This window comes from Ursus arctos, unplaced genomic scaffold (assembly GCF_023065955.2).
Source record: "Ursus arctos isolate Adak ecotype North America unplaced genomic scaffold, UrsArc2.0 scaffold_14, whole genome shotgun sequence".
Taxonomy (NCBI): Eukaryota; Metazoa; Chordata; class Mammalia; order Carnivora; family Ursidae; genus Ursus; species Ursus arctos.
Window position 1 is genome coordinate 32,313,478 of NW_026622808.1, and position 538,762 is coordinate 32,852,239.

General features: G+C 47.2%; 24 protein-coding genes, 2 long non-coding RNA genes and 2 other non-coding genes across 87 annotated transcripts; 8 read left to right on the top strand and 20 right to left on the bottom strand.

Annotated features, from left to right (window-relative positions):
* Window positions 1-1,407: 1,407 nt before the first annotated feature.
* Window positions 1,408-32,994, bottom strand: SLC25A20 (solute carrier family 25 member 20). Its single transcript, XM_026500790.4, has 9 exons — window positions 29,220-32,994; window positions 24,474-24,566; window positions 18,844-18,971; window positions 15,512-15,602; window positions 4,793-4,910; window positions 4,007-4,079; window positions 3,528-3,637; window positions 2,915-3,039; window positions 1,408-2,257 (listed from the first exon to the last, which is right to left on the bottom strand). The coding sequence occupies exons 1-9, from the start codon at window positions 29,322-29,324 to the stop codon at window positions 2,195-2,197; spliced, it is 906 nt and encodes a 301-aa protein (XP_026356575.1). The 5' UTR covers window positions 29,325-32,994; the 3' UTR covers window positions 1,408-2,194.
* Window positions 32,995-37,517: 4,523 nt separating this feature from the next.
* LOC130543658 (uncharacterized) lies at window positions 37,518-42,805 on the bottom strand. The gene is made up of 2 exons (XR_008959157.1): window positions 42,723-42,805; window positions 37,518-37,791 (listed from the first exon to the last, which is right to left on the bottom strand). It is a non-coding gene; the product is annotated as an uncharacterized LOC130543658 (long non-coding RNA).
* A 1,457-nt stretch (window positions 42,806-44,262) lies between these two features.
* ARIH2 (ariadne RBR E3 ubiquitin protein ligase 2) lies at window positions 44,263-92,383 on the top strand. 5 transcript variants are annotated; one of them, XM_044384834.3, is made up of 18 exons: window positions 44,316-44,422; window positions 47,127-47,186; window positions 48,838-49,182; window positions 55,231-55,295; window positions 63,004-63,049; window positions 73,103-73,170; window positions 77,326-77,389; window positions 78,924-79,074; window positions 79,959-80,080; window positions 81,602-81,711; window positions 83,470-83,587; window positions 84,571-84,621; window positions 84,712-84,733; window positions 86,577-86,728; window positions 87,553-87,696; window positions 88,314-88,382; window positions 89,694-89,777; window positions 90,003-92,383. In XM_044384834.3, the coding sequence occupies exons 3-18, from the start codon at window positions 48,934-48,936 to the stop codon at window positions 90,072-90,074; spliced, it is 1,587 nt and encodes a 528-aa protein (XP_044240769.1). In that variant the 5' UTR covers window positions 44,316-44,422; window positions 47,127-47,186; window positions 48,838-48,933; the 3' UTR covers window positions 90,075-92,383. The 5 variants fall into 5 exon arrangements, with proteins under 5 accessions (XP_026356576.1, XP_044240769.1, XP_057168057.1 ...); XM_057312073.1 differs by lacking the exon at window positions 44,316-44,422 and adding an exon at window positions 45,347-45,459; XM_026500791.4 differs by lacking the exons at window positions 55,231-55,295; window positions 63,004-63,049 and having other exon boundaries at window positions 44,263-44,422.
* Window positions 92,384-96,859: 4,476 nt separating this feature from the next.
* On the top strand, window positions 96,860-111,308 carry P4HTM (prolyl 4-hydroxylase, transmembrane). The gene is made up of 9 exons (XM_026500802.4): window positions 96,860-97,198; window positions 97,409-97,490; window positions 105,558-105,748; window positions 106,594-106,690; window positions 108,307-108,469; window positions 109,034-109,219; window positions 109,931-110,021; window positions 110,237-110,360; window positions 110,860-111,308. Exons 1-9 carry the CDS (start codon window positions 96,860-96,862, stop codon window positions 111,078-111,080), a joined length of 1,494 nt encoding a protein of 497 aa, XP_026356587.2. The 3' UTR covers window positions 111,081-111,308.
* A 93-nt stretch (window positions 111,309-111,401) lies between these two features.
* On the top strand, window positions 111,402-119,432 carry WDR6 (WD repeat domain 6). Of its 2 annotated transcripts, XR_008959158.1 has the most exons (7): window positions 111,402-111,692; window positions 115,101-117,582; window positions 117,691-117,774; window positions 117,862-117,978; window positions 118,076-118,194; window positions 118,295-118,900; window positions 119,032-119,432. XR_008959158.1 is itself a non-coding variant. In XM_057312089.1 (6 exons), the coding sequence occupies exons 1-6, from the start codon at window positions 111,593-111,595 to the stop codon at window positions 118,753-118,755; spliced, it is 3,363 nt and encodes a 1,120-aa protein (XP_057168072.1). In that variant the 5' UTR covers window positions 111,402-111,592; the 3' UTR covers window positions 118,756-119,432. The 2 variants fall into 2 exon arrangements, 1 of the variants encoding a protein (XP_057168072.1); XM_057312089.1 differs by having other exon boundaries at window positions 118,295-119,432.
* DALRD3 (DALR anticodon binding domain containing 3) lies at window positions 118,966-124,514 on the bottom strand. 6 transcript variants are annotated; one of them, XM_044384837.3, is made up of 12 exons: window positions 121,996-124,510; window positions 121,627-121,922; window positions 121,249-121,505; window positions 121,085-121,164; window positions 120,875-121,003; window positions 120,428-120,498; window positions 120,239-120,349; window positions 119,925-120,033; window positions 119,663-119,845; window positions 119,460-119,573; window positions 119,288-119,356; window positions 118,966-119,196 (listed from the first exon to the last, which is right to left on the bottom strand). In XM_044384837.3, the coding sequence occupies exons 1-12, from the start codon at window positions 122,158-122,160 to the stop codon at window positions 119,077-119,079; spliced, it is 1,704 nt and encodes a 567-aa protein (XP_044240772.3). In that variant the 5' UTR covers window positions 122,161-124,510; the 3' UTR covers window positions 118,966-119,076. The 6 variants fall into 6 exon arrangements, with proteins under 6 accessions (XP_044240772.3, XP_026356583.3, XP_044240771.3 ...); XM_026500798.4 differs by having other exon boundaries at window positions 119,925-120,007; window positions 120,239-120,300; window positions 121,996-122,288; XM_044384836.3 differs by having other exon boundaries at window positions 118,966-119,356; window positions 121,996-124,514.
* Window positions 124,515-124,657: 143 nt separating this feature from the next.
* On the top strand, window positions 124,658-127,279 carry NDUFAF3 (NADH:ubiquinone oxidoreductase complex assembly factor 3). The gene is made up of 5 exons (XM_026500804.4): window positions 124,658-125,202; window positions 125,289-125,481; window positions 125,638-125,704; window positions 125,793-125,893; window positions 125,970-127,279. Exons 1-5 carry the CDS (start codon window positions 125,126-125,128, stop codon window positions 126,084-126,086), a joined length of 555 nt encoding a protein of 184 aa, XP_026356589.1. The 5' UTR covers window positions 124,658-125,125; the 3' UTR covers window positions 126,087-127,279.
* On the bottom strand, window positions 126,767-131,751 carry IMPDH2 (inosine monophosphate dehydrogenase 2). Of its 2 annotated transcripts, XM_026500799.4 has the most exons (15): window positions 131,539-131,748; window positions 131,045-131,093; window positions 130,721-130,822; window positions 130,529-130,603; window positions 129,996-130,202; window positions 129,393-129,480; window positions 129,121-129,320; window positions 128,951-129,041; window positions 128,755-128,850; window positions 128,418-128,489; window positions 127,610-127,753; window positions 127,379-127,523; window positions 127,133-127,276; window positions 126,970-127,053; window positions 126,767-126,868 (listed from the first exon to the last, which is right to left on the bottom strand). In XM_026500799.4, exons 1-15 carry the CDS (start codon window positions 131,634-131,636, stop codon window positions 126,847-126,849), a joined length of 1,617 nt encoding a protein of 538 aa, XP_026356584.1. In that variant the 5' UTR covers window positions 131,637-131,748; the 3' UTR covers window positions 126,767-126,846. The 2 variants fall into 2 exon arrangements, with proteins under 2 accessions (XP_026356584.1, XP_026356585.1); XM_026500800.4 differs by lacking the exon at window positions 128,418-128,489 and having other exon boundaries at window positions 131,539-131,751.
* A 223-nt stretch (window positions 131,752-131,974) lies between these two features.
* Window positions 131,975-180,017, bottom strand: QRICH1 (glutamine rich 1). 6 transcript variants are annotated; one of them, XM_044384840.3, is made up of 12 exons: window positions 179,863-180,017; window positions 178,348-178,408; window positions 178,149-178,243; window positions 169,346-169,675; window positions 148,690-149,727; window positions 143,165-143,342; window positions 142,367-142,521; window positions 140,606-140,720; window positions 135,305-135,413; window positions 134,794-134,945; window positions 134,380-134,470; window positions 131,975-132,937 (listed from the first exon to the last, which is right to left on the bottom strand). In XM_044384840.3, exons 4-12 carry the CDS (start codon window positions 169,652-169,654, stop codon window positions 132,745-132,747), a joined length of 2,340 nt encoding a protein of 779 aa, XP_044240775.1. In that variant the 5' UTR covers window positions 169,655-169,675; window positions 178,149-178,243; window positions 178,348-178,408; window positions 179,863-180,017; the 3' UTR covers window positions 131,975-132,744. The 6 variants fall into 6 exon arrangements, with proteins under 6 accessions (XP_044240775.1, XP_044240777.1, XP_044240778.1 ...); XM_044384842.3 differs by lacking the exon at window positions 178,149-178,243; XM_044384843.3 differs by lacking the exons at window positions 178,149-178,243; window positions 179,863-180,017 and adding an exon at window positions 179,135-179,571.
* A 1,204-nt stretch (window positions 180,018-181,221) lies between these two features.
* On the bottom strand, window positions 181,222-187,982 carry QARS1 (glutaminyl-tRNA synthetase 1). Its single transcript, XM_026500819.4, has 24 exons — window positions 187,828-187,982; window positions 187,538-187,685; window positions 187,061-187,170; window positions 186,829-186,904; window positions 186,542-186,606; window positions 185,912-185,965; window positions 185,730-185,790; window positions 185,315-185,386; window positions 185,114-185,199; window positions 184,853-184,939; window positions 184,329-184,428; window positions 184,130-184,208; window positions 183,940-184,048; window positions 183,717-183,847; window positions 183,517-183,609; window positions 183,269-183,406; window positions 183,093-183,180; window positions 182,860-183,003; window positions 182,652-182,756; window positions 182,367-182,459; window positions 182,129-182,256; window positions 181,968-182,034; window positions 181,768-181,893; window positions 181,222-181,364 (listed from the first exon to the last, which is right to left on the bottom strand). Exons 1-24 carry the CDS (start codon window positions 187,942-187,944, stop codon window positions 181,314-181,316), a joined length of 2,328 nt encoding a protein of 775 aa, XP_026356604.1. The 5' UTR covers window positions 187,945-187,982; the 3' UTR covers window positions 181,222-181,313.
* A 3,048-nt stretch (window positions 187,983-191,030) lies between these two features.
* USP19 (ubiquitin specific peptidase 19) lies at window positions 191,031-202,595 on the bottom strand. 24 transcript variants are annotated; one of them, XM_048226755.2, is made up of 27 exons: window positions 202,405-202,595; window positions 200,641-200,900; window positions 200,344-200,379; window positions 200,049-200,177; window positions 199,826-199,959; window positions 199,450-199,752; window positions 199,174-199,333; window positions 198,825-198,981; window positions 198,642-198,713; window positions 198,411-198,526; window positions 198,088-198,308; window positions 197,802-197,997; window positions 197,584-197,717; window positions 197,317-197,475; window positions 197,120-197,230; window positions 196,531-196,641; window positions 196,350-196,451; window positions 195,465-195,605; window positions 195,254-195,372; window positions 194,877-195,014; window positions 194,464-194,777; window positions 194,248-194,358; window positions 193,943-194,159; window positions 193,707-193,859; window positions 193,442-193,602; window positions 193,182-193,360; window positions 191,031-191,519 (listed from the first exon to the last, which is right to left on the bottom strand). In XM_048226755.2, exons 2-27 carry the CDS (start codon window positions 200,762-200,764, stop codon window positions 191,403-191,405), a joined length of 3,915 nt encoding a protein of 1,304 aa, XP_048082712.1. In that variant the 5' UTR covers window positions 200,765-200,900; window positions 202,405-202,595; the 3' UTR covers window positions 191,031-191,402. The 24 variants fall into 24 exon arrangements, with proteins under 24 accessions (XP_048082712.1, XP_057168070.1, XP_057168067.1 ...); XM_057312087.1 differs by having other exon boundaries at window positions 198,088-198,302; window positions 199,117-199,333; window positions 199,450-199,749; window positions 202,405-202,577; XM_057312084.1 differs by having other exon boundaries at window positions 199,117-199,333; window positions 199,450-199,749; window positions 202,405-202,577.
* Window positions 202,596-202,759: 164 nt separating this feature from the next.
* LAMB2 (laminin subunit beta 2) lies at window positions 202,760-214,613 on the bottom strand. The gene is made up of 33 exons (XM_026500820.4): window positions 214,508-214,613; window positions 214,335-214,420; window positions 214,046-214,218; window positions 213,819-213,954; window positions 213,664-213,737; window positions 213,068-213,256; window positions 212,912-212,975; window positions 212,475-212,677; window positions 212,267-212,387; window positions 211,755-211,943; window positions 211,364-211,543; window positions 211,131-211,243; window positions 210,778-210,857; window positions 210,556-210,688; window positions 210,223-210,381; window positions 210,018-210,145; window positions 208,154-208,286; window positions 207,780-207,972; window positions 207,556-207,699; window positions 207,103-207,334; window positions 206,853-207,016; window positions 206,545-206,769; window positions 206,244-206,461; window positions 206,036-206,132; window positions 205,574-205,946; window positions 205,295-205,479; window positions 204,783-205,024; window positions 204,356-204,704; window positions 203,825-204,032; window positions 203,606-203,747; window positions 203,345-203,521; window positions 203,094-203,253; window positions 202,760-203,013 (listed from the first exon to the last, which is right to left on the bottom strand). The coding sequence occupies exons 2-33, from the start codon at window positions 214,417-214,419 to the stop codon at window positions 202,877-202,879; spliced, it is 5,406 nt and encodes a 1,801-aa protein (XP_026356605.2). The 5' UTR covers window position 214,420; window positions 214,508-214,613; the 3' UTR covers window positions 202,760-202,876.
* A 5,946-nt stretch (window positions 214,614-220,559) lies between these two features.
* Window positions 220,560-226,297, bottom strand: LOC113256864 (laminin subunit beta-1-like). 2 transcript variants are annotated; one of them, XM_057312092.1, is made up of 6 exons: window positions 224,747-226,297; window positions 222,399-224,252; window positions 222,255-222,308; window positions 221,939-222,170; window positions 221,739-221,859; window positions 220,560-221,370 (listed from the first exon to the last, which is right to left on the bottom strand). In XM_057312092.1, the coding sequence occupies exons 2-6, from the start codon at window positions 222,493-222,495 to the stop codon at window positions 220,825-220,827; spliced, it is 1,050 nt and encodes a 349-aa protein (XP_057168075.1). In that variant the 5' UTR covers window positions 222,496-224,252; window positions 224,747-226,297; the 3' UTR covers window positions 220,560-220,824. The 2 variants fall into 2 exon arrangements, with proteins under 2 accessions (XP_057168075.1, XP_026356609.1); XM_026500824.4 differs by lacking the exon at window positions 224,747-226,297 and having other exon boundaries at window positions 222,399-224,400.
* CCDC71 (coiled-coil domain containing 71) lies at window positions 226,297-234,550 on the bottom strand. Its single transcript, XM_026500822.4, has 2 exons — window positions 234,472-234,550; window positions 226,297-232,292 (listed from the first exon to the last, which is right to left on the bottom strand). The coding sequence occupies exon 2, from the start codon at window positions 232,238-232,240 to the stop codon at window positions 230,780-230,782; it is 1,461 nt and encodes a 486-aa protein (XP_026356607.2). The 5' UTR covers window positions 232,241-232,292; window positions 234,472-234,550; the 3' UTR covers window positions 226,297-230,779.
* A 3,694-nt stretch (window positions 234,551-238,244) lies between these two features.
* Window positions 238,245-243,358, top strand: KLHDC8B (kelch domain containing 8B). 3 transcript variants are annotated; one of them, XM_026500825.4, is made up of 6 exons: window positions 238,248-238,621; window positions 239,562-240,070; window positions 241,155-241,319; window positions 241,657-241,881; window positions 241,977-242,078; window positions 242,503-243,358. In XM_026500825.4, exons 2-6 carry the CDS (start codon window positions 239,695-239,697, stop codon window positions 242,697-242,699), a joined length of 1,065 nt encoding a protein of 354 aa, XP_026356610.1. In that variant the 5' UTR covers window positions 238,248-238,621; window positions 239,562-239,694; the 3' UTR covers window positions 242,700-243,358. The 3 variants fall into 3 exon arrangements, with proteins under 3 accessions (XP_026356612.1, XP_026356610.1, XP_026356611.1); XM_026500826.4 differs by lacking the exon at window positions 238,248-238,621 and adding an exon at window positions 238,669-239,107; XM_026500827.4 differs by lacking the exon at window positions 241,155-241,319 and having other exon boundaries at window positions 238,245-238,621.
* A 756-nt stretch (window positions 243,359-244,114) lies between these two features.
* CUNH3orf84 (chromosome unknown C3orf84 homolog) lies at window positions 244,115-246,803 on the bottom strand. Its single transcript, XM_057312094.1, has one exon. The coding sequence runs from the start codon at window positions 244,682-244,684 to the stop codon at window positions 244,115-244,117; it is 570 nt and encodes a 189-aa protein (XP_057168077.1). The 5' UTR covers window positions 244,685-246,803.
* A 9,859-nt stretch (window positions 246,804-256,662) lies between these two features.
* IHO1 (interactor of HORMAD1 1) lies at window positions 256,663-297,196 on the top strand. Of its 2 annotated transcripts, XM_026500830.4 has the most exons (9): window positions 256,663-256,719; window positions 260,267-260,342; window positions 268,368-268,438; window positions 271,417-271,588; window positions 273,317-273,480; window positions 287,121-287,169; window positions 287,358-287,445; window positions 294,813-294,916; window positions 295,258-297,196. In XM_026500830.4, the coding sequence occupies exons 3-9, from the start codon at window positions 268,383-268,385 to the stop codon at window positions 296,374-296,376; spliced, it is 1,752 nt and encodes a 583-aa protein (XP_026356615.2). In that variant the 5' UTR covers window positions 256,663-256,719; window positions 260,267-260,342; window positions 268,368-268,382; the 3' UTR covers window positions 296,377-297,196. The 2 variants fall into 2 exon arrangements, with proteins under 2 accessions (XP_026356615.2, XP_057168078.1); XM_057312095.1 differs by lacking the exons at window positions 256,663-256,719; window positions 260,267-260,342 and adding an exon at window positions 267,485-267,564.
* On the bottom strand, window positions 273,852-273,958 carry LOC113257305 (U6 spliceosomal RNA). Its single transcript, XR_003316919.1, has one exon. It is a non-coding gene; the product is annotated as a U6 spliceosomal RNA (small nuclear RNA).
* Window positions 296,831-302,316, bottom strand: LOC130543660 (uncharacterized). Its single transcript, XR_008959159.1, has 3 exons — window positions 302,127-302,316; window positions 297,725-301,594; window positions 296,831-296,913 (listed from the first exon to the last, which is right to left on the bottom strand). It is a non-coding gene; the product is annotated as an uncharacterized LOC130543660 (long non-coding RNA).
* Window positions 302,317-304,827: 2,511 nt separating this feature from the next.
* Window positions 304,828-308,447, bottom strand: CUNH3orf62 (chromosome unknown C3orf62 homolog). 2 transcript variants are annotated; one of them, XM_026500835.4, is made up of 4 exons: window positions 308,367-308,447; window positions 307,286-307,701; window positions 306,292-306,383; window positions 304,828-305,371 (listed from the first exon to the last, which is right to left on the bottom strand). In XM_026500835.4, exons 1-4 carry the CDS (start codon window positions 308,394-308,396, stop codon window positions 305,106-305,108), a joined length of 804 nt encoding a protein of 267 aa, XP_026356620.2. In that variant the 5' UTR covers window positions 308,397-308,447; the 3' UTR covers window positions 304,828-305,105. The 2 variants fall into 2 exon arrangements, with proteins under 2 accessions (XP_026356620.2, XP_057168081.1); XM_057312098.1 differs by lacking the exon at window positions 308,367-308,447 and adding an exon at window positions 308,045-308,284.
* Window positions 308,448-308,559: 112 nt separating this feature from the next.
* Window positions 308,560-358,095, bottom strand: USP4 (ubiquitin specific peptidase 4). Of its 6 annotated transcripts, XM_026500831.4 has the most exons (22): window positions 357,920-358,095; window positions 354,933-355,060; window positions 351,649-351,779; window positions 350,364-350,490; window positions 349,604-349,749; window positions 349,414-349,475; window positions 331,263-331,403; window positions 330,310-330,427; window positions 326,398-326,571; window positions 324,357-324,515; window positions 323,258-323,482; window positions 322,427-322,510; window positions 321,405-321,499; window positions 318,927-319,118; window positions 318,182-318,270; window positions 314,787-315,014; window positions 313,493-313,563; window positions 313,119-313,237; window positions 312,622-312,771; window positions 311,534-311,637; window positions 309,686-309,774; window positions 308,560-309,319 (listed from the first exon to the last, which is right to left on the bottom strand). In XM_026500831.4, the coding sequence occupies exons 1-22, from the start codon at window positions 358,018-358,020 to the stop codon at window positions 309,158-309,160; spliced, it is 2,895 nt and encodes a 964-aa protein (XP_026356616.1). In that variant the 5' UTR covers window positions 358,021-358,095; the 3' UTR covers window positions 308,560-309,157. The 6 variants fall into 6 exon arrangements, 5 of the variants coding, with proteins under 5 accessions (XP_026356616.1, XP_026356617.1, XP_048082704.1 ...); XM_026500832.4 differs by lacking the exon at window positions 331,263-331,403 and having other exon boundaries at window positions 357,920-358,073; XM_048226747.2 differs by lacking the exons at window positions 351,649-351,779; window positions 354,933-355,060; window positions 357,920-358,095 and adding an exon at window positions 351,334-351,475.
* Window positions 358,096-366,411: 8,316 nt separating this feature from the next.
* On the bottom strand, window positions 366,412-367,488 carry GPX1 (glutathione peroxidase 1). The gene is made up of 2 exons (XM_026500836.4): window positions 367,163-367,488; window positions 366,412-366,976 (listed from the first exon to the last, which is right to left on the bottom strand). The coding sequence occupies exons 1-2, from the start codon at window positions 367,430-367,432 to the stop codon at window positions 366,617-366,619; spliced, it is 630 nt and encodes a 209-aa protein (XP_026356621.2). The 5' UTR covers window positions 367,433-367,488; the 3' UTR covers window positions 366,412-366,616.
* Window positions 367,489-368,524: 1,036 nt separating this feature from the next.
* RHOA (ras homolog family member A) lies at window positions 368,525-425,316 on the bottom strand. 2 transcript variants are annotated; one of them, XM_026500839.4, is made up of 6 exons: window positions 425,070-425,316; window positions 420,618-420,695; window positions 377,026-377,182; window positions 374,486-374,606; window positions 370,648-370,778; window positions 368,525-369,767 (listed from the first exon to the last, which is right to left on the bottom strand). In XM_026500839.4, exons 3-6 carry the CDS (start codon window positions 377,179-377,181, stop codon window positions 369,594-369,596), a joined length of 582 nt encoding a protein of 193 aa, XP_026356624.1. In that variant the 5' UTR covers window position 377,182; window positions 420,618-420,695; window positions 425,070-425,316; the 3' UTR covers window positions 368,525-369,593. The 2 variants fall into 2 exon arrangements, with proteins under 2 accessions (XP_026356624.1, XP_026356625.1); XM_026500840.4 differs by lacking the exon at window positions 420,618-420,695 and having other exon boundaries at window positions 425,070-425,298.
* Window positions 425,317-425,448: 132 nt separating this feature from the next.
* On the top strand, window positions 425,449-428,753 carry TCTA (T cell leukemia translocation altered). 4 transcript variants are annotated; one of them, XR_003316772.4, is made up of 4 exons: window positions 425,449-425,893; window positions 426,168-426,270; window positions 427,379-427,519; window positions 427,895-428,753. XR_003316772.4 is itself a non-coding variant. In XM_026500842.4 (3 exons), exons 1-3 carry the CDS (start codon window positions 425,671-425,673, stop codon window positions 427,419-427,421), a joined length of 369 nt encoding a protein of 122 aa, XP_026356627.1. In that variant the 5' UTR covers window positions 425,449-425,670; the 3' UTR covers window positions 427,422-428,753. The 4 variants fall into 4 exon arrangements, 2 of the variants coding, with proteins under 2 accessions (XP_026356627.1, XP_026356628.1); XR_007191739.2 differs by having other exon boundaries at window positions 425,451-425,893; window positions 426,216-426,270; window positions 427,379-428,038; window positions 428,195-428,753; XM_026500842.4 differs by having other exon boundaries at window positions 427,379-428,753.
* Window positions 428,754-429,066: 313 nt separating this feature from the next.
* AMT (aminomethyltransferase) lies at window positions 429,067-434,191 on the bottom strand. The gene is made up of 9 exons (XM_026500837.4): window positions 433,691-434,191; window positions 433,422-433,589; window positions 432,829-432,909; window positions 431,810-431,941; window positions 431,333-431,411; window positions 430,883-431,028; window positions 430,619-430,799; window positions 430,120-430,275; window positions 429,067-430,019 (listed from the first exon to the last, which is right to left on the bottom strand). Exons 1-9 carry the CDS (start codon window positions 433,778-433,780, stop codon window positions 429,841-429,843), a joined length of 1,212 nt encoding a protein of 403 aa, XP_026356622.2. The 5' UTR covers window positions 433,781-434,191; the 3' UTR covers window positions 429,067-429,840.
* Window positions 434,192-434,315: 124 nt separating this feature from the next.
* On the bottom strand, window positions 434,316-438,811 carry NICN1 (nicolin 1, tubulin polyglutamylase complex subunit). 2 transcript variants are annotated; one of them, XM_026500838.4, is made up of 6 exons: window positions 438,562-438,811; window positions 437,108-437,284; window positions 436,740-436,853; window positions 436,215-436,286; window positions 435,774-435,878; window positions 434,316-435,699 (listed from the first exon to the last, which is right to left on the bottom strand). In XM_026500838.4, exons 1-6 carry the CDS (start codon window positions 438,691-438,693, stop codon window positions 435,658-435,660), a joined length of 642 nt encoding a protein of 213 aa, XP_026356623.1. In that variant the 5' UTR covers window positions 438,694-438,811; the 3' UTR covers window positions 434,316-435,657. The 2 variants fall into 2 exon arrangements, with proteins under 2 accessions (XP_026356623.1, XP_057168082.1); XM_057312099.1 differs by having other exon boundaries at window positions 434,316-436,286; window positions 438,562-438,786.
* Window positions 438,812-463,650: 24,839 nt separating this feature from the next.
* Window positions 463,651-530,925, top strand: DAG1 (dystroglycan 1). Of its 6 annotated transcripts, none has more exons than XM_057311698.1 (4): window positions 463,651-463,836; window positions 470,428-470,484; window positions 511,804-512,185; window positions 526,100-530,925. In XM_057311698.1, the coding sequence occupies exons 3-4, from the start codon at window positions 511,910-511,912 to the stop codon at window positions 528,500-528,502; spliced, it is 2,679 nt and encodes an 892-aa protein (XP_057167681.1). In that variant the 5' UTR covers window positions 463,651-463,836; window positions 470,428-470,484; window positions 511,804-511,909; the 3' UTR covers window positions 528,503-530,925. The 6 variants fall into 6 exon arrangements, with proteins under 6 accessions (XP_057167681.1, XP_026356633.2, XP_026356629.2 ...); XM_026500844.4 differs by lacking the exon at window positions 463,651-463,836 and adding an exon at window positions 463,890-464,009; XM_026500848.4 differs by lacking the exon at window positions 470,428-470,484.
* Window positions 470,136-470,209, bottom strand: TRNAK-UUU (transfer RNA lysine (anticodon UUU)). Its single transcript has one exon. It is a non-coding gene; the product is annotated as a tRNA-Lys (tRNA).
* Window positions 530,926-538,762: the final 7,837 nt, after the last annotated feature.

The window sequence follows — 538,762 nt, forward strand, 5'->3', positions numbered from 1 at the left end:
ACAAATATGTCTCCTGGGGCTTCCCTATTTGACTTAGCACCTATTGAACAACCAAAGGAGTAGAAGAATCTACCACCACTGACATCAAGGAACCAAAACATTCCATTTTTAAATGGAAGCTGTTTCAAAAGGCAAATTCTCCAGAAGCACAGACTGTAAAAGTAATCCTGAGCCATGGGAATGGCTGTCACTTGGCTGGAATGCAAACGCACTCACAGGGGCTTCCAGGCAAAGGCTGAGGTTGCAGGATTATCTCAAGGACAGAGTGCTGTCAAGAAGAGCTTCAGGAAACACATATGTGGCCTTCTCCAAACCAGTGAGAGATTAAATAAAGACATCCTGCAGCATGAGGGGGCAGGCATAACAATGAATTATCTTCCTAGGCAGAAGGCACACAATTTGCATCTCTAAATGATGTTTTTTTGTTATTGTTTTTGTTTTTACTTGACCATAATTCCTTTCTGGTCATCCAAAAACATCTTCCCAGGAATAAAGTATCCTTCCTTAAACCCCTAAATCTTCAGCTTCCTGCTGGGCTGACCACGCCCACTCCCAGATGGGGGTAGGTCCCTGCCCCCTCACCCTCTTATGCAGAGTGATGGCGCTAAAGCCAAAGTCCAAGGGTCTCTGTGCAGCTGCAGCAAGGTGGGACGTGCTAGCAGAACTACAACTGTGACCGCCAGATGGGACAATGCCAGAGAAGCCCAGCTCCAGCAGCCTCGCCAGCCACCAGACAAGGACAAATTAACTTGTCTCCCTTACCTCCTCTGGATGTACCTGGGCATCATCAATAGCCTAATTAGCAAAGCCCGGCTGGTGACATCAGATCACAGTGACTCCCAAACGCACATGATAAGTCAGGATTGCTTTTGGCTTTTAGAACAATCAACTCTGTTAGCTCAGGGCAGAGAGGTGAAAGAATGAAGGGAAGGGCTGCAAACTCGTACGGAGGGCTATGGGAACAGTTAGCCATCAGGGGCGCCTGGGTGGCTCAATCATTGAGCGTCTGCCTTCGGCTCAGGGCCTGATCCTGGAGTTCTGGGATCGAGCCCCGCATCAGGCTCCTCTGCTTGGAGCCTGCTTCTTCCTCTCCCACTCCCCCTGCTTGTGTTCCCTCTCTCGCTGGCTGTCTCTCTGTCAGATAAATAAATACAATCTTAAAAAAAAAAAAAACAGTTAGCAATCAAACCCTACCCCCACCCCATCCACTTCCCTTCCCCATCAGGCAGCTGCTGCTAGGACGGTCAGGGACGGCTGGGCTAGCCAAAACTTCCTCCTCTTTCTCCAGCTGAAGTCCCTGCCTGAAGCCACCAAAGAAGGATACCAGATCCCGGACAGCCTCCACCAAGGCCACAGGCTGCCTGCTGAAATGACCCAGAATCAAAATAATTTCACACAATGCAAAAATGAGAAACAATGTTTATTGTTTCCTGTTAAAATAGGGTGCTCTCATGAGAAAAGAGTGTGTGAAAAGAGCCTTTCCTACACCCCAGGCTTTGTCACTTATCTCAGCAGGCTAGGACTGCTGATTCAAAACCCTCCTCGCTGTGTAGGAGGGAAAGCTCTCCATCTACTCCTGGGAAATTAGGCTACTGTAGTTTTAGTTTTGATTGCTTGCATGCATTTAAAAAGAAAAATCAACCGACTGTTAACAGGCTATCTCCCCCTAGGCACATTTGCTCAGTCCACTTGGACAGAGAGATGTGGACCTCGAGTCCACACCCCCATGTGCAGGCCAGGATTAAGTGATACCCTGGAAATCTGGTGGATGTTCTTGGGTAGGGATCAAAGAAAACACCAGCTCTTGGTCAGCTGGTTGAAACGTGCATAGTGTCTCCAGTGAGAAGCTGAGTTTCCCTCTTTCTCGAGTAGTATTTTGGGTGTAGTAGGGCCTGTAGTTAACCAGTAGATAGTTCTCTGACCATAGGTGGTATCTGGTCTAGAAGCTACTTACTCCACCTCCAAATCCTCTTGAGATCCCTTAAATTGACATGAGTGAATTCAAGTTTCAAAATGGCACACCAAGTTATACCAGGTAGATGATGTCATTAAGGCAATGGTCTCAACAAGTGCATGTACAGAGCTGTGATCCCACCATTCCCCTCCCTTTGCCTTTCAGGACTGCCTAGTCCTGCCCACTGCTCCTCCTCCGTGATAGCTTCCATCATCCAGAAGCCTCGAGGAGCCTTCAGCCTCACAAGTTGGGGGTGGCCCAATTAAGGAACTTCATGGCAACTTCAAAGCCAAGGAAACAGGCCTGAGAAAGGATTAGAAGGAAGAAAAAAGCTAGTAGGAGTTGTGACTATCACAGAGACCCCAGCACCATGCTTGGCTGACCGTGTCAGGACCAGAACCCTTCCCTAACTTCATCAGAACCCCTTCCCAACTTCATTCCCACCCCAGGTCAGGGAATCAGGCTGTGCTTTCATATTCCTCAGGGGGGAAGAAAATCCATGTCTCACAACTACCCATTTCTGATAAACAAGTCAGGAGATCTAAGGGGCCCCTCGTGGGGCACCTGAATGGCTCAGATGGTTGAGCATCTGCCTTGGGCTTGGGTTGTGATCTCCAAATCCTGGGATTGAGCCCCAAGTGGGGCTCCCAGCTCATCAGGGAGTCTGCTTCTCCCTCCCCCTCTCTCCCTGCTTGTGCTTTCTCTGTCTTTCTCTCTCTCTCAAATGAATAAATAAAATCTTAAAAAAAAAAAAAAGCCCCTCCCCTCAAAGAATCCCAAAAAGAACCCCTCCTGAAGCTTCAGGAAAAGAAGAAAATAAGGAGGCTCTGGCTGAGGCTTGGATTTGGAGAAAACTGAGCTCCCAGTCCAATCCTAGGAACAAGCAAAAGTCAGCCCACCTATACCTTGGACCCTGCTCTAAGCCCTGAAGGGAAAGCATAGCCCCTGCCTTCCACTCACCGCATTGGCTGGAAAGGCTCGGATCATCACTGCATTGAACCCCTTATACAAGGATGTGACTCCTTCATTCCGGATCAGCTCTCTCAGTACATCTCTGAAACCATTAGGATATTTTCCAGGAGGTGCTGTGGGTGGAATCCAACTGTTAAGGCTTAAGGAAGCTTCCTGATCTGCCTATGGTGACCCACATGGGGACAATTCTGTAGTCAAGTCTTTCTTCAGGGTCACCGTATCAGGAAGAGGACACCCTCCAGGTCATCTGGGACCAGTCCACAGACAACACAGTTCACTTTGGGACAAACAGACACAATGTCTGGATTACTGATGCTGAGGGAGTGGAGAAGAAGAATGAAGAATATAATAGTCCTTCTGCTCCTGTGAAGGCAGCAGAGTTGATCTGACTGCTTATCACACTTATTTTGTGTTTTGGCCAACAGGAAATGAGTCTAGGGTTCCTAGGACACAAAAGACTGCAAGGGAAAACGTTGATCAGACAGATGCTGGGTGCTGCTGTGAACAGTGGGTATCTCTAGGGCCCTAAGAGCTCTGCACCCAGGAGCAGCCAGTTCTGGTCCCCACTCTACCCCCATCTACCCCACTACCCTCCACTAACCAGTCTGGAAGCGGGACTTGAGGACGTCCGGGGGGATTGCCACAGCCCAGTTGAAGATCCCTGCGATGCCCCCAGCCACCAGGATCCGAGGTACACTGAGCTCACTGACACTGCAGAATACCAACCGCAGTGCCAATCAGACAAAGGCTGTGAGCGAGGCATTCAGACCATCCCTCCCTTGGCAGATGGGGCAGTTACAGAGAGGGAGAAACTGGCCAGAGGGAGGAGGTCCAAGGCCAGGGCTCCTGTGACATGGTAGCTGCCACTCCTTGGAGAAGGGGTCATGAACTTGTTTCATATACTTGCTCTAGCAGGTGAGGTACAGAGTAAGCAGTGTTAGCTGGGTCTCAGCAGCAAGGAGAGGAAAGTGGACATGGAACCAGAAGCAAGCCCCACTCTGCCTTTAGATCCACTCACAGTAAAGGGCAACCAACCCATGACCAAGCAAAATGGCCTCTGAGTTCTTCTGTTCTCCTTACCTCTTTCCCTCTGGTGTGAAGATATTTTTCAGCCACTCATATGTCATGAAATACATTCCGCTGGCTGGAACATCTGTGAGGGGCAAGAAAGAAGCGAAGTAAAGGACATAAAATCCTCAGGGATTTCTAGAACTTAGAAGAGCCAAGGTTGGTGCTGGCCCTTTCAAGGTTTCCTGGAAAGTTCCTCAGCAGCACCTTGTGTTTGCAGTAATCACTTTACAGTAACTGGATGCTGCTTTGGGGCAAGCGGTGGTGTGGGGGAGCAAGCATGACATCATTTCACCTTCAAAGTCCCCTCTGAGTGGTCCCCACGGGCACGCCCACTCCAGGTTACAACTACAGCTAGCCTCTGGCCTTCCTCCAAGCTGCCATGTCAGGACAGGGGTGAGGTTGTGTCTGCCTCTCCTATTGCCACCCCAGCAGGACATGCCTCTCGAAACCAGGGAGAGCCCCACGATCCTTAGTCACTCTTCCCTCCCACTCACCCCTCCAGCCACGATTTCTATCTACTTGCCACTCCCCTGTAACTGCCACTGCCTTGACTTGCATCCCTGAGGGCCAGGCTGCCAGAAGGATAGAGGTCCTCCCATCCTCATTTGTGACCATGTTGGCCAGGGGGAGACTGCCTAAAAAAACACACCATGCCAGCCTTGTCAGAAGTATAGCTCGTATAGTGCCAAGGCTAATCTGGGGATCCAGGTAAGATCTTCTGTGGCAAATCCACCTCAGATGAGTGCCCCCCCACCCCTGGCAAGGTGACCTCAGGTGGAGAACCTAAAAGGTTACCTCGCATGAGGGTGAGTACTGTCCCTTTGTAGATGCCTCGAATCCCAGATTCCTGGTATACCTTCTTTGCACAGTCCAACGCCCCGGTGTACTTGGTTTCTCCTGAGGAAGCCTGAATCTGAGAGGGAGGGAAAAAGCCATCAAGTCAGTAGCAGCAACGTGAAAGTCAACAGACTCAGCAAGTTACAGAAGATTACAAGGTGAGTGTGGAAGTGGTCATTAGGATTAGACCAATGAAAAACTTCACTGTCAAACTGATAGTTATTTGGAACATAGAATATTGGTGGAAATCACTAGGAAATAAGGTTAAATGAAAATATCACAAAGTATGCACACACTGACAAGAAAAAAATCAGCAGAGGATTTGGAAAATAAGTGGAGGAACTCTCTCCAATACAAGAGCATTCCCAATAAAGCTAGTTGGAAGGTCATTCACTTATTCCTTCAACAAATACCCACTGAGTACCAAATCCATTCCAAGCTTTCACTGATCCTAAAGTTCGGTTAAGGAAAGATGAACAGGAAATGGCTGTGCAGAGCTCTAAGTGCCAGAACAGAGATCCTGTGCAGAGCCAGGGGAGGGCCAAGGAGGGGCCCCCATTCCAGTCTCAGGGATCCAGGGCCTAAGAGACAAGAGCTTGAGTAAGGCAGGCAGGGGTAATCCCAGAGAAGATCTGAGAGAAAGAACCCCATGCAAGATCCACAGCAAGCACAGAGCCAAGAAGAATCCTAGCACACAGAGGCATCAACCAAAGAATAATTAAAGCTGAAGAGTTAAGCTTTAACAGTCCCAAGGAGAAACATGAAATAAACATATAAGTCCAATAATTTTCTTACATACCAGCAATAACAACCTGAAAATAATGGGAAAGAATCCTCTTCTAAATAGCAATAAAATATATGTGCATCAAACAGTAATAGGATTTGCATAAATAAAACTCTAAAGCACCTCCAGGGGACATTAAAAAAAGAGACAAGTAAAAAGAGTCATCATTCTGGTTAGTACAGTTTTTCATTGCAAAGACATCAATTTTTCTAAAAATAATTAATTTAAGACAACGTCAATCAAGTAGTAACAGCTTTTTAAAATATGACTGCCCCAAAAGATCTGGGCACACGTAAACCTGGTATGTCTGAGGAATAGCAAGGAGACCCACGTGACCAGGGGACACTGGAGCTGACTCACAGTGACGTGGGGGGCCAAAGAAGATTGGTATGGAATTGACATATTATTATGAGAATCTTCTCACTGTTACGTGATGAAGGTGACCTGGAGCAATGTGGCTGCAAATGGCGGGATGAGAAGAGATAGACTTGGGATATGTTGAAAGCAAGCTTAACTATTCAACAGATGGGATATGTACAGTGAGAGAAAGAGAGGAATCTAGGATGACTCCTAGGCTTTAGAGCTGAGCAACTAGAAAGATGGTGTTGCCACCAACTGAGCTGCAGAAGGCTGTAGGTGGAGCCGTGATTGGGGAAGACCAGGAGTTCATTTTCGCACATGGTGACACTGAGGTGCCTATTAGCATCCAAATGCTAGTCTGGAGTGCAGGAAAAGCCCGAATTGGAAATATAAATTCTTCCTGCTAAAGTGCAACAAAAAACTCTAGATTTTTTTTTTTCGGTATAAAAAAGGTAGTTTCATTAAAGCATGGGGACAGGACCCATGGGCAGAAAGAGCTGCCAAAAACCCTAGATGTTATTCTTAAAGCAAACATGAGAAAACTCTGAAAGTTTGGAGAAAAAGAGAGACTGGTGAGGGGCCTTTGAACTTGAGGAATGACATGGTGGTGAGTTCCTTGGATTTTCCTTCTGATATATCTCAGACTTGGAGCTGAGAAAACTGGCAATGCAGGAACGCCAGCAAGCATAGACCAAAAAGAAGCCCCAGCAAAAGCCTGTGTTCTCTAGACAAATGACCAGGAAAGGGACAGCTCAGAAAGATAAAAAATTTTTAGACAATAAACACTCTACTCCAACCATATACCATTAAAAAAAAAAACAAAACCCACCTGGGGCCTCACTCCCATCCACACCCAGCAAACACCAAGTGGGGAGCTTAGACTTCCATCCTTGCAGGGCTCTAGCAAGGCACCTACCATGCTGCTAGGGTGCAGTCAGAGAAGGCCAGGTAGGGAACTAGGACTTTCATCCCTGACAGCCGGTAACCAGCACCCTCCTATCCTACTGGGTCAGTGGAGACGCTGGAACTCCCACACCCACCCAGCAGTAAAAAGAAGTGCCCCACCCTGAGGTGCCAACAGAGGCCAAGTGGGAAACCTAGACTTCTATCTCCACCTGGCAGTAACAAGGCAGCATCCTTCCCTTTCCTGCTGGAAGAGTCAGAGAAAGCCTGCTAAAATAGAAAGTTCAAATAAGATCCACAGTTTCAACATAATACACAAATAACCAGGTTTCGATTGAAAATCACCCATCATACCCCAAACCAGGTAGATCTCAAACTGAAAGGAAAAAGACAAGCAACAGATGACAACATCAAGACAACAGAGATGTCATTATTATCTGACAAAGTTTTGTTTTGTTTTCTTTGCGTTTTTGTTTATCTGACAAAGATTTTAAAGCAGCCATGGTAAAAATCCTTCAATAAGTAATTATAAATATGCTTGAAACAGACAAAAATATAGATAGCCACCGCAAAGAAATAAAGTCTCAGCACAGAAATAGAAGATGTAAGAAGAATCAAATGGAAACCATACAACTGAAAAATACAACTGGGAAAAGGAAATGAAAGGAAAGGGGAAAAGAAAAATATAACCAAAATAAAAAGCTCAATGGATGGCTCGCTCAAGAGCAGAACAGAGGGGTGCCTGGTGGCTCAGTCGGTTAAGCAGCTATCTTCGGCTCAGGTCATGATCTCAGCATCCTGGGATCAAGTCCCGCATCAGGCTCCCTGCTCAGCAGGCCATATGCTTCTCCTCTCCCTCTGCCCCTTCCCCCATTCTCTCCCTCTCTCAAATACATAAAATCTTAAAAAAAAAAAAAAAAAAAAAAGCAGAACAGAGGCAAGAGAGGGAAAAAATCAACTGGAAGACACAGCAATGGAAAATACCCAATCTGAACAACAGGAAGAAAACAGACTGAAACAGATTGAATAGAACCTCAAGACCTGTGTGACTAGAACAAAAAAATCTAATATTTGTGGCCTCAGGGTCCCAGAAGGAGAGGTGAAAAGAGGACAGGACTGAAAAGGTACTTGAAGAAACCATTGCCAAAAGCTTCCCAAAACTTTACCAATGTGGCAAAACATAAACATACAGATTCAAGAAGCTGAGCAAATACTAAACAGAATAGACCCAAATAGGGGCGCCTGGGTGGCTCAGTCGTTAAGCGTCTGCCTTCAGCTCAGGGCGTGATCCTGGCGTTCTGGGATCGAGCCCCACATCGGGCTCCTCTGCTGGGAGCCCGCTTCTTCCTCTCCCACTCCCCCTGCTTGTGTTCCCTGTCTCGCTGGCTGTCTCTTTCTCTGTCAAATAAATAAATAAAATCTTAAAAAAAAAAAAAAAGAATAAACCCAAATAAATCCATGCAATGACACATCACAAATGAACTTCTGAAAACTAAAGACAAAGAAAAAATTCTTGGGGTGCCTGGGTAGCTCGGTCAGTTAAGCTTCTAACTTTTGATTTTTGGCTCAGGTCATCTCAGGGTTGTGAGATCAAGCCCCACATTAAGCCCTGCTTAAGATTCCCTCTCTCCCTCTGCCTCTGCCCCTCCTGCCCTCTAAAAAAAAAAAACAGAAAAAATCTTAAAAGCAGCCAGAGGAAAATGACAGCTTACCTGAACAATCAGAATGACAGCAGAAAATAGGGATGATAGAAAGAAATGGCACACTATCTTCCATGTACTGAAAGAAAAGAATTGTCAACCCAGAATCCTATGTCTAGCAAAAATATACTTCAGAAATAAAGGGGAAATCAGGCATTCTTAGATGAAGGAAAACTAAGAATCTTTTGCCAAAGGAAGACCTCCCCCAAAAGAAAAGCTGCCCCCCAAAAACAGTGAAAGGAAGTTCTCTACACAGAAAAGAAACAATGAAAGAAGGAACCCTGAAACATGAGGGGAGGAAGCAAGAACACAGTAAGCAAAATTATGGGATATTGCATAATGATAATATGAGGGACATTATATAGTGATAAAAGGGTCAATCTACCAAGAAGACACAGCAATCCAAAATGTGTACGTAACAAACAAAAAAGCTACAAACTATGTGCAACAAAACTGACAGAACTGAAAGGAGAAACAGACAAACCAAGAATTATACTTGGAGATTTCAACTCCCTCTATCAACAAACTGGTAGAGCCAAAAGACTGAAAATCAGCAAAGATAGAGAAGAACTCAATACCATCAACCAACAGGATCTAATTTACATTTATAGAACACTCCACCAAATGACAGGAATACACATTCCTTTCAAGTGCCCATGGAACACAGACCAAGACAGACCACAGGCATAAAACAAACCTCAAGAACTTTAAAAGATTTTAAATAATACAGAGTATGTCCTCTGGTCACAATGGGCTTAAACTAGAAATCAATGATCTCCAATACTTGGAAATTAAACGACATTCTTCTAAATAATTCAAAAAAGTAAGTCTCAAAGGAAATCAGAAAACACATTGAACTGACTGGCAATTAATATAGAAGTAGAGGTGCCTGGTTGCCTCAGTGGGAAAAGCATGCAACTGCCGATCTCGGCGTTGTGAGTTTGAGCCTCACATTGGGTATAGAGATTACTTAAATAACTAAATAAATTTTTAAAAATACATATCTATATATCTAAGTTTGTGAGACACAGCTAAAGCACTGCTGAGAGGAAAGCCATTAGCACTGACTACATACATTAGAAAAGAGAAAAAGACTCAAATCAACCATCTAAGCTCTCACCTCAAAAACCCTTCTAAAAGAAAAGCAAACTAAACCTAAAACAAGCAAAAGGAAGGAAATAATAAAGATATGAGCAGAAACCAATGAAATCGAAAACAGAAAAAGAGTTGAGGAAATCAATAAAACAAAGAGCTGTTTTCTTGAAAGGATCAAAAACAGCAACAAACCTCTAGTAAGGCTGACAAAAAAGGAAGAGAAGTCACAAATTACTATACCAGGAATAAAGCAGAAGATACCACCACTGACCCTGTAGCCATCAAGAGGGTAATAAAGGAATACTACAAATAACTCTACACACACACATTTGACAACACACATGAAAAAATAAAAACATAAACTACTACAATTTGCCCAACATGAAGTAATTTGAATAGCCCTGTAAGTATTAAGAAAATTTAAAACTCGGGGCGCCTGGGTGGCGCAGTCATTAAGCGTCTGCCTTCGGCTCAGGGCGTGATCCCGGCGTTAGGGGATCGAGCCCCACATCAGGCTCCTCCACTAGGAGCCTGCTTCTTCCTCTCCCACTCCCCCTGCTTGTGTTCCCTTTCTCACTGGCTGTCTCTATCTCTGTCGAATAACTAAATAAAATCTTTAAAAAAAAAAAGAAAAGAAAATTTAAAACTCCTCCCCAAATTCCTAAGTCTAGATGGTTTCATTATAAAATTCTATCAAGTTAAAGAATGAACACCAATTCTACACAATCTCTCTCAGAAAAAAGAAGAGGGAACATTTCCCAATTTGTTTTATGAAACTAGTATTATCCTGATACCAAAACCAGATAAAACAATGCAGAAAAAAAATGACAGACCAATATCTTTCATGACTATAGATGTACAAATCTATAAAACACAGAAATCTACAAAACATAAGCAAATAGAATTCAGCAATATATAAAAAGAATTATACACCATGTCCAGGTTGGTGGGTTTATTCGAGCAATGCAAAGTTGATTTAATATTTGAAAATCAACTGATGTAATCTACCACATTAACAGATTAAAGAAAAATCACATAATCACATCAATCAATGCAAAAAAGTATCTGACAAAAGTCAATATCCATTCATGATAAAATTCTCAGGAAAAGAGTAAAAGAAGGTAACTTCCTCAACTTGATAAAGAGCATCTACAAAAAAAAGTGCATCTAACATATTTAATAATAAAATAGTGAATACTTCTCAGTAAGACTGAGAACAAGGCAAAAATGTCCACTCTTGTCATTCTTATTCAACGTAGTACTGGAAGTTCTAGCCAGTGAAATAAGGAAATAAAGGTTAAACAGATAAGAAATGAGGAAATAAAACTGTTCCTATTTGCAAAGGACATGACTCTCTACATAGGAAATCTCACTGATTCTATCAAAAAAAAAAAAAAATCCTAGAACTAATAAGGGATTCAGGAAGGTTACAGGACATAAGATTAACATACAAAAATCAACTCTATTTCTATAAACTAGCTATGAACATGTAGATAACAAAATTAAAATGACAGTACCATTCACAATGCAATTTTTCAAAGTCAAAAAAGAGAAAAGACTTAGGGACTAATACAAGAAAACACGTACAGGACTTACATGCTGAAAACTACACAGAGCTGATGAAAGAAATTTAAAGTTCCAAATAAATAGAGAGACATACTGTGTCCATGGATTGGAAGACTCAAAATAGTGTCAATTCCATCCAAAATGACCTATAGAGTCAACGTAAATCTTGGCAAGATTTTTCTCAGTTTTCTTTTTTTTTTTTAAAGATCTTATTTATTTATTGGAGAGAGAGAGAGAGTGAGCGAGAGAGATAGCACAAGTCAGGGGGGAGAGGCAGAGGGAGAAGCAGACTCCCCGCTGAGCAGGGAACCTGACACAGGGCTCAATCCCAGAACCCTGGGACCATGACCTGAGCTGAAGGCAGATGCTTAATCAACTAAGCCACCAAGGTGCCCCTCAATTTTCTAAATTATCCTAAAGTTTGTGTGGAAATACAAAGGAATTAGAATAGCTAGAACAAGTTTTTTTTTTTAAAGAATAAAGTTGGAGGGATCAGTCTAATCAATTTTAAGACTTAGTATATGCCTATATTAATCAAGACTGTAGTATTAGTGGAGGAATAAACACATAGATAAATAAAAGAAAATACAAAACGAAAACGTAGAGCCACACAAATACGCCCAATTGATTTTTTTTTAAAGATTTATTTATTTGAGAAAGAGTATGAGTGGGGGATGGGCAAGGGGAGAGGGAAGAGAATCTCAAGCAGACTCCCCACTGAGCACAGAGCCCAAAGGGCAGGGTTGCATAGGGCTTGATGTCACCACCCCAAGATAACGACCTGAGCCGAAACCAAGAGTTGGACGCTTAACCAGCTGAGCCACCGAGGTGCCCCTTAACAGTATTTTGAGCAAACGATTTTAATTTGGGGGCACCTGGGTGGCTCAGCCAGTTAAGCATCTGACTTCAGCTCAGGTCATGATCTCGGGATCTTAGGACCCAGCCCCAGCATGGGGCTCCACAGTCAGTGCAGAGTCTGCTTGGGATTCTCTTTCCCTCTCCCTCTGCCCCTCCCTTTGCTCATGCATGCGTGGGATCTCTCTTTCTCTCTCAAATCAAACAAATGAATAAAATCGTTAAAAAGAGACTCTGTTAAAAGGATGAAAAGACAAACTATAAACTGGGAGAAAATATTTGCAAACCATGTATATGTCAAACCACTAGTATCTAGAATAAAGGACTCTCTCAAAATGCAACAATTAAAAAAAGATCCAATTAGAAAATGGGCAAAAACATGAACAGACATTTCACCAAAGAGGATACACAAAGAGCAAGTAAGCACTGAAAAGATGTTCAACATCTTCAGCTATTATGGAAATACAAATTAAAATAAGATCACTACACACATATCAGGATGGATAAAATTTAAAAATAGTGACAGCACCAAATGCTGGGGAGGATGCAGAGAAACTGGACCACTCTCATACATCGCTGGCAGGAATAGAAAACGGCATAGCTACTCTAAGAAACAGTTTGGCAGTTTCTTTAAAAACTAAACATGCAACTACCACATGACTCAACAATTTGTACTCTTGGGCATTTATCCCAGAGAAACGAAAACTTATTTTCTTAGAAAAACTTCTGAACATGAATGTTTATACCATCTTTATTCCTAATAGTCAAAAACTGGAAACAACCCAGATGTCCTTCAATGGATGAAAAGTTAAACATATCACGGACTACTAAAGAGGAATGAATAATTCATACACGCAACAATCTAACAGATCTCCAGAAAATTATGTTGAGTCAGAAAAGCCAATCCAGGGGCGCCTGGGTGGCACAGCAGTTAAGCGTCTGCCTTCGGCTCAGGGCGTGATCCCGGTGTTATGGGATCGAGGCCCACATCAGGCTCCTCCGCTAGGAGCCTGCTTCTTCCTCTCCCACTCCCCCTGCTTGTGTTCCCTGTCTCGCTGGCTGTCTCTATCTCTGTCGAATAAATAAAAATAAAATCTTAAAAAAAAAAAAAAAAGAAAAGAAAAAGAAAAAGAAAAGCCAATCCAAAAAGTTTACTTGGTAAGTTTACTGTAGTGTGATTCTATTTGTAGAACATTCTTGAAATTATAAAATTACAGAAATGGAGTACACACTGGTGGTTGCTAGGGTAGTTAAGAACTGCAGTGAGAGAAGGGAAGTGGATGTGGCCATGGCATGATAGAAATGTTCTGTATCTTTACTGTATCAATATTAATATTTTGGTTGTAATATTGTACCAAAGTTTTACCAGATGTGGGGAAAACTGGGTAAAGGGTACATGATATCTCTCTGTATTATTATGATTTTTTCCTTTGTGTTATTTTTTACAACTGCCCATAAATCCATAATTATCTAAAAATAAAAAGTTTGATTTAAAAAATTCACAAAACTGGAATAAAGCTTGCACTGTCAAAATCTCAAAAAAATAACATAAAATTAAATGACAGATGCCCACCATGAAACAGACTTGCCACATACTATAAATAATTAACAACCTTAATACGTCCAAAGCTTTTGTAAGTCAAAAAACAAATGAGCAAAGAACACAAACAGGCACTTCACAAAGGAAAAATACAAACAATGAATATCCATCAAAATAATTAACCTCACCACCATTTAAAAGCATGAAAATTTAAAACAATGCCAATTTTTCACCCACCAGACTGGAAGAGATTGTAAATTAGATGCTGCCGAGTTTGCTGATAAGTGGTCGCTCTTCTATTATTGACTGGAATAGAAAGTGATAGGCCTTTATAGGGGGACCATTTGGTAATAGGTATTAAAAACTTTTTTTTAGGGACGCCTGGGTGACTCAGTCGGTTAAGTGTCTGCCTTCAACTCAGGTCATGATCTCCGGTTCTGGGATCGAGTCCTGCATGGGGCTCCTTGCTCAGCAGGGAGCCTGCTTTTCCCTCTGCCTGCCGCTCCCCCTACATGTGCTCTCTCTCTCTGACAAATAAATAAGTAAAATCTTAAAACACACACACACACTTTCTTTTTAAAGTATACACCTTTAGGGGTGCTTGGGTGGCACAGTTGGTTAAACGTCCAACTCTTGGTTTTGACTCAGGTCGTGATCTCAGGGTCGTGAGATTGAGCCCTACGTCAGGCTCCATGCTCAACATGGAGTCTGCCTGGAATTCTCTCTCACTCTCCCTTTGTCCCTCCCACTTGTTTTCTCTCTATACATAAATAAATAAATCTTTTTCTAAAAAGTATACACCTTTAAACATAATAATTTCAATCCTGGACATTCACTCTAAGAAAATAATCAGGTACACACACAAAAACTTATTTACAAAAATCTTCACTATCGTATATAATTTGTCATGCCCCTAGATAAGGAATTATTGGGTAAATGACAGCCATGTAATGAAATAATATGCAGAACATGATGCTTGAGAAATAACCGCACAAAAAATTAGGATACATCAAATGAAAAAAGTGGGTTATAAAACTAATGCAATATGTGACCCTAATTTTATTTCAAAAGTTAATATTTCTTAACATTTGTGTTTACCAAAAAGATCAGAATTCAAAAAGAAAGCATAACAGTGGTTACCTCAGTGGGATGGTATCATGGGTGAGAAATACATTTTTTTTCTTTGTGCTTCTCTGCATTATCGCGCTGACAGCCAGCGAGAGATGGAACACAAGCAGGCAGAATGGGAGAGGAAGAAGCCGGCTCCCAGCAGAGAAGCCCGATGCAGGGCTCGATCCCAGGACCCCGGGATCACACCCTGAGCCGAAGGCAGACGCTTAACGACTGAGCCACCCAGGCGCCCCTGCATTATCAAAATTTTCTACCAAGAGTGGTGTGTTAAATTACTTCAGCCATTAGAAGAAAAAAGCAGTAACTTTTTTGTTTTAAAGGAGCCCTGTGTGGTAATAGCAGCCTTGGGCTATGAACGAGCCAGGCATTCCAAGGGCACTGAGCTTTTGGGGAACTGATAGAGACATAAGATACAGTGGGCAGTAGCAGCCTCCCTTCCACCTCTGAAGAGACATGACTCACCTTTCAGAGTTCCTGAAGAAGCTGTTAATAAGAGTGGATAAGTCTGGAATGACACGTCACAGGTGTGACATTTTGGTTGGTTTGTTATACTGTCTTGGTTCTCGATTCTACTACGACTGCTTCCATGTTCCTGAAAACCTTGAAACTGTTTTGCACACCTGACCTGAAGCCTTTATAAAAGGTGAAAGGACATAAACATCCACACAACATTGCATACTGAATGGAAAAAGCTAGCCACCTCCCCCCAGATCATATCCCGCCACCCCAGATCCCACCCATACCTGTAACAAGCACTTGATCCGTTCTCCAGGGGTCATAATTCCCGTGGTGAATACGCCTGATAACATCCCAGCTGCAAATATTTGGGGGTAGCTGTATTGAAAACAAAAAACAGAGGCAAGCCCCTGTGACTAACCACCCAGGAAAGAGGCGATTCCAGCAAAGGGGGTGACTTTGTAAGAAAAAATAAGCAGTGAGGGTTGGGGGGATGCACTAATTGGGTGATGGGCATTAAGGAGGGCACTTGAAATGAGCACTGGGTATTACGGGTAAGCGACGAATCACTAAATTCTACCGCTTAAACCAATACTATATGTTAACTAACGTGAATTTAAATTAAAAAGAAAAGAAAAAAAAAAAACAAAGAAAAAGAAAAAATAAGCACTTGGACTAGGCAAGAAGCCCAGCACAAATAAGTCATATTTGCACAAAAGCCAAGTTCTAGGTGTATTCTGATGTCAAATTTCCCAGGGCAAATTTCTCAGTGCCAAGAGAAATAGGAGCTTGGTCGGGGAAGGCTACCTGCACACTTAGATGGCCTCACCCATGGGACGAGCTTTATAGTGACACATGGCTCCCTCCCCTGGGCCTGCCATGCACAACGACTACGGACAAGTTTTTAGGCTTCACTGAGCCTTGATTCCCCACTTGTAAATTTCAGTGTTGTTGTGGAAAAAAGCCTGTAACTCAAGATCTGGGTGTCAGTCAACCCTAGTTCCCCTCCAAACTCACTTCCTCTGGACCACCAACGTCCTGAGAACATTTTAAGCCAAGATACAAGCAGGACAGTATCGTGGCTGGGCGGACAGCTATGGCCACCTCCACAGGCTGAGGGGCAGCCAGGACAGTTGCAAGGGCTAAGATGCTGAGACAGGCCCAGACAGGCATGATGGGTTCTGTGGCCCTCTCTGCCGGGACTGGGCCCCCAGTGGCCAGAAATACAGATCCTCACCCTGGCCCTCAAAGAATGAACCACACCAAGTATTTAGAGGAGTCTGAGGCTCCAGGCATTTATAGGACACAGCTGTCTGTGCCATCTCTGGAATCTCCTTTTCTTTCTGGGGTCAGTAATATAAGGGTGGCCAGGAGGTGGTGGAGCACAAAGCCATAATTAGTATTTCAACAGAGCTCTCACAATTTAAAAAATGTTGCTAAACATCTTCAATTACTTGCCAGAGCCTCAGGCCCCTTCTGACCCCAAGCCTCTGCCAGCTGAGCCTTTGGGCAGGTCTCACCCACAAGGAGCCCAAGATCTGGAGAGCAGATGTCAACTGGGGGTAGGGAGACATCTACTGCAGGTTCTTTCCTCCAGGCAGGGCCCACACATATACCTCAGGCAGACAAGTCTAGACACAGGTTGACTGTCTAACAGTCAAGAGACTTGTTTTCATGCACGGTCTCCTCCACAGGCTCAGTTCACACTACTGTCCCCCAAGAGGAGCCCTCTCCGCAACTGAACTTCCCCTCATGAGACCAACTGTTTTTTGCAAGATGCCCATACCCCAGGTCAGGCACACCCCCGTCTCCTGGGAGTAAGGACTCTCCTCTGAATGGGGTCTCTGTGTGTGCACAGGGTACTCTGTAGACACTCTATGACTGCCTGGCCCATTCTGCCACCTCCCACTCCCACCCCAGGTTGGCATCTGTGAGTCTGGACCTCTTGGGCATCCCCTCTACATGGTCCTGGTAGCGCTCATTTTCACACTCTCCCTAAATACCACAGCAGGGAGGGGAACATGGCAGGGTTGATGTTCAGAATTTAGAACATGGCAGGATTATCGGGGTGGGGTCCCGAATGTCTCGACCTTTGCTCAAGCAAGAAGGGTGTTTCTCTGCACACTAACGTGACTATACAGGGAACACAAAACACAGGTCAAAGTACTAACAATGACCCCACTGGAGGTTTTAGTGCATGGTCCTGAGACAGCTATGGGCTGGTACATGAGCTAGAGGACCAGGTGCTCAGAGAGGACATGTGTTCGTGGGATATTTGGACTACCAACAGCCAAACACGGCTTCAAAAGGACCCCATACACATCCATATTTGCGGCCACCTGTGGCTGTTTATAGACGCTGGGCACATTCAAAGGGTCACAAGGACTCCAGAAATAGTTTCACATTACAAGCATCTCTATCTACGTCCTAGACCCTTACTCGGCATGCTGTGGCCTGAAGTAGTGACAGAAAACAACCACATAGCACCCTGGGCTTCCTTCCTCGAGCTCCTGGATCCCAAGCCTGGCTAGCCTCCGTGGGTTCTGTGCTACCTGCAGCCCAGGAGCTGTCACCTTACAAGTCTTAGACCGAGCCACCTTGCCATCTCATGTTTCCATTCAGAATTCCCCTGCATCCCAAGAAGCTGGTCTGATGAAACGTACAGCACAGGGAATATAGTCAGTAATATTGTAACAACTTGGTATGGTGACAGATGGTAACTACACTTACCATGGTGAGCACTTCATAAATGTATATAATTGTTGAATTACTACGTTATGCATCTGAAACTAATATTATATGTCAACTCTACTTCAATCAAAAGTAAAAAAATGGGTGCACCTGGGTAGCTCAGTCGGTTAAGCGTCTGCCTTTGGCTCAGGCCATGATCCCAAAGTGCCCACCTGCTCATCGGGGAGTCTGCTTCTCCCTCTGACCCTCCCCCCTCTCATGCTTTCTCTCTCTCCTTCACTCTCTCCCTCAAATAAATAAACAAAATCTTTTTAAAAATTAAATAACGTTTAATTTTTAAAAAGTTGACCTGTTTTGATTAACTACTTTGTAAATTCTGAGCTGTAATCCTGACTCACCTGCCTCTTCATACCCAAATCCAACTTTTTTAAAGTTTATGAAAAGAAAATACATTAATTTATTTCACTTAGCAGAGAAACGAATATCTGAAATAATTATAATCATATTATTAAAATGATGTAAACCAAAAGTTGAGACCTTCCCCTTTCCCAACCAGGTGATGGAAAACAAGGCTGCCGCTGGCTTTACTGCAGCACCAGGAACTGTTCATGGCATTTCACACACACTAGAGCATTCGGACGTCCCAATGCTGAGGGGTTGACATTACTAATATCTCTAGTAAGTGATACTACTTCACGGAAGAAATTATGACAACCTGATGGGGGGGGGGGCTTTGGATTGTTTTCTTTTTCCCTTTGGTTCACAAGGCAAAAGAAACTCAAGTACTTCCCTCATGGGGAGCAACCAGGAGCCAGTGTTAAGGGCCCAGGAAGAGACCCACTCCCTATCTGCCAAGATTTTTTCCTTTAGCCCATGTCACATCACCAGACAGAACAGCTTCAAGTGCTCCAGATCTGTAAGTACTCACCTAAGCACATCCTCTGGGGATTTCTGTTGCAGTTTCTTCCCCAAACCAAACCCAAAGAAGCACACGGCGAACATGGGGGTGACCCCAATGATGGGGGCAGCCATGCCCCGATATAGCCCCGTGATGCCCTGCAAGGAATCACAGAAGCAGAAGCTGTTTATAGACACAACCACCCTTCATACTGCTGAAACGGGGAAGTAGTGCGTCCTCTAGCCTGTGGCTTCCTTCCTTTACCTCTTCTCCAAGCAAAGAGAGCTTTAAATAGGAAGAAAACCCCAGAAATAGTTGTCCTCTTATACACTGCTGAGGAAACTGGAAACAGCTTTCATTCTGGAAAGCAATCTGGCAATATGCAGCATACCCTTTCATCAGGAAATTCTCTGTCGAGAAATTTATTCTAAGAAAATACTCAGAGATGTAAAAAGGGAATGACATCAGGCTATTATAAGCTCCCAAAATTTTGGAATAAAGCAAAAAAACTCCCAAACAAGACACTAACAAGACAAATGATGGGAATTCCATAAATGGACTATCACAGCCATTAAATCACATTATAACATGAGAAGAGACTACTAGGTCTACTTAGAGACCACCGTAAAAGCAGGCTAAAAAATAAGATGCACAATGTGATCTGACTTCCTTGGGGTGAGATGACAGGTAATTAAGAAGTTTTTGTGTTTTCCAAGTATTAAGACATGGGGGTTTTATTGTTAGAAACCATATTAAGACCACACATCAATTTTCACTCACACAGTTTGGTGATAAAATCAACTATGTAGTAGCCAATAAATAGACAGATAGATATCCCAACCAAACAAGGCTAGTAACCCAGGGAAGAGGAAGATTTGGGACCCAGGAGACTAAGGGTTCAGCCCAAGAGAGGTGAATGGGGTTTCTAGGATGGTGCTGAGTACTGTCAGTCTGGAAAGAAGCCAGCCCACCCGAGAATATGAGGATGGAGGACTCCAGAAGGGATGTTTCCAAGAAAAACAAAGCAAAACAACTCAGAGTGGAACAACAGATTTAACTGTTTAGGCAGTGTGGAAAACCAAACAGAAAACTACTCCACAGAGCTTTTCAGATACAAGATAACAGAGACAGCAATTCAAAGAAACACAAGCAAAAGAAACTGACACAATTAATAACCCAACCTCAAGAAAAACAGTCACACAAGAAATAAAATGTACCTCATAGTACATTACTTAGTTAACAGAAAAAATATATATAAAGTTGTAATCATGAAAACAATGAATTGGATTAAACCACAAAATATGATAAAATTATATGAGCAGGGCAGAAAGAAGGGATAAAGGAATGTAAGACTTAAAATCATCTACCACAGGGGCGCCTGGGTGGCGCAGTCGTTAAGCGTCTGCCTTTGGCTCAGGGTGTGATCCCAACGTTCTCGGATCGAACCCCACATCAGGCTCCTCCGTTGGGAGCCTGCTTCTCCCTCTCCCACTCCCCCTGCTTGTGTTCCCTCTCTTGCTGGCTGTCTCTATCTCTGTCAAATGAATAAATAAAAAATCTTTAAAAAAAATCATCTACCACAAACAGGTAGCTAAGACATATAAAAATGTATAAAATAGAGTAGTAAAGGTAGAAACAGGAAGAGCTGAAAAGAGTTGCCTCTGAGGAAGGGGGGATAAATCACTTTGCTACTTTGTTACAAGCCTTTTAATAACAAACCCAAGTGCTTGTATCACTTCAATACAAAATAAGGAATAGGGGCGCCTGGGTGGCGCAGTCGTTAGGTGTCTGCCTTTGGCTCAGGGCGTGATCCTGGCATTCTGGCATCGAGCCCCAGATCAGGCTTCTCTGCTAGGAGCCTGCTTCTTCTTCTCCCACTCCCCCTGCTTGTGTTCCCTCTCTCGCTGGCTGTCTCTCTCTGTCAAATAAATAAATAAAATCTTAAAAAAAAAATAAGGAATAATTTTTTAAAGATTTCATTTATTTATTTGAGAGGGAGTGAGAGACAGAGAGAGCACAAGCAGGGGTAGGGGCCGAGGGAGAAGCAAACCAATGTGGGGCTCGATCCCAGGACCCTGGGATCATGACCTGAGCCAAAGCCAGACGCTTAACGAACTGAGCCACCCAGGTGACCCAATAACGAATAATTTGAAAAACAAAAATTAAAAGTGCGCAAGGGTGGCTCGCGGGTTGGGCATCTGGCTCTTGGTTTTGGCTTGGGTCATGGTCTCAGGGTTGTGAGATCTACACTCAGCTCAGAGTTTGCTGGGGATTCTCTCTCCTTTTCCCTCGGCCCCTCCCCCAGCTTGCGCACTTGCACACCCTTACACACACACACACACACATGTTCGCGGGCTCTCAGATCTCTCTCTCTCAATAAATAGATAAAATCTTAAAATATATATATATTAATATATATATTATAATTAATATATATTATATTAATATATATAATATATAAAATATATTAAATATAAATATATATACTAAAACTGTTCCTTGGGGCACCTGGGTGGCTTAGTTGGTTAAGTGTCTGCCTTGGGCTCAGGTAATGCATGATTCTAGGGTCCTGGGATCCAGCCCCTGGTTGGGCTCCCTGCTCAGGGGGGGAGTCTGCTTCTCCCTCTTCCTCTCCCCTTGCCCTGGCTTGTGCTCTCGTTCTCTCTCAAATAAATAAAATCTTAAAACAAAAAAAAAAAAGAAAAAAAAAAAGCTGTTCCTTTTTTTTTTTTTTAAAGATTTTATTTATTTATTTGACAGAGAGACAGCCAGCCAGAGAGGGAACACAAGCGGGGGAGTGGGAGAGGAAGAAGGCAGGCTCCCAGAGGAGGAGCCCAACATGGGGCTCGATGCCATAACGCCGGGATCATGCCCTGAGCCGAAGGCAGACGCTTAACGACTGCGCTACCCACGCGCCCCAAAAAAAGCTGTTCCTTAAGAGAGAGCTGCAGGTGGGGCGCCTGGGTGGCTCAGTCCATTAGGCATTGGACTCTTGACTTCAGCTCAGGTCCTAATCCCAGGGTCTTGAGATTGAGCTCTGCGTTGGGCTCACACGCAGTGCCAAGTCTGCTTGTCCCTTTCCCTCTGCTCACCCTCCACCCCGGCTCATGCTCGCCCACGCTCTCAAATAAATAAATAAAATCTTTAAAAAAAAAGACAGAGAGATAGCTGCAGGAGAAACAGGGTGGTGCTACACGCTGGGAGGGTCCGCAGACACAGGCTGAAGCACCGGTCCCTCCACAGACTCTGGGCATTCGCCACCAGCCTTCTAAAGGGGCCAGCTGTACAAGTCAGCACTCTTGGATCCTGCAAAGGTCTAACACTGCCACAGGCCATAAGCAGACTCTCTGAGGACAAAGTCCGAAGGCAGCACACAGGAAAGAATGAAGGGGAAAGAGAAGGTTCTGAGGAGGTCTACAAAAGCAGCATGTGACCAAGTCCTTCCAAAGCCCACAGCTCCCCGCCTGGGCTGAGAAGGATGCCCAGGTACTAAGGGGCTAAGCCCATGCCTCCTGAGAACTCCACGAGCCTTTCTTCCATTATGCTGGCCCAGCCACTTCCATGCCCCACCACCTCTGGCAGCTTCAGAAAGCAGAGAGCTCAGTCTGCACAGCAAAAACCAGGGACACGCACACATACGGACTGGGACTGCGGAAGCCTATTCGACTCTGCAGAAGGTTGGGTTTATACGAGCCATTCTCACCAGGCCTCCAGGACCCAGCACACTGCCAAGCTGTTAAACAGGTGCTCAGTGTTTGTTGACCAAGAGGCAGGTAATCCTGCCTTTCTTCCTCCGGGGCAGAGGACTCTGAGCAGACCCAAAGCTTAAAGCCTCAATCAGACGTCAAATTCTGCCCGGAGCAGCACAGATGAAAGAAAAAATGCCTTACAGAACAAAGGGCAGCACCATCTCAGGCATGGGTCCTGCAGGGAACAACTTCTCCCCCGAGGCTGAGCCCATCACTTACCAACATCCCCTCTTTATCTGGGTAACATCTACTTCTCAGTTTCTGTACCTTTAATAAGGATTATATGTTTAATAGAGTTTTCATATGAGAGTTATATTTTAGGAAGTGAAGGAAAAGTTCTCAACAAGGTCTTTTAACATATTGTGCTAATGAAGTGAGTAATAAATATCACTAGTAAAAAAAACTTTTTTAAAATCCTGTGTTTTCAGGGGCACCTGGGTGGTTCAGTCAGTTAAACATCTGCCTTTGGCTCATCGTGATCCCAGGGTCCTGGGATGGAGCCAGGCTCCCTGCTCAGCAGGGAGTCTGCTTATCCCTCTCCCTCTGCTGCTTCCCTCTCCCCCCCCTCCTTGCTTGGGTGCTTTCCCTTCTCTCTCTCAAATAAATAAATAAAATCTTTAAAAATAAATAAATAAATAAATAAATAAATAAATAAATAGGGGCGCGTAGGTGGCTTAGTTAAGTGCCTGCCTTCAGCTCAGGTCATTATCCCACGGTCCTGGGATTGAGCCTCACATAGGGCTCCCTGCTCAGCGGAAGCCTGCTTCTCCCTCTCCCTCTGCTCCTCCCCCTGCTTGGGCTCTCTCGCATGAGCTCTTTCACTCTCAAATAAATAAATAAAATCTTTAAAAATAAATAAATAAAATCTCATGTTTTCACTCCAAGAAATACCTGAAAAGTTATTAAGTAATTCAAAAACCCCAAACCAATTTGTGTCTTTGTCTAGGGGTTTGCAGACTCACCAGCCTCTCTCACTATTCTTCAGGCTGGGTGACTTTTTCTCTAGACTTTATATAAACTTTTTTTTTTTTTTTAAGATTCTCTTTATTTATCTGACAGAGAGAGAGGCAGCGAAAGAGGGAACACAAGCAGGGGGAGTGGGAGAGGGAGAAGCAAGCTTCCTGCTGAGCAGGGAGCCTGATGTGGGGCTCAATCCCAGAACACTGGGATCATGACCTGAGCCGAAGGCAGACGCTGAATGACTGAGCCAACCAGGTGCCTCCCCCTTTTATTTTTAACATTTTATTTATTTATTTGACAGAGAGAGACAGAGACAGAGAGAGCAGGGGGAGCAGGAGAGGGAGAAGCAGGCTCCCTGCTGAGTAGGGAGCCTGATGTGGGGCTTGACCCCAGGACCCTGGGACCATGACCTGATCTGAAGGCAGACACTTAACCAACTGAGCCACCCAGGCACCCCTTTACATGAACTTTTTGATTACATTCTTTTTTCTTTTCTCTCTCTCTCTCTTTTCTTTTTAAGTATGCCCAACGTAGGGCTTGAACTCATGACCCTGAGATGAAGAATCACATGCTCTGCCAACTGAGCCAACCAGGCACCCTGAGACTTTACATGAACTTCTAACACTGACCTCTATTGAACCAACTGATCCAGATTTGTATTTTCTTTCATTTCACATCTCTAATTATTCCCCACTAATTCCCTGTGGTCTAATTCTGCCTTCCAAATGAGAGAACCATTTTATTAGCTTCAGTCTTGCATATAAAAGTGGCTGGAATTATCAAAGACTCCAGCGCAACAACAGGAGGGCATAGGACAGCATGATGAGACAGCCACAGCTGTGGGCTAGACCTCCAGCAGAAAGTCACTCTATCCCCCCAGGGGGATAACAAACCAACTCTGGGAATGTGGTCCTCTGAGTAAGAAGAATGCCCAGCACTTGGGTACCATACCTCTCTAACAAGAGTCTTCCGGAAACAGTCGAAGGTCCCAGAGTACATGGGAGGCTGTCCAGGCAAACTTGAGGGCTGTGTCTGCAGTCGGACCTGAAACCAGAAGTTAAAATGCAGTCATCTCCCAGAAACAGAACTGCCTGCCAAACTCTGAACAGAGAAAGCTGTGCCTGTGTACATGTCTTTGGCATTCACTTAACCTGCTAGATTCAGACTTCTTTTTCTTCCAGTTTATTCCAAGGCTGCACTTACAGGTCACGAGTAGCGTGCTTCTTTTTTCCCCTCATCCAGTTACTTCCACCATTTATTTCTTACCTAATGGATCCCACAGTGACCCAATGGGATAGGTATTCCCAGCTTACAGATGAGAAGACTGGGTTTAGGGAATTCAAGTGATGTGCCAGTAATAAGGCCTGGCTGATGCAAAGCTCCCGCTCTAGCCACCATCCCCCTTCCATTTGTGGTGGTATGCTGGTGGTTAGGTAAGGCACTCCACAGAGGCATTCTGGAATAAGGTGGATTTAATGCTACTCTTCTTAGTTCTCATCCTTCTCGACCTTTTGGTGCATCCAAAGCTTCAAACTATCTCTTCTTGAAACCTCCCTTCTTACAACTCCGTCCTTTACGTCCTTCTCTACTCCAGGCATTCTTCAAGGCTCAGCGCCCTACCCATCTGGCCCACAATCCCTTTCAGAAAACTCAAGATTGCAGGGCTTCAGCTTCTGCTCAGTGATGACGATCACTTGGTCATCTCCAGACCTTCTTTCCCATCTTTAGGGCTACACTTCTAACTGCCTGGAGAAGATCTCCCTCCTCAAATTACCTCTGGAATCTCACCCTCTTGATGAATGTGCCATTTGTGCCAGAGCCACCTAGCCACCCACTTTCTCAGAATTTGAAACCACAGCATCACCTCTGACTACTTATCCTGTTGCTCTTATGACATGGGAACCAAGTCTGTTAAAGTGGTCCTTCGAGATGCTTCCAGAATCCTAATTTCTTCCTCTCTCTGTCTGAGTCCTCTCCCAGGGCAAGTTCTAACCCATCCATACACAGTGTAGTGGTTTTCAATTATGTCCACTAATTCTTTAATGCTCTTTCCCCTTCAAAGGTAAGTCCTGATTCACTCCCCTTAAATGTGGACCAGACTCAGTGAACTCACTTCTATCGAATAGAGTGTGGTGGTATTGATGCTATACGACTTCCAAGGCTAGGTGATAAAAAGGCCAGCTTCTGCCTCTCTCTATCTCAGGTTATCTGCTTTGGGAGAAGTCAGCCACCATGTCATGAGGACACTCAAGCAGCCTAGAGAGGCCATGTGCAGAGGAAAAAAGGCCTCCTGACACAGGCAGCATGAATGTGCCCGCACATGAATGAACCACATGGATGCCAATCTGGTAGTCCCAGATAACACCTATTGTGGGGGAGGTGCACTGTCTTTGGTTCAGTACTTTTTTTTTTTTTTAAAGCAATCTCTACACCCAACGTGGCAGTCAAACTCGTGACCCCAAAATCAAGAGTGACATGCTCTCTGATTCTTGATTTCGGCTTAGGTCATGATCTTGGAGTCCTGGGATCAAGCCCCGCATCAGGCTCCCCGCTCAGTGGGGAGTCTGCTTCTTTCCCTCTACACCTCTGCCCCTCCCCCTGCTTGTGCTTGAGCACATTCTCTCTCTCTCTAAAATAAATAAATAAATATTAAAAAAAAAAAAAAAGAGCCACATGCTCTACCAACTAAGCCAGCTAGGCAGCCTGGTTCAGTACTTCTTTTAAATGCCTTTATTAAGATATAATTTACATACCACAAAATTCACCCTTTTACAGTGCACAATTCTGTATTTTAGTATTTTGAATTGTGCAACCTTCCTTACAATCAATTTATAACATTTTCATGACCCCAAAAAGAAACACCACACCATTAGTAGTTACTCCCCATTCTTCTCTCCTCTCAACTCTTGGCAATCACTTATCTACTTTCTGTCTCTATAAATTTGCTTAATATTTACCGAATATTAAGCCTTTCGCCCATTTTTTAATTGGGCTATTTGTCTTTTTATTAACTTGTAAGAGTTTTTTTTTTTTTAAGATTTTATTTACTTATTTGACAGAGAAAGACAGGCAGCGAGACAGGGAACACAAGCAGGGGGAGTGGGAGAGGAAGAAGCAGGCTCCTAGTGGAGAAGCCTGATGTGGGGCTCGATCCCAGAACGCTGGGATCACGCCCTGAGCCGGAGGCAGATGCTTAATGACTGCGCCACCCAGGCACCCCTAACTTGTAAGAGTTCTTTACACATTCTGGATCCCAGCCAACATCTGCAATCTCAGAAGCAACCCTGGGCCAGACTATTTGCCTAAGGCTGCCCCCCAAATCCTGCCTCACAGAGACTGTGAGAGTTAATGGCTGCTGTTCTTTCGTATCACTAAGCTTTGGGGTAAGTTGTTATACTGCAATAGATAACTGATACATCCAGTTTCTTCTGTAGTCTATTTCCTGGCTGTTTTTCCTGCTCAGAGTTCTTCGGCTTCCAAGTCCTTCTCAGGTTGCTATCATACCAACTTTTTCAAAACACGATTTTCAGCATGCTGTTCCTCTGTTTCTTTAGAATCTCTCATTCTTATATTTATTAGGGCCTTACACGTCACAATAAGGAATCACTCTCTAGGCACCGGAGAGGACATACAAATCTGAGTTTATAGGACAGAACAGTAGAAATGTCCAGAGGCTCCCACTGCTTTATATCTAAAATCCGTTATATTGGCTTTCAGCTCCTCCATGATCAGGCACAACCTTCTTCGCTTGGTAGGGAGGGAGCAATGGATCAAAACTGCTGATCCCTTTCTGTGATTTTGTGTAAATCTCATCGTTGTCCCATCATGACACCCGCCATCCAGGCCAGCAAGAACATTTAAGTACCCCATGGTTGATCTTATTTTACAGCCTGACTCCCACTGCCAAGCCTGTATCTGCTTTCACTCTTGCCTTCCCCACACCCAGAATGTCTGGGTTTTTCTACTTCTCCAGTCAGAACTCAGCCAGCCCTTAGCCACCTGCCATACAGCCTTTCCAAGCTCCAACTCTGAAGTACTGAAGTTCTTGCCTTCTCAGGCCACAACTAGTGACCTTGGACCTCCAGGCTTTGACTGGAGCCCAGGTGGCTCTCTGAGGTCAAAAGGACGGCAATCAGCAATTTGTGGTTTTGTTTAAGCATAAAAGAGGCTTTCTGGCTGATAAAAATGCCAGGGAACATTTTCAGTCATTTACACTTCAGTACAGAGATCACTGGGCCCTTCCTGAGAGTGACATCTGTGGGGAGGATGGGCAAGAGGATTCAGAAGTTAAGAGCAACATTTGTGTAAGGTAGCCAAGAAGGCTTTTGCTTTCTTAGAAGAGAGGTCCCAAATGCCTGGAACTAACAAGACATCTGGCTACATGGATCAAGAGTAGGATGAGACACCAGACAATTCTTCTCTCTTACTAGACTGTGCTGCCTAAAATGACCATTTTCTGGGAAGCACTAACACACACCGCATTTACCATCAGCTAAATAAACACCTGATTTCATGTTTCACAGTGCCCTAACCAGCCTGATTGTTTTAATCCTGATCTTCCCGTAGATTGACTCCGAAAGAGTAATGAAAGGCAGCAAAGAGGTTGTTGCCCAAACCTGCCAAGAGTGAAATGGCCCCAGACCTATCTCTTGTGGAAGAAACTCCAGAGCTATCTCCAGAAATAAGGTTAGAAAACTCAGATAAAGTTTTGAATGCTAAGTCACAGGGCATGGACTTTGCTCCAGGCAGGCCTTGCTAAAAGTGCTGCAGGGGGAAGAACTGAGGTAGGATGTGAAGACAGGGAGCTAGCCCTGATGAGTTTCCTCCTTCCCAGAGCCTCAGTTTGATTACGGCTTCCTCACATGGGACTTGTGAGGATCATCCTGGCCCTGGGAGAAATCAGTCACTTGCTTTCTTTGGAAGGGACTCAATCTCTGAGGTTATCATCACCTCCCACAGGAGGCCTATCAGGCTGATGGGAGGTGATAGGCTGAAGATGGCCAACCCCCTCTCTGCAGTGGGGAAAATGAGAAGGAGATGACGGTGGGGGCCCAGAGAATGTTTCAAAAGACATTTCTAGGGGCGCCTGGGTGTCTCAGTCCTTAAGCATCTGCCTTCGGCTCAGGGCATGATCCTGGCATTCTGGGATTGAGCCCCGCATCAGGCTCAGGCTCCCAGCTTCTTCCTCTCCCACTCCCCCTGCTTGTGTTCCCTCTCTCGCTGGCTGCCTTTCTCTCTGTCAAATAAATAAATAAAATCTTAAAAAAAAAAAAAAAAGACATCTCTAGAATTATTGCGCCTCTGCCTAGCTCTTTTCCTGAGGAGGGCTTTAACAGGTGACCTGTTTCAATCCTGCTGTTAATGTCATAAGGTTTGCTGATATAGGAACTTTGGGGAGGCGCTTTTTCTTTCCTATCCCCAAAGAAGTGGCTCAGGGTCAGGAGAGGACGCGGGACAGAGAACTTCAAATGCGAGCCCTTGATGGACGGTTAGAGGCTGCTCTCTCTGCGCTGTCTGGCTCTTTGGGGCGCGAAGAACAGCTTCCCCCTGCCCCAACCCCGATCCTCGAAAAGAGCGAAAGGGAGATTCTACTTCTCATGCCCCGCTTCTATCCCGGGCTGCGCCTGGTGGGAGACGCTACTTTCCGCGCCCCTCCCGGGCCTCCTCCCTCCAGCCGGCGCCCCAGCCTCCTCGCACCTTGACAGTGTCCAGAGGGTGCCCCACAAATACCAGGCACATGCCGCCAAAACCGCCGGCCAGCAGGTTCTTTAGCGGGCTGATGGGCTTCGCTTCGTCTGCCATGGTCCGTCCGTCCGCCTCGCCGGCAGTGTGCGTCTATCTGTTCCGGACGGGTCCTGCTCCACAGCCCCAGCCACACGCCGGCAGCGCTGACCTTTCACCCACTTTCGGGTGGGCGGGGCAAGAGCCGGGGACAGGTTGGGAGGAGGGCCCAGGCTGCAGGGTCGGCTTCCGCTGGGGAGGGAGGCTTCCGGTGGAGGCCCCGCCCCCGACAGGCGGGGTTCGAGGAAGCGGAGCCGGCTCCCACATCCTCTGGGCGGTGTTTGGGAGAGCGGCGGTTAGATGGGCTCCTCCTGGAAGTCTTCCCGGGCTTGAATGTTTTCTACTCTGGGCTCCCATTCTTCCAGTCACTCGGCTGAGGCCGACAGCGCTCCGCTATGTTCCAGCCGCCCTTCCAGGGGCTGGAGGCACACATGGTAGCCCAGCACACGAGTCCCTGTCCTTGTGGAGCTTACAGAGCATAACAAAGATAAGTAAGTGAAAACTGCATAGTGTATCAAGTGGTGATAACTGCTGTGGAGAAAAACCTGGAAAGAGGGTTAGAGAGTATGGGAGAGGGCAGGAGAGTAATAGGCAGTTTTAAGTAGGTAAAAGAGGGTTTCACTGAGGAGGTGAGGAAGTGCGTCCTGTCCAAAGACATGGGGTGAAGGGTGAGGGACCTAAGAAGCAGAGGAAAAGAAAATGCAAAAGCCCTGAGGTGGGCTGTGCCTGGCCTGATTGAGGAACCACAGAGAGGCCTTTGTGGCTATAGCAGAGTGAGGGAAGGGAAGGAGTAGCGGTAAAGACATGGAGATAATACTGGCACATTAAACAGACTTTGTGTGCGGCTATGAGGACATCAGCCTCTCCTCTGAAGAAAATGGGAGACAGAATCCATTCGGGGTTTGTTTGTTTGTTTGTTTGTTTTTAAAGATTTTTGAGAGAGAGAATGCATGCGCTAGAGCGTGGTGGGGGGGTGAAGAGAGAGGGAGAGAGAAACTCAAGCAGACTCCATGCTGAGAGTGGAACCCAATGCGGGGCTTGACCGTAGGACACTGGGGCTATGACCTGAGCTGAAATCAAGAGGCGGACACTCAACTCACTGCACCACCTAGGTGCCCTGCCGTTCAGGTTTTTGAGCAGGGGAGTGACATAGTGAGTTAACAGCATCCCTCTGACTGCTGGGTGAGAATAGACTGTAAGGAGCAAGGAGAAAGCAGGGAGCATTGAGGAAGCTAAAAGTCATGGTCAGAGGTGCTTGCTTGGATATGGCACAGAAAAGGAGGTGGTGAGAAGTATTTGGATTTTGGATATATTCTGAAAGAAGAATCTAAAGGAATTGTTAATGAATAGAACATAAGGTATGTGAGAGAGGAGTTAAGGATGATGTTAATATTTTTGCCTTAATGACTCTAGGTGGATGGTATCCAAGTATTCACTATCTTACTTTTTCATCATTTCTGTACATTTGAAAATACTCAGTTATAAAGCTGTGGACAGGGGTGCCTGACTGGCTCAGTTGGAAGAGCATGAGCCTCCTGATTTCAGGGTTTTTGAGTTTAAGCCCCATGTCAGGATTACTTAAATAAGTAAAACTTAAACAAATAAAAAAGCTGTGAACAATAGACATGCGACAGGTACCTTACCGCCAAGCTGACTTGATAATAGTCCTCCTTTGTAGTACTCTCAGGCTAGAGGAAAACCTGAAGCGGGGAAGATGGGCAGGCTGTCTATGCTGGGGGCAGAAAGATGAGTAACAGGATCAGGATTGGGATCTGACTGAGCCTGGCTGGGCTAGAAGTCCTATGGAGGGGAGGGCAAGGAGGCTGAGGCAAGGGCCCCAAACATGTCTACTCTGTGCCATACACTTTTTCTAAGAGGTGATGGGAAGCCGTGGAACAGTCTTAAGCACAGTGGTGACATGTTCAGATTTGTTTTAGGAAGTCTATTTTAGATGGATGAATTTGTGTTGGGAGTGACTGGAAGCAGGGAGACCAGATGAGAGAGAATTATTGCAGTCCAGGCAAGAAGGAGTGAAGGCATGAACTGAGGCAAGGGTCACTGATGGTTGGAAAAGGAGTTAGAACCCAGAGGCTAATATTACCAGAAACCTGCAGCAACTCTGGCTTTCAGACACACAGCAATTGCAGTGCTTGTGGCACCCTGAGGACACATTTGGTCAGCATCAGGTGTACAGATTGGGAACCAGGAGAGAGGTGAAGCCAGAGACAGAAGCCAGGAAGGTTTCAGCAAAGAAATGTATATGCAACCCCTGGAAGACTATACCGTGGGGAAATGGGCTGGCGTGCTAGGAGGAGCCCCCAAAGCAGAAGTTGCTACTAGAGTTTGAGGAAACCAAAGAGAGAATGATGCCTTTCAGTAAAAGGATGAAAGGGTCAAATACTGGGTCAAGCTAAGGAATTTTAAACACTCCTTAGGTTTAACTATTAGTCATTGGTGACATGCCGAAGAAGCCTGCCAGGAGTATTGATGTGGTGGGTTGAGTACTGAACAGGCAGCAAGAAGGCAGAGGCACTGGGAGTCAATTAATTACTGGTTTGAGGAGTTTGGCAGGGAAGCAAAAAGAACAAAGGCTTAAAGGAAGGTTTCGATTTCAGTGTTTAAGATGGGACTGAGGCTGAGGGAAATATCAAGAAAAGAGAGAAAGTGGTGCTGATAAGACAAGATCCCGAAGGTGGCGGAGGTGGTATCTAGTGTGTGTGGCATCACCCAGCAAACTTCTTCCAAATCCCTGGGATCTCCAGGACTCTGACTCTGAATCTCTGGAACTGAATCGTGGCACAAGAGTCTTTAAGGCTTTGTGACTGAGCTGGAGAAGCACCCATTGTTAAGAACCTCCGAGATGGCAGAAAACTGTTTAAGCTAGGCAAGGAGACAGCCCGTAGGCCAACTGTAAAGTAAGGTAGCATAACACCTGACATGCAGTAGGTGCTTAAAAGGATGATTGTTGTTGGGGCTCCTGGGTGGCTCAGTCGGTTAAGAGTCTGACTTTTGAGTTTGGCTCAGGCTATGATCTCAAGGTTGTGAGGTCGAGACCCGGGTTTAGCTCTATGCTGAGTGGAGCCCACTTAAAGGATTCTCTTTCTCCTGGGGCTCCTAGGTGGCTCAGCCGGTTGAACAGCTGACTCTTGCTTTCAGCTCAAGTCAGGATCTCATGGGTCATGGGATCAAGATGCATATTGAGCTGCACACTCAGCGGAGAGTTGGCTTGATGATTCTCTTCCTCTGCCTTGCCACCCATGCCCTTTCTTGAAAGAAAGAAAGAAAGAAAGAAAGAAAGAAAGAAAGAAAAGGAAAGAAAGAAAGGGAGGGAAGGAAAGAAAAAGAAAGAAAGAAAGAAAGAAAGAAAGAAAGAAAGAAAGAAAGAAAGAGAAAGAAAAGGATGATTGTTGTTGAGTAAGTTACAAAGTGAGTTTCTATCCTCAGAGGGCTTCAGTATGGCTGAACACAAGAATCTCAGACATTAGGGGCACCCGGGTGGCTCAGATGGTTAGGCGTCTGCCTTCAGCTCAGGTCATGATCTCCAAGTCCTGGGATTGAGCCCCGTATCTGGCTCCCTGCTTAGTGGGGAACCTGCTTCTCCCTCTCCCACTGCCTCTTCCCTTGCTTGTGTGCTCTCTCTGTCTCTCTCTCTCTCAAATGTATAAATAAAATCTTCAAAATAGAAAAAAAAAAAAAGAATCTCAGACATTGGAACAAGAAAGAGCAGTTGGAAGAGTGCTCAAGTGCAAAGCAGATTGTCAGCTCCTTAGACCTGAGATTTCCTCCCAACTTTCTTCCCCAGTGATCATCATGGCATTTGTTTCCCACAGATTATGGGGAATTTCAACCAGGAGAGGGCAAAATGTTCACTGAACCCTTGCTGTTTGCAAAACTCTGAGCTAATCACTGGATTGACCTCAGGAGTTTTACTGAGCAGGATGTCCAAGATTCAGGGTTTCGTAATGGGACCTTATTTCTCTCATTTATTGCTTGTAATACTCTGGCTACAGAAGAGAAGCTAATTTAGAGTCAACCTGCACTCAGAGCAGCTTCTAGAAAAGACGGTGTTTGATATAAAATAGCCCTCCTAGTAACCCCTGCTGGTAAACCTGAGCACATCCATGACAGACCTCAATGTGGACTCTACTCAAGCCCACCAGGTCCTATTAAATCCTCAAAGGGTAACTTATAATCCACTAAACAAATGGTCTTCCTGCATATTCATCTGGTCAGCCTTACCCACAACTAGAAAACTGACATGAAATTTAATCTGACTATGCCATTTCCTGGCCAAAAATCATCCTCAGCTCCTCATTGCACCAGAATAAAACACAAGTAGTGTTCTCTGGGCAGTCAAGGCTTTTCATAATCTCATAGTAGCACACTTCCTCAACCTTGTTTTTCTCTAGACTCTATCTTCATCTCTGAGCAAGCTGAGCTTCTCCTGGTTTACCACACAGACCTGTTACTCAACTGCCTCCCACCCTTGACCCAGGCCTTTACACATACTTTTCCCTTCAGCACATAGTGTCCTTCCTACTCCATAACATGCGGATGCAAGAGATGTATACCAAGTTCCTTCCATATGCTAGACATTGTCCAGCCAGTGGTTCTTAGCCATTTTCAGGGTGGAAAACCCCTGGTACCCCTTCCCCAGAAAAATGTACATATACGTATGCAGGTTTGCTTTCAGTCTCATGAGAACTTGAAGCCATCCTTGGACCTCAGGTGAGAAGCCCTGTTCCTAAACCCTGGACATCAAATATGGGCTAATCTTCCTACTGTCCCTTATTTGGTCCTTTTTTCCTCTTTCTTTCTTCCTGGCCTCAGATTCTAAGTCTGGGCTGAAATCTTTGTAATCTCTGTACTTGTCATGGGCTCCACCCCTGCAGCCCACAGGAATCTCAAACTCAATACATGTGAAGGTAAATGGCATCCAAGAAAAGAGAACCCACAAGAAATCTTGAATTTAAAAGTACTTCATAGGTTAGCTGAATCAAAATATGGACACTCCTAGAAAGAAAATTAGAAAGCTGAATGATCAAGCTGATAAATCTCTTAAAAAGGCAATGTGGAAAAAAAGACAAGCTGAAAAAGAAGAGGGGAAATTTGTGGCACAGAGGACAGATTCAGGAGTCCCCACCTCTCTAATAGTATTTCCAGTAGGAAAGGACAGAGTAATAGTATTACTAATGGTATTTCCAGTGGGAAAGGACGAAGTACAAAGAAAAAAATATCTCAGTAGGAAACTCACATCTTTCAACTGAAAAGGGCCAGTGAGTACCAAGCAAAATGAATAACAAAAGGCGTTTATATGTACCGTGACAACTTTTCAGAACAAAAGGAAAAAGAATCTTAAAAAGCTTTAGGAGTGAAGAAAAAAAAAAAAGGCTATCAAGCAAGGAATAAAAATCACAACATAGGGGCACCTGGGTGGCTCAGTCGGTTAAGTGTCTGCCTTCAGCTCAGGTCACAATCCCAGGGTTCTGGGATCCAGCCCCGCATCCAGTTCCTTGCTCAGCGGGGAGCCTGCTTCTCCCTCTCCCTCTGTCTACCACTCTGCCTACTTGTGCTCTCTTTCTTTCTCTGTCAAATAAATAAAATCTTAAAAAAAAAAAAAAAAAGAAGAAATATACTACAGCCAAACAAATCCAAGAAAGAAAACATGGTAAGCAAAAAAAACTTGTGAAACTAGTAGTTATCTTAATAATCATTGATGTTCAATTAAAAATAAGTATCTGGTACAAAAATTCCAGAAGATTCATATGAGAGGTGGTACCTGGGCCATATCCAACAGTTTTCTGTACGTGGTTGCTTTCACCATTACTTATTCCTAAACTTTAGAGTCTAGCATTACCATGATGCCAAAATCAGACAAGGATAGCATTCACATAGAAAAAGGAAACCAGAAACTACTATCACTTACTGCATGAATAACAAAAATATCAAAAGTAAAATATTAGCAAATCAATTCCACAAAGTTTTAAATTGATAAGGTAGTATGATGAAATGTGATTTAAAATCAGTGAATCCCAGGGAACCTGGCTCACTCAGTGGGTGAAATGTGCAACTCTTGATCTCAGGGTCTTGGGTTCAAGCCCCATGTTGGGTGTGGAGCTTACTTAAAAATCCCATAATGTGATCATAACACTAATACTGTAAGGATGACAATCCTATGATCATCTCAATAAATGGTAAGAACCATGTAATATTTGTGGTAGACATCGAGTTGTACCACCTAGAACCTTCTTCAAGGAAGGCCTGGCTGCCCAGCTGTGAAACATACAGTAGCAGACAGCCTCCAGCTCTCAGCCCTTCAAGAGATGACTTAGTCTCGGATAGCTGTCTCCCCTCTAGGCATACCCTTTCCAAGACAGCCTACACCCAGTGACTGAGCACATGTATAAATCCAAGTATGTAAAAGTATATAAAAGCTTGGTCAGTCTGACCTGGTATAAGATACTCTGATAGGCACTGTTCATCCTGTTACAGGGTTGCAGCGTTCTTGTCTCGCAGCGGCAAAGAATGAATCTTGTGGACACAAAAGGGTGAAGTGATAGTTTATTAAGTGAAGGTGAGAACAGCAGGAAAGCTCTCTAGAGCAAGAGGGGTCCCTTTGTGGTCGCCAAATGGTGTAGTTTTGGAATGTTGGTGAGGTCCAGAGCTGATGGCCAAGAAAGGATTCTTTAGACGTCTTTGGTGCAAAAAGGTGATTCCATTAAAGCATAGGGACAGGACCCATGAGTAGAAAGAGCTGCACTGGGATCATGTGGAGTGGCTCACTATATACTTTCAAGTTGGGAGGAGGTTAGGGATACCTTAAGTCTCTAAGGAATTTTGGAAGCAAGGTTTCCAGGACCTTGAGGGGGCTAGCTATTGTTAGGAAAAAGTCATATATTACTCATAAAACCTTACTCGTGAGTCCCTTCAGATGTATATCGGTGGGTCATATGCTTGGGGGATGATTGCCAACATGTATCTTGGTGGGGAGTAGATATCTTGGGGGTAGAGATAAAGGAAGTTTCCAAAGGAATTTTTATATGTTAAGGTAGACTTCCAGGATCCTGGGGGTTGGGCTACAATTGCCTTTTGTCCTTAGCAAAGTGTCAACATCCAGGCAGTTGAGTCCCTAGAGGAAAGTCACTCTGCCTGTTTCAAAAACTTGTCAGTGGGCTGTAAGTAGTAAAGAAATTTAGTAATTTTTTTTTCTGCCTTTGTTTCCCACATCAATTCCAGTGCTCTCTGCTGGGTTAGTGGCAGCTTCACCGGGACTGTAACAGTTTAACTTTTGCTTCTGCCCAATTCTGCTTCCTGATCCTTCCCTTTACATATGTTGGTCCTTAATAAATACCTTGCTCTCCCAACTCCATCTCAGCATTTGTTTCCAGAGAGTCTGACCAGCAATAGTAGCATACAATCATTCCTTATCAAAAACAAAACAAAAGAGGGTGCCTGGCTGGTTCAGAGTCGGAGTGTGGACCTCTTGCTCTTGGAGTTGTGAGTTTGAGCCCTACACTGGGTGTAGAGATTACTTACATAAAGAAAAACTTTAAAAAAAAAAAAGGAAAAGAACATAGGGGCACCTGGTTGGCTCAGTCAGAAGAGTATGTGACTCTTGATCTCTGTTGTGTTTTGAGTTCAAGCCCCACACTGGGTGTAGAGATTACTAAAAAAATAAATAAATAAACTTAAAAAAAAAGGAAAAGAACATAAAACTGTGAACTTGAGATTTTTACGTAAACTCCCTTGTATTAGATAAAACATAAATATCTCTTTAAAAAACCCACAACTGTGGTGCCTGGGTGGCTCAGTCAGTAGAGCATGTGACTTTTTTTTTTTTTTAAGATTTTATTTATTTGAGAGAGAGAGACAGAACACAAGTGTCTAGTGGAGGGGCAGAGGGAGAGGGAGAAGCAGGCTCCCCACTGAGTAGGGAGACGGACGTGGGGCTTGATCCCAGGACTCTGGGATCATGACCTGAGCCGAAGGCAGATGCTTAACAGACTGAGCCACCCAGATGCCCCCAAGGATGTGACTTTTGATCTCAGGGTTGTGAGTTCGAGCCCCACATTGGATATGGAGTCTACCTAAAAAAAAAAAAATTTTAAAGCAACTTAGTAACTATATCTTTCTTAGCAAAAATGTTTAAAGGTAAAATATTAGAAACCTTCCTATTAATGATAGGAACAAAGGTAAAGATGCTTTTGATCATGATTACTGCTTAACCTTTTATTGAACATGGTAGCCAAGACAATAAGACCAATAGGAAAGGAGGAAGGGAAAGAAGAAAGTAGGAGAGGAAGGAAGAAAGAAAAAAAGAAGGAGATAAGGGTGCCTGGATGGTTCAGTCGGTTAAGCATCTGCCTTGGGCTTAGGTCATGATCCTGGGGTCCTGGGATGGAGCCCCACGTCGGGCTCCCTTTTTGGCGGGGAATCTGCTTCTCCCTCTTCCTCTGCTGCTCCCCCTGCTTGTGCTCTCTCTCTTTCTCTGTCAAATTAATAAATAAAATCTTTTAAAAAGGAGGGAAAAAAGGAGAGAGAGAAATAAGACAAGGAAAGAATAAGTGAAAGATTTAAATACTAAAAATTAAGAATCCAAAATATCACAATTTTCAAGCAATCCAAATGCCTACTTTGAAAATTCAAGAAAATCAGTTGAAGACCCATTGAGACTAAGAAGAAATTAAGTAAGGAGATAGGCAGAAGAACTATATCCAGAAACAATAGCTTTTTAATACATTAACAATAACCAATTAGGGGTGCCTGGGTGGCTCAGTCAGTTAAGTGTCTGCCTTCCGCTCAGGTCATGACCCCAGGGTCCTGGGATCAAGCCACACATCAGGCTCCCTGCTCAGCAGGGAGTCTGCTTCTCCCTCTGCCCTTCCCCCTGCTCGTGCTCCCCCTCACCCAAAAATATAAATAAATAATCTTAAAAGAAATAACCAATTAGAAAACATGCAAAAAAAAAAAAAGAATCCTATTCAGAATAGTAAGAAAACCCGTAAGATACTCAGGACTAAATCAAAGACCCATGGGAATAAAATTATAAAAATTCAAAGGCATAGGGGCGCCTGGGTGGCACAGCGGTTAAGCATCTGCCTTCAGCTCAGGGCGTGATCCCGACGTTATGGGATCGAGCCCCACATCAGGCTCTTCCACTATGAGCCTGCTTCTTCCTCTCCCACTCCCCCTGCTTGTGTTCCCTCTCTCGCTGGCTGTCTCTATCTCTGTCGAATAAATAAATAAAATCTTAAAAAAAAAAATTCAAAGGCATAAAGGAAAAACCAGTGTAAAGACAATTCCTTGGATGCAAAGAGTCAATATTGAGGATATCAGTACTACCCTTAAGTCAATCTTAAAAATTCAGTGCTCCCCAGTGGATTTAAAAATTTTTTATTTTTTAAAAGTATTTTATTTATTTAGAGAGAGAGAGCAGGGAGAAGGGCAGAGGGAGAGGGAAGAGAGAATCTCTGTACTCCACGCTGAGTACAGAGCCTGACTCGGGGCTCAATCTCATAACCTGAGATCATGACCTTAGCTGAAATCAAGAGTCAGACGCTTAACTGACTGAACCACTCAGGCGCCCCAACATGTTTCATTTTTAAAAATCCACTGGACAGATGCCTGGGTGGCTCAGAGTCCTGGGATGGAGCCCAGTGTTGGGCTCGCTGCTCAACAGGGAGTCTGCTTCTCCCTCCTCCCCCCACTTGTGCCCTCTGTCTGTCTCTCAAATAAATAAATAAAATCTTTAAAAAAAAGTGAAACATGTTAACCTGAATCTAAGGTTTATACAAAAGAAAAATTGTATGAGAATGGCTAAGAAATTTCATACATAGATATCATAAGGATATCTTGTTCTAGTATATATAAAAACAAACCACGAAGCTGTCATTAAAACTCTGGTATTGAAGCAGGAATAGGCAAATAGACCCTCAAAACAGAACTGAGAGTCCAGATAACAGATCCATGTATACATGGGAATTTAGATCATGATAAAGGTACTTTTCTAAGTAGTGAATAAAGGATGGTCTTTTCAATAAATGGTATTGGAACAACTGATCTCAAATTAGAAAAAACAAAACTAGACTCTCTACACACCCTACCAAACACAAATTGAGGACTGATTAAAGAGGTCAACCTATTGGGGCGCCTGGGAGGCTCAGTCATTAAGCGTCTGCCTTCGGCTGAGGGCGTGATCCCAGCATTCTGGGATTGAGCCCCACATTGGGCTCCTCTGCTGGGAGCCTGCTTCTTCCTCTCCTACTCCCCCTGCTTGTGTTCCCTTTCTCACTGGCTGTCTCTCTTTCTCTCAAATAAATAAAATCTTTTAAAAAAGTAAATAAAGAGGTCAACCTAAAAAACAGGACTATAAGATATAAGCCTTTCGTACATATCCTTTTAGGAACTTTTTTATACATCTACAAATATATATATATGTATGTATATATATTTAATAGGTTTTATTTGTCAGCGAGAGAGCACAAGCAGGGGGGTAGCAGGCAGAGGGAGAAGCAGTCGCCCCACTGAGCAAGGAGCCCAATGCGGAACTCGATCCCAGGACACCAGGATCACGACCTGAGCAGAAGGCAGACACTTAACCAATTGAGCCACCCAGGCTCAATATCTATATATATATCTACAGCCATACATACATACACACACACACACTTACACAAATCCTTTTTTATTAATGAAAAGCTATTGTAAATATTATTCTGCTTTTTCATTCAATGGAAGGTGCTTCTATTATCTCCATTTCACAAATGAGAAAACTGTCATAGAGAGGTGAAGTTCCTTACCCAAATTCACACAGCTAGGAAGTCACCAAACTGGGATTCTAACCCTGGGCATCTGGATCCAGACCCTACCTCTATAGGCCTACAAGACTAAAGCCTGTGATTGAAAGCTTTGAGGGGTTTTGAACAGGGAATTGACACGTTTTATGCTTTAAAAAGATCTTTCTAGATAATGTATAGAACAAATATAGTAGCATGGGTAGAAGCATGGTAACTAGTTAATTGCTCACATCCAGGGACACATGATGGTGGTTTGCACTAAGAGCAGCAGATGGGGAGAAGTGCCAAATCAGGACATATCATGGAGGTATAGAATTACGGATTGAATGTGGAACTGGAATTGGAAAGGGAAAGAAGAGTCATAGGAGACTTGTGAATTTTTGGCCTGAGTAAACAGAAATAGTGGCATTACTGAGCTGGGACACACTTGGGAGAATGACCAGTTTGGGGATAAAATTGAGTTTTGTTTGGGACTTCAAATTTCAGGGCCAATATGACCTCCAAATAGGGTGTTGAATGGAGAACTGAATATACTGAATGCGGAGTTCAGGGAATCAGGTAGGGCTAGAAAGAAAAACCTGTAAATCCTCATTGTGTTGGAGGTCCTTGGGCAGAGACTGGATGAGATTACTAGGGAATGAATGTAGATAGAGCAGAGGACGAAGATGTAGTGACTCTCCCGTGTAGTTCTCCTCACAGCAATTTCATACTTATTTCATGATTCCTCTAATTTTTTCATCTCTTACTAGACCAAAGCTCCTAAACTGCAGGGACTGTGATCTCCTTCCCCCACCATTATATCTAACAACATGGTGCCTGGCCTTCAGCCGGGCTCAAAGAATCAAAGGCATTTTTAAAAGGTGATTTGGCAGTATGAGCATAGCAGTTGACTCACCAATTCCATTTCTAGAAATATGACCCCAAATGTTCACATCTGTGCAAAAAGAAGTATGTCCAACGGTGTTTATTGCGGCATTATTTGTAATTGTGAAAAACTGGAAACAGATGACCTGCAAAGGGAGCATGGTCAAATGGATGACAACACATTCATATTAGAAAATACTGAGGTGGGGTCCAGCACTGTGGACAGAGGGTAGACTCTGGAGCCAAACCAGCAGGGTTAGATTCTCAGGTTGGCCACTTCCTAGCTTTATAATTTTGAGCAATTATCAGAACTTCCTGTGTCTTAGTTTGCTCATTGGTGGAATGGGGGAGAATAATAGCACTTTCTACTAAGTGAAAAAAGAAGCATTTTATAATATTTTGTTACTAACAGAAAAAAATATTTGTGTAAATGGGTGTGTATAGCTACGAATATAGATATATATGTAAATGCGTAGAAAGGATCGGACAATGGTAACAACCCCAGAGAGGGTAAAGAGAGTCGAAGTGAGTTAACGGGAATATTCACATGTTGCTATCAATACTTTTGTGTTAATTTTTTGCAACTTTAATATATCAATATATTAGTTGTGTAATTAAAATCAATAAAGATGAAGATGAAAGCTATATGTATAAGATATATATATATATGTAATATGTGATATGGCAGATTATATTTTCCAAAGATGGCTACACCAACACATATCCCATTCCACATGCTTTTCTTACAATGTGATACAATGTTGGTTTTCCTCTATCAAGGGTGGGCCTTCATTTCTTTCCTTCCTACCTGAGAGGACATTTGTAACTGCTTGGACCAAGAAAATGTGATAGAAGTAATGCTGTCTGACTTCAAAGGCTAAGTTATAAAAAGAGATACAACTTCCAACTAGCTCTGTTTCTCTTAAGACACTTCTCCTTGGCACCCGGCTTTCATAGAAACCAGACCAACATGGAGAGGTCATCTGCATATGTGTTCTGGCTAACAGCTCCAGCTAGACTCCCAGCTGACAGCCACCAAAACCACTGGATATATGAGTAAATAATTTTTCCCACGATTCCAGCTCCTTTCAAGTCTTCCAGCTGAGGCCCCAGACATTGAGGAGCTGAGATAAACCATTCCCACTATGGCCTGTCTGGATTTCTGCATATTTATTTTGAAAAAGTACTATCATACACATTTAATTTCTTATTCTTATCAAAAATACCTTTCCTTGTTAATAGATGCCTTAGTACAGCATCATTGCTAATGGTTTTCTTTACTGTATATTTTACCATAATTTAACAAATTTACTTTTGGACATTTTGGATGCTGCAAACATTTTCTACTTGAATCGGCATTCCAAAGCACATATATGTGCACATATTTTTATGCATATCCTTAAACATTTTGGCTTAATTCTTTTTTTTTTTAAAGATTTTTTATTTATTTATCTGACAGAGAGAGAGACAGCCAGCAAGAGAGGGAGCACAAGGCAGGGGGAGTGGGAGAGGAAGAAGCAGGCTCCCAGTGAAGGAGCCCGATGTGGGGCTCGATCCCAGGACCCCGGGATCACGCCCTGAGCTGAAGGCAGACGCTTAATGACTGAGCCACCCAGGTGCCCCTTGGCTTAATTCTTAAATCTCTATTTCCTGGAGAGAAATTGCCACTGGTTAAAAATATTATCATCAGCCCAATAAATGTTTATGTAATAGAGTAATATTGAAAATAAGGTTGGATCTGTGCCCTTAAGAAACTCACCTTTTGGGGTGCCCTGTGGCTCAGTCAGTTAAGTGTCCAACTCTTGATTTTGGCTCAGATCATCATCTCAGGGCTGAGACTGAGTTTCCGCCCAGCGCGGAGCCTGCTTAAGATTCTCTTTCCATCTCCCTCTCTCTTTCTTGCTCTCCCTCTCTAAAACAAACAAGCAAAAACTCACCTTTGGCAAGAGAAAAACAGGTGAACAAATAAATACATAGGATTCCAATATATTGTATGTAAACCCATGTGCTTGACATATGAACAAAGTCTCTATTTTGCAAATCCAATAATTGTACAGACTTACTGTTTCCTTTTATTTGCTGGAGATCATTTATTACCAGTAACCTAAAATGAGAGCTTCTAATTCAGATTTCATTTACAGAAAATATATTTTAGGTCCTTTGCTAGTATCATAATTTAAAGGAATATGTTTTGTCAAAACAAATGAAATAAGCACATTGAAGTTTAGTAGCCTTTTATGTTGCTAACATACATAAGATTCATAATCCTACAATTGTTAGTCATTGCTATTAATTTTCATTCCAAATTAATTTGGGCTTTCTAATATTTGTTTCTTTTGCGGGGGGGGGGCTTTCTAGTATTTGCGCCTTATTTAGGAAAATGCTCTTAGTTAACCTGGAAGCTGAAAACCATGTATAAGAAATACACGAATACACGCAAGAAGCAAGAACTAAATAAGAGAGCTCGCTACACATAGATATTCTGAATATCAGTACATACACGACTTGTGTATGGGTGGAAATAGTTTGGGTTATGGGAGGACTTGCACAGCCAGGATGCTCCGTAACATCACCGGCTTCACACCCGCATTGCCACTTGTGCAGCAGCAACTTGAGTGAGCCTCAGTGGCTTTTCAGCCACAATACTTGGCAACAGGTCCTAGAAGTAACTGGCTGTCATAATGGCACATACTTCCTAGACTGATGAAACCGTGTAGCAAGACAAATGTGCAATTTAGGAAACAAAATCACGATTCTATCTTGTACGATGAATGGGAAGCTGGAGAACTGGGTGGGCCAGGCCGCGGAGAGTAAAGGGAAAGCCCGGCGTGGTATCTGCGGCTCGGGGGCCACCCGGCGGCGGCCTGAGAGTCTAGGCAGAAAGTCCCGGCCCGGCGCGGTGACCTGAAGCCCCAGTTCTTCTTCCACCAGATAGCGGCCGGGAAACAACAGTCCTTTACCACTCCACGGACGTATGTCTTCTGTGTGCACTACACTCGAATACACACAGTGAAGCGAGCAGTCCATCAGAAAAACACTGGTTAAAATTATCCCAGCGGGCGGCGCCGGTAGGCGAAAGCCGGAAGAGATGCCTTGACCATTCTCCAATAAACCGACTCCTCTCCTCCGCTGCCTCCGGCAGCCTTGGGCGCTGGCCATACCGGGTCACACGCGGGATCGGAGAGCTGACCCGCAATAAAGCGTTGGCCAAGGGACGCTATTACCCAGCACCAGCCGCGACTTCGGCGACCGCGGGTCGACCCCGGGCCGGAAGTGACGCAACCGCACTGAGCACTTCCGGAGCTGCGGAGTCGGCTCCGCGGGAGGAAGGAGCGCGGGCCTTGACCGGCGTCGGCCCGTCGTCTCCGCCGCCGCCTCTGCGCCTGTGTCTGACACCTCTGGCCCGGCCGGACCTGGTCTGGTCCGCCCGGGCTGAGCGGCCGCGGGCTGCGGCTCCCGGTAAGTGTGCGGCGCGGGTCGCGGCCTTGTTTACCCCGCCGGGTCGGGGAGGGGGGTGGGCTCTCCGCGCGCCTCCCTAGCCCGACCGGGGCTCCGCCTTCGTCGCCGCCCGCGAGGCCCCGGTGCCCCCGGCCGCCGGTTCCCCGTCTCAACACCCAGCGCCGCCCGCGGAGGGGCGACTGAAGGCTACAACCGGGGCGGGCGGGCTCCTGGCGTCTCTCCGTTTTCCTCCTCACGCCGTCTTCCCAGCTCCCGGAGAGGTCGGAGGCCAGCGCCTCTGACCGACTGGCGCCGGCGCATCGGGGCCCTCCCCACCGGGCGCGCCGGGGATACGCGCCGCCTCCGGGGCTCCCCACTCTAGTCATCATTCGGAGCCCTTGCAGTGCCGCCCGCACAGTTAGTTAACGCTCGCCTGCGAAGGGTCCCCCTGCGCGAGGGCTCCGTGTCCTCGCGGCTGTCCCTGCGCCTCGGTAGAAACGTGCGGCCCAGGAGCTTCGCCGCGGTCTAGCCGGACGCCGCTGTGTTAGCCGCGGGAGAGACAGCCGTGTTGTCGGATGACTTCACCTCTGTACTGATTGTTGCTCTGTCCCGTAGAACTTTCTGCCACAATGGACATATTCTATACTTTTGTTCTTAAGTTAGGGTATCCACTAGCACACGTGGCTGTTGAGCATTTGACTTATGGCTAGTGCGACTGAAAAACCAAATTTTAGGCTTTTATTTAACTTTTAAGTTAAATTTTAATAACCACACGGGGCAAGTGTCTACCTTATTAAACAGAATAGTATAGTGTAGGGTTTTGAAACTAAGTTACTGATTCATATTTTAAAAGTGCTAAGTAGTTTTCTTGGGAGATGTAGCCTTAGTAAATAAATGACCATTTAGAGCCAAATATTATGTCTGGAGTAAACATTTCACACTTGCCAAAAAAGTGTTCTCGTCAACTTTAAACTGAGAGAGAAGTCTTCAGTTTGGATCCTTTAGCCCAGGATGGGTGTCACGTCTCCTGAACATGTGACTTTGGCTCTGGGGAAAAAGTAATTTCTATTACTCTTTTTCTGTCTGGGGTAGAGGGATAATATTTAACATCCAAAGGAAATCAAAGCGTTGTCATCAGTTCTGTTAATAAGGCAATAACATTCTGGCCCCTTTGAACAATGTCAGCAATCTTTTGAGTAGAATTAGGGATATTTAACTTTGAAAAGATAAAAAAATAAGTTTCTTTGGTTTTTTGTTGGTTTTTTGTTTTGTTTTGTTTTGTGTTTAATCCGGACCTAGAACTCCCACTAAGTATGAAATGAGAATGATTTCTTTCTCTTTTTTGGAGGGAAGTATGAAGTTTTCCCCTGCTTCTTGAGTATTTAGTTGGTGAGAAGCCTATGGGCATCCTCTAAGTTCAAATCGTGGGGAGAAATCCAAAGAAAGTGGAAAGCATGGTCTTCTGTTTGTTGTGGTTCTGGAGGTAGCTTTGTGGATAGTGTTAGGTTCTCTGGGAGGGTGGTGGGAAGTGATGAATCCCCACAGCCAATAGATCTGTTGAAGTATTGACTCTGGGTAACACCGTTTGCCAGCAGTGTGATCCTGGCAAGTTACTTAACCTTTTTGAACTGTGGCTTCCTCATTTTTAAGAAGGGGATGATAGCCACTTTGTAGGGTTGTGAAGATTTAATGAGAATGAGTCAAACCTGAAATTGGCTCTCATTAAATGAGAGCTAATATTGGTAGTGAAATTTTGTAGATGGGAGCAATATTTATGAATTTTATTTTCCCAGTAAGCAGTATCTTAAATAAAAATACAGGCTAAAGAAAAAAAGATCTTAAAAATTCAATTATTCTCTACTATTTTAGAAATAATCTTCTATAATCATTGTTTGGACTTTGATTTTCATTTGGTTTATATTTACCTATGTTTGAAGTATTTTTTTTTTTTGGAAGTTATAAGTTTTAGTTTTCTGAGAAATCCTAAAGGATAAAGAAATAGACATAAGATTTCTAATTGAGTAAGCAAGTAGTTCTTGGATTTCTGAGAAATCCTAAAGGATAAGGAAATAGACATAAAACTTCTAATTGAATAAGCAAGTAGTACTTGGATAGTATTGGATAGTGAGATCTGTATCTCTGAGCATGTCAGATGGCCCTTGAGCATGTCAGCTGAGAGGCGGCAAATGGGTGTTAATATTGCCTAATGGGCATCCTATTGGGGACATTTTTTATTTCAAAATTATTTTTTAATGAGTGAAGTGAGATCTGAAATATTGACAATATTTTGTGCTAGATTATCACCATGGAAGTGACTTTATAACAAAAGTCTCCTTTAAGTCAGTTGCAATTTACTTTGTCCACTTCTATGCAACATTTAGGATTGAAATTGTGCTAGTTAATTTAGGGAATCTGAACCATAGGAATAAGGTGGTAGGTTTTCAAACTGAGGGTGGGAATTGGGTATCTATTTACATCACCAGTATTCTAGGTTAAATAATTACTGGCTGTTTACTTTGAATACTTTCTTTTTTAGAAGGCCATGTAACTGTTTTCAGTATAGTGACATATATGTTTCTGTGGGACTTAGAAGAAAATAATTTCATAGTTACTCTAGTCTCTTGCTGCTTACCCCTTTAAAAGTCTTCGCTTGTTAAAAAATAAATTTGCAAAACCAGGATACCAACTTCAAAAATATAAATAGAATTTTGTCTTTTCATTTTAGATGGAAATTATATGACAGAATATTTGGGGTGACATCTTGAAAGATCTTCAAGAATTACAGGTATTTTTAATTTAAAGATTAACTTTTTCTCCTAAGGGAAAAGTACCATAGTTCATTTGTAAGTAGGTGGTTCTACCATATAAAACAATTTGTTAAAAGTCAAACTGCAAATATTATATTACTGCTCTCTCATTAACGTGATTTTTAAAAAATTGGGCATTTATGGTTATCATGTCAAACTTAGATTCACTGATATTTTTATAATATTAAAAGGTGGCTCTGTAGTCCTTTATACTGATTACATATTAACTACACGTTCTTTTTTTTTAACACATTGATTTTAATGTGTTTTAATTTTTATTGTTTGTCTTAATTATGGTTGATTTTTTGAGAGATTATCTTTTTTTTTTTTTTTAGATTTTTTTTTTTTTTTTAGAGAGAGAGAAAGCTCGCACCGCGAGAGCAGGGGGAGGGGTAGAGGGAGAGGGAGAGACTCTTAGGCAGACTCCCCGCTGATCTCACAACCCTGAGATCATGACCTGAACCCAAATCAGAAGTTGGACACTTAACCGACTGAGCCCCCCAGGCACCCCCTTGAGAGCTTATCTATTTCAAATAGACTTTATATATACTTCTGTATTTAATCCAGATTTGGTTATGTAAGCTTTTATATACCATCCAATCCAGATGTTCTTGCATTTTAAAGTCCTATTAGTTTTTAGATTTAAGTCACTATTTAAGGGATGCCTGGATGGCTCAGTGGGTTAAGCGGCTGTCTTCAGCTCAGGTCATGATCCCAGAGTCCTGGGATCAAGTCCCGCATTGGGCTCCTTGCTCAGTGGGGAGCCTGTTTCTACCTCTATTGCTGCTCCCCCTGCTCATGCTTGCTCTCTTGCTCTCTCTCTCTGACAAATAAATAAAATCTTAAAAAAAAAAAATCACTATTTAATACTGTTTCTTGCAGATGATTGCTTGAAATAATACTTGTGCCGGAAAGATAATGGGTATTTGCCAGAATCTTCTCTGTATATCTATAGTTTTCCTTCACTGTTGGATCAATTTCTTTGTGTCAAAGTACCCCTTTTAAAGAATCAGTAGAATCCTTTAAAACTGAAAAATCAGTTAACTTTGCAGACTAGAGGAGGATGTTGAAGAGTTTTGTAGCTTTTGTTTTCTTTACTAACCATGCACCTGTTTTCCAGATATCTGAGAGTGATGTCTGTGAAATAGTGGTATTCTTTTCCTAGACGTTGTAGTGGAAAAGAACTGTCATTTGTGTACCGTCTGTGTCACTACTCAGTGGGGCATAATTGGCAAAGAGATTTTAAATTTTGGTAGCTCAACCTTTAGGGTGCTTCCCCTGTGGGCCTCCAACTGTGGGGTTGTGCCTCTTTCTTAAGGACTCCTGCAGGAAGGATAAGTCCTTGGGAATTTGACCCTTTGACATGGAGTAGACAACCTTCCTGACTCTTTCATGCCAGGCCCTTCATGTGAAGTTACCATTATTAGCTGCTTCTGCCCCTGAAGGAAAGAGTTTCCCTTAGATAAGCCTGGGCAGGGAGATGATGGTGATGTTTCCTCTGAGACCAGAGTTGGAATAGGCCATAATGGGCATAGGACCAGGCTATGCCATTTTGATTCTTCATGGTTACTGTTAAAACTTCTCATAGTGAAAGTAAGTAACACTTATTTTTTTCTTTTCCTTCCTTAGAAGACAAAAAACACTAATGCATTTGAGAAAGTGGTAAAGTTTGGGGGGAGGGAAAAAAAACTGCTTTCCTGATCTGCAACTTGGCTGGATGCTAAGATGTCTGTGGACATGAATAGCCAGGGGTCTGACAGCAATGAAGAGGACTATGACCCAAATTGTGAGGAGGAAGAAGAGGATGAGGACCCTGGGGACATAGAGGACTATTACGTGGGAGTAGCCAGCGATGTGGAGCAGCAGGGGGCCGATGCCTTTGATCCTGAGGAGTACCAGTTCACCTGCTTGACCTACAAGGAGTCCGAGGGTGCCCTCAATGAGCACATGACCAGCTTAGCCTCTGTCCTAAAGGTGAGCAGTGTTGTCAATTCCAAGTGTAATTCCCCCAATTAAATCTAAATACAAGCTGTTGCTAACTGATGTCTCCTCCAGACTGATTGAATGAATGGCACTGTAGTGAAACCAAATTTAGGTATGTGTTGGATTAGTTGGACACATTTGATGCTTTGTTTTCTAAAATATGCATATTTAAGGCCCTCAAATTCCCAAGTTACTAAGAATTAGAAAGGAAGTATGGGGTAGATTCAGGATAGACTGGAAGTACATAGAAGCAGAATTATGTAGATTAACACTGGTTTCAGAAAGTGAGTCTTACGAAACTTTATGAGGTAAGATATGATTAGCCTCAGAATCACCATCCTCTATACAACCATTTGTGAGTTTCTGGCAAATGTCTTGAGAGGTACCCAGGATGTGCCCTGAATAATCAGTGCCTCTGGCCTAACTGAACTCCAGTGTTTTATATACTAATGTCTAATGTTGAAAGAGATTTTAGCTTGTATTTTCTTGATTTTGGGGGAGTTATATGAAAATTTTAGAGTTGGTTATTCCAGCAAGAATCTTATTTTTACCACTTAAATTAGCATGCTTTTCAATCTTGCACCTCAGGCCAGTTATTGTCCTTACCATGTACGTTTTGTGCTATGTGATATTAGACTAGAACATAGTACACTCACATAAAACACTATGTACTATGAATATTTTTATGGTCATTTAAACAATTTCCCAGCATGTTTCTTTCTCCTCTAATGTTGGCCATTATGTGAGAGTGGGGACATTTCTCTTATTTCACTGTTTTCACTGCCCTTCCTTCAGGAACTGTTACGTGGATCTTGCTATCTGCTTAAATTGAAGGTCAAGGGCACATTGGCATGAGTTCAACCAAATAAGTTTCTTGATAGTATTTAAATGGGAGTAACTAAGGTGTGCCGTGTGTGATCTCTATAGAAGCTGCTTTATCTACTAGTTTAGATACTAGTTTACTACTAGGGATTTTTTTCCCCAGGTGGTCAGCAAATGCTCGCTAATACCTTGGATTTGGATACTCAGGGCTTTATTAGCAGTTGGTAGCAAGTTGAAATCTACAGCTTTTTTTGTGACTCGCTTCTGGAAGGGTTGCAGACTTCTCTCTTGTGGTCAGTAGAAAACTGTGAAGAATGGGGACCCATTGGAACCTCTGGATTTGGGATTTCTACCCTAGCTTGAGCAAAGGTGCTGGGACCTCTGTTTCCAGAGGACGTTTCCCTGGTGGAAAAGGCATCAGATCTCTTCCTCACAGTGCACACACCTCTCTATCTGGTCAACTAGTTTCTTTAGCTTTAACCATATTATCAGTTTATACATAGTGTTGGCATTTAAAATTAGAAAAGGTATCGTCAGGTGTGTGGCTATTGCTGAATGGCATCAGTTGACTAAGTTCATCAGATGTTCTCATCTATGCGTAAGAATTTTCTTCCTTCTGTGCTGACTTTCCTACCCTGATGGAGGCAGCTAAGGGGCCCAGACACCTGTCCTCATTTTTTTTTTAATTGTGGTAAAATACATGTAACATAAAATTTACCCATTTTACATTTTTCCTTGGTATTAAGCTGATACGGGGTCAGCCCTCTGGAAAGTCTTCTCCCCATAGAAAACCCTCCCTTTCCTTCCTCACCTTTTATACCCTCAGGGCTCCATCAGAGTCTAGCTTGTACTTTTCCTGAGCGAGCGTTCTTGAGACCCCTACAACACAGTGGTTGCACCTTCCTTTGTTCTCAGTGCCCGAACATTACAACTCATGGATATCATGTGTATCAACCGCTTTATGTTGCTTTACCTTTTCATGTATTTTTGCATGATCTCTCCAACTAGATTGTCACTTCATGGAGGGCAGGAACTGCTTTGTACCTTTTCTCCCCCATCATTCCTGTCACAGTGTTTCATTCATAGTAGGTGTTGAATAGTTTCTTGGATACTGTGAATTTTGTCAGCTGTTGATGACAATAGCTGATGGTGTTGGTGTGAGCTAGATTCCCTAGTCCCCCTCCTGTACATCCTTCTCTGCTATCAGGAAAAGGCATTGTTCTGACCCTCAAGATCATGAAAAGAAGGAGCAAAACGAACTGGTATAGAGATCAAGAAATAAAAAGAGATGGAAGAAAGTTGAAACACAAGGGAAGGGTTAAAGAGAAAATGGGGCAAAGGGGAAAATGGTCCATGAAAATTTAGATCACGGTAGAAGATAGATTTTTTCCCCCACTCCCTAGACCTCACTGAGAAGCATGCTAATAACCATTTTCTTTCTGGAGCTGGGCAGCAAGGATGCTGGCTCTTCTGGTGGCTTGGCTGCACATAAAGGGACTCAGTGGTGTTTTAAGTAGTTTGGGAATTTGACCAAAGAGGCTAGGCAAAAAGAGTTTGGTTAAGAATAAAGGAGAGGGAATCATATACAATCTTTTTTTTTTAGGCTGGCTAAAAACTAACGTTTTTATATTTGTAATTAATATTTTATGAGACAGGAGGCAATAATTTAAGTGCAGCATTTACAGAATGGTGTTTATTGGTGCTTTGACTATTCTGGCTCCCCTGTTGCATATGTATCTGAGAGTGGAGATCAGTGGTGATCATCCAGATCACCACTGATGTCCCCCATTGATCATGGTACTATTCGTACAACTCTGTGACATATCAGGATGTTTAATTCTTTCATATGATTTAGGTGCTATTTGGCTGGTATGACATGTATGTGGTTTAAAATTATAGCCATATGAATAGTTGTTTATGAATGAAAGCTAAGTTTGAGGACTGACTTGACTTTTTCACTGATACTCATGTCTGTTTTACTAATTGTGTGTTCGCAGTTACCTATGGATGAGGCATTGCTCAGCATAAAATTAAACTTTTTGTTGCCTTCGGAGATTTGATGTCTCTTGAATATTAAAATTTCAATTGTCTGGGACACTGGGTTTTTGGTTTAGTGAGGGCTCAGGGTAACTTTCTGTATGTGTTGTAAGACAAGTCCATAAGTAAGTAAGATCATTAATTGAGAAAAGAAAGTGTCCAGGAAATCAGATTAAAGGCTAAGGATAGACAACAGAGAAAATGCTTATCTGTTATTGGGGGGAAACTACTGGTGTTCAAATAATGAATGACGAAACGGAAGCATCGTTTTTAGAATGAGCTGTCATCTTACACAGATAGGATACAGCTGACCCTTGAACAATGGCGGGGATTAGGGGTGCCAACCCCCACACTGCCAAAAATCCACGTATAACTTTTGACTCCCCCAGAACTTAATACTAGTAGTTTACTTTTGACTAGAAGCCTTACCAATAACATAAACAGTCAACACATATTCTGTATGTTTCATGTATTAATACCAGATTCTTAACAATAAAGTAAGCTAGTGAAAAGAAAGTCATAAGGAAAAGACATTTACAGTACTGTATTGTAAAAAAATTGTGTATAAGTGGCTCTGTGGAGTTCAGACCCATGTTGTTCAAGTATCAGTTGTAGTCATTAGAGATTAGATGATTGCCAGGTGAGGTATTATGTGGTAGGAGGGGGAAAATCTCTGACAAATATTTGTCGTGATTGTGTATGTCTTTAGGTCTTAAGGAAAGTCTTTAAGGAAAACAAAGTTAACTTTTAAAACCCTGTATTTTCATATGAAACTCACATGAAGATTATTTGATTGTTATCTTATAGATGAGAGAGGCCTTTTCTGGTAATAACAGACCTTTTTATTGCAAAATATGTAGTAGTAAGCCAAGAAGAATTTTGTCATTCAGTGAGTCCTGTTAGCGCTGTTCCGTCAAACTCCTGAGGCATTTGCTATCAAGCCCTTAGGAAGAGGCTCAGCCCAGATAGTCCAGGCCAGCTTTCATTGGTGATGGGCCAGAGGAGTCTCCCGCATACTATTCTGCTCCTCTCTGCAGCCTGCTAGGGGTGTGGGCAGGAGAGGAGAAATGTGGTTCAGGGCCCCACCCGAATGCATAAGAAAAGAGAAGAAATAGTCCACTTTGGGCTAGATGCAGTCAGTGGAGCCAAAGTGAGCTATCTGAGCTTTGTGTTACAGGAGAACTTTGAAGGTAGAGTAGAAGGGCAGTGCAGGTAACGCAAGTCAAGTCCAAGCCCCACAGGTCAATACGCATGGGGATGGGAAAGTTACCTTTTGAGCTACGGCGGGAAACTAAGAAGCATAGGTTAAAGGGAGTAGTATGTGGAGGATTGTGAATGCAGCCTGGGATGTCTTTACTGTTAGAGTTTTTAAACTTCTTCATTGCTTAACTGCTCTGTTCACTTCTTAAGCCTTGTGTTCCTCCAGATAGGATTGGAGAAATACGCTGGTTATAATGAGTGTTTTTACCACAGTTCTTGCTTTAGGAATTGCTGTATTAATTGCAGTAGAGCTAGGAAAATGTTACACAAAATACTTTATTCTGCCACCCTCTTGCTTGAATTTATTTTAAAATCTAGTGTTTGATATTCAGCAAAATGTGGCTGGAAAATCTCTCATAAGTCTTCTTCCGCGGATCATTTTTCCCCTTTGTAGATGAATCATAATTAGTTTTCAGGGCTTCTGACTCCAAGTGCAGAAGTCTTTATAGCCTCGTGTTCAAACAGTCTCATTTCTATGCATTTGTTACTGGTAACATGAGCAATTGATGTTCTTCACAAAATACCTTACATTTAGTCTTTCTCTTAAGTGGCAACCAAGTTTTGTATAATATCTGGAAAAGACTTTAATTTTACTTATGTCAGCTTTTTTGTATCCTGATATAGTGGGATTTTAGACCATTTTATTTTTATTTATGTATTTGTTAATGGTAATTGTTGTTTTTTTATTACTATTAATGGGAAAGTATCCTCAAGCTGGGCCTGGTAACATTGAGTGTTTATGTGCTGAGCAGCCATCTGATTTCTATTTTTATGACCTGATGTCAGGTTTCTTTGCATGCCTGTATCTCAGTAGAATCTAGATTAAAATCCTGTGTTTCAAATAGTTTCTTGTTAGTGGGTGTGTTGACATACTTCATGATGCCTTACTGTGGAAATCTGATGTGTGTTTTACTGATGTACAAATTTATTTTTAAAAGGGAGATGAGAAATGTCCAGAGTGACGTTGAGAATTGCCTAAGTACAACTAGTGCTACAGTTGTCCGTATCTTGCCAGTTTAGAAAGGTTATTGTCATCATTGACTTTGTGTGCTCACTGTGCACCTGGCACTGCACACAGCATGTTTACTGCCTTCCAGAAAAGAAGCTCTTAATCAGATTCAAGGCTAGCTTTCATTCTAGTCTTTTTCTTGTGCTTTCACGCTATCGTAGGAACTGTGCATAAGCAAGGGGTGGTCTTATTTTAAGATTTATTTATTTTAGAGAGCACACAAGCAGGGGGAGAGGGAGAGAATCCCAGCAGACTCCCTGGGGAGCCCTACAACACGGGCTCAATCCCAGGACCCCGAGATCACTACCGGAATCGAAATCCAGAGTCAGCCGGGGGTGCCTGAGTGGCTTAGTCGGTTAAGCGTCTGCCTTCAGCTCGGGTCATGATCCAGGATCCTGGGATTGAGCCCTGCGGTGGGCTCCCTGCTCAGCCGAGAGTCTACTTCTCCTTCTGCCTCCCCGCCCCCCGGGCCCCACACTCACGCTCTCTCTCTCAAACAAATAAATAAAATCTTAAAAAAGTTGGCCGTTCAGCTGACTGAGCCACCCAGGCACCCCCTCAGTGGGTGATTTTAATCCCACATTTGTGTTCTAATCCTTAACTTATTTATATTTAACCTTTTATTGTTGAAATGTTACTATAGTATTTAAAAAAGAAATATCCTTCATAATTTCATTAACCTAAAATAAAAGTTTTCTTCCTTGCTTGTAATCCTTCAGGTCTTACCCGTATTTGTATATAATACTACTGTGCTTCAATTCATTCATTCAACCAATATTTATTAAGCACTTAACTGTGTGCCAGGCACTGGAAAAATAGCATCGAACAACATAGGTCCCTGCCCTGGCTGACGTTACATTCTGGTAATTGCTATGTACATGTATTATATTCTGCTTTTTTCTTATATACAGGCATGCCTCAGAGATGTTGCAAGTTTGGTTCCAGACCACTGCAATAAAGCATATATCACAATAAAGCAAGTCAAATGATTTTTTTTTGTATCCCAGTGCAAATGAAAGTTATGTTTACACTATACTGTAGTCTATTAAGTTTGCAGTAGCATTGTGTCTATAAAACAATGTAAATATCTTAATTAAAAAATACCTTATTGCTAGAAAGTGCTAACCGTCGCTTGAGCTTTCAGCAAGTTGTAATCACTAATCACAGATCACCGTAACGAATATAATAGTAATGAAAAAGTTTGAAGTGTTGCTAGAGTTACCAAAATGTGACACAGAGACATGAAGTAAGCAAAAGCTTTAGAAAAAAATTGTACTGATAGACTTACTTGATGCAGGTTTGCCACAAACCTTCAATTTGTAAAAAACAAAAACAAACAGTGTCTGCCAACTACAATGAAGTGAGGTATGCCTGTATTTTAAGTATTTCCCCCTGTTTTTATTTCATCCTCATAAATTACTTTAAATGGCTGAATATCACATCATCATACTGAGCCGTAATTTGCTCATACTTTCCCCGTTGGGCGTTTAGGTAAGTACTATTGTGTTACCGTTCTTGGGGGCCGGTTATGTTGCTGTGAACACTTTCATGAATATGGCCTTTGTGTTTGTTGGACCTTGGCCAGAGCCTGGGCTAGTGGTCAGATGGTTGGGCTCCATTCCCTTTTTTGCCATTTAATATAATGTGGCCTTGGGCAAGTTCCTCATCATATCTAAGCTTCGGTTTTCTCATCTGTAAAATAATGATAAAAATATCTCCTTCACTGCATTAAATGAGATAATTAATGTGAAGTGCCTGTCACATGAATGTTCAAACAAATGGTCATGGTGGAGGCAGGGCAAGTGCAGGACAATGGGATTGTTACTTATTTGCTCTGGTTCCTTAGAACACATTCTTAGGATTGTGCATTTTCAGTGATAGACTAAAAGCCACATTGAGGAAGGTTCTGGGTGACATATTGCTGATCGTGTCTCCGAATGTGCATGTGGTAGATGGATCATGTACTTTGGATTTTTTTGTCTTCATCCAGAGCCTCTGGTTCCCTTCTTCTGGGGCCCACTGATAAGAAAAGTAAAAGTAACACAATGAATTTTGAATTGGAACCAGGAAAAGGATGAAGGGGACTATAGCTTGTCTGTTATTCCTACATTTTTGGTTGACTGCAGTGTTTGGTCTTGGGCCTGCTTAGTTGGTTTTGAGGTTCTTATTGTTGGGGCATCTCCTTGCTTTAACTTGTGCTCTGTTCCAGTCTCTCCCGTTTTTTTGTTTTCCTAACTTCACCTTTGCCCCTACTGCTCTAGGAAAAATTTGACCGATTAGATTCCTCTGCCCAAAAGAGGGAAGAGTTATAGGAAAGATTTGAGAAAGGTACAGAGTGAGATACAGGAAGCTTCTCATCTTGCTCTTCCTAAAATGTGTCTGTGCTGTGGCTTGATTACTCAAATTGACATGAATTGTCAGAATTTGAAGCTTTTGTTGTGTTCCCTTTTCTTTGAACTGTCACGAACCTTTATACACATGAAATGGTTTTACTGTGAAAACCACAAGTTATCAATCATAAACATAGAAAAAGACAGGGAGAGTGAGCAAAAGGTTGGTTTGGAGATTTTAACAGAGCAGAGCTGTTCTGATAATCATGAACAAAGTGGTCTCCATCTGAGAAATTTGCTGTCTTTGACTAGCTGTTTCTTTCCTGGCCAGTACATGTGCTACTCATTCTCATTTCTTTTATCCCTTACTTTAGGCTCTCATTTTCCAGAGTCTGTAGATAGCGTTGTATCCTTTTATAAGAAATAATTCCAATGCCATCAAACTTAGCTTCCTGGATTCTCTGTCTTAATTGGTGATACCACCATCCATCAAGCTGGAAGCTGAGGATTTACCCTTGAATCCCTTCTCCCACGAAGCCCTCCCTGTTCCCCAGTCAGTTGGGCACTCCTGTCTCTCTACCATTCTGTGCATGTGTCTTGCTGTGTATTTATGCTAATTGGGAACTGTTGTTTGTAAGCCAGGGCCTAAACTCTTTGAGAGTTGCTTGTTGATCTGACTGAGTCAGGTCAAAAAGTGCAAAAGTTGAGAGTTTAACCCCAGACCTCTACTTCTGTATGTTCCCATTTGTAAATAGAAGACACACTTATCAAAGGACTTCCATGAAGCCAGCTGAATTCTGAACAGAGGCAGTATATACCCGGTAGATGTATGGTTCCCAGCTTGGGGTGCATCTCAGAATTAGTTTTGTCAATTCTGATACAGAAGCCTGAACTTCATGCAGACATGATAAAACAAAATCTTCAGAGGTGAGGCAAGGTATTATACGTTATATTCATGTGGAGAATTCATGTGGAAGGACAAAAAAATTGTGAAACAATTCAGGTTATCGAAGTGCAGAGAAAAGAGTATGTCCTTTCTTTGGCTGCTGAAAGGATGTGTCCAACATTTAGAGTGTACTGGTTTCATAACTGGAGGGGGAGTAGGATAAAGACACCCAACTATACTGGCAAGTTGGATAGGTTTCCTGTATTTTTTTTTCCTGTAGTATTTTTGATGTCTAAATGTAACTTCCTGTGTCATCGATTATCAAGATAAAAGTGGGTTCTTAGGACCATGCTGATAATGAGTAGCTGTAAAAATGACTAATAATATCTGCAATCATAAATACAATGTGAATGTTTTAAAAGTTTTGAATTTTATGACATAGAACACATCAATTTTTTTTTTTTTATTAGCGTGTTAACATTGGCTTCTGCTGCAAGATAGTTGGCTGTCCTCACATACCTTTGTTCCCCCTCCATTTGTCTTTGTTTGTTTGGTATTCACATGTCTGTAGCAGTTTTATTTGCAATAGCCAAAAACTGGAAACAACCCAAATATCCACAAATAGATGAATGAACAAATAATGGCGTGTCCATAGAACAACATACTTCTCAGCAGTATAAAAAGAGTGAATAGCTTCTATAAGCATCGTTGGTAAATCCCAAAAAAGTATGCTGAATGAGGGAACCCAGGGGGAGAAAAGAGTAAATATTTTATGATTTCAACCATATAAAATTCTGGAAAATGCAGACCCATTGTGAAGGAAAGTAAATCGGTTGCCTGGAGAGTTGGGGAGGGCGGGGAGAGATGATGATGAAGAGCACGAGGTAAATTTAGGGGTGGTTTTCTATTTTGAGATATGAAAATGAAAGTAAAGGCATATTCATGTTATAAATTCATAATACAAAAAGAGAATAGGTTGAGGGAGGTGGCTTGTGGGGACCTTGCACACTGGAGCCAGTTTGTCCAGCAGGTCTTTGAAGAGACTGCGGGGTTTGATTTGACTGACAAAGGCTGGAAGAGATAAATGAGCGGCAAATGAGGGGATTAATTAAAGGTTTCTATGTAAAATAATCAACCCTGCCCCCACTTGGTTTCTAGACAAAATAATCTGCTTATTTTTAAGAAATCGAATAGCCTGGGGAGAAATAGGGCCCTTAGAGAGTGTAAGATTGGGCTAATCTTATTGGTCACTTTGGGGGCTCTTGAGTCTTATGTGTATGCTGCCTCTGATTAAGCACCCTAAAGAAAAGCCTGTCAGTTGACAGGTTTTGTCCATGCACACAGAGTTAGGATTCATTTTCCTGACACCCCCTCCCCTTTTAAAGTTGTAATATTCATATAAAATTAACCATTTTAAAGTTGAAATTCAGTGGCGTTCAGTATATTTACAGTGTGCAACCATAATCTCCATCTAGTTCCAGAACATTTTCATTACCCAAAAGGAAACCTGGTACCCATTAAACAGTTATTTCCCACTCCCCCCAGCCCTGGGCAACCACTAATCTTCTTTTTGTGTCTCTATGGATTTACTTATTCTATATATGTCATATAAATGGAATCATGCAATATATGACCTTTTGTGTCTGGTTGCTTTCACTTAGCGTGATGTTTTCGAGGTTCATCCAAATTGTAGCATGTATCACTACTTCATTCCCTTTTTTTTGGTGACCCTTTGTTTTTTAACCAAGAATCACCAGACATTTGAGGAAAACATGCAAAATGGAAGAGAAACAGGAAAATTGATCTGAGCTGAAACAGACCAGTAGATGATTTTGCTTGTTTTTAAAAGCGTACATATTTAGTATTCTCCAAGATATTCAAGAAGACATGGCATCCATGAAACAATCAGAGAGGCCATCTGGAAGAAACTGTCAAAATAAAAAAGCTCATAGAGATGAATTATGGGTTTGCCAAGTTAAAAAATATTCCATAGATAGATCAGAAGATAAAATCAAGAGAAAATCTCAACATAAAGCCAAAATACAGGCAAAAATTGATGCAGAAAAAAGAAACATAGAGGATCAATCCAGAGATCCATCACCTACCAGAATTTCTGGGAAGTGAGAACAAAAAATGGAAAAGAGGGAAATATTTAAAAGTATAAGAAGAAAATTTCCAGGATCTAAAGAAAGGACCGTTCTTCATATTGAAAGGTTCTTCCCAACACCCAGAAGAATAAAGAAAGACCCACTGCTAGAATTGTCACTGTGAAATTTCAGAAAAACAAGAATAGATGGAAAACCCTAAGAGTTTTTGTAAAGATGCACTGGATCTTCTAAAAGAAATGGGAATCAGACGTGTCATCCACAACTGTGACAACTAGAAGGCAGTGGAGCAGCAGTCTTCCAAGTCCTGAGGGAGAATGGTTTTGAACCTAGAGTTCTGTCATAGGAAAATGCACTTGTTTTCAGATGTCAAGGACTCCTGAAATTTTCTTTTCTTACACCTTTTCTGGAGCTGTTCCTTGCTGATGAAAATCAAAAAGAGGAAGATATTCAAGAAATGGTTGAACTAAGTAATCCAATGAAAAGTCCCATGTTACCTATACAACAGGAGCTCTGTTTTATGCTGGAAAGTAGCCATCTCAAATTTGAACACCACTTTGGTGGGATCCAAGAAAAATTTATTCGGGAATGGGAATGGGTAGATTCCGAGCAACAGATAAAATGAAGCTGGAAGATAGTTAGAATACAGTGGAGAAACCGTAGAACTTTTTACAAGGGGCAAGGGAATTAGAATTTCTATGCAAAGCAGAAAAACTATATGCAAAAAGTTGTAAGCCAAATATAAATCAGACACATAAGTAGCACAAGTGTAGGTAATTGGTGGCGACTAAATAGAGATAACGTATTTGTGCCTAATGTCTGAATGTCCTTTGAGTGGCTCAAGGATAGTGGCTTTGGAAGCACAAGGAAGAAAATGCAATTCTGGTCCTGTAAACAATACTTTAAAGTTACAAAGGTAACTGATAGAAGGAACTGAAAATAGTAATTGAAATATAAAAAGGTTGGGCCTTGGAAGGGGGTAGCAGGGAGAGGTATAAGTAAGCTAAATCTGCTAGAGAATCATGGCCATGCTTAATGATGTTGGTGACAAGCAGAAGAACTGATAGAGATTTCTCCTGGATAGGAAGACTGGGAGGCTGGGGAGGGATGGGGTGGCAGGTATTGTTCCTTTTCATCAAAGTGTTTTTTATGAACCATTTGATTTTCTTTGTTCATTGGTAATTGGGATAGGTTAAGAACTTGTTGATTCCCAATAAACAAGTGTTTCCTGAGTGTCTTCTGTTTTTTTAACTTTTAGATAGATGCTGAAAGCTGGGGGGAAAGTAGTTTGACCTCTACCGTAAAATAATTTTAAGATCTCTTTGCCTTTGGTTTCTGCCACCTCTTTTTTTGGAATGGTGAGAGAGGAGATATAAATAAATCTTTTTCTACTTCTATTTCATATTTTCTGATATATCCACTAAAAGTGCAACTTTGATTATCTTGGTCTGTTGAAAAATTTAAAGTATCTTCTTCAGACTCCAGCCTGAACTCCTTCCTGTTGGCTGTTCTCTAACCCATTTTGTTTGACATTTGTCTCCACAAACCTCCTGTAAGCGTCTCTGCCCTTCAGAACCCTTTGCAAACTCTCAGGAGACCTCTTGTCCTTCCTTTTTTTTTAAACGTTTTTAATTCTTTTTAACCTTCCTCAGAGGAGCTATATCTGGCCTCCTCCTTCATCCCCTTGAAGCCTGAAAGATCTTGGTGCCTCTCTGGGTTCTGGAGGAGAATGTGGGTGTGCAGTGACAGAGGGTAGTGTTAGCATCTAGGACCTAGTACTGGTGCTGGCATTGTTCCAAGTGCTTGCATATGGCAGAGAAGGAAATCGTTTCAAATCTCTGTCCTCAAGGAGCTTCCATTTCTGACGGAGTTTTATATAAACAGAAAGGTTATAAAAATAGCATTATATGTTTTGAGCATAGCTAAGGCCATCAGTCAGTAGTTCTGTCTTTGAATTATGTTTTTGGAGTGTGTGGCTTTATCAGTAAGATATGGTAGCCTCTGAGGTATCCTCTAGAGTAGAGTGGGAACATGGATGGTACTGCCAAGATAGTATTTGGTGTATTCCCTCTTATATGCCTCCTCACAGTAGCAGTTAGCTACAAGAGGCAGAGCATTATTTGAAATCATTTTGGACAAGATGGGCTTATGGCTGCGTGAACATGGTCTGAGATTTGGCTTTTAATCCTACAATGACGGTTCATTGGATGTCAGCTCCTGTCTACATTTCTTTTGGTTTGGTTCCTGGATATGACGTTGGGTCATAAAAATGGTGGTCATCCTGCTTATTTGGCACCCACTGGAAAACTCTTAGAATTCTAGTAGGGGTTTAACCAGCCTTTTGTAGTAAGTACTTTCCAAAGGTTTTTCATTAAAACGCACACCCTAAAAGATAGGCTGGGATTTACTCCATGATAATGTGGCAGGTAATGGATAGATGAGGTATAGATAGAGTGGACCTGGCCATGAGTTGATGTTGGAGCTGGGTGATGGGTACATGGGTTTCATCATACTCTTCACTTTTGTAGATGTTTGGAATTTTTCATAATAAAAAGTACCCTCGTGATCAAGGATGGATGGCTCATATTTTTGCTTTATTGTATTTTGCGTAAATAACTTTTTATTTTAGTGAGGTCTTTGGGTTTCTTGGTATTTATTTTAATGATCAGAGACAGAGCTGAGTTAAGGTTAGACGAGAGAAATCTTCAAATTTAATCAGATTTTTAAAACATGAATAGCATGGGTGCCTCAGTTATAAGTCAGCCCTACTTCCGTGGAGACCTGTAAAGAAAAAGTGAAAGGAAGCAAGGTTATAATCAGGAGCCAGAGAGGCTGACCTCCTAGAAGCTGAGAATATGTAGATGAGAAATATGGGAGAAATGAAGGTCCACCACTTAAACTGGACTGTAAGGGTGAGCCTTGCCTAAAGTCAGAGGCCTGCTGGCACCCCAGTATCACCACCACTGCTGCTGATTTTGTCCCATTCTGGGGTGATGTTCACCTACTCCTTTGTCTCTGTGCTTTAACCTTGTTTCTTCCTCTTACCCCTTTTAGTCCCTTCTCACCTCACCCCGTGCCCTCCAAGACCTGAATTCATCCATCTTGATCTCCTTAGGCTAGCTTTCCTATATCATATCCCTTTCTACCCCAGACCCAGAAGCTCACCCACAGTTCACTCCTTTCCTTCATCTCTGCTGTTTAGTGAATCACTGCTAGTGTTTGTTAACAAATGTGATTGGACCATGAAGTGGCTTAACACAGGCTGAGGCATGGAGACCCATTCGTGTAGCCTTAAAAATTTTCAGGCAGTTGGCAAGTAAGAATTCTAAATAAAAATTGAAACTACCACCTGTATTTTTTCAGGCCGTTGATGCTCACTGCCATCAGCTGCATCCTCCCTATGGCACTGGTAAGTGTGGGAAGGGCTGGTGACAGTTTTGGTGGGCTGCTGGATTTCTTTTTTCTGGGGGAAAGATCTATTTGCAAGCTATGTTATTAACTTGTCCCCGAGGGCTGGACAGCTTGAACCAGCTGTAGGAGACTAATAAAAAGAGGAAGAAGCAATTTACCATGCTCATGGGTTTCCTTGGGGAACTGTTAAGAGCAGAGGCTCTTCACTATGTGCCTTGATCCTTACATAAAATTAGCACGTTCCGTGCATTATTTTGAATAATAAACATATGCTATCCAGGTGCTCTGGGATGTTAAGTAGTAACTGTTAAATTTCCTGAAACTCTTAAAACCTTTTTTCCAAAGATGGATATTGGCTGTGTATTAGGGTCCAAAATGTTATATGTACTTATCATTTCCTTCAGTAGCAAGGTTTATCTCGCTCTGGTGTTTTAAGTTCTTTGTGGGCAGGAGATCAAGAAATGTTTATTCCAATGATTAATGTGAAATTCTGATAGAGACGAAGAAATTTGTGGCTCTCATTTACTAACAAACTTGAGGTGGACTTGGGGACCTGTGATTTTAAAAATTGTTTTTACCACAGTATGCTTTCTGCTTAGGGACCTAATGGAGAAAATATACACAGTAAAGTTGAAACATAAGGTGGGACAGCAAGTCACAGAATTGCTGAAGTATCAGGCAATAATCAAATTGCTGCTGGAGTTACCTTATCTAAAGTCTTGAAATCCTGCAGATGTCTTCTTGTAGTGAGTGGGTTGGAGGCCACACAGATTCAGAAGTTTTATCTCATCAAGGTGGTCTCCACTTCAAGTGACGGTTGGGTGTTTACACTATTTCATTTCTCCAGTCTCTGAAGCCCTTAGAACATGGAAGGAAGTGCTTCCAGAATATCTCATGAAATGCAGAGCTGGTGGACTTGTATACTGTTAGCCAGTGAGGATCTCCTTGCTGGTAACAGCAGCTAAAGCATTCATGTACACTTTATTACATCTCTGTGAGAAAAATCTTAGCATCATTGGCCCATATTCTAGATTTCCCACTGGTCCCCACTTCTCATCCCCCAAGCCCTACTTATGAAGTAGGGATAGAATTTTATGCACTCTTACTACATTGTTTATAAGAAACAGAAAGAAGAACTTGACTCCCCAGCAGCTGTCTACTCCTTTAGGTATCTGTGCACAAGTGGTAACTACAACATGTTTTGAGGGCCTGTTATCAGGGAAATAAGCTTCTGTTTTAAGCGTCTTCAGCCCAAATATAGATTGTAGAAGATGATAGAAGAGTTTTGCCTGCAACTTTTGGGAAATACTGATGACCAGCAGCAAAGTCCTTTCCGACATGCGTGTAGCTAAGGTGTTCCTGAAAGAAAGAACTGGAAACCATTCGAGGGTGTTGGGATTATAAATGCAGTGGCAAAACAAGGCCAGACTGTATTGGCAATGCAGAGCAGTGTTCAGGGTAAATGACAGCACAGGGTAATCCCACAGTTTTTTCAAGCTGGGAGGAAAGCTCCCTAGAGGCTCCTGACCCATTTTTGCTCAGGTTTGGGGGTATAGAGAAAGAGGAGAAAAAGCAGGGAAGATAGGCTGCTCTTGGCTTCTGCTCTTAGCATATCTTTGACTCTGGACCACTGGAGACTTGAGGGCATCCTTCTGTCTTTGATGAACTTTATACCACTGTTTGCCCTCCCTTCCCCACCTTGATCAGTCACATTCCCTTCCCCAGCTCCCAGGAAAAATAAAAGAGGAGTTCTTACCTTTGGGGCTTCTGTCCACACTGACCAATGCTTAAACTGTGATGACTCAAAGACAGGCCTGAGAGGCTGTGCTTTGTGGAAGGGCAACATTTTAAGGGGCTCAAAGATTAGGAGCAGAGCATCCATTGGAACACTAAGAAGGCTTGGTCTGGGAGGTTGAGATAGCCACAGAGTGTTGTAAAGTTATTAGCATTATAGACAAGTGTGGAAGTTATATCTGCTTATGCTGAAATTCACATTGTATGATCAGTTAACCTTTGGTCAAAACTATTTTAAAACTCTGAAGAGGAATTTTTCATTTTGAGGAGTAAGCAAAAGGTCAAAGTGACTATTTGATACAGTAGCGTAAAGGTCAGCTTTTTGTTTATTGTGACATTTGTTCATACAAGTTACTGCAGTTGTGTTAAAAGTCCCTCCTGACTTCTATTATGAAAAATTAAAACAAAGAAGTTTAAGGAATTGTACAGTGGACATCTGTATACTATCAAGATTATACAGTTGCTAATCTTTTGCTACATTTGCTTTGTTATGTATCTAGCCATCAAGCAATTTTATTTTTATACAGATTTATTGAAGTGTTATTTATATTCCATTAAATGCACCTATTTTAAAGTGTACCATTAGATGAATTTTAGTAAGTTTATGCAGCTATGTAACCATCACCACAACCTGAGGTATAGAATATTTTCATCATCTGGAAAGTTCCCTTGTTGTATTCATTAGTCAGTCCCCACTCACAGCCCCAGGCAACTAAGGATCATCTTTCTTTCCCTATGGTTTTACCTTTTCTAGAAGCTTCATATCAATTGAATTGTACAATATGTAGTCTTTTGTATCTGGCTTCTTTCACTGGGCACGATATTTTTGAGGTTCATCCGTGTCATATTACATGTCAGTAGTGCTTTCCTTTTTATTGCTGAATGATTTTCCTTTGTATGGATATATTACATTTTGTTTATCCATTCATTCATCAGTTGGTGGACATTTGGTTGTTTCCAGTTTGGGGCTATTATGAAATATGCTGCCATGCCCATTCATGTCCAGGACTTTAAATGGACATATGTTTTCATTTCTCTTGGGTAGATATCTAGGAGTGGGATTGCTAGGTTGTATGGTAAGTGTGTGTTTAATGTTTTAAGAAACTGCCAAACTGTTTTCCAAGGGGAATGCTATTTTAGATTCCTGCCATTATATAAGGGTTCCAGTTTCTGCACATCCTTGCGAGCACTCGATACTGATAGTCTTTAAGATTATATCCATTCTAGTGAGTATAAAGTGGTATCTTGCTGTTTTAACTTGTATTTCCCTTATGACTGATGATCTTGAGGATCTTTTCTTTTGCGTATTTACTGTTCATACCTTTTTCAGGTGAAGTGTTCAAATCTTTTGCCCATTTTTCAAAATTGGGTTGTTTGTCCTGTTGAGTTGCATGAGTTCTTTATAGATTCTGAATTGAGTCCTTTATCAGATATATGATTTGTAATTATTTTCTCCTAGTCTGTGGCTTGTCTCTTCCATTTTCTTAATAATGTCTTTGAAGACTAAAAGTTTAATTTTAATGAAGTCCAGTTTATCAGTTTTTTCTTTTAAGGATAGTGCTTTCATTGTCGTATCTTTGAAATCTTTGCCTAAACCAAGGTTGCAGAGATTTTCTTATAGAAGTCTTATGGTTTTTAGTTTTACATTTAAATCTGTGAACTATTTTGAGTTAATTTTTTACGTGCTGTGAAGTGTCTAAGTTCTGTGGTTTGTTTTTGTATAATTATGTTCGGTTATTCCAGAACCGTTTGTTGAATGTTTCCTTGACTGAATTCCTTGGCACCTCTGTATAAAATTAACCGTAAACGGTGTGAGTTTACTTCTGGATTTTATTCTGTTTCATTGATCTCTCTGTTTCTAAGCCCATACGTACTTCACTGTCTTGATTACTGTAGCTTCATAAGTCAGATAGCGTAAGTCCTCTGACTTTGCTCTTTCAAGATTGCTTTGGATATTCTGGGTCTTTTACCTTCCACAGATTTTAGGATCAACTTTCACTTTGTCCCCTCTGCCCCCCAAAAAAACCCTGCTTTGATTTTGATTAATTTTGATTGCTGTGTTCAGTCTGGAGCTGTGTTGTTCAGTCTGGTGGCTGTGACCCTGTGTAGCCATTGGGCATTTGAAATGTAGCCAGTTGGAATTGGTATGTGCTATAATTCTAAAATATACGGTGTACTCTGTAGACTTATATGAAAAAAAGGGTATGAAATAAAATTGTTCATGAATCATTTTGGGGGATTACATGTTAAAATAATATTGTAGATGTATTAGTCTAAATAAAATATATTATTAAAACACATTTCACCTATTTTAAATTTTAGTTTTCATATGTTGTATAGAAATACATTTGGTTTTTGTATATTGACTTTGTATTTTGTTATCTTACTAAATTCATTTATTAGTTCTAGTAGTTGTTTTGTACATTTGTTTAAGATTTCCTGAGTAAATACTCATTTTATCTAGGAATGGAGACAGATTTGTTTCTTCTTTTTCCAATCTTTTATTAATGTATTTTATGCCCCCCCCCCCCTTTTGCCTTAGTGCCCTGGCTTGGGCCGCCAATATATAATGTTAAATGGTGAGGGCAATCATCTGTACCATTTTCCTGATAGTAGCATTCACTGTTTCATCATTGAATATAATGCATAGATGCCCTATATCAGATTCAGGCAGTTCACTTTTTGTCCTGATTTGCTGAGAAATTTTATCTTGAATGAATATTGAATTTTGTCAGATGGGTTTTCTGTGATGAAATGATCATTTTTTCCACCTTTAGGTTGTTAATTCAGTGAATTATGATAGGAGCTTTCAAATGTTAAATTATCTTTCCATTCCTGGGATAACCTCACTTCATTATGCTATATTGTCCTTTTTCTATATTGCTGGACTTAATTTGCTAAAATATTTGGATTGATTTTTTTGTGTCTGTGTTCATAAGGGATACTGGTCTGTAATTTTTTTGTTATATGATTGTCAGATTTTTTATCTGAATTATGTTAGTCTCATAAAATTAATTGGAAGAAGTATTACTTTCTTGAGTTTCTGAAAGTGTTTAAGTGTTGATGAAGTTCACCAGTAAAAAGTTGTGGACATTGGGGTGCCTGGGTGGCACAGCAGTTAAGCGTCTGCCTTCGGCTCAGGGCATGATCGGCGTTATGGGATCGAGCCCCACTTCAGGCTCCTCCTCTATGAGCCTGCTTCTTCCTCTCCCACTCCCCCTGCTTGTGTTCCCTCTCTCGCTGGCTGTCTCTATCTCTGTCAAATAAATAAGTAAAAAAAAAAAATCTTAAAAAAAAAAAGTTACGGACATGGAATTTTGTGAGAAAATTTTTGATTATGAATTCCATGTCTTTAATAGATACAGAGTTATTCAGTTTATTTTTTGTGTGTGTGTCAGTTTTGCCAAGTAGTGTTCAAGGAACTTGTCAGTTTCACCTAAGATACCAAATTTATTAAAATTAGATCATTTATAATATTCCCTTACTTTCCTTTTAGTACCTGTAAGGTTTGTAGGGATAGTCCCTATTTCACCCCCATTATTGGTAATTTGTATACCTTTTTTCTTAAATGTTCTAGCTAAAGTTTTTAGCAACTTTGTTGATCTTCTTAAAGAATCAACTTTTAAAGGCTTTATTTTTCAATATTATTTGGTTTGAATTTTATTTCTGTTTGGTACTTTTTAATTTTTTCCTTTCACTTGCTTTGATTTTAGTTGTCTTTTTCTAGTTTTTTCTTTTTTTTTAAGATTGATTTATTTATATGTGAGAGAGAGCGAGCACGCGAGCTCACACCTGTGGAGGGAAGGGGGGGGTTGCAGGAGAGAATCCTCAAGCAGACTTCTCGCTGAGCGTGGAACCCAATATGGGGCTTGATCCTGAGATCATGACCTGAGCTGAAACCAAGAGTCCAATGGACGCTTAACCGACTGACCCACGCAGGTGCCCCCCTGCCTTTTTTTAAGATTGATTTATTTATATGGTCTTTTTTTTAGTTTCTTAAGGGTACTTTATGTCATTGATTTTTAGATTTTTTTTCCTAGTATAAACATTTACAGTTGTAAATTTCCCTTTGGCATCATGTAAGCAGCATCTCACCAAGTTTTATTCTATGGTATTTTCATTATTGTTCAGCTCAAAACATTTTCTAATTTCTCTTGTGATTTCTTCTGTGACACACAGGTTCTACAGAAGTATGTTCTTAATTTCCAAGTATTTGCTACAAAAAAGGGCATCCTTGGTAGAGAATAGTCAGCAAAGTGTGTGGGGGTGCTAGAATCACTTGGTCTGTTGCTGGACTCCAGGTTACAGTGGTTCTGATGACTCTTCCACTAAGATCTTAAGACTTGTCAGTACTGGAAAACAGTGATGGGTTTTAAACAGGGTGGGAATTGATCCTGGCAAGATATGAGAGCTCTGTAAGAGCTGTTCAGTATTACTACTTTTACTTCAGGGTTTCAGGAAGGTAATCCTGTGGGATATGGAGTGTAGGGGTCCAGAGAATAGCACTGATAGGTTGTTAATTTCTTGATCAAAACAGTCCAGCAAGGGCTCACCTTGATTCTGCTAAAAGATTCTATTCTGCACAATTGAAAACATACAGAAGAATGGAAGACTCCCCAGTTGTGAACTATTGACTCTACTAGAGTGGATTGCTGAGCTCTCTGAGCATTAAGCAGTAATGGTGTGAATACTCAGGAATTCTTTCTTGAGAGAGTTCAGCTGTTTGCACTTTGAGAAAGACAGATTTTTTTATCTTTTTAATGTTTTAATATCATCCCCAAGGTTTGTCCTGGCCCTCTTTATGGAAGATGGCTTAAATATTGGCACCCCTGCACCCCCTCCCACATCCTTTTCTGCCCCCAAATCACCATGTTTGCTTTCTCTGAGATACTGTTGGGACATGTGTGCGGTCAGTTCTCTCGTGTGTGTGTGTGTGTGTGTGTGTGTGTGTGTGTGTGTGTGTTTTAAGATTTTATTTGTTTTTGAGAGAGAGGGAACAAGCAAGCACGAGCGGGGTGGGGGGGAGAAGCAGACTCCCCACTGAGCAGGGACACCCCCCCCCACATGCAGGATTCAATCTCAGGACCCTGGGATCATGACCCAAGCCAAAGGCAGACACTTAACCAGCTAAGCCACCCATGGGTCCCCAGTTCTCTCTTATGACCCCAAATCAAGGATGAGGTGGCCTTCCTGCTGGGACTACCTTTTTCCTTATTAATTTTTTAAGAAGATTTTATTTATTTGTCAGAGGGAGAGAGAGCAGGTGAGCCCGAGCAGGGGCAGAGGCAGAGGGAGAAGCAGACTCCCCACTGAGCAAGGAGCCCAATGCAGGACCTCAGTCCCAGGACCCTGGGATCATGACCAGAGCCAAAGGCAAATGCTTAACCAACTGAGCCACCCAAGCATCCCATGGGACTGCTTTTTTAGCATAAATTCTTCTAGGTACTCTTCCTCTACCCCTGTGCTGTTTTTGCCAGAGATTCTTTTGGAACCTGACTTCCCTATAGATTCCCTAGTGTCCATTATAGGGCAAGGCACAGTCACACTGCATTTTGCTTAAATTAATGGTCTCTGAGTTTTTTCGGGTTTATAATGGATTATTGAGAGAAAGTCCCTGATTTCCAGTGATACACTGTGGACATAATATGGGCCATTTCACACCTCCATCTGTGATGTGGGGAATCACAGTAGCACTTCCTACAGAAGGCTGGTGGGAGGTGTGTACAGCTGACACATGTGTGCCTCTTATCTTGTATATATTGATGTATTCTTGGGTTTCGGCACTGAAAGAAAAGCTTCATATCACTCCACTGTCAGTTGCATAAAGTGCTAGGTGTATCCTCTCTTCTACATAATCTCTTCTCACCAAAACTCAATTCTGCTGGGCTATTCTGAGTTGGTCATTAGTGGACTTGCAGTCATTAATAAAATTTCTGTTTCAGCAGAGGGCCATGTTCTCCATAGTGGTTGAATGTGGTGTGCAAATTCTGAGGTTTTGTTGCTGCTGTTAAGTGCTGTTCAAATCAAAGGATCAGACTAGGTAGAGTGTTAAAATTCTGTTTCCTAAGAAAAGTTCAGGAGTTCCATTTTGAAAATCCACAGATTAAAGACATGCTGTCACTTAATGATTGGCATCTGCTGAATGGTCAGCCTCTGTCCAGTCCAGTTCTAGGCTCTGTGGATCTGTGAGAGGCAGCCTGACCCCTGTTTTTAGCTCACAGGCTCCACCGAAGGCATCTGTGGTGAGAAGGGGGGCGTGGCTGCTGGAAATGGTCAGGACTCCTCCGGGTTTCCCGCATGGTTTAGTGCTTTTGTTAGGACCTAATAGCCACTGCATGCCAAAACATTTAGAAGTCAGGACAGAAAATGGTGTAGGGCTGATTTGGCCCCCTTAGGTAAGGCTCCAGTGAGGAGGTCATCCAAAACAGTATCACTATCAGTTTAAAAAAAAAAAAATTTGTAGCCAGAAGCTACATTCAAAACAGTTATTTAACTTTAAACCATATGTTTTGTCTCTGTTTTCATTTCGTGATAGTGGTTCGCTGTGATTAAATAGTTTTGTTATGGCTACAGTTAGAAGAAGTGTCAGTTACAATTCAGGAATCCTAGACCTAAAGTCTCCACGGTCTTCAACAGAAAAATACTACAGCAACATGTATGAATCAGATGCCTGTTACCTTGCATGGAAGGGACATGGGGACCCCCCCAACCCTTAGTGAAGTGTGCTATTTTGAGACCTTGGTTTTCTCCAGATGTACCTGGGCTGTAAAATAAAAAGACATTTACTCACTGCACAGCCTTTGACATTGATTATGTACTGGACATGCCCTTGTTTAGTAAGTGTGCACCCGTCTCCTTTCAGGAGTAACTTGAGCTCTAGGGGCAGGGATTCCATGTTGGTCACTGGGTCTTTCCCCCCTGCAGTTCTTATCTGTGGACCAGCTGCCTTACAGTTCCTTAGTAGCTCCTGCTTAAAAACTCAGTCTAGTGGGCAGAATACCAAGGTTCTGTGTGTTCTCTTGGCTCCCTGGCCTGAAGTGTGCTCCTTGTTTCTCCTTGATTCAGTAGCATCCTCGTGCTTATGCAGTGCCTGATCTAGACCTCCAAACACAGCCCTATCTTCTACGGCCCTACTCTAGTCTAGTCTGCTTCCCCTCCCCCTTTTAATTTTTTAGAGAGAGCATGCACATGTGGGAGCTGGGGGTGGGGAGGTGGGGGGGCGCAAAGGGAGAGAAAATTCCAAGTAGGCTCTCCGGCCAGCCCGGAGCCCAACGCAGGGTTCTTCTTCACAACCCTGAGATCATGACGTGAACTGAAATCAAGAGTCAGACGCTTAACTGACTTAACTGAGCCACCAGGCGCCATTGTCTGTTTTACCTATTAATAAGATATTGTGGCTATAACACATACATCCTGTCTTACTACTGGCTTCTTTAGCCTAACATTAAAATGTGAACTTTCTATGTCAATAAACTTATTTCTGTAACATCCTTTTCAGTGACTGCATACTAAATCATTGCATGGATCTGTCATATATTATTTACCTAGTTCCTTTTTTTGTTGGGCATTTAGGTTATTTTTAAATTTTTACTCTTGTAAAACACTGCAGTACACATATCCTCTGTGATTTCCTCAGAAAAATTTACAGAAGTAGAATTGCTAGCTCAGAGCGCCTTCTGAGGCTCTTTAATAGCCACAACCAGTGTGCTTTAAAATGTAGGGGCCACAAAGGCTGTCCATAGACTTTTAAATCATACTTGCAATTAGGACTCATTGATTGCCAGGAATTTAGAGGTTTTAAACAGGAGTGTTTTCACTTGCTGGATTTATACAAAAAGTCCAAACCTGGAGATTTTTCTGTGAGTAACAAGCCTGACTGGAGGTTCAGTTCCCATGTGTGGTCTCCTACAGCAGCTTGAGGGAACATAGGCCACATTAGGGAACACACAGCTCTTTCGTTTCAGTTGGATGCTGGGTTGTTGTAGACAGGGTGGTTTTGCTTCAGTTTCATATCAAACTAATTTCTTGGAAGTGTCAGTAATGAAAACAAAGAAAAGTCAAAGAGATCCAGGAAAGATTATACTAAGATTATTACGAGTCTGAACTTAAAAAAAGATGAAGCAGAGAACCAAGAGGAAGAATTTGGAAATCAAGCCTGGGCCTGCTGTAGACATAAATGTATGCACTTCTCAAAATGTGGAGTTCTCTGAAGGAAACTACAGTTGTAATTTGATATTTTTTTGTTTCTTCCTTCTAGGTATCTCATTCAGTTGCTAAACTTATATTAGTTAATTTCCACTGGCAAGTTGCAGAGATATTGGACAGGTAAGGTGTTTGGGGGAAGAGAGGTAGCATCACCCATAGCTTCCTTCTCTGCCCATCCACCCAGTGGTGATTAATTTATGTTTTAGAGTATATCCTTACGATGTACGTATTATATATTTAAAACATTGGATCATACTGTATATCCTTTTTTCCTCTCAGTACCTGGGGAACATTTCCCCATGATTACATCATACTCTTTCAACCTCAGTTTTATTGCTGCTTAGTATTTCATTGTATAGATGTCCCATGCTTTTTCCAAACCCCTGTTGTCAGACAGTGAAGTTAGTTCAGTTTTTTTTAATGCCGTGGTGAATTTGTAATCAGTGCCCTTCTATATGACACTTGCCAACATCTCCATTTGTTTCTTTGGGATATATCAAGTGAGGAATGCAGCATACTTTTGAATATTACCTTCAGAAAAGATAGGCCAGTTTACCACCAGAACCAGGCCTCTTGAAGCACAGACCTTGAAGTCTCAAGATGTCCTGGAAGTTGTCAAGAGGAGGGGTTCCTCCTCCTGCTGCCCCCTCTAGAAAGAGTCCCCGTGCCCGGCCTGCAGAGGCATGTGGTTCTGTCTAGCATAGGGTTTCTCACCCTCAGCATCCATGCCATTTGGGGTTAGAGAATTCTTTGTTGTGGGGGCATTGTTCTGTGAATTGTAAGACGTTTGGCAGAATCTCTGGCAGAATCCATTTGAAAAGACAAAATAACAGTAAAAAATGAGCAAAAGACAGAACAAGCATTTCACAGAAAAGCATGAAAAGCCATTAACATGGACACTGAAATTAGCACCCCAAGCCTTTGAAAGCAAAGATGTCTCCAGACACTTCCAAGTAACCCCTGGAGAACAAAATTGCCACTAGTGAGAATGGTCACATCCCCGCCCTTTCACACACCACTGAGTCTTCCTTTGTATGGTGTGATCCATTTATCTGCGGAGCAAGGTCATGCCTTTCCTTCTCCAGGCTAAACATAACTGAGGTGGCTGTATCTGCTGGAGCAGCTTGGCCTACTCAGGAAGAAGCAAGTGCACTCCTGATTTCACTGATGCACTCTCACTCTCTATACCCAAGAGCTAAATACTTTAGATAGACTTCAAAGTGAACTTCCACTGTTTGCACTATTGTTTCTACTACCCAGAATTCTGGACCCATGTAGGTTCCAGTAGTGGGGTATCTCTCCCTGTCCAAACTCTGTAGCCTAACTTGGGAATGGACAAGATAGCTGAAGACATTAAGAATACTAGTGTGAGAGGTAGGAATAAAAGCAGTAGGAGTCATTTTGACTAGGTGGGATAAGGATGTCACGTATATGAGACATTCTTCCCTGCATAGGTTCCTGGATTCTGGGTAATGCGTTTTCCTGGGCTTTGTGTGACACTTGTATTACCACATGATAATTGTGTTTATTTTTATTATTTTGTAAGCTTTATTTATTTTAGAAAGTGTGTGTGAACAGGGGGAGGGGCACAGGGAGAGGGAAAGAATCTCAAGCAGACTCCCCATGGAGCCTGACGCAGGGCTCTATCCCAGGACCCTGAGCTCATGACCTGGGCCAAAATCAAGAGTCGGACACTTAACCGACTGAGCCACTGGGACGCTCCTGTTTTTCTTTTTAAATGTATGTTTTCCATACCTCATTCCAGAAAGGAATTAAATATTTATTATGTTTCTTTTTCAAAAATGTATGTTTGTGCACACGTATGTGATGTGTGTACGTTTTAAAGAATGACAAAGCAAACATACTTAAGTGTCAACCCAAGTAAGAAACCCTCTAAGCTTTACTTAGAAGCCTCTGATGGCAGCCTGGCCACACCCCCTTCCTTCCTCTCCAGAGCTACCAGTATCTTGAATTTGGTATTGATCATTTCCTTGTTTGTTTGTTTCTTTTTTTTTTTTTAAGATTTTATTTATTTATTTATTTATTTATTTATTTATTTATTTATTTATTTAATTTGACAGAGCAAGTACAAGCCGGGGGAGCAGTAGAGGGAGAGAGAGAAGCAGGCCCTCTGCTGAACAGGGAGGCCAATGCGGGGCTCGATTCCAGCACCCTGGGATCATGACCTGAGCCAAAGGCAGATGCTTAACTGACTGAGCCACCCAGACGCCCCTTTTTAGTTATTCTTAAATTATATATCCTTGGGGCGCCTGGGTGGCACAGCGGTTAAGCATCTGCCTTCGGCTCAGGGCGTGATCCCGGCGTTGTGGGATCGAGCCCCACATCAGGCTCCTCCACTGTGAGCCTGCTTCTTCCTCTCCCACTCCCCCTGCTTGTGTTCCCTCTCTCGCTGGCTGTCTCTATCTCTGTCAAATAAATAAATAAAATCTTTAAAAAAAAAATTATATATCCTTTAGTTTTGTATGGTTTTGTGTTTTTGTTTTTTTAAGTAGGGGCTTGAACTCACGACTGTTGAGATCAAGACCTGAGCTGAGATCAAGAGTTGGATGCTTCATCAGCTGAGCCACCCAGGCACCCCTAGTTTTGTATGTTTTTAGAACTTCACAGACATGGAATCATGCTATGTGTGTTCTTCAACTTTTAAAATTAACAAGGCTGCATTTTATGACATCCTATCCATATTCCTGTCAAAAATCATTTGTGAGTTTTAGTTTTTTGCTTTTAAAAATAATGCAGCGCTCAGGGGCGCCTGGGTGGCGCAGTCGTTAAGCGTCTGCCTTCGGCTCAGGGCGTGATCCCGGCGTTTTGGGATCGAGTCCCACGTCGGGCTCCTCCGCTGGGAGCCTGCTTCTTCCTCTCCCTCTCCCCTGCTGTGTTCCTTCTCTTGCTGGCTGTCTCTCTGTCACATAAATAAATAAAATCTTAAAAAAATATAATAATGCAGCTCTCAAAACTCTTGTGCATGACTCCTAGTGTTATGTGTTTTTCTTCGGTTGAGTATAGAAAGTGAGGGTATCTGCTCCTTAGCTTTACTAAATGGCAAAATGTTTCCAAAGTGATTGCACTGTGTTACATGCCCACCAGTGGTATATGACTGTTCCTGATACTGTGAAACTTGAAGTTCTGCAATCTGGTGGGTATAAATGACACATAATTAATTGTGTCCCAGATTATTATTGAGGTTGAACATCTTTTCGTGTTAAGGGCCATTCGTGCTTTCTTTTCTGTGAAGTGCTTGTTCTGTCTTTGTTCATTTTTTCTGTTATTTTGTCTTTTCAAATGGACTTGGAGGAAGTTTTTATTTATTCTGAAAATCAGTCTTTTGCCAATGATATATGTATTGAATTATCTTCCATTTATATCCTGGCTTTTCACTTTATGTTGTGTTCTGATGAACTGAACTTCTTCATTGTAACAATTTGTCCCAAGTTTTCCTTTATGCTTTGCTTTTTTTTTTTTTTTAAGTTTTTATTTAAGTAATTTCTACACCCAATGTGGGGCTCAAACTCACGACCCTGAGATCCAGTCACATTCTCCTCCAACTGAGCCAGTTAGGTGCCCCATATGCTTAGCATTTTCTATGTCTTTTTTTTTTTAAGTTTTTATTTAAGTAATCTCTACACCCAAGGTGGGGCTTGAACCCATCACCCCAAGATCAAGAGTCATGTGCTCCACCGACTGAGCCATCCAGGTGCCCCTGCATTTTCTTTATCTTAAGATACCTTCCCTGTTCTGAAGACACAGAGATATTTCCAGAAAGGAGTTGAAAACAGATACGGTCCTTCGTAAGTATTTTTCCTAGTTTGATGTCTTTGAATCAGGGTTATTATTCTCATACCAATTGAGGGCTAAACAAATTGAAAGAGATGGGGCGCCTGGGTGGCTCAGTCGGTTAAGTGTCTGTCTTCAGCTCAGGTCATGATCCCAGGGTCCTGGGATCGAGCCCCACATTGGGTTTGCTGCTCAGCGGGGATACTGCTTCTCTCCCCCTGCTGCTCCCCTTGCCTGTGCGTTCCCCCCCGCCGTCAAATGAATAAGTAAAATCTTAATAAATAAATAAGTAAGTAAGTAAGTGACTGAAAGAGAAAAGTATTTATACTAAGGTGAAAGGAAGCCTGAAACTGTCAGAAGGTAGTTAGAGACAAAGGCGCTTTAGTGCAACTGCAGCACTTGTTGGTCTCATCTGGTTTTGTTCAGAGGTTAAAATGTTTGTCTTCGTTTCTGAATCCCTTTATTTCGCTTTTTGTTTTGTAGATACAAGTCTAATTCTGCTCAGCTGCTCGTTGAGGCTCGCGTTCAGCCCAGTCCCTCGAAACATGTGAGTGTCTCCCACTTGAGCAAGGCTTCTGACACACATGGCTCTTGCTGTGGCTTATGGTGTTACTGAGAACCATCTTGCTTTGTTTATAGTACAACATGCCTGAGATTTTTGTTCCAATATGGACCTAAATCTTCCATTTCCATTTTAGTTTAAAGAGTTTCCTCATGGATGAAGAATAAATCATTGCCAGTTCTGGGGCCCTCTTTAGCCTCACCTTCCTCATTACACTTACACACAGCCTGCACTCCATTCCTGATGGGTTCCTTGGTGTTCCCAAGCTCCCCGCACTCCTCTTTGACTCTGCTTGTGCCGTCCCTGGCCTGGAATGTCCCGACCCTATGCCCATCTTTGCTTGTGGGAATGAAACTCATCTTTAAAGACCAAGATCAAGCTGTCTCTCACAAAGCCTGTGATCTCTCCTCTCCAAACGCCTCTAGTTATGTCTCGAAATCTTTACCTGTGTGATGTAGCGATGCACTCATCTTTTTCAGCTCCCTCACCAGACTGTGTGTGCTCTATGTTTAGGAACCATATCTTACAATGCATAGCAATGTCCTGTGTATTAGGAGTTTGACAAACATTTGTCAAGTGAGTAAGGGCCATGTCGAAAGCACTCTTTAGGAAGGAGAATCAGGGTTCAAATTACCACATAACTTCTGTAGCTCTTAGGAGAAAATTTCCAGAAGCATATTGGATAAACATGAGAATACAGCCTTTTCCCTCCAATTGTTGTTTGCATTCCCAGTGAACTAACCAGAACCTAATATAAACCTGTAGCGGACTTCTCCATCAGTTTGTGACTTGGGCCGGGGGTCCCACATCGTCTTTGTCTGCCAGTTCGTATAGTACGTCATGGATTCTGGAGTTCAAGCTTTGCAGTTATTTGTCCACATCCTAGAAGAAGGTTTCTTCCCTAGTAGGATCTTCCTTATCCCTCTAAATTAAGTGTATGTGACATATCTGCAGTGTGTTAAGGATGAGTTGTGAGTTAGTAAAAACTATAATGTTTTGTGTTTGGGGCATATCTGTGTGGGGAAAAGCACTGTCTTTGACAAGTAAACCTGCAGCGTGGGCTTGCTAGAAGCTTCATACGCTCTGAGAACGTCTGTAGTACCTGTTGAGTAGCAGCTCTGTGCCCCGAATGGGGCAGTTTATAAAAGAAACCCAGTAGCCTCTAAAAGCAGAAGTTAGACTGAATAACCTTTAAGGACCTTGGCAATTTGGAAATCCTGAGGTTTTCAGCCTGACGTTATAAACTGCTGTAAGTTCTCCTTTCAGCCTTCCTCTGCCTCTCTGAATCCTAGTGATTGTGCAAACCCAGCTCATGTGCCACCTTCTTCAGGAAGCCCTCCTGATCTGTGCTTTCTATTCAGAACTTTTGGGACCCACAGAGCCCACACATTGCAGTTGAGTTCTGACATTTGTTGCAGGGTCAGGCTCGCCTCCCATGCACCTAGCTTCGTCAGGCACCCCTGTGGCCTCCCAGGATCTGAAGGCTCCTTTTCACTCATTTGGCTCTGTCTCTCCCCAGGTTCCCACGGCCCACCCCCCTCACCACTGCGCAGTGTGTATGCAGTTTGTGCGGAAGGAAAACCTACTTTCTCTGGCCTGTCAGCACCAGTTTTGCCGTAGCTGCTGGGAGCAGCACTGCTCAGTACTTGTCAAGGACGGCGTGGGTGTGGGTGAGTCTGCTGCAGAATTTGTAAGGGGCTGGCATGAAGTCTTTATCTTCAGTTTTGCACTTGTAGGTACTCAGGTCAGCTGCATGTTTCTTCTGAGCCTGATTGGGGTTTTTATTGTCAGAACCATTAGTTTCCAAACACATCAGGCTGAACAGTGGCAAGATTTTCCCTAGTCCTGAGCAAAATGAGAAGGTTAAGGCTATTGTTTGGGCATATATGTAAATGTTGGTGTGAGTGCAAGGTAAACTTTTAGGAGAACTTTCCTTTAAGCTGCCTACCCTATCTTGATGCCCCAGGTGGTAGCCATACCTCAGAAACCCTCAAGAGATTGCTGCTATTTAGGTAGCATAACCCAAATCAGATTTGGTGATTGGTTATAGGAGTGTTTGTCACACTATGACTTGATGGTATCCAAACTCAGTTAGCATCCCATCAGCGGTATCTGCAGAACCTCATTGTGTTGGGTGGTAGTCACTTGCACGTAGTATTAAATATCACAAAACGAAATTGTTAGTCAAGAACCGTATAGGATTTTTTTTTTTAATTAAGCTCTGTGCCCCATGGGGGGCTTGAACTCATGTCCCCGAGATCAAGAGTTGCCTGCTTTACCAACTGAGCCAGCTGGTGCCCCAAGAACCATGTAGGATTTTTTTTAGATGATACAGCTTTTTCAGTGGTGCTATTTGTGATATATATGTAATTTGAGATAAATTTTAGTTGTGTCATTGCAAATACATTAATTTCTCTCTCTTTTTAAAATAAATTCTGTGGCTTCAAGGATTTCCTATGTGGAATCTGAATTTGTTGGGTGAACTCAGTGGGGAGTATATTATTGTTGTGTCTTCTGCAATACAGTTATCCATCATGTTGTCTTTGTTCAACAGGAGTCTCTTGCATGGCTCAGGACTGCCCACTCCGAACACCAGAGGACTTCGTGTTTCCATTGCTGCCCAATGAAGAATTGAGAGACAAATACAGGCGCTACCTCTTTAGGGACTATGTGGAGGTATGACCCGGCCCCTATCGTTGCATGTCTGTCTTCCTGGGCCTGTGTTCCATCTCATGCTCACCACAGTCACTTTGTGGACGAGGCTGCCATTAGGTGCTGTAATTTGAAAAAAGAGCTCTATGGCTTTTACAAAGTAGAGAAGCCACTAGAGTGGTAGTGAGGAACACAGGCCTTGGAGGCAGACTGACAACGACATGAGTCCCAGGACTGTTACTTTCCCGCTGTGTAGCCTTCCACCTTTTATTTGACCTCTCTGAGTCTTGGTTTTCTCTGGTAGAATGGTCAGGCCTCCTCCTCTTCTACACAGTTGCTTAAACAAGCTGTTGTATGTCAGGGGATGAACACGAATCAGGGCTATCTCAGGAGCTGCTGTTGCCTGTGGTTCACTGTGTGATTATAAAGCACAGAGAAGGGGTATTGCTTCTTGTGCAGTTGGAAAACTCGTCCAGGGTTCCAGTGTGGTCAGTTTGGGATTCCCTCCCCTCCTTTGGGCTCCCGGCTGAGGCTAGCAGCCTTCATGCTGCATAGCTCTCATCTTCGTCGCTTGTGCCTGAGCTTACAAGATGGCCTGACGGGCTGGGTCTTCTCATGCATGGGCTGCGGGATAAACAGCGCCTTGTTCCCTGGGCTGTTTGCTGCCTTTGGTACGTGCATGAGGGTCGTTTGAGCCTCTCAGAGCTTTTGTTTTTGTTTTTAGGTAAAATTGGTGTGTAACATTATATTGTTTTCAGGTATACCACATAATAATTCAATATTTGTATATGCTACAATGTGATCACCAAAGTAAGTCTAGTTACCATTCGTCACCATATAATTGACCCCCTTCACCCATTTCACCCACCCTAAAGCCCCCTTCCCCTTCTATTCTCTGTATCTTTGAGTTTTGTTTTTCATTTTGTTTTTTAGATTCTGCACAGAAGTGGAATCATATGGTACTTGTCTTTCTCGGTCTTTTTTCACTTAGAATAATACTTTCAGATGCACAGCTGATTGGGCTGTGTTCCTTTTCAAACCTGGTGCCTGTGCACTTTCATCTCACAGACACAGTTCTATGCTCCATTTTATAATCTAGCCTTAGATCATTCTAGTGAGTTGCTACCTAGTTTTAGCTAAACATTCATAGGTCTTCAGTATCTGCTGAACGCTGTTCCTTGTGACATCCTTTCTGAATTCCTATAGCCGCTTGATAGAAGTCATCGGCTGGAGGGGCGCCTGGGTGGCGCAGTCGTTAAGCGTCTGCCTTCGGCTCAGGGCGTGATCCCGGCGTTCTGGGATCGAGCCCCACATCAGGCTCCTCCGCTGGGAGCCTGCTTCTTCCTCTCCCACTCCCCCTGCTTGTGTTCCCTCTCTCGCTGGCTGTCTCTCTCTGTCAAATAAATAAATAAAATCTTTAAAAAAAAAAAAAAAAAAAGAAGTCATCGGCTGGAAGGACAGCAGGTGTTTGAGCTCTCAGGGAAGTCTAATTTGGAAGCAGTGACTAGGGGATGTCCTCATTGTTTCCCCTTGGTGTGTTCACAGAGTCATTACCAGCTCCAGCTGTGCCCTGGTGCAGACTGCCCCATGGTTATTCGGGTACAGGAGCCTAGAGCTCGCCGAGTACAGTGCAATCGGTGCAACGAGGTGTTCTGGTAAGAGTGAGTGTGGGTGCTGAGCAGCCCTGGGCTCCTGCCTTGTCCTCAGAAGCACCACTGCTGTTGCTATGGGTGAGGGTGGGGCTGGGAAAGACAGGGTCTTTGAGCCTAACCACCAGCTCTGCTCCAAGTGGGCAGGGTATGTACCCAGCATCTCATGTTCCATGGGATGTTTGATAATGCTCAGATTATCAAACAAAAAAGTGGCACAGATTCTGGGAGAATATGCTACGGTTTATGCTACTGAGACTCATGGCACAGAGATTGTGTCAGTGTGGGTGTATATGTGCCTGCATAGATAATCACATATTACCGTGTTTGAAAGCTACAATCTTCAGTGTCTGAATCTTTATCTTGGCCTTTGTAGGCTAATTTTATAACACTGTAATTCATAAAGCTAGTTTATGTCTACTTGGGGTTTGCTCCATTCAGGAGATAGGGGGATAGCTTAAGTGTACTGAAGCCTTATTGTGGGAAAGACACTGTTCTCATCACTTAACCTATATTGTCACAACTGTGTGCAATTGATACTGTTGCCCTTATGTTATAGGGGAGGAATTGGAGATGCAAGGCAAGGACAGAGCCATAATTTAGGTCCACATCTGTGTCTGTCCCTAATCATGCCTCCCTAAGATGATTCATGGTGGGGCTTCAGAGAAACTACATGGAAAATGTGGTGTATGTGCATGTGTTCCTGCCTTTTAAAACATTGTTGAGGGAGTCTATGGCTCACCAAAGATTAAGAATCACTAACATAAGGGTGCCTGGATGGCTCAGTCAGTTAAGTGTCCGACTCTTGGTTTCAGCTGTGGTCTTGATGTCAGGGTCATGAGTTCAAGCCCCATGCTGGGCTCCATGCTGGGTGTGGAGTTTACCTTAAAAAAAAAAGAAAAAGAAAAAGAACCGCTAATGTAGTTGCTCTTCATCCTTTGTGTCCCACTTTTTTTGTTTTTAAGATTTTATTTATTTGACAGAGAATGAGAGAGTGTAGGCAGAGGGAGAGGGAGAAACAGGCTCCCTACTGAGCAGAGATCCCACACGGGGTTTGATCCCAGGACCCTGGGATCATGACCTGAGCTGAAGACAGATGCTTAACTGACTGAGCCACCCAGGCACCCCTGTGTCCCACATTATGAACTCCTTTCCCTGGGGCATGTGTTAGGCTGTTTGCCTGAGTGCCTTTACTATCCAGATATCGCGTTAGCTAGGACAAAAGGGAAATGAAAAACATGGAAGCCTAGCCAGATGAGTGCTGGAATGTTTTCTTTTCTGATTTTAAGTTTCAGGTATTGTCAGAGTTATCATGGCCCTGCAGACTGAACAAGTTCTGTTGTGTGTACATACTGTGCACATATGGCTGGGAGTTAAGTCCAGGCTCCCAAAAAGCGGATGTTGATTCTGCCTTGGGTCTGAGCTGAGTTATCCGTCTCAGAGCACCTCGCCATGTCCTTTGAGAATCTGAACTCTGAATATGACATCCTTTAAGGGAGGGTTGACACCACACAGGATATTTAAGACAGAAGCATTTTACTTGGGTGTATTAAGAGTGTGTCTTAGAAGTGCTTAGATGAAGAGAAATTCATACAGTATTTCAGTATAGCCCTGGGTAACTAAAGATCCCAAAGGCCTTGAGAGGTGACTTTCCTTCTTTGGAAAACTCTAATTCAGGATCTGTTGGCTTGGACAGAAGGAAAATTGAAAACATGGGACCCTGACCTAACAATTATTTGAATGTTTTTCTTTTCTGGTTTTAAGTTTCAAGTGTCGTCAGATGTATCACGCCCCCACAGACTGCGCCACTATCCGGAAATGGCTCACGAAGTGTGCAGACGACTCTGAAACAGCCAACTACATTAGTGCTCACACTAAAGACGTAAGGACTGTGTCTTACCTGTCATGGATCTGCCCTCCTTAATGCTGCCTAAGGCCTTGCCCAGGAGGCTGGCCATTTGAGAGCAGAACACCCAGGGCCCCAGGGCCCTTGCTGGAGGCTACAGACCCTTGCCCAGACTTGGCAGAGTTTGCAGCAGACTATCCTAGTATGTGTTGGGCGCATTTATTTTACTAAAATGCTGAACTACCTGGAAAAGTTTGACCCATGGGTTGACTAATTAGAAGAAAACCTGGTTTTTTTGAGTGCCTCCCAGGCTTTAACAGCCCTGGGAGGGAGGTGGTTGATAACAACATGTAGTAAAGAGCAAGGCTCTGATGGCAAGCCCAGGCAGGCCCAGTTCTCATTCTGAAACTTCCCGTGGGAAAACATGGCCCTCAGCCCCTTGAGCCCTGGGTGACTCAGCACCTACCCTGTGCCTGTCATGTGCCAAGTTGCTGCACTCCCAGCATAGCCATGACCGTGACCTCATTAAACAGTCTGCTTCGTGGCAAAGGGAGAGCAGAGTGTCAGACTGGTCTCTGCCTTGCTGCCTAGGTTGGGGCATCTCTCAAATGAGAGCAAGTGAGCTTTAGATGGGGTTTCCTTGCCCTCTTGTGGAAGCAGAAGTCCAAGCAAGCTGACCAGGACCAGCTCTTGTGTTGCTTTGGCATTCTTCCCAAGCAGGAAGGCTTTGTGCTGACTCAGCTTGTGCTTAATCTGAGCAGCCTCGTGGCAAAGACAGATGGTGGAAGACTTAGTGGGGCTCAGCCGGTGCTTGGAGTGTTTCAGAGCCAAACGTGCTGACCTCATTTCCTTGAATTGCTGTTCCAGCCTCAGCGACCTGCCACATTTAAGTGAGATGCTCCTCCCCAGAAGGGCTCGCACGATGAGCTACTGGGCACGGGTGCCAGGAGCTTTGTGTAATTTGTCTTAGAACCGGCCTGGTGGTGTGTGAGCCTAACGGCGCCCTTCTGTCTCCTCAGTGTCCCAAGTGCAACATCTGCATTGAGAAGAACGGAGGCTGCAATCACATGGTGAGCAGAAGCCCGTGCCCTTTGCATGTGTGCCATGGAGCCTTTGGTCAGCGTGCCCTTAACATGTTCTCTTCTGTTTCCCTCTGACAGCAATGCTCCAAGTGTAAACACGGTGAGTCCCAGGCGCGGTGCACAAGGCCCAGGGGCACAGTGTGCGTTTCTTGCGCGTGGGCCTCCCCGCTTGTTTAGTGAGTGCTTTCGTAGTATAGTGACAAGGGCAGCCTCCGTCACTTACAGTACCCAGCCTACAGCAGCTCTTGATGTTTCATATACTTCTTCCGGTGCCTCTTATAATCCCACTGCCATCTCGCTGACACAGATAGTCAGACGTCAAGGTTGGGATGACTCTTAGACCTTCATGATCCTCAGTCATCCAAGAAGATTCTAGTGTGCTCTTTTTCTTTTTGCCAAGGCAGGTAAGTAATGTGGGGCTTATCTGTGCTACCTTACAGAGAGCTTTTAGAACAGGCTGTTTTATTGGAGGGAGTAACAGAAGAGTCTTCCTTCGAGGTTTTACAGAGTTTCTACAGGGCTTTTGATTTGGCCTTTCAGATCTTCGTCCATCATGAGTAGCTTACATAGAACGTGCTGGTTTTGCTTTCCTTCCTGCCAGATGAAGTAAAGAAATAAAATTTTTTTGAGTAGAAAGTATGTCCAAACAGGTCTACTACACAGCAATTTCAATGCTGACCAGAAGGCCCTGTGGGTTTCTCTTTGTAAGGGTCCATCTAATGGTATTCCTGTGTTTTCCCAGGAGCCCATCGTAATCAGAATGGACATGGCAAGGCGTTGGAAGGGAACAGTGACTGTGAAGTGTAGAATGAAGATAGGCCATGGGTAGTGGCATATTTCCTTAGTGGTATCCCACTCTGTCTTTATGTGTTTGAGTGAGAGGGATGTGTATCATCCACTTAGAACAGTGCATAAGACATGCGTACAAAGAGAACTGGCAAGTGAACACCCCAGTACCCATCATATTTCTAGTACTCAAGAAGTCCCCTGTGTGTCCCTCCCCATAGTCTCCCCATCCCTCACCACCCAGAGTTAGCTGCCTTCCCTTGCATTCTTGTGCAGTTTGACCACCTTCACCTCTCAGCAAGCACCACCTAGCTGATTAAGGAGATAGCAGTATTGCTGCTGTTCAGTGAAGGCTCCCAGGAGAAGAGAATGACCTCTGGGTCTCTGAGTTTGGCTTTAGTTTCCCCAAATTTTATATCAGAGGTCCTTTGGAGAAGGCAGTGAGCCAGCTTAAATCCTGGGAAACAGGGTTTACCCACTTTGAGGGTCTTTGTCAGAGACAGGATATAGATCAGACAGGACAGAGATGTGGCCATCTAACAGAACTATGGTTGGCTCCTCTCCATTAGACCATGGTAACTGTTGGATGTTTAGTGGATCTTTATTTTCCCTCTTTGCTTCCTCAGCACAGGCTCATAATTCTGCATAGGAACTATTGGGTAGCTGTTGGTTTTATAGAAGTGTTCTTTTTTAAAAAAAAAAATGACAAAATAGGGGAAATTCCCAACTTTGTGTACAGAATCTTCTTAGGACAGGTATCATGAGTGTGGGAGGTACCCAGGAGGGCAAGCATGTGTTCTGGACAACCACCTTGGATGACTTTCTGCTTCTCTCAGCACTGACACAGCACACCAGCAGTCTTGTGCAGTCTGTGTCTGCCTGTGTTGGGTTAAAGAGGTACAAAGCTTATGTCCTCATGGAACTAAGAGTATCTGCTGGCCGTTGTTCGTATTGGCAAGGAAAAGCTACAGGGACAGTGTTAGGTGGCAAAGAGGAGAGGTGCACATTCCTCCTGGACAGAGGCACCCTTAGGAAGTTCTGGACAGGTGACAACCCCACCCCACTCCCCTTTCACAGGATCTGTTCCACTGCTTTGCCGTTGGAGGATTGTGGGCTTATCTTGTGGGTGTAAATGCCTCTTTTTCTGTTCTTTGCAGACTTCTGCTGGATGTGTCTAGGAGATTGGAAGACCCATGGCAGCGAGTACTATGAGTGCAGTCGGTACAAGGAGAACCCCGACATTGTCAACCAGAGCCAGCAAGCGCAGGCCAGGGAAGCCCTCAAGAAGTACTTGTTCTACTTTGAGAGGGTAGGCATCTTCTCGGGCAACTGCTCCTTTCTAGTGGGCTTCTTCCCACTGGCCCGCTGAGGCAGAATGCCCAGTGACTGGTGTGCTGGTACGTGTACACAGAAGTCAGGGAGAGGAGCTCCTGCAGTGGGCCTGAGTGGTGCTTCCATAAATGTGGCTTTCAGGCTCTGCAGGGCAGCCACAACCAACAAAGCTGTTTGAATGATGGGTTGAGGGACAGTGAGGGGACCATCAGATAGTCTTTTCCCTCTGGTACCATCTTAATCAGATTTAGAGGGCACTTCCTCCCAGGAAGACCCTTCAGAAGCCCACAGAGCATGGCGGATTTGCTTTCTAAGCACACCAGAGCAGTAGGGACCTAGCTTTGTTTAGTCCTCAGGGCTGAAGCCCTATTGCACTGGTTGGTAGAGTGATCTGGCCGGCAGGCCACTGCTTAGGACAGGGTTAGTAGTATGGACTGAGGAAGGGCCCCTCCTGGGGTGCCTGAGTGGCTCGGTGGGCTGGGCAGCTGACTCATGATTTCAGCTCAGGTCATGATCTCAGGGTCCTGGAATTAGCCCATGCTGGTCTCTGCACTCAGCAGGGAGTCTGCTTCTTGCCCTCTCCCTCTGCCCCTCCGCCCTGCCCTGTGTGCACATGCACGCGTGGGCACTCTCTCTCTCTCAAATAAATCTTTAAAAAAGAAGAAGAAAAAGTCCTCCTACTGCACTCTCAAGGACACACAGTCCCCATAAGTTAGATGAAGCTGTGGCCATGCTATGCCAACCAAGGTGTCTATTCTGAACTTCTGTCTGGACTTGTACACCTTTCTCAATACCCTGTAGTGGGAAAACCACAACAAGAGCTTGCAGCTGGAGGCACAGACCTATCAGCGGATTCATGAGAAGATTCAGGAGAGAGTCATGAATAATCTGGGGACGTGGATCGACTGGCAGTACCTACAGAATGCCGCCAAGCTTTTGGCCAAGGTCTGTGCCACCTCCCTCTTCTGATCCCTGGCCCAGCACCCAGCCCTGTCAGGCCCAGATGTCTGAGGGTGGGAGGCAGTGTAGGCGGCACGGGAACACAGCACTTTGTGTCGCTCTGCATGCTTCTGCTTCCGGGCCCACATTTCCCTGGGCTGTGCCCACTGAGGCCCCAGCCTGCCGCTCGCTGCCAGGGGATTTCCAAGAAGAGTATTCCACTACCTCAGCCACAGGGAAGGAACGCAGGGAAAACTAGAGCCTTTTTCTCCTTTTGTCCCATCCACGCGTCACTCCAAAGAAACTAAGAGATTGTCTTTGGACAGGTATTGAGATAGATGTGTGGACTCTGATGTCCGACTCAAGGGAGGAGCCATTGAGGCAGCTGCTGGTAATAAATCACAGTTTGAAAAAGGAACTGTGGGTGTTCTGTGACCATTTCTGTTTCAGCTTTTCCCGTGTTGTCCCCCAGTTCATCCTTGATTTGGCTTGGCCTCATTTCTTTCGAACCCATGCCCATAGAGCCAGGCTGGCTTGCATGGTAGGATAAGAATTGTAAAAGCCACCTGAGATGCGTGCAGGTTAGGTGCCCACGTGCGGACGCCTTCTCTCTTCTGTTGTAGTGCCGGTACACCTTGCAGTACACCTACCCGTATGCCTACTACATGGAGTCCGGCCCGAGGAAGAAGCTGGTAAGGCCAAGCAGTCCTCCGCTCTGCCCTCCTAGCTTAGAGGTATCCTTGTCTACCCGCACTTTCCAGGAGAGTGGGGACCAGAACCTGGTTGTTGGGAGGGCAAAAAAACTGTCAGTTTTAAAAGTTCAGCTCTACTGGGGCACCTGGGTGGCTCAGTCGGTTAAGTGTCTGACTCTTGGTTTTGGCTCAGGTTATGATCTCAGGGCGGTGAGACTGAGCCCTGCTCCACGCTCAGCACGGAGCCTGCTTAAGACTCTCTCTCTTTCTCCCCCGTGTGCGACGCACTTGATCACTTGCTCTCGCTCGCTCGCTGAAAAAAAAGTTCAGTTCTCTTCTAGGCATCTCTAAAAGAGATTTCAGGCCCTGGCATTTTGTGCTATATTAAGGCAGATATATCAAAGCCCCTGAATGGTCATAGCTACAGGGCAACTGGCTAAAAAGCTCTGTGGCCACTTGGGAGCCCCGCACCCATGCTTTAGGAGGATACCTAGCGTGCACATTCCAAAATTATAGTTGACTTTTTTACATCTTTGTTTAATTCTTTTTCTTAGATATGGATTATTTCCCCTGACTATAAAGTAATTCACATTTATTGTGTAAATGTTGAAAAACAAAAACATTTACATCATCCATAATCCCACCAGAAAGATATGGCCACTGTTAGCATTTTTCAGCCTTTTAAATTTATTTCTACATATAATGTTAATTATATACATGACATTCTGTTGTTACAATCATTTATTGTTGCAGCTGTCCTTATTTACCAGTCTGGTAAATACCATTTTTAATAAGTGCATAAATGTTTCATTATATGGTTGTACCATCAGTTGGGCGCTCATTGTTTCTGTTTTTCATTAGTATAAATAAGATTTCGAGGAACATTTTGTGTATAATTGTACAACGGATGTACAATGACTAAGTCAAATGGCTTGAATATTTTTAAGTCTTGATGTGCAGAAGGACTGAAAAAATGAAGTATTCAGTGAATACCATGTCTGTGAATATCCATTTTGTTTTTGCAGCATCTGTTTCCCTGTATGTTGGGCATATTGTCTTTGGTGGCTTAAATTTTTCCCCTTTCTTTTGGGGCGGAGGGTGAGTGTGGCATTGCCACTTGGCTGTACTCTTCAGGTGGCCTTTTGATTGGGTTCCGGCTCTGGCTACAGGAACTAGCACTGCTCTCTGAGGACAGCCTCAGGCCTGTCTGTAGCTCATGCGAGCCTGAGGTGCTGCGTCTGCCCCTCCATCTGCAGGCCCTGCCCCGGCTGCAGCCCCTCTCCTTTTGACCCTCCTGCTCTGCCCATACAGTTTGAATACCAGCAGGCTCAGCTGGAGGCTGAGATCGAAAACCTGTCGTGGAAAGTGGAGCGTGCAGACAGCTATGACAGAGGGGTAAGTGCCTGCCCCCTTCTTGGTCCCTCTGGTGTGGGCCAGGCAGGACTGGCTTGTTAACAGGTGACAGGGCTGTTAGCATGTGGACGGGAAGCTGCTGCAGAGAAGGGTGGGAAGGGCAGTGCCTTTGACCGCTTGGAGCCCCTGACGTGGTGGGCGTGGCTTTGGCTGCTCCGCGCTCTGGGGACTGGGCCGTGCAAGCACCATCTTGCTTCCCTGGTGCAGGACTTAGAGAACCAGATGCACATAGCAGAGCAACGGAGGAGAACCCTGCTGAAGGATTTCCATGACACCTAGATTGGGACACGGATGCGCCGGAGTGAGGACGATGTGGCTGCGAGGCCTCCCGGCTGCCGAACTGCATGCTGCAGGCTCTGCCTTTCACCACCTCAGGCAACAGCCAGGGCCCCACTCCTGATAGACACTGGCCACACACCTCGTAGTCCATTTCTGTTTTCTTCTCATCTTTTCGCTTTTTGTTTCTACCAGGGTAGAGGCCATGTTGAATTGGCCTCTCTTCAGGACTTCTAATTCCCCCTGGATGGTTGTTGGGAGGGAGGGAAAGTTTTTTCTGAATGACTATTAATAGTATTAGATCAATACAACTTATGTAATTTTCAAAGGTTGTATAATTATACAAAAAAAAAAAGGCAAACCATAGAATTACACAGAACCCTTTTTAAAAATAAATTGGCATTGGAGTGTTTTACCCTCTAGCTATTTTACTTAGAATGTAACATATGCTGCCTGCCCCCCCTGCCTCAGAATGTCTCCTGCAAGAGGGCCCCAGGGTGGTCCCCGTTTTCCCAATTCTCATGTGTTTGGCCACAGCTGGTGTCTCAAGGGAAGAGCGTGGGTGGCAGACGGTGGGGAATTGAGTTGGCCTGTGTGACGGGCATGGAGCACAGGGAATCACATCATGCCTCCTGCCTGGTCCTTGGGGACCCTTTTATGGTTGGGTGCACCTGCCTTACCTTGCAGTGAGGAGATAATACAGAAAGGGGCCTTGTCACAGGGTGTCGTCGTCTCCGATGGCACTGTGTGTCTGTGGGCTTATCTTTCTTCCAGGTTTACCTGGGTCTGGCCACTGAGGCCAGAGCCCACAGCAGAGCATAGGTGGGCTTGTGGCCCTCCAGACCAGGGGACCTGAGTTCAGCACAGTGTTTCCTTTTGTCTCCTAAAGATAGAGATCTACTTTTAAAGGGAATTATTCCCCAAAATAAATTCGTTTTACCGTGGTCCCTTCTTTTGTGCCAGTGCTCCAGTGATGTAACTAAGCAGGTTCACACACGGCTGTCCATACCTGACACTGTCCTGCTACACTGTTCTGTGGTGAGCTTCAGGGTCAAAGTTCAGCATGGCCCTCCTAAGGGCACAGGTCTTCTGGACTCAGGGGCCTTGTTTGCACAAGTGGTTTTCAGGTTATCAGAAGCGTGTTCTCCTCCAGAGTGGCTGCCCTGGGGGCGGGGTGCTCTCCCCCTTGCCTGGGTCTAGCTGCCGGAGGACACCGATCTCTGGGGTCTGGGAGCCTGAGGCCAGGAGGGTCCTGGGTTTGTGGTCCCAGCTACTATCCTGGAAGGGCTGGCCAGGGGAGAGGGTCAGCTTTTGCACAGTTGAGTGCAAAGGAACAGGTGGTTTGTGTGGTGTCCTGCCTGTCCTGAACCCAGTCCTGTGGGGCTGTTAAAAGTTACATCTGTGATTCCTGGAGTTTTTGTGGCTTTGTTCACTGCCTCCGCTCAGGCTGGCAGAGATGTCTGTACTTGACAGGGCCTCCTTCACCTCCTGCAAGAGTTACTTGGGAGATCTGTGAATATTACGGTGGAAGTTCTTTGATATTCAGACATTCTCACCTTAGTCAGCAATTTCCCAGGTACCATGTTAGCTGTAAACTGAATCGCTTTTAAAGACAGAGGACAGCTGTGATTCTTGGGATCATGGGGTACAAGGATGGCTGCAGGCTTCCTGTCTCCCTCCCTCCAGCCCCAACCCAGGCTGTTTCTTCCTGTCATCTGCAAGGGAGGGACTGTGGGGTGGAGTGGGAGAACGAGTTAGGAGTGCAGCACACGGGCCCAGAATTGAACAGCGGGGAGCTCACTAAAGGAGGAGCGCGCCTGCTGCAGGACCTAGAGTGGGTGTCAGTGCTGCGTTGACACGCGGAAGATCCTGGCGTCGGGAGCCTTTACCTCTCCGTCCAGTCCTTTCTGTGTCACCGCCATGGGAGAGGTGTTGCCGCTCTGCGCCTTAAGGCACACCCTGGGCATCCTGGGCCATTTTTGGACTGCACAGCTACCACGTGGTACACTTGTACCCAGCTGGGGCCCCAGCCACTGGAGCTGCAGGAGGTTCTGTGCCCAGACTATAGCCTGCAGCCCTTGACCTGTGGAGAGCTTCCTTTTGTGCCCTCAGTGGCTGTCCTTCACGAACATCATCAGGAAGATAGGAAAGGTCAGGCAGAATTTTTCTGCCCTACAAAGGATAGAAGATGAAGGCACAGTGTTTTCATGAATTTACCATAATATCTTTGTTTTCTTCAAAGAAAAAGTTGAGGCAACGTCATCTGCTCAGTGTTGAGTGGTTTATTCAAAATAAAGTTTCTGATTATAAAACTGTGTAGAGTCTTCCTTCCAGGGATCCAAGTAACCTAAGCCAACACCCCAGGGGATTCTGGCCAGGGAGCACCAAGTGAGGGCCTTCCTGTTGATGAACCCCCTCTCCAGAGCTGTGAAGGTCCCACTGGCCTCTATTCTGCCTTCTCTCTCTGGCTTTCTGAGGAGAGGGCATCTGTGGAGGGAAGTGGAATATCCTGCCTGTTTCTACTTTCCTCTCTCTGGGTTTCAGGCCACACCATTCCGCCCACAAAAAGATCCTGGGATACTGGCAGAGTTCTGGTGGGAATGCCCCACAGCTCCTGCAGAGGCCCTGAGTCCCTCATTCGCAAAGCCCCTGGGTCCCTCTAAAGCAGATGTGGAAGGCTAGGGTTATGCAGTATGGGTGGGGGTGGCTTCGCAGAGACTTGGGGGTTACAAAGATAGGACTCTAGACAGAAACCTGAGTGTGTGGAGTTTAATCCCAAGGTTTGAGAACAGGAAATAGAGTTTGGGTTCTGAATCAAGGGGGTCCACACTTGGGACAAGAGGGGCAGAAACTTCACTGATAGCTCAGAGGTTAAGGCTCCAAAGCTGTGGGCAGCATGCACGGGACAGGCAAGGCCAGAGAGGCGCCAGGCACTGCCAATCTGAGCTCCACAGCTGCTCGTCCCTGGCCCTCTGGTGTGCCGAGCCCCATACATGGCACCTGGACATACAATGGTGTGCAAAAGATCCATGGGCTCTCCCATCTCAGAACCTCCAGAACATGGGGGACACAGATGGAATTGATCACTAGTGAATGTTTTCACTGAGGCAGCAAGGCCCAGGGTTAAAGGGTCACTTCTGTAGATAAGTGGGCAGGGTACCATGGCCTTGGCACCATACCCTTGGGGATCTTAAAAATGAACAAGAGGGCACCTGGGTAGCTCAGTTGGTTAAGCCTCTGCCTTTGGCTCAGGTCATCATCGCTGGGATCGAGTCCTGCATTGGGCTCTCTGCTCAGCTGGGAAGCCTGCTTCTTCCTCTCCCTCTGCCTGCAGCTCCCCATGCTTGTGTGGTCTCTCTCTCTCTCTCTCTCTCTCTCTCTCTCTCTCAAAAGAAATCTTAAAAAAAAAAAAAAATTTCAAAATGAACAAGAGAAGATAGCACATTCTAGCAAAGTCTAGAGGAGGGATTTTCTATGTAGTCTACGGGCAATAATCAGAGCACTGTCCCTGTACTGGACCCTGTTTTGGGTACAGAGGACACAGCTATTGGTCCTGACTTAGGCCAGTTTCTGTCCCCACAAGACAATCACACTAATGGTGACTGAGCACATACCCACTTAGTGGGAAATAAGGGGCGCCTGGGTGGCTCAGTAGATTAAGGGTCTGCCTTCGGCTCAGTTCAGGATCCCAGAGTCCTGGGATTGAGCCCGGCAATGGGCTTCCTGTTCAGTGGAGAGCTTGCTTCTCCCTCTGCCTGCCGCTCTCCATTTTTGTTCTCTCTCACTCTTGCTCTATCTCAAGTAAATAAAATCTTAAAAAAAAAAAAGGAAATTAGTCCAATTTTTTAATGGAAGAACAGAGCACGAGGCCCAGATGTGACAGCAATTGAGGTGGGACTTCCACCCCTGTGAGGTGAGCCAGCCTGAGGGGGGGAAAACTTTATGGCTCTTACTTTAAAAAATAATTAATTTAAAAATGGGGCACCTGCCTGGCTCAGTCGGTAGAGCATGGGACTCTTTTTTTTTTTTTTTTTAAGATTTTATTTATTTATTTATTCAACGGAGATAGAGACAGCCAGCGAGAGAGGGAACACAAGCAGGGGGAGTGGGAGAGGAAGAAGCAGGCTCATAGCGGAAGAGCCTGATGTGGGGCTCGATCCCAGATCGCCGGGATCACGCCCTGAGCCGAAGGCAGACGCTTAACCGCTGTGCCACCCAGGCGCCCCAGAGCATGGGACTCTTAATATCAGGGTCCTGAGTTCAAGCCCCACATTGGGTATGGAGCCTATTTAAAAAAGAGAGAAACCTTATGGTCCTTAGATAGCAAAAGGGCCATAGGTTTTAAAAGGCCAAGTTCTCGTTTATGATGTGGTTGAGATTCCCACAACCAACAGCAGGTGGAGCAGAACTAGACAGCATTCCACACTCCCACCCCAGTGCCTTTTGTTGTCTGGTGATGAGTTAGAGAAGAAGCTGTTGTCAGTGAGCATAAGTCACTTGCATACAGGAGATAGAAATATGGGAGAAAGGGGTTCAGAAAAATAAGGAATATGAGGATTTGTGGTGATCTAATTATAGGTATTAAAAGGCTAAAGAGGAAATGGTCTCAACATTCATTCATGGGTACCAGAAAACCATGACATCCTTGGTGAAACTGATTCGGTTGGTTGGTTTTTTTCACATTAAAGAACTTAGGAGAGAGAACCTGGGTGGCTCAGTCGGTTAAGTGTCTGACTTCGGCTCAGGTCATTATCCCAAGGTCCTGGGGTTGAGTCCCACATCAGTCTCCCTGCTCAGCAGGGAGCCTGCTTCTCCCACTCCCCTTGCTTCTCCCCCCTGCTCATGCTCTCTGTCAAATAAATAAAATCTTTTTAAAAATTTTTTTTAAATGAAGAACTTAGATCACAAAAAGAAAAAAAAATAGATTAATACGATTCAGGGAAAATTTACTTGTTTCGATTGTGCTATGTACTTGGAAGTTGAGAGACTTCTGAGCTAACTAGAGTGGCTTAAAGACAAGCTGCAGGAAATTCAGACACTTCTAAGTTGGTAATAGGATTTTTTCCATTTGAATCTGAAACATTTGTTTTGTGGCAATTCTACGTATGTATGTTTGTATGTATGTGCTTTAGAATTCATTTCAGGGAGCAGGGGCCAGGCCCTTGCTGCCTCTGTCTTCACTTCCATGCACAGGGAGTCCAGTTAGCTGCAGAGCTGTCAGTTCCCACTCCATCTGAAGCAGAATACTGGACCACTGGTGGTGTTTGGTCAGCATCCCAACTTCGGCTGAGCCATAACAATTCCCATTACCCCATGGGGAGGTATCCCAATTCCGGCTGAACTATAACAATTCCCATTACCCCATGGGGAGGAGGGGTTAGAACGTTAGGACGTTTCCCCATTAGAAACGTCCATAATGTCCCCTTTGGTTGGGCAGTGTTTCTCTGTAGTATCCTAAGGAGATTGACAAGATGGTCCCTGAGGGTGGCTGGATGAGTGGAGGCACCCATGTGCTTGTGGTGAAACCTGCCATTGTGTGTAGAATCTCCAAGAGAAGGAGGTGTGCCCGCCTTTGGAGCCCCTGGCCTGCTCTGGGGAGACCAGAAAATGCAGACGCCACTTTTCTGGAAGAAAACGGGTGGGAGAGGGGCCTGTTAACAGTGTAAAGGGAAAACCACTAGTGAGACCTGACTCAGTGGTGCCGCTCTTGTCTGCCTGTCCACCTGGAGGGGTTGGCTTCTGCCCTGGGGCCTGTGCATCTCTGAGGATAATCCAGCCCCAGAAGAGCAGGGAGCATGAAAATGCCCAGGCTTTGGAACGTGGCCACTGGTATGTCCTTCCACCTCCATACCTGGTGATCATCTGAGTTTCTTTCCTCTGAGCCAACTACAGCCACACCACCCTGATGCGCCCAATCTTGTCTACTTTTTCTCTGAGGCAATGGTGTCTCAATTATAGAAAAGTTCTTTTCTTACAGAAAAGTGCCTTTCTCCCCCTTCCCCTGTGCTGGCTTTGAGGCAAGGAATGTTCCTGTGCACCAGAGCACCTGAATACCTGCTTGAATTCCTGCAGGTTGTTGTTAGGGGTTTGAGCTTCCTGGTGCCGGGGGCTCCTCCAGGAAGCCCTCTCTGACCACTCCAGACTGGATCCCACCGTCTATGCTCATATGCGACCTTGAACCTCAGGCAGCTGCTTCTTAAGGCCTGACTCCTATAGGCCTCCAAGGCATTCTTGGCCTTCTAAGCTGGTGAGCGACAGTGCCGAAAGCTGTGGGCCCTACACCATCACATGCGCGGTCGTCGGCTTCCGCGGAGCCCCCAAACCGCCGCATTATTGAGTCATCTTTTGGCACTGCCTCGTCGCTGTCACCCCACTCCCGGGAGCGAGAAAACGCAGGCCATACTTTTCTGGGAAGAGGGAAGTGCATCTTAACCAGGGGACGGAGAAACTACTAAGGGTGTTTCCTTTAACGGTGCTGCTCCTGCCTGCCTCTGCATTGGGGGCGGCGGAGGGCGTTGGCTTCTGCCCTGGGGAGTGTGCATCTCCTCCTGACAGTAGCCCACCCCGGGAAGAGAAACTTCAGCGTGGGCCGGGGTCCAGGGCGCAAGGGAGACGGAGCGCCGCGCAGGGCCGGGCGCGGGCGGCGCCGGCTGGTGCAGCATCCCCAGGCACGGTCGCCTAGAGACCGCGGCGCGCGCAGGCTACGCGGCGGTTGTCCAGGCGACGGCGCGGCGCGGCGCGGGCCTCCCCGCGGCCCCTCCCCTGGGCGTGCGCGCGACCTGGGCGCCATGGCGGCGGCGACGGCGGCGGCGGCCCCGAGGCCGGAGGCCGCGAGTCCGCAGTGGGCGCCGCCTGGACACGAGCGAGCCCGGGACGCGGCCGGGCTGGGCGACTGCGAGGACGCGCCGGTCCGGCCGCTGTGCAAGCCCCGCGGCATCTGCTCGCGCGCCTACTTCCTGGTGCTGATGGTGTTTGTGCACCTGTACCTGGGCAACGTGCTGGCGCTGCTGCTCTTCGTGCATTACAGTAACGGCGACGAGAGCAGCGACCCCGGGCCCCAGCGCCGTGCCCAGGGCCCCGGGCCCGCGCCGACCCTGGGTCCCCTCACCCGGCTCGAGGGCATCAAGGTGAGGACCCCCGTCTCGCCGCGCTCCAGGCCCTGCACGGCAAGCCCGTGACGGCCGCCGCGCAGCCCACGACCTCCACGCTGCTCTCTGCGTCGTCTGCCCCGCGCGCACCCCTCGCTCGGCTCGTCGCGCTTCGGGCCCGGGCGCCTGTACCCTCCTCGGGTGGCGCGGCCTGGGGCCCGAGCTGCCCGCGGTGCCCCTTTCCCTTAGGTGGGGTACGAGCGTAAGGTCCAGCTGGTCGCCGACAGGGATCACTTCATCCGAACCCTCAGCCTCAAGCCGCTGCTCTTCGGTAAGTTAGCTGGGCGCTCCTGGGAAGGGCCAGGGGCTGCTGTCTGGGGGCGCCTACAGGCTCGTTTTGGCCACGTGACTTCTGTTGTGAAAATGGCTGCTTCAGAGTAGCTCTTTTATCACCCAAAGGTTTCCCAAAGTGAAGTACCAACCCCCACCTTTATAATAGGGTCACAGGGTGACCTTTCTACACACCCCTCTCTGACCCCTACTCTGGCAGCTGATCCTTCCATTACAGGGCTGGGCAATGTGACCCTGAAGCAATTGTCTAAACACTTCATTGAAACCATCTTTGGACACTTCCTGCCATCATTAATTCTGTCACATTCTAGAATTGGGGGAGGGTGGGAGAGACTGATAACCAGGTCCTAACTGATCTCTGGGCCTCTGAGGAGGAATCTCACTCCCAAAGTGGATCTCGTGGTCCCCTGAGGGTTCTTAGGATGGAGTTGTGTTCAGCCGTAAGTACGCAAAACCTTCCAGCATGACCTCATTTGGAGCCAGCATTATAAGCTCACATTTTCTGAGCTCTGGTTACGTGGTAGGCTTCACGTGATCATTTCAATTAATTCTTACAACCCCTATGTGAGTGGGTGTGGATCCCACCCTCAGGTCACTGGGTGGGAAAGTGAGACACAGAGAGCTTCGATTCTTGGCCAGACGCATACAGCTAGATTAGGGGAGAAGCTAGGATTAGAACCCAGGTAGCCTGCCTCTAGAGCTGTACTCTATAGCCAACATGCTAGCTGAGAAGGCTCTTGAAGTCCTTCAGAGACCACCAGTGTCAACTAGTCTGGGTTCCCCAGACTCATGACCTTGCCCAGGATAGGTCTGCCCACCTAGCCCTGGGTACCCAGTCTCAGTAACACACTTACCTGCAGACCTGGGGCTGTTCCTGCCTGTTGGAGGATGGTGTGGGTTAGGGGCTTTAAGGAGGGGGCTGGGGACCAAAGCAGAGCATCTGAGCACATGCTATTACCCCTGGGGCAGAGGGCCCTGGTTGAGAATTATGCCGAGACCTATGAGAATGATTTCACATGCATGCAGTGTAAGGGGAAATAGGTTATATCTGTCCTGTTGTGGGAGGAGCCCTAAAAGGTTATTGTTGCTATTATTATTATTACTGCATAAGATTGAAGACTGTGCCAAGCACTATTTTAAGTGCTGGGAACACAGCATTGAACAAAATAGGAAACAAACAAACCAAAACAACAACAACACACATGCATACCTAAAGCTGACATTCAAATAAGGAGACAGACAATAAACAAACAAATATATGTGAGATGTAGATGGTGATAAATGATTGCAGAAAAATAAGGCAGAATTTCAACTGGGCTTGAAACTCTTAATAGGGTGACCAAGGTAGGCCTCCCTGTGAAAGGTATTTGAACTAGGAGCTATGGGATCAAGCCAGGGGGCTGTCAAGAAAGGGTGATCCAGGCAAAGGGAACAACCTCACCCCTTTACTGCTACACTGCCGTGAACAGGCATGTCTGAAGGGGTTGTATTCTCAGCCTTCTTGGGACCTGTATGTTCTTAATTCAGATGTATGTCAAATTAAATGAACCATGACCCATAACTGTATCCCTCACCCCCTAACAATGCAGCTGTTGCATCAAAGTCCTACAAAGCAGAGAATGAGAAACCCAAACCCCATAAAGTATAGAAAGCAGGAGAGATCTGATGCAAGATAAACTGGTTCTGGTTAAGCCATCAGATGGGTCTATGTATCTGCAAATTACAAAGGGCATGGCTGGGAGAATTGAACCGCTGCAGCAAGAACCTTCAGCTGTGGCCCCCATTTTCTCCCAACTCTTACATGGACTTTGAGTCTGCTGGTGGATGGTGTCCCAGGTTTTACCCAGGAAGTCCTGGGGCTTGCTCCTTGGTAAATGAGGTGAGCCACGTGAAGAAGAGATCAGTGATTATAGGAAGTCCACTTGTGAGGCAGGGAAAGCACAGGGAAGAGGATGTCAGAGGGGGGGCAGCTATTGAATGCTATGGTGTTGGATGGATCCAAAGAAGGAAGCCTTACCTCAAGAAGAAGCAGTGTCTGTCTTCTGTACCTGCCCGTTTATTCATCTACTGTCACCCCAAAAAGGCAGGAGGGCCCAAGGAGAATGGGCCTGCTGTGGGCTCTGCCACCTCTGCCTTGCTGCTCTTGGCTCCAAACCTGTGACCTTCAGCCCCAGGGACCCAACATGCCAGGGTTTGAGGGGTGGTTATTCAGGATGTAAGCTGGGGCAAGGGGATTGGGTTCTACCCCAGAGTGCCCCCATCTCCAGGGGAGGGAGCCCCACCACTTCATGGGGAAGACCCCATGCAACCTCCAGTCTTTCCCTTTGGGAAACATTTCCCTGTTTCGCACCTTTGTCCCTAGAGACCTGGGGCAAGTGGGACCTGGAGCACCAAGGCCCCCACTCTAAGCTCTTGACATAATACCTACTTGACTGTGGTAGGCATTTCACAAGGATTTGGACCATCAGAAGTCAGCTGAGGACTTCGTCCTGTTCAGTTCAGAAGGGAGGTGTTCCAGTTTTGAGTCATTGTCATCTCTCTGGGGACACTGCCGCCTTTCACGTGACTCACCTCTTCCTCCATCCCACCCCACCCCCATTCTGTGTCTAAACAGCAGATCAGTCTTACTACCCCCTTCCTTAAAAGTCTCCGAGATTCCCACTTCACCTCTAAGTGTCCCTTGGTGGTGCCCTCATCTCCTGCTGTGCCTTCCTCACTCCGTGCTGTCCCCAAGCTCATGCTGCCTTGGGGCCTTTGTACTTCCTGTGCCCTCCACCAGAAAGCTCAGACCTGGCTCTTCCCACAGAGGTGCCTTCTGCTCCATTGGGCCTCTGCGCACACACCCCCTCCTCAGAGACCTCTCTTGACCTCAAACTGGTTTTAAGAGGTTCCCAGACACCCTTGGATCAGCCTGCTTGGTTTTCTTCTCTGCACTTAGCATCACTGGAGACTGTCTTCTGTATTTACTTGTCATTCGTACTTCTGCCCCTAAAAGTGAGCTGCATGTGGGAGAGGCCTGATTTGTGCTGGCTGTGCAGTCAGCAGCCAGAGTTGTGTCTATTGTTGGGCATTACTGGCTGGCTGGAGGGGTTTACTGGGCACTCAGCCAGACCAGCACCTGTCTGCTTACTCAGAGTGACGTCCCACCATTCTGGCAGGTCCCCCCTGATTTGGCATTCCCTTCAAGAGCAGCAGGGGGCGCTTCCAGAAGGCCAACAAGAGTTTTATCCCATTTTCTTAACTACTTAAGGTAAATGAGTAATTGACACCAGTACACAAAACAATTTATCTTAAAACCATGCCCGCTTCATCATAGGATTTCCAAGTCAGCTCAAGAAAACAATTAGGCAGTTACTTAAGAAACTGTATTCTTGACAAACGCTGGAGGCCCAGAAATAGGGAAAAAACTGTGTGTATGTAAGTCCAGGTTTGTAAGCAGCTTAATGCAGTTTTCTGTATGGACTTCTCCCCACCCCGTGTGCTTTTCCACGGGGCTGCAGCTTGGTGAAACTGTGGGCTCAGTAAAGGTTGGGCAGATAAAATTGAGTCTGTGTGGGGCTTGACAAGCAGCATCCTGCCCAGGATGAGTATAGCCTGAGGCTTTGCACCTGCCCTGAGACAGCTTGGGCTGCCGGGGTTTGTGGGCAATAGCCAGGCTGTCATCCCAGGCCTGGGAAGGACAGAAAGGTGGTCTTGCCTACCCAGCACACACTCCCCTGCCAGGGAGCCAGCCTCCTTCGTGTCCGGGCAGAACACTGCAGTTCAGGAAGGGGCCCCTTAGCTGTGGCCACAGAAGTGGGCTTCTGCCCTGCTTGGGTCCTTCCTGAGATTTCTCTGGACTCTGGTCTGCAAATATCCATGAAGGGCAACAGCTAGAGGGTTTTATGTGTGTCCAGGGCAGCACGGGCTTTGTGTGGCTGGCTGCTGCCGAGGCTGTGGCAGGCTCCCCCTGCCTGTATGAACCCCTATTCTGGGCACTGGTGATGGTTCCACCTGCGCATGGCCAGCTGCAGATTCCGGTGGCCTTGGCTCCAGACATAGGCTGTGGTTACCAGCAGCCGAGGGCCCTGCACCTCCCCGCTTAGCACGTAGGTCCCAGTGTGCCTTCCTCGCAAGAGGTTGTGCACGCACGTGGCATCCAGCTGCAGCCATCGACGCAGAGTAGGGGCCAGTTCCACGGCCGGCAGTGGGCCTGCCTTCAGCACCTCTAGCCGCGAGTCCAGGTGGCAGTCTGAGAGACCAGAGGCTGACCCGTTGCATCGGGAGAGCCTAACCTTCACTGCTGAATGGGATCAGAGGAGTGGGGTGATGCGCAGGGCCTCTAGGAGTACCCCCATCCCCTCCACCTGGTGAGCCACACCCTCTTTGATGCTCTACTCTTCAGCCCTAGAGAAGGGCTGAAGTCCTGGCTGCCACCCTCCTAGGCAGATTTGTTTGGTGTGTTCTTTTAGCAATGCCACTCTTATTAAAGGCATTTATTTCGTAGCTCTAACCAGGTATAGCATTTGAGTGTCCCCTCTTTCATTTTTCTTACACCGAGCTGGGAGCTGGGATGGAGGCACTTGTGAGGTGGGTGTAAGGGGTGCTGGACGCTAGGGGCTCACCAAAGTCGCTGGCACAGAGCACGTCCAGGACCTCGTTGGACGAGCGGGCGTCCTGCAACTCACAGTCCCTGCAGCTGGCGCGCGGTACTGGGGGAAGGGGCCGAGTGAGGCTCCGCCGGGAGCGAGTGGGGGAGGGGCCACCAGCGCCGGAGGCGGGGGGTTGGGCCCTCCCTCTGGCCCCTTGTTCATCCTTTCTGAGACCCGCTGCTGTGGCCGGTCCCTTGTCTCCCCTACCAGGGAGACCTGTGTACTTGGCCCTGCGGGCAGTAGCTTGGGAGGGTGGGGCGCTGCCCGTGGGCCGGGGCTGGGAGCCGTGCGGGAACTCACGTGGGCGGCCCAGGCGGGAGCCGTTGGAGACAGCCGCGACGCAGAGGCCGTGGCCGGCGGGGAAGCGACCGCAGTGCAGGATGGCAGGCCAGGGGTAGCCGTAGCAGGCCATGATGGGCGCACAGCTGGCCTGCACGGCCTCACACAGGCTGCGGCACGGGTAGATGACCCTGCGGGGTGGGTGGGGGGGGGGAGGATGGAAGGAACGGGGCGAGGGGGCGCTCAGGACCCTGCTTCCTGGGCTCCGGGCTGGGCCCCCCTCCATTCCTCCCCTGCCCCTATCCCTCCGCCCCCCGCCCCCCGCAGCTCCCAGTACAGAGCACAGCGAGGGACTGCGCGGTTGCTGGGCAACGACACCTGGTCACCTAGCAACGGCTCTCAGCCGGGCGTGCCGGGCTTGGGTCTTACAGCCCCCACCGTCCTCACGTGGCCCGGGCTGCTTTCCAGCTTTCCAGCGCACCTCCCCCTCCAGCTGGGGCGAACGTCCAGTGCCGCGGAGAGGGGTGTATACAAAGGGCCTTGCACTCTGGGCCTTCACTCCCCATCTTGAAGGGAGAAAGCAGGGCCCTCCCTCTTGTCCTGAAAGGCCTGCGGGAGACTGCAGGTTCTGGCCAGGGCTGGGTTGGCAAAGAGCAGAGGCCGGATCATTGGATTTTGAAAGAACCCATTCTTGGTGCCACTGGCATGGTCACCCTGAGGTTCTGGCAAGGTCCTTCAGTCTGCAAAGGAGGAACTCAAGGAGCTGTTTTTCACGGGGTAGGTTAGGCTGGGGAAGAGGACTCAGCCTTGCGATCTCTGGACTCAGAGAAAAGGCGCTCGATTGAGCTCCATCTCTTGCCAGGATCTCTTGGGCAGACAGCTTCCACACTTCACCGGAGAGGGGCTTCCAGCCCCCCAGCCCAAAGCGGCCTACCCATTTGCCATACCTTGACATTGAAGAGCCCTTGATGCCAAGGGTGCTCACCATTGGTGGTCCCCTGCCTATGTCTCCTCTGTCCCATGGGCACCTGCTCCCCTGGGCCAGGAACACCCTGACAAGACAATCCTTCATTTCCCTCCCCACCCTTGTCGGCACCCAGCACTGAGAGGTACGTGGCAATGGTTAGTGAACAGGCCCTGGCAGAGGAAAGTGCCTCCCCCCACACACACCTAGGAGCCCCTGCCCTACCTGTCGAGGCACACAGGGGCAAAGAGGGAGCAGAGGAAGAGGCGGGCATCAGGGTGGCACTCCCTGGCCAGCAGGGGTAGCCAGCTGACTGACTGCTGAAGAGCCTCGGCTGCTGTATCATGATCCAGCAAGTTGGGCAGCCGCATCTCTGTGTAGCCGATGTCGTGGCACAGTGCCATGGCTTGGGGAATGGGCATGCACCGTGTGGGGCCCCAGGGAGCCCCTGCTCCGCTGTCACCCCACAGCACCACCAGTGCCACTAACAGCCACAGCCCTTGATCCATCACCTGCTTTGTCTGCCTTGTTCTTAATGGGCTGAAGCTGAGGCCTTTATAGGTCTGTGCCCACACCCCAGGAGCCAGTGTTTGTGCAGGTCCCAGGTGCTGGGACCCATCTGGTTAGGCCCCAATGTGTCGGCCTGGGCCATTTGCATTTGATTAGCACGCTGCAGGGAACTGTAGAGGTCGGTGGCATCTTTGGGCCTGCGGATTACCAGCACTTAATAAACTGAAGAAACCTGGGCCTGTGTTTTTTCTTTTTCTGGTTTACTGTTCTTGTTTGTTTATCTAGTTTTTAAGCTACCAGGAGGTGACTGTTGAATAGCAGCTCCGTCTAACCCATTGTCCGGAGCTGCGCCCCCCCGCCCCCCCGCAGTGGAGGGCTCACACCCTTTATGGGTTTGCTGGGTGGGGGGTCAAGCAGGCCTGGGTAGGGGCCTTTATCCTGCCCTCAGTGTCCTCACCTCTGGGTCATCTATCTAGGGAAGCTGAATTTGGTCGTGAGCGTGGACTCGAGTACAGCAGCCCGGGAGGCTCTGGGCTAGTTGCTCATGTCTCTGCCTGTTATGCGTCATGGATGAGAAAGGCAAATTGAAGGGGCCCGGCTTCCTAGGATGAGAATGGGGATTAAGGAGTTGATGACGTGCTTAGGACAGGGCACAGAACTGTACCACCTAAGCGTGATTTGCTGTGATAACCACTAAAACCCTTCCAGTCCTGGCTCTGAGCAGCCATTTTCCTTCCTCTTGGCAATGCCTGGAACTTAATGCCAGGAGTATAGCCCAGAGAGGTGGTAGACCGCTCTGCAGTTCTGAGGGGTCACTGTGACAGCAGGGTCCTGCCTCCAGCCAGTTCCCCTGTGGGCCTCTTGGTCCCCTTCTAAGGAAGTCCTCTCCTCCAGAAACGACGGAAGGAAACAGGGCCCACGCTCCTGTCTACAAGTGCCTGGGGCCACTGGGATGTGGGCTCCGCAGGTGTGAGACTCACTTTCCAGCTTGACCAAGCTGCTTGTGCAGCTGGTGTGGGGGCATCCAGCCACTGAAGCCAGGCCCCAAGCCTGCCTGGCCTTTACTCGGACTTAGAAAGCAAAGGACACCCGGGACATCTTCTCAAAGCATCTGCTAAAAACCTAAGAGACCCCACTGACGGACATGCCGGCACTGGGCAACTCAGCCTGGGCAGATGGTCGGCGCCCACTTGTGCAGGAGAGTGGAGGGCAAGGACTGGCCTACGGCACTGAAGGTTTTACACTTTGTTTTTATTTGAACAATGCTGGAAAGCAAAAATGAAAACAAAACACAGTCACCATCACCCCACTTTCAAGTATGTACCCAATCAAAAGTGGAGGTCAACCCTCTGGCCTTCAGTCCCACCCCAAGGTGGGCGAGCCCCTGCTCAGCATAGCTCTAGCAAGCTTCCCTTGGCTCCCCTGGGAAATGTGTGCTCTCAGCATCAAAGAAAAAAGCCCCACATTCCGAATGCTGGCCAGCCTTTGCAGGACAACTCAATCCTGGGGTCAGAGTCCAGAGTAGAGGTAAAGAGGTGTGTGAAGTCCTGACCTGGCGACCACCAGGGGACAGGAGTACCTAGGAGCTCTGCAGAGAGGAAGGTACTGCTTGCATCAGTGCCCTGGCTCAGTCCTTGGCCTCACCCACCTCCTCTTCTGGCAGAAATCCCTGGCTTCCTGAGTGACGAGGAGTGTCGGCTCATCATCCAGCTGGCCCAGATGAAGGGGTTACAGCGCAGCCAGATTCTGCCCACTGAAGAATACGAGGAAGCGATGGGCACAATGCAGGTCAGCCAGCTAGACCTCTTCCGGCTGCTGGACCAGAACCATGATGGTCGCCTGCAGCTCCGTGAGGTTGGGATCCTGGGGCCTGGAGTAGGCCCAGGGTGGGAGTGCCTAGAATTGTCTTTCTGGTGGCCTGCTCAGCCCTGGCCCCAAGAGTCAGTTGCCATCTCAGATCAGCTTGGGCATGCCCAGTTCCAGGGGCCCCTTCTCCTTCCCTGGAGAGCCCCTTGCTGCCTTAGGATTCCCAGAAGGTGGCAGGAGAATCCCCCTGGGGGTGATGACATTCATTACCACAATTCCTGGGTGGTGTGCCATCCGTGGTATGGATTCGTGGCTGCCATGGCTGGGGACCGTACAGAACTCATGGTGGAGGGGGTGGCAGGTCGGAGGGTAGCCAGAAGTCTGCATCTCTCTTTTACGTGTCTCTCACGTAGGTCTTGGCAGGGTGTAGGGTCCCTTGCCTATACAGAGTGCCCCACTGAGCCTGGTCTTCTTGACAAGCCTGGTAGTCATGCCCTGGCCAGGCCTCCCCTTGGTGCCTGTACCCTGTTTGCACCGAGGCCTTGGCCTCCCCCATCTAACCTGGAGTATCTGGGTGGGTCACAGTCCTGTGCTTCATTCTGCCTCCAGCCAGCTGACAGTGCTGGCCATGAAGGCCACAGTCCCAACAGGGCCAGGAACGCCTATGGCCCACAGGTCTCCTAGCTGTCTTCCTGGCCACCTCCCCAGATGCCTGTGGGCCTCTCTGCCTACCCTCCCTTCAGCTCAGGGACCTCGGGCTCTGTCCCGGGTCCTCACCCATTACCCCATCACCTGAACCCTTAGCCCTTACAGCAAGAACTGGGCGGCTGGCTATGCTCTGGTGGCCCTCCATCACTGGCGCCACTCCACTGAGGGACCATCTTGTGCTTTAGGTCCTGGCCCAGACTCGCTTGGGAAATGGACGGTGGATGACTCCAGAGAACATTCAGGAGATGTACTCTGCGATCAAGGCTGACCCTGATGGTGATGGTGAGCTCATACCTCGCCACAGTTCTGTTCCTGTGAGCCTCCTGTCCCCTGTGTACCCAGCTTCTAGAGTAGCCAGAGATGAGGAGGTGAGGATTCAGCCTGGCCCTCACTCCTGGGCAGTAGGCTGGCTCCTCCCATTCGCCTTGGGGACAGTCTAGAGGGCAGTTCTTGGAGGCCCTTTTGACCTCGACAGGCGGAGTCTGGGGTCCAGGAGGGGAATTACTGGCAGTGTAGGTACCGCAGGAGTAGAAGACCGGTGAGGCCAGCTGGAGCTTGGCTGTTGCCCCTGCTCCGTCTGCCTCTCTCCAGCCAGGCACGGGGTCTTCCCCAGAAGACACCCTCTCTGGTCTAACTAAGATCTTGCTTGCCTTCCTTTTGCTCACCTAGAGTCATGCTAACTGCTGGGGGTGGTTTGGGTAGGGGAGCTGTCATGCAAGTGCCCCACCCCCCTTTGGTAATAACTCCCAGGGCGTTACTGAGGTGAGGTCATCACTCACATGCCCAAATTCTGGGCGAAATGGGGAAGGTACAACAGTGAAATAGGACTCGGAAGAATGGTCCCATGGCTGGTGAACCCAGAGGGAAGGATCTGACCAAGACCTGTGGCTGGAGGGGCATCGTGCTGCTCCTGCTCGTATGAACAGAGCCCGTGACTGGCCTCCAGGCCTTGAGTGTTCCCCACCCTCGGAGAAACCTGGGCCAAACAATAGAAGGCTTCTCCCTTAGGAGTACCTGAGTGGCTGAGTTGGTTAAGCGTCAGACTCTTGATCTCAGTCCAGGTTTTGATATCAGGGTGGTGAGTTCCAGCCCCATGTTGGGCTCCACGCTGGGCATGGAGCCTACTTAAAAGAAAGAAAGAAAAGAAAGAGAAAGAGAGAAAGAAAGAAGAAAGGGAGTGAGGGAGAGAGAAAGAGAGATAGAAGAAGGAAGGTAGGTTTCTCCCTTGGTTCAGCCAGGATAACATGGACACCAGCTACTCTTCCAGAACCCCAGGAAAGTGGAGCTCCTGCTTTGTGGGTTGGGCAGGCACAGGGGAGAGTGTTCTCATTTGGGAGAGTGGCCTAGCTTTCTTTGTTGAGGTTGACTGCTAACTCAGCAGGCAGGACTGGCTAGATAGATAGATATATTCCATTCAGGATGGGACCTGAGATCATAAGGGAACTCCTCCTGGGCACCAGCCCTGGATTAAACCTAACAGCGTGGAAGGCCCTGGATGGAACCCAGCACTGACTGCTCTTTCTTCACCCTCTGTAGGACCAGAAGGTAGCCACCACGTGCTTTAGAGTCAGGCTGAAGGGCCAGGGGCAGTCCTTGGGGGACTTGGCCATATGGTTCAAGCTTCCCTTGGTCACTCAGCTCTGGCCCTAGTAGGGGTTGGGCTCCTTCTTTTGGGGGACCAAATCCAGCTTTAAACTGAGGAAGTGAACTTCCCCAGGTCTTCCTGTAGGGCCTGATGTGGCAGAAGCCAGGTTCATCTGACCCAAGAGTCCAGGTTGGGGGACAGGTGCACGTGGTCCCCCAGTGGCTGAGGCCAGGGAGAGGTAGGATGGTGCAGCCTGCTGCCGTGACCTCCTCACAGGGGCTTGGGGGGCACTGATGATGGGTGCCCTGCGCAGGAGTGCTGAGCCTGCAGGAGTTCTCCGACATGGACCTTCGGGACTTCCACAAGTACATGAGGAGCCACAAGGCGGCGTCCAGCGAGCTGGTGCGGAACAGCCACCACACATGGCTCTACCAGGGTGAAGGTGCCCACCACGTCATGCGTGCCATCCGCCAGAGGTGAGCCCCTCAGCAGGAGCAGGCCATGGGGGGCTCTCACAGAAGTTCTTGGCTGGGGCCAAGAGGACAGGCTTGATTAGCCAACTCGGAATTAAGTTCTACTTGTTAGACCGGGATTAGGACCCATTAAAAGACAGGCAATTAACAAAGGCAAATTACCCCTCATTGTGGGCAAACAATATACATTTGGGATTAGAAATAGATTGGAATGTTTGTGTTTTGCTAGTTAGAGAAATGACTTCTTATCTCTGTCCACAGGACCCCCTGCCCCTGAGCAGCCAGGGGTTTTAGATAAGCAACCTCCTTCCTGGAGGGAGTGACCCCCGCTCCCAATTTAGTGGAAATCTCATCTTCCCCACCCAGCGTGGTGTCTGGCATCCAGGGAGAAGTGCTCATGAGTAACCCCTTCCTGTTCCTGCAGGGCCAGTCTGGTCGGGGGTTGGAGGGCCTCAGGGTTTCCAGGGGAGGTGGGCAGGGGCAGAGCTTGTGGCAGGTCCGGGGTCTGGCTTCTTCAGGGTGCCACCTTGCATGGGACTGCCCAGCTGAATGCCTGCTGCCCACCAGGGTGCTACGCCTCACCCGCCTGTCACCTGAAATCGTGGAGCTCAGCGAGCCACTGCAGGTTGTGCGGTATGGCGAGGGAGGCCACTACCATGCCCATGTGGACAGCGGGCCTGTGTACCCAGAGACCATCTGCTCCCATACCAAGCTGGTAGCCAATGAGTCTGTACCCTTCGAGACCTCCTGCCGGCAAGTACCTCCCACCCGGGGTGGCCTTCAACTCCCAGACCAGGCATTCCCATGACATAAACACAGCCCTGCCCTAACGGTATGCCCCCTGTATGGGGCCAGGAGAGCACTGGGCCGTCCTGATTGAGGATACCCCATCTCTCTCCCCAGTTTGTTTACCAAGTGGCAGGAAAGGGGTGGCCATCTTGTCTTAGTGGCCAAACTAAGGTACCTACAGATGCTGAAACTTGTCCCCAGAGTGCTGAGGCAAGGCTGGGTCTCTAGCTTTTTTGGCGCCCCCCTCCCCTGGATCTCGATTCTCCTCCACTGCTGGAGGCTTCACCTTCTCCTTTTGAAGCTGTGTGCCCCTCCCCTGCTCAGGCACAGAGGCAGGTCTCTTCTCTTCGTGTGACTGCTCTGGGTCAGCCCCTTCTACTCCCAGCCAGCCCTCCTGCAGGATTGTGCTGCTTCTGCTAGCCTACCTTTCCCAGCCAGCCACGTAATTTAGCTAAGTGCACCTGTGATCTTGGTCACACAAAACATCATGACACAAAGAAAGAGACTGGATTTGCGGGAGGAAGGACAGGCTAGGGACATCTTGGCATTGACTTGCAGTGTTGTCACTCATCTCAGCCTGCCCTTCTGGCCCTTGGGAACCTGGGCAGCTTATCCTGCCCACAGGTCAGCCCGTGGGAGTGTCCACAGCTGCTCAGTGGGCCCCCTGCTTTACAGCTACATGACGGTACTGTTTTATTTGAACAACGTCACCGGTGGGGGCGAGACTGTCTTCCCTGTAGCCGACAACAGAACCTACGATGAAATGGTAAGGGCCAACCAGGCTGTTACTCTGGTGGGATGGCAGGGCCTTGGGCAGTCATAGTATATACCCCTCCAAACTTGGGATGACGGGCCCAAGTGATCCCTTGGGCCTTGGGCACTTCTGACTGGTTTTTCTCTGGCCACTTTTGGCTGCCTGGCCTTGGCTCTTGGCCATACAGTGGGGGAGGTTTGAAAACCCCACCATCCTGCTGCCTACAGAGTCTGATTCAGGATGATGTTGATCTCCGTGACACTCGGAGGCACTGTGACAAGGGGAACCTGCGTGTCAAGCCCCGGCAGGGCACAGCAGTCTTCTGGTACAACTACCTGCCTGATGGACAAGGTGAGGGCCTGTAATCAGGCCAAGGGTGCCTTGAGGGAAGCTTCCCTTTATCTAGCCCAGATGGCCACCCCGGTGGGATGTTTCCGGCACCGCTACAAATGTTTTTCTGCCCCTGGTGTACCGCAAAAATCATCCTCAGTGACTTTAGCGGCCTGCACCTGTGTAGCCTCCTGGGTTATCTAGACCCCTGTGATTGATTCCACAATGCTCCAGCCTTCCAGCTCACTGGGGCTGGGGACACATCTGTCACCAACCCAGGCTGCGGACAGGGCTGGCAGCAATAAAGCTGATTTCAGAAGACCAGTAGTGTTGTCAGTGCATTAGTTGGAGAGAGATGCTGAACCCCCAAGGAGGTTGTGGGGCCGGATTTTGCCACCTATGTGTGCACAGCTGGGCCCACCCTGGCCATGCCCTTGGCCTGTATGAGGTCAAGCTCAGGTGAGCGCAGCCCAGAGTCCCTCTGGTCATCTCCCTTGCTCACACCTTCCTCCTCTCCTAGGTTGGGTGGGCGACGTGGACGACTACTCGCTGCACGGGGGCTGCCTGGTCACAAGCGGCACTAAGTGGATTGCCAACAACTGGATCAATGTGGACCCCAGCCGGGCGCGGCAGGCGCTATTCCAGCAGGAGATGGCGCGCCTGGCCCGCGAAGGTGGCACTGACTCCCAGCCGGAGTGGGCCTTGGACCGGGCCTACCGCGACGCGCGCGTGGAGCTCTGAGGGGAGTGCCAGCCTCAGCCCCCAGCCCCAGGCCGCCCGCCGCCCCGGGTCGGGGGACCTGCCTTCCCCCTGTCCAGATGCAGGCCAAAGGCCTGGCCGATGTCTTGCCCCATACCCGCCTCCAGCCGCGATTAGGGCACAGTTCCTATATTCGTGTTATTTATTGTGTACAGATCCATGCTGCCCCCTCAAATAAAACTATACGGCTTTGAGCCGCCGGGCCGAAAAGCCGCAGGTGGTGTTGGGGGGAGGTAGATCGGGCCATTAGGAGCCCGCCGCTGCGCTCGGCAAGCGTTACGTCAGAGGGAGGGGCGAGGACGGTCTCGCCAATGACGAGCAGGATTTCGTGGGGCGAAGGGTCTTGATTGGACATCGGCAGCGGGCGACCCTGGGCTCCGCTACCTGTTGCTAAGGCCGCTGCAGATCGGCTCTGCTGCGCGCGAGGAAGGTTCGTCTCGCGAGAACTCAGCTCCCTTCTTGGCCAAGGCAGCCGCAGCGGCTCGAGGACCGACATGGACGCTCACGAGGACTACGTTTGGCCGCGGGCAACCTCGGAGCTCATACTCCTCCCGGTCACGGGTCTGGAGTGCGTGGGGGATCGGCTGTTGGCGGGTGAGGTTTGGTTCGAGGCGCGCGCTAGCGGAGAAGAAACCGGGCGCTCGCATGGGGCGGGACCATGAGAACAAAGGGATGCCCCCAAGGAGGAGGACGGGCGGCGGGATGAATGAAGCCCGACCGAGGGGGGTGAGAGCCCAGGAGATGGCGGGCTGGAGGCCCGGCCGGAGGAGCCCCAGAGACAAAAAAAAACAAAAAACAAAACCCGACGTGGCTATCGAGTTCCTTAACAATCTGCAGCTGACCTGGAAAGGGAGGTGGGGCCGCGGGAAAATTCCAGGAAACGCAGTGGCTTGGGAGGCGGGGCAGGCAGGGAGAGAGGTGTGTGGCCGCTGCGGGGAGCCGAGGGGGGAGGTTGGGGGTGAGCCCCCTTAAGGTGGGCGGGTCCGGGGGCGGTCTGTGGTGTGGCCTCTCGGGGGAGGGCGGGGCCCGGTAGGCGGAGTTGTGGGCTCCCAGAGGCCCGTGAGGCTCCTCGGTGGAAGGTGGGGACGAGGATGGGGTGGCGGGAAACCAGGGATGAGACCTTTCTGAATGGGCCGGTGCTTGGGGAGGCAGACGCTGAGGCCCTTTCTGAGATGGTTGCATCCAGGAAATCCAGTGTTGATGGCCCTTCGGGGAAGGTCAAGTCGAGAAGCCTAGGCCCTCAAAAGCCTGGGACCTGAAACAGCAGAGCCCTAGAAAGCTTCGAGGCCCAAGAGGAAGCCACTAGTGACTGATGGTGGTGCTGCTGTCTTTTAAGGGCCCAGAGGCAGGGCACTGGCGTTCAAGCCTTGAGTGAGCTGCTTCCTATCCTAAGGGGGTGGTTTTGTGTTTGTGGAGAGGTGGCCCAGTTGTGATCTGGTATGGGGGCTCTGGGAGCCCAAGGTTCCTACCACGGGTTAGACTCCGAAGGCTCCTGCAGGAGGGGAGAGGTAGGCAGAAACCCAAAGGATCACAAGAATGAGCTAAGAGAAGAGGTGAGTTCCTGGCAGAGGATAAGCTTGCCAAAGGCCTTGAGGTTGAGAATTTGTTACTTTGGGGGAATGAGGGAGTTCCTGTGAGGCTGAGCAAGGGTGGGGTCTGGGAGAAGAGGCTGGAGAAATGAGTGGAGGCCAGATCATTTTATGCCTACATCTGACTCAATGATGGTGGAAAGAGGTTTCATGAAGGGTTTTAAGCAGGGAAATGACTTGGGAAATACAGGTTAGAAAGCTCTTCAAGTGAACTCCCCTGCTCCTGTGACTTTTGTATTGCTGCAATTCTCAGATTCCACCCAGGTGCACCTATAATCTCAATTTCCAGCCCTGTTTGTGAGTTCCAGGCCCAAGTGCACAGCTGCCTTCAAATTGAAATCATCCTGTGGGTGCTCCAGCTGAGCAGGGAGAGCAGCAGCCACTCAGGTGCTCAAGCCCAAGCGTCTCCCTCAGTCCCCAAGCCAGTCTGGTTGATTTTGACTTCATACTTGTGGCATCTATTTCTCTACCTTACTGCCATCATTGGAGGCCATGCAACTTTGGCTCCCGGACCCCCACAGCAGCATTCTCTCAGCCCATCCTTGAGCCCTTTGTTTCCTGTTCCAACCACACAGCTTACAGTTCTTGCTCACCTCAGGGCCATTAAACTTGCTTTCCATCTGCCAAGAAAGGGTCCCGCATCTCCCCCATACTGTTTCTCTGGTTACCACTGCTTGTTGATTCTTCCGCCTAAATGTTATGTTCTCAAGGTGGCCTCCCCCGACACTCACCAAGTTGCATAGATGACACCGGGGTTTCTCATTCTCAGCACTATTGACATATTGGCCCAGATCATTTTTTTGTGTGAGGGGTCGTCTGTGATTTGCAGGACATTTAGCAACATCCCTGGCTGCTGCTGCTGCTTTTTTTTTTTTTTAAAGATTTTATTTATTTGACAGAGAGAGACAGCCAGCAAGAGAGGGAACGCAAGCAGGGGGAGTGGGAGAGGAAGAAGCAGGCTCCCAGGAGAGGAGCCTGACGTGGGGCTCGATCCCGGGATTCTGGGATCACGCCCTGAGCCGAAGGCAGACGCCCAACGACTGTGCCACCCAGGCGCCCCACATCCCTGGCTTCTATTCCTCAATTCCATTTAGCATAACTCCGAGTTGTGACAACTAGAAATGTCTCCAGATACTGCCAGATGTCTTCTGGAGGGAAAATCACTGGAGCGATCTCCCTCTTTTAGAATAAAGCAGTCCGCATAGTTCTTTCCTGGAACTTACCAAAGTCATAACAATGCAGGTTACTTGGGTGATACTCTCTAGTGTCTGTCTGATGGCCAGGAGCCTGGGTCTGTGCTTCTTACTCACTGCTCCAGCTGTAGTTCCTTGTCTGGTTTATAATCGATGCTCAACGCATGTCTCTTGAGCATTAAAAGATTGAGATTGCAGGCTAAGGATAGCATGAGGGACTGTTAGTGTTAACAGGTGATAGATATCCTGGACCAAAGTCACTATGTTGGGGAGGATTTGAAAAATCTTTAGAAAATGAGCACATGGAGCTTAGCGACTGAGAACATGAGAAGATGTGGGAAGTTTAGAGGAATAAGCAGGGAGCTTCCTGGTTTCGGGCTGGGTAGAGGGTGGTAACGGTCAGTGGAGCAATCAGTGGAGTGAGGAGAGTGGAGAGAATTTGAAGGTGAGCTAGTAGAGTAAGAGGGCCCCGCCGGGCAGCCAGAAGGCAGCTGAGGGTCACGGGAGCCTTGGCTGCCAAAGTTGGGGCCGCCTGTCCTGGTTTTTCCCGTCAGTGTTGAACATGCTCACATCGGAGCTGCAAGAAGCTCTTGGAAATCCAGAGGGGTTCTGCTGTGGCCCCAAGGTGGGAGGATCACGTCTGGGGACAGCCTCTTCCCTGGGGGAGGGAGAGTGGGAAGAGTGTGTGTAGAGACAGATGCAGCTGAGGATTTGGGATGAAGGCTTTGAGGGTTCCTGCTGGAAGCAGGAGAAGTCAGGTGGGGTGAGGAAGAGGCGGTGTTTGAGGAAGCCAGGTTGAACTGTCTGGAGCGACTGGTAGGCATCCGAAAGTCAGCACTGAAAGTCCAGCTGAAGCTGAGACCAAGGATTTTCCAGGATTCAAGTCCGCGGGATGGTATGTTCTAATGCATTCGCAGGCTATACTACGTGCCTGAATTTCCCGTGCCCCTGCCTCTTCGTGGCTTGGCAGAGTTGAATGAGGTTCTTTTCTTTTTTTTTTTTTTTTTTTTTAAGATTTTTGTTTATTCGTTTGAGAGAGAGAGCACAAGCAGAGGGAGAAGGAACAGAGAGAGAGAGGGACAAGCACACACCGTACCTAGCAGGGAGCCCAAGACAGGGCTCGATCCCAGGCTCCTGGGATCATGACCTGAGTCGAAGAACTGAGCCACCCAGGCGCCCCACTGAGTGAGGTTCTGATGCTGCTCTCTGCTTCTGTCTAGGCGAGGGGCCGGATGTCCTGGTGTACAGCCTCGATTTTGGTGGCCATCTGCGGATGATGAAGCGTGTGCAGAACGTGCTCGGCCACTATCTTATCCATGGGTTCCGGGTGCGACCAGAACCAAATGGAGACCTTGACTCGGAGGCTATGGTGGCTGTGTTTGGGAGCAAGGGACTCCGAATTGTGAAAATTAGCTGGGGACAGGGCCGCTTCCGGGAGCTCTGGCGCTCTGGCCTGTGGAACATGTCTGACTGGATCTGGGATGCACGTTGGCTTGAGGGCAATGTGGCCCTGGCCCTGGGCCATAACTCGGTAGTGCTGTACGACCCTGTGGTAGGGTGCATGCTGCAGGAGGTGCCCTGCACAGACAGGTGCACCCTCTCCTCAGCCTGTCTGATCGGAGATACCTGGAAGGAGCTGACCATAGTGGCAGGTGCAGTTTCCAATCAGCTCCTCGTCTGGTACCCAGCGGCCGCTTTAATAGACAATAAGCCTGTGGCCCCTGACCGTCGAGTCAGTGGGCACGTGGGTGTCATCTTCAGCATGTCGTACCTGGAAAGCAAGGGCTTGTTGGCCACAGCTTCAGAGGACCGAAGTGTCCGCATCTGGAAGGTGGGTGACCTGCGGGTGCCTGGGGGTCGGGTACAGAATATTGGGCACTGCTTTGGGCATAGTGCCCGGGTGTGGCAGGTCAAGCTCCTAGAGAATTACCTTATCAGTGCAGGAGAGGACTGTGTGTGCTTGGTATGGAGCCACGAAGGTGAGATTCTTCAGGCCTTTCGGGGCCACCAGGGTCGTGGGATCCGGGCTGTAGCTGCCCATGAGAGGCAGGCCTGGGTGGTCACTGGGGGCGATGACTCAGGCATCCGGCTGTGGCACCTGGTGGGGCGTGGGTACCCGGGTTCAGGGGTCTCAGCTCTCTGCTTCAAGTCTCGTAGCAGGCCAGGTACCCTCAAGGCTGTGACACTGGCTGGCTCCTGGCGACTGCTGGCAATGACTGATACAGGGGCTCTGTATCTCTACGACCTTGAGGTCAAGTGCTGGGAGCAGCTGCTGGAGGACAAGCGCTTCCAGTCCTACTGCCTCCTGGAGGCAGCCCCTGGTCCTGAGGGTTTCGGACTTTGTGCCATGGCCAATGGGGAGGGTCGTGTCAAGGTTGTCCCCATCAACACACCAACTGCAGCCGTGGACTTGACCCTGTTCCGTGGAAAAGTGCATAGTCTGAGCTGGGCCCTGCGTGGCTATGAGGAACTCCTGTTGCTGGCATCGGGCCCTGGCGGTGTGGTGGCTTGCCTGGAAATCTCAGCTGCGCCCTCCGGCAAAGCCATCTTTGTAAAGGAACGTTGCCGGTATCTGCTGCCTCCCAGCAAGCAGAGATGGCACACGTGCAGTGCCTTCTTACCCCCTGGTGACTTCCTGGTGTGTGGGGACCGCCGGGGCTCTGTGTTGCTGTTTCCCTCCAGACCAGCTCTGCTGAAGGATCTTGGGCTTGGGGGCAAGGCCGGAGCTATTGCTGGAGCACTTGAAGCAGGGAGTGGCAGTGGTGGGAGTGAGACTGCCTCGACTGAGTGGGGCCCTGTGTCCACCCTCCCTTCTCTGCATGGGAAGCAGGGTGTGACGTCAGTCACCTGCCATGGTGGCTACGTGTATACCACAGGGCGCGATGGCGCCTACTACCAGCTCTTTGTGCGAGGTGGCCAACTGCAGCCCGTCCTAAGGCAAAAGTCCTGTCGAGGCATGAACTGGGTGGCTGGGCTCCGCATGGTGGCCGACGGGAGTATGGTCATCCTGGGCTTCCATGCCAATGAGTTTGTGGTGTGGAGTCCCCGGTCACATGAAAAGCTGCACATCGTCAACTGTGGTGGAGGGCACCGCTCCTGGGCCTTCTCTGATACCGAGGCGGCTATGGCCTTTGCCTACCTCAAGGATGGGGATGTCATGCTCTACCGGGCTCTGGGTGGCTGCACCCGGCCACATGTGATTCTCCGCGAGAGCCTGCATGGCCGTGAGATCACTTGCGTGAAGCGTGTGGGCACCATCACTCTGGGGCCTGAATTTGAGGTGCCCAGCTTCATGCAGCCCGACCACCTGGAGCCTGGCAGCGAGGGGCCGGGCCTGATTGACATCGTGATCACGTGCAGCGAGGACACTACCGTCTGCGTCCTGGCGCTCCCCACAGTCACCGGCTCGGCCCATGCGCTTACAGCGGTTTGTAATCATATCTCCTCCGTGCGTGCCCTGGCTGTGTGGGGCATCGGTACCCCAGGTGGCCCTCAGGATCCTCGGCCAGGCCTGACTGCTCATGTCGTGTCTGCGGGGGGCCGGGCTGAGATGCACTGTTTCAGCCTCATGGTCACCCTGGACCCCAGCACCCCAAGCCGCCTCGCCTGCCATGTCATGCACCTTTCGTCCCACCGGCTAGATGAGTACTGGGACCGGCAGCGCAATCGGCACCGGATGGTCAAGGTGGACCCAGAGACCAGGTAACATGCGCACCGTGAGATGGGAGCATGGGGTGGTGTCCTGCAGGGCAAGCCCCTTACAGCTGCTCCCAGGCTTCCCCTGATGGCTGCCCGGGGTTGTCTCTGCAGGTACATGTCCCTAGCTGTGTGTGAGCTCGACCGGCCTGGCCTTGGCCCCCTTGTGGCTGCAGCCTGCAGTGATGGAGCAGTGAGGTGAGAGCTGAGGGCCTTGGGCCAAGAGACAAGGGCTGGAAGGTTGTCCAGAGTGGGTTCTGAGCTGGGCCACCCTCCGCCCCCCAGGCTCTTCCTTTTGCAGGACTCGGGGCGGCGGCTGCAGCTCCTGGCTGAAACCTTCCACCACAAGCGGTGTGTCCTCAAGGTCCATTCCTTTACCCATGAGGCACCCAACCAGCGGCGGTGAGAGGGGCTGCCTGGGGGCCCTGTGTGGGCCGGGTAGGGTCTCTTTTTGTTTTCCATCTCCCTCACTGACCCGCTGCCCTTTCCTGGCTCCCAGGAGGCTGTTCCTGTGCAGTGCAGCCACTGACGGCAGCCTGGCCTTTTGGGATCTCACTACCGTGCTGGACCATGGCTCCACTGCCCTGGAACCTCCAACAGACCCTGGGCTTCCCTACCGTGAGTAGCTAGTGTACAGCCAGGTCTGTCCCTCCCCACCTCCCACTTTGCCTTCACCCATGTGGCAGGCTGGGCCCTGACAACCATCTTCTTCCTCCAGGGCTGGGGACCCCGTGCCTGACCCTCCAGGCTCATAGCTGTGGTGTCAACAGCCTGCACACCTTGCCCACACGTGAGGGCCATCTCGTGGCCAGTGGTAGTGAGGACGGCTCCCTCCATGTCTTTGTGCTGGCTGTGGAGACCCCGGAGCTGGAAGAGGCCATGGGGGGTGCTGAGCTGGTGCCCCAGCTGCATGCGCTAGAGGAATACTCCGTCCCCTGTGCGCATGCTGCCCATGTGACAGGCCTCAGGATCCTAAGCCCGAGCCTCATGGTCTCAGCCTCCATCGACCAGCGGCTGACCTTCTGGCGTCTGGGGCATGGTGAGCCCACTTTCATGAACAGTACCGTGTACCATGTCCCCGACGTGGCTGACATGGACTGCTGGCCTGTAAGCCCTGAGTTTGGCCACCGCTGTGCTCTTGGGGGCCAGGGGCTTGAGGTGTACAACTGGTATGATTAAGGCATCCCGCGGTGGCCGGCGTGCTGGGCATGGGACCTGCTCGCAGACAGGGTGGAACAGGAGCGACCGTCTGTGCCCATGCCCAGTATGCCCGAGGGGAGGAGGCGGCAGCCGCGGGTTCCTGACTTCAGAGCAGGAGCTGGAGGTGAGCTGGGTGCTGTTCGGGCCGACCACACCTACGCCACTGCGTCCAAACGGGACCAGGCTTCGTGTGCAACAGAAGCCATTTATTTTGGCTTCGGGTCTGTAACAAAATCTTTGTTATCTTTCTTCCAGGTGATGACTTTATAAACATTCCTAGATATCGGGGTCTCTGTGGTCTTAGATGTGGTTCAGTGGAGGGAGACCCAGCGTGGCTAGGCCAGCGTGGAGCACTTCACGCACGGCCCGCAGAAGCTGGAGACGGGCAAACATTTGACCAAACAGGTGTGGTCGAGGCTCCTGGAGGAGAGAAGGGGCCTGCTGGTCTCTTCCACTGCTTCCCTTGCACCCCTGCAAGCGCGCCCCCCCGCCCCCGCCTTGCTGTACTTACCCCTAGGATGTGTACGCGGTTATAGTATGAGCTGAAATCCATGCTGAGCTGAATCAGGAACTTGCACATCTAGAGACAGAGACTGAGTCACTGGCCGGTTTCTTTGATCTCATGCCCAGCCCAGAATAAAGCATCAAGCATGCGGTGTCTGTCCCAGTCTTCTCTGCCTCACCATCTCGGTGCGTGCAGTCGTGTGGAGCCCCGGGGCCGCGCACGCCAGGGCTGCGGTCTGGCTCAGCAGGTCTGGGAAGGGGAGCACGCCATTGAAGAGCAGCAGCCACTCGCCCTGGGCGGGAGAGGAGGGGAGGGTGGAGAAGGGCACTGGGAGGGGAGGTCCCAACCTCCTGCAGGTGCCCAGCTACCCAGGACACTCACCTCATCCTGTAGCAGTGAAAAATCAAGACTGCTCACAGGTGGAAAAGTGGGGTACAGACCTTGTTCCATGCTGTGCTCGTACCCGTCAAATAGTGTGGCGAGACGGGCGCAGTTATACATGACGAAGGTGCCACTCTTGGTGCCCTTTGTGGAAACGCTGCCGTCGGCCAGGGCCAGGAGGAGCTGAGGAAGGGGGGCACAGCTGCAGCCACAACGCAGTCTGTTCCCCAAGCCCCGATCCTCTTCAGGCCCCTGGGCTCACCTGACTCTGCGGAGCTGTGCTGAGCATCTCAAACTTGATGGTTGCCACAGAGAGAACGCTGAAGACCTCTGTCCAGGCTGGGTCTGCAGGAGTGGTCCCCCAGTCTGGGCTGGCAGGGAAGGGGATGCCCTGCCCCCACCGTGGAGCACAACTGGGCGCCCGCAGCTCTTGCAGCTCCCCCAGCCCGCTGCCCTCCCAGCCCGCGGCTCCCCCGGCCAGCTCCCCCAGCCCGCTGCCCTCCCAGCCCGCTGCTCCCCCAGCCCGCTGCCCTATCCTAGCCCGCGGCTCTCCCAGCCCGGCTCCCCCAGGCGCACCTCGTGCTAGCTCCCTGCCGTGCTTCAGTGCCGACGCCTTGCACACCTGGGCATGCCGCAGACTGCATGTGGAGAAGAGTGAGCCGAGGGCCTCGGGGAGGGGGGCGCCTCCTGGGGCAGGGAGGTTAGTGCTGAGTCCCCCCACCTCAACTGCCCTGACTCGGTGGCCTCCCTTCCAGCCTCACTCACTCGTAGTACTCAGGAGCAGTCAGGGTGCCTGGTGCACCAGCTGCTTTCACTGGGCCACAGACCAGGTGCTTCTGCCAGGAAGAGAGCAGGCGCTTAGCCCAGGTGGCCGTCCCTCCAGCAATAAATCCCTCAAAGAAGCTAAACCCGGTGCCTGGACTCCCCCAGCCTTTTGCCACCAGGCTTTGTGCCTCCCTCTCAAGCCCACCCTTCAGCACACAGTCCCGCTTCCCCAATCTATTATTCTTAAGTGTTCTCTGGGGTGTGCCTCCAGACCCCACCTCTTCTCCCAGGACGCTCCGCCCACCCCAAGTGCCCATTCACCAAGCCCAACAGCCCCCTCAAGATCAGGTGTCCCCTATGCGCTCATCAGCTAACGTGCCCCTTGATGGGTTTTCAAGGGCCCTCAGGTTGGTGGGGGCAGGGGGCGCGCCACCATCACTAACCCACCTGTGTGAGAGGAGCCTGGACATCCAGCTTCCACCAAAGCAAGTCCAACTTCTGTTGCTGGAACTCCTCCTCACAGCTCACCACGTGTACAACCATGCAGCCGTCTGCATCAGCCTCTGCGGCCGCAGCCTACAAGGTAGGAGGACGGTCACTGGGCGGACACGGGACACGGCTTGCCAGAGGCCTACGGGCTGGGCGTCAGTCACTCACCAGGCCTGCAGGGCCGTCCCCAGGCCAGTGGCGGACGGCTTCCTGCAGCTCCGCCAGCACGGAGAGCAGATCCTCAGTCACTGCAGAGAACACAGGGGTGCTGAGCTAGCCCGGAGCACAGGGTCCCCACCTTTTCTTCCGTCCTGCAAGGCTCCAGCTCCTACCCAGACACTTGTCCAGGTTGGGGTCATAGCCAGCTGCGTGTCCCCGTTCTTGCATCACCTCCTTCAGGCACACTGTGCCCAGGACGCCAGGGGGCAGGGCTCCCCCGTCCCGGGCAGGGCTAAGCTCTGCAAGCGCGAGGCTCCTCAGGGCTTCGGTGTCGGCTCTCTGGGAGGCAGCGGGCCAGTCCACGCACAGTTGCTGCAGGAAGGTCGGCATGTGCGGGTCCCGCACGGCGGGCACTAGTCGCACACTCGCCCTGGGGAGCAAGCGCGGCCGTCTCAGCCCAAGCACCCGGTGCAACTCCCCCTCCTTCCCACCCGCAGCGGCTCTAGGCCCAGCTCGCCACCCCAACCTTTCTGGACCCGCTGCGCGCTCACCCATGAGCGCGCAGAGCTCGCGCCAAATGATCGGCCACGAGCACGGCGCGCAGCTGGCTCAAGCGGAGCACGCCAGGAGCGCTGCGCAGCGCAGGGCAGTGCAGGACGACGCGCGGGCCGGGTGCGGCGGGCGCGGCGGGCGCGGCATAGGCGGCCACGGCGCCGAGCACGCGCTCGAAGACGGCGGGCCGCTGCAGCTGGAGTGCCAGACCCGCGGGCGTCGGCGCGCAGCGCAGCACTGGGGCCACTCCGGGGCCTTGCAGGCCGGCGACCGCACGAACCACACGCTCGGGCACCTGCGGGAGGAAGAGCGGTGAGCAGGCTGCGGCGCTGCCCCTGGCCGCACATCCCCGCCCGTATGGCGCCCACCTGTCCGTCCCCGAAGCGCGCTTGCAGCGCGGGCCGCGGCGCCAGAAAGTCTCGGGCGCGCAGGTGGCGGGCACGCGTCTCCTTGAACCACACGGGGTCGCCAGGCCCCAGAGCCGTGTTAAGGGCCCCTAGCGTCTCTCCGACCCCCAGGCGCCCCGTCGCCATGGCGACCGGAAGGAGCCAGCGGAACCGGAAGCAAAACGTCAGGAGGTCGAACTTCCGGGAGCCCCGACTGGCCGGGGAGCGTATCCGGTGGAGGTCTCTTGAGCGGACAGGTGCTCCAGAGGGAACCGTGGCGGCCGCTTTCGACCTTCAGTCCCAGCACTCCCTCCCCGTGTCCCGCCTGCCCTGCCCGGCCCCGGCCCGGGATCGCGAGGTCCGCCTTAGGCCTAGAGTTCCGTCGTCGTCACCGGCATTAGCAGCCAGGGAGAGGATCCTCGCTACCGGGTGCGGCCCAGACCCGACTGTTTCTCTCATCGAAATCTTACCTATTTGCGATAACGTTTCATTTCCCACATTTGACACTTGATCAAACGTCAAAAGTTCCAAATGAATTATCAGCGGAATAGAGCAGCTAACATTAAAGGCATTTTCAAGAACTCCTAAAAATCCCGTTTTTGAAAGAATTTGTGTTCTGCCGCTTCAGGTTATTTACAACCATTTTCTCCTATGCTATCTGGGTCGTCTTTACCCCCGATAAATGCGTACTTTAGTAGAATTTCTTCTCTTGGTTTTTGAGGAACTAGAATCATCACGATACTTTCCAGAATTACCAGTTTTTAATGCTTTTCTTTTAACCTTGTGTACATTATCAGGGATACTCTGGCCTCCTGGTTTAGGCAATGAGCCATCGTAGGCAAAATAATGTGACCATGAGAAGACCCAGCTGAAGGACTGCTCTCAGTTGGGAGCATCCCAGTCCTCTACAGAGAGAAAGTTCTTCCCTCTGTCCCACGACCGGAATGTTTTCACTACAATCTAACTTAAATCCCCCTTTGCCCTATTTTCTTTAATGGAGATTTAACCTGACACAGCACAGAGTGCAGGAAACCCGTAATTACTGCTCTGGAGCAGTGAGAGTGCCCAGAGTTCAGAAAGGAGGGGATCCTAGGGGCAGGAAGTTTGGCAAGACCCCTTCCTGGGCCAGGGCTGCAAGGCCCTGATGGGATCGCCGAAAGAGCACTGGGCGGACACGACATTCCCGATGGCTTCTTGGGTGCCCACTCAACGGGAGTGATCGTGTCATTCCAAAGCGCTTTCCATTCAGCAGTCGCATGACCCAGGGACAGCTACTAACGGTTGGGGGCTGGAGGCCAAGCTGGGGACTTCAGCTACTCTCGGTACACGAAGACGGTTGGGGTGGGTTTTCCCCAGGAAGTGAAAGGCTATCTATAGCGAGCTGCGGGCTGGGGTGGCCCTGCCCTGTGGGACTCACCGCCATTGCAACCCTGTCCGAAGGCCCTGGAACCAATCTCCTTTGCCAATGCTACTCCAAGTTCCAGAGCTGACCACAACCCTGGCTCTCCGACGTCTAGGCCCACCATTTCCAGGGCGCACCTGAGACAATGGCCGGAGACCAGAGCGACCCAAATAAAGTACGTCTGGGGGTCAGGGGCTGGCCCACCCCATCTAGGCCAGGACGCTGCTCTGGCAGGAGAGCAGGGAACGAAATCCAAGCGCAGCTGGAATGCTCTGGAGACAACAGCTGCTTTTGGGATTCCGTTGCCCGCTGTCCAGCCGTGGGCGCGAGGGAGGGGGATAACCCCGGAAGGGTGGTGGTCCCTTGCCCTGGCGCCAGATCAGAACTCCCCCATTCCCAGTACCAGAAGACGGACCTAGGAGTGGGTGGTAAAGCCGAGTGTGGTGGGAACGAGGCGCTCACCTGGGCCCCAAAACAATAGGAAGATTGGTACGGGCCTCCCCTGGGACCGGTCCCGATCCGGATTAGATCCGCAGGGTAGGATTACTCCTGTTGGTCCCATGAAGCCAGGCCACCGGTACAGTGACGGGCTCGCTCGTGGGGCCGGAGAGGAAGTAAACCCGCGCACTCGCCTCGGGGACACCCCCGCACCCAGGGCCCTTTGTCCCGTGACTCTGCCAGCGCCCGGAGCGCTGGAGCGGGGAGGGGGGGGGTGTCCAATGGCGGCGACGGGACCCCCGGGAATCCATTGCGAACGTCCTCCGCTGTGCCGAACCTCCCTCCCACCCGGCCCCGTGGGTAGCAGACGCGTCAACGTTCTCTTGAGGCCACCACACGGTGGGGACGCGGAGATGCCCGAAACCCGCGCGGGCGCCAGCGACTCTCGCGCCAGTAGGCCCTCTGATTCGGCTCAAGACGGGGGGTCGGGGAATTCTCGGGCCGCGAGCAGAGTGAGCGACGACAGGGCGATGCTCCAGCCGCTGTCTAGTTCAGTATCTGGTCCCGTTCGGCCGGGTCGATCACACCCGGACAGGTACAACTGCCCTACCACGGCGTTCCCCTTCCGCTTGTTCGGGGCGCAGACTCGGAGCCATTTTAAGGAGAAACCAATCAGCCACGCCCCCTCGCGCTCCCGAGAAGCCAATCCACGCGCAGCCACGCCCCGGTAGACGCGCGGCGGCGACGCCAACGGTCGCGCGGGTGACGGTTGGGGAGGGGCGTGATTCGCGGGAGAGCGAGGGAAACCTGAGCCGGCCGCCCCGCCCTGAGAACCCGACGCTCCAAAGCCTGGGATTAGGGGCTTGAAGGCTGGCCCCACGCCCTGGCCAGGTGTGCGGGACTCGACCAGGTGCGCGGCCGCCCCGCCCCAGGCCCCGGGAGCCCTGCGTAATGGCCGAGAGCCGGGGACGAGGCTGCGGCGGGGGCCCAGGCGGCGCTCTGAGGCCGGCCACGCCACCAGGTGTCTGTCTCCCCCAGGACGGTCTACGGGGGCCTGGGGCGGGGCGGGCGGCAGGTGCAGACACCGGAGCCGCGCTGGGGGACGGGCCCTCCTGGGACAATTGGCACCGGCCGGCTCCTTCAAAATCCCGCGCTGGGGCAGCCGACCCGCGCGGTGCCCTCCGGGACACAGGGGGCGCTGTCGGCGCGCTGCGGTGGGCTCCGCCACGACCGCGCTGACCCAGCGCCGGCCTCCCTGCACGCCGCTCCGCCATGGTCGTCGCGTTCGTGCTTCGCGGCCTGTGCCGAGCGCCAGCCGCGCCACGCTGGTCCCCCGCCGAGCTGCTGAGGTGAGCCCAGGACGAGCTTCCCCCCGCCCCACGATCCCGGCCCGGCTCGTCCTGGCCCCTAGACCCTGAGCACACCCCCTCCGCAGGGCCCCACGGCGAGGGCATCGGCTCACGCCGGCGGACGACGAGCTGTACCAGCGGACGCGCATCTCTCTGCTGCAGCGCGAGTCCCCGCAGTCCATGTATATCGACAGCTACAGTAGCCGCGGCTTCATGGTCAACGGAAATCGCGTGCTTGGGCCCTGCGCGCTGCTCCCGCACTCGGTGGTGCAGTGGAACGTGAGCAGCGAGGCCGCGGAGGGCCCGAGTCCCAGGCCTGCCCCCCGATTCTGTCCCTGGCCAGCTTGGGCTTTTCCGTTGCCCCTTTGTGGCGCAGGTAAGGGTTCTGTGGGGGAAACTGCGCGAACTTGTTTAACCTGCCTCCTCCCAACACAGGTAGGAACTCACCTGGACATCACCGAGGAAAGCTTCTCTCTCTTCTGGTTGCTGGAGCCCCGAATAGGTACTGGAGAAGGGGAGGGCTGAGGTGCTTCCCCGCCCCAGCCTCCCCACAGACCTGCCGTAGCCCAGCCCTGGCCATCTTTCCCCAGAGATCGTGGTGGTGGGCACGGGAGACCGGACTCAACGGCTGCAGCCCCAGGTGCTGCAAGCGCTGAGGCGGCGGGGCATCGCGGCGGAAGTGCAGGACACGGTGAGTCCTGCCCCTCGGAGCGCGGAGCAGGGCCGGGCCTACCCCTGCCAAGCTGATGCAGGCTTTCTCTTTGCAGCCCAATGCCTGTGCCACTTTCAACTTCCTGTGTCATGAAGGCCGAGTAACAGGAGCTGCTCTTATCCCTCCGTCCGGAGGGACGGTGCTCACATCTTTAGCACGGGCAGCAGAATGAGCCAACAGGAACTGACCTAACCTGTCCAGGAGGGTCCTGGCACTTTGTGCAAAATGCTTTCATTAGCCCTTCCCCTTTGGCACTGTAACACTTGTCTTTCTTGCCAGCAAATTAATAATTTAATCCACTTTTCCCATTTTGTACTAGGTATGTTGCTGGCCAGGAGGAGCTGCTGGCTCACTGGGCTCTCGGGGGGGCGGGGGAAGTTGTGAAGAAACCAGGGCACTCCCCTTTTTACTTAGACTACTTCTTAGAGGCCGGATGCAGTCTAGGCACCTGTTCCACAGTGCGGATCTGTGCACTGGCTCATGCAGAGTTGAGGGGCCCTCAGTGCTTTCTCCACAAGGGCCTCTGGAGATTCAAGTTAGTTAGAGAATATATATGTGGGTCTCAGCCTGGTCCCGTGTGGCCAAGCAGGAGGCCCTGTGGGTGCCAGTCCAAAGCCCCCAAGGACTATTCCATGACCTGTCCTAAGCAGCCACAATGTGAGACCGAACCCTTGTGAGCAGAGCGGGCCAGACCTACCTTGTGACCTGCCTCAGGAGGGACTTATGAATTTAGAATTAGTACCTCCTTCTAGATCCAAGGACTATCCCGATCTCGTGGTCTGAGGCTTTCCCTACCAGTGAGTGTCGTGTTAGTGTGCATCTGTGGTAGTGGCCGCCACACCTGCCTGTTGACCTCAAAGATAAAGCATCACTTGTTTTGGTTTTTTTTCAAACTTTTATTGAAAAACTGAGGGGGTATGCTGTATCCCTTTTCAGAAAAGCCTCTTCTCATACCTGTAAGCAGAAGAACCAGCTTTGAGGTGGGGGCAGGAGGAAGGAGGCATGGCAGAAACCTGCCCCAAGGGTAGATGGGTACAATAGGGTTGGTCACTTACGAATGGAGGCTGTGAACACCACCTTCCACCTGAGCTGAGGATGTTCTCTTCTCAAACTTGAGTTCTCCAGAATACATCATGGCTCTGAAGAGGGGCAAATGTCAGTGGTGGGTACCTGGCCCGAAGGAGCTCCTCCACCCATGTCCCAGCTCCCCAGGCTTACCGGACTTGGGTCAAACTCTTGGCACCAATGTCCTGGCAGGAGTGCTGGATACCAGCGATCAGGTAGGGGACAAATTTGTGGATGGACCCTTTGTCCTGCACAGCCCCAGATACCCCCTGGGCCACCTTGATTTTATCAGCTTCACTGTAGGGAGAGTCAGGATGACCTCATCAAGGTCAAAGCATGGATGAGGCAGGCTAGCAGTACAAGGCTGTCAATATAGGATAACTGACCTTCCTGTCTCACCTGAAATAACGGTTCTGGCTGCTGAGATGCTTGTCCATGGCATCAAGAGAACCCATACCACGGTATTTCTTTAGCCGGATCCCATCAGAGAAGAAGTACTCGCCGGGGGCCTCAGTGGTAGCAGCCAGGAGGGAGCCCATCATGACTATGGACAAATGGGAGTGATGGGAACAGACTCTGAGTGGCACTGAGGAAGGAATCCCACCAGACTCCCTGGGTGTTGGGCCTCACCTGTGGAGGCCCCAAGGGCCAAGGCTTTGGCGATATGGCCCACATTTTGGATTCCTCCGTCAGCAATAACAGGAACACCAAAGCGCCGTGCATACTCTGACACCTTGTACACTGCTGTTGCTTGGGGCCGCCCGCAGGCCAACACTATTGAGAAACGGAGGAACAGATGGGTGGGTGGAATTAGTGGGGACAGGCAAGGGACCCTGAGGCCGTAACTCAGCACCCAGGAGCTCTCCGCTACACCTGCACCAGGACTGCAGCCTGGCTGAGAAGGAGTCATGTCTGGAATGGCTGCGGCCCCATCTGCCTTCAACAGTTCAAACAGTCGTGATGGCCTCCACTCAACCCTGCATGTGCGCGTGCATGTGTGGATGGCCCAGGGCAGCCTCAGGCACATGCAGTCAGCAGCCGGGAAAAGCCCCACCCAACTGGTATCAAGTGGGGGGAGCGGGTCACCGTGCAGTTAGTACCCAGAGGCCCACCCCATCCTCCAGCGTCCTTGGCAGCTTGGGCAAGATCAGGGGAGTGGTCATGTGGAAGGAAGAGTGGGCTTGTTGGTCCTTGAGCTGTGCCTACTGTAGGAAATGTGGGCCGACTAGGGCCTACCTGGGAAGGAGGTCCTGCCCTACAAGCACCCCAGGAAGAGAAAGGAGCTGTGTTCTCCAGCAGCCCCCAAAACCATGGTCTGTCATTCAGTTTGCCCTGCCCACCCATCAGCACCACAAACCCCGGGAGGCTACAGCTACAGTCAACCAAGCAGCCGGGCAGTGGGCAGCTGGGCCGGGCCAGTGGGCCGGGCTGGACTTACTATAGCAGCCCTTGACAGTAGAAGGGCATTTAGGGCTGTGGGACTTTATGTCTGGAGGGATCTTGGGAGCCACTAAATAAAACAAACAGACCAGAGTTTAGAGAGGGTGCAGAGCAGGAGCAAGGAGGCCAGGCTAGGCAGGGAGGGAGTGGCAGGTGAGGAATGACGAGCTCGTCTTCCAGCATGTCACCCATCCAAAGGGCCTGTTTGGCCCTGGGACTGCCCCTATTGGAGGACTCAGTATGGTTCCCACAAGGGCGCTTGGTTCTGGGCCCTATGGGGCTGAAGGCCCTGCTGAAGCCAGGGTCTCTGAGGGCCCCGCTGAAGCATTTCCTACCTTCCTGGGTGATGCAGATGGAGCCACTGCCCATGCCCACGCGCAGGGCATCTACACCAGCATCAATGAGGTTCTTGGCCTGAGCAGCCGTGACCACTACGGTGAAGAACAGGGAAAGGCTTGTGTGAAAGTCTGAGTGGGAGCCTAGCTCCCCTGACTCTCGCCCCACGTGCTCTCGTGCCCAGTCTTGCCTCACCATTGCCTCCGATAACTTGGAGAGAGGGGTATTTCTCCTTGATGTACTTGATCATGTCGATCTGGAAGATGGAGTTTCCTTGGGAAGAGTCCTGGGACCGGGAGAAAGTCGCAGTGAGCCTGGTATGACAGCTGTCCCTACTGCCCCACCCTGCCTGTGCAAGAGCTCACCAAAACCACTACATCCACACCAGCCTGGGCTAGCAAATCCAGCCGATACTTGTCATCTTCATGAGTGCCAATGGCTGCTCCACATAGCAGCTGCTTCTTGGCATCTTTGGAGGCCAGGGGGTAATCCCGATTCTTCTTCAGGTCTGTCCGGGCAATGATGGCTACCAGCTCATCATCTTCATTTACAATGGGTAACTTTCCTGGGGTAGGGAAGGTATATAGATCAGAACCCTGGTCTTTGGTTCCAGAACCCTTCCGCCTCTAGAACTCACCCTTCTTGCTGCGCTGCAGAATTTCATTTGCTTCCTTCAGTGTGATGCCTGCAGGGGCTACCACCAAGTCTTCCCTCTTCGTCATGATCTAGCAGTGAGGGGAGCTGTCAGATGGGCCCAGAGACCAGACCTCCCAACGCACCCTGCCCTAACTCGGGTGAGGTTCCACAGACCACCACGATCACACACCTGCACCCAAACCACCCTCCTCAAGTGAAGCCAACAGCCAGTGCAGCAATACAGTGGCATGGGTGAAAATGGAGTAAAAGGACAAAGTGGTGCAGAGAACATGCAGTTACATAGTAAAGAAAGAAGGGCCACGCCAGAGCGGTGACTAGAGAAAAGAGGAGGCTGATGTTGGTCCTTGAGCACTGCCCCCGCCTTGGGAGTGGCAACCCAGCATGCATGCTGGCAAACACTTGGGCAGAATGAGAGCTTCTGGTGGGGAAGGGATGCAGGAACCCCATGAAAGGGTCAGAGACTTGGCTGGGCATTCATCTTTTCTGGACAGCAGAGGCCCCCAGAGATGCCATTCAGGCAACAGAAACCTCATCTTAAGCCTTGGCCGCCAGAGCTTGGTTTTCCTTTGTCAGTAGAACCCACCTCTTCCAAAAACCGGTCATGCTCCTCCTCCTTGAGAAAATCTATGTCCCTTGAGGAAATGATGCCCACCAAGCGGCTCCCCATCCGGCCCGTGTCGGTGATTGGGATACCACAGAATCCATGCCGGGCTTTGGCTTCAAACACATCCCGCACTCGATCCTTCGGGCTGAGGACCACAGGGTCTGTAATGAATCCCTGTTCGTATTTCTGGAAGGGATGGTGAGAAAGAACATTTCTGGACCATCTTTACCGGTCTGAAGCCTGGGGTCTATGCCAGCTCCCCCTCTGGCAGTACCACAGGACCAAATCACAATTCGAACCCAGGGATAGTAAACATGGGTGGGCTGTCGGTACTATCCACCTGGTCCTCTTCCCTTGCCTTAGGACACAGGGTCCCAGGCTCTTCTCAGGAACTGAGCCCCAAAGAGGTGAAAAAAGGATCCTAAATTAGGAGAACAAATCCCCCACTTCCACCCCACTCCACCTCAGTGCAATTCCCAGGAGCTCTTGACCACGATCCTTGCCCTTCTGACCTTCACTTTCCGAACTTCGTTGGCTTGGAACTCAGGTGTACAGTTGTGGTGGATGAAGCCAATACCACCTGTAAGCTGCATGATAAACAGAAGATAGCAAAAAAGTGACAAAGAGCAGCATGACTATGTATGTCTTTGGGGAAGAGTGTGAGTGAGGCCCCTCCTTTTGTCCTTACACCCCATGATGCTCACCGCCATTGCTATGGCCATGCCAGCCTCTGTGACTGTGTCCATAGGTGAGGAAACCAGTGGGGTCTTCAGAGTGATCTTTTTGGTTAGAGCAGAAGTCAGGTCCTGAGGAAATACGGCCAGCTCATGTGGGAAAGCACCTCATAAAAGCCTCAGGGTGGTGCCAGTTCCCCCATAAAACAGGTGCCCTGTATAACCTGCATGCCAATCAGACTATTCCACAGAATCCACCCCCAAGCCCAATCTGCTGTGGTAGCCAAGAGACCAGGGAAGACAAGTACCTTACCCAACCTTGATGCTCAGGACCCAATTTCTGGCCATACTCACCACCTGGTCTGCAGTGAAGTCGATGTACCCAGGGAGAATGAGAAAGTCACTACGGGGGAGGGGAGCGAATTGGGAGTAAGGCTCAGGCTTAGGGCGGCCCGAGATTCCATCCCCAGAGATCATGTCATAAGGCATTTGGGCCTAGAGGGCACTGACCTAGCCCTTGTCACAAGCAGGACAGACAAATCACAAAGTGGAGATGGAGATGGGACCTTTTCTGCCACCTAGCTGTCACCAGCGACCCTGGCACCCTGACAACTCCATGTGCTGAGAGAACGGAGATTCTAGACTGAAATCTCAAGCACTGCCAAGATGCCTCCTCCATCCCTCCCCACTTTAGATCTATCAAACCGAGTCCCAGAGATGGGTGGGGGATTCTCCAGAACCTGTCTCCCATGCCCGGGTCGAAGCGGGCTCAGCGGAAAACCCCGCCCGGCCTCCCAGTCCACCGCGCCGCCCCTCTCCTCGCCCAGGTGAGCCAACTAGGCCCGCACTTGTAGGTGAGGCCATCCCCGCAGTTGAACAGCTGCTGTGCCGTGAGCCCGTCGTCTGGCACATAGGACGTGCCCCCGCTAATCAGATAGTCGGCCATGGCCAGCGCCGGGCAAAGCCGCGTGTGTCCGAAGACCGCGCCGCAGAGGCCTCAGCCTTCTGGGCCGCGCCAATATAAACCCGCCGATATCGTCATTGCGCCCTGCGCGTCACTGACGTCAGGACGCAGCGCGAGTAGGCGGAACCCGTGCGCCTCCCGGGCGGGGCTATCGAGGAAGCGCATGCGCGGAGAACGCCCTAGCCGTGGAGCCACAAAGTTTAGGTGTTCCCGAGGCTGCCCCCTCCCACAGAACCGTGACCCGTTCAACTAGCAGGCAAGGCTTTGCTTCCACTCGCCCGCAAGGCTCCTCCCAAATAAAGAGGCGATGTTCACTAGCATGTTGAAAAGACGTGCTTGTCATTCTTAATAAACAACTAGATTAAGAATACATAAGAGAAACAGAGTGGTATCTTTATATGATACACAAGTGTATGTTACAAGAATTCCATCAGGCACAGGAGCCTCAGGTTTAAGGCCTCAATGTTAGGCCAAAAAAAAAAAAAAAAAAAAAAAAGAGGCATGGTAAAGTTTTTACTTTAACATCTAAAATGTCACTTGTCATAAAGGAGGGTGTAATAGAAATTGTCTTTAATAAATCATAATTGAAGTTCCCCTCATTTTCCTTCCATTAAGATGCTAAGTTTATGTCTGAGCATGAAGAAAGTAAAGACCATGGCTCCCCTGTGGTCAGCGACGTCTGCCAGAGTGGAAGCCAGCTGGGGAGATTCCCTGGAGGGTCCGTCACTAATTCCATCTTTCTGGAGTAAGGGAAGGGGCCACATTTCTCCTAACAGTCCGAGCCCTTTCCCCAGGCTCCAGACAAAAAAGAAAAGCCAGCCAGCAACTTTCTAGGACATCTGGCTTTCAGGAAACCCAGAGCCCCCCTGGGCTGAGGAATCTGCTGCAGCAGAATTACGGTGACGCACAGGAGGCAAAGTTTCCTTTTACATTTTAAACAGAAGCAGTCTGAAAGGCTTCATAAACTACACCAATAAAAAAAAAAAAAAAAGAAAAGAAAAGAAAAAATGGAGGCCTCTTCTTTAGTGTGAAAGTCTGTCCTTTTTTTTTTTTTCCTGGATCATCTCCCTTGCACCATGGCTTAGGGATCTCAGTGCATGGTGCTTGCGTTGGCCACTGCAATGGCCTCCTGAATTTCTCGTATCACCAGGATCCGAGTCAGCATCTGTCCCATTTGCTCTCTGCTGATAGGCTGGACCGAGTACCAGATTGGGCTATTGGGGGCCACCACTGGCTCAGGCGTCAGATAAAATGTGTCATTCCGGCCTTTCACACTCTGGGGGCTGAAAAATATATCAGTAAGAGCTGGGTAAAATCACAACATTCTCAACCCTCCCACCCTGGAATCCTCCAGACAGATGCTATATGCAAAAGGTGGGAAGACAGCAGCTCTTGAAGGTATGATGGCATAGCTACTGAATTCCATGCAGTCAACACACATTACCTCTAGGGCCTCCTTTGGGGCTACTGCCAATGCCAGAAATAGGCTGCCTTCCTTCCGCTCCTCCCTCACATGGCTGCCAGCTGTGACTCCTCTAACCACCTGCCTCAGGATGCCAGGGTTCATCTACTTGAGTCCCACCATATCCCACTTGGAACCAATTTCACTGCCTACGAGGTCCTCCCTCTCCAAGTATTTTGCTCATGTTGTTTCCTCTACCCAAACCACTGAATTCCTAAATTTTACATAAGGGACTCTGCCTTCCTAGCTTGGTTGTGATGCTGGGACCCTTACCTGGGCTCACCCTCCACCCCCCTCAACGTTGTGCTGTACACTTAGCACATGCCACCTTCTAACAGTTATATTTGCCCATCCCCTCAAGATTTATCAAAGGGCTACTGTGTGCCAGGCTTGCACTAGGGGCTTGTGTTCAAGAAATGAGCAGGATCCAAGACTCCACACCTTATGCAGCTAACGGATAAGAGACAGTCAACAATTAAACAGTAACATAAATACACACAAAAATAACAAATCAGTGGTAAGTGCTACAGAGGAAACAGCCCAAAAGAACAGGCAGGGAATCTGGAAATGCTTCTGATAAAGCCGTTTTGAGAAGAGGGATGGATAGGAGCCAACTAGCCAAATATGGGGGCGATGAGGGGAGGCTTGTCCAACAGGGAAAATTTCTAAGCTGAGGCCTGGAGGTAGGGAGAGCATGACGCTCTGGAGTGGAGAGGAGCCAGTATGGCTAGAGAGAGAAGAGCTACAAGGACATGAGATTACCAAGGGGGAGTATACGTAACGCCTTGTCGGCAAGATTAAGATTATTCTTTTCTCTATACAATAAATGGAAACCACTGAAGGTTTTAATCTAAGTAACATAAGACCTATAACATAGAAAGATGATTCTGGCATTGCTGTAAAGATGACATGCCCAACTGCAAGGGCAAGAGAGTAAAAGCCAAGGAAAGAAATCCCCCCTAGATTGATGTTGCTAGTGACAAAGGTCAAGGCCAGGAAGATGCAAGACTATGCTACATGATGGAGGCTGCCTTTTTATACTTGCCTCCATCTACTTTCATTCCCCTCTCCAAGACAGGAGACCATATAAAAATCACAATGCTAGTCATTTCACATGTTTTAGGGAAACCGGTCAGGTTGCTTCTATATTTCACTTTTTGGAAATGTGTTTTTACTCTGTTTGGGACTAAAGAACGCCTCGTACACAGGTACAGTGCACACATGCACACATACAGTCACCCAGCCACCATAAAGCTTCCTCACCATTTAAAGAGGTAGAAATCGTAGAGCTTGATGGGACATCTCAGTGGATTCTCTGGATTTTCCGTCTGTTCTGCATACATGTCATCTGTAACTATAAAACACACCCCCCACCACCAGGAACATGGCATGAGACTGCCTTAGCTCAGGATCAGATTAAGAACCTTAGGCTTCTAGCCATCCCAACTAGACTTACTGGGAGGGGAAAGGGTGTGAGGCATGAAGGGAAAGTACGAAGGGAAAAAAGCAGCAATCACTTCTGGGGAATCTCTGCTTCTACAAGAGTTTGAAGTTTCTAGGTGAGGAGAAGGGAATGGAGAATTCCTATCCAGCAAGTCCCAACCTTCACACTCAACACTAACCCCCCAGGCACAAGGGCAGGCCAGGACAAGTTGCACCTGTTTCTGCGGCCCCTACCTTTCTGGCCAGTCTGGTGTATCCCAAGAGCCTTCAGGTACCGAATACTCGTGCTTTTATCCTTAGGATTAGAGGGGTTCTTCTTTGTTTGTCGCAAAACCTTGGAGAAGGCCAGCTTCATGTGCTGGTCCACTGTCTTCAACAGGAAGTATCTGTACCACAAGTGAAAGCAAGGCAAAGGGAGGGGTGCCAGGAGGAGACTATGTATGACTTACCCTCTGCCACTGGTGCCTCGGAGCCGCTGCGCACACTCCCAGGATCTGGGCAGGCCCATACCCAAAAACACTGTCTAGTGGAGGAACCACATCAAGATTGATGGCAGGGGTCTGGCAAGGCTGTCTGCCTCAATGGTCACCACACAAATGTAGCCAAGTGGTGCTGAAGGCTTTCAGTAGCCCAAAGGCTCTCCAATATATGTCAAAGGAATTCCTGTATCTACCTGGATAGTTTCCACCCTCTTCACTGGGCAGATGCCAGCAGTGGCTAAGCATGGAGCTTCTAGAACACTTACTTGGTGTTAAAGAACATGAGGGTGGTCAGCAGGGTGGAAGGGGAGTGAGCCCCGAGCTGCTTGCACTCCCACAGCATCTCCTCAGTCACGTGGCTGGGCAGGACATAGCCTAGGAGGAATAGAGCACTGCTACAACAAGAGGATGGCAGGTGGGCCCTCAGAGGTGCAGGATGGGAGTTGGGAGGCACAAGGACCACAAAAGAGTACAAGTTTAACCAGAAAAATCTCCCTAGGGAATGGCAGAAATCATCTGGAAGCTTGTTAAAACACAAATGGCTGGGTTCCAGCCCAAGTTTCTGGGGTGAGACCTGATAATGTACATTTCTAACAAGTTCCTGATTTTTCTTACCTGATGTTAATTCTTCCTCTAATCCAAGGTTAAAGTGGGGCAAAAGAACACTGAAACACCCACAACTATAAATCAAACTCTGCATGTATGCATACTTCTCTAGAAAGAGGATACAGAGCTTGCATCATATTTTCAGGTGTAAGGGCCCAAAGAATTGGTATGGGTGCCCCTGTCTGCCCTTGCTAAACCTCTCACATTTTCCACCTCTAGAAAGCAAATGCATTCTCATCCCCTCTCTGGGTAAAGGAGAGAATGATATTCAGAACTATTACAGGATTCCCCGACAGGAAAGGTTTTACTTTAAGACCCTGGTTCATAAGTGAACTGAGAGCTGGGCAGGAGCAAAGGCCAGTGTTTGCTCAAAAGCCCTGTGCAGCCAGGTCTACACCAAAGGAAGAGGATACTTGAGCTGATCATCAAGCCCCCTTCATGTGTTCCCTCAACAGTTAATGTACAAGTGTTTGTGTGCCAGGCACTGAGGCCATGGTGAAAGCATTCTCCTGCAGGAGTTTCAGGATCCTCCAGGCAGGCAGTAAGGATGTCACTTCATAGAAGCGGGTAAAGAAATATTCTGCCCAACACATTCCTCTTCTCTGCTCCTGCCAAAGCTGGCTCTCTGACTCCATTAAGTGCACGCCCATCTCTTCAAGGCAGCTCTGCCTCCACTCTTCTATTCTGTGGCCTACAGGCAATGAGATAAGCTCCCCTGCCCTCAAACATATCTGAAGCAGATGAGTGGCACAGACAGCCCTCCTTGGGGAAGGCCAGTGGCATATCTTGGGAGGTGCTATTTTCTTGGGTTTATTTCACTCTGCCATTTATATGAGCTTCCCTAGCTTTAACCACTGTTTAACAAAACTTAAGTGAAGTTTAGGGTCTAAAAACCAGGACTCCTGGCATGGGAGAAGGGAGATGCAGATAAGGACATCATATAAAAACTTTATAGTTCTCAATCTGAACTGCAAGCATCAACATGACTTATTTTATCTTTTTTTAGTTCTTCCCACTGAAAGGCCTATGAACAATGACCAACCCAGGAGCAATGAACACCCCTGTGCAACCAGACTGTGCTACTTAAAATACCATTTACCACTAAAAGGAACCAGTCTCCATGGAGAACTGACCAATTCCACATTGAGACAGAAAATAGAAAATGTCCAAGATCAGCCTGGAACATTTGGCAAATCAGAAATTAAGGAAGTAGGGCCACGTCAAAAGAACTTAAAAGCCAATTTAAGAGGTTCCAAATGGCCAAAGATGGAACAATTTGCACAGCAAAAAAGATAACTGCAATGGACTGAACCAAATTAAATATGTTTAAATTAATTAGTTCACAATGATTCCTTAAAAAGAAAAAAAAAGTGAATTGGTTATCACTGGATGAAACCGGTGAACCAACTCATTACCATAAAAACTGCTAAACAAAGAGAAAAAAATAAGCCCTTATCCCACCTCTCCTATAAAATCCATTAACTATACTGCTACGTATTCAAAGAGCGATCAAGGGAAAGTTTTGCTTTGTACTTCAGCTAATAATGAAGAAGAAATAACATCAGAATACCACCATTTGCAATTCCTAAAGAATGAATGGATCCAGACATTATGGGTATCAGTTGGACGTATATAACCCATCTATGACATAACCTTGCCAAAAAGAAAACACAAAAATCAAAACCTGATCAATGAAGTCTTTATATGGAACTACCAATTAACTGTAAATACGAGGGAACAGAAAACTATAATAAACTACAATATGGGGACGTAATCAGACTGACAATTTAAAAGGCCAGTTTCAGGGTGCCTGGGTGGCTCAGTCAGTTGAGTCATGATCTCAGGGTCGTGGGATCAAGCTCCACATTGGGCTCCACACTGGGCATGGAGCCTGCTTGAGATTCTCTCTCTCTCTCAGTCCCTCCCTCCCCAAGCGCTCCCACACACTCTCTTTCTCAATCAATGGCTAGCTTCTTCCATACAAAATTGCAAGAAAACAGAATCAAGGAGAAAATTAAAGAGTAAAGCTAAATACTAAGACATACCAGCAATTTCAATGTGGGGACCTTATCTGCACCTTGACTCAAATGAACAAGATCATGACATTTATGAGACACTTAGAAATCTGAACAAAGGGTAGAGTAGACTTTGATGACATTATGGAATTATCTTTTTTCCCCCCAAGTATAATGATGGCATCATGGTATGTCAGGCATACTAAAATATTTATGAATAATAAAGTGCGTAGGAGTTACTTCAAAATAATACAGGAGGGGAAAAACAGGTGTACACATGACACAAGATTTGCCATGGACAGTGGGTAGATGGGAATGTCATTTATCTATTCTAATTTTTACATGTGCTTGAAATTTCCATAATACAATTTTTAAAAAGCAAACTCTGCATAGCCACACGTGGCTTGAAAATTTGCAAATCACATAGTGATCCACTTACTTGGTTTCTGTTCTAATGACAGCCCCTCAGAAAGGCCTCCCTCCTAATGCCCTTAACACTCTCCATTCCCCTATGCTTTGTTCTTTAAGACACTTAATCATAAACTGGTTACTTACACATTGTCTCCTCCTGTTAGACTACAAGCTCCATTCTGTTCACTACAATATTTTATTATCTATACCTGGAATACTGCCTGGCACAGAGCAGGCACTCAAAAAGTATTTAACCAATAATTTTTTCTTAAAGGTTAAGCACGTAACTCTGTGGTGATGAATGTTAACTAAACTAGATAATTATACAAGATATACACATATCAAATCATTATGTTGTATACCTAAAACAGTATGTTATATGTCAATTATATCTCAATTAAAAAAAAAAAAAGTTATTTTAATTCCAGTTAGTTTGATGGGGGGAAAAAAGTTTAAGCAGCATACATTCTAATAAATGGCAAAGCCAGGATTAAAACTCGGATATTTGTGTGTGGATTTAAGTTTTCAACTCATCTGGGTAAAAACCAAGGAGCACAACTGCTGGATCATAAGGTAAGAAAATGTTTACTTTTTAAAGAAAATGTCAAACTGTCTTATAAAGGGATTATACTACTTTGGATTCCCACCAGCAAAGAATGAGCGTTCTTGTACTCCCTATCCAGCATTTGGGGCTGCCATTATTTGTGATTTTAGCCATTCTGATAGGTATATAGTGGTATCTTGTTTTAGTTTGCCATTTCTTGATGACATCTAATGATAAACATCTTTTCATATACTTATCTGCCACTTGTATATCTTCTTTGGTGGGGAATCTGTTCGGATCTTTTGCCCATTTTTTGGATCAGGTTTTGCTGTTGTTGTTGTTGAGTGTTAAGAGTTCTTTGTATATTCTGGATACCAACCCTTTATCAGGTATGTGTTTTGCAAAAGATTTTTTTTCCAGTTTGTGGTTTGTCTTTTCATTCTCCTAAAACTGTCTTTCATAGGTCATGAGTTTCTAATTTTAATGAAGTCCAACTTATCAATTATTTTCTTTCATGGATTGTGCTTTTGTTGTTATATCCAAAAAGTTACTACCAAACCCAAGGTCACCTAGATTTTCTCCTATGTTATCTTCTAGGAGTTTTATAGTTTCGCTTTTTACATTTAGGTCTATGACCCATTTTGAGTTGATTCTGTGAATGGCATAAGGTCTGCATTCAGATTCATTTTTTTGTATGTGGGTGTCCCGTTGTTCCAGCACCATTTGTTGACAAGACTATTCTTTCTCCACTGAACTGCCTTTGCTCCTTTGTCAAAGATGAGCTGGTTCTATTTGTGTGACTCTACTTCTGGGCTCTCTATTCTATTCCAGTGATTTGTCTATACTTTCACCAGAAACCTGCACGCAATGTTGACAGCAGCTTTATTCATAATTGCCAAAACTTGGAAGCAACGAAGATGTCCTTCAATAGGTGAATGGATAAACAAATTGTGCAGTACATCCATACAATGGATTATTATTCAGCAATAAAAAGAAATGAGCTATCAAGTCACGAAAAGACACACAGGAACATTAAATGCATATTGCTAAGTGAAAGAAACCAATCTGAGAGCAACATACTGAATTATTCCAACTATATGATATTCTGGAAAAGGCAATACTATGGAACAGTGAAAAGATCAGTGATTGCCAGGGATGTGGGGGGGAGGGGGATAAACAGGTGGAACACAGAGGATTTTAGAGCCCTGAAACTTATGTATCATATTGTAATTATAGATACATGTCATTATACATTTTTCCAAACCCAGAGAATGTAGAACAGGAAGAGTGAACCCTAAAGTGAACTAAAGCTATAGACTTTAGTTACTAATATCAATATTGGCTCATCAATTATAACAAATACACCACATCAATACAAGATACTAAATAATAGAAGAAACAGTGTGTGAGGGAGTATATGGGAATTCTCTGTATGTCCTGCTCATTTTTTTCTGTAAACCTAAACTTGCTCTAAAAAGATAAAAGTTTATTAAAAACAAAACACAAACACCTCAGACATTCTATTGTAAAACTGTTCTTTCCAACACATGCTGTTCAGGTGGTTATGTGGGTAAAACAAAAATTATGTTCGATATATGGAGAATATATATATATATATATCCAAACACATGGAAAAAAACTCCTATATATAACATAAGTAACCTACAGATGAAACAGTTCATAATTCTTAATGCAATGATTCTAATTTTAATCAATACATTTTAATTAAACCAAACCAAACCAAAAAAAAAAAAAAAAGTACCCAAACTCCCTGCATGCCCCCGTGTCCTTGCCACACTGGGACCAGCCAGGTTCTCTGTCTGGTGTGCAGTGTCCCTTCCATATCAGGCCAAGCAGCACAGAAGTTGATGCTGGTACCTAGGATTTATAGCACCCTCACCCACACGCTGTATCATAGCCAGGCACACAAGCAGCTGACCTTTTTTTAACACCAAGTGGGAAAGACATCCAAGGACTAGGAAGACTCTTACCAAGTGGAGTGACTCGGGGCTGAACATCTTTCAGAACTTCATGTAACCACTCCGTGAATCGAACATAATAAAGATCGGAGAAAATGTCATCAACCCTTCCATTTTCAAAAAGATACTAAAAGAAGAACAATAAAATTTGTTGGTAATCTCCTGAATAAAACTTTCAGGGGAAATAAACATTGTGCTACTAGTATCATCACCTCTCCCTACCCATCACTGCCTCCTTAACAAACCAACACAACAGGTCAAAAATGTCCAGCATATGACACTTCTATAGTACACTTCAGATCATGTGAAATGACTCTCACAACACTCTGGAGAGTTGGGTCAATGGGACAGATTTTGTGACTGCTACTTCATCCAGGCAAGGCAATGTCTTGTGGTAGCAAAAAACATAATGCAGACTCTGGGGCCAGACTCTTATTAGTTGTAATGTAAGTTAAGTACCTCATGCGAGTATTTTAACTTTTGGGGCTCAGGTTTTTTTGTCAGTGGAAATGACTGTGCCTGCCTTCCAGGACTAGGGAGAGCATGGAATGAAACAGAACATGTAAAGCATTCACTCAGTGCCCTGGGTGACTGGGAAGAAAGAGAAATAAACTGGGATGCAGACTTTTCTTAGGCCCAGGCAACAGGGTGAGTCCCAACCAGCAAGTGCTCTTCCATCATGCTGTGGGCTTTTCCACAAGAGCATTCACACACACTAAGACATCCACCCCTGTGCTCCTAAACTGCCAGTCCTAAATCAAGTTTCCCTGTTATACTACACCTTAGATGTCCTGAAAGCCTACCTACACTCCTATATTCTATAGATTCTCAAATAATATTTTGTGTTAATGCAGGGAACAATGAGAAAATGAGCTGAATGTTAGCACCAGAATTTGTTTTGGATAAATTATTTTTATGTAAACCATGTTTACTTTAATAAAAAGTAAAGTATAATATAAATGTTTTGTGATTTTTTAAAAAAGGCTCTAGGATACTATAACAAATATTTTAACAAAAGTTTCTCTAAATGATGAGATTATGGCTGATGTCTATTTTATTTTTTTAAAGTGAACATATTAGGTCTTCTGTAATTTTTAAAAATGTACATTAAATGGGGTGCCGGGGTGGCTCAGTCGTTAAGCGTCTGCCTTTGGCTCAGGTCATGATCCCAGTGTTCTGGGATCGAGCCCCGCATTGGGCTCCCTGCTCTCCCACTCCCCCTGCTTGTGTTTCCTCTCTCGCTGCCTCTCTCTCTGTCAAATAAATAAATACAATCTTGAACAAAAAACCAAACCAAAACAAAGACTTTAAAAAAAGTACATTAAAAAAACTCATTATATAGTTGATTTCACTCATATTGTGGAATTTAAGAAACAAAACAGGATCATAGGGGAAGGGAGGGAAAAACAAAGTAAGATGAAATCAGGGAGGGACCACAAGAGACTCTTAACTCTAGGGAACAAACTGAGGGTTGCTGGAGGGAGGTGGGTGGGAGGATGGGGTAATTGGGAGAAGGGCATTAAGGAGGGCACGTGATATAATGATCACTGGGTGTTATATGCAACTGATGAACCACTGAATTCTATCCCTGAAACTAATACACTCTATGTTAATTAACTGAATTTAAATAAAATTTTAAAATAAAAATTCATCATATAGTTGAAAGAGAACTTCTTTATAACCACTTGCTTATCATTTTACTAATTCGAGTAACCAGCAAATATCCAATGGGAACACAGCTCAAACATGTTCCTCTGAAGTTCTGTTTCCTACCTTTTGAATACACAGGAAAATATAGTAGAGCACATCTGGATCATAAGGTTCACCTTCTCCATTTCGAGCTTCCCGTGTCATTAGACAGAGCCCATAATTCAACTCAGCCACAGCAGAAGAGATGAGATCTTCCTGGAATCGCAATAGCTGGCGCCCTGAAACACAAGCCAAAGGTGACCCCGAAAGGTGAACGGGGGTACTGGCAACAGTAATCTCTTAACTGGCTGCTCATATCCCTGGAAGTAGGACTCAAGGAAGATACTCATCATCAGGGAGCTAGGATGGAAATGGTCACCTGTATCTAAGATCAGAACTGGCCTACTAAGACAATAATCCTACATGCCCTATTTACACTAAGGGTTTCCTTCCCACAATCCCCTCCACCTCACATACCTTCAAAATTATTATTAGGGCCAAGAAATGAGCAAAAAACCCACAAAATCCACACTCTGTAAGGTGAGGAAGAATATGAACATAATGTTAAGGAAGAAGGGCCTTGAAGACAGTCACTGGTTCCTATCCCCTTCCAGAACTCACTCTGCCCAGATCTGCTAGGTTGACTTCAGAAATTCGTGTGTATGAAAATGCCTGGTCTTGGGCAAACACCATAAATCCTGCTCATTTGCATCAGGTCAGGTCTGCTTGTTGCTTGTCCTGAATTCGGCATACTTTCAGATGGTGATCCCTTACCCCCAGAGCCAAGGGACACCACTTTCCTACCATTCCACCCTCTTGCTGTTTCAGTACCACTACATTTTAGACAGAGTCCACCCCTCTCTCTCCCTCACAAACACTCACTCCCAATGGGTGCCAGTCTGTTCTGAGCATCCTTCTCTAGCTCAGCATTCTTGGTCTGGGCCCAGTTTTTCCATACTTCAAGCCCTTCTTCTGGCTTCAGAGAGTTTGGAAGCAGAAGTTCTGGGGAAGGCTGTGGCTGTGACTGTGGTTCAACTTCGGCAACCTGGACAGTCTGAGCCTGTAAGAGAGAAACCATCAAAATGTGTCAATATTGTTTTGCACGAGGCCCCTCCACAAAACTGCTAGAAAAATGTTAGCTGTGGTTCTTTTAATTAAAAAAAAAAAATTTCTTCCACTTGATTTCCTACTTTCAAAGACCCCTGGAGGTCTACTCTTTACTCCAGGGACAGTTAGGGCTACTGCAGTGCTTCTCAGCCCTGGCTAGACTTTTGAATCCCTGAATTAGAAATACTAGTATCTGGGCTCTACCCCAGAATCTCTTCTTAAAGAGATTACAGTCTTTCAAAAACCTTCACACATAAAAAGGCAATTCTAAAGTTTAGTCACTGCTCAGAACTACTGGCCCAAAGCACTGCTTGTCAAACTATAAAGTGCAAAAAAAATCACTTAAGGATTTTATTAAAGTGCAGATTCTGATTTGAAAGGTCTCAGGTGGGACCTGAGATTCTGCATTTCCAACAAGTTCCCAAGTAAGGGAGCTGGTCTCTGCAGACCACACTTTGAATACCAAATGTCCAGAGTAGTGACCATGAAACTGGGGTGCATTTTAAAAACATCTGGGCTGCTTTTAGAAAATATCCATGCCTGGGCCTTATCCCTACAGATTATGATTTAATTGGTCTAAGATGGAGACCTGCCATCAGTATTTTTAAAAGCTCCCAGGTGATTCTTATGTCCAGCAATGGTTGAAACTCATCGTTTAAGAAAAAGACAAGTACAACAAACAAAAGTTGTGCTCTCTCTCCTGCCATTGGAAGATGAGACGATAAGACCTGAAGATGTATATGGCTTCTCTAGCTATATATAAGGTTGTTCCCCCCACCCCCAAATTCCTTCTCAGTAATACTGCTCTATTTCCTAAGGGCATCTTCTGAAGACAGGAGGCACTGCTCCAGCTTCCTGCCTCTAAAGGAAGAGTCATCTTGTCCTCAATGGTCTAATAGCCAAGCTGTGCACACAAAGGGGCAGGAAATGTCCATGAGCATCAATCACAATCCCCATATTGGGCGGGATAGACACCAACAAAGATACCAGGCAGAGGTTCTTGGGTCTCACAGACCTGTCTATATTCTGAACAAGTTCCTTTGAGCAATTCTCCATGCCAGGGCTTACCCAAAGAGCTAAGGAATGTCAAATCATTCAAACTGAAGGCAAAATAATTTATGACACATAAATCTGCTTCTCAATTAATAAAAGTAAAAACTCGTCTCTTAGCTTTCATAAGCTAATTAAACAAGGAAATAAAGCAATACCAGTGTGAGGCTCTTAAATTTGTTTGTCAACCCAGGAGCTCCAATCTAGATACACTTCCCAGTTCAAGTACCAATCTCCTTGGTGAGTCTTACCCCCTTTTCCAGTTTCCATGTTTGTGGAAGTGATTGCTAACTATGCACCTCCAAAGCTAGCCCTGCCCTTAATATACCCAGGGAGTAACGTTATGTCTCCAACCAAACATCTTACAACCACCTCAGACTACCATCTATTGAGAGAACTCATCACTTTCCCCATCCAGAACTGTTCTCCTCAGAGTTCCCTCCCTACCTTGTTCAATGGCAATACCATCTACCAAAGCTGGAAATCTAGAAGTCTGACTAGATAAGTAGGTGGGAGCCAGGGCATCTGGGGCAGTACTTTGCTTCTGGTGTTTAGCCAAGCCCCCTTCACTGTGTGCCTTCACCCGCTATTGTAGCATTCCCAAGCATCTTGACAACAAAATTCTTTTACACGTCCAAATGTCTATCAGTGGGTAGGGGTGATAATGATCCCAACCAGGATGGAAACTACTGATGTAAGTAGGGCCTTGTACACTGTGGTATACAGTCTTCCTTCCTCTTTATAATGGAGCCCTTGGAAAGTTTTAGGCTGGGAAGTGACACAATCTTACATTAAAAAAAAAAAAATTCTTTCTGATTTATGGAGAATGGATTGAGGAGCAAATGTGCTGGTGGCCTGGACTAGGATGGCAATGGAGAAGATTTAAGAAATGCTAAGAAGTGTGGTAGCAGAACCAAAGTGGCTTGTTGCCGAGTTGGCTGTGAAGGGAAAGCAGACTTAAGGATGATTCCTGGGTTTCTGGTTTGAACAAATGGGAGGATGATGGTACCACTTTCTGAGAATGGAAGTTTTGTTTTTGTTCTTTAAAAAAAAAAAAACCAAAACAGGTCATCTATCTATCTATCTATCTATCTATCTTTAAATAAACTCTACCCCCAAAATGGGGGTAGAACTCATGACCCCAAGATCAAGAGTCACATGCTCTACCAAATGAGCCAGCCAGATGCCCTGAGAGGAGAGGTTTTCAATGGTGGTAGAGGTGATGCTAATGAAGGGCTGAGGTATCTTCAATAAATCTAAGTAAATGAAAAAATAGGCTGCTGGATGCATGAGAAAGGTTCAAAGGGAAAGGCATGGTCTAGAGACACAGGTCTTTACCTGTGTCTCAATGCAGCACAGGGTAAAAGACATGGGCTCCAGAGCCAGCCTGTCCAGGGCCGAAACCCAACTGTGCTACTTACTAATCGTGGCTTTGGTCTTGTTGTTTAATCTGTACCTCAGTTTCTTCATCTGTAAAATGGAGATAGTAGTGCATACCTCATAAAGTTGGTGTGAGAACTGAATGAGTTAACCTGCGTAACACTGAAATAGTGCCTGGAGGATAATGTCAGTGACTATCATCTTCAGTGGCACCAGCCATCTGGAGGGTGCTGAAAACTATGGCCAAAGACAGAAATTCTTTAGGGAGAAAAGAAGGCTAGTACCAAGTTCTGAGGAACATTAACATGTATGGTTCAGATATAAGCACCAGCAAACTCTTCTAGGAAGGAAAAAGAACCAGTGGGGGTAGGAGGAAAACCATGCCAGAGCAGAATTCCAAGAAGGCAGGTATGGTCTGTTGTGTCATATGTTACCGTGAGATAAAAACAGATATGCCTATTGGATCTGGCCACAGGGAGGTCACTGCTGACCTTGACAAGAACAGACTCCGTCATAAATTGAAGAGAAAATTGGTTAGTAGGCAGAATCAACTTGGACAGATGATGCTTGAGAACTCTGGAAATAAAGCAGAGTAGAGAAATGGGGCAACAGATGGAAGTGGATGTGAGCTCAAAGGAGGGAGGTTTCACCATAAATCTGGTTTTAAAGGCAGATGATAAGAGAACTTTCATAAAGGGTATGCCAGGTGAAGAGCACAACACTTTGTCATCAGCTCCCCTTACGGTTCAACTCACATCACAGAACAATTATCTTCCCCATGGATTGTGAGTACACCAAGGGCAGAGACTATTCATATCTGTTCCTCAGCACCTTGACACTAAACCTAATAAGTAGGGCAGAAGGATGTTTGTGGTATAAATGGACAAACTCATCTTTCCTACATGATAGGTAGTCACAATTTCTCCTTTTCTGGTAATACCTGACATTCATTCCCATTAAGACTTTCCCAAAGGAGACATTGCCTCTGAAGAACATGGGCCTACTAAAATGAACTCCCCAAAAGATCTTCTCTTGCTTAAGGGCCCAGAAGTAGAAATTACAGAGACCAATGAGCATCAAAAGAGGCCTGACCTGCAACTTGGACCATTAGGCCCAGGAAAGCTGAGGAGAGCCCTGATGTCCTCCCCATCCCTGTGAGCAAAAGCTGAGCTACATCACAATTCTCCAGGCTGGTCTCTCCTACATGCAATTAATTCTACACATCTGTACTTGATTCTTATTATCACAACTCTTAGGATTCTGGAAAACTTTCCTACCACAAATCAGCTCAAGCTCAACTCTTTACTTTGGGAAGATACATCCTTTGCTCCCTGTATTAACTCCTCTCCCACAGTCCCCCTCTCATGTTGCACCAGGCCATGTCCCTTCTGTCCATCCCCGGCTCTGTAATGATGCTGCTCCATTCTTGCCAGTTGAAGCTATAGAGATCAAATGCCACTTTTCCCACAAAGACACTTCTGCTGACTTTTTAACCTAGAACAGTCTCTGAATACCCAGTTTGTTTTTGTGTGTGTGGAATATATAACGTCACACTTGATTATGCTGCCTTATAAGGAATTCAGAAAATAGAAATCATACATTCTTACTCCAAAACTGGACTATAAGATACCTGAAGCAAGGATTCTGTCTTGTTCTACTTCTAGGCCTGACAGCTAGATATTTAATAGGTCCTTAACAAAGTCACCTACAATAATATACCGTTCTCTATGAAACCACTTGGTTAGCCTTTGCTTACGGCCTGAGTTTCTGAGTATGGTCCCTGGTCTAACAGTGCTCTGTTTATACCAGCTCCCTTGCATGCATTCCCAGGAGAACCTGCCCTCTGAGGCATACTGTGTTCAGCAGTCCCATGAGACCAGAGGCCCTAAGGTTTGCTAACAGTCTTAAGGAATAAATTTATCCACACTTCTGTGGTATCCTTAAAAAGATTTAACAATTAGGGAAGCCTAGGTGGCTCAGTTAAGCCTCTGACTCTTGATTTCGGCTCAGGTCATGATCTCAGGGTATGAGATCAAGCCCCGAGTTGGGCTCCACACTAAGCACAGAGTCTGCTTAAGATTCTCTCCCTCTCCCTCCACCCCTGCTCACACTAACACTCTCTTGAAAAAAGGAAAAAGAAAGAAAGAAAAAGCATTTAACATTTAGAAAAAAGAGCCAATTTTAAAGTTAGAGTTTCAAAAGAGTTCTATTTTCTGTAAGTCTAAGATAATTTCAAAATAAAAAGTTAAAACATTTTTTTCAATATAGCGTCCATAACAGATTAACCAAGGCTTGATTATTTTTAAGGAACATAAAAACACCTGCAGTGGTGGCTTATTTGACACTCCCAAAGGTAATGACTTTTAACAGGCCCACCAGGAATTATTTTATATCTTCTAATTCACCTACACTGTGTCCACAAATGGTAACTAAAATGGAATAATTTCACAGTCTCTCCGCTGTGATGAGATTATAGCCTGTGTACTAAACAACAAGGATTCCACCAGATCCATTCGTGATGCAGAAAGTAGCTTATTAAACTGAGATAATATTTGGGATGTCCCATTAGTCCTTCCCTAGAACTTTATTCTTCTTAAAAAGAGATTACAAAAGAAGCATCCAAGGCATCTACCCCCAAAGCAGTTACTGATCATTTCATCTACCTCCAGGTACCAGGACAGAACTCCTACCTGCTCCATAGTTTTCACCTGCTGCTATTCCCCCCTCTTCAACCTCAACTAAAATATTAAATATTATACTACTGAAAGACCAACATCCCTGCAGTAAACAAGCCAGAGGTTGCCAGGAAAGTTCTCTGTTGCACACGGCCCTGGGGGAGCAGGCTGCACTGCAAATAAGCCTTCACTTACTGAACAAGTAACCTGGAGCTGCTGCTGCTGCGGCGGCGGCGGCGGCGGCGGCGTCTGTTCCTGGGGGGTTTGTTGTTGTGGCTGCTGCTGGGGGTCCCATATATGGACAGTCTGAGCTGTGTTCTGGTAGGTGCCTGCCACAGCTTGCACAGCCACTGGAATGTGGATGTTGCCATTCATGAACTGTGCTGGAAAGAGAGAGTTTGCAAGGGTCTGCACTACCTCTTCATGGGAGTTTTTCACTACAGACGTGGTGCCCACCATCTTCTCCTTGTCATCCTCCAACTTTACAGCTGCCAGGGCCGTGGGTGAGCCACTGACGTGAACTGCATTGTAGGCTTCCTGGGGAATGGCAATGTGGGTAATGCTCTGCTGCTGAGGATCCCCACGGGGCTGGGCAGAGTAAACAGGGATGGTCCAGGTTTCTCCTGTAGGGCTAGTAATGGTCCCAGTGGCACTGTACAGGTGGGCACTGTCTACCGTCAGTAAGTCTGGCCTCAAAGACACGTAACTCTGCTGCTGGCCCTGTGGAATGGCCAGCACGGTAGCCACCGGCTGCCCTGAGATGGCATAGGACACAGTGATGGGCATGTCCACTTTGCGCTTCTTCACTGGCTGGAGGACACTGGCTGTGCCAACCCGTCGTTCCCCTTCCCGGGGCGAGCCCTGCTGAGACGGTGGTGGGGAAAGGGCACCCACGGTCTGGATTTGGATCTGCTGACCCCCGGCAAGAGACTGGCCAGCCACTAGCTGAGCCTGGATCTGCTGATGCGGGATGTGCTCCTCTGGAATCTCCGCAGCCTGGATCTGCTGGGCTGCCTGCACGTGCTGCACCTGGATCTGGGCCGCCTGCAGCTGCGAAGGGCTGGGGCTCTGCAGAGACGGGGTCTGGATGGAAGGGGCTGCCGACTGCGGTGCTTGGCCTTGGATCTGCACCTGGACCTGGATGGGCTGCTCAGCAGGCTGGTGAACAGTGAGCTGCGGGGAGAGCTGCTGAGCCGAGACCTGCTGCGGAGACTGCTGTACCTGCACCTGTACCTGCAGTGACAAGATTCAGCAGTGAGTGAATCAGGCAACATTAAGAATCCAGCCACAAAAGGAAGAGATCTCAGGCAGGGGCCTTCAGTAATGTGAGGAGGGGCTGCCAACCCAAGGCTTCTGAGGCCACAAACCCCAAAACCAAATGCAAAACTCTCCAGCATCACACAGCACTCAGAGCAACAATTATCTATGAGAGCAAGCAAGACCATCAAATGGGATCTATGAAGAAAATATCAGGGACACTTGGGTGGCTCAGTCGTTAAGCGGCTGCCTTCAGATTGGGTCATGATCCCAGGGTCCTGGGATCAAGTCCCAGCACCAGGCTTCCTGCTCAGCAAGAAGCCTGCTTCTCCCTCTCCCACTCCCCCTGCTTGTGCTCTCTCCTCTCTCTGTCAAATAAATAAAAATCTTAAAAAAGAAAATATCAGAACTTCTACTTATTTTTAATTCTTGTTTTAAGGTGTGACCCCTTTGTTTTTGCATACTGGTACAGTAGTACAAGTATGTAATTTATAAAAATATATTTTGGTGTATGTTTAAAAACTAGTTTATCTGGGGCGCCTGGGTAGCGCAGTCGTTGGGCGTCTGCCTTCGGCTCAGGGCGTGATCCCGGCGTTCTGGGATCGAGTCCCACATCGGGCTCCTCTGCTGGGAGCCTGCTTCTTCCTCTCCCACTCCCCCTGCTTGTGTTCCCTCTCTCGCTGGCTGTCTCTCTGTCACATAAATAAATAAAATCTTAAAAAACAAAACAAAACAAAAACAAAAAACAAAAACAAAAACAAACTAGTTTATCCATGGGTTGAGTGATAAAAAGTGTGGGGACCAATGTTCTAAACAATCAGTAAGATAAGTACATTTCACAGGCATGCAGTTCTCAACCCAGGATCAAAACTACTCCCACCACAGACCAGTGAAAAACACAGGCAAGATGAAACTCTTGAAATCCTTTTTGGAGGGCTCTTCCAACATTGCTACCAAAATGCAGGCACTAAAGAGTGCTTAATTAAGATACCTTTGTTTTAATAAAGAAGCCATTAAAAAACTCCACAAGATTCCTGATAATTTAATCTAAGGAAGGCTACTGTATCCTGAATCACACATTTCTGAATGATAATGCACCTCATTTCTTACTGCTGTTACCTCAGCATACAAAGCAGCATGAAAGGATGTCACGTATAGTTTGTAATTTGAAAAAAAGATTTTTCCTTCAGACACACGTATCTAAACTCTAAACACTGGTCTAGGAAGGTAAAAAGAAGGCAGATAAGAGATTGTATCTTTTTCTTTTTTAAAAGGTTTTATTTATTTATTTGAGAGGGAGAGCGCGAGTGAGTGTGCATGCACAAGGGAGGAGGAGGAAAGGAAGAAGCAGACTCCCCACTGAGCAGGGAGCCTTATGCATGGATGACGTAAGCTGAAGACAGACGCTTAACTGACTGAGCCACCCAGGCGCCCTGAGATTATATCTATCTAGTAACAGTAGATGTATCACATAAATAACCAAGCATGGTGCTGGGACAACTGGTTATCCATATAAAAACAATGAAGTTGGACCTCTTCTTCATATCATACACAAAAAAAGGAGGGAGGATCTGAACAGACATTTCTCCAAAGACATGCACATGTCCAATAAGCACATGAAAAATTGTTCAACATTTAGCTATCACAGAAATGCAAAACAGAACCACATTAAGATGCCACTTGAAAGCCAATAAGATGGCTATAATAAAAAGATAATGTAACAAGTGTTGACAGGGATGTGAAGAAACTGGAATCTTCATATACTGCTGGTGGGAGTGTAGCCGCTTTGGATAAAGTCTAGCAGTTCATCACAAGGTTAAACATACCATATGACAGCGGTGCCTGAGTGCCTCAGTTGGTTAAGTGTTTCCCTTCGGCTCAGGTCATGATCTCAAGGTCCTGGGATGGAGCCCGGCATCAGGCTCCCTGCACGGGGTGGGGGAGTCTGCTTCTCCCTCTCCTTCTGCCCTCCCCCTCCCCTGTGCTCTCTTTCTCTCGGTCTCAAATAAATAAATAAAAATCTTTAAAAAACAAAAAACACACCATATGACAAAGATATGAAAAACAACACACGACCCAGCAATTCCACTCTTAGGTATATGCTCACGAGGAATGAAAACTATGTCCACAAAAAGCTTGGACACGAATGTTTATAGTAGCATCATTCATAATAGCTAAAAAGTAGAAACAACCCAAATGTTCATCAATTGATAAATGGATAAATAAAATGTGGTATTTTCATAGAACAGAGTATTATTTAACAATAAAAATGAACGACATTTTGATACATGAGACAAAGTAGATGAAAACTGAAAACGTTATGCTAAGGGAAGTCAGTCACAAAGACTAAATACTGTATGATTCCATTTATGTGAATGTCCAAAACAGGCAAATCTATAGAAATAGAAAGTAGACTTGTGGTTGTCTAAGAGCATAGGATTAGGGAAAATACAAAGTGCCAACGGTCAGAGGGCTTCTTTCCTGGAGTACTGACAATGTTCTAAAATTGATGCAATGGTTGCACAACTCTGTGAGTAGATTAAAAAACTGTTTAATTGATGGGGTGCCTAGGTGGCTCAGTCGGTTGGGCTTCTGACTCTTGATTTCAGTTCGGGTCATGATCTTGGGGTCTTGGGATCAAGCCCACTGTTGGGCTCCACCCTCAGTGGGGAGTCCGTTTGGGATTCTTTCCCTCTGCCCCATCCCTGCTCATGTGTGCATTCTGTCTCTCTAAAATAAATAAATTAACCTCTCCCCAAAAACGGGGACACCTGGGTGGTACAGTTGGTGAAGCATCTAACTCTTGGTTTCAATTCAGGTTGTGATCTCAAAGTCATGAGACTGAGTCCCATGTTGGCTCTGCACGCAGCATGCAGTCTACTTTTGATTCTCCCTCTTCTCTGCCCCTCCCACTCGTGCTATCTCTAAAATAAATAAATCTTAAAAAAAAAAAAAGCCCACTGAATTGTATACTTTAAATGGGTAAATTATACAAGAATTAGATCTCAAAAAAGCCATCACTAATTAAAAAGATAAGCAAGGCGTTATGTAAAGAGAATAGGCTTTGAAGTTAGACTCGAACTTGAATTACTGCTGTACTTTTCTAGCTGTGAGTCCCCCAAGTTCAGTTTCCTCAGGTATAATAAAAAGGGGGAGGGGCACCTGAGTGGCTCAGTCAGTTAAGCGTCTGCGTTCGGCTCAGGTCATGATCCCAGGGTACTGGGATCAAGCCCCTCGTTGGCCTTTCTGCTCAGTGGGGAGCCTGCTTCTCCCTTTGCCTGCTGCTCTCCCTGCTTGTGCTCGCTCACTCTCTGTCAAATAAACAAATAAAAATCTTTAAAAAAATAAAAAATAAAAAGGGGGAGAACACTTAATTCCCTACAGAGTTGCTATGAGCATAAGATAAGTAGGTGCTCAAAAAGTAGGTTTCCTTCATTATAAGCAATATTTCTTTACACCAGTGAATCTCAAAATATACTTCCCAGGCCAACAGCTTCACCACCCAGGCACTTGTTAGAAATACTAATTCCCAGGTCCCACCTCAGAACTATTGAATCAGAAACTCTGGGTAACAGGCCCGACAATCTACCTTAACAAGTCTTCCAGGTGACTAATGCATGCTCAAGTTTAGAACCAGTGCTTTACATCAAGAACGTAAAGGAAACTATGAAACCAGTTACTACAGAACAGGAGTTTTCAAGCTTTTTGGTCTCGGCCACCTCTCAAAAAATTATTGAGGATCCCCAACAGCCTTATATTTGAAGAAGCTGCCATCTAGGACTTTCATAGCTAGAGAGGAGAAAGCAATGCCTGGCTTCAAAGCCTCAAAGAACAGGCTGAAACTATGTTAGGGACTAATACAGCTGATGACTTTATGGTGAAGCTAATGTTCATCATTTATTATTCCAAAGGTCCCAGGGCCCTTAGGATTTACAAATGTAACAACAAAGGCTGGATGACAGCACATGTTTTTAACATGGCTTACTGAATATTTTAATTTTGAGCCCATTGTTAAGACCTACTGCTCAGAAAAAAAGATTCTACTACTCACTGACAATTCATGTGATCACCCAACAGCTCTAATGGAGATGAATGACGAGATTATTGTTGTTTTCAGGCCTGTGAATACAACATCCATTCTGCAACCCAAAGATCAAAGAGTATTTTTGACTTTCAAGTCTTATAAACTAAAAAATACATTTTGTAAAGCTATATATGCTTAGATATAGAGTGATTCCCGAACATCTGGGCAAAGTAAACTGAAAACTCTGGAAAGGATTCACCATTCTAGATGCCTTTAAGAATATTCGTGATTCATGGGAAGAGGTTAAAATATCGACCTTATCAGAAATTTAAAAGAAATTTATTCTGATTCTCACAGATGACTTCAAAGGGTTCAAAACTTCAGTGGAGAGAGTAACTACAGATATGGTGGAAAGAGCAAGAGAACTAGAATATGGAGCCTGAAGATGTGACTGAATTGGTACATTCTCATGATAAAACTTGAATGGATGAAGAATTGCTTAAGGATGAGCAAAGAAAGTGGTTTCTCGAGATGAAATCTACACTTGGTGACAATGTTGTTAAAACTTGAAATGAGGGTGCCTGGGTGGCTCAATCCGTTAAGCATCTGCCTTCAGCTCAGGTCATGATCCCAGGGTCCTGGGATGGAGTCCTGCATCAGGCTCCTTGGCTCAGTGGGGAGTCTGCTTCTCCCTCTCCCTTTGCCCCTCCCCTCTGCGTGTGCACTCTCATTCTCTCATAATAAACAAATAAAATCTTTTTAAAAAGGCAAAAAAAAATGTTGAAATGACAACAAAGGATTTAGAGTATCACATAAACTTACTTGATAAAGCAGCAGCAGGGTTCCAGAAGACTGACTACAAGTTTGAAAGAAGCTCTACCGGGGGTAAAATGCTATCAAAACAGCATAGCATACCACAGAGAATGAGGCACCTGGGTGGCTCAGTCAGTTAAGGGTCTGACTCTTGATTTAGGCTCAGGTCATGATCTCAGGGTCATGAGATCGAGCCCCCCAGTCAGGATCCTCCCTCAGCACAGAGTCTGCTTAAGTTTCTCTTTCTCTGGGGTGCCTGGGTGGCTCGGTTGGTTAAGTGTTTGCCTTCCGCTCAGGTCATGTTCCTAGGGTCCTGGGACTGAGCCCTGCATTGGGCTCCCTGCTCAGCAGGGGTCTGCTTTTCCCTCTCCTTCTGTGCTAAGTAAATAAAAATCTTCAAAAAAAAGATTCTCTCCCTCTGCCCTGCTCAAGAACTTTCTCTAAAAAAATAAAAATTAAAAAAAAAAAAAAAAGCATACTACAGAGAAGTCATTAGTAAGAAGACGAGTCAATTGATGAAGCAAACTTCTCTGCTATCTTATTTTAAGAAACTGCAAGGGATTCCTGGCTGGCTTGGTCAGTTAAGCATCTGCTTTCGGCTCAGGTCATGATCCCAGGGTCCTAGGACGGAGTCCTACATTGGGCTCCTTGCTCAGTGGGGAGCCTGCTTCTCCCTCTGCCTGCCACTCCCTCCTGCTTGTGCTCTCTCTCTCTGAAAAATAAATAAAATCTTAAAAACTGCCACAGCCACTCCAGCCTTCAGCAACCACCACCCTGATCAGTCAGTCAGCAGTCATCAACATCGAGGAAAGACCTTCCAGCAAAAAGATTACAACTCACTGAAAGCTCAGATGATAGTTAGCATATTTTTTAGCAATAAAGTATTTTTTTTTTAAAGATTTTATTTATTTGACAGAGATAGAGACAGCCAGCGAGAGAGGGAACACAAGCAGGGGGAGTGGGAGAGGAAGAAGCAGGCTCATAGCGGAGGAGCCTGATGTGGGGCTCGATCCCATAACGCCGGGACCACGCCCTGAGCCGAAGGCAGACGCTTAACCGCTGTGCCACCCAGGCGCCCCAGCAATAAAGTATTTAAATTAAGGCATGTACATTCTTTTTTAAGACATAATGCTGTTGCACACTTAATAGACTACAGTATAGTGTGAATAACTTCTATACACACCGGGAAACCAAAAAATTCATTTGACTCGCTTTGAGATATTCACTCTACTGCAGTAGTCTAGAACTGAATCCACAGTATCTTGGAGGTATGCCTGTATTTGCCAAAACAAAAAATTTATAAGAGTTGCATTTTTTACATTTTTGCAGAACTCTTTAATGACTGACTTAATTGAAGACAACTGGATTCTCATATCTGCTTCTGCATTCAATCTGTTGTACACACATCACACGTGACCTCTAAAAATCTCCACTGTACATTAATGAGAAAATGAGAGTGCAAAAGGCAAATAACATCTCAGTATTATAATAAAAACAGCTCTGACCTTAAGGAGCCCTGCAAGGGTACTGGAGATGACTGGTCTTGGACCACCCTTTAAGAACCACTGCTTATAGGAGCACCTGTGTGGCTCAGTTGGTTAAGCATGGTTAAGCGTGATTTGGGCTCAGGTTATGATCTCAGGCTAGAGACTGAGCCCGGGTCAGGCTCTGAGCTCATTGGGAAGTCTGCTTGAGAGTCTCTCTCTTTCCTTTTGTCCCTCCCCCTGCTCTGCACATGCTCTCTCTCTCAACTAAATAAACCTTCAAATAAATCCTAAAAAAAAAAAAAAAGAGAGAACCACTACTATAGAGTTAAATACATAGTATATTTTATAATTATTCTATAATTGTTATTACTTGCTTAAAAACAAAATTTTAGGGGCGCCTGGGTGGCACAGCGGTTGGGCGTCTGCCTTCGGCTCAGGGTGTGATCCCGGCGTTATGGGATCGAGCCCCACATCAGGCTCTTCCACTACGAGTCTGCTTCTTCCTCTCCCACTCCCCTTGCTTGTGTTCCCTCTCTCGCTGGCTATCTCTGTCTAATAAATAAATAAAATCTTTAAAAAAAAAAAAAACAAAATTTAAAAATCGGGGCACCTGGGTGGCTCAGTCGGTTAAGCCTCCAACTCTTGGTTTAGACTTAGGTCATGATCTCCTTGCTGGTGAGACTGAGCACACACCAGGCTCTGCGTTCAGCAAGCTGTTGACTTGAAGTCTCTCCCTCTGCCCCTCCCCCCACCAGCACCCTCTCTCTAATAAATTTTTAAAATAAATAAATAAATAAAAATCTGGTTATTATCACTAAATCATAGCCTATATGCCTCATAAGTTCACTGTATCTTTTTTTACTTAAAAATCTATTTTAGAGAGGAAGAGAGAGTAAGCACGCGGGGGTGGGGGGAGAGGGGCAGAGGGAGAGAGAACCTCAAGCAGATGCCCCACTGATCGAGGACCCCCATGAGGGGCTTGATCCCATGACACTGAGATCATGACCTGAGCCAAAACCAAGAGTTGGACACTTATCTGACTTATCAACATTCAAACTTCCAATAGAAACAGAAACAAGTTATCACAAGTAATATAGAATCAGAACTGCGGTGTGTGGGGGGGAACAGGACTACTCCTCACTCCAGAATAAACAAGTACAAATAATCTGATGCCATTTTAGATCCAAAGTAGTTAGAATTTAAAATTAGAGGAGTAAGAGTTAAGAGTTAAAGCCCTTTGTGACATTTCTTTACCAATGTCAACATACTGCATAAGAAATCAGATATTATACGTTCATAACCTTTATTCTTAACTATCACAGGTCAATAAGAATTAAATGTTATTTTTATTACCTCCCAATTTTTTTATTTATATAAAAACATTAACTTTCTGTCTGGCTAATCACTAATACTCGGTCATAGTAAGAATTTGGAAACTCAAAACATAAAAAATTAATTTTTACTCAAAAAGGAAGCAAAAGTGAAGTGAATTGAAAGAATTGATCAACTTCAAATATTTATTTGCAGTAAGAGAATTCCTAAAAGATTCCTCTTTAAAAAAAAAAAAAAGAGGAAAAGACAAAAATCTAAGGTAGACATTCAAAGTTGATACTGTGATTCATCAGCTCTATGTTTCTTAACAGGTTTAGCTGTAATTTTCAAGGTTATAATACCTAGGTCAATTGTCTCAAAAGAAAAAAACCAACTGACAGACTGATAACTAAATATATATACATATGATAACTAAAAATATTATATATAAATAAAAATATATATATATAATTAAAAAGCGTCTGCCTTCGGCTCAGGGCGTGATCCCGGCGTTCCGGGATCGAGTCCCGCATCGGGCTCCTCTGCTGGGAGCCTGCTTCTTCCTCTCTCACTCGCCTGCTGTGTTCCCTCTCTCGCTGGCTGTCTCTCTGTCACATAAATAAATAAAATCTTTAAAAAAAAAAAAAAAAGGCATTCTGAAACTTAAGCCTAGATTTAAGATGATTCTCAAGAGGTACAAAAAGGAAAAAGATCATCTCTAAGCCTAGCATATCCTAGAAAAGTTATATATCAAATGGGAGAGGGGGACATTTCTGGGGAAATTAATTTGTTTTTTTTGCTTCAAAAACCACTATTTCTCACTTTCTATCAATCCCTCATAAATCAGTGTTTTAGTTCCCTTCACATTTAAATCATTCAACCTTCTCATTCAGCTCCCCTCACCTTTTCCAGAGTTTTTAATTGCCTTTTTTCCCCCTCTTGTTCAGAAGACACACTTAATATAACTATTTCTGGGCTCTTGACCACATAATATGTACAGCACTACTGCTTTCTTCTTAAGCATTCTGACTTACTACCTCAACCTGGGCAGATTGCTTTCTGGCTCTTCTGTAGAGCCACCACACTGCGTAAGAAATCAGATATTTGGATCTGAACTCTGAGCTGGTTTTGTTTTCTTTATTCTCATGACTTCTTTCTTAGATTCTTTACTTCGTTGAGTATATTACCAATTAAGTTTTTCAAAAAATATGTCTGAATGTGATCCACAGAGCAGCACATTCAGCATCAACCTGGAAATTTATTAGAAATGAAAATTCTTGGGGCGCCTGGGGGCTCAGTTAGTTAAGCGTCTGCCTTCGGCTCAGGTCATGATCTCAGGGTCCTGGGATCAAGCACCTCGGACTCCAAGCTTAGCGGGGAGTCTGCTTCTCTCTTTCCCTATGCCCCTCCCCTCCCATGTGCTCTTTCAAATAAATAAAATCTTTTTTTTTTTTTAAGATTTTATTTACTTATTTAACAGAGAGAGACAGAGCAGCAGAGGGAGAGGGAGAAGTAGACTCTCCCCTGAGCAGGGAGCCCTATGCAGGACTCAATCCCAGGACCCCGGGATCATGACCTGAGCCGAAGGCAGACACTTAGAGGACTGAGCCACCCAGACACCCCAATAAATAAAATCTTACCCCCCCAAAAAACCTCTGGAAATGAAAACATTATGTCAAAGAGATATCTATACCATGTTCACAGAATTATTTATAATAAACAAAACAGGAAAATGGTTGAAGTGTCTGTCAATGATGAAGTTATGAAATACATAAAAGATGGGCTACTATTCAGCCATAAAAAAGGAAGAAATTCTGACATTTGTGAAACATATGGACAATGAGGGCTTTATGCTAGTAAGTCAGAGAAAAACAAATACTACATGATCTCATATATATGGAATCTAAAAAACAGAACTCATAGAAAAAGAGATCAGATTTGTATTACTAAAAGCAGTGGATACAGGGAGGAGGAAGAACTGGATGAAAGTGGTCAAAAGGTATAAACTCAGATAAGATACATAAATGCTAGGGATATAATGTACTACAGGATGACTGTAGCTAATACTGCTGCATGGTATAGAGGAAAGTTGTTAGGAGAGTAACTCCTAAGAGTTCTCATCACAAAGGAAAATATTTCTTTATCTTTTTTATCCATATGAGATGATGGAAGTTAACTAAACTTACTGTGGTAATCATTTCATGATATATGTAAGTCAAAGCATTAAGCTGTACACCTTAAACTTACACATGCTATATCTCAATTATATCTCAATAAAATTGGGGGGAAATGCAAACATTCAGAACTGATCCCAGTCCTACCTACACTGAATCAGAATTCAGGGTGTGGGGTGAGGGAAGCAGCTATTCTCTCTCTTTTTAAGATTTATTTATTTGAGAGAAAGAGCACATGTGAGCATGAGTGGGGGGGAGGGGCAGAGAAGCTCAAGCAGACTCCCCACTGAGCATGGAGCCACGACCAGCCACCCAGGTGCCCCAGCCATTTTTCATTTTAAGAAACTCTCCAGGTGAGGGGCGCCTGGGTGGCTAAGATGGTTAAGCAGATGACTCTTGGTTTCCGCTCAGGTCATGATCTCAGGGCGGTGAGATCGACCTGTGCTGGGTTCTGTGCTCAGCGGGGAGTCAGCTTCAGGATTCTTTCTCCTTCTGTGCCCCACCAGACTCTCTCTCTTTCTAAAAGAAATATCTTAAAACAAAACAAAACAAAACCTCTCCAGGTGATTCTAGTCACCTGGATAGCCACTAGTCTAGAAGTTTTATTGGCCCTGACTTGTCAACGTTCTTAATTAGTTTGCCGATGGATAATCTTTTCCTTTTTCCTCAGTGTCATTCAGAACCTAAGTAATCCAGAGCTCAACATGACATTAGGACCACGTATTCCAATTCCATTCCAGAAATGGAGCACAATGAGAAATCATGAAGTAACACATGTATTACCCTTATTAGGCTTCTTTTCTTCCTATCACTGAAACTAAAACAAACAAAACTGAAAAAAAAATCTAATACTATTTCTTGATTTTTTTTTTCTTCTGGTTAAAGCATAAAACCAGAATACCATTTAAAGGAGAATAGGGGCGTCTGGGTGGCACAGTCAAGTCAGTTAAGCGGCCGGCTCTTGGTTTCAGCTCAGGTCATGATCTCAGGGTTGGGAGATCAACCCCCATGTGGCATTTTGCACTCAGTGCAGAGTCTGCTTACATGTTGAAATATTAGATTAAAAAAAATGTGATTAAAAAAATCAATTTCACCTTTCTTTTATCCCGTTTAAAAACCAGAGTACTAAAAGCTTATAATAACGTATATGGCTCATGTTTCATTTCATGTTCTGAGTCTCACTGAGGAGGGATGGTTGAGGACAGTGCTTAGTGTGGTAGAAAAACACCCCACTAGGTAAGGAATCACACACGGAGGAACCTACCTACACCTTTTAACAACTAGTCTAGCAAAAATTTAGGGACCTTGGTAGAATTTCTCTGTTTGAATAACACTCTTCCACAAATGGTAAAGTCTTTATCCAAGTATTAAAACACTTACCAAAATGAGCTTAGAAATATGGTAAGGGAAGAAATTTAAATGTAAGTAAAAGGCTGGACATGAAGGGCTAGAAAAAGGAGCAATAAATGGCTCTCCAATCCAAAGTGATGATCAGGATCCCAATCAGCCCACAGTGTACCAATAAGAGAGTAGCTTACTATAGTCCCGTTTTTGGCTGCAAACCCATGTTTGCAGAATACATCATAATATAAGTGCTGCCTCTCAAAGGCAGAAGCCAGAATCACACTCCGAATCTCTCCTGCAGCTAGAGTGCAGGCATGTGACCAAAGCTTCCCAAATTAGATACACTGCATGAAATTTGGACTCAGAAGGGAGCAACATGAGGCAGCAAGAACCACAACCTCCATTTTCTGGTGAGAGTGGAGGAATGTGGCAGAAATGGAGCAGGATGGCATAGATCCCAACGAGACTGTGGTAGAACAAGGACCTGTGCCCAAGGGTGTGGCAGAGTCTCTGCCAGAGCAGGTCAGCAATGTGACCTGAGTCCTGTTCCTGACTGTACAGTCTCCAAGACCCATTCTCTGTCCCTCCCATAAATTCCTTGAGCTAACTACTATCCTTTAGTCAATTTTTTTCTGAATAAACTAGGGGGAAGGGGGAATGTCTAAGATTTGTAAACTACAAATCAATACCCAAATGGATACAGAAAATACCACACCAAGCTGAAAACTTTAAAATACCATTTACTCTGGAAGAGAGGGATGTTCAGAGGAGTTATTAGAGATCCGAATTGCATCTGTAACAGTTTATGTATTAAAAGAAAAAAAAAGGATGGGGCGCCTGCGTAGCTCTGTTGGTTAAGCATCTGACCTGATCTCAGCTCAGGTCCTGATCTCAGGGTCTTGAGTTCAAGCCCCATGTACTTAAAAAAGAAGAAAAAAAGGATAAAAATGGCACTACCAACAATGTGGGAATACTTGTTTATAAATGTTTGGGTACTTTTCAAATATTTGAAAAGCAACTGAGGCCCAAGGTAGTAACGGCACTAATGAGAAGAGGAAGAAGAAAACAACAGCAGCTATTATTTCTTTATTTAAGGATTACTATGTGCCAGGGAATGTGTTTAGGACTTAATATTTTCTATAATCCTCAAAGTAACTACAACATAAATTCTATTATTTTCATGATGTAGATAAGGAAATGGACTCCGTGGTTAAATCACTTGTCTAAGATGATGTATCTAAAGTTGGAGAGGCAGACCAAACTCCTGTTTGTCTCAGAGCTGAGTCTGGCTTTTGATTAACTCTTTCTCACTCTCAGTAATTCCACACTATGATGAGGGGTTAGGGACCATCCAGCATGGAGGGAATGTGCAACAGCAAGAAGAAAAAGAGGAAGAGGGATAAAAGTTGAAATGACAAATGAGGAAGAGTTGCACTTTGAGCCACTGAGGGTTTGAGGTCTTTACTTCTAACAACAAAAGCACCAAGTGATGAGAGATCCCCTTCCCCAAAGTATCCTTCACTTAGTGAGGCCAGATTGACCCACTAGCCTTGTGTGAAGCCTCAGCTCCTGCCCTGTAGAAGGGCAGAGAAGAAACAAGCAATTTTATGGGTGCTAAGTAAAACCCAACCCCTGGGATTCACCATCAGAAGGTCTTCTCTCTGGCACATGCATTTAACCACATGTGGATGCTTTAGGAAGCATCCAACTCAAGAGGGTTCTTGAAAGGGAAGTTCCAAATGAATCCCCTTTACCTAGCTCAGGCTGACCTACCAGGAACAGAAAACTTGGGCCTTTCCTAGTACTGTACACTGTCAAGGCATTTACATGGCAGCTCATTTTTGCCTTTAGAAGGTGCCTCCTTATCTTAACTAGATGTATGATACTGTGATTTAATAAAAAATATGTATTTTGTTCTCTCTGGATGCTGGCCAGAGCTCCTAAAACCTCTGTAATTTCGTAAGTGATAATAAAAATGCTAGGTGCATCTTGTGTTCTAATGAGACAACTCTGGGTGGGCTCCTCGATGCTGGCTGGTCACCGGAAAAGCCAAGCCCTGATTAGAAGCTTGGTACTTTCACAGACCCACACTCTGTTCTCTGGAGAAGAGGGGCTAGAAATTGAGTTACTGATGGATTATACCTATGTGATGTAGCCTCCATAAAAATCCCAGAAGTATGGGGTTCAGGGAATTGCTGTGTTGGTGAACACATTCGCATGTCAGGAATGTGGTGTACCCCAACTCCGTATGGACAGAGGCTGTTCGTTTGTATCCTCTATCATACCATATATTATACAATATACCAGTAAACATGTTTCCCTGAGATCCGTGAGTTGTTCTAACAAATTATGAAACCTGAGGAAGGGTAGTGAGAACCCCAATTGATAGCTGGTCAATCAGAAGTACAGGTGATATCCTGGGACTTGATTGGTGTATGAGCTGGAGGGCAGTCTTGTGCGACTGATCCCTTAACTTGTGGGACCTGACACTAACTCCAAGTAGACAGTGTCAACTGAATTGTAGGATACCTAGCTGATGTCAGAGAATTGGTCGATGTGAGAAAAAAACCCACACATTTGGTGGCCTGAAGTGTGACTGTGTTAGTAGTAGAGAGTAAAGGAACACAGACTTCAGATAGCTACTTTTGTGATTAACCTTTAACATGTACCTTTGTCTCCCACCAATTCACTAAAACTGTTCTAAGAATATAATTACTGTGTCAAATCCAACAATGTATGTGCTGTTTCTAGGCTGGACAAACGAGGAAGTCTGGTAGAGGAAACTCTCTAAGGTGGCTAACAGACAGTTTTTAAAAAGCAATCTAATTTTGCCACAATTAAAAAAAAAAAGCAATCTAGGGGGCGCCTGGGTGGCACAGCAGTTGAGCGTCTGCCTTCGGCTCAGGGCGTGATCCTGACATTACGGGATCGGGCCCCACATCAGGCTCCTCCGCTATGAGCCTGCTTCTTCCTCTCCCACTCCCCCTGCTTGTGTTCCCTCTCTCGCTGGCTGTCTCTATCTCTGTCGAATAAATAAATTAAATCTTAAAAAAAAAAAAAAGCAATCTAGAAAACAGCCTAGGTTCTCAAGATCGTAAATTGTTTTGAAATTTTAAATAACATTAATATAGACATAATTTTTAATTCTTATCAAAAGGGTTAGGTTGAGACACAATACAGCTGACCCTTGAACAACCTGGGTTTGAACTGCATGCGTCCACTTATATGTAGGTTTTTTTGATAAATGCAGTACAGTATTGAAAATGTATTTTTCCGGGGCACCTAGGTGGCTCAGTCAGTTAAATGTCTAATTCAGGTCATGATCTCATGGGTCACCACACTGAGCCCTACCCCACATCGGGCTCCTCAGAGCCCGCTTGAGATTCTCTGCCTCTGCTCCCCACCCTCATATGCACACACATACTCTCTCTCAAATAAATAAAATCTTTAAAAAAAGAAAATGTATTTTCTCTTCCCTTATAATTTGCTTTATAACATTTTCTTTTCTCTAAATTATAAGAATACAGTATATAATACATATAACATGAAAATGTGTGTTAATTGACTATGAATCTTGTTGATAAGGTTTCCAGTCAACAGTAGGCTACTAAGTTTTTGAGGAGTCAAAAATTACATGAAGAGGAACACCTGGGTGGCTCAGTCAGTTAAGCGTCTGCCTTCGGCTCAGGTGACGATCCCAGGGTCCTGGGATCGAGTTCCACATCCTGCTGAGCAGGGAGCCTGCTTCTCCCTCTGCCTGCCACTCCCCCTGCTTGTGTACTCTCGCTCTCTGACAAACAAATAAATAAAAATAAAAAAAAAAATTACATGAAGATTTGCACCTGTGCAGGAAGTCAACATCCCTAACCCCACGTTGTTCAAGAGTCAACCATACCACGGGGCAGAGTCTCTTAACCATGTGAACTGAGAAGGCAGGTCTGTACAGACCTACATTTCAGTACGTACATGTCATTAGCCTCATGCATTCATTCAGTACACTCTAGTGATACCAGCTTTTTTACCTTTCTTTTTAAGTACGCTCCAGGCTCAGCATGGAGCCCAACATGGCTTGAACTCATGACTGTGAGATCAACACCTGAGCTAAAATCAAGGGTCAGACATTTAACCAACTGAGCTGCCCAGGCGCCCCAGCCTTTTTGCCATTTTTAAAAAATAAGCACGGGGCACCTGGGTGGCTCAGTCGTTAAGCGTCTGCCTTTGGCTCAGGGTGTGATCCTGGGATCGAGCCCCACATCAGGCTCCTCCGCTGGGAGTTTGCTTCTTCCTCTCCCACTCCTCCTGCTTGTGTTCCCTCTCTCGCTGGCTGTCTCTCTCTGACAAATAAATAAATAAATAAATAAATCTTAAAAAAAAAAATTAGCAGGCTCCCACAATAGGGCTTTCTGATTTGGAATGCTCTTTCCTCAGATAACCACCACAGTTCATCTGCCAATACTCTTTGGTCTTAACTCAATGTTAAGAGCATACTGGGGCTTTTCCTGGTTCCCCCATCTGCTTTTGTTTCACTCCTCTGTATTCGTCACCATACAAGATTTTTCTTATGTACTATCTATCTCCTTCCAGCTATAATGTTATGCTCCACAAGATCAGGGAGTTTTCTGTCTTGTTCACTGCTGTACCCAAGCACCTAGAGCAAAGGGCTTTATACATAAAGAAACATAAGATGTCTGGGACAGGGAAGAAAGGTTAAGAATCATTACCCTATACCTACAAGTTCAAAGCAAAATATTCCCAAACAGCACTTTTCTTTCATCACAAAAGTAGTTTATGTCTTTTTTTTTTTTTAAGTTTTATTTATTTTTAGAGAGAGAGAGTGCTCATGCACATGCGAGCAGGGGAAGGGGCAGAGGGAGAGAAGCAGACTCCCTGCTAAGCGGGGAGCCCAATGCAGGGCTTGATCCCACAAACCTGAGACAACAACCTAAGTCAAAACCAAGAGTCAGATGTTCAAATGACTGAGTCATCCAGGCACCCCTCATGCTTACTCAAAAATTCAAGCCCAGCATGGAGCCTACTTAAAAATAAACAAATAAATAAAAATTCAAGTTCTCCTCCTTAGCACCTCATTCCTGAGCCCAATTACTGTTTTGAACCTTACTACTATTACTCAAGCACCACTATACTCTACATGTTAAAAGTCAGTGATACTAAACTGCTTCTGATACCCAGCCACCTGTTAACCACCCTACCCTGTCAAAATACACAGAGCTACCTCATTCTTCGGGCTACACAGGACAATATACTACAAGTGTACCATTATTTGCCATTTCCCCTGAGTGACTTGTTTCTAATGTTACTACTATAAGTAGTACAGCAGTGAATATCCCTATATACACATATATCTGTGAATACACAGGCAAGGCCAAAGGCATGCACGCTTAAACATTTGACAAGTATTGCCAAACTCACTTCCGAGAAGTTACACTGATTTTTTTTTTGCATTTTTAAAAAAAGATTTTATTTATTCATTTCAGTGAGACAGTGAGCAATTGAGAGAGCACAAGCGGCAGAGAGAGACGGAGAAGAAGGCTCTCCGCTGAGCAGGGAGCCAGATGTGGGGCTCGATCGTGGACTCTGGGATCGTGACCTGAGCTGAAGGCAGACGCTTAACTGAATTGAGCCACCCAGGTGCCTCAAAGTTACACTAATTTCTCCTCTCCATATCCTTGCTGTCCTGGGTGAAATCTTTATAGATGTTTTCCTATCTAATAAATGAAATATATTTCATTTTTAAAATTTATACTTCCATAATCACCAGGAGTATGAAACACCTTCTGATATGCTTATGATCACCACCTGTATTTCTTCTTCCATAAATTACTTATATCCTTTGTTCATTTTTTTTACTAGATTATTTTTTTCTAATTTCTAAGAGTTGTTTGTGTATTAGAAACAGTATTTAGGGGCGCCTGGGTGGCACCGCGGTTAAGCATCTGCCTTCGGCTCAGGGCATGATTCTGGCGTTATGGGATCGAGCCCCACATCAGGCTCCTCCGCTATGAGCCTGCTTCTTCCTCTCCCACTCCCCCTGCTTGTGTTCCCTCTCTCGCTGTCTCTCTCTCTGTCAAATAAATAAATAAAATCTTAAAAAAAAAAAAAAACACAAACAAAACCCTACTATTTAGAAGCACAGGCTCCAGTTAAAACAGCTTGGGTGCAAACAGTATCTACTGATACAGGACTTAACCTCCCTATGCATCATGTGCTATTTTTAGTTTCAAAAATTATCCTTTCAAACTGAGTACAGATAGACCTATAAAAGAGATCAAGAAACCGACACGTGTATAGTAATTCTGGGTTTTTTTTTTAAGTGGGCGTGGGGCTGAGCATTCAAGCTGGGCTTGAATTCACAACCCTGAGATCAAGACCTGAGCTGAGATCAAGAACTGGACACTTAACCAACTGAGCCACCCAGGTACCCCTGTATAATATTTTGTAACTGCAAGGCATAAGATTCTGATGTCACTCAGAAAAAAAGTTTTTTTGAAGTCTTACATAGAGTTGTATCTTTAGTCATATTTTTATTAATATTGTCTGGTTTATGATTTTGGTAGCTTTAGATTAACAATGTCAATTTTCATGTAACTAACATTATTTAATATCAATTTAATCTTTATATTAAATTTACAAAGCCAATTTTTAGAAAAATTAAATCCCTCTGGCTTAAGCCAGTTATTAATGTAAATATCTGTCGTAAGAGGTTTTTGTTGTTTTGTTTTTTTAAATGAGAGAGAGAGAGGGCGCAAGTGGTGGGAGCAGCAGAGGGAGAGAAAGAGAATCTTAAGCAGGCTCCTGCTCAGTGTTCATATCTCATGGATCTATTATATTTACATTTCTTTTATTTACAGGGGTCTTGAGGAAAGAAGATGATGTTAATAGGTGTCCTCAATCAACCACCTTAAACGTAAAGTCTCAAACAACTGTAGACTCAAATCCTAAATCATTTTCTTCCCTTTTATTTTTTTAGTGAGCTCTATGCCCAGCATGAGGCTTGAACTCAAGACCCCAAGATCAAGAGTCGTACGCCATGCTCTACGGACTTAGCCAGTCAGATGCCCATTTTAATCTTATGAAAAAGGAAGTCCATGCTGTAAGTAACAGCAGAATAATTTCTCAAACCAAACAGTCAGCCTTCTCTTATCTACCTTTCCAGCATCCCCCCTTCCTTACAAAGAAGGGAAAAAACAGGGGCGCCCGGGTGGCTCAGTCATTAAGCATCTGCCTTCAGCGCAGGTCATGATCCCAGGGTGCTGGGATAGAGCCCCGCATCGGACTCCCTACTCAGTGGGAAGCCTGCTTCTCCCTCTCCCTCTGCCTGCCGCTCCCCCTGCTTGTGCTCTCTCTCTCTCTCAATAAATAAATAAATAAATAAATAAAATCTTAAAAAAAAAAAAAAAAAAAAAGAACAGGAAAAATCAATAACTGCATTCCACCACGTGCCAGATGCTTTCTTGTCTATTATCTCATTCAGTCTCACTAAATAGTATTATTCCTATTTAACAGATGAAAAATCTAGGGCTAAGAAGATTTAAATCATGTCAATAAATAGGAGATCAAGCCAGATTTAAACCCAGGAATGCAACTCCAGAGCCCAGGTCCTTCTGATATACCTGCCCACATTCCTAAGGAGCAAAGAGACCACAGTCTTTCTAGCCCATCAGACACACCTCTCCACAGTCCTTGCCCCTCCGTCAGGTTCTACCCTTTCTAATTCTCTTGGTGGAAAAAGCATTGAGGGCAAAATGAAATAGAATCACAATAGACAGGAGCAAGAAAGGAGCATTTGTAAATGGACCATACTGTTAATTTCATATGAGGAAAGCCTAAAGAGGCACTTTTACCTTCTCAGCACATGTATTAAGTTTCTCCTCTTTCTGTAAGCTGATTATCAATTAGCATTATTTCCTGAGTTTTACAAATAGTAAATGAAGACCTAGAAATCTACGAGTGACCTAAGTCAGGGAACCATAAAACTAAATAAAGATCACTAAAATATATCCTATCCATTTTAAAACAAGTTCCAAATGTCACGCTGTAAATAATGAGCTAAGATGAGCCCCTCCTCTGCTCTTGATCTGTTCAGGGTGACACAGACAAAAGGGAACCTTCAGTTACACACAGCTGTGTCACATCCAAATCTAGTCCCAGAAGACCACTAATTCCTATACTGTTCAATTCTCCAAAGCAAACGGCAAGTATCTGTAGTCTTTTTAGTTTATGGTAGTTTCAAATATTTTTAGTTCGTACTAACTATGAAAGCCTTTATGTTAAATAAGATGTTTTTTAAAAAAACCAGAGTACTCCCCTTAGTGAAAATAACCTTGGACATTTGTATATAAGATGTGATGTTCCTACTAACCAAAACCCTGATGGCAAATAAAATCTATTAAACAGGATGCACCTCAACATCTCCCTTTTACCTGAACCTGCTGTGGCTGTTGAACCTGAATCTGCTGTTCTTGTTGGGTTTGTGGCTGAACACTGGTGGTGACTGGACAGGCAAGTTCAAGCAAAGACCCAGCCACTTCGGTGCTGTCTGTGTAAATGCAGTTCCCACCCTGTTGGTACACCATGGTAGTGGTAGCTGTCTGCTGGAACTCCTGAAGGGCTTCCGGCCCCTTAGAGGCTAGCGAGTCCAGAAATTCCTTCATCCTGTGTTGCGGGACAGACCGCGCCTTCACTCGGATGTACTCTTCAAAGGAAATGGTGTTTTCCAGAGAATTATTCATATTGCAGAGTCCTTAGGGTTCCTAGAAATAAAGTAAATGGTCAGAAGTCAAAATTATGCTATTGTTTTCATATTTTGAAATGCAGAGCAATCATGCTTGCATCAGAGTGGAACATTCAGGGCAGCTGTGTACATCTAGAATCCAAAAAACGTTATTATACCACCTTATTCTTTTTTTAGTTAACAATGTCTAAAAATTGTTTCTATAAACATTTCTTAAATCAAACTATCACACTGAAAACAAAAAACAAAGGCATGCGTCACAGTACTGGATGAAACAGGCTGAAAACACACTCTCCACCCAGCTCTAGGCCAATGCCATCTTCTCTGCAGAGCCAAGCACTGGACAATAAAAGTCACATGCAAAACTACTCTGTGACCATCACAGAGAGGACTACCAAGGAAGCTAGGAGCAGGGATTCCTACTGACATATTCAATTTCTGCAGCCAACGATGTCCTAGAGTGAAGAACACATATGCCATCTAGCTGAAGCAACACCCTAGAGAAAGGGAATATATACTTCATCTCCCACCAGACACACCAAAAATCTGTTTGCCATATACTGCTCCCATTCTTTTATAGCACAGCTTACTGGTCAAAAGCATGGATTTTGGAGCTAGCCTATCAGGGTCCAAATCCCAGCTCGATCTCTCCTTAGCTCTGAAACCCTGCACAAGTTAGTTAACCTTAGTTTTCTTGCATATAAAATGAGGACAAAATAGTACCTACCATACAGAATTGACAGAAAGATTAAACATATGTAAAGTACTTAGAAGAGCATCCAACATAGATAGCACTATATAAGTACTAACTAGTATCATTAAAATTAGTTGGGGAAGGGAGTTGAATAATGCTTCAAATAACGTAACTACTAAAATTCAGAAATCAGTTCGGCAAGTTTGTCATTGGGTATTTATCCTAAGAATTAATCTGCTGGTGTAGACAGTAATTCTCAATTACCTGGGGGGGCAACCATGCAATCTATCTATGGACTGCTGAGTGCCCTGCCACTGCTGCTTTCATACTGTTCCCTCCCCTCTGGATCAGAACCACCTCCAGAATAAAAGCAGCAGCAGGATATGAGAGTCACACAAACCATGTGAACCGTTTTGCCAAAAATGACTCTTTGTCAATTGCAAATGGAAAAGTGGTTTGTTTCCTTAAGCCATCAAGAAAAGGCTAGAAGGGCATCAAGGCTAGAAATACCAGGGGCACTTGGGTGGCTCAGCCATTAAGCGTCTGCCTTTGGCTCAGGTCATGATCCCAGGGTCCTGGGATCGAGCCCCGCATTGGGCTCCCTGCACCGCGGGAAGCCTGCTTCTCCCTCTCATACTCCCCTTGCTTGTGTTCCCTCTCTCACTGTCTCTCTCTGTCAAATAAATAAATAAAATCTTAAAAAAAAAAACAAAAAGAAAAGAAAAAAACAGCTAGAAATACCAGTCTCTCTTTCACTGCCCAGATGTTCTGCCTTATGTTACAGATATAAGGCATATGGATAATCATCTCATCTCTTCCACCTGATTCTAAACTCCTGGCAGACAACACTGTGTTCCAATACTCTCTGAATAGCTGACACACTGTAGGTACATATATGTATATACATTGCATTTGCAATTGAATGCAAAAAAGGAGGATTATGGCTCTTTGTCCCTGTAACATCTATAACTTACAACCATAAATGTTACCCTTTTTCTTGGTAAATGGTTAGTATATATCTTGGGAGAAGAACCTATATAACCAGGACAAGTGTGAGACCAAAGAAAACATACGATCTTTACTGCTATTAAGTTACTAACACTGGCAACATTTCTGTGGGACACTGTAAGTATACTATACAAGTTATATTTGGGTGCTTTCAAAGAGAATAGACCCAACAATAAATCTTTTATAATGATGCATAGAATATATTCTAAATATATTTCTCCATAAATAAAGAACAACACATATACCTTGTCCTGCCTAAAATCAAATCCCAGGCCACTACTCTCAGGAGAACCTCTATTTCTCAGGAAACCGCAAGCACAATAAAGTTCAGAGAACAGCAAGTGCAAGTCAGGTGAGGGCAAGGTGAAAACCTTTGCTGACAGCCTCTAATGTGAAATTTAACTCATTTGTCCCTTTCTCACTTCTCTTCTGACCATCTCCCTTGCTCAGTTCTTCCTTCTCTCTGCTGCAGTGGCATTCAGGTATCTTCTCTGAGTTGAAAATTAGGAGGTCTGCTATGAGACTTCGAAATTAAGCTCTCAATGATGTCCATGGCACAAATGAGTAAGACCACCACCAAGGCCAAGCACATCATCCTTTTGTTACCTATTCAAAGGACATTCCAGTGTAGGTGACCCACAAACACTCACCACACTGGTACAGAATGTGTCAAATCTCCCCTCTGATAAGAGCATCATGACTGGAATTTCCTTCTGAAGAAGGCAGCTCTCATAATATAGACCCAACAACATTACAGAATTCCCAACATGTGACTCTAAATACCTAAACATACCTACCCTTCTGGCTCAAAAAGGGACAAAGGAGAGATACATGAACAGCAATTAACTGGTTCTCTGCCATGCTGTTACATATTTCAGTTTTCCATCTCCAAATAAAAGAATGGCAGAGGTCAACTGAAACTTATATTTCCCCAAATTTATTTTCTTCAGCAATTAGTTGTATTCCCATAAAATACTGAGACACTGCTTAAATTCTGAAGACTGTCTGTACTGGAATCTGTACTGGAATCATAGCTACAGTGTTTAAGCAATTTTTAAAAAAATATGGAGAACCATGTAGCAAAACCATTGTCTCAAATCTGGGAGAAAATCAATACAAACAAACACAAATACCCCCAAAAGTTATAAATTAAGTTTACAGAATCAGAAAACCTTCATACAGGGGCGCCTGGGTGGTGCAGTCGTTAAGCGTCTGCCTTCGGCTCAGGGCGTGATCCCGGCGTTCTGGGATCGAGCCCCACATCAGGCTCCTCTGCTATGAGCCTGCTTCTTCCTCTCCCACTCCCCCTGCCTGTGTTCCCTCTCTCGCTGGCTCTCTCTCTGTCAAATAAATAAATAAAATCTTAAAAAAAAAAAGAAAAAGAAAAGAAAACCTTCATACAAACATTGTATGGTAAAGGCAGACCCTAAAACTTCCTAGTGACTTATTTCCCTTCATTATTCCAAGTCTCAGTAATCAGGAGGCTTAAACCTCATCTGAAGTCTGATGTTAAATATAAAGGAGAACTACACCAGCTTCTTTTTCTAGAAACAAGTTTTCTTTAGTTTTCAGGGTAGAATTACACCTACTTTCCTGGTTTGTTTTTGGTTTTGGGGAGAAAGTAAAAGTAACACATCCATTCTCTAAGAAAAAATATTCAAATAGTACAGAAAAAAAAAATAATAAAAAACCCCCCACAAAAAAACACGTAAGTATGCTTTCTTGATCTACCAATTTTAAACACTGACCTGTCCTTCAGGAAAGGTAAGTTTAAGGCATTTAAATCATCCTCCTCTCACCAACCTCTGCCAATCACATTGTTATTTTTGCCATGATCACTTTCATAGCTTTGAACTTCTATTTGTAGACTTATTAATTTTAGAGTATCTCTAGACTTCCCACTATGTAAGATAAGGAAATTAAAGTCCCGCATTCTCTATTTTTGACAAACATTTAGTGAAGGGATTAATCAATAGTTTACTTTTAGAATACAGCATTTCATACCAAGTTACTCGGGACATTATTATTTTTTTAATCAAGTTTCCAAAGATGATAAAAACTACTCTGCTCCAAACAAATCCGGCCTGAATTTCTCGAATATTATCTTAAGATAAATCACTGTAAGAAACTCTAGTCCAACTATAAATTTATTCCAAAAAGGACAAATAAGATGGATGGATATTCAGCTCTCAGAAAGAATGAAATAAGGGGCGCCTGGGTGGCTCAGTCAGTTAAGTGTCCAACTCTTGATCTCAGCTCAGTTCATGATCTCAGGGTCATGAGTTCCAGCCTTGTGTTGGGCCCCATGCTGGGTGTGGAGCCTATTCAAAAAATTAATTAATTAAATTAAACTAAAAAAAGAAAGAATGGAATGAAAGCTTGGAAATGTACCTGCTATAAAGTCTCAAAGTTCCTTCTTTAAGATTTCATTAAAACAAAACACCAACAACCTGAAGTAGGAAAAATTCTTTAAAACTTAGAAAATGCTGATAAAGGCTCCTCAACAGATATTCTATTCGTCTGTATCCTTGTGAAAATATTTGAAACATTCTATGATAAAAACACCTTTTGTATTTTAAACAGTTTAGACTACAAAGTATAAAAACCCTCTGCAGTGCTCCAAGCTTAGAGCCAGGCGACTGTAGTCAGTGGAGCTTCCAGCAGAAACCACGGCTTCCCAATTCCCATTGCTTTTTTCTTTCACTAAGCCCCTAGGAGGTTCTTCATGGACTCTGTCTGTACAAGTCCACAAAATCCTTTGAGAACCAATGAATCGGAGGAAGCTAAAAATATTAACCAATAATGGATTCAATGGAGAACTTAAAAAAATTCTTTTTAAGATCTTATTTTTAAGTAATCTCTACACCCAATGTGGAGCTCAAACTCACAACCCAGAGATCAAGAGTTGCATGCTCTACTGACTGAGCCAGCCAAGCACCCCCTGGAAAACTTAAAAATTTAATGGAAAAGGCCAATTTGAATCTGCCCATTTATACAGACTAAAACACACATGGCTTCATTTCTTGTCCTTTTAACCTGCTCACTTGGCAGTATCCACCAGCCTGACACATCCCAATAATGAAAGTACACTAAGTCAGCATTTGACCTGACACAAAAGTGCTGCTTAGAAGGGGGGCGGAGGGGGTGGTGGAGGGAAAGCTTCGGAAATATAAAACACTGAGAAAAATTAAGCAAATTCTCAATAGTGGTGATCACGGTTTCTTCCTTTGTTTTTATGCTCAGAAAAGGCCCTCCCTACCATAAAATCAGGTCGTTAATCAACTACAATTTTTTAACTTACAGTGTAATTTTTTTTTTTTTAAGATTTTATTTATTTGACAGAGATAGAGACAGCCAGCGAGAGAGGGAACACAAGCAGGGGGAGTGGGAGAGGAAGAAGCAGGCTCATAGCAGAGGAGCCTGATGTGGGGCTCGATCCCAGATCGCCGGGATCACGCCCTGAGCCGAAGGCAGACGCTTAACCGCTGTGCCACCCAGGCGCCCCTACAGTGTAATTTTTTAATACGATGCTTTGATCCACTTAAAATTTATTCTGCATAATGTGAAGTAAAAGTCTAATTTTATTTTTTCAAAGAGCAAGCAACTTGTCCCTGTATCATTTATTGAATTATTGAAATTCCTCTGCCCACTGACTTGAAATGCCACTGTTATCCTATACCAAATTCATATAAAGAAAAGTCTGCTCCTAAGCATTTACCGAGTGCTCAACAGATTTTTCTATTAACACAGTAGCAAAAAAAAAAAAAAAAGATGTTATTATCTGGAAGATTCCTTGTCCCCTCAACACTAAGTTTGTTTACTTAAATTTAACAACGCTGAAATAAATATGTGAACAGGGAACCAATACAATTGTATTTATATACCCCCGTATTGTTTACACACCTAAGGGAAAAAAACGCAAAAAAAAACCTAACAGTAGTTATGCCTTAGTGGTAGAATCACAGAGAACTTAAATTTCTTCCTGTTTAATACTCGCCTGTATTTTCCACAATTTGTATTAAATCAAAAAGATAATTAAAAATTAATCTTTTTACACAGTAATTATACCACAGTAACAGTAAAAGACACAAACAATTCTGGCTGATCATAGCATTTTTCCCTCAAAATCTGAAACTCTTAAAGACAAAATCATCAAGCACCAGACCTTGATGAAGACTGTCAACTTCTTCAAGATGCTGCTCACAAGAAACACAAGAGTGAGCCTTGGTAATAGAGAAATGGATAAACTCTCTACAGCCCCCAAAGAAGCAAGATTCTTAATTAGCTCCAACTCAAAGGCTTGGTTAGGAACAGTAAACAAACAGATTAATTAAAATACTTCAGAAAAACATGAAGCTTGAGGGATAGTTGAATACTCCCAATTTCTGGGAGTCAAAAAGGAAAGAGCGAGGAAGAGGAAAACACTTTGGGGCTCACTGGGATAGGGGAGTCTGTAAACAAGCATTTGCTTCTGAATACTTTTAAGCATAGCTGCTTTGCAAAACAATAAACAGACAAACCCCACACCAACAGACCTAGGAAATTTTCGCTCGTATACACCTATTAATCACTAGTGTTTCCCCGTACCTTCTACTGGAGCTTAGCACAGTGTCTGACATAGATTTAGGCCCTCAATGTATGAAAGTTATCAATACTTTTATTATTTTATAACAAGAACACAAAAAGGTATGATGGACAAAGGTTTTTCTAAAGGAACAATCTATTACATTTTCATACGTCTCTTTGCATTTCTTTCTTTTTTCTATTTAGGTACTAAAGGAAGACTTAAGTACTCACCAAAATCATCCTATCTTGGGTCGCCTCAAATTTCTGATACCTCTTCCCAGTTCCCCATGCAGTGCCACAAAGTGGGTTTTGAATACGAGATGGACTAAGAGAAGAAACTCTGAGCTGCCTCAGAGCCCTGTCTCTTCCTGTTTGCCCAGTCATGTTACTGGGCCCCTCTCACGGTTCACATCTACTCTATGTGTAGATGGCTCCTTATAGCTTTGTCATAACTCTGGTTTGAAGAACACATTCACATTAAAAAAGAAATCAATTTCTATTTTAAGGAGTTGCAGTCATATTTGTCCTAATTAACATAAAGAATCATTTCAAAGAAACAAATTGGGAGATACGCTTCTATTCTTCAAGATACTAAACCAATATATGGTTTGTGTTGGTATTATCCCATTGGGCCATTCATCTGCCCCATGTCTTTACCAGAGGAATCCCTGATTTAGGGGAATTTTTGCCATGGTTCTATTTTTGGACAACACACTTTCAACCAGGAACTTAAATTCACATTCCCACCAAAAACTAATGGGCTGTAAACTGGCACAACCATTTCCATTAACTAGTAAAGCTGACAATATTCCTTCCATATAACCCAGCAATTCTATCCCGAGGTCTGTATGACACACATACAGAAAGGTACTTTTACAAGAATGTTCATAGTAGTATTGTTAATAACAGTCCCAAACTGGAAGGAATCTAGATGTCTATCAATAGTAGAAGGAATAAATAAACTGTGGTATAGTCATATACTATAAAGAACCTGGAATGAATGAACTACAGTAGCACACAACATGGATGAATTAAAGCAATGCTAAAAGAAGGAAAACATAGAATACAGCATGATTTCATTTACCTAAAACTCTAAAGCAAAATTATGTTGTTGAGGGATATGAAGGTGATAAAAGTTAAAAAAAAAAAAAAAAGAACACAATTGTCACATAAGTCAGAATGATAATTATCTCTAGTGGTTGAGAAGCTACGACTAGGAAGGGACCCATGAAGGGTGCAGGGGTGCTGGCATTGTTCTACTTCTTGAAGAGATGGTAGTTACACAGTGGCTCATTTTATAACTTTTCATTAAATTTCATTCAGATCCCCTGAATTTACAGGTATTACAAAAAAGAAAAAAAAAAAAAAGCTTTCTGTCACAGCCGACCAGCTCTAACTACAATTTCGCTCTAGCCTCAAGTGTTGACACCAAAGATTCATTCTTTCCCCCTTTTCAGCAAAGCAAGAGGTTAATCTATCATTTGTTCATGCAGCCACAATCAGAAATCACAATCCAGTGTGACAAATGAAGCATTTAGCCTGGAGAGGACTTAAAACATCTGGAACAAAATGCAGGGCAACTAAGTATAAAGTAACAGAAAAGAACAGGTGTTCATATAACACCTCGTTCTGAGGCTGAGAAATAAAAGACCATTACAGATAAAGAGTGGCCATTTAAAAAGTAGACAAGCAAGAAGCATGACACATAGAGGACAAACCACAACTGATTAAATTAAAAGACAGCATGCAAGCTTTAAGGAAGAGGTCCCTGATTCTGAAGTTGTCATAATGGAAGACAGCCATACATAGAGCCCCTGACTTTGGTTACCTTTTGGGAGCAATTCAAATTTATAAGGAATCTGAACCCCTATTTGATCTTTTGTGTGAAATGGCAACAACATAAGCTGGAAACGGGATGTGGAAAGCAAAGGTTCCTGAAGAGGTACACAAATTATTCATCACAGAGGGCTGGAAGTAGGACATCTTCTAATAGGTAAATCTAAGTTAATGAGCTTACAAAAAATATTATCTACAAGCACCAATTTAAAAGGCAGATCTCAAAATTAATAGTTAAAAACAAAAATATCCCGGAACAAGCAGGCCTAAAAGGTATATTAAAATTTTAAGTCTATCTCAAACTTTACTGCTTTTCTTTGAACCATTTAAGGTCCTTAGAAAAGCTGGTGCATCCTCATGCTAAAACCTGAAAGTTGCATTGACTTACATTTCAAGAGAAGAAAAGTGTTCAAGCAGCAAATTGTGGCTGGATTCAAAGATGCAGTTCTCCCACATCTTCAATTTCCCAGCACTTAGTAGTTTCTGTCAGACAGCACCCAGAATGATTGGCAGGATTTGTAATGTTTCGATATTACTAGGAAAAAGACTGCACACATATTTTCAGCATATGAATGATTTTAACTCACCAGTCACCATGTTGCATGTATTTTCTGCTGCTTGTCCTGAGTTCTTAAGACTTGTAACATTCTGAAGAAGATAGAACAAAGAAGTCCTTTCCATCCTCAGCCTCTTTTTAAATTTTAACTTTGTTCCTAAAATACAGTATACTAAAAGAAATACCCCCCATCATTAAATTTGGTTGCTAATTTTACTTCCTCTTAGCTTCTTTTTCCTTCAACTTAATTAAGCAAGACTGTAAAACAGTCAGATGTCTTTCTTGTCTTAGAAAAAAGAAGTGCATATTTCTCTAGGACAAACCTAGAATTCCCCTAGTACCAGAACAACAAAAAAGCTGAAAAGGACTGAAATTCTACATCAAAAGTGACTTCTGCAGTGATACAGAACAGATTTTAGAAATTTCTATTGGGGAATTTTGTAATTATAAAGAAGGCAAAGCACAGATTTCGCAGGTTGTTTAATTTTGTTCTGGGCAACTTTTTGGCTGAGCGATAGCGGGCCTTCCTTAGTCTAACAGAATACAACTAAGCCCCTCCCACCCACACAGAAGAAAAGGCTGCATTTAAGGATTTGAAGTGGAATTTTAAAGCTCGGGTAGTTTCACGACCACAGAAGAGGATCCCCTTCCGGAGCGCACAGAGGTGACGTGTAGGAATTGCGCTTATGGAAGAATTACTTTCCAATGACAAGAAAGCAGGTACCGTTGAAGAGCCTTCCAGGATTAACCTTCCCTCTCCAGCACAAAGCACCAGAACAAGGTGAGCAAACTCGAGGGGGCTCGCTGCCCTCACAGACCTACGGGGCTCAGTTTCAGAAACAGGACAGCACCCTCCCCGCACACTGGCCTCAGGTCACTGCATTCCTCGAGAAGAACGAGCAATCTCGCCCGCCTCGCAGAAGAACGGATCCTCAAGTCAGACGGCAAAGCCGGTTGGTTTCTCCCCAGGCCTAGGCCACGGCGGTCCGGGGACGTCACCAGAGCAGGAAGGGCCCAACCCACAACCTTCCTCACACTGCGAGCCGCCCGCCAGCTCGCCGCCGCTCCACGCAGCATAGGTGTCCTGCGCGTCCTCGCGGCGGCGGCAGCGCCACCCAACAGCAGGGCGCGCGCCCCGAAGCCGGGGGTCGCGGGCGGGCGCGCGCCACAGAAAGCCGCTCTTGCCCAAGGGCCGCAGCACCAGAAGCGGAGATATCAGAACCGGGAACGCGCACGTCGGCGGCCACGCGCACCAAGAGGGCCGCACAGCGCGCGCGCGCCCGCGTATAAACAGGCCCGGCCGCGCGCGAGAACCAATGCGCGTTCGCGCGCCGCGCCCACCCGAGTCCCAGACCTGCCTCCCCCACCCCACAAGGGGCGGGGGCGCGCGAGCCCAGGGACATTCTCCGCTCCGGAGCCGCCCCGAGGTCTCCTGGGCCCAGCGGCAGAGGCCCGCCCGCCCGCCCCCGCCCGCCGTTGTGTGGGGTGGGCCCGCTGTCTGAGGCCCGCAGGTTCGCCGCATCCCTGCCCCCACTGCAGCCCTCACCCGGCGACGTCGTCGCCGCCGCCGCCGCCGCTCTACCCGCCGGCCCCGCCGCACCGCTCGGGGCCCCGGTTCCGCCGTCGCCGCTCCAAGACCGACAGGATTTTCCCCTCACAGCTCCCTGGGCGCCATCTTACATTCAACCCTCACAGCCAATGGGTGCCGAATGCCCATCTCGCGATAACCGAAGCGTCGGATCCCGCGAGAGTTGAGACTGCCTCCTGGCCAAACTTAAAGGGAACGCTTCAGCCGAGGCGAGAGGCCTGGCCTCCGGCTGCAGAAACGGCGAGTAGAGCCAGGAGTGTAGGGCGGAGCGCCCCGCCCCCGGACGCCCCTCCATGCTGGGCGGAGCCAGGGCCGGAGATAGTCCTGGAGTTGGAGCCTGGGCGGGTTGGGGCTCCAAGCTTGCTCCCTGGACCCACCTTCTGCAGCGTGCCTGGGCCTCCTTCAGTCGCGCAGCCCCACGTGGGGCGGGGCCCGGTCTCTTGCTTAAGGTAGCCCCCACAGCCGCTGATCTAGACTCTGCGCCCCCGTACCATCGTCCCACCTGGGAAGCCCGGAGTCACTCTCGTGCAGGAGTCCTTAACATTTGGAACCCCCTCCTCAATCCGCTGTCATCCTAATCCAGCCTTCCGCAACCCAGTCCACCTTAAAGCGGGCCTCCAGTAGCCTGGTGTTTGTATACAGGGAAAATGTGGAGGGTGTTAAAGCTGCAGGCACACGTGGACCTCACTAGTAGCCCACACTGCCCCAGAGGACAACCAGTCGGCTATAGACTTTTTTAAAAAGGGCCTCAGGGCCTTTGCACTTGTTCCTAGTGCCCTGGCAAACATCTCCTTGGTCCTTAGGGGTTCCCCAAGGAGTCAACTCCTGAGAGTAGTCTGAGGCACAGGATTGGTCAGGAACTTCCTCCAGCCTTGCACAGGCCCCAGGGAAACCTCTCTTGCACAAGTGCCTGGTCACCCTCTGCCCAACTAGACAGTCAACTTAGAAGGCCACTGCACAAGTCTTCCTCTTCTCCTTGTTTACCTGGCACGTAGTAGGCACTCAATAATTATTTGCTGAATGACTGGACTGAGAACCAGGTGTTTTCATCTGCCTAGGCACACAGGCAGACACAAACCCTCGATTCCTTTAGCACAAGGTTGCTAACAGTGGAACAGCACCCAGAGCCTCCTAGCCCCTCAGACCAGGTGCAGAGGATTTCGATTCAGGCCCAGGTCCCTGCCCTAGAGCACTACGAAGTGCACCAGTGGTTTCAAAGCTGTCAGTACTGCTCTGTGTGCACCGTATCTCCCCCCTAACCCCAGCAAGTCCCTAAGGTCCTCAGGAGCTGGAAGTGCAGAAAGATAACACACAGACTCCAGGGGATTTAGCCGTTCTTTATTGACATGGAGTCTGGGTACCCCTAGCCTCCAGAAGCATGAGGTAGGTCCACGGGGCTTCCTTACAGCTCACACCTTTCCTGGATCCTCCTTCAGTGTGACAGTCCGGTTGAAGACAAGCTGGATGACAGATGGGGAAGAATGACGACCAAGCCAGAACCAGGCTCGGAGGCCCAGACCTCACCAGACCCTACCCTCACCGCATCCCAGAAGAGCTGAGGGTCAGGACACTCAGTTTCTCAATAACTATGACTTTGGGTAGGGGACTGGCTGGCTCTGGACCTCCATTTTATAAGGATTATAACCACCACTATGCCTGACCCCTACACCTTGAGGAGTAAGAAAGGCAGGGTCCATACAAAATTTTGTGCATGGACCTCTGAACCTGTTTCCCATCAGTAAAACATGAACCCCATCTCAGGTGGTAAGGATTAACTAAGGGAATGTTGGTAGAGCACTTGGCACAGTAAATGGGAGCCACCACAGACTGTTGTGCAAAGGGCAGGCACGTAAATTCAAGCACCTGTCCCTGGCAGCTGTCAGGATCCACGGAGAAGTAGCCAAGCCGCTCAAACTGGAACTTGTCAAAGGGTTTTGCCGAGGCCACAGAGCAGTCCACTAACGCTGCCTCCACCACTTGTAGCGATGCCTGTGGGCAGGGAACTCAGGTAGCCATCCAGCCAGGGAGACCCACCACCCTCACCTTATACCCCATGAGCCTACCGGGTTCAGGTCACTTAAGAATCCACCAGGCACCTCAGCAGGATCCTCAGGATTCTTGTGCTGAAATCTGCAGCCAGAAGGAAGGTCAAGACTCCAGCTGGGTAGCCACAGCAGGCAATGCCCATCTTGTATCTGCCTGCACCCCAGCTCTGTTCACTCACAGTCTCTCATAAAGGCGAATCTCACAAGTCAGAGGCTGTGACACCCAGTGAATAAAGGCCTTGGGCTTTTCTCCAGCATCCGCCCGTCTACAGGTCACCTCCAGGCTCTCTACACAGCCACTGGGTCCCTGGAAGTCGAGGGGCCTACAATTAGACTCAAGGACCACTACTAGAACTAGAGGCTGCATGCACCCAGATCCTACCTCACTGAGGTAGGAAGGCTGCAGCCTGCTCTCACCTTGACAACATTCTGCAGCTCGATGACGTAGCCTGTATGCCTCAGGCCCACGGGCTGGCCCCATGCCAGGCGCTTATAACCCGGCTCTGCTTCCTAGAGGTAAGAAGTGGTGTGGACACAAGAGACTGCACATGTCAAAAAGGTACAAGAGGCTTCTCCCCCACCCCCATGTCTGGCAGGGGCTGGTTCATCTGAAGTAGGAAAGAGGTGGACTAACAGAAGAGATGATGGGATCTCAGGACTGGGGTCAGCTGCAAACAGGGCCCTTCACACCCCCCCACTTACTTCTTTGAAGTCAGTCCTTTCAATGAAGACCATGGGTCCAAAGGGAACCTGATGGAAGCCCTTGGTCTCATCAGCTGGGAAGTTGGGAACCTGGATGTCTAAGGACTATAGCAGGAGATAGGGTGTCTGAGTCACACTAGACACTGGGACCCCCAAGCCCAGACCCAGGTGCACCCCCCCAAACACACGCACATAGAGGCACACCTACCTTGGTAGTAGGAAAGTTGGTGATGATGACCTGTAATGGCTCCAGCACAGCCATGGCCCGTGGGGCTGTGTCATTCAGCACATCGCGCACACAGGCTTCTAGCAGATGGGGTTCCATTGTGGTCTGTGCCACTGTCACCCCCACCTAGCAGGAAAGATCAGCATCACTCATAGCCACAACCACAAACTGCTCTGCTCAGCCCCCACCTGCCCAGCCAGCCCACTGGGCTATACCCGAGCACAAAAGTTGTTGATGGCCTCAGGCGGAAAGCCCCGCCGTCGTAAGGCTGTGAGCGTGAAGAGCCGTGGATCGTCCCAGTCCCTGTGGGCAAGGAGGTGGTGAGAAGGCCTTTGGCAGTGTATGCCACTAGTTACTTCCAACCTTCAGTGAGCCAAACAATCACACCTACCGCACAGCACCAGCTGCCACAAGCTGGAGAATCTTCCTCTTAGACACAACAGCATAGTGAAGGTTGAGACGCCCATACTCCCACTGAACAGGGCAATAGACATCCAATGCGTTGCACAGCCAGAAGTAGGAAGAGCGTCTAGGGTGGGAGGGTAGAGTCAGGTCTGGCCACCTCAGATCAGGGAGACCACAGGAAGGGCCTCTGGACTCCCACTGGCCCTACCCACCCCACGGGCCCAGCTCCCTCACCGGGCCTGGAATTCCTTGGTGCAGAGTGAGTGGGTGATGTGCTCGATGGAGTCACAGAGGCAGTGTGTGTAGTCATAGGTGGGATAGATGCACCTGCAGGGCATAGGCAATGGGCCCCACCATCCAGCCCCACTCCGCCCTACCCATGGCCCACCACCCCACTCTACAACTCCATAGCCCCACCCCATGCTCACACCCACCAGGTGTCCCCTGTGCGATGGTGTGGTGTATACTTGACTCGATAGGCCACAGGGTCCATCTTGCCATCCTCCATCACCAGCTTCATCCTCAGTGTGGCCTCACCCTCTGCAAACTTGCCCTTGCGCATTGCCTGACAGGAGCAAGGGCTCAGACGGCCTCTCAGCACAGGGGCTTCTCCTCCTCCACCCCCACCCAGACACAACTGCCCCTCCAGAACCCCACCTCAAAGAGCAGCAGTGACTCCTCTATGGGACGATCTCTCCAGGGTGAGGGCAACGAGTTATGGCCTTTGAGCTCCTCTCCTCGCTGGTGGCACACATAGGCCTGGCCCCTATGGTGAACACGTATGAGCGCCCAGGATGGCTATGTCCTGGGCAGCCTGCCTGGCTCTACATGGCAGCCCTGGCCTCACCTATGGATAAGTTCCACGGCCCAAGCATACAGCTGGTCAAAATAGTCAGAGGCATATGTCACCTTGTAAGGAGTGTAACCTGGAGCAGAAAAAGACACAGTACGAGCAACTAGCCAGGGACACCCAATGGCAAGCCACGGTCCAAGGAGAGGCCCACTGACCACCCGATCTTTCTTCCCAGCCCTTGCCCAGCCCATACCCAGCCAGGCCACCATGTCATAGATGGCAGTGAAGAACTTTGCTTCCTCCTTCTCGGGGTTGGTATCATCAAAGCGCAGAAAACAGATCCCATCGTTGGCCTAGGGAGTCATAGAATCTGTGAGCTTTCACATCACCAGCTTCCAGAGTCCAACCCATCAAACTGGGACATTCTCAGAGCTCTCCCATGTCAGAATTGAAAACGCCTTCAGGAGTTTCACTCATCTTCCTATATCTAAATACCTTAAACAAAGCTTCTTACACCAACTGCAGACATCCTCTTTCTAAACCTGAGAAGTCGCACTGGGAACTTCACCAAAGTTGAACTCACTGCCTCACCTACAGCTTTTTCCCAATGAGCCCAATGGATTCCTGGCCTCATATCACATATGTGATTCCCCTCCATGGCCTCTGTCTGCTCTGGGCACATTATAGGAGCAGCAGGAAAGGCAGGGACACCTTTCTGGTATCCAGCCTTGGGAGCAGCAAGTGGTCATCCTGACTGCCAGATCCCCACACACTCACCTTGGCATAGCCAAAGTTGAAATTGATGGCTTTGGCATGTCCTATGTGCAGGATTCCATTGGGTTCTGGTGGGAACCGGGTCCGTACCTGAGATAAGGGAAATGGGAACAGAGGAATTAAGCCAGAACTGAGACTACCATCAAGGAACAGATGCCCCTTCCCAGGGAGGCCACGGTGATAGGTTAGATGGGGCAGTTTGAAGGCAGCCCAGGCCCCTTGGCAAGTGACGGCACTAACTTGCCCGACAGTACTTCCACACACCTGTCCTCCAGTGATCTCCAGGTGCTGCTTCAGTAGATCCATGGTGTGTGGCGTGGTCACATAGCCTGGGGTCTTGTAGTTCTCACCTGCCAGGGCCAGAACAAGCCTAAGGACTGGGCTGCAGCCCAAGGCTCCCTACGCTGGCTGTAAGAATTGCTATTAAGATCTCACCCTCCCCAGGATTTTAATCTGCCTGCTCACCAGGTTTGTGGAACTTAAGCGCCTCCCCTCGGAGCTGCTCCATCAGAGACAGGGCCTGGTTAGCAGCCTCACCTGTGAAGAAAAGACCAAAGAAAACTGATCCTCTGAATACAGCTACCCCATCCAGCTCAGGGAGGTACCTCTTGGTACTACCTAAATCCCACAATCAGAAGAAAACCAGGTAGGTCCCTTTTTCCCCAACCCGAGACAAGAGATACAGAGCCAGACTTCTCAGTTTCCTCATGCTAACGTCTGGGTAATGGGAACAAAGGAAACACCAGGAATTCCAGTCTGGCAGCGGAAGGCAGGGTGATGAGTAAGCTAATGGCCTGAGGAGACTGGGCTATAACAACTCATTAGGTGGAAAGCCTAGAAGTTAGAGAGCTGAATGTGACAGGGACCGCAAGCCTCTCACCATTCTCCATCATGTCCTTTGTTGTCCTCCGGTCTTTTTCTTCTGGCCGAGCTTTTGACACCTGAGAGAAGCCCAGAAGTTGGGTCAGGGTCTCAGGATCAGTGGGGTCAGATACTCCCTTCCCCAGCCCGAAGTCTCACCCCACCTCATCCCCAGGGACCCAGGACCATACTCAGCCCCACCTTGGGTTTCTTCTCCAGATCAGTCTCTGTCTTGGGACCCAGAAGGTGAAGAACCTGAGCAGAAACCAGAGTCAGGGCTGAAACAGGAGTGTTCCGTTTCAAGGAGCCCCTGATTGACCCCATCTACCCACCTAAGGGCTTCCTGGTCTGTCTACCAACACTGCCTTGCAGAACCTACCTAGCCCATCCCATTTCTGCTCCTCATATGGTTCTGCTCGCCTCAAATGTTCTTTCCCCCCTGAGAGTCCAAAAGCTGGTGACAAAAGAGGTAACAAAAACTGCCACTTAGAGAGAGGAACTGTGGGCTCAGCATCACGACAATAAACTACCTCAGCCATCAGCTTCTTACGATTCTCAGCCATCATGTGAGATGATGGCCATATCACCTCTATTTACAAGATAAGGAAACTGAGGCTCAGAGGAAAGCAACTCACCAGAATATAGGCACAATCTAGACGCCCAAGTCTTCTACTGCCCACCAAGGTGCTGCTGTGCCACACTAGGCTCTTCTATGCACCATAAGAATAGGGACAGGGTCTCTTTCCCTCCCACCTCCACGTATCCCTCAGTGGACTCTAGGCACTGTCCATGGCAGGGTCTTTGCCTGCTTCAGCTCAAGGAGTTGCCCACCTGCATGTCCACTTCGTGCTTGATCATTTTGCCATCTGCCCACTTGAGCACAGCTCGAGCCTCTCCTAGAAACATGGGCACAAGGAGCTACAGAAAGGCCAAGAAGGACACTTCCTACTCTCTTTCACAAGAAAATGTCCTGGCTGACCTCAAGAACCAGAGCCTGGGCCCAGCCAGACCACTTTTAAAATGCTCCTATTCCTCCCTCTCCTCCCTCTCACTTATGCCCAGAAAAAAATGTATGACCCGAGAGAACAACATAGTCCTCTGCCCCAGGCCCTGCTCACCCATCAGCAGTCCCATGTTGAAACGATAACGCTCCTCCAGGAGTTGGGGCCGGTGGCGATTTATGGCAGCTTCCACCTGCAGAAAGACAAACCATGTGGTTCAGAAAAGTGTCCTTCAGAAATGCTCTAGGGACCCACACTCTCACCCTGGCTCTTCCTGGGTGGAGAACCTGAGCCACTCCTTTCCAGGGTCAGTACTAAGGAGGTACCCAATGCCTAAGGAAAGACTCACAGCCTCTTCAATCTGCTCTGGGGTCACCATGACACCCACACCACACTCCTGCTCAAAGTCCTCTGTGTTGATGGGGTCCAGGGGATGACTTCGCACATACTCAAGGGCAGCTGAGAAAAGAGAACCAATGAGTGGTAGCTCAGCTCCAAGAAGTAGTTAGACAAGGCCCTAGCCCCACGAAACCCCAATAATTACAATCTGGCCTCCTTAGAGATTAAGCCTTGCACCATTCTAGAGAAGCTCTGAGACCACGGGAAAGAATCGTATTCTGAGCAAGGCTCTCCCTCAGACCTACACAGTTCCCTAGTCAGTCTCACCAGGAGTGACCCTCTCCACCCTTCACTGCCAGGGCCTGGGTTTAAAGAGGAGTGCAGTAGAAGCATAGAGACACTGGGGGATTTGGCACAAAGCCAGACAGGGGTACTGGCTGAAGGGAGGAGTTGGAGGTGGAAGTGGCAGAGCAGGCAGGGGTCTCACCGCTCAGCTGGAGCTCGGTATGGATCTTCTTATTGGCTACGTAGCTCACAAGGAAAGAGAGACGCCTGGGATCCCTGAGTCGGGATGCCAAACCATATAGCAGGGTCCCGGTAGCTTTGTCGATGGTGGAGCCCAAAGTCTGCTGCGCCTGGGGTCCAAGGGGTCAGGAGAGAAGCCCCACGCCCAGTAAGAAAAACATGAGTTAGACAAGGTTGGTAGATCGGGATCGGGACCCGGTCCGGCATTGGAACACAGTCGGCAGCCAGGGTCAAGGGCAGAGGGACTCCCACCTGGGTCGCCGCCTCGCGCAGCTGCGCGCTCAGAGCCGTGTTCTTGAGCGTCTCCCGGGCCTTATGCTCGCTCAGGCCAAGGCCGGTGAAAAGCGACAGCGAGTCCAGAGCCGCCATTGCTGGGACACCGGAAACCGAAAGAAAACTTTGGGGCCAATCTGCACGTTGGCATTAGCTCACTGACCAATAGGAGAGCGAAGCCGCCAGGGAGAGCCAATGGTAGCCTTCGGGGGCGGGCTAGCCAGGGTTGTCGGCGCCATTTAAAAGACAGAGGCCGCCCAAACCGGTCTTTCCTGGCGCTTCACTTCCGTCTTCGCGCTACGGGTCACTTGAAGAAGTGAAGTAAGTGCTAGGGGGCGGCAGGACTTCAGGGGAGATTTGCCGCGGACCTGGAGGGAAGGTGTTCAGCACAGAAGCAGGAAACCTTGGGACCATCCCATTTCTGTTGTTGGGAGCAACTGCGAGTTCCTATCACGTTTCTGAGGTCACAGCTTTGGAGTTGTCATGGAAACCGTTGAGAAGGAAAACAAAAAAACAAAAAACAAAAACCGAACCCCCGGGAAACCGGTCAAGCCTCCAGCACAGATAATGTGTCGAATGGCAGATAGAGGGGCTCCCTAAGTCCGGCACTTTTCAGGCGTCCACCTAGACACACATGGCTAGGAGACAGAGAGGTCTGGGCCGAGGAAGGACCTCGAAGATGTTCTGTAATGATTTAGTTTAAAATCTGACATACTTATCCTCTCTTGCCAAAGCATGCAAATGTCACAAAACCCACAAGCAAATTAGACCTTGAAATCCATCTGCAAGTGTTTGACAAGATATTTTATTGAAGTTGGGATAGGGTGGGGCAGAGGAGAGGTGCTTGGGGGGATCTCCCCACAGTCTCTCACTGGGACCAGGACCCACTGAGAATCAGGCTGAAAGAGAACTGTTTTCTTTGTGGAACTGGAGCTGCTGGGATGCTGAGAAGATCCCCAAATTTGGGATTGGAACACAAGCTCTTTGAGGCTTTGGTGTCACTAATACTTGTGGACCTTCAAGAATGGGGCAGGATACTGACCGCAGTCTATCCATATTCTGTGTCCTGATTTGTGGCCATATCCCACTAATGACCAAGTTCCATTTCTGGGCCTACATCTGGGTCCCACAAGATGACCACATCCAGGTTCTGCCCAGGGCCACACACTGCATCAATATCTAAGTCCAGTCCTGTGTCTTGGCTCCCATGACTCCAGCCTGATGTCCAGCCCAGGCAAGGTCAGGTGTAGGCATTGAGCAGGGGATGCAGTGCAGTAGTGGCATAGACAGGCACCAAGAAGCAGAGCCTCAGCCATACCACCCCTGTGCTGAGTCTACAGCTGCAGGTACCTAACGCACAACTAAGGTGCCTATGATGAGCACAGTGCCTGCCACATCCACTGTCCCCTCTGTAACTGATGCCACCAAAGGATTTATTACAGCAGCACCACCACCACTGAGTCCTGCAGGTCTGGTGATGACTCCCTCAATGGAGTTAGAGCCTACATCCCCTTTTCCGGTTCACTCATGGTGCCTACCCTGGGAATCCTGTGGCTCCATGTCACAGGATGAGACAGCAGCCCCACCAATGCTACCAAGAATGCCACAAGAGCAGTGGCAGGCGAGCCAGTCTTCTGGAGCCCTATGACTTGCACAGAATAGAACCATGACATTTTATGGCCTAGCCCAAGGGCTGGCTTGCTTGCATGGGCCCTTGGCACTACTTCAAGAAAAATCAAGAAAAAGATGATCAAGGAGAAATGCCAGGCAGCAGTCAGCAAGGCCCAGCTGTGGGATGGGAAGAGGCAGGGTCCTGGGCTGGCAGCACAGAGGCAGTAGGTGCCATAGTGCAGATGCCACAGAAGGGTTATACAGCAGACAAAACAGCAGCCAGGCTATGGTCAGGGGCAGACAAAGCCCCTTGATCACTGCGTCCAGTACAACCAGACCACCAGTGGCTAGACACTCAGGGCTGTACACAGTAAAGACCCAGTACAATCCTGTTGTGGTTCATACCTAGCAGGCCCTCCAACAGTATGCCAGCACCAGCACTCACTTGGCAATTCCACCATTTCTGCAGGCTCTCACACCCAGCTCTCCAGGCTCCACTCCATAGCCAGCAACCCTACACTGCCCTTGTGCCATGTTCCCATAAGAAAAAGCCAACACTGGTCACAGGGGTAGCCTCCAGCAGCGCCCTCTGCTCACCGCCACCCCTAACTCCAATTGAGGCTAAGGTGTACTAGCAGGGCCCACATGCTAAGGTTTTTTTAAGACTGGCCCCAGAGGCTTGGGACAGGGATGGATCTACAGGGCTGCCAAGATCCTGCCCCTCTGCCCCCCACCTGCCTTATACTCTTTCTGGCTTATCTAAACAGTTGCCTCATGAGTACCTCTGCTCCTCATCTCTGGCTGGAGACACCCACCCTTACCCTTAAGCAATTAGAGAAAAGAGGCAACATTATCCATGGAGAGAGGCAAGGAAGCTTCTCACAAGATTTGCCCTTGCTATGTCTATATACAAGGTCACAGAGGCCCTGAAACAAGGACAAGACTACAGACCCACTATGGGTAAACAGCCTGGGGCAAAGGCCAGGAGCCAAGGTCTCAGAGACTTAAGGGAAGAAATGGCCTGCCAGGACCCCGCGCCTTCCCTCCCACACGAAGGCAGCCAAGATGAGCTCTGGGCTCACTGCCTGTCCTTTTGGAACAGGATCTCTCTCCCCACAGCAATTTTTTCCTGTTCTGTTCTCCACTAAGTCATCCAGATGGTGCTCAGACTGCAGCAAAGAAAGATCTGATACTAGGGAAGGAGGAAGACAGTACTTCCAGTGCTTCCTGTTGCCCAAGAAGTCCTCCCTGACCCGCTGTCTGGCTTCTGGAGCCTCATGGGGTACTCATCCACCTTAGGTGTGAAGTACTGACAATGATGCCCAACACAGCTGCCTCCACAGGAGACCCAGAACTAGTGGGATCAAAAGGCAGCAGGTAGGCCCCAAAAGCTGATGGCTTCATGACCCACGGGGGCTGAGGTGGGACCCCACCATCTCTCCTCAGACCAGAGCACTTTCGGGGTCTTTAACGTATCTACACACACATACACACACATACACACACATACACACCCTCTATAGGATGGGGAGAGGTGGCCACAGCACCTGGTGCATCACAGTCACTAAGTCTGCTTATTTATCATTTATTTTTAAAATATATTTAAACAGCAGCAATCACTTCCAAAATGCAAAAAAAAAAATTACAATTTTTAGAATAAAATTATAACGTTTATGATGCGAGTCAGAAAGAATTGAAGGTACAACTGAGAATCAAATCACGCAGCACTGGGGGTGGCTGGAGAAGCCAAGGTCCATGGGTTAGGGGGGTCAAGCTGACAAGAGGGCCCAACCTGTGAGGTTCCCACCTAAATCATACCCCCAAACCCCCACTGATGAAGCCAGTGTCCTCTGGGTTAGAGAAGGAGAAGTGGCAAAGAGCTGGCCCTCTGTCGGGGATTCCCCAAACCCAGTCCCCACCCCACCCCACCATCCAGGGACCTGCTAATCGACCTCCTCCATGTTGCTGTAGGTGGGGGCTGGGCGGTCCACAGAGGGGGCGAAGCGTTCAGGGGCTGTCCGCGTGGGGGCCACCTCGGGGGCCTGGCCAGGGCCTAGTCCCTGCAACAGAATATGAGGACAGGGGTTGGGGGCTGCCCAGTATGCTGCCTGGCATCCCGGGGGTGCTGGCTCAGAGCCCCGGCACCCAAGGGAGGGTCCCAAGGCAGGCGCAGACAGCAGCGGCGTTGAGACAGAGAGACAAGATCGGGCCTGAACAGTCTCACTTTATTAACACTTTAAATACAGGAAGCTTCTTGGGCAGGGCTAAGCCCCAGGCCAAGGGTCAGAGCAGCAGGACGAACGGACAGACAGCTGGATGGATACCCACCCTAGGATGCTCTGCCCCTGCAGGAGCCACATTGCCCACCCTGTCCCACCAGATGCACACACTGAGGCCCAAGCCCAGAGCTGGTCCCCACCACAGAGGCAGGCATTGCCCGGTGGGCAGGCAGGTGGGCCAGCTCACAGCAGCTGCCTGCAGGCGAGCTCATCTCCAGCGACTCTGGGATACCAGAGGATAGAACACGTTGAGCACGAGGGCCACCAAAGCTGCCACGGTGCCCAGAACAAAGTACCGGAGGCAGCCCTCATCTGGTGTGGTAGGGCCACGTGGTGGGGGGCCCACCCAGTCTTGGGGCCCCCAGGGACCCAGGGGCACAGGCCCCTCGGGTACCGGTTCCTCCTCGGCCTCCAGCTCCTGCCAAATCCGGGAAGCCTACAGTGTGCGGAAACGGCCATCAGCACCTGGGGCAGGGGGTGGGGAGGGACCCAGTGTCCCAGAGACCCCTGGCCACAGAAGTCCCGCCCAAGGTGACTGGCACTAACCCCTTACACAACCCCAGTCAAGCAGCAGGGAGGTGGGCAGGCGGGAGCCAAGTGGGCCATTCGCAGGGTTGTTTAGACAGAGCACCAAGGCAGGCGAATCTTGACAGCATTTTGGCCCCCTCAAGAAGCTTCCCAATTGACATGCAGCTTCCCACAGGGGTTGGCCGGGCTAGATGGTTAGCTGGTCAGTTTTTTTAGCCTGGGGCTCCCACAGAGGAGCTCATGGAGGGTAGAGCTGGAACCCAAGTAATCCGGCTCCCTCCCACCCACGTCCAGATAGACTGTGACCACTGTCTCCTATCAGGATTCCTCTGCATCTGAGCAGAGAGGGCTCAAGGGAGGAGAGGACAGCAAGGAAGAAACCAGTCCAGAAAAGAGATGCAGGTGCCCACCCACAAGACCTATGGCACCTCATGTCAGTAAGGGACAGAAGACCCCAAGGGCTCAGCAGGGACAGACGCTCACCTCAGAGAGGGTGGCGGCCACCCTAGCCCATGGCCAGCCTGGATAGGCCCTGTCCTGAGTGCACATCAGAACAAAGGCGTTATGACAAGTGAGGGTCTGTGGGCTGGCTGGCATGTGAGGAAGGTGCAGATGGAAGTTGGGAGAATGTAAAGTACAGTCCGTGGCATCCCACCACCCAGTGAGGTTCTGAGCAGCTACTCAGCCTGTGCCAAGAGGGTGCCTATATGCACCCCAACAGCAATGTCCTGGTGTGCATGCACCTTTCTAAGTGTCACTACAGCATGGGGATCCCTCTAGCTAGGACCCTGATGTAAGAGGATCATGAATCCCAAGACTCCAAGGACCCATGGCTGGAGGAGAGGAGGCTGTGCCCCACCCCCTCCCGTCTGCGAGTTGAGCTCTCTAGACTGCGAAGCCTCTCCCATGCCTCACCTGGCTGGCAGCAGCCTCGGCTGCAGGGCCTAGGTCTGGGTGGTGCTCAGAGTGACCTGCCCTGGGGGGCCTCTCCACAGGAGAGTTCCGCCGGCGGTAGAAGAGTACATAGGCATAACGCGTCACGACCTGGCTCTCGTCTACTGTTGTCACCGTGCTGTCGTCAAACAGGCGCCAGCCTACAGCGAGGTGGGAAGAGTGTGAACATGACCTGCGCCACCACCCCTACCGCCTATCCTGCTGGCTGCGTGTGCCCTCACCCACGTCGCTGCGCTGGCTGCTGCGGTCATTGGGCAGGCGCGCACAGGCGGTGTAGTGGCCGCCGATCATGCCTCCGTAGTGGTTGATGACGGCGTACAGGTCGTAGCTAGGCAGCTGTTCCTCCTTCTGACCGATGCAGAACTTGCTCAGGTCCAGGTTCCTGGGGTCCCAGCCAGAGAAAGGTGAGACAGTCAACAGGCACCCAGGAGGCTAGCCCCCCTCCCCCCATGACCTGACTACGGTCAGCAGGGGCTCATCGCTCACCGAACAGGGAACTCCACCAAGTCATTGATCTTGTCACGCCAGATGAAACTCCGAAAGGAGAAGCGCTTGAGCTGCACAATGAGTATGTTAGGAAGGCGCCACAGCAGCAGCTGCTTGGAGGCCTCTCGGTGTTGTTTACACTGCGGGCAGTACCTGATAGCGGACAGAGGTGGGGTCAAGACCAGCAGATCTCCACTCCGCCCTGCCCCACGACCTGCCTGCCGCCCCGTCCTCACCAAGCCTCCTCGGGTGCCAGCACCTCAGGCCGGGTGAAGAGGTTCAGGCACTGGTCCAGAGTGAAGTGGCCAGCGCGGGCAGCCTCCCCAGCAGAGCCTGGATCCTCAGCACACTCCAGCTCCTTGGACGCTACCAACACGAACTCCTGCAGGCGCTCGTTGTTCCGCCAGACTAGCGCCAGGCTGCAGTCCTCACCCAGCTCCAGGGGGGTGTCTCCTACACGTAGGCAGGGAGAGGGGTGACGCAGCTGTGGACAATGGCCAGCCCACCCCATCCCATGGCTCCCACCCACAGCCTCAGACACCTTTGTCCTCTAGCCGCTGTTCTCGGTTAGATGCGTCAATTTTATAGATGAAGAACTGGGGTGTGTGGGCATTCATGGCTTCACTTGGGTGCTGATATCCGGGCACAGCAGCTGTGAAAAAACATACAATCAGAGCTCCTCAACCTACCAGGACCTAAATAAGTTTCCCCCAACCTCCCCTACCCCAGCTGCAGAGCCTTCTAAGCAGACTCTTACCTTCGGGCCGAGACACCCTCTCACCAGCAGGCAAGGAACCAACTTCAACAGGTCCACCGGCCAGCATCTCAGAAGAAACGCCACTGGTGCTGGCCACAGGGCCCCGGTCAGGGGCCGCCCATGCCCGTGGGACCCCTGCGTCTCCCTCAGCCACGGGGGTCACCAACTGGAGCTCAGGCGGCTGAATCGAGTCCCTCTCACTGTCCCCAGCCTCCAGGGAGCTAGTGGAGAGCAACGTAGTGCAGCTGGGGCCCTGGGACTCCAAGGCCATGCGGCCAGGCTGGAAGGGTGGCTGGAATACACTCACAGAGTACCTGGCAACAGGCAGCAAGGCAAGTAAGAATCCTGACAAGCCTACCTGGTGCCTCTGCTCCCCCAACTACCCCACCCTAATCCAATCACTGGGCACTTACCGGGCGTAGCCCTCTAGCAGCTGAGCAAGACGAGCATAAGTGAGACGTGAGGCAGGTACACTGACCAGAAATGGGTAGCCAATGTTCTCAGGGCGGCAGAGACCCTTGTGGTCAGGCCAGTGGGTTTTCTGGCAGAGCCTGGAGGGAAGGGGGAATTAAGAATAGGGCCTCAGCCCCACCTCCTATGACTCGCCACTGGGGGGTTAGCCTCTGGCCTTAGGAACTGCATATGCCAGCCCTGCCCCCACCACCCAGAGCCTAGCAGAGTAGAACAGTAAGTGGAGGGCTTAAAACATGTGCCTCTATGGGGAGAGGAGGTAGGGTGCCCATGAAACGTGGAGAGAAGGGATGGGGAGGGGGAGGCGGGGGGCCCTCACTGGTTGCAGTAGCCCACGCGGTAGCACCGGGTACAGCGCTTCAGCTTCTCATCCTCTGACTGCTGCTTCCGCTGGCAGGCTGCACACTTGGAGATGGGGACGCTGGGCACCTGGGGGCGCTAGGGTGGGTTGTCCGGCTCAGCAAGGCCAGCGCGGGTGAGACTAACCCCCTCCCGCAGGGCCTCGTGCCATCAGGTTGGTCCTCACTTACCTGCTGCACCTCTAGCACCACCACCCGCTCCTTAGCCAACTCTGGGGATAGCAGCTCAAAGCAGAGGAGCGTGTCGGATGGGGACACAGTGTCCAATGAGTGGGAGGGCAGGAACACACGGTGGAAGCGATTTTTAATCACCTGGGGACAGAGCACGCACAGATCCTCTGTGAGGACGAGCCTGTTCTCTGGCCCTGCCTCAGCGCACGAGGAGGAGACCTGGCCCTGAACTTGGGTCTGGGCAGCAGAGTGGGGATTGCGGCCCCAAAGCAGCCTATGCCTCTGTTGGCACCAGCTTCAGTGCCCAACAAAGTAAGCAGCCCGGTGCATCAGAGAGCCTGAAAGCCAAGAGTGAGAAAGGCAGCGACCAAACCAGCAATCCATACCGAGGGCCTCCACTCTATCAATCAGTGGGGCCCCACTGAGGCTGCAACACGGCTGCTGTGGAGGGGCCACGTCAGAGGAGGCTCCTTCCCACTTTCATCCCCAAAGAAAAGAGCACTCCAGGCTGGAAGCTAGGAACCTTTGGGAAAGACTAGCACACAGATCCGGGATAATGTGAGGGAGCAGCGGGATACAGGGAAAACCACAGCTGCTAGAAAGATAGTCCTGCAGCTCTAGCTCCTTGTATGATGATGGAAGAGCAGTTGAGGGTCCCCACCGAAAGGGGGAGTAAACCCCAACAATGTCAACCTGGGGACCTGAGAGCACTTCTCTTGCACAGCCCGAATGCCTGGCTTCACGTCTCAAGTCCTAGCACACCCATGGGTTTCGTGCAGTCACACGCACATTTGTGGGTACACATACAGATGCCAACGACCATTCACCCGTGTCTGCACATACACGTATCCACGTGCCTAAGAGCCTGGGGAAGGACAGATGTACCTCAGCCAGACGGAGGTTCTCAGGCTTCACGTGCACACTCTGAGAGAGGGACTCCAACACTTCACTTGCGCTGGAATTCTCCTTGCTGATGCTCACCAGAAACTGGTAACAAGAGTAGAGTCCGTGGGGGAGGTGGGCCAGGGTCTTTGGGATCGCCCAGAAATAGGAGCTTACTTCTTACCTTGATGGGCTTGCTGTGGGGCTCCCGGGCAAAATAGAAGACGGGGAGAACCTTCTGCTTCTGTGGCAAGGGCACCGGCAGGTAGAGGAATGGGTCGAAAGTGATGGAGACCTACGGATGCACAAGTGGCACTAGGCGGCTGCACCGGGAGTGGGGGACAGGACGCTCATGCCCAGGGAGCCCAATCCATGCACTCGGATGGCTCTCAGGGCCTCAGGGCCAACCAGGAAATTCTCAGCCTTGAGAATACTGGACAGACAAGGAGGGCTACCAGGAGAGAATACTCCCTCTCGCCAGCAACTGAGGCCTTGCTCAGACTTCCCCGTGTCAGTTTGCCCCTCACTCATACCCCATGTGTCTTTCCAATCTTACCCCTACCCCATCTTATAGCTGTCTTTGAGCCCAAATCGCCCTTTTGCCTCAGTCGGGAAGCTACCCAGCCTGACCTCTGCAGCCCACAAAGAAGCTGAAGGCCTCCCTGTCAGCCTCTTTGCCCAAACAACAGCTAAAGATGCACATGCCCCCAACCCAATTTGACCAGGCTAGCTAGACCAAGCTAGGGGCCGCTTTCCAGGGGAGCCCTTCACACCTTGGCACACACAGGGCACACCAGCTTCGACTTATACTGGCCCTGAAACAGGTCTACGATGAAAGAGTCATTCCTCATCTTATGCCGCTGCCATGCTTCTTCAGCCACCACCTGAGGAGCAGAGTGGTGAGGATCAAGGAGACCTGGGGACTGGGATGTGCATAAGATATGCCCCCACCTATGCCCCCATCCCTGACCTCATCGGGCCGCCCATCCGAGTCCACGGTCTCTGTGTAGGGCTTGTTCTGAATGCGATTCAGGTCTTCATGCAGCCCATCCAGCAAGAAAGCCATGAACTCCTGGGCATCATGCTGCGCATAGCCTGTGAACTGGCTGGCCTTGCTCGCCACAATGGCCTGGATGCAGGGGCCAAGTGTGAGCATGGAGCCCCAACACCCACCATGTACCCAGCTGGCGAGCCTTTCCCACCCTCTCTAGCCAGGGTGGGAGTAGCCACAGATCACCTTCAACTTGGAAGGCTGGAAGGCATGGTGGGTGCCCTTCCACAGCGCCCGGAGTAGCACAGCAAAGCCAATGGCCAGACGCCCACCAGTCCCCAGTGGGTTGTTGTAGTTGATCTCGGCCTCAAAGGAGCGGTCTACGGACAGCAGCCAAGTAGAGGTGTGAGCAGGGAAAGGTATCCCCTCTGCCCACAGCCCTGGGCTCCTGGCCCTGCTCTCACCATGGAAGAAGTCCCGGAGCTCCCGAGTGTTAGACAGAGACTGAATGACACTGTTCATGAAGCAGGTGTTGCCGAGATTGACAAGGCCAGTGAAGCCTGGCAGACACACCTTCTTCTCTTCCTCCTCCTCTTCCTCCACACTGTCTCCACTCACAGGGCTGTGGGGCATTGGAGGCACCATACATGTGGGCTTGGGCTGTGGGAGCAAGGAGGAGCATGAGAGAGCAGCCCTGTGGTTCTCCAGCCTCTAACCTTGGCCCTCCCCTCCCCACCCGAGGATTCTCACTGAGGCCAGATGTGGCTCTGGCTTTGGGGCTACATGCTCCATGGGGGTGCGGGCCGCCACACCATCCAGCCCCGTGTCCTCAGATCGAGCCTTGGGTTTTTCCTTCTCCACAGCCCGAGCTTCTTCCTGGCCTGTGAGAGGGTGGGGGGCACCTCCCGGTGGGGTTGAATCCAGAGGGGTTGGACCTGTCGGCACGGCAACCTTTGCACCACCCACTGCACCTTAAAAAGGGGGAATGAGGGGGCTGGTGGTTAGCAGCATGTGGCAGGGGGTGGGGGTCTGGGTTATGTGGACTGGACAATGAAGGGAGCTCGTGTGCAGACCTCGTGCAGCTGGGGCCTCCAGGCCCCCCCAGCGCTGACTTTGCCGCTTACGAAGGCAGATGTCAATTCGAGAGGCCGTGAAGCAGAAGGTGCACTGCTCGGGCTCAATCAGGTTCCTGTGGGGAAAGGCTGAACTCAGGGACTTAGGTGAAGTGGGTGTCGGGCTAGATGGGCCAGGGAGATGGAGCCCAGGGTGGGACAGGCATAATGCTGGGGCCGAGAACCACCCACCTGAGCTTCACCTGCCAACGGAAGATGGTATGGGGCCCACAGCCCGGGTGCAGTCTCAAGAAGTTTCCATCCCTGCAGAAGCAGAACAGGGACAGGGCAGGAGGAAGGGTGGGAAGAAGAGCATGAGACACACTGTCCTGCCTGAAGTGTACCCTCTGCCCCATGTCCTGCCCACCCACCCACCTGGTCTGGAAGATAAGTGTGAAGTCTTGCTCGCGGAAAAGCACTCGAGAAGTGTCCCTGCGGATTTCTTTCACGTACACGTGCACCACCACTGAATCTGGCCCCTTCTCATATGAGTCATTCTTGACAAATGCCAGGTTCACCATGGACTCCGGCTCTATGTTGAGACCACAGCTCAGCGCCACTCAGGACAGGTTCTCGCCCACTGCTGTTCTATTCCCAATCCACCCGCCAACCTTGCAACCCAACCTAGGGTGGGTGCCTGCCTGCCCACTGCCAGCCCCACCTTTACCATCCACCAAGGTTATAGCATCTGCTGCCACTGCCATCTCTTCTTTGGAACGGTCACCTTTCTCAGGGTCTCTGCTCCGGGCCATGGCTGGGGAGACTGGATCACTCCTGGCGGACACGGTCTTCTCTCCTGCCAAGAGTGCTAGATTCTCCTCTGAGCCCAAGAGGCAGGTCTGGGGGTTCAGCGGTGGTACCCGGAGCTGTTCCTCAGCTTCAGCCTATTTGTGGCAAGATCGTGTGCAGGATCAGCTATAGGTCTGGCAGGTGGCCCCCCCACTGCAGTCCATCTCCCAACCCTCCCATCTCCCAGCTCCCACAGGTACCCCACTCTCACCTGGGTGGCTGCCTCAGCCAAGAAGGGGGGGGCATCACCCCGGGGTCCAGGCCCATCTCTGGACCCTTCCCCCTCTGGCCCTCTGCGGAGATGCACAGCCCTCTTGGCGCTGGGCCCTGCCTGGGCCCCGGGGCCAGCCCCTGCGCCTACCTCACCACGGCCCTGGGCCCGCTTCTGGTTCCGGGCCTCCTGTTTAGCCCGACGGGGCTCAGGGCCTGGCTCCAGGGCAATGGGAGATGGCTCCTGCCCATTCTCCTGGCACCGCAGCCCTGGCACCGCCTCCTGGGTTCCTAGAGGTTTCTTCTACCAAAGATACTGCAGTCAGGCTCTGTCAACCACACTGGGTATCCCTACCCTACTCTGCTGTGGAACTTACCAGAAGAGAGGGCCACGTGAGCAGAGGCACCTTCTTGGGCAGTGCCAGCTGCAGGAGGCCACCTTTACGGGCTTGTACTTTGGTGCAAGAACTTTCTATTTCGGCATAGAAAACACCACCCCACTGCCGACCACCTGGAGACAGAGGGGGGGGGGCAGTGAGCTGGGGTGGGGAATACCAGAGGCTTCAAATACACTGCTGGGCTCAGGGCAGATGGACACACCTGGAAGCCGCACCACGCAGTCTGTGTCCGTGAAAGCAGCATCCACTTCCTCTAGGCGCAGGGGACCTGCTCCCACACGCAGCTTGACAATCACCTCATCTGCACTCTGCCTCCAATCAAGCAACAACTCTGTAGGAGGAGTACCAGTGACTATGAGGGTCTCCATAAACTGATGGGGATAAACAGGTGCCAGAGACCTAGCCCTAACAGAACTGCTCCAGATGAAGACTAGAGTCCCAGTGCTCCCTCCTCGCCTCTAGCACTCCAACACCCAAAAGGCCTACACATTACTCACCCTCTTTGGCCTGCTCCTCCCGAGAGGACGCTGACCCTGACAACAAAGAAAAGAACCGGGAAATGATGATGGAGAGGCAGCCTCCAAGACTCCACCACCCCACCAAGCACCATCTTCAGGATCTCTGCCAGATACATAGACTTAAAGCTGAGGCTCTACCTAGCCTGCTGTGAGTCCTTCTCTCAGTATCAGACCAAAACAGAAGGAACAGCAAAAATGTCATTTCTCAACCCCTAATCTATACACTCAACAGGGTGGAGGAGGAGACCACAAGCATTCTGGGAATGCCACAATCACCTCTTCTAGGATCTCCATCCTTGCTCTCCTGGTTTGCTCGATCCTTCTGCTTCTTCTTACTGGTGGCCTCCTCCAATCCTGGGGGACCTCTCCTTGGGCCCGTGGCGCTGGCCCCGCCAGACATCTTGAGCCGCTTGGTCGACAGCCAGAGTGCCCCGGGGTCGGCAACGGCGTCTGGGTCAGGGCTACGGCGCTTTCTTCCTGGCCCAGCTATCTTGGCAACTCTTTGTGGCCAAATTCTCCAATAAGGAACCGACAGCCTAATGAGAAGGGACCAGTGATCAGTACCAAGGCCCAACGATTTGCTCCTCGGTTACAGCCAGGGCTCAGCAACCCAGGATACAACTAAGCCTACAGAGCAATAGCTCTCCACCACCTAATGTAGCCCTGGACATTCTCAGACTATCCTGAAGGGAGAATAAACAATATAAGTAGCCACAACAACTTCTGGCAGAGACTCCTAGCACCTGCCATACAGACCTGCAAAGATGGGAGCCTCACAGAGGAGGCTCCAGATCAAGGCAGCCATGGCCTGGAACCAGGCTCCTCAACCAATCTGGAGAGGAGCCATGGCTCCAGCCCACAGGGCTGGCACTCTGAGCAGGGTGCTCACTTTTCCTCACTCTCACTGGCTGCTTAGTCACCACCCGAGAAGTAGGAGGTGGAGGAGGAAGGCAGAAAGGAGAAGACAATCAAGCAGCAAGGGGACCAGGCCCTGTGGCTGAAGACAGGCTCAGCCCAGGTGCTACCACTGCCCAGGCAAGGTCCTGGGGTTAAGGTGCTCCACCTGCCACCTGCCAGCTCCCACCCTCCTCTGAACCTGTTCTTATGCACTGCTTGGTTTTCCTTCCTACATCCCAAGAGGGATTTTTCTCTCCAACTGCTGTCCCAAGCAGAGAGGGGCCTGCAAAAGCTGGGGTGAAAAGGGTATCTAGCTGTCACACTACCCTTTCAGCAGCAACCCTGCCTGAGAGCCAAAATAGGAGGGGCATCCAGTTTGAGAATGAAACAGACATCATCCCCTTCTTTCCCAGGTCCACTCACTCATCTGTACTGGGCTAGAGACCTTCTACCCAGTTTCCCACAGACCCACCAGTAGATTCTGGACTGTTTTTCCATCCAAAATAAAGTTCTCAAAATTGAGGTAACAGTGGGGATGAACCATGAATCCAGGACCCGTGGCAGCCTCAAGCCTGGCCTGAGATGGTAGCAGAGCAAATAGTGACTACTTTGTGTTCCCCAAGGTGTATGTGTGGTGTGGCATAGAGAGGGACGTTCTTCTATGGGGGACTAGTGGGTTGGATCTTGAATGACGACAGATCTAGAGCCGAGGGGTGGACACCCTCCACCTCCTTGCACCAGGCCCCAACTTAAGGTCGCGTCCCTCCCCATTCTCCCGGGGACACCGAGACAAGAAAGGGGCTGTCTAGAGCCCATGCCGGCCTATACTGCTGCGGGGGTTACTGACTACAGACCAGCGCCCCGGCCGCGGCCAGGCTGCGACTCAGCTCCAGCCTCCAAACCCTGGGCCCGTCACCACCTCCTCCAGGAAGCCGCCCTCGCTCGCCGCCAGTCCTCTCGGAGGCAGGAGGCCGACCCCGGGCGTAGAGTAACGGCCCAGCCTGCATCGGTGGGCCCGACACGCCGCGGGGCTCGAGGGTTCGAGGCTGGCACGGCCCGTGACCTTGAACAAGCAGCCCGGGGCCCGCGTCGCGGCCTCCCTGGCTCCAGCCAGACAGGCCAGTTGCGGCCCGTCCCACTCACCGAGCGAGGCCGCCGCCGCCAGCCCTCTTAGGGCCCTGGCAACCCGCTCTCGGTTCCGGTTCCGGCGTCTGGTCGGTTCCGGTTCCGGCGCGCCCCTCCCCCGTCCCGTCGCCGCCGCCGCCGCCTCAGCCGCTTGTTTTGTTTCGACTTCTAGTTACGGCCGCGGGTGGCTGAGCGCCTAGCTGGTGACGCACTTCCGGTGGGAGTGGGCACGCGGCGGCGGGTAGCTCCGGGGCGGGCCCGAACGGAGGAGGCGGGGCTCCGGTGCCTTGGCCTCGCCCTGGCCCTGTTGGTGGCACCCTGAAGTTCCGCCCAGAGACCTCGCCCTCCCCAAATCAGAGTCCAGACTACACAGTGGGAATTCACAGCAGTTTATTGGGGGCCTGGTCAGGCTGGGAACTTTTCCATGCAGAGGCAGTAACGGGGGCGGGGCGGGGCGGGGCTGGGGGCTGGGGTAGGAATCCCGCAGGGGTCACTGGCAGGTGTTGTAGATCTGGACCTGCAAGTTGATGGCTTGAAGCACACTACGCATCCTGGCCTCCAACCCGTCCAGCTGGGCTGCTTTGCCTTCCAGTGCCCGCTCGTTCTCCTCATAGGTCCCCTCCAGCTCTAGGAGGGGCAGGTCTCAGCTGTAGGGTCCTTCTCCCACAGCCCCACCCCTGTGGCGTTCCACCCACCCCAGTCCTCACCTTGCAGCCTTTGCAGCTTGTCCTGAGCAGCCTGCAACAAGCCTCGAGCCTCATCCCGAAGTTGCTCTGCCCGCGCCTGTGCAGCCAGCACGCCCTGGGCCTTGCGCTCAGCCAGGGCCTTCACTGTCTGGTACTGGTCGCCTAGTGGGCCCTGCAGCAGCTGGGGATAGAGAGGGCAAAGTCAGCGCAGTGGCCCAGTGGAGGCCTAGCCTCTACCCCAACCCCCACCAGCTGGCTCTGCCTCAACCCACCTGCTCAGCTTCCTGAGCACGACCCTGGGCACTGCCTGCTGTTTCTTCAGCACTAGAGGCTGCCAGGCTATTCCCTGCTCGTTTCAATTTCAGAGCCTCCAGGAGACCATCCAATTGCTGAGCCCGCTCGCCTGCAGAGCTCAGTGCCTGCTCCGCACCTGCCATCTTCTCCTGCACCTGTCACGGGTGGACCCAGGGTTAAACAGGTCTATGGGTGCGTGCCCATAATCTTGCCCCACTGATGTTCCAGAGAGACCACACCTGGTGCAGGGTCCTTTCCGTGTCCTGTGTGTCAACTACTGCCCCCTGGATGGCACCCTGAGCAGCACCCTGTGCCCTCTGGGCTTCCTCCAGTGCTGCCTGTACTGTTTCTGCCTTCTGTTTCTCCCCCTCGGCCCGGCTCCTGAGGAAGAGAGGGAATCAGGAACTATAAGTATCAGGACCAGGTGCCAAGGATAGGGGCCAGGGTCACGATCAGACCTTGCCCGCTGTGCATCTTGTAGCAGCTGCTCTGCCCGACGCACATCTCCCACAGTACGCGCCAGGATTGTGTCCACATCCGCCAGGCTCCGGACCCTCTCTGCAATCTCGCCTGCCAGGTGCTGAATCTGCTCAGGTGATGCTGGGATGGAGAGCTCTAGCACTCGTGTGGCCACCATCTCAATGCTATCAGGATCAGCCCCCTCCTCTATGGGGACACAGGCAAGGGCTCAGGCACACAGATTCTCCAGCACAGGCATCGAACATAATCTTGGGGTGTGGGACCACACATGGAATATGGGTTTGTTAATAGGCATAGTGATGTAACTACAAGGACAGGAACTCTAAGTGGGCACAGACTCGGGGTCACGGACTTCGGGACCACATATAGGCAAGGGTTGAGGGACTAGACGTGGGGTCACAAACATAGGTCCAGTGCAGGCCCTGACCCAAGTATGAACACAGGGACACAAATATGAACACAGACACAGGTAAAACAACCACATGGCCTGGGCCACACGGGAGGCTCACGGCTGAGGAAGTCCTTCACACTCTGGATAAGTTCCCGGAGTTCTTGGTTGGCCTTCTCCACCTGTCCCCTGGAAGCATTAGCCTTGTCCAGGGCTGCCTGGGCCCGCTGCTGTGCCTCGCCTGCCTGCCGACGGGTCTCAGCCACCTGGCTGAGGATGCCACCACCTTCTGCCAGTGCCCGCTGCAACTCTGCCTGTGTGTGCCGGGCCCGACCCAGTGCCAAGTCCGCCATGGCTACTGCCCCGCTGCAGCCGAGGCCCCCACAGCGGGGCTGCCCATCCTCGTCCAGACAGCCAGCACCCCCACAAGGGCTTGTAGCACAGGGGGCATCCCCTGGGGGTCCACACACCTGCCGGGCACAGAACAAGTCAGGGCCCTGTGGAAGGAACAGCCACAGCCACATGTCCCACCCTACACTGTGCCTTACCAGTTCATTTATGGCTGTCAGGCTCAGGGAATGGGTACGGGCAGAGAGCTCGCCTAGTGCCCGCTGGTTGGCCATGTGTTTGCGGTTGAAGTCCTCCCTGTGGGCACCCATCAGCACCTCTGTCCGATGCCGGGTATCTGCTGAGTTGCTCACAGGGCTGGGCACTGTCAAGGCCGATGTGTTGGCACGATGTTCTGCCTCTGCAGACAGACTGTGGGCGTGGCGGATGCTGTCATAGGCACCTATATTGAGCAGAGGCTGGCAGTCAGCTAAAGATCACCTAACCTGGGGCGCCTGGATGAAGCATCCGACTCTTGATTTTGGCTGAGGTCATGATCTCAGGGTCCTGAAATCAAGCCCCACATTGGGCTCTGCGCTAGGCGTGGAAACTGCTTAAGATTCTCTCTCCCCCTCTCCCTCTGCCCCTCCCTGCTCACACTCTCTCTCCCTTAAAAAAAAATTTAAAAAATCACCCAACCCTGGTCGACCTGCCTCGTTGGCCAACAGCTCACCCAGGAAGTTTGAATGCTTGAGCAGGTCCAGATGCTGATCCAGCTGCCGCAGTGTGAGATTAAGGGCAAGCCCGTCTCGCTCCAGACCGCTCAGTGCATGGTTGGCATTGAAGTTCTCGTCCTGCACACCTGTCAGTTCTGCCTCCAGCTGGGTCAGGTGCTCAGTGGCCTCTCCAATTTCACGCCTGTGCCGGTGGGGGTTGGTGTTTAGAGAAGCTTCAGCCCTGGTCCACTGGGTCTCTGCCCCATCCCTCCACGTATTCTCAGGCCCATCCGCACCGCAGCTCCTCTGTGGCCTCCACGAGCTGTGCAGTGGAGGCAGCTGAGGCGTTGCGGGCACCCACAATGCCCTGCACAGTCCCCAGCTTCTCCTGTATGTGCCAGAAGCTGCTCTCAAAGGCACCCAGCACACCCGTCTGCTGCAGCTCCTGCACCCGCTGCTCCAGGCGCCGTGTACGGGCAGCCAAGTCCTGTACCACGCGGTCCCAGTCCCCGAAGCATGCGTGGCATGGGTGGCAAGCAGGAAAGACCCCTGAGAAGCCACGGGCACACTGGTCACAGCGCACGCCTGACACGCCTGGGCGGCAGCTGCAGTGCCCTGTGGAGCGGTGACATTGAGGTGTGTCTATTCCACGAGGGTCACAATCACAGGCTGCAGGAAAGGGCAGACCACAGAGTTAGGGTAGCAGTGGGGCATCCTGGGAAGTCCCCCAGCCACCCTGGCCTTGTTGGCTCTCTCACCACGGCACTGCAACCCAGGGTCTCCCCAGTGGAGCTCCTGGCACTCTGAACAGGTTCGCCCACCAAAGCCAGCACGGCAGTGGCACTGCCCTGTGAACTAGAGTGGGAAGAGGGCAGAGGTCAGCGCCTCAATCAGAGGCTCAGCTCTTGAGACTCGAGACAGACAGCTGGTCCCATCCACCCAGGGACCCACGGGAGGGTCCAATACCTCATTGCAGGTGGGGCCTCTGGCTCGGCTTGGGTGGCAGGCACAGGGCTGGCAGCCATGGCCACTGGTAAGGTTCCAGAAGTTGGGGGCACAGCGGTCACAGCTAGGGCCCTGGACATTGGGGAGGCATGGGCACTGCCCACTGCTTGGGTCACAGTTGCAGCGATCAGCGGATGGGCACTGCTGGGGATCTGTACCCAGCAAGTTGCAGCTGCAGCCTGTGGCAGTCAAGCACATTAATCAAGGGGAGCCCGAGCAGCAGAGCCCGACCCCAGCCATCCCCTCCCAATCCCACACTCACGGTGACAGCTCTGTCGGGCAGCCTGCCCATGGAAGCCAGGCTTGCAGTGGGCACAGTGCGGCCCCTCCGTGTGGTGTAAGCAGCGCAGGCATTGCCCCGTGCGGGGGTCACAGGCATCAGGGTCCGTGGGGTCAATGTTTCCACTGCACTCACACGGTTGGCACTGGCCACCTGGCCTTGACGGGTCCCCAAAGTACCCAGGGGCACAAGCATCGCACCGCAGCCCTGCCCACAGTTGGGGAAGGCATGAGTGTTCAGTTCAGCTGCCCCACCCTGATCCCATGCCTGCACCTTATCTAGCTACTCACCTGTGTAGCCTGCCCTACACTGGCACATGATCTGCTGCGAGTAGCCATCCCGGTGGCAAGAAGTAGCAAAGTGCCGCCGGCTTCCAGGGCCTTCAGGGCAGGGACAGGGCCGGCACTGGCCCCCATATGGTAGCCGTGGGTCCCCATGGAAGCCAGCAATGCACCTTCAGGGAGCGACAGGAAGAGATATGTGATCCCGGAGTCGCCTTCCCACCCACCCACCACCCACTCCTAGCTGCTCCAGGCTCACCTTTCACAGTGCTCACCCCCTGTGTGATCACGGCAGCCTAGGCAAGCGCCCGTGTGGGTGTCGCACTCATCTGCATGCCCGTTGCAGACACACGGCTGGCATCTAGGGAAGCCCCACTGGCCACGCTGGCAGCGATCGCAGCGAAGCCCGAAGGCCCCGGTTCGGCAGGGGCATTGCCCACTGGTCCCTTCACACAGGCCACTGAGTGACCCCTCGGGGCTGCACTGGCAGGCTGGGGGCAAGGCAGAGGCTGAGCCAGGGAAGCAGTTGGAGGGAATCTAGGTGGGCTCAGGGTAGGAAAGTCGGGGAATCGAAGAGAACTTCCAGTGCCCTGGTGCTGGGAGTAGGGGGTCCAAGGCAGAGTTAGAGAAAGGATGAAGCACAGTCAGAGGGAGGAAGGAGGACAGTCATGGGGAGGAGAGAGAATAAGAGAGAAGAAAGGCAGGCAGGTACCTTGACAGCCCGTGGGGCCAAAGCCGTAGAAGCCGGGGGCACAGAGGTCACAGCGGCGCCCCGCCACCGCAGGTTTACACAGGCACTGGCCGCCGTGGGGTTTGCACTCGGAACTTAGTGAGCCCTGGGGGTCGCACTGACAGGCTGTGGGGCAGGGGCAGAGGGCCGAGTCAGCCTGGGGCCCCCGCACCTCTGCCCCGCTGACCCACAGCACAGACACTCACGCAAGGCGCCGTTGTAGAGTAGCGTGGACAGGCTGATGAGGAGGGGGGCGCAGGCCTCAGAGGGAGGGGTCTTGCTGGGCACCAGCCCCTCCTCATGGCAGCGGTAGCGCTCAAAGGTGGCACGGCGCTCCAGGGCAGCAGCATCCCCCCCACTAAACATCTCCAGCACCAGGACACGGGGCAGCAGCACCAGCTGAAGCGACGAGCAAGGAAGAGTGAGGCCCAGACCCAGGACCCTATCGGGACTGCCAGAGCACCGAGTACCACCATGGGCCTGCCTCTTCTGTCACGGGCCCCTCCTGTCCGGCCCCCGCCACAAGTCCCATCCCACAGACCCTGCCTTCTTGGTCAGAGTGGGGAGAGGGGCTCCTCACCGAGTCAATGAGCAGGCTGGGTCTGGAGTAGGGAGCCTCTGTCTGGGCACGTCCCCCTGTTCGCACCAGCTTCAGATGCAGTTTGTAGGAGACGCCAGGCTCAAGGCAGACAGGTCTGGGAAACACCATATACCTAGGGGGAGATAAAGACAGGTATGGGGTTCAGCCAGGGTCCCTACACCCGCCACCCCAGGCTTCCCCACCCCGCACACCTGCAACCAAACCACTGGCCAAGAAAGACACTTGGGCTGGGTCATGCCAACAGACAGCTGGACAGCCCAACAGAAAATTGATACAGGCGAGTCCCACAAACATGGCTCACTGGGTTTCCTATACCTGTGCAGACCAATCTCTGAAAACACTACCCACAACTTTGCAACCGCACAGCATCTCCCTGGCACAAATACCTGCCAATTTTTCTTCAACAGCCTCCTCACACTTCCTCCAACCTTGACCTACAACCTCTGCTCTTCTTCACCAAGACGACATCATCGCCCCTCTGCCACCTGGCCCTGCCTTTCCTAGGTCATTCCCATCAGCCTGCAAACCCATGCTAGGGTTCTTTTATCCCCCTTGAAAACATCTTCCCTCAATCACTGAGTCTCCGTTAGCCATTACCTTATCTTTGCTTTCAACAAATTTGCTTGCCCAACAAATTCCGAAAACTAGACTGTGGTCACTGCCTCCACTCTAGCCTCCTACGCCAATGCAGTTTTTATGCCAACATGCCATGGGGACAGCCTGTACCAAGCTCACCATCGACCTCCATGTGGCCAAACCCAGCAGCCTCTGTTCTGTTCCCGTCTGCTCCAGCATTCAGCGGCATGTGATGAAAGCAGTGCTTCCTCCTTCCTGAGACATTCTTCTCTCTCCTTCTGGAACCCTGTCCACACTTCTGATTTTCCCCCACCCCAACTCCTCCTTCTCTACTGGCCTCAGACACCCCAAAGTTTGGTTCTGGTCCCCCTTCCTTTCCCTGGTCATTTCATTTAGACCTATCTCCTTAGTGATCAGCCCCAAATTTGTATCTCCAGCTGGAGGCCTCCCAGTAATTCCAGACACAGAAATCTAACCACCCACTGACCTTCTCCTCCATGCCTAAGTACCTCGGAACTGCTTCTCCCTATGTCTCTATCTCAGTAAAGAGCCCAATCCTCACCCAGATGAACAAGGCCAAAACGCTAGTCATTTTCCACTTTCTCTCCCCTTCCTCCATGTCTAAGCCATCAGCTCTGCCGCTGGAACCCTCTGGAACCTTCACCATTTTGCCACAACAACTGCTAAACTTCTGTCCAACCCACTGTCACTCAGCTAACTCAACAGCTTCCAGCTTTAAGTCTATTTTCCACTCAGCAAGTAGAGGGATCTTTGTTAAATACACGTCGCAGTTGGTAAAACGTCTATAATGGGTACGGCCCATTATACGCTGGTCTCTCCACCTCTGTGTATTGTTTGAATACTTACATGATAAAAAGTTTAAAAAAGGTGATGACAAAAGATACTTGAAACAAATACTACCCAAAACGGAAGGAAACAATCACCAGACGAGTCACATTGCTGCTCAGAATGTTCTCAAGCCTTCCCTTCCCCCTGCGGGCATTCCCTATAATGACACTAATGGCTTCCCATTAATTCTTGCCACAGGCCTCTGGAACTTAGACCCCCGAAGACAGCAGGCCTTGTTCTGCTTCCGTCTTCTGACCTGTGCCATTCCTAGCAGCACCTGGTGAATAGCACTCAGGAGGAGGGACACTCGAAGCAAGGGACAGAGGTATGAGCAGCGGTGTCTTCCGAGTACCCTGCAGGGAATCAGGGCTGGCCCACAACCCTCCACCGTTACAGACGCTACCATTAGCACCCTCACCTGGTTTCTGGCTGCAGAGTCCCTGGAATGTGGTCATCCTTGGGCAGCACATGCCCACACGGGCTATGCGCAGACACAGGCCCTGGGCGCTGCACGGTCACTTCCATCTCTGCCCATTGCTCAGGGACCTGGGGGGAGGGGATGGTGAGGGAAGCACTACCACATCCAGAGGGGCAGCTCTGGGTCAGGTTTCACAGGGTCTGACCTGGGGCTCCAAGCGCAGCAGCAGGTCGTAGTCCATGGCTCTCGGCACAGCGGCCACCAAAAACTCCAGTGTCTGACCTTCCTGCAGCCTAACAAAGCCCCGGCCTGTCCAGGATGGAGTCCCACTAGGGGTCGCCAAGCGCTCCACCACATCAAGCACCTGGGAGGGATACAGCTCAGGGTGGGTACTCAGGTAAGTTCTGCCACAGCCTGTCCTCAAACCCCAGCTCCTCAGCTGAGGCCCTGTCCAAGGCCAGACACCCTCCCCAGGCAAAGCGCCACCCATAACGCCACCTCTCCCACCCAAGCCCTGCCCTCCAACGTTGCTCCCTACCTGTCCTCGGGTGTCCTCAGCCTCCCAGGTTAGGTGGTCAAGGAAGGGCCGGAAGTAGCCGGGCTGCACCTGCTCACAGCGTCGCCCCACCATGTGCTGGCGACAGCGGCACTGACCTGTGGCCTCATCGCACCTGGGAAGCCCACAGTTACTCAAGAAGGACCCCTTCTCCTGCCCACGATCTTTCCCCACCCTTCCTGGGACCCCTTATACAGCACTCACTGGGGATCCACGGCACCACCCACGTCGCAATCACACGGACGGCAGCCAAGCAGGTCATGGCTCAGGCCCCAGTGACCAGGCTAGGGGAGAGGAGGTTGCTGGGCGCTAGAAACAGACCCCCTCACCACCCATCCAGGAATCCAATGACAGCTCTCAGCCTCTACCACCCCTTGGTGAAAACACGGTTCCTAGACCATGGCTCCCCCCTTCGCCTCCCAGACCTGAGGCCTCTCAGCCAGGAATGGACCCTAAGCTCTCCGCACCGACCCCGTGGGGGCATAGACACCAATCCCTAGCCCTGTGCTCTGAGGATAAGTGCAGGACCCCAGAACCCCAAGCCCCTTCAGTCGCACCAGGCAGCGGTTACAGCCACGTCCAGTCACTAGACGCTTGCAGAAACAGGTTCCGCTGTTGGGGTCACAGGAGGTGGTCCCAGGCACTGTGCCCCGTGCATCACACTGACACCCTGCAGGGAAGGAGACCCAACACACTCTGGGGAGCTGTGGCAGTGCTGGTGTTGAATTGGGTCGAAAGTAAGAAGTCAAGGGTTAAGGTCAGTACAGGAGCTAGGGCAAGAAGCACATACGCCGGCAGCCTGCAGGGTCGCTGGCACTGAGCCCAAAGTAGCCATCACGGCATTGCTGGCAGCGAGAGCCCACCACATGTTCTTTGCAGCGACACTGGCCCGAAACCAGCCCCAGAGCAGGATCATCATGGGGATCGCAGCGACCACCGTCTTGGGAACCCATGGGGTCACAATCACAGGCTGAGGGCAAAAAGAGACGCAGGGTCACCCTATCCCAACTAGCCCACCACCACGCATCTCCCAAGCCTCCCCCATGCTGGATTCCCAGCCTGGCTCCACCCTCCACCCCCCACGCTCCACCCCAAACTCCTGCAACCTGGACAGCAGCCTGGCTTCCTAGTTCCTACCCCAGACTCAGCCTTCCCTCTCCCACGCCCAAACCCAGCCTCACAGCGGCACACAGCTGGGTCCCGCAGGTCCTTGCTTGGGTCACGGTAGAAGAAGGGTCGGCAGAGCTCACAGTGGCGCCCAGCTGTATTGTGCTGACATCCGTCACACACACCCCCACTCATGTTGCCAGATGCCAGGTATGCGGCCATGTCGAAGTGGCAGCTGTGGGCGTGCCCATGGCACTCACACTCTTGGGGGAGGGGAAGGCAGGACAAAGGCCAGTTGAGGAACCATATCCTGAAGATAAGGGGAATAGGGGTCCCAGTGACAGTGCAGGTCCCTGACGACAGGCCAGAATTTGTGGGTGGGGGCTCAGGTACTTAAGGTTTCAGCATCGTACTGGGCCCCTGCCCAGAGCAGACTGTGGAAAAGGGTTAAGGGAGTCCCTTAAGGCCTGGATAACTTTCGGAGATAGCCCGGGTGTTAGGCGCTTGACCAGCCAGCTCTAAGTTCTACCCATGGCACAGCCAGGCCACAGTGTTCTGGGGCTATGGGGGCCAGGATCTCACTCACTCCTGCAGGCATGACTGTGGCCATCCTCGGCTGGACGCCAGGGCAAGTCATGATAGAAATCCTGACACTGCTCACAGTTGAGGCCACGAGTGTTGTGTTTGCAGACGCAGGCCCCATGAACCTAGGAGGCGGGCAGGCAAGTGGTCAGCACTGTCCAGCCAGGCCTGTTCCTGCCCCCAGCCCTACTCCAGCCAGCTGAAGTCCTCACCATGCCCTCAGCATGGGCTGGAGCTCCTGGGGCGGGTGCACACTGCGAGGCATGTCCATAACAGAAGCAGTTGCCACGCACAACCAGCTCGTAGAGGGCGTAATAGTATTTCTCACGGATCTCCCGCCGTGGGTCCAGCAGGTTGTCCCCCAGTGTATGTAGCCGTGTCAGGTTCACCCGTAGGTTGGTGATCTTTAGCAGGTCTAAGTGGGGGGAAAGGATTGGGAGCCAGCTGGCCAGGCAGGCTCTTGTTGCCCCTTGCCCACTCAGGGGCTGCAGCTGCCAAGGTCACCTTGGGAGACCTCCTGTCTACTGCTGTATGAGCTAAATTGGACTTGGCACCTGCCCTAAGAAGCACCCAAAATAGCTACTGAGGCCCCAAATAGTCACCAGCCGGACGCTGGGACTGTGCCAGGCTCTAAGAGAGGAACACTCACTCTGGATCCGTGGGCTATAGGGATCTGGGATAGGGATGGCAGGATCCAGCACACGATAGATGACCTGGAGGGACATGGAGCCTTTAGAGACACTGGACCCTGCCTCAGGCCCATTATCCCCCCTCCCCCCGCCCTACGTCAGACCCCAGCCCTCACCTCGCCTTCGGTGGATGGCTCAATCTCTGAGTAGCGGGACTCACAGACTATGTCATCCCAGTGCCTTGGGGGGGCCAGTGGGACTCCTGGAAAGTCAGCCCCACAGTCATAGGAAAAATACCGATACACATGCCAGGTGCGTCCAAAGTCAGCTGAGCGCTCCACCAGCATGGCAGCAGGACGAAATGTCTGGGTGGGGGGCATGGCTGATCAGTGAGCATCAGGACTCAAGACCAGCCCAAGCCCATCAAGAGAGCCCTGCCCAGCTGGGGCTTGCCCCTAAGCAGCTCATGGACAGGCGGGGGTGACCACTGGAAGCCAAGCAATAATCAGGGAAGGCAGCCACTTCTAGGGGGAAGGCTCAGGGGTCATGGGGCCCAGGGAGGCAGCACCTGACCCAGCCTCATGTTGGGGCAGCATGGGCAAAGGCTTGGAGGCAGAAGGCAACAGAAGGTATGGGAGGCGAAGGAGCCTTCCATGCAGCCAGAACACAGCCTATGAGCTCAGCAAGGCTGGGCTAAGGAGCTGGGACCCTGTTCAGGGGCAATGGGGAGCCAAGCAGGGTGATTCAAGCAGGCTCCCAGACATGCGGGCACCTTGAAGGTCATAATGAGGTGCGTGAAATGAAACTCAGCCTCCAAGTCCAGCTGGATGGTGACCACGGGGACACCTGGGGCAGGAGTCGGAGGTCAGGGACTTGAGACTACTGGTGGGCAACCCTGCTCACCCCATGCCCCATCCACGGCCTCACCATTCTCTGACTGCCACCAGGCTGCCCGGCGCTGTGGTGCAAAGCTGGTAACTACATTCTGGATGCGATGGCTGTTTGGGTTGTCTCTAGCAGAGAAGGGGCGCCGGGAGTCACACAGGAAGCACTTCTTCTCATCCTGGGTTGGGTCAGAGTCAAGGTCAGGGTCAGTGTTTCAGGCAGTGCCAGCACCCCCTACCCCCCAATACCCCCATCCCACCCAGCCGCACCTGCAGGTGACTAACGATGCAGTAGGGCTGGGGGCCATGCAAGCCACAGGTGGATGAGGCAGTCAGTCTGTCAGCACGGCCCACTAGCAGGTCACCTGTGGCAGGGTAGCAGCTTCCCCTCGAACAGCCTGGCACATCCGGGGCCAGGGCCTGGGCCAGGGCGGTGGCCAGCACTAGGAACAGTGGGTCAGCCAGTTCCGCTGCGCTCCCACCCAGGAGCCCCAGGGCTGGCTTCCCCAGGACCCACCATCACATCCCAAAACCCCAGGCCTTCACTAGGCCCTCTCACCACTCAGCAGTAGGCCCAGTCGAAGCTCCCAGGGCCCAGGCTGTCCCCGCAGGTCCCTCCCTCGGTCCCCTGAGGCCCGCTCCATCCTGAAGAGGAGGGGAATCCAAATGAGGGGTGATAAGAAGTCAGGAGCCTGTGCCCACCTTCCCCCTCCCTCGGGGTCCCGTGCAGACCCTGCCCGCGTAAGTCCGTGGCTGATTTCCCACTCAATCCTCCGGCCGGAGGCCCCTCCACTAGCCGAGTCCTGCGACTTTGAGCAAAGTTGAGAAGCACGGCAAGAAGGAAAGCATGGAGCGGATCTTGGGCAGGAGTGCAATACCATACAGTAGTTCTCTTCCCACCTCCCCAGAAAAAAACCCTCATTCTAGAAATCGGATACAGGCCAGCTCACCTGCAAATCTTTATTGAGCTCCCTTACCCACACCTGTGCAGAGCAAGGGGAAAGGGTTTTGGCTTTAGGCCTCCACAGTTAGGGGGTGCACCAAGGAGGGGGTGTGGCATGAGCAAAGGAAAGGAGTCTGATGTGAGACTTCAAATGGCCCCCTGGAACACAGCCTTTGTCCCTACCATTGTAGGTGCTGTGGAAGTCACCATCAATGAGGCTGTTCAGTCCCAGGGCTCCAGCATCAGTGGGGAGGTGAGAGGGCACACACAGAGACATCAAGCTCCTCTATTTAGGGACATGGGAAACTTCAGGTTGACCTGGCCCAAGTGACAGGACAAGATGGGGGTAGAAGGAGAGATGGAGAAAGGTCATCCCCTGCCCAAGTCACGGCTCCAGGGGTCTCCACCTCCCTTAGTCACTACAACAAGTAGGCACAAGAAGCGCTGTCTCAGTTTGCCAGCGTGAAACAATGGGTGCTGAGGAAACGATGGCAGAGGCAGTGAGTGAATCCAGATCTCGTGACTATTCATCCGGTCCACACCTTCTGGCCCGCCGGGAGGCCAGAGCCCGGGCTTGGAATGCGAGCTGGAGCGAGTGCCCCACCCTGGCCCCTGGGACCACAGGCGGGACAGAGGACTCCGTGGGTCTGTAGGGCCAGGGCCTGGTGACTCTGAGCTCCGCAGCTGTGCCCACTCTGTCTGGGGCCAGGTGGAGAGTAACCAGGGCTGTGGAACCAGGGGAGAAAGCTGGGGGTTCTTGGGGGGAATCACCAGGCTTCTCAAGAAGAATCCGAGCAGGATAGTAGTCAATCCACTGGACTTTCAGGGTCTCTGGGAGTTATTGCAGTTATCTGGAGTAGGGGTCTCCAGTTACCCCCAGGGGTCATGTAGTCAACCTGAGGGGCTCAGCGATGCTAGAGGTGACTCAGAATTTTAGATCACTCAGAAAATGTTCTGTCAGGGTCAAAGGCACTAGATGGGCTTTTTGAGGTTTACATGATAATCTGGTTTCTCAAGGACAGAGGATCACTGGAGGATATCATGGGGTCACATGGGGGGTTACTCAGTGTCAACGGGCACTCAGTGGGGTCCTTGATCTCTCAAGGTGGGGAGATTCTTGGGCCAATCACTTGGAGTCACTTGGAGTCACTCAGGTAGTCCCCGAGTCCACCTAACTGACATCCATGGACCGCAGTCAGCAGGTGGCACACACATTTGCCCACAGCAGCATGTGCTCAAGCAGCTCTCCTGCCCGCTGCTCCAGGGCCCTCAGGGCCGCCATCTTCTTGCCCAGTGTCTGCTCATTCTGCATCAGGAAGCGCTCCAACCCTGAGGATCAGGTCATGTGAGCCACGCTCTGACCTTGGCCCTAATCTCTGACCCTGGCCCTCAATTCCATCATGACCTCAACTCTGACCCTAGCCCTAAATGAACTCTAACCCTAATCAACATTTGACCCCTGTTCTGAACTTTGACACCAGCCCTGACCCTCCCATACCATCCCTGTTCTGACTCTGACCCTCCCACCTGACCCTTATCCCACCCCATCCCCGCCCCACCGTGGCCCATCTCCATCCCTTCTAGCTGGCTCCAGCTGTTCTGCACCCACTTCAGCAGCTCTAGGGCCTCAGCTCGGGCCTGCTGTGCCCGCTCTCCTGCGTCCTGCGCCATGGCCACCAGGCTATGTGTGCCCTTCTGCAACTCTGCCATGCCTAATTGGGCCACCTGCAACTCCTAGAGCCGGACTTGACCTGAAATCCACCCCACCTAGATCCTACTGTCTCAGGCATATTACTACCCAAGGTACCTTGCGGGGGCAGGATAGGGGGTTTTAGAACTGAAACCCTGCCTCAGCCCAGCATAGCCCAGTCCCAGCCTAAATCTCACCTGTGAGACCTCAATGTCCAGTGTACCCATCTCACCTTGCCCAGGCCCCCAGCCACCCCCATTCCATGGACTGCTTGCTCTTCTGCCTCCTGGGCCTGTTGTTGACTCAGGGCCAAAGAGGTCCTGAAAGCCACAGCTGCACTGGACAGATGCCCCAGGACTGAGGTCACCTCCACTGCCTGGGGCAAGGGTCAGAGGATCACAGGGAGGTCCCAGCAGGATAGCAGCTAAGTAGGGTGCTTTCATGGTCTGTGTATTTCCTAGCACCATGGTATCACAGTGGCTCAAGGATCTCAGGGGGAGGATAGGGATAATAGCAGCCACTGAACAAGAGGTGTGAAGGAGCTGAGGGGTATGGGTGTGGTGTCACCTCCTGTACACTGGCCTCCAGGCCTCCTAGTGTCTGTTTTGCTGCCTGCAGCCCTCGCTCTGCAGCCCTTGTGTGACTTTTCACCTCAACCAGCACCCCCTGAACATCCAGTGCTTGGTCCTTGGCCCTAGATGTCCCCTCCCTGAAGGGTGCAGATGATCAGTTTCCTCCCCACCCTCTGCCCTCTGCCTCCAGCCTCCCGGCCCTTCCACCTGGTCTGCTGTGCCTGATGGAGGACGCCTTCAGCTCAGGGCAGTTCCTGGCCTATGGCGTCTGGTGCAGGGAGGGCACTCTGGATCTGACCCAGCAGGAAGGCAATGCCCACTGCCCCACTTTGGGGGAGGGGCACCACCAGCCCACGCCATGCCACCAGCTCCACACTCACAGCCTCTGCGCCTTCGTCTGTGGGAACTGGGGTAGGAATCTCAGATATGAACTCTGATCTCTGACCCAACAAACCCTGACCCTAACCTCTCACTGGTCCTGCCTCTGACATGACTACATGGTGTGCTGGGGGCTAACAAGAGCCAAGTGCTAAAATTTCAGGAATTTTGTGAATCCGCTGGTACACAGTGGGCGGACTAAAATCAGCCATGGTGGATTTACTTACACCATGGAAACTGGCTCTCACTACCAATCAGTTCCCTCTGACCTCCAGCCAATTGTTAAATATTTAGCAGCACGCTATTGCTCCCACCTGACCCCTGGTCAGCCCTTATGAGCATTCCTCATTCTGGAAGGAGTATCACAGCAATATCCAGATGCCTACCTGCCCCTGCCCTCAGCTATGAACAGACACACAACAAGCCGACAGGTACCCAAGACGAAATGCTGGAGGATCTGCACGTGGGCTACGGTGGCCACACCCCAGGGCCCCCCTGCCCGATGCCATGTCTCCCGGGCCTGGATTCGCTGCAGCTGGTAGGGGTGGGTCAGATGTGGACTGTGTCTCCTGCAACCCTATGGCCAAGCTATGGCTCCCTCTGACTCCCCCCTTGGCTCCCATTCATGGCCCCAATGGCTCCTACCAGCTGCTGACGCTGCTCTAAGGCTGTGGCAGCTATGTCCAGGCTATCGGAAGAGTTACGGGAAGCAAGTGGAGCCCACTGGGCAGTGGGAAGGGTCCCAGGGCAAGAGGGAACAGCACAGGGTACAGAAATACAGACAGCCCAGGTCCCCAACCCCTGCATTCCTGCAAACAAGACAGGTGATCCAGTGAGAAATGAATGTCGCAAATCCCCTATTGCCCTACACCCAGGTTACCGTAGAAGAGAGTCCTCGCCTTGGTAAAACCTCTCTAGTGATCCATATCTCCACCCACCACTCCAGCTTTGACGAGGAGTCTCAGAAGCTGTGGATGCAACATCTGGACCCTGCTGACCAGCTCCTTCAGTTTCAGCTCCCACACAGCTGTCCCTGTCCCTGGCTGGCCCATCCCCCACAGCAGCTGCTCCGTCCACCGCCGGGCCTCTTGGGCCTTTCCCAGGATGCTGTCTGGTTCTCCAAATGTGGCCACAACCTGGGCTCCAAGCAGGGCCTCCTGGGAAAGCAGGGCAGCTGAGGAGACCTGGGCCACAGCATCTGCGGGGGATGGCAGGGATGGATAGAGGGGTGACTCAGGGTTCCACTGGCTGAGGCAGGGCCAATCAGCCTTCTGGGTTCCCCAGATACATAAGCCAGGACACCTGGCCCCTTCCTTCTGTCCCAGCCTAGCCCCTACCCTCACCTGCCCACCCACCTGCCCATTAGGCCTCACCTTGGGCTCCTGTGGCCCTTTTGGGCCAGGCCAAGCCCTTGACACAGTCTAGCTCCGGGGATAATTCTTCCAGCTGTGCACACTGCCTCCTAACCCATGGCTCTCTTTCTGCCACAAACTGCCCTATGGCCCACAGTGTCTGGACAAATGCAATCACTTTCCTTCTGCAGGAAGGTGGCGTTATCAGCCTGACCAGAGATGTACTCTCCTCCATGACGCCTCGCTCAAGAGAACCCACCTGACTCCCAAACCCAGGACTCAGGCCAACCTGAGACTCTCTGAAATCCCCGACCCTAAGAAGCTAGCTGGAGACCTCCTCCTTACTGACCCAAGACCCCTTGCCTGAACCCGCCTATCCACTCTGTAAGTTGCTCCAGAGTCCCCGCAATGGGTGAAGAAGATTCCAGGAGAATCTGTGCCTGTCTGGAGTATCCCCTCCAGGGCCTGCAGGTGTCCACCCTGGCCCCTAGCACCCCAGTCAGGCATCACCTGGTATAGGGAGGTGACCTTCTGGGCCACAATTCCCAGCCGCAGCTGGAGCAGAGCTAGACATAGGTCCCAGGAGGTGAAACAGGTAGGGCAGGCCACGCAGTGTGGGAAGCCACCTCTGGAGCCACGTGCACACGCCTGGCACCTCAGCCCTGAGATGCCCTCTCTGCATAGGCAGGCGCCTGCATGTGGATCACAACTGGGCGAGATGGAGCCGTGTGGGTCACAGGCACAGGCTGTGGGGGAGAGACAGGGTCGGAGCAGGGAGCAGGCAGCACTTGCCCCAGCCTTGCCTCCAAGAAGCCTGGGGGACAGCCCTGTATGAGTGGGAGGGCGCACGCAAGCCTTTGCCTAAGCCACTGCTCAGAATGACCACGGGCACAGGCATCCTCCCTGGCCACAGAGGCCATACGGCATGGCAGCCTTTGGGCAGGGAAACAGCACAATGCTCCGGAAGCTCTACAGTCCAGTCAGGGGTCAGCTGGGGTGAAGAACTGGCAGATGGGTTCAGAAAAGAGCCACCTGATGTGTGCTCTCTGTAGGTATACCCCACCTGGCCTTGCCGACAGCCGTTTTCGTGAGTATTTCTTTGAGTTTTGGGGAAAACTGCGATAAGCATGCTAAGCTCGCCCTCAGGAAAGCCCCGCTGCTCCCCTGCTACTCCACACTGGGCTCCTTCAGGACAACCTCACCCCTGCTGCTGTGGATTGTGTGAGTGGTCCTCTCACCTCTGCAGTCCTGCTCTGGGTCACCCCCCCAAATCCTGCCCGGCAGGTGCACTGACCCGTGGCCTGAGGGAAGAGAGCATGAGCCAGTCGGCAGGAGCACAGAGCCTCCTCTGGGCCAGGGAGAAGGACACGAGTGTTTGAAGGCAGTGCATGCACACCAGAGTCTTCTCCCTGACCTGCTCCTGCCCTGGGCAGCACCCACACCTGTGCTTGGCCGGAGGCTTCTCCCTTCCTGCTTCCTCTGGCCTGACCTCCTTGGCCAGCCCCACCTTCCCACATTGCCAGCCTCCCACAGACCCTCTGGGTTCTCAACTCCTGACCTGCTGTTCTTTGCCCCTCTGTGTCCTGATCCAAACACCCCGCTGTCTCCATACCCTTACCCGATGCCTCCTTCACCTTGACTCCCACTGTCTCTTTGTCAAGGACAGAAGAACACATACTTCAGGCCTCATTTCATTCGGTCGCTGACCATTCTCCTCCTAGAAACTCTTGCTCACAGTGACCATCCCCCTCTGCCTACACCAGCTCTCAATCCCCACCCTTCACCGGTGTCTCCTCAGCCTCCCCCGCCCAACCCCCACCACGTTCACTCCACTTGCCAGGACCCATTCACAGTGGGTCACCCACATACTAGCACACGGCTGCATGTGGGGTCAGGCACGTGTGGTCTCATGTCTGCTCTACCCCAAATCCCGCCACCATCTTATAGCCGATGTCACACAAAAGCAGAGACTCACACAGCTGTTTGCAGCCACATGCCCGCTGCTGATGGTCACGTGAACACTCACACCAGCCACAAATAACGTCTTGTCAGAGGCACACACACCTTCACTCACACCCGGACACTGCCACAAGCTATGTGCAATATGGCCTCACTCACTGGGTGACATGCCAGCTGCACAGTGTGTTGGGCATGGCAGGTGCAGGGCTCACAGCCCCGGGGTCCCCCCGGGTGCCAGGAGAGGGGGGCACAGTGGCTACAGTCCTTCCCCGGTGTATGGGGGCAGCAAGGGCACTGCCCGCTGACCTGGTTGCAGAAGGAGGCTTCAGCCCGAGGGGGCACCGTGCAGGGACAGTGCCCTGGGGGTCACAGCTGCAGCCTGGGGACGAGGGAGGGCCTGAGGAAGGAGAACCCACCCACCTGCCTTGGGATGTTCTCACCCATCCTAGCCACACACTCACAACGGTAGCCCCCTGGATGCAGGGCACTGCCATGGAAGCCAGGCCTGCCGTGGGCAAAGCTGCGACCATGGCTGTGGTGCAGACAGCACTGGCAGTGGCCACCGTGGGTGTCGCAGGCAGCAGGGTCATGCGAATCGATATTATTGTTGTACTGACAGGGCCGGCATGGACTCCTTCTGGGGTCTCCCTCTGGCCAAGGGTGCCCAAAGCATCCAGAGGAACAGTGGTCGCAGCAGGGGCCTAGAAAGGATCGAGGTATGTGTGGGTTGTCTCAGGTAGCTTCCTGTACCCTTGTGGCCTGTGGGTCCCACATACCCAGCCAGAAAGTCTGAGATCGAGCCAAGAGGGCAGAGAACACAGGAGCTACATTACAGCCCACCTTCCTGGCTTACAAATTCCATGCCTATAGCTCCTCCCATTTGACCGCCCCCCCCCCCCGCCCCCAACAGCAACTCCTCCAGGAGAGGTGCCCAGCCTGCAGTTCGGCATACAGGTGTCGTGGACCTGATGAAATTGTGAACAAGTGAGCAGGGCCTCAGGTTTTCCCTTGTCAAACATCCCTCACCTGCATAGCCAGGTGCACAGAGGCACAAGACACGTCTACTCACACTGTCCACATGGCAGGAAATCCCATGATAGAGGCCAGAGCCAGGATGCCCAGGACAGGGGCAAGGTCGGCACTGCTGGCCTGAGCCCAGCGTAGGGTCTCCATAGTAGCCATCCAAGCACCTGCGGACAGTAGCACATGGAATGGGACATGGCCCACTCATCATAATTCCTACCCAGCCCTTCCGGTGACAGTGCTCACCTCTCACAGTGCTGGCCTGTGGTGGCTCCCCAGCACGCCTGGCAGATGCCTGTGAGTGGGTGGCACAACTCAGCGTGCCCACTGCAGGCGCAGGGCCAGCAGCACGGGAAGCCCCGCCGGCCAGAGAGGCAGTGGTCACAGCGGCGATCAGCAAGGCCTGCCCAGCATGTGCACTGCCCACTCACAGGGTTGCAAATGGTACCAGTGGCCCCCTCGGTGTGGCAGCGGCACTCTGTGGGGAATGACAGGGCCATCAGAGAAAGGAGATGGTTGGTCCCAGACCCCACACCCATACTCACTGGCCCTGAAGGCTTACCACTGCAGCCAGTGGACCCGAAGCCATATGTTCCAGACGCGCAGCAGTCACAGGCTGGCAGGAGAAAGAGCAAGATAAGGTGAACCTCACGGTGCTTCCTGTAACCCGTGTTGCAGCCCCCTCAAGCCAGGGGCACACACTCACCAAGGCCGCCCCCGTGGAGCAGGGCCGAGATGCTGCAGACGAGGTGGGCACAAACCTCAGGCACAGTGCTGGGGAGGCCAGTCCTCGCTGCCCCCATGCAGCCTGCCTTGTGGAGCTCTTGTACGTGCCCTGTGGCCCCAGATCGCAGCGCCAGCGACTCCTTCACCGCGGCAAGAGCACAATCTAGTAGGAGGGTGGAGGGTGGCAGGCAGAGGGCAGTAAGCCCAGCCCCACTCACTAAACCTACTAACTACACTTCCTTGCAGTGGGTCTCACAGCCCCTTCCTGCCCCTTTTCTCGTCCTCTTCTGAGTCTGTTTCTCCTTCCTGTCCAATGGCCCCGATCTAGTCCAGGCAATGCCGCCTCTCACTCAGAATCATTGCAGCAGCTTCCCCCTAATGATCCATTCTCCGCCATGAATCTGCCCCGTTCAAGTCCCTTCCACGGCTCCCCATAGCCCCACAATAAAGGTTAAGCCCCTCTCCCGGCCCATAGGTCCTTTGAGGTCTGGTGGCTGCCTATTCTCATCTTCTATCCTTGGCATGTGCTTTGCTCCTGCCTGGATCCCCCGCCTTATCTATCCACCTGTCTCAGTCCTCTTGGTGCAACTCCAGGCCTCTGTGATGCCTACTCCCCAGCCCCCCGCATCCACATCATCCTGCTGTAATTTGTCTCCCCCAGATGTGGGGTGGAGCCCCTAGGACCTCACTGAATCCAGAAGGATAGTGCCCCCCTCAGGTCTCCGCACCCCCTTGGTCTTCCACAGCCGTAGGATCGCAGAGTAGCGTGTTCCTGGTTCAAAGCAAAAAGGTCTGGATAAAACCACAGCTCTGGGGGCCCCTGGGTGGCTCAGTTGTTAAGCGTCTGCTTTCGGCTCAGGGCGTGATCCCAGAGTCCTGGAATCGAGCCCCACATCAGGCTCCTCTGCCGGGAGCCTGCTTCTCCCTCTCCCACTCCCCCTGCCTGTGTTCCCTCTCTCGCTGGCTGTCTCTCTCTCTGTCAAATAAATGAATCAAAAAAACAAAAAAACAAAAAACAAAACAAATAAACAAAAAAAACCCCACAGCACCGCCTGGAGCAGGGAAGGAGTAAGGGTGGGGTAAGGAGGCTGTGATCATGTGGTCCCAGGGGTGTCCCATTTCAGCTGCATCCAGTATTTCATCATATGGCCCATGCAAAAAAGACCAACTTCTTAAATCCCACTCTGTGTCACATTCAGTCCCTGTTTTGATTGCTCTATGACATGATGATATTGCATATTGGAGATTTTCCACTTCAAATGTTATTTCAAATGTGTTGGCAGCATAATAGGGTCTTGCTAATGGAGGTCCTAGGGTCCTGCCTGTGTGGATAGGTCAAGGCCACCTGGAAGAGCTGCTCTGAGTGCAGATAGCATAGGACCATGTCATACTCCATGGCACGAGGCACTGTGGGCGCCAGCAGAGAGAGGCCAGCTCCATCAATCACATGTGCAAAGCCCAAGCCAGTCCGCAGTGCAGAGCCAGCTCCCTGCTGCAAGGGCAGGGGTTCCTCTGGGGCCTGGATGTGAGACACACTCCCAGGCCTAGATCACCCCAAGACCAGGACCCTCAGGATTTAGGCTCCCGTTACCCCAAGACCTCAGGGACCCACATCCCCAGGGCTAGGGCCCCATCCCTACTAAGACCCTGGCGACCTATGACCCCACCCTGTTCCTCAGATTCCTCACCTTGGGCAGCTGGCTGCTGAATAGGCCTGCCTAGCAGGGTGGCGGGCACATGGAGGGTCACGCTGTCTCCGAAGTCGGGGCTGAAGCCAATCAGGAGATGTCCCTGAGGTTTGTGTACAGTGGGCAGGAACAGGCCAGGGGGCTCCCTGGGGGCCAGTCGGGGGTCAGTGTCCTCCAACATTCTGGCCCGCTCTTCTCCCACACTGCCCTGAAAATGGGGGTTCTAAGACACCAAACCTCTAACCATGCTGATGCCCCCACCTGGACTTTCTCACCTTCCTAACCCTGCTCAGCCTCTTATTCCAACTAGCTCTCTCTACACACTCCCTCCCTCCCCTGAAAACCAAGTCTGAGCCTTGGTTTCCTCCTGCCCCTGCCCCTCCCCCCCTCCTGGACACTCATAGGCAACTGGGGGTCAGCTGGCCGGAGGACCTGGCCAAGCTCAGCTTGAGTAGTGGCTTGGTCAAGAGCAGCACAGAAGTGCCCAGGTTGGAGTTCATGGCAGCGGCGGCCACGGAGGTAAGGGCGGTACAGGCAGAGGCCCTCCCCAGCAGAACACCTGAGCAAGATGGGGGTGGGGAAGGAGAGTCAACTCCTGATTCTTGCCACTTGATCCCAATTCCCAGGCCTTGTCTTGTACCTGCTGCTGTAGGCACCCCCAAAGTCACAGTCACAGGGCCAGCAGCCTACAGAGTCACCGCTCAGACCGCAGAACTCGGGCTGCAAGAGAGAGCAAGTAGGTGGAGAAAGGACAAGAAGATCTGGAGCCTGGGAGGTCAAATACTGGGACTGCCTGTTGCAGGAGGAAAGGGTGTGGGCACAGGGCTTGAATGCTCCTCTGCTTACTGCTGAGAGGGGGTGAGGAGACCCCTGTGTACTCATGCACAACTTCGTAAGTGGTAGGATGAAGACGCTGCAGGGGTTAAAGCAAAAGTTAAGCCAAGGATTTATGTTCAAGGAGAGGCAAGAAAGGGATGGAATTGTTTCTTGGACCGAGTGTTCCTTCAAATATTTTTGTTGCAAAACACCTTTAAACCCAGTGCTTTAAACCAATACTGTTGTAACTTGTTCCATCGCTTTTCCTTTTTATGCTCCCAAAGCTCCCACCTGAGGACATACACTGAGGTGGCATTGACCCTGACAGCCCGGGCAGGGAGTCGAACCAACCCATGTGCAAGGCTCAGTCTATAGTCACCCTGATTATAGCCTCATACTTATCAGCTTCTAGAAGCTCAATGCCCAAGATCAAGGTCAAATCAGAGGTGGGTCAAGGCTTACCAGACAATGGCTGCAGTCGTGTCCAAAGACAAAGCGTTTGCAGTGACAGGCACCGTTAGTGGGATCACAGGCATGAGTGCCAGGGACCCAGCCGTGGAGGTCACACCTGCAGGCTAGGGCACCAGGCTCTCAGGGTGCTATTGGGACTGCTGCAAGGGTAGGTGCATGTGTATATTATTAAGGCAGTGACTGAAGGCAGAGCAAGGACATGGGGTTTGGGGTCCTCTCCCAGGGTAACTCACGCTGGCAACCTTCTGTGTGGGTGGGGCTGAGGCCATAGTGACCAGGCCGGTAGAAGTCACAGCGCTGGCCCCAGACATGAACTTTGCAGCGACACTGCCCAGAGAGGAGGCCACGAGTCTCATCTGTGTGGGCATGATACAAACCCCCTTCCAGGGTCCCCACAGGGTCACAGTCACAAGCTGGATCATGGGTCAGAGGTGAGGACAGAGTTAGGTCAGAGGTCACCATGGAGCTGAAGGATCGGGGTCAGAGTTGGAATTGGGGATTGGAGGACTCACATTTGCAAGAGGAAGGAACGGGGATCCTCCTTGGGATCTCGGTGGAAGAAGGGCTGGCAGAGCTCACAGCGATGCCCAGCTGTGTTTGCTGACATGCGTCACACACACCTCCACTCACATTGCCAGGTGCCAGATATAAGGCCATGTCAAAGTGACAACTGCGGGCATGCCCATTGCACTTGCATTCTAGGCGGATATGGAGTGGGCTGACCCAGGCAAATACGGCCAGGCAGAGAGGGCATGGCACCTACCCTGGCAGGTGTGAGGGTGCCCAGGCTCTGCTGCATGCCATGGGTGTTCCTGGTACAGGTCCTGGCAGCGCTCACACTAGGTACCAGCTGTGTGGTGGTGGCAGATGCAAAGGCCATGCACCTGCCAGGGAGGAGGGCAAGATGAGTCTGCCCCAGTCCCCCCAGCCTGCCCGCCCCACCAGCCACAGGATGCCCCTCCCATGGTGCTCGCCATGCCTTTCACATTGGCTGGGGTCCGAGCTGTGGGCTTACACTCAGAGGCATGGCCATGGCACAGGCAGCTGCCTCTGGGGCCACGAGCTTATAAAACGCATAGTAGTTGAAGGGGTGTCCCTTTAGGCCCCCCAGAGGCCTGTCACCCAGTGTGTGCAGTTTGGAGAAGTTCACACGGAGGTCTGTCACATGCAGAGTTCTGGAGACACAGACTGGGGGACCTCAGATGCACTGGTCATCATCCCTCTATGGCTGAAATGGAAGGGGGAGGAATGGGGGTAGGGCCTCTTCTCTGCATCCCTACAGCCACCTCCTCCGGCATTCATGCTGTGGGACCCCCCCCCCCCACTCCTGCTCCTCTGGGCATACCATCTTAGGGTGACTACAGCCTAATGGTGAGAATTCCACTTCTGAATGGCTCCAGCCCTGGTATCACTCCTGAGCTGAGACCTGCACATCCCACTGCTTCCTGAACACCCCATCCTGGAATCACTAGCTATTTGAAACCTGCTTCCCCAATGCAGTAAAGCATTCCATTCCCCAGCCCATCACCAAAACTAGAAAACAGTTTATCATCCAGCCAAACCATATACGGTATTAGCTTATTTATCCACTGTTTTTCTCACTTTCATGGCAGCTCCAAGAAGACATCTTGTCTATCTGCTCCCCACTGAGCACTGCTCAGAAGACAGATGCCCGGAACACAGCAGAGCTCAATGGGCACTTGCTCAACGTACACATGGGAGAGATGGGTCCATGGCTCCTTTCTGCTCCACAGCTTATGTCAGTTACTGAGCCAAGGTTCTCTCTTATACCCCTCCTTTGCCAGGTGTCTCTCTCCTGATCAGATCAGAAGAGCAACAGCTGCTTGGAAACCTAGCAGGGGGACTTGGTGAGTAGTTGGTAACAATCAGTCATGGGGGGTGGAAAGCACAAAGAAAATGCTAGTTTGGGGTATCTCCTGCTCTGGTACTTGCCTGACCTGACTCTGGGTGGCCCTGCTGGGTTTTGGCTCTGTGTCTCTTACCTTTCAAGACTTCTGCTTTACAAGAAAAAGGTCACAACCCAGAGACGCCCTGGCGCCACCTAGAGGCAGCTGCAGAGATGCAGGGTACCAACTAAGGCCCAGGTGATGAGTCAGGGAGGGCAACGCCAGGGGTCCATGATGGGGGCAGTGATGGAGGCTCATAACGGGGACAGTTATGAGGTTATAGGTGCATTATAGGTACATTGTTGGGGGCTGGCATAGAAAGTAGTGATGAGAACCCCAATGGGGCCCCATAAAGGAGTTATGATGGGGCAGAGATAGAAACTGCTACACATGCCAGTCCCTATGCACGGGGCACAGGTACGGGGAACAATGATGGGACAGGAATGGAGGGCCATAACAGGGCCCACAATGGAGGACCATGACGGGGCAGAGCTGGGGAGTGATGCTGGCTTGCCTGCCACCCCTGCCCCACTTGTGTACACACTCAGGCAGGACCTCCCCTCCCCCCAGTATCTGGCTGTCCTAACATGCAAGGAGTACAAGACTGGCTGTGGGGACGACTACCCTGAATCTTGGGGTTGTTTGGGTACTCCACCAGAGTGCCTGGGCCCAGAACTTTGAAAATTACCTGAGAGAAAAAAAGCAAACCTGAGCCTCTGGCTTCACCCCAGGGCCCAAACCCCCTTCCTCTGGGTGTGACCTCTCCCTCAGTGGAAGGCTTGATGTCAGAGTAACGCTGGTCACAAACAAGGTCACTCTGTGGCCAGGAGCAGGAGGGATCCCAGGAAAAAGGCCCAAGCAGTTGTAGGCAAAGTATCGGTACACATGCCAGGAGTGGCCATGGTCCACTGAGCGCCCCAGGAGCAGAGTTGCTGGGCAGAATGTCTGGGGACAGGAGGGGGATCCTTGGGTCACCAGGGGCAAGCATCACTGGTGCCCATCAGGTCAGGAGGCACCGACCACACCTTCAGGCTGGGGCACTGGGTCACCTTGAAAGTCATGATGGGGTGGGTAAAGTAGAAGGCACTCTCTAGGTCCAGCTGGATGGTGACATTCTCAACACCTGCAACCACAAGGGCTTGTCAGAGTGACCAGGCCCTGACCCTAGACCTGCACACATGGGCACATGGGTACCCTCACTACTCTCTGCTTGCCACCAGGTCTTGTTGCTGCCACTACCATCAATCCAGATCACATTTAAATGCCACGGCCTCCCTGGTCCCGAGTCACAAAAGAAGCAATTCTCAGATTCCTGGGGGCATGCCCAAGGAGAATGACAAGGCAAGAGGTAGGTGGTTGGCCCCCAATTCCAAAATTTCACAGCACAGTCCTCCCCCCTCCAGCCCCCAGCAATGACCTGAACCCAACAAGGCCAAACCTGCAGGAAAACCCAGAGATACCATCTCCAGAGCCCTTACACTCCTCCCCACCTGTAGCTGACTGGCCATGCAGTATGGCTCAGGGCCATGGAGGCCACAGGTGGACGAGGCTTGAAGGTTCTGGCCACGGCCAACAATCAAGTGGCCAGTAGGCGGGTAGCAGCTGCCACTTGAGCAGCTGGGTGGGGGTGGGGGGGTTAGTGTGTCTGGCACCTCCTCAGCAATTGTTCTGGGAGCCTGGACTGGGAAGGACAGGGTCTGAGTAGAGATCCTAGGGGTACCCCCCACCTCACTCTGCCCCACAGGGAGGCCTTGAGAGTTCTCTCCCTCTGGATAGCTCTCAAGGAAAGAGCCAACCTCTCACCCACTCATGACAGCAGCAGCAGCAGCAGAACTGAAAGGAGTTGCAGACTGCAAAAAAGGAGGCCTAGCCTGGCTGGGGGTCCTGGGCCATGGGAACTGGAATCAGGCCTGAGAGAGAGGATGAAGAGTGGGTCCCAAGCAGGCTGACCTTGAGAAGCTGGGTGTCGCCCCACACTCACATAGATGAAAGCAGCACTGCCAGACACAAGGAGCATGCAGGATTGTGAAGCCACAGTGAGGCTGGCAGCAAGGGGTTCCCCAGAGCCTGAGAACCAAGGGAGGCCGCACCCTATTAATGGCAGCCATCAGATGCAGAAAAAAAGGTAAGTAGGGGGGTACCAAAAAGCAAGCAGAACTTCTCTACAGTTCCACCACCTGATGTAGCTGGCGCTAGTGGGGCCAGGGTTCAGACCAACCCACAGAGACAGAAGAGATCCGATTCTCATTCAAATGAGGCTCCCACCCCAAGCCCTGAAAGGCTGCTGGTCTCTAGGAACCTCTGGGGAATGTGTCCCCCTCACTGCCAGCCCCAGCCACTGCCTTTCAGGCTGGGCAGACAGGGAAGGACTGGCAGATGGGCGGGGAGCTAGTTTTGTTTGGGGCCCAGCCCCCTCTCCAAAGCAGGAAGAGCTGTTAGTGTCTGAAACACACACATACCCCTGTCGGGAAGCTTGATAAGGCTGAACCTGGGAACAGAGTGCTTGGGACTCAGGCAGAAAGCACTGCTGATGGGGAGAAGCAGCTGTAGAAACTCTCCTGGCTCAGCTAACACCGTACCCCACTCATCCAAGGAGAAAATTCTGCAGTCAGTGAGGACAGACTCAGTGGCCAAACAACCCAGAGCCCTGGCCTCTGACACTACCCCCAAACCCTTGCCACTAACTGGAAAAGTCGAGGCTGGAAGGACAGACAGAGGTACTTCAGGTAATTTAGGCCTGGCCCTTCCCCAGACAAGCTCAGGTAAAGCCCCAAGATTTCAGCCACAGCCAGCTAGGAGACAAGGCCAGGCTGTCTGAATGGCCCCTGGGGAGCAGTACCACAAAATCCCCCTTCCCTGGCCTAGAAACCTGCTGGCTGCCAAGGTTCCCCACAGGGCCACCGACTGTCCTCTTGCGTAGTATGGCCTAACTGGGAAACAAACCAGCGCAGCCTGAATGGGAGGTGTGCCACCTCAGAGTGGCTCTGCCCCTGTCCACAGGGGCTGCTTCTCGCACATCCACAGAGGCCAGCACCTCCAGAGGAGCCTGAGAGCTACTCTTCCCACTCACAGCGATGACCTATCTCAGGCTACTGGGACCCCCTTTTGGCAGCCCTGTTCCTGGGGCCACTTTTCCTGTATGCTCAAGCTGGCCTACCAGCAGCTACAAATGCAAAAAAGACCATGAAGGGTGGGCAGGGAGACTGGAAGGTGGAAAGGTATAAAACGTGATAGATGGAACAGTGGAGGTACAACTTGAAGAGTAACAAATCACAGTGCATCGCGCCATGAGAACGGCCCTCCCGCCCACCCATACCACCCCATATCCTCCAGTCTCTGAAAGGAGAATGGTGGCTCTCAGGGCCCAGGAGAGGCACCTGGAGTCCTTGGGGTTGTAGAATCCATGGGCATTGCACACTGTGCCACTGGCCACACAGACAATTGGGCTCAGTTTCCCCAAATGTTGCTATGCGAAGGAATCAGGGCGCTGAGTATGGCAGCAACGGCTGGAGCTGTATCACAGGGGACAGGTTCACACGGAGGATCCGTTGAGCCCGCTGCCGCACCTCATCGTCCGAGGACCGCCTGTCCACCTTGATGGCCCGGAATTTCAGCAGTTTTGCTGTTCCAGGCCCTAGCCACGCCTTAGGGGATCGGGGCCCAAGTCGTGTTCTTTTCCGGGGAGGAAGATCCTTTGCCGCCTCAGCCCTTTTCCTCTTCTGCCCCACAGTCTCAGGGCGGCTTTTCGGGCCCCTCCTCGCAGTCCTGGCCTGAACAGACCCTTTTGGCCTGCCCCTGCTCCTGGACTGGGTCCGAGCCACCTTGGCCTTGGCCCGCACCGCCTTGGCCCTGGCCCGCACCGCCTTGGCCCTGGCCCGCACTGCCTTGGCCCTGGCCCGCACCGCCTTGGCCTTGGCCCGCACCGCCTTGGCTTTGGCCTTGATCTGTGCTGCCTTGGCCTTGGCCCGGATCCGTGACGCCTTGGCCCTGGCCCTGATCTGTGCTGCCTTGGCTTTTGCCCGAGCCTTGGCAGCTTTGGCCTGTGTTCGAGCCGCCTTGGCCTGGGCAGCTTTGGCCAGTGTTCGAGCTGCCTTGGCCTGGGACGTTTTGGTGCCCAGGGCAGAGCCACCTTTCATTCGTAAGCCACCAAGGGACCCAGTGGCTTTGTAGGTCTTGTTCCGGGGTGTAGTGCCTTGTTGGGGTCTGGCCCTGCGGCGTCTGTGAGTCAGACACTTGGGGCCCTTGCCTGTGGCTTTTCTGGGAGCTTTGGGCCGACAGTTCCCCTGCCTCTTCCCTGGACCTTTGCGCAACTTCAGGGGAGAGTCTGCAAGTGAGAGCTGCAGTGACTGTGCCTTGTGCTTGGCACCCAAGCAGGGCATGGGAGACTTTAGTGGAACCAGGGCCTCAAGGACAACAGAGAGCCGCATGGCAGGGTAGACACCTGGATAGAGGTGGGCGGGGAAGCCCACTGCTGCACCCCGGGCACGGCTGGCACTTGACTGCTTCAGGGAGCTCAGCAGCAGGTTGGTGGTAGCATGCTTGGCAAGGGCTGGTGTGGACGCTTTGGCCAGCCTCCCAGATAGTGGCATAGGGAGCAGCGTGGCCCGGCCTGCAGGCAGCCGCATGGCAGTTCGGGGAGCACTGGCTGGAGGTGATGTGGCAGCTGGGGTGGGGGCACGAGCTTGCAGCTTCGTCTGGCTTGGGGGGTTGGCTGTGCATGAACTATAGCCATAGACATCACCGCTGCGCAGGATGGTGGGTTGGAAGCCATCATCCCGCAGGCCCTGCAGGAAGGCTACAAGCTGGGCCTCTGTGGCACTGAGATCCTGGCTCATGGGGTTAAAGACAAGCAGCGCCTCCTCCAGGGCCTTCTTCCCTGCCGTGGAGATCCGCGACCAGGAGTGCACAGCTTTCTCCTCCACATGCTGCACCACGCTCATGGCATTAGGCACTGCAGATCTGCCTGGGTATCCACAAACCAGCGCTCGGCACCTCCAAGACAAGAGGAAAAGAATCAATAAGAACGGCACCGAGGGGCGCCTGGCTGGCTCAGTTGGTGGAGCATGCGTCTCTTGATCTTGGGGTCGTGAGTTCAAGCCCCATGTTGGGTGTAGAGTTTACTTAAAAAAACGATAATACTTCAGATATATTGCATTAAAGAAAATATATCATTACATAAAAAAACAAAAACAAACCAGCACTGAGGTAAGAGGCAAGGCAGGTAGATAAGTCCATCAGGGCCTGCACTCTCCATAACAATCATCGATACAAAAGTCCTGGCCAGAGTAAGCCACTGCTTGGGGCAAACCCCTGGTCTCCTGAACTACCATGGTGGCAGACTGAGGATTGGGGTGGCAGGGGGGACCCACATGGGTCTGGGTCAAAGGCGGTTTCTTCAAGATAAATGTCCAGAAGCTCAAGAGAGCCATCCAACCTGCTGTTGGGTCCCTTGAAAGATTTGGGCTTGGTTGGCCCATTTTAATTCAATTCTCTGTTTTCTGAGGCCAAAAACCTGGTATTAGACACAACCCTGGGAACGCAGGTGAGTATGTCTTCAAGAAGCCCTATACAGAAGGCAAGACAGAGACCATCAAAGTTCTTGGGGGTGCACAATGTCACCCAGCCCAGCTTGCCACTGAGTTAGAGAAGGATTCCTAGGAGAAGCAACACCTAGATGGGATGTGACTAATGAATAGAAAGGCCCAGATGGAAATGGAGCAAAAAGGGGAACAGCCTATGCAATGGCTTGGAAATGAGAAACAGTAAGGCACATTTAATGTGTGTGACTGGAGTCTGTGGTCAGGGCTGGGAAGTCTAGATGGAAAAACAGCTAAGAGCAGGACAACATGTGCCTTGAAGTCATGCCCATCTCTGTTCCTCCAGCTCTGGTGTTAAGGTGCTCAGGGGTGAACCTCCCTGCCCACCAGACATTTTGCTTTTGGAGTCCCCAGACAGGCTCAGAGGTCTGATCCTGGCACTCAAATCATGGAGACTAACCCCAAAGCAAGAGCCAGACTCTCCTTCGACAGAAACTAAGAATTAGCAGGTACTCAAGATACATGTCTCGGTAATCGGGTAGCCTGGGGGCCAGGTAGCCAGACCAAGAGCCCAAGGTCTGACAGCCAAAGGCTCCAACAGGATGGTTAATAAGGTAGACACTAGAAATTTGAGCTGTCCTAACTAGGGTCTGGAGGGCTGCAGACCTCGGTACAGCCCACATGGAGCTGTCTGGGTACACCCAACTTGTCCCAGGCTTCTTCTCTGAAGAAGCCGCAGGCTGTCAGTCAGGACTAATGTCTAATGCCCAACCCAACACTGAGGCCTCCCAGAGGGAGCTCCCCAGCTGTACGGGAGCATTAAAAGATCAGCTGGGATCAGGCAGGTCCCTGGGGCCAGGAGGCACGTCTGTGCAGGTTCTTCCTACCGCCCTAATGGAGCAGAGGAAGTTTTCAGAATCCCCTGGAGGAAGTGCCCTGGGGCTCTTTGTTTGGAAACATTCTTGGATCCTCAGGTGTCTCGGGCACTTCCTTTCTCCAGAGGCCATTCTCCAAGCACAGTCCTTGCACATGACTTTAGTTCTTTTATTATTTTTTTTTTCCAAGGGGTGTAGTTCCCGGGACTGTGAACTGTTGAATAGGGAGGGGCCTGTTTCCCCGCAGTCACAGATATTGGGGGTGAACTGGGGGCTCTTCCGCCCAGGTCGGTCTAGACTCTTGGGAGGGGTCTTCTGGACTTTCCAAGAGGCTCCGGAAACAGAGGCTGCAGTCTGGCCCCCGACTTCCCTTCACACGTGCCCCCGGGGCCGACAGGGAAGTTGATGAAAGATGGGGGACGGGAGAGGCCTCATACAAGGGGGACTGGGATGGGGGCAGATCAGGGCCATTGGCCTGGGAGTCCGTGTCCCTGGGGCCTGAGCCGCGGATAGGAGCAGGGATCTTGGAGGCAGCGAAACGCGCGGGGCGGGCGGGGCGAGCGGGGCGAGCGGGGCGAGCCCGACCGGTCGCGCAGCCCCAGGGTGGGGTCGCTGGGCAAGGGGTAGGGGGGTGGGGGGAGTCTTGGCCAAGCCGGTGGAGGGAGCGGGTCTCGAAAGAGCCGGCCGCCCGGCCCATCCGCCCCGTCGCCTCGCGGACGGCCCCTCCGCGGCGCGGCTAGGCCCATGGCCCCAACCTACCGGCGCCGCCGCGGGGACCCAGGACGCGCCTCTGCGCCGCCTCCGCTGCTCCAACATGGCCGCCCGCTGCGCACCGGAAGTGTGCCGCACTTCCGCTTCCGGGACCTGGCCCGCCCTAGTGACCCTTGACCCCCCCGAGACCCCGTTTCCCCCAAAGTCTGGGGGCAGGGCAGGTGGGTACCAAGGAAGGCTTCCTGGAGGAGGTGACCGCAGGGACGGCTCTAAATCCATCCGGACCTGAGCAGGAGTCTGAGGAGCAGAGGTGCTCTCAGATTTGTCCCAGACAGGACTGCACAGGAGCCCTCCTAGGACTGGATTAGTGCCTAACTGACACCCCCTCTGAGGGGCCTGGTGGTGCAGCAACATCTGGGAGGGATTCCCTGCAAGCTCCAAGCCATCCTCCAGGCTCTGGTCCTCCCACAGCCACGGACAAGGCCTGCCTCTGTCCCGAGCTCCTGACCAGAAGGAAAGAGGAATGCCCCTTGCCTGCCTGGGAGTGCTGCAGGGTTATCTTCTCAAGGGCAGCAGGCCCTCCTCTCTTCCCAAGAATGAGGACCACATGTGGCATGAAAGGCTGGTGGGCACGCATATGTTGCACACAACCCCAAAGCTGGGCATGTCCAATATGAGAGTCCTAGCATACTGTGTACTTGCCCAGGAACATGTGCATGGGTGTAGTGGGAGAACCTTTGCCCAGCCTCAGCCCCATCAATGGCAGGAAGTCCTGCCTCCAGTCTTAACTCGGCCCAGAATCCTTGTCCTTTTGCCCAGGAGACTGGGACCTCAGTCTTGCTACCTGAACCCTGGGGTCAGCAGAGGGCTGGTGGTTACAGGGCCCACTGCCCAAGCAGCACCAGATGAGAGGACACCGGTTGAAATTAACCCTTGAAGTCTAAGAGGTCAGACTCTGACCAAAGGCCCCTCTTAGAGGCCCCCCCAAGTCCAGGTTCGGAGCCAGCATGGAAGCTCTGGTTTTATGGATGAGATAGTGGGGTCATTTGCACTTCAGTCAGAGCCTGAACTAGGAGGCAGAAATATTGCCACAATACTCGGACCGTGACATGTACAATGGTGCCATATTTGATAGCTGGGGGTGGGTGAAAGCCTATGGGCAGTCACAAGAGTGTGGGTGGATGCTTCATTTAGGGACTAATAGCTTTTCTCTCTCCCCGTATGACCCCAGGATCCTCAGGCTTGCTCTACATTTTCTGTCAATATGGAAAGGTCTGGGTACCCCTAAAGAGTAATGCCCAACCCACCCTAGGCCTCCTCTGGCAACTCTGAGTTTCCCAGGGCCTCAGCACTGACAGTGAGGTCTTCAGTGCCTTCAAGCATAACCAAGGTGTCCCAACAGTAAAATGCAAACTCTCCTGCTCCTTTGGGGTCAGTGCTTCTAGCCCCCCATCCTGTCAGAAAGAAGGGAAGTGTGGAGTTCCAAGGGCCAGGGTCTCTTGGAGCAGTCAGGAAGTCCCACCTTGTATGCCCAGTCCCCAGCTGTAGGTGAGCCCTGTCTCTGCCCCATCCATGGTTGAGGATTAGCTCAGGACCAATCTAGCCTTACCTTCTGTGCCAGTTGTCTTCCACAGCTTCTCCAAAGCCAGCAGCATTGGCCCCTCCATGTTTAGGTAGTGCCAGCGCTGTGTAAACAGAAGCCAGTCCCATGAAGAGGCAGGGCCCAGCCTCCAGGGATGGCATGGATTTAGGTGTGTCCTGGAAAGGGAATCCCTCTCTGGTGATGTCCAGCCCAGAGTTCAGTGCAAAATGGAGGACCAGGTAGGGCAGGTCCATCCCCAGGCTTGCAGACATTAGAACTGGGAGGATAGTAGGGGTTAGGGGTCAGAGTCATGAGTACCTAGTATCCTGAGGGGAAGCTGAGCCTTCTTCGGCCTCTTGGTGGTCAGTATGTGCCAGTTGGAACTCTGGGAGCATTCATCAGACCAAAGTGTGACTTAACCTGGATTTTGGTGGATGCTGACCCTGTAAGTGTAACTGGGATTAGAAAGGATGAGGTTGGTAGAGACCCCAGGGTCATCCCAGGATCCAGCCCTTTCTCTCCATTTGGCATCTTTTACGGCCTGAGTGATGGGCCCTAGGTTCATTTCCACCTGACCAGAGAGATATGGTAGAGATCTAGTTGTGCATGAGGCCAGTGGGCCTGGGAGGGAGTCTGTGTGCCAAGGAGAAAAGCCAGGGCTGGATCTTGAGGAACTACTTCCTGGGGAGAAGAGGAAGCAGGGTCTTCAAAAGACTCTGAGAAGCAGGACAAGTTGGAGCAGAGGTGCCAAGGTCACAAGAAATGAAACTTTGAAGATGTCAGCAAGATTTCAGCTGTGACAAAGACCATAGGGACCCGTAGTATTACCTGTATGGTGTTTCATAGTGACTTCGGCAAGAGCAATTTAGGGGGAGCAGTGGACACAGGGTAGCAGATATCAAGGTGACTAGAGGGGAGGAAAGGGAGACTGGAGGGACTGAGGGTACTGGGAGGTATCTCAAGGTAGGAGGATTTTAAGTGCTTAATTGCTGGAGAGGGGAAAGGGCCTGGAAAGGGAAGAGTGGGAAATGTGAGGGGTTTTGCAGAGCAGTGGGAACACCCTGTGGAGGAAAGGTACCAGTGCCCTAAGTGAAGAACAAGTCGGGAGCAGAGTGGAGAGGATGGAAGCCTTCTGTCTAGGTTCTGTAACTGGCCTCGGTACCACCATTTCCATGGAAGCCTTCCAACTCCAATTGCCAGCCTGTAAAAGGGGCTGGAGGCTCTCTCTGGACATGAAGAAGGCTCTGCCCACATTCAGGGTTGGCTTCGGAAATTAGGCAAACCAAGGAGTTAGTGCCCCCAAGCAGCTCTCGGCCCACGACTGATGGAGATTTGAGAATGAATTCCTCAAGCAACCTTTGCACTGGGAGGGAACGCAGCAAGCTTTGGTCCCAGTTGCCCACAGTGGTAACTTGCTTGATGACACGGCCTTTATTGACTGTTTTCTCTTTTTGCCACTCATCTGCTGGTGCTTCCTGGCCTCACCTCCCACATGAACTGTATGTACTGATATCTTTGTCTCCAGATGTGCTTCTGGGGAAAGTGAGACACACACAGTCCATAAAAGAGGGACAAGATAGTAGCAAGCACAGACAACCTCAAGGAGTTCTTCTAGGTGACCACCAACCTGCACAAATGGTCCTGCAGCTCACAGACTTAGCCAGTACTCTGAATGCCCAGAAGACAGGCTGTGCCAGGGCCTGGCTCCGAAATAGATAGGCCTCTGTCACACCAACTTGCTCTCACCTGATCCCAGAGTTGGCTACAGGCAGGCCCAGCCCCTGGATATGAACAGTCACAAAATGTCTCGGGTCCCATCATAGCCGCCTCAGGCCCTGCAGTGACCTGTCTGGGAGGTCCCCTGGCCTCTGACTCTTGAAGCTCAATCCTCACTCAGAGCTACCCTCCCAGCAAGAACTTCCCCCACCCAGGCCTGGAAGGGCCCGTCAGGCCCTGAGGCCGGCACTGCCTGCTCCTCCATCACCTGCTAGTCTCAGTGTCCACCGTAAGCGCCTCGCTGTGTGCCTGGGAAGTGCGACCCAGCCGCCGCCCCTACCAGAGGCCCAGGCCACTCCCCAAGTGGCCTCCAGGGGGCGCCGCCGCGAAGCCTGTCTTCAGGCTCCTAAGAGCTCAATGCCGGTGGGCGGGCGCCGGCCCCTCAAGCCTGCTGGTTCTGCTGGCCCGCCCCCCGCCCCCCCACCTCCTCCCACCCCGCGGGTGCTCCGAGGCTGGGTCGCGTTCAGAACGGTCCCCCACCATACACGTGCTGTGCTTCTCACTGCTGCCTCAGTTCTCCCCCACCCCGCCCGAGGTCGGACCCTAAATGCTGGGCAGGCCCAGCGTCCACATGTCTATCCGTCTGTTTACCGATTTGCGTGTGACTATGGGTCGACGCGCCCTGCTCTGGCCACGGCAGGTGCAGGGTTAAGGCGGGGGGGAGATTTTCCCGAGTCGGGAGGGGGGGACGAGGGGCGGACCTGGTCCAGCCCCGCCCCGCGCCGAGCCAAGCCGGAGCCCCGCCGGAGCCCCGCCGGAGCCTGGCCTCAGCCCCAGCCAGAGCCGGCACGGAGCCGGAACGGCGGACCCCGCGCCCCGGCGGCGCCGGAGCCCCGGCCGGTGAGTCCCGCAGGAGCCGCGCTCAGGGGAAGTTTGGGGCGCGGGGCGCAGAGCCCCAAGCGTGCTCGCCTGGACCCGCCCCCCACTCCCCCGCCTCCCGCGAGCTGGAAGTTTGGGGCCAGGAGGCCATCATGCCAAGGGTCCCAGGAGCGTGGCCCCCGCGGGAAAGGAGAGGCTGAGGAACTTGGGGATCTGCTGTGAAGGGACTCGGAAGTCCAGCTGCTCATTCCTACTGGAAACGCCCTGGCTATGGGAGTCTAGAGTCCTAATGCTCATGGGATCCCCAAATCATCCCCCTCCCTACTTCTGGACACCAAGGAGACTGGCCTCTGGGAACCTGGCATGGGCAAACCCCTAAGAGTAGACCTGAAGGGGGAATGTGAAACCCTGGCGTCCAGCTCCTCCCCTCCCAGTCCCAAACGCCCTGATCTTGGCCTTTTGCTGATGGGAATGGATGATCTCTATGGAATGGCCCCCAAAAGGGTTGTAAGTATACCCTGGAGTCTGCTCCCTGGCTGTCCAGGGCACACTGGAAAGCAATAAGGGGAGGGTACAGAACTCCCTTCATGCAGAGCACCAGAACGAGGATTGTCAAGAGGAAGGGAAGGGGGCCAGGGTGGAGTGTCCTATCCTAGTCAACTTACCTCCCACCTTGACCTAGATGTGAAGCGGGGGGATGTTGGGTGTTCTTAGGTGAGGGCAGGGGTGGAGGGAGAATCCCTCATGCCCCATAGGAAGGGGGGAAGTTGCCTGGGAATCTGCCCTCTTTCCCACCCAGCAGGGCCTCTATAGTGGCGTGCTAGCCAGGAGGGGTAGGTCCTCCCTGTGCCTTTCCCACCAGTGATTTTGGGCCAGTCCTGCCCTCAGCTACAGACTGCTCAACTGTATCCTCAGGGACTGGTCAGTGGCCCTGACCCTTTGTTTTCCCTCTCTCTTCCAGGTGAAGGCAAGGTCCCTGAACTGGTCAGACACTCCCTGTGGCCCTGATAGAGTCAAGATAAGGCCCCATGATGCCCCTCAGTGAGGCCGGCAGCCTGAGCAGATAGTATGGCCTGCCACTGGAGGTGAACACCATGGCTACAGGAGGTGGCCGAGCCTTTGCTTGGCAGGTGTTCCCACCCATGCCCACCTGCCGGGTGTATGGCACAGTGGCATACCAGGATGGGCACCTGCTAGTGTTGGGGGGCTGTGGCCGGGCTGGACTGCCCCTGGACACTGCCGAGACACTGGACATGGCCTCGCATACATGGCTCGCACTGGCACCCCTGCCCACTGCCCGGGCCGGTGCGGCTGCTGTGGTGCTGGGCAAGCAGGTGCTAGTGGTGGGCGGTGTGGATGAGGGCCAGAGCCCTGTAGCTGCCGTGGAGGCCTTCCTGGCTGATGAGGGCCGCTGGGAGCGTCGGGCCACCCTCCCTCAGGCAGCCATGGGGGTTGCAACTGTGGAGAGAGGTGAGTGGCCTTAAGGGAGTCCCTCGGGTGCCCCAACACCCTCTATTCTTTTCTGACTTGGTCCCTTACCCTCAGAGATTGGACAAGAGCTGTAAACATTGTCTGAGTGCCCTGGACACAGCTTTGACTCTCATAAAGACCCTCTCCTCCCTGGGTCTGAGCTGAGCTAGCAGTAGCCTTAACCGCCCTTTCCCACTGTGAAGTGGGGGGCAGAGCCCAGGCTGGCCCCCAGCATGATGGGAGGCCCCATCCACCTCCCTGCCCATTCCTCTTCTCTAAGAGACAAGGAGGGGTAGCCCAATGACTCTCAAGGTTATAAATAGTCTAGGGAAGGGGGAGGGGAGCAGGGCTTTGGCTCAGAGCCCAGTGAGTGCTTAGATTCCCTCCCCCCTCTTCCTCCCATATACACATTTACCAGGGAGCCTGAGATGGGAAGGCCAAGCTGGCCTGGGGATAGTTGCCATGGAAGCCCTCAGCTGACTGACCCATCTCCCCAAGGCCTCCAGACATGCCCCCAGCTGACCCGGAGGGTGTAACAGGACCAGAACCTCCTGTAATGAAAGGGTGGGATACAGAGGTCCTGGCAGGGCTTCTGGGCAGAAGGCTTGCGGCCAGCACCTCCACCCTACAGGCATAAGCCCCTCTCCTAGCCCCCAGCTGATCCCCGGAGATCCCTCCCCAGTCTGAGTTCTATGCTTAGCAGATCCCCATATGCCCCTCCCTAGCTTAAACCATCCTCTACCCTCCTTCCCCTAGGGGAGCCCCCACCTTGTGGCCTCCAGGTCTGACCACCGGTCCTGCTTAGATGCCAGACTTGGTTGCCATAGCATCTCCAGGGAGACAGAGATGGATTATAATTAGATCATCTGCCTCCTGCTCTTCCCTTGGAGGGGCCCTGGCCAGAGCAGGAATCCTAGCTCTCCCAACCCCCACTCTGGAAAGGAAGGAGGGTTTCTCTGCTGCTTGGAAGGGGTACTACAAACATGTGGGTCCCCAGGCACCCCCAGGCCCGACCAGGGCAGCTGTCAGGGTAGGGTGCCCTGGCCAGGCTGAGGTGAACTCTGAATTGCTCTTTTCTATGCAGATGGTATGGTGTATGCTCTGGGGGGAATGGGCCCAGACACGGCTCCCCAGGCCCAAGTTCGGGTATATGAACCCCGGCGGGACTGCTGGCTTTCACTACCCTCCATGCCCACACCCTGCTACGGGGCTTCTACCTTCCTGCACGGGAACAAGATCTATGTCCTGGGTAAGGGCCTGGGGGAGGCGGAGAAGGGGCTCGAAGTGCAGAAGCACCTATCCCCATAGGTTGGCCGGGATCAGGTTAAGCCTGAGATGGCAGGACAAGAGCAGCTTTGAGTGAGCCAGGCTTGCTTAGAGGTTCTGACCTTTGGTGGCCCTCCTGGGCTGAAAAACCAAACCCTAGTGCCTCAGGATCTGCAGGGCAGGTGACCCATGCTCTGGTGTGCACACAGCTGGGTATGGGGGGGCTAGGGTGGGCAGTGGTGAAGGCTTAGCAACCCGGTGGAGGAGGAGCCTGCTAGGCCTCCCAGGCTCCTTCCCAGGTGCTCCAATTCCATTGGCAGGGGGCCGCCAGGGAAAGCTCCCAGTGACTGCTTTTGAGGCCTTTGATCTGGAGGCCTGTACCTGGACCCGGCACCCGAGCCTGCCCAGCCGCCGGGCCTTTGCTGGCTGTGCCATGGCGGAAGGCAACGTCTTCAGCCTGGGTGGCCTGCAGCAGCCTGGGCCCCACAATTTCTACTCCCGCCCACACTTTGTCAACACTGTGGAGATGTTCGACCTGGAACATGGTGAGCAGTGGCTAGCCTGGGCTGTCCTCCTTTCCATGGGAGGGAGGGGCACCGTGTGTGTCGTGGGACTGGATCCGACCTCCCCTTTCTTGCAGGGTCCTGGACCAAGCTGCCCCGCAGCCTGCGCATGAGGGATAAGAGGGCCGACTTTGTGGTTGGCTCCCTTGGGGGCCACATCATGGCCATTGGGGGCCTTGGTGAGTATCTGTGGGGCTAGGGATAGGAGGTGAGCCCAGGACAGGAAGGAGGAACCCGAAGCATGAGCACTACCTTCTGCCCTTCTTCAGGCACGGCAGGGGTCAGGGCTCTGTGGGCTTCCCTTTCCCGCTCTGTGAAGCAGACAGGGGATAGTCTGCGTAGCCTCACTCTTGGGGTGTCCCTCAGCACCTGATGGCTCTGTACCGGCATCAGTGGAGACAGAAACAGGACAAGTGACCACTGAATGAACGGACAAATAGAAATCTGAAGAAATGAACAAATGATGAATGGGGGCAATGAGTAGGAAGGCACGGGTAGCCCATCCTAGGGTGATGCCTGCTGGGCCGTCTCTGGGCTCAGCGAGCAAAAGAGTGGGGGCCCTTGCAGCCGGTGCCCTTTACAACTTCTGTCTCCTTCCTGCAGGCAACCAGCCGTGCCCTCTGGGCTCTGTGGAGGGCTTCAGCCTTGCACGGCGGCGCTGGGAGGCCCTGCCTGCCATGCCCACAGCCCGCTGCTCCTGTTCTAGTCTGCAGGCTGGGCCCCGGCTGTTTGTCATTGGGGGTGTGGCCCAGGGTCCCAGCCAAGCTGTGGAGGCGCTGTGTCTGCGTGATGGGGTCTGAATGCCTGATGGGATGTGTCATCTGGAGCAGCGCAGCGCCAGAGGCAAATGTCTGTGGCTCCTTTTGCTGCTGAAGCAGCTCACTGTGGCTCTGTGGGATGAGGGAGGCACAGGGTCAGGTACTTGAGACAAATGTCTCAGAGGGGGAGGGGACTTTGTCTTTAGTGCAGGACACATATGCTTATACCCACCTTTACCCCATTCATTCATGGACCATGCCTAGCTCCACACTTGCTCTGGAACTACTGGGCCCTCTGTCCAACTGGAAAGTGGGAGGATGGGAGAGCTGGCCTCATGCCCCACAGGATTAGTGCCTGCCTGGAGTTGACCGGGCTCACCCCAATGGCTGTTCCTGAAAAATCCTGTCAGCCTGCCTTGAAGGCCTCTGTGGCCCCAGGAGAGTTGAGAGAGGTCAGAGGACACAGAGGGAGTGGAGGAGTGGGTGTAGGAACCTCCAGAGGACCAGAGGAATATTGGCTTTGGGCCCTTTACACTGTTGACTGTGTGATCTTGAGCAAGTCATTTCACCTCTCTGTGCCTCAGCATCCTCATCTGTAAATGGGGATCTCTGAAACTTTCCTGCCCTACCTACCTCACAGGGCTGTTGTGAGGACCCAGGAAGTTCAGATGTGAAAGTAAAAGTGCTGCTAAAATCCGGCATATGGCCCTTGGTGTGGACTCCTGCGTTGCCCCTGCAGCCCCTTGCCCTCCTTCAGGGGCCTTGATTCTCCCAGGGAAGAGTGTCCAGAGTAGCCCTCTGGATCTGGCTTCTGCCCCCAAAGTGTTCTGGTGTCTTAGCCCCACTGAAGCCTTAGTTTCTCTTTTGGTGACATAGGATGACTGCTGCCCCACACTGTCCTGGGTGTTAGAGGGCACTCACAGGACAGCCAGAAGAGCTCAGAAAACCACAGCAAAGCACCACAGAGTCAGGATGACCTCTAGGTCCATGTCACGCAGGATCTCCTCAAAGTCTCTGCACCTCCATGGGGAGGGGTGGTCCAGTGGGGGGTTAGGCCAGGGCAGACTCCCCCTGTCCCAGCTAAGGCAGAACTATGTGGCTTCCCACCAGATCCCTAGAGGCATAGTAGCCTCCCAGAGAAATCAGAGCTGCCAGCCTTTGCCTCCTCCTCCAGACTTTGCTGCTCACTAGGAGGGCCCACTGACTCTGCTTTCCCTGCAGCCGCATGAGTGCAAGGGGCTCACAGCTGGGTTTACTGCAAGAATGGATTTGGGGTCCCAGCGCTGATCTGCTGTGACCATGGCGACCCTCCAGGACCCTTAGCCTCCTGCAGGCTTCTCACTCAGTGGCAGGGTTCCCAGGGCAGCACCTCCCCTGCCCAACGCACAGGTGCCATGGGCCTTACTGCTCTCCAGCTTCTACGCCCCTTGGGCTGCACGCACAGACAGGCCGCTGTGTCAGCTGTCCTTGTTTAATGTTCTGGACCAATTTAGACACTCCGAGACCCCAGCATGAAGGTAATGCTGTAGCAGCTTGGGTCTTGGGATCCCTGGGAGGTCAGGCAGTGTGTTGGTGATTGGTCCCATATTGTTGCTGCCACAGTGGCCACCCCGGGAAGGGTGGCAGAAGTTCTGCTGGTAGGTGGTGCTGGTACGGGGAGGCGCGATCTGCACAAAGTGGATAAGGCGCTGGGGGAGGTCACTGAGTCCTGGGCCTGACCGGAAATTGGCCTGGTAGGAGGATTCAAGGGGCCGCTGCTGGCTCAACTCCAGCTCATGGGGTGCCCAGCGCAGGAAGGTGTGCCGCTGCCCCAGGCGCTCCAGGTCTTTCCGCCTTCCGATTCCCTGCAGCAGGCAGTAGGGGCCCTCCTCAACGGTATGGGCCCTTGGCCCACAGTCCTGGCACCAAGCACGCCCTTGCCCCCTCCTCAACCCAAGCCTACTTGGTGATGCCTGGCCCCCCTGGCCTATACCCCAGCCTCTTTGGCCTGCCTCCCCAGCCATGCCTTCCATTCCAGGGTGAAACATCCAGAAAGTCAGTGGCCCCAGGGATATTTGCTCACTGTCAGGCAAGCTAGTGGATGAAACCAAAGCAGAGGTACCTTTGTTTGGGGAATGGGCTGTTTCCCAGACAAGAGAGATTGTCAGGAGCCCTCCCTCCCCTCAGTGTCTTATCCCCTCCACCCTACCTCAACTTCAACCTAGGCTGGGGCCCTGCCCACTCTCCTTCCTTTCTCCAGCACTCACTTTGTCGAAAGAAGTACGGTTGTCATGCTTGGAGAACAAGTGTTGCTGTGCCGGCTCCTTTAAAGACAGTGAGAAAGAAGGTGAATGGGGAAAAAAATGATGCTTACCTGCCCTTAAGATGTTACCTCAGGACCTGTAATGGAGGGAAGCTGGCAGGAGCCACTACCCCTAAACTGCTAAACTTGCCAAAATCCTGAAAAGGCAATTAGAAATTAAAGCAATGCCTCACTCCTAGGACACCTCGTGCTGGTATTTGCCTCCAAAGCAGAAGTCTCTAGGGCTGCGGATTGATGAAGGGGCTGAAGCATCTCCTAAGACATCCTTCCACCAGAAGGGGAGTGGTTCAAGTTTCATGTCAGGCCCTCTAACTCTTAGATTGCCCAGGACCAGGCTTCGGTTCTCTCCTCCCCTCTGTCCACACAAGAGCAACCCAAGCTCTTAGCCCTGAGTACCACCTGGAAACTGCCATTTCTTTTTCTAGCTTGAGCTCCCTCCTGAGCTCCAGACTCAGTAGCCAACAGCCTATTCCATATCCCCTTGTAAATGTCTTACAGGCATCTCCAAACACATGCCTGAGCTCTGGATCATTTACCAACCCCACCCCTCCGCAGCCTCAGGTCATGGTCAGGTCAGGTCATGGTAGCTAGATCCTGCCGAACACCTTGGAGTCCCCTTGATTCTTTTCTTTCACACTCTATATCCAAAGTGTCAGGAAATCCTGTTGATTATTCCTTCAATATGTACCCAGGATTGGACCACTCCTCAGCATGTCCACTGCTTTCCCTGATCAAAGACACACCTTCTTCTCTTGCTTGAGTTATTGCAAGAGCTTCCTGCCTGGTGTCCCTGCTTCCAAGCTTTCCCTTCCAGTTTATTGTCCTCTTAGCAGGCAGAATAATTCTTCTGATATTTAGATCAGATCATCTCCCTTGTTTGCTGAAAATCTGCAACAGTTCCTCACGTTTGTAAAAGCCAAAGTCATCATAGTGGTCCATGAGACCCACACAATATTGATCTCTCCATTTCCTGCAACCACACTGGCATTCTTACTGCTCCTGAAACACACCAGCTATTTCCACTTTGGGCCTTTGCACCACCTGTGCCTTCTGTCTGGGATTCTTCCTGTAGCTGGCCGTAGGACTCCGTCTCACTTCCCTCTTGGGAGGACTTCAAGCACTAACAGCAGCAGTGCCATCACCCCAACTCTGCATTTTCCACTTTCTGGAATAGTAGGTGACTACATAGTATGATGTTGCTTAATGTTCCTGATGAGAACATAAGCTCCTTGTGGGCAAAGGTTATTGTCTGTCTTGCTCTCATCTGTAACTCCAACACTGAGCCCGGTGCCTGGGCAAATACATGTTTGCTGTTTAATTAATGAACAGGGTTCAGAAAGTTCCCAGGGCGTTTGCTTTGGCCCAGTTGGAGCCAGAGAACCATGGCCTATACCTAGGCAGAGAAAGACCACTCCACAGACCCCCAGATCTCAATAGGAATCTCTTCTAAGACCATCCACTTTGCCTTTGTGCCTGGTCTCTAGCCCCATAATTCCCTGTCCCCAGCCATTCAGCTTCTCCTGCTGCAGACCTGAATGAAGTGTCTGATCTGGTGAGTTTAGTCTTGGCTGGGTTGGGGTATGAGCAATGACTGACAGCAGGTTCCTAAATAAAAGGCTGGGGCTAGCTCCATCCCAGATCCCTGAACCAGAATCTTCTGTGGTGTGTGTCTTTAACAAGCTCCCCTATCAGGACCTCCTGCCCTAGACAGTTGGTGCTGGTTTCCAAATACAATGAAAGCTCCATGAAGGTGAGAAGCCAGCCAGCCTTACCTTTCATTCCTCATAAAGCAAGCTGACACGACAGGGATTAAAAACCCAGAGCCCTTCTAGAAAAAAAATAGGAAAAAATCTTCAGTATTTAGAACTAGGCAAAGAGTTCTTTGACTTGATACTAAAAGCAAGAGCAATAAAAGAAAAAATTGATAAACTGGCTCTCATCAAAAAATTCTTCAAGTTTTGCTCTGTGAAAATTTGTGTAAAGAAGATGAAAAGATAAGCTACAGACTGGAAGAAAATATTTGCAAACCAAATATCCAATAAAGGAATAATACCTAGAATATATAAAGAATTCTCACAACTCAACAGTAAAATAGCAATCCAATTAGAAAATGGGCAAACATAAGATGTCTATTGACAGATGAATGGATAAAGATGTGATACACACACACACACACACACACACACACCAGAATATTACACAGCCAACAAAAAATTGAAATCTTGCCATTTGCAACAATGTGGATGGAACTAGAGGATATCATGCTAAGTGAAATAAGTCAATCAGAGAAAGACAATTATTATATGATTTCACTGATATGTGGAATTTAAAAAACAAGGGATAGGATCATAGAGGAAGAGAAGAAAAAATGAAAGAACACAAAACCAGAGAGGGAGACAAACCGTAAGAGACTCTTAATCTTAGGAAACAAACTGAGGGTTGCTGGAGGGGAGAGGGGAGGGAGGATGGGGTAAATGGGTGATGGACATTGGGGAGGGTATGTGTTGTAATCAGCACTGGGTATTATATAAGACCAATGAATCACAGACCTGTACCCCTGAAACAAATAATACATTATATGTTAATGAATTGAAATTCAATTTTAAAAAAAGAAAATGGGCAAACGACATGAAGCCATTTCACTGAAGAGGATATACAGATGGCAAATAACACATGAAAAAATGTTTTCCATCATTAAACATTAGTGAAATGCAAATTAAAATCACAATGAGCTCTCACGACGTATTTATCAGAATGGCTAAAATAAAACAGAGACAATACCAAATGTTGCTGAGAATGCAGAGAAACTGGATCACTCATACATTGCTGGTGGGAATGTAAAATGGTACAGTCACTCTAGAAAACAGTTTGGCAGCTTCCTTTAAAAACTAAACATACAACTACCATATAATCCAGCAATTGCACTCCTAGGCATTTAATCCAAAGAAATGAAAATTTATGTTCACCCAAAAACCTGTAGCAGCTTTATTTGTAAGAGCCAAAAACTGGAATCAGCCCAGATATTTTTAATAGGTGAATGGTTACACAAACTGGTATATGCATACCATGGAATACTACTCAGTGATGAAGAAAAATGAACCATGAACAACTTGGATGAATCTCTAGGAAATTATGCTGAGCAAGAAAAACCGATCTCCAAATATTGCAAGCCATATCATTCCATTTATATAACATTATTGAAATGACAAAATTTTGGAAAGGGAGAAGAGGCTGGTGGTTCCCAGGGATTAGAGACAGAGAAAGGGTAGACGAGCAGGAGGCTGGTGGGTGTGGTCATAAAAGGGCACCACCAGGGATACTTGTGATGTTGGCCAGTATCTTAACTGTAGTGGTGGAAACACAAACCTGAATAGGTGATAAAATTTTATAGATCTTAATATACACAAATGAGTGTAAGTAAAATTGGAAATCTGAGATAGGTGGGTTTCATTAATGTCAATGTCCTGGTTGCAATATTATATGACAGTTTTGCAAAATACGATCATTGTGGGAAACTGGGAAAAATATGGAAGGGATTTCTATTATTTCTCACAACAGGTTGTGAATTCACAGTTATTTCAATAAAAATTTCAATTAAAAAACCCTGGGAGTATGCAGCAAGTTCCAATTGACCCCCAAATTTCTTCTCCATCTCTATCCTTGGCTAAAGAATTGTACACAGCCCAAGAATGTGGATGCCTCTGTTGTTGGAGGCAGCTCTGACTCTGAAAACTCACTATATATGTATTTTTGCCTTTTGATTTTTTTTTATTACTCCAAAAATCTTCATTAAGAAAAATTTAGCTTTCTGACTCTGTTCTTGTGCCTTCAACACTTTCACAGTGCTTTTCTGCTCCTCAGTAAGGAAAGCACACTTGATCTGGTCATAGACACACGTAGCATATAGGGAATCACTACAGGCCCTGCTGACATGTTGTTTCAGACAACTTCATAAGAACTTTAGGTCTTACAACACAAACTTCTTGAAGTCAGCCTGCTCACTTGCCCCATGTGGATTGTGGTGCTTTCCCAACCTTGTTGGTATAAAGGTACACAATTCCATTATCAAGGGTTCAGGACAGCCTAGTTTTGTTAGAGGCTGTACTGTAGGATGGCCTATGATGGGATGTCAGATTCTGGATTAGTCTGAATGCCTCTAGACACAGTCCCTGGAAGAGTGAAACTCACTATTCCAACAGTGGCAGGATACTCTATTGACTCCCATTGACTCAAGTTTTGTTCTCAAAATAGTGAGAGCCTGGTAACAAGTGCAGTCGTTTCCTTCCACCCAGGCAGTTCTGAGTATTCTTGTCCCTGGAGAGAATTTCCCCTGCATCTTTGTTTCTAGGATCCTTTTCCATTGAGGCTGTAAAACCCGTGGTCTCTGAGCAGGTGGGCTTAGGCTGGGATTCCAACTGAAGAGACCTTGGAGGAAAGGTAGATTTCCTGGGAGGGGGCAGTAGTTGCATGTGGGAGGGCTAAGGGCCCTTGTGGAGGCTGGGCATTCTGCAGTCAGTAGGATGCTGAGTAAGGAGCCCCTGTGGCAGACTGAGGCATGGCAGGGTGGGACAGGGAGGGATACAACAATCATGGTACCACCAATGAAGTACCTACTCCAAACCATGAGTCCCTGGGACTCTTGTCTGACCTTAAGAACAAACAAGACCAGGATTACATGTCCCAAGAGTCAGGCAGGTGATAGCTAGAAATAAGTTAATCTGGTCTAGAAAAGAAAAAGAAAAAGAAGAAAAGAGAATTTTCTTGCACCTGAATGACACAGATAAAATTTCTACCTGACCAAAACTAAAGAAAAGTGGTGTCACATCTTGAAAAGTTTTTCAACAGTAATAACTACAAGTAGTTGGGTTGAAACCTGATATCTCTTAGCTAATAGGAAAATAAAATGTGCACCTTCCCCAAACAGTCCCACTAATTAGAGGAGCTTTAGACGTAGAATGAGCCACCAGACTTGGCATTTATACAATCTGAGCCCAAGACACATAGATCATGCTGTTTGGAGCTAGCTGTTGGTAATGCTAGTAAATGCTTTGTGTAACAAGTCTTCAGTTAAAACATATCCCAAAACACGTTCCCTACTTCTGTTTCTGGGAGACAGATTGAGATGATGTTCCAGTCTTTAGGATGACAGCTGCCACTGGGCAACTACAAACACCCAGCAGAAAGTCCCCAGTTTGCCTCTGTCCCTGTATTACCCAGGTCCCATTATTCTCAAGGGGGAGGTGGTGGCCCCAGATAAGTGGTCTGGAGCTGCATTTGGGCCTGGCTTTCTGAGTAGGCAGTGCCAGGCAACCCTTCCAACTAAGAATGCTAAGGAATTGCAAGCTTCATAACATGGGAACTTCCAGACCATGTTCTTGGCCTGGGAAAGCAAGTCATGGAGAATTCAGATGACAGATCAAGTAGGATCTGGCTAGAGGCTTGGAAGCAAGAAGCTGCAGTGGACAGAGCATGTTCCAGACACTCTTCCATGTTCTCCACCCTGCTGTTGCCCAGGGGGCTGATCTAAGTGCATTTCTCACCAGCCTGCCTTCCCTCTGGCCACTGAAAAGCCCTAGGAAGAGAAGGAGGGAAGGAAAGAGATGTTTCTTCTCTTAACTCCCTCCCAGACTAACCCCCACCTGTCTGTGTCTCTCCACCCAAAATCACCACTCCTTTCAGGATGGTTCTCTCCACACCACCCTCTCCTTCTGGGTTCTGGGAGCCATACATTGCCCTGTCCCTTCGGCCCAACGGTACTGACCACTTGGTTGTTACCAACCTGTGATACCACTTTTACCTGAGGCCCTCACATCCACTCCTTTGCCTTTACACTCTGCTGAGTTCTCCTGTTTTGAGTGAGCTTTTTACTGTTGGGACCCCAACCAATGATCACTGCCCCTTCCTTGTTTCCAGGCCTAGAAGCAGTAGAGGGTCTGGGCCCTGCATCTCTCTCTCTCCTGTTCTTTGGAAGCCTAAAGCCACTTCTGCCACCACTCCTTTCCAGTCCTCCTTGGCTACTCATGTGGGTGGGTACCCAGCCACTTTATGCTGCTTCCTTCACCAGAGGAAGCCTCCTGGGCCTCTGGACTCCAAGGCTGACTGTGGATTAGACCATGGGCTTTTAGGACATCAAGGAATCTGAGCTTGAGAGCAGTTGTTGGCAAAACTCAAGGCTTATTTTCTGGGTTCTGGAGGGTCTTTTCCCATGGTCACCTACCCAAACTGGACCCTGACCCTCCCTCTGCCTAAGAGGAGCATTGAGCAAGACTGTCCAGCTTGGTACTAGCTCTTCTCCACCCTTTCTATAGGTAGAGAAATGGAAATAATGCTATTTCAGAGAAGAGTGGCCAGGACTCATGCATTTCCTAAGGTTCAGCAGTGGTAGGTCTGGGGAAGATGTTTTTGGGGTCCAAGAGAAACAGAAACTGGCCCAGCCACCCCAGTTGCCCCCAGGGCTGCCTTGTACCTGACATCGCTGCAGGAACACTGCTGGAGGCTGGGGCTTGGCTGCAAGGCGGTATTCTTGAGCACTTTCACTCTTGAATTGGCCTCTGTAGTGTCCATAGAAGCCAGCATTGTGCTATAATAAGGCAGGCATGAGGGTGAATCCCTCCCAAATGCTTACCCTGAGTCTCAGACCTCAAGGTCCCCAGGCCAGAAGCCTCTCCTGAGAGCTACTGAGAGAATAAAAAGAATCTGAGGAGAGGGACACCCATCTGTCATCCATCGTTAGAACAGTTGGCCTTGGGATGCCTGGGTGGCTCAGCCGGTTAAGCATCTGCCTTCAAGTCAGGTCATGATCCCAGGGTCCTGGGATCAAGTCCCGCATTGGGCTCTCTGCTGAGAGGAGAGAGTGTTCTCCCTCTCCTTCTGCCTGCCACTCCCCCTGCTGTGCTCTCTCTCTCTCTAACAAATACATAAAATCTTTAAGAAAAAGAAAAAGAACAGTTGGCCTCAGCTGTGCTGGCCCACCTGGGAGGGCTATCTATGTGTAGGGAAAGGGCACCTTTATTTTCCTTTCCCTTTTTTCCTGTCTTCCATCCTTCCCCTCTTTCTTTCATAAGATCCTAATATGAGCTGGAGAGACCATGGTGAAAGGACAGAATTATCCTGGACCTTGTGAAACTTCCTTATGGTGAGGGAGTCAGAAACAACGAATAGGATCAGGGACAAAATAACCTGATGACTAGATCAAGAGTGACAGGGTACAGGAATAGCCCCTCATGACAATGAGGGTGGGACCTGAATATGAGGAGTCATAGCCCTGAGCAGAAAGAAGCTGACCCAAGTTTGTGGCCTCTGGCCATCACAGCAGTTTCCTATACATGACTGAAAAGCCCTTTATCTTTTCATCCCACTGAGGGTTTGGGTTGCCCAACTTGTCTGTCCATCTTTCTATTATCTGTTTAACTTGCTCTCTCTTCAGTTTAGTTCAATATTATTTACTGGGCTGCCTTTACTGCATTCCAGGCACGGGACTGGGCATGGGATATACAGGTAGAAAACAGTCTTTGCCCTCAAGATGTTCCCAGCATAGAGAGCAGTCAAACTCCAGAAGTTTGGGGAGACCAAGCAAAAAACTGGGAATAAATGGGGTGGCTAGAAGACTAGGAGATTCAGCTGGTTAGTGTGAGACCAGGACACATGAGAAAGGACATGGCATCAGAAAGACTAGGTAGGTTCTAGGGGTAACCTTAGAATGACGGAGGGGGAGTGGGAAGTTCAGGGTCCTCCTCCAGCCTGGATGCTGGATGAAATCTTTCTTGCTAAATTTACTCCATGATTCATTCACATTTCAGGTACTACCCCAGGGCCAGGAGCCAAGATTAATTGTAAAGTGCGCTCTTACCCAGGAGCCTACTAAAGCACTTTGCATCTTTCCAGGAAGGAAGTAGAAAAGGCAAACTTTCCTTTTGTCTTTTTGAGGCTATGTCTGAGGAAAGAGAATCTCAGCTTCTTGTTGCTTAGTGACAAAGGGAGGTTGTGACTGCACAATGCTGCTGAGATTGTTGAGACAGTGCCCAGCCTGCTACCCTTTTGTGCTTCCTGCTTGTTTTTACTTCTTTATGAGAGAAATCTGCCCCTCAGCATTAACAGTCTAGATAGAGTCCTTACATATAGAAACATATACTCCACAGTGGAGTGTGATGAACTCATAGTCAATGAAATATCAAAGAATTTTAAAGGTGAATCTTGCATTTTAAAATTGTGTAACCATATTGCCAGGAACATAAATTTAGAAAGCATTCCACAAGATACAGATGTAGTGAAGAGAAGGGCCATAGGCACCCCAAAGTTCATAGCAGCAATGTCCACAATAGCTAAATCGTGGAAGGAGCCGAGATGCCCTTCAACAGATGACTGGATTAAGAAGTTGTGGTCCATATATACAATGGAATATTACTCAGCTATCAGAAAGAACGAGTTCTCAACATTTGCTACAACATGGACGGCACTGGAGGAGATAATGCTAAGTGAAATAAGTCAAGCAGAGAAAGACAACTATCATATGATTTCTCTCATCTATGGAACATAAGAACTAGGACGATCGGTAGGGGAAGAAAGGGATAAAGAAAGGGGGGTAATCAGAAGGGGGAATGAAACATGAGAGACTATGGACTCTGAGAAACAAACTGAGGGCTTCAGAGGGGAGGGGGGTGGGGGAATGGGATAGGCTGGTGATGGGTAGTAAGGAGGGCACGTATTGCATGGTGCACTGGGTGTTATACACAACTAATGAATCATCGAGCCTTACATCGGAAACCGGGGATGTACTGTATGGTGACTAACATAATATAATAAAAAAATCATTAAAATAAAATAAAAAAAAGAAAGCATTCCACAGAGTCAGAAGAAATGTTAAAAGGGTTGATGGTTCTTAGGATAAAATTGCTGCTTCAGAATAAGGTTCTGTCAACTTTTCTTTTAGGAGTCTGTGGCACCTGAGAACACTGGGCAGGTGACTGTTACCAGGGCCCCAGAAAAGAAGGAGAGCATATCAGAGGAGCAAAAGAAGGAGCATGAAAATATCTGACATTGTGGTTCCATTCCAAGCTATACTTCAGCAGATTATTGTCTCTTTCTCTCTCATTTGTAACACAGGGACATGAACAGTTCAAGTTCATCTCTTTCACTAACCAAAAAGAGCTGGCAATCAGCCTCTAAAAATATTCCAATAAAAAGTTGACGAGCAGAAAACATTCAGACCGTGCTGGTGTCCATGATACAACCCTACCAGCCAGAAAAACCACCCTACTATAGTTACCCTGAAGACCCACTCTCACAGGTATTCACAGGTACAAAAAGTTTCATTGCAGCATCTGCATAGGGGAAAAACTGTAAGCAGCTGAATGTTTTACCAATAGGGCAATAGGAAAGATACTTTAATCTACAAATATATATCTTAAAAATTGTGAGTCAAAAAGTCAAATTGTAGGAAAATGCACAAAGTATACCATTTATAACATGATACAATAATGCAAAACAATGCTATATATTATTTATGAATGCAACCATATGAACTAAAAGTATAAAACATGCATAGAAATGATAAGCATCAAATTCAGGATAGAAGTCACCTGGGGAATGGTATCAAGGAAGGCAGAGTGGAGCTTCAACTCTATGTGTTTTTATTTTTCAAAGCTTTATTTAGGTATAACTAACACAATAAACTACACATATTAAGTGTACAATTTGACACATTTTGACCTATGTATACATGTATGAAACATAGCCACTATCAAGGTAGTAAACGTATCCCTCACCCTCAAGTTTCCTTCTGCCCATTGGTAATCCTCCTCTATGGCACTCATTGGTCTCAAGCAACTGCTGGTTAACTTTCTGTTGCTATAGATTACTTTGCATTTTCTAGAATTTTATATAAATGGAACCATTCAATATGTATTCTTTGTGTCTGACTTCTTCCATGCAGGGTAATTACCTTGTGTTTTATCCATGTCATGGTGCCTATCAATCACTCATCCCTTTTTATGGCTTAGTAGTTTTCCATTGTATGGATATGCAAAACTCTCCATATATATACATATATGTATGCATATATATTTTTAATAGAATTTTTAGAGCAATTTTAGGTTCACAGCAAACTTGAATGGAAGGTACAGAGATTTCTCATATACCTTTTGCCCCACATTTGTATAACCCCTCCTATTACTAATATCCCTCACCAGAATAGCACATTTGTTATAACTGCTGAACCTAAAGTGACACATCATTATCCCCCAAAGTCCATAGTTTGTGTTAGAGTTCACTCTTGCAGTTGTACATTCTATGGGTTTGGACAAAAGTATACTGCAATTACATGTATGCACCGTTATACTATCATACAGAATAGTTTCACTGCCTTAAAAATCCTCTCTTTTCCACCTATACATCCCTGATTCTCCCCAATCCATGGTAACCAGTGATCTTTTTACTGTCTCTAGAATTTTGCCTTTTTCACAATGTTATATTAGAATCCTACAGTATATAGCCTTTCCAGATTGGCTCCTTTCAGTTAGTAAAATATATTGAAGTTTCCTCTATGTCTTTTCCTAGCTTGATAGCTCATTTCTTTTTACTGCTTAATATTCCATTGTCTGGATTACCACAGTTCACTTGTAGGGCCCAAAACGCCTCCTCCTAACCAGTAGGAGGAGTCCATTAGATGACTGGAAACAACCTCTGTCAGAGACTTCCCTCACTGTGACCCATAAACTTTGCAAACATAAAAAGACACCCCTAACCCTGGTACAGTTCCCATCTCTGGGCCTGCCCACTCTCCTGTCTTAAACTTAATAAACTGCTCTGTGCTTGCCACTTTCCTTCTGGCTGTCTTTATTCAAGTGGGGATCCTCATGTAAGTCTCTCATGGAGAATTCAAGAACTGAGACCTCCATTCACTCCTCCATTCTCCCACCAGTAACAACATAGCTGGTCTCCTCCTCCTCTTTGAAGGATGATCCAGGAGGCTTCCACAGCACCTCGCTCTCTTGGGTGTCCCTCCTCTGTCCCTGACCGCACCTGCTTGGGGTCCTTTGCTGCTTTTTCCTTATCTAGGCCTCTAAAGTTGTGTGTCCTGGGGCTCAGGGCAATCTGTTTTCCATCCATACTCTTTCATTGGTGATCTCTGTTTCATGGCGTTAAAAGCCATCTATAACCATCAGAGGCAGAGTTCCACAGACCCTTCCTCCCTACACCCTCTGCCCCTGCCCACCCTGCTCTCAGATTGTCTCAGTATCTAGCAGGCCAGGTTCCCTGGACTATTTCTTGCCTTTTTCTCCCCACCAGTCAGCCAGTTCTGTGGCTGCCTCCCAGCGGCTCTCCCTACCAGCTCTTGTTAGGACCTCTTGGGCCCCCGTCATGCCCTAGCCCCTGGGCACCCAGTCCACTCCGCATACAGCAGGATGGGTCAGGTAACTCCTGAGCGGGTCTGCATTGGTGAGGGCATGCTCGGTGGGGTGCGGGTGGCGGCAGGGGTGTGACTGTGGAGGTGAGCGGGTACATCTTGCGAGGTACACGTGGGCCGTGTAGCGGTACGCAATGAGAGGCAGGCCACCTGCGGCCAATGAACTGCTGGTAAAATGGTTAGGACCGTTAAAACCGTTAAAACCGTTAGAACCGTTAGTCTCGAGACGCAGAGGGGGCGGGCCCAGGGGCGGGGCTTAACCCCCATTGGTGAGACCTGGCCCTGGGGGGCGGGATCACGCATGCTCCGGCAACTTCGGCGGGACTGGCGTTGAGGCGAGATCACTGGCGCCCCAGGTGGGGCGCGAGCCAGCCCTCAGAGGTGGAGGCGGGAGGGATTTGGTCAGAGAGGGCAGGGAGGGGAGGGTGGGGCGAAGGTGGGGGGGCTGGGGAGCCATATGGGGCTTTACGCGTAGATTCGGGATTTCCGGGGACCTCGAGGAGTTTCTTGGGACGCTGGCTTGTCCACTTGATCCTTGCCCTAGAGGTTCTAGCCGTTCATTCTTTCCCTGTGACGAAAGACCACTCTGGGTCTTCGAGGAGACTTTACTTTCTGTGCTTATCTTTGGAGAGCTGTTTTCGTCAGTTTCGCGGGGTTCCACAGCCTCTCATCCCGAGTCCGGAATTAGACGCGAGGAAGAGAATTGACCCAGAAAGTCAGGGTGAACAGGAATCCAGGGAAACCGACTGCGATTTGCCTTTATTATTATGCAGTATCCTTTGGAGGCCTCTGGAACGAACACTGAAATGATTTAGTCTAGGAGCCCAGAACATGTCTCCTGGTTGAAAAGAGATGAAGAGAGGATGGCTGCAGGATGTTGGCCCGCGGGACCACAAAGTCTGAGGGACAGGACTGTTGCTTTCTGCGACCTAGTGGAGGAGGCAGAGGGGCACGTAGAGGACCTCACAGTGTGGCTTCAGGATTCTTTGTTGAAAACGGGGTCGGATGGGGGTGAGGGGTGCTCTATGAGACCCTTAGGTTATTCTCTTCAGCCCACACGTTCCTCCCCTGCCTGCCACCTTGCCAGGGCCCGTCCTGTGGAGACAGCCGTGTTCCTGGCATGCAGTTAAACCTTTCCTCTGTCTTTTTTGTCATTTATTTATTTTGGTGGTGGTGGGGGGGGGGAGGGCAGAGTGAGAAAATCCCCAGACTCCCCACTGAGCGCGGAGCCCGCAGGACTCTATCCTCGGACCCATGAGATCACCACCCAAGCCGAAACCAAGAGTCCCACGCTCAACCGACTGAGACGCCCAGGCGCCCCCAAACCTTTCCTCTGCTTTTATGCTTCTTTTAATAGGATTGGGGGATGGGGGGGGAGAACCCTGCCTTTGAAAGTTTGTAATGTGTGCATATCAGTTTTCATTTACCTAGTGTCCTACCTAAGAATGACTACCTCTTTATTACTAGTATACTAGCATCTACAAGGACAGGTTAGGCAGATGGGAATTTAGAAGCCTATGTAGGTAGCATGGAGATAAGTGCACAGAGAACAGATAAACCTGAGGCTGAGCACATCCAGCCCCATGTGGTCCTTATGAAACCTCTTAAGAATAAGTTAGTTTGGAACCCCCAATGTAGTTATTCTAAACGCCAAGCTATATACTGTGTAAATTATTGTCCTCTCTCAGCATATACAGAAATGGAAGATGATAGAGGATTTATCATCTAGATGTAGTAATAATGGTCTTAAATAATGGTCTTGTATTGATGTGTATAAAATTGTCTAGATTCTAAATCTAGAATGAGGAATTTTCACAAGTGTGGATAGAATAAAAAACAGATTATCAAAGAAATAAGTAAATGTAAGAATTCGGAATCCTAAATTTACTTCAATTCTTCCCCTTTCTTAAAATATGTAATAAGTCTGTGGTGATCTAGGGATTTGAAATGTAGTAATTGAAAAAAATCATATATTTTTAAATATTGTGGATACTTGGAAAGTTTTGCTCTCTTGTCCTAATTTAGTTCTCATTTTTAGAAAGATTTGTTTATTTATTTGAGAGAGCACAAGCAGGGGGAAGTAGCAGAGGGAGAAGGAGAAGCAGACTCCCTGCTGAGCGGGGGGTGGTAAGCAGGGCTGGATCCCAGGATCCTGAGATCATGACCTGAGCCGAAGGCAGATGCTTAACCCACTGAGCCATCCAGGTGCCCATAGTTCTCATTTAAAAAAATTTTTTTTAAAACAGTAAATATTTTCTATTGTATGCCAGGCACAATTTCTAGGTTTTTAAGATAGAAAACTAGGTTTTCTGTAGGGAACAGAACACACAAAAATTCCTATCCTCAAAAAGCTTAACATTACATTGTAGTAGGCTTGGGTGTACATGCTGAAATAGACAAGATAAGTTAATAAAATACGTAATGTATTAGAATAATGGTATGCTGTGGAGAAAAAGCAAGGGAGAAACAGTAAATATTGAGGCATTACAATTTTAAACAGATAATTTGAGAGAACATCTGGAGGTGGTGGAGGTAGTTTGGCCTATTATGCCAATATCGGAGGGAAGAGTGAATGAACCAAGTGGAGGAAACAGTATGGGAAAGGGACCTGAAGCTGGTTGTGTGCCCAGCAAGGAGAACAACAGTGAGGAGCCCTGTAAGAGGTATGGAATGGAGTGTTGGTGGGAAAGAAGCAAGGGTAAGGGGAGATTGGAGACACCAAAGATAATCATGGGAACTCTGGCTTGTATTTGAGTAGAGTAGGAGCAGTGGAGAGTTGAGCAAAGGGGCAATATGATCTGGCTTAAGGTTTGAACTCTGCTTCATAAAGAAGACTCTATAAAGTTGGGACAAGGGTGAAATCAGGGAGACCAGTTTGGAGGCCATTCCAGTAATCCAAGCTGGTGGCAGTAGAGTAGTGTTGTCAGATTTAGTAAATAAAAATATAAGACACCCAGTTAAATTTGAATTCGGGTAAACAATATTTTTTTTAGTACAAATGTGTCCCATGCAATATTTGGGAAATTCAGATTTAACTGGGCATCCTATATTTTACCTGGTAAACCTATAATGGAAGGAATGAGAAGTGGGCAGATTCTGGATATGTTTTGAAGGAATTAGCCATAGTATTTGCTGACAGATTGGATGTTTTAAAGCAAAGCACAAACATTAGATTATTTTAAATATTTAGAGAGAGAGAGAGAGAAAGCATGAGCAGGAGGGGCAAAGGGAGAGGAAGAGAGAATCTCAAGCAGACTCCATGCTGAGCGCAGAGCCTGACTGGAGGTTTGATCTCACGACCTATGAGATCATGACCTGAGCTGAAACCAAGAGTCGGACACTTAACCAACTGAGCCACACAGGCACCCCTTGCCTTTTTTTTTTTTTTAAGATTTTATTTTTTTATTTGACAGACAGCCAGAGAGAGAGGGAACACAGCAGAGGGAGTGGGAGAGGAAGAAGCAGGCTCCCAGCGGAGGAGCTTGTTGCAGGGCTTGATCCCAGAACGCCGGGATCATGCCCTGAGCCAAAGGCAGACGCTTAACGACTGAGCCACCCAGGCGCCCCCACCCCTTGTCTTTTATGCTGTAAAAGAATATAGTCATTGAAACTATAGAATTAACCACTCTGGATTTTGCCGATTACATTCCTCTGGTTCCACTTAACCCCTGTATTTTCTGTAAACTGGTTCTTAGATCTAGAAGCTTAACCAGATTAAGTCTCAATATTTTTGGCAAGTATACCTACTTCTTTGGTAATGCTTGGCACCTCCTGTTGAACTGCAACAAGAGGTTCTTACTTTGGTTTTAGCAGCCATTGATAATCATTGCCTAGATTCATTATTTTCATTGGACCTCCAAAATGGTTATAATCTAATTCTACCATTCATTCTGTGTTTATTAGCTGGAATACTTCCATAAAGAAGAACTTTCTTACCATCTATATGTTGGTTACCTTGAGGTACATCTATTCTAGAAAGGTAAGATAAATGATTGATTCTTTTGTCTACCCTACCAGTTTTCAGAATAATAAGTTGTTGCCTATCCTCCAAAGTGACTGATGAGGGTTTAAAAAAAACCATAATTATAAATTTAAAGCCCCTTTAAGTTAGCTCTTCAGTAGTCTTTGGTCCTGGTAGTCTAATTAACTTCTTTGTTCTCTGGGACAACAAGATGTCCTAGACTCATCTCACACATTTCCTGTCCCAGACCTGGTTCCTTTTAGTGGTGAGTGGTATTTTAAGACCAAAAGCTGGGTGTGAATTATTGGCTTATATGTCTTGATCATTTTCTATAAGACTTTAATGTAAAACAAAATGTCCTATTTATTTATTTATTTTAAAGATTTTATTTATTCATTGAGAGAGCACGAGTTGGGGGGTGGGCAGGGAAGAGGCAGAGGGAGGAGGAGCAGACTCCCCGTTGAGCAGGGAGCCCAAGACAGGGCTCATCCCAGGACTCAGAGATCATGACCTGAGCTGAAGGTAGAAGCTTAACCATCTGAGCCACCCAGGCGCCCCACAAAATGTTCTTTTTAAAAATTTTATGTAGTTAGGGCGCTGGGTGGCTCAGTCAGTAAAGCATCTGGCTCTCGATTTCAGCTCAGGTCATGATCTCTCAGACCTGGGATCGAGCCCCACAAGTCCCACGTCCAGCTCTGCGCTCAGTGCAGAGTTGCTTCAGATCCTCTCTCCCTCTCCCTCCCACTTACTCTCTTTCTCTCTCAAGTAAATAAATCTTTTTAAAAAATTTATGCAGTCAAATTTATCAGTGTTTTCTCTTATTACTTCTGAATTTTGAATCAAACTTTTCCCCATGTCCAGGCTATAGAGGAATTTTTCAGCTTCTCTCCTGCCCCCCCGCCCCAGTGCTTTTATGGTTTTATTTTTATATGATCTCTGATCCATTTGGATATTTTGTGGTATACGGTGAAAGGACTAGATTCAGTCTTAATCTTTTTTCATATAGCTATTCAGTTATCCCAACTCTACTTTAAAAAAAAAAAGACTTTATTTAATTATGTGAAAGAGAGAATGAGAGTGTGCTGGGGGGAGGATAAAACGGAGAGGGACAAGCAGACTCCATGCTGAACGCAGAGGCCCACTCAGGGCTCAGTCTCAGGACCCTGATATCATGACCTGAGCCGAAACCGAGTCAGACAGTTAACTGACTGAGCCACCGAGGCACCCCTCAACTCTACTTTCTTTTCTTTTTTTTTTAAGATTTTATTTATTTGAGAGAGAGAGAGAGAAAGAGAGAGCGGCAGGCAGAGGGAGAGGGAGAAGCAGACTCCCTGCTGAGAAGGGAGCCTGATGTGGGGCTCGATTCCAGGACCCTGAGATCATGACCTGAGCTGAAAGCAGACACTTAACTGGCTGAGCCACCCAGGCACCCCTCAACTCTACTTTTTAAAATGTTTTTCTCTCCTCAATATATTTGAGATGCTACCTTTATCATATATTCATATACATTTCCACTTTCAATTAGATCTTTTGTTATGATCTATTCTACTGGCTTGTCTGTCTAATCATGTACCAATATAATGTAAAATTGTAGAAGCTTTATGTTTGTAATATCTGGTAGGGCTGCTCCCCCCCTTTTTTTTCCTCCTCCTCTTTCCTCTTTTCTATTTCAGGATTTTCCTGGCTGGTCTTGCTTGTTTTCATTTCCAAATGAGCATTATAATCAGTTTTTTCCCTGTAGAAAAAAAAATGATGGTATTTTTATTGGGACATTTCAAAGTTATAAATTAACCTAGATAGATTTAACATCTTTGTGATGTTGATTCTTTCTATCAATGAACATGATGTATCTTTCTCATTATTCAAGAATGGTTTATAGCTTTCTTCACATAACTTTTGGACATTTCTTGTTAAGTTTTTGCCTAGGTTTCTTTTTTCACCTTAAAGAGATATAATTGACAAAATTATAATATATTTAAAGTGTATATCATGATGATTTGACATTGTGAAAAGATCTCCCCCATCTAGTTAATTATTACATTCATCACTTTGTAAATCGCTTATTTGTTTGTTTATATATGTATGTGTGTATTTATTTGGTGAAACTATTTAAGTTCTACTCTCAGCAAATTCCAATTATACAGTACAGTGTTATCAACTATACTCACCACATAATTCATTAGGTTCTCAGAACTTATTCATCTTATAGCTAAAAGTTTGTACCCTTTTACCAGTGTCTCCCTATTTCCATCACCCTCTAGCCTTTGCAAACCACTTTTCTACTCTCTGTTTCTATGAGTTTGACCTTATTTTTCCCTTTTCTTTTTTTTTTTTAAGATTCCACATGTCTGTGAAACCATGCAGTCTTCTCTGTCTGGCTTCTTTCACTTAGCATAATGCCCTTAGGTTCCATCCATGTTGTCACAAGTAGCAGACTTTCTTTCTTTCTCATGGCTGAATAATATTCCTCTCTCTCTCTCTCTCTCTCTCTCTCTGTGTGTGTGTATCATACCTTCTTTATCCATTCATCCATTGAGAGACCTTTAGTTTGTTTCTAGATCTTGACTATGTGAATAATGCTGCAATGAACATGGAGTACAGATGTCTCCATGGAGTGCATGCAATGAACATGGAGTACAGATGTTTTCATTTCCTTTGGATATACACCCAGAAGTAGGATTGCTGGATTATATATTGTAGTTCTATTTTTAATTTATTGAGGAAACGCCATACTATTTTTTATAGTGGCTGCACCAGTTTACATTACCATCAACAATGCAAAGTTTCCCTTTTCTCCAAATCTTCACCAATATTAATCTCTTGTTATTCTGATGATGGCCATCCTGTCAAGTGTGAGATGACATCTCTGGGTGGTTTTGATTTGCATTTCCCTGATGAATAGTGATGTTGAGCACCTTTTCAAGTACCTTATGCCATTTGTGTATCTGCTTTGGAAAAATGTCTGTTCAGTTCCTCTGCCCATTTATTAATTGGTTTGTTTGGGTTTGTACAAGTCCTTTATGTATTTCGGGTATTAACCCTTTATCAGCTATATGGTTTGCAAATGTTTTCTCCCATTCCACAGATTGCCTTTTCATTTTGTTGAAGATTTCCTTTGCTGTGTAGAAGCTTTTCAGTTTGATGTGGTTTCACTTGTTTATTTTGCTTTTGTTGCTTTTGCTCTTCATGTCAAGATCAAAAAATCATTGCTAAGATTGAGGTCAAGGAGCTTACCCCCTATGTTTTCCTATAGGAATTTAACTGTTTCAGGTGTTAAATTTTTAATCTATTTTGAATTGATTTTGTATGTAATGTAAGACAAGGGTCCAGTTTCATTCTTTGGTATGTGGCTGTCAAGTTTTCCCAGCACTATTTATTAAAGAGACTATTCTTTTCCTATTGTATATTCTTGACTCCTTTCTCATAAATTAATCAACCATATATGCATGGGTTAATTTCTGGGCTCTCTTTTCTATTCCATTGATGTATTTGTCGAGTTGTTTGTTTTATCATTGAATTTTAAGAGTTCTTTGTATGTTTGGGACACCTGGCTGACTCTGTCAGTGGAGCATGTGACTCCTAATCTCAGGGTCGTGAGTTTGAGCTCCATGTTAGGTGTAGAGATTACTTTAAAAAATAATTTTTTAAAGATTTATTTATAATATATAATATAATATAATATAATATAATATAATATAATATAATATAAAAGATTTATTTATTTGACAGAGAGAGACAGCCAGCGAGAGAGGGAACACAAGCAGGGGGAGTGGGAGAGGAAGAAGCAGGCTCCCAGCGGAGCAGGGAGCCTGATGTGGGGCTTGATCCCAGGACCCTCGGATCACGCCCTGAACCAAAGACAGACGCTTAACGACTGAGCCACCCAGGCGCCCCATAAAAAATAATATGTTTTTTTTTTTTTAAAAAAGGGTTCTTTGTGTATTTTGGAAACTATGGATACCTTTTTCAGATGTCTTTTGCAAATATTTTCTTCCAGTATGTGCCTTGTTTTCTCACTTTCTTGACCGTGTTTTTCACAGAGAAGTTTTTAATCTTAGGGAAGTCCAGCTTATTAATTCTTTCATTCATGGATCATGTCTTTGGTGTTGTATTTACAAAGTCTTTGGCAAATGCAGGGATCATCTATATTTTCTCCTATGTTATTTTCAAAGAGTTTTTTATGGCTTCACATTTTACATTTAGGTCTGTGATCCATTTTCAGTTAATTTTTTGTGAAAGGTATAAGGTCTGTGTCTAAATTTTCTTTGCATGTGGATATCCAGATGTTCTAGCACAATTTGTTTAAAAGACTATGTTTTCTTCATTTTATTGACTTTGCCCCCTTGTCAAAGATAGTTGACTATATTTGAGTGAGTCTATTTCTGGGCACTCTATTCTGTTCCATTGATCTATTAGTCTATTCCTTTGCCAGTACCACATAATTTCGATTAGTGTAGCTTTATAGTAAATCGTGAAATTGGGTAGTGTCTGTCATCTGACTTTGTTCTTCTTCTTCAATATTGTGTTGGCTATTCTGGATCTTTTGCTCCTCCATATAAACTTTAGAGTCAGTTTGTCAATATCCACAAAATAACTTGCTCAAATTTTTATTGAGATTGTTTGAATATATAGACCAAGTTGGAAAGAACAACATTTTAACAATATTGAGTCTTCTTATCCATGAACATGAATATCTCTCCATTTATTTAGTTCTTCTTTGATATCTTTCATCAGAATTTTGTGGTTTTCTTCATATACATCTTATACATATTTTGTTATAAGTATTTTAGGAGTGCTAATGTAAATGGTGTTGTGTTTTTAATTTCAAATTCCATTTGTTTATTGTTGGTATATAGGAAAGTGATTAACTTTTGTGTATTAATCTTTATCTTGCAACACTGGTATAATCACTTGTTTGTTCCAGGAGTTTGTCACTTCTTTTGGATTTTCTCCATAGAAAGTCACGTGGTTTTGAACGAAGACAGTTTTATTTCTTCTTTTCCAATCTATTTACCTTTCGTTTCCTTTTATTGTTTTATTTCATTAGTTAGAACTTCTAGTACAATGTTGTATTGAGAGAAGAGGGGGAATCGTTGCCTTGTTCCTGATCTTAAGAGAGAAGACTTTTAGTTTCTCATCAAGTATGATGTTAGCTTTGGAATTTTGTGTAGATGTTTTCTATCAAGTTGAGGAAGTTCCCCTCTATTTCCTACTTTGCTGAGAGTTTTTCTCATGAATGGGTGATGGATTTTGTCAAATGCTTTTCTTAAAATTAATAAATTAATTTTTTTAGTAGGCTCCACACCTAGTATGGAGCCCAGCACAGAGCTTAAACTCACAACCTTGAGATCAAGACCTGAACTGAGATCAAGAGTCAGACACTCAACCAACTGAGTGACCCAGGCACCCCAAATGCTTTTTTAGTATTTATTAATTTGATCACATGATTTTTCTTCTCTAGTCTGTTGATGTGATGGTTTACATTATTTGATTTTCAAATGTTGAAATAGCTTTGTGTGTCTAGAATAAATAACACTCAGTTGTGTATAATTCTTTTTATATATTGTTGCATTCAATTTGCTAATATTTTGTTGATGATTTTGCACCTATGTTCATGAGAGATCTTGGTCTGTGGTTTTCTTTTCTTATAATGTCTTTATCTGGTTTTGGTAATAGGATGAGATTTTAGAGAATTGGCATAATTTCTTCCTTAATTGTTTGGTAGAATTCACTTGTGGATCTGCCTGGACAATATTGCCAGTTTTTAAAATGAATTTTCTTCAGTTTTCATCTCAATGAGGTATTTTATTAATTTATTTGTATCATGGGATAGTAATATTACACTGAACTTCTTTGAAGGTATTCTACACAGTCTAAACTGTGTTCAAGAGTGCTGAGACAAAATAATTAATTAACTCTGGTATTTAGTCCCAACCTTGCAGAAATTTTATTCTCAGCTAGGTGAATGCGAGAGACTTGGTGTGTTACATATGAGAGTCCTTTGAACTGAGAGTAGGTGAATGTCAAAGTCTCCACGAGACCATAGATTTGTTTGAAAATGGTGAAGCCACAGTCTCTGAGGAAGTAATTAAGAAGCACCTAAAAAGTGCCAGTATCCATATCCAGGCACTGGATATTCATGTTCTTGAATCCCTATCCCCACTTTTAAAGATAGGTGTTGTCTTCATTTAACTGATAAGGAAACTGGGATTCAAAGAAGTTAACTAATTTCAGATGCCTGTCTGGCTCAGTTGGTAGAGCATGTGACTCTTCATCTCAGGTTTGTAAGTTTGAACCCCACATTGAATGTGGAAATTACTTAAAAATAAAATCTTAAAAAAGAAAAAAAAAAAAACAAAAAACAAAGAAGTTAGCTAATTTGCCCAAGTTCACACTATAAATCAGGATCTGAACCTTGATCTTATTCCTCTAAAGTCATATCCTTTCAAGTCATTACCAAGCTGCTCATAAAGGAAGAAATACAGAGTTGCTTGTTTCTAGAAAGTATCTAAGACAGACCCAGTGTTGAGAAACGAGAGCACAGCATGGCCTTCGGTAATGGGTTGACCTAGCATAGAACATATTTACCTCCAAATTCAGATAGAACTTGAACTAATTATTTAGACCATGTGAGTCCTTACAAACTTCTAAGTGGGAATAACAACACCTGCCTCACAAAATCATTAACTTTGTATCCTGCAGCATATCTAGCACTGTGCCCAATACATAGTAGGGTTATGTAAATGATAATGCCTTTCACCCCTTGATCCTGTGATCTGTGCTTACTAGTCTTGCAAAACAAGTGGTTATAAACACCCCAATGCATCTATTTTTCTAAAAAATTAGAAAACTTTGGGGCGCCTGGGTGGCTCAGTCGTTGGGCTTCTGCCTTTGGCTCAGGGCATGATCCCGGCGGTCTGGGATCGAGCCCCACATCGGACTCCTTGGCAGGGAGCCTGCTTCTTCCTCTCCCACTCCCCCTGCTTGTGTTCCCTCTCTCGCTGGCTGTCTCTCTCTGTGTCAAATAAATAAATTTTAAAAAATCTTAAAAAAAAATTTAGAAAACTTCAATGTAACAGATTTCTCTAAACAAGATTAAATTATATAAAAGTATACTAAACTGTTTATATTTATTCAGAACTTGTGTTTCATTTTATCTAGATCTCTGTTGGGACAATATTTGATGTTTGGTCACATATGCCTACCATTTGTGTGGGAATCATTTTCTGATGCCCTCCTGGTAATATATAATCTGATAAATATGAATGTTCTGTGAGATCAGGAAGACAAAATTTAGAAATTTAGAAATTGGTCTTGTTTAATAAAATCCAGGCTCTGTGATCATAATAATGAACCATAGTGTGCAGTGTGTTGGGTTGGCAGTGAGCAGGGTAGCCAATAAGAGGTATGCTCATAAGAGGTGTGGGAAAGCACTTTGCCCAAAACACTCACTCTTCATCAAGCTTCTTTATTGCCCAAATTCCACAGCACTCTTGGCATTCCCATATCCTATGATTGGGGGAGAACTAGTCTTCTTGGGAGAGGTTATAGATTAAGTCATTCATTTTATCAATGCAATGAAAAATAGAGTTTATTGGTCTTTTCCTAAAAGCAGATTATTAATAGGATGGCAAGAGAAAAGGACAAGAGAGCAGAAGATGGAATGCAAATTTACTGTTTCATAGATGACTGGGCTCTCCTTGGTATTAAGAAGGAGGGGATTTGTATGCAATTTAATAGCAGAAAATACCTATTTCTTTTATATTTAAAAATATTTTATTTTTAAGTAATCTCTGCACCCAACACGAAGCTCAAACTCATAACTCCCAAGATCAAGAGTCACACGCTCCACTGACTGAGCCAGCCAGGTGCCCTGAAAATACCTGTTTCTGACACATACGTAATGGGAGTTTTCACCAAATGAATGGGAATGTAGTTGCTGAAATGTCCTCATCTACATTTAATAGTCACCAGTAAAGTAATCTTTGGGGGGAAGTTATACTATCTTAACCTTTTAAATTAATATTCCTCTCTTTTGAATAGGGCTAACCATAAGAAATGAATTTCAATGTCTGGAATATCAAAGAGATGCTCAGTATGCCCTCAGGCTCTGGGTAAGTTTTCTGGTTATATTCTCTGATACTGAGGGTCTTATATTTGTATTGATTTCATAGAAAAAGGCTCTCCTTCTTATTAGTTAATTAGTAATAGAGTTACTTCATACAGCTTCTTCCCCTTCTTCTCCCTTCCTTTCACTGCTCTCCCATCCTCGTCTTTTTCCTTTTGCCCGATTTTCTGATTATAAAAGCAATGTCAGTTCAGCTGTGTGTGTTAACTGAGCAGTGGCTCTGTGTGCAGCACTGGGCCCAAGGACTATGGGGCCTGTGAGAATTAGACATGGCCCAACATCTAGAAATTCACCTTGGTTGGAGCGATTGCTATTGAAACAGCAGGGAGCGACATCAAGACAACGTTCAGGCACGTATTCAGTTGTGTAGTACCATTCGTAGGCGCTGTGGAGTTAAGAGCCACTCCAGCTGTTGACAAGGCTCACTAAGATATTGCCCTTTCTGCTGCTCCCCTGAAGTATTTACATTTGTGTCTGCCAGACATGCAGTGGGCCTGCCATTGCTAACTTGGTGGATGTGCCCCAGAGGTAGTATATATTTAAGGGATTTCTAATTGTTTTTGGCATGTTTTATTATTGGATAGTTTATTTTCTTCGTAGCACCTTCCTGAAGACAGTGATTAATTCAATAAAAACCTAGAGCACTGTGCTTTTATTTCTCAAAAAGAAAAAAAAATGCTTACAGTTGATATTGAGTAGGGAAAAATCTATCTTTGTTAAATTCTAGATCATAGCTTTAAGATGTAAATCCTATGTAATTTCTATAACCTCACAGGTTTTTTTTTTTCTAGCCCAGCTAATTATTCTCTTTGACCTGAGAGGGGAGTCACAGAGAGCTATTTAAGCCATTTTGAGCAGTGATTACGCAACCCGTATTATAATACATGTGTGCAGCCCATTACCTTAGCTAATCTTAGAAAATGGTTCTATCAGTGAAATAATTGCTCTTTCCTGTGCTGAACTATTAGAGTTTCTTTTTGTCTCGCATTAATATATGATGGTTCCTTTGGCTTAGGATATGTACTTATATGCTATCTAATTATTTTAGATTTGGCTTATTTATTTATTTGGGAGGAGGGGAGAAAGACAGAGCAGGCCGGGGGAGGGGCAGAGGGAGAGGGAGAAAGAGAATCAAGAATCTTAAGTGGGCTCCATGCCCAGAGCAGAGCCCAATTCAGGGCTCAATCTCACAACCCTGAGATTTATGACCTAAGCCAAAATCAAGAGTTGGATGCTTAACAAACTGAGCTACCCAGGTGCCCCTAGATTTAGCTTTTTTAAAAAGGAATGGTTTGTGTTTGTGTGTTTTAACGAAAAGCATATTTTTTCAGGTTGCACAACAGCGTTAAGTAACACAAATTGTTACTGAGATATCTTTCAAGTAAAAACTTGAAGACTGTCTTTTACTTGTCTGCCTGTTTATGTGCTGTCTCTGTAATAGGCTCAGTACACTGTGTTCAGGTGTGATTATATCATTATCAATATCACTCTCCCTTTCATATGAGAGGTTTAAAGACTGGTGTAGATATCCAGGGGAAGCAAGTTGGAAGTCCACAGCTGGAAGTCCTTCAAGCAAGAATAATACACTAAAGGTGTGAAAGGGAACACCACTTTGTTTCAAAAACAATGTTTAATGGATCCTCCTGTGCACAAATCTGAGTTGATGATATTCTTCAGTCTGGGTGAGGCCTGTATTAGTCTGCTAGGTTGCCATAACAAAGTACCCTAAACTGGATGGCTTCAACAATAGACATTTATTTTCTCAGTTCTGGAGATTGGAAGTCGTAGAACCATGTGCCAGCTGGATCATTTCTGGTGAGGGCTCCCTTCCTGGCTTGCGGTCAACTGTCTTCTCTCTGTGTCCTCACATGGAGGAAAAAGAAAGAAAGGAGGGCAAACTCTCTGGTGTCTCTACTTGTAAGGGCCTTAATCCCATCATGAAGGCCCCACCCTCATGACCTTGTCTAACCCTAACTACCTCCCAAAGGCCGCATTTCAAATACTATCACATTAGGGATTAGGACTTCAACATATGAATTTTTGGAGAACACAAAATATTCAGTCTGTAACTAACCTGTCTTGTGTTTTTTTGTATTAGGACTCCTATTCTCCCTGTAATCCTGCTGCCTCCCTTCCCTGTAGGCACACTCTAGGAAAGTTAACGAGAGTCTAATTCACCTTCTACACACACAGTTATATACTTATTTGGTGTGGTATGATGTAGATTTAAAAGATTATATAAATGATATAGAGTTCATTCCATTTTTACTCTTTTTCTGCACTCAAAATTACATTTTTGAGACTTATTCATGCGTTATATGTAAATTTAGTTTATTGCTTCTGACTAATGCATCAGTTATATGCATACACCGTATTTTATTTTTATCTATTCCCTTAGTGATTAACAGATTCAACTTTCTTTTTTAGAGAGAGCAAGAGACCGAGTGAGAGAATGGGGGTGGGAAGGAGGCGCAGAAGAAGGAGAGAGAGAATCCCAAGCAGAATCCACGCCCAACACAGAGCCCTACATGGGGCTTGATTCCATGAACCTAGATCATGACCTGAGCTGAAATCAAGAGTTGGATGCCCAACTGACTGAGCCACCCAGGCACCCCCAGATTCAACTTTTTAAAAGATAATGTTCTTTTAATCCCTAAAGATTTCAGGAACTTTGATCCCCCAAATGGTGTTATAGCCCACAGTACTGTTGTACAAGGAATAATGGTGCCAGTCCTTAGTGTTTGAATTTCCATCTGATTGTTTTTCTGTAATCAAAATGCCTGGAATTCAGAATTTCTTTGTGTTTCTTTATAGGTAGTACTGGCAGTGTGCAGGGGACTAGGAGGTCAGGACAAACTAGTACTCTGCCCAGAATATTCAGAAATGAGTAGCTGTGAATTATGATTTCACTTTTTCAGAAAGTTTGCCCACTTGATATACTTCTCTTTTCTTGCTTAATTTCAGGACCACTAAGTCATCTAGCTGGAATAATAATCAAACTGATTACTCCAGTCTCAGTGATTCCCAGTTCCTCTTTGGATCCCAGTTCTGTCCGGAAAGTTCAGAGACTCTGTCAGCACCCTTGGACAGTGTCCACTTGAGACATCCAAAACAGTCACAACAGAATTCTCTGGACGTGAGTCTCATTTCCAGAATTTCTCTGCACACATTTCATAGTCATTATGGAGATAAGCAATAAAGAAGACTTATTCTGTTCTATTATATTTTAGAATTATACATCTCTAAGGATTACTCTCCTAAATGGATTTACACTCGATTGATAACTCAGTAGTCTGATAAACTTGGTAGTCTGAAATGGAAAAAAAAATATATATATATTGCAAAATATTGCCAGTGCCTTGACCCTCAGGGAGAGACAAATATTGCATGACATTTTCTAACACATACTATTGTTTGTGAAAATTTCATAAGAAACAAGAGTTTTAGAAAAATAGGAATAAAGTAACATAAATTTTATTTTAAATGGAAATTTTTTCTAAGAAACTTTAGGTGCTTTGTGGATTTTAGCCTACTGTGCTACATTATCTCCTTGAAGAAGGATGTGAGGATTCTGAGGACTTAGTTAATGAATAAGGGCCAGAATCAAGAACAGAGTCTCCTGAGTCCTCAATTTTTTGAGACCAGCCTGTCTTCTTTCATGGGTCAGAAATATTTTTCTATATTTATTTATTTTGGTCTAAAACTAGATTTAACTTTATATATAGACTTAACTGAATCAAATAGAGAGTCCATGGATAAGATTAGGTCAGTGCTTTAAGATGTAGGGTATGCTCTCAGATAAGTATTTCAGTACAGAAATTGGTACCCAGTGATATGAAGGAGAAAATGTACTCCCTGAATGTTTCAGGGTAATTTTTGCCTCAGAATGCTGAAAATGACTCACCACATTTCAGCATGCTTACTGTCAAGTCCAGGTCAAACTTATCAACAAGTCTAGTTCAACTAGTAATTGAGTTAAACTTATTATGTAAACTTAACATATCATCTCAGAGACAGCATAAAGAATTCTGTTATTGCCTTCAAATTTGTGCAATGGATTTTAAGCCATTTTAGCTGATATTTTATTATTATTATTATTTTTTAATTTGGCTCCGCACCCAACGTGGAGCTTGAACTCGTGACCCTGAGATTAGGAGTCATGTGCTCTACTGACTAAGTAAGCCAGGCACCCTGATTAGCTGATGTATATATATATTTTTAAGATTTTATTTATTAGAGAGCGAGAGTGAGAGCGCGAGCACAAGCAGGGGGAGTGGCAGGGAGAGGAGAGAAGCAGACTCTCTGCTGAGCAGGGAGCCTGATGCCATGCAGGACTCAATCCCAGGACCCTGAGATCATGACCCGAGCCAAAAACAGACGCTTAACTGACTGAGTCACCCGGGCGCCCATAGCTGACATTTTTAATATCTCTGGGCTGGTAAGACAGAAACCTTGTTAATAAAAAGAGTTGCTGGGGTGCCTGGGTGGCTCAGTTGTTAAGCGTCTGCCTTTGGCTGGGGTCATGATCCCAGCGTTCTGGTATGGAGCCCCACATCGGGCTCCCTGCTCAGCGGGAAGCCTGCTTCTCCCTCTCCCACTCTCCCTGCTTGTGTTCCCTCTCTCTCTGCCTTTCTCTCTGTCAAATAAATAAAATAAATTAAATCTTTAAAAAATAAATAAAAAAAGAGTTGCTTTATTTTAATGTAATTTTCTGATGTATATGAAATAAAAAGGAAATACTACATGCCATGTTGTTTTTTAGTAGTATTTTGCACGTAAAGGTGACTCTACATTGTGTAGAAAATAGTGAATGCTATAAATATTTTCATGTCTGAAATGCTGTGATTTTTTTTTCATTTAACAGAGTGAACCTAGTATTTTCACAAAGTACCAGACAAAACCCCAGCTGTTTGGAGGAGATACAAACGATAGAGGTTTATTTCCTCTTCCTTTGTCAGTTGGAAAATCAAAGGGCCTCTTGGAACAGTTTGAAGAGAAAAAGAAAAGGGCAAAAGACAAATGTGACAGGTATGCAAACTTTTCAAGTGGATGAGACATTTCATATCTTTTGAGGGAAACAGAAATGGAATATTAATAGTCAAATAATTTTATTTCAGTATGATAATACTGTTGCCTTTATAGCTCATCTAATAATTACTCTTTATTTGCTTACTTGTCAGTGTGACTTGTGGCAGATTTGAATTTGGCTGCCACAGTTCTGGCCCTCTGAAAAAGTAAGCTAAAGGACTTCTTAGAGAAATACAGTATTCAAGTAATGTTATGTTTATTTTGCCAAAATCTGCTCTTTAATTTGTTATCTTTTCAGATCATCTGATTTAGGAAATTAGGTAACAGTTGTTTTAGGGTCAAGAATATAACACACGAATTCCTTTTCTTTTTTAAATATGGAATGCTTCACAAATTTGCGTGTCATACTTGCGCAGGGGCCATGCTAATCTTCTCTGTATGGTTCCAATTTTAGTATATGTGCTGCCGAAGTGAGCACAGCACATGAATTCTTTAAAAAGCTGATTCAGGCTATTCAGGCTGATTTTCTCACATTGAAATGTTGGTATTCTTTTTAAGACTTTATTTTTAAGTAATCTCTATACCCAGCATGGGGCTCGAACCCATAACCCCCAAATCAAGAGTCACATGCTCCACTGACTGAGCCAGCCAGGTGCTGCAAAATGTTGGTATTTTTTAAGATATACCCTAAATTTTATACATAGTCTTATTTGTTAGTTTTATGTTTATTCATTTACCTCAGCAAATACATGAGATAAATTAGGGCTCCTGTATTAATAAATAAATAATTTGAAGTCACTGAGGAAATTAAGTTGTTCATTTCTTGGTAGTAAGTTACCAGGGAACATCTTTAGGTGTCATGGAAATTATAACACTCAAGCAGAGATATACTTTATTATTTCTGTGACAGTGAAGATGTGTCACTTAGAGTCACCACTGTTACTTTCATTTTGAAAGAGCCAAAGTTTCTTTAAGGATTCTTAGACTAAGTATCCTTTCTGTTGAATACTTATCTTCCTTTAGTGAGAAAACCAAAATGCTCTGAAGTGTTTGATTCTGTTGGTAAATAAACATTTCCCAGACATTGAGAGATTTCTTTTCCCTGGGAATCCAGGCTCTAGGACCCTACAGTTTCTCAGAGGCCCCTCATGGCTTTAGTACAGTACTGCAGAATACTCACCTTCTTACTCCTTCAGATAGATGAATGTTAAATTTTTTTGTTCTCTGGGCATGGGATTATATTTTGTTTGATCAAGATTTCTGCAGCAAGGGCAGGCTGGCTGACTCTGTTGGTAGAGCATGAGACCCTTCATCTCAGGGTTGTGAGTTTGAGCCCCACATTGGGGGTAGCGATTACTTAAAAAAAAAAAAAAAAAAGGATTCTGCAGCTAAAAAAACTTTTTTGAAACATTAAATTTCTCTCAACATTTTCTTCTTTCCTTCCTCTCTCTCTCCCTTTATCATTTCCTTCTCTTTTTTGTAGTGAAATGAGTTTCTGTTAACAATTTTTTACAAGATAGAAAAAAATAAATAGAACAAATAATGAGGACTCTGAAGAATCTCTCTCCATTAAAAGTTCAAGCTTAAGATACTTATATAATAGGCAAAAAATCATAATTTTAATAAATTCTGGCAAAAATAAAACCCAATATTTTATTTTATTATTATTCCTTTTAAAGATTTTATTTTAGAGAGAGAGAGAGCACGCGCATGAGCAAAGGGAGAAGGAGAGAATCTCAAGCAGACTCTACCCTAAGTGTGGAGACTGATGTGGGGCTCCATCCCACAACCCTGAGATCATGACCTGAGCCAAAATCAAGAGTCGGTTGCATAACTGACTGAGCCACCCAGGTGCCCCAAAACTCAAGATTTTAGTTTTAGATTTGTTTTTGTGTGTGTGTGTCAATTAGTGCTTGTCAGAACTGTGGTAAGAATGGGGTACCTGACTGTCTCAGTTGGTAGAGCATGCAACTCTTGATCTCAAGGTCATGAGTTCAAGCCCTATGTTGGGTGTGGAGCCTACTTAAAAAAAATGTGAGGGGCGCCTGTGTGGCTTAGTCAGCTAAGTGTCTGCCTTCGGCTCAGGTCATGGTCCCAGGGTCTCGGGATCAAGCCCCGCATTGGGTTCCCTGCTTAGCAGGGAGTCTGCTTCTCCATCTGACCTTCCCCTGCTCATGCTCTCTCTCTCTCAGATAAATAAAATCTTTTTAAGAATGTGAGAAGGAGTGAAAATTTTTTAAATGAGAGAGAGAATGCATACCACTGTAAATTTGGAAGCAGGAAAGTGATAAGACATGGTGCAGGGTCCAAACATAAGAGATGCTACAAACCTATAAGACATGGATTTACATATTGTGTTTTGAAAGTACGTATTTTCCCAAACTTATAGAGAAAACGTATGAGGGAAAGAAATCTTAAAAGAATCCCAATCGATTAGCTCAGATTGCATTGTTATGACCATTTTGGTAGCAAATAGAAACTCACCTCAAACTAGCTTTGACAAAACAGAGGTTATATTAGCTCTTTTAACCAATCTGGGAAGGACAGGGAATGAAATGAAATCAGAATCTCTTTTCTGTGCTTCTCTCTCCATCTATACTTTATTCTTTCCTATTAGAGACCAGCTTCCTATCAACACAGAGAAAGGCAGTCTTTTCCCTTGGTTTGAATTTGAAAAATCCTAGTGGAAGCTTATGATAGGCTTGCTTAGATCTTAGGGGTGAAAGGAAGGAGGTGTGACTGGAAGTCTTCACCAGAACCACTGTTTGGATGCAGAAAGACGCAGTTCCCCATTAGAGGAGGATTCTGGGTACACCAAACATTGGATGACCATGACCCAGATTATTGGGTTTTTTTGTCTGTAATATTTGAGAAAACAGATTAGTCTCATTATGAATAAATCACCTAAATACTACAAGTAGAATATAAAATAACCATGTTCTTTCAATAATTGTTGATCACAATAGTGAAATTTATTCATTCATTCACTAAACAAACACTATGCTGGCCCGGTACTACGAATTTGTCTTTGTAGTTCTCAGTCTGGGTAGGCAAACAGACATTTGTTGGATAAATAATACAACTAGGCCAGAATTATTGGTTGTAAACAATAGAAATAAGTTCATTTAAATGGAAAAGGAATTTATTTATTTGGTTCTGGTTCTGGGTATGACAGAGTAAGCATACTGTATCCTATCTCTCCGACTGAATGCAACTAAAAGCCCCGGACACAGTCCATGTGGCATTTAAGGACTCTGAAAGGTAAATGGTGGCAACTGGGGAAGGAAACCTGAATTCAAAGTATGAAAGCTCTGGCTTAGAATTTCCTGTGTTTTTGTTTTCAAGCAAAATTTAAAGTGTTTGTTCTGCAACAATCACTGTTGAAGAGAATGAAAAACACAAGCTTCAGGGACACCTGGTTGGCTCAGTCAGTTAAGTGTCTGTCTGCCTCCGGCTCAGGTCATGATCTCAGGGTCCTGGGATCCAGCCTCACTTTGGGCTCCCTGCTCACTGGGGAGTCTGCTTTTCCCTCCTCCTTTACCCCTCCCTCCTGCTTGTGCTCTCTCTCTCTCAAATAAAAAAAACCTTAATAAGAAAAGAAAACAGGGGCACCTGGGTGGCACAGCTGTTAAGCGTCTGCCTTCGGCTCAGGGCATGATCCCGGCGTTATGGGATCGAGCCCCACATCAGGCTCCTCCTCTATGAGCCTGCTTCTTCCTCTCCCACTCCCCCTGCTTGTGTTCCCTCTCTCGCTGGCTGTCTCTATCCTGTCGAATAAATAAAATCTTTAAAAAGAAAATAAAACAACAGAGTGGGAAAAATATCTGTAAACATTTTCAGCAAAGGACTTATATTCAGAATATAAAAAAGAACTCTTAAAACTTATTAAATAATAAGCAACTCAATAAAAAAAATGGGTAAAGATTTTAACAAATATTTCAAAGACAGTATATGGGTAACAGGGGTACCTGGCTGGCTCAGTTGGAAGAGCATGTGACTCTTGGTTTCAGGGTTGCGAGTTCAAGCCCCACATTGGATGTAGAAATTACTTAAATAAATAAACTTAAAAAAGTACATATGGATAACAAGTGCATGAAAATGCTCATTACAAAAATGCTCATAATGATGCTCAGCATCATTAGCCATTTTGGAAATAGAAATTAAACTCGCAATGACATTACTACACATCTATTAGCATGGCTCAATTTAAAACAAATAAAAACTGATAATACCAAGGCGGGGCAAGGATATAGAATAACTGGAATTCTTACTGGTGGAAATGCAAAATGATATAGACTCTCCGGACAAGTTTGACAGTTTCTTATAAAAGTAAACATAAGGGGTACCTGAGTGGCTCAAGCGTTTAAGTGGCTGCCTTCGGCTCAGGTCATGATCTCAGGGTCCTGGGATCCAGCCCCATGTCGGGCTCCCTGCTCAATGGCTAGTCTGCTTCTCCCTCTCCCTCCGTGATCTCTCTCACTCTCACTCTCTCTCAAATAAATAAATAAATAAAAATATTTAAAAATAAAAGTAAACATAATTTACTATATGCCTCTGTAATTCTACTCCTAAGCGTTTACCCTAGATAAATGAAAACTATGTCTACACAGAAGCCTGTACAGTAATGTTTGTTTATAGCAGCTTTGTTCATAATCACCAAAAACTGGACACAACGTGAATATCCTTAAATAAATGAATGTATTAACAAACTATGGTATGTCCATACAACAGAACACTCCTCAGCAGTAAAAAATGAGCTACTGATATACAACTACATGGTGAATCTAAAAGACACTATTCTGAGTGAAGGAAATCAGTCCAAAAGTTATAAACTTTATGACTCCATTTATGTGACATTCTAAGAAAGGCAAAACTATAGAGATGGTGAATAGATCAATGATTACCAGGGGTTAGGGACGGCTGGACTTCACCACAAAGGGACAGCATGAAGGTTTTCTTTGGATACTGCCCTCCTGATTGTGGTAATGGTTACATGAACCCTAAGTTTGTGTTAAAACTCAGAATTGTATACATACACACATACACAGTTAATTTTATATGTTAACTTAAAATTTTTAATGTTAAAAAGTTATTAAAAGATATTAGATGGGTGATGAGTGTCAATTACAATTTAAAAAGAGAGAAAAAGATATTGGGTGGCTTGTTTTATTAGCTAGGATTATGTTCATCTGTATATAACATATATATATACATATAACATATATATATACACACATATATAACATATATACATATAACATATACACACACACTCATAATAACAAAACCTTAAAAAAGATAGATGTTTATTTTTCTTTAATGCAAAAATCATCATGAAGCGTGTGGTCCAGGACTAGAATGGTACCTTCATGGTTCTTAAGGATCTAGCTCCTTCTAGCACTCTGGTCTTGCATCCCTAAGGTGTGGCTCCTGTCCTCACAGTGCTTGGTGGCTGCTGGAGTTCCAGCTGTTGTCAGAGTTCCAGACAAACAATGGATGAAGGAAAGAAGAAAGGGTATCTTCCTTTCTATTTAGGACTCTTCTTGAAGTTACACGCAACACTCCTTATACCTCACACTGGCTAAAATTTACTCACATGGCTACACCTAGCTTCGGGGGAGTCGGGGAGTGTCATCTATCTGGGTAGCAGTGCATCGAGGGAGAAAAAAAAAATCAGGATTCTGATTTCCAAGGAAGAAAATGAGGCCACTTTAAGTTTTTGCAACAGTCCTGCAATTGCCAGGTGCTACGCATCATGGAGAATTCTCCAAACCAAGCCACAAAATTAGTCCAGTACAAATTCTGCTGCCCACTAACCCCTGCCCAGAGAGTAGTAGACCCTCCCTGCACTGTAGCCAGTTTAGTCCTAGACCCTGTTACCATTCTCCTAGAACTCTCTCTTCCTTCTGCTGGAGCCACAGCCACTAGAGAGAGAACTCAGTCTTTTTCTCCTGACTCCTGGTCTGGCAAGTTATGTGTGAAGGAAGAGCCCAGGGTTCAGGAGAAACTAGGAAAGCAAGCCCCTGGCACTCTCAACCTCTAGAGGAAGAAAGAGGCTCTGGTTCCCCCCAAGATTGCTAACCTGAAGAACTACTTAAACAGAAAACAGGGTCAAATACAAACCAGCCTAAAATAGACTCTGGACTTTCCACTCTAAGTACAAAGTTGTAAATGGTATAGCAGAGGTTGCATCCAAATGCTTTGGAAGCCCTAGGACAGGCTCCCAGCTCTGACTGGGGGTGTCAGGAAACACTCCATCCAAAGGGGCACATCTAAACTAGGAGTTTTGCGCAGAGATCTTGGGTCTGTCAGAACCTCAAGTTTGCCTCTTAGATCAGTTTACTCTGTGAACCACCATTAACAATGTTTTATATAACGCTGCTCTATTTTTATGTATTTTTTAAAATAAAAATATTGTTTCCTATGGACTATTTTTTAATCTGCTTTTTAGATTTAATAATCTTTAATGATTATGTTTCTATTCCATATACAAAATCATTTCTAATGGTTGCATTGTACTCTATCATATGGATCTTTCAGGGGGTTATGTTTTAAATATTTAGCACAGCATGAAAGAGTGCCAGGAATACACAAGGGGAAAGGTTAATCTTTTCAACAAATAGTGTTGGAAAAGCTGGATCCATATGGAAAAGAATGAAAAAGGACCCTTATCCTATACTATACATAAAAATTCAAAATGGACTAAAGACTTAAACATAAGACTCAAAACTGTAGAACTCCTAGAAGAAAAAAAATACATAGGTAAAAAGCTTCTTGACATTGGCAATGGCCATGATTTCTTGGATATGACATCAAAAGCACAGGCAGCAAAACCAAAAATAGACTTGTGGGATAACATCAAACTAAAAAGTTTCTGCACAGCAAAGGAACCAATCAACAAAATAAAAAGGCAGCCTACAGAATGATAAAAAAATATCTGCAAACCATGTATGTGATAAAGGGTTAATAAATATATAAGGAACTCCTACAGCTCAATAGTATAAAAACAACGCAATTAAAAGGTGGGCAAAGGAACTGAATATACATATATGCAAAGAAGACATACTAATGGCCAACAAGTGTATGAAAAAGGTGCTCAAGATCACTAGACATCAGGAAAATGCAAATCAAAACCACAATGAAATATCATCTTACATCAGTCAGCTTGGCCATTATATAAAAAAAAAAAAAGCCAAGTGTTGGTAAGGATGTGGAGAAAAGGGAATCCTTATACACTGTTGGTGGGAACATAAATTGGTACAACCCCACTTCTAAGTATATATCAAAGGAATTGAAATCAGGATCTCAAAGAGATATCTGCACTACGATATTCATTACAGCATTCTTTACAATAGCCAAGACATGGAAGTAACCTAAATATCCATCAATGAGTTGAATAAAGAAAATGCGGTATATACATACAATGGAATAGTCTTCAGCCTTAAAAAGAAGGAAATTCTGTCACTTGTGACAACATGGATGAACCTGGAGGATGTTATGCCAAATTAAATAAGTCAGACACAGAAGGACAAATACAGTTGGCCTTTGAACAACACAGGTTTGAACTGTACAGTTCCACTTATATTTGAAATTTTCATAGCACAGTACTGTAAATATTTTTACTTACGACTTTAACATTTTCTCTTCTCTAGCTTTATTGTAAGAATACAATATATAGTACATATAACGTAAAATTTGTGTTAGCCAGCTATTTGTTTTATCAGTAAGGCTGTGGTCAACAGTAGGCTTTTATGTTTTTGGGAAGTCAAAAATTATATACAGATTTTCAACTGTGTGGGGGGGCGGTCAGCTCCCCTAACCCCTGAATTGTTCAAGGGCCAACTGTACTAATAGCACTTACATGAGGAATGTAAAAGAGTCAAAGAAGCAGAGTGTAGGACGGTGGTTGTTGGGGACTGGAGTGTGGGACAAACAGGGAGGTATTAGTTAAAGGGTACAAAGTTTCAGTTTATTCAAGATGAATAAATCCTAGCGATCTACCATACTGCATAGTGCCTATAGTTAACAACACAGTATTGGTATACTTTAAAATTTGCTAAGATGGCAAATGTTTTAATTTAAGTGTTTTTATCACTACTACCACTGCTATTAAAGAGAGTGAGAGAAAGCTTTTGGAAGTGATGGATATGTGTATGGAATAGATTTGTGGTGATGGTTTAGCAGTTGTGTACTTATCTCCAAACTTACATACATTAAATGTGTACAGCTTTTTGTATATCAACCTTAACTCAATAAAGTGATTTTAAAAAATACAACTTGAATACTAACCACTCAGAAAAAATGCTGACTATAAGCAATTGGCACAGCTATGTTCTCACGCAAGGTTGCTGTCAGCTCTGCATGTACTGTAATTTACATAAGTACATTGTTAATGGACATCTCCATAAGCAGATTTGATTCAATACACTTTGATCAATTTTTTTAATAAAGAAGATCACTCGATTTGAGTGGATTTTGAAACCACATTCAAAAACACCAGCTAGTTAAACTCCTTGAAGGTAGGGAGTTGAATTTTTTTCACTCCATCTCACTAAAGCTTATAACCAAGGACCTGTCACAAAAGAAGGCTCAATAAATAGTTGTTGAAAAAATGAGGGATTTTCAAAGCAAAATAACACACCAACATAGGACAGTACAGAAATTACTTCCGTTCTTAAAAATAGGGTGTGTGTGTGCGTGTGTGTGCGCGCGTTAACACAAATAAAGAGAATTTCCTAACTGACTTTTTCTAGAGAAAAGATTAGGTCATAATTGACTTCCTATGAACCTATACATAATATCGGGTGGGTGAGAAATCTCTACTTTTAAGCATCCTTTTTTATTTTATTTTGGTAAACAATAATAAAAATGGCTTCCAAACAAACACCAGCTTTTTATGAAAGGTTCAATTATCAAGCTTTTAATGCTTTTACTGTTTATTAAGCATCTTAATTTAAGGCCTTTGGGTAAATCAGAATTTCAGTTTAGATGGTGGAATCAAGGATTAATAAACAGTTAAGGTAATGGGAGCTATCAGTTATATATAAAACATCTCAATATAGGGGCGCCTGGGTGGCGTAGTCGATTGTCTGACTCTTGGTTTTGTCTGGGGTTGTGATTTTGGGGTTCTGAGATCCAAGTCCTGCATCAGGCTCCCCACTCAGCACAGAGTCAGCTTAAAGACTCTCTTTCCCTGTCCCTCTGCCTCCCCACCTCTCAAAATAAATAAATCTTTGAAAAAAACATTTCAATATAAAATTATACACAAACAGTATTTAATTTGTATAATATAGTTTCCTGTTGGGAACATCGGTTCCCAAATGTACTAATAAGGAGTGAGGTCATAAGAATAAAGAATCACTCTTAACTGGTGATATACCATGGTATAAGTGGTGGTATAATATAGTAGGGGCTTTCACGGGAAGAATTTTGGTAGCATTATTAGACTTTAGACATCTTTAAATTTTTATGGTTTTTTAAAAAGATTTTATTTATTTCAGAGAGAGAGAGAGTGCACAAGTTGGGGGAGACAGGCCAAAGGAGAAGGAGAAGTAGGGTCTCTGCTGAGCAGGGAGCCCAGTGTGGGGCTTGCTCCCAGGACCCTGAGATCATGGCCTGAGCCAAAGGCAGACACTTAACTGACTGAGCCACCCAGGCACCTCGATTTTTATGTATTTTTTAATCAAGTTTTTACATGTACATATTTTTTTAAAGATTTTATTCATTTATTTATTTAGGGAGAGCGAGCAGGAGGAGGGGCAGAGAGGGAACGAGAGGATCTCAAGCAGACTCTGTGCTGAGTGAGGAGCTGGTTATGGGGCTTGGTCCCCATGACCCCGAGATCATGACCTAAGCCAAAATCAAGAGTTGAAAGCTCAGCAGTGGGGAGCCTGCTTCTTCCTCTCCCTCTGCCTCCTGCTCCCCCTACTTGTGTGCTCTCTCTGTCAAATAAATCAATAAAATCTTAAAATAAAATAAAATTCAATTAGGATTATAGTGAAAAACAGCAGGCCTGTTTTCCCCCACTTTTAGTTCCCTTTTCCTTTTTGCAACCAACTTGCAACCCTTTTAGCTATGCTAGTACTTAGGTCCATATATCTTATAGCATATGATAGATAGCTTATATTGTCATTTCTTGATTTTTTTTCAGCTTCAGAGAATGACTTCTACCCTGGAATAAAAATTTGCGTCTCTGCTTCCTCCACCATAAACTTCTCATCTTCCATCATTTTAGTTAAATCAGTTTTCATTTGGGACCCTTGGGTGGCTCAGTCAGTTAAGCGTCTGCCTTCGGCTCAGGTCATGATCCCAGGGTCCTAGGATCAAGCACTGCGTCAGGCTCCCTACTCAGCAAGGAGTCTGCTTCTCCCTGTCCCTCTCCCTCTACCCCTCCCCCTGCTCGTGCTCTCTCTGACAAATAAATAAAATATTTAAAAACAAAACAAAAAAATCAGTTTTCAATCTTTAAATCCTTATCTAGATAGCCTAGAAAAATTATATATACTATGATTACATTTTCCTGATCTTAAAAATTGCCTTGTTTTCTTTTTTGCTGCTTTTTCCATGTAGGAATCACAGTCCATCCCCAAATTCTGCAGCAGAACTAAAAACCTCCTTGTTTTATTTTTTCTTAAAGATTTTATTTATTCATTTGAGAGAGAGAGTGTGTGTGTGAGAGAGAGAGAGAGAGCGCGCATGAGCAGAGGGAGCCCAACATGGGGCTCGATCCCAGGACCCCGGGTCATGATCTGAGCTGAAGGCAGACGCTTAACTGACTGAGCTACCCAGGTGCCCCAGAAGCTCCTTGTTTTATACCCAAACACATCAGAAATTCTTCAGTGTCATTTTCTTCTCAGAGTCCCCTTCCTAATTCTGATCTGAACTTGGTACTCTCTTGCTCTGCAGCGCAGCTGTCATCCTGAGTTCTCCCTTCACTGTCATCCTAGGCATTCCTACCTCCTCTCTCCTGTGTTGAGTTCTCTGTTACTTTGATCTTATCTCCTTTTTGTTCTTAGTTTACTCCTTGGTTTAGGTGGAGCATATATTCCAGAAACTTCCTGACAATGGGTGCATGGCACCTAAAATTCTTTATTTTCCCCTCACAGTAGATTGCAAATTAGGCTGGATATAGAATTCTAGATTGGAAATTATTTTCCCCCAAAATTTCTAAAGCATTGTTGTCATTGCCGTATCACTTTGTATGTTGCTTTTAAGAGGTCTGTTGCCACTCTAGTTCCTGATCTTGTGTACATCACTTGCTTTTTTCTTTCTGGAAGTTTTTAAGGCCTTCTCATTATCCATAGACTTTTGAAATTTTACAGTAATGTGCCTTCATGTAGCATGTCATAATCTTTGGGCATTGAGGTGTTCCTTTTGACCTATAAACGTGTGTTTTTTGGTTCTGGGAATTTTTCTTTTGTTATCTTTGAAAATCTCTATATTTTAATTTTTCTTTCTTCTTTACTTTTCTTTCTTCCTTTCTTCTTTCTAGTTTTGGGTGTGTGTTGGAACTCCTGCATTTATCCTCTTTTTTTTTTCTATTGATCTATTTTCCATCTCTTTTGTCTTTTGTTCTATTTTCTATGCTATTTCCTTAACTTTATATTCTAACTATTCTACTTGCTTCTGCTATTTTTAATTTCTAGATCCTTTTCTTATTCTCTGGTTTTATAATTTAATAGCATTCTGTTCTTAATATCCTTAAGTCATTAACTTTTTTAAAGATTTATTTATTTGAGAGAGAGAGCGAGAGAGCTCAAGTGTGCATGCGTGAGCAGGAGGGAGGGGCAGAGAGGGAGAGCAGCAGACTCCCCGCTGAGCCCAGAGCCCAGCACAGAGTCAATCCCATGACCCTGAGATCGTGGCCTGAGCTGAAATCAAGAGTCAGATGCCCAACCGACAGAGACATCCAGGTGCCCCTAATTCATTAACTATTTTATTTTTAATATTTTTATTGTTTGCCTGGTTTGCCTGGCAATGGTCACAAAAAGTCTATGTTCTCATTTTTTGTAGCTGGACACTGAAATTTTTCAGGTAATGTCCATCCCAATCTCTTTCATAATAAGTAAGATTTGTAGACCCCTAGTGGTCCTATAAAATTCTCCATTTATTTATTTATTTATTTATTTATTTATTTATTTATTTAAAATGTTTTATTTATTCATTTAGAAAGAGAGAGAGCACATGAGCAGGAGAAGTGGCAGAGGTAGAGACTCTCAAGCAGACTCCCCACTGAGCTCGAGGCCCGACCCAAAGATCACAACCTAAGCCGAAACCAAGAACTGGCCGTTTAACTGACTGAGCCATTGAACCGCCCCAAAATTCTCCTTTTAAAGTCAGTCTGGCGGAGCATCCAAAAGACTTGGTATGAAGAGTAGTCCTATTAGGGTTCAAAACCTGATATTTGCACTTATATTGTGTAGATTGAAGAAACAAAACCTATAAAAAATTTTTAATGACAATCCATGTCTGAATCTTTTCAAAAGTGGAATATTTGAGGAATAATTGTTATAGTTTCTTTTTCATTAAAAATTAATATTGCTGGGGCACCTGGGTGGCTCAGCTGGTTAAGTGTTTGACTCTTGGTTTTTGTTCGGGTTTTGATCTCCCAGTTGTTTAATTGAGCCCCAGGGTGGGCTCTGCACTTAGCACAGAGTCTGCTTCGGATTCTTTCTCCCTCTCCCTCTGCTTCTCCCCCCACTTCAAATAAACAAACAAGCAAATAAATAAAATATTTGAAAAAAAAAAAAAAGAGGGGCACCTGGGTGGCTCAGTCGGTTAAGCCTCTGACTCTTGATTATTTCTTCTTCCTCTTCTTCTTCTTCTTCTTCTTCTTCTTCTTCTTCTTTCTTCTTCTTCTTCTAAGATTTTTATTTGTTTGACAGAGAGAGACAGCAAGCGAGGGAACACAAGCAGGGAGAGTGGGGGAGGAAGAAGCAGGCTTCCCACTGAGCAGGGAGCCCCACGTGGGGCTCAATCCCAGGACCCTGGGATCACTCCCTGAGCCGAAGGCAGACGCTTAATGACTGAGCCACCCAGGGGCCCTTTAATTTCTTCTCAGGTCATAATCTCAGGGTCGTGAGATGAAGCTGGAGTCAGGCTCCTTGCTCAGCGGGACGTCTGCTGGAGATTCTGTCTCCTTCTCCCTCTGTCCCTTCCCCTGCTCACTCTCTCAAAATAAAATAAAATCTTTTAAAAAAAGAAATTAATATTACTCCCAGAATCATCTCTACCCATTCTTACAGTCAAAGAAGTAATCGTTAGGCTAAGATGTTTCCAGGAATTTTGGACTACCTGAAGGAAGTCACTATTTTCTGAAGCCGTTGCTCCTAGGAATATGAAAGTTGGTCTGTTTTACTGTAGTAACCACTTGAGTTGCTAATATTTATCTTATTTAAGATACACATAGAGTACATTTTAAAAAGAAAAAAGTGGTTTGCCTTGGCAATGGTCACAAAAAGTCAATGTTCTCGTTTTTTGGTAGCTAGACACTAAAATTCTTCAGGGCTGATCCAACGCTAATCAAGCACTGTGTTGATGCTATACCAGGAGGAGGCCTGCCATGTTCATGGCATCAATTCTGTTACATACTTTTTCAGTATTTCACAAAGATTTATTTTCTTTTTTCTCGCTTATTCTAGTGAGACTCTATACAACTTCATTTCCCATATCAGAGAAAGCATTCACAGGGTAAGTATAGCTACATGTCAAGGAATTAGAACATTTTACATTTTAAGAAGTTTACTAATTACATTGGCCTTAATTCATATAGCATAGCAGTATTTTAACTACCTTTTTTTATCATTAAATGACAATACTCCAAGTTTGGAAAATAAGGCAATGGTCTGTGAATTCATTCTTAATTTGGGGTTGCTTAGTTGCAGACATCTGTGGAGAAGTCTGAGGAACATCTCAGCTCAAGAAGCCAGTCTATTTTGGATTGTTTGGAGACTGTGGCCAAGACATGTGAGTATCTTGTATTTGAGGTTATCAGCAGAGGGCACTAGTGAACAGTGAACTGAACTTTCTGACCCTAGCCACGTTTCTGTCAGGGATGAGGTTCCATAGTGTTTCAGAGGAGAGGATGGGTACACGCAGCTTAGCCCTGAAGAGCTGCGGAGCACGCTGGACTGGGTAGTGGGACCCACCTAGGTGCTGGGAGTGTTCCTGGTCCCTAGACGCCCTCTGTGAAGCACTAACCCTCCACCCACTAGTCCCGCCGCTCGGGAGACGCAGCTCTGCCAGATTCTCAGCTCACTGCCCGAAGTGAATCGGCAGCCTCCCTGAGTCCCTGATGAGTTGTTGGCTGTGCTGTCTGTAAAGACATTGTTCCCTCAGGACTTAGAAATGAAGACTGCTCCCTTAGGAGTTAGAAATACTCCAGTCACCTAATCTTCTTCTTGCTGCCTTGGTTTCAACGAGAGCTGTTTTGTAGTGAATCACAGCATCTTTCTCCATTTCAGTTATAGTTAGTGATCTGTAAAGTCTCCTGCTCTACAAATTAGTGATTTATGTTTAGGTAAAATCATGGTCCTGGCTCTTACTGAACAGAAGAGAGAGCCATACCATTGCTCTCCTTAGGCAGACACCCCTGTAGAGCCAACAGCTTCTCAACTAAACAGCAAGATGATGACTGCATCTGCACTTGTTTGCATTTGTCTCTGTGTTTATTTTTTTATTTTAAACAAATTGAAGTCAACTTATTTAAATGCTTTGGAATGGATTGCTCATGATTTACAAAAATTAATGTCTTTGTGTGGCTTAGAAATTAATCTCCATCTGTCTGCAAAAAAGCACTGTACTGTCTGCTGGCTTCCAACCTGGGTATCCCACACACAGGGCAACTGTGCATCTGTTTGGAAAGCAGTTCTGGAAGCCTGGGACTGTTGCCCTCATAAGAAGTAACAAGACAGCACAATTAAATCAGGAATGCTTCCTTTGTATAAGATGATAGAATAACTCATTTGTAAGTGCCCAAGGAAAGCACTCCTTTTGCTTTCTACGTTAAAACTAGGTGAAGTACAAAAAGGAAGATTGCATGCAGCAAAGGTGTGGCATTCTTAGCCCAGACTAGGGAATGGAAGTGCCCAAGCTCCCAATACAAGGTCAAGGCAGAGCGAGGACTAGAACTGGTTCTGGCCTATAGTAGGCATAAGGATCCTGATCCTTCACCCTGATGGTTCCTTCTTAGAGAATAAGACTCAGGAGAAGGAGCCACATTGATAGGGCAAACAGTAACAGACACTGTGACATCATAATAATTACAAAGCCAGATCATTCTCCTTTTTAAAAAGATTTTATGCATGTATGTATGTATGTATGTATGTATGTATGTATGTATTTAGAGAGCTTGAGCGGAGGGAGGGGCAGAGAGAAAGCGCTAGAGAATCCCCAGTAGACTCCACACTCAGCATGGAGGCTTAGTTGAATTCAAGCAGGCCTTGATCCCAAGACTCTGAAATCATGACCTGAGCTGAAATCAAGAGTCGGATGCTTATCGACTGAGCTACCCAGGCGCTCCTAGAAAGCCAGATCATTCTTGAAAACGGCACAAGTGGCCTTTTCAGAGTCATTCCTTTTCTTGGTAGGTAGTGATCAGGATCAGGAAGTTAGTCATTGAAAAAGGAACCAGACATATCATCATATGGTGTGGCCCGGTCTAGCTGGCCCGAAGCCCTGAATTTGCCAGTCAGTACACTCGGCAGCCTTCGGTATGCACTCACTGTGGCTCTTAAGGAAAAGGGAAAGGTACTGTGTAAAAGTGCTCCCTTGTGTTATTATGTAATGGGCACCTTCACAGAATGAGGTCATGAAATCTTTCCCCAGTCACGGTCTGCCTGTTCGACCAGAGGAATCACTCCAAGCCATCTAATCTAACGCCTCTTGTTCTTCAGCTGAGGACTGAGGACCAGAGTGATAGAATGAATTACCAAGGCTGTCCACATCTACTTTAGGTTTAGGTGGGCTAATTAGTAAAGAGCAGTACCACCTAATAGGTATCAGTTCTACCGAAAAATATGATCATTAGGAAAATAAAAAGGAGGGGCTTCTATTGAAAATCAGAAAATGGGGGTGCCTGGGTGGCTCAGGATGTTAAGCATCCAACTCTTAATCTCAAGGTTGTGAGTTCAAGCCCTGCGTTGGGCTCCATGCTGGGCATGGAGTCTACTTAAAAAAATAAAAAAAGATGGGGCGCCTGGGTGGCTCAGTCAGTGAAGCATCTGCCTTTGGCTCAGGTCATGATGCCGGAATCATGGGATCGAGTCTCCGTATTGGGCTCGCTGCTCAGCGGGGAGTCTGCTTCTCTCTCTGCCCCTCACCCCGCTTGTGCTCTCTCTCTCACTGTCTCTCTCTCAAATAAAAAAATAAAATGTTTAAAAAAATATAAAGAAAGGAAGGAAGAAGAAAGAATATCAGAAAAATGTCTTCTTTAGAAAACAGAGAACTCTATACATAAAAATAAATTCCATATAAATCAATACAGTAAGTGTAATGATTAAATCGTAAAAACTGTAAGAAAAAATGGGCAACATTTTTATAATTTTGGAGTGGAGAAATGCCTTTCAAAGCAAGGCACATATAATCATTAAGAAGAATGAGGTCTATCTTTATTTTTTTTAAATTTTTTTTAAAGATTTTATTTATTTGACAGAGAAAGAGACAGCCAGCGAGAGAGGGAACACAAGCAGGGGGAGTGGGAGAAGCAGGCTCCCAATGGAGCAGGGGGCCCAATGCGGGGCTCGATCCCAGGACCCTGGGATCAGGACCTGAGCCGAAGCCAGACGCTTAATGACTGAGCCACCCAGGCACCCCGAGGTCTATCTTTATGAACCATGTTGAAATGGAAATATGTATTCATCGTTAAATAACAAGAGCAGCGTGCTGCTTGTGTGCACATAATTTACTCCAGAACACATCTGGTGAAGGAGTGTGACCAGTTAGTGAAAATTGGGAAGGGTATCCCAAATAAAATGGGAGACTGAGCAATCTCTTCTTATACATGGAGGCTCCCAGACCTTTCCTCAGGCTGTCATCAGCATGGCAGGGAGAGCAAAACTACACAGTACATAAAAGGAAAACCACTGGCCATCGGTGGAAAAGGATCAGAATCTGATCTCATGTCAGTAGAGCCCATATCAAATTGCTAAAATAGAAATGAATAAAAAATTCATCTTCAAAGAAAATAGAGATACTGTCTAGAATATGGAAATGGATTTTAAATGGCATTTTTACAAAAAAGCTAAAAATACCTGATGTTTATGACCAAAGCAGAAATGAAATGAGTCCCCATCTAGAGAACACCCATACACGTACATACACACACACGATCTATAATCTATACATGGATATTCACATGTATCAATGTATCAATGCAAAATTCCAGAAACTGCTCATAATGTTAAATTCCAGGAAGTGGAACCAAGGTCTGCAGGGGAGAGAATCGGTCAATTTTTCATTGCATGCTTTTTTATACTGTTACAGGTTTGAGTTATTTTCTTAAATGAACTTTTTAAAAGGAAAAGAAAGGGATAGACTTTGGAAGTAATGAGCTCGATACAAAAGCTCCTGTGAAAGAGAAGATCCCAAATATACGTTTCCCAGGGGACAAGGAAAGGATATGTGGGACCACAGATAGATGCTTTCTGAGGACTGAATTAAACACTTTGCTTGCCTCCCCATTCTCTGCTTTTGTGGTTGGTAATGTTCAGTGTTGCTAAGAAACATCGCTATTTAGGAATTCATCTAGGATAGGATAATTACATTTGCTTTCTACTACAAATATCTACAAGGATGTCTGGAAAAATATTTGACAAATTGGGTTTAGGAATAGGAATCTAGTACTTGAAACATAAGTAAACAGCCTTTTTCTAATTGGTTGACATATGGAATTTAACTTTGTATTGAGTAATAGAAAATTTGCTTTCTAAAAAAAATCTTTTTTTACTTTGGTAAAATACACATAACATAAAATTTATCATTTCTTACTGCTATTTTGCAAGACTACACTGGCTTGTCTATTTCTAGTCATAACAGGCTCTTTCAGTTTGCATTTGCTGGTTTCTCTATCTGAATAACCTTCTCCTAATCTTTGCAGGGCTAGCTCCTTTTAATCCTTCTGGTTTCACCTTAAATGTCTCCATCTCTGATGGCCTTATCTGAAATAGGTGTTCCCCACTCTGTTATTTTTATTATAATCCCTATCATAGCATTTATTACAGCTTTCATTTATATCTGTACATGCCTATTTACTTTTTTATTTTTTCAAAATAAAAAACCGCAAAAATTCATGTACGTAAGTAGACAGTTTTGTTCAAGATTGTTTCCATATTCCTAGCACAGTATCTGATAATAATTTTCATATAAAACTGTAAATCTCTAAATAATACATTCAAACACATCAAGAATTCTTTCTGTTTCATTTTCTCATTAGAGATGCCCTGCCTGGAGCTCAGTCTTCCAGCTCCAAACTGGGCAGATTACTCCTGAGGTCCCAATCTTAGGACTTCTCTTCACTGTCATTCTAAGGATCCTCTTTTTCTCATCCCCAAGCTTGGATCCCTTTGTTTCCTGGACTTTGGTTTACACTTGTGTTTGGTGATACACACCTTCCAGTAGCTTTCTGAGAAAGAGTATATGGGAGGGGAACTTTTTTATACATTACATGTTTGAAAATGTCCTCTATCTCCACATGGGTCTAGAATCCTAGGGGGAAGTGCTTTGTCCTCAGAATTTCTAAAGCATGGTTCCATTGTCTTCTAGTTTTAGTCTGGCTATTGAGATGTTTGATGCCATTTTGCTGCTTGATTCTTTATGTTATCTGGGTACAATCCCTTATAGACATTTTTTTGAGTCTCATGTTTTCCCTTGATAGTCTGAGAACACACTGGGAAAGTGCCACAAACCATAAGATAATTTAGTAAGGTAGCAGAAATTAACAAAAAATGTAATGGGAAAAAAGATGCCATTTATAAATGTAACACAGAAGATAAACAACTTAAGAATAAACTTAAGAATACACAACTCACCTTTTTTTTTTTTTAATGGCTTCTGGGTTTTATGTCTTGCTTAGAAAGGCCTTCCCCTACAAAGTTACAATTTCCCCCATGTTTCTTTCTTGTACTTTATGATTTACTTAATTATACTAAAATTGTTAATCTATCTAGAATTTATGTTAATATAAGAAATATGAAGTGTAAGACTCATTTTAGGAAGGGGATTATGTTTTATTTTAAAGAGAAACTCTGAAGTAAATCACTTAAGCTTTATTAGATAGCGTGTGTTAAATTCCTGCCCTTGGGCTGATAAGAGAAGATAAAAGAGACAGAATAGTTAGAACACGGGGAACTAACCAAAGCCCTATCAGATTGAGGCAAGTTTTCAAATATGTTTTTTTGTGGGGTTTTTTTTTCCCCTAAGATTTTATTTGTCAGAGAGAGAGCACAAGCAGGGGGAGCAGCAGGCAGAGGGAGAAGAAGGCTCCCCGCTAAGCAAGGAACCTGATGTGGGATTTGATCCCAGGACCCCGGGATCATGACCTGAGCAAAAGGCAGACACTTAAGCAACTGAGCCACCCAAGCATCCCATAAATTTGAGTTTGTTATCCTGTCTTTTCAATCACCAGATGTCACTCTGATTTTCCTTCCATTTACTGTGAAGAATTTAGCACTCTCATGTTGCCAAGTTGTTTGTTACCCATCTAAAATTAAAAAAAAATTTGTCAAGAATCTTGAAACACCCTTTAGATAGGTAGGAGAAGATAAAAGGAGTATCTGGTGTATTATTCCTGATTATTTGTAAATTATATTTTTATGTATTTAATATGTATATGAAATTATAATAGTTTATAGCATATAGTAGATATTCATCAAATACTGTTGAATAAATGTAAGAGTGTCTTCACATGACCTCCCATTTAGCAAGAGGGTGGCAATAATTGACTGCAACACAATGTGTTAAGTGTGTGTGTGTGTGTGTGTGTGTGTGTAAAATCTCCCTATGCCAAAGAGAAGACTCGGTAGTGTGTGTGTGTGTGTGTGTGTGTGTGTGTGTGTGTGTGTGTGTAAAATCTCCCTATGCCAAAGAGAAGAATCGGTATCAGTCCTGAGTGGTTAGCACTCAGGTCACCAAGTTCATTACAGACCAAGTGTAAATAGGGGATAAATAAGTGATGGGTGATAGGTGATAAGTGATGGTAGAGCACACACATGGTGCCAACAGCAGAGAAAAGGAGCCCCCAAGCCAGCCAGAACATGCTGTTTTCCAAGGAGGTGACTGCTGAGAGCAGAGGGAAGAATAGGAATTAGTTGCACTGAGGGGCACCTGGGTGGCTCAGTCGGTTAAGCATGTCCCTTCGGCTCAGGTCATGATTCCAGAGTCCCAGGATTGAGCCCTGTGTCAGGCTCCCTGCTCATCTCGGAGTCTGCTTCTCCTTCTGCCCCTCCCCCTACTCGTGTTCTCTCTCTCTCAAATAAATAAATAAAATCTTAAAAAAAAAAAAAGGAATTAGCTGCACTGAGGTGGTGAGTGAGGGGAATGGGTAGAGCTGATAAGGGATAGAACGTAAGTACTCCAAGCCAAGGGAACGGCACGGACAAGGCCAATGGTGAGAGAGAGATTACACAGGAAATAGACCTCAGAGATGTGGAGATGGACAGAGAGGGTAAGGGGAAGTGAGCCTGGGTCTTCATGGCCAATTCAAAGTTTGGGACTTCGGGGCGCCTGGGTGGCTCAGATGGTTGGGCATCTGCTTCAGCTCAGGTCATGATCTCTGGGTCCTGGGATTGAGGCCCGCATCAGGCTCCCGGCTTGGCGGGGAGTCTGTTTCTCCCTCTGCCTCTCTCCCTGTTTGTGCTCTCTCTGTCTCAAATGAAAAAATACAATCTTAAAAAATAAAATAAATAAAGATTCGGACTTTATCCAGTGGCCACTGAGGTGCTACTGGAAGTTTCAGTGCAGGTTTCAGAGGAGGCATGAACATATCTACATTCTGAAGAGATCACTCTGATGACAGGACCAAAAAGGTAGGCCAAGGAGGAGGTTAGTGCCATCGTCTGGGCAGCAGGTTTCAGAGTCCCCAGGTGTTGCTGAGATTAAGTCTGCCTTGGCCAGAATGTTCTCAGGGAGGGAGGGAAGAAGAGACAGTGGAAGAACCACCCTACTCTGGCTTCCTGTCCTCACCAAGGCTGATCTGGTTGTTATCCTGTCTTTCCTAGCAGACCAGGCTCATGTGGCCCAAGCCAGACTCCACCTCCCCCCTTTATCACCATTGTGGTCTGGGCAGGGTGGGCATTGCCGTAGTCTTCATGAAGTGATTGTCGTTTTCCTGTATTTAGTGCAAGAGGCTATGCGGGCCCAGAGTGATCTGGTGTTGGAATCAGTTCACAACAAAGGCAACATGGAGCAGGTCATCTCTGAGATACAGAAGAGATTTGAAGCTGTAAGTGCGGATCCCAACCTCTTTCCTCAAGTATGTTTTTAGCTTTGTCACTAAGACCCAGAGAGACACCTTTAAAGTTGCAATTTGTTTCAGCCAAGACCAGAAGCCAGATAGGTACCTTGGTGATGGACCAGGGTAGGGCCAACTTCCTCCTCCAAGGTTCTCTGGCATGATATGGACCCAAGGGGCCCTGCTCCAGAACGTTGCCATGCTTCCTCTGTAAAGCACCCAGCAAGGGACAAGCTTTGGTTCTGCTGGCACATCCTTTGGTTGGTTTGCACATGTCATTGTACATTCTGAGCTGCAGTGTCCATGACTCTTTCCTCACTGTCTTTCCCTAGAGACGAGCAGAATTTATAGAAATGAAATCCGACCTGAAGCAACTTGAAGTTTTAGTTGCCCAGCAGAGCAAGGACTTCCAGCAGCTGTGTGAGCAGCTAGGCCAGCTGAATGTGGCCAGCGTCCTAGCAGAGCTGAAGAGATTGATTTCAGTCCCTGGGGTACCCAGGCACGTGAAAGACAGCACTTCCCAGACCTCACCAGCTCTGGCCCAGAGCCTCCATTTCACCAGGCAGGACAGAGCTGCTCCGGAGGAACCGGTTCTGTGGCAGGCCCCGGCCCGCCCTGCGGTGTGGGATGGGAGTATGGGCTCCCTGCAGCCTGGAGAGTTTGGTGTCTGCACGAAGGGAGAGGAAAGTGATGCTCTCCCAGAAGAGGCTGTGCTGATGGCAGCTGGAACCAGCAAAAGAAACCGGCAAGTCAAGGACAGGGTCGTGCAGACCCTTACTAAAACCAGCTCTGAGAACCATGGCTCCGGCTTCCCAGGCCCTGAAGTTCCTGGTGGTAGGGACCGGGTTTCTCAAGGAACCTCAAGGCTTATACCCCTGGACTTAAACAACCGTGCAACCAGCATTAAGAACACCTGCCAAAAATGTCAAACCGAAGGTGTGTCTCCATGTGCCCCTGGTGAAGAAAGGTTGGTGGCTGCACAGAAAGGCAGAGCTGGGGAAAGAGGGCGGAAAGGCAGGAAGCAGCAGCCCAGGAAATCCCACAGAGGCAGGCTGCTAGCCAGGAAGCAAGAACAAGCCCCTAGCAAAACTTGTGCTTTCATTTCTAAGTATCCTCAGCCTCCAGTTTCTGGCCCACAAAGGCCCCCCCTACCCCTTGCTCAGCCCCTGCGCCTGTGGGGCCCCAGCAGCCCCACAAAGCCAGACAGCCCTCTTCTGGGAGGAACAGTCATGCGCAGTAAGGCAACGAGGGCCGCACAAGGAAACATCTTACAACTCAGTGGGTATTCTTCCCAAGACAACGGCCTGCTTTCTCCCAGTTCCCAGGGGGACCGCCAGATGAGCTGGTTCAGCGACCTCAACCTCGGAAGTTCAGAACCCCCTCTGTGCAAGGAGCCAGGGAAGAATATGCTCTATGACCTGGGTTTTGACAGCAGTGACGATGGCTTCTGACCAGCCCGCAAAATGTCTTCAGCTGATAGTTGATTGGTCTCAGCCGGAAAGACAAAGGATCGCGCATTGGAGCTGGCAACAGCAGAAAGTCCCTGAAGCCTGATGGGAGCCCTCAGGCTCAGAGGCCCTGCTGGGGGTCAGTGCGGGATGGGTGCGGGGCTGGGGGAGCAGCTCTGGCATGCGGGGTACCAGGTGCTGCCCGTGGCAGGCAGAAGAGATCCACGCATCCTTACCTATTGGAGTGACATGTGTGAAGACAGTGGTGGGGAGCTGGGGCAGCGGCCTGGGTGTAGGGCAGCAGGAGGAGGTGCCGTTTTTGGTGAAAGGACGGCTATCGAGTGGCAGAAGGGCTCTCGCAGAACTGTTGCTGTGGCAACATGCCTCCCAAACACAACAGTTTTGGTCTTCACAGTGTTTCCTACATATAACCAATACTTATCCAGGCTCAGTATTTTCACTATTACTTTTATCCAGCTTCACAGTCAGCGCGCGCATTTTTGATCAGTAGATGTATTGCAGAACGCGCTGTCAGTCCTCCTGCGCACAGAGGGACAGAAAATGTGAAGCTGCCATGAAGGAGAGCTGACGTGCACCCAGCGAATGCCCGGAGTGCTGCTGTGTACAAGCCACACAATCCATTTCTCTTCCTGGCTGTTTTTCCCCATCCTGTTTCAAGCTAATGAAAGCATCTAAAGGTCCAGTAATATTTCTGGAGAACATTGGGCTTATATGAGACTTTGGCTTTCTGTTTATATCTTACAGAAGTTTTGAATTTTTGTTATATATTTCTTTTGTAACAAAAAATAAAACATATAAAACATTTAAAAGCATATTTTTTGGGGGGGCGTCTGGGTGGCTCCCGTTGGTTGAGCGTCCGACTCTTGATTTTGGTTCGGGTCATGATCTCAGGGTTCTGAGATTGAGCCCCACGTGTGGCTCTGTACTGAGAGTGGAGCCTGCTTAAGATTCTCTTTCTCCCTCTGCACCTCCCCCCACTCATACTTGCTTGCTCTCTCTCTCGCTCTCAAAAACCCACAAAAAACAGAACACTTAAAAGCATATTTTTGGGGGGACACCTGGGTGGCTCAGTCGTTAAGCAACTGCCTTTGGCTTAGGGCGTGATCCCAGGGTCCTGGGATTGAGCCCCACATTGGCCTCCCTGCTCTGCTGGGAGCCTGCTTCTCCCTCTCCCATTCCCCCTGCCTGTGTTCCCTCTCTCACTGGCTGTCTCTCTCTCTGTCAAATAAATAAATACAATCTTAAAAAAAAAAAAAAGCATATTTTTTCACTAAGTTTATTGAAGTGATCTCCCATCAACTTAAGAAAACCAAATGGATAAGATACATACCATCTTTTTAATCTGTAGGCTTCTCCCAAGATGATTTTGAATAAACACCACCCTACTCAGACTGGTTCCTCTTCCTTTGTTGTTTGAAAGTAAAAATCCTCACTGGATGGATTGGCTTCCAGAATCTGCCCATTTTCTTTTTTCTTTTTTTATTCTTTATTTAAATTCAAGGTAGTTAACATAGTGTATTATGAGTTGCAAGGGTAGAATTCAGTGATTCATCAATTGTATGTAACAGTGCACATTACATCACATGTCCTTAACGCCTATCACCCAGTTACCCCATGCCTCCCCCACCTCCAGCAACCCTGTTTGTTCCCTAGAGTTAAGAGTCTCTCATGGTTTGTCTCCCTCTCTGATTTTATCTTATTTTTCCTTCCCTGCCCCTATGTTCATCTCTTTTGTTTCTGAAATCCCACATATGAGTGAAATGATATTTGTCTTTCTCTGACTTATTGCGCTCAGCGTAATACCCTCTAGTTCCATCCATGTCGTTGACCATTTTCAAGGCAGTAGTAAATGACACTAGGGCCTCTGAGTGGACCGTTATAGAAAGCAATGGTTCTTGATTTTTTTCTTATTTTTACATTCTTTATTTTCAAGGGTGTGTGTCCCACAAAAGTCTGAGTTTAATTTGCCTTCGTCACCTTTGGCAGGGATACCAGGCACCAGCCGCAGCTGCTCTGACTCCTGTTTCCAGATCAAGAACGTCCTGTGGCCTGTAGCTGGGAGCCATAGGCAATGGCAGCAGCCCTGTCCAAGGCCAAGGGAGTGCAGACTTGGGCTCTGCCTCAAGCTGCCGGGCCTTTTCTCGCCCTGTGAGCCTCACTGGGTGTCTGTTTGCCCTGCCCTCCGTCAGCCTCTCCTGCCTTCCCTACTGGTTTGCTCTGCGTGTGCGAGGAAGGCATGGGAGGAAGGGGCCCAGCCACGCCATGGGTTCCTTCCAGCCCTTCTCAAACTGACTACAGGTGGCTGTTGAGCGGTTAGCATAAGGCTTGTAGACCATAGGGTTTTGTATCTGGAAATCTTTTATTACTTTAAGTTGAAAAGTTCAATCATTTTGGGGCACCTGGGTATCTCAGATGGTTAAGCGGCTGCCTTCTGCTCAGCAGGGAGACTGCTTCTCCCTCTCCCTCTGCCCCTGCTTTCTCTCTCTCTCTCTCTCAAATAAATAAAAATCTTTAAAAAATTAGAAAAGTTTAATCATTTTAACTCATAATATTTATGACTGTGGCCTTCCTTCTCATTGAAGGGTCTGTCCAATTTTGAAATGTCAAAGCAGGACCCTCTGTTCTTTGATTCTGTTGTGAGTTACGAAATTCTGTTTTTCTTCAGAAGTATTTCTTTTTGTGTCATGAAGTCAAAGATCAGAGTGACTCAGTGTTCCATGAGCTGGGTGTTTTTGTAGAATGAGCAGTAAATTTATCTCCTAACAAGCCTGGGTTAATTAAAATTACACCGCCTGTTTCTGGTAATCATCAAGAAAGGATATTCTGTTTCTTATTTTATTCCTAAGACTTTTTTTTTTTAAACTACTGTGTTCCTGCCAGATTTGGTGAGCGTGACATAGCCCAGGCACATCCCCAGAGCACACAACGTTTTTGGCTCTTTGGATGCTGATAGAGATGTGGCTACACAGGGGCGGATGTCATGGGAGGTCTAGGGACCTAGGACCCGGAGAGCCCCCTAGGGGTGCCTCCCTCTGCTCATGACCCCAGCTACATCTGAGGATGGAAATAAAGCCAACCACAGCACCTAATTGTCTTGACATTCAGGTATCAATTTAAATGTCACCTATAGGGGCTCCTGGGTGGCTCAGTTGTTAAGCGTCTGCCTTTGGCTCAGGGTGTGATCCTGGTGTTCTGGGATCGAGCCCCATGTCGGGCTCATCCACTGGGAGTCTGCTTCTTCCTCTCCCACTCCCCCTGCCTGTGTTCCCTCTCTCGCTGGCTGTCTCCCTCTGTCAAATAAATAAAATCTTTAAAAAAAAAATGTCACCTACAGAGAGGCCTTGTGTGACCACTCCTGTAGAAGCTTGCCCTACTCCTTGCCCATGTCCTTACCCTGTTCTAATTCTCCCCTGCCGCTCCATCTGAAATGGCGTACCATGTGCATACTTACGTTTCACCTGCCTTGCAGGTTGGGAAATAAACCTCAGAAGCAATAGCAGCATCTGCCTCATGCCTGCTGTGTCCTCAGCATCCAGGAGAATGTCTGACACGAGCAGACACTTGACAAGTGCTGACAGCAGGGATGTCTTGCTTACCATTTGAACAGCTCCTTGCAGCCCTGCCCCAAAGTCAGGTCTCTCTAGGTTCCCTTTGCAACTTCCCTTTTGGCATTTTGTCTCAGAGGTTCCAGAGGGCTCCCGATGAGGGGTCTCCTGCAATATGCGCTCTTCCCCAGCAACCCCTCTCCACCCAAAGTGCCCAGAAAGCAGCCTTTCTGCCTTCAGAAAAAGATAGTTGTTTCCTACAAGGGTTGAGCAGGTTTGAAAATTTTTTCCTGCCAGGCTTTAGGCCAAAACTCTTCATCCAATCAGTCATCTTCTAGCCGGCCAAGCACAGAGAGTCCTTCCCCACTAAGGCTGGGATTCATTGTCAAGTAGATTTCCTAAGTAAAACTTGGTCTACTCTATAAATATTTAGCTGGAACATAAAATATTAACATTCTCCCACATACTCCAGGGAGAAAGCAAATGGCCAGAGCCTCGGAGAGTCTTGGGATGAAAGCCTTTTCAGTAATTCTCTACAATCCGGTGCAGTGCCCACCCTTGTCTGCGTGCCTTCTTCACTGGTCACTGCCATACTGAACGCTATGTGCTCCGGTTAGCCGAGGTGGCACGCTGGCACCCGGTGGGCCCCTGGCCTGGCCATTGAGGAAGAGGGAGATTGGCCTGAATTAGGCCTCTTTTGCAAATCCTCTTCCTCAATTTCCTTGATCACTAACAGCTCGCGACTCCTCTAGTGGGAGGGTGGTGTCGCTGCCCTGTCAGCCCATTCCCGGGTGCACAGGTGAGGGACTCATGCTCCAGGTTGTCTGTTCCCTTCTGCCTGGTCTCCTGATACCCTTGCAGTTTGCCTTGGGATCAGAAGTGGAGGGTCCAAGGAGCCAGGACAGGTGGGCCAGGCGGTGGCTCCCCTAGTCCCCCAGGGAGGGGGAGCAGGAGGCAGGGGGAGAGGAGCCCGGAGACCCGGAGAGGAGAAGGCAGGCCCCAGGGCCTGGTTGCGCTGGCCGGAGCCCACAGTAGCAGAGGCGTGCTAACTAGAAGCGCCCCCAGCTGCCCTGACAAGAGTTCAGACTCTAGACCCATGTGGCTAGACAGCCATGCCCAGGAATGTGGAGAACGTGGCAATCTGGACGAGGCTGAGGCAGGGTCAACATTTCCAGCCCATGGCCATCCCCGAATTGTCCTTTTGAAAGAATTGTTGCTCGGCTCTCAGGCCTCAGCTGTGGCTCTCTGCTCCTTGCCGACCTTCGCTCAACCATTGGCTCATCTCTCTCCTTTGCCCTAGCCCTTCCTCCTCAGCCTTCCTTGCCTGCCCCTCAGCAAGTCCTAGGACCTCCTATGGACCAGCCCCCACCTTACAAAGTCTTCCCAGTCTGCATATAGAGCTGGTTTCTAGTGGCTTGGGCAGGGACACTGGTGGGACGCAGCCAGGGGACCTGGTGACCTCTTACACGGCTGGATGGGCCCCTCTTCTCACGTGCCTTGTGCTGTGGCTTGAATTCGCAGTTTGTGACTAGCAGGTTCCAAAGCCCCTATTTATTCTCGAGGTTGCCTTGTTTCTATTTTGAGTGGCTAATCCAAATCACAGTTTGGTGTTTCCACGGAGACAATTCAGTGATTGTTTGGTTTGCCAAGACGAGCTGCGGGGGAGAGAACCAAATGACGTGAAACATTTTTAGTTTCTCAAATATGACTATCATTGTCTCCCCGAGGAGCCTTTGGTCCCAGCCCCCTGAAAACCTGAGGAAGTTGTATTAAAATAAATGTTCTAGACTCCTGTTCCCCTTCTAGCTAAGTCCCTGGAGACCCACTCCCCGAACACCCCCGCGTATGTAAATGAGCACACATCTGCCCAGGAAAGCAGATGACAAAGGCAGGAAGGTCTCCTTGGGGCACCCCAGCGAGCGGGGGATGCAGAGATGGCAGTCCATGTCACCGGGGAAATGACCATACGACTACCCTGTTCATCTGGGACTGCACAGCCAGAGGCTCAGGGCTCACCGGCTGTAACTGGACAGCTGTGTTTCTACAGGGACGAAAAGCTCCTCATTCAAGGATCCCAGGATGAATTACCCTTCTGGTAAATCTGAATTTTTACATAAAGGCTTAGCTAAAACAGCAATATGTTTGTCTGTCCTGCCAGGGAGAGCCGGGTCCCTCCCCCATGCTGACCTTTGTTCTCAAGGACCATAGTCTCCTCTACTGGCAGAAATAATCCTTTCTTTTCAGGGATGCCTGGGTGGCTCCGTCACTAAGCGTCTGCCTTCGGCTCAGGACGTGATCCTGGCGTTCTGGGATCGAGCCCCACATTAGGCTCCTCTGCTGGGAGCCTGCTTCTTCCTCTCCTGCTCCCCCTGCTTGTGTTCCCTCTCTCGCTGGCTCTTTCTGTCAAATAAATAAATAAAATCTTAAAAAAAAAAAAAAAAAGAATCCTTTCTTTTCAGTCTTCTCCCGTTAGGGCCAGCCCACCCCCCTCCCTCGCAGCAATGGAATGCTGAGAAGCGGCTCCAGGAGACCTAGAGCTTCCGGTCCCTGGGACCCAGCATCCTCAGGGTCAAGGTCCTCTGGCCTCTGTCCCGGTTTCTGGGGACTGTGAAGGTCAGCTCGGGTCAGTTAGCTGGTGAAGGATACCCACGGCTGGTTGGTGGAGATGAGGGCTTTAAGAAGCCATACTGTCCACTGCAGATAAATTAGAAAATAGGGACAAGGGAAAAAAAGACAAACCCCCTTGTCCCTCTGTAACGATCTCCTGTACGTACTGTGCTCACACACACATCTGTACAAACTGGAGCTCAAGTGCACTTTTAAAAAAATAAATACACTTTAAATTTTGGAATAACTTTAGATTTACAGGAAGGTTACAATGACAGTTTGTATCTACCCTTCACCCAGCTTCCCCTAATCTTACGTAACTGAGGCATATTTGTCAAAGCTAAGAAAACACATGAACTCTAGCCTTTATTTAGACTTCCCCAGTTTTTCCATTGTCTTCTTTCTGCTCCAGGATGCAATCCAGAATACCACACGGGGGTTCAGTCAGTGTCTCCTTAGTCTTCGCTAGTCTGTGACGGGTTTTGAGTCTGTCCTTGTTCTTCATGACCCTGACGATCTGGAATGCTGGCCAGGCATCCAGCAGGACGTCCCCCAGTCTGGGTTTGCCTGACATATAGCTTGTGACTAGACCGGGGACATGGGGTCTGGGTAAGAACCCGACAGAGGTGGAGCCCTCTTCTCCTCGCTCCCTATGGCGGGGGTGGGGGGGGCATGCACACAACATCACTGGTGGTGTTCCCCTCCATCACTCGCTTAGGTGCTGTCAGCTTTTCCATAGAAATCTACTGTTCTAGGGCGCCTGGGTGGCTCAGTCGGTGAAGCGTCTGCCTTCGGCTCAGGTCCTGATTCCAAAGTCCTGGGATCAAGCCCCGCATCAGACTCTGCTCAGCAGGGAGTCTGCTTCTCCCTCTCCCTGCCTCCCCCCCGCTTGTGCAAGCTCTCGCTCTCTGACAAATAAGTAAAATCTTAAAAAAAAAAAAAATCTGTTTTTCTTTTTCCCTGCTCTATTCCTTGGAAGTGTGTCATTAAGGCTAGCCCGGCCTCAAGGCGGGGGTGAAAGGACAGGGGCTGGATTAAGCTCCGCCTTCTCCACGGGAGACTCCACATCAACACTTAGTACTTGGAAAGCACGGTTGTGAGCCCTGGTTTTTCTGGATATCAGCGGACATCGCTCCACGCACACAGCCGTTCTTCACCCGAGCAGGGCAGCCCGGGATGCTGTAAGCCTTTCTTCTCATTTGCTCCTGTCCTTCCTGCTAAGGGAGAAGAAACTGGTCCCCAACTCCACGGGCGGTGAGTGCTTGAGGGTGCCACCCCCTGCAGGGACTGAATGTGGGGTGGCCAGGGAGGAGCCGCCGGTTAATCTTGTCCCCCTCTGCCCCAGGCAGGGCAGTGGCCAACGCTGTCCCAGCAGGGGAGGCCCATCAGGGGTGGGTGTGCGGTCTCCCGCTGAGAGCCTGGGTCACCAGCTTTGCAGCCTGCCCTGTGCTCAGGTCTGTAGCCTAAAAGATGGCCTGGCAAGGGGACCCCTTGGCCACTGGGGCCTTCCTTCCCAGTGCTTTGGGTCTTACCAGTAGGCCCTGAACCAGCCTCCGCACCCCATGCTCCCCGTCTGAGCCCAGAAAGCAGGCACTTCTCGGAGACTCCATTTCTGGGAGGTGTCAAATCTTGCCCGATAGCTTATGTTTCCTGAAAGAACATTTGTCAAAATAATTTCTGATGCTGTCCTTGTCCTTTCTTTCAAGAGGTGTGGTTGGAACCAGCCCTGCTAGGCTTTTGCGGCTAGGCTTTTGGGCCTGGCTCCTCCTTTCCTCCTGCCCATCTTGCCCCAGCAGGGTCATTGCCACAGGGACTGCCCGTGGCTTCCAGGGTCTCCAGGCCTGGCGTGGGATGCGTGAGGGCTCAGTCATGGAGGTGGATGGACAGGACCTCTGTTTACCTTTTCCTCCCCCTGCCCTTGGCTGGGGGCCCAGGTGTGTGATGTGGGGCGTGTGGTGGGGAGGCCTCGTGGGAATGTCGGGTCAGGCGGGGATCAGCCCCTCCAACACAACCACGAGGCCCCTGCAGAGTCTTCAAGCTGAGCAGGGTCAGGGTTGGGGGTGCTGAGAGGCGTTGGTCTGGACACGAGGAGGGTATGGAGCCCATGCAGAGAACAAACAGCCGTGTATGCGAGGTGTGCAAGGGTAGTAGGGCTTGGGGCCACAGTCTGTGCGGGCTGTGCTGGCCTGGGCTGGTCCCGGGGGTGCACGAGCCCACCCTGGTTGTGGTCCCAGTGCTTCTTCCGGGGCCCATGGAAAAGAACACCAGGAGACACAGCAGAGGCCCACCACCCGCACCCGCCTTGGGTACGGGGTGTATTAAACAGCAATCAAAAAACACACTGGAGAGGTCAAGAAAAGTGAAAAAAATCAACAGTAAGAAACAACTCAAAGCAACAGAATAAAAAAATTGGGCTTTCAGCTCAAAAAGGGACACAAGTAGAAGTGAAAGAGGGTGTGCTGACTCAGATTCTGCCAGCCACGTGGCGGCGGCCCCCAGTGACACTGACCACTCCGGCAGCCGCCTGCTGGAGAGAACCAAAGCTCCGGTCAACTGTCCTCACTCGATCTGGTATTTAAAAGAGGTCATCAAATTGTAGTCCTCTTCCAAGTCCAGCACAGTCTCGACAATATTGTGATCATCGAAAGCCTGCTTGAGGCTGCCGGGGTCGCTGTCTGGGGCCTTCTGAGGGCTCTCGTCCACCAGCAAGGCCCAGGCTTCCTCCCTGAAGGGCGAATCTCCGCAGCGACCACACACACGGTTCAGCTCGTTCTCAAATTCTAGCTTCCCCGCCAACTCTTCAATAGTTCGGATGCTCGTATGGTCTTAAAAATGAGAACATTGAGCATTACAATTCCAGGGAGTGGTTTCGGGACACACTGCACAAACGGGTGGCCACTCTTCAGGGACTTCAGGGCAGGCAGGCTACCAGACCGAGCGCCGAATTCTAAGCTGGTCTTGGCGCCCACCCCTTCGGCTCCGCCTTTGTTGAGCCCAACTACCCGCCAGTACCCACGGAAGGTGCAAGTGGGAGGGTACAGAGACGTACGGGCTTGTCTTGGACCTCAGGGAACTCCCTGACCTGCAGGCATGACAAGACATCGGGTGAAGAAATGGAGTCTTTCGGGGACTCAAATGCTGCCCGGGCTGGCAAGGACTGTGGAAGATGGCGAGCCGAGGCAGAGGACTTCAGCTCCCCTCCCGCCGCTCCTGGAGGAGACTCCAACCCCTCACGTGGCGGCATGGCACCCGGCTTGCTCTGTGGCCCTGGGAGCGACCCTCCCACCAGGCCTCCCTTTCATCCCCCAAACCTGGAGTTTCTTCCAGAGCCGACAGCTCCAGGCAGCCCCCAAGGCTATGCATCGATTCTAACTTTCCTTCTCATCTGGTATTATCTACCCAAGCTGGACTGCACCCCACCCACCCCATCTTTGCCTATGTCCTATCTCCAGAACTAAGCCCAACCACCAAGTCCTGGGGAACCCCTGTCCCTTACGTCCAGGGATTCACTGTAACCGTGTATGGAATGACCTGACTCACGTGTGACTTCCTCAGGCTACCAGCTCCGTGAGGGCTCCACGCATAGAGCCTGCCAGAACAAACCCACCACGTAGCTGGATGAGAACTAAGAGTGTATTTTGTTTTCTGGGTTGATTTTTTTTTTTTTAAGGCACCAGCTGACTCAGGAGTCTGCGTGAAGGACCTATCCTCCCAAGGAGAGGATGGACCTGTGCTTTGTACTCACCGATCATATCAAGCAGATCTTTTGTGACCTCTTGGCTAGAATTGCTGAGTGGCATGTTTGAGTCAACCTTCAAATCTTTCTCCATATCTTTCCTGCAACCCCCAGGTGGGGGGGGGGGAAAGAAGAAAAGGTGGAGGATTAGAGCCTCTTTCAAGAAAATACTGTAGGGAACTCAGTGTTAATCTTAAAAGCAGAAACATACTGGTAACTTTAAATCGGCTCCTATGCTGTGATCAGAGAGGACAACTGGAAACCTAAGCCAGTGAAGTTGACTTAACAGCATCACCCTCATGACTCATGAGCATCAGCGACAGCAGTAAGGACAGCGCATTCATGCCTACAGACACCCGTGTTCACATTTGTTAGAATGGAACCAACGAAATGGCTTCTTCCTTCTCTGCCTCCAGGGCAGCCAAGATGGCAGGACCCTGACGTTCCATCCCATATGGTCATCCTTGCTCCAAATCAAGATGCCTAGAACCAGGCAGTTTCAACCTACCAGGGAGAGGGGTGCCTGGTGGGCTCAGTCACAACAGCGTGTGACTCTTGGTCTTGGGGTGGTGAGCTTGAGCCCCACGTTGGGTGTAGCGATCACATAAATAAATAAACTTTAAAGCTATCAGGGAAAAAACGGTCTAGGGGAGATCTTGACCCAGGGATGGTCTAAGACCTCATGAGGCGGGGCGCGGTAGGGTGGGAAGGGGGGTGAAGGGAGAAGCAGCAAAGATGAAAGCGGGAAGTAGGGTCCAGCCATTCATCTGGCCTCTCCCTAGTATGGTCATTGGAATGAGGATTTTTGTTTCTGCAGGATAAAAAGTAAAGTGACTTAGAAATCAGGTAACGTTCGCTAGCCCTGTGGGAAGGGCAAAGTGGTTTCTAGAAACGGTCTGAGTCCTAGAGGGGAAGCACCGCTACAGACTCAGTTTAGGAACTTCAAGATTTTCAGAAATGAGAGCCCCGACTGTAACTTTTTACACTGTCAGGTTGGAATCACCTTAGGCTGTCTTTTCTCCAGTTCTCCCCATCTCCCGGGGCTCTCCAAAACTGTCTTTCGGGCGCCAGCACGGAGGAATGCATCAGTACGTTTTCCTTACTGGTCAGAGGTTTTCTTTTCGGGCATAAAGCATGTGGCTTTGCATTCACTGGGGCATGGTTTGGAGCAAAGGCAGGGCTCTCGCTCTCTGGAGCACACGGGGCCGGAATGAAAGGAGCCCCGGAGGAGCAGGCTGCCAGGGGGTGTCTCCTGCAGACGAGCCGGTGCACGGGGAGGGGGAAGGAGGGCGGCGCAGCGTCCAGCTCCAGCCTCTGCCGGCCGGAGCACTCCTGGGAATGACTGACGCCTTCAAAGGCCCGGTCAATGGCTGCGGTCAGCTCCTTTCTGCATCTTCTCAGTTTTTCAGACATTTCCCCCTAAAAGCGACCACGTCTTTATTATGTAACACATTGGAAATGCACAGAGCAACACGAGAATAACGTTACAGACGAAGTTGCAAACCACCCCCGAAAGACACATCTCCTGGAGCTTGATCCACGCCACGGGCCAGGGGGCAGAGGAACCCACACTCCGGGCACCCTCCTCCCCAGGTGTTGGGTGTGGCCCGCGGTTCTCCCGGAGGAACCAGCGATCGGGCGGGAGCCCCAGGGACGCCCGGCCCCGCCTCCCCAAGCTCCGGGCCGGCCCGCCCCTGCCGCCCCGGCCGACTCTGCAGCCCCAGCCGGCCCTCGGGCGGAAGATCCGCAGCCCCGTCCTCACCCGGCAGCGCGGCCACACCGCCACCCCCGCCAACGGTCGCCGCGCGCGCCCCGGCCGATGGCTCTCCCGAGAATGGCGCTCCCTGCTCCCCCCGCCAAGGTTAAAGGTCAGACAAGAATGCCCGGACCGACCACCCCGTTCTTAAAACCCACTAGGCCGGAGCGGAAGCGAGCCCCCCCCACCCCACCAGCGAGGGAAACGGCCGGATGCAGTGGACGGAGGGTGGGGGTGGCCGGGGCAAGGGGCGGGGAGGGGGGGGAGGGGACCGCCCAGAAGCCGCTGGGGGCGGGGGGGGGGGGGGGCGCATAATCTCACTTCTTACCAAAGTCGTTAAGAAGGAGAAGGCTCCCATTCCCAAACCAACGTGGAGAGAAAACGGGATGGGCCACTGTACCCAGTTTTGTGTACCGACTTCTTTTAAGTGATACCTAATAAAAGCGCCACACCGTCTCCAACCGTCTCAATTCATCAAGGATGGTAAGGGACATAACAGAGCTGCTAGGTTCCACACGAGATTGAGGGGCGGGAGACCCCAACACGAAAGATCTTCATTTCATTAGGGGGAAGAAAGCTGGAAATTCCAAGATGGCTCAAAGGGAAACAGAAACGGGCTTCAGGGACTAATTTTGAGGGAATTATAAACCCATGTCAGTGCACAGCGAGGGAGAAGGGGACAACATCAAGTGAACTGGAGGCTTGGTTTACTGTGGGCAGACTGCTGGGGTGACCAGGAACCAGCACCAGAATAAGAAATCCAGGAACTCAGGGCAGCCTGCGCAGGTCTTCGTGGCCACCATACTCAATTACAGTGTTCCTCTCCATTCTTTGGAACTCATCGGCCTTACTCCACTGTGCACCCTCCTCCCGACCCCCCACTTTCCAGCTCCACAGGTCTTACAGAAATTTCTCACCACCTGTATAAAAAGAAAAATAATTCAGCCTCTTGACATAACCCTTCTGAGCAAACAGGGTCTTTTTTTTCTTCTGCTCATAAAAGAAGGGGATTTCCTCATCTGGGTTTTAGACCGAACACTAGTAGTCTTCAAAGTGTCAAAGATGTTCTCCTGGGGGATTACACTGGTGCTGTGGGGCGGCAGGGTCTTGGAGGCGGCATCAGTTGGTGTCCATGCTGCAAGCCTCATCGTCCCCCGTGCCCTGCTGTGAGCTGCCTGGGCTCGTCCCTCCCTCAGAGGATCCAGGAAAACCGACGACTGAAGGCATTTTATAAAATTCATCATCTCGACGCTGGTAAAACAGCACGTAAGCTGCTTTTGTCTAAAACACAAGAGGGGTAAAGTTCATTCAGCGGTTGGAATTATCACCCATTCTCCCAGCTCTTTGCTCCCTGTTTAAAACCCACTCTCAGGGATCTGCCGTCTTGCCCTGTGCATCCTTGCACAGAGGCCACCAGAAAGGTGACCCTACCCAGAGAGCAGGGAAGGGCCGGCGCCTGTGACAGAACCCAGAGAGTGGCGCTTCTCGTTTAGGAAGGGTCCTGGAAGGAAAGGCAGTCAACTCTTCTCTTCACATCTAGCACCCACTGGCACATCAGGATGACCAAATAACCAACCAGCACAGGAGACACTTCCCAGCTTTAACCGGTCAGGTAAGAGGAGGAACCAAGTACTAGAGCCTACTCACCACTATCTGATCCTCAGAGGCCAGGGACACGTTGCTATCATCAAAATAATACCATTTCCCGTTCACTTTGTTCTTCGCATATGCCGTGTCTGCCAAGTCAACAAAGAAAACACCTCTAGCACTCACCAGAAAACTAATCTGGCTAATTTACCAGGCTTGCACTAAACAACAATAAAACTCTGAAAAAAATAAAGCAAAGACCCTGAAATTAACAGTAATTTACAGGTGACAACCAAAAGATAACTCCTTTTTTTTTTTAAATCTGTTCTTTCTCAAAAAGGGTAAAAATGGGGGCGCCTGGGTGGCTCAGTTGGTTAAGTGTCCGACTCTTGATTTCAGCTCAGGTCATGATCTCAGGGCTGTGATTTTGAGTCCCATGTCGGGTTCCATGCTGGGCGTGGAGCCTGCTCAAGATTGTCTTTCCCCTTCCCATAATCTCTCTCCCTCCTGCTCTTAAAAAAAAGGTGGGGGGGGGGCTAAAAATGGAACTGTAAGGGACCAAGTCTCTAAGCTGTAATTTTGGGAAACGAATTGAAAGAATAGAGAAATCCCATATCAATCTTCAGGATGGCTATAAGCAATAATCCAGAGCTAAGGAACCCATAAAAGAAGCTGATACTTTTAAGATTTAAGCGAAAATGGCCCTCAAAAGAACAGGTCAAATTAAACTCCACTTGGTCCAGTAGATGGCTACTACTGCTTCTTTCTGCCTCTGGAGCCTCTGGGGTAATCCCAGTGAGGGACATGCTGGGCGATGGGTTTGCGGTACGGGGATGTGGACAAGACACCTTAAACGTATCTTTCTCTGAAACTGTGAGTCCAAGTCTGTGGCTGGGTAACAATTCCTCACAGTGGTCCAAGCATTCCCCACAGCCAACACTTCCTGTCTTGACTGTATACTATTCCCCAGCAGGACGTGTTTACAGCAGCAATCGCAGCGGCAATGAGCAACTCCTGTCCCTTCCAGAGTCTACGAAATGACGGACTCTAATGGAGAACTGGTTGCTCGTCTCCACCGGCTCCATGACTTTGCGTCAGCCCTTTACTTCTCACTGGAGCGCCTACCGCAGGGGTGAAGAACATAGGAAAAGATGCCGAGGGCCTGCCCCCATTGGCCCTCTCCCTCTGCCCCCCCACACTGCACACGCTTGCTCTCTCAAATAAAAAAATAAATCATTTCAAAAACAAAAACCTACACATTTCAGACATTTTGGAAGATAAGGTAGGGCAAAGAGAAGTTTCCTTGCTTTTTGCTTTACCATAATTGTGATACCAGCTTCTGCAATGACGCAAGTTTGAACACGTCATGGGCATGTCCCCAAGTTATCATTCATTTTATCCTGCAAGGGCCGTGCACTCTTTCATCACGTAGATGGACGGCAGTGCCCACTGCTGGGTCACTGAGGCAGCTACTCATTTTTCACTATCACAAATAGGTGAATCTTTGGGCATAAAGCTTTTCCCAGTGTCAAGTACTTCCCTTAGGCCAGCTTCCCAGAGGTGGGGCTACGGGATTCAAGAACATGAAGACCAGGGGTGCCTGGCCCATCAGTCGGTGGAGCACGCAACTCCTGATCTCGGGGCCATGAGTGCGGGCCCCACGCTGGGTGCAGATATTACTTACAACTAAGGTCTTAAAAACAAATGAAGAAGAATATGAAGATAAAGACAGAGAGAGAGTGAGTGGCGAAGGAGCAGCAGCAGTTTGGACCAAGCCTGAAGCCTTGACAGCAGAGGACTGAGATGCCGTGTGAAGTGCTTGGGACAGGGCCCGGCATGCGGGGAGCGGCCGGGGAGACTGGCCGGGGGCATTTCAACACGTCAGAGGCGGCGGATGCCAGTACTTACAGTGGCCAACCCCCATGGCTCCGTAATGATTAGACACGGCAATGAGGTCGTACACGTAAGGCCTGGCCGACAGGTCACACACAAACTCGGACATGTTCAGAGCTCTGGGCACAAAACACAAAAATGGCCTTTAATACATTAAACTCAGAGCAAGAAGCTGGGGTAACCCAGCAAACCCCTTTTATGCACGAGGCTGGAACACGGGAGCACTCGAACACGAACTGCAGCAGGAATGAATGAAGAGGCCGCGGCGGCAGGGGCACAGGGGGCTCGTGCGGACCACCGGACGCCCAGGTCACTACAGCCCCACACCCAGCGGCGGGGAAGGGCTCTGGGCACAGATAAGAGGGCCGCAGCATCATGCAGAAACGGCCGTCAGGGTCAACATTACGGTCAGTGCCGTAAACATTTCAGCTTAATACCAAACAGGTCCCAGAAAACGTTTTCTCCCAACATTTTATTTTGAAAATTTCAAACATACAGAAAAGTTAAACACATTTTTAGACAAACGTCTATACTCTGTCCGTGTCTCTACCTCCACACCCACCCCCCAGGAAGCACTTCACAATCTGCACTTTGTGGACGAACTCTTATGTGGTTGACTTACTTTCCTGGGCCCGTCCCTCTACATCCTGGGACCCTGGGCCACGAGTAGACAGCCAGTCCCACTCTCTGCCCCAGGGACTGGATAGGTGGCTCTGGAACCCCGCTACAGCCCCCCGTTTTCCAGTTCTCCTCAGCAGACTACGCTCCGGCTGCTTTCTGGCCAGTTAAGGAGAAGCAGTGTGGTGTGCGTGCTGTCAGCTGGGCCCAGGCCCCCTGGACCAACGACGGCCAGGAGGCCATTCAGTTACGGGGCAGCAGGGGTCAGCATCACCCTGAGCCTGGGAAGCACTTCTGCTGGAGAATCTTCTCTCCAAAGGTAGGAGGAGGGGGAGGGGGGGTGAGCCAAAGTCCAGCTGCCTGGGGCCCAGCAACACACATCCTAATGCAGAGAAGTCTTTGGGGACAAACTCTCAGCCAATCAGTGCCCAGGTCTCCTGCCTACTTTTGAATTTTCCTAAGGACACTGCAGCTCAGGGACCCACCTGACTGGGAATTCCACAACTGTGTCGAGCTTATCCCTCCAGTATCTATTGTAGGAGAAACGTTTGAGGTGAACCACCAGGATCTTCGGCAAGGACCAGAGGTCAAACTTCTTAGTGGCCTGCTGATGCTTCTTACAGTTAGGACAGTACCTGCAGAGAAAAGAGAAACCTCCACTTAGCGGGGAGGCGGGGAGCCAGGGCCCCCAGGCACCCAACACCGAGGCACAGCCACAGTCCCACAACATCCTTTCCTGCGCTCAGCATGACAGCTTGGGGAGGGGGGGCTGTCTCTAAGCCACCTTCTGAAACAGGGGGATGGCTTTCTTTGTCTGGAAAACAATTTGCACGGAAAGACTGTGATATAGGATCAGTCATGTAAAGAAGTGACAAGAAGTGACCCCCCCCCCCATAAAAGCGTTTTTGTGCACACAGATAGCCCCAGCAGATCTCAGTCCGGGGTGTACGGGTGCCCCTGCCCAGACCGGGGAGCTGCCTACCAGGGGTCATGCTCCCCAAGGGTCTCCATGGTGGTGAAGAGCTCGATGCAGTCCCTCAGGGCCACGGCCGTCTTCTTCTTCTTCTGAGGCTGCAACATGCTCACGTGCTTCTCGTAGGCCTGTGGGAACAGAGCGCTGACTTCTGGGGGGAGGTAAGTTCTTCCAGGCGAAGCCAACACCTCACAAACTCCCATGCCCAGAAGAGAATGTACTTTCTGGAGCCTCTGAACATAGAATGCAAAATCTTTAAGTGCTTTCCATTCTCAGTCTGACACAGAATGTGTTCAACTGCTGGGGAACTGGTGAGAGTGACCCAAATACACAGCGGAGCAGAGCCCAGCATCCCCCCCGACCAGGAACCCCGAGTCGCCCACCTCAGACTCCTGCTCATCATAATAAAGGCTCCGGGTCTCACTGTCCCAATCGATGGCCAGTGTGGATCGAGCTGTGGAGGAGGACCAAAGTGTCACTTGGTACTAACAGCCAGCAACAGGAGAGGCTCTTCAGGCGATGGAGTGAGAAGAACACACTTGGGCTGCACCATCAACTCCTGCTCCCCATCACCAGCCGCAGCAAGAGCAATGCTCTGCCCCGAGCCAGCCAACTCGGAACCCCTGGACCCCCAAATCCTTTGGCAAAGATTTCCTCAACGCTACAGTAAGTTCCAGAGGCGCTAACTATATAGGATAGAGCAGAGGTCAAGATGAAGTAACAGCGACCAGATTTAACCCTCCCACCTTAACTCATGAGAAAACCTGATGAAATAACGAAACCGTGGTTTTGAGATGATGGGTACTAGGCAGAGGAAGAGTGAGATCCCCGAGAGAAGGCAAACAAACAAGGTGAGGCCTACCCCGGCCCAGCTTCCTGCCCGCAGGCACTTTCCAGGCCGCAGCATGCGAGAAAAGGGGAAGAAGATGGGGAGGCGGAGGTGGGGAGCCAAAGACTGGACTTCGAGGAAGTGGCTAGAATTTGCAAGGCACTGACAAGAGGAGGCGGCTGCACAGAGAAGAGGGAGCTACAGAGACAGGGAGAGAGACCCGAAAACGCCTCAATAAAGCTGGTATGAACACATTTTAAAAGAGATCTAACAAAAAAGAAAGGGAGTGAAAGAAGGCTCATCTCTTTTCCAGTGAAGGAGACAGAGACGTGCTTCTGGGCAGGGGTCTTCCCCATTCTCTTGTGCTCTCCACACGCGTCCTGCGTGGGGGCCCCTTCCATGGGCTCGGCAGCCCCCGTTACAGGCTCCAGCTAACAAACAGCGCTCGAAACCCATGACCGTCGTCTAGATGGGTCACGTGTCACGAGTGGTCGTATGGAACAAAAGAAATAGGCACGTAGTCTCGTAAGGGAGAGGAGTCCAGGGAAATGCTGCCACGCAGGAGGCATGAGAAATGTTATCACCCCAGAGCAGAGGCCCCAAGGGCGGTGGTGGCGGAGAGAGGACCAGAGAGACAAGCCTGACAAGACGGCTGGCACAGGGCTCAGGTCTCGGAAACAGTCTTTAGGGAGCTTTAAGCCAAGGCCCACACAAGTGTCTGTTCGTGGCGCTACAGGGAGATGGTGAGAGCCCAGTGCAGTGGGTACTGGTTGCAAACAGGATTTTCAGACACAGTCTAGCGCCCCCGCCCCGCCAGCCCAGTTTGAAAGGTCAAAGAAAGTGCTTACAGTTGAGTTTAAGTAGTTTTCCATCGGTTGCAAGGGAATTTATGTCAGCTGTTCCATAGGAGTTCACAAGGCTGAAGGTAAAAAGCCTTTTCGGGCAGGGCTGGCCTTTGACCTTCTTTTGGGTGGTCTCACCGTGGTCACCACCCACCTCGTCCTCCCCACTGCCTTCTGTTTCTGAAAGCTGCTCTCTGCCTTCTTCCTGATGCTCCATTTCTTCTTCGTCTTCTCCTGGCATACAAACAAAAACCAGGGTATATCATCTGCCACCACTTCAATGTTAAAAATTTTACTTCAGGGCGCCTGGGTGTCTCCAGTCGGTTAAGCATCTGCCTTCGGCTCGGGTCATGATCCCAGGGTCCTGGGATCGAGTCCCGCATTGGACTCCTTGCTCGGGGGGAGCCTGCTTCTCCCTCTGCCTCTGCCTGCCGCTCCCTCTGCTTGTGCTCTCTCTCTCTCTGACAAATAAATAAAATCTTTAAAAAAAAAATGTTACTTCATACCTGACTCTGGTGCTTCCTCCCACATTTTGTCCTGTGTATGTGAAACTCCCTCCAGCCCTTTACAAGGCACCTGAATTCACTCTCACCATGAGCCGGTGAGACACACGGAGGGGCCCTGCTAACGCGTGATGAGGAAGCGCAGGCCCAGCGCAGCTCACGGAGGCCCCTGAAGGCATGAGGTGAGTCAGCAGGCCCACCCGTCCTAATGCGGGTGCCTCCACACTTGGTACCTTACTGGGCTTCACCCCCAGCCTCTGACTTTTTCAACTTCGTCATCTGACAATCAGAGAGAAAAGGACCAAATGGTTAAGAAACACAATTTACAAATCAATTTAAAAAATATCACTATGATTACAAATACTAAGCAAAAGCCTTCAGTTCCTCTACAAGAAACATGTTGACTGTTCTTCAACAAGCAGTCGGTGAATGTCTCTCAGGTACAGGCTCTGGGCTGGGTCCCAGGGACACAGCAGACACGGTCCTCCCTATCTTTTTTTTTTTTTTTTTTTTGTCTTATTCATTTGAGGTTGCTGAGTTTCAAGAATTTTTTTTTAAGTTTATTTATTTATTTAGTAATGTCTACCCCCAACATGGGGCCTGAACTCACAACCGAGATCAAGAGTCGCATGCTCTTCCAACTGAGCCAGCCAGGCGCCCCTCAAGAGTTTTAATAGGCATTCTAGAGACATACACTGAGGAGTAAATTTCCCAGGTATTTCCAGAGAACTGGTATATGTGGCGGCAGTAAAATGATCCATAAACACAGTCATCGCACTTCTTGTTGTTGGGAAATAGGGAAGGTCCGGGTATTGGGTAAGTAATTTCAACAAAAATGGGACAACTCCAAAAGGTAATGTAAAAGTAAGAAGAAAAGAAAACATTTAAAATATGAGGTTTATATACTTGGGAAATAGCAGCAGACATGGAAACTGAGGAAAAGAGGATGTTCTAATGTAAGAATCCTCTTTTTCAAAGACAGCCTGCTTTGGGCGTGTTCATAAGGGACGACAAGTCAGGCCCAGGACAATGCAGCAGTTTCCTCTCAGGCCACAGGAACAACACAGCCACGGTGAGGGTGTGACACGGACCCCCATCGGCACCATTCCCAAACAGCCAGCTGGCCTACGACAGCAAGGCTGCCCCTCACAGACGTTCCTTTTCCTGAAACAGCTGCACTGCCCTTTTACCCCCAGGTGAGCCTACCCCGCTCCCAGACCAGCAAGTGAAACCCTGCCCTACCTGCTACCCCTGAGAGGGACACAGCCAAAGCTCCTTCAGCCCCACTCAGCGAACAAACAGAGCCCAGGAACTATAAAAACTGTGTTTCCTGGCTGTGCCACTGGCTGCCAGCTACTTGGACAATCTCAGGAAGCTTCTGCTAAGGCAGGAGTGGATGTCACAGGAACCCTGTGACAGCTACCCAAGATCACTGAGAGAATGAGCAGGAGACAGCCACCACAGGCCTGACAAGCAGCCATGGCAGTGAAGACGTTAGAAGTACTTCAACATGAAACGGAGTTCAAAGTCTGTGCACCAAGACTCCGTTAAAGGACTCAAAAGAAGGCAGTTAATTCTTCCCAAACAGGAGACTGACAACTGGAATGTCTAAAAAGTGAGGCTAATTATAATAGCAGCAAATACTTACCTGGTGGGATTATTAATTGAGCACCCATTACGTGCCAAGTACTTGAACCCATGTTATCTCATTAAACTGTAACCTCAACTCTGGGAAGCGGATGTTCTCATCCCATCCTGCAGGTGGCTGCATCAAGGTTCAGAGGAATAAGGTGACTTGTTGAAGTCCACCCCACACTTTAAGCTAGGAATCACAGTGCTTTAACCGCCAGAGCGCCGAGAACCGGCGGGTCGCCCGGGTCTGCTCGGAGACCGCCATGGCTACCGTGCCATCTCTGCATGTGGGACCTGCGCACAAAACCCCCTCCTCTTCATCCCTAGTGGGAGGACCTGATATTCTGGGCAAGAATAACATTAGACCTATACTAAATACTCAACCTAAATTACTCATGACTTGCAATATCCCGCAAGGACGGAGCCTCGTAGGCATTATTTCTAATGTCAACTCTCGCTTTCCCAGACCGTGCGTGTCTCAGAGAAATTTGAGCATTTGGATTTGCAGCTGAAAATTTATGGCACTAACTTGCAGGACATTTGTGGTTTTATAGTGATAAACCCACTAAGCCACCTAGGCCCCAAAAAGAAGGGTGACAACCATAATGCAGGTCCAACACAAGTCCCCAGTCAGGGATGAGCTTGTGAGCATTTGACCACGGGAGGATGGCGAGGGCTCTGGGTTTCCTGCAACCAGCCTAGCCTACCGCTTTGCACAGTGTGGCTCTCTTCGCTCCCACAGTGAGAGCCTTCTAGAGTCAGCAATCACCTGTAGCTTCCTGGGTAGAACAAAAGAAACACTCAAGAGAAACTGTCTCTGCCGTCTGACTGGCTGGCCAGGACTCCTGTCCTTCCCGGAGGCGGTACCGTACCAGAGTGACGGGTAAGGGCTAACACGCTAGCTCTGCAGGCAGAAGCCCGGTCATGGAGGCGTCAGGGCTGGCTAAGCTCCTACTCTGCAATCCCAACGGACCAGAATCGACTCTTGACTTTGCCTCGTGACCCGGGCAAGTCGCTCAGTCCTGTCAAGCTAACTCTACCTGAGGTGAAAGCCAGTCTACATGTCTAAGAAGATTCCACGAGGCTCCAAAGTTGGACAGCAGGCGCCGGCAGCGTGGAGCGGCGCAACAGGGCTCCCAGGTCTGCTCTCCAGCCAGAGCTCCCACCCGGCCTCAGAGCCTCCCTCTCCTGTGTGTACCTTTGGAAGAAGAGGGAGGCCAAGAGGGATTTGGTCAGTCACAGCCCCACAACGTGGCGAGCGCTCACCTTCATAGTTGCCCCTGGAGCCGTTGCAGGCCCCCGGCTCCGAGGACGAGCTGCCAGACTCCTCGGGCAAAGGCTGTTTGATATAGCGGCTGGGAAAAAAAGAAGGAAAAGGAATTCCTGGTTAGCCGTAACACTTACCTGTTTTTCTCCACTACTCAGCTAGATGCGGTTCACAACTGACATACAGCTACTCACAAAGCAATTCAGGGAAATCAAAGGGCTACAAAATCACATGATGGCTCAGTACTTTAAGAAATTGAGAGGAACCCAAAAGATACGATGTTTAAGTACCAAGTCACTGAAGACTCTAAGTCTGCTGTGAATGCCTGTTTCAAGTCTTCTATGAATGTCACGTGGCACCATCATTAAAAGAAGTATTTCTCAGTTAACATTAATCACCAGCTTCAAAATGATAGTGGAGTACTTCGGAAACTGTGTTCAAACACAAACTGACATCAAAGCACTAAGAGGGCCTAAAACCAGTGACTGACAAGTGTGACAGACACGACTCCAGGGACCACAGAGGAAGCTAAGGTGCCAGTGTCATGGCACTTAAGCCAGATGCCCCATCCCTACAGCACCTGACCTGGCCCTCCTGGGGACCAGCCCAACTGCATTTTCATAGGACTGAGCACCCAGGACCAATACGGGCACTCTTGGGCGGGGGGAGGGGGGGGGCAGGTACTACTGTGACTGGGCCCATTGAGATTTTAGATAACAGGCAAAACGCGTTCCTGCCACCAACCTGATACGTTCACAAACAGCCTGGTACAAAGACTCGAGGGTCAGCTTGTGCTTGGCAACAGAAACCAGCAGCGGCTGCCCGTATAGCACAGCCCCGGAGGAAGTGCTCGACGGCCTGGACTTCCTCTCCCTGAAGTAGACTGGAAGCGTGACACACTCAGAGCCATCAGCGGAGGTGCCGCAGACCTCGTACCTGTGTCAATTACACAAGAGGGCACTTTCAGCAGCGGGTCACTACGAGCAGCAGAGATCTGAGCTGCAGCTACATGGTGGCCAGGACTGTGGTTGCTGGGACAAACCATACCTCAGCATAAAAGGTGGATAAACCATTTCCAAGATGATTCTAGAAGCTGGGTCAGCAATCCCAAGGGTCACTGTCAGCAAAACGTGAACCGACACAACCCGGGACTTGGGGTTAACGTGATTCTTTCCGCCAACCATGGCCTCAACTCTGTGGTCCTTCAAATGGAATTCAACACAGATGACAGCCATCATCCGGACCATCATTGCAGACACAGAGGCACGGGGGCGGGGGGGGGGGGGGCCTGGCCACCAAGTTCATCTTTTGTAACCAAGGAGCTCAACTTTTAAAAAGGTATTCCTACGTGCCCTGACCTTTAATAAAACCAAATATCATACCAGAATGTACACCTAGAATATTAGACAAAGATTCTTTATTTCAAATGAGGAAGCAAATTTATAAAACTAACTGCCATCTTCGTTCAAAAACATTGAAATTAAAGAATATTTTTAAAAAATTATAGATAACCAAAGAAAATGCTAAATACAAATCAACGATTTTGAAAAATGTGTCTTACTTAGTGAATACATGGGATTGAGGAGATTTATAGATGTTTTATCCTGGAACAGATGTTACCAAAATTGCTGGCAACCGACTGTAGTCTTTCCCTCTTCCTATAGGGGGAGACACAAACTTACTGATTCAATTTTTGAGAACTATGAACACACACACACACACACACACCACACACACCCCTCCCCAGATGCCTGGCAAACGATCCTAAAGGAAGTATGTGCAGGAGGAATTCTAAGAAAAACTCAACAAAAATGTCCAAGATGTACTCTAGGTAAAGGCCCTATGGTCCAGCATTAGGGTCAAGAACCAGGTCTTGGAGTGAGGCTGGCCCAAATTCCAGGTCTGTTGCTGTCACTCTCTGGTAACAGGGCCAAGTGCTCCCCTCTGACACTGCTTACTCAGTGAACAATGGGGTCACCCACCTTAGAGGGCAGCTGTGAGAATTCAGTAACTCAGCAGCACAGTGCTCCACATGCTCAAAGACTATCAGCGGTACTAGTGTGTTTTCATGACAATTACCAGTTCATCTTTAAAACAACTTGCTTCCTTATGGCTGGCACTCAGGCCTCCACAAATTCACTGGTAGTAGTTTGCCAAGCTCCCCACACGGCAATGCCCCAGCTCGTCTAAGCTCCAGTGTATGCAAGCATTAGTTTCCAGAATTGAGGGGAGACACTGTCCAGGGCTTGGGGTCGGAAATGGTCTGCCTTAGCCCGATGCCCAGCATCAGTCCTGGTGCCCCCCGTTTGTAAAGTGAGCGAAGATGGCTGTGAGTGGGGAGGCAGCCTGTGCAAGTGTGAACAGAACCAGGATCTTGGATGTGCTCAAGAAGTACTCTTTCTAGAGTGATCTAGAAGTCACAGGCCCAAAAACTGAAAGAGAAGGAAATCCCTCCTTTGTGTACTGCATTCCTCAACCAAAATACAAACCCAAACAAATCCTAAAAACCTTTCTCAGCAGAGTCAAGTTTCCAGTGAGAAGGAATGAGGGAGAAAGAGCACGGGTGTGGTCTACATCTCAGCTTCCCCGAACAAGTGGCTGTCAGGGAGCACGGGCAGGCTCACATTCCACTCCACCCGACCTGGGAGAGGGTCACACACAAAGTTACAAGGCCTTGAAGTAAGGGGACCTGGGAGGGGCCCAGGGGGCCACTGGAGCTGGCAGTGTACTATCCCCACACAGATGAGAAAACTAAGTCTCAGAGCTTACAGAATGTTAGAACAGAAAAAGGCTGTTTCTATCAACCCTCCCTGTCACTCTTGAGACGGTACCTGCCCAAGGAGCCACTGCGTGTACCACATCCCTTCTCTCACCTTCCCGTAGCCCCTTGCACAGCTCTAACTCTTCTTGAGAAAGGCATTTCTGACAGCAAGTCCATCTGTAGAACCATTAAACAGACCTTCTTAAAAGGTAGTTAACTGTTGACAAAAGACTATGTCCGTGCTGAAGAGAATTATCTGGAATGTCTAGCTCTGAAGTGCCAGGCGGTGCTTAGCACTGGTGGCTGCCCACAGTGCTCTGAATACCCATCCCTTGCACCCAGGAGTCAGGGCAAATGCACCTGAGCGCTGACTACCAGATCTTCTGCTCTGGAGACGCCTACAAGGCAAAGCCTCTAGAATGTTTCCTTTCACACTGCAGCAGAAACCACTGAGTACTCACACAAAAATGTCATCCCGAGGCATGATGTGGTTTAAGCCTTCATCCATTTGGAAAATTTTGTGGAACCGGTGATTATATACATCTGTGACCACCATCTAAGAATCAACAGTAACAGAAAGATTACAGGTTGGTTAAGAGCCTCTACATAACCCAGAAGCAAATGAAAACAATGTAGAGCCAAGTGTGGCCTCCAGAGAGACCGCCACGCCACCAGCCCCAGAGTTCAGGGGCCAGGGCCCAAGGCAGAACAGCATGACTGCCACCAGCAGAAAGCACGCTGGTAACATCTGTCCTAAGGTTTACAATGGGATCTGCCCTCAAGTGGCAGGAATGGTGGGGAGTGAGTGCTGAGCAGAGACTGGTAGTCACCCAGAAACCTCTGGGGTGTCCCCCGGGACCAAGAGTCTCGAAACCAGCCTCGGCACACAGCTGAACACACCAGACCTCAACAACACAACTGCCTACAACCAGCTGGGGTGCAACGGGAGTGGGGCTGAGCAAGGGCGCTGACGAGCGCTAGGACAAGGGGGGGAGGCTCGGAGCATGCAGGAGAATGGGGAAGGGATCTTTGCCTTCCCCATGCCACACAGGGCCAGCCTCTGCAGAAAACTCAGGAAGGCAGTTGCTTTTAAATAAAGATTTCTATCAAGAACATCATAATGTCACTCCAGACTTACAGGGTTTAGTGTAGGAAAGAAACAGCTTCTCAGACTACAGAGAAAGTCATGTGGGAAGGGACAGGAAAGCTGAGAGCAGAGCCCTACTCCTGGCCCTCTGACCACGGCTAATGCTCCATCAACGGAGGAAAGAGTGTTCCCCGTGGCCGAAGGAACAGTCCCAGCCGCGGTGTGCACAGTGAGCGAGGGCCAGGAGGTCAGGAGGTCTGAGGCATCCACATACAATCACATTTGTGCTGGCCAGTAAGAACCACCCCCTAAAAATGGCTACAAGTTTGAAAATACACTCCCAAGGACTATGAAGTGGCCCCAGTAGGCTGAGTGCCACTGACCACTCCGCCTTACGTTTTCCGCAGCAACGCCGGACAGCCTGGAAAGAGCCTCGCACAGGTCAGACACGGCCCCCATCAGCGGCACAACCACACGGTACTGCAAAAAGAAAGACGGGAGGGCTGACAAAGGTGCTCGGCAAAGGGTAGGAGACGAGCTGGGAGAAGCAGGCATCGCAGAGTGCAGAGATGACCTCCTAGGAACAGTGTCCATGAGGTCAGGGCCCAGAGGAGCAGACAGAAGAGCCAACGGCAAGCCCTCCGCCTCAGCACCCGCCTCTCTATTCGGGCAGCAGCGCAGGAGCCCGGCCACCCCTTCCCCTCCTAAATACTGCTTTGTCTTATTCTTCACTTTTGGCAGTCATTCACTACTTCCTTTAAGGAATGGCTGAAAATTCTACAGACTGCTAAGTCATGCATCTGTAAGAGGTGAAGAAACCAAAGCCAGAAGGCGAAGCAGTACCGTCATCCTGTGAGCCAGCAGCAGGGCGGGACCCTAAGCCCCGCGGGCCATGCCATCCATCTAGCCTTCTGTTCTAGCAGACTCTCTTGGCTGACTGACCAAGAAGGACCCTGCTGCTGCCTCCCAGCACTCAGATGCCAGGACCACGTAGCAGATCAGTCATGTTATCCTAGCTGAATGAATGGACCAGGGGGCAAAAAGTGACAGAGAAACCCAGAGGACCTTCACAGTCTTCCTTGAGTGATACGGGATTACACAAAGGCCTGGCGGAGGCCGAGGGCGCGCACTCAGGCAAGCGCCACAGGGATTCAGAGGCAGCTGGTAGAAGAAGCCGTGCTCAGGGTCCCACGGGGAGGGGTGCCGTGAGGGTGCAGATCCTCTTACCTGGGTAGGTCTGCAGCGAGGGTCAGCAGGAACCAGAAAGACCTCCATAACTCTATCTTTCTTCAGGGGCAGTGGGAGAGTTAGATAGCAAAATGGGTCAAAGGTCACAGAAACCTTTGCACATTCTGGGCAAACCAAAGTAGATTTGAAGAGGCCGTGGAACGTGTCCACAATCACAGAGTCATTCCTTAACCTGTGATTCTCCCAGGCTTCCTTTGCCACCACCTGGAAGGAAAGATAAACAAGACATTCTCAACACACCTGAGTTGTTTACCCCTTCATCCGGAACGATCTACAATAGAATGTGAGCTGCACTGCGAGGCAGTCTCTACAGCAAAGAACTTGGCCCAGGCCGGCCAGGGCTTGGACTGCTCTCAGTGTACCATACTCACAACCACACGCCAGCTCTATGCCCAATCCCACACTTAACGAAGTCTTCACATAGGATCATGGGGCATACAGGCGTCTGTGTGCCCTCTGATAGGAGACAGACAGCCCTGACAGCACTGTGGGCAAATGGACCTGAAGAGGGAAAAGACTGCCTCCTATAAGGTGTTCAATGATCCAAAGTCCCTTTAGTGAGGTTTTAATTTATACTGTCGTTCAGCTAACTCATAGTTTTTCCTTCAAGATATAAATACTACTTCCAAGTTTTCAAATGATTAAGCCCAACGTGATAGGGTAACTTAAATACCGAATTCCCTTTTCATACATCAGAAAATCGAGGCAAAAAATCAGTGCCCTAATAATGTTAAGAACAAACTATTTTAATAATCATATGTGTATTTCAACGAGGGCAGTAATAATCCCAAAGCCCATACTACAGGCACTTGAGTTTTCAGACTGCCCTAGTCTCTGGTTCAGCAATGGAATTATACTACACAAACTGGCACTAACTTAAAGAAGCCCAAGCAGGAGAATCAGGAGTAACTACAGTTTGCCTCTTTCTGACCTGGAATGCATTTCTCTACAAGAGCTCGTGTCCATGTCGTCAACAGCAAAGGGCAACCAGGGCCTTGGCACCAATACTCAAAGACTAAAAGAATGTCCCTGAAACTCTCGGTAGGAAGCAACTTCTATGAAAAATGCAGTATCATACCGCATCTGGCCGCCCATTGGCATCCTTCAGCTCCAGGTAGGGTTTCTTCTTGACTCGGTTCAGATCTTCATGCAATCCATCTAGAAGAAAGGCTAACAGCTCCTGGGAGTCTTGTTGCTGGTAGCCAGAAAACTGAGGGGCGAAACGTCCCACTTGGGTCTACAACAAAAGCAATCACATCAGAAGGCATAAGATTTAAGGAACCAGTGAAGTCAGATGGGAACTTGCCATCAAAAATAACTTTGCAGGGGTGCCTGGGTGGCTCGGTCGTTAAGCGCCTGCCTTCGGCTCAGGTCATGATCCCAGCGTTCTGGGATTGAGCCCCGCATCGGGCTCCCTGCTCAGCGGGAAGCCTGCTTCTCCCTCCCCCACTACCCCCGCTTGTGTTCCCTCTCTCGCTGCCTCTCTCTCTGTCAAATAAATAAATAAAATCTTAAAAAACAATAATAATAACTTTGCAGGGTCAGCTGGGATAGTATGGGAGAACACACACCATCTGGCCTAGTGACCCAATTAATTCGTCAAGAGCCTAAAGGAGGCCAGTAGTTCTCAACAGAGAGAGGGCTCAAATCAAAAGCCAGAACAATAGTAGACCTGGCACCGGGGCCACTACCCTAAAAGAAGAGTGAAGTGACGGGTGGCATCCCGAGTGGCCAACTCCTTGCAAGTACCGACACGGATCCCTCTCTTACTTCCTTCCTTGGTTCAGCATCTCCACGAGAACTTTACAAATGGAATCTGCATCAGCCAGAGGAATCCTCCCGTATCTAACAGTCCTCCTGCCCTTAAATAATGGTCTGCCTTGTACTGCTCTGCATCCACGATCCTCAAGAGCGTGACCCCCAACTAGCACCACCAGCATCACCCGGGAGCTTGTCAGGAATGCACATTCTTGGGCCCAACCCAGACCTACAGATTCAGAAACTTGGGGGTCCAGCAGTCCGTGTTTAACAAGCTCCTCCAGAGGTTCTGATGAATCCTAAAGTTGGGCAATCAATGCTCTCTACCTGTGATGTCCACTACCATAGCCACTGACCACATGTGACTATTTAAATTAAAATTAAATACAATAAAAAAATTCAGTTCCTTGTTCACACTAGTCACATTTCAAGTGGCTAGTGGCTGCCATACCAGAGAGCGCAGAGAGAGAAAATGTCCATCATCAAGGAAGCTCTGAACTACCCCTAACATCTCTAAATACGGCCTGCCAGTTGTTCACTTACATGAGTTTGAGCTTAATGTGCCATCACCTGATTCTAGTCTCCTTCTGACTTCAGGGTATGGGAGTAGTGATTTACATGTATTTCCCATGGATCAATGTGACCACAGGGGTAAAAAGAATTAGTTTTCAATTTCAAAAAAACATTTAAATTTTCTCACTGAGCCAAGGTGCTACGACCCCCCCTCCCCTTTGAATAAAAAATAAGCCTATCTTTTTCTACCATGTGCTTCACGAAGGCTCCTTAAACTCCACTGGTACAGGCCAAATAGGGTCTCTCAGATTTCAAATATGAAGGCAAGGTACTTCCCCTCAACAGGAAAAAACACTTAAGGCAAAGGAAAGCCCAAGTTGCTCCAAGAGCCCACCACTCCAGTTCACCCAATCTTCCTAGCTGAGGGATCCAAGGGAGAACTGACTTTCACACCACATTCCAAAAATATCAACCCAATTCCTGACTTAGGGGGCCCACAGGAGGGCTAGGTTCCAGGTTCAGAGAACCTACGAATATCCTTCAGATAACACTAGAAATTAAACTGAATTGTTAGTCTGGCTTAGGATGTTTCCTACTTCAAATCTGGCACCACAGAATACAGCATTCTGAGCAACCAGCTTACAAAGACTTCTGCAGTATCCCCAGCCCAGAGGTGGGGACCGAGGTCACTTAGAGCAATTGTGTGCTGAATGACTGAACAACAGAAAAGGAGGATCTCATCGTGTGGGGCTTTTAATCTCAGACCCCATCTTAAACCCAGTGCAACAGCAATAACACTAAATCAACCTCCACAAAACGGAAAAAAGGACGTATATACAACAACCTACTTTGAACATGCGAGGTGCCACGTGAGAGTCCCTTCCAGACCACATCTGTTTAATGAGCTCTGCATAGGCTTCTGCAATTTCCCCTTTCATTCCCAGAGGGTTGTCTCTGTTGATTTCAGCCTCATATTCATCTTTGAGAAAGTAGTCGGTCAGTGGTGCGGTGTTGCTCAAGCACTGAAAGAGGACACAATCAGAGCTCACGCCCCTTCTGGCGAGCACACAGAGATAAAGATAAACCAAGTTATTAAGGGCCAGTGAGGGTCAACTGCCAACAAAACGAGGTTCTCAGCAATTTCTCTACAAGGCTCACAACTCTAAGGCACAGCCTCAGAAGCCCACGCTGGTGGCCTACCTGGCAGCTAACCTCCCAAGGACATGGTCTTGGGGCTCACACGGTCTCTGAAGTAACTACCTGAGGGCACAAGCTGCATGCCCCAAGTGAATGACAGAATACTTTTCTATTCAATGAAAGATGATAATTTTTAACATCATAACTTTAAGATGATAATTTTTTTTAACTGGAATTGATTAGGACATTCCACTGTCTCATGGAAAGACAAAATATAAATAAGCTAAAGACAAAATATCTTACTAGAACGGAAACATTATGGAGGAAAAGATCAGGATAACGAGATAGTGGAAAAAACAATGAATAACATCGATATATGTGTGTACATACTAATTTTAACTCTTCAAATTCAAGAATTGAATCTTATCGAGTGTTTTTTCTACATCTACTGAGATGGTCATATGGTTTTCTTCTTAATTCTGTGACTATGCTAAGTGACACACGTTAATTTTTCAGGTGTCAAACCAACCAAGTTCTCCTGGTACAAATCCTCCTTTTCTTCACCTCCATCTAGATATCACTGAATTTGATTTGCTAAAATTTCATTTACATTACCTGCATCTACAGTAATGAGATATGACCATCTAAAATTTTGCTTTTTTAAAAATTCCTGTCGCAGGTACTGGCTGGCTCAGTCGGTGGAGCATGTGATTCTTGATCTCAGGGTTGTGAATTCAAGCTCCACACTATGTATAGAGATTACTTAAAAACGGAATTTTAGAGGGTGCCTGGGTGGCTCAGTTGGTTAAGTGACTGCCTTCAGCTCAGGTCATGATCTCGGGGTCCTGGGACTGAGTCCCACATCGGGCTCCCCCTGCTGTGCAGTGAGCCTACTTCTCCCTCTCCCTCTGCCTGCCACTCCCCCTGCTTGTGCCCTCTGTCAGATAAATAAATAAAATCTTAAAAACTGAATCAATGTATGAATGAATGAATGAATGAATGAATACATAAATAAGTAAAATTTTAGGGGGAAAAAAATTCCTTGTCAAATTTTGGTATCAGAGTATGCTGCCTTGTGAAATGATTTGGGGAACTGTTCCTCTTTTCCCATTTCCTGAAAGAGTTTGTATGATTGGTATCACTTCTTGCTTTAAATCTTTGAATATATTCACCCATAAAGCCATCCAGAATAAGAATTTTCTTTGTTGTAAAGCTTTTGATTACCGAGTCAATTTCTTTAACAAATACAGGACTATTCATATTTTCTATTTATTCCTGTGTCCGTTTGATAAATAATGCCTTTCAAAGCAACTTGTCCAAACTTGTCATCTAAATTGTCTTATTGGCATAAAGTTGTTCTACTATCTTCTAATCTTTTTAAAAATCTTTTAAATTTAATTTTATTTAAATTTTACTTAGTTAACACACAGTGCAATATTGGTTTAGTTTACTATAATCTTTCTAATGGCTACAGGGTCTGTAGTGACGTTTCTCTTTCACTCCTAGTTTTGGTCATTTATATTTTCTCTCTTTTCTTCTTCATCAGTTTCCCTGAGCATTTATGTCAATTTTATTGGTTTTTTTTTTTTTCAAAGAATCACATTTGGCTACAGTGTAAATCACCCCTGTCTTTCATTAATTTCTGTTCTTCTATTATTCCCCTTCCACTACGTTTGGGTTTTGTTTGTTCTTTCCCTAGCATTAAGAGACAGAAACTTAAATCATGGAATTAAACTTTTTTTTTTCCCCTGAGATTTACATGTAGCGCTACAGACCTCCTCGTTATCATTATCTTCATTTGATAGTTGAGGAAAATTGAGGATATGCAGAGTTGAGAAAACCTACCCATGAAAAGCCAAATCACAAGTTTCTTTTCTTTAGTCCTCTGTTCTTCCCATCTCACCACAGTGGGAAAAATAATGTCCAAATCCAAGAGTTACCTATTTTTTTACATGTCATATTTTCCTTTCTACTCCACGAACTTCAAAGTTAGCCTGTAAGTCCTGTGAGTACAAGAACCATGTCTCATTTGCTCACCATTGAGTCTCTCTGTATATTAAAGAATTTGCCCTTGCCCAAAGAAAAAGTCTAGCTTTTGCCCTTGGCTTCTTTAATTAAAAATTAAAAAATTTTTAATCTTTATTTACTTATTTTTAAAGTAGGCTCTACACCCAACATGGGGCTTGAACTCACGACCCTGAGATCAAGAGTCACATGCTCTACCAACTGAGCCAGCCAAGCGTACCTTGCTCTTGGCTTCTGGAAGGTACTCTGTTGACCCCTGGAATGTTATCCCTGATAGGAATATCTTTGTTTGTCTGGAGGTCATCAGTCATACTGGAGAATCTAACACTGTGATCTGGGGTGGTGGCGGTCACACTTACACTGTCGTCTTAGGTGAGAGCTAGCCACTCCAGAAAGACCAACACTGTGACTTGGGGGAGCAGGGGGAAGCTTGGGTCATATCATACCAGTCTACCTCGAGACTGAATTTAACCACCTGGGTAATCAATCAATCAATCATGCCATGTAATAAACCACCAATAAACATTCTGGAAACCAAAGCTCGGGTGAGTTTACGTATTTGGCAATACCCCATGCCGACTGTTACACATGAACGTCAGGAAAATAATGCGTCCTGACTCCAAAGGGAGAGAACAACAGAAACTCTGCACGGGAACCCTCCTGGACTCTCCCTATTTGTTCCTTCCCTTGGCTAATTTTAACCTGTACCCTTTCCCTACAATAAACCACAACTGTGAGTATGTTAGTTTTAAGTGAGTCTATGAGTCCTTCTACCAAATTACTGAAAACTGAAGGCGGTCTTGGGGACTCCCAAACTTGCAGCTGGTGTCAGAAGTGAAAGTAGGAAAAAAAAAAAAAGGAAGAAGTGAAAGTAGTCTTGGGAACTCTGCACTCCTAACTCCAGCCCATGTCCACCAAATTATGGTCACATAGTATGTCCCCAATAAATATTTGGTCAACAAACAAATGAGGTATCAAAGGTGGATTTTAGGATTTTGCACAATCAGGGGCATGAGATAAGACAGCTCTCATTGGTAAGAAGATGGTACCAGCTGCAGTGAGTTCTCATCCCAGCAGAAACCAACCAGGCAAGTACTCCAATATTTTCTGGAGAGATCATTCCCTAATGGCCAACAAAATTCAAAATATTTTTACTGTAAAACGAACCCCAGAACTGATTAAGAAGACATTTTAGGGGGTGCCTGGGTGGCACAGTGGTTAAGCGTCTGCCTTCGGCTCAGGGCGTGATCCCAGCGTTCTGGGATCGAACCCCACATCAGGCTCCTCCGCTATGAGCCTGCTTCTTCCTCTCCCACTCCCCCTGCTTGTGTTCCCTCTTTCACTGCCTGTCTCTATCTCTGTCAAATAAATAAATAAAATCTTTAAATAAAAAAAAAAAAGAAGACATTTTAGGACCATTAACAGTGATAAGCCCATTCTATACTAACCAGTAGGGAGTTGCCCTGACAGGGATCCCTGAAGTACTAACAAAGGGTAGGCAGGGACCCCTGGTAAAGGATTCCCCCTAACGCCTTTCCTAACCACGCCTCGGTCCTGTGAAGAAGCAGTGTTACTGAGATGACAGTTCTCCCCTCTACCTGCAAAGCGGAGTTCATGAAGCAGGTATTCCCCAGGTTTCCAAGTCCGCAGAGTCCAGGCTGTATGTGAGACGAGGGGGACTCCTGACAATTATACGAAGCAGAGAAGCCAGATCCACTGGAAAACACAACCCACATCAGCAATAAAAGCGGGTGCTATGCACATGCCCTCAGGATACCTTGTGGGGCTCCTCCAGGGCCTCTACAATTCTTATCTCGTAATAATTCCATGATACGAGTTCTTTCTACTCCCCTTGCCAGCCCTCCAGCCACTCCCTTCTCCCACCCCTGCCCCTGATTTGACATGACAGCAGGTATAAGCACATCCTTAAGGGGAGAAATGCTATCTGAGTTCTCTACTCTCAGGCTTTTGGCAAATGCTAACTGTGTATGCCTCTAGAAGGCTAACTGCCATGTGACTTCAGGAAAGAACATGTGGTTACCAAGATTAAGAGCTCACACCTGCCACCACTCACCAGGCCACACTCGGTCCTGACTGTGCCTGAGTATTCATGTACACTCTCTCGCCTCACCCTCCTCCGTTCAGTCTGTGCTACATGGCAGGCACTCCTGAGGTGCTTGCACAAAGGATCACAGCCATCCGGAGGGAAAACAGGCAGGGCTCCCCCACAGCTGAGAACCATTCCCTCACAGCTATTACTGTGCTGATGTGGCCAGCCCATCCCTTCACACAAAAAGTGGCAACCCCCTAGTACCACCAGTGACTTAGGCTGTGGGCAAAACAGCAGCTCATATAAGGACAAGCAACGTAAGTGAGAAGTAGGAGGCATACCTTACGGTGAGTATGAAAGGGAGAGAGAAAACACATGCAGCACATTCCCACGGGGAACCCTGATCCCACTAGGCTTAGTGTGGCAGCAGAGGAGCTCTCCAGGCACAGGCTGGGAAAGGACTCATGGGGAGGGAAGCAAAGTGAAAGGGCCTGCTCTTACCCTCTGCTGACACCGGAGCTGTGCATCCCAGAGGTGTTAGTGCTATCACCATTTGCAATGGGACAGGCAGACACTGAGGAATAGGGACTTGCTGATGATGTTGGAGAGGTAGGAAAATTTCTGCTAGGCGCAGTGCTTGATCTGGGAGAGAGGAAGCAGAGACAACGCTACTGACTTTTTGCAAAAAGCAAGCCCTACTGAATGCCTTAGATCTCTTTTCAAGAGATAAATGTTCTCGGGCGCCTGGGTAGCGCAGTCGTTAAAGCGTCTGCCTTCGGCTCAGAGCGTGGTCCCGGCGTGCCGGGATCGAGTCCCACATCGGGCTCCTCCGCTAGGAGCCTGCTTCTTCCTCTCCCACTCCCCCTGCTGTGTTCCCTCTCTCGCTGGCTGTCTCTCTGTCACATAAATAAATAAAATCTTTAAAAAAAAAAAAAAAAAAAAAGAGATAAATGTTCTCCATATTCAGTTATTTAAAATAAACTGCAAAAGGCCTACTGTCATACAACTTCAAGATATATTTTATTTAAGTGACTCAAGAAATTAATTGATCCTCCTGGTCTCATTAATCCACAAGGTCACCCACCCAATTCCTGAGTAGGATAAACCACAAAGTTAATCCTTAGGGCATCCTGATTCAATTTATAAATCATAAGCTTCCCTAATAAGTGTTACTAGTGAAAGACACAGAAAAATGGCAATAAAAGATGAATATCCCCGAAAATACCTGACCCGAAATGAACAGCTGGGAATAAGTACACTATAAGAAAAAAATGGTAATTTGGTTTCACTATGTTATTCAAGGAGAATTGCTTTTGCTTCCTCAAATTTATCCAATGTGAGTAACCTCTGTTTCAAACTCATGTTTCAATATTTTTCACAGAATCGTATTTTAGATTTACACCAACTTGCCAATTAATAAATGCAAGCGCTGTGCCAAATATTAAATTGGCATGAATTTTATCAATTTTCTACTAAAATCAATTTTCTACTAAAATCTACTAAAATTCTATCAAATTTCTACTACAATGTAGAAGAAAGTGAGTCGTTCTGCTTTGTTTCAAATGTGTACAAATGTGATTTTCCTTCTAGATTTGGGGTTATTTTTAGATTACAGAAAATGATTACAATACGCCCCAGCAGACAGCCCAACCTAATGGGATCTGATCTCAACCAGGGTTCCCTGCAAGAAAGTGAAACAAGGCAGCAGAAATAAGGAGTGACCCTGCACCCACACATGCAGTGGCCAGACATCAGGAAACTATCCAGGGGCCTCAGCGGGCATCAGGAACTGAGTTCCGCTCCACGTGCTGACGTCACAGTGAGAGAGAGTGAAAGAGGGCTCCCAGCCCCCCAACTTCTCATAGGGAAATGCACCTTTCTCAAATCCTGAAGAGCATTTGCTTCATAGAGCCTCATCCTCATGCTGCGAAGAGGTCCAAAGACCCAGATACCTCAATAAGTGAGACTTGGCAGAGCCAAGGGCTCCGAGGGGGACTTTAGCACATATATGAAACCTGTCCAATGTGATAAAGGTATTCCCAGGGGCACCTGGGTGGCTCAGATGGTTGAGCCTGTGCCTTCGGCTCACGTCATGATCCCGGGGTCCTGGGATCGAGTCCCGAATCAGGCTCCCTGCTCAGTGGGAGGTCTGCTTCTCCTGCCTTTCCCCTGGCTTGTGCTCTCTCTCGCTCACTCTCTCTCTCTCTCCCTCAAATAAATAAATAAAATCTTTAAAAAAAAAAAAAAAAGGTATTCCCAGCTTCCTATGCAGGCAGAAAAGTCGCTACCCAAGGCTGGTCTGATATGACATACCATTCTCAGGTCTGTTGACAGGTACTATAAGATAGTGAAATTCGAATTCTGACATGCAGAACCTCAAGGCATGTAATCTAAAAACTCCCCTTTTACTAACTGTTCACTAGTAACTTATTCCATTTCTTTGAACTCAAAAGGGCAAAAATCCATAGAAGCTATGCATAACCAAGATCTGTCAATTTCTTAAACAGACATTTCTGGCTGAAATGAAAGAAAACAAAGAAAAATTGTATTTGACATTTGTTTAAAAATGTTCTAGAAAATAATGCCAGTAGTTTTCAGAGTAAATTCAGTGTAAAAGAAACCCAATGATGAGAACATAGGACTTCTTTTTATATGCTTGAAAATTTACTTAAGACAAACTTTTCGAGGTGCCTGGGTGGCTCAGTTGTTAAGTATCTGCCTTCGGCTCAGGTCATGATCCCGGGGGGAGCAGGAAGCCTGCTTCTCCCTCTCCCTCTCCCACTCCCCCTCCTTGTGTTCCCTTTCTCACTGTCTCTCTGTCAAATAAATAAATAAAATCTTGAAAAAAAAAGGATAAAGTTTTCCTTTTTTAAAAAACATTTATTTATTTCAGAGAGTGAGAAAGGCAAGAAGGTGGAGGGAGGTGCAGGGGGGAGGGAGAGGGACAAGCAGACTCTGCACTAAGGCGGTGGAGGGGGGAGGTGTCTTGATCTCATGACCCTGAGATCATGCTGAAACTGAGTCAGACACTTAACCAACTGAGCCACTTATACACCACAAGTCAAAGTTTTTCTTTTCTTTTTTTTTTTTTAAAGATTTTATTTATTTATTCGACAGGATAGAGACAGCCAGCGAGAGAGGGAACACAAGCAGGGGGAGTGGGAGAGGAAGAAGCAGGCTCATAGCGGAGGAGCCTGATGTGGGGCTCGATCCCACAACGCCGGGATCACGCCCTGAGCCGAAGGCAGACGCCCAACCGCTGTGCCACCCAGGTGCCCCAGTCAAAGTTTTTCTTAAACTCCACCCTTGACAGATAAAAAGCAAGACCTCTGTGCAGAAAAGTGACTATCTGGGAAACGCCTGGGCACTTGTCACTTGTCATCAGGGAGCTTTAGGGCACATTCTGGGGCACTGCAGGCTGATAAACAGGCAACTGGTGGGAAACACCTTATGCTCAAGGGTACATATTAAGTGAGGCAAGACCTCACTGGGTCTCATGCCACAAATACTCTGAAAACAGAGGCTACAACTCCAAAGAAAGATTCCTCTGCTCCTTTAAAAGACACTCTGGTCAAGCCTCTGGTCTCTCAGTAGCTTTCTACCCAGATATTTCCTGCTTCTAGGCATATCCAGTCCTTACCAATCACAACTAGAACATACCCTGAGCCCATGACTGAGGCCCTGTAACACTCTCATGCCTGCCCTCCTTGCTCTACTGACCTCTGCATGCTTCTCAGATGTTCTCTAGGCTGAAAGCTGCTCTGCAAATGAGCCCAGCCTTTAGGGATGACCTCAAGTAACCAGAGTCCAGCACCTGGCATTATCATTAAGATAATAATGAACTCGGGGGCCTGGCTGGCTCAGTGGTAGAGTAGGCAACTTTGATCTCAGGGTTGTGAGTTTGAGCCCCACACTGGGTGTAGAGATTACTTAAAAATAAAATCTTGGGGCACCTGGGTGGCTCAGTTGTTAAGCATCTGCCTTCAGCTCAGGGTGTGATCCCAGAGTCCTGGGATCGAGCCCCACATCAGGCTCCTCCGCTGGGAGCCTGCTTCCTCTCCCACTCCCCCTGCCTGTGTTCCCTCTCTCGCTGGCTGTCTCTCTGTCAAATAAATAAATAAAATCTTAGGGAAAGAACGAAAGATAATCTTAAAAAAAAAAAAAAAAGGTAACACAACTCTTACTGGAATCCTCACTGCCTTCACAACATCCTAAGCTATGCTCTCCCCACAGCAATGCTGTTAACACTCATCTGCATGCACCCACATCTCCACTTCAGGAACACTGCCCTCCTCTATCTCTGGACAGGCAGCCTCAAAAGGGGGCCATGGTGCAGAGCTAACCAGGCCTTAGAGACCTCAGGCAAGTAAAATCAGAGGGAGTTATCGGGTTAGAAAGAAGAAGAGGGAGAGAGAAGTGAGGCCTGCTCTACAGAAAACCTTGGAAGCACGAATGCAAAGGTTGGAGCAATCCACAAGGAAGAGAAAACTGTCTTAAAATGTTCAGAATTGGGGCGCCTGTGTGGCTCAGTCATTAAGCGTCTGCCTTCGGCTCCGGGTGTGGTCCCAGCATTCTGGGATCGAGGCCCACATCAGGCTCCTCTGATGGGAGCCTGCTTCTTCCTCTCCCGCTCCCTCTGCTTGTGTTCCCTCTCTCGCTGGCTGTCTCTCTCTCTCATAAACAAATAAAATCTTAAAAAAAAAATGTTCAGAATTAACAAGGTGGCCCTCACTAATAAAAGAACTGAACAGAAACAATTTTGCTGTTCTCTTGCCACAACACATGTAAAATGGACTCTATAGGCCGGTTTAAAAAAAAAAAAAAAAGGGTTAGGCCAATCAATGACTTCCCCCTGGATGACAAATTCACTTGTGGAATTTTATCACCCCCTCAAGGTTAACCTGTGTCTGCTTGACAGATGATGCATTACTAAACATAGCTGTTTTTTTTGTTTTGTTTTGTTTTTTAAAGAAAATCCAATGAAAAGGGGTGCCTGGGTGGCTCAGTTGGTTAAGTGTCTGCCTTCGAGTCAGGTCATGATCCCCAGGTCCTGGGACCAAGTTGAGCTTCAGACTCCCTGCTCAACGGGGAGCCTGCTTCTCCCTCTCCCTCTGCCCCTCCCCCTGCTTATGCTCTCTCATGAATAAATAAAATCTTGGGGTTCCTGGGTGGCTCAGTCAGTTAAGCGTCTGCCTTTGGCTCAGGTCATGATCCCAGAGTCTGGTGATCGACTCCCCATATCAGGCTCCCTGCTCAGCAGGAAGCATGCTTCTCCCTCACCTCCACCCCCCACCCCCACTCATGCTCTCTCTCTTAAATAAATAAAACCTTCAAATAAATAAACAAAATCTTAAAAAAAAAAAAAGAAAGAAAATAAAATCTGAGAGTTCTGATGAGTTTAACCCATTTATATTATTCTAATCACTACTCAAGCTGCCCTTAATTCCGCCTCCTTATCTCATGTTTTCTAATTAGCAACTTTTCAGTTGTTCTTTTTTACTTCTTGCTCTCTATTTCCTTTCTTAGGTATGGCAGTTTCCTACTTGTCTCCTAGGGTACTGTGATTTATAGTAAGAAATATGTATTTTTAAAAAATAGTAAGAAATATGCACTTTGGTCTTGTCCAAAATTCCTGGTACACAGTCCCTCAGTAATTTCCTCAGTGATGAGTGATGGGAGCATCTTTTGTTATACTTGCATTGTTGTCCTTGGTTCCTGAAATAGCTTCAAAGTGATCAAAGTGAAAGGTCTCAGTTCCAACACATCCCTTTCAACCACCTCAGTTTAATGTTAATGACTTTTGGAAAGTCACAAAGGATGAGGCTAGCCAAAAGAACTAACCACGTGATTAGAGGGTTGGAACTTGCAGCTGCCCACCCCCAGCCCCCGGGGAGGGGAGAAGGGCTGGAAATCCGAGTTCAGTTACCAGTGGCTAAATGATTTAATCAATCATGCTTACTGAGACCTGCACAAAAATCCCTGAAGTATGGGATTTTTGGAGAACTTCCGGGTTGGTGAAAACATGGAGATGGCAGAAGGGTGGAATGACTGAGGGCAGCTCCTCACCCCTTTCCTATACCCACACCTTGTACCTCTCCCATCTCACTGTTCCTGAGTTACAGCTTTTCTTGACAAACTGGACATCTAGCAAGTAAACTGTTTTCCTGAGTTCTGTGAATTGTTCTAGCAAATTATCAAGTCAAGGAGGGGTCAAAGGAATCACAGGAATTTCTGATTAATTGGCAGTCATCCCAAGCACAGGTAACAATGTGGACTTGGAACTGGGATTAAAGTGGGCCAGTCTGATGGGACTGAGCCCTTAACCTGTGGGATCTGATGCTACTTCCAGGTAGATGGCGCCAGAATTGAGTGAAATTGTGCACACCCAGCAGGTGTCAGAGAACTGGATGGTGTGGGAAAAACCTACACGTGGTGGGTGGCAAGAAGTACTGGTAGGAAAGAAAAAGAGGGTTTGTGGGGTTTTTTTCCCCCCGTTCTACCTCCCAATAAACTATTCTCCCCTTTTTCCTTAAAGAACTCCCATTTTGGGGCACCTGGGTGGCACAGCGGTTAAGCGTCTGCCTTCGGCTCAGGGCGTGATCCCAGCGTTATGGGATCGAGCCCCACATCAGGCTCCTTTGCTATGAGCCTGCTTCTTCCTCTCCCACTCCCCCTGCTTGTGTTCCCTCTCTCGCTGGCTGTCTCTTTTCTATCTCTGTCGAATAAATAAATAAAATCTTTAAAAAAAAAAAAAAAGAACTCCCATTTTTATTTTATTTTTTATTTTATTATCTTTTTAAGATATTATTTACTTAATTGAGGGAGAGTGAGTGAGAGAGAAACAGAGAGAGAGCAAGCGTGCACGCACTCGCACAAGCAGGGGTAGGGGCATAGGGAAAGGGAAAAGTAGACCTCCTCTGAGCAGGGAGACTGATGCGGGGCTCGAGCCCAGGACCCTGGTATCAAGACTTGAGCTGAAGGCAGACTTTTAACTAACTGAGCCACCCAGGCACTCCAAGAAACTCAATTTTTAGCCAGACGCCTTGCAAACGTGCTAAAAGGCATTTTCCTGTCTCCCTTGAAGCCCAGTATGGTCATATCACTGGCCAAAGAGAGGCAAAGGGATGTTTTATGCCTGATTTCTGGGAAATTTCCTTAAAAGGAAGGGCTATGTCCCTCCTGCTTCCTCCTCCTTGCCACTTGAATGCAGGTGTAACCACAGCAACTCCAGGATCCTAGACCCACAGGGAAACACCTTTGAAGTAGAAGCCGCACGCAGCAGAACAACATGACAGAGCGGCTGGGTTTCTAATAATACCAGCACTGGACTGCCCACCTCAGAAATTCTTCTTAGAAAGACTTAAGCATCTATCTTTCTTAATAGCCATCGAAACTTTCCTAATCAACACAGCATATTTCAAAGATATATGTTCTATTTTTACATTTCTGGCAGTTACTCCATTAACTTATAAGGACCTATAACTATTTTTATTTTCCCCCATCAATTACTTAGACTTGTAACTACCTACATTTCTCCATAGAGAAAGAGTACAGCACATTCCCATCTCTCTCTGCTCCACACTGCCTCCCATTTCCTCACTTGTCTTCCATGGTGGGATGACCCAGAACTAACTTCTGGACTGTTATTGATATGGGTTGCTTTCTTACACCTTTTTTCCTTAGTATTCAACTTTTTATTGAAGTACTACACAGAGAATATATAATGAAAATCAAAATCAAGAAATCTGCACCAAATGAATACATCTACATAACCCGTAACCTGACCCAGAATCAGGACAGCCCTAGACCCCAGGAGTCCTCTTCATGCTCCCTTCAGTCATGATTTTTCCCACAGCTAACCACTACCATGACCTTGAGCCCCCTAGCTAAGTTTTACCTGTTCTTAAACTTGTTATCAAGAGAACATAGGACGCCATGCTTTGCGTCTGGCTTCTCTTTTTCAAAGTTGTTCATGACCCTCAACACTGCTGGGTCCCTACTGACTTTCACTGTGTGAATACATTACAATGTATCTATCCCCTCTATTTTTGGTGGACATCTGGTTTAACTCCACTTTGTGACTATGACAAGCAGTGCTGTCGTGAACATCTCTGAATATACCTTTAAGTGAATATGAGATGTACTTCTGTTGGCTGTATGCCTAGGAGTGGCCCACTGAGTTGCAGACTATGTACATAATTCTTCCTCTAATAAGGGTTGCCAAATCTCCTAAAATCACCGCATCAATTTATACGCCCTATCAGCAGGGCCCAACAATTCAGGGTGCTCCACACCTCAACATCACTTGGTACTGTCCATCTTTTTCACTGAGCCATCCTGGCGGGTGTGCAGAAGCACTGTGTTGTGGTTTTCACTGGCCATTCCTGGATGACTGCAGAGGTTAACACCTCTCCACGTGCTTGCTAGCCATCCCGGTATCCTCTTTGGTAAACGAACAGTTAAAGATTTTTTTGCCCCCTTTCTAATGTGTTTGCCTAACTTTTTCTTACTGACTTGGGAGGAGTTTCTTCAAAATTCTGGGTATAAGTAAGCAGTGTGTCAGACATATGTATTGCAAGTATCTTTTCTCACCCTGTGGCTTGCCTTTTTACTCTCTGGCGAACAGAAGTTCTTAACTCAAAAGTCACAGTCACCCCTCTATCTACTTCCTCCCCCATGGTTTGTAGCGTTGTTGTGCCTTGCGTCAGAAATCCTTGCTCACTCCAGTCCCAAAGCCCTTGCTTTTCTGGCCAACACAACACTTCCTTAGGTGTGTGCTCTCCCCCAAGTTATGGATTCCACTGCATGCCCCTGGGCTCTACAACTACTTTCCCCACTCAGGAGTTCTGTGTGGAAAACCTTCCAAGGACAGCTATGCTAGAGGAAAAACATATTTCATCTTTACATTTAAATAACAATTTAGCAGGATACAAAATTCTGCTTTTAAAGTTATTTTGATGCTGAGAAAGTATCTTAGATCCATTGTTGCTACTGACAAGTTTGATACTAGTCTGCTTATTTGAGACTTTTTATTTCAAAAAGATTTGGAATTTTCTCTACATCTTTGTTGTTTTTAACCCTAGTGTGTCTAGGCGTCGGCTTTCTTCCTTCCATTTGTCGTGTTTAGCATTCTTTAAATTTCAGATCTTTCCTCTTTTATGATTTCTGAGAAACTCTTCGTCATTATAACCTCAAACATTTTCTTCCCCTTCCTCCTGTCATTTCCTCTCTGCTTCTGAGATTCCTATCACACAAATGTTGACGTTTCTACCCCCCATCCTCCATGGCACTTTGCTTCGCCTGTCTTTCATCTCTCTATCCCTCCTAATCAGTCTTCAGCTACATCCATTCTGCTACTCAATCCATCTCCTGAATTCTTTGTTCCCAAGTATGCCTCCTTACTTTCGTTTCAGGTACCCACTTCCTTTCCTCGATGATATTCACTATGCTTACTCCAACCTCCCAGGAGGCTGGGAACACGAATTGTGCCCCCACTAGCACAGGCTGTCAATCTGCCAATTTTCCTTTCATTCGACTATACCTGGCAGCTTCTCGTTATGGCTCACTATGAGCTGTTCACCAGGTGAGACCATGCTATTCCTCCACTCACTGCACCCCCTCCAGTGAACTCCCTACCTCCCCCAGAGGTACCACTAGAATCGAGAGTCTCACATGGCCCAGGGGGTCTACCACCTTGACCCCCGAACCCTCCTGCCAGCCCTCCCGGCACCAGCCCCAACAAACTCATGCCAGTCTTCAACAAAGCCTGCTTCTGCCTCAGAACTTCCACGGCTGCTGGTGCCCCAGCCTCACCACCTTATTCTCATTAAGCACTCCACTCGCTGCTGATTCTCTCACCTCCTTTATGACCATGTTCAAATGGCACCTCAGTGGGACCTATCACCCTACTTAAATCTGCCCCTTCCCAAAGCCTAGCACTTGATTTTCTTCCCTGATTTTTTCTCACAGTACTTATAAACCATTGGACATGTGGATAGTTCTTGCCTACTTACTGTTCCTTGAGGATAGAAACTTTATTGCTGTATTCTCGATATCTAGAACAGTGTCTGGCACTATTAGGAGAGTGGGGGAGGGGAGTGTACCTCAGGAATCTCACTCTGGGCTCACTGGCCACTGGATACACTTTGCAGGGAGAATCTAACCGTCAGGCAAATTCAAGGAGGTACTGCTTTTCCAAAAGCTAGCTCCCTTCACTGGAATCTGAGACCTCAGGGTGTGGAAGGGATGGGAAGCAGCAGCACCGGGGAAGAGAAAAAGGCAGAACTGTAACAGTCTCCCTTGGCCAGTACATCCAGCCTCTTCTGCTCCAAGTTGTCAACCCTACCTCCCAGACTGGAATCCACCTTCTGTCTCCCCTGGGGGTTCCTCACAGTTTTTATGTTATTTTCTCTCAGTTCTGTAGCATTTACAGTTCCAAGAGGGAATTAGCAATCTGGGCTAGCCTTCTGATTGCTGGGGGTCACAAATTACCAAAAACCTGCTGGCTTAAAACAACACAAATTTATTATCTTAACAATTTTGCAGGTCAGAAATCCAAAATGATTCTCACTGAGCTAGAGAGCTGTGTTCCTTTGTGGAGGCTCTACAGACTTCTAGAGGCAACCCACGTTCCCTGGCTCATGGCCAGTGAAGTCTTTCTGCTCATTACATCACGTGCCCTCCATAATGGCCATCGCACAGTAACCACATCCCCCCAACCCGCTTCCCTCCAGCAACCCTCAGTTTGTTTCCTATGATTAAGAGTCTTTTATGGTTTGTCTCCCTCTCTGATTTCGTCTTATTTTTCCCTCCCTTCCCCTATGATCCTGTTTTGTTTCTTAAATTCCACATATGAGTGAGATCACATAATTGTCTTCCTCAGACTTATTTTGCTTAGCATAATACCCTCTAGTTCCATCCAGTGTTGCAAATGGCAAGAGTTCAATTTTTGATGGCTCCATAATATTCTACTGTGGATATATACCACATCTTCTTTTCAATTCATCTGTCTTTCCATAGTTTGGCTATTGTGGACACTGATGCTATGAACACTGGGGTGCAGGTGCCCCTTTAGATCACATTTCTATCTTTGGGGTAATTGCACCCAGTACTGCAATTGCTGGGTCATAGGGTAGCTCTATTTTCAACTTTTTGAGGAACCTCCATACTGTTTTCCAGAGTGGCTGCACCAGCTTCCATTCCCACCACCAATGTAGAAGGGTCCCCCTTTCCTGCACCCTCGCCAACATCAGTCATTCCCTGACTTGTTAATTTTAGCCACTCTGACTGGTATGAGGTAGTATCTCATTGTGGTTTTGATTTGTATTTCCCTGATGCTGAGCATTTTTTCATGTGTCTCTTGGCCATTTGTATGTCTTCTTTGGAGAAATGTCTGTTCATGTTTCAGCCCATTTCTTGATTGGATTATTTGTCCTTTGGGTGTTGAGTTTGGTAAGTTCTTTATAGATTTTGAATACTAGCCCTTTGTCTGATATGTCATTTGCAAATATCTTCTCCCATTCTGTCGGTTGTCTTTTGGTGGTGGTGACTGTTTCCTTTGCTGTGCAAAAGCTTTTTATCTTGATGAAGTCCCAATAGTTCATTTTTGCCTTTGCTTACCTTGCCTCTGGAGACGTGTCTAGCAAGAAGTTGCTGTGGCTAAGGTCAAAGAGGTTGCTACCCGTGTTCTCCTCTAGGCTTTTGATGGATTCCTGTCTCACATTTAGGTCTTTCATCCATTTTAAGACTATTTTTGTGTATGGTGTAAGGAAATGGTCCAGTTTCATTCTTCTGCATGTGACTGCCCAATTTTCCAACACCATTTGTTGAAGAGACTGTCTTTTTTCCATTGGGTATTCTTTCCTTGCTTTGTTGAAAATTAGCTGACCATAGAGTTGAGGGTCTATTTCTGGGTTCTCTATTCTGTCCCACTGATCTATGTGTCTGTTTTTGTGCCAGTACCATATTGTCTTAATGATTACCTATGTAACATAGCTTGAAGTCCAGATTTGTGATGCCACCAGCTTTCGTTTTCTTTTCCAACCTTCCTTTGGCTATTTCGGGTCTTTTCTGATTCCATACAAATTTCAGGATTATTTGTTCAAGCTCTGTGAAAAAAGTTGATGGTATTTTGATAGGGATTGCACTGAATGTATAGATTGCTCTAGACAGCACAGACATTTTAACAATATTTGTTCTTCCAATCCATGACCATGGAACATTTTTCTATTTCTTTGTGTTTTCCTCAATTTCCATGAGTGTTCTATAGTTTTCTGAGTACAGATCCTTTGCCTCTTTGGTTAGTTGTTTTTGTTTTTTTTTTAAGATTTGATTTATTTATTCAAGACAGAGTTAGCACGAGCAGTGGGGATGGGCAGAGAGAGAGGGAGAAGCAGACTCCCTGCTGAGCAAGGAGCCCAACCTGGGACTCGATCCCAGGACCCTGAGATCATAATGTGAGCGGAAGACAGATGCTTAACCGAGTTGCCCAGATGCCCCTCTTTAGTTAGGTGAATCCCTAGATATCTTATGGTTTTTGGTGCAACTGTAAATAGGATCGACTCCTTAATTTCTTTTTCTTCTGTCTCATTTTAGTGTATAGAAATGCATCTGATTTCTGTGCATTGATTTTATATCCTGCTACTTTGCTGAATTCCTGTATGGGTTGTAGCAATCCTGGGGTACAGTATCATGTCATCTGCAAAGAGTGAGAGTTTGACTTCTTATTTGCTGATTCGGATGACTTTTCTTTTTGTTGACTGGTACTATGTTGAACAGCAGTGGTGACAGTGGACATTCCTGCCGTGTTCAATCTTAGCAGAAAAGCTCACTTTTCCCTACTGAGAATGATATTCACTGTGAGCTTTACACAGATGGCTTTTATGATATTGAGATATGTTCCCTCTATCCCTACACTGTGAAGAGTTTAAATCAAGAAAGGATTCTGTACTTTGTCAAGTACTTTTTCTGCATCTGAGAGGATCATATGGTTCTTGTCCTTTCTTTTATTAATGTAGTATATCACGCTGATTAATTTGTGGGTGTTGAAACATCCCTGAAGCCCAGGAATAAATCCCACTTGGTCGTGGTGAATAATCCTTTTAATGTACTATTGGATCCTCTTGACTAGTATTTTGGCGAGAATTTTGGCATCCATGTTCATCAGGGATATTGGTCTGTAATTCTCCTTTTGGGTGAAGTCTTTGCCTGGTTTTGGGATCAAAGTAATGCTGGCCTCATACAAAGTGTTTGGAAGTTTTCCTTCCATTTCTATTTTTTGAAACAGCTTCAGAAGAACAGGCATTATTTCTTCTTTAAATGTTTGGTAGAATTCCCCTGAGAAGCCATCTGGCCCTGGATTCTTCTCTGTTGGGAGATTTTTGATTACCCCCTTCAATTTCCTTGCTGGTTATGGGTCTGTTCAGGTGTTCTATTTCTTCCTGTCTCAGTTTTGGTAGTTTATACGTCTCTAGGAATGCATCCATTCCTTCCAGATTGCCTAATTTGTTCGCCTGTAGTTGCTCATAGTATGTTCCCTTAGCGTTGGTTGTGATCTCTCCTCTTTCATTCATGATTTTATTTATTTGGATCCTTTCTCTTTTCTTTTTTTTTTCTCTTTTTTGAAAAGTCTGGCCAGGGGTTTATCAATCTTATTAATTCTTTCAAAGAACAAGCTCTTAGCTTTGTTCATCTGTTCTGTTCTTTTCGCTTATTTTGTTGACTTCTGCTCTACTCTTTACTGATTCTCTTCTCCTGCTGGATTTAGGCTTTATTTGCTGTTCTTTCTCCAGCTCCCTTAGCTGTAAGTTTAGGTTGTATATTGGACACCTTTCTTATTTCTTGAGAAAGACTTGTATTGCCATATACTTCCATCCTACAACCACCTTTACTGCATCCCAAAAGATTTGAACAGTTATGTTTTCATTTTTGTTTCCATCAATTTTTTAAATTCTTCTTTAAATTTCCTGGTTGACCCATCCATTCTTTAGTAGGATGCTCTTTAACCTCCATGTATTTGAGTTCTTTCCAAATTTCCTCTTGTGACTGAGTTCAAGTTTCAAAGCATTGTGGTCTGAAAATATGCAGGGAGTGATCCCAGTCTTTTGGTTGAGACCTGATTTGTGACCCAGTATGTGATCTGGAGAATGTTCCATGTGCACTCGAGAAGAATGTGTATTCTGTTGCTTTAGGATGGAATGCTTTGAATATATCTGTGAAGTCCATCTGGTCCAGCGTGTCATTCGAAGCCCTCGTTTCTTTGTTGATCTGCTTAGATGATCTGTCCACTGCAGTGAGTAGGGTGTTAAAGCCCCCTACTATCATTGTATTATTATCGATGTAGTTATTTAATTTTGTTATTAATTGGTTTATATAATTAGCTGTTCCCATGTTAGGGGAACAAATATTTACAACTGTTACATCTTCTTGTTGGATAGACCTATTAATTATAAATCTAATTTGTCTAAGTATTACTACCCCAGCTTTCTTTTCATGTCCATTAGCATGATAAATGGTTTTCCACCCCCTTGTTTTCAATCTGGAGGTGTCTTTCGGTCTGAAGTGAGTCTTTTGCAGACAGCGTATTGATGGGTCTTGCTTTTTTATCCAGTTGATACCCCGTGTCTTTTGATTGGGGCATTTAGCCATTTACACTCAGAGTGAAAGATATGAATTCAGCGCCATTGTACCACCTGTAGTCACTATTTCTGTATATTGTCTCTGTTCCTTTCTGTTCTATGTTACTTTTGGGCTCTCTCTTCACTTAAAGGACCCCCTTTAATATTTCTTTCAGGGCTGGTTCAGTGATCGTAAATTCTTTTAGTTTCTGTTTGTCCTGGAAGCTTTTTATCTCTCCTATTTTGAATGACAGCCTTGCTGGATAAAGTATTCTTGGCTGCATATTTTTCTTATTTATTTAGCACCCCAAATATATCATGCCAATCCTTTCTGGCCTGCCAGGTCTCTGTGGATAGGTCTGCTGTCAGTCTAATGTTTCTACCCTTGTAAGTTATGAACCTCTTGTCCCGAGCTGCTTTCAGGATTTTCTCTTTGTCTCTGAGATTTGCAAGCTTCACTATTATATGTCGAGGTGTTGACCTATTTTTATCGATTTTGAGGGGGGTTCTCTGTGCCTCCTGGACTTGAATGCCTGCTTCCTTCCCCAAATCAGGGAAGTTCTCTGCTATAATTTGCTCCAATATACCTTCTGCCCCCCTCTCTCTTTCCTCTTCTTCTGGGATCCCAATTATTCTGATATTGTGTGGCTTTCTGGTATCACTTCTCTCTCGACTTCTCCCTTGGTGGTCCAGTAGTTGTTTATCTCTCTTTTTCTTAGCTTCCTTATTGTCCATCATTTTGTCTCCTATACCACTAATTCTGTCTTCTGCCTCATTTATCCTAGCAGTTAGAGCCTCCATTTTTGACTGCATCCCATTAATAGCCTTTTTGATTTCGACTTGGTTAGATTTTAGTTCTTTTATTTCTCCAGAAAGGGATTCTCTCGAGTCTTCTATGCTTTTTTTAAGCCCAGCTAGTATCTTTATAATCGTTATTCTGAACTCTAGTTCCGACATCTTACTTATGTCCATACTGATTAGATCCCTGTCAGTCAGTACCGCCTCTTGTTCTCTTTTTTGAGGTGAGTTTTTCCGTCTTGTCATTCTGTGCAGAGAAGAATAGATGAACGAGAGAACAAAATACTAAAATGGCAATAACAGCCCCAGAGAAATATACACTAAACCAATCAGAAGAGGTGACCCGAAACCAAAAATAATTAAATAAATAATAAATAAATAAAATTTTAAAAAGAGAGAGAGAGAATATAATCAGACAGGTGAACAGAACAGAGCAATACACTGGATCTTGTGTGTATTTTAGTCTGTTTGTTAGAAAACTAGATCCCAAAATTGTAAAGAAAGAAAAACTTATATATGTACAAAATAAAATTAAATACAATGAAAGGATAGAATGTAACTGCAAAAATGAAAAAAGAGAAAAGAAAAAAAACAAAAACAAAAACAAACAAAAAAGAAAGTATAAACAGACACGTGAGCAGGACAGAGCAATATACTATATCCTGGGTGTATTTTGGTCTGTTAGAAGAAACTATATCCCAAAATTATACAGAAAGAAAAACTTACATATATATGAAAATACAATAAAATATGATGAAAGGATAGAATGTAACTGTAGAGGTGAAAATTTTAAAAGACTTAAAAAAAAAAAGAGAATATAATCAGGTGAACAGAACAGAGCAATATGCTAGAATCTGGGTGTATTTTGGTCTATTTGTTAAAAGAAACTGCATCCCAAATTGTAAAGAAAGAAAAACTTTTTTATGTACAAAAATAAAATGAAAGGATAGAATGTAACTGTAAAAATGAAAATTAAGAAAAAGTTATATAAAGAGTTACTAAAATAAGAAATTGGTTGAAAAGAGAAATAAAATTAAAATTGAAAGACTAAAGAATCAGGAAGAAACCCATGAATTCTATATACTATTCTCCCCTAGTGCTGGAGCTTTGCAGGTCTCTACGATGGGTATACATGGTCTTAGCTGGAGGTTCTTGCTGATCTTCTGGGGGAGGGGCCTGCTGTGCTGATTCTCAAGGGTCTTTGCCCAGATGGAGTCGCACTGCCCTTGCCAGGGGCCAGGCTAAGCAAGCGGCTTCAGATTGCTCTATGTGTCTTTTGTTCCCTGAAGGCTTTCCTTTCAGCTTTAGAGGATGAGAATGAAAATGGCAGCCTCCCAATAGGAGCGGAACTCGGAGCCCCACTCCTCAGTGTGCCCTCATGGAAAAGCAGTCAATCACTCCTGTCTTCCAAGTCTCCAGCTGCACTCCATGCTCACCAGGCCTGTGACTGTGCATTTCTAGCTCAGGCAAGCAACCCCGCTTCCAGTCTCCAGACCCTGCAGGCTTCTGCAGCGCGCTCCCGCACCGCTCCTCCCGGGGGCGGGGAGGAGGAATGGGTCCTGCCACGGTTCTGCCACTTGCTGGGCAGGCCCCTGCTCGGAGAACTCTTGCCCAACCGTGCTGCAGTCTGCAGTTTATGACAAAACCGAGCTGAAAGCCCACTCATGGGCTCACTGATAGCAGCCAGCTTCCCCACTCTGATGCCTCGGAACTCTGCCACACTCAGGCACCCCTGGTTTTTCTGGGACCCCAAGGATCTTGAGACCACACTGTCCCATCTAGGATTCTGCCCCTCTCTGCCACCTGACCGCCTTTCAGGCAGGGACGTCCCTCCCCAGAGCAGACTCTGAAAGTTCTGATTTTGTGCTCAGCTGCTTTATCACTTTCCGGTGCTGGCTGCCAGGGACTCCCTCCCCTCTTGGTTTACCTTCCCATATATCACCTTAGATTCACTTCTCTGCACCCCCTACCTTGCAGAAAGTGGTCACTTTTCTATTTGTAGAATTGCAGCAATTCTTTTCTTAGATCTCTGGTTGAGTTCGCAGGTGTTCAGAATGTTGATTACTATCTAGCTGAATTCCCGGGACCCGATGAAACTAAGGTCTCCTACTCCTCCACCATCTTGGAAAGTCGCCCAGTGAAGTCCTTCTCACGTATCATCACTTAGACTCTGCTTCCGTCCTTACATCTCCTTCCCTGACTCTGTCTCCCCCGTTCACCCCGTGATTACACTGGGCCCATCCAGATAATCCAGGATAATCTCCCCATGTCAAGACCCTTAATCACATCTTAATCACTTTGCCATGTAACCTAACATATTCATAGGTTCTGGGGATTAGGAGTTGGACATGGAGGGGGCATTATTCTGCCTTCCACAGCTATATGTTATCTTGTCAGGAACTGGTGATCAGGGTCTCTAAAACTGGAATCCATGGCTAGGCTTCAAGTTATCTGTAAAACCTGACTGTTGAGATTGTTGGCAAAATGTTGCATATTCTGACGTGTTTCTCAAGAGAGAGCCTATAGCTTTCATGATTCTCAACAGAGTTACGTACAAGCCCATCACTAGCAAACAGTCACTGTCCAAGACCTGACTGAAGGAAGACAGCAAAGACCAACACTATCCCCATAACTATCAGAACACAGACACAATTTCCCTACCTTATACCGTAAGAAAAACTCATCACTTCTGTCCCCTTCTCAGGACACACACAATTCCACACAACACACAAACCTCTCCTGAGAGAGAGGTGCCTGGAGTCCCAGTTTAACAAAAGAATATTCCCCCCAGTATGCAAAAAGGGCAACAATGACTAACAGGCCTGTGGGTAAAAAGTGCGGTGGGATCAAACTTTAAGTCATACAGGACCCCATGCCTGAACCCTCTTTTTCTCCAGCCAAGCTTCTAATCACAGGTGGAGAAAATAAAAGCCCTGGCAAAAACAAAGCCGCCTCTTTGTTTTTGCTGGGAATGCTGCTCATTCCCGGATCTGGGTCCCTTCTCTTCCTTCTCAAGAAGGACAGCCTCACCACTGTGTTCACACACTTTGAGAGCTTTCCTCAGAAGGCTGCCCAGCATGCTGCTTACCAAAAGGCCAGTATTACAGACTCTGGATATGAAACGGAATGTTTCCTCATCTGACCCCAAAGAATTTTACTTAGCACAAGTAAATGCCTTAGGAAATAGTGTCTCTCTTACACCTTTACGCCCAGCTACAAGGGAAAGAAAGTTCACTTACTTTGACTGCAAGGTCTGCCTCGGCCATGTGCCATCTTCATTTTGGGGCTCAATTACTAGCACCTGAGTGAAAGGGGAAACCAAATAAGGAATATGCAAAGCACCTCACTGGTGATGAGCTCAGAACCAGAAGATATCTGGCCTCACACCCTGGCAGGGCTGCCTGCTGGGCACGGCCTGAGCCCTCCTACCTGACCCTGGTAGAGCCCAGCATCCTGGACAGTGTTGTCTAGCTTGCTCAGCTGCTCATAGGTGTTGCTCATGTATTTGTTCCACAGCCGTGTTTCACGCTCAGCAGGGATATTGAACAGCTTCCGCATCTCCTTTTCGATGGTTGCTAGAGACGGGAAGAAAGATCACTCAAGACTTCCTCCAGATACAAGGCTAAAAACAGCTGTAGCAAGCTAATGCTCATCCTCCTTCCTGTTCAGATGGTCAGTCACAGAGTGCTTTGAACAGAAAGTTCTGACCGGCCTCAACTCCGTGGTGATTCTTAAGGCCAAATGTCTTCCACAGGCATCCTCTTGCACTCGCATACCTAGAAACTTTCCCTACGGTTCTCCTTCTCTGATGAGGTGAGTACCACTTACAGCACACAAGCAACACAGAAAGGTGAGAAAACTTACCTCTGAAGTTAAAATAAATGTGGTTTCAAATAGCAGCACTGCCACTTTCTCGCAGAGATGTTTTAACAAATTACTGTGACCTCTCTGAATCTGTGTTTCCTCGTCTTTATCACCATAACACCTCATGTCAGGGAGCACACCCAGGGTTTTATAAAACCTGATTCCCAGGCTTAGCTCTCCACAAGAACCAGGTCAGGACTGGTAACCACAACCTGAGACTACGTGGGTAACAATTCTGGAGTGGGTGCCCAGCTTTGCTCCCATCAGCCATAGTGCTCTGCACTCTCCCCTGGGATACACAGGAACCCCCAGCCAAGCTACTCACCGATGGTGTCTGCCTTGCTGAAATGGCAACTCAGCACATTGGTGGGGTCGCTATTTTCACAGAGCTTCAGTTCCAGCAAATACACCTCCACCTTGCAGTGCTTGACAAACAGGCCATGTTCCACCACCTGCGAACAAGAGGCACAGGTGAAGAAGCAGTGATTCCACACCAGACAGTCTTGGAAACGAGAGGTTTCATCAGTGGTAAGAGGCAGAATCCACACAATAATCAGTTTTCCTAAGTGATCAGGGGATCAGAAGGACAGATTTTTAAAGCCACCAGCATGTGTCCAAGAGTTTAAAATCTTTCTTCTTTCATGAGGAAGAGCACCCGGCTGGAACCAGAGCTAGCTACAACACTGCACAACAGGGAAGCCACTGTTCATCTCTAAGTCGGGATCATGATGTCTCCCTTGCAGGGTTTGTCGAATGGGAGGACTAGAGAATGCAGCTAAATCCCTGTGGTAGCAGAACACCCACCATATGGCAATACTGTGGGCCTGTGGGCATTAGGGGACATCTGCAGGAGACTGGCACACCCCCAACTTTTTAATCCCTAGCCCCTCTCAGGGGCCCAGGTTTCCAGTTGGAGAAAGAAGGTAGTTCTGGCCCCAAACAATGACTCTTAGAAGCATGGCCTCAGGACTGTAGATCTCTCCTACTCTGAGAAGGGGAATTATATACCAGGGAGAGTGAGAAATTTACCCAATGTCTACCTATTAGCAGGCATGTGATTTCCCCTCTGGTAGGACAAGCAAATGACTGTGGGAGTCAGGGTGGATGGTCTTCTCGTAAGTCCCATCTACCAGAGGGGTGAAGAATCTGGGTTTCTATCCCATGGCCTGCTATTCTTCTCTGGTTTATAAACACCTGCTTTTTGAGACATTCAACAGTATGGCCAAAGACTCATAAACACAGAGGAAAAAGCGTTCTCAGAAAAGTTGTAAGATAAACAAGAAGCAGTACATTACTGTATGTCCATTTGACCCCAAGTAAACTTTCTCTCATTGAGCCTTCCAGAAAGTGCTCTCATGGCACTGCTGGACACATCCCAAGCCACTGGGCAGCTCTGATGTTTGGAGGCCACTCACTGTAACATCTCAGGGGAGCAACTCACTCACCACCACTCACGCCCACAATTCCTAAAGAGAACCAGAAACAAGGCCTCAAACACCTCTATTCAACCACTTAGGTACATCCAGTACCCCAGAAAGCCAACACCAGTCAGTGTCCCCAGGGAGTACTCGCAGACACTGACCAGCAGCTGCGACAATCTGTGTACTCACTTTTCTGACAATGGGCTGCTGGCCTTCTACACAGCCATACCAGTTTAGTAATTTATTCCAGGCCTCCGTTGGGACCAACACATAGTCCAATTCATCAATTAAATGTTCTTTCAAGGTCTGACTCTCGGGATCTGAAAAAAGAAAACAGCTCATAACTCACTGCTCTTCTCCCCAGAAATATTTGTTTTACAGGATTTTTATGTACTTTTCAGAAACAAGAAAATTATTTATAGGAACACGTACAAAATTCCAAAATGCTGTCACTGGCCATAACACAGAGCAGACCTGACAACTGTCTTCAGCCATGCCCTCAGAGGAATGTGCATTTCTTCTATAATGAAATGGGAGTAGGGAGAATAAAAAACTCCAAATTACATTTTCAACATGCTTCCAGATTCCACAATGAAACTGTTAATTATGAATATTTAACATAATATTCTGCTTAGTGAAACTTTATTGAGGTCAAATATCTTCTGGAAGATTTACTAAGAAAGCAACAAACGCATCACTGAAGTTAACTTTAAGAGTCATTCAAGTATACTTAGTTTTCCACAGTCCAAGCCAAAACCCAGCTGGACAACCCCTTATGGAGGGAAATGTCTTTAACGCCCTAACGTGCTATACGTCCACCTCACACCCACCACACGCAGGCAACATGACCAGGAATCAGAAGTGGACATCCATGAAACACACTCCCTCAACTGAGGACCAAGGAACTGGACCAAGAGAAGACTGATCACCTCCCACCAACGGAGCCTCCCTGTGCCCATCAACACCCATTCCGCAGCGGGTGCAAAAGTACCCACAATGGTGCAACTCATCTGTAACTTGAGGTATATCATGTTAAAAACCAAAACTAAAACCATAAGTAGCATTCACAAAGTGACTGGGGGTTCCCATCACCCGCATGCCCCCCCAACCAGTTTATACCCTATCCCATCAGCTCTTCTGCCCTTCCTTACAGCAAGTTTCAGATCTGATCCACCTCTGCCTTCTTCATTTCCAGGGAGAAGAGGAAAGGAATAGCAGTGAAGGACAGGAATACCAAGGTGAGATGGATGAATGAAGACATACGGTGGAGTATATACCTACAGTGGAATATTACTCAGCCTTCAAATGGAAGGAAATTCTGACCCATGCTGCAAGGATGAACCCAAGAATATTATACTAAATAAAATAAAGCAGTCACAGAAAAACAAACACTGAACAACTCCACTTAAATGAGGTATCTAGAATAGTCAGATTCAGACACAGAAAGTAGAATGGTGGCTGCCAGGGGCTCGGAGGAAAAGAGATTGGGAGTTATTGTTTAATGGGTAGGGGGTTTCAGTTTGCAAGGTGAAAATGTTCTGGAGGTTGGTTGCAAAACAATGTGAATATACTTAATACTATTGAACTATACACTTAAAAATGGTTAGAATAAATTTTACTATGTGTATTTTACCATAATTAAAAAAAAAAAGATGGATCCTCCACATTGATAAGCCAACCACTTTCCACAGCAGCTCTGGCATGACTATTAACACTGACAGATCAGGGCTTTTCTGTTGAGCAAAAGAAGGATGACCCACCTTTTGTCTCAGTCCGTTGAGACAAAAGCTTCCCTCCAAAACTGACACTTTTCTCTGATTATAAATTAAATTTTTCTGATTTATAAATTCAACTCTTCTCTGATTTATAAAGTAAAACTCACAGAAGTTATTCACTTCTTGTCTTACTTGGGGAGATCCGATTCCTCATCTCTGACACTAAGCACTACGCAGATCTGTCTATACACAGTGTGCCAAGCAGCAGCCAGAAACCTTTAAATGTGGGAAAGGAACACACAGCTTTCAGCATCACCATTCATGCACCGTCAATGTTCCAAGCAGGGTCTGAACACAATGTACTTCTCACCTCCCAAGCACACAGCAAAGGTTTCAAGGAAAAGCCAGGTGACATCAAATTGGGGGACCATGGAAGAAATGCTTACCCTTAGCTGAAGGTCATGCAAAATGATTTCACAGAGCCCCTCTAGCCCTAGGAGTCTCATCATTAGTATTCTTAAAAGCATTAAGAAATCTTCTATTTAAAAAAAAAAAAAGAGGGGCACCTGGCTGGCTCAGTCAGCAGAGCATGCAACTCCTGATCTCGGTATCATGAGTTTGAGCCCCACACTGGGATTACAGATTACTTAAAAAAAGGGGGGGGGGCAGGGGGAGGAAAAGTGCAAACACACCGCTATGTTCCCTTATGCCAAACCGCATGGTGTGATGCCACCATCTGACCTACATCAGGAAACAAAGCACAGGAATTATTATGTCACTCAGACCTCTCCTAAAACAAGTCTGAGCTGAAGCACTGCCCATTTTTAAAAACACCCAAGTCAGCGTTAAGCACTTAGATCAAGCCTCATACATGGTCTGCCTTCCTACTGCCCTGATTTTGGACACAATCGACAGACCACCCTCATTCTGCTTGCAAGAGAGTCTAAAGCTAAACAGAACACAGCCTGGGAAAGGTCAACTGTCATATCTATGCATCTACAGGTACAAGCCCAGCTCTGGGAGGTCATGCATCATTTTTTCAATCACTTCGTCCAATGGGAGCTGACTGTGATAGTAACTATCTTCCACCTCTCCTCACACACTCCTATGACAAACAACCATCACAAGAATGCTTGATGGATATAGACAGGTCTGCAATTTGTTCCACTGCAAAGGTAACACAGAAAATTCTGGTGCCCAAATTTCAGATTCCAGATGCAATTTCAAAATCATATCCTATCTCTTCCCATTCCACATGCTAATCTAAAATCTGACATCTCTAACAAACTAACTGGCAAAAAAAAAACACTAGAAGTAGGCTCTTGTGTGAAGCAGTTAGTTTAGAAAAAAAGTAGCTTCGGGGCGCCTGGGTGGCACAGCGGTTAAGCGTCTGCCTTCGGCTCAGGGCGTGATCCCGGCGTTAGGGGATCGAGCCCCACATCGGGCTCCTCCGATATGAGCCTGCTTCTTCCTCTCCCACTCCCCTGCTTGTGTTCCCTCTCTCGCTGGCTGTCTCTATCTCTGTCAAATAAATAAATAAAATCTTTTAAAAATAAATAAATAAAAAAGAAAAAAAGTAGCTTCACTCCTCCCTGAGGGTCTTACAAAGACTTCTGCTGTAGAAGCAAACCAAGGGCACTTGTTTCTATCCTGTCACAGCAAGAAAGTCGGGTTCACAGCGTCCATGTTACTGATAAACACGGCCTCAGGCCACTGCCTAGGTGGGCATTTCAATTAGAAAAGCATGGGATACTATACCTGAAAAGAGTCCGGAGTTATCTATTGGGCCAGGAAATAAATTGTGTTCACCCACATTGTACATATCCCAGCTGTCGAAACCCACATACTTCTTCCACTGCTTGAACCACCGGCTGTCAATAAGATACCTAGAGACAGATAAAAATTTACTATACCAGAAAAACTGAGGTTCTAAGTTTTTGCAGTTGTTCCTTTAATTTTTTTTACGATCTTTCCACCCGGGGAACACACATTCCCCATTCAAAAACACATTCTCAAGAACAAGAGCAGGGCTAGGCCTCAGATAGCACAGAGAGCCTGGCCCAGGAGAGGAGTCCATTAAGTGAAATGACTGTTGAAGAATGAATACAGGTGCCTGGCTGGCTCAGTCAATGGCGTTTGTGTGCAACTCTTGATCTCGGGGTCATGAATTCAAGCCCCACGTTGGGCACAGAGCTTACTTAAAAATAAATATCTAGGGGCGCCTGGGTGGCTCAGTCGTTTGGCATCTGCCTTTGGCTCAGGGCGTGATCCCGGAGTCCTGGGATCGAGCCCCACATCGGACTCCTCCGCTGGGAGCCTGCTTCTCCCTCTCCCACTCCCCCTGCTTGTGTTCCCTCTCTCACTGGCTGTCTCTCTCTCAGTCAAATGAATAAATAAAATCTTCAAAATAAAAAATAAAAATAAATATCTTTATTTAAAAAAAACAACAAAAAAGACAGGCGCCTGGGTGGCTCGGCTGGCTGGGTGTCCAACTCTGGATTTTGGCTCAGGTCATGAGCTCAGGGTCGTGAGATCAAGCCCCATGTCAAGCTCCTCACTCAGCATGGAGTCTGCTTGAGATTTTTTTTTTCTCTCTCTCCCCCTCCCTCCACCTCTCCCCCCACTCATGCACTCTCACTCTCAATAAACAAAATCTTCAAATTAAAAAAAAAAAAGAGGGATGCCTAGCGTGGCTCAGTTAAGCATCTGACTCTTGGTCTCAGCTTAGGTACTGATCTCAGGGTTGTCAGTTTAAGTCCGGTGTTGGGCTCTACACTGGGCATGGAGCCTATTTAAGAAGAAAAAAAAATTTTTTAATGAGTAAATGAAAGGAAATGATTGGCTTCAAAATGCTTATTTAACTGAAGTCCTCCTATGGGTAAAATCTTGTTTGCTAATGACCAAGTCATTAATTTCATAATGATCTTTATAGAGATCCTTGTCCAGAACAGTTTGGTTATACTGGTTTACATGGAAAGCATTAAATTAATTCTCTTTCTGAAAACAGGATAATAACACCATACAATTCAGGTTTCCTTTGAGTACCAAAGAGGACACTTTAAAAATGTATGCTAAAAAAAAATAGTGTGTGGAGCACCTGGGTGGCTCAGATGGTTAAGCATCTGCCTTCGGCTCGGGTCATGATCCCAGGGTCCTGGGATCAAGCCCCGCATCGGGCTCCCTGCTCAGCGGGGAGTGTGCTTCTCCCTCTCCGTCTGCTATTACCCCAGCTTATGCTCTGTCAAATAAATACAAAAATAAAAAAAGTGTTGTGTACACATATATGTATGCACATACACATATAATAGTGTCTAGGTATGGTACTGTACACAAATAATAGTCTCTAGTTATTAATTTGATCTGGTTATATTTTTGAAGTATCACTATGAAAAAATAAAAAAATGAAAGTATCACTATGCTGTTTTACAATTAAGACAGAAGGAGAAGTAAATCTCTGTGGGGGAAAAAAACACAACCATTATACTGGAGAGTCCTTTAAGTTTTTTTGTCTTTTTTTTTTTTTTCTAAGATTTTATCTATCTATTCATTTGAGAGAGAGAGCGGGAGAGAGAGATCCCAAGACCCCGGGATCATGACCTGAGCTGAAGGCAGATGCTTAACCAACTGAGCCACCCAGGCACCCCAAATCTTTAAGTTTTATAAAAAAACAAACCTCAGCAATCAGGCAGCTTCCCAGAGCCCACAAGGATCCATAAACACACCCAAATCTTTAAAATGCTCTTTTCCCTCCAAACGCCTCGAACAACACCCTCCAAACACTTTCATGTGTGATCTTAGTCTATCTCACCCTCCTTCTGGTTCTGCTGAGTATTCTTCATATATCACCCCTATGGAGGATAACTTCTGCTTGCCCTGCCTCTCACAGCTTGGCCAGCTGTGCAGCCCTATCTGAACTCCTCCTAAGCCCAATGTTTCCCTTCCCTGGTCAATTCCTCTGTAACCCTAAGTAGCATCATCAACACCACCACAATTTCTTAAAGATGGATGTTCAATCATATTCGATGCAAAGCCAAGCCTTAGCTCTCTACTCTCACATGATAACACCACCCAGGAATCTCTTCACTAGTGGAAGTACTGTCCCTTCTACTAAACAATTTATTAAGAAACCTCCTCAGACTTGCTCTTCTAAACCCTGGACTTTTAATCTTTTTATCTCGGCTCTAAGCTATCCTCCTTTCCCACTCCGAGAGACCGCTGCCACAATCATTTTTGACATTTGCTACCAAAATAACCTGGGGCTCTCAAACATTTGTTCAACTTCTGACCTTGACATCTGTTCGGCAGTTTATAAGTTACAAAAGTAACTACTTCTGACCTTCTCCTCAACCCATAAGGTGGGGGTGCCAAATACTGCTACCCTGGCTTTAATAGTAAGACACCGGGGTCTGGGAGGTGTGGTCGCCTTCGCTCAAGGTCACACACAGCGAGTCCTCGAAGGTAAAGGGCTCTTCCCATACGGGAGGTCCCCGTAAGCACTCCCCTTCTCCCCCTCCTGCAGCCCTCGCCCCACCGGGTCCGCCCTCTGGGGCTCCGAATGGGCCAGGACAACCCTCACACTTTCCCGGAGGAGAACCTGTGGTTCCTCTCCTAAGAGGCAGGGTTCAGGACACCCTCTCAGGGTGACTAACACCGCCTCCGCCCGGCCCCTACCCAAGCCGGGAAAGAGGGGTCCGGCCTGAGGGACCTCTGGGCCTGGGCGGCGGAAACGCGGGTCTGGTGCTCACCACTGCGCCCCTCGTTGGAGCGTGGTCCTCATCAAGGCCCCGAGCTCGGATTTCTGGGTCTCCGCATCCGGTCGCTCACGGCAGCCTCCACCTTCCGCCATCTCGTCCGCGGCCCCGGCCCAGCCGGCCCGGACATCCGCCTCGCGCACGGCGTGCTGTGGGCCGCGCCCACGCACGCACGCAAGCACGCACGCGAGCGCGCGCCCAAGCCCCACCTCGCGCCGCGGCCGCGAACGCCCGCCAGCCGGCCTCCGCTCTTTCTCCCAGCCTCTCACGCACCGCCCCTCTCCCACGGGTGCGCGGCGGAGCCAGGAGAGGGCCGGAAGAGGCGGTGGGCGCCAGCGAACTAGCCGCCCCTTCCTCCCGCCTTGCGGGCGGAGCAGCGGGGTGGTTGTTCCGCATCCCTTTCTCTGTCTAGCCCCGCCATCTCTCGGCCCCTGACCGCAGGCCCCTCGACCACTCGGGCACCCCATCCGGGCCCGCGGTGATAGCCTGTCCTTAGATAAACCCAGGGCCAGGTACGGGAAGCCCTGGAACTAGCTTTTCTTGCTTTTAGCTGGAAACCTTAGGCCAGTCGTTAGCCGCCCAAACGTGGGATCGGGGTGCCTGCCCTGGAGGCCCTACAGGGATTTGGGGGACTGCCGGGTATACCAGCGCCTTGGGACCGGGACTCGGTATGATCTAGTCATTAACAGTCCTCTCAGTTTAGACGCCAGAATCATAGCCCACGACCGAATTGCCCAAGCCCCCCACACTGAGCTAGCTACTTGCCTTGTCGGGGAGACAAGCAGCCGCTGAGTGGCGATAGCAATGGGGGAAGCAGGAGAGGTCCGGGTGTGTTCTCCACATTAAGTACCCAAGCCGCTGCTTAATTTGTTGCTGCAACAAGATGCAGTGTCCTGAACCCTATGTCTTCCACTCGACCCTGCATACAAAAAGCACAGCCCTCATGGAGTGGGAAGTAAGCCCAGAGCAAGGAGGAGACCGGGCAGCTGGCTAGCAGCTGGTCTAGCAGTTCTGGCCCTCAAAGATAAGTCACAGTGCCTGACTTCAAACAAGCTAATGGAGAAGAGATCTTCCACAAATAACCCCACGGTGAAGCAGTGTGTGGTAGGTAAGTGCCATTAAAGGGTTATGAACCAAAGACTAGACCCCTGAGCTTGTGAGTCAGACTTTGACTTGGTAGCATTCTAGTGTAGTTTTAAAGAAGCATAGAAATGGTGGTGCATTCTACAGGAAGGGAGACTACGGGATCAGTTTCTGAAACAAGAAGGTCAGAATCAGAGATTGAGGATTAGACCAATTAAGCTGGGCACAGACTACTGGAAAGAACCTTCGATCTAAAGCTAAAACAGAGGCCGGGGGGCCGCATACTCTGCTTTAAATGGTTCACAGATATTGTAAAAGATTTTGGAGCACAGACAAAATGGCTGAGGGTCCTTTATACGCATAATGATGAAGCCCAGAAGAGATCTATTAAGAACCTTTAACTGGAGAGATGGCAGTGAGGGAGCAGAATAGAAACAGATGAGCCATGTTCAGTGTTGGGGATGGAGGAGGGAGCACTGGCTGGGTGACAGTGTGGTAGGTTGTTTGAGCAGATTTACTATTTTAATGTCAGGTTTTGGCTAATTGAAATTAACACGAATCGAATTTGCACTGTCTGGGACACCCCGCAAGTAGCATCTGGTAACACAGGCCTCTTGGCAGTTGGGTAAATGGGAGGGGAAAAGGAAATTTGGAATTAAAACCGCCTTGAATAACTGAATACCCTTATAGTTGTTAATCCTCTGCAGAGAAGTTACCACTGCGTGATAATTCTACATCTGGGAAGCCAACCCTGACAATCTGAGTGCCTTCCTGTGAAAGTTATTTGAAAGTGTTAAAAATGTTGTGAAATGAGAAACACTACCTTTAGCCCCATTATTTATGGAAAAAGAAAGCTGGGTTATCGACATGACTTCAGAACCTACATTAGAGAGTGTCTACTCTCTTCTTTTTTTTTTTTTAGCAATTTCTCCTATACCATTTATGGCTTGGGTCAGAGTCTTAAGGAAGTAGGACAAGTCCTCAGTACCACTAGAAAAGGGGACAAAACCTAATTATAAATAAGAAAACTTTGGAAAACCTTTTTAAGGCACGATCTCTTCAGCGTTATTAAGTGGCTGTAAAAATCTTGCTCTAATTATGGGTAGTTCCTAAAAAATTTATACTAAGATCACAAAGTGCCAATAGTTACAATGCGAGGAATAAAGTGAAACTTCATAGTCAGAAAATCGTTATTTCCAAAGTATTAAAACATTTTTAATGGGGTGCCTGGCTGGCTCAGTCAGAAGAGTATGTGATTCTTGATCTCAGGGTCGTGAGTTCAAGCCCTATGTTGGGTATAGAGATTACTTAAATAAATAGAGCTATAAAAAAATCAAATTAAAAAATAGAACATTTGAGGTGCCTGGGTGGTTCAGTTGGTTAAGTGGCTGCCTTTGGCTCAGGTCATGACCCCGGGGTCCTGAGATCAAGCCCCACATCGGGCTCCCTGCTCAGTGGGGGAGTCTGCTTCTCCTTCTCCCTGTGCCTCTCCTCCTTGCTCTTGCTCTCAAATAAATAAATAAAATTTTTAAAAAATAGAATGCTTTTAGTGAGTTTGATTAAAATTTTAAGATTGGGAACTAGAAACAAAATGAACCTCTGCCTGTGTGTTCCTGCTGTTGTGGGTGACCTGTGGATCTGGGAGGAAATGAGTGATTCAGCTCAGGGGACACCCTGGCACCAGGGCCATGTTCTCTCTTGGGCCTTTTACCCTAGGGACAGGTGTAGGCTTAGTAGGGCACTCACTTGGCCTCATAACCAAAACGTAGAACTGAACAACCCCCTCATTGCCATGGCAGCTTGGGGCACAAGAACAGGAAGGAAAGCAGGAAGGGAGCTAGAGGAAACAGGTTTGACTGATTGGTCACATACTGCTTGATCTTGGACCATGATGACCTAAGTGAGAGTTTGTAATGTCTGGGTGTGTGAACTTTAAGCTTTATTTGGTTCCAAATCATAAAGTTCTTGCCTTGGCTGGCACTGTGGCTTGCTCTACATCTAAGTGGAGTTGGCCCTCCCAATGGTCCACACTAGGCCAGCAGTGACAGAGCACATGTGGCAGTGTTCACAAATATTGGGCAGCTTTCGATTACAGGTCTCTTTAGGGGAGAACATTGTTTTCTTCTTGTCTGTGCTCCTTTAACCTGCCCAGGAAACTATGAAAAAGTTAAAGGCTCTAGTACATTTCAGAAGAATTAAACATCTTAGCAGTGACATTATAACCTCTGTTATAGAAGGATTAGATTATTGGGGAAGGTGACAGCCAAAGACCTGAAGGAATCTCAGAGAGGAAGTGGGATCAGCGTTCCTACACTGAAGACTCCAGCTATTGGACAGATTCCATTCTGGTTATGCCACTATTGGTGGCCAGCCCTGATTGGCAGAGAGGGTGTGGCTTCCTGGGCCCAGGTGTGGCCAGTGTCTTCTCTTCCTCCTCTAATTTTATTACCATTGATGTCTTCTGAATACGCAAGTATTTCACTATTGTGTTGTTTGCCCTTTGTACAGAGCAAATCCTCAATAGGCATTTCTCAGATGAATGAATGGAAGAGTACCAGATACTAGTCATTTTTTCATTTGACTAATAATCCATGATGTACCGGAACTCACTGTCCCTACCCTCCAGAGATTCACAGCCTGTATGGCTGGGGAAGATGTTTTCACATGTAATTACAGTCTGTGTGTTGTGTGACGAAGTGGTCCAGGAACATGGAGGGTGATGCTGCAGACACTTTGCTGGGAAGGAAACCCAAGCAGCTGGCATAGGAAGCCAAGACATGCTATCATTCCCCCTGGGCTTTGGGCATGTTCGATGAGTCCGCAACAGATGCTCAGGGGACCGGGGCGTCTTTAGATTCATACACACATATACACAGGCATAGTTATGTGCTGCGGACAGAGGAGGCTAGGGTAACAGGTGCCTCCTCTGTATGGAGACTCAGATCTCCTCCACTTGTCTCCCTGTGGAGCCTGGTGGCCTGTAGGTCTGTAAGATACCACCCAAGGCAGGCTACACAATGCCCTGGATACTGCTTGAACTCTGGGCATTTGGATGAAGTGGGTCTGTTTTGTGGTCTCTTACTCTGGCCTTTCTGGCTGCAACTATACTAGGCCTGGGGAGAGGGACACTGGGGGGGGGGGGGGTGTTCTGTCTGAGAGATAAATGATGGAAAGGCCCCTGGGCCTCTGCCTAGCACAACATTGTCATGTCAGGTCAGTCTCACTTCCTCTGGATGCAACTAACAGAATACCCATCAGCAAGCTGCCTACCTAGTTCGTGATTTTTGTTTTGCTTTCTCACATGACAAATCAGGAGTTGAGTTCTTGGGGAGATCAAAGCTGAAGGCTGTCAGGGCTCAGAGTTTGCTTCTCTGTTACTCCCAGGGTTAGGGTCCAGACTCATGGGCCCTTACTCCTTAGGCAAGAACTTCTCTTATTTGGGCTCCCAGCTCCCAATCCAGCAGTGCCTGATGCAAAGCATGTGTCTGGTGACTTGTGTGACCAGCTGAAGCTGGGTTTTATTTTCGCGCCATCCCAGCCGTGTCACATCTCTGTGTGTGACAGCATGCTCTCCCAGCCTATTTGTTGATTGTTAATATAACAAAAACCTGCCAACTTCAGGATTCTTTGGCAAGGATCACTGCCCATTCTTTATAGATCCATGCTGGGTTCTCTTAGGGAAATCTTTAGGCAGTGTTTTTTACTCAGTATTATCCAAAAATTTAAACTCAAGAGATTGATAGAACTGGGGCACTCAGGTGGCTCAGTCAGTTGAGCACCCAACTGCTTTCCCCTCAGGTCATGATCTCCGGGTCACGGGATCAAACCCTGTGTCAGGCTCTGTAATGGGTATCGAGCCTGCTTGGGATTCTCTCTACCTCTCCCTCTGCTCCTTGCCCCCAAAACCCCCCCCCCATGTGGTCTCTCTCCCTCTCTCTCTAAATAAATACATAAATAAAAGATATGAAGAGATTTATTGAACTGATAGGGCCAGGAATACTTCTGAGAAAATAAACTTGTTTTATTTATTCGTTCATTTATTTTTATTTTTATTTTTTACTTTATTTTTTTTTTAAGATTTTATTTATTTATTTGACAGAGAGAGAGACAGCCAGGGAGAAAGGGAACACAAGCAGGGGGAGTGGGAGAGGAAGAAGCAGGCTCCCAGCAGAGGAGGCTGATATGGGGCTCGATCCTGTAACGCCAGAATCACGCCCTGAGCCGAAGGCAGACGCTCAACCGCTGTGCCACCCAGGCGCCCCTATTCATTTATTTTTAAAATTTTAAAAAAGATTTTATGTATTTATTAGAGAGAGAGAGAGCAGGGGGAGGGGCAGACAGAGAGAGAGAGAAGAGAGAAGCAGACTGCCCGCTGAGTGAGGAGCCAGACGTGGGGCTCAATCCCAGGACCCTGAGATCATGACCTGAGCCCAAGTCAGCTGCTTAATTGGCTGAGCCACCCAGGAGCCCCTATTTTTAATTAAAAAAAAAAAAAAAAAAGCTAGTTTCAAATGTTGTTTGTGGAACTACGTTGAGTCAGAATGAGGAAGTCATCTGATAAAGAGCTAACTGTGCAAGAAGTGTCTGTATTTTATCAGATTTTTTTTTCAGTTTTATTGAGGTTTAATTGACCAATAAAATTGTAAAATATTTGAAGCGTACGTTGTGGTGATTTGATGTACTTCTACATAATTTTGAGATTTAATGCTTTAAAAACAAAAAGAAAACCCAGTATTTCTGGAAGAACTGCAAAAACGAAGCTTGTGAACCTGAGTAACAGCAGGGCCCATTCCCTTCTTAGAAGGCCTGTGGCCTAAATGCTGTTGCCTGCTCCCAGATCAAGCAGGGTCCTGCAGCCACTTTAATTCAACACTGGGACCTCTGGCGGGCTCCCCGGCATTCCTTCGCTTTTCCTTGTTCACTTGAACTGCTGATTCACGATGAGGTGGGGCGGGTGCAGGTCGGAGCCAGTAGCGGTTTCATGGTTGAATGATAAGGAATGTGTATGTGTAGGCGTGTGTGTTTGTGTGTGTTTGTGTGTGTTGGGGGAAGATGTCCAGTTTCTTGGGGAGGAGGAGGTGGTGGTAACTGGCTTTATTCTGGTTCTTCCTGAAGATGAGAGGGTTGGAAATGACTTTCAGTTAAGGGAGGCAGGCAGCTTAAGTCTTAGGAGGATATGCCCGCCAGGGGCACCCACATTGGAAACTCGTAAGTTCCCTTCTTTGGCAACCCAAGGCATAAACTGAGAGGGAAAAAAAAGTGGGCGAGTAAGAGTGAGTCACCAGTCAGCTTGGGAGGGAAGAGGTTGAAGTTAGTCCGGAAAGCCCTGGGTTCCCATCTAGAGCCTAACCAGAGAATGTGGCCGCGGCAGCACTGACTCTTTACAAGAAACGGGAGAATTGGAGCAGAAGGTCTGTCCTCAGGTTCAGCTGGGAGGTAGCTGAGTAGGATCCTAAGTCCCCAGACTTTCCAAAGCAGTATCTCTGGGTGAGGGCCATGGAACACAAGTTTTAACAAGTACCCTGGTGATTCTTGGAGGCTCTATGTTTAGCTCCTTGAACAGCACCTGGCACATCTCAGACACTTGGTTATCTGGCTTCAGCTCCAGCTGCCCCCCCCCCCCCGCAAACTGTGCTTGCTGAGGAACACTCAATCCACAAGCACTTGCCCCAGCAACCGTTACGAAATATCCCTTCTCATGGCCCCTTGACTCCATCCTTGTGCTCCCCGCTGTGCCTGTTACCTGACCCAGGATTGTGAATCCATAGGCCTCGGGTCTAGGCCCCCAGACCCCGGTTTATTTCTTGCCACTCTCCCCAAGTGATCTCATAGTCTCCAATGGCTACTTACCGTCCCCTTGGCTAGACCTTCGTCTCCACCCCATACTCCTTTTCTGAGCCTCTTCTAACTACCTGCTCCAGATACTCCATCTGGGCGTCTCATGCAAGATGTCTCCATCTGAACACATACTCTTCTCCCCAAGCCTGCCTGTCCTTGTGTTGTCCAACCCAGTCAGTGATGCCCCCTTCCCACGTCAGACCCTTGCACATTGTACTCCCTGCCTGTCCACCCTCCATCAGTTCATTCCTCAGCTGAATGCTTCTTGACTTCTCTTCAGCTTCACTGCCATTTCCTCCAGGAGGGAAGCATGATCTCCCTACTGGGCCGGGCTCTCTTATTCTCAAAGTACCCTGTACTACCTCGAACTCCACATGCTCTTAGTAACGATATAGTCTGCCTTCCCGAGGACTGCGTTCCTGGCAGCCAACAGAACACATGACACGGACCGAATGATGAGCCCACATTCTGGACTGGGTGACACTGCTGACGTGTTTGTGCGTCCTTGTCTACCCAAGCAGCAGCTGCATCCAAGCCGTCCAGAATCCCCTGGACTGTGATAGAAAGTGGCTCCAGGGGCGCCTGGGTGGCTCAGTCGTTCAGCGTCTGCCTTCAGCTCAGGGTGTGATCCCAGGGTCCTGGGATCGAGCCCCACATCAGGCTCCTCCGCTGGGAGCCTGCTTCTTCCTCTCCCACTACCCCTGCCTGTGTTCCCTCTCTTGCTGGCCGTCTCTCTCTCGGTCAAATAAATAAAAAAATAAAATCTTGAAAGAAAGAAAGAAAGAAAGAAAGAAAGAAAGAAAGAAAGAAAGAAAGAAAGAAAGAGAAAGAAAGACTCCAAGTCTGTCTCAAAAGATAGGCAGCAGAGCCAAGAGAGGGAGAGAGGTTAGACCCAAACCACACCCGAGAAGCAGCAGCTGGCTTCCAAGATAAGCCCCTACTCTGAGCCTGACCATGCAATTCCAACTGCGAAGTGCCAAGCAGGGCATGGTCAGAAGGGCCAGTTGTATATTCTTCTCACTCTGAATACATGAGAGGCGACAACGGGTAAGGGCGGCATCAGAGCAGACATAAGTAAGTCTGGGTAGCAACATGCAAAGATCTAACAAAGTAATGGGAAAATTTTTGTAAAATGGCATGGTTTTACAACTGTGTAAAGTAGGTGGGCCTGACACTTGGAGAAGCCACAGACTCTGAATGTGTGTGGGAACTCGTGTTCTCTTTTGCGAATGTCATTTCATGCCTAGCATACTTAGAAAGGAGGCTTACTGCCGGCATTTGGCACTTGGCTCTTGACTTGTCTTCCTCTTTCTGGAATCCGGACTTTCTCTTGTAACAGGGCCTTGGGATGGCCCTACTAAATATCCTGGAAGAGGGAAAAACACTGGGACAGGAGTTAGGCTTTAAACACCGGAAAGAGTGGATTCCAGACACTGCAGACAAAAGCAAAGGAAGTTCAGGCTTGGCTAAAACAAAGGCCAAGGGGTGGGGACTTAAGCTCACAGCCCTGTGACAATAAGGTTATTAGGGAAGATGTCCCCAAATGACACAGGACACACACAGAGTTCTGCTAACACCCAACACTTTATTACTGAGCAGGCTTGTAAGGGGGGGAGGGGGCAGTGCTGGGATGGACAAGAAGCGCCCAGCTCAGAGGATTTTCCTGGAAATCAGGCGTTCCTCCATGCAGATTTCGAGGAAACACCGTCATGGACGAAATCCCCAGAGGGCAGCGCTGTGACTGCCAAGCAGCAGGGATAGGAGGGTTGCCTAGGCACAGCTGGGCGCCTGGGACAGCAGGGCTTCGATGTCAGGCTCGATATCGATGGTTGGAAAGCGGCGGCTGTACCTGCGCACAGGCACGCCATCCGGGCCCACCAGGAACTTCTCAAAGTTCCAGGCGACGTCGTTGCGGCACACGGGAGACCAGATGATGAACTTTGGGTCGGTCATGAGCGCAGTGGCGTCGTCACTGGGGACAGGCAGAGCCTCCCGCAGGAAGGCGAAGAGAGGGTGCGCCTGCGCGCCGTTCACCTCGCACTTCTCAAAAAGCGTAAAGTTGGGCTCGAACCCGCCGCCGGGTCGGACGTACTTGAGGGAATTCAGGATCTCTTCGTTCTTACCGTTCTCCTGCGGGAGGGAAGAAGAGCTTGGAACCCGGGGCCGCAAGAGGGGAAACGATCGGACCGCAAACGAGAAGTTTCTCGATGAGTCACCGGGCTCTTGTCCTTCTTGTACAACCCCTAGGCAGACCTGAACCCCGCCCGGCAGGCGCCCCCTCCCCTCCGCCCCCGCCGCTCTGCCCCCAGCGCGCACCTGATGCCCAAACTGGTTGCACGGGAAACCGAGCACAACCAGGCCCCGGGGCCCGAGGCGCCGCTGCAGCTCGTTCATCTGGGTGTAGTCCCGGACCGTTGTGCCTCAGAGCGACGCCACATTCTCGATGAGCAGCACCTTGCCCCGCAGGGAACCCAGGCTCAGGGGCTCCCCGCCGGTCAGCGGGCGCGCAGAGAAGGCATACACCGAGCGCGGGGCCGCCGCCACTACAGCAGCGGCGGCGGCGGCGGCGAGCGGAGCGGCGCACATGACGGACTTTCCGACTACAATGCGGAGCTTCCGCGGGGGACAGCAAGGACTGTGGAGTCACGTGGCGCAGGGACATTCCCGGCAGCTCCTCCTCCCTCCCCGCCCCGCCCCGCCTCGCCTCATCCGGCCTCCGCCCTCCCTCCAGCCGGGTGGGAGGGTGCGGTCTGGCCGGATGCGGGCACCGCCCATGCAGCGCGGAGCCGCAGGCAAGCCAGGTTCCATCTGGGCAGCGCAGCGCTGGTGGCGTTCCCGCGAGTTACCCGCCCAAGACTCGGGCCCAAGAGGGCTCCGATTCCTTCTCCAAGGTATTTAGTTAAGGGATCGGGCAGGGCCCAAGGAGACTGGGCAGCAACAGCAGCGGGTGCTAAGCCATATTACTCCTCTTGCTGTCAGTGCCCTATTGTCGCCAGGTGCACAGAGCGAGTTGCGACTTGTGGTGGTGCAGTTGGCAGTGTTCTCTCTGCGATGAGGCGCTGTGGCTCTAGGAAGGTTAAGCTGGAGGAAAGTGGGCATTGCCCGGGGTAGCCAGGGCTCTGGCTCCAAAATGCAGCTCTAACTCCTTTCCCTGCGTTCTGGGGCTGCATGGCGCATCCTCTCATCCAGGCCTCTGGTCTCTCCTTTTCTATCTCCAGTGTGGCACTGTCCTTAACTCTGGTTTTCCCAAGGAGCCACTGAGGCCCACCCCCTCCCTAGCTTCTGGAGTGGACCCAGCCGATTTCAGGCCATCCTCCATACCCAATCAACTTCACCTGAGGCTCAGGTTCCACTGAAAATGGACAGGAAGAGAAAAATGTCACACTCCTGAGATTCCCCCAGAGGAATGACTGCTTGGAGTACCCCACATGTCTCCCCCGTACACTGAACTCCACACACTAGGCCACTGTGAACTTTAATGTGACACAAAATAAGCATTTCCACCTTCTTAGGAGGAGCCAGGTTAGTGCCAAATCGGGGGGGGGGGGGTCAGAATGGGGAGGGGCAACCTGGTATTTCGCACTCTGAAGGAACCTTCCAACGAGAGCTAGGCTGGATGGATATATCCTCCCACTCCCAGCCCTGGAGAGAGCAACACAAACACCAGGATACAGGAAGTTTAGAAAACTGCCTTTATTCTATTAGTAGTTGGAAAAATTAACTGGTACAGAAAAAAAGTTTAGTCAGCTGGAGAGAAGAAAGTGAGTGCCACCCAAGAGAACTGGCGGCTGCTCTGGGGGGGAACCTGGATACAGTGAGGAAAAAGAGCACTGTGAACTAGAGCCAGACCCTGCAATCCAGGTGAGACAGGTTATGCCACCTTCTGAAGTGTCTAAGTGCCTCAGGCATGAAACCAAATTCCTATTTATTTAGCCCAGCTCTGGGGAGGGGTATGTGGGGTCGAAAAGAGGTGATATGGGCCATCTTTTATCAGAGAAACTGACAAAACGGGAATTTTAAAAATGAATTTTCCATCTGACTTTATTTTCAAATACACTTTCTTTTTTAAAAAACCAATACACTTTCTGCAGGGATGACAAATATCAGTATTAGGAAATCCAATTATACAAAAAATACTACATCTAGTCTGGGGTAGATATATTTATTTTTTGGTAACATACATTAAGTGGCACTAATTACACAGTAACTATAAGGTAACTAACATGAAACCACAGAACTGTAACACTCTGCCACAGCTGCATGGACTTGGGCCTTTCTGGATGGGCATTTTAAAAAAACTGGATGCCCATCACAGAGCTATGCCAATAAAATCTGTTAAGGAGTAAAGCTCTGAAGTAGGGACTCACCAGAGTACCTTGCAGCTGACAGATGACAGGCAGGACATGTTAGTTATAAAGTAGTTACAGCCTAATTCACAAAAGTTACCAACTGTTTCTCTTTCTAGAAAGAAGCAAGAAGTTAAGAAATTCCTTGAATTAGCGCCTGGTGTGTCAGGTGGGAGTGCAGAGGAGGGCTGTTAGAGCAGTGTCAGAAGGACCCCGGTGGTCAGGTGGGTTGGACATCATTAATAATCATGGTTGGCTTCTAAATACTGGTAGCAAGATGACTTCTGATTTGTAATCTTAGGTAAATTATAGATAAATGAAAAAGGCCAGTAATCATACACTAAGATTAATAAACAGCACTTCAAAATTAACCGCATGAGGGCTGTGCTTGCAGCAGGGTTTCACAAGACAAGGCACCCAGATTTTTTCTTCCCACGTCTGGCTTGCAGAGCAGCTCTCGTGGCCATTTCAAAAACCTCCCTCACTCCATCTTTGGTCTTTGCTGAACACTCCATGTACCCAAAAGCGCCAATCCTGTTTGCCATATCTCTGCCTTCTTCCGGTTTCACTGGCTCCTACCAAAGAGAAAAGAGCACTTTCAGTTAAGTGTCACATATATGAAGTAAGTGCAAAGTACTCAAATTCAGCTTAAGAGACTTCTTTTAAAAGCTGCCAAACCCAGATTTGAGTTCTGTCTTATGAACTCATATGCAGTGACCCTCCCTACCCTATATAAAATCCCTACCAAACAAGCTCTTCTCTGGGAAGTAGAGAGAAAGCAGGGAGAGGCCAGAGAAGCCCCGCAGGGTTAAGGAGGGAATCAAGGGCAAAATGATTCAAGCTGTCAATCCAGGGTAAGCACTTGGGTCTTCCTGTACTTAGCTTGACAGAGGACTGAATGCCTCTGGAAGGAAACAGATCCTGACCTTGACATTCAGAGAGAAACCTCAGTGGAGGAACCTGGGCTGAAAGACCTCAAGGCTCTTGTCCTGCACTGGGGAAGCCCTGCCATTGGGCCACCCGGCTTCTCAGAAGCTAAGATGCAACCTCCATCATCACTTTTATAAAGAATCAGGGCTCTCTGGACTCCTTGTCCTCAGGATTTCCTGATCCTTTAGTTGCCACCAATTTAATCTTTGGTCTCACATATACCAAGGTAATAACTGAACCGGGAAATCAAGAGCCTGATAAAAAGCTCCTGCATCTGGGGTACTGACTACTGCTGTTGATGGTCCCTTCTCAGGCAGGCAATCCTTGGAGGCAGAGCACCTCAAAGGAGAGGTTCCCATCTCATATGAGTAGGGAGTCTTAAGGACCCTCTGAGCAGGCCCCAGTGAATGAGGAACAGATGCAAAAAAGAGGCTTCTAGGACTCTCTGCTGGGCCCCCTGCATCCAACCTTGGGCCCTGGGTTTAAGAATGCTACGGGAAAACAGAGCCCTGCACCAGACCATACCTGCTTCATCTTGGCTAGCTCCCGCCTTGTGTGCTCATCATTCCGAAGGTCCTTCTTGTTCCCAACCAGGATGATGGGTACGTTGGGACAGAAGTGCTTGACTTCCGGGGTCCATTTTTCTGGGATGTTTTCTGAAAGAAACAAAATTTGGAGATACATACAATTCTATCTTGAAGAATGTCCAAGAGCCCTACTTAAATTGCAAGGAAACTACTTAAAAAGTATGCTCGGTATTTAATGGAATCTCACTAGTTTCAAAACCACAGAAAAAGACAACCCCTCTTCCACTGAGCACAGAATCACCAGCTTTTCCTCAGTCCCCATTAAGGAGCTCAGCTCCTGTGGAAGTAGGGCCCAGTTAAAGTCTCTGGAGGAGCAAAGGGTCCACAGCGATGCAACCTGACTCAAGGAGGAAAGCTATCCATGGACCATTTCTGTCACTGCTGGCTGGTAATTCTGACCACATCTTACAGAAAGGGTCTCCATTCTAGGGCTGCAGCTGGCCCACGGTCCCCATGTTCTCTCTATACTTTGCTTATGGACCTTCAGCATGACCCCCATCTTGTAGGTTATTGGTATTTCAAATGGCTCAAGAATGACTTCTAAAAATGAGTGATAACCAGTTTCTTGCCAATGCTGTACTAATTTACAAAGGTTGGATGTACACCATGGTGTGTAAGTAGCCCAGGTTCAACCTCCCACAACCACGGCCTTGGGCATCCCAGTGTCAGACATGATTTCATAAAATTGGGATAATAGTATTACCTGCCTTACAGAGGGTTATTCTAAGTCAATGCATACAAAGTACTTAATAATGACAATCATTTAAATGGTCTGCTTGTAATTTGAGGCTATATTTTGGAAGTAAACTATTCAGGGACGTCTTGGGTGGCTCAGTAGGTTAAGCGTCTGCCTTCAACTTGGGTCATGATCTCAGGATCCTGGGATGGACTTCCATGCTGGGCTCTCTGTTCAGAGAGGTGCCTGCTTCTCTCTCTCCCTGCCACTCCGCTTGTTTATGCATACTCTAATTAATAAATAAAAAAATAAAATAAAACAAAACAAAATAAAATAAAATAGGTAAACGGTTCATTCTCTGACTTCAACACAAATTATCAAAAGGCAAGAGTTATTTAGAATATGGAAAGATGATGTTCTGTCTTCTGGCTGAAAGACCACATCAGATAAAGAAGCTGTATGAGTGAGGTCAGGAAACTTACAATTTAATGCTCTATTCTTCACCACAGAAGATGGACACTTGACGGTGTCCTTCTTCCTTTGCTACAGCAACAACAGAGTCAATTTGTATCATCAATGTCACAACTTAAAACTCAAAAGTTTTATTCTGAAACAAAGAGGTTCCCAAAGAAGTACAGTGTTCCAGTCCTCAGAATATAGAGTAACAAAGAGAAAAGGACCAATCCATCTACCAACCAAGCCAAACAGCCTCAGCCCGAACGTTGCTCTCACCTCTGCACCTGTGGTCACTTTTCAGTTCAGCTGTGACAGTGGTCACTTTAAAAGGTGAGACATCACTACTCCCTTGCTCAAATCTTTCAAGAGCTCCCATCTCACTCACGATGAAAGGAAAAGTCTACACCATTAACCACATGGCTTTGCAACCCTCACTCCCACCCCTTCTGCTACACTGGATTCCTTCCTTCCTCTTCCTACCGTGGTGACTTTGCATCTCCTGTTCCCCCTACCTGGAAGGTTCTTTTGTTAGGTATCTGTACTGGCTTTCCTCAGATCCTTTAGGTCTTTCCAGAAGTCACCTTTTCAGTATGGTTGCTGACTATTCTATGGTCATCCTCTGAAACAGAATACTACCACAGTTCATTCCATACCCACCTCTAAGAATGTTATTTGTAAAATTTCTTCTATCAGATTTACTGTTTAGATTTACTGTTGTTTTTGCTCTTCTGTCTCCCTTAATCTAGAAGTTTCTTCCATAAATAGGTCTTCAGTAATTATTTGCAAAAAACATATTTGCAAAAAATATGAAATTATTACTCCAATAGTCCTCCTACCCCCTGGAATTCAGGACACACAAATTAAAATGAATTGCCCCTGTCTTGCCTTCTTTTTCATGAATAACTTTAAAACTTTATTTTTTTCTCTTCTTCCCCCTTTTTTAAAAAAGTAGGCTCCATGCCCAACATGAGGCTTGAACTTACAGCCCTGAGCAAGAGTCTCATGCTTTACTGACTGAACCAGCCAGGCGGCCCTAAAACTTTATTTTTTAAATCGGTGACAGCAATCACGTATAGTATCTCCCACCCCCAAAATAATCTGATCACATTGAGGAATATCACTTTGCATGAATTTACAGTGGGGTTGTATGAGGGCCTTTGGGAATTCCAGAAAGCTAGAGAGAAGGAATCCTTATCATCTAGATCAGGGGTCAGCAAATAAAATCTTGTCTGGAGTCTACTTTTAAAAAATACTTATAAAAATAAGTGGTGCCTGGGTGGCTCAGTCAATTAAGCATCTGCCTTCAGCTCAGGTCATGAACCCAGGGTGCTGGGATGGAAGGCTACAGACCTCCTCTGAGACCAGGAGACATGTAGAAAAGTAACTTTTTGCCCTGAAAGTGTTTTTGTCCCTAAAGGATTATACCTAGGATGAGGAGATACAGGGCGCACATTCCTCCTCATTCCCATGGGACTCAAAGTCCACGATGTGTGTGTGAAGGGAGGGTGTTGCATGGCTCTGTTTTTCCTCTGCCCCATCCTCTAGGGCCTTCCAACAGCCCCCCAAAGGAAGCCAGGTTCACCTGAGAAACTAAAACTAAAACAACTGCTTAAAATGATCAAAATGAACCAATGGCAGAGAGTACTTGCTCTGTCTGTCTCAGTCTTGGGAGACAGTGCACAGAGGGCTCAGTCTCAGCTTGATGCCTTGGGAAGCATAACCTTGATCAAGTGGTTCAAAATCTTAGAAGGCCCAAGTATTGTCATTAAAATGAGTACAACCACGATCGGCAAAAAAAGTTCAGATAACCCTAACCTGCTAGCGCAAGCCCACATCACCAGCAGGCCCTCCAAGGTTTGTGTTAATGATGACAATGTTCTTGGCCCAACTGCTACCTTGTAAAGACAGAGCGCTACATCACCAAGAGAGACATTTTATCCTCTTAGGTATAAACTGAAAGTTAGTTTTGTTTCAGGCCTTGGAGCCTTGCTTTGCAGAGTGTTAGGTCAGTATTATTCAGTCTTTTTCTGAAAAAAGGTGGCTTCTGAGATATGTGACCAACTGAGCTAGTGAAATGGTTTAGTTCAAGTCTCTATTAGCTAAGATACTGTAGAAAAGGGCTAAGATGGAGCTTTAAAAATACTACCAGGAGGGGTGCTGGGTGGCTCAGTGACTAAGCATCCAACTATTGATCTTAGGGGAGTCTGCTTCTCTCCATCTCTATGACCCTCCCCGCGCACTCACTCTCTCTTTCAGATAAATAAATAAACCTTTAAACAAACAAACACACTACCAAGAAGTAGCAAATCACCAGTCTAGATATCAGGAAGCAACAGGCTCAATGTGAGTACTGAAAAAAGGTGTGAGCACCCAAAAAAGGCATTCCCCAAACCTCAGTTGAAAAGATGGCTTTGTATTTGGAACCCACCTACTTTACAAGGTAGACACACAGGAGACCTAGGCTGAAAAGTGACCCAGGGCCCAGGTTTTATAGTTCCAAAGCTCTAGGACTCTGGTCACTGATGATTCCTTCTGTGAAGGTGATGTTTGCTTTTCAACCACTGGATGCACAGAAAGGACCTGAGAAGCCAAGGGTCACCAGGCTCACAGACAGTGACAAACATCAGGCTGTGGAGTTACTCACCTAAACTATCAGGGCTGTCAATGGAGAAACACATCAGTATAACATCAGTGTCCGGATAGGAGAGAGGCCTCAAGCGATCATAATCTTCCTGCCCAGCTGTATCCCACAAAGCCAACTCTACCTGTGATAGGAAAAATAAACACAAGAATGCAAGGTTAATCCTTCCCACTCTCAGAAGAAGTGGTACTCACCAGAGTACATTCAAATGGCAAACTGCCCAAAATAGTAAAACAAGCCTGAGGTAGGGGGTGTTTAAATTGTTTTAGGTTGAAATTTCCCAAAATACTAGAACTATATAAAGTACATAATTTAAAATATCAAGTCAAAAATAACTTTGTAGTTTGTAAGAAGCACAGTATTTAATTATAAACAAGATTCTACGTAGAAAAACAGATGAACAAGAAATATCAAACTGTAAACAACATTCTATCAGGTGTACAAAACAAGATAGGGAAACACCAGACCTGAGTAACTTTTCCCAATACAATCTAATTCAACTGTTTGATTACTTTGTCTCATCATTATGCCCCAATGTGCAAACAGGGAGACAAGACTGTATTTGAGGGGCGTCTGGGTGGCTAAGTCGGTTAAGCGTCTGCCTTCCGCTCAGGTTGTGATCTCAGGGTCCTGGGATCCAGCTCCATATAGGGCTCCCTACTCAGTGGGGAGTCTACTTCTCCCTCTCCATCTCCCTCTGTTCCTCCCCGCACTCATGATCACTCTCTCTCAAATAAATAAATAAATTCTTAAAAAGATTATATTTGAGTTGGTGGGTAAGAAAAGACACCATGCTGGATGTTAGGCAAGGTCTGAGTGGACAAGAAAGGTCTCTGGATCTCCCTTTTCCACTCAAAAAATGTCTGAATGAAAGCATCACTAAGAGAGCAGGGTAGCCCTTTCACCCCTGGGAACCTGCTCACCTTCCTGTAGTAGGAGGGCAAACTGATGCCTGGGCTCTGGACATAGGTCTCCTTCCATGTTGTCCAGCACCGCAGCCAGCCTTGTGATTTCTCACAACCAGAATGGGATTTTAATGCTTCTGCTCAGGGACACTTTGGGGCCAGAAGCTCTTTTTCTAGTACTTGGAATATCCTTTTTTCCCCAGAGACTTCACAACCCATATTTCAAAGTTTCTAAATATCATTCTTTCCTTAAAGTTGATGGCTAATTATCTCTTCCACCCTCCGAGACCTCTGCCCTAGGATGCATCGCTCACATCCTCCACTAGGCCCACTGTACTTCTGTCATGCACATACACCACAGGTTTGGTATGTGTATTTCTAATACACTGATACCCAAGCCTCACAACAGAATGGACCTCAGAATGGTACAGCTCATTCACTCTCTGCCAGATCACACTACCTTGGCCCCTCCAGGCCTCATGTGTGCTCAGTTAGACACATCCAGCCCTGACTATCTCCTGAGAAATGCTTCAGGGTGTTGCCCCTGTCTCTTGTCAGAATGGGCTTTTCCATCTTTGGTAGGTCTGTTCCTGGGACCACAATCACCTAGAATCTTGGATGGTTTCCTAGGCTATTTCTGTATACTCTTAAATGAACATTCCTAGGCAGCACCCTCTCTCAACTTGGAGGCTACTAAGCTGCTATCAAGCACTTTTATTTCGGGGACCCCAGAATTCTGAATAGTTGGCTTATGTGTTTTCCATACACGGTGCCACAAACTGAAGCTAGGTAGCACTGGGACAGAAAGAGATTAATAGGTAAAGCAGGCAAATGAGAAGGGAGAAAGGACATGGAATTATGGGGGCCAATATATTAGGTGCTACCAGCATGAGACATGTGACTGAATGCCCAAAAGGACTGACTATATTGAAGAGCCCCTTGTTCTAGTTTTCTTTTCAGCTGACCCATCTGCAGTAAGAATTTCATGCCTCTTCAAAAGTTGTACAGGAGCTGGGTAAGACATTATTTTGCCAAAAAACGGAACAAAAAATTTTAAAAATATATAAACTCTAATTCCAGGAGAGTTTTGCTCTAGTCTTGCCAGTGGACTTTCAGGACAGACACGAAGAGACACTGTCCTTGTTGCCAGTGACAGGTAATTGAAGCAATGGTGGCGGCCTATTTATGTTAAAGTAAAAAACCATTACAAAAAATTAACTATGAGGATGTTATTTAAATGTCACACTGCTGGTGGTGTAGATTAGTATACCCCTTTGAGACCCATAAAATGACCTTTTTGACCTAGTAACCTCATACTTCACTGAATGAAATATCATGAGAATGGGGGGGGGGGGAGTCCATCCATACGAAGAGATTCATTTTAGCATTATCCATCTGGCAACAAACTAAATTTCAAACATAAAGCTGTAAAGAGGCTTCCCTATGTAAAATACATAGGGATGTGAGTAAAGTCTAGATGATAGCAGTCACAAATGAACCAAGCTGGGCTATGATTCAAACGTGTTTACTATTTTATTGTGTACTAAAGACACAAAAAGGCCTAATTCTCTACAGGCTCTATGAACATCTTTGCCTAAGATGCAAAATGAAACCAGTTGTTATGAAAAGTGTACTCACCTGCTTCCCATCAACTTCAATATCTGCCACATAGTTCTCAAACACTGTGGGTACATATACCTCTGGGAACTGGTCCTTGCTAAAGACGATGAGCAAACAAGTCTTGCCACAGGCTCCATCACCAACAATCACCAGTTTCTTCCGGATGGCAGCCATGCTGAAACATGAGACAAAGCTGTTATCTAGAACGCACAAGAAGCTATTAATAGCTTCAGGCTATGACACACACTTTTCTGACCATGGGGCACAAGCCTCTATTACCACACCCAAATACAAAATGCTAATACAACTTTCCCCTTGACACCAAAACTCCACAACTAATGATTATACCTTTTACGCTTTTTTTCTTTTTAAGATTTCATTTATTTATTTGAGAGAGAGAGAGAGAGAGAGTGGGTGAGTGGAGTGACGGGGGGTGGGGGAAGAATCTTAAGTAAACTCGGTGCTGAATGCAGAGCCTGACTTGGGGCTCTATCCCAGGACCATGAGATCACAACCTGAGCTGAAACCAAGAATCGGACCCTTAACTGACCGTGTCCAGGCACCCCAAACTAACGACTATAGTTAATGGTAAAAAGACCGAAAACTATTCCTCAAGATTAGGAACAAGACAAGAATGGCCACTCTTGCCACTTCTATCCAAATGATAATGGAGATTCTAGCCAGAGTAATTAAGCAAGAAAACAAAATAAGACAACCAGATTGAAAAGGAAGAAATAAAACTATCTTAATTTGCAGATGACAAGACTTTATATATGGAAAATCCTAAGGAATCCACTAAAAATTACTAGAACAAATTCAGTAAGGTTTCGGGATACAAGATGAACATACAAAAACCAATTGTATTTCTATAACCTAGCAATGAACAAAGTGAAAATGAAATTAAGAAGACAATTTCATTTACAATAGCTTCAAAAAGAACAGGGATAAATTTAACAAAAGTACAAAATATACTCTGAAAACTCCAAAACGTTGTTCAGAGAAAGATCAAAATGAATGAAAAGACATTCATCTTTTTGGATTGGAATACTGTAAAATGGCAACATCCTCCAAATTATTCTACAGATTCAAGACAATCCCTAACAAAATACTAGCTGGCTTCTTGAATTGAGAGTCCAGAAATAAGCCTCCACATTTAGGGTCAAGTAAGGATGCCGAGACAATCTGATGAAGGAAAAACCATCTTTTCAATAATGGTACTCAGACAACTTAATAGAGCCACACAAAAGAATGAAGTTAGAAAGCTACACCTCACAGCATACACAAAAATTAACTCAAGACGGATTATAGGCCCAGGGGTGCCTGGGTGTCTCAGTCAGTTAAGCATATGCCTTTGGCTCAGGTCATGATCCCAGGGTCCTGAGATCAAGCCGTGCACCGGCTCCCTGCTCAGTGGAAAGCCTGCTTCTCCCTCTCCCTCTGCCCTACTCCTGCTCGCTCTATCTCAAATAAATAAAATCTCTTAAAAAAAAAAAAAAGATTATAGGCCCAAAGGTAAGAGCTAAAACCATAAAATATTTAACTCCCTATTCCCCTTTCCTCCCCACTCACCCCTGACAACCACCATTCTACGTTCTGTCTCTGAATTTTACTACTAGCTACTTCATGTGGATGGACGTGGAATCAAGCAGCATTCGCCCTTTTGGGATTGGCTTATTTCACACTGCATAACGTCTTCAAGGTTCACACATGTTGTAGCACGTGTCAGAATTTCCTTCCTTTTTAAAGTTGAATAACATTCCGTTGAATGTGTATACACTACGTTGTTTATCCATTGATCCACTGATAAATACTGGGCAGCTTCTACCTCTTGGCCACTGTGAATAATATATTTAAGAATATATTGGGGGGGTGTAGGTGGCACAGTTGGTTGGGTGTCCAACTCCTGGTTTCAGCTCAGGTCGTGGTCTCAGGGTCCTGGGGTCCTGAAATCAAGCTCTGTGTCAGGCTCCATGCTCAGCACAGAGTCTGCTTGAGACTCTCTCCCCCTCTCCCTCTGGCCCACCCCTCCATGTATGCTTGCCTGCTCTGATAAATAAGTTAAAAAAAAAAAAAAATATATATATATATATATATATATACTTATCACTAGCAACCAAAGAAAAAATAGGTAATTGGACTTTTCGTCAAAATTTTTAAAACTTTTGTGTTTCAAGAGATACCATCAAGGAAATGAGAAGACCTGGGGCACCTGGCTGGCTCAGCATATGAGTTTTGATCTCAGAGTCCTGAGGTCAAGCCCCAGGCTGGGTGTGGAGCCTACGTTTAAAAAGAAAAAAAAGAAAAGAAAAGAAAAAAGAAAATAAGAAGACAACCCACCGAATAGGAACAAATGTTAGCAAATATCATATCTAATAAGGGATTTGTATGCAGAATACATAAAGAACCCTTAGAACTCAACAACAAAAAAGCAGCTTAGGCAGTTGATCTGACTCAGGGTCTCTCATGAGATTGCAATAAAGATGTTGATTTGGGGGGGTGCCTCAGTGGCTCAGCTGGTTAAGCATCTGACTCTTGGTTTCAGCTTAGGTCCTGATCTCAGGGTAGTGAGATCTAGCCCCACATCAGGCTCTGCACTCAGTGCATAATCTGCTTGAGATTCTTTCCCCCTTCTTCCTCCTCCCCCACTGTTCCTCCCCCCCGTACTCATGCATTCTGTAAAAGATTAAAATCTAAAAAAAAAGAGAGGCGCAAAGGATCCTAATAGATATGACCCAGCAATTCCATTCCTAGACATACATCTGAAAAAAATGAAAACCTATGTCCACACAAATACTTATACACAAATGTTCATAGCAGCATTAAAATATTCATCACAGGGGTGCCTGGGTGGCACAGCGGTTAAGCGTCTGCCTTCGGCTCAGGGCGTGATCCTGGCGTTGTGGGATCGAGCCCCACATCAGGCTCCTCCGCTATGAGCCTGCTTCTTCCTCTCCCACTCCCCCTGCTTGTGTTCCCTCTCTCGCTGGCTGTCTCTATCTCTGTCGAATAAATAAATAAAATCTTTAAAAAAAAATATTCATCACAGTCAGGGAACCTGGGTGGCTCTGTCATTATTAACTGTCCACTCTTGGTTTTGGCTGGGGTTGCGAGATTGAGCCCCACCTTGGGCTCAGCACTCAGCAAGGAGTCAGCTTGAAGATTCTCTCCCTCTCCCTCCTTGTGTACTCTCTAAATAAATAAAATCTTTTTTTTTTTAAACAGATTTTATTTATTTGACAGAGAGAGAACAAGCAGGGGAAACGGCAGGCAGAGGGAGAGAGAGAAGCAGGCCCCCCACGGAGCAGGGAGCCCAACGTGGGGCTCGATCCCAGGACCCCAGGATCATGACCTGACCTGAAGGCAGACGCTTAACCAACTGAGCCACTCAGGCGCCCCCAAAAATCTTTTTTTCCTCCAAAAAGTGGAAACAAACCACACATCCAACAACTAATGAACAGATAAAATGTGGTGTATATATCCATTCAACAGAATCATGTTCAGCAATAAAGAGAGGGAAAAGTGCTGATACATACTACAGTATGAATGAAACTTGAAAGCATTACATACGTGAAAGAAGATAGCCACAAAGAACCACATATTAAGTGTCTCCATTTGAATAAAATTTCCAGGGTTAACCTCGCTGGCTCAGTCAGTAGAGCACGGGACTCATCTCAGGGTCATGAGTTCAAGCTCCACATTAAAATTAAAAAAAAAAAAAAAAACAACAATCCGTGTGTGTATATATGTATATGTATATGTGTGTATATATAAAATGTTCAGAATAGGAAAATACAGAGGCAGAAAGTAAGTTGGTGGTTGCCTAAGGGAGTTGGAGGAAGGAGGAAAGAAAATGATTACAAAGGGAATGATGACGAAATTGTCATGAGATGGATGCACAGCAACAGCTCTATGAGTATACTACATAGTGTGAATATGAGACACTGAATTGTACGCTCAAATGGGTAGACTGTAAGGTATGTGGGGTGTATTTCAATAAAGCTGTTACAAAAAAAAAAAAACAAAAAAAAACACAACACCAAACAAACCCTCCAGAATCCTTCCATTTGCCAGAGACTAACTAATAGTCAATCACCCCAATTTCCACCATTCCCTCTTAGAACAGCACTCCAGCTTTTAGCTGTGTACTCTGTTGCCTAAGTTAAAAGACTACATTTCTTAGCCTCCCTTACATTAGAGGTATAACTGTGTTAGAAGTTCTAGCTCATGAAATGTAATCAGCAATGCCTGTGGGACTTCCAGGAAGCCTTCCTTAAAGTGAAGTCACATGCCTTTCCTCATTCCCTTCCTCCTTCCTGGTGCTTAAACCCGGAGCCAAGGCTCCTTTCTGAACAGCCATCCTGGAATGTGAGGATGTAGATGTGTGGATGAAGAACATAGGTGCCACATTCCAGAGTTGTAGAAATAAAAGGCAGAAAGAACCTGGATCCTAGATGCTCTTGGGAGCCACCATCTCAGCCCGACTGCCTACACTTCCACACTCCGTCATGTGAAAAATAAATAACTGTCTTCTTTAAGAGGATATTTTTCAGGTCTTTGTTACCTGTAGTCAAACCAATGCTCAACAATACATGCTCACAAAACCAGACTATCTAAAGGGAATGCTTCCCAAACTGGAGCAGGTATGATAATTCACTGGGGATACATGAAAGAAACACGAGAAACACATTTTTAAGTCCAGAAAACCTAAGGAATTTAGCTTTAAAATTTTAATTGCATAAACTTGTAAGCAGAAGATCCCATAATGGGAAGGGCTCACAGTACTGCCATCATGAATTTGTGAGTTCTCAGTATGCTTAACATACAGCAATATGTGCCTAAATATATACATAGACTTTATGAAGTGTGAACCAAACCCAAAAGTGATCTAGTGATTTTTTAAAGATTTTTTATTTTTTGCACAAAAGCATTTAGATCGAGGATAATACTAATAACAAAAGTACAATAATAAGCATAAACAGGAAATGTGCTCGATATTCTTCAAACAGCAGGAGCATGCAGGGGAGTCTGCCTGGCTCAGTCAGTAGTAGGCATGTGACTCTTGAACTCGGGGTAGTGAGTTTAAGCCCCACATTGGGCTTGGAGCCTACTTTAAAAAAAATAAACAATAGGAGCATGCAATCAAAACAGTATTATAGGGGCGCCTGGGTGGCTCAGTTGTAAAGCATCTGCCTTTGGCTCAGGTCGTGATCCCAGCGTTGTGGGATCAAGCCCTGCATCCAGCTCCCTGCTCAGCGGGGAGCCTGCTTCTCCCTCTCCCACTCCCCCTGCTGTGTTCCCTCTCTCATTGCCTCTCTCTCTGTCAAATAAATAAATAAAATCTTTATAAAAAACAAAACAAAAACAGTATTGTATTGAGACCAGCCTTTAAACTACAGCCCAGTACCCTGGCCACCCCTTCAGCTCCCTTTTCCTTTTTTGCTTTGGATTCCTAAGGATATGGGACCTGTCTCAGGGTCCTGTAGTTTTTCACTTGTGTTTTTCTCTTCCAAATGGACTGCAAATCACGCAAGGGCAAAAAATATATCTTAAATTTCTTTGCAGCCTTATGCAGTTTGGTACTTTAGTGGGCATGTAGTAGGTATTATTAAATAAATACAAGAAAACCAAAAACCAAAAAACATTTTTTTAAATGAGAAAGGAGATAGATTACCTCATTTTCAGAATCCAGGGCACAGACACTAATGGATTTACCTCTTAAAATATCGTTCCTCTAGGTTCAGTCTGACTGCTAACATCTTAATCATTTTCTGTTTTTTTCATGCTCTCAAATTCACTTCAAGATTTTATATACTTTACACATCTCTTCAGGCCTAACTTGTACTGGTTTGTGCCCAAAGTCAAACAACCAGGGCAAACAAAATTCAAGAAATCCCTGGTTTAAAAAAAGGCTGCCAGCTCTGAATACTTCCTTCTTAGAAGGCACTCAAGTCTCAAGAAATAATTTCTCTCAATCTAATGTGGTTAAAGATGCACGAAATGGAAATGTCAGGGAGCAATCAAAAAAGCTTTGGGAAATTTTCCTTGGGGAACATTCGGCCCAGGAAAAGTGTAAAACCAATCAGCCTCTACTGGTGAGAAAGACAGAAATTACAAGTGATTATGGGACAAAATGAAAATGAAAGCCTAGAATTACAAGCTGATTTCTGGGGGTCTGGCCACACAACCAGAGTTGTTGTCAAGAAGTGAAAAGTAAAAATATCAGGTCATTTCCTGAAATGACCCAGGAAAATGTTACTCTAGTCTTTCCTTTTAACTTTGCTATAAATCTAGCATCTTTTTCAAGTACATGGCTTGCCACAGCTTAAGAAAGGAAATCACACTCAGCTCCACCAGATGTGTCATTTTCTAGGCTGAATGCAGCCTCAGAAACAATTCTTAAGAGCTTTGAGGAGAAGTTTATTTGTCCAGTATAAGTCAGATATGACATATTTAAGTCACCTGTAACAGTACGTAAATGACTATAAATTTCCTTCCTCAGTTCAAAACCTTTATGTAAGTTACTGTGCCACCCTCATGGAAGTCAAAAGGAAAAAGAAAGGTTGAAAGGAGATTGATCTCCCATGGTGCTGAGAGGGCACAGAAAATACCTACTTCAATTTATGTTATCTGCCATCACAAGACCAGTCTTTCCCCCCAGTCTCAAAAAATTGTGTTCTGGATGTGGACCAGACTTTGGCAAATTACATTATGCAGTTACTGTTAACAAAGACCACCAATATTGTAATATATTTCCCACCAACATGCAAATAGAAATGGATGCCCAAGAAAAGCAATAGATACTTAACAGACACAAGAGCAGACAGCTAGCTCACTGACTCAGGAGCCCACACCATAGGCCTCCAGGGCAGCACTCCTCTACAGGGGGTACAGTATCTCAGCAAGCATTTCTTATGGGGTCTGGCATCAGAGGAGGCACTCAGTGAATAGCAGCTCCTACTACTACGGTCACGGTCTCTCCCTCCAGCTAGGCCTAACCTCACGTCCTCTAGCACCTTTCAATTCATACAGTATTGCCACATGCGGTATCCCACACCTCCTTTATCTCTTCCTTTCTAAGGGCTTCCTTCTCTCAGTCTACAACAAAGTGCAGAGTGCCCCTACTTTAAAATAATGAATCTTCCCACATTCATGCTTTCTTCTGGTTACTGTTCTCTCTCTGGCCTGCTTCAAAGAAAAGCTATACATTTCTGTTTCTTCATACCCACTGGCTTGCTTAAAATCCTTTCAACCTGCCTTCTGCCCAAACTACCAAAACCTTCTCAGAAATCACCAATGACTTCCCTTCACAAAATACAGTCCACATTCTCCTTGGTATTTTTTGTTGTGACTTACCTCCCTAACAAAATAATGCTGATGTACTGATCTCTGTTGTCTGTCTCATTAGCTATAGCCTCCACACCTAATCGCTCTCAGAAATGCTGGGTTTTTCCCTCATTCTCCTAATATTCTACCTATCTCCGGGGATTTCAATTCTTCAAAAAACACTTCATTCCCAAATCTCTCTCTCTGACCCAGTCCCTGTTCTAAAACTTCTGATACACCTCAATTCTATGCTCTACTTGCATCTCAAATTCAACATCTTCCAGACATCATCCCAACTTCTGTCCAATCTTCTTTTCCCAGTTACCTCAATTTTGGTGATGAAAACAAAATTATACTCCTAAATACTCAACTCACTGTAGAAACCCTGTGGTTTGGGGTGCCTGGGTGGCTCAGATAGTTAAGCATCCGACTCTTCATTTGGCTCAGGTCATGATCTCAGGGTTGTGAGATGGAGCCCCAAGTCTGGCTCTGAACTGGGCGGGGCGCCTGCTTAAGATTCTCCCTCTCTCCCTCTGCCCCTCCCTCTCTAATAAAAAAGCAAAGAAAAGAAACCCTGTGGTTACACAATTCTCTTACTTCCTTTGTTTCTCACAGCAAGACTGCTTTCAAGTTCTGGGGAATTCTGTCCCTTCACGGGTCTCCCTTCCACCACTACCACTACCCACTTTGACTTTCCATCACTGTTCAAGTCCTCAGTCCTCAGTACTACCTACCTGGAAAAAAGCAAAAATCCAACTGCTCTCACCTCCCTTCTGTCCTGCTTGCTGCAGCCAAATTCTCCATTCCTGTGCCTGGGCTTTAGCCCATCAGGCCATTACCCAAAGGCCTTCAGAAGGTCCTCAATGCCAAAATCAGGTCAAGACTTCTCAGCCTTGGGGCGCCTGGGTGGCTCAGTTGTTAACTGTCTGCCTTCGGCTCAGGGCGTGATCCCAGCGTTATGGGATCGAGCCCCGCATCAGGCTCCTTCACTGGGAGCCTGCTTCTTCCTCTTCCACTCCCCCTGCTTGTGTTCCCTCTCTCTCTGGCTGTCTCTCTCTGTCAAATAAATAAATAAAATCTTAAAAAAAAAAAAAAAAAAAAAAGACTTCGCAGCCTTACCATTAGGGTCCTCTAAAATTCTAATTTTCTCTTCCCACCTTCTCTCCATTCCTTATCACAGACCCAATTCCACTAACTGGACTTGTAAAACTCCCCCACCTCAGCTCAAAGTAACACCTTATTTGAAATTTTTTCTCCCTTTGTCCAGAAAATAATACCTCATCAGTCCACCCCAAGTATTGCCCTCTGTTCCAAAGCCTATTTCTTTTCCTTTTTATTTTTTTTTTAAGATTTTTTATTTTTAAGTAATCTCTATGCCCAATGTGGGGCTCAAACTCACAACTCTGAGATCAAGAGTCACATGTTCTATCAAGTGAACTAGCCAGGCACCCCCCCAAAGCCCGTTTCTTAATTCTGGTCCTACATCTTTCACTCCCCAAAATCAAATGTTGCCTCCAAGTGAGGCTTTGGTCTTCTCTTGGTCCTTATAATATACACCTCAATTCAACCACTTTTACCAGGCACCCTACTCTATGGAAGAGAGACAGCAGTTATATTTCTTGTGTGCTTGATTCCTATCTGTTCCTGAGTATAAGTTTCTTAAAGACAGGGACCACATCTGGCTTGGTCTGTCCCACTTGGAGCTGCATTATTACTGTAGCAAGGATATGCTGAACGGGATGCTTATACAGAGGAACAAAAGTCCAAAGAAGGGACTTTCTATTTCCTAAAAATACTGATAAAAAAAAAAATACTGATAAAAAAACTTGACTCCTGGGGCGCCTGGGTGGCTCAGTCTTAAGCGTCTGCCTTAGGCTCAGGGTGTGATCCCAGCGTTCTGGGATTGAGCCCCACATCAGGCTCCTACACTGGGAGCCTGCTTCTTCCTCTCCCACTCCCCCTGCTTGTGTTCCCTCTCTCGCTGGCTCTCTCTCTCTCTCTGTCAAATAAATAAATAATCTTAAAAAAAAAAAAAAAAACCACAAACTTGACTCCTTGATATTCTGATTACTCTTTTTTTTTTTTTTTTTTTTAAGATTTATTTATTTGAGAGAGAAAAAGCAAGCACGAGAGGGGGGAGGATCAAAGGGAGAACAGGGAGCAAGATATGGGACTTGAGGGACTTGATCCCGGGACTCTAGGATCATGACCTGAGACGAAGGCAATCGCTCAACCAACTGAGCCATCCAGGCGCCCCTCTGATTACTCTTTTCTTGGAGCAAGGACTGTTTTTTATAGAATTCAGGAGATCGGGAAAAAAAATTGGTGCAACAGCGAAGAATCAAACAACTGAAATTCTAATCAAACTAACATAGGCCAAGCACAAAAATAATGAAAAAGACTATTCGGACCTGCATATATGCTATACTCAGTACTGAGAATTTCAATGATATTCCTTTGAAAAACAGACTAATTTGGGGCGCCTGGGTGGCACAGCGGTTAAGCGTCTGCCTTCGGCTCAGGGCGTGATCCCAGCGTTCTGGGATCGAGCCCCACATCAGGCTCCTCCGCTATGAGCCTGCTTCTTCCTCTTCCACTCCCCCTGCTTGTGTTCCCTCTCTCGCTGGCTGTCTCTCTCTCTGTCAAATAAATAAATAAAATCTTAAAAAAAACAGACTAATTAAAGTAGGTTAACCTGAACCTGATTTACTAGGGATGATTTTGGAGTCTCAACATTCCAGCTTCCCCTCTTTAGCTCTGATATAATGTTTGCTAGCTGCCTTTCAAAAGTCTCCAATTTTAAGTATATACTTTCTACCACCACTGGATCCTTCACACCTGAAAACATCTCCATAAAATGCCGCCAGAAAGCCAGGTAGCACCTGAGCAAAGATGACTCCTGTTAGTGGTTACTGTTCATAGTGTGACACTGTACCAAGCATTATCAGGCCTCGTCCTGCCCTTTGATTTACAAGGCCAAGAAAATTCCCTGGAAGGGAAACACAGGCAATTATCAGTATCAACAGATGCTGCAAATCAAAAAAACCCAAAACAATAAGAAGAAGGTGACCATGATTTGGATATGGAGCCTGCCCTGCCTCTGGTACCTTGCTTTAATGATAGACAGTTACTATTCTATAGGCAAAATGTAAGCCCCTCCATTCTCCTGGTCTAGTCTCACTCACAGTTACTGATAATCACACACAGTGTCAGTAAGACCTTCTAACTGTGTCCAGAATGCTTGGACACAGAGCTTTAAGTTACAGCAATAGGGTAGACTTAACAATGACATGTGGGTGGCTATCTATGGCTAGCTTTCAATCATCTTGTGGTTAAAGTATAAAAAACAAAACAAAACAAAAAAACCCTGTTACTGCTATTTAATGGTTTCTATTAGAAGAGTAGGAACCTTTGTCTTATTGGTCCAAAGACTCGAAACTTACCAAGATTTGGCTTTTACTTGGAACTCAAGAGGATGGGACTGGCCCTGCTGCTGAGATGCAGTGCTGGGAATGAATGGCAAGATGACACCCTTGTGTCTTCCTTTCACAAGAAAAATAAGGGCTGTCTGGACATAAACATTCTCCCCTGAACAGCAGTAAGGATAGAAGGTAAGACATCTTTTTTGTGATGTGCAAATCCTGGTTGACATGGTTGTAAGTACTTGTGAGTTGGGGCACCTGGGTGGCTCAGTTGGTTAAACGGCTGCCTTCAGCTCGGGTCATAGTCTCGGGGTCCTGGGAACAAGCCCCATATTGGGCTCCCCGCTCAGTGGGGAGTCTGCTTCTCTCTCCCTCTGCTGCTCTCTTGCTCACACTCTTTCTCAAATGAATAAAATCTTTTTTAAAAAAAATAAGTACTTCGGAGTAATGCCTCGTTTTTCAGGGTGACTCCTCTGCTGGCATTGCTGATAAGCACTTTCCAAAGCATTTTCTTCACTGGCCCCATCAGAGGGACAATCACAGCAACCACGAGATACACTTCACTGCCATGTCTGATAGTGATGCCCACCGCTAATCACAGGCTAGTTGTGGCTCTCAACTCCATTTCCGCCTATTACCTGACATACAACTTCTTTAAGAAAAAAACAAAACAAAACCACACTATACTAACCATTCTCCTGGTGTTCCCTTTAATACAAATGGTGTCTGCTACAACAGATCCTAACAAACTGTGTTGACCTTCATGAACGACCATGACACCTACACACTTGTGTATCACAATGCCCTTTCTATACATCTGACAGGAACTTATTTGATCCTGAACTTCCAAAGGGAGGTATAATTACCATTCATTTCTATTTTACCAACAGGGAAAGAAGCTTAGTTACTAAAATTTATTGAGTGTAAGGCCAGTATACTAAAACACATTAATTTTCAAACTGAAAAACCATTCCGGCTTGAGGTACATAGCTTCCCATCTGTTTTTAGAGACATTGCTGAAACAGAACTTGTGCAATTGGGACAGACAAGAAAGGATTTACTCATTGCCTACAAGTCAATCATACTTAAACTCTATTAGCCTATATTTCTGCCAGTCAACAGATAAATTAGGCCAGGTCTACTCAGCAAACATGTTGTGGAAGAACACCTTACTGGTCACAAGGGGGGCGGTTTGGAGACATGTGAAAAGAAGCTATTCAAGTGTGATATACAGTATGTTTCTTAAAAATAGCTTATTGAAATATAATTCATATACCATACAATTTACACATTTAAGGTATACAATTCTGAGGATCTAATGTACAGCATAGTGATTACAGTTAATACTGTATTATTTTTTTTTTAAAGATTTTATTTATTTATTTGACAGAGACAGCCAGTGAGAGAGCGAACACAAGCAGGGGGAGTGGGAGAGGGAGAAGCAGGCTCCCAGCGGAAGAGCCCAACGTGGGGCTCGATCCCAGAACTCCAGGATCACGCCCTGAGCCGAAGGCAGACACTTAATGACTGAGCCACCCAGGCGCCCCAGTACTGTATTATATACTTGAAAGTTGCTAAGGAGTAAATCGTACATGATCTCACCACAAAAAAGACATGATAATTATGTGACATGATGCAGATGTTAGCTAACCTATCAACACTTTGCATACCTTTAACTTACACAATGTCTGATGTCAATTATCTCTCAAAAAAGTGGAGAAAATAGTATACAGTTCAGTGAGTTTTAGTATATTACATTATTTGTAGAAGTTGTGATAATATATAACAAAACTTGCCATTTTAATTATTTTTAAGTATACAACTGTGATACCGTAATTTATACATATTTGGTCTTAGTCCCTGTTCCTGGCACAGGGCTCCTAAAACCCTTGTAATTTCCTAAATTATATGAACAATGGAAGAACTTTTTATGTTTGATCTTTTGTCCTCAAATAGCTCCAGTTCCTGAAATAGCTCTGGAAGGATCGATCAAAGTGAAAGGAGTGCCTTGTGATTCTTAACAAACTCTCTTTCAACCACACCTGAGTTTATGTAAATGAGGGGACTTGGGGAAAACCCCTTAAAGATGGGGGCTGGTTGCCAGGGGAACCAAGCACCGTGATTGCAACTTTCAGCCCCTCCCTGCCAACCTAGAGTAGGGAAGAGGGACGGGAGGTTGAAGTAATCACCAAAGATCAATGATTTAATCAATCATGCCTACTTAAAGCCACCAAAAAACTAAAAAGGCAGGCTTCAAAGACCTTTCAGGGTGGTGGACATGTGCAGGTACCGAGAGAATGGCACATCTGGGGTGGTCGGGCAAGCTAGCTCCCCATCCCTTCCCACATAGCATCCCTTCCCACATATCTTATCCTACGTATCTGGCTGTTCTTGGGTTATATGCTTTTATAATAAACTGGTAATCTAGCGATTAAAATATTTTCCTGAGTTCTGTGAGCTGCTCTTGAAAATTAACTGAACTCCAGGAGGAGATTGTGGGATCCTGGGATTTATATTCAGTGAGCCAGAAGCACAGGTAATAACCTGGACTTGCTACTGCGGTCTGAAGTGGGAGGCTGCGGGGCAGTCTTGTGGGACAAAGGGCTTAACCTGTGGGATCTGATGCTAACTTCAGGTAGATAGTGTCAGAACTGAATTGAATTATAGGACACCAGTCAGTGTTAAGGAACTGCTTGGTATGGGAACCCTCCCCCCCAATATTTGGTGACCAAAAGTGTGAGAAGTGGAAGATGTCGTAGGGAGCATTGAGAGTAAAGGATACAAACAGGAGATTTTTTTCCCTTCCAACAATTTAGTGGCAATTAATTACATTCACAATGTTGTGCAATCACTGCCACTATTTTCAAAGCCTTCTCATCACGCCAAAGAGAAACTTGTAACCATTAAGCAGTAACTCCTCATTCTTCTCTCCCCTTAGCCCGTGATAAATTCTTCTACTCTACTGTCTTTATAAATTTGCCTAGATACCTCATATAAATGAAATCATACAATATTTGCCATTTTGTGCTTAACTTCACACAGCGTAATGTTTAATGTTCATCTATGTTGGGGCACCTGGGTGGCTCAGTCAGTTAAGCATCTGCCTTCAGCTCAGGTCATGATCCCAGAGTCCCGGGATCCAGACCCTTTCAGGCTCCCTGCTCATATTCTGTCTCAGATTTAAGATAAAATCTTAAAAAAAAAAAAAAAAAAAAAAAGTTCATCTATGTTGTAGCATATATCAAATTTCATTCCTTTTTATGGCTGAATTATACTCCATGGTGTGGATATACATTTTGTTTGCCCATTACCTGCTGGTGGATGCATGGCGTTACTTTCACATTGTGGCTATTGTTCTAATGCTGCAATGGGCACTGGCGCCCAGTAAGTATCTGCTCATGTCTCTGCTTTCAACTCCTTTAGTATATAGATACAGATCTCTCTCTCTCTCTCTCTCTCACACACACACACACACACACACACACACCCCTAGGAGTGGAACTGTTAGGCAATTATGTTTTGCTTTTTAAAGAATTGCCAAAATGTTTCCTACAGTAGCTGTACCATTTTACATTCCCATTAGCAATGTACAAAGGTTCCGATTATTTCACATCCTTGCCAACACTATTTTAATTACTGCCATTTGAGTGGGTGTGAAGTGGTATCTCACAAGGTTTCAATTTGCATTTTCCTAATAAATAATAATGTCGAGCATCTTTTCATGTGCTTATTGGATGTTTGTATATTTCCTTGGAAAAAATGTCTTTTCAAATCCATTGCCCATTTCTGAACTGGGTTGCTTCTACTTTCCTGATGGTGTCCTTTGAGGCACACTTTTGATGAAGTCCAATTTTATCTAATGTTCTCCTTGGTTGCTGTCAATCTGCATCACATCTAAGAAACCACTGCCAAATCCAAGGTCATGAGAAATCTATATATTTTTTTCTAAGACTCATATAGTTTTAAGTCTTACATTTAGACTTTTTATCTATTTTAGATTAATCTTTATACATCATATGAGGTAGGAATCCAACTTCATTATTCTGTCATGTGGAAATCTAGTCATCCCAGCATTATGAACACTATTCTCTCCACACTGAATGGTGTTGGTAACCATACTGAAAAGCAACTGACCCTAAATGTGAGGACTTATTTCTTGATTCTCAATTTTATTCCATTGATCTGTAGGTCTGTCTTTATGCCAGCACCACACTGTCTTGATTACTGTTGGTTTGTAGTAACTTTTGAAATCAGGAGGTGTGAGTCCTCCAACTGTGTTCTGTTTCAAAATTGTTTTGGCTATTCCGAGTCCCCTGGATTTCCAAATGAATTTTAGGAGAAGCTGTCGATTTCTGCAAAGAAGGCAGTTGAGATTTTTAAGTAAGGATTGCACTGCATCTATAGATCTATAGATTGAGCATTACTGCCACCTTTATAGTATTAAGTCTTCTGATCCATGAAGACAAGAGGTCTTTCCATCTATTTAGATCTTTTGGTTTTTTTCAACCTTCTCCTCCACAGCTTCCTTTTTCTCCAACTTACACCTAGACCCATAGGCATTTAGCTAAAGGTGAAGAAATCTTGTCTTCCACCACTTTGTGGAAAATGCCAGAAATAGTAAACACTTTAATAATGCTGTTACAAACTTTACTTTTTATTAACACATTTAATCCTCGTAACTACCCAATGAGATAGAGCCTAGTATTCTCATTTCCAGATAAGGGAAGTACCAAAAGGCTAACTTGCCCAAGGTCACACAGCTAACCAGTAAGAGGCAGAACTGGGCACTGAACTAATAAGCAATCTGTTCCACAGCCCCCATTCCTAAACACTCCACTTTCTTGCCCTCCTTCCTCTCCCCAAATGTCAAGAAGCTATCATACAGCTAATAGTGTCCTTTTCGCCTCTGCTACCCACGTGAACCTTGGTGACATCATGAAAGAGTCAATCAATTAATATTGTAACTGAAGGGAACTGATTACTCTTAATTATTTCTCCTTGAGGTTTTGATGTATTTGATCGTGTTTTTGGGACACCTGGCTGGCTCATTAGGGAGAACATGCAACTCTTGATGTCAGGGTTTTCAGTTCAAGTCCCACACTGGGAGTAGAGATTACTTTTTTTTTTTAAGATTTTTTTTTTTTTAAGATTTTATTTATTTGAGAGAGAGAGAGAGGGCAAGAGAGAGTGTGCACACGCACAGATAGGGAGCTCCGCCCCAGGATCCTGAGATCACCTGAGCTGAAGGCAGACACTTAACTGAGCCAACCATGTGCTTCAAGATTACCTTAAAAAAAAAAAAAAAAAAAAAAAAAGTCTTGTGGTTTTAAAACCATGTTATATTTATTTGATGTTTCCCAGGTTGTTTTCTAGCCTTTTGTGACTTTTTTGCACACATTCTTTTCAGAATGTCATTTACATAAAAAGAGGAAGAGAGAGTTGCCAAATGTCAAGTATATTTGAGTTGCTATGAAGTTAGCAACTCTTGGTTCTAGTGTGTCTTAAGCCTGTTTACTCTCACTGGGGGACAGATGATGTCAAGCAAGGGTTGTGGCTTTCTGCGCTGCAGGAAACTCTGCTACCCTAAGACTGAGTAAGTGGTGGCCAGCCCTTTTCACACTTCTTTTTACACATCTAATGATTTCCTGTGGTAACTACAGCCAATTTGCACTCCTACCTGCCTTGCTCATCTAGTTGCAGTGGGGGAGTGGTCTGTCCATCAGACATTTTCAGAAGTTAAGAGTGGCTGCTTCCTGCACTTGGACAGGTAAACCACAACCACGCATTAACATTCAATTCTCTCCACTTCACATAGCAGTATTTGGTGATTTCCTCATGTTTCTGTGACCATCATGTAGACTCATATTTGTCTAAATAGCTTCCTGAAGGTTTTCTGGACTGTTCATTTAGCCGAGAGTTTAACATACAGCATTCTAGTCTTCCTAGTTTAATTGAACGGAAATTAAAAAGTACTGCTCACTGGACAAAAATCAAATACTGTAAGGCACTACTGATTGACCTAACACCCTGTATTGTTAATCCTTCAATCATTCATTTTCAATTAACAAAATAATCTTAAACCGATTATCTAGCCACAGTTCAATTAGCTATTTCCTTAAGAATCCTGAGTCTATTCAGTGGTTCTCAAAGTAGTCCCCAGACAAGTATTATCAATGTCACCCGACAACTTGATAGAAATGCAAATTCTCAGCTCCCACTACAAACCTAGTGAATCATTAACTCCTGGGGGTGGGTCCATTAATCTGGGTTTAAACAAGCCCTCCAGGGGCGTCTGGGTGGCTCATCAGTTAAGCGTCTGCCTTGACTCAGGTCATGATCCCAAGGTCCTGGAACAGTCCTTTCTTAGTGTGGAGTCTGCTTCTCTGCCTCCCTCTGCCCCTGCTCAAAATAAAATAAAATTAAATAAATAAATAAATAAATAAATAAACAAGCCCTCCAGGTGATTCTGACTCATGCTCAACTTTGAGAACCTGTTTTAGTGTATGCTATCTTTATAGGTAAAATGAAACGCCCACCCACCAGGTACCTAAAGCTAATTTTTAGTGAGTCTTACAATTTCTCTGAAATTTTTTCATCTGCTTCTTAGTGATCGTCTGAGCTACTCTGCCTCTCTTCTGGCTTCTATTATAAAATTTCAACCTACATCTTAGGTTGTTTCATAGGCATCTTATCTGATCGTCTGAGCTACTCTGCCTCTCTTTTGGCTTCTATTATAAAATTTCAACCTACATCTTAGGTTGTTTCATAGGCATCTTATTTCCTCCAATCACTGAACTTCTTAGTCCAAAGTAATCCTTTTTCACAAAAGCAGCTTTCTAAAATGGCCAATAAACAGGAAAAGACCATCAGTCATCATATAAAAATTAAAACCACAATGAAGGGCATCTGGGTGGTCCAGTCAGTTAAGCATCTGACTCGATTTCGGCTCAGGTCATGGTCTCAAGGCTTGTGAGATCAAGACCCACATCAGGCTCCATGCTCAGCATGGAGTCTGCTTGTCCCTCTCTTTCCCCCTTGCTGCCCGCATGCACACACACTCTCTAAAATAAATAAAATCTTTAAAAAATTTAAAGCCACAATGAGATTTCACTACACACCCACCAGCATGGCTAAAATGTAAAAAGTGCTGTTGGAGGGAACCTGGGTGGCTCAGTTGGTTAAGTGTCCACTTCTTGATTCTGGCCCAGGTCATGATCTCAGGGCATGGAGCCCGCTTAAGATTCTCTCTCCCCTCTCGCCTGGGTGGCTCAGTCGTTACGCGTCTGCCTTCGGCTCAGGGTGTGATCCCAGGGTCCTGAGATCGAGCCCCACGTCGGGCTCCCTGCTCTGCTGGGAGCCTGCTTCTTCCTCTCCCACTCCCGCTGCTTGTGTTCCCTCTCTCACTGCCTGTCTGTCAAATAAATAAATAAAATCTTTAAAAAAAAAAAAAAAAAAGATTCTCTCTCCCCTCTGCCCCTCCCCCCAACATGCACCCTCTCCCTCTTAAAAAAAAAGTGCTGCTGGATGCTAATTAACTGGAACTCGCATTTACTGCTGGTGGGAGTGTACAACTACTTTGAAAACTGTTTAACAGTGTGTACTAAAGGGGCGCCTGGGTGGCACAGCGGTTAAGTGTCTGCCTTCGGCTCAGGGCGTGATTCCGGCGTTATGGGATCGAGCCCCACATCAGGATCCTCCGCTATGAGCCTGCTTCTTCCTCTCCCACTCCCCCTGCTTGTGTTCCCTCTCTCGCTGGCTGTCTCTCTCTCTGTCGAATAAATAAATAAAATCTTAAAAAAAAAATAGTGTGTACTAAAGCAGAACATTCAATCCTAGGTATAAACCCACAGAAATATTTACTAAATAAGTATTCCAAACACATGTGCAAGATTTCCTAATAGAAATCATCATCAGTCAACAGTTAAGTAGATACATAGTGTTATCAAAGAGCAGAATATTACAAAGCAATGAAAAGTAAACCAACTGCTACCTGAAGCAACTTGGATGAATCTCTAAAAGGTTGTTAAATAAACCAGGTCCAAACAAAATCCAGCAACGAAATTCAAATCCATGCAGAGCTAATCAATAGTAAGAGAAATCAGACTAGTCCAGGAGTACCTTAAGAGGAATAAGACATAGGGAAGCTTTGGGGATGCTTGTTGTGTTGCTTCTTGATCTTAGTGGTGGCTACATGGATCTCCTCTCTTTGTGAAATTCCTGAATTGTGCACAAAATTTATTGTTTATCCAAAAAAATTAACTCCTGTACTATTAGTTCTTTAACTTATCACTTCTTTCCTAGTGCTTTGTATCATGGTTCTGTTTATTGCTTCCCTCCGATATCTTAAAGACTTTTTCACAGTTTAGTCTTTCTCTTTTTTATATACCTTCCCATTGCTTTTTTTTCCCCCAAGCACAAACTAAGTTATTTAGAGTGGCCAAGGAATAGTCAAAGAAGGTTTATCTCTCATGTAATAATCATCTAAGGGTGTTTATTTGGACTTTATAGGTTCTTATAAAAAGAGTCCAGCCTGTCACACTTTATATATTACCACAATCTACTGGTCTTCCTCACACCCAGCTGAGAGAATTACTCAAGAAATTGGAATTTGTATTATAAAAATTGATTTGGGAAGAAAGGAGTACTTTTAGAAAGGCCAGAATAGATGCTGGCTGGTTGACTGCTTTCATTCCATCTAGGAAAGCAACTTTTCCCTTTGCAAATTGGTTCTCATTTTGTTGTTAGAGAATTTTTCAGGATTTAGGAGTAAGGTGGTTTATACTCCATTTGTGTCATTATTCCATTTGTGTCATCATAAGGAAACGTCACCATATAGATGATTTGGTACAGCAAAAGAGCTCTGAAAGCCAAAAACCTTGTCCACTGGAAACTACAAAACACTGGTGAAAAAAATTAAAGACACAAATGAAAAGACATCCCATGTTCATGGACTGAAGGACTTGATATTGTTAAGATAACAATACTATACAAAATGATCTACAGAGGGGCACCTGGCTGGCTCAGTCAGTGGAGCATGAGACTCTTGATCTCGGGGTTGTAAATTCAAGCCCCACACTGGGTCTAGAGATTACTTAGAAAAAAAAAATTTTTTTTTAATGATCTACAGACTAATAGAACCCCTATCAAAATGCCAGTGTATAAGAACAGACATTTAGTCAAATGGAATAGGACAAAGAGACCAAAAACAAACCTTCACAAATATGGTCAATTGATTTTTGACATAGTACCAAGATATTTTATGAGAAAGGACAGTCTTTTCAATAAACAGTGCTGGGGGAAACTGGATATTCACAGGTAAAAGAATTTAGACTCTTAACTTGTACATAAACAAAATTAACTCAAAATGGATAAAAGACCTAAACCTAAGAGGAAGACTATAAAAAGCTTAAAATATTGAGGGAAGTTTTTCTTGTCACTGAATTTAGCAATGATTTCTTGGATATGACCCTACAGGCAAAGTCAATACAAGAAAAAGTAAATTTGACTTCACCAAATTATTAACTTTTGTGCTTCAAAGGACACCACCAAGAGAATAAAAAGGCAACACACAGAATGGGAAAATATATTTGTAAATCATACATATGATAAAGGATTACTATCTAGAACATACAGAGAACTCCTAAAACTTAATAAAAAAAGCAACCACCAGATTCAAAAGTGGGCAAAGGACGTGAAATTTCTCAAAAGATATACAAATGGCCAATAAACATGTGAAAAAATAATTGACATCACTAATTATTAGAGAAATGCAAATCTAAACTATCAGGTAACACCTCAAACCCATCAGGACAACCACTAAAAACAAACAAACAAACAAAAAAACAAAACAAACCCAGAAAATAACAAGCATTGGCAAGAATGTAAAATGGTACAGCTGCTGTGGAAAACAGTATAGCAGTTCTTCAAAAAATTAGAAACCGAATTACCATATTACCCAGCAATTCCACTTCTGGGTATATACCCAAAAGAACAGAAAACAGGGTCTTGGAGACATACAAAGTACACTCGTGGTCATAGCACCATTATGTATAGTAGCTAAGACATGGAAGAAATCCATGTATCCATCAAACAATGAATGGATAAGCAAAATGTTAAATATACATACAATGGAGTACTATTCGGTTTTGTTTTTATTTATTTATTTTTTAAAATTTTATTTATTTGTCAGAGAGAGAGCGAGTGAGTGCACATAAGCAGGGGGAGGAGCAGGCAGAGGGAGGAGCAGGCTCCCTGCTGAGCAGAGGCCGATGCGGGACTCGATCCCAGGACCCTGGGATCATGACCAGAGCTGAAGACAGATGCTTAACCGACTGAGCCACCCAGGTGTCCCTACTATTCAGTTTTAAAAAGGAAATTCTGCAATATACCAGAACATGGATGAGCCCTGAGGACATTATGCTTACTGAAATAGACATTTACAAAAAGACAAATACTGTATGATTCCACTTATATAAGGTACTTAGAGTAGTCAAAATCATAAAGACAGAAAGTAGAATGGTGGTTGCCAGGGGCTGAGAGTAGGAGGCAATGGAGAGTTATTGTTCAATGAGTACCGTTCAGACTTACAAGATGAAAAGAGTTTTGGGGATGGATAGTGGTGATGGTTGCACAACGAAATGAACGTGTTTAATACCAATGAATTGAACATTTAAAAATGGCTACAATGTTATGTAGATTTGTTATGTGTATTTTAACTCAATAAAAAAAAAAGTGATTGGTAGGCTCAAGTCTATACACTGATTCAGAAGACAAAAGCAAATGAGTTTTACAAAAGAAAGCAAGCTTCCTTTCCCTCCCTTTGTTGGCGGGTGTCTGTGTTTCATCCATAGTGTCCAAAGGCTGTAAAAGGCAATCACCCTGATAGCCCATGTCATGATTTTTCAGACTTCATGTGAAATGCTATCAGTTTGAAACAGTGAACATATAATGAGAAAATACAAATGGAACAAAAGTTGGACTAGGAAAACATAATGGCCTAATCCTGGGCTCAAGATTCCAAGGAAAATTTACAAATGTTAATGGTGGCAATAGAGAAACTAAAGAAAATTCTCTCAAAAAAGGTCAAAAGGGAGGACGCCTGGGTGGCTCAGTCAGTTAAGCGTCTGCCTTCAGGTCCCACATTGGGCTCCTTGCTCAGCAGGGAACCTGCTTCTCCCTCTGCCTGCAGCTTCCCCTGCTTGTGCACTGACAAATAAAATCTTAAAAAAAGAAAAGAAGTCAAAAGGAGGGGGTGTGTGTGCCTGGGTAACTCAGTCTTAATTCAGGGTCATGGATTCAAGCCCCACGCTGAGCTCCACGATGGGCATGGAGCCTTTTTTTTTTTTTTTAAGACTCTATTTATTTGAGAGAGAGAGAGGGAGAGAGAGAGAGAGGGTGCGTGCGAGCAGGTGCGCACACAGAAGCAGGGTGGGGGGAGGAGAGGGAGAAGCAGACTCCTTGCTAAGCATGCAGTCCGATGCAGGGTTCAATACCAGGACCCTGGATCATGACCTGAGTTGAGGGCAGACACTTAACCGATTGAGCCACCCAGGTGCCCCAGGCACCCGGGCATGGAACCTACTTAAAAAAAAAAAAAAAAAAAAAAAAAAAAGGTCAAAAGGAATGAATCATGGTTACTAATATGAAAGAACAGACAAAGGGGAAAATAGGGAATCAAAGTGAAAAACTTACTTAATGAAGAAGAGTGAAGAAGTCACCTAAGAGATCTTCCAAGCGCCCAGAGTGACAAGTGCAGGTAACTAGTTGTTGCAAATACTGTTGTGATTTGGGATTTTAAAAAGCATACCTTAATTACAATTTAACTGGAACAAAGATGAGCAGAAAGCTGCTCAAAGTCAGGCACCTGCAGGATTCATGAGACATTTCAATGACAGAAAATACAAAGTACCTACTACTACATGTTTATACATCAATCATTAACAACTATATAACTGCTGGGGTTCCTGGCTGGCCCAATCAGTGGAGCATGTGATTCTTGATCTCAGGGTTGTGGGTTTGAGCCCCACATTGGGTGTAGAGATTACTTAAAAATAAAATCTGAAAAAAAGGGGAAAAAAACCCTACATAACTGCCAACAAAGTTGATTTTACTAAGCAATGAAGCTAGTATAACAAACAAGAACTTCACCTAGAGTTAGGTAAGAAAGATGGTCAGGTAGAAAAATCAGCTCAAGGATCAAAGATCAGAAATTTAATTTAAAACTGGATCACGAGACACCTTCTGGGTTTTAAGGACTGCACTGCAGAATCAATGTTTTCCAACAAAGTTCTCTGAAATTAAAAGTCACCTCCAAGTCTCCAGGCAAAGGGTCCAGTTCACTTTTTCCATTATCATCTTAGCATCACAATACAATTTCATAAAATTAAAGGTATATGTGGTCCTAGATATACCTTCCTTCTGCCTAGGAAACCTCCCCACCTCTTGTCTATCTAGTAAATATTTACCTTTCAAGAGGACAAAAAGTCATTTCTTTCCTGATATCTTCCATTTCCTTTTCCCAACCCACACAACTTACTTCATAAGTATCTTCACCCTTACGTATCATTCATACTTAATCAAGACTCTCTTTACTAGACTGAAAGCTAATTTAGGGCAGGGGTAGTATTATTATTCATCTTTACACCATCAATGGCAGACACCATTAGGCTATCTACATGTGTTTGCTCAATGGGGAAAAAAAACAAAAAACCAAAAAAAAAAACCCCAAAAACCCAGAAACAAAAAAAACCACTGTGTAATCTACCAGTGGCTGCTAAATACAGAAATAAAACTTTAACTTCATTCCACCTTTCAAAGGAAGCACATGTGAAGCCCTCCTCAATACCATGAAGAAAGACTTCCCTCATATCTCAATCAACATAAGCAGGGAGGAAGCCAAAGACTTCTACAATAGAACATAAATATAGTGAAAAAAACATATATGGGGAGCAGAGTCATTGTTTGAAGCACCTGAACACAAGAGACAGAGTGTTTGGGCTGCATACACTCCCAAAATGGTACTGTCACAGTTTCACTGACCAGCACAGTAGCCACTAGTCACATGTGACTATTTCTTAATTAATATTTTAATTAATTAAAATTTTGAAATTCACTTCCTTGGTCCCAATGGCCACATTTCAGATGCTCAACGGACACATAGGACTATCATACTGGACAGGGCAGATACTGAAATGTCCATCATTACAAAGTCTACTGGATAGCAGTCTTCTAAATAATTCTCCCATGGCTGTTTGGCAGATGCAGAATTCTTACTCAATGTTATTATTATTATTTTTTTTTTTTTGCACACTACAAGGGTCCCACCAAAGAGAACATACCCATATTTTCATTCTATAGGTTTTCTAGAAAACATTTAATCAGATCACTTAAATTCTGACAGGCACTTAACACCCATCCCTCATGCTTCCTCCAAGTCACTCTTCCATCCACTACTTCAGCCCAATGCCAATCACCTCCTTGCCAGGTCCAGTGGCCTTGTCTCAATTCTTATCTCCCTTACACTTGATCAGCCTAACACAAACTGTGGGTTTTCTATGGGCCATTCTCTGTTTTTTTTTTTTTTTTTTTTTTTAAGATTTTATTTATTTGACAGAGAGACTGCCAGCGAGAGAGGGAACACAAGCAGGGGGAGTGGGAGAGGAAGAAGCAGGCTCCCAGCGGAGGAGCCTGATGTGGGGCTCGATCCCAGAACACCGGGATCATGCCCTGAGACGAAGGTAGACGCTTAACGACTGAGCCACCCAGACACCCCGGGCCATTCTCTGTTCTAAGTGCTAGAGCAGCCTTATGTGGAAGACAGTCTTGGAGAAAACAAACTATGTAATTAAGCACTATAACGAAAGTTCTCGCTCTCCCATAAAATAAAGAGAAAAGTAAGCAATTCTGCCAGAGGTCTTCAGAAAAGATAACATCTGGCCTAGACCTTGAGGAATAAGACCAAGTACCCTGAAGGAGTTGAGAAAAGTAAAAGCAGCTTAGGAACACTTTCCCGAGCAAATAACCTCAATGACACTTAATATAAAAATTCAGAAAGGAGGCTTAGAAATCGAAGCTAGAAATATGAGCGATGGTTGGACTGGAGGATCTGGAATGTCATACATAGCAACCTGTATTCTATTCTGTAAGCAAAGGAAAGCCAATGAAACAGCACAATCAGATCTGTGATTTATGAAGACAGCCTTGGCAGCAGCATGACAGATGGCTAGGAGGTGAACTGGACAGGGATGAGAAGACCATGGTGAGGGTATGAGAGTGCCCTGGAGAGAGAAGCGTAATGAAAGGGTGAGGTGGAAGGAGCACAACCTACAGGCTTTTCCCTAACCCTACACATATCCACCCCCCCTTCCAAACCAGCTAAAAGAGATTAAAGTCCAGGTAAATTGTGTATTAAGGTAAAAACCGCAGAGCCCCGGGGTGCCTGGGTGGCTCAGTCTTTAAGCGTCTGCCTTCGTCTCAGGGCGTGATCCTGGAGTCCTGGGATCCAGCCCCACATCAGGCTCCTCCGCTGGGAGCCTGCTTCTTCCTCTCCCACTCCCCCTGCTTGTGTTTCCTCTCCCTCTGTCTCTCTGTCAAATAAATAAATAAAATCTTAAAAAAAAAAAAAAACAACCGCATAGCCCTCAAGTGTATGGAATGAGGAGAAGCAAGTGATCTCTCCAGAGACTACTAGTAACATGAAAAACATAGGCATAAAGAAGACAGAGATATCTGAAAAGAACAGTCAGAAAGCTATGATGACAACCAGCACCAAGAGAAAGGAAGAGGGCATTTCAAGAAATGGCTAGTGAAAAGGGCATAGACAAAGCAACCAAAAGGCCTCTAGCAACACAGAGGAAACCTGTTCATTGGCCATGAGAAAAGAGTATTAGTAATACTGTGGTGGCCTGAGGAGATGAGGGTTCCGAGGAAGGTGGTATAAAACGCTCGATCTCAAAAAGTCAGGAAATACATGCTACAACATGGATGAACGCTGAAAACTTTATGCTAAGTAAAAGAAGCCAGTCACAAAGACCAAATATTATGTGGTTTCATTATACGAAATGTCCAGAGCAGGCAATCTACACTGACAGGAAGATTTATGGTTGCCTAAGGCTAGGGGTGGTGATAGGAGACCGAGGAATGACAGCTGAAAAGTTCCTTTTTGAGGTGATGAAAATGTTCTAAAGTTGATTACACAACTCTGTGAATATACTAAAACCCACTGAATTATACACTTTAAATGGGTGAAGTGTATGACATGTAAATTATACCTCATAAAACTGCTACCAGCAAAAGTTTTTTTTAATTAAGAAAAAACGGTCTGGAAGGTGTGGTAGACAGTGCTTGTTGTCTGCCTCATGATCTATCCTTCTCCTCTTTGGTCACGTGGCTGCCAATAAGAAAAACTACATTTCCTGACCTCTGCTGCAGCTAGGTGAGGTCATTAAGGTCTGGCCAGTGGACTGTATGCCGAATTGGGGCAGGAAAGAGAAGAATTGCTACAGCAACATTTGTGATTAAGGGGAATACATTACATTGTGATTAAGGGGCACACAAGTGGAAGGGATAACCCTAGACATGAACTATGGACTCCTAAGGGACTGCTCCACTATAACAAAGGAGGAAGAGAACCACAAGAGCCAAACATAGGCAAGTGAGTAGATGTAGTAGCAGACCCTTCTAGTTGTTTCCATTTTCTCAATTAAATAAGAAGATCATCAGTTGACAGTGAAGCTGCGGAAAGGAAACAAAGTTTGAGCTAAAGGTGGTGGTGCTATCTAAAAACAGGAGAGGGGCACCTGGGTGGCTCAGCTGGTCAAGCGTAGGCCTCTTGATTTCAGCTCAGGTCATGATCTCAAGGCTGTGGGATTTAGCCCCTACACCTCTGCACGCAGGGGAATCTGCTTGAGATTCTCTCCCTCTGCCTCCCCCCACAAATAAATCATATCTTTAAAAAAAAAAAAAAAATCCATCCTGGTATCTGACCTGCTGCTGGAGGCTCTAAAAGTATACTGTCCGCTCTCGCCCTTACAACTTCCCTAGGCTAGACTCTCTTCCCTACAAGGAAGTAAAACAAGAGGGTGCCAGGGTGGCTCAGTCAGTTAAGCGTCTGCCCTTGGCTCGGGTCATGATCTCAGGGTCCTGGGATCAAGCCCTGCATCAGGCTCCCTGTCTAGTGGGGGGCCTGCTTCTCCCTCTCCCTCCTGCTCGTGCTCGCTCGCTCTCTCAAATAAATAAAATAAACTTTTTTTAAGATGCTTAACTGACTGAGCCACCCAGGCACGCCTAAATAAAACAAGATTATCTGTTCCAGTACAGTATATAACACTGCCAATTGATTCCTACTACTTCTCTTTATCTCCTTTTAGGCCAAGAGTTACAACCTCCTGTAGAGAGGCCTCCCTCACTACTCATTCTTCATCCCTAACTCCCATAGCACTTGGTCTACTAGGTGCTGCTTCCCAAATGATTATGTAAGCCCACATTCGCTTGATGTTCTATCTGCAATGGTAGAGAGAAGGCTCTGAAGCAGGGTACTAGTATTCAGAGCAGCTGTGAATCTTTGGGCAAATTACTTAACCCCCTGTACCCCTACTTCTTCATCTGTACCAATGGGGGAAAAATGGTTCCTACCATTATAGATAGTGGTAATTATTAAATGAGTTAACAAAGGAAAGGGCTTAGAATGAACAATACTTAGGCACATAATAGTTAATGTTTTAACTGTTGGATACTATTATCTGTAAACGCCAGTAAAAAGACTGTATCTTCATTTCTGTATTCCCTATAACGCCTGACAAGGTAAAAAGTAGCACTCAACAGAAGTGTTTGCCGACTGAATCAAGGATAAGAAACTTAGCCTTCCTAAGTTAATGGATAAAAAGTGCTATGGTATGGGGGCAACTGGATGACTCAGTCAGAAGAACATGCAATTCTTGATCTCATGGTCATGAGTTTCAGCCTCATGATAGGTGTAGAGATTACTAAAAATAAATAAACTTTAAAAAAATGCACCGGTGGGGCGCCTGGGTGGCACAGTGGTTAAGCGTCTGCCTTCAGCTCAGGGCGTGATCCCGGCATTCTGGGATCGAGCCCCACGTCAAGCTCCTCCGCTAGGAGCCTGCTTCTTCCTCTCCCACTCCCCCTGCTTGTGTTCCCTCTCTCGCTGGCTGTCTCTGTCTCTGTCAAATAAATAAATAAAATCTTTAAAAAAAATTTTTTTAAAAATTTAAAAATGCACCGGTATAAGAAAGAGTTAATTTAACTTTTTGAAAGCAAACTTTCAAAATCTCAAGTTACTAAGATTAGACATTAGCCTTCAAATTTACTTCCTCTAAGCACTTCCCTTCTTTTAAAAATTGGCCTTAAGTCTCATTCTTCAAGTAGGAAGTTACTTCTTTTCAAACTAGACTTACAAGTAACGAACTACTGTATATAAAACTCCCTAGTCCATACATTCATATACGAAACAACATAAAGGGGAGGGGAAAAAAGACGACTAAATATCTTATCATCTTACATATGGCAAAAAGCGTTGAAGACAAATTAGTACTCTTGGAATATTCTTTTTTAAGGTTTTTTTGTTTTTTTTTTTTAAAGTAATCTCTACACCCAATGTGGGGCTCGAACTCATGACCCAGAGATCAAGAGTCACCTGTTCTACCAACTGAGCTAGCCAGGAGCCCCATTCTTAGAATACTGTAGAGCAGCAATTTCGACTGCTGAAGAGATTCATTATGGAAGCTCAAAAATAATCTGTTAACAGCTAAAGCACTGAAGATGAGAGCAAATTCAAGGTTACCTGAATACAGTGGTGTTTTTTCAAAACTGAAACTTTCCCCAATCTAGCAAAGTAACTATTTTTTAATGACAAGTGTTTTTAAGATTTTATTTATTTACTTGAGAGAGAGAGCATGGGGCGGGCGGGGGGGGGGGGGATGACAGACTCCCCGCTGAGAAGGAAGCCAAGACCTGGGGGGCTCAATCTCAGGACCCTGAGATCCTGACCTGCGCTGAAGGCAGATGCTTAATGGACTGAGCCACCCAGGAACCCCTAAGGACAAGTGTCTTTTTTTGCTTTTTTTTTTTTTAAGATTTTATTTATTTATTTGACAGAGAGACAGCCAGCGAAAGAGGGAACACAAGCAGGAGGAGTGGGAGAGGAAGAAGCAGGCTCCTAGCGGAGGAGCCTGATGTGGGACTCTATCCCATAACGCCAGGATCACGCCCTGAGCCGAAGGCAGACGCTTAACCGCTGTGCCACCCAGGCGCCCCAAGGACAAGTGTTTTTAAGGCCTATTAGGATTCCTTTCTTGTATCCTAGTAAGTGTTCCCAAGCAGCAGAGAAAAGGCCCGGAAATTGTGCATTACAATCACCGTATTTCACCTTGTGAACGAATAATCTCCACTCTTCTGTAGTTGGAGGAAGGTGTGACACATGCATTCCAATCCCTACCCCAACCACACATTCTAGGAGGGGCCCTCTGACACATGTTCTCAAAGAGTTCCAGATGATTCTTACCCACCTCCCATCCCCACCCAAAACACTACCAAAAACCTTACTTGACCAAACATATTTGGGTTTCAAAATCTGAGTCCCATCCTGTGTGTCTAATGAACATCAGCATCTACCATATGGACTACTCAGTAAAATCAGAAATATTCATTACATGGACAGGTTCCAGACTAGCCAAAGGAAAAGATTCTACTAGAAATTAATTTCAGTTATAAGCAGCAATAGTTATTGGATAATAGGCATTTAAAAGTACTGGTAAAGGAGCTATACTACCTAAGAGTTAATCCAGGCTCTATCACTTACTAGCTTTGTGCCCCATTACAACCAGTTTCCTTATGTGTCAAATGGAGAATGAAATCTTCTAAAAAGTGTTGGTATGAAGATTAAGACAAAAAGAGCTTACCTACTGAAAATAGGTCAGTGTTCAACAAATGTTTCTCATTATTATTTAGGTCTTATTTTGGACAAATGGCAACTCTAAATTCCAACTGTCCAGAACCTGAAGACCAGTTTGTAATATGGCCTGACCTGAAAAGAATGTTGTTTTTCCTAAAATTTTTTAAATTTCCCTACCTAGCAAATATAGTTGACCCATGAACAACATGGGTTTGAGCTGCATGGTCCACTTACATGCAGATTTACATTAGAGTACTAAATGTATTTGCTCTTCCTTATGATTTTCTTAGTATCCTTTTCTCCTCTAGTTTACTTTACTGTAAAAATATAGTATATAACACTGTATAACATACTCAGAATGTGTTAATAGACTGTTTATGTTATCACTAAGGCTTCCAATCAATAGTAGGCTATTAATAGTTATATTTTCAGGGAGTCAAGTTATACTCGGATTTTCAGCTGCACAAAGGTCAGTGCCCCTAACCCCCATGTGTTCAAGAATCAACTGTAATTAGTTTTCCAAAGTATATATCACATCCATACCGCATCCCACCCTCTTCTTTCCTACTGATAAAATTAAGAAGTTACTATTTAGCTTATCTCTTGTCTGGAATTATAGGCCCACTTTCATCCAAAAGCCTTGGGACTAGATGTTTCCAAACTCAGAATTTTTCAGATTTTAGAAAGATGATATGGTGCAAATGCCAAATACTCCATAACACATCCAACGGGTTAATACTTCAGTAAAATAAACGAGCATTCATACAAAGGAGGATAAAGCCTAAACAACCTCTCATTAGTTCAGTTCAAGTTTTGCCATCAAATGAGTTTGTAGTTTTCAGAACTTTCCAAAAGGCAGCTATGAAAATCCTTAATCTGGGTGGCTCAGTCACTTAAGCATCTGCCTTAGGCTCAGGTCATGATCTCTGGGTCCTGGGATCAAGCCCCATGTCAGGCTCCCTGCTCAGAGGGGAGTCTGCTTCTCCCTCTCCCTCTGCACCTCTGTGCGTGCATGCGTGCTCTCTCTCAAATAAATACATAATTTTTTTTTTTAAATCCCTGGGACTCCTGGGTGGCTCAGTCAGTTAAGCATCTGACTTTGGCTCAGGTCATGATCCCAGGGTCCCTCTTCCTCTGACCCTCTCCCCTGCTTGTGTGCTCATGTTCTCTCTCTAGCAAATAAACAAAATCTTTAAAAAAAATCATTAATCCAATGCCAATTTGTTTTAAACATACACACACAATCACATTGCTCTCAATACTTTTTAAGCACCTTTTCTAATGCCCTCAAGTCTGATTTTCCTTGACTGATAACCACGCTATTACCTCAGAGACGCGGACTGAGCCCCTCCTGCTATTTCTCTTGGGAAATTATTAAAAAATAGACTTCAAATTAGGTAAGTTGGAGACTGGGTGTGATGTTCATTTAAACTAAACTTCAGGGGTGACAGTAATTTGAATTCTACAACCCAAATTAGCTGAATAATTTCAGTAACTTGTTCAGGGACTACACATTTTGTAATACTTATTTTCTCAGACTCACAGTAAATCTGCCTCTGTGCACAATTTTTAGCTTATTTTTGGCAGATAAGAAGCCACCAAAGATGTTTCAGATGGTGCTACTAGGTTACAATGCACGTATTATACATTTATTAGCCAAACATTCATTATAAGCAGGCACAAAACAGTTCTCCAGCCAAGAAACAGAAGTAAAAATAATTCAACTGAATAACTATGCTGCTTCTGCTGGATCAAGATCTTTACAATATTTTGGAAAGATAATGAATAAATTTCTATGCAGATAAAATAATCACAGCTTTAAAATGATTAATTTAGCATACTTGAGATAATTATAATTTTACCTCATAATTCTTCAAAGGAACTAATTACGCAAAAGAAGCAGTGATGATTACAGCAAGCATTCTACCGTTTCTCAACCAGCCAAGAAATAAAAGCATTTAATACAGCATAGCTTTGGACATGACTTAATTTTTATTTTTTTACTGTACCTGTTACTTTAAACGCAGTGGACACAATTAGAAGCTGAATTCATAAAACTTACCTTTTTAACATCCCTATGCCTCAATTATATAATCCAGTTTGCAATTTTATATCCTGTGGTACCCCCTTCTCTCCGAAGTATAAATTCTAAGACCCCCAGTGGATGCCTGAAACCACAGAGGGTACCGAACCCTATATACTAAGCTTTTTCCTGTATATACATACCTATGAAAAAATTTAACTTATAAATTACACACAGTAAGAGACTAAACAATAACTAATAAAATAGAACACTTACAATACACTGTAATAAGTTATGTGACTGTAGTCCCCTTTCACCCCCTCATAATACCATATTGTACTCACCCTTTGTGATGATGTGAGATGATAAAATGCCTATGTGACGAGATGAAGTGATGTGAATAACGTAGGCACTGTGATGTACCATTAGGCTACTACTGACTTTCTGACAGATGTCAGAAAAAGGATCATTACTTCCAGACCACGGTTGACCATGGGTAACAGAAACCATGGGTAAGAAGAACTAGTGTGTGTTTTATTTCTCTCTCCAAGTAAGTTGTTATGAATCAGTATTATACAGATGACTATTAAAAAGCAAAAGTTGTACAGTCTTTTGGAAAGCAAACTTAATCCTGTGAATTTCACACAGAAGAATGATGATCCTTCTGCACATTAAAAACTTCCTCCCAACCCCAGGTTTTGTCAATGTCAGTTTCCGCAAGAGGGTGTAGTGTCAATGGGAACTATGCAAAAAATACTTTGGATGAAAGCTGGACACAAAATGTCATATTGCAGATAAGAAAATATATAAATCCCAAGATTTATATTTTATGAAATTATAAAACCCAAAGGCTACAACCACACTCAGCCAAAACAATATTCTATAACTCAAGCTATTACACCATGATTTCTTCCTTCTTTCTTGCCCTGAATGTACCCCACTTACGCTTCACGCCCCCCCTTAGATAACTCATACTTTAGGCTAAGTCACTGTCTCTCAGGGCATTCCCTGAGCTCCCTACTTAGATCAGGCCCCTTGGATACTCCCCCAGCACCAAACATCTCTCTCTGCCTCATTCATCACAACCCTCCAAAGTTTCTTCCTCCCAAACTCTATTAATATTAGAATCATTATCTGTCTTATTCACCATTGTCAGACAAGAATAGGTGCAAACACATAGTGGTTAAGTGTTCAAATAACAATTTGAAAAAATACATTTTCCAGGAGCAAAGAAGCTTTATATAACCAATTTGCTGAACACATATTTTAAAAAGAAAACCGTTAAAACAACATCAGCTGTGTACACTAGTGGTGAGGCTATCTCCTAGGACACTTGTTTTAGTAGTTCAAGAATCTGCCCTCATGGGGCGCCTGGGTGGCTCAGCTGTTAAGCGTTTCCTTCAGCTCAGGTCACGATCCCAGGGTCCTGGGATCGAGCCCCGCATCCGGCTCCCTGCTTGGCGGGAAGCCTGCTTCTCCCTCTCACACTCCCCTGGCTTGTGTTCCTTCTCTTGCGGTCTCTGTCAAAATAAATAAAATCTTAAAAAAAAAAAAAAAAAAAAAGAGTCTGCCCTCACAGAATTAGGGAAACCCCTCATATAAATCAGAAACTTAAGTTATCTGTAACAGGAGTGTTAAAACTCAGATCCTCCCTATCAACTCATTTGCTCTTATTTTATAAACTCTGTAAGTCTAACTGGCCAGTAGCTGAATTCACAGCAGTTAGAAAAATCCATGCTTGGGTGAGAAAGAGGTGCAGCCTATGACAAGACACAGGAGACAGAAAACCCTGTAAATCAGGCTCAGAAATATAAAATGGGGAGCAAGAGAAGTGCCATTCTGGCCAGTCCTAAAGCACGCCAACATACTCCACAGATAGAACTCAAAAACTCTTTCCCTTAGGAGGAAAGACCTCAATTATTACACAGGGAAGCTTAAGTCTCAGATACTGCAAGACAGGAAAAAGACATCCACTACAGAAACAAAACAAAATTTAAAGCTTAAGAAAGCAAGCTTCAGTTATTTAGAACACAATGATACTATTTCAGTGGTTTAAGATCTCAATTTTCCCACATGAGCCATACTGTACCTAAACACACATGAATCCCATAAAAACTTAAAAGACGCCCTACAATGCATTCTCTGGAAGCAAAGCTATTAGAATTATGAAACTGAAAATAACGGTCAAAACACAGCCTTTTCTCCACTCAGTCCTAAAAGTAACAACCAAATTAGACCCAAATTTTTGTTCAAACAATAAACCTGGTTTAAAGTGTAGATTTTCACAGGCACTCCCTTCTCTAATACCTTCCATTCTACTGCTTTTGTCCTTTGCTAGAGTACACATGTAAAATGAATAGAATACACAGTACTTCATTAAGTCAAAGAAAATCACTACATTGAAACTGTTTCAGAGCAGTGAGCAGAAACCTGTCCTATCAACTCCAGGTTCACCCACAGCGGGTCTGTGCCTGGCACACAGAAAACACCATTAAACACCGGGAAATTAAATTGAAAACAGAAAGCCATTTATTTTATCTGCAGACAACATAGGAGACCTCTAGCAAAAAGGCTCAAACCATCTGTCCATTTGTTCATAATGCCCTTGAGCCTGGTATTGTCGTTATTTTGCCATCTTGATCAAGCAGCTGTCAAGGGTCGATGTCAGTTCAAGGGCCCTTAGATACGAAGAGCACCAGGCCTAAAACACATAAAGGCAAGCAGAGGAGAAGCCCACAAAGCCTGTAATATAAGGCCAAACGAGAACAACCCCAGGTTTAAATTCTTCTTTGGGGCTAGAGGAAAGAAACACTTCCTTCTGGCGTCCTACGTTAAGCACATCTTATCATTTACTTCAAAATGTAAATATTCCAGGGTTAACCTTAAATGGATGGGCAGAATCAGGACTTGACTTTGTGCAGCCTAATTCTCCACTTACATTGCCCACAAGACAATGCTTGTCTGGAGAACTGCCATACAGAGAAGAATAAACCAGGAGGTAGCTCCAGTGAGCTGCCTAGGTGTTTCAGCAACGACAATACACAGCCAGAAACCCTGCATTCTGGCACAAACATCTCTATTCCTCTCAAGGCTCCACAATTAGCAGATGAAAACTCTTCAGGATGAGGCCTCAATCTATTTAAAAATCTTTTTTTTTTAATTAAGGTTAAATATACATAATATAAAGTTCACTCTTTTAAAGTGTACAGTTCAGTGATATTTAGCACATTCACAATGTTGCACAACAACCAAGTCTATCTAGTTCCAAAATAGTTTCATTACCACAAAAGAAAGCCCCATACCTATTAAGCAGTTGGTCTTCAGTTTCCCCTCTCCTAACACCTGGCGACCACCAAATTTGCTTTGTGTCTCTATAGATTTACTATTCTAGATATTTCATATACATGAAATCATACAATATGTGACCTGTGACCTTCTGTGTTTGGCTTCTTTCATTTAGCATAACACTTTTTAAAAAATTTTTTTTAAGATTTTACTTATTTATTTGACACAGTGAGAGAGCACACAAGCAGGGAGAGCAGCAGGCAGGGGGAGAGGGAGAAGCAGGCTCCGCACTGAGCAGGGAGCTCTAAGAGGGGCTCAATCCCAGGACCCCGGGATCAGACCTCAGCCTAAGGCAGACACTTAACGGACTGAGCCACCCAGAAGCCCCTAGCACAACACTTTTAAAGTTCATCCCTTTTGTAGCAGGGACTTCATCTTTTTAAACAGCTGAATAATATTCTATTCTATGTACATAACCACATTTATTTATCCACTCATCTGCTGGTGAACATTTGGATTGTTTCCACCTTTTGGCTATATGAATAGTGATGCTATGAACATTTATACGCAAGCATTTGTCTGAGTACCTGTTTTCAATTCTTCTGAGTATAGATCTAGGAATGGAATTGCTGGGTTCCAAATTAACTCTCTATAATATAAACTATATGAGGAACTGCCAAACTATTTTCCACAGTGTATGCTATTAAATATCTTGCCGTATAATCACCCAGACCTACTGTTACGGAGAAAGAATAACATCCTTAACACTGTGATGTGCAACAGTATGTATCTAAAAAAAGGAAAAATATGTAACATATAGACACAGTATCTCTAGAAGGATACACAGGAAACAGTTACAAGGTTTTCTCTAAAGGAGGACTTTGGGAGCCTAAAATGGGAGAAAGGCTTACTTTTCATGCATACCCCTTTTGCACTGTTTCATACACATGCTTCATCAACTTCCCTGCTCTAATATAATAAAAAAAATTTTTTTTAGGGGCACCTGGGTCGGTTAAGCATCTGCCTTCAGCTCAGGTCATGATCCCAGGGTCCTGGAATCAAGTCCCCCATCAGGCTCCTTGATGGGCAGGGAGTCTGCTTCTCCCTCTGCCTGCCACTCCCCCTGCTTGTGCTCTCCTTCACTCTCACTCACTCCCCTCTCTCTCAAATAAATTTAAAAAATCTTAAAAAAAAAAAAAAATCAAGGGGTGCCTGGGTGGCTCAGTCAGTTAAGCATCTGCTTTCAAGCTCAGGGTCCTGGGACTGATCCCCAAGTCTGGCTCCCAGCTTAGCAGGGAGCCGCCTTCTCCCTCTCCCCATGCTTGTGTGATCTTTCACACCTCTCTCTTGCTCTCTCTCTCAAATAAATAAAATTTAAAAATATAAAAATTAAAAAAATTAAAACAATTAAAAAATTAAAAAATAATAATTAAAAATTAAAAATTAAAAAAAATTTTTTTATTTTTAAAAGTAATCTTGGGGCATGTGGGTGGCTCAGTTTAGCATCTGCCTTTGGATCTAGCCCCACACTGGGAATTCCTGCTCAGCAGGCAGTCAGCTTCTCTCTCTCTCCCTCTGCCCCTCCCCACTGCTCCTTCTCTCTCTCTCCCTTTCTCTAAAATAAATAAAAATCTTAAAAAAAAAAAAAAAAAAAAAAAGGTAATCTCTACACGTGGGGCTCAAGCTCACAACCCCAAGATCAAGAGTTGAATGTTCATGGGGCGCCTGGGTGGCACAGCAGTTAAGCGTCTGCCTTCGGCTCAGGGCATGATCCCAGCGTTATGGGATCAAGCCCCACATCAGGCTCCTCCTCTATGAGCCTGCTTCTTCCTCTCCCACTCCCCCTGCTTGTGCTCCCTCTCTCGCTGGCTGTCTCTGTCAAATAAATAAGTAAAATCCTTAAAAAAAAAAAAAAAAAAAGAGTTGAATGTTCCAACTAACCCAGCCAGGTGCCCCAATAAAATATTTTTAAAGCCCCAAAGGAAGCAATACAATGAGAGAGGACTATGCTCTGGAATAAGAATACACATTTTTTTTTAAAAAGTAAACTCCACCCCCAACGTGGAGCTTGAATTCACAACCCCAAGATCAAAAATCACCTGCTCTACCAACTGAGCCAGCCAGACACTCCCATCTTTTATTATAAACTTTTTTCTTTCTTTAAGATTTTATTTATTTATTTGAGAGAGAGAGAGAAAGCACGAGCAGGGGGAGGAGCAGATGGAGAGGGACAAGCAGACTCTGCGCTGAGTCCGGGCCCCTACATGACCCTGAGATTATGACCTGAGAGGAAACTAAGAGAGAGCTGCTTAACTGATTGAACTACCCAGACACCCCTTCTCTTTTTTTATTGCGGTAAAATACACATAATATAAGCAGCTAACTATGGATTTCAGCTCAGGTCTTGATCTCAGGGTCTGTGAGTTCAAGTCCATGTTCAAGCCTGGTACTGGGCCCCATGCTGGGTGTGGAGCCTACTTAAAAAAGAAAACTTTGGGCACTTGGCTGGCTCAGTTGGTAGAGCGTGCAACTCTTGACCTCGGAGTTGTGTGTTCAAGCCCCACTCAGGATGTAGAGATTACTTAAAAATAAAATTTAAAAGTATATTTATTTAAAAAAACAAAAACAAAAACTTTAAAGCTTTCAAAGAAATCTTTTGTATATTGATTGGGTGGCAATTACACGTGTACGTATGTACCAAAACTTGTCTCTTAAATAGATGCATTTTACTATGTGTAAATTTATATCTAAACAAAGGTGATTAGGAAAAAAAAAACAAAAAACAAAAAAACCCCACAAAAAACAGAAACAAAAAAACCCTCCCAAACTGACTCCAATTTTGAGACTTGGATCCCAAGTTTGGGATATACCGAGTTTGGGAGCTACTGTTCCCAAGCATAAGAGCCCTGCTGTATTTCCCTAAGAATTACATCTTAGGATGCTATCCCCCCTTTCCTCCCCCCAAAAATCTCTTCCACATTGGGGTGCCTTGCTGGCTCAGTCAATAAAGCATGCAACTCCTGATCTCGGGGTTGTGAGTTCAAGCCCCACACTGGGTGCAGAATATTAAAACAAAACAAAACAAAACAAAACAAAACAAAAAAACCAACCAAACAAACAAAACACTTAAAATAACAATTTCTTCCACGTTCAATTAGTGTGATTATTGGAAGTACTACAAACCGTGGCCTGAATAGTGAAAGTTAAAGGGCTGCACATCTGGCACTGGAGCTAAGTGCTTCTCTCTCACTGAACTCTCATAGCACTCCGATACTAACCCTATATACATACTAAGATATATAGATACACACCTCTACAGAAGAGGAAACTGAGCTTCAAAGGGGTCATATTACTGTCCAGAGTCGTAAAGTGTAAGAACTAGGGGCACCTGGCTGGTTCAGCTGGTAGAGTATGTGACTCTTGATCTCAGGGTTATGAGTTCGAGCCCCATGCTGGGGGCAGAGTTTACTTTAAAAAAAAAAAAAAAGTGTTAAGAACTAGTACTTAACTGTCACAGTATCTCTCCAGACCCATGTTCTTACCCAACATATTCTAGTGCCTTCCTTTTCTGAACTTAAGACCTTCAAGAGATAAACAGGAATTTCCTTCCAAGTAACTAGAAAAGCTAAAGAGACTTCATCCAGAAAAGAACTTTTCCACAAAAAATTAAATGCAGTATTTCCAACAAAACTGCCAAATCATGTAATAAAATTATCTCCTGGCAAAAACTGTATAGCTACAGTATTAAATATCCACCTTAAATATACTTCCTTAGGCTCTCAAAACCTAAATACCGAAAAACACAGTTACATAAAAGTACACCAGAAAAGTGACATAGCATTTGCTCTATGGATTCATGAGAGAGACATTAAGTGACCAACTGCTCTGCACCAGAGAGACTTGGACACAATGAGAAAAAGGTAAAAATATATATAAAAACAAAAGTAGAATTCTCAACCATATGCTTAAAGTCTAAACAATTTTTGAAAGTAACAGAATTAAATCTCTGTGTTTTAAAATAGCTACGAGCTAGGCGCCTGGGTGGCTCAACTGGTTAAGTGACTGCTTTAGGCTCAAGTCATGATCTCATGGTCCTGCAACTGAGCCCCACATCAGGGTCCCTGCTCAGTGGGGACCCTGCTTCTCCTTCTCCTGCTACCCCTGCTTGTGTTCTTGTGCTCTCTGTCAAATAAATAAATCTTAAAAACAAAACACCAAAAAAACATTTTCCCATACGTTTTAGAAATTTGTTTTAGGTACACCTGGCTGGCTCAGTTGGAAAAGCATGTGACTCTTTTTTTTTTTTTTTTTTAAAGATTTTTTATTTATTTATGTGACAGAGAGACAGCCAGCGAGAGAGGGAACACAGCAGGGGAGTGAGAGAGAGGAAGAAGCAGGCTCCCAGCGGAGGAGCCCGATGTGGGACTCGATCCGGGAACGCCGGGATCACGCCCTGAGCCGAAGGCAGACGCTTTTAACGACTGCGCTACCCAGGCGCCCCAAAGCATGTGACTCTTGATCTCAGGGTCATAAATATGAGCCCCATGATGGACGTAGAGATTACTTAAATAAATAAAACTTGAAAAAAAATAGTTTTAGTGACTATGGCCAGGATGCAGCATTACTAAAATTGGAAAACTTAATTAATGAAAAATCTAACTTCTAAAGAATAAGCCTAAAAGATAAATGAAGTGTGCACATAGCAGGTACATGATAAATAAATGGCTTCATGATTGAACCCTCTTAAGCCGCAGCTCAACACACAAGTGTGTACGAGTTAGCACGGGTTAGAAATTGTCCAAGAATCCTTTACTTATAAAAGGTAGTCTCAGCAGAAAAAAATCTTCACCCCACCATCTACTTTTCTGTCCACCTGTTGGAGGGTGCCATCTCTACCGCTAAAGAGTGGAACTAAATGACCCCAGAATTAAATAAAGGCAGAATCCTTACTACAACCCAAGAATGAATCAAGACAATTTGTGATTTATAGTCTCATGTTATCAAACTATTATTTATAATGTCAAGCAACATTTATAAAAATGATGGCAAAATCCTAGGACCTAAGTGCCAACATACTAACTCCTACAGTTAACCAAAAGACAAGAAAATGCAAACACCAAACATGTGCTTCTCCTGATTCAGTCAGGTGGCAGTAAAGAAATTCACATAACTTTTTGCTTTCTACCAATAAAATCCCTGTCACTCTGAAAGCAAATGGTCACTATATAAATACAATCCACTAATAACCTGAAAGCAAAATATCCTTAAAGAATCTATTAGAGTCAGAACAAGTATTTCCACCAAGGGAGAAAACTAGTATGCACTGAGCATTGTGCTCTTCATTATTATTTCATCTAAAATTCCTATAAAATGGGGGCACCTGGATGGGTCTGTCAGTTAAGCGTCTGACTCTTGATCTCAGCTCAGGTCTTAATCCTAGGGTCTTGAGTTCAAGCCCTGCATTGGGCTCCACGCTGGGTGTGGAGCCTACTTAAAAAAAAAAAAAAATTCCACAAAACTCCTATAAAATGAATGTAATCTTCATTTTATAAACTGGTCCCAAGGCTCACAGAAATGATCTGGTTTGGGGTGCCTGGGTGGTTCAGTTGTTAAGCGTCTGCCTTCGGCTCAGGTCATGATCCCAGGGTCCTGGGATCGAGCCCGGCATTGGGCACCCTACTCAGCTGGAAGCCTGCTTCTCCCTCCCTGCCCCCCGCCCCCTCCCCCCGCTTGTGTTCCCTCTCTCACTGTCTCTGTCAAATAAATAAATAAAATCTTAAATAAACAAATAAATAATCTGGTTAAAATATCTGTGTGTGTGTATATATGTACACACACACCTCTTCTACGCCAATATGTACACACACACCTCTCCTATGGCAGAACTTCTTTGTAATTACAGGGCCATCAGCATTTTTGGTAAAGAATCTGATAAGCATAACCTTCCTTCCTTTTGTTTTGTTTTTACATACAATAATGTAGAAATACACAATTGAGAAAACAACTTTGAAACATAGTCTCCCCTCTTACAGGGGAGGCCATCAATCAAACCACTCTAATGCATTACTCAAAGTACTTAAAGGAGAAGGGGCGCTGGGCTAGTTGTCTTCCTATCTTGCCACGGATCAGAGATTCAGGAAGCCACATCTTTCAATTTATGAGCAAAACCTATGAGCACTCCTTTACAATATACTGTGAATCCCTTCACTTCCATGTTACCATTCTTGTCCAAGCTACTATCATCTGTCACTAGATTTAAAGAGCCTCCAATAGGGATGCCTGGGTAGCACAGTTAAGCATCTGACTCTTGGTTTCACCTCAGGTCATGATCTCAGGGTCGTGAGATGGACCCCGCATCAGGCTCCACGCTCAGTACAAAGTCTGCTTGAGATTCTCTCTCCCTCTCCCATCCAACTGTGCATGAGAGCACGCACTCTCTCTCTCTAATAAATAAATAGCTTCCACCAGAGCTCCCTGCTTCCATTTTTGCCACCCTACAGTTTATTCTCCATACACGAGCTAAAAATATAAATAAATCAGATCACACTACTCCCATTATAAAAACCCTTTAATAGCTTTCCAACACAATCTGAATAAACTCTAAATTCCCAGTTCCTACAACATCTGGCCCCTGCCTACCTGTTAAGACTTTATTTCTTCCTCTCTTCCCACTTGTTCTTTAGGTTCCAACCATTCAAGTTTTTTTGCTGTTCCCTAAAAAAAGGCAAGCCCATCCCTTACCTATCATCAGACTTCCCTACTATAACAGTAACTCTGAAAGCAGGACTATTAATATTTTTGTGATTATTAACACCTGATGTGCTTTCTACTTTCTTGTCAACAATATTGAGAAAAGTAGGTAAGATTCAAAATCAACAAACTTTTTAGTTCCAAACCAACTGTTCATATTTTTAGGAATGAAGATATCCTAAAACGAACAACTTCTTAAGGGTAGGGACCTTTTCTTTTCTTTTTTTTTTTTTAAAGATTTTATTTATTTATTCGACAGAGATAGAGACAGCCAGCGAGAGAGGGAACACAAGCAGGGGGAGTGGGAGAGGAAGAAGCAGGCTCATAGCAGAGGAGCCTGATGTGGGGCTCGATCCCATAACGCCGGGATCACGCCCTGAGCCGAAGGCAGATGCTTAACCGCTGTGCCACCCAGGCGCCCTTTTTTTTTTTTTTTTAAATGTGAGACTTACAGTTTATTTTCTTAAGTAAGCCCTATGCCCAAAGTGGGGCGTGATTTCATGACCCCAAGATCAAGAGAGCCCAAGATCAAGAGTAGCACACTCTACCAACTGAGCCAGCCAGACACCTGGAAAGCAAGGACCTTTTTCTTCACATTGTCCCAGAACAGCATCTGACATACAGTAGCTATTCAGTAACTACTTGTTCAATGAATTAATGACAAAACCACAACCTAGCTTGGCCATTCTTTCTACCATGACATGGAGGAGTTCAAAGCCAACCAAAACCACTACCATTATATGCCTTCACTGCCAGGTAGCCCATCTCACCAAAAAATATTCATCCTCTTCACAGCTCACTTCTCCATATACAGAGTTCCCTCAGACCAAAGAGAACTAGGAAAGGTGATTAAAAAGTACTAGACCAAGATATTTATCATGGTATCAATTAAGATACTTCCATTTCCTTTATTTGTAATTAGTTTAAATATTTAAACAACTCCTGGACAGGCTATTACACCAGCTGTTAATATTGCTCCCACCTAAGCCAATATGTCTCTGACCCCCTCTGGTAAGAGGAAAGACTGTCCTCTGATCTTCTTTCTCTAACTGGCTCATTTGTTATTGATAATTTGATATACCCAAAGCACAAGCTCTGGATAAACTATATTACAACCAAACTATTGAAAAAATGAAAGCTTAAAGATGAAAAACAGAAGGAGTAAGATGGGAATGGCCCAGAAGTAAAAGAATATGTGTGTAACACAGGGAGTCCAGTCCATCTCCTTAGGAAATATATCCTCATCTAAAAAAGAAATATCTTGGGAGGCCTGGGTGGCTTAGTTGGTTAAGCATCTCCCTTAGCTCAGGTCATGACTCCAGTCCTGGGATCAAGTCCCGCATTGGGCTCCTTGCTCAGCAGTAAGCCTATTTCTCCTCATGCTTGTGCTCTCTCTCTCAACCTGACAAATAAATAAAATCTTTCAATAAAATAAGAAAAAAGGAAATATCTTAGGGTGCCTGGGTGGCTCAATTGGTTGAGCGTCTGACTCCTGGTTTCAGCTCAGGTCATTGTCTCAGGTCATCATCTTGAGGTTGTGGGATCAAAACTCGTGTCAGGCTCTGTGTTGGGCATGGAGCCTGCTTGGGGTGTTCTCTCTCCCTCTGCTCCTCCCCCCCCCATCAAGAAAGGAAAGGAAAGGAAAGGAAAGGAAAGGAAAGGAAAGGAAAGGAAAGGAAGATCACTTAGAAGTAAAAAGGGAAATTAGAAGAGTACCTTATGGAGACATAAGAAAATAAGACCAGAAAGCTTGGTATGGAATAAGATAAAGAATTCAAGATTGGTGAAGAGACTCATTAACAATAATGCACTCACATTTCCCTAGAACTTAACGTTAATATACAATAATCTGTCTTCCATGGGAAAAGGGGAGTAAAAGAGGTTTCTACTTACATACCTTACGAATGTGCTGCAAGACCCACAGCCTGTGTGGCAGAAGTTCTACAAGTGCCTTGAACTTCTCAAATGAAAGGCACTATAAAAATATAAAAATATCAGGAATTATGTCCATTCATTTTACAAGGAAAAAACAAAACAAAACACAGGATGTAAACAGGCTTGCCCAAAGTTCCGTTAAGTAATTTAGAATCCAAGAGAGCGAAAAAGTGTAGAATTTAATCTTTGATTGATATACCACCAAATTAATCACATTTATACAAGTCTTAACCTCCTTCAGTTAATAAAATGCTCACAATCAACATTATCTCGTGAATATTATAATACTGCCCTTTTAAAAGCAAAAATCAAAAGCAAATGAATCCTTTGCAAATTAATTTTCCAACACTATAAAGATTTTCAAACACATAGCAAAGTTAAAAGAATCTTACCATGAACACCTCTAATCCTACCACCTAGACTACCATGAACATTTGAATAACTTGCTCTATCTAATTACACATTCTTCTTAATATGGCATTACAGAGAAATTACAGGCTGAAAGGCAACTGTCAGAAAATCAATGGCTTCAAAAAATCAGGGTGAAGTCCTTAGGTCAAGGAAAATATTAGGAAATCTTTCTGATATTTTTGTCAGAAATGATCAATATTAGCTTACTACTTGGGACACAGTCAGGTTAAGCATCTGCCTTGGGCTCAGGTCATGATCACATCATCCTGGGATCAAGTCCTACATCAGGTCCCTTGCTCAACAGGGAGTCTGCTTCTCCCTCTGCCTGCCCCTCCCCCTGCTTGTGCTCTTTCTCTGATAAATTAAATATTAAATAAATATATATATATATATTAGTTTACTATTTGAAGTCAGAATGGATTCAGATCTACTCCTACTCTTGGGGAGTGATTCTAGTTATTTAATATCAGATCGTATCATTCTCCTGCTAACAAACATCTAATAAGGGGTGTCTGGGTGGCTCAGTCGATTAAACATCTGCCTTCAGCTCAGGTCATGATCCCAGGGTCCTGGGTTCAAGTCCTGGGATCAAGCCCCGCATCACGTCGGGCTCTCTGCTCAGCGAGGAGCCTGCTTCGCCCTCTCTCTGCCGCTCCCCATGCTTGTGTGCTCTCTCGCAAATAAATAAAATCTTTAAAAAAAAAAATCTAATGATTTCTCATTTCAGAACAAACCCAAAGGACTTCCCATTTCCTAAAGGCCCTACATGATCTGGTCCCTACCCACCTCTCTCATTTTACCTTCCACTTCTCCCTTTACTCCACTCCAAACAGTTCAGTTGCTTATGTTCTCCTCTTTCCCTTCACCTGAATAGTAAGATACTAGTATAAACATGCTTAAGCATATTTACTTTATCCACGCTCTTCATTTAAAAAAAAAAAAAGCTCAATTTGGGACAAACTGCAAACTGGCTGCAATGTAACAGAGTGTATCTCATATTTTGATCATTATTAACTACAAAATGTTAACCAGGATCATCTGGAGGAAGCACCAATAAATTCAGACCAACACCCAGAATGAGCAGCTTCAATGCCTATCTGATTTTCTGTCACATGACTACCATAATTATGAGTATACAAGGCCTTCACTTAATACTACAGCACCACAGATTAAAAATGAGTCATTTGAAATAGAAACACTTGAAATAGGAATTTTACAGTAATTACTAACTTTAAACTGTCTTGGAAATTTTAATTTATTAATCTCCTAAGTACTTAGCAGTGAGCATATCCCCAAAGAGCACGTTAACACGTTTAAAATTTAGTTACATTTAAAGTGAAGGTGCAGGCAAACTAGGTTCCACTGGCCAGGGATAAAGGGATAAACTTAAGAGGTAAGGGAAGGTAAAATAACTTTCAGGTACCTTTTACAAGTACAAATGTATGTGATTAAAATTCAGTGATTATGTACCATTTATCATTATCACTAGTGCAATTAAACCCAAAGTGCTGTCTATAGAAGCTCAGCAAGCCCAAATTAGTTCTTTTCGAAGTTGAAGTATCAGTCTTTCTTCTGACAGAGTTAACATAAATCTCTCAGCTCTAGGACAACTAAGTCCCAAAGTAGCAACTCCTCCTCCTGTCACTGCTTGAACTCTACTCCATGGACAGGAAACACCTCAAGATCTACCTGTTTTCACTCTCCTAGTAAGAATCAGGACAACGAGAACACTCTACTACCACCACACACATATACACAGGGAACTATGTACTTGATATGCGCAGTTTCTCTCCATTTCACCTCAAATCAATAGGCAAAAGAGCCCTCAGTCACATGGTAACATCTTGGCCTGACCTAATTAAGTTGGATTTGGAACAGGGGAGTCTGGGCCTCCCTTTGGAAGAAGTTCTTCCCCCAAGAAGACCCAAACACCCAGGGGCCCCAGCTGGTGCAGTCAGTTAAGCATCTGACTCTCTGTTTTGGCTCAGATCATGATCTTGGGGTCGTGGGACTGGGCCCGGAGTTGGCCCGAGCTCAGGGAGGAGTCTGCTATGGTTTCTCTCTCCCTCTCCCTCAACCCCTCCCCACACTCACACACGCGTGTGCGCGTGCTCTCTCTCTCTCTCTAATGGATAAATAAATCTTACAATAGAAAAAAAAAAGAACCCAAACACCTAAAGCTAAAACTAGGCCAACCAAGGACCCTGTATATTTATTTATGTATTTCAATCAACTTCTGCAGGACCATCCAGTTTCAGGGAGGCTAATGTTGTGAAGCTAAAGAACTGAAATTTGTTTAGAAAATGAATTTTTCAGATTCTCACAACATATATAAAATCAGTAACACATAAAAGGAAAAAAAACACTGGAAATAAGTTACGTTCCGAATTTTACCTAACTCTAAGCAAGCTGTTTGAGAGCACAAGGAGAATACAGTAAGAGAAAATGGTTCTGGCCTGCACCTGACTGGACAAATAACCTTAGGAAATTTACATAAGTCTCTGGGACTCAGTTTCCTCATCTACAAATGGGGTTGAACCATATTAAGTCCTGAAGATTCCTTTTGGGTCTAAAATCCTGGATCTACGAAAAAGCTGGTGGATTCCTATTCTCTTCTTCCATCTAGTACAGATTTTTATGAGAACAGAAGCCATAACTCTAGGAGTAGACTCTGACTTACAAAGCAAGTTTTCTTCTATTTTGTTGGGTTCCTCAAGAGCCACCACTGCTCTACAAAAGTAGATGGAACTACTCTCCGGACAACTTATCAAGAGATCTTTAAGTAAGTTACCCTTCACAATTAAGAATTAGTCTTGTATTTTCAGGCCAAGCAATGTCACTTGTGCCCAATGCTCGTACCAGTATCTCTACCAACTTAGCCATACCTAAAGTGACAATCATGCAATGGTATATACATGTTACACATTTGGGTATCTGACACTAAGTGACTGAAAAATTCTCACCAAATTTAACATTTTTAAGAATTTTTTAAAAGTATTTTTTCCGTTCAAATCTGGCAGGGAGGACTATAATCTGACCGCACACCTGCAAGAAACATTTACTTCAAACACAAACTTAAAAATAACACAAAAAGAAGGAAACAAGTCGCCAATACTGGTAAAAATTTTAAATCAGGACCATTAAAAAACACAAGTGAAACCAACTCAGGCAAAAAGGACGCCAATTTTCCACCATAAACTACTAAACATTCTTTTGACCAAATCGGAGTGCAAACAGTGCTATTTAATAAAGACGGGTTGTAACTGGGTTCAATCGGTAACGAAGGACAGCTGTTTAGATGATTCCTATCAAGGCAGTAACTTAAACTAAGCAAAATTGCAAATTAATACTCTATTTCGATGCAACACAGTTTAAATCATGAAAAAAATGTTTTCAACTGGAAAATTCCCTTTTCAATACCCAAGAATCCTAAGCCATAAGATTTCAACAGTACTTTACTTACACAATCTCCGAGAATACTGCATTTAAAAAGAAAATCTACCCAAAACATAACTGGACTTCACCCTGTATAAAACGGTGATTCATGTTTCATATTCAATGTAAAAGCCAAGATGGAGTTGTAAAGAGTTTTTCTTTCCCATTTCAACTCCCCGACAGCCACGCGCGCTTCGCCGGGGCCGGCTGCACGGCGCGGTGCCCGGGCCCGGCTCGAAGCCCCCGCCCTGCCCGGCACAGCCGTGAGAGAGGAAGAGCCGGGGACCGCGGGCGGGCGGCTTGGGCTCCACCAGGCCTGGCCGGGCGGGGGAAGGGGCGCGGGAGGCCGCGGGGCGCGCTTCCGGGGACTGCGCGGGCGGGGCCGCCGCTTTGGGGAGCGGGGCCCGGGCCGGGAGGCAGGGGCAGAGGCCGGGACCCAGGGGCAGCCGGCTGAGAGCAGCAGGTGGGGCGCGGCCGCGGCGGGGCGGCGGGCCGGCGGGCGGCCGGAAGAGTGCCGGGCGGGCGGGCCCGGGGCGCCGCGGCGCCAGGAGGGAACCCTCTCGCTCACCTCAGGCGACGACTCGCAGTCCGGCCTCTCTGCGCCGAGGACGCCTGTCCGCGAGTCGCAAGCTCGGAGACGGGCGGGTGGCTGAGGAGACGGCAGCAGACTAACGAGAGAACCGACCGAGGACGGCGGGCGGCGGGCGGGGAGCGCGAGCGAGCGAGGGCGGTCGGCGGCGGGAGGGCGGGGAGCGACGTGCGCGCCCCCGTGTGCCAGCGGGCTCGAGCCAGCCCCAGCCGCGGCCTCGCGCGCGCGCGCGCACTCACAGCTCAGCCACGATTGCTCAGGAGCGCGTCCACGCCCTAACAGCAAGGCGCTTAACCAATCACTGTAGCCGCGTGGGGCATCACGGGAACTCCGGGGCTATAAAAGACCCGGTTGCTATTTTATGCTCCTCGACTCACTCATCCTTTAAGTAAGCAGGGTGGGGCTAGTGCGCGTGCGCGGTTTTAGTACTCCGCCCCAAACTGCCAACTCTTCGCGCAAGCGAAGTAGGCCCGCCTTGCCTGGTTTACGCGTGCGCACTAACGGGCCTGGCCCCGGAAGACCAGACGCCTGCGCAGTGGGGACTACAGTGACAGTCCCCGGGGTGGGGCATGGACCAGTCATGGCGGAGCCTTGGTCTGGGCAGTCCTTACAGGCTCTGCCGACTACGGTGCTGGGCGCGCTGGGCACCCTGGGCAGCGAGTTCCTGCGGGAGTGGGAGGCGCAGGACATGCGCGTGACTCTCTTCAAGCTGCTGCTACTGTGGTTGGTGTTAAGTCTCCTGGGCATCCAGCTGGCGTGGGGGTTCTACGGGAGCACGGTGACAGGGCTGTATCACCGCCCAGGTGAGGCTCCCCACCCCCACCGGACTGTACCATTGGGCTCCCCGGAACCCCGTAGACTACCACTGATCCCCTAAGAACCTTATCACTACTTAACGCTGTACCCTGACCCATGCCAAGATACCATTTCATGCCAGAAACCCCGGTCCACCCATTACATTTTCATTGTTCCCTTGAACCTCCATCAGACACTACTATAGTCCCTTTAGGGCCCCCACGAGACTCCACCAGACAACACCACTGGCCTCTAACCTGACCTGGGCTGATACCTGCTCAGATCCCCACCCCCAGCCTGCTGCAGCTCTGGATGTGTTCCTGCCCCCAGGTCTGGGCGGCCAGAACGGATCCACACCTGATGGCTCCACGCATTTCACTTCGTGGTGAGTAAATCTGTGCCCATGGCAACCCCATGCTTGGCAGGCAGAGGACACGCCTGTGCTGGGACCAGGGAAAGGGGCAAGAAGTTCTCAGGGCAGGAGTCCACCAGTTTAGTGGCCTTTGCAGAAAGCTCCAAGGCCTGCAAGTAGAACTCAGGCTTCAAGTGACACCAATTTCTGAACAGCCCGTCAATAGGCTGTTCAGCAACCTGTGAGGCTGGTGGTGATTTCAGAGTTGAAGTGGCAAGTCTGTTGGATTCCACTCTACTGCAAGCCCCTCAATTAAGAAGGCAGGAGCCTCTGTCCTTATTGCACTGACTGGCCTCATCTGGGTCAGCCTCCTCATTTCTAAAACATCAAATCACTAATCACAGCATTCACTCAACTAATCTCTGAGCTCCTACCATATGACAGAGGCCACACTAGGTCCAGAGAACAAGAACTGAGTCCCTGTTTACAGGGGGAGCCAGAGATTTAAAAGGGAGGGCAGCAAAAAAATTAAAAAAAAAAAAAAAAAGGGAAGAGCAGCAGAGCAGAGGGTGAGGGCAGTCAGAGTTTTCTCCCCAAACAGCTAAGCTGAGGGCAAAGGCTAGGGAGTGGTCAAGTGTACCAGGCTGAGAATGGATAGCACAAGAGCCAGGGCAAGAACAAGAGTGTCATGTTGGAAGACTAGACAAGGCTGTGACACTGCAGCTCAAACATGAAGGCATGGAGGGACCATGAAACCCTATCCTAAATCTCAGGAAACTATTGAAGGACTCAGCCAGGCTATGGCCTGATCTAATTTGTCTTTGTAACTGCCTGCTTCATGGCAAGAAGATAAAGGGTCCAATAGAGAAGGCAAGAAGCCAGTTAGGAGGCCTGCCACTGCCCAGATCCTGGGCAACTGGGGAAAGACAGGAACACCATGATAAGGCGAGGAACCAGGAGGAAGAATTTGTCAACAGGATAAAGGTGGGGGACCCAGTGTGGGCTGTGGGAACTCAGTAGAGCGGTCTAGGTTGTAGTGTGGCCTTACTGAGCCCACCTCAGCCCCTAAAGGGCTAGAGAGAGCCAATCAGAGACTGTTGGGCTGCCGGTGGAATAACCCCTCTCTTCTCTCCATTTTTAGGGAAACAACAGCAAACGAACCTCTCAAAACCCACAGAGAATAAGGGAAGGCAGCAGAGGGATCTCCAGGGACATCACCGGGTCTGCTGGTTCTCACACTGGGTTCTGCTGCTGCCCAGACCCCAGAGACAACGGCCGGGAGGTCAGGGTTGGGGGCAGGGAGTACCCCAGTGCTTGCAGGCCTGGGCCTCCACTGCTCTTGGCCTTGCCTCCAGCAGCCCCAAGCATTGGGCCAGTAAAATTTGCCTCTACCTTGATCTGGGTGCCTTAAGGAGAAGGCATGCTCCTCCCTCCTCTCTCAGGGGTCAGCTCAGGAGAAGCCTCTGGGTTGGGGAGGCCAACAGTCCATTTTCTGCTCTGGCTTTTTCCTGTCCCTCTTGCCACCCCCCTGGGATGTGACCCCATAGAAATTTATCCTGAGAGGAAACTTGAGGTTGACCAGCTCTGGGATTTGTAAGAGAAGTCTGTTGACCCCTAAGCTCTAGGTCTCTTGACTTTGTTTTTGCTTTGTGGGCAGGGAGCCAGGGAATTCTGGATTGGACATGGCCTTTCACTCTGTAGTTACTTAGCCGGCCATTCAAGTGTAAGGCAGGGGGAGCTGGACCATCCGGACTTGGAGGCACCAAACACCCACCTCCCTGGCCCATCCAGAGCTTTCCAGGTATGAGCCAGGCTATGGAATGAGCCACCTCATTCATACTCCTCTCAGTCGTTCTTGTTGGGAAGCTGGGTACCTGAAAGAGACTGAGCCCCGGGGGGTGACCTTCCACCCCCACCGTTTTAAGTGCCCATGGGGTTGTACCCTGCCCCTTCATAGGGAGACAGTTAATGTGGAGTGGCGCTGCCCCACCATGCCCTGCAGCTTCATCACTTCCCATCTTGACCCGGAACCACAGGAGCTTCATCCTAAGAGGCCACAGGCTCCCCACTAGCACCATCTCAGCCCCCAAGAACCCTCAACCGGGAAGAGCCACAGGCCTGCCACCTACACAGTGGGCCAGGGGAGCTTCCAAAGGTGTGGGTGGCATGTGCCATTTCTGAAAGCAGCGTACCGCTAGAACCGCCTCGTTTCCTGAAGGCCGTACTCCTACCCGCTTCTGCTGGGCTACCTCAGTGTCCCGCCGCCTGCTTCCTCTATTAGAGGTCACATTTCCAACCAGCAGCCTTTGGCTAGGCCACCTTGGCAGCAGAGGTGCACTGGGAGTAGGACCACACTGCACTGATGGACGTGTACCTACTCCGGAGCTACCTTCTGGCTGGTAGGATGACGGTTTTGCAGCCCCAGCCCCACCCACTGACACCACCACACAGAATCAGGGTCTCACGTTTCACCCCAGGTTCAACTGAGGATGTGGCTTATTAAATGTGTAAGTGCATCAGCTGTGTGATTATTCAGACAGGACAAGGGTGTGCATGCACAGGGGAAACTGGAGAGGGAACATGGGGGGCTACTGCCCCTCAGCGCCCAGAATGCAACGACTTGCAGAGGTGGAGAGGTGATGCCAGCCCCCTGGAGGAGCAGTAGTGAGTGCCCAATAGGAAGGGGCTTTATCCTCATTAGTTTTTATAGACCTGCCCCTCTCAGGGGGAACCCACTCTGAGCCTGCCTCAGAGGCCAGGCAAACTGGCATTGGGCTGGCACCCCAGGAACCATGTGGACAAAACACAATGAAGCTAGAGGCTGGCAAGCAAGAAGAAAAGGAAGCTCATTTAATGTTATTTTAGAAGTCAGTGGAGTCCAGTAATGGGCCCCAGGGGCAAAGGTCAGCCAGCGTAAGTCAAGTCCAGGAGGAGGCCCAGCCTGTCCTACAACAGCCCTGGGGCTCAGAACAGGTGGTGAGCCTGGCATGGTCTGCTACTGGGCAGTAGGCTGGGCTAACTCGGGAATGTGGACGAGTGAGTCTGTGCCTCCTCAGCTGTCCCCGAGTTTACACAGGCACAGCAGGCCTACAGGGCCAGCCCTCAGTGAGTCAGGAATCATTCCGACCCAGGGAGAGGCAGCAGTTTGCATTCATGGAAAGTAAACTGAAGGAGATGGCTGGCACTGCCCAAGGTAATAACCCTTTTGCAGTGTGAGAAACCCTGGTGAGGTAGGTTGGGCAGGCTTTATTCCCTAAATGTAAGCCTCTGCTCCACGGCCAGCACCTGGCCGAGTGGAAGGGATGGATGCCAGAACTAAAGCTTTCCACAGCCCTCCGGGAGGCAGACAAGAATGAGGTCGGTGGGGGCACAGGCTGACATTGCATGAGCTGGTCCCTTGCTCAAAAATGGGGTCTTGAAGTTGGAAAGGCACAGGAGGGGGGTGGGAATAAGTGGCATGGGACCCCCCTCAACCAGACAACCAGAACCAACCTCCACCCTAGCCACCTACCCCCAGTGTATTCAGCCTTAGCTTCCTAACCCTTGTAGAATGCCCTCCAGGTCCAGGCTCCTGGATGGGAGGGGCCCTGCCCCAAGCCAATTTCACTTGAGGGTATAGTAATTTGTGGTCACAAAGGGCATCTTGCTGACCACAGCCATTTGCTGCTTCCGCCGCACCTCTACCAGCAGTGGGGTACCTGGCCGACTATACTCATAGGGCACATAACCCATGGCCACGTTCTTCTTCAGGCAGGGAGAGGGGCAGCCACTGGTCACAGTACCTGTGTGAGCAGAGGCCGTATGTCAGCATCACCTTGCCAGTCCAATGCCCACCTTCCTGGGGAAAGGACAAGGGCCCTCCAACTTCTCTGGTTCACCTACCAATCACGGTGCCCTCCGTATTCAGGATGGGGCTGTGCGCCCGCATGGGCGCCCCCTCGCACATTAACCCCACACGTCTCCGCTGCACCTTGCCCTTCAGCTGGGCAACAATGACCGAGGCTCCAGGGAAGTCCATGGCGGCTCGGCGGCGCTTCCCTGAAGCATGACACACAAGGATTAAGCCACAGTCCATAAGGCTCCTGGCCACAGCAGGTCCTAGTTAGTGGGACCCCAAGTAACATCCATCCAGAAGCCCCATTCCTCCCCTGCAATGCAGTCAGCCACCCACCGCCCATCCTCAGCTCTTAGAGGCTGTGCTGCCCACCTCAGCCAGCTGAAGATCCTCAGCGTCTAATGGGCAAAGCCACAGTGGCAACTTCAGGGATAGGAGGCTTAGGGAGGCTGAGTCACTTGCTCCGGGGTACACAGCCTTGGGAGCAGTCATGGGCTGGCCACTCCAGCCTTCAGGATTCTATCCCTGAGTACTAGCCCAACTCACCCAATGTCCAGCTGAGGCTGCCTTCCACAGGCGTGGTGTGTTCATCGATGTCACTCCCATACAGGCAGAGGCCTGCCTCCAGGCGCAGGCTGTCCCGGGCCGCCAGCCCTGCCAGCTTCACCTCTGGGTTTTCCAGCAGAGCTGTGGCCAGATGGACTGCCGTCGCAGCTGGCACGGAGATCTGCATGGGACACCAGAGAGCTGATGGGCAACTGGGTCCAGAGTGGATGCCCTGCACTACCCTACACCCACTTCTTGACATACCTCCACACCGTCCTCTCCTGTGTAGCCGCAGCGGGTCACACGGCAGCCAGACACACCGAACACCTCCATCACAGCACTGGTCATGAAGGGCAATTTCCTCAGGTCATCTGCCACGCCGGCCTGCAACACCTGCGCTGCAGTGGGGCCTGGGCCCAGGGAGCCAGTGACCCAGTGTCCAGGTCCCAGTTTCCCCTAAAACCTGGACCCAGCCCCTACTCAGGGGCCAGAGTAAGGACTGAGCAAGTCCTACTCTGCAGGTGAGTGAAGATGCTCTTGCCCACAGCCCCTGAACCTTATAGCAGGTAGAGGGAGGGCGTAATTCCAAACTTAGAATTAGGGCACACAAATACCACACCGTCCACACCTTCCTCCTGGAATGGTTCCTATGCTAAGCAGTCAAAAAAGCCAGCAAGGCAAAGGTCGACTCCAACCCTAGCCTGTCCTGCTCACCTTGCAGGGCTAGCAAGGCATTATCTACCACCTCCAGGCTCACATCACTGCCCTCGTTCTGAAGCTCCCCGACCTTGTCCTGAAAGGAAAGACAGAAACACCTCATCAGCTTCTGGGACCGCTTACTGAGCACCTACTGCGGGCTGAGAGCTGAAGAGCTGGGCAGAGTAGGCTTGTTCCCATCTTACAAGGTCATATAACTAAGTGGTAGGAATGACCCAAGCCCAGGTCCGCCAATACTCACATCGGGCTCCAGCCTCCACCTTCACCAGAGGATGCTTGCTTGGGAGCGGGGGCCAGTCTCATCTTCCCTACTCCCCCATCACTGAAACCTGGCATTCTCCATGGAGGGCCTGCTGTTCATTCACTCAAAAGAGCCATTGTCTGAGCCCCTTGTCCCTGCCAGGTCTGTCCTGGACAACAAGGATGCTGCTCTGTGAGCAAAGACAGGGTACTTAGAACACAAAGGGTGTGTACCTGCATGAGAGCCAAGTCCTTGTCTCGGCAGCCAGCGTTGGACACCACATACAGGTACCCCTCAGATGTGCTGGTCACAATCAAGTCATCTAAGATGCCTCCGGCCTCATTGGTAAACAGCGACAGTGTCCCCTAGTGCCAAAGTGGAACATCTTTGCCTCCAGGTCCAGGAGGCCCAGTTCAAGTATGAGTCAGACACACCCCTGGGCCCACTCAGCCACCAGAAATCCACGAACCCTCAAGCAAAGGGCTAGGAGGGGAGGAGGGGCAAGGAGCTAGGCTAGGTAAGCCCAGGCCCCCCGCCCAAGCCCAGGGCTTTTGATCCTCATGCGCTGAGAAAGTTTTTTATGCCTTCCCCATCTTGGGTCTGAGACCTCCCTGATCTGGTGGAGCCTCTGTACTTCTCCCCACTCAGTACTGACAGCCCCACTTCACACTTTATCCAGGGCATCTAGGACTTGCTTCATCCCACCCAGACCTGAGACAACTCAGTCCATGCCCCAAACCCCAAGACAGAGACTTCAAAGTCCATCTTGATGATCCCGAGAGTGCCACAGCAATACTCCAGAATACCATGAGGCTGGCCTCACAGCCTCCCCACTGGATGGACAGAGCCTGAGGTTGAGAGATCACACGAATCACCTGGGGATCTTGTTAAAATGCAGGTTCTGATTCAGCACATCTGGAGCAGGGCCTGAGAGTGTATTCCTAACAAGCTCTTCGTGATGATGAGGCTGCTGGTTTAGGGACTACCTTTGCATTGCAAGGGGTTTGACAGCATGGAAGGTTACAAAACAGGTCATAGGTTTCTGGCTTCCCAGCCTGATGTGGTAAGGATGGAATAAGCCCCCTCCCTGCAGATAACTGGACATCTGGACTTGACTCAGGGACCCCATTCCCCAAGACTGCAAGCCCTGAGAAGCTGTGTCTGAGCCACCACTGTGTCCGCACCCTTCCCATTTGCTGGCTGAAGACTAAGAACACCCACTGAGCAGAAATGGGAGAGAACAGGGGCCCACCTGGTTTGGTCTTAGCTCTGCAATATCTCCAACCACTAGACTCTCCATCAGCTTCACCCGGTCACAACCAAGTATCTTGGTCTGGGAAAGAGATCAAAAACCTCAGGCCACTGATCAAGGAGGTATCCTCCCTGCTGTCCACAGTCCAGTCCAACCCAGCCAAAATGCCTGAGCAGTCCCTTGATTCCACAGGTGGCAGAGCCCCATCCTCTGATTCCCCCACATCTGCCAATACAGGAGAGGGTGCAATGGGGGAGGTTAGGGAACTTGAAAGGGCCCAGCACCATCCTGAAATACCCCCTTTTCCAAACCAACACCCAGGAGAGCCAATGGGAATGGGCGCCAGCCCCGGGGGAACCCAGGACACAGAGGCACACCACTGAGTGGGAGCAGGCTGAGGAGATTAAAGAGGAGACAACCAAGAGCCCTCTGAGGTAATGTCCTGGGGGCCATAGTCTATGCCACCGGAGACCTCTACCTCGTCTGCGAGGGTGGTGGCCCCTGGAACCCAGCTCCCCACAAAGCCAAGGGTTGCACCACTGTAGATGGGGAAGAAGCCTTGATTAGGCAGCCAGGGTGCTCCCCTGACTCACCTGCAGCATGTGGGACACGTCAAAGAGCGAGCAGTGCCGGCGTGTGTGCAGGTGTGAGTCAACGTGGCTGTCCCGGTACTGCACAGGCAGACTCCAGCCTGCAAACGCCACCATCTTCCCGCCATGAGCCAGGTGGAAGTCATAGAGTGGTGTCCTGCGGAGTACGTCCTGCGGGTGGCTGGGTTCAGGGCCACCAGTGTCCCGGCCTCCACCCTCCTCCCTCCCCCACCTCCAAAATTGGCACCATGCCCCGGCACCCTCGATCCCACCTGTGCGCAGCTGAGTGGACGGCGGAGGGCGGACGGGAGCGCCTGCAGCCGCAAGCCCAGCTGGGCCACCATGCTCACTGCCCGCTGCATTGTTGCCCGCAGCCAGTGCAGCCGGCACTCAGAGGCCACCACTCTGCCAGGCACGCTGGGAGATGTAGTCCCGGCTCTGCTTGGACAGGTCTGTCTCCCACAAAGGGGATCAGAAGGGGCGGGCAGCCCCAAAGGAGGGCAGCCCCAAAGGAAGGCAGCCCAAAGGGCAGGCGGGGCTTTCAAGCAGTGTGCAGTGACTCCAATCTGTAGGGAAACAGCCCCAGGCAGTTCCAGCTGATCTTCCAGGGTAGATTAGGCAATCCAAACCAGTTAAGCGGCTCAGAGACAGAGCTAGGGGCTAGACCTCCCCTTGCTGACAGCCCTGCCTCCAAAAGATCAAAGTTCTATAAAAGGCCAAAAGGCCTGAATTGCGCATTCAGGACATCAGCAGTGTAAGGTCACATGGGGGGAGGGGAGGGGGCGGAGAGGACGCAGGAGGGTGGAGCCGGCCTGGTGGGCTGAGCGCATCAGTAATCCCGCCTCTAGTGAGGGTCTCTGGCTCTCCCACTGGGAGGACACAGGCAACCAGCAGTCATGCATTCCACAAGTGTTTATTGATCTTGCTGCACACTACGCCCTATGCCGGGCATGAATGAAGCACGGTCCCTGCCACCGCCCCAGACACCAGCCCCCACTCTCTTACACACTACACCCCCAGGGACCTCCCCCCACTCTCTTACACACACACACACACACACACACACACACACTCCCTCTCTGAGGGCTGCTACTCCCTGAGCACAGGATCGTGGTCATTACCCTCGTAGCAAAAGCTGAATGGGGCTAAGTAAATGACCCTGCAGGCACGTGCAAGATAACTGCAAGACCCTGCAGATAACACCTGCAAGAACTCTGGTAAGAGCAGAGGGTGGCCACCAAAAGGGGGCTGACCTTCCTCCAGAAAGCTGTTGAGCCGCACAAATGTCCAATTTTCCAGGTCTAGCACAAGTTATAGAGTACTGCTGCATCATAGCCCCTGGGGGCAAAGCCAGAAAAAAACGGAGAAGGAAGATTTTCCCTTAAGAGCAGCCTGCCCTATTCAGCAGCAGGCCTGGGGTTGTAGCAGACTTCAGCCTCTTAGACACCAATAAGAGCGCTCACCTGGACCCACACCCTACCTAGGTTGATCTTTCATCACACTGAGCATAACTCTTGGAAGGGGGCAGCTGGGAGAACGGACAAGGAAGTACTTTGGGCACCAAGGTCCCAGAACTCATTCTCAGACCCCGGCCTTGCCGGAGACACCTGCCGGGGCTGGATGGGAAGACCCATTTGAACACACATCCAGGAGCCAGCTCAGGGACCAAGGGGTTCAGGCTGCCCAAATCTCCAGCTTTGCTCACTAGGTAGGCAGCAAGAGTTAAGAAAGGAAATTTCTTCTTACAGGCATAACACAAAGGGAAAGAAGACCACTAGAGGGCGCAGAAAGAAGAAATGGGCTCCTGTTTTTCCCTCAAGCTTCCAAACTAGGAGTGTGATGGCTACAGCAGCCTTTCAGCTGTAGTTAGAGCAGGTTTACTAGGTCACCCCAACCCACTGCACTCAGGGTGAAGCAGCAGGCAGGAGACTGGAGTGTGCATGTTGGCAGAAGGAGCAGAGGGCACAAGGGGATTCTTAGCAAATAGAACTGAAGTGTTTTTAGGGTAGAAAAAGGAGTTTCAGGTTGCAGTCGGATGAGGACAGAGTACACCCCTGCCGAGAGCTCATGCTGAAGCAACACAGTGAGCCCCAGGAATCCTGAATGGGTGAGCGCGGCCCAGACCCAGTGGGCATGCAGGCAGCACTCAGAATGCACGGGGAAAGCACTTCAGCCTCTGGTGGCCCAAACTGGGTCTGGGTGGGCACGGAAGGCCAACATCTTGGCTAACAGCCACGGTTCAAGTGTAGGAGAGCAAGTTCAGGTCATAACAGCCATCCACCTGCAAAACAAAAGACCATCATATCTGACGTGCTCAGGGCAATGGGAGCAAGGCAGAGGGAAGCGATCACTCACATCAAAGCGGCCGATCCTTGTGGAGGTGTGACTGGCCCGGATCATCTCTGTCAGCGCCCACATCTGCTGCACCTCGGAGGAGACCCTGCTGGGGTCTGGGAGACCCTGCTCCAGAAGGAGGGGTCAGTGGCCATGGGTATCTCCCCAGCAGTGCCCTTGAAGCTCCAGAGAGGCCAAGTTGGGCTATGGGGCCCTCCAACTGAGACCAGTAACATTCCCAGATGCCTTGTGAAACATGAGGTTGGTGCCTGATGTGCAGGAAGCAGCCCAGTCCCACTCAGAGACGTCTCAAATCCCATGGACCACCCAAGAGGAAGATGGCACAGAGTGAACAAAGGGCCCTGGGTCCAGCCCCAGATTCTTGCAGAAAGAGGCCCACCTGGGCCTGTGCTGGACACAAGAGCTGTCCACACATGGTTCTGACCCACGATGAGGGCTTACCTCAATGAGGGGAGCAGGCTGCTCACAAGGCACTGGGTGGGAGAGCCACTTGGGGAAGGTCATGGAGGGGCTCTGCAAAGCAAAGGCATACTGCCCTGAAGGAGGCAGAGTGGAAAAGCCCTAGGACCAGATTCCAAGGTCCTCAGAGAAGAGAAAAGGGCACCAGGGCCTCAGACACTGAGAAAACCCTGTCCAGGGGTCCATGAGGTCCACAGGGCAGTCAGACTACCTAAGAACCTAGAGACTACCTAAGCTCTTCTGGTATGCAGGAGCCCCCGGGAATACAAGGAACAGAAGTATCTCCCAGCACCTGAAGGCTCAAGCTCTGAGAGGGGCAGGTGGCCTCAAAGGTCAGGGGATACGAGGACATGACCTCACCTCTCACCCTTAGCTTCCAGCATTCTCTCCTGGCTAATTTCCTTCTGAGTCTTACTGTCCACTCCCAGCCCCCACCCAGCTCTCCTACCCATAGCTAAGAGCCTCCTAGCAAAAGGGCCAACCAACAGCTCTGAGCTGGTCACTTACCTTTGGTCCCTGCTGGTAAATCTGCAGTTCCTCCACTGTGAAAGACAGCCACAGTGGTGATGGCTGTCGCAGAATCAGGCGCAGCTCCAGTACTCTGGCCATGTCACACAGCATCTGACATAGATACACACACACACACACAAGGACCCAGCAAGGCCCTAGCTCACTGCCCAAGAGCCTGTCAACCAGCAATGAGCCAAGACGCTGCCTCCCCAGAACTTTAGGAAGGAAAGAACAGTAATCCCTCCAGGGCACAAGCCCAGGCCAGCCTTGCCTCCCCTCTTCCCTCCAGGTATCCTAGCCCAATCCCCAGACCCCCTGTTGAGCCCTCATTTGGACTTCCCTAGCCATGCTGAGTCCCAGCTGACCTGGTGCTTGAACAACGATACATACTCCTGGGCTCCCTCCTCACTGTGCGGGTCGGGCATGAGGCAATAGTCCCGCAAGCAGGTCACCCACTTGGCCGGTGTGTGCGTTGAGGTGTGTTGGCGAACACGGATGCTCAGAAAGGCTGTGTAGTAATTCTTAAACATGATCTCCTGTAACTAGAGCACACACAACCCACCGTGACAAATCAGACCCAGGCCCAGGGCTGGAGAGGCTCAAACATACCATCTCCTCCTCCCCTTAGGAATGTACTCTTCTACCAATCTAACAATTTCAATAAGCATCTACTGGGGCCCAAAGACAATTTCACTTTCCTAGAAGAGCTCACAGTCCAAATGAGCAGGTCATGCAAATAAACCATGACCGCATATCTGGTCACAAGTCTAAGATGCTGCCAGAATCCTAACTCTGGAGGAGGCAGAAAATGTACAAAATGAGGCCTCAAGAAGGAGGAGTTCAGGGGCTCCTGGCTGTCTCAGTCAGTAAAGCATGCAACTCTTGATCTTGGGGTTGTAAGTTCGAGTCCCACATTGGGCGTAGAGATTACTTAAAAAGAAGGAGTTCACCAAGTGGACTGGGAAAGAGACAGTGTAAAAGTAACATAAGCAAAGGGTCACCAAAGGGTGAGAAAACCTGGCACACTCCTGAAACAGCAGTGATTCAGCCTGGCTACAGCAATTCTCATCACTGGACACTCATCAGAATCACCTGAATAAGTTTTGTTTTTTTAGATATAAATGTACAGGCTCCACCCAGACCTACTGAATCAGTATTTACAGGGCTGGGCCTTTTAGTGAAGTTTCCCAGCTTACGTAAGGAATTGCTTGTTAGAGGACCACATGCTACGGGACAAAGTGCATGGGGTCAAGAGGCAGGCGGGGCACAGACACAGAGTGGCTCCAAAGGCCAAGCCATTAGAAAGTGGGCTTTGTCCTGTGTGCTGAGGTCTTGTAGTGTCAGTCACTCTGCCAGCAGATGTGGACGGGCAACTGGAGATTGGAGACTGGAGCCACTGGGGGGATCCTGATGAGGAATGCGCTGAACCTGACCTCCAGCAGGGACGATAGGGAATGGGCAGGAGGCAGGTGTCGGAGTAACTCATTGTCTAATGATCCCCCGCCCAGTGGCCAGGAACAAAATTTCACCTTTCACCTCTGTTTGGTTCACAATTGTATTTCCAGCATCACTCTACTATCTTGGCACTTCTACGCCTGCCCTGTCCTGGACATTGGGGAGAGATGTTGAAGACAACAGGACAGAAAACTGCATTCCGGTAAACATGTGTTAACTGAAGTAATAAATAAATGGTTAACTGATTTGCAAGGGCGAGGACACTGCAGAGGCTTTCGGTAAAAAATTAAATGCCTGGGACACGCCCGAGTTCCCAGGGCAGCCCCGCCCAGGAGCCCCGGTCGCGCCCACGGGGCTTGCTCACCTCGAAGGGCGCGACGCTGGGGAAGGTGACATCGATGACCAGCACACCTGGCCGGCCTTGGGAGGTTCGCACGTCGCCCACCTGCAGGGCCACGGTGCCTTTCACATGGCAGGGCACCGACACGCGGGACATAGTGTCAACAGCCACGACCAAGCCCAACTGCCGCTCCCGGCCTCTGACCACCGGCCCTTCCCGGCGTCCCCAGCAGAGCCCCAAGAACTACAACTCCCGCGAAGACTCGCGCTGGGCCAGCCCAGCCAATTACTGATGTTTCGGGCCGGCCGGGAGTCGGAAGTGCCTGAGGAAGTGCTCCTTCGGCCAATCATGGCGCGAGCCTTCAGGAGCTGTGGTCCCTGCCCAGATTGGTTCGAGCCATTCCGTATCGGAGCGATCCCGTCCGTACTCCGCGGCCAAGCCTTGCACCGTTACTATCTCTGTACAGGGCGGTGGTTAGTTAAAACATATAAAGCCACGAGCAATAATGAGCATAGTGCCCGGCAGACATTAATTGCAAAAATAGGTATGAACACCCCCCCTTTTTTTAATGGACAAAGGATTTGAACAGATCATTCACAAAAGAATATAAATAGCGAATAAACCTGTGAAAAGATGTTTAATATGATTATTCATCAGGGCCGTTCTAATCAGAACTCCCACAACCCCACCGAACAGGCTAAAATTAAAGACTGGCGAGGATGTGGAGTGCTTGGAACCTTAATCCATTGATAATTTTCAGCCATTTTGAAAAAGTTTGGCGTTTCTTTAAAAACTAAATTCATACCTACAATGTGATCCAGCCGTTGTACTCCTCTAAGTATTTACCCAAGAGAAATGGATGTATAGGCCCGCTCAAGGACTGTTCTTAATAGCCAGAAATTGGAAATAATCCAAAGGTCCATGAGATGAACAGATGAACTAATTGTGGTGTATCCATACAATGGAATACTGCTTAGCAATAAAAAGAAATGAACAAATCCATGTATCTGTCAACATATGGATGGATAAATCGTGGTATATACATACAATGGAATTACTCAGCCTTAAAGGTGAATGAAACTGATAAATGCTTTAGTGTGAACATTGAAAATATGCTAAGTGAAAAAAGAAAACAGACATGAAGGACAAATATTGTATTATGATTCCACTTACATGAGGTACTTAGAATAGGCAAATTCATAGAGACAGAAAGTAAAATAGAGGTCGCCAGGGACTGGGGGTAAGGGGAAATAGAGTTATTAACAGATACAAAGTTTCTGTTTAGGATGATGACAAAAATTTCTGTAAATAGTGGCGTTGGTTGTACAACACTACGAATATACTTAATGCCACTGACTTATACACTTAAAATGAGTAAAATGGTAAATATTATGTATATTTTACCAAAAAATTTTTAAAAAGGAATGAACAATTATATGCACACCACCACCACTAAATCTCAAATGTACTATGTTAAACAAAAAAAGCCATACCCAAAAGAGTACATACTGTATAATTCCACTTACGTGAAATTCTAAAAAAAGCAAAACTAATCTATAGTAATACAAATCAGGGCAGTTTTTCCTGGGGCAGGGAGAGAAGGGAAGAGATTGACTATGAAGAAGCACAAGGGAATACTTTGGGGGTGATGAAAAGGTTCTATAATTTGATTGTGGTGATAGTTGTATTTGTCTAGACAATTGTCAAAAATTTTTAAACTGAATGCTTAAGATTTGTGAATTTTTTTAAAGATTTTATTTTTAAGTAATCTCTACACCCAGCCCAGGGCTCAGACAACCCCGAGATCAAGAATCACGTGTTCTGTGAGCCAAGTGAGCCAGCTAGATGCCCCAAAATTTGTGCATTTTTATTATATCTATGTTATACCTCAATAAACATGATTTTAAAAGGAAAAAAAGAAAGGGCGCCTGGGTGGCTCAGTCAGTAAAGTGTCTGCCTTTGGCTCAGGGCATGGTCTCAGGGTCCTGGGATGGAGCCCTGCATCGGGCTCCCTGCTCAGGGGGGAGCCTGCTTCTCCCTCTTACTCTCCCTCTGTGCTCTCTCTCTCTCTCTCTCTCAAATAAATAAAAATCTTTTTAAAAAAATAATAAAAAAATAAAAGAAAAAATAAGCAAAGCAAAAAATGAATGTTAACCGTTATGTTTATTGTCATTACCATCCTTCCAGGCACTTGTGGAAACAATGCTTCGGAGATCATTCATTAGTTACGTCTGTTTTATTGATAACAAAGCTGAGGCCAGAAGTGGTCTGGTGATTTCCTAAGACAATAAAGCAGTATGCAGTAGAGCTGGAATAAGGGCCTCTTTGGGGCTCCTTCCTCATAGGTCAGAACACTCTGGGTAATGGCCAGCTTTGGTGACCTGGGCCTATTGAGGAACCCAAAGACACAGGCCCAGTATAACCCACAGGGCTCTCAGAGGGGTGTATCAGACAGACACAAAACCAGGATTCCAGGCTAGCCCAAGGAACAGCCTGGAAGACTTATGCCTTCCCAGTCCAGGTGCCCCCAGAGACTTCTAGTGACAGAAAACATTCCCTGTCTTTTCATTGGCTGTTGTCAAGGGAAAATAATTTGTGTCCTTGGGTCTCCTGGACTGGCCATTGCTGTCTCCATTTGGACTCAGACTAATGATCCACTGCCTGGGTCTCTCCAGGTTCCTGAGAGTTTCCTCTTTATGAAGACCACCCCATGCTAGAGCAGAGGCTTTCTCAAATCCCACAAGATTATAGGCCCCCTGGAAATCAGGAGGATACACACAAGTTCTGGGCTTTAGGACTCAGCTCTGAGAGCATAGTCCTAGTGTCACCAGCTAGAACTCAAGACTTGACCTTTACTGCTCGCCTGTTAGTATCCATCAACTTTTGTCCCACATTTTTCTCTAAGCTTTCCTTTCCAGCTTATCTTTTAACTCAGGCAAAAGACCCCATGGACACAGCATCCTGTGATGGAAACCAAAACTACCCCTCAAGCAATAACGACTGCCTGGATGAAGAGCTCTGGCAGCCCAGATCACCCAGACCAGTTTGAGCTTAACCTCTGACTCATGCCTGGGTGGATGGACCATGGAGTGACCCATGGAGTCACTGACAGTTACCCTTACCTCATCATAATACTAACGTCTCCACCCAAGGAGAAGCACAAACCTCATTTACATAACATATAAGATATGTATAGGCATGTTTCCTTAAGGCACATGCATGAGCTTATGCCTACTTCTACATGCAATGACAAGGCTCCCATTTCTTTATCTTCTTCTTTTTTTTAAGTTTATTTATTTATTTATTTATTTATTTATTTATTTATTTATTTTTAGTAATCTTTACACACCCACTGTGGGGCTCAAACACACAACCCTGAGATCAAGAGTCACATGCTCTTCTAAGCCAGCCAGGCACCCCAAGGCTCCTATTTCTATGCATCCTAACCCCAGGGGGCACCTGGTTGGCTCAGTCAGAAGAGCATGCAACTCTTGATCTCAAAGTCGTGTGTTTGAGCCCCACAGTGGGTGTAGAGATTACTTAAAAATAAAATCTTTAAAAAAATACATGAAATAAGTGAGTAAACAAATATTTATCCTAACCCTAAATAAAAGGAACCCATTCACACTTGCTCTGGGAGTCAAGGTTGGAAGTTATTCCCGGTGATCTCCTTCTTTACTGCAAGTAAATTTTCTTTGTATGACAATTCCACCTGGATAGTTTCCATGACTCACCAAGGAGGGAACTCATGTAGTTCAGTTACAATGGCAGACACAGAGCCGTGTGGCCCCTCACTGCAGATGATGAGTCTCACCTCATATTTCCCTGGTAGACAGCCACCTCCACTCCAGCCCCTCCAATCCATTACTTACTCTGTGGCAAGACAACCTTTTCAGTGTGAAATCCTCATGGAATTCTTCTGCTTCAAGGTAAAAGCCAAAAGCTCTGGGTAAGTCCATGAGCCCAAAGCATGAATGGCCCCTGCCACAGGCCACTCAAAACCTGCTCCCTAGCTCCCTAGCTCCCTAGCTCCCTGACTCGCTCATTCAGAAGAGCATGTGACTCTTGATCTTGGGGTTGTAAATTTGAGCCTCAAGTTGGACATAGAGATTACAAAACAAACAAATAAACAAACAAAAATAACTTAAAAAATAAACAATGAACCTGCCCCCTTCCACATCCCTGGCACCTTCACTCCAGTTCCTCCCACATGGTGCCCGCTCTCTTCTTCTAGCCTGCTCACAGAACACTCATTAGATCACTTCTGCCCTACCACCAACCACCTATCTACTCTTCAGTTCTTGGTTTAGATTTTGATTTTTCAGGGAGTACTTTCTTGATCTCTGGGACTAAGTTAGATCATGGTACATTGTCAGAGCCTCTCCACATTTTATTGTAATCATCCCCCCAAAGCCTGTCTCCCACACTGGGCTACATGGGGTAGGAATTTAGTCTGTTGGCTTGTATCTCACATCTCCTAGCATCATGCTGGACATAGATGGCGCTCAATGAATACATTCCAAATGAACAAATTGTTCGATTTTAGATACTTCTACTTCCAGCTAAGATGGAGTAAATAGGAAAAGATTTACCCTCCCACCTGACCCAACCAAAGGACCAGACAAAATATACAAAACAATCACTTTCAGACACTGTCCATCAGGCAGCACAGAACAGCGATCCCTAAAAGAGGAGAAACAAAATAAGCTCAATGATTGTCTCAGTTTACTGTCTGGAAAGAGTTTCCAAATACAGTGAGGAGGAACCCAGGTGGAGTGGCAGGCTCCTTGAGTTGAGGAGACAAAACTGGGAGTTTGGGGAGCAAAGATGGCTAGAAGCTAGACAGAACAGAACTGCTCAGAGAGATGACTCCAGAGATCTCTAGAGGGATCCCCTTGAGGCTTCAGCTTAGTAATAACCAGCCCATGCATGTAAGGAAACTACCCAAAGCCAAAGAAAGAACTACCCTAAAGAAAAAAAGGTGATAACACCAAATCTTACTTAGAGCCAGAAAGTTTGTGTTCCCATCAGCCATTAGTAAAAAACAAAACAAACAAAAACAAAACACTAATGAGATGGAAACTGAAGGAACCCCACAAAAATAGCCATTTTTTTCTTTTGCTCGGGCTTCTTTTTTTTTAAATTTAAACTCAATTAATTAATGTATAATGTGATATTTGTTTCAGGGGTATAGGTCTGTGATACATCAGTCTTATATAATACCCAGTGCTCATGACAACACATATCCTGCCCAATGTCCATTACCAAGTTACTCTATCCCCCACCCCCCTCCAGCAACCTTCAGCTTGTTTCCTAATATTAACAGTCTCTTGTGGTTTGTCTCCCTCTCTGGCTTCGTCTTGTTTCATTTTTTTCCTCTCTTCCCCTATGATCCTCTGCTATGTTTCTTAAATTCCACATATCAGTGAGATCATGTAATAATTGTCTTTTCTCTAATTGACTTATTTTGCTTAGCATAATACTCTCTAATTCCATCCACGTTGTTGCAAATGGCAAGATTTCATTTTTGATGGCTGCATAATATTCCATAGTTTATATATACCACATCTTCTTTATCCATTAGTCTGTCAAAGGACATCTGGGCTCTTTCCATAGTTTGTCTATTGTGGACATCGCTGCTGTAAACATTGGGTTGCAGGTGCCCCTTCAGATCACTACATTTGTATCTTTGGGACCTTTGCCCTGGCTTCTAATCTTACTAGGACCAGCACCCTCACCCCACTCTACACATACCTAGTAATGCAAAAAGCGTATGTCTTCCTTGTAAGGAATAAAGAGATAGTGATATCTTTCGAGTCTTCTAGCACAATAGATCACATCTAAGGAGTGATGGGGCAGGATCATCATGAACGTTCTCCAAGACCACTGACTCCAAACACCTTCACATCAAGGACCTTGATTTCAGGAAATGAATGACTTCTGAAGAGCACCTGGACCCTCTCCTTGTTCTGACCAGATCCTGATGTCTAAGAGGACATGTGCACCAGACCACAATCTCCAATAAAAACCCCAGGCCTCAAGCAAAAACGAGACTCATGCTTTTTCCAGGTCTCCTAGACATTCTGTCCGTATCATTCTGTATACATATATCTTCAATAAACTCTGCTTTCACCTTCTGCTGGCTCGCATCTGATTTCCATCCTTCATGAAGCCAAGACCCTCTTAGCTAAATTCAAGAAAGTAGAAGACAATATTAATGTAGTTTTTTTGAATGTTGCTGTATTGTGTTGGTGAGGTTTGGAGCCAATGGCCAAGAAAGAATTCTTGAGACCTCTTCAATGCAAAATGGTTTTATTAAAGCACAGGGACAGGACCCATAGGCAGAAAGAGCTTCTGCATGCTGCTGCCTACTGCTCCCTGCTGCCCCAGGATTGTGAGGAGCAAATGATTATATACCTTGGGGTTGGGAGAAGTAAAGATAACGGAAGTTCCAAAAGGTGGGGTAGCAGCAAGCAGAGGGAGAAGCAGGCTTCCTGCTAAGTAAGGAGCCCGACGTGGGATTTGATCTGAGGCGCCTGGGATCATGAGTTGAGCTGAAGGCAGATGCTTAACCGACTGGGCCACCTAGGTGGCCCATCTTTTTTTTTTTAAGATTTTATATATTTATTTGTCAGAGAGAGACCGCACAAGCACAAGCAGGGGGAGCAGCAGAAGCAGGCTCCTTGCTGAGCAGGGAGCCCGACGCTGGCACGATCCCAGGACCATGGGATTATGACCTGAGCCAAAGGCAGTTGTTTAACGCGGACTGAGCCGCCCACGCACCCCCTACCTTTGTTTCCTACACCAAATAGAACACTGTATGTTAACTACACTGGAATTAAAATTGAAAAAAGTAATTTAAAAAATTAAAAGTTAAAGAGAAATGTTGAGCATATTTGTTTTTAAAGATTTTATTTTTAAGTAATCTCTACACCCAACATGGGGCTAGAACTTACAACCCCGAGATCAAGAGTCATATGTTCTACTGACTGAGCTAGCCAAGCACCCCATGGTTTGTTTTTGTTTTTTGAGCATGTTGTATTTTACACAGATGGAGAGAGAGAGAATAAGGAATTGGCTCATGCAGTTTTGGAGCGTGAGAACTCCCTAAGACTCGCAAGATGGTAAGCTGGAAACCCAGGAGAGCCAATGTTCAGTTCAAGTTCAAGTCTGAAAGCCTAAGAATGAGGAAAGTTGATTGCATAAATTCTAGTCCAAAGCTAGCAGGCTTGAGACCCAAGAAAAGCTGATGTTTCAGTCCCAGTCGAAAGGCTGGAAAACCAATGTTTTGGCTCAAGCAACCAAGCAGGAGGAGTTTCCCCTTACTAAACTTGTCTGTTCTTTTCAGGTTTTCAATTGATTGGATGAAGCCCACCATATTAGGGAGGGAAATGTGCTTTATTCAGTCTATTTGAATGCTAATCTCACCCAGAAACACCCTCACAAACACACTTATCCAGAACAATATTTAGCTAAATGTGTAGATATTCTGTGGTCCACATAAAAATTAACCATCACAGAGTATGTTTTTTGTTGTTGTTTTTTGTTTGCTAAGATTTTATTTTACTATTTTTTAAATTTATTATTATTTTCTAAACAGGCTCCACCTCCAGCATGGAGCCCAATGCGGGGTGAAGTCACAACTCCCAGATCAAGACCTGAGCTGAGAGCAAGAGTCAGACACGTGACTTGATCTCGGGGTTGTGAGTTCAAGCCCCATGTTGGGTGTAGAGATTACTTAAATAAATAAACACCAAAATATATTTCTTTGTCTCTTGTAAGCTGTTTTGATTTAAGTCTATATTGTCTTATAATAACGTAGCTGCCCAGCTTTCTTTTGGTTACTATTTGCTTGGAGTATATTTTTCTACCTTTTTTTACTTTCAACCTCTCTGTGTCCTTGTATCTAAAGTGAGTCCCTTATTGATAGCATATAGATAGATCTGGGCTTTTATTTTTTATTTTTATTTTTTTATAGATCTGGGCTTTTAAAATCCGATCTTCCAAACTTTTACTAGTAAAGTTTAATTCATTTACATTTGTTGTGATTACTGATAAAGGATTTCTTATGACACTTAGTTTAGCTATATGCATTCAGTATGTTGTTGTTGTTGTTCCTCAATTCCTCCATTTCTGCCTTTTAAAATTTAGTTAATTTTTTTGTAGTGTACTACTTTGTTTTCCTTCTTTCCTTTTTTGTATTTATTTTCATCTTTTTTGTATATTTGTTCTGTTTCATTTTAAGTAAGCTCTACACCCAATGTGGGGCTCGAACTCACAACCACAAAATCGAGTCTCACACTCTACCGACTGAGCCAGCCAGGTGCTCCTTGTATATATATTTTTTTAATTTTTTTTTTAAGATTTTATTTATTTGACAGAAACAGACAGCCAGTGAGAGAGGGAACAGAAGCAGGGGGAATGGGAAAGGAAGAAGCAGGCTCCCAGCGGAGGAGCCTGACGTGGGGCTTGATCCCAGGAACCGGGGATCATGCCCTGAGCCGAAGGCAGACGCTTAACGACTGAGCCACCCAGGCGCCCCCCCTTGTATATTTTTAAACTATTTTCTTGATGGCTAACTTGGGATTACAACTGACATCTTAAATTTATAAGAAGTTAATTTAAATAATACCAACTTAGTTTCAGCAAGTTTATAAGCACTCTATGCCCATACATCTGTTCCTCCCCCTTCATATTGTTATTGTCAAAAATAATATCTTTATACACTTTATGGCTACTGACATAAATTTATAATTGTTCTATGCATTTGTTTAAAAAATTTTTTTTTAAAGATTTATTTATTTGAGAGAGAGAGAGCACTTGCACAAGTGTAAGTAGGGGGAGGGGCAAAGGAAGAGACTCTCAAGCAGACTCCCCCTTGAGTGTAGAGTCAACCCGGGGCTCAATCTCATGACCCATGAGATCATGACCTTAGATGAAATCACGTGTGGGACCCCCTAATTGACTGAGCCACCCAGGTGCCCCAAGATTTTATTTCTAAGTAATCTCTTAAACCCAATGTGGGCTCGAACTCACAATCCTTAGATCAAGAGTTGCATGCTCTACCAACTGAGTCAGCCAGGCGCCTTTTATTTATTTATTTATTTATTTATTTATTTATCTTCCAAGTATTTAAATTCAAGTTATTTAACATATAGTGTAGTATTGGTTTTAGGAGTAGAATTCAGTGATTCATCACTTACATATAACACCCAGTCCTTATCACAATAAGTGCCCTCCTTAATGCCTATCACCCATTTAGGCCATCCCCCCCTCCAGCAACCCTCAAGTTTGTCCTCTATAGTTAAGAGTCTCTTATGGTTTGCCTCCTTCTCTGTTTTTATCTTATTTTACTTTTCCTTCCTACTCCTATGTCCATCTGTTTTGTTTCTTAAATTCCACATACAAAGAAATCGTATGATATTTGTCTTTCTCTGACTGACTTATTTCGCTTAACATAATACCCTCTAGTTCCATCCATGTCATTGCAAATGGCAAGATTTCAATTTTTTTATGGCTGAGTAATATTCCACTGTATATATATACTACATCTTTATCTATTCATCAGTCGATGGACATTTGGGCTCTTTTTGTAATTTAGCTATTGATGATAATGCTGCTATAAACTTTGGGGTATATGTGTCCCTTTGAATCAGTATTTTTGTATCCTTTGGGTAAATACCTAGTAGTGCAATTGCTGGGCAATAGTTTTATTTTTAACTTTTTGAGGAACTTCCACACTGTTTTCCAGAGTGGCCACACCAATTTGCATTCCCACCAACAGTGTAAGAGGGTTCCCCTTTCTCTGCACCCTCGCCAAGATCTGTTGTTTCCTGAGTTGCTAATGTTAGCCATTCGACAGGAGTGAGGTGGTATCTCATTGTGGTTTTGATTTGTATTTCCCTGATGATGAGTATGGTTGAGCATACTCAACTCAACTTAGCCAATTTGTGTGTCTTCTTTGGTGAAACATCTGTTCATGTCTTCTGCCCATTTCTTGACTGGATTATTTATTTTTTGGGTGTTGAGTTTGGTAAGTTCTTTATAGATATTGGGTACTAGCCCTTTATTCCACATGTCATTTGTAAATACCTTCTCCATCCCATAGGTTGCCTTTTAGTTTTGTTGATTGTTTTCGTGCCTGTGCAGAAGCTTTTTATCTTGATGAAGTCCCAATAATTCATTTTCGCTTTTGTGTCCCTTGCTCTGGAGACGTGTCTAGTAAGAAGTTGCTGTAGCCATGGTGAAAGAGGTTGTTGCCTGTGTTCTCCTCCAGGATTTTGATGGTTTCCTATCTCACATTCAGGTCTTTCATCCATTTTGAGTCTATTTTTATGTATGGTGTAACAAACTGGTCCAGCTTCATTCTTCTGCATGTTGCTGTCCAGTTTTCCCAACACCATTTGTTGGAGAGACTATTTTTTTTCCCATCAGACATTCTCTCTTGTTTTATCAAAGATGAGTTGACCAAAGCGCCCCCACCTTTTAAATCATATAGAAAAAAAAGAGAAGTTACAAACTAAACCAAAAAATACAACGATACAGGCTTTCATATTTACTGAGTTGCCTTTATGAGTGTTCTTTTTTATTTTATTTTATTTTTAGAGAGAGTGTGCTCTAAGAAAATTTAAATTAAATTTTAAAAACAAATTTAATTTTAAAATAATAAAATAAAAATAAACAAGCAAATAGTTTAAATTTTCTCAGTTTTAATTTCTAATAAACATCCATAGATATCACTCACATAAAATCTCTCTTAAGTCCTCAGTAATTTTAAGAGTGTAATGTTGTTCTGTGATTAAAAACTTTGCAACTCACTACTGTAGGTTTATTTCATTTTTTAAAAGTTATTTATTTATGGGACACCTGGGTGCCTCAGTCGGTTAAGTGTCTGCCTTTGGGTCAGGTCATGATCCCAGGGTCCTGGGGTAGAGCCATGTATCAGGCTCTCTGCTTTGTGGAGAGCCTGCTTCTCCCTTTGGCTCTGACTACTTGTGATCTCTCTCTCTCTCTGTCAAATAAATTTTTAAAAAATCTTTTAAAAACTATTTGTCTATCTATCTATCTATCTATCTATCTATCATCTATCTAAGTAATCTCTACTACATCTAACATGGGGCTTGAACTCTGGATCCCAAGATCAAAAGCCACATGCTCCTGTGACCAAGCCAGCCAGGCGCCCCTCTGGGATTTATTTGAGTCAATCAAATTGCTGGATACGCTTATAGGAGAAAGCATATCCTTAAGTTTTTTTTAAATATATATTTTTAAAGATTTTATTTATTTATTTATTGACAGAGAGAGAGAGCACAAGAGGGGGAGTGGTAGGCAGAGGGAGAAGCAGGCTCCCCACTGAGCAGGGAGCCCAATGTGGGACTGGAGCCCAATGTGGGACTCGACCCCAGGACCTGGGATCATGACCTGAGCCAAAGGCAAGATGCTTAACCACTGAGACACCCAGGGGTTCCTTTTTTAAAAAAGATTTTATTGATTTGTTTGAGGGGGAGGGGCAGAGGGAGAGGAGAAGAAGACTCCCTGCTGAGCAGGGAGACCAAAGTGGGACTCAATCCCAGGACCCCAGGATCATGACCTGAGCCGAAGGCAGATGCTTAATGGACAGCCACCCAGGTGCCCCTGCATGTCCTTAAATTTATCAGTAACATCATACTTCTTCCCAAATGATCATACAGCAATAATCTTTTTTTTAAAGATTTATTTGTTTATTTGAGAGAGTGCACAGTGCAAGCAGGGGGGAGGGGCAGAGGGAGAAGGAGAGAGAATCTTTAGGAGGTTCCCCGCTGAGCACCAAGCCTGCAGTGGGGCTCCGCTCTATCTCACCACCCTGAGATCACAACCTGAGCCAAAATCAACAATCGGATGCTTAATCGACTAAGCCACCAGGTGTCCCAGCAATAATCTTTTAAACTGTGCCACTGGCCCTCTTCTCCTTACACTCCTCACTCCCCTACTCTGAGCACACTGGCCTCCACGCTATCTCCAGGCTCATGTGTTTATTTCTACCCGTTTGTTCACTCATTTCTGTCACTTCTCGGCCCCGACAGTTCCCCAGCTGACATCGTATTGCACATTTATTAATTTGTATGTTGTCTGATTCACCTTCTACAACAGAGGGTGTCTGTTCAATGGAAATACAATGCAGGGGCACGGCCCTTGCTCAGTCAGTGGCACATGTGACTCTTGATTTCATGGTTGTGAGTTTGAGCCCCATGGGGGCTCAAGAGTACTTAAAAATAAAGTCTTAAAAAAAAATAGGGTTGCCTGGGTGGCTCAGTCAGTTAAGTGTCTGCCTTTGGCTCAAGTCGTGATCCCAGGGTCCAGGTGGTGTCGGGCTCCCTGCTCAGCAAGGTGTCTGCTTCTCCCACTCCCTCTGCCCCTGTCTTGTGCTCTCTCTTCCTCTCTCTCAAATAAATAAATAAAATCTTTTAAAATCTTTTTTTTTTTAATCAATGTTTGCTCAATTCATGAACGAATGAAATGGCGTTGCCCTCCTTGGTGCTATCTCCTGGGCCTCGTGTAGGCTCCAGCCTTAGGAAACAGCTCCAAGCTGGCAACCCTTACACATAGTCAGGACAGCAGCGCCACCTGCTGGGAAATGGAGTCATTCTTCCATTAGAATTCGGCTTTCTCCCTTCAAGGCTGGTGGGACTGGCACAGGCTGGAGGTGGACACTGGAGGTCCAGAATGGAATTCTTCACTTGAGCCTTGGACCCTCAACTTGCCAAAGGTCTTTTCCAGACGTTATCAGTATCACCAGGGCAACTATTTGTTTTAACTTCATTTATTATTTTTTAGTAATCTCTACACCTAATGTGGGGCTCAAACTCAAAACCCTGAGATCAAGAGTCTCATGCTCTTCTTTTTTTTTTTTTAAGATTTTATTTATTTATTTGACAGAGACAGCCAGAGAGAGAGGGAGCACAGCAGGGGGAGTGGGAGAGGAAGAAGCAGGCTCCCAGTGGAGGAGCCCGATGTGGGACTTGATCCCGGAACGCCGGGATCACGCCCTGAGCCGAAGGCAGACGCATAACGACTGCGCTACCCAGGCACCCCAAAGAGTCTCATGCTCTTCTGACTGAGCCAGCCAGGTGCCCCCCAACACAGCTATTGTATTGAGAATCTCATGCATAACTAGAAACAAGACCACGACAGGGTTCTCATTGCATAGCCTCCTCCAAGATTGTGCTGTGTGTGTATGTGTGCACCCTCTCTCTCTCTCTCTCTCTCTCTCTCTCACACACACACACACACACACACACACACACACACTCTTTCTCCCTCTCTCTCACGTACACAGTTGTTCTTGCTCGTAATGTTTGGGGATCCAGAAAGAGTAAGTCTGTATAAACTTGGACTGAGTGAATGGCACTGCAGTCCAATGGCATAGTGGGTCTCTAACAGCAACCAACTTTCTGATCCAGGTGGGGAAAGCTCCTGGCAACGTTAAAGGAACAAATCAGGATAAGAATAGTAATGATAATAATCATCACTAACGCGTACCTAGCATTTACTCTGCGCCAGGCACTGCTCTCCTGATGCTCCCGTTCTTCACTCCAACCACTCCCCTTTAAGGTAGAAATCGTAATGATTCTCACATTGCAGGTAAGAAAACTGAGTGGAGGGGCGCCTGAGTAGCTCAGTCGGGTAAGCGTCTGTCTTTGGCTCCGGTCATGATCCTGGAATCCGGGGACTGAGCTCTGCATTGGGCTAGAGGTGACCACTTGGGCAGCCCCCCAAAGCCCCAGATGAGTGGAAGAAGGATTCGGTTTCAAAATGAAACCAATTGGGAGGGCTGCACCGGGGCAGGGATGGGGTGGGGGGTAGTGGTCAAAAGTTGGGAGGACACGAGATTCGGGCAGGACCCAGAAGTATGGGCATGATTGGGACTTGTGTCTCTTGGAGCCCCAGGCCTGATACCTAGTAGGTGCTCAGTAAACGTGGTGAATGACTGTTAGAGACAATAAATGCAAAGAAAAATAGAAGATGTGTTAAGTGTATACGGGAATGAGAGCCCAGAACCTCAAAAGCTCCCAGAGGCCCACATATTGGCAGCCAGACTCATCTGGATGGGTAGAAGGAAGGCGGGCAGCAAATACTGCTGGGAATCTGGGGAAGCCTAGTGTGAGTGGGACAGCCCACCTCTGATAGTGAAGGTCTAGATTCTCAGCCGGGTTTAAAGCTGTTCTTTCTTTTATAGTCTCCAATTGGACGGTTTGAAATAGCTCCAAGGTGATGGCAGAGCCAGTGGGCCCCTTGAGGCTCCCTAGCCCAACCCCTCAGGCTCTAGAGGGCAGTGCAAGTCAAGATGGCCAGGAGATGGCCCATGACTCACAGCCAGTAGAGGCAGAAACAGCCTGGAATTTCACCGACCTTAAGCACACTCCAGAGGCTCCTAGCCTGGAGTCCCTCCCAGCACTGCCAGATGTTTAGGACCGTTTTAAATTATAGGCAAGATGGTGTGTGTGGGGCATGTTTGTCTGGGACAAGTGTTAATAACTTTCTCAGATTATGGAGGTAAGGAAAGTTGGGGACTCTTGCCACAGGGAATGAAATCCATGGTACCCCCTTCCCAGGCTCTGTCCCAGACAGGACCTAGGCTGCCTCTCCAAATGTTGACTGGCAGGCCCACCTTCTCCCTCGGGGTTGAGTACTCAGCCTCCCCATCCAGGACTCTCTCTGTGTCCAGTCAGAGGGATGGTAAGAAACAAGACTTTCTCCTGTCCATGGGGGCTGCTGGGCACAGCTGGGAGCTTGGAGCAGCTTTCTGCAGCTGCTGGGGACAAGAAGCCAAGGAATGTGTGTGCTTCCCTGGCTTTCCTGGGACCCAACTGTCCTGCCACTGCAGTCCCTGGGCTCTACCAGGCCCCACTCTGGGCCTCACTGTGGGTACATTTTATCCCATTATGAAAGGAATCTGGAACAGATGACTCTAGTGTTGGGCAATGCAGGTCCGGCTGCCTATCTCGTTAGTGCCCCTATCTCCTTCCCTGGGCTCCCCTTACTTGGCCCTCACTCCAGACCATTCTGCTCCGAGCCAGGCAAGTTCCAGCAAAGTCTAGGAGGCCTGGTCAGGGCCTGCTCGGGCAGGGCAGTCACCTTTGCCCCTTTCTTGTCCATCTGGCCAGGCCTAGACAGGCTCTGCTACTGGGAATTTACCAAGCCAGCAAAGCCAACAGGAAACTCAGCGGCTCCCCTCCCCAAAGACTCAGCTGCAGCGACCCCTCCTCCAGGTGGCCCCCTCAGCCCAGGCAGGCTGCTTGACTCCCCTCCACACACCTTGATTCCTGTGTGTAACTTTCCCCACTGCCAAGTGGAAACACGTGCTTCTTAGTTGTCCCAGCTGTGACTTCTACTTTTCTACTTTGGGCCTTCTTGTGTATCTGGGGACAGACCAGATACTCAGTAGAGAGGGCTTTGTGATTCGACTTGCCTACTTCCCTGCCCTCCACCCAGTTCCTTACCCTTTAGAATTCAGAACTGAAGTGAGCTTAGATTCAATGCCAGAACTGCATAATCCTATAATCCTGCAGAAATTTATAATCGGGGTATCCTGAGAATACCTCTGTCCAAACACTGGCCCCCAGGCCTTTTTGCTGCTTTTTGAAAAAGGCTGGCTGACCTGGAGGCCTCTGCCTTTCCTTCTTCACTGAGGTTGTCCTGCAGCCTCTTCCCTCCCTTACTGGTTCGTGACTTACTCTCACGGCTCAACAGTGTCAAGACCTTAATGAGGTGAGGCCGAGTGGCCACTGGCTATGTGCCCAAGTGGGGAGGGAAGACAGGGACCTGGTCATGTTTCTTCCATGTCTGGAAGCCCCTCTCCTGAGTCCAAGGTCTCTGGGTCCTGGGCTCCAGGGTCATGCTACTTGAAGTTTTGATGTAACTGTATCCATTTGTTCACTCATTCGGCAAGTACCAGTGGAGTCCCTTCCTCTGGGCCAGGCACAGTGAAGGCTGTAAAAGTGAACACAGATCCATGGCTTGGCTACTTCCTGTGTAACGTTTGGTAAGTGACTTAAATCTTGGGCCTCCGTTTCCTCATCTGCAACATGGGGCCAATAACTGCCACGGAGGGTTGTTGGGAGGCATGGAGAAATTCTGTGTGTCCTGGGGTGCCAGACAGAGCCCAATGATGGCAGATATTATTATCAAGGGCCATCTTCCCCCTCTAGGAGCTTGGGGTCTCCTAGAGACCATGGGAAGTCAGGTGCTGGGAAGGCTTGTGGGTGTTGTTCTTGAGTAGGATAAGCAGGACTTGGGTGGGTGGAGGGAGAGGGCCCCTCACAGGTGGTACTCTGCAGGGAGTTGGGGAGAGGGGATGAGACTGGTGGGTTTCGACTAGCCTGGGGCAGGTCTCTACTGCCCACAGTAGTGTAGGGTGGGGCTTAAATTTATTCTGCAGGTGGCTGGAATTCCTGAAGGTGTATTGGCTTCTGGAGTTTGGGCTCCAAAATGCCAATTGGATTCTCTGGCAGATCTCTCCAGAAGGCTCTAGGAAGGCTCATTTTCAATCAAATATTCATTCACTCATTCATTCATTCATTCATTCATTCATTCCAATTTTATTAGATTCATTCTAAGTGCCGGGCACCGCCTCAAGTTCTAAAGGCTCTGGGGATAGAGGGGTGGGGAGTAGACAGACACAGATCATCCAGTCTGTGCAAGGGATAAATTGTAAATCTGACATACTAATATGGTGGGCTCAGCAGGGATCCAGAGCAGGGACACCTGCCCAGTCCAGAAACTGAGACCGGGATGAGCAGGAACGAGGTAGGCCAAGTGGGTGAAGAATGCTGGGGGCAGAAGTGTTGCACGTGGGAGGGCTTGAGAGGAGCTGGCAGATGCCTGGCGTGTTTGTAGCAACTGAAAGAGGCTCCATGTGACTCGGGTCATGCGCAAAGAAAAAACTGGGGTAGGGGGTGCCTGGCTGGTTCAGTCAGTAGAGCAGGGGACTTTTGAGCTCAGGGAGGTGGGTTCATGCCCCACGTTGGGCATAGAACCTACTTTTTTTGGGGGGGTAATATTTATTTAAGTAATCTCTACACCCAACATGGGGCGTGAACTCACCACCCTGAGATCAAGAGTCCCCTGCACTTCTGAGTCAGCCAGGCACCCCTGGGCATAGAGCTTACTTAAAAAATAAAAATAAGGGGCGCATGGGTGGCTCAGTCGTTGGGTGTCTGCCTTCAGCTCAGGTCCTGATACCGGGACTCTGGGATTGAGCCCCACATTGGGCTCCCTGCTCCGTGGGAAGCCTGCTTCTCCCTCTCCCACTCCGCCTGCTTGTATTCCCTCGCTCGCTGTATCTCTCCCTATCAAATAAATAAAATCTTAAAAATAAATAAATAAAAAATAAAAATAAAAACTGGGATACAAAAGAACTGGGGGTAGTATTGAGAGAAGCGGAATTGGAGATGTATGGGGAGGATGCAGGGTGGAGAGGTGAGAGGGAAGGTATTGGAGGGGAAGGGCCAAGCTGGGCAGGTGAGGGGGTTGTGAGGGGAGAGTGAGGAGTCCCTGTCCTCCAGCAGCAGGAAGTCAGGCAGAGCCTTGAGTAGGACAGGTAGGTTGGAAGTTGGCCCTGGCTGCTCCCACATGGGGACTGGGTCAGTGGGTAGTGCAAAGGCAGCCTCCAGCAGAGGACAGGGCCCCACAGTCCTTCCTCCCCGAAGCCCCTGTGTTTTATGGGAGAGGATGCTCAGAAGACCAAGGCCCGAGAAGACAAGGGAGATCTGCAGGGTAGGGGCAGGCACCTCACCCTCAGGCTGACAGGAGGCAAGGGGACCTTGGCCCTGGAGGAGCCTGGGAGAAAAGGCAGCTGTCGCTTCTTGCAAAGGTGCAGGTGGCCCACAGCTGTGGCAGGTCTCCAGGACTGGGGGTCAGGACGTTTGAAAGACAGGGCTGTGGGTGGGCCTTGGGGCCATCAAGACAGGGGAGGAGAAGGTCCTGGCAGTTCAGCCTGAGGCAGTGCCTCACAGAGGTCCAGCTGTCAAGGAACAGCTGCAGGCCCCGGAAGGGGGAGGGAGCCGGGGCAGCAGCAGGTGAGGAAGCTGCCTGGTTGCTGGGCCGTGGGAATGGAGAATGGCAGCCAGTGAAGAGATGGGGGTTGGGGTGGGGTTGGGAAGGGGAGCATCTGCTTGCTCCCTTGCCTTCAGATGCAGCTGGAATTCCTCAGGGAAGCAAATGCTAGGGTGGAGAAGGGAGCTAGGGAGGCAGGCAAGTGCTCTCCTACCTCTTCCAGAGGTTCCCCCAAAGTCCGTCCTTCTGGGGTGCATTGCCTCCTTTGGGACCCCTCTGGACCCCTAGCCCACACTAGTCCCTGGGTTGCTTTTTCCCTCTCCTCCCCTGCTCGGCTCTCCGGCTCTTCGTATGCACCTGTGTCTGGGCCCTTCTAGGAAGGAGAGGAAACAACCATGGGCCTTTTGTAAAACCTTGGCCCACAAGGGTCAGAAAGGGAAAGGGTTTGGAGAGGGAAAGGGGTTTACTCAAGTGCCCAGTCAGTCAGAGGCAGGCACCAGGGCCCCTGCCTGCAGGTGTGCACACAGCCCTCAGGGCCTCAACCCTGGACTGCCCACTAGTACCCACCGGCCTTAAGTGCAAGGAAGACTGGGGTACCCTCAGGCCCTGCCTCCTGTGAGCTGAGGAGACTCGCTGAGGGTGAGATTGGTCCCAGTGTTTGTGGGTGCAGCAAAGAGGCCTGTAAAAAGGCCCAGTGTTCTGCTTACCTCAACACTAGGGCCACTGATGTTGAACCAATCACCAAGGGTCCCAGGCAGCAGGGTACAAGGAAGTTTCAGGCAGAAGGAGGGTAGGGGTCAACTGAGGTCAGCCTTCTTTCCTGGGGCCCCTCCAACATGGAAGAGCAGCTGCTGGGCCCTGGCTCTGAGGTCCAGGATATCCCTTTCAGGAGCAGCCTTCCCTCCACACCCCCTCCCGCCTTTGTATTACACCACTGATGTGCCTGGGGGCATGGGGATGGGCTGGGGGAGGCAGAGAGGAAAGGTTTCTTAAAAAAAAAAAAAAAAAAAAGAAAGAAAGAAAAAGAAAGAAATGTTTTCTTTTCACCTTTTCTGGAAAAACTCTCCACCCATCATGAATGGGTCTTTTTGTATAGGACTTGTCAATGCCTCCGCAGCCATCACCATGCTTGCCGCCAGCCATGCCCACACCCAGAGGTTCAGAGCTCTAGCTTCAAGCCGGGGTATCTCTACCTCAAGGGCCCATACTGAACCCAACTTCCAATGCTTCCCACTCCAGGCCTTCCTGGTCTCTGGGGTCCCTTGTCAGGTTCAGCCTACTGATGGAAATAGACCCTCTTTTCCTCATTCACGGGTGACCCCAGCCAGGACTTCAGTCCAGCTTGGGTAAATGGCAACTGCAGAGAGGGACGTTTGAAGGTCATCAGCCTTCAGCAGTAAGCTTGAGGGAGATGGGTCAGCTGATCAAGGCCTCCCTTACCTGCCAGATGACACCCTACCTGCCACCCTACCTGCCTTCTTTGCACCTGTGTCTGGCAGCAGCCTCCTCAGGGAGTTGACCCTGTCTTGGAGCAGGACCCTTCCCCTACTCCACACTTCCTAACCCGCCCTCCACTCTCTCCCACCTCCACCTTGGCCCAACGCATGGACCTCCCTCCAACCAGGAGTTGGTGCTAGGTGCTCTGTGCTCCGGGTGGGCTCTGCAGGGTCTCTCCTAAAGCCCTGACCCGTAGCACCCACTCGGAGCTGCCCAAGCCCAAGGGAATGGATGTTTCTTCCCCTTCTCCTTCCTCCTCTGGAGCTGGGAGGAGGGGTGCCACCTCTCTGCATTCCAGGCGAAGGTGGAGGCAGGGAAAGTGAGAAATGTTGTCTCTAAATGCTTGTTCTGGCTTGACTTCTCTGGTGCCTGATGCCCCTCCCCCGCAAGACCCCATCTCTGCCCCTACCCCTGCCTGCTCTCCCACCTCTCTTTCCCCACCTACCAGAGGCAGGAGCGGCTCTGGGGCTGGGGCCAAGCTGCTGCCCTCTAGTTCCTCACCCCACCACATTCCTTCCAGGAGGCCTGAGGGCACCATCCCCGCTCCCCTCCTTCTTGCTCCCACCCTTCAGCTTCCATGCCCCTGCTCTTGGGACCCTATACTCCTGGCAAACCCCAGCCCGGTTAAATCCAGCTTTGGCGCCTCCCCTCCCACCAGTTGTTCTTTGTCCTTTGTTCACTGTTCCATTCACTGTTCGGTCCATGGCTACCTCCGAGATTCCTCAGACCTGCCTGTCCACTTCTTCCCCTGTTTTACCATGGTCATTCCCTAGGCTTGTGCTATTCCTTCCCTAGGAAACCCTAGGGCTCCCTCCTTCACCTTCTGCAGGACATACTTCCCAGATGAACTGGACCACAGACCAGCCCCTGGCCTGCCCTCCCATCCCCTGATTAAAGAGACTGACTTACTGCCGGGTAATCCCAGCCCCTGATTGACTTACTCATTCAGTCTCTACCTTGTTACACTTGAATTTGGGCTCCACAACAGCAGTGTTTGTTCCTTTCATCCCTTGCTGTGTTCCCAGCATATAATAGACTCAGTAAATATCTGTGCATTGACGACACATGATGATGTTTCATCCTGGTCCTGACTCAGCCACATAAAGCAGTCTTCTGTCACTCTCAGTGAGCAGGCAGTTCGGAAACCCACAACACGGGGTCACTTGATGATGGGATGACCAAGGGGCTCAGAGAAGGCAAACAACTTATGAAATATCACACAGTGAACTCAGCTCTAGGTCCCAGTGGGGACTTATTCTTCATATGGACCCAACACAAAGCTTGGTTGAGGAGCCAACATTCACTCTTTATCCTTTTATTAGTTTCCCTCAAATTGGCTCCCAGAAATGTTGGGGATTCCCAGACCACAGGTGGGGTTCCTAGAGGCCCTGTCTGTCTCTGTCAGCACTGAGCCTAGAACAAAGCCTGTCTACTCGGGTCCAACACATTCCAGTGTTCCAAGGGCATACCCAACAGCCATGATAACAGAATGAGAATCAGTGATTGTTGGGAAGCCCATTAATGTCTCTTGACTAAAGGGCCACCAAGGCGAGCCCAGGCTGATGAGACAAACAGGCCCAGGTCTTAGGCCCGCTCTGAGAGGAAGAGGTGTTTCTGTCCTGCATGAGGCAGTGGCAGAGCCTTGAGCCAGACCTAGACGCATGACTGAGAGCACAGAGGGACTGTCCATCTGGCTGAACCAGAACGGTATGGGGAGCTTCGCCCACTACTGGGTTTGGGGGCTAGCTGGTCAGTGACTGAAGAGAATGAACAAATAGGACCTTCAGTTTGCTTGCTTCCACTTGCTGCCTGGCTAAGACCAGACAGAATCTGCTGTTTAGTCCAGTGTTCAAGGCCACAAGCCCAGTGTTTTAGGAACAGTCGCCCAAGTCAGCCTTGGAGGACTGTCTTATCTCAGAGCCAGCAGGGAGTGGAATGTGGCTGAGACATTTGTGTCCACCCAGAGGGAAGACGTGATCTTCAAGCATGCAATCAACACTTATTCTTGCTGTGGGGTTTATGTCCCCACAGGACTGTATACTCCTGGCTGGACAGGTGTGGAAGCTGCCACCTGGCTGACTGGAGGAAGGCCCTGTGCCAGACACAGAGAAAGGGCCCTACTAGAAGTGCTGGAGTGGAGGGCCCTGCAAGAGAAGGAACTGGCTTCTGGGAAGGCTGGTGGTGACCCGCAAACACGCCTACTGGCAGTTTCTCCCGGATGAACTTATCAGCCCTTTCTTTCTGCCAGAGCTGCCAGACAATCTGCCTTCTGTTAAATCCAGACAAAAGGGACCCCTCCCTTGCCCTGACTTGGCTGGCCCTGCTTGGGCATTTGGGTCAGGAGCCTCCATCCTCAGCTAGCACTGCCCCTTGCCCCTCTTAATTGGGCCTGGGGGAGCAGCAGCAGCAGGAGCCTCCCTTCCTCTGGAAGAGTCTGAAGCTGGGCACTTGCCCTTAGCCTTCAATTCCTTGGGAACATGCCAGAGTAAAAAGTCCTGGAATCCTAGGACCAGAGCAAAGTTTGGTCCATGTCGGTGTCTGCTGGATTTTATCTGAGCTAGAACCAAGGCTTTAGCTTAAATCATATTGGCCCCCAGGTAAACACTGCGGCATTTGCCTTGGGCTTTGCCCAGGGCTTGGACCCTTGGTGGTGACTACCAACCAGGAAGTGAGGCAGGCAACATCTCATTCTTTCCTTCTCAAACAGAAATGGAGCCTCTACTATGTGTAGGTAGTTAGGTGATGGTTGTAATATGGCGCTGAGCAGATTGGTCTCCGGCCTCAAGGGCTCATGTTCCAGTGCAGGAGACGAACCTTAATCAGATTATTTTTCTGGAGCCTCTGGCTTGGGGTCTAAGAGGAGGACACACTGGAGGCTGAAGGGCCAGGAGAGTTGAGGGCTGTCAGGCCTGGAGAGCCCTGTTCTCAGCTTCTGATCAATCCTCCCCCAGCCCATACCACATGGGCCCCGTGGGCAGCTCCTCTGGGGTGTTCTCTGCGCCTCACTTTTGGCTCTGCCCTCCAACTGGTTGTGAGCACCATCCCAGGTGGTCTAGGCCCTCCTGGGATTCTAGAATAGCCCCCAAGGTGAGTCACTGGGGACCTTGTGCTGAAGACTACGATGGGTTATTCAGTTCCCTGGGAGGGGAAAGGCTTTGACCCTCAGGACTACAGAGAATAACAGGCCTTTCCTTTATAGCCCCCACTTAACCTAGGGGCCCATGAAGACGGCTGTCCACCTCCCTCTTTACTTACTTTCCTATGGGCTCCGTGGGAGCTGATTCGGCTCCAGCTGGGGCTAGTTAGGCCCCAAAAGGCTGGTCAACTCTGGCCAGCCAGGCCTTCTGCCTTCCAGTGCCTGGAATAGGGGGGTGGGAGAACTCCAACTCCAGACAAAAATGAAGAAAGCCAGCAATGACGCCCAGAGGTTAGAGCCATTCTGGCTTGGGGGGAGGAAGACATGTGAGATCTGCCAGGAGTGAAGGGCTAGGGAAGGGGGAGAGCATTAGGGCCAGCCTGGGGGCCTCAGTGCCTCCAACTGAACTCCAACCTAGAGAGGCAAGGACTGGAAAGGATTTGGCTGTAAGGGCTTCAGGCACGCTCTGGTTGTTGATGCCTCCTTCCAGGACTAGCCCACCTTCTGGCACCAACTAGTTAAGGCCCCTTCCTTGGTCAGAAATCTGGGGGCTGCTCAGGCCTGGGGCACTGGGACTCTGGAGGCCAGAATGAGGCCTGTTGCTTCATCTAGGAAGACCTGTCCCAAAAAGGAAGAAGGGGAGTTACTCCGGCATCCATGGATGGTCAGTGAGGACGAGAGTGGCTAGCAGCTTCTGCGAGGATGGTAGGAGGGAGGTACCTTAGGAGGCCAGTGCCCACTGATGTCTTTTGTTTTGGGAAAACATATATATAACTATACAGTTAGGCACTAAAATACCAGCAGAACCTAGGGCTGCAAACCAGTGCCTGGTGTATGTTGGGTTGGGGGTGGGGTGTGTGTGGAGACTTAGTAAACTGAAGGAGTGAATGAGAGAATATATTTTATTTAGAAACCCAAGTAATTTTTCACATTCTTAGTCTTTTCAAAGCAGCAGAATTTTAAATTTGGATTTGAGAGGCCATTAATTTTTTAGTTTTAACATCTAAAGGATGGTTTGGGGCCTTTCCCCTGGTTTTTAGTTCCTTTTCTAGTCTGTGGGAATGAGGTTTGGAGCCTATGTATTTAAGCATAAAAAATCAAGGGGCGTCTGGCTGGCACAGCTGGTAGAGCATGAGCCTCTTGATCCGTGGTTGTGAGTTCGAGCCCCATGTTGGATGGAAAGAGTACTTAAAAAGAAATAAAATCTAGGGGCGCCTGAATGGCTCAGTTAAGTGTCTGCTTTTGGCTCCCGTCATGATTGGGGTGTGCCAGGATCCAGCCTCACATCAGGTTCTCTGCTCAGTGGGGAGTCTGCTTCTCCCTCTCCCACTCCTTTCTGCTTGTGCTTTTTCTCTCTCCCTGTCAAAAAAAAAAAATCTTAAAAAAAATCTAAGAAAAAGAAAAAGGAATCACAAACAGGTATGCGCGTTTGGGAGATGACTTTCCTTTCAGCTCTCTGAAATTTATTTCTTCCAAACACTCCTTAAGGAGGGGAGAAGGCAGGGGAGACTCACACCTGTCTGGATTCAGGGAGGACTGCCAGGCAGGCAGCAGCCAGTTCTGTGTTCAGAATGTGCTCTCTGACAAAAGTGCGGGCTTGGAATTCCAACCTGGACACAGGCCCAGGAGGGAATGGACACGTTCTGAGCAGGATTTGGGAGCGAAAGGGAGCAGAGCCCACCATGGGTGCCATCCCCAGACCCACCCTGTAATTTTTCAGATCTCTGGGGCATTTGGGGTTGGAGGCCATAGGTAAGCCCTGGGGGAAGCGAGAGCACCTTTAGGACCCTCCCCTTGAAGCGAGAAGGACCTCAGCAGTACCTCCTCTCCTTACTCCCCCACCCCCTGAAAGAATGCGGGCCACAAGTAGTGAGTGACCAGCGCCAGCGGGTCAGAGCTATTTCTGGCGCCAGAGGAGGCATCGGATTCCGGAGTTCGGGGGCAGGGGGAGGGGACAGGGTCAGGCCCGAGGCGCTTTCCGGACGCCCTCGACTGCTAGGGGATAGGCCTTTGGAGAGAGGCCAGCTTCCCGCCCTTCGGGCCCTCGCCTCAGTTTCCCCATCCGTGTAAGGGTCAAGCAACAGGGTAGTCATCCTTAGCGATTTAGAGGACGCTTCCTGATTGTTTTCATGGCTTAGAAATACCTCTTGATATTGTGTTTGAGAGAAATCAGGAGGGTCAAACGATAGGTGGTCATTTGTGGCAGGACCAGTTCTCCAGCCCGACCACCCTGGGTCGGTCGGACGAGTCTTAGAGGCCGGAAGGCCTGAGATTGGGCGGGGCGCCCCTCCCCCACTACCAGACCAGAGGGCTGGGGGCAACCGGGACGGGCCGGGGCGTGTCCCGGGGACGGACCCTGCCGGCCGCGGGGCGGGGCCTCCAGGGGGGGCGTGTCTTCTCTGGTGGGGGCGTGGCGGACCAATGAGCAAAGCGGCGCGGATGGAGGCGGGGCCTGCGCGCGGGTGCGGCGCGCTGCGGGGCGGTGGACGCAGGCAGAAGCGGGCGTCGCGCGGACTGCTGGTCGGTGCCGCGCGGAGCTGGCGGCGGGATTGGCTGCGGCACTCGCGTGTCAGGCGGTTGCTAGGCTCCGGCCGCGCGCCCCGCCCTCGCGCTCGGCGCCCTCTCACCGCCCGGTACGTGCTCGCGCGGAGGCTGCGGTGCGGCGCTCGCGCTCCTCGGGCTCGGCGGCGGCAGCGGCGGCGACGGCAGCTTGGCGCCGAGTCCCCGGGGAGCGGCGGCGGCGGCGGCGCGGCGTCTTGCGGCCGGGAGGAGCAAGCACCTGCCGCGGCCCGCCCGCCGGCGCTCGGTGAGTGCGCCGCCCGTCCCCTGCCGCCGAGCCTAGCAGCCCAGGCCCCCATCCCCGTGGCCGGCCGAGCCTCTCGAGGAACACCTGCTGCTGCTCGTGGTTTGGCCCGGGGTGGGGACACGGTTGCGGACGTCCTTGCGGGTGAGGCAGCGGCGCGGCCCGGGGAGAGCCGCCCCCCTCCTCTCGGCCCCTCAGGCGAAGGCTCAGGGCGTTCCGCGGCCGGGCCCGGGCTCCGCGCCGCGGCGATGGGCCAGGCCTCAGCCCGGCCCGCGCTCCGGGGAACGCGGGGCCTGCGCGTTGGCCACAGGCGTGTGCGGCCTTCCAGCCGCTCCCTTGGCTTGCAAAGAGGGTCGTCGCGCGGCCCAGTTGGGCGGAAGCCCGAGGATGGGGCACTGACCCCCCGCAGGAGGCGGGGAAGGGCGCCGCAGCCGCTGGGACCTGAGCTGCTCAGAGCCTTGGGGTCAAACCCCCCCCCCCCCAATACACAGACACACACTCGAGCTTCTTTGAAATCTTCATGCCTTTTCACCTTTTTACTTGGTGTTTGGAAATCCAGATTCACCAGCGGGTGTATTTGTAAAGTGTCTCCAGAGAAAATGCTGTCTCGGCTTAGAATCCTGCCAAGAATTCCAAGTTAATTTCATACAAACTCAAGTGCTAATTAAAAATGCGTATTTTAATCTCTATGACATGTGAAGCTCTTAGATTTGTAAACTGACTTACTTCAGAATTAGTTTTAATGATGATCATGAAGTTTTTGCCTTGGTGGAAGCTAGAGCCTGGGACAGCACGTTTATAGCTTAAAGTTCTAACTTAAGAGCCGGCCTGCTATTTCCCTAAATAAGCGAGGAGAAGCGATTCCTGGCATGGAACCCAGACTCCGCGTAGGGAGGGTGGTGTTTATAGGACATAAGCCCAGATAAAGAGTTGGATGTGCTACCAGGTGTTTTGGAGTCTGGAGTAGATGGGCTATTGTAACTTTATCAGGTTGTTCTATGCTTAGTGTTCAGAGACATGATAATTTCGGAATGTCCCTGTTTTAAAAAAGATTCAACCTTGGAGGCGTACACATCTCTAGTTGGAGTGTGGAGAAGTTGAATGGAACTGTGTTTGCTGTGGAGCGGAGGAAGAAGAGCTCGTGGCCTGCATGTTTAAAGGAGGCCGAGGAGCCATTTCTTGGAGAAGTCAGATTTGAGGAAGAGTAGGATGCAGAGTGTGAGCCTGTTCAAAGCCTGTGGGCTACTGTATGAAAGGAAGAGTAAGCAGTACCATATAGGCAGCAAACACCTGGTTGGAACATGAAAGCTCTTGTTGATATGAGCCTTGGTTGAAAGAGAGAGAGAGCAAGTCTTTACTGTTTTGGAAAAGTTGATTTGACAAAATACATTCATTCATTTAATATATGGCTTCACTACTTGCCTAATTTTGTGGTAGGTTCAGGGGACCCGGGTAAAAGAGGATGGTTCTGCCCTTAAGGAACTCAGTTTCAGGGACAGTGGGGATTCAGGAACCTATGATTGATAGTATCTGCCCACTAAGTGTGCTCACATGGCTCTCTGGGAGCCTGAGGAGAGGGAATTCCTAACCTGAGGCTTGCAGGGCCAGCAGGAATTAGCTGGGGGACAGCAAGGTCTGGACACAGGGAACCACATGTACATGAGGTCCTAAAATAGCACCTGTGCGTCCTCCAGCTTGGCGAGTGGAATCTTAAGGCCTTTCTCATTGTGCTTGGGAGTTCAGAGTTTATCCTCAGGGTGCAGAAGCCTGAGAAGGCTTTTAAATTAGTGGAGTGGCATGGTCCAGACCTGTGTTTAGAAAGATCTTGCTGGTGGCCACTTAGGTAGTGTTAGGGAGGGGAGAGGTTCAGGACCTCTGCTGTGAGGTCAGCCAGTAGAGGAGGGAGGAGGAGCCCTCTGAGAGGCTGAAAAGGTTGAGCAGAGGGAATGCCAAGCTGGGGTTGGGGTGGGGGTTGCAGGGAGAAGCCTGTATTCAGGAATGTGTGGGTCAGAAGAGTAAGCATGACCAAGGATTTAACTATATCTTCTGCAAGTTTGCTGGTTAAACACTGTTAAACACTGTTAAACACTGAGAATGGTGGAGTAAGAGGGGGTCCCTGGAGCCATTTAGACTGAGATTGTTTAGGAAAGAAGAGGCTGGCATTTGATTGTTAAAAATCTTATCTCTTGAACTTGAGGCATTGCATTTCCTGTTGGGCAGGGCTGTTGTATTGATCCCAGAGTAGAGGAGTGTTCATTCCCTTTTTTTTTTTTTTTTTTAAAGAGGTATGTTCATTCTTGACGCAGATGAGTATGTTCAATCCTTTACCTCACAGTTGTTCCAGCCTTTCCTGCTTTCTAGGTCAGTGATGTGATAGAATACATCAGCCACAGTCAAGGGCCTTCTGTTTCTGTTCTATGTGCACCATTGCTAATGGCTATGAGAATCCTTTATATTGACTGAAGAAGCAGAGTCCTAGATGAGGGAATGTTCCCAAGGTCACACAACTGTCATATGGCAGAGTCAGGATTTGAATCCAGATTGAACATTTGGCTATGTCCACCTGTGTTTCTGTTGCATCAGGCCGATGATGATAGCCTTGGTTGGGAGCTTCTCAGGTGAAGACCAAGCCCAGATGTTGGGTGGTGGGCACAATGCCAGGGCAATATGGGAGAAGTGATCAGGGACTCCACGCAGAATTCCAGGAACATGCTGTGAGGGACCATTCTCAGAAACTATGGTTTGTCTGAGCCTTCTTGGGGCCTCTACTGGTGCTCTGGGCACCATGCTGAAGTAAGCCAAGGAGCCTAGGTCCCAGGCTGGGGAGGACAGGCTTTAGGGTGGGAGTTCAATTGAGCAGGACCCTCGAGAAAGTTTAGTGCTTTGATTGGCGAAGGAGTTGATGGCCGGAAAGTCACATCTCCGTTGAAGGAAAATAAGTGAGCAGAGGCAAGGGGTGGGAGAGAGAAGACTGGGCACCTCTTCTATATGTTTTAGAAGGTTGGGTTGGAACCAGAATGCTCCATGGTGGAGTTTGGGGGGTTATGCAGGAACTTGGAGCACAGCTGTGGTGGTTTTAAGGTCTTGGAACACAGCTATGGTGATGGTTTTAAGGTCTTTGAGCGCAGCTGTGGTGGTTTTAAGAAGTGACCCTGGGGTGCCAGCCTGGCTCAGTCAGTGGAAGATGGGACTCTTGCTCTTGAGGTCGTGTGTTTGATCCCCATGCTGGGCATAGAGTTTATTTAAAAACATTAAAAAAAAAAAAAAAGCCCCCATTGTGAGTGTGGAGACTGGACTGGAGGCAGATTGGTTACTGCTGTGGTCCAGTAAGGAGATAGGTCAGCGGGGGAGTGAGGAGAGAGAAAGAAGGTTCAAGATGAGGCAGTTCAGCAGACATTAGGGACCTGACTGGTGCTGGTATCGTCAGGGATCTCCCATCGAATAGAAGGGACAGGAGGTGACAGTGGAAGGTAAGGCAGCATCAGCCAAACACTGGTTAGGACTTGAGAGACTCGGAATAAGCAGGGGTGTGCCTGAACTGCAAGATGGGGAAGGCTGAGTGTGTGGCAGGCAGGCAAGATGAGTGGCTGTCCTTGGGTGAGCTGAAAAAGGTGGAGGAGTGAAAGACCAGGCCATGCCCGAGGACCAAGGAGTAGAGCCAAAGGAAGTGTCCCTTGGGGAAAAGTGGGGCAAAAGGCTGACCTGAAAGACTGAGCTGAGCCAGTGGGCTGTCCCTGGAAGTTCTGAGTGGGATAGTGCTTGTGCCCCAGTTTTGAGTCTGTTGCAGGGGTGCATTTGAAGGAGGTAGAAGGTAGAGGTATAAAGGAGGTAGAAAGGGTGGTTGAAAGAAATGGCAAGGAAGGGGTGTACTCAGGGAGGAGAAACCATGATTTGTTGACCCACTTGGTGGGTAGGGGAGTAGTGTGTTTTAAAGTGTCTGCTGTTTAAAAATGAATTCCAGCCCTGTGTTGGGCCCCTACTTAATAAAAAATATGAATTAAAAAAAATTGGTGGTGCCTGGGTGGCTCACTTGGTTAAGTGTCTGACTCTCAATCTCAGCTTAGGTCTTGACCTCAGGGTTGTGAGTTCAAGCCCCACGTTGGGCTCCAGGCTGGATATATATACACACACATACACACACACACACACACACACACACACACACACAGAGTACATATATATGTATATATAAAATGTCTGCAGTTTGGGAGACTCAGAATGATAGTAAGGATGGTGTGGCTTTCGAGTGGCTTCATTGAAAGAATGTCATTGGTTTGCAGACTTGACCTGTGCAGAGTAAACTAGAGGTGGCCTATGATAGTGTGAAGTTGGACCCCCTTTACCTTGCTTGCCTTTTTGTGTTTTTATTTTGGTCATAGCCTTCTTGATAAGAGATGTGCACCTAGCCTAGTAGAATGGAAAGTAGTGATAGATCCATTTAGTGGATGGGCAAGAATAAGAGGCCTTGTGAGGGTCCCCCCCTCCAAAGATTTATTTATTTATTTGAGAGAGAGAGCTAGTGCGATTGTGTGTGCACAGAAGAGGGGGTGGGGCAGAGGGAGGAGGAAGGGGGAGAGAATCTCAAGACCTGAGATCATGACCTGAGCAGAAACCAAAAGTTGGATGCTCAAAGGACTGAGCCACCCAGGTGCCGTGCCTTGTGAGGTGTTTTGTTTTGTTTCTTTTCCCCTAGCCTATACAGGAAGTCAGTGATGAGAAGTTTGATTCAACATCCAGGTTTTCTGGGTGTGTTGTTTAGATTGGAGCCACTGAGGAGTGTGACTGCTTGGAGGCTGGAGGCTTCCAGAGTATCAGAGAAGTAAGAAATGCTGGTTTGAACATTGAAGGGGTCCAAATGGGGATTAGAGAGTATTGAACCTCAAGGGAGCTCAAAGTGAGAATAAATTCAGGTAGTGTGTTCTTCAGTGTGACCTGTGTGTTGGTCAAGGATTTCTCCATCCTTTTCTGGAGGAAGTTTTTTTCTTCCTCCCCATTAAAGAGCGTTTCTGTGCCTTTGCTGGTGTTACTCTGCTGTTGGTTCTTACCCCCATCTTTTTCAGCTTTTCCTGTGTTGACACTGGAGTAAGGTGATAGTGGTTTTGAATATACAGGTGATTAATCTGGTCATTTCCCAGTGGGTCTTTCTGAGTCCATGCCTTTGGGTACTAATTGAAAGCGGTCTTCCTGTGAGTCACGGAACCTGCTTTGCCTTTTGACCGTCCTATTTCACTCTGATCATTAGTCAGTAATACTGCTCAGATAGCAATTTCTGTAAATAGGATTTTAGAGTAGTTTACAAAATTACACCAGCCAGAGGGCTTAATTTAGCTTTAATGAATAGGATTTCCTATTTTCCTATTTCTTGGGTTTGATAGCTAAGCATTTTCTTAGCTTTGCTCAGGGTCCAGCGTGGGAAGATAGATGGGACGCAGTGGGACAGTATCATAAACTGAAGGTGTCTACGTTGGTGAAACTGTTCTGAGTTCTCTGTTGGAGTGAAGTAAATCTGAATGAAACTTTAGCAGTATGCTAACTTAATTTATGCTTTTATTTTTAAAAAAATTTTAAATTAAAAAAAAATTTAAATTTATTTACTTAAGCGATCTCAATAGCCAGTGTGGGGCGTGAAATTATAGCCCTGAGATCAAGAGCCACATGCTCTACTGACTGAGTCAGCCAGGCCCCCAATTTATATTTATATTTTATTTATCTTTAAATTTTTTTAAACATATTTTAAAAGCAGGCTTCTAGTGGGAACAATCAGCTGAATATAAAAAAATCACTTTTATGACTGAATGTCTTTGTCCTACACATCATGGGGTGCATTTAATAGCATTGAGGTTAAAATATCACTAAGTTTTAGATATTGGAAATTTTAAAATTTTATTTATTTATTTATATTTTAAAAGATTTTATTTGTTTGACAGAGACTGAGAAAGTGAGCATAAGCAGGGGGAGCAGGAGAGGGGGAAACAGGGTCCCCACTGAGCAGGGAGCCTGACGCAAGGCTGGATCCCAGGACCCTGAGATCATGACCTGAGCTAAAGGCAGACGCTTAACCTGTTGAGCCACCCAGCTACCCCAGATTTTTTTTTTTAATTTTTATTATTTTTTATTAAGTAATCTCTGTGCCCAACATGGGGCTTGAACTCATGACCCTGAGATCAAAAGTCTCATGCTCTACTGACTGAGCCAGCAGGTGCCCCTATAGGAATTATTTTTTATCTTTGAAATTATTTATAATTTTTGGTCCCAGATTAATTCTACAGAAAACATTTAGTTTTCTTTGTCACCCTTTGATGAAGAAGGGTGACTGATTGGTGGGGTGGACAGGAGACTGAGTGGCATTCCCCACTTCCTTTGGTGTAATTCTATTTTGGTTGTGGGCATTCACCAATTTTGAATCCTTCTTTTCCTGCAGGGCCTCTGCTCTTCAGGAAGATAAGGCTTTTAAAGCAGCCTAGCACTAGAAGGCAAGGTAAGGTTTGAAAATTTCAGAGAGATTTCTGCAAAAGAAAGATGATGGATACTTTCATACTTGGCAAAATGATTATGGAATTTTAAAACACTGTTGTGGGAAAAAGCTGCATCAGGTAATGCATATATTTAAAATAAGAAATTTCGGGGTGCCTGGGTGGCTCAGTCGTTAAGCGTCTGCCTTTGGCTCAGGTCATGATCCCAGGGTCCTGGGATCAAGCCCCTCATCATGGGGCTCCCTGCTCGGCGGGAAGCCTGCTTCTCCTCCCACTCCCCCTGCTTGTGTTCTGTCTCTTGCTGTCTCTCTCTCTGTCAAATAAATAAATAAAATCTTAAAAAAAAAAAAAAGAAAAGAAAAGAAAAAAATCGGGGGCTCCCGAGTTGTTCAGTTGGTTAAACTCTTGGTTTCGGCTTAGATCATGATCTCAGTGTCTTGAGATCAAGCCCCCTGTGAGGCTCCGTGTGTGGCACTGAGTTTGCTTGTCTCTCTCCCTCCCTCTCTGCTCCTCCCCTTGCTCTCTCCCTCTCTCTCTCTCTCCCTCTGAAATAAATAAATAAATAAATAAATAAATAAATAAATAAAATCTTTAAGAAATTTGGAAAGTAAAAAGTAGAAAAGAAAGGAAAAATCCTTTGTCTCCTAATTTTAGTCTTTTTTTAAAGTTTTATTTAAGTAATCTCTACACCCCATGTGGAGCTTGAACTCACAACCCCAGGATCAAGAATCCCATCATGTTCTTCTGACTGAGCCAGCCAGGTGCCCCTAGTCTTTATTTAAATAGGAAATACCGACACATGGTACAAACTCAGAAAGTTCAAAAGGATTATACAGGGGAAAGCTTTTTTCCACCCATCCCTTCAATCCCCAGTTCTCCCTAGGAACAGCCATTATCCCCTGAGACCTGGCTGTCCTCCAGTAGACCTTGGGCAGCACTTTTACTGAGTTTAGGTTACAGCATAGATTTCATTTTTATCCTGCTTTTCTGCTAGCATTATAGCATGAGCTGAGTTCTAGAAATACAGCATTTCTTTCTTTTTTTTTTTAAAAGATTTTATTTATTTATTTGACAGAGATAGAGACAGCCAGCGAGAGAGGGAACACAAGCAGGGGGAGTGGGAGAGGAAGAAGCAGGCTCATAGCGGAGGAGCCTGATGTGGGGCTCGATCCCATAACGCCGGGATCACGCCCTGAGCCGAAGGCAGACGCTTAACCGCTGTGCCACCCAGGCGCCCCAGAAATACAGCATTTCTAATGGTTAACCTGTCCCTAGTTCTTAGATGGTTGTTTCTTACTTTGGTTATAATAGGTAATGTTGCTATTAACATCTTTGGGCATTAGGGTTTTTTATAATCTCTCTTATCACCATATTAAATATAAAGCTTTTGAAAAGAGTGTGATGTGACTTACAGTTTTGCAGGAGCACACCTGTAATGTCAAGTGAGGCATGTTTGTATTGGTCTTTATTTTATGAGTGTTATGGGATGTTGAGGGCCCAGCAAACAGTCCCTTCCTTCCATTATGAACGTTTTCCCTGGTCCCTTTTCTGTGACTTGCATGGATGTGCAGTCGTTATAGCCATGCAGAGGCCCAGCCTCAGTGTTCTCTGCCATTGAGGGTATGTGTAGCCACAGATTCATTCTTCTGAGGTGTTCACAGCCCTTGAATACCCTAAGTGTAGGGGAGGGTGTCAGTTGAGGGGAGCTCAAGGACAAGTGAGACACTTGGAAGGATGTGTCATATTCAGGGAGATAATGGCCGGTGCCCAGCTTGGTCCCCTGTTTGGCATTTGCTTTTCTTTTCTATGGGCGTTGAATTTTTGTATATGGAGGATGGCAATCTATAATCTTCTTACCAAGTTCTTTCTTTTTTATTTTATTTAATTTATAATTATTTTTTATAAGCTCTACACCCAGCATGGGGCTTGAACTCACGACCTGAGATCAAGAGTCGTATGCTCTACCGACTGAGCCAGCAAGGTGCCCCCAGATTCCTAATAGTTGGTATCTATGTATTGAAACAGATTAGTGGACTTGGAAGATGTTTGTTTTTGCAAATGATACGGTCGTTTCTGTTTTACCTCTCTGTGTGCTGGGAACATTTCTCCCCAAGCATTCTGGGGGTTGATACAGGTTTACTTAAGATTCCCAAGGCTGTCTATAGCAGAATGAACCGGTTTTGCCTTGGTTGACATAAATGCCTCTCTTAATTAGCTCAGTTGTTCTCCAGGACTGGGTTGATTGTCTAGCCAATTTTTGCCAAGAAAAATTATACAGTCAATAATGGAATTCCAAATAGCATTTCCTTTTAATTTGACTATTAATCAGAACCTGAGACATCATCCATTTTCTGGGCCTTTGTTTTACTATGGAATGCCTGCATAAAACATGCATCTCTCGTCACTGTAAAAATCCTGTGTATACTCTTGTTTGGGCTGGTAGGTTGTCTTTGCATCAGATCTGCCCTGACCTCAGGGAGTCTTGCTTACTGGATTTTTTAATAACGGAGACCAGTCTGCTGAGTAGCCCTTGAGCAGAGGTGGATTCTGTGTCTTATGGAAAATGAGGAAGTCTAGAGAACTTTATTCTACCTGTTATGTTAAGCATGCCTGAAGAAGTGTCATATATATTTTTAGACTGAGCAGTATTGGGAAGATTGAATTGCCCGAGTAGAGAAATTTGGTGGGAGGAGACTGGAAGAGAAGCTCTTTATTAAAGATCTAAAAATAGAATTCATTAAAGTCACAAATAGATAACAGTAGGATTCCTGTCTCACTCTCTCTTCTGGGTTTGTGCTACCAGCTGTTGCTTCTGCTTACCTGGAAAGGATCACAATATTTTGTCAGAAGGGTCAACAGTATAGACTTAAAATACTGTGTTTGCCAGTCTGAAGATGTGATTTTTCCAGTTTTCAAGTACTTTAAAAAAGGTACTGGATTCCTTGGTGCCGGGAAGAAATCCTTAGCAGTAAAAGTTGATTCTTCTGCTTGCAGTGCCAGCCCTGAGCTGACAGGGCCTGTGGGGTCCCTTGTCCCCTCAGAGCTCTGAGTTGTATTCCCTTCTGGCTGGGCACTGCTGACTAGAGAGGGGGCTCTTGTATAAGCCATCTAATTTACCATCTAAGGCCACGTTAATCAGATGGCACTTCAGGTCTCTCTTCTGGTTGCTTTTAGGAAGGGTTTCTTTTTGATTCTGAAAGCTGGAAAGGAAAATGGCTGCTCATGCTTTCTTCTTCTGCAGGCCTCTGGCGCCCTGGGCTCCCTGTGCCCTTTCTCTCTGTGTGAGGGGGTGAAGGAATGTCCTGGCCTCCCCTCTCCCCTTCTGCCATGAGCTTCCAGGGAGAATGGGGCCTATTGTGGGCTGTGCCTGCAGGCACCGCCCTCCACGGCAGTGTCAGGTCTGCTGTGGCCTCTGCCCTGTCTGCTGTGGTTACTGGGTGTTGAGGGCCCAGCAAACAGTCCCTTCCTTCCATGCTTCCCTGCCTTTCAGGACTGTTCTGAGGGATGGTCCTTGTGCTTTGTTTGCCTCTAGGTCTGCCCTCTTTTGTCGCGTCTTGATAAACATTCTTGAGGACCCCTTTGCAGGCCTGAGCTCACGCTTGCAGCAGTTTTGAGGCCATATTTGGAGAAGCAGGCCTGCTGCTCCCAAGGGTGGCTTAGTGCCTGGTCACAGGAGGCTGGGCACTCCCTCCAGGCCTTTCTTATGTTTGGAATCCTCTGGGAAGCATAGGATTAATCTATTTGTGAATGAAAGTATTTTTATAAATTTTTAAAAATTATTTTGGCCTTCAATTATATCTCATTGAAGCTGGAAAATATTTGTTTTAGCTTTAATCAGCTGTAGAACTCGTTGAAGATGAAATGCCAGAATACGATTCTCCAGATAGGGGAAGCCAGAGGGACTCAGCTTTTTAAAAAACAGGTTTGTCTGGATATAGGTGCTCCGCTGATATCAAGCTGCCTTTCTGACCCATCAGGCAGTTCTCTTGACCCCAGGCCAGTGTGTCCCTGGAAAAAAGAAGTATGAGGTCCTTAGAGTTTTGGTGAGTGGACGGACAGAGCTGCTTCTTTTCGAGGGGTGTTAGCTGCCGACAGGGAGCCAGATGTGTGGTCAGCTGTTGGCTTTAGTAGGTAGAGTCTGTGAGGAGTAGGTGAGTGAGCTGGTGGGGCAAGAAGATGGAAAAGGCCTGATCAAGTCCCCTTGAAGTTTGCCAAGGGGGTTTCTCCATGAAGTCTATGTGATTGCGTGGATGGCTGCTGAGAAATTTCTTCCTCTAAAACCCAGATTAGGGAGACTTCGGAATGGTCTTGTAAATTGTTGTTGATTATCTGAATAAAAAAATTCCATTCTTTCCATGATGCTTCAGTATGTATGATTTCTTTGTCTTCTGTGGAAGTGTCTTATGAAAGGAACAGCTGGCACTAGCACTACCCTGGATGTTTGCCTTCCTCCTACCTTTTTTTTTTTTTCCTTTTATTAGAGGGGGGAAAATCTAGCTTATTTTATCCTCTTGCCTGAGCAGAGTGATACATTTCTTTTTCTCTGTTTTAGAATTGGGACTTGCATTTTGTTTTTATCAAATAAAGGAATAAAACATATTTGCCATGCTGAGGCCCCACTGCAAATGCCAGCAGTTGTTGTAAGGTGGTATTGAGTTCTAAAGGAGAATTTCTGGGGCGCCTGGGTGGCTCAGTCGTTAAGCGTCTGCCTTCGGCTCAGGGCGTGATCCCAGGGTCCTGGGATGGAGCCCCACATCAGGCTCCCTGCTCCGCTGGGAGCCTGCTTCTTCCTCTCCCACTCCCCCTGCTTGTGTTCCCTCTCTCGCTGGCTGTCTCTCTCTGTCAAATAAATAAATAAAATCTTTAAAATTAATTAATTAATTAATTAATTAAAAAAAAAATAAAGGAGAACTTCTTTCAGATAGTGCCTGGTCATACATAGTATTTTGGGTCAGACTTCCCAAGATGTGAGGTCTCCTCACTGAAGGTCATTGCATTTTGGGAAGATCAGCAGGAGTTTTGGCACCAAAACTGAGGTTGGACAATGAAAACACTGAGTGTCCTCAGCAGTAGAAATGTGGGCCTGAGGAAGGAGCCTACCAGATGTACTGAGTCCCCTGGGACCCTTGTATCCTAATGTGGCCTTAAGTAAGATCTTTGACCTCTCTGCCTCAGTAAAATTGGGATAGAATATCCTTCCCATGGACTGTTGAGAAGGCGCCTGGCTGGCTTAGTCAGTAGAGCATCTGACTCTTGATTTTGGGTTCGAGCCCCATGGTGGGTGTAGAGATTACTTAAATAAATAAAACTTAAAAAAAAAAAAAAGCTAAAGGTTGGCTGGTCATGTGCTCTACACCACTCTAATTGCCGCTTGTTAATTTGTCATTTCCTTTCTAATGTAAACTACGAATCTAATACTTAATAAAGGCTGGCTGTGTTTCTTAGGTTGAAATAGGGGCTCGGGGATATTTTTTTTTGTCTTTTACAATTACATATGTAATAGGTGATTTTTAAGGTCTTATTTATTTGGGAAAAAAAAAGATTTGAGAGAGAGACAGAGCGGGAGCCTGGGTGAATACGAGCAGGGGGGAGGCGCAGAGGCAGAGGGAGAAGCAGACTCCCCGCTGAGTGTGGAGCTGCGTTTCAGGGCTCCATCCTAGGACTCTAACATCATGACCTGAGCTGTCCGATGTTTGACTGAGCCACCCAAGTGCCGTGATAGGTGATTTTATAAGTAGCAGGTGTTTGATAGAAACAAACCCAGACACAAGGGCACTGGTGCCTCCCAGAAAGCAGCTCTGCCTTGACTGCTCACTTACCTGTGGAGCTTTGAATGCTGTGGTGTCTTGTTGGGGTTGGGGGCATTGTCCTTGGAGGCATTGGCCCCTGTCAAGATGAGTAGAGGACTGAAATAGTTTGAGGACCAAGGTCTCTCCGTTAACTAACCACCATTGTTTAGATTTTCTTATTTTAAGTAATCTCTGAGCTCAGTGTGGGGCTCAGACTCACGACCCTGGATCAAGAGTCGCGTGCTCTATCAGCTGAGCCAGCCAGGCGCCCCAACATTGTTTAGATTTTTAAGGTGTTTCTTTGGAGATTGTGCTCAGTTTTTTCTTGAATCTCACCAGTGAAGTAGAAGGAGTGTAGACTAGCAAGGTCGCCATGTGAGTCGAGTGACCGGAAATGCTGTTTTCTTTTTCTGTATAATGTTGGTATCTTTTCTAGTTATCAACAGCAGGGCATGCCTTAGAGAGAAAGCCCTTGGTTTTCAAAGGACTACACCTGTATTTATTTTTTCCCCCGCATGACCGTATGACCTCCTGACTGGGTAACTTATAAAACTTTGACTTTGCCAGCATGAGCTCTAAGAGACCTGGAGCAAGTGGGTGTTTGCAGCAGCGGATTCTGTACCTGGAGCATGTAATTCAGTAGAGCTCTAGGGTTGGAATTCCTTAGAACAGGAATTGTACTTTTTTTTTTTTTTTTTTTTGTGGTTAATAGGAGGAACTTAGTATGGAATGTCTGAACCTTACTCTGTAAAGCCAGCATCCTCCCTGGAGATCGGAACTGTTTGGGCTTCCTTGACTCCTTGAGGGACAAACTGAGCACAAATCTTTGGAGTGTGATGAGAGTACGGGCAGTGATGCCCAACTTCTAAGCAGGATTAATTGTCCTAAAGGCAAAAATTGGGTTCCAGCCTCTAGGTGATACAGGTACTGTGTTTTATGATTTCTGTGTTGGGTGGGAGCTGCCTCTGGGTTTCCAGTGGGGAAGTCTCCAGGTGATTTCCGGATAGTGGAGGCATTTGGTTTCTGACCTTTGTGTTAGAGGCAGATGAGGGTAGAGCTGTTGGTTGTTATCAGATAAGAAAATGATCTGATATCACCAGAGGGGAGTTGAAAATCAAGCTGTAAATGCTCGCTCTAAATCCTCTAAGAGGCCAGAGGGGAAGCAGAGCCCACAGGGCTGCTCCCAGCCTGGGAGTCGTCCCAGACAGTGCAGAACCAGTGCGGTCCAGAGGAGGCCACTGTATAGGAGCTGATTCTCAGTAGAACAGGAGAAACCCCAGTGTGGAAGCAAGTCCATTTCTCGTTATTGTGGGGGGATTATTGACCTTGGGAGTTTTATTTCAGATTTGGGTCTGAGGTGGAGCAACCAGGACACCCAGTGGTATACAGAGCGATGCCCACATTCCTTAGCTAGTCTGTTCCCGTAGGTTGTCTAAAGCACAGAAACACTACACTCATATGAGATGATGGGCGACTGGGTTATTTGTATTTTGTATGTATATTTTATTTTATTTTATTAGACTTTATTTATTTATTTGAGAGAGAGAGTGAGCGAGAGAGAGCACAAGCCAGGGGAAAGGCAGAGGGAGAAGCAGACTCCCCATTGAGCAGGTAGCCTGAAGCGGGGCTTGATCCGAGGACCCTGGGATCACGACCTGAGCCGAAGGCAGACGCTTAACCATCTGAGCCCCCCAGGCGCCCCCTGTATGTATATTTTGACGCGTTTATTTTGTGTCAGCTCCTTACTGTGCTTTACGTGCATTAGCATACCTAATGAATCTAGGCTTATAATTGGAAAAAGTTAAAGACAAAAGGAATTGGATCTAGGAGTGTATAAGATTAAATACTGACTATTAAGCAGTCTTACAAGACAGGCTAGCCTTTGGGCTGTGGAGAGGACTGTCTGCTGGCACGCACGGGCAGGCCCTGTTGGTGCTGGGTTTCAGTGATTTGTTCCTTTATTCAGCAGGTGTTTTTTTAGTCCCTGTCCTGCCCTGGGCACTGTGCGAGGCTCCAGGGTTGGATCTGGTGATGGGTGAGACAGGTATGGGCCCCGTCTGCACCAGGCAAAAGAGGGAAGAGAAGTAAAGATTATTTCCTCTCCATTGGTATTTTTCAGAAGAAAGTGTGTTTTGGAGAGGCTGAGGATCCCACCCTGGGGAAGTGACCACAGGCGGTCAGTGTGCTTCTGATTCATCATAAGGGGGAGTGGGATGCTAGGCCTGTCTCAGAGGCTGATGTGAGGGATCAGGGAGAGGATCTTGGAGAGCCTGGGAGGCAGTTCTAGATGATGGTGATGATGGTGATGATGGCGATGATGGTGATGATATTTTTACTGAAGTATGGTTGACACATAGTGGTACATTTGTTTCAGGCATACAACACAGCGATTAGACAATGCTACAGTTCTCGATTATTTCAAAGCCAGGCTGACATTTGGGCACACACAGATGTGTCTGACCCGTTGGGCCAGTTTCTGGCCCTGATGCTGTGCCTTAGGTGACCCTGGTGGGGCCTGCAAAATGGTGTTTCAGAGACTGGTTAAAGTGAACTACGGAGCCCTCTTGGTTTGGTGATTTGGATAAGGATGTGTGGGGGGATTTGGGGGATAATTGAGGAAGCTGCAGTAAGAGATGGGAGGGGAATTAGAGAAAGGGGAGGGGAGGGAGAAGATAACAGTGAGAGGAGGAACTTTGTTAGGTTTGTTCTGCTAATCCCCAGGTCAGCTGGAGGAGGTAGAAGGCACAGGGGACAGGGAGGGGTGGGGACTAGAGACCATTGTGGAGTCAAGTTGGCTAGCAGTAGGGATGCGAGGTGGGTGCAGAGACTTTGGCCAGCCCTGACATGATGGGTTCATGGTGGTATAAATAGAGGTAGCTTCTGAACAGAAACTGAGGCAGTGAGGTTGGACTAGGCCAGAGCTGAGGAATTGTGGAATCTGAAAGGCAGTGCTGGTATGCTTTACCAGGGAAGCAAGTTAAAACCCTTCAGGCTGTGGGGGTCAGGAAAATCAGCAGTGGAAGGAATAATGCCTGGAGGGGACATGTTTTGGTCACCCACTTAAAAATAAACAGCACACTTGGGACACCTGGTGGCTCGGTCAGTTGAGTGGCTGCCTTCAGTCAGGTCATGATCCCAGGACCCTGGGATTGAGTCCTGCATTGGGCTCCCTGCTCAGTGGGGAGCCTTTGTCTCCTTCTGGCTGCTGTTCCCCCTGCTTGTGTGCTCTCTCTTTCTCTCTGACAAATGAATAAATAAATAAAATCTTTAAAAAAAAATAAACAGCCACCTTTACTCTATCGCTGGGAACCAGTTGAGCGATGGCTCAAGGAGCCACACAGGTGACTGCAATATCAGCTTAGTGCCTAACCGCTGTTGGAGAGTGTGGGCCCAGGGGAGTAGACTGGGGGGTTCCTAATGCCAAACCCCAGATTTAGAGGTCCCCACCTAGTTGCCTGTGGCACTACCCTCTGTGTTCGCCCTCCTGGCTGGGTTCTCTTTCTGCGTGCGCTGCTTTGCGTGGTCTTCAAGCTCTTCCAGGGTTGGTTTGGGTTTGTTTTTTTTTTTTAAGATTTATTTATTTGACAGAGAGAGATGGCCAGCGAGAGAGGGAACACAAGCAGGGGGAGTGGGAGAGGAAGAAGCAGGCTCCTAGCGGAGGAGCCTGATGTGGGGCTTGATCCTAGAGCACCAGGATCACACCCTGAGCCGAAGGCAGACACTTAACACCTGCACCCCCCAGGCGCCCCTGGTTTAGGTTTATGTTTACTTCATCTTGTTATTATTATTTTCTTTTTTTGCATTTTTGCAAAATACTTAATATCTGGCTTGTAGGAGACAGCTGAATTCTGGGTTTGCTTCTGCATTGACTCTGTTGCAATATCACTTTATCTTATTGAAACAATATATTTATTTATTTATTTTAAAGTAGGCTCCACACCCAACATGGGGCTTGAATTCACCACCCTGAGATCAAGAGTTGCATATCCTATCAACTGAGCCAGCCAGGCGCCCCCAAAAAAGGAAAAAAAGAAAAAAAATATGTATATATAGGAAAAAAAATCAATCCTTTTTTTTAATAGAGAAAAAATTGTCATGTAACCATATTAGTTTCAGGTGTGCAACCCAATAATTGGGTCTTTGTATATATTCTAAAATATATATATATATATATATATATATTTTTTTTTTTTTTTAAAGATTTTATTTACTTATTTGACAGAGAGAGACAGCCAGTGAGAGAGGGAACACAAGCAGGGGGAGTGGGAGAGGAAGAAGCAGGCTCCTAGCGGAGGAGCCTGATGTGGGGCTCCATCCCAGAATGCTGGGATCATGCCCTGAGCCGAAGGCAGACGCTTAACAACTGCGCCACCCAGGCACCCCTAAAAATATATTTTTAAACTGTTTTTAAACTTCACTAGTATAAAATAAAACAAAAATAGAGAAAACAAGACCCCCCCCCCAAAAAAAAAAGTATAGCTTAGTGAGTTATGAGGTCAAGAAATAAAGCTTTGCTGGCCCTACCAGAGGCCCCTTGGTGGGTCCCATCCCTGCTACAGCCCCCCTCTCTCCTTCCTTCCAAAGGCCCCCAACCTACCTTTGTATCCATTTCCTTCTATTTCTTTTTGGTTTTATTTCCCAAATGTGTATCCCTAGGCACTGTAGTTTAATTTTGTCCATTTTTAAAACTTCATATATCTTTTAAGACTCTTTAATCTACAGATACCCCCTCTATCCCTTTTCCTTGCAATTATCTGCTCAAGACCCTGGACCCTCAGACCCCCTGTGGGAATCTTCCCACAGTCCAGATTTAGCTGATGCTGTCTTAGGGTGCAAGTCAGCGTGCTCTTCTTCCTATTTCCTGTGAATTGGCAGCTAGATCCAAAGCCTTGATCAGTGTCAGGTTCGGACCCTGTGGCAGAGCTGGGGTGGTTTGCGTCTTTCCTCTGGAGGGCTGCTTTCCTCTGGTTCCACACTGCTCATAACTGGTACCCAGGGCACCACTTCCCTGAGAAGAGCTCAGGCCCAGCCCAGCCTAGCCTCTCAGTGGCTCTGCAGTCCTCGTCCAACCCGTCTCTCCAGTACCGGTGTGACAGGTGTTGCAAGAGGAAGAGCCTGGATGTTTCCTCTGGCCTAATTCACCTGGGTGGGCTCACAGCACCATCCACCTCTCAGGCCCTCCCTTCCCCCAACTCCCAGTGCCTCTGCCTTTCCCTGTCTGTCCCTCTTGTCACCTCTCTTCAGCTTTCCTCTCTTCCTTTCTCCCTTTGTTTATCTGGTGTTTGATGGGAAAAGGTTTGAGGCTCAGGAGCGGGAGTCTCATCCTGTTTCATTGCTCACCATCGCAGGGACTGTGGGCCTCATTTTACTGATCTGTAAAATGGAGGTGTTGGTCTTGATGATTTAAACGGTTGCCTCACACTCTGTCCCATGACTATTGTGTTTTACAAATTTTCTCTGTGTTTGAAAGCTGTTTCAGAGGATTTTTTTCTCCTTGTAGAGCACAGCCCCAGTGGTAAGGAAATGGAGAAATGGGTAGAGCATAGACAATGGCCAGAATCCAGTCTTTCCTCCTATCTGTGCCTTTAGGCCAGTGGGCTGCGTGAGCAGTGGAAGGCTCATGTGGGCTGTGGTCGTGGCCTCACTTGCTGGTCTCAGGCTCTGGGTACAGAAACTTGCCTTTCAGAATAGGGAAGTGTGTCAGCTGCCAGTGCTGCCATGCCAGCAGGTGGCTAAAGATGTGGGCAGGTGGAGGGCCAGAGATGGTTTCCGCGTGAGAATAGGCCCAGGCTCCAGGCCCGGGAACCTGTCAGCTGGCCCTGGCTTTCTGGTTTGCAGGCCCCACCCAGCTTACCCCAGAATTGGATGGGCAGCCCAAGCCTGTGTCTAAAGTGAGGGTGACTCTGTGCTTACCTCAGACAGCAGCTGTCTGATCCACTGTTGCTGGGAGGATCTGGAGGTAAAGGACTGTGCTGGCGGCTGGCCTAAAATTCCTGTATATGTGTACCGAGCCCATTGCCCTACCAGTGGGAATTGCCCCCGAAAAGAGGTATCATGTACCATACCAGGATTTATCTGGCCTTCCCCTAGTGCCGAGACACTTAACGTATGCCTGTCGTGTTTGTTGTATTATTTCACGCATTCAAGATTTCATTTATTTTATTTTTTTATTTTAATTAATTAATTTATTTTTTTAAAAGATTTTATTTATTTATTTGACAGAGATAGAGACAGCCAGCGAGAGAGGGAACACAAGCAGGGGGAGTGGGAGAGGAAGAAGCAGGCTCATAGCAGAGGAGCCTGATGTGGGGCTCGATCCCACAACGCCAGGATCACGCCCTGAGCCGAAGGCAGACGCTTAACCACTGTGCCACCCAGGCGCCCCTCATTTATTTTAGACATAAATAATTTTGAAGCCAAGTAAATTCAGATTTTTGCATGCATTATGTCTGTCCACTAAGGTTGCTTAGGCCTAAGGAGGTAGACCAGGTTTTGTTTTCTTGGTTTGAATCCAGGTTTTCTGAGGGTTGTCCTTCAGGGAGGAGAATGTAAGGAATTCCAGAGTCAGGGGGGTGTGGGCTGCGCTGGAGGAAGGGCTGCCGAAGCTGCTTAGCCATGCTCAGGAGCTGCCCAGAGGAGTGGGTGTCAGGCAGCTAGCATGGTGCTGAGGGGAGTGCTGACTCCCCTGTGTGAGAGAGATCTTTACCATTTCATTTAAAAATTGAATTACTCAGGGGGCGCCTGGGTGGCGCAGTCTGTGGAGCGTCCGACTCTTGATTTTAGCTCAGGTCATGATCTCAGGGTCGTGGTTTCCAGCCCCGTGTGGGGCTCTGAGCTCAGCAAGGAGTCTGCGTAAGACTTTCCCTCTCCCTCTCCCTCTGCCCTGTACTTGCGCTCTCTGTATCTCAAATAAATAAATGTCTTTAAAAAGAATTGAATTACTCAGATTTTTGTGAGATACATCTATGGCTACTTGCTTAGTGTGGTAAAGCAGGAGTTAAAGCCATGTCTCCTAGTGTTGGCTGCTCTGGTGTTCTTTGGTGTCCGTGGTCAGCTAGTGGTGAAAGTACTTAGAGGGAGTCCCTGCTTTCACCTCAGGTGGTCAGCCGGGAGTAGGCCCTAGCCAATTTATCCTAGGCCAGAGCTGAGTTTTCTTATTCTTCAGGCTTTGAAAATGTATTCTTTTATAGCTAAAGCTGTTTCACTGAATCTCCTGGTAACCAGTACCTGGTAACGAGTACATTTTTTGATGTCACCATTTTGTAAAAAATTGACGCATAATTTATACATGTAGCAAAATGCACAAATCATGGATGTATAGCTCAACACATTTTTATATATGTATATACCACTCAGATTAAGATATAGAACATTTCCAGAAGGTTCCATCATGCCTTTCTCCAGTCAGCATCTCCCCAAAATAAACCACTCTTCTGACCTCTGTCCATGGGCTTAGTTTTGATGCTCTTGACCTTCATGTAAGTGGAACGATCGAGTGTGTGTGTGTGTACTCTCATTTGTCTGCTTTTTTCTTGCTGAACATTAGGTCTCTGACATCTGTGGGTTCTGTACAGCAGTTCTCTTTTGTTGTATAATATTTCATATGAATATATCACAATTTACTGCTCTTCATGTTGGTAGACATTTGGGCTATGTCCAGTTTTTGACATCATGAATACTACTGATACTAATATTCTTGTTCATTGTCTTTTTTTTTCTTCCTATAATGTATTTCTTTTTTTTTTTTAGGTTTTTTTTTTTTTTTATGTTAGTCATCATATAGTACTTCATTAGTTTTCGACGTAGTGTTCCATGATTCATTATTTACATATAACACCCAGTGTTCATTGCAATATGTGCCCTCCTTAATACCCATCACCGGGCTAACCCATCCCCCCGACCCCCCCTCCTCTCTGAAATTCTCAGTTTGTTTACCGGAATCCAGAGTCTCTCGTGGTTCGTCTCCCCCTCTGATTCCCCCCCTTCATTTTCCCCTTCCTTCTAATGTCCTCCATGCTATTCCTTATGTTCCACATATGAGTGAAACCCTATGCTTATTGTCTTTCTCTGCTTGACTTATTTCACTTAGCATAATCCCCTCCAGTTCCATCCATGTCAGTGCAAATGGTGGGTATTCATCCTTTCTGATGGCTGAGTAATATTCCATTGTATATGTGAAGCACATCTTTATCCATTCGTCTGTTGAAGGGCATCTTGGCTCCTTCTACAGTTTGGCTATTGTGGACATTACTGCTATGAACATTGGGGTGCACTTGGCCCTTCTTTTCACTACTTCTGTATCTTTGGGGTAAATACCCAGTAGTGAAATTGCTGGGTCATAGGGTAACTCTATTTTTAACGTCTTGAGGAACCTCCATACTGTTTTCCAAAGTGGCTGTACCAACTTGCATTCCCACCAACAGTGTAAGAGGGTTCCCCTTTCTCCACATCCTCTTCAACATTTGTTGTTTCCTGCCTTGTTAATTTTTGCCATTCTGACTGGTGTAAGGTGGTATCTCAATGTGGTTTTGATTTGAATTTCCCTGATGGCTAATGATGTTGAACATTTTTTTTTTAAAGATTTTATTTATTTTAGAGAGAGAGCATGCACAAGCAGGGGGAGTGGTAGGCAGAGGGAGAAGCAGGCTCCCCGCTGAGCAAGGAGCCCGACGTGGGACTCGATCCCAGGCCCCTGGGATCATGACCTGAGCCAAAGGCAGATGCTTAATCAGCTGAGCCACCCAGGCGTCCCTGAACATTTTTTCATGTGTCTGTTAACCATTCATATGTCTTCTTTGGAGAAGTGTCTGTTCATGTCTTCTGCCCATTTTTTGACTTGATTATTTGTTTTTTGGGTGTTGAGTTTGAGAAGTTCTTTATAGATCTTTGATATCAGCCCTTTATCTGTAATGTCATTTGCAAATATCTTCTCCCATTCTCTGGGTTGCCTCTTAGTTTTGTTGACTGTTTGCTTTGCTGTGCAGAAACTTTTTATCTTGATGAAGTCCCAAAAGTTCATTTTTGCTTTTGTTTCCCTTGCCTTTGGAGACGTGTCTTGAATGAATTTGCTGTGGCCAATGTCGAAGAGGTTATTGCCTATGTTCTCCTCTAGAATTTTGATGGGTTCCTGACTCACATTGAGGTATTTCATCCATTTAGAGTTTATCTTTGTGTATGGTGTAGGAGAATTGTCGAGTTTCATTCTTCTGTATATAGCTGTCCAATTTTCCCAGCACCACTTATTGAGGGGCTGTCTTTTTTCCATTGGATATTTTTTCCTGATTTGTCGAAGATTAGTTGACCATGGATATGAGGGTCCATATCTGGGCTTTCTATTCTGTTCCATTGATCTATGTGTCTGTTTTTTTGCCAGTACCATGATGTCTTGGTGATCACAGCTTTGTAATGTAGCTTGAAATCAGGCATTGTCCATGTCTTCTATTGGCGTATACCTAAGAATGAATTGCTGGATATATTTGATGTTTTAATTACTGGGAATTTTGTATATATGCCTCTTACTGTATTTTATTTTTGAACTTTTTATTATGGAGAATTTCAGGTACACTCAAAGACTAGTACAGTGAATCCCTACTCACACTTCCAACCACTACCCCACCCCACATAATTTTGAACCATGTCTCAGGCACCGGTCATTTCCTCCCTCAGTAGTTTGGTGTATGGCTCTAGAAGATAATGTAACCATAATGTCTGCTGAGGGGCCTCATGCTCCTTCTCTCTAGTCCTGGTGTTCTCCAGGGTTTGTATCCTGGTCCTCATGGCAGAGTATGGCTCCCAGTTCCTGTTACTCCTCATCTTGGTGAAGTTGCCTAGGTCACCCGGTTTTTCCAGGCAGCCTTTGAACCAGGAACGAGCATGAAAATAGAGTTGGGAAGGTCACTTTAGGACTTTGGAATGTCCGTTGCTGTTGTGGGCACCACTTTCTGTTGGGTCGATTGTCCATGTATATAAGTCAGGCTGATCTGAGAGAAAGATGAGCGTGAACTGGTGAGTACTTCTCTGCTTAGGCGCAGACTGCCTGTCCCAGATGGCTGCACTGGCTTGGGATAGATGGTTCTTTCCCCAGGGCCCCAAGACTGGAGCGTGCCACCTCCAGAACAGCTGGGCTCCAGCATTCCTTGTCAGGCCCTGCTCCGCAGTTGAAGGACAGCAGGCATCAAACTTAGATTTGGACCTAATGCTGTAAGAAGGTTAATGTTTTTCAGAACAGTGAAACCACAGGATGAAGATTAGACTTGAGAGCCCCAAAATAGTCTCTGCTTCCCTCCCCTGTCCTTGTGTTCAGCACTGGAGTTGTTCTGGGGTGGGCCCAGGAGGTGGCCTGGTTCAGAGGGCTGGTCCAGGGAAGCAACAATGGGAGCAAAGAGCACTACAAACACCTTATTATTTGGAGTCATTCGCCCATAAATTCTCCATAGCAATTTTCCTCTGAGGTAGTCAAGTTTGACTAGAAAAACATAGCACATGTTTTGATTCATTAGTCGTCTGGATGCTCACCCTCCCATACTGCCATGCTGACTGACCATGAAGCACCTCTACTCCCGGTTTGAATGTATGGTACCTGCTGCCCATCGTGGCCAATAGTCGAGCAATACGAGAGGGGCAAACTGCTCTCTCCTGTGTTTCAACCCGTCCCACCCTCCTTCCTCTTATGTTGTTAATGAAGGAGTTTGCCAATACTTCAGTTCTAGTGAAAGTAAGGGAAAAGTCACTCAATCTTTAAGGCAGAAACCTAAATTGAAGGCATTTTGCCAATATTTGTCAATTCTAATTTGATTTGATTTCCACATCGAGGATTTTATGTTCAGATTTCCTCCCAGAAGAATGCAGGTGTAAAAGTGAGAGCGTCCTCGAGAGCAGAACAGGCAGGATGCAGACACCTAGATGTGCTACAGGCAGCTAGGGTGAGTGAGGAGGTCGGTGCAGCCAGGGGGCTGAGGTCTCCCAGTTCTAGTAAAATTTAAAGAGTAACAGTTATGAAATACGTGATTTCATTTGAGCTTTAAGAATGAATTAAAGAGGGGCGCCTGGGTGGCTCAGCCGGTTGAGCGGCTGCCTTTGGCTCAGGTCATGATCCTAGGGTCCTGAGGTTGAGTCCTGCTTCGTGCTCCTTGCTCAGCAGGGAGCCTGCTTCTCCCTCTGCCTGCCACTCCCCCTGCTTGTGCTTTCTCTCTCTCTCTCTCTGGCAAATAAATAAAATCTTAAAAAAATAAAGAAAAGAATGAATTAAAGAGGGGCACCTGAGTGGCTCATTCGGTTGGGCATCTGCCTTCGGCTCAGGCCATGATCTCAGGGTCCTGGGATCAAGCCCCGCGTCAGGCTCCCTACTCAGTGGGAAATCTGCTTTTCCCTCAGCGCCCCCGCCCCCCCCCCCCCCCGGCTGCCCCTGCTCACACTTGCGCTGTCTCTCAAATAAATAAAATCTTTAAAAAAAAAAATGAATTAAAGAGAGGGGTGCCTAGGTGGTTCAGTCAGTTAAGCATCTGACTGGATCTCAGCTCAGGTCTTGATCTCAGGGTCGTTAGTTCAAGCCCCTCATTGGGCTTGCATGGAGCCTAGTTTTTTTTTAATTATTTATTTATTCGACACAGAGAGAGAGGGAGCGAGAGAGGGAACACAAATGGGGAATGGGAGAGGGAGAAGCAGGCTTCTCGCTGAGCAGGGAGCCCCATGCGGGGGTCGATTCCAGGACCCTGGGACCATGACCTGAGCCAAACGCAGAAGGTTAACCGACTGAGCCACCCAGGTCCTCCACATGGAGTGTACTTTAAAAAAATGAATGAATTAAAGAGAGATGTACTTGTTTATAGATTTAGAGACACATTAAATATGTCATTTGTGGACAGCTTAACAAAAAAAAGCCTAGTGTGGAACCTACTTTAAAAAAAAAAAAAGAATGAATCAAAGATTGATGTACTTATTTATGGATTTAGAAACACATTAAATGTACCATTTGTGGACAGCTACTGAAGAAACCCAGCTTGCTCACCAGAGGGCCTGGGAAAGAAGCCTATTTTTCACTTGTGCCCTATTGTATTATTGGAATTTGTTTTACCTCCATATGAATTACTTGTTTTTTTAGAAGAAGGGGAGGGGCAGAGGGAGAGAATCTTTTGTTTTTTTGTTTTTGAAGACCTACCGATTTATTTGAGAGAGAGAGAGAGCATGCGCACACATATAGGGGAGGGGCAGAGGGAGAGAATCCCCAAGCAGACTCCCCCCCACCTCACCCGACACAGGGCTTTACCCCAGGACCCTGAGATCATAACCTGAGTCTAAACCAAGAGTTGGTTTTGCCCCCATATGAATTAGCTTTTGTTGCATTAAGCCTGCAGGACAGCTGATAGCATCATTGTGAGGCTTGCTGTATATCTTCCAAGTCGTGATCGGAAATTGTTAGTGGGAATCTGATGCTGAGATACACTAGGTTAAGCCTGCCTAGATCTTGGCATGTAGCTCTGGGACCTCTGAACTTGGTGATGGTCTAGTCGGGGTTTTTTCTTCCAGGAGGGAAGGCTCCTGGGAAGGGAAGATGAAACTATTTTTAATCTTAAGCAAACATAGCCCAGTGTAGTAATTTCAGGCCCCAGTGTGACATTTTCTTCCATTATAACCCAAGTCACTTTTAAAACAAATAAACAAAGCCCTTTTTTTGTGTTTGTAGTGTTTCTGGGAGGAAAATGCTTTTAAAATACCCCCATTTCCCCTTATAAACTTGGAGGGCTCGGGGGCCTAGTGGGATGTGTGTTTTGAATCATGCAGTCTGGGAATTTGGTGCCTGGACCCTGGAATGCTAGTGGGCAGAGTGCTGGGGTGTGAAGTAAGTGGTGGGGTTAGGGTTCCATAGGCTGTCACAGTTTACAGAGCTCAAGTGCTGACTTTGCCTCACAACCGTTGATGAATAGCCCTGCTCTGCCAGGGAAGAATTGAGGTCCTGAGAGGGGAGGTGGACCATGCCCCACATTCCTTTCTTTTTTTTTTTTTTAAGGATGTATTTGAGAAAGAGGGTGGGGGGGGCAGAGAGGGAGGAAGAGGGACAAGCAGACTCTGCACTGACTGTGGAGTCTGATGTGGGGCTTGATTTAATGACCCCGAGATCATGACCTGAGCCAAAATCAAGAGTCGGTCACTTAACCGACTTGAGCCACCCAGGCGCCCCTCTGTTTTTCGTATGGGCAGGGGCAGAGGGAGAGGGAGTGAGAATCCCAAGCAGACTCCACGCTGAGGTAGAACCCAATGCAGGGCCTGGGGCTTGATCTCAGGACCCTGAGATCATGACCCGAGCCAAAATCAAGAGTCAGACGCTTGACTGACTGAGTCACCCAGGTGCCCTGAGATGCAGCTTGTTTCTGATGATCAGCACTGGTTAAGAAGTTTCTCTACTTTAAAGTTGCTGTTTTTCCCTTTGCCATTAGTAAGTAGTTTATGGCGGGACGCTTTGAGACTGTGTAGCTATCCTGTTTTTCCTTAAACTTTGACCTTCTACCTGGAGCATCTGTTGATACTTCTAAGATCATTCCTTCTGTATTGGTGTCATCTTATCCTAAGAAGAGCTTTCTTGGCTCCCCCATTTATTTATTCATTGGGTTATCGGCTTATTAGTTCATATTGCTAACTTAGTATGATTCTTGTCATTATTTTGATGCCCAGAGTGTCCTAGGTTTGGTAGCAGGTGTCCCTTCTGTGTTCTTTTGACATGTCCCCATCGTTGTTGGAGCACTCCCTTTCTGATGCAACTAGACATTCCAGCCTCCTTGCCCCAGCCTGATATCAGCCCTTTCCACAAGGAGCCTTGGTGCCTTTTAGTTGAAATGTCATTTAAAACCAAGGTACAGATGCAGGGTACATCTTTTTATTTACTGAAAGTCTTCTAAAACTAATTTTGTATTCAGTTACTTAATCATGTTGCAGTTGAATAAAGGAGTTTTGTGAGTGTCCAGTTTTTGATTTTTGTTGTATGTGGAACAAGTGAACATGGTATCATCAGAGTAAGCTGGACTCTAGCAACAAAATAAAAGAACACCCTGCCTGCTCAAAAAGAATGTATTGCTACTCAATTGGTAGGGATATTATCAGAACCACTGAACTGATCTCTAAAGAGGAAGGCTATCCCTGGATGTCGATACCAGGGACCCTGAAATCCAGCTCCCCAGGCAGTGTCCATGACTGTTTGAACGAATGGTGCAGTGTCCCTTGAGGCAGTGGAGCACATGTCCCCTGTGTTTCAGGGGGTCTTGACATAGTTCTCCCCCAAGCGGATGCCAGTGTCATGGGAAGACTTGGGTCTGACCCGTGTCCTCCCTGTGCCATCATTAGACTATGTGGGCAAATCAGAGCTGAGAATTTAACAAAGTAGGAAAGGCGTGTTGGAGGGCTCATGAGATACTAAAGGGCTGAGTTTGGCAGATTCCCGGAGGAAGCAGCATTTGGGGACTGGGAGCGGGAGGGCGAGAGGGAGCTAGAAGAAAATTCCACTTAATGACCGCTTATGAGTACTTCTTTTTGTGCCAGGCGGTGAGGGTGGACCTGATGCCACAGGCAGCTGTCATGAGCTGCCTGGAATGCAAGAGCCGGGTGATGGCAGTTGTGGCTTGGGCAAGTTAATCTGGTGAACTGGGCTCCGGGTGCTGGCTCTGCCTCCTACTGCCTGTGGATCTCCATTTTTTTCATGTTATAAAGGAGACATTAGGTGTTCCATAGGGTTGCTGTGAGGCTGCAGGGTCACATGCCAGTCTTAAGGTGTTGCATCCAGAGCACGACACTCCTCATTATGGCAGCTGAGTGCTGGGTAAACCAGGGGAATAAGGTCACTGAGGAAGCAAGCTGAAGTTGGCCTTGGGTGGTCAGTGCATCAGAAAGGGGTGCCTTCTTGGGGCGCCTGGGTGGCACAGCGGTTAAGTGTCTGCCTTCGGCTCAGGGCGTGATCTCTGCATTATGGGATCGAGCCCCACATCAGGCTCCTCCGCTATGAGTCTGCTTCTTCCTCTCCCACTCCCCCTGCCTGTGTTCCCTCTCTCGCTGGCTGTCTCTGTCTCTGTCAAATAAATAAATAAAATCTTAAAAAAAAAAAGGGGTGCCTTCTGCTCCCCTCTTCCTGAGAAGTCTCATGCTTGACCCTGGAGGCATCTAGCTGTTTGTGAAGTGGTAAAGCAAAGGGAAGGCATTAACTTCGGTAGAGTGTCACGTTTGAGGTAAAACATTGATTTGTGTTTTTTGAACACCTGTTCCATTGAAGGGTTGGGTTGCGTGCAGTGGGAGTAAGCGGTCCGAGTTAAGTGGAGCATAATTGTGCTCTGGGAACATCTGTGGCTCTGTGTTCAGGAGGACGTGCTATGGAGGTTACTCATCGTTAAATGAGTGGCAGGGATTGGACATGATTGGATAGGAGGAAAAGCACTCTTGGAGTGGTGAAGGAAGGGCAGTCCTTGGGAGAAAAGGACTTGGAGCCCTGTCCTGAAGATAAATAGAGAACCTGAAGGTCAGTAGACATGTCAGCACTGGGCAGTGATGCAGTGTCCCAGTTTGTGGAGGAGAGGAGCCCAGAGTGACCAGAGGTCAGGTGTGAGCCAGGAATCGTGGATAAGGCATTGGCCAAGGCTGGGGGTGCGGGGAAGTGGAGAGATGGCAGGTGAGGCAGGAGGCACCCAGGAGGTAGGAAGGGGGTAAGGATCCAGTGTACACTTTCTCAGGTCTTTGACCTATTTTTGAACTTGACTGGAAGGCTGGGTCTTGACTCACATCATTGGGTGGTGACAGTGGGCTCATCTCCCACGAAAGACCAAGCAAAAGCAGGTGTCTGCCTGGATCCTCCTGTCCCTTTCCTTCCCAGTGTTCTTGGATGGACAGACTGGTCTAGGAAATAGAGGCCATACTCTGAGGCCTTGGCTTTCCGTGGTTGGTGCTGACCTACATTCTCCTCCCCTCTGTCCAGGCCTTGCTGTTTGTCTCCCACTGAACCAGTCTGAGCTTAGGACCCAGGTGAATTAGGCCCTGTTCTGGCCCTCAGTGGACATTCAGTCTAGTGGGGCAAGTTTTTATTGGGAAACAAGAGAAGCTCATATAATTTTTTTTTGAGACTTCGATCTTCTAAGTAAGAAATAGGCATTTTCATTTTATATTGTTCTTTCTGGAGAGATTGAAACACAAATGGAATGGGTTTGGAATTAAAGAACAGGTAGGGAAGGTAGGACAGTATCTGATACTGAGTACGTGGTCCAAATTTGTTGAATAAAAATTATCAAAATATTCCTCTCATGTATGTTCTTGTTAGAGCAAGGTGCTTATGGAGAAAGAAAAGTAATTACTGGGGTGCCTGGGTGGCACAGCGGTTAAGCGTCTGCCTTCGGCTCAGGGCGTGATCCCGGCATTCTGGGATCGAGCCCCACATCAGGCTCCTCCGTGATAAGCCTGCTTCTTCCTCTCCCACTCCCCCTGCTTGTGTTCCCTCTCTCGCTGGCTGTCTCTATCTCTGTCAGATAAATAAATAAAATCTTTAAAAAAAAAAAAAAAGAAAAGTAATTACTGCAAAAGCGAACAGTACGTGTTTCTGTAATATTTATCCCGTGTCTTTCATCTAAAGAGCAAAATAGATACCAAGTTATCATTATTTAATTTGCCATTTGTCCAAATTATATCTGTCCATGCTATTATTGTTGTAGTTGGTGTTATTTTATTCTGTATTTGCCTAGAAAAAAAGGCTTCTGAGAATGAACTTAGATTATAAAATAATTTTAAAAAATTAGATTATAAAATAATTTTTAAAAAATCCTGTTGGCCAGAAAAATCGCTGTTGCCCCATTACCCCTCTGTTGCTCTGTTCTCTGGAGTGCTGGGACCTCTGATAGTCACTGACCTCTTGCCTGCCCCATACCCAGAGGGCAGTCACACCTGAGGTTCTGTTGGGCAGGACTACTTCTTTGCTGTCGAGGGGTGAATGAAGTTAGAACATGTTCACTCTCCTTCAGAATGTTTTGGAAATGATTTCTTTAAAGCCCGCTGTGTCGAGGCCCATCATTGCTGTGCACTAACCATTTGCAGGCCTTGGTATCCAGGCGCTGCAGTCAGTGTCGTGGAGTCATCCAGCAGGGCATGAGCCACGGGGAGGTAACCAGTACCAGGCAGGTGCACACTGGTCCTGTGTGAGGTGCTTAGTGAGTCGGGGAGGTGAGCCCTCTCACTTCCTTAGCTCCACGGTCAGTGACAAATTCACTACCAAGTAGTTAGTCTGTCAAAGCAGAAGATAGCTGAGATCCCTGGATGCATTACAAGTAATCTAGAAAATGGATTTGCAGACTTTAAATTAGCCCTCTGTGACTTACCTATAGTTGCTTGCTTGCTTTATAGGGTTACCCTCCCAGAAGCCGCTGCTCCGATTTGCCGCTTCACTAACCCTTGGGGTTTGAGAGGTGGAAACTCTGGTTTCAAGAGTGTGCTGGCTGACTTCCTGCTTCTTAGCCTTTGTGCATGTAGAGAGCTTGAGTGACTTTTTGAGGTGTCTGTGGATTATGAGAGCTTGATTATTTAAAAAAAAAAAAAGACGAAACTCTAACTCTCTACATGAATAAACTGGTAACTGATGAACTTGCTATATTTTCAGTTCTTTGTCCTAAGGAAATCTGGATTTTCGTTTAAGCACTGGTTGCACATGGTTAATGACCTAAGGCCCGCAGAGGGACTGGAGGGCCGCTCCCTCCCTTGGGATGAGAATCGGCTCTAAGGAACCTGTGGCTTCCTGTTTGCTCCCTCTCCTGTTCTGAGGGCAGGTTGCTGGGTGGGACACTTAATTTGGGTTGTAACAGTCCGTGAGATCCTGAAGGGTTCCTACAGAGGGATCGACAGAGTGAGAGTGAGGGCTGTGGTTTTTGTGGTCATTTTCTCAACCAGGTAAGAAATGTCTCAAGGCCGGCCTGTCTTAACTGCCCCAGGATGAACAAGTCAGCAAGGGTGTGGAGGGAACTCTCCCCCATTCCCTGTTGGTTGCTGCTTTGACTGTTTTATCTCTGCATTTCCCACTCTTCCCTTATAGAAGTCTTATCAAGAGATAACTAAGGTGGAGGGATAAGTGGAGGGACAAAGGCCAAATCCTGTTTTATCAGTCAAGCTCTGCAGGGCAGCTTAATGTGAGGCGATAGACATTAGAGCTCTCATTCTCTCTCTCTCTCTCTCTCTCTCTCTCTCTTGCCTGTGACCTCTCTACCTTCCTGGTCTTTTCCTCTTACTCACCAAGCAAGTTCTGAGCAGGGAGGGCAGTGACTGTCCCCATGGCTCTGAGAGGGGCTAGCCTGGTAGGTGTGTGTTGCTGTGAAACCCCTGATAGCGTCCTCTTGATTCATGCATGAAAGAAAAGCAAAGAGGAGGTTCCTGACTCTTAATTAGGTCTATTCTTAAGGCCCCAGAGCTTAAAAAACAAAACAAAACAAAACAGAACTACAGAACTTTTGATTTAAGATTCACTGGACTGGTATACAACGAGAGGACAAAGATAAATTTTCTGCTTACCGAAGAGGTCCTTTAAGTAGTCAGCTCCCAGTGCAGATAACTACATGGAGACTGGGAAGGGCAGGGTGCCTTTGTGCTCACTTTGTGTGTGTGTGTGTGTGTGTGTGTGTGTGTGTGAGAGAGAGAGAGAGAGAGAGAGAGAGAGAGAGAGAGAGAATGTGTGTGTGTGTGTATGTGTGTGTGTGAAATGTGATCTCTATACCTAATGTGAGGCTCTGACTCGTGACCCAAGCGGAAATTATGAGTTGGCCGCTTAACTGACTGAGGCGCCCAAGACCTGCACTATATTGATAAGATGGAAGATCCAGCATACCTGGTGGGGAGGAGCCTGAACTGGATACATTTCTCTAAATCTGAGCAGAAATGAGATTTCGATTCTCTGAATCTCCTTGAGGAGTGGCCCAGCATCCTCTGCTGGAAAAGGCTAACAGTGCAGGAACCTGGCCCAGGAGTGTTGCCTTCGCCCGTTCGCTGGGAGCCGGTGCTCTCAGGTGCCACTCTAGGCAAGCCTGGTTGTGAGGTCCGTGCGTCAGGCGTCCCTGTCCTGCCCAGCATTGGCCTTGCCTACTCCTCACTGCCTGATGATGGCGTAGCCGCGGCTTTACAGAGCAGAAGTTCCGAGAGTCTGCAAGGCCATCTTTTGGCTGTTTTTCTACAGCCTTCGGAAGCATGCCTCTAAAACCGACCAGAGAGGTTTGTAATGATTTAGATTTTATAGTTGTTGCAAGGCTGAGGTGGGTGGAAGGGCCAATTAGAGCCATATGTGGGAGGGAAGGAATTCAGCTAGCAAGAAAGCCTGAGCAAATGGAGTGGGTGCTAGTTGTGTCTTGTCCTTTCATAAACAAGGTTTGTAGGTCTGGCAGTTTCTGGCATGGCTGAAATACTCTTGGTGGTTGAGCCGTAAGAATGTGGCCCAAAACAAGAGCGTAGCCAGAGCAGGTCACGACTTTAAATACTGAAGATTGAAGTATGTGCCTAGATAAACACTGGGTGCAGCGGCAGCCTTCCAGGGAAGGTGCAAGAACCCCCGTTCACCAGGGTGAGGACGCCCCTCTCTGGCATCTGTGTTGTGAGGCTGCTGGCAGGGCCAAGGGCTGGGTAAGGAGGGACCGGACTAGGGAGCTGGGGGTGCTGGGCCCACTTCGGTGTTTCCTCTCACTCCTCCGTTTTGGAGTCTGATTAGCCAATTAGGTCAGGAAGGCCAGCCATCAGCACACTTTTTCTCAGCTTAATTCATCGAAGTCAGATGAGCATATTAGTTTTGAGTGATGGCACTTATTTGTAATCTTTTGTAGTATAATGGAAAAAAATCAGGAAAGTCCGCTTTTAACTTCAAAGTGTGAAATCAGGTGGTGACTTCTTTTGTGCTTTGTGAATCATTTCAGGGATTCAGTGGAAACTGGTTCCCTATACTCTGACGTCTGCCGAGTGCCTGCTTGATGCTAAGCATCTACTAGGGGAGAGGGCAGGAGAGGACATGTTGCCGAGACCCCAGCAGTGGACCTCTTCTGCCTCCTTTCCTCTCTGGGCAGCCCTCGGCATCCGGCCTTGACGCAGACAGACATTGACCATCTTGCCCTCAAAACGTAGTCCTGCTCTACGTTCGTGCTGAGATGGAGAGGGGTTTGGATAGCCGGGGGGATGTCTGGGGAGTCACAAGGAAACTTTTTAGTTTCCAGTAAGCACCTACTTGGTGTTTGTAAATTTGCCGATTTATAGTATATAAGTACTTAGTTTTCTCTCTTGTGCTTTATGACTTAGTAATGTGTGTAAATCTTAATTGAGTATTTTTGTATGAAATTTGAGAAGGCTGCATGCATAGCAGATGATGCTTCACTCCGAGCACAGGGTAGGTAGTCGGTAAATATGCACTGAAGAGTAATTATTGTTGGGCTGTCTTGAGATAATTGTAATTTGCTTTAATTGGGTTCTTGGATGCCACACGGGTACGCGCATGTGGTAATTCATTCTCACTTGGATTCTGCTGAGTCTGGCCGCCGACCTCTCACACTTACTCCCACCTCCCCCCCACCTCTCGCTCCAGCTGCTATAGCCAGATGGTCCTTGTCTTTGGGCTCAGTTATCCGTTTCTGTTCTCAGTGCCCTACCTGGGCATCGATTAAGACTGGACCTAAGCCTCAGAAGTGTTTTTTTTGAAGTCTAATTGGTGTGACTCTGAGTAATGTATGTGTGGGGTTTTTTTTGTTCTTTTAAGATTTTATTTATTTATTTGACAGAGAGGGGGAGAGAGAGAGAGCACGCACACACAAGCAGGGGGACTGGCAGGCAGAGGGAGAGGGAGAAGCAAGCAGGTTCCCTGCTGAGCAGGGAGCCTGATGCTGGGCTAGATCCTAGGATCCTGGGATCATGACCCGAGCCAAAGGCAGTCACTTAACCGACTGAGCCACGCAGGTGCCCCAGTAATGTATTTTTAAAAAATATTTATTTATAACTGTGGTAAAAATACATGACAGAATTTACCATGTTACCCATTAAAGTTTTTTTTTAAGTTGTGGTAAAAAACATCTAACAGAATTTACCATGTTAATCATTTTTAAGTGTTCAGTTGAGTAGTGAGTAATGTTTAACAGCACACGGCATACTGAGGTCAGTGGAGTGTAGAATGAACTGTTTCTCAGTGAGTTTTGTCACAGAAGATGTGAAAAATTGACCCAGATGAAAAACCACGGTCCAGTGGAGAATGGCCTGCAGCCCTGGGTTTTTGAGCCTATTCCTTCTCGTCCTCCAGGACATGTTTGCACCTGAGTTTGTACCCAGGTATTAAACCTTTGCTTCCTTCCTGCCTTTGTTGAAAAAAACCAAACCACCATCAGCAGAAACCATTGCCCTTCCTGCCCCTCTGTGGTAAGTGAGAATTTGCAAAAGTTTTCCAAGTGAGAAAAGTTTGAAGCAGCTTTTCTAGTAGATGATTATGTAGTGCTTGCTTCTCAGAGGTAATTTTTTTCTTCCACATATTTTTCCTTTAAGTGTCTTGCTGTGTATGTAACCCTAGACTCCTTTAGTGGGTTCTCCAGCTCCCTGATGGTGTCTCTGTGGTTCTGCCCCCATACCTCTGGCGAGATTCCCACAGCGCATGGGCCAGGCAGGAACGTGCCTCCTGTCAGGGAGTCCTCATCTGCCTCCAGAGCTGTGAGCGCTTTTGAGGTAACACCTTGAATCTTCACCAGTGACTTGGTTCAACACCTTTCTCATCTGATGCTAAAGAGTGAAAAAGCCTGTTTTTAACTCAAAGCAGAAAAAGCTGCCTGTCTTTTTTGTATTCAGAACCCAAATAAACAGTGACTTCACACTATTGTTTTCCATTGTGTGGAGTACATCCTGTTGGCCATCAGTTTGAGAAGTTTTAAACTGGTTAACCCTCCAGAATTTTTATATTAATGTTAGACTGACATTTAACTGACATTTAATTTTAACTTCCGAGTGTCTGCACAAAAGCTTTTATTTTATTTATTTTTTTAAAAGAGAGGGTAAGCATGCACACGAGCATAGTGAGGGGTGGGGAGGGGCAGAGGGAGAGGCAAAGAGAATCTTAAGCAGGCTCCACACCCAGCAAGGAGCTGAAGGGGGGGGAAACCTCGCATCCCTGAGATCATGACCTGAGCCAAACCAAGAGTCAGACGCCCAACCCACTGAGCCACTCAGGTGCCCCTGGACAAAAGCATTTTTTTTTTTTTTAAAGATTTTATTTATTTATTTGACAGAGAGAAAGAGACAGCCAGCGAGAGAGGGAACACAAGCAGGGGGAGTGGGAGAGGAAGAAGCAGGCTCATAGTGGAGGAGCCTGATGTGGGGCTCGATCCCAGAACGCTGGGATCACGCCCTGAGCCGAAGGCAGACGCTTAACCGCTGTGCCACCCAGGCGCCCCTGGACAAAAGCATTTTTGCTAGATGGAACCTCAAGGGGTTGTTTCAGTTGGTTTTACTTTTGACTTTTTCAAAACCATTTGAAACAGGGACATGGAATTTTATTATTTGTCTGGTTTAAAAAGATAGTCCCATTTCCCTTAAATGTTTTAATTACTACGGCGAATAGAAGCAGTTTGAGAGTTTAAGTACAGTTTTTAGGTAACCTGGCTATTGGGGAGTAGCAGTTCCTGGGAGTGGTGGGGTGCCCTGCCTCAGCCTCATTTTGTGTAGTTAGTAATGGATTGAGCTCACAACTTTTCCTTCATTCTTAGAAAGCAAAAACTAGTAGGGAGCTGTTCTTCCAGAATTTTAGTTAAGATATCTTAGTTTCATTTCCCTGTGGGCTTTTTTGCATATGAGGAAACATTAAGTTTACTATGAATTGAGTCCGTGCCACATATGCATTTGTTCCTTGCATTTACTGAGTGGAAAACGTTTACTGACTGAGCTTCCTGTGTGCATGGGGCACTCATTAGCTCTGGGGAGGCAGGCTGAGCAGAAGAGAGCTGCTGTTTTGCTGGAGCTGGGCTTCCAGTAAAATCTTCTAGTTCCCAGGGACCTGAGATTGTCTAGACAGAGTAGGGTCACAAGGCCTTGTTCCTCACGGGCATATATCCTCCCCCTCCCCGCCCCCCCAAAACAAGGCATGTACTTCAGTCATATATAGCTGGGGATTAGTATTGGTGACAGGAAGGGCCAGAAGGATTCCTGCTGAACTTGGCCCCCGGAAGCTTGGGGTCCTCGCCTATTGCTCTATAATGCTTTTGATTCCCTAGTTGTGTCCCTTGCTGACTGACTTGGTAAACTTAAAGTACACTTTCCTCCAAGGCAGATGTTAAATATTTGGTTTACGAAGGACACCACCTTTTAGGCATTGCTGAAAACTTGACTTTTTTTTTTTTCCCTTATCACTGGCAAGTCCCCAAAGTCACAGTTGGAGAAAGAAAGCATTGGCATGGCCATTGGGAGATGCAGGGGACTGCCAGCTCCAACCCCAACTAGATCTGGTTCCTGAGAGTGAGGACACTTATCTGAAATGAGTCTCAAGATCTGGGGCCCCTGGGCTTCCTACCCCAGACTGTCCTTTCATTGTTGGGGGCCCATACCCCAGGAGCCTGGTGCGGGGTTCCCCTGCTCAGATATTCTTGGACAGCGCTGTGGGAGTGCTGCCTCAGTGGTGCTGTTAGGTGCTGAATGTTCATCTGGCCCAGGGAGGGGTGGGATGGGTACCTAGGGTATCGTGGGGCTCTCTTCCCTGGTGCTGCTGGCGCTTGGGGCAGGAGCGCAGGGTTTTACCAAGAGAAGGAGGAGAGGGCAGCCTGAGTGGCTGCTGTGGGATAGCAGTGTCCCAAAGGGCTGTGCTGTGCCCAGGTTTTGCAGGCTATATAACACTTTTAAGGTTTCTCTGCCCCCTGGGGTGGAATGCCTGGAACTAAGGGATGGAGCTGCTGCCTGGCAGCTATGTCCTTTTTTCACACTTTTCTCATGGCTGTTGAACATGTGTTTAGAGAGCCGGGGGCTTCACCAAGGCTCTGGGAAGGTCCCTCTTCACAGAGTTGTATTTCACTGGCGTCGAGGGCAGCACCGAACTCAGACTTAGTGGCAGGCACTGCACTGGGTACTGGTACAGAGGGAGTGAGTTACCCATTCCCACTACCCATTTTTCAATAGGAGATCTTCGGCAGCTTCTGTTAGCCAGGTAGTGGTGAGTTCAGCTGAGACATAACGTATTCTTGGGCTGCCCTGAGCACTTCCTGGTGTTCTAGAGGGTATAATGTGAGTGCACGTATGCAGTATTAAAATGAGTGGCTGTGTCAGGAAGACTGGGTGATTCTGCCTGAGTCTTTCTCTAGTTCCTGAGCACCTTCTCCATATTCTGGCCACAGACTCTGTGTGACCATGGTTGAATGTTACCTCTCTTGGGGCCTTGTTCCCTGAAAAAACGAGGAGGAGGATCTCTGGAGTGCCTCCATCTCTGAATGACCAAGTGTGTGAGTAAGAGACTCTGTAAAAACCTTCCAATGGGATGTCCTAGTTTGGGTGTTTGAAAGCAGCCTGCCAAGTTCTTAGCATGGGGAGAAGTGACCCTTGCTTATAGGAAGCCAGCGTCAGAAAGACACAAGGCTGCTTTTTGCCAACTTTCCAAAAGATCTTTTCTCCCCAGAGCATGGAAAACTAACATATAGCAGTTGGAGTTGTGCCCTGGACATTGCCTGCTTGCTAAATGTAGAGCCGCTTAGTCATGCCCATGAAACAGATACCCCATGTCGTCATGTGTCCGCAGATAGCAGACTGAGCTTATGTTCTTGGTAGGACAGGGTGTGTCTCATACTGTTGCTGTTTTCAAATAAGCTGAGAATTTTTTAAAAAGAGTTTTATTCATTTATTTGACACAGAGAGAGAGGGAGAGAGAGGGAGCACAAGCAGGGGGGAGCTGCAGAGGGAGAGGGAGAAGCAGACTCCCTGCTAAGCAGGGTGCCCCACCTGGGGCTGGATCCCAGGACCCTGAGATCATGACCTGAGTCGAAGGCAGACGCCCAACCGACTGAGCCACCCAGGTGCCCCTAAGCTGAGAATTTTTAAATGGAGAATCAGATTAGAAAAGTAAAAGATCAACTGGATCTAAGAAGTAGAAAATAAGTAAATTAAAGAGTGAAGACTCAGGAAGAAGCTAAAAAAACCCCATTCCTTCATTGGGTGTGTGTCTGAAACTGTGTGTGTGCTTGGTGTACATTAGTGATTGTGACAGATGTGTCCCTGCCCCTCCACAGCTTCCAGTCTTGGGGGGTGTTGGATGAGTTGAGCACTTTACTAAACAAGAGTTAAAATGTACAAGAAAGGAAAGGCCATTAAGAGAAGCACTATGCAACAGTAAACTCTAAAGTTACAGTTTAAAATGGTATAAAACAGAAGACCTAGACAATTTTAAAAATTGTAAGTGATAAAATAAGCTATAAAAGGGGTACAAAGGCACAGTCAGGAAACTGGGAGATACACACACACACACACAAGAATTCAAAGAAAAACCTTTAACTTGGGGCACTTGATAGGGATCTGAGGAGAAGACCTCTACCCAGAGTGCAGTGAACCTGCGTGTTGAGGAGTCAGAGTGTTTCCTTCTTTGCCTTTCCTGGTGGAGGACTCTGCAGCGATCACAGGGAGTTAAGTGGTTCTTGGAGCTGGTGCCCACAGGACCCCAGCTTCTAAGTCCCTGGTCACTTGGTATCCCTTTGAGGAAGTGTGGCATTCAACACTGCTGGCAAGTCTGTGCTGGGCAAAAGTGACACAGCCAGTTGGCTGGAAGAAGTCCCTTTTGGGGAAATGGGTCTGAAATCCCGTGAGAACTGCCTGGTTACCTATGGCCTTAGGGTGGAACAAGGTAGTGGAAACAGGAAGGAGGACAGTGTTATACCTAGTATTTATCTAGCACTGATGAGGGGATGGGATCATGCCAAATGATAAAATGTCTTTATTGACTTTCTACGGTAGGTAAATTTCAAATCCCTTTCCATACCTTTGTAGAGCGGCTTCATGTGTTTTTTCCTGAGCCTTTAGGGAGCAAGTGCTGTCCTAGAAACTGGGAGTGTGTAAACTTGAGTGACATGGGCCCCAGGAGGTAGAGGTGGACAGAGATGGGGTTGATGGGTGGGGTAGGGTTGGGGTGGGGCAGTAGCCCCAGGGGCTGGGATCTGGATGCCATTCAGAATATGCCAGACACATGAATGAGGACAGGGCTTTCCAGTCCTGAGAAGGTGGTGAAGAAGACACAGAGCAGGAAGCTCTGACTGTTTTAGGATTTTTATTAGTTGGGAGATGACAGTACTCAGCCAAGCCCTTTACGTTTCAAGTCTTCAGAGAGCACAGGCTAACATTACACATAACCTGAGTATCAGCCACCCAGCTTTGTCATACCTTAATGTTCTGTTTTGTTTTGTTTTAAGATTTCTTTATTTTTTAGAGAGAGTGCATGGCTCTGAGTGGGGACTCTGATGCAGGGCTTGATCCCGTGACCCTGAGATCATGAATGGAGCTAAACTCAATAGACTGAACCACCCAGGCACCCCTGTTCTGTTGTATTTTTGTAAGATCCTATTTTAGGAAATAAAGCAGTTATAAATTTCGAGACCCTTGTGCCCCTTTTAGAGCTATACCTACTTCCTTCATGCCCTGACTGCCTCTTTAACCCCTGGCAACCACTAATCTGTTCTCCATTTCTATAATTTTGTCACTTCAAGAATATCATAAAAATAAAATGTATGTAATACATATATATAATGTATGTATAAAAATATAGTATGTAACTTTTTAGGATTAGCACTGTACACTCACCATAATTCCCTTGAGATTCATTCACTTTCTCTAGTGTATCAATAGTTCATTCCTTTTTATTGCTCATTAGTATTCCATGATATGGATATACCACAGTTTGTTTAACCATTCATCCATTGAAGGACATCTGGGTTACACTATTTGTTGAAAAAGCTATTTTCCCTCATTGAATTCCTTTTGTATCTTTGTCAAAAATCAGTTGGGCATTCTTGTTTAAATCTATTTCGGGATTCTAGGGGTTCCTGGGTGGCACAGTGGGTTAAGTTGGTTTCTGCTCAATTTGTGATCTCAGAGTCATGGGATCGAGCCCCACAGCGTTCAGCATAGAGTCTGCTTAAAAGACTCTCTGTCTCTCAAATAAATAAATCTTAAAAAAAAAATAAATCTATTTCTGGATTCTCAGTCTGTTCCATTGATGTATGTGTTTGTCTTTCCACTAATACAGTCTTGATTATTGCAGCTTGCCAAGTTTTTATATTGGGTAGACTAATTCCTCTTTTTCTCCTTTTTCAAAATTGTTTTTTGGCTATTGTAGTTCCTTTGACTTTCCATATAAATTTTATTTTTTTTATTTTTTAAGATTTTATTTATTTGAGAGAAAGAGCATGAGAAGGGAGGAAGGGCAGAGGGAGAGGGAGGAGCAGGCTCCCTGCTGAGCAGGAAGCCCGATGCCGGACTCTATCCCAGGACCCTGGAATCATGACCTGAGCCGAAGGCAGATGCTTAACTGACTGAGCCACCCTGGCAGCCTCCATATAAATTTTAGAATGGTCTTGTCTATATATACAAAATTTCTTGCTGGAATTTTGATAGGGGTTGCATTAAACCTTAAATTAGTTTCCTAGGGCTGCTGTAAAAAATTACCACAGCCTTAGTGGCTTAGAGTAACATACATTTATTCTCTCATTGCTCTGGAGACCAGAAGTCCCAAATCAAGGAGTTGGCGAGGGCTGTACTCCTGTGGGCCCCAGGGAGGAATTTATTCCTTGTCTATTATACTTTCTGGTGGCTGCTGGCATTCTTTGGCTTGCGGCTGTATCTCTCGAATCTCTTCCTCAGTGTTCACGTCCCCTTCTTCCTCTGTGGTGTGTATAATCTCCCTCTGCCTCTTTCTTATAATGACAATTGTGGTTGGATTTAAGGCCCACCTGGGATCTCCCTATGTCAAGATTCTTAATTTAGGGGCGCCTGGGTGGCTCAGTCATTAAGCGTCTGCCTTCGGCTCAGGGCCTGATCCCAGAGTCCTGGGATCGAGCCCCACATCAGGCTCCTCCGCTGGGAGCCTGCTTCTTCCTCTCCCACTCCCCCTGCCTGTGTTCTCTCTCTTGTTGGCTGTCTCTCTCTCTGTCAAATAAATAAATAAAATCTAAAAAAAAAAAAAAAAAAAAAAGATTCTTAATTTAATTAATCTGGGAGACTCTTCCTGTAAACTAACATTTATAGATTTCATAGTTTAGGACGTAGTATCTTTGGGTGGCCATTATTTAGCCCATTACAAATCTGTATAATAGTTGGCAAGAACTGACACCTTTACTGTGTTGAGCCTTTCACCATTAACACAATATGTCCCTTCGTTTGTTTAGATCTTTGATTTCTTTCACCAGTGTTGTGTATTTTTCAGTGTTTGACCTGTATGTGTTTTGTTAGGTTTACACCTAGCTGTTCATTTTTTGAGTGATTGAAATGGTATTATATTTTAAATTTGGTATCTACATGTTCATTTCTAGCATGTAGAAATACGAGTGATTTTTGTATAATTATTTTGTATTCTGTGATCTTGCTAAACTCACTTATCTAAGATTTTATTTTGTAGATTCCTTGGGATTTTCTGCATGGATGATTATGTTATCTGCAAGTAGGGACAGTTTTTTTTCCTTTTTAAAAAAAATTTTTCCTTTCTGATCTATATGCATTTTGTTTCCTTTTCTTGCCTTATTATTGCTGTCTAGAACTTCTAGCACTATGTCAAATAAGAGGGTAAGAACAGGTATCCTTGCCTTGTTTCTGATCTTAAGGAGAAAGCATTCAGAATGTTACCATTAAGTATAATGTTTTCTGTATGTTTTTTGTAGATGCTCTTTATCAAGTCAAGAAAGTCCCCTCTATTCCTGTTTTTCTGAGAGTGTTTATCACAAATGGGTATTGAATTTTGTCAGGGACCTTTTCTGCATCAGTTGATACAATTATGTGATTTTGTTCTTTAGTCTGTTAATATGGTGGATTATGTTGATTGAGTCTCAAATATTGAACTGGCCTTTCATCCCTGGAATAAGTACCACTTGGTCCTGGTCCTATATACGTTTTTTTATATATTGCTAAATTCTGTTTGATGAATATTTTATTTTTAAGTAATGTCTACACCCAGTGGGGCTCGAACTCACAACCTCAAGATCAAGAGTTGCGTGTTCTATCGATTCAGCCAGTCGGGTGCCCCTGATAATGTTTTGTTACAGATTTTTGTGTCTGTTCATGAGTGATATTGGTCTGTATCCTTATTACCCCCCCCCTCTTTTTTTTTTTTTTTTTTTTTTTTGGTGCTGTCTTCGTCTGATTTTCATATCAGGGTAATGCTACCTTCATGAAATGAGTAGGGAGGGGTGCTTGGCTGGCTTAGTTGGTAAAATGTGACTCTTGATCTCAGGGTCATGAGTTCAAGCCCCATGTGTGGCATAGAGTTTACTTAAAATTAAAAAAAAAAAAATGAATAGGGAAGTGTTCCCCCTTCTACTTTCTGGGAAAGATTATGTAGAATTAGAGTTAATTCTTTAAATACTTGGTAGAATTTGGTAATGGAGCCATCTGGGCCTGGAAGTTTCTTTTTGTGGGAGTTTTTATTTTATTTTATTTTATTTTTTTAGATTTTATTTATTCATGAGAGAGAGAGGGAGGCATAGGCAGAGGTAGAAGCAGGCTCACCACCAAGCAGGGAGCCCGATGTGGGCTCATGACCTGAGCTGAAAGCAGACGCTTAACCAACTGAGCCATCCAGGCACCCCTTTGTGGGAGTTTTTAAATTACCAATGCAAATGCCTTAATAGTTTCCTTTAATACAAATTGTTTGTATGATATTGGGTGAATTGTTGATAGTATTTTTTAAGGAATTCGTCTGTTTTGTTTCTATTTGTCTAGTCTTTTTTTTGTTAAAGATTTTATTTATTTGACAGAGAAAGACACAGCGAGAGAGGGAACACAAGCAGGGGGAGTGGGAGAGGGAGAGGGAGAAGCAGGCTTCCCACTGAGCAGGGAGCCCAATGCGGGGCTCGATCCCAGGACCCCGGGAAGGCAGACGCTTAACGACTGAGCCACGCGCCCCTAGTCTTTTTTTTTTTTTTTTTTTTTTTAAGATTTTATTTATTTGAGAAAGAGCAAGAGTGAGAGAGAGCTGGGGGAGGAGCACAGGGAGAGGGAGAAGCAGACTCTCCACTGAGCAGGGACCCGATGTGGAGCTCGATTGCAGGACTCTGGGATCATGACTCAAGCCAAAGGCAGATGCTTAACCTACTGAGCCACCCAGGAGCCCCAAAGCTTTTTTATTATCTTTTTTTTTTTTTAAAGTAATCTCTCCAGCCAATGTGGGACTCGAACTCAGGACCCTGAGATCAAGATTACATGATCTGCCAACTGAGCCAGCCCCTCATTAGTTTTTGATATCTGGATCTATAGTGATATCCTGTTTGATTCCTGATATTGGTAATTAGTGTCTTTTTTCTTTGTCAGTCTTACTAGAGATTTGTCAATTTTACTAATCTTTTCAAAGAATCAAGTTTTTTTTTTTAATTGATTTTCCTATTTTTGTTTTCAATTTCATTGATTTCTGCTCTTTATTCTTTCTTTCCTTGTGCTTGCTTTTGGTTTATTCTGCCTTTTTTTTTTTTAAGGTTATTTTGGTGGGAGCATGAGATTATTGTTTTGAGATTTTTCCTTTTTTTCTGGTGGATTTAGTGCTATAAGTTCATCTCTAAGCACTGCTTTAGCTGTGTTCCACAAATTTTAACATACCCCACAAATGTATTTTTATCTTCATTCAGTTCAGTATTATTTTTTATTTCCATTGATACTTCCTCTCTGACCCGAGGATTATTTAGAAGTATGTTGCATAGTTGAGTGTTTGGAGATTTTCCTATTGTCCCTCTGTTACTGATTTCTAATTTGATTCCATTGTGGTTAGAGAACACATTCAGTGTTATTTCATTTCTTTTAAGTTTTTCAGGGTTTGATTTATGGCCCTAGACATGGTTTTTCTGGATATATGTTCCATGGGCATTTGAAAAGAATGTGTGTTCTGCTGTTGTCAGGTGGAGGCTGTCTAAATGTTGACCAGATCATGTTGATTGATGATATTTTTGAATTCTTTTGTATACTTGCTGATTTTCTTTCTAGTTGCTCTCAGTTGTTGAGAGTGTGGTGTTGAAGTTTCCAGCTAGAATTGTGGATTTGTTTATTTTTTTTTCAATTCTGTCAGTTTTTGCTTCACAAATTTTATTGCTTTGTTGTTTGGTACATGTACATTTAGGATTGTTATTCTTGGTAGCTTTGATCCTTTTATCATTTTATAATTTTCCTCTGTTCTGGTAATTGTCTTTGCTCTGAAGTCTACTTGATCTGATATTGATAGAGCCTGTCTTGCTTTCTCTTCATTAACGTGTGCATGTTGTATCTTTTTCTGTTCTTTTACTTTTCACCTATCCTTGTCATCTCGGTATTGGCATCTATTGATTGTTCTTTAAATTCAGTTCGAGATCTTCCTGGTTCTGAGCGGGGCGGTGGGCAGAGGGAGAGGTAGAGAGAACCCCAAGCAGGCTCCACGCCCAGCACAGAGCCTGATGTGGAGTTCAATCCCACAACCCTGAGATGATGACCTGAGCTGAAACCAGGAGTCAAATGTCTAACCAACTGAGCCACCCAGGCACCCCTCATGAGTGATTTTTGATTGAAACCTGAACAGTTTTGTATTTTGTTCTGAAACTCTGGTTCTGTTTTACCTGGCTTTTTCTTTTTCTTTCTTTCTTTCTTTTTTTTTTTTTTTAATTTTATTTATTTATTCGACAGAGATAGAGACAGCCAGCGAGAGAGGGAACACAAGCAGGGGGAGTGGGAGAGAAAGAAGCAGGCTCATAGCAGAGGAGCCTGATGTGGGGCTCGATCCCACAACGCCGGGATCACGCCCTGAGCCGAAGGCAGACGCTTAACCGCTGTGCCACCCAGGCGCCCCTTACCTGGCTTTTTCTGATACTGGCAGGGGGTGGGGAGGGAGGTACTGCCTGATTACCGGGAAGTAGAGATAGAAGTCCAGGTTCCTTACTCAGCCTTTATTTTAATTGAAGGATAATTAACATACAGTATTCTGTTAGTTTCAGATGGACAATATAGTGATTCTTGTTTTATAACTGGAAGTTTGTATCTCTCTTTTTTTTTTTTGAAGATTTACTTGTTTATTTGAGAGAGAGAGAGCAGTGCGAGCAGGGGGTGGGGCAGAGGGAGAAGTAGAGAGTGGAGCCCCAATTCAGGGCTTGATCTCAGGATGCTGAGATCATGACCTGAGCAGAAATCAAGAGTTGGAGGCTTAACGGCTGAGCCACCCAGGGGGCCCCATGTTTGTACCTCTTAATCACCTTTATCTATTTCACCCACCCCCCACCCACTTCCCCTCCGGCAACTACCAGTTTGTTCTATTTAAGAGCCCGATTTTTTTTTTTTTTTTAAGATTTTTTGTTTATTTATTTGACAGAGAGAGAGACAGCCAGCAAGAGAGGGAACACAAGCAGGGGGAGTGGGAGAGGGAGAAGCAGGCTCCTTACCAAGCAGGGAGCCCGATGCGGGGCTCAATCCCAGGATCCTGGGATCAGGCCCTGAGCCGAAGGCAGACGCTTAACGACTGAGCCACCTAATGTTCAGTGGGAATCTAGGGGAAAAATACATCTACCTCATCTTCTTAGACGTGGAAGTCCAGTTTTTTTCTTTTAGGCTTTATTTTTGATGTCTCGTTAAATGAAATCCTTTGTTATCCTGACATTCTACTATATTCTGAAATTTTGGGATGCCTGGGTGGCTCAATCAGTTAAGCATCTGCCCTCAGCTCAGGTCGTGATCCCAGGGTCCTGGGATGGAGTTCCACATCTGGCTCCCTGCTCAGCAGGGAGCCTGCTTCTCCCTCTCCTTCTGCCCCTCTCCCTGCTTGTGCTGTCTCTCTCTCTGTCAAATAAATAAATAAAATCTTTAAAAAAATAGGGCTAGGTGTAACTGCTGTTTATGAGGTTATTTTCATAGAAAAATACGTATAAATCAGGAACACCTGGGTGGCTCGATCAGTTAAGCGTCTGCCTTCAACTCAACTCATCATCTTGGGTCCTGGGATCAAGTTCCGCATTGGGCTCCCTGCTCGGCGGGGAGTCTTCTTCTCCCTCTGCCTACCACTCCCCCTGCTTATGCTCTCTCTCTCTCTCTGACAAATAAATAAAAATCTTAAAAAATAATAATAAAAATTTTAAAGTTCTGCTTTTTACATTTGTATATCTAATCCACCTGGGATTTATCTTATTTATGATGGAGAAGTTAGGAGGACCCTAATTGTATTTGATTTTCTACATAGATGGCCACTGGTCCTGGTGCCTTTGAACAGCTCCTTTGCAAGCTCATTTTGGGCTCTCCTTTTGGTTCCACAGTCCACTTCTACTGTACCACTGCAATGCTGCTTTAAATATAATAGCTTTAAGGGGCGCCTGGGTGGCACAGCGGTTAAGCATCTGCCTTCGGCCCAGGGCATGATCCCGACGTTGTGGGATCGAGCCCCACATCAGGCTCCTCTGCTGGGAGCCTGCTTCTTCCTCTCCCACTCCCCCTGCTTGTGTTCCCTCTCTCGCTGGCTGTCTCTATCTCTGTCAAATAAATAAATAAAATCTTTAAAAAAATAAATAAATAAATATAGTAGCTTTATGATAAGTCTTTGTTTGGTAAGCTAGGACTCCGAACCTTCAAAATTATTTTACTTGGGTTTTGACTGTCTCATGAATTTTAGTTCAAAAACAAAGGAACAGGAATGGCAAAATCAATAGCAAAAGAAAAAAAAACCCAACCCTGTTGGAATTGGCTTGGATTTGCATTGACTTAACAGTACACTGCCCACTTGAGTGACCTTGTTTTTTTCAGCAATATTATTTACTTTGCATTACCCCAGTCAAAAAAAATATCATGTGGCCCCTCAGCAGCTTGGCTCAGGGCAGGGCTTACTTCTTTTTTAGAATGGTAAATTGCTTATGATGACTCTGGTCACCTTGAGGATACCAGGCAAGTCCCACAATGCATCTGGGTGGCTGTCAGCCTTGGGGCAACTGTCCTGAGCTGCCTACTGAAGCAAGTCAGGGGTATGAGGGACAATGTGCAGCGTTCTAATCTCTTTTTTGGGGGTGGGGAGCAAGAAAGGCCAAATAAGTTTTGTTCACTGGCACTGAGTTTGCAAATATGGGCTTAATAAACCAGTCCTGTGATTAGTGCTTGGGCTGTGAGGAGTGGGCAGTTGCTGAACTTGTCTGTGCAAATACTTGGTCTTTTAGTCTCTTCAAAAGCATTGTTTTTTTTTGGGTTTTTTTTTGCCGGGGGCGGGGGGAGAGGCAGAGGGAGAAAGAGAAAGAGGATCTTAAGCAGTCTCCATGCCCAGCATGGAGCCAGTTGGAGGGCTCGATCTCACAACCCTGAGATCATAACCTGTGCTGAAATCAAGAGTTGGACACTTAACCGGTGCTTAACCAACCACCCAGGCGCCCCAAAAGCATTGTTTTAAGACTTAATAATTGTTACATTAGCCACATTGTTTGATCTCTCTATACAGAAGAAAATTTTTCCCCTTGAAATATTGCAAAGTAAATTGCAGAGATTTCTGATACTTTATCCCTAAATCCTTCAAAATTAAGGATAGCCTCTTATAGAACCACACTGCTGTCATCTCACCTAAGAAAATTAACAGTAAATCCAGTCTCCACCGCAGTGATAAAATTCCCCAATTACTCCTTTTGAAGCTGGGCTTATGAGTTTTTTGTTTCTTAAAGTTTTTTTAGTTTTTTGTTTTTTGTTCTAAGTAAATCCATATCCAGTCAAGATGCACACAGTACATCTGGTTGCTGTTTCTAAATCTAGAACAGCCCCCTCGTGTTTAGGGGTGTCAGCATTTGGACAGACCAGGCCAGTTATCTTGTAGAAGGTCCCACATTCTAGATTTGTCTGATTGTGTCTTCATGACTCCTGTGTTTGCTATAAATTGGGAGTTAGGCCTAGAGCAGCCCTGCCCAACAGCAAAATAATGTGAGCCACACGTGTGATTCAATATTTCCTGGTAGCCACGTGAAAAAATAAAAATAAGAGGGAGGAATTAATTCCAGTAATATATTTTATTTAACACATTTCTTTATTTATCATTTATTAATATGTATTATTTACTTAACATTTTATTTAATAATATATTTTATATCCAAAATAATATCATTTCAGTATGTAATCAATATTTTAAAAGTATTAAGGAGACATTGTACGTTCCTTTCTTATGCTAACTTTTCAAAATTTAGTGTGTATTTTGCCCTTAATGGGCTAGCCACATTTCCAGTGCTTAATGGCCACATGTAGCTGGTGCCTCTGTACTGGACAGCACAGGGTGAGACTTGATCCAACTCAGGGTAGATGTTTTTTTCAACACTTAGGGGGTAGTAACTGCCTGTGTACAACTTGGAAACCATGGGGTTTGTTAAAGTCTGAGTCTACTCTCTTCTTTTTCAGGCCCTGGGATGGAGCAGGTGTGCAGAGGGTGAGGACCCAGCTCTGGGACCAGGTCACTTGCCTCCTTTCTTAGTGAGACTGTCGGCTTGAGCAGATCCAGGCCGGGATGAGGATGTCTGCGGGCCTTTCGCTGCTGCTCCCCATGTGGGGGAGGACCTTTCTCCTTCTGCTTTCTGTGGCCATGGCTCAGTCCCATTGGCCTTCGGAGGCTGGCAGGGACTGGGAGAACCAGCTTGAGGCGTCCATGCACTCAGTGCTCTCAGACCTTCACGAGGCTGTTCCCACAGTGGTGGGCATTCCTGATGGCACGGCTGTCGTTGGGCGCTCATTTCGAGTGACCATTCCAACGGATTTAATTGCCTCCAGTGGAGAACTCATCAAGGTGAGACTGGATATAAAGCTTATATAAATGAGGAAGAATCCTCATCTGCATTTTGGTTTTAGTTGTTTTTTGTTTTTGTTTTTTTAGTTTTCCATTCTAAGTTCCAGTAATTCTGAGCTCAGTTCTTCCAGGACCTGTGCAGTTACCATAGAGAGGGACAACTACTGATACTCACAGGGGGGGTCCCCAGATATCTCCAAATAGCATCCTAAACTTTTATTCTTGCTCCCATTTTTGAAGGTGTTACCATTAAAAAGCCTTTACATCTGTGGTTTGGAAAATTTCATGGTCATTGGGGTAGGATTTGATGGAAGGGCTTATGTGTAGGAAAAGGTCTTCTTTCATTAACCATGGCATTAAACCCAAGAAATACAGAACTTTGAAATGATTTGAACCTGTTTTTACAAAATAAGGTATGAGTAAATATAGGAGTCTTGCTCTCATTTGGTGTTGTATGTTTACTAACATATTTGATCACCTAAGAACTGGTATTAGTACCCAGACTTCAGCCTTGCCCCATCTCCTTTGGGGAAGCAGTCCAGAGAACAAGGGGATCAGAGACCCCTGTGATAGAAGAGTGTCTTGGCTGGCCCAAGATGGAAATCAGGTGAAATAGGAAGCTTTTGTGTCAAGAAGTACCATCCCTTTGTCTGGGGTTGTGGGTCCTTGGAATTTCCCCTGGATCCTGAGTGAGTTTGCACAGTGGCCACATGATGGGTTGGGTATATCCCTCAAGTTATGAACATCTCTTAGAGCAGAAGTCAACTCTTTTTCTTAGAGGGCCAGATAGTAAATATTTTAGGCCTTGCAGGCCATGTGGTTTCTATTGCAGCTCCTCAGCCCTGCCAGTATAGTACAAAAGTAGCCATAGATAATGTGTAAATGAATGGGCATGAGCACGTTCCAATAAAACTTTACTTATGGACGCTAAAACTAAAATTTGAATTTCATGTAATATTCACATGTCAAAAGATATTCTTTCGATTTTTTTTTTCTCTCTCAATCATTTGAAAATGCAAAAACCGTTTTTAGCTCATAGGACTTAACAAAAACAGGTGGTAGGCCACGTTTGGCTCTTGGCCTAGTTGTCCTATAGCATTCTTCCCCTAGAGGTGTGGCTTGAAAATGAACCAAAAATATCCCAAGATTTGTACTTTGTGATGGTAGTTTTTATATCTCTTTTGCCTTTATTTTTTTAATTTTTATTTTTTTAAAGAACCCATTTTTCTTTTTTTTTTTTAAAGACTTCATTTATTTGTCAGAGAAGAGAGTACAAGCAGGGGGAGCAGCAGGCAGAGGGAGAAGCAGGCTCCCCGCCGAGCAGGGAGCCCGATGCATCAGGGCTCCATCCCAGGACCCTGGGATCATGACCTGAGCCGAAGGCAGACGCTTCACCAACTGAGACACCCAGGAGCCCCTCTCGTTTGCCTTTAGACTTCTGCAAACACATAGTGTTCTGGTTATCTGTTGGTGTGTTTAAACTGCCAGAAGTTAGTGGTTTAAAACTCCTGGTTTGTTTTGCTCACAATTTTGTGCCCAGGAATTCAGGGAGTCAGAGCTCATCGGAAACCTCATTTCTGCTTCACATAGTGGCTCATCTGGGGCCAGAGGGTCCACTTCTGTAAATGGCTCATTCATGGCTAACAAGTTGGTGCTACTGTTGACAGGGAGCTTAGCCGGGGCTGTTGGTCAGGGTCGTTGGTTCCTCTCCGTGTAGACCTTTCCATGGGCTGCTTGGATTTCCTCACAGCAATTAGCTGGGTTCCAAGAGTGGGTATTCCAAGAAACAGGAAGTGGAAGCTGCCAGTCTCTTAAGGCCTGGCTTAGTAACTTGTACAGCAACACGTCATTGTACTCGTTGGTCAAAGCACACGCAGCCTCTGGTGGGTCCTTACCAACTTTCTCCCCTCTGACCCACAAGCCCCAGGCATCTACATTAGACATGGTCACAAACGCTATGCCACTCTTCCCACTGAGATGTGGATCTCTGCCGCTTTCCCTTGAATCTGGGTGGACCCACTCCTTACCTGCATCTTCCCTGTGCTCCCTTCATTTTCCCTGGTGGCCCCCTTCTCTTTAGGTCATGGCTTGTTCTCAGGGTGGCTTTCTGATCTCAGATCCTGGCTTAGTTCCACAGAGCTCATTCTAGTTTGCGAAGTTTTCCATGTCATCTTTGTAATGCCCCAGCAAGCCAGTACCTAGTCTGACCATTAGGAAAAGAAGAGTGGCAGTTTTGGAAGTACAGTCCTTGTCCACCTTCACATTTGATCTTCTGAATATCCAAACCCTGTAGTGGTTGCCCTTGTTCCGGTGGTCACTGGAATGTTTTACACAGATTAGTTTTGACGAGAGCTGCCTTGAATCAATACAGTGAGCTGGGTATTTGCTGTATCTGGCAGAGAAATATTTAACAGGCTTATTCACCAGGGGAGTAAAGAGATTTTACTGGGAAAACAGGATTTTATGTGAGCACATTTATCTGTAGAAAGCAGACCATTTAGTAGCTGATCAGCCTGTAGAAAAACAGATGAAAATGTGTGACTGTGTCCCAGACGGTCTTACCATCAGGGTTGTATGGGGTGGGAAATCAGATCAGAAAGCGTGACTTCATATCTGGATCTTCAGTTTCCCTAGATGTAAAACAGATTAATAAATCTTTATATAAAAAGAGTTGGTTTTTTTTTCTCTTTGTAATAATGATATATAAATGTGTGTTGTAGAAAAGGGAGAGAAAAATCTCTTGTAGTTCCTACCACTCAGAGTGAACTCTTCTGTCATTTTCTGTGTTCATGAGGAGCTGTCCATCTCACACACACACACACAGACATCTTAGACCTGGAATCATACTGGCCATGTATTTTTTTTAATTTTTAATTTTGTTTTTGTTTTTCATATATTTAAAATCAATTGACATATAGTATATTATTAGTTTCACAGGTAGAGTTTAGTGATTCATCAGTTGCATACGACACCCAGTACTCATCACATCACGTGACTTCCTTAATACCCATCACCCAGTTACCCCATCCCCCCATCCGCCTCCCCTCCAGCAACCCTCAGTTTATTTCCTATAGTTAAGAGTCTCTTACGGTTTGTCTCCCTCTCTGATTTCGTCTTATTTTATTTTTCCTTCTCTTCCCCTGTGTTCACCTGTTTTGTTTCTTAAATTCCACATATGAGTGAAATTATATGATAGTTGTCTTTCTCTGACTTATTTCACTTAGCATAATAACGTCTAGTTCCATCCATGTTGTTGCAAATGGCAAGATTTCATTCTTTTTGATGACTGAGTAATATTCCATTGTAGATATGTACCATGTCTTCTTTATCCGTTCATCTGTTGATGGACTTCTGGGCTCTTTCCATATTTTGGCTGTTGTGGACATTGCTGCTATAAACATTGGGGTACATGTGCCCCTTTGAATCTGTGTCTGTACTCTTTGGATAAATACCTAGTAGTGTAATTACTGGGTTATAGAGTAATTTTTTTTTTTTTTTTTTAAGATTTATTTAGAGTCTGGGGTGCCTGAGTGGCTCAGTTGGTTGGGCATCTGCTTTTGGCTCAGGTTGTGATCCTGGGGTCCTGGGATCAAGCCCTGCATCAGAGCTCCCTGCTCAGCGGGGAACCTGCTTCTCCCTCTCCCTCTGCCTGCCGCTCCCCCTGCTTGTGCTGTCTCTCTCTATCAAGTGAATAAATAAAATCTTAAAAAAAGAAAAGAGTCGGATGCTGTACCAATTGAGCCACCCAGGCGCCCCCATACTGGACATCTTTTTAGACCTACTTTTTTTTTTTTAAAGATTTATTTATTTATTTTAGAGAGAGAGCAGGGACAGAGGGAGAGGGAGAGAGAATCCCAAGCAGACTCCTGCTGACGGTAGAGCCTGACACGGGGCTTGATCTCATCACCCTGAGATCATGACCTGAGCCAAAACCAAGAGTCAGATGCTCAACTGACTGCGCCACCTAGGCACCCCTACACCCACCTTTTTTTATTCACTGTAGCTTGAGTTTTTTCCTCATGGTCATCCATGAGGACTTCCAAAGGTATCCATCACAACTACTACTATCATCCAAGCTACCACTTATTTGCCTCTTCCCAGGCTGCCTCCTTCTGTTCTTTTTTTTTTTTCCAAGATTTTATTTATTTATTTGTCAGAGCGCACACAAGCAGGGGGAGTGGCAGGCAGAGGGAGAAGCAGGCTCCCTGCTGAGCAAGGAGCCCAACATGGGACTCGATCCCAGGACCCTGGGATCATTATCTGAGCTGAAGGCAGATGCTTAACCAGCTGAGCCACCCTGGCATCCCGCTTCCCTCTGTTCTTGACCCCAGTCTGTTTTCCACACTGAGGCAAGAGACATTCTTATCTTCGTAAAGCTTAAATCTGCTAACACCTCCCCTTCCCCCAACCAGTACTGAGCTGCACTTAGGATTAAGGCCCATGTGATCTGGCCTCTGGCCTCCTCTCTCTCCTCTTTCCCTTTGTATATCATGTCCCAGCCATACTAGCCTCTTTCTTGACCCACGGACATGCCAAGCTCAGGGTCCACCCTGGCCTCTGGCACACACTTTCTTCAGCCTAGGTCCTGGGTGAGCGTTGGTCTTCTGGGCATTTTGGACAGGGCCAAGTTGCCTAATGAGGATTCACAGGCAGAGCATGGTCCTCTCCTGAGATCAGATGAGATTTGATAGTGTGGTTGTCCTTCTTGCTGTGACTGGTCAGGGGATGTGCATGGGGGATAGGTGATGGAATAAGTCAGTGTTTGCAACAGACTAAGCAATCAGTAGTCTATTGAAGGGATAGAAAAGTGAGTCTCATTCTAAGTGAGCTGCCCTGGCCACCTAACCAAGCCTTGTTTGACTTGCGTGCCTCGAACCTTTGTGGTTACGCTGACTATTTCAGGTCGTGGCAAGTCTGGGACTCACAGTGGCAGAGGGTGTATTGCTTTGCATGAGCCACATGTGCCCATCAGGTAACATCAGCTTCCCAAAGCAAGGGCTTCCCTGTACTTTATACACCAGGCCACAAGGAAATAAGAGAAGAGGGGATCCACCTGCCTGGAGGGGGTAGCCCTGAGGTCCTGGACCCTCTGCTCTGCCTCACGCCTGACACCCTTTTTTGGTGTCCGGACAGCCCTTGTTCAGTTGCAGCTTGCCCAGCGGCTGTTACTTCCCCTGCTGTTCTCTGGCTCTGCCTCGAGAATGGATTTGCTGTTATCGACACCAGCTTAACTCCCAGATGGATTCTGTTGACCTGATGTTGCCAGCGGGGGCTGTGGGATACCTTCAGGCCCAGGGGCCAGCATGACCTTCTGGAGAGACTTGTGTCCCAGTACTCCATTCTCTCCTGCAGCCTTAGAACACTCTAAAGCAGGTGGTCCTTGCATGTGCTCCCTTGGACCAGTACCTGTATGTAAAGCTCACCCCAGGTCAGCTGTCCTTTGCCCTCACAGATGCCTTGGGACCCTAGAGCACCCTCCCTCCTTGTCAGAGTTTGTGTGGATGGGTCCCACAGAAGCCAGCTTGGCCTTTGTTGGCTAGATCATCGCTGTCCCAAGTTGGCCACAGTATAAGTTACCCATCTTGACTCTTGCCTCCCTCAGGAGTGGCTCCAGCTCCCTGCAGATGCCTCTCCTCTGACTTGAGTGAGCGAGGAACTGGCTGAGGAAGGTGATTATGTGCCTGGAGACATTCTTATCCCTCCTTTCTAGGGTGGTCAGGAGAGACATCATTACATCTCATGAAATGATTGGCTGCCCCTTCAGATGTCTCATTTTGGTAGAGCCCGCAGGTTGGCTTTTCATTCCCACTTCCCCTTATCCTCCTAGCCTGGATACAATGTGGACTTACCCTCAGCCCAAGATGTCGGCAGACTGGGAGCAGCCCTTCCTGGGACTGTGCTCTCAGCTGCTGGCGTGGGCCCCCAATTGTTCCCCTGAGAACAATGGATACTCTTTTTGGCCAGGAAGGGGAACTCATGAAAGGACCGTTTCTTTGGATGCTTGAGAGCTTTGTGGCAACCCCGCCTGCATGAGATGAACTGCAGTTTCTTCCTGCCTCGAGTGGGTGTTCCCTGGCTCTGAATGGACCCCTTGTGAACACAGCACACCGGGAAATGCGGGTTGGCGAGGGAAGGCATCTTTGAGGGTGGGTTGTAAGAATGACATTTGCCTAGACACATCAACTCAAATACTTACTGAGGTGTAGACTTGACTTCTGTATTTAAAAAAGAAAAATTTATGGACAAGGGCTGAAGGAGCATGACAAAAGTAAAAATAGATGACTTTGGAATTGGGGGACTGACTAATTCTGAGGATTTTTATTAATGGCTGTAACTATGCTAAGCTGTCCCTTTCGGGGGAAAAAAGATTAATTTTTGTTTTTAGATGAGAACAGTTAACATCAGGTAAAATGATTCCTAACTCAGACCTGAAGGGCACTGGCTGGACTGGACGAGTTGTGTTCAGAATGTGATCCTGTGGCCTTGGGCTTTGTGGCAAGAGCCGTGTGCTGGTTTGAGGCTTGCATGTCTACCAAAGCTCGTCTCTCGTGGGTATGGCTCTGCTTTACTCAGCAAAGCAAAGGCCTCTTGTACCCACTTCCACCATGGTTCCTCATCTTATGTGGGGACGGAGTTTCAGCTCTTTGATCTCAAACCAGAGGCTCTTCCGGTTGACCTGTGCCATCTCCCTGCAGCCTAGTCATGTGACTGTCCGTGTGTGTCATTTACAGAAGCTGAGCTTGGCCACAGAGTAGATTTGTGTCATTGTCATAGTCCAGGGCCCAGATATAGGATCACCCGGATGTGAGTCTGCACCATGGGGGCTCTGAAACTGGACTGGAGGCTCAGACTCCATCAGAGGGACAATTTCCTCTCTCCCTAGGCAGAGGAGAGCACATAGTAGGCCTGCGCAGAGGATGCCTTGATTACCTCATGTGTCAGTGCCTCTAGGGTGTTGCGTATGGTACTCAGCCATAGATGGCTCCAGGTTGGGCCAGCTTGCAACTTGGCTGAGGAGTGGGGAACCGAAAGGTCAGGAGTCAGTAACCAGGTCTGAGGGATGGCAGGGACTTTGCCAGGGAAGGCTGCTAGAGGCCTAAGCGGTGGGGTATCCCAGGGCAGCAGTCTGTGCCACTTTGAAATGGACCACTGAGGGGCACCTAGGTGGCTCAGTTAGTTAAGTGGCTGACTCTTGATTTGGACTCAGGTCATGACTGCAGGGTCATGGGATCGAGCCCTGTGTCAGACTCCATACTCAGTGTGGAGTCTGCTTGTCCCTCTCCTAATTTTTAATTGGATTCTTTGTGTTTTGGGTGTTGTGTTGTATAAGTTTTTTATGTATTTTGGATACTAACCCTTGAATGGATATGTCATTTGCAAATATCTTCTCCCATTCAGTAGGTTGCTTTTTCATTTTATTGTTTCCTTCACTGTGTAGAAACTTTTCATTTTGATTGTAGTCCCAATAGTTTATTTTTGCTTTTTTTCCCTTTGCCTCGGGAGATCTATCTAGAAAAATGTAGCTATGGCCAATGTCATAAAGTACTGCCTGTGCTCTCTTCTAGGGTTTTTATGGTTTCAGGTCTCACATTTAGGCCTTTAATCCATTTTGAGTGTATTTTTGTGTATGTGTAAGAAAGTGGTCTAATTTCATTCTTTTGCATGTAGCTGACCAGTTTTCCTAACACCATTTGTTGAAGAGACTGTCTTTTTTCCATTGGATATTCTTTCTTTCTGTGTTGAAGATTAACTGACTATATAACTGTGGGTTTATTTCTGGGTTTTCTGTTCCATTGATCTGTATGTCTCTTTTTTTGTGCCAGTACCATACTATTTTGATTACTACAGCTTTGTAATATAACTTAAAGACTGGAATTGTGATACCTCCAATTTTGTTTTTCTTTTTCAAGGTTGCTTTGGCTATTCAGGGTCTTATGTGGTTCCATACAGATTTTAGGATTGTTTGTTCTAATTCTGTGAAAAATGCAGTTGGTATTTTGATAGGGATTGCATTAAATCTGTAGATTCTTTTTGGTAGTATAGACATTTTAACCATATTTATTCTTCCAATCCATGAGCATGGACTGTCTTTCCATTTCTTTTTGTTATCTTAGTTTCTTTCATCAGTGTTTCTTTTTTTTCATTTATTTATTTATAAAGATTTATTTATTTATTTATTTATTTATTTGACAGAGAGAGGGAGAGAGAGACAGTGAGAGAGGGAACACAAGCAGGGGGAGTGGGAGACGGAGAAGCAGGTTTCCCACTGAGCAGGGAGCCCGATGTGGGGCTCGATCCCAGGACCCTGGAATCATGACCTGAGCCGAAGGCAGACGCTTAACTGACTGAGCCATCCAGGTGCCTCATCAGTGTTTTATAGTTTTCAGAGTACAGGTCTTTCACCTCTTTGATTGAGTTTATTCCTAGATATTTTATTATTTTTGGTAGAGTTGTAAGTGGGATTGTTGTCTTAATTTCTCTTTCTGCTGCTTCATTATTAGCATATAGGAATGCAACAGATGTCTGTACATTGGTTTTGTATCCGGCAACTTTACTGAATTCACTTATCAGTTCTAGTAGTTTTTTGGTGGAGTCTTTTCTATATATAGTATCATGTCATCTGCAGTAGTGAAAATTTTACTTCTTCCTTACCAGTTTGGATGCCTTTTATTTCCTTTTTGTTGTCTAATTGCTGTGGCTATGACTTCCAGTACTGTGTTAAATGAAAGTGGTGAGAATGACATCTTTGTCTTGTTCCGGACCTTTGGGGCCAAACTCAGTTTTTCCCCATTGAGTATGATGTTAGCTGTGGATTTTTCATATACGGCCTTTATTGTGTTGAGGTATGTTCTCTGTAGACCAACTTTGTTGAGGTTTTTATCATGAATGTATGTTGTACTTTGTCGAATGCTTTTTGCATCTGTTGAAGTGATCATATGATTTTTATCCTCTCTCTTACTGATGTGACATATCACATTGATTAATTTGCTAATATTGAACCACCTTTGCATCCCAGGAACAAATCCCACTTGATCCTGGTGAACGATTTTTTTTAATGTATTGTTGGATTCAGTTGGCTAGTGTTTTGTTGAGAATTTTTACATCCATGTTCATCAGAGATACTGGCCTGTGGTTCTCTTTTTTGGTGGTGGCTTTATCTGGTTTTGGTATTGGAAACTTGCTTTTTGATGAGGGATTAAGTACTGGAAGCTCCTCTGTCCATTTGCTCTCTGTCCAGGCTTAGAATCTGATTTGCGGTGAGACATGTCGCTTGGGTTGCATGGTGTTTGGAACAGGTGCTATATCTTTATCAAACCGGTGTTTACTACGTTCTACTGTGTGAGAGAGAGGGCAGCAGTGAGGCAGTTGGAGAGAATGCCCCAGAACTGAACTGGGAGTCAGTTACTAGTTTCTGCTAATATAGACGAAAGAGTGACCCAAACCTTCACACTTGGCAGTTCCCCAGTCGTTGGTCATGGTGATTCGTTGTGGGCATTGCCGGGTGGGTAGTCTTTGGAGCTCCATGTGGGTCTGCCCAAGCTTTGTGGTTTTGATTCTTATTTTGTTTTGTTTTGTTTTTAAAGATTTTATTTATTTATTTGACAGAGACAGCCAGCGAGAGAGGGAACACAGCAGGGGGAGTGGGAGAGGAAGAAGCAGGTTCATAGCGGAGGAGCCCGATGTGGGGCTCGATCCCAAAACACCGGGATCACGCCCTGAGCCGAAGGCAGACGCTTTAACGACTGCGCTACCCAGGCGCCCCTGATTCTTAGTTTTTGGATGTACTTTTATGGACCAAGATTTCTAAAACGGTGTGGGGCAGTTGGAGATCTTGTTTTCTTCAGTGGTGGGCTTGCCTTCTATCTCAGAAGCATGTCTTCTCTGAGGGTTGCTGAAATTGGAAAGATTTCTGACTCTATGTGAGCCTGTGAGCTAGAGCCTATGATCTTAAATCAGCCTTCTTCCTGCAGTTTCTGCCTCCTATAGGTGTTTCCACTGACAGCCTGAAGGCTTCCTTCCAAGGTGGCTGCTTTATGAGGTCAGCAGGCCTTGCCTCCCCCAATTCCAAGGTCGTGTTGGTATTTGGTGATGGAGGGCTGAGTGATCTGAAACCCTGGGGGAGTCCCCTGACCTGGACCAGCCTGTCACTCAAACACACGTACTGGTGCTGATGAGCGCTTCACACAAAGCTCTGATTCCTGCCTCTTGCCTGTCATTCCTGCCATTAAGGGTTAGTTGTGGGTGGTACAGTTAGGGCAGAAATCTTTATTTGACCCAGAGACCCCCAAGGATAGTCTGAATCTCATGTGCAAATGTGCCGGGATAGAGCACATCTGTTTGAGAACGAAGAGGTGAATGCTGGTTTTTGGTTTGCCCCTGCAGCAAGTTCTCTCCTCCCCCAGGCCCCTCAGGGTTTTCATCCACTGCTGGCAGACAGGTCCCAGGGACTTGTTTCCCTGTAGAGTCCTGGCTTTCCCTTCCTGTGGCCTCCCCACTTCCCTTTGATGCTTTGAGCTTCTGCTTTGGGGGATGACCAGGGAGAGAGGGCCCCAGTGTGTGCTGGGTCCAGGGCCAGAAGGAGGCCTGGGGGGTGGGCTGTCCAGCTGTTGCTGCAGCGGCCTCACAATGCATACTGGGTGCTCCTCTCAGCCCAGACGTGAGCGGGGAATCAGCACCCCCAGAGAATCCAGCAGCCTGTGCCTGGCCCTGTGATTGTACAGGGAGGTCATCGTTTCCCCTTTTTACAGATGAGAAACCGGGGCTGAGGTTGGGTCAAGCCCCAGCCTGCCTGGAACCGGGATTCAGCCAAGGACTCCTGGAGATGGGGCTTCCTGTCGCGTCTGCTGTTGTTACAGGGAACTATGAGTCCTGGCTTGTCGAGGGGGCATCTCTTTCCGGAGGAACTTTCATATCCTGCTTCACCCTTAGGCCCTGAGAGGAAAAGCATTCTAGAGCCTGGGAGTTTTGGAGGCTTGGGAAGGTGTGTGGAGTTCCCGTGGGCAGAGGGGCTCCCGCTTTGACGGGGCAGAGCAGGTGCTGCAGTTAGCAGCCGCTCAGCTGAGCGCCCTCAGGAGGGAGGGACTGTTAGTGGAATCCGTCAGGGACTGCGGACACTGCCAGCCCCTTAGGCATGTTCAGGCTTCCCAGGTCAGGGGCTTTCCCCAAATGGCCTTGAAAATGCAGAGACACCAGCTTGCTTGGGACTCGGCTAGGTTCCTTGTAGAGCTCGTATTTGTTTTGCTTCCTGTGGCCCTTTATTGAAGCGAATCACTGCCACTTAAACTGCTGTCTGGGCCTGACGTTCCCAATACCAGCATGCTCAGAGATGCATGGATGTTAGAACTTTTGGGTTGGTACCTTTCCTTCCTGTCTGAGGAGTCCTCAAGACCCTGGGGACTGTCTGCTTCAGGTTTATAGATCCGGGTCAGACACCTGTTGTGGGGCAGGGCATGGCCTACACTCCGGAATCCTGAGGAGCCCGGATCTGCAGAAGGAAAGGCAGAAGTGTAGGCTGGAGAGGCTGTTACATGTTATTAACATGTAATAATGTTACTTGGCATAGTTAAAGTAGGTGTATGTCTTCCGAGGGTGGCCGTGTGGGAGCCTTGGCCAGAGAGCGCCTTGGGCTGAGTCCTTAGGAAATGTCTGGCAGCAAAGCTGTGGCTGTTGGGGTCAGCAGAATAGGAATTGAGCCAGGCTGGGAAGCTTGAGGAGGCGGGGCCCTTCTCGGTGTTCTCTGTTATAAAGTGCCCTTGTGTAGCTGGTGAGACTTGGAAAAGCACTGGGACTACTTACTCATCTGTGCGGAGGGAACACACAGGGCTGGGCACAGGGCCTGGCTACTCAGGAATGTCCCACGGGATGACTTCACCTGGAGCTCTCCATTCTAGGCCCTCCCTCTGCTGGGTGTGCTGTCATCCTGGTGGTGGCCATTGGGATGGAGTGCGGTGAGGAAACATACTTAGGTGGCTGGAAACCTGGCTACACCCTGGCTCACCTACTGCCCGCCTCTCAGGACCCCAAGCCATCCCCCACCGTTGTAAAACATTTCATGGTTCCATGACTACTCCATTTGGCCCTTACAGCTTTGCTTCCTGTTTTTTGCAAAATGAGAGCATTTAGCCTTTGCTTTACATGTTTATATGTGGATGTGACAGTTTTCATATTTAACATAACTGAACTGAAAAAATTTAAAGCATAGGCTTGTAACCAAAACATTTGAAATAAGTATTATTTTTGTAGCTAAAAAAGATTTTAAAGGAAAAATATATTTAGTGTTTTTCATGAATTTGGAGACACCCATGTTTACAGATATTTTACCATTTCTGATGTTGGCGGCGTTTGCAGTAGATGGTGACTGACAGGAGGGGTTCTTCGTGGTGCCTTAAGTAGACGGTGGAGCACCTCAGGCGCTGTGATGTCGCAGAGGAAGCTCTTCACAGACCCTCTGTGATCTCAGTGGCTCAGAGCAGTCACTAAAGGACAGCTCCAGTAACAGTAACTTCTAATAATGTCAGATGTCTTCTCGTGGGTTTTGCTGGAGGTGGGGAATCTGTTTATAGGGGAGTATCTAGTCTCTGGTGAGATTAATGGAATGACAGGTGCCTGGCTTTTGGCAAGAGGAATCCTGAGGAACCAGAGCCTCTAGGGAGCCCAGCAGGCATGGCTCTGGCCTTCCTGCTGCGAGCAGAGAAACATTTTAGTGTCCCTCTGCTGACAAGCAGTGGCCGTGCAGGGCCATCCCTGGGCTGAGGCCGGCAGTAAGACGTGCCGTTTGTTGGCCAGTGTTGGCTCTGGGCTTGATGGGACAGGACCGTGGAGCTGAGAGTGCCTTTCATTAGACCGGAGAGTGGGTGCCACCTTTCTTGTGTTGGGGGCAAGAATAGGTGTTTCCCAGAGGTGAGAGTAGTCATGGATAGGACCTGGGCAAGAGACAAGCCTTGTTTCCCTCTTGTCAGTTGATGGTAGAAGTTTCTCTGGCAGCATTCCTTTGGGTACCTTAATTATTACCAGTTATGTCCCTGCGGAAAAGGACTTCTACCCTAAAATAGGAGCACCTGGGAGGTGCTGTTCGGTGGATTATGGGGGTAAGCTCCTTAGGCCTGCTTCTGGGCCCAGCTCTCCCAAGGACAGAGGTGGGCTCTGTATATTTCCCAAACTTAGTTGACTAAAGAACTCTCCCTTAGACCAGAGCTCCTTGGACTCTGATGAACACTCTTCTAGAGTAGTTTCCAGTTCCCCACCCTGGGTGTTGGCAGTTTTTCTTGAGGTTTGAAAAGCCGGGGTAATTAAGACATTAGATATAGCTAACTGTATTTGCTCCCCAAATGTGTCCCACTGTACTTGAATGTATGTCCCACTGACATGGTAGTTGTAAGTGAGGCGTCTGGGGACATTGAGTTGTCCCTTGCACCCAGGGTCATGTGCATTTCCACTTCCGGGCAGAAAGGGCATACAACTCCAGCAAAACTGTGATGTCTGCAGAGGGCAGGGAGAAGGCTGAGACAGGGTTGGAAAGGAGTGCTGAGGGTTGAGACACTTGGGCCCGACTCCGCAGGCCAAGTGGGCGAGCAGGTGGCAGGGTATATCTCTGTTGTGGAAACCCGCAACATTTTGAGCTCCATGGCATCAGTTCTCTGGGACGAGATATGTGTTTGAGTGCCACTGCTGCCGTCTCCCCGTAGTGTGGCCTTGGGCAGTCATTTGCCTTCCACGCTAGCCTGTCTGACAGCCCCAGTCTTTCATGACAGGTGAATGAGAGCTCCAGGAGAGGAGTTGGTTCCCCCAACAGACATTCTGTGTTACACCTTCAGCCTGTCGCACGGTTCAGGCTAGGCCGGGGAGGAACTGTTGTGATCACTGTCAGCTTATGCATCGACAGTACCACTGAACTCACACTGGTGTCTCTTTCAGGTGTCAGCCGCGGGGAAAGAGGCCTTGCCGTCCTGGCTGCACTGGGACCCGCAGAGCCACACCCTGGAGGGCCTCCCTCTGGACACCGATAAGGGCGTGCATTACATTTCAGTGAGTGCCACGCGGCTGGGGGCCAACGGGAGCCACGTCCCCCAGACCTCCAGCGTGTTCTCTATCGAGGTCTACCCTGAGGACCACAGCGAGCTGCAGTCTGTGCGGGCGGCGTCCCCAGACCCTGCTGAGGTGCTGTCCTCTGCCTGTGCTGCCGACGAGCCTGTGACTGTCCTGACGGTCATTCTGGACGCTGACCTCACCAAGATGACCCCAAAGCAGAGGATTGAGCTCCTGCACAGGATGCAGAGCTTCTCCGAAGTGGAGCTTCCCAACATGAAGCTGGTGCCCGTGGTGAACAATAGGCTGTTTGACATGTCAGCCTTCATGGCTGGCCCAGGCAATGCGAAAAAGGTGGTAGAGAACGGGGCCCTGCTCTCTTGGAAGCTGGGCTGCTCCCTGAACCAGAACAATGTGCCTGATATCCGTGGTGTGGAGGCCCCCGCCAGGGAGGGCACTATGTCCGCCCAGCTTGGCTACCCTGTGGTGGGTTGGCATATCGCCAACAAGAAGCCCCCTCTCCCCAAACGCATCCGGAGGCAGATCCATGCCACCCCCACACCTGTCACTGCCATTGGGCCTCCAACCACGGCCATCCAGGAGCCACCATCCAGGATCGTGCCTACCCCCACGTCTCCAGCCATTGCTCCTCCAACAGAGACCATGGCTCCTCCAGTCAGAGATCCTGTTCCTGGAAAGCCCACGGTCACCATTCGGACTCGAGGTGCCATTATTCAGACCCCGACCCTAGGCCCCATCCAGCCCACTCGGGTGTCAGAAGCCGGCACCACAGTTCCTGGCCAGATCCGCCCAACAATGACCATTCCTGGCTACGTGGAGCCCACGGCCGTCGCCACCCCTCCCACGACTACCACCAAGAAGCCACGCGTATCCACACCAAAACCAGCCACGCCTTCTACTGACTCCTCCACCACCACAACTCGAAGGCCGACCAAAAAGCCACGGACACCCCGACCGGTGCCGCGGGTCACCACCAAAGCTCCCATCACCAGACTGGAAACCGCCTCCCCGCCTACTCGCATCCGCACCACCACAAGTGGGGTTCCCCGTGGAGGAGAACCCAACCAGCGGCCAGAGCTGAAGAACCACATTGACAGGGTGGATGCCTGGGTGGGCACCTACTTCGAGGTGAAGATCCCGTCGGACACCTTCTATGACAACGAGGACACCACCACTGATAAGCTGAAGCTGACCCTGAAGCTTCGCGAGCAGCAGCTGGTAGGTGAGAAGTCGTGGGTGCAGTTCAACAGCAACAGCCAGCTCATGTATGGCCTGCCCGACAGCAGCCACGTGGGCAAGCACGAGTACTTCATGCACGCCACGGACAAGGGGGGCCTGTCCGCTGTGGATGCCTTCGAGATCCACGTCCACAAGCGCCCTCAAGGGGACAGGGCTCCCGCACGGTTCAAGGCCAAGTTTGTGGGTGACCCCGCCCCCGTGGTGAATGACATCCACAGGAAGATCGCCCTGGTGAAGAAGCTGGCCTTTGCCTTCGGGGACCGCAACTGCAGCACCATCACCCTGCAGAATATCACCCGGGGCTCCATCGTGGTGGAGTGGACTAACAACACACTGCCCCTGGAACCCTGCCCCAAGGAGCAGATCGTGGGCCTGAGCCGGAGGATCGCGGAGGATGACGGGAAGCCTCGGGCCGCCTTCTCCAACGCCTTGGAGCCTGACTTCAAGGCCACGAGCATCGCCGTGACAGGCTCGGGCAGCTGCCGGCATCTGCAGTTTATCCCTGCGGCACCGCCCAGGAGGGTGCCCTCGGAGGCGCCACCCACGGACGTGCCGGACAGGGACCCCGAGAAGAGCAGCGAGGATGACGTTTACCTGCACACGGTCATCCCGGCCGTGGTGGTCGCGGCCATCCTGCTCATCGCCGGCATCATTGCCATGATCTGCTACCGCAAGAAGCGGAAGGGCAAGCTCACGCTCGAGGACCAGGCCACCTTCATCAAGAAGGGGGTGCCTATCATCTTTGCAGACGAGCTGGATGACTCCAAGCCCCCACCCTCCTCCAGCATGCCACTTATCCTGCAGGAGGAGAAAGCCCCTCTCCCCCCTCCTGAGTACCCCAACCAGAGCGTGCCCGAGACCACTCCTCTGAACCAGGACACCGTGGGAGAGTACACGCCCCTGCGGGATGAGGATCCCAACGCGCCTCCCTACCAGCCCCCCCCACCCTTCACGGCCCCCATGGAGGGCAAGGGCTCCCGTCCCAAGAACATGACCCCGTACCGGTCGCCCCCTCCCTACGTGCCCCCTTAACCCACAAGCGCCTGGGTGGAGGCAGGGGTAGGGCAGGGCCCTGGAGACAACACGGTGTTGTCTGTGGAGACCGGTGGCCTGCAGACCATCGCCCACTGGGAGCCGACACCTGACCTAGCACACACTGACCCGCGCGAGGCCCGGCCGAGCCCGCCCTCTCTGGTCCTCCAAAACCCCAAAGCAGCTGGAGAGACTTTGGGGACATTTTTACTTTTATTTTTTGCCTAACAGCTTTTTGTTTGTTCATAGAAAATTCTTTGCTGCGGTTTTGATGGCTGGCTCTGAAAGCGCTGTTTGGAGTAGAGGTAGACGGAGGGAGCGAGGAGCCGTGAATGAACTCGCAGGCGGTGCTGGGCGGCCTCCCGGCGCTCTGCGTTTTGCCTTTAACACTAACTGTACTGTTTTTTCTATTCACGTGTGTCTAGCTGCAGGATGTAACATGGAAAACAGTAGCTAAAGATTAAATTCAAAGGACTTTCAGAAGTTAAGGTTAAGTTTTTACATTTAATCTGCTGTTTACCTAAACTTGTATGTATAATTTTTGGTGGGTATGGGAAATTGCTTTGCTAAAAATAAGCTCCCAGGGTGTTTCAAACTTAAGAGAAGACCAAGGGACAGTATTTTTTATCAAAGGAATCCTATTTTTTCACACTATGTAAACTTGGTGGCTCTGATAGTGCAGAGCCTGACTGGGGGCCTCCCGGCTGTGGCCCTGGGGCCGGGGTCCTGGTGCTGGGCTTGCTCTCCCGCTCTTGCCAGGGGCCGGAAGCTCGAGGGGCCTCTTGGCCGTGGACATCCACCCCCCCCCCATGCACGCTAGTGGCCCACCACCAAGGGGTCTTCATTTCCATGGAAAAGGGACTCCAAGAGGCAGTGGTGGCCGTGGCCCCCAACCTAGGTGCTCCAGGGTGGGCCGGCTGCTCGTGGGGTGGCTGGGGAGGTCGAGGGACTCGACCACATCAACATACTTTCTTTTACCTTCTTCTGTGTGTTTTTTTTCCCCTCCTGAAAGGAATATCATGGTTTTTGAAACACTCAGTGGGGGACATTTTGGTGAAGATGCAATATTTTTATGTCATGTGATGCTCTTTCCTCACTTGACCTTGGCCGCTTTGTCCCAACAGTCCACAGCCCTGCCCTGACCCACCCCACCCCTCTTCTCTGGCACTGCAGTCCCGGGCCTTGGGCTGGGAAAGGTCTGGTGGCGGGTGAGGAGTGCCAGCAATAGTTCATAGTAAAAATCTGTGGGCTCTCAAAGCTAATTTTTTACTAAAGTTTTTATACAGCCTCAAATTGTTTTATTAAAAAAAAAAGATTAAAAATGGTGATGCTTACAGCAGTTTGTACGAGCTCTTAGTGTTGATTCCATGGAACTGACGGCTTTGCTCATTTTGATTTTTTTTTCCCCCTTCTTTTCATAACGGTTTAAATTCTCAAATTACACTGGGCTTCTTTTGCCTTTTTTAGCAGAACGTCCGTCCGTCCATCTGCATCTCTGTCCCGTGACTCAGGGGTGCCCACTCTGCTTTGATTCTCCTCCTTTGGAAGAAACCATTTTGAGCATGACTTTTCGTGATGTCTAGGAGTTATTTTGGGTACCTTTTAGGGAGGAATGCCTTTTGCAATAATGTATCCCTTCTGCGATCGAGGGCTGGTGGGTGGACCCAGGCTCCCTTTGCACACTGAGCAGCCACTTCTAAGCCATATCGACTGTTTTGCAGAGGATTTGCGTGTGCTGCCTCGGGGTGGGGGGGCTGGTCAGAGAGGAGGGGGTCTCCAGCCTGCCCTTCTCAGGAGGGCGTTCTCCTTCTGCCTTTCCCCACAGGGCCCAGCCTCTCTCCCCTGCCCAGCCCTTGGTGGGGTACTCCAATGAGCAGGGCCCCTGTTGGGGGGGGGGGAGCCTGTGGATGAGGGCTCAGTGGACCTCTGGTGACTGGGTCTCGTGCCTCCCAGCCCTGATCCAAGCCAGAGCTTCCCCATTGCCCCCGAGTCAGGAGCACAAGTGGGGTCTGACCCGGTGAGAGTATTTTTGATGACCTCGTCAAAAAAGAAACAATTCCCAGTGTTCCAGGTGAGGGCTTTGAAAGGCCTTCCAAACAGCTCCGTTGCCCCTAGCAACCCCACCATCAGGCACTGCCATGCAGAGACGTGGCTGGCCCGGAATGGCCTGTTGCCATAGCAACTGGAGGCGATGGGGCAGTGAACAGAATAACAACAGCAACAATGCCCTTGCAGGCAGCCTCGTCCCCTGAGCGCCGGGCTGGCGATGGCCGGTGGACTCTGTGAGACAGAACCAATCTCATATTCAGCTGTTCACCAACCACTGACATGTTTTTATTTCCTTCTATATGATTTTAAGATGTGTTTTCTGCATTCTGTATAGAAACATATCAAACTAAATAAAAGCAGTGTCTTTATTACAATGCCATTGCCTCCAAGCATCTATTTCCCCGGCCCCTGCAATGTTCTAGGGTATGAATGGGGTTCGGGTCTGGTGTCTGCATGACAGGGAAGACGGGACCCAGCCAGGCCCATTCAGAGGACTTGGAGGTGGCCTTTGCGCCACTGACCTGATAGGCTCCATGCCTTACCATTTTTGTGCCCCCGAGAGGGGTGGGTGTGTGCTTCCGAAGCCCTGCCGACAACACAGCTCTCCTTAGCCGCTCTTCTGCCTGAGCCGCGGAGAAATCGGGAGCTTCAGTCTCCTCATCTGGGAGGACGGTGGGAAAGGTCCCGCCTGCCACAGGCTGTCTACCCCAGAGTGAGGAAGTCCCTGCAGTTCCACCCCAACTCTCACTCCCACTGTCTTGCGGTCTTGGGCCTGGTCAGTCTCCCAGGTAGTCTGCAGAAGGCAGTTTGGGCCTTGGCCTTTTAGTGGGGGAAAGGGGAGAATGGTTTCTGGCCTGACTGTTCTGCCTTGGTTGGGCCTATGGATTCTGGGGGCCTGCCCCTAAGCGCCCTGCCTGGGATGGACAGGCCAGCTGGGTAGCATGACTCAGTGCCCAGGAAGAGGCTGGGTTGTCCTGGGACACTGTCCAGGGTGTGGGAGGCAGGGGACACAGCAGCTGTGTCCAGTGGCAGGATCAGGAGCCATTGGTCACAGAACAACTGGTGCCTCTTCTGGGCTTGCTCCTACCCCCACAGGGTCCTCACTGTCTCCACCTGTGGCCCCCAGGGCTGCTTCTCTGCCCAGAATCTTTAAGACCCAGAGCCAGACTGTCTCCTATCATAGGAGGAGCTGAGTTCCAACAACTACTTGTAGAAAAGCACTCTGATAAGTGCCAGGAAAGGCTGTCCCCAACTCAGGGACGGGTGCTTCACCCCCTGGGCCTAGCAGCAGGGCCCCAGGAAATAGCCCTGCCCTTGCTCTCTCGGCCTCAGGAAGTTCTGCTTAATGTTTAACCCGAAACTGCTGGGTTATGAGTGGACTTAACTATTCTGAACTTCGGCAGAGAATAGTAAGGTCTGCAGGGCCAGGAAGAAGAGAAGCCACAAGGGCTTCTGGCCTCTGCATTGCTCTGCTCTTTGGGAATTTCTGATGTTTGGACCGGCAGGCCCCTGCTCCCCAGCACTCCTGCAGAGTCTGTAACTTCTTGGTAGGAGTGGGACTGTACTTACGTCTGAGCTGGAGAGAGGGTGATGGAAGAAAGGAGCAGGAAGGAAGGAAGGGACACAATTGAGGGGACAGGCCCACAGGAATCTACCTTCCCATATACCTCTGACCCGGGGTAAGTTCCCAGGCTCCCTCTACCCTGGCCTCCTCGTCTATAAGGTGGGGACAGAACTGGTCTCCTAGGGGCTCTGAGACACTGAGAATTGGGATAGAGTCACTCCAAACACATCTGCCGGTAAAAGGGACAGAATCCGAGCGAGGCTAAAAGAATCTGCATTCTCTCCTAGTGTAAAAGCACTTCATCGGGCCGAGATCCGTGGGCTAGTCTTGGACCAAAGCTGTTGGCTGGGAAATACTGGGGTGTCTAGGAGCTCCTCTAGAGCACTGCTAGTGTGGTGGGAAGACCCCACATGACTCACCCCCCTGCAGCCCCAGCCTGGCCTCCACTTGTTCCCAGGCTGAGCAAGCTCCTGTGAGAGGCCCTTCCCCAGCTCCTCTGAAGCATGGAAGGCCCCACTCCAGTGTCAGCCTTTTGAGGGGGAGCTTCACTCCTTACTAAAGATTACCATCTCTTAAAAATGCCAACGCGCTGGGGCGCCTGGGCGGCTCAGAAGGTCGAGCTTCTGACTCTTGGTTTCAGCTCAGGTTACAATCTCCGGGTCATAAGATGGAGCCGCTCCATGCTCCGCGCAGAGTCTGCTTGAGATTCTCGCTCGCCCTCTGCCCCCCCACCTCTCTCTCTCTCTTTCTCTCAAATAAATTAATAAAATCTTTAAAAAAAAAACCAACCGGGGCTCCCTGCTCAGCGGGGAGTCTGCTTCTCCCTCTCCCTCTGCCCCTCCCCCTGCTCGTGCTCTCTCTCTCTCTCTCAAATAAATAAACAAAATCTTTTAAAAAACACCAATTAGGGGTGCCTGGGTGGCTCAGTCATTAAGTGTCTGCCTTTGGCTCAGGTCATGATCCCAGGGTCCTGGGATTGAGCCCCACACTGGACTCCTGGCTCAGTGAGAGCCTGGTTCTCCCTCTCCCTGTCTCTGTTCCTGCTTGTACTCTCTCTGTCAAATACATAAATAAAATATTTAAAAAATAAATACCAGTTGGCTAATGACTTAACTCTTTTCCTGCTTTGCGTACCTTCTTGATCGCCATCTTGAGGCAAGGTGAGTGAGGCCCAGAGAGGAGACGCGTCCAGGTCCCGCGGCTAGGTCAAGGCAGGTTCAATTCTGAACACTTCAGGTTTTTTCCCTGATGGTAAGATTTTGTTCATACTGTGGAGCAGCAGACAATTATCTGAAGTCTCCTCCCACCCCCCTGGGGGGTGCTGGGTACCATGTCTCTTGTAGGGACCCTAAAGAAGACCCAGAGAAGATAGGGCAAGAGATTTAAAGTGGGGGTTCCCATCTGCTGGGGGTGGAGTGGGCCCGTGCAGGAGCAGCCTGTGAGGCGGGCAGTATGAGACCTGGCCTCTGGGGCCCTACTGTCCCCAGCTTTGGCGAGGGTGACCCTGAAGTCCCAGCCGGGATGGAGCAAAGCTAGTCTGATCGCGTTCCTGCGGAAGGTTCCATGTAGCCAGGACGATGCCACTAGCTGGGTTCAGGGCAGTGATGGGGTAGCTCTCAATCTTTGTTGTTGCTTGCAGGTGTCCCCCACCCAGGTGAGCCCGGCAGAGTGGATTGTCTGCAGCTCTGGGCCCAAGAGGCGGACAGTGCCCGCGGGCTGCCACGAGGTGGCGCCAGAGGCCGGGGTAAGCCGGCAGCGGTGGGCGGGCTGAGGAGGGCGTGGGGAGAGTGAGAGCTGGGCGGGGCCGCTGTGGGCGGGGCTCAGGCCTCTCGGGGGGCGCCTGGGAGAACCAGGCCTAGAGAGCCGCTGAGGCGGCCCCCGAGTGGACTGAGGCCTGCAGGAGGGCAGGGCTGAGCCGAGCTGGGGCAGAGCCAAGGTCGCAGGGGAAGCGGCTAGAGTGGGGATGCCGCCTGGCCGGTCATTTTCACTCCGCCCCCGCTGCACAGTCCCCCGAAGGCGCCGGGAGGAGTGTAGCTGGGGTTCGGAGCCTGCCCTTCGCTGCGGCCGTGCTCCTTCGGAAAGGGAAGCTGGCAGGGAACAGGAGGGGTGAATCTGGGGCCCAGGCTTTCGGATGGCCTCGGCTCCGGGGGTCCCCGCGGGCAAACCTCGAATTCCAAAGTAAGCAGGCGGGAACCAAAAAGGATGCTTCCTTTGCACCCTCGCTCGCCTTAGCTTTTTTGTGCGGCGCCTGCACGCAGTAGGGCTCAGCGCTTGAAGGATGCTCCCCGAGACTCCCCTTCCTCCGGCCTCAGAGCTCCTGAGGGCATAGCCTACAGTACTGTGGGGTCTGAAAGGCTCCTGAACGGAAGGAGGGCCCCCCAGTTGCATAGTTGGGGGTTCCCCTAGTCTGTTCCCCTGGGGGGACACTTGGCATTAGAAGCAGACAGGGATGGGGCCGGAGATGATTGATTTTCTCTGGGTTGATCCTGGCGTAGAGGCACCCCGAAGCCCCAGGGAACACCTTGCCCAAAGCTGCCTCCACAGCACACAGTGGGGCAGCTGGGAATATCCAGGTGGCAGCTGGCCAAGGCTCCTGGGGCCAGAGCTGCCGTTCCTGTTGCCTTCTTCTTCATGGTGTCACAGCCTCAGGGACTCGCGGAAATGGCTGGGAGCTAGGTCAGGAGAGCACCTTTTCCAGGGATCACGCCTCACTTCCCTGCCTACTTCCCTGGGCACCTCTGTTGACAAAAGGTCTTGGGAGAGAAAGGTGAAGAAAGGCGCTGGCTAGTGGTGGCGGGGGTGGGGAGGTCCTGCTGGGAGGTGGCAGCGCTTGGCTCTGGGTGTGCCACAGGGAGGACCTGCTTTGTCCTGGATGAACTCACCCTCAGGGCACAGTGGGCCTGGTTGGGCCGGGCAAGGAGCTGGGCTTGGAGGATGCGAGAGAGATGGGTCCTGCTCTTGTTTGAGGAGCACGGAGTGTATGGGGTGGGGGGGGGCTCAGAGTTGGGCAGCTCTGCTTCTTGTGTCCCATACAGTGATTAGAATGCAAATGAGAGGTGGAGGAGGCAATCACTGCAACCCCAGTCCTCTGACTCAGCAACCCCCGTGGCCCTCAAGCGCTGCCTTGGCTCCCAGGCCACACATCAGCTTATTCGTGGACCCCCAGCCTCCTCAGAGAAGCCCTGGACCAGGCAGGTGTAGGAGAGGGAAAGAGCCATCCTGGGAGCCCCGAGAAGATCCCTGGAGCAGATCAGGGGATGCGGGTGGGCTTGGTTGGAGTAAGCAAAGATGGGGGGTGGGGGAGGCTCAGCTGAATACATGGCCTTTCTGCTCTTTCGGTGGCAAATGGTGGATCTTCTTTGTCCAGGTTTACCAGGGATTCTTCAGTCTGCACTGTCAGCTGTCGGAAAGACCATGCCCACGCCAGGCCTCCCTGCTGAAGGAGTTATTAATACCTAACTAGCAGAGGTAACCCAGATGTTGCTGCCCGCCTGACAGGCTACGCAGCGCAGAAACTGGGGGAGTCGGGGAGAGCTCCCCTCAGACACCTTGATGCCCCAGTCTGACTCCAGTCCTCACAGTCCGCTGGCCGCACCCCCTACTATAGGGAAGCACAGTGGTCTACACTGAGGGCCAGCAGTCACGCCCCTGGTGTGAGGAGCAGCCTGACACAGGTCAGACGTGGAGACTGCAAGTCCAGGGAGGGTAGAGAGGCTCAACATTCTTGGTTTCCGCTGTGTCCTTGGGGCCTCAGAGGGTGCTTTCCTTGTCCTGGGGCTCAAAAGTACCAAATTTAACTGACATTGAAATTTAACCGAATTGAAATCATGCAACCTAGCCGGGGCCTAAGGGACTATGGACCTTTCTCCTTGCCACAGGGCTTTTGCTTCACCATCAGACACCCTGCCCTGTTCTGTCCAGCTTTGTTGGAAGGCAGGAACTCTTCCAGGAGGCTTCCTGGGCACTCGGTAAAGATGACGAGAGAAACAGGCCCTGTCACAATCCACTCTGATCGGGACAAAGAGGAAGCTCAGTGAGAGAGTGGCTATGTCCCACAGGCTGAAGTCCCTGGTGGTGATTCTCAGTAACGCGCTTGGGTTTGCGGTAATAAAGCCATGGACGGGTCAGGAGGTGGGGTACCGTCTAAGACACTTCCTCAAAGAAATGTGGAGCTGAGTCTCGCGGAGGCGCTGAGCAAACTGCGCATTCCCCCACACCGTCCGAGTTATGTTCGAACCTCTGTTACCTGTGGTAGGGCATGTGGGCTGGTTAGGAGAGGACATACAGGCATGACTTTCCACCCTGGGTCTGTTCCCCACCCTGCACCCATCTCCGCATCCGTGGAGCAGAGGTAGGGAAAGGCAGCTCCATGGGAACTGGGATCCTGGTGGGCAGGATTGCGATAGGGATCAAGGCAGCCTTTTGTATAGCTTACGGGAAACTATTTGTGTGCCTGTCTCTCTCCTACCACCTGAGTGCCTGGAGGCCAGTCCCACCGTCTTCTCTGGGGCTGGCACTCGGGAGGAGCTGGGTGTGCGCTGGCTGAGGGATGAGTACGTGCATTCACGAGACAGGCAAAGCCAGCCGGGAGGCCTGTCTGGGGGAGTGCAGAGGGGCAAGGAAAGCAGCATGTTTTGACTTGGATACTTACAACTTGGAGAAACTGTGTCTTCGTTATTTTTTCTTGTCATAACAAGCCTTTGGAAGCACATAACTCTAATAGCAATGGGACCTAATTAGCTTTTTTTGGAGTCACGCATTGGCGGTGGGGTTAGGCACGTGGTAAACATTTCTGATGATTTTTTACTGGCTTTTTTTCACATGATGCAAATAAAGATTTGCACATTACAACAGGAAAGGAATTACACAGACAATACATCAAGCAATTCTATACCTTCCAGCTTCATTCCCTCCCCCCCCTTTTTTAAAAAGATTTTTATTTATTTGAGAGACAGAGAGAGAATGAAGAGAGAGCATGAGTGGGGTGGGGGAGGGAGGCAAAGGGAGAAACAGACTCCCCACTGAGCATGGAACCCGATGCGGGACTTGATCCCAGGACCCTGGGTTCATGACCTGAGCCAAAGTCAGACGCTTAAACCACTGAGCCACCCAGGCATCCCATTCACTCCCTTTTCCTACTCTGCCAAGGACCATGGGTCAGCTGGAGACCTAAGTACACACACAGGGTTGTCCAGGCCAGCCCAGGTGGGCTGCCGAGCAGGACAGAGCAGGTCTCTTGTTTGCAGCTTTATACCAGGCTTGCTTGGGAAGCTGCCTTATTCCTCATGGAGTGAGTGGTGCTGACAAACCTCAGCTAGTGGGGAAACCCTCTGTTTCCTTGGGCTTCCTTTCTTCCTCTTCCGTGCTGTTTCTCCATGCCAGAGGAGGGGGGCAGGGAGCCCTTTCCTGAGTTGCTTCTCACTGGGAGGTGAGACGGGCTGTAGCAACAGCACAACTGAAAAAGAGTGCAGAGCCTCTGTAGATAGAGCCGGCTCTCCTGGCCTCTCTTTAACCGTCCAAAGGCCATGGCATCACATGGTCCAGAACTGTCCCCAATCATCCTTCCTCATTCTCTTCCACCTTCATACTGTCCACCTCCTCTTCTTGCCTACAAAGCTTGCGGTTCTTCTTCACCCCCGTCAGCATCTTCAACTTGAGAGACTGAGCCTCTCTGTGGAGCTCGTCAACTGAAAATAGCAGCCCAGGGCAAACTGGACTGTGCGGGGGAGCAGGAAAGCTCCAGAGCCTGCTCTCTGTCCCTTCTCGCCTTCCTGGGGCTTATCTGCATGTTGCCTGGCCCACGGCCCAGCCGGCATCCAGGTGCTGCTCCTGGGGCCCAGCATGTCTTCATTCTCCCAAGATTTGCCTTCCGATGACTAAGTGTTTCCATAAATCCCGGTAGTGAAATGGCTCTGACCGGGCCTTTTCCTACCTGGATGGATTTTTTTTTTCTGCTTCCATTTTCCCTCTAGTCTTTTACATGTGTTTGTGAGCACAGGCTGGAGAAGAAAGTGGACATGTACCCATCTGCTTTGGCATGTGGACGGATTGTCTTCCCATCAGGCCTTTCTCCAAAATGCCAGGTGCCCCATCTCACACTGAAGTGGGACGAAGATACCTTCAGCGAGTGAGGTTTAGGGGGCTGGGAAATTCCTGCAGGGTCTGCAGCTCCATCGTGTTCCTGGCTGGACAGCAGCTGGATCCAGGAAGGAATGGTACCAGACATACCGCACAACTGGTTTGCACAAACTGAGAGATTGGTTTGTTCACTTGTCATAAAGTTAAGCCTAGTGAATTCTCCTAGGTGAGTGTAGACAGCTCATCTACAACGCCTCAGCCAGCAGAAAGTTTGGACCCAATCTTAGCACCCTCCTGGTTACTTAAGTCAACAATCTAAATGCAGTGACGCAACTGCTACAGCCAAAGGTCTCTCTGGGGTGCTCTGAAGCCCAGTGGCTGGTGAACCCCTTGGAAGTACAGGTGAGGGATGCTTAGGGTCATATGGAGAACCCAGCCCAACCCTTAGCTCCTGAGGCCCCAGTGAAGGCCAGCCTAGGGGATAGGACAAGTCAGACAAAGTCCTGCTGTTGAAGAGCCCCTGCTCTGGGTCAAGGGGAAGGAAACAACCCCTGAACTGTGAATAAAAA

Bases quoted from the DNA above. Each gene is read 5' to 3' on its own strand.
- LOC113256864 (XM_057312092.1), bottom strand. From the start codon at position 222,495: ATGGGGGCAGCGAGGACTGGCCTCCCCAGCACTGTGCCTGAGGTTTGT. The intron at 222,309-222,398 runs GTGAGTGTGTGC...TTCTCCTGCCAG, and splicing joins GCTCCACGGGGGCGGCCTTG to CCTGTGACTGCTGCGCGTCT. The intron at 221,860-221,938 runs GTGAGCACTGTC...TACTGTCCGCAG, and splicing joins ACAGGCCAGCACTGTGAGAG to GTGCTTGGATGGCTACTATG.
- LAMB2 (XM_026500820.4), bottom strand. From the start codon at position 214,419: ATGGAGCGGGCCTCAGGGGACCGAGGGAGGGACCTGCGGGGACAGCCT. The intron at 212,678-212,911 runs GTGAGTGTTCCT...CCCCCCACTTAG, and splicing joins CTATAGCCCACGGATCCAGA to ACCTGCTAAAGATCACCAAC. The intron at 210,689-210,777 runs GTGAGTGCTGTA...TGGGCTTCCCAG, and splicing joins GGTGGTGCCGTGGATCCCCA to GTGCGATGAGGCCACAGGTC.
- TCTA (XM_026500842.4), top strand. From the start codon at position 425,671: ATGGCGGAGCCTTGGTCTGGGCAGTCCTTACAGGCTCTGCCGACTACG. The intron at 425,894-426,167 runs GTGAGGCTCCCC...ATACCTGCTCAG, and splicing joins AGGGCTGTATCACCGCCCAG to ATCCCCACCCCCAGCCTGCT. The intron at 426,271-427,378 runs GTGAGTAAATCT...CTCCATTTTTAG, and splicing joins TCCACGCATTTCACTTCGTG to GGAAACAACAGCAAACGAAC.
- QRICH1 (XM_026500796.4), bottom strand. From the start codon at position 169,654: ATGAATAATTCTCTGGAAAACACCATTTCCTTTGAAGAGTACATCCGA. The intron at 149,728-169,345 runs GTAAAAGGGAGA...TTGTCACTGCAG, and splicing joins AACAGCCACAGCAGGTTCAG to GTACAGGTGCAGGTACAGCA. The intron at 134,946-135,304 runs GTAAGTGTTCTA...CTTGTGGTACAG, and splicing joins CTCATGTTCTTTAACACCAA to ATACTTCCTGTTGAAGACAG.
- ARIH2 (XM_044384834.3), top strand. From the start codon at position 48,934: ATGTCTGTGGACATGAATAGCCAGGGGTCTGACAGCAATGAAGAGGAC. The intron at 73,171-77,325 runs GTAAGGTGTTTG...TTTGTTTTGTAG, and splicing joins GTTGCAGAGATATTGGACAG to ATACAAGTCTAATTCTGCTC. The intron at 79,075-79,958 runs GTGAGTCTGCTG...TTTGTTCAACAG, and splicing joins CAAGGACGGCGTGGGTGTGG to GAGTCTCTTGCATGGCTCAG.
- RHOA (XM_026500839.4), bottom strand. From the start codon at position 377,181: ATGGCTGCCATCCGGAAGAAACTGGTGATTGTTGGTGATGGAGCCTGT. The intron at 370,779-374,485 runs GTGAGTAACTCC...TGTTTCTTTCAG, and splicing joins TGACAGCCCTGATAGTTTAG to AAAACATCCCAGAAAAATGG. The intron at 369,768-370,647 runs GTATGGTCTGGT...TCTCTTTGGTAG, and splicing joins AGCTAGCCAAGATGAAGCAG to GAGCCAGTGAAACCGGAAGA.
- QARS1 (XM_026500819.4), bottom strand. From the start codon at position 187,944: ATGGCGGCTCTGGACTCGCTGTCGCTTTTCACCGGCCTTGGCCTGAGC. The intron at 185,791-185,911 runs GTGGGGCTGAGT...GGCTTCTCTCAG, and splicing joins ATCTGGAGAAGAAACCCAAG to GTGTCAAAAGCTCGGCCAGA. The intron at 184,209-184,328 runs GTATGGGCTGGG...TTTCTGCTCCAG, and splicing joins TGACATGGTGGCCTGGCTGG to GTTACACTCCTTACAAGGTG.
- AMT (XM_026500837.4), bottom strand. From the start codon at position 433,780: ATGCAGCGGGCAGTGAGCATGGTGGCCCAGCTGGGCTTGCGGCTGCAG. The intron at 431,942-432,828 runs GTGGGCCCCTGT...CTTTGGCACTAG, and splicing joins CAGAGCTAAGACCAAACCAG to GGGACACTGTCGCTGTTTAC. The intron at 431,412-431,809 runs GTACACACCCTT...CTTTCCTTTCAG, and splicing joins AGGACTTGGCTCTCATGCAG to GACAAGGTCGGGGAGCTTCA.
- SLC25A20 (XM_026500790.4), bottom strand. From the start codon at position 29,324: ATGGCAGACGAAGCGAAGCCCATCAGCCCGCTAAAGAACCTGCTGGCC. The intron at 24,567-29,219 runs GTGCGAGGAGGC...TTCTGGTTTCAG, and splicing joins ACCCTCTGGACACTGTCAAG to GTCCGACTGCAGACACAGCC. The intron at 3,638-4,006 runs GTAAGGAGAACA...GGTATTCTGCAG, and splicing joins TTCACACCAGAGGGAAAGAG to TGTCAGTGAGCTCAGTGTAC.
- CUNH3orf84 (XM_057312094.1), bottom strand. From the start codon at position 244,684: ATGTTTCACCCTGGAATGGAAGGCATGGCTGGGGAGGCAGGCCAAAGA.
- DAG1 (XM_057311698.1), top strand. From the start codon at position 511,910: ATGAGGATGTCTGCGGGCCTTTCGCTGCTGCTCCCCATGTGGGGGAGG. The intron at 512,186-526,099 runs GTGAGACTGGAT...TGTCTCTTTCAG, and splicing joins CCAGTGGAGAACTCATCAAG to GTGTCAGCCGCGGGGAAAGA.
- P4HTM (XM_026500802.4), top strand. From the start codon at position 96,860: ATGGCGGCGGCGACGGCGGCGGCGGCCCCGAGGCCGGAGGCCGCGAGT. The intron at 97,491-105,557 runs GTAAGTTAGCTG...CTCTTCTGGCAG, and splicing joins CCTCAAGCCGCTGCTCTTCG to AAATCCCTGGCTTCCTGAGT. The intron at 110,361-110,859 runs GTGAGGGCCTGT...CTCCTCTCCTAG, and splicing joins CTACCTGCCTGATGGACAAG to GTTGGGTGGGCGACGTGGAC.
- NDUFAF3 (XM_026500804.4), top strand. From the start codon at position 125,126: ATGGTCGTCGCGTTCGTGCTTCGCGGCCTGTGCCGAGCGCCAGCCGCG. The intron at 125,482-125,637 runs GTGAGCAGCGAG...CTCCCAACACAG, and splicing joins ACTCGGTGGTGCAGTGGAAC to GTAGGAACTCACCTGGACAT. The intron at 125,894-125,969 runs GTGAGTCCTGCC...TTCTCTTTGCAG, and splicing joins CGGCGGAAGTGCAGGACACG to CCCAATGCCTGTGCCACTTT.
- USP19 (XM_026500817.4), bottom strand. From the start codon at position 200,764: ATGTCTGGCGGGGCCAGCGCCACGGGCCCAAGGAGAGGTCCCCCAGGA. The intron at 199,753-199,825 runs GTAAGTTCCACA...TATCTTTGGTAG, and splicing joins TCACGTGGCCCTCTCTTCTG to AAGAAACCTCTAGGAACCCA. The intron at 192,175-193,181 runs GTGAGGCATGGG...CGCACACTGTAG, and splicing joins CCGAGGCTGCTGCCAGCCAG to GCTTCCCGGATTTGGCAGGA.
- CUNH3orf62 (XM_026500835.4), bottom strand. From the start codon at position 308,396: ATGGGAGCCTTCTCCTTCTTAACGACTTTG. The intron at 307,702-308,366 runs GTAAGAAGTGAG...GGTCGCTTTTAG, and splicing joins TCTCCTTCTTAACGACTTTG to GGGGAAATGTCTGAAAAACT. The intron at 305,372-306,291 runs GTGAGTACAAAG...CTCATTTTTAAG, and splicing joins AGATCTGCTTGATATGATCG to ACCATACGAGCATCCGAACT.
- DALRD3 (XM_044384836.3), bottom strand. From the start codon at position 122,160: ATGGCGACGGGGCGCCTGGGGGTCGGAGAGACGCTAGGGGCCCTTAAC. The intron at 121,004-121,084 runs GTGAGTGACTGA...CCTACCTTGTAG, and splicing joins GGGACGGCCCTGCAGGCCTG to GCTGCGGCCGCAGAGGCTGA. The intron at 119,846-119,924 runs GTGAGCCCAGGG...CCCCTTCCTCAG, and splicing joins GCACAGCTCCGCAGAGTCAG to CTCCTCCTGGCCCTGGCCGA.
- CCDC71 (XM_026500822.4), bottom strand. From the start codon at position 232,240: ATGAGCGTGGTGCAGCATGTGGAGGAGAAAGCTGTGCACTCCTGGTCG.
- IHO1 (XM_026500830.4), top strand. From the start codon at position 268,383: ATGAATTTCAATGTCTGGAATATCAAAGAGATGCTCAGTATGCCCTCA. The intron at 268,439-271,416 runs GTAAGTTTTCTG...GCTTAATTTCAG, and splicing joins AGTATGCCCTCAGGCTCTGG to GACCACTAAGTCATCTAGCT. The intron at 271,589-273,316 runs GTGAGTCTCATT...TTCATTTAACAG, and splicing joins CACAACAGAATTCTCTGGAC to AGTGAACCTAGTATTTTCAC.
- IMPDH2 (XM_026500799.4), bottom strand. From the start codon at position 131,636: ATGGCCGACTATCTGATTAGCGGGGGCACGTCCTATGTGCCAGACGAC. The intron at 130,203-130,528 runs GTCAGAAGGGCA...CATCCCTTCCAG, and splicing joins ACGAAGTTCGGAAAGTGAAG to AAATACGAACAGGGATTCAT. The intron at 129,321-129,392 runs GTGAGTTCTAGA...TCCCTACCCCAG, and splicing joins TCTGCAGCGCAGCAAGAAGG to GAAAGTTACCCATTGTAAAT.
- USP4 (XM_026500831.4), bottom strand. From the start codon at position 358,020: ATGGCGGAAGGTGGAGGCTGCCGTGAGCGACCGGATGCGGAGACCCAG. The intron at 331,404-349,413 runs GTAAGTGAACTT...CCTCTCTCCCAG, and splicing joins AGGCAGACCTTGCAGTCAAA to ATCAAGCACTGCGCCTAGCA. The intron at 309,320-309,685 runs GTGAGTAGGCTC...CTTGTGTTTTAG, and splicing joins CCTCTGAGGATCAGATAGTG to ACAAAAGCAGCTTACGTGCT.
- NICN1 (XM_057312099.1), bottom strand. From the start codon at position 438,693: ATGTCCCGCGTGTCGGTGCCCTGCCATGTGAAAGGCACCGTGGCCCTG. The intron at 436,854-437,107 runs GTCAGCTGGGAC...TATCTATGTCAG, and splicing joins TATCGTTGTTCAAGCACCAG to ATGCTGTGTGACATGGCCAG. The intron at 436,287-436,739 runs GTAAGTGACCAG...TTTGCTTTGCAG, and splicing joins TTTACCAGCAGGGACCAAAG to AGCCCCTCCATGACCTTCCC.
- KLHDC8B (XM_026500825.4), top strand. From the start codon at position 239,695: ATGGCTACAGGAGGTGGCCGAGCCTTTGCTTGGCAGGTGTTCCCACCC. The intron at 240,071-241,154 runs GTGAGTGGCCTT...TTTTCTATGCAG, and splicing joins GGTTGCAACTGTGGAGAGAG to ATGGTATGGTGTATGCTCTG. The intron at 242,079-242,502 runs GTGAGTATCTGT...TCCTTCCTGCAG, and splicing joins CATGGCCATTGGGGGCCTTG to GCAACCAGCCGTGCCCTCTG.
- WDR6 (XM_057312089.1), top strand. From the start codon at position 111,593: ATGGACGCTCACGAGGACTACGTTTGGCCGCGGGCAACCTCGGAGCTC. The intron at 117,583-117,690 runs GTAACATGCGCA...TTGTCTCTGCAG, and splicing joins AAGGTGGACCCAGAGACCAG to GTACATGTCCCTAGCTGTGT. The intron at 117,775-117,861 runs GTGAGAGCTGAG...TCCGCCCCCCAG, and splicing joins TGCAGTGATGGAGCAGTGAG to GCTCTTCCTTTTGCAGGACT.